The sequence below is a fragment of the Cnephaeus nilssonii genome (genome assembly GCF_951640355.1).
Source record: "Cnephaeus nilssonii genome assembly, chromosome: 2".
NCBI classification, from domain to species: domain Eukaryota; kingdom Metazoa; phylum Chordata; class Mammalia; order Chiroptera; family Vespertilionidae; genus Cnephaeus; species Cnephaeus nilssonii.
In genome coordinates this window covers 73,780,367-74,357,082 of record NC_137073.1, presented here as the reverse complement: position 1 = coordinate 74,357,082, position 576,716 = coordinate 73,780,367, and the positions used below count along the sequence as shown (strand labels likewise).

The window sequence follows — 576,716 nt, the reverse complement described above, 5'->3', positions numbered from 1 at the left end:
CTGTCACTCAGGAGATACTTCCATCTACTGAACCTTTGCTACATGCCAGGCCCTGTATTAAGTAAGCTCTATTCATATATTATCTCACTAAAAATATTCACAGCCACCTTAGGGAGCAGGAATTTTTATCCCCATTTTGAATCAATAACTTAATTTATTATCATTCCTTTATGGCCATCTCTTTTTATTGTGGTAAAGTATACATATCATGAAATTTACCATTTTATACTATTTTTTAAAATCCTCACCCAAGGATATTTTTCATTGATTTTTAGAGACAGTAGGAGGGAGAGAGAAGTGTGTGTGTGGAGAGAGAGAGAGAAAGGGGGGGGGGAGAGAGAGAGAGAGAGAGAGAGAGAGAGAGGGAGAGAGGATGTTGATGTGAGAGAGACACATTGACTGGTTGCCTCCCACACAGGCCCAGACCTGGGCCAAAGATTGAGCCTGCAACTGAGGTCCGTGCCCTTGAATCGAACCCACGACGCTTGGGTCCTCAGGCTGATACTCTCACCACTGAGCAAAACTAGCCAGGGCCATCGTAAACTATTTTTAAGTGTATAATTCAGTAGTATTACATACATTCACATTGTTGTGCAACATTCTACTACCATCCATTTCCAGAACGTTTTCATCTTCCCAAACAGAAATGCTTTACTTATTAAACAAAAACTAAAGCCCCCTCCCCTAGCCCTTGGTAACCTCTATTCTACTTTCTCTCTCTGTGATTCTATGATTTGCCTATTCTAGGAAACCTATGTAAGTGGAATCTCATAATACTTATCTTTTTGTGTCTGATTTATTTTATGTTGCATAGTGTTTTCAAGGCTTAGCCATGCTGTAGTGTCCCCATTTATTTATTTTTTACTATTTTTTTTGCAATATTATTGACATATAACATTGTGTAAGTTTAAGGTGTACAATGTGTTATGTAGTATCCCTATTTTATAGACTAGGAAGCCAAGACTTACATGAAATAACTTGCCCAAGGCCATAGGGGGAATAAGTATCTGAGGAAGAATTAAAATCCAGGGATGTCACATTCTTTTTTTTTTTTTTAAATATATTTCATTGATTTTTTACAGAGAGGAAGAGAGAGGGATAGAGAGTTAGAAACATCAATCAGCTGCCTCTTGCACACCCCCTACTGGGGATGGGCCCACAACCAAGGTACATGCCCCTGACCGGAATCGAACCTGGGACCCTTCAGTCCACAGGCTGACGCTCTGGGATGTCACATTCTTAAGATCCATGCTCTTAACCATCCTAGACACAATGGGGACTCTCAGTGCAGACCATAAACCACTACATCAGGACCACCTTACATGCTTAGAAATGTAGATCCCTGGCCTCCACCCTAGTCCTACTAAATGATAATCTTTGTATTTTTAACAAGCTCCCAAGTTGATTCTTGTATACAACTAAAGTTACTAGAATATTACTTCATTCTTCTTTATTAAAAATTCGACTTAGAACCCATGGCGATGGAGAAAATGAAGGCACGGTAAGGGACTCAAGGGGAGAGATCTCACTAAAAAGGAGAAATGAGGAAACAAGCCTCCAGGAGTTCTCAAAGCCTGTCTATTCTGCTGGGCTCTCCTGGAATGATTCCCAGTGTGTCCATCCATCCATCTCTTCTTTGTGGTCTCATGACTTAGCCTTTTATAAAGTGAAAAGATAAAATCTCTACGGTTATGCCATATTTTTATTCCCATTTTTATGGATCATGTCAATGTGTATTATGTGTAAAAAACAAACTAGCTGATCATCAGTGCTACAAAATTATAGCATCCTGATCTGTGGCATAAGGAAAGAAAGAAGCCAATGCTGAGTTTAGATGCTTTGCAAAGCAACGCACAATACAGCCAAAGACATCATGTTCAGTGGGATTGAAAACTCACCTTCAGGAAGACTTTCACCTTGAAATATGGTGATATGTGGAACAGATGTTTTAATTTTCCTAAGATAATTTGCATAATCAATTTAACATGTGGCTTATTAAACCTGCCAAAGAGCAGGTGACAATATGGAATTAATATGATTACTAATTTGACACATCATTGAGATTAATTTGACCCTTATTGCTCTCAGAATACCCAGAGGTCTTTACAGACAGGAAGAGTGTGCTATGAGATGCCATATGTAGCCATCCAAAATCCACCATAAATGAAGCAACCGCTTTGCTCAGTCTGGTCTCATGCATCTACTCCTTTCAAACTCTCTTCTAAACTGAAAAGAAGGCGATGACTGAACACTGAGGGAGGCATCTGATTCTGAGTGTTCATGACTTTATGAAAAGTAATTAATCTATTCCTTCTCCAGTACTATAAATGGAGTTGCCTTCTCAGTGGTCTGTTGATTTATCCTTGATCCCAAACCCAAAGAGATATCACTTTTGAGAATCCATGGTGCTAATCCATTAAAGTCTTGAGCATTAAGTCTAAAGAACCAAAATAAGGGGTTTAAAATTATCCGTAGGTTTGATTATAGTAGTTAATTATTGGAAACATAGAAATGGTCAATAGGGTGTTTATTAAATAAAATATGTCGCCCTGACCGGTTTGGCTCAGTGGATAGAGCGTCGGCCTGAGGACTGGGGGGTCCCGGGTTTGGTTCCGGTCAAGGGCGTGTACCTTGGTTTCGGGCGCCTCCCCGGTGGGGGGTGTGCAGGTGGCGGCTGATGGATATTTCTCTCTCATCGATGTTTCTGGCTCTCTATCCCTCTCCCTTCCTCTCTGTAAAAAATCAATAAAATATATTTAAAAAAAATAAAAATAAAATAAAATATGTCAATAGAATGCTGTGCAACCATTTAAATGATGTTGGGAAAGTTTATTTAATAACATAAAATCATGTTTGTGATATATGACACAAATAAATCATATTGTAAAATAGTATATGCACTATAATTTCATTTTTGTAAGGAAAATCTTGATATATGCATCTTTGTCTCCCACATCCTGCTGCCTCCCTAAAACATAGCCAATAGCTTTAAGTGAAAATTATTATATCCCCCACAAGGTCACGACGTCTTGAGGATGGTAATTCAGTTCAAGGGCTTCACAAATAAAGACTGTCACACAGCTGAGGCACCTGGGGACCTTAAGTCAGAGCCCTAGAAAATGTAGATTAGACACGGAAAAGGCCTTCCGTGCTGTGGACTGAATGTGTGTGTTCCCCCCAGTGTGATGGCGGTTGGATGTGGGGCCTGGGGGAAGTGATGGGTCAGGAGAGTGAAGCCCTCATAAATGGAATTAGTGCCCTTGTAAAAAAGACTCCAGAGAGCTCCCCATCCCCGCCACCATGCGAGGACACAGGAAGAAACATCTGTCTGTGATCCAGGAAGTGGGACCTCACCACACGTTGACTCTGCCTTGGTCTTAGACTTCCAGGCTCCAGAGCTGTGAGAAACAAATGTCTGTAGTTTATAAGCCACCCTGACGGTGGCATTCTAGTGTAATAGCCAGGACAGGCGAAGGCAGGCCTGTATTAGTTATTGTTCCTGTAAAGCACGTCCCTCCAAAACGTAGTGACTTAAAACCACCGCCATTTATTACCCTTTGTGGTTCCTGTGGGTGGTATTTGGGCAGTACTCAGTGGGGTGGTTCTGGCTTGGGGTCTCTCATGATGTTGCCATCAGCTGCTAGCTGGGAACTGGGGTCACCTCAAGGGATTCTTTACTCAGGTGCCTGGTACTTGGGCTCAGATGATCAAAACATCTGGGGACTGACTGACACAGCTGGGCATTTCCATGTCTATGTGGTCTTCAGCATGGCAGCTTCCTGGTAGCTGGACTCCTTACATGGTAGCTCAGGTCTTTTTCTAAGTTCGCCTCAGGAATTACAGTGTCCCTTGGCCAATTTGTTAGCAGCACGTCACTAAATCAAGCCGTATTCTTGAAAAGGATTTAGGGAAAAGGAACGAGACTTCACTTTTTGTGGGAAGAGTGCCAAAAAATGTGCAGACCAGTTTTAAAACCATCCCAGGACCTTAGAGACCCAATAGCCCCCAGGGCTGGGCAGCTTCCACCCACCCTCCCTTTCATCTCACCCTCCTCGTCCTGTCCTCCGGCCCAGGAGGCTGGACCACACTTCCTCTCTGTTCTTAGTCCCAGAACACGGCACTCTCCCTTGTGGTTTCCCTGCATGCTGCCCACACCTCTATAGAGTCTTTTTTTAAAAACTCTCCACCATCTGTTTCCTGCTGTGATCTTGAAAGCTGCACTCACCGCTCTCATCTTACAAATGACGTGAATGCCTTACCCTAGCTCTCAATCGGTGATCCAGGGCTTGGGACACCTAATCCAGAGCCCTTTTGTTTTCACTCATGGAAACCAGAATGAAACCCCTGGGACTCTTAGTTACTCCTACAGGGAGTAACTGTTGCCTGTGTGTGTTTCCCTGCACAGTGCTCTGTCGAGCCAGAACAAAGCCGGAGGCAACAGGAAAATCCACTAGGACCAATGATGTCTTTATCTCAAACTTTGATGTTTTGTTCATCATGGACTTTTTGGCATTAATTTTCCTCTTATAACACATTGCATTATGCTGTTATTTATCTTGATGACTGAGTTTGTGTGCCCCAGGCAAGTGCCCTAATTACCCCACCTGCGCCCCAGCTCTGTCCCTCCAGCTCCCTCTTACCTTTCCTACTCCCCACCCAACAGTTGACTGTGGTCTTCCAGAGCTGACTCCAGGATCATTTCAGCACCTCCGCTCTTCCCTTTCCTCAGGTTTTACCACCCAAATCCCTTTACCTGGCTGGTGCCACGTCTTGGGATGTTGTCAGCTGGTGGAAATGTTTAGTGGAGACAATTCTTTAATTTACCACCCAGTAGTGCCAGGTGTGTGTGTGTGTGTGTGTGTGTGTGTGTGTGTGTGTGTGTGCGCGCGCGCTAGATGGGAGGATAGAGATGGGTGAGCTGCAGGGCCAGACTTCCACGTGTTTACATTTAGAGTTGAAGACAGACACATTACAATTATTATAATAAATATAATAAAGGCTTTTCAGGCATCCTCCTATATAATAAAGAGCTAATATGCAAATGGTCATCACGCCTTCACACCATCAGGCAGTAACGGCTCAGACACTCAACACTGGGGAGAGAGGAATGGGGACCAGCCAGGCTGTGCACCAGGAGAGGGATAAGCCTCACACCCCGTGGTCCTGGGCACCAGCGGCTGGGACTGCGGTTCAGGAGAGGGACAAGCTGCCCACCCTGTGGTCCCGGGTGCCTGTGGCTGCGGCCCGGGCAAAGCCATCCACCCACAGTCCCCTATGGCAGCGGCCGGCCCGGGCGAAGCTGGCCCAGGTCCTGGGTGCCTGTGGCTGGCCAGAGGGAGGGAATCCTGGGTTCTGGGTGCAGGGCAAGGCAGAGGTGATTAGGGCGCAATCAGGCCAGCAGGGGAGCAGTTAGTGGTGATCAGGCAGGCAGAGGTGGTTAGGGTGCAATCAGGCAGGCAGGCAGGCAGAGGGGTTAGGGGCAATCAGGCAGGCAGGCAGGCGAGCGATTAGGAGCCAGCAGTCCCGGATTGCAAGAGGCAGTCGGACATCCCCCAAAGGGTCCTGGATTGGAGAGGGTGCACTGGGCCTCTAGTTTATATATAAAATACTATGTGTATAGGGCAGTTAAATCTGTTGCTCAGAGTTTGTGGAAGGAGGGAAGGAGGGAAGGAGGGAAGGAGGGAAGGAAGGAAGGAAGGAAGGAAGGAAGGAAGGAAGGAAGGAAGGAAGGAAGGAAGGAAGGAAGGAAGGAAGGAAGGGAGGGAGGGAGGAAGGAAGGGTTGGTAGAGGGGGAAGCAGGCTGGCTGGTGGCAGGGGTCCCACAAAAGTGAGCAAAGAAGGCACCACGGATAGCTAACCGCGCCTAGCTTGCCGTTTTTCCGGTTGCTTTCCTTATTTAGAGCTTCTCGTGTCACTCCACGTAACTGGCAGGCTTTTCTCCTTTAGATCTATTCTAAGACACTAAAATGAGACTCTTCACACCTCATTTCTCTTCCGTCAGAGGAGAGGCTGATGTGACGTGCATCACGTCACCTCTGCCCAATGACAAACACCAGCGGCTCTGGCCCGGCTGTACTTTTCCCCTTGATGCAGGCAGTGAGGACTTATTAAATGGCATGTCATTATGATAGCTGGCTCGATGTTAGTCATGGCATATTTTAGAGGCAGCCTGAAGGGAGTTGAGGTAACAATGTCACTCCAAAGTCAGGGGAGCCGTGGCACAAACAGCAACTCCAAGCTCCTTTGCAGTTAGTGATGCATCCCGCTTTGGCCAGCGCCACCTCGCTTTTTGCTCCTAGTTTGGTAATTTTTTAAAACCTAACATGTAATTTTTTGAATTAATTTCCAGGGCTGTTGTCTTTGAAGGATTGATTACTTGGCTGAATATAGAGGGATCTTTTTCGTCTAGCCTTTGTTTCTGACTCATTGTGATAACCTGGGCAGATCTTTTCATCTCTTGTCTTTCCTCTCATCACCACTGTTTGTTTGGAAACCTTGTCAAATCACTTCTTTCTTCTTCTCAGTGTCCCCACACCTTAACAAATGATGTTATTCAACAGTCCTTGATATAGAATCATAATGCTATTCTCCTTGAGCAGTTCCTAATTATCTTCTGTTTCTGCTTTATAACTTCAGCTCTCCCCTTGCCTCAGTCTTCTCAATTCTACTGCTCTCTACATCCAGCTTTTCTCTCTGATGCAGCTAAGCCACTGTCCATTAAGGGACATAATCTTTAATGGGATCCATTCCTAGCTAGCCTTTTGAAATGCAGTTCTGTAATTATACTTTAACGGAGTTCTCTCCTTTTCTAACTATGGCTTTTAAAGTCTGTTAATGTTCTAATAGGAAGCCATTCATTATATTTTAATAATAATATGAAAAACATATGCTATGCATGCACTCTTATAAAAATCATCATTAGAAGGAAAGCCCTAGTGATAAAGACATAATATGATTGGCATAATTTATTAATAGCTACTATTTAAGGCTATTCTCTATGTAGAAGATATATCATATTTAATTCGTACAATAATTCCCAGTGAGAAAAGTAATTTTACAGGTGAGAAAACTTATGATCAAAGAGGTCACTAAAACCAGGGCTTTTGCTTTTGAGTTTTTTTTCACTCTGTTGAAGATACCCATTATTTTGTGAATCCAGCATCCCTTTTTCTGGAAATTGCTTCTCTTTTTTCCATCCATATGGCTGTCAGGGGAACAGTCATGTTATGACAGGATTCTATCCCCTGACCTTACAGCCTTTCCCACAAAGTTTTGTGGACAGGGGATTATGAGAATATTGGTTCAGGATATTTTTATTTATCAAATTGTAACATGTGAAGCTTAGAAATTTGTTGGTGGCTTATTTACAGGCATACAGACTGAGAAGTGGGGTGAAGGCAGCCTGGGACAGAGACAGGGAGGTAGGATTTGAGCCCCTGCTTCCTGATTTCTGTCCATGAAGATGTCCCTGTGTCCTGATAATAATTCCCCTTTTTGTTTAACTTCTGATTTGCTGTCAGTCACTTGCTACCCTCAAAATCCTAATGTTTAGTACTGCTGGATTTGGGTTGAAAATCACTGACATTTGCGGGTTTAATTCAAAGACTAATGGTTCCCCAAGTGTATTTGTTTAGGCTCTTCCTTCTTGATCCCAAACTGATGTGAAAAAATAAATTAATCCTATTAAAAAGGTTTGCATTAAAAAAATAGCCAAATTCATTCAAAGAGCAAGTCATCTTGAAAACAATTGAAAGTTAGTTGTTGTTGCTGTTGGCTAAATGAGTTTTATTCAATCATCTTCATTTATTTCTTAAAGAACTCAATCAGATGTCCCATTTCCCAACACCTCAACATATCAGGCAGCAAAAGGAAAATGAAAGTTTTCTAAAGCATGGATTGGTTGTATTCTCTGTTGAAATGACTAATGAAAGATAAAGTTTACTATTACAGATAGGGAATACTTGGAGAAGGTCTTTGCACCAACCCTAAAATAGAAAGAGATTTGGGATTGTGTAGTTCTTGCTGCTTCTGACACCTCCGTCCATAAGCTCACACTTGGCTGTCACAATCACATCATAGGTCACGTGGGTGACTACAAAGTACCCCAGTATTCTACTTAGAAGTTCTCTGCCTGTGCCTCTTCAGGCTCAGCAGTTTAAAACCTGCCCCGCTCTCATGTTCATGGATTATATATGGATCTAGATTGTGTGGCCACCTCCACCTTCAGGTTTAACACAGGTGACAATTTGCACTGGGGCTTTACAAAAGGAAAAATGTCTTCATCTTACGTAACAAAAACAATGTCTTAACCCTGCCTAACAATAGTTTAAGACCTAAAACAAACACACACACACACACACACACACACACATAAAAAAAAAAAAAAAAACAAAAAAACAAAAAAAAACAACCACACCAAACAATGATTAGGGACTGCATTAAATCAGCATTGGAGAGGTTGTCTTTGAAAATACAGATAAAAACTAAAATGCGTGCAGAGAATGGAGGTGAATATACAGGTCATTCCAACAGCAGATTGGGGGCTCTAAGTTTGCTAAGAATATATTTCAAAATAACCAGTCAATTTGATGGAACAAATAGCTTTCAAATATTAAGCTAGTTGTTTGAATGACCAAATCAGTGGATGAAAACAATTTATCTTCAGTTCTCAGACATAGACCTATTTATTATCCAGAAACGTTTTCCTTCTGTCTAATCTAAATTGCTCTTCCATTGTTCTCACCCATTTTTAATACCTTTGCTGATGGAGAATGGCTATCTGGCTTGTTTTTGTCTTCCAATTCTATCTTCTTAGTTTCCCTTGTAGAGTCTAGTTTTCATCCTTTAGTTACTCTTAAAAACCAAGCCAAACCAAACCAAACAAACCAACAAAAAACAGATAAAAGTCACAACGCAGTTTTCATTGGCTTAGTAGATATTTGCCACGCTAGTGAAAATTACACATTAATTTTCCCACATAGGATTTGGTGGGAATAAAGTACATCCCTTTGCTATACTTGTGGGTTATTGGATAAAATAGGATGTTACCCATTTGTGGTTATGTTTGTCCTGCTTCATCCCAGCTCTTCATGTGCGTGGTTCCTGAGGAGGGAGCATCATGAATGCACATTAGGAACATTATTGTTGTCCATGAGTGTGTGTGTGTGTGTGTGTGTGTGTAGGGGCAGGTTGGAGAAGAATGTCTCAGTGGTGATGTAGCAAAGCAAGACACCCCAAAGTGGGATAAATGGGGTTCTCCAAGCTGAGTATCCTGGGAGCTGGCCAAGGCCATGGCTAGGTTAATGGGAAAGGAGACTGGGCTAGTGGCATATGGAATGAGTGTGCCAGAGCCTCCCTCTGGGCACAGACTGCTGGGAGACAGACTTGAAGCTGGCCTGGTGTGTTGGGGTTAAACAATTTATTTTTCTCCTCTTTTATTCCTCTTGGGTTTCTTTATCTCCCCCCCCCCCCTAAAATTTAGACATCTGTACAACTCTGAGATGGGGAGAAAGGCATGGTGGCCAGTGTTCATGACCTTTGGGGGAACTTCCCTCTCATGCTCTCTGTGGTCTAAGGACTATGGTAAGAGGGCCTCCTGTTTACTAGTAAATAGCTAAGGGGCAGCCCCTTCAGAGATCAGAATTGTCTTAAATATGAAAATATCAGTTCTGATACCACTAGGTAAATCATTGCTTAATTTTGAATATTCATAAACTAAAAATAGAACCATTTCATTTCCTTGCATTAAAACCCTGTATTATGGTCTCATTATTTGTAGTAATTTCATAACAATGCAAGCTATGGTAGTGCCATGTTTTCTTCAGGCGGTGGTAAAGCAACATGAAAGTTTTTAGGATTTGTAGTTGCCTTGCTTAACACGTGAATTGGAAAGGGGTGAGAAAGGTGAATGTAGAATGTCCCCACATTTCCCGCAATTTTAGACATAAAAGGGATGAAATTCTCTTCATGTCTAATTAGCAAAGATATGCTTATTCTTATTTCTCGACCACTAAATCATTTGGTTAGCCCTGTACATTGGCTGATGAACGGTTATAATTAAGCTTTTGGGCAGTTCTTTCTACATGAATATTAAAGTAATTCAGGTATTTGAAAGTGTGACATGGAATGACTTCATCTCTCAGTGGTTCAGTTGGGTGCTGTGTCCTGACCCCAATTAGCCGGCCCAGGAGTGTCTGCCGTGTATACATTCAAGCTAAGTGACGGCTCCTCAGCTAAAATCCGGGAGTACACAGACGCCAGAGTTAGCTTTCCGTTAGGGAAATACTTACAAGAAACTGGCCCAGGATAAAGCAAAGGCTAAGGGGCAGAAAGAAAGCTTGAATTACATTATTGCAACGTTCTGCAAAATCAGATTTCGGCTTCTGTTTTGCTTCCCTTTGGAGCTGAAAGCATGAGAAATTGCATAAGTACTATATTTTCTGACAGTTTCCAGCACGAGTCCATCCATCCAAGGTTACGAGGCAAGGCTGCATGATAAGGTTATTATGTGTTTGGGTATTTTATGCACGAGTGTAACCTTGTCGCTTTGCTTCGCAAAACCAAAAATCCCCTACATATGCCCAGGACAGGATAATTCAGCATCTGCCAGGCCCAGCAAAATGCCCTCCCTTATTCTCTTCCCCTGCCTCATTGTTTCTCCCACACGTGGGTTCAGTCAGTTGTCAGAGTCTGGAATCATGCTCTCTGATTAATGCTAGCCCAACTCTGAACATTTGGGAGAGCGCTGGACCCTCGTCATCACCACGCACTGTGTCACTGAGACCGGGTAACCCATGGTTACTGAGCTCCGATCAGTTAAGGAGCGGACAGCCTTCCGTCCTCAGCGCTCTATAAAGGAGACCCAGCCAGGGGACCCCGCCCGCTGCCAGCTCTCAGCCGGACCAGGTGTGGAGGAGAGCACCCCAGCTGCGGAGGCAGGGCCAGCATGTCTCCTTCCTTCAAACTCCAGTGTCGCTTCATCCTGATCGTCCTGGTGGCTCTGCGAGGGGAGAGCCGGCACCTGGAGGTGAGTGGTCCCCTGGCCGACCCATCGCACCTCCCCCGGTGGTGAGTGTCCCGCCGCGGGGGGCGGGCCGGCTGCGGAGGCGCTGGCCGGGGCTGGGGTTAGCTCCTTCCTCCCGCTCTGGGGCGCGGTCTTTGCCCGGACTGGGTTTCCTTCCGCCTCTTCCTCCTTCCCCGGCCGCCTGGGGGACCCTGGTCTGACGGGGAGTGTCCCGCCACTGGGTTCTCTTTGTGTAAGGCAGAGGGGGTGCCCTGCTCCCGGCCCCCTTTCCCACCCCTTCGACCTCTCCCAGCTGACCCGTGTTCCTTGCCAGCTGCGGGAAACCGGGGACCACGACCCTTTCCTGCTCCTCGGCGCCTACCTGAAGCGGGAGCTGGCGGGGGAGCCGCTGTACCGCCGCGCTCTGCGTGAGTGGGGGCTGTACCGCCGCGCTCTGCGTGAGTGGGGGCTGCCCGGCTGGTGCCCGGCCGGGCTCGCGGGCAGCGGAGACGTGGGGAGGTGTGGGCTCTGCGCCCAGGGCACAGGCTCCCGGGCACCACCGGGAAGGGGCGGTCCAGGGGCGCGATTCCCATCGCGAAGGGTCCGTACCACCAGGAGCGCAGCAGCGCATGGGGTGTTGCGCCCTGGGGCACCCGAGCGGCGCGCAGCCGAGGCTGGGAGTCCGGCTGGGAATTGGGCGCGGGGCGCTGCAAACCGGGAAATAGGGGCGCCGAGAGGGGCTGCCGTGGGGGGCCCTGGGACGGGGGGGCCGGGCCGGCGCCGCAGGGGCTGCAGCCGAGACGCCTAGCCCCACGCCTGCCCTGCCTCAGGGTGCCTGGACATGCTGAGCCTCCAGGGCCAGTTCACCTTCACCGCTGACCGGCCGCAGCTGCACTGCGCCGCCTTCTTCATCAGCGAGCCCGACGAGTTCATCACCATCTACCTCGACCTGGTCTCCATTGACTGCCAGGGCGGGGACTTCCTGAAGGTGAGGCGTCCCCACCCCGCAGCCCGGGCACCGCGCGGAGGGGACAGGGGCGGGGGTGCTGCGCCCGTCCTGGGGCAGCTGAGTTTGGGGGAGGCGTGACATTCTTAGACGCTCCGCGGGGACAGGAACCTCCCCTCAACCTCAGGACCTCGCCCCACACCAGGAAGGGCTGGTGCCTAAGAGGTTGCAATGGTTTAAAATCCCCTCTGTGAACTCTGGGGGCCGACGCTTCCCAAGACTCGAACTCCCGTTGCGAAACGCTGGATTACCGTCCAGGGCCGATGCACAGACCGGCGCGAGCGCCCAGGTCCACCAAGCGGGCGGGTGCTGAGAGGGGGCCGGCCCGCAAGTCTGCGATCCGAGCCTGCTTTGCTGCTGTTGGTCCGGAGGTGTGCCAGGCTCCTATCCGTTGTCTTCAGAGCCGCAGGACTCAGGCTGTTGGGAGCGATGCTCAGAGGGAATCTAGTCTGAGGCAGGTGGGAGGGGAGCACAAGCCCCCCAACCTCACCGCGCCTCTCCCCGTCATTGTCCATAAGCCAAACAGGTCAGCTGGGAATGGCTGGTGGAGCTCCACCGCCCAGTTAAAAGGAGCGTGATTAAAATCTGCACCGTGGGATTGTTTTTTAAATGGTGCCTTGGTTCAAAACGCTTTAGAAGAGGACTGAAGCAATTTGCAGCTGGTGTTGCTAATGGGAACGAGGCTGGACCCAGTAAATTGGAGACCTGTGGTGCTTTAAGAGTAAAGTCAGTGGACTCTGACCTTTTGTCCAATTGCAAACTTTAGCAAGTGAAGGGGAAAGTCCTGAGCTATATATACACCAGCCATTGTCCGAGCGTTGAAGTAGTTCTTGGTATTTTAATATCTGATTAAAGTAAAACAAACAAGCAAAAAACAACAAGAAAGATGGGCATATATAACCATTGGCAGGTAGGTCAAGTTGCAGCTTCAGTGTTTTTTTTTAAAAAAGATATTTTATTCATATTTCAATGAGGAAAAGCAAGAGAATAACTGAAACCCAACTTGTGCTTCTGTAGTTTGATTTACGAAGGTGGCTGAAGTATAATAAAGTTTACTTATTTTGGAAACTTTAAGGTTTATAAAGAAAAAAATGCAATAAATAATTAATAATATTACTTGCAAATAACCCTCACAGTAGAAATAGATACAGATGGAAAGCAAGTGGGCAGAGGAGTGTAGGCTGTCAATTCCACACCCGTCACTTAAGGAGTTGATGGGAGTGATCACCTATGTCTGTGTTTTTGTTGGAAGGTATTTGATGGTTGGATTCTCAAAGGGGAGAAGTTCCCCAGTTCCCAGGACCACCCTCTCCCCACAACTGAGCGGTACGTAGATTTCTGTGAGAGTGGTCTTGGCAGAAGGAGCATCAGATCCTCCCAGAATGTGGCCATGATCTTCTTCCGGGTCCATGAACCAGGAAATGGGTTCACATTAACCATCAGGACAGATCCCAACCTCTTTCGTAAGTGGGCTCTCTGTCTTCTCAGGTGGAAGGCGGCGGGGGGGGGGGGGGGGGGTAGGTCAAATCTGCTTTTCAAAGGGAGTATCATTGCACAGACTTAAGACATTTGAAGTGAGGAATGATTTGAATGGAAATTCTTTTGTAATTAGAAGTGGCCAAAAAGAATATTTTCTATTTATTATTATGAAAATCAAATCACAGTTTTTAATTTATTTCCCAGTCCAGATAGGATACTACTTTAGGGTGAGTAGAATTCTATCTTTTTGTTCAGTATTTTATTCTAATCTCCTAAAGTACAATGCATTCAGTGACAAACTTTAATCCCTCCAAATCATTCCACTCATCTGGGATAAGCTTGAGGGATCAGATATGAAGTTGCAGTTTTAGATATTTATGCAAAGGCGGGAAGACTGCATGTCTGGGGTGTGTTAGACAGATTTCATGCCTGGGCAGAAGGTTGGACCAGGACCTCAAAGTTGCCTTCTGATTCAGCATCTCCCACTGTAATTTAGTTCATTGCTGGTGGATATGCCCAAGATGCCGAAAAGCTGAACAGCCCAGGCCTAAAATACATTATCTTAATCAAAATGAGTTCATTCATCTGCTTATTTTTCTCCCATTAAAACAAAAAAAAAAAATGAATTGGATGAAAGAAGGTGAAGGGATTAGCCAAATAGCATAAGCATAACACACAGACTACAGTATGGTGATGGCCAAAGGGAAGGGGGTGGCGGGCTAGGTGGAGGTGGGTAAAGAGGGGGAAAATGGGGACATTTTCAATAGCATCAACAATAAAAATAAAAAATTAATTCAGGAAAAGAAAACTTATTATTCATTTTTGGTTGCATGCAATAGTATTGGTATTACCACTTCATATGGTCAAAGAATGGACCTAATCTGCCAAAGAATAATGTACTGACTGATCTTTCAATTTTTGTGTTTTGTTTTTTAAAATTGTGAACCCCCAAAAGAGGCTGTTTCTGAGGACTGGAGCAGAATAATCCTAGAGGGAAAAAAGGAAATATTTCTCATCTATTTTGTTTGGTTACAAATCAGAAGCTTCCAGAATTGTCAAGAAATTTCAGTTCTTTTTGAAATTAAGTGAAATTAAAAAAATATGGAAGGAGGCAAGAGGTAGTTTTGACCTGTTCTGATAAGTCAGAAACTTTTTTGGAGCGGGGGGGGGGGGGGGTGACGAGGGGGAAGGTATAAACTGATGCTTCTAGTTTCATAGCTAGAAGAATAAATTTGTAAGTCTAAACTTGAGATACAAAACAAAAAATTTCAGAAAATTCTTGGGAGTAAATCAAACATTAAAATTTATCTTTTAGTCAACTTACCTTTTAACACTCGGCAAATATTTATTCAGATGTAAGCCTGCTTTCTTTCTATTTTTTATCAGCCTATTTCATGACTGTTTTATTATTTATTTATTTTATTATTTAAAAGATAACATTGGCCCCAAATTCAATGAATAAAGGCTCCAGACAGATAGGGTTTGAGTTCTGGCCTCAGCTTGAAAGTCTTGATTCTTCCAGACTCCCAGCTTGAACTTGGACCCCAGTTAACTGAAGTGTTACAGCCGGTATTGTTTGGTTGGCTATGAATTTAGGTCTTCTGATTATAAACAAGATAACCCCCTGAGATTAATATTAAAAGCCCCTGGCAGCCCAAAGGCTTCATCCGTACATCCCTGATGGCTTTCATTCCCCAAATCCTTCCCACCTCTAACTTGCCTTTGTGAAATGTACTCTCTTCTGAGCCACAAGGCCCTAGACCAGTGGTCGGCAAACCACTCTGTTGACTAATGAGTTTGCCGACCACTGTCATATACTACCCTTTACCTCTTTGCACACAATTGCCTAATCCTCACAGCTTCCAACTACACGGTAACATTTAGTCTAGTCCAGTGGTCGGCAAACTCATTAGTCAACAAAGGGCAAACTGCGGCTCACGAGCCTCGGTTTGCCGACCACTGCCCTAGACCATGAATGGGAGCCTAAAATAAGAATGGAGCAAATGTCTATAAAAACCAGCATACCAAGTAGTGAAAATGTGATTTTTTTTTTTCTGCAAAGCCTGCAATGTCATTTCCCAGACCCCAAATGGAAGGTTCACCCTGGTAGTTCCACATCAGCATCGAAACTGCAGCTTCTCCATAATTTATCCTGTGATGATCAAAATATCTGATCTCACCCTGGGACACTTAAATGGCCTGCAGTTAAAGGTGAGTTGCTTACTTGCTTTCAAATTATTTACTAAAGCAACAGCTTTATCGGAGCAAAAGTAATCATACAGGGTAAACACGGACATTAGCAATCGGAGTAGTCTGTCCTGTTTGACTGTAAAGTCTCACAGGTGTATGCCCCCCACTGCATTAACTAAACCCCTTTTCTGTTTCTGTTAAGCTGGAAGTTGCACACTCAGGTGTCCCCTGTGCTACTTGAATACTTTTCTTGTGATGCAAGAAATGTTTTCAATTGGTAAATGGGTAGCATATAATTACAATTGAACTCTCTTGTACTTGCCTCTTTTAAAAAAAATTTTTATCTCCTAGCAGAACCTAGTATGAGTCATCTACACAGCTGTTTTTCTGACTATTGGAATTTTCTTTTAACATGAAGGAAGTATCTGATTGACTGTGTTATGAAGAAATGCTAAGTGTAGCATAAAATGCGAAATTGGATTTTTATATTGCAAAATACTATGAAGTTTTGAAGAGTTTTTTTTTTGGCATTACATTTAATTCAATACATTTTGCAACAAATATTAGTTGAGATTCTCCATCAACTTGTTTTCCCATGAACTTCTGTATGGATCTTAAGATAAATGCTGAGCTTGACCACCTTTACTTGCACTGGTGACGTCTTCCCTCTGAGTCATCCTCCTCATTCCTTTACTTTCTCTTGTGCTGAATTTAAGATAGCTCGTGTATTTGCTGGCATCAAGGACGGTCATAGTTCCTAATCAGACAGATTTCAGGGAAGGCCAAATAGGACTAGGACTAATAAAAGGAGCATATCTAATTTCCTTTAAGCTCTAAATTTGTGGGCCAATGCTTTTTTGTTTGTTTGTTTGTTTGTTTGGAGGGTGACTTTAGTGGAAGAATATTTCTTGGATAAAGACCAGAACAAGTGGGTGTCTATGTCTGACATAGCCTTATTGCCTTGAGGTTGTTCGTATGTTATTCCTGATGTACAGTATAAAAGACGGCAAGAGTGATACCAGACTGGGAGACCTGCACTTCACTAATGCTTGGCTATGAGGAGTGATCTTGGTGTTTCCTCTTTAAAAAAAGAAAAAATTAAAGACTGCATTCTTCTAGGCATCTTTTTCTTTTCCAAATATTTTTTTGAGTTCTCACTATGTTCAAGGCACTATTCTAGATGCTGTAAATTAACAACAAACAAAACAGATCCTGCTCACATGAAACCTGCATTTCAGTGGCATATGACAGGCAAAATTGCATATATTTCAGCTAGTGGTGAGTGCCTTATGGAAAATGAAGTGAAGTGCTGTGATAGATAGTGACTGGGGACAAGGGAGCAGAAGGAGGGGTGGGGAGCTCCTTGAGATACTAAGGTGGTCAGGAAAGAAACCTTCTGAGAAGGAGCCAAAATGATACTTTAGTGATAGTTATGAGGGAGCCAGCAGCCACAGGAACTGCCAGGAACAGAGAGAACAGTAGTGTAGAGGCCCAGAGGCAGGAATGAGCTTATTGGGTTCCAGAAATGGAAAGAAGGAAAGATAGAGGGGGAGTGATATGAGACATGTCAGGGAGATGGGCAGGGCCAGGGCTCGCAGAACCCCACAGGTCATTTTTTAATTTATTCTAAATATCAGTAGAAATGATAAACATCATCCCAATAGCAGAAAAAGTCCTTTATAAAGAAAAGGGAAAGAGGTGAGTTGAAAGAAAGCCCTATCTATCTATGAAAACTCTCTGACTGCATGCACTAATTCAAATATTCTAGTATGTATGTCTGAATGGTTTCATTTTTTCACACATCTTATGTGGAGTTTACAGAGTCCCATTTCATCATTGCAGTCCTTGAACTTATTTTAAAAATGCACACACATTTTAAAAAATGATTACTCAACTGATTTAGAAAAGCAATTCTTATCATTTTTAAAATTTTAAATGCCTTTTAATTTTCAGAGTCCTAGATGTTGAATGAAATGGCACTATCAGGATGTCTAGGGCTGACTGAGTGAATTCACCACTTGCCATTGGTCAAATGGTTTGACTCCCATAGTTGGTTTAAATATCTCTTTCCCTGTTGCTATTCTTTCAGAAACCTGCAGCAGGCTGTGGGGGGAAAGGAGACTTTGTGGAGCTGCTGGGAGGAAGTGGATTGGACCCTTCCAAGATGATGCCTTTAGCCGATCTCTGCTATCCCTTTCACGGCCCTGGTGAGATGTTTCTTTGATCATTATTTATGTGCCCATCAAGATTATTTCCTTAAGTAAAGCACCTAACATGTCTTATACATGGGAAGGCAAGTCCCACCAAAAATCTTCAATTTTGCACATTGAGCCAGTGTGAGGATTTTACACTTAAGACTATGTACACTATGAAGAATGCATCACCAAAATGTCTGACACTGGGAGAGAAACCTACGAAGTAACAAGGATGCGTTTTTAAGGTTGGCCCTAAGTAAAACTGGGAGGGAATTGGCGATTATCTTTACAGAGACAAAAGTAAAACAGGAGAGAAACGGCAACAGTCTTTAACCTCATGGCAAATTCTTATCATAGCCCCTTTCCTTTCTTGTAACCACAGATCATTAACCAGCTAGATGATGAAGCTGTAAACCAGACATCCTTTGATCAGCTGTTGCCTGTTTTAATTAAAACCAGGTCTGCACACCAGTATTTTTTTCTCTCTGAGCTAATACTGGGAACCTTAATAAACAAAACATCTCGGAAATAGAATTAATATGCATCGGTAACCACTAAGGCCCAACATGTGGTGTCCACCGTCCCCCATTCACTCCTGTATAAAAGAGCTTCGGATGAGATTTAAGTCAGGACTGGGTCCAGGGCAAGCTTGATAATCAAGGTAAAGGCAAGAGGTTTCTAAGAACTCACTTTGCTGAAAACACAGGGACTATTTAATGCTAATTTACACTTGAGCTCTGGTTTAAACTGTCAGTGCAAGTCACTTCTCTTGCCCTTTGCATGTGTTCTCTGAGGCAATGCATCCTTCCATGCCAATGGGAGGTGTGTTTGAACTGGGTAAGATTAGATTAAAGACGAGCACCCATACCTTATAATTTAGATCATTGAAGCCAGAGTAATTTGGGCACTTGAATTATATGAATTGAATTAGGTAAAATGGTAAGACTAATGCCAAAAACCCCACTTTTGCCTAAATTATCCAGATGATTGAAACTAGTCTTAAAATAATTTGAAGGCTTGAATTCTATGACTCATTGTTTCATTTTAACTTCACTTTTTTCTTTCATTCACCATGTTTCCCTGAGCCCCTCCTAAGTTGTTCAGACCCTGCTCTTTCAATTGGACTTTCTTAGTAATTATGTCAAATCAATAATGTGCACATTAACTAAAGGAAATGGGGTATGTGATGTAGATTAAAGTTCAGAGCAAGATCAGAAAAAGAATGACCTTCCAAGTCATTTAAGGAAAATTAAATTTGAACCTCCTTGTAGAAGCATAATGCAGACTCCCTGGTTCTTATATTAAAATAACGTCTCCAAATTGACTTTTATCTCAATATGTAGCTCTGTCTGGCGGTTTTATTTCATTTAAAACCAGGCACCTGTTTGTCAAGTACCAGTTACACAATAATGCTAGTGTTTCTCAGAGACAAAGTGGGTGGAAGGAGATTAAGTAGATTAAAACCACAGAAAGGATTATTATAGGGCAGATAAATCCTGTCTCAGGAGCCAGCCTGAGGCTGGAAGAGTAAAATAGAAGTAATTTTTAATAAAAATGATGAGTTTCAATATATAACCACTCAGGCACATCTATACCAGAAGATATATAAACATTACCAAGTGCTTATACAAATAATGGATAAGATTGGATTTAAGAGAAGTAAGGATATCAATAGTCATTCCTTCTATGAAGCACAGGAAAAAATGAGAGAGAAATTGAAAAAAATAGAAAAAAAGTAGGTGGACAATGGAACAAAGGAGAGAGAAATGGAAAAAAATGAGAAAAATGTAGGTGGACAATGGGAAAAAAATGAATATATTTAGTGTGGTCTACCTAAATCATGCAAAATATTTTTTGTTTATATGTAAAACAATTATTATCTAGGCTCAGAAAATAATAAACAGGTGATCTTCTTGGTCAACATCAATGTTTAGCAGTACAATTTAGCCTCCAACCTGCCCATTAAATATCACTTGCACCCCCAGATGTTATGACAGCCAAAAACTACCCCTGCTAATTTCCAGCCTGTCCCTGGAAGGTAGTACTGTCTCCACTGAGAACACTGAACTAGAGTGAAGGTTAGTGTGGAGAGGCCCCTGCCTTTACCACCAGAGCCTTACAGGTGGAATATGAAAAGGGCAAGGAGACCTCTTCTTGCCTCTCTGCAGCCAGATTTATTTGGCTAACAGTGTTCTTGCACACGAAGAGAAAAGCTGAGCTCAATGTCACAATTCTGAAGTTAATTCTATATTCTAACAAACATGAAAACAAAACGTTTCCCCTCATGGCATGGTTTGAGCCCATGAGAAGAAGATACAACCTCTCGCTTTCTTTGAGTTTAAATGATCTTATTGACAGAAGTGGTTTTGCTGTGTGGTTTCTAACTTGCTGGGGAACTTTTTACTTTTTCCATGAATTATAGCCCAAATGAAAATTGGCTGTGACAACTCGGTGGTGCGCATGGTCTCCAGCGGAAAACACGTAAACCGTGTGACTTTTGAGTACCGCCAGCTGGAACCATATGAACTGGAAAACCCCAATGGAAACAGTATCCAGGAATTCTGTTTGTCTGGTCTTTGAATAACCAATTCAGTGAATTTACATGCTGCTAGCAAAGTGAGTGTTTAATAGGTATTATATATGATTTTGATGACCACTAGTTTAAAGCCTTTCATACCAGTCAGTATTCACAGCGTTGAGCACACATCACACACACACACAAACACACACACACACACACACACACACACACGTTTTTGTACCTTGCTTCTTTTTCATTTGTAATATATAAATGACCACATGGCCCCCGCCTTGGTAGTAAAACAGTTTTCTGTAATTCTTTGGTATGCTACAAACCTGAACTGGCAAGACAAGAGCTAAGCAATGTGCAATTTTAAAAAATGTGTCTCAAGGAAAAATACTATAAAGAGATAAAAAGGGTGGCATTCATATCAGTTTTATAACAGAAAACAATTGAATGTCTGTGTACACCAAAGTAGTTGCTTCTGTTTATTTATTTTCTGCTTATTATTCTGTTTACAATAGATAATAGTTGTAGCTACTACTTAATGATTTGCATCAACTTGTTTTTAACAAACCTTTGTAGCAAGGAAAACCTTTCCCATCCATAATACAAAAATGAATAAATACATTTGGGGTGATGGCACCTTGATATTGCGCTTTGTTTTCTGAGTCGTCTCCTCCCTTATTATCATCAGAAAATAACGTTCTCATGTGGTACACAGCCAAATGCTGCACAAAATCATTTTAGACTTTTAGAACTAGTGGAGCCCTGGCCATTGCGGTAGAATTATTTAGAGTAGAAGGTGGATTACAGTGTTTGCACAAACAACACTAACTGATGGTCCTGACAGGGAAGCAGGGTTAGAGATCCCTTTTCCACTGTCCTCCAAGAAAACTGAGCATACATGTCTTTGTCCCAGGGGAGTACTTTTCATCAAGGACAACAGGGCCTTACAGCTCTCAGAGACACAATTTGCTGAAATCTGAGTACTTCTTTGGTACTGAAGGCAGTTCACTGTTGACTGAGCCTTATCCACGTTTGTCTTGAGACTAAGTATGTGGCCTATAAAAGACACTTAAGGCCAAAAATAAGGTCCTGAGCAACAAAGGAAATACTCCTAGGTGATATCCTCTTTCCTTTGAATTAATGGATGCAATCTGCAAAGTGTGTCATAAATAATGGCCTTATTATGATTCCTGAACATATTTAATATGAAGTTCATTTTATAATGGAAAGTACTGGAATCCCATATACTGAAATCTGAAAAACAGACACAAAGAAAAACATTGATTGCAATTGCTAAAAAAAAACAACAAACAGGATTTAGCACAAATTTTGGCTCAGTAGATATTTTGTAATGAGTGAAAACTTTTGCAAATGAATGAATAAATACCTGCATGGGTGGTTGGATGGGTGGGTGGATGGATGGATGGATGAATAAAGCTGGGATAAAGGTTGGGATGAATGAATAAGTGCATAAATGGATGGATAAATGCTGGGGTAAAGCCTGGGGTGATAGGATAAATGCTTGAATGGATGGGTATATAACTCCTGATTAGTTATATAAGATGTTGGATTCCTTATTTCATAGAAAACAAATTCATGAAGTTGAACCCTTTTATCTTTTTCACAGTCCTGCTAGCAACCTAAGAATCCATGCAGTCACTTATATCACTGTTAAAAGGTTCTGGCTTTTAACCCTCATGATCCCTTTATGCTGCATAGAGAAAATGTTCTGAGGTAAGGAGGCAAGTATTTTACTGTGCAAGTTAGGACAATCTGCTCTTATTCCTAAGGGACATTTTGAAAGCTACTAGCTTCTCTGTACTAAAATGGGTGGGACTGTGGTCCCTAAGCTTCCTTCTAACCTTGACATTCTGCAGTCGTTCTTATGTCACATATTATATTTCAAAGCTTGTTATTGCATAATAGTGTGCATTCTTTGAGAGGGTGGCCACTCCAGGGAACTGTCCATGACTCATTCTTTGGGAGATCCATGACTTGTCTTCATTCCAAAGGATGAGACAACTTTATGGAAAGAAAATGGTAGATGAGATTTCTGGGGGAGACTTAAATTAAAGGATGTGTCTTCAATGACAACTCCATTAATCAGGTGAAATATTATATGAAATTTGGGCCAAATTTGACTTTCTAAGAAAGGCAGTGTCCATAGTGGTTAAGGTTATCAACTCTGGAGGCAGATCTTTTTGAATCCCAGCTCTGCCACTTACTTGAGCAAGTCACTTATAAGTGACTGTTGCTCAGTTTTTAGTCTATAAATTGAGGTAATAAAGACATATCCTTCAAATAAAAGTTTTTGTCAAGATTAATGGATAAATATATCTAAAGCCCAAGAACCATGTCTTGCACATATGAGCAGTTATTTTTATTATTTCTTCTAAGCAAATATGCTATCCTAGGTTCTCCGTACTCTTAGTGGGGCATTTGCTTTGTGCTCTGAAGGGTTTGTACTGATTCAGTTGTTCCTTTTCATCCCAGAACAATTTGTGAGGAAGCTAGGGCTAATCAGGGTTGTTGTGTGTGATGGAGAAGCAAAGTAAGATTCCTGGGAACATTTGAGGATGGGTCTTGTCAGGCCCTATCAGGTCTCCAGAGCCTCTTCTCACAGCTGACCCCTATCTGTAGGCTCTGCACTACTCCAGGGTCAATCCTGACCTTGGACAGGAGACATTGGAACAGCTCTTGTCCAACATGTTGGTCATCAAGGAGTCACCTCACAAATAGACTGTCTTGACTCTCCACGCTGTGCCTAGGCCCCCTCTCTGTAGTCTTCCTATCTCTTGATTATTTCACTCTTGGTCTTGCCTGATCCTACTCTTATTGCCACTCCTAACCTCACATCGTCCTGAATACTATTAGGTGACTTGGGCTCTACTATTGATCACTAAATTCCCAAATTCCTCCTACCTCCATGCCTAAAATTCTAAGCATTTTTGCTCATATGTTTTAGGTCACTGTGTTCTTTACTCTGGACACTTTCCTACCTCCTGTAAAACTTTCTTCCACTGTTTTCTAGCCTGTTTTCTGTGGAATATGTTGGTCTTCCTATGGCATTGGATTTTCTTCCAGTATAAAGCAGCATGGCTTCTTGATCTCCACACTTTTCCTGGTCCTGTTGTTTCATTTGAGGGGATAGGGCAGAAATGCTAGGCGTTCACCAAAAGTCATTTCTTTTACCTCCTGAGAATGCAGTTAGACTACATTTCACCCTCCCTTATAGTTAGGTTAGGCCATGTGACTGAATTTTGATTGAAGGAGTGTGGGTAGAAAAGATGTCCAACCCTCATGTAATCCTCTGTACTTTCTCTTTCTTCCCCTATCTATTGGCAAGATATTGAAGTTCTAACAGAGGACTTCAAGGCTATAAAAGAAGACAGAGCCTGGATCCCTGAATGATCACATGGAATGCTGTTATTGACCAGGAATTGGACTTTGTGTGAATGAGAAGTAAACTTTTATTTTGTTAAGCTACTAAGATGATGATGATGTTATAGCATTGAGTATTACCATATTTTCATACAATGGGCCTGTCTAAATTATATTCTCAGCTATTCTCTAATTTCCCTGACTGGTTTTGCTGCAGCTATATAGACAGGCCTGATCTGATTGTCTTTCAGAGAAAAATAACCCAAATGCATATCTTTGATCTCATAAACATCAGGCTTTATCTGATATCATATCCAACTTTTCCATATTCCTCTAAGAATAGTGATTCTTAGATTATATCCCTTTGAAAATCTGACGGAAACTATAGATCATCTTCCAGAAAAAAAAAAAAGCCCACATATCCAAGGACACCCCAAATTTCTGAGAATTCACAGATCCCTGAGGCCCACCCAAGATATCAGTATCAGAATCTCTGCTCCAGGAGTAAATAATAAATAAAACTAAGTTTAAGACTAGTCTTCTTAAACTTGGCTGTCCTCCCTTCAGTGTTGTTAAAAAACATCCACTGGTTAATTTAGCTGTGAAATAAGTTCACAATAGCAACTAATGTTTCTGCTTTTATAGTTTACTATTTGATTTTGCCTTTTACTCCCTGGGTTTTTCTGACCTGCTCTGTAGTTTTAGCTAAGGGAGGAAATTTGAGACAGGGCACATTTTTGTGGTAAAGATCCTTTCAGGTCTCTCCTACCTTCAAATTTTCCTTTCTTGCTATTTAATAGGGAGGCAACATTCCCAGAGTTTGCCTGCAAAACAGAATCTTTGTGAAATGAAAATAAAGATATGATGGACAGGATTTACTTGGAGGCAGTTTGTTTATGTGCTGAACAACACCTGATAGAGAGTTGTGGTTAGGAGCTCCTAATATAGGGTAATCACATGAAATTATATCTGAATACACTCTTATTTGTGCAGTGGAGTATTTCAGAGGAGAGAAAATTCTTTATATGTTCAAGTAAGCAGATTGAATGGCCCCAGTTCTAATGAGACATTTATAATAATTACCATCCATTTTTCTCTTTGCATTTGAAAGTTTTTTTTCTTGTGTTAAGACATACTGTACAAAGAGAGAAGAAGTAGAGAGGCGAGAAAGGAAACATGGGTAAAAGAAAGAAGGCTTGATTAGATGGTTTGAAAACATTATGAAAATCAAGGTCTCCAAATTGGCTTCTGGGCTTTGCTCTTAGTAACAACAATGTACTTCTCCCTGTGCAGCTGAACAATTAAAAATGCGAAGTGTTTTGTACTTTAAGAAGACTGAATGTCAATACTAGGACATACAGCTGTATGAGTTAGACAGAAATGTGATCGTTGTGACTAGATGGGTTACCAGATGTTGGGGTTTCCTAGAAAGAAGAATATCTCCTGCCCTAGCTAGTTTGGCTTAGTGGATAGAGCATCAGCCTGTGGACTGAAGGGTCCCGGGTTTGATTTCGGTCAAGGACACATGCCCAACTTGTGGGTTCGATCCCCAGTGTGGGGTGTGCAGGAGGCAGACGATCAATGAATCTCTCTCATCACTGATGTTTCTATCTCTCTCTCCCTCTCTGAAATCAATAAAGATTAAAAAAATATCTCCCCACCTCCAAGTTTCTCAAGTGTAAAAATGTGTTCTGTGCTATTAATAGCTCAAGCCAGCCAAATGTATCAACAAAGTAGATGCCTACATATGGGTGGGATTTGAGGGACAGCAAAGGACTCACTTGACTGAAAACAGGGCCAAAAATTACACTTTTATAATCCTTTTCATTTTATTCTTTAAGATGTATTATTAAATTCATGGGCACTTTATTGTTTTCTAAGAGTTAAACCTGCCCTGGCCAGTGCTGCTCAGCAGTCAGAGCGTCAGCCCATGCACTGAAAGGTCTCGGGTTCAATTCCCAGTCAAGGGCACGTACCTGGATTGTGGTTCTGTCCCTGGCCCTCGTCAGAGCGCATATGGAAGGCAACCAATTGATATGTTACTCTCACATCGATGTTTTCCTCTCTCACCCGCTGTCTCTCTCTCTCTCTCTCTCTCTCTCTCTTCCACTCTCTTTAAAAATCAATGGAAAAATATCCTCAGGTGAGGATTAACAACAAGAACAAAAAGTAAAAAAATAAAAGAGTCAAACCATAAAAGGTAACAAGTTAATGAAGTAACTTACAAATCAGTAATTTGACATACAAGGTATTGCTAATTGTTAAAACGTGACAGGATTGGCAAGTAAGCTTTGACTAAAGGAGAGTGTGGTGGGAGAAATTAAATATGAAATGTTGAGAAGAAGACAGTCTCAGATGAACATCCCATTAAGGCGATTGGAAAAGGTAACAAGGAACTGACAAAACTACTAGCTGGCTGAAAGTTTGTAGAGTTAAGCAAAAAGAGAGCTTGCTTTGGAGTTGGAGTGTAGTCAAAGACAAACTTTGTGCCATCCCTTAGTTTTGCCAAGGACCAGCTTGGAATGCAATTTTGCTTGTGTAGAATAGTTGGGACCAATGATACAGCTTTAGAAACAAGATCTAGTCCTGTGGGTAGAGGCATTTCAATGGAGGGAGAGGAAATCAGACTTCAAAACCAGACATGGGGTGAGTTCTAATTCAACCACTAATCATCTGTGTGAGCCCGTCACCACATCTCTCTGAGCATCAGCTTCCTCACAAGTGAAATATAAACAGGACCACCTGCCTCTTAGTGTGATGGCTCCTTAAAGTGCCAAGACCATTCTAGGCACATGACAGTCACTATGAATACGAGTGTCCATTACCTGGAAAACTTGTTTATTAGTCCGGGCTTTGGTGATGTCATTTCATCTTAAATGCTGTATAGAAGTGTGTGATTTAAAGGAAATAAGAAGCGGCTAGAAGAGACAAAGCTTGCTTTTGAGCTTTTGTTTTGACAAAGTTTCCAGGCGGTATTTCTAGAATAACAGCCTCCTCTGTTTGGTGCTGCTGGAACATGGTGCCTGATTCACAGACTGGAAGCTCTGAGCTGACTGGGTGAGCTCAGAGACAGGGACAGGGCAGAAGAAAATCCTGGGGACCAAATACTACACAGCCTGGAAACATTTTCTTGTGATAAACTTAGCTTAAGTTACCAAGGTTTCTTCTTACTGCATAAAACAATGCCCTTTTCCCACTTTGGGGGGAAAATCTTAGCCCCTAAAGCTAATGAAAAACAGTGGTGCCTCAGAAGAGAAACCCCATTGTAGGCAACTGCTGGTAATGTTATTATTGAAACAGAAGTCTATATTTGGCAGTGCTTCTTAACCTTTAATGTGAATGTGAATTTCCCAGGGATCTTGGCAAGAGTCAGATTCAACTTTGGTACGGGAACCAAGAGTATGAATTCCTAACACCTCCGGGGGATGCTGATGCTACTGGTCCATGAACAGGAGGGTATGTAGACCTGTATGGAGGAAGGAGATTACCTCTCAATGTAGCAAGCCAAAGGTTGGTTTATTTGTTTGTTTTTCTTGAAACCTTGTGCTATAGAATAAGAACCTCCCACACTTTCCATCCTGTCACTTGTGTTTGGAACAACACAATGGAAAGAGCAAGTTGTAACTTGTGAACAGCAGACACATTAATAAAAGAAAGGTCCAGGGGGAGAACCCAAGACCAGCCTGTTGCCATGACGCAGGTTAATGACACTGCACTGTAGAACATGCTCCCTGGAGTAGGTATCAAGTGACACCATCTTAATTACCCATGGAAAAGACTGACCATTTCCAGCAAACAATTATTTCCTAATCAATACTCCTGTCTTCTTAAATACACTTTCTGGCCATTTATAACCAAACTAGAGGCCCCGTACACAAATTTGTGCACAGGTGGGGTCCAGCCGGCCCACCCCGTTTGGGGCCAATTGGGCCAGGCTGGCTGGGGGGAGGGGATGTGGGAGATTGGCGGGCCGGCCCTGCCCCCGATCCTGGTGGGGGCCGCACCTCCTGGTTGAACTCCCGGTGGAGGGGACAATTTGCATATTAGCCTTTTATTATATAGATATCTGATATACCTTCCCCGATTAGGAGAACCCCTTCTTAGCTATCACTTCTCAGCAGCAGCCCCAGCCCACACCACACACAAAAGCATCTACATTTAGCTATTGTGAATTGTTTGGAACTTATCATTGTTTGTTATGGTTCACTGAGTTTTAACTACAGATGGAGAAATGAGAAGGACGCACAACTTCCCTTCTGGCAACTTCTTTTATGCTTGTGGGTAAAACCTTGACTTAGGGGAAGGGAAGCGGGTTGTCTCATGCCCTCTCTAAGGCATCTTCTTGACCTTGGCTGCCTGCCACTCTCCACACTTCACAGGCCCTGCTCACTTCTCTTCTGGTTGTGGCCTAGAGAACTCCTGGACTGCTGTCCCGTCTGACACCTGACAAGATCTGGGTTAGGAGAGCAGTGCAGCTCTCACTTCTGCTCTTGGTTCTCTCTTTTACTTCCCACCACACTGAGTTGAAAATTTTTCTCGTTAGTGCAGTAGGGTCAAATACAGTAGTGTTCCCCCTAAAGTCTACTAAGAATGGGATTTTGCCCTAGCCGGTTTGGCTCAGTGGATAGAGCGTCGGCCTGCAGACTAAAGGGTCCCAGGTTTGGTTCCGGCCAAGGGCACATGCCCGGGTTGTGGGCTCGATCCCCAGTAGGGGCCGTGCAGGAGGCAGCCGATCAATGATTCTCTGTCATCATTGATGTTTCTATCTCTCTCTTCCTCTCCCTTCCTCTCTTAAAAATCAATAAAAAAATTTTTTTTTAAAAAGAATAAGATCTTATTTGGAAATATGATCATTGTAGATGTAATTACTTAAGATGAGGTCACACTCAATCAGGATAAGTCCTAAATCCAATTATTGATGTCCTTATAAGAGAAAAGGACATGCAAGAGAAAAGGACACTCAGATACTCAGAAAAGACACACGGAGGAGAAGGCCATGTGACAATGGAGGCAGAGATTGGAATGATGCAGTTACAAGCCAAGCAATGCCAAAGATTGCCATAATAGAAGCTAGACGAAGACGAGGAACGACTCTCCCCTAGAGTCTCCTCTTCCACCACCAGCTGCCTGAAATTCCCAGTCTTTTTATTTATTTATTTATCTTTATTGTTGAAAGTATTACAGATGTCTGCCCCCCTCCCCCATGACCCCCTTCTTGCTCCTGCCCCTTTTCCTGGCCTTCATTGCACAATTGTCTGCATCCATGTATTATGCATATACGCATATGAATTCTTTGGTTAATCTCTTCTCCCCTCCCCGCCTCCCCACCCTCCTTCCCTCTGAGATTCCTCAGTCTGTTGTGTGCTTCCATGTCTCTGGATCTATTTTGTTTGTCAGTAAAAAAGAAGGATTTATTACTGTTTGAGACAATATGGAGGGACCTGGAGATTATTATGCTAAGATAAATAAGCCAGTCAGAGAAAGACAAATATCACAGATCTCACTTATATGTGGAATCTAATGAACAAAATAAACTGAAATTCCCAGTCTTATTGTTAGTCCTTAAGGGTTCTTCTCTTAAAAAGTAGAGTATTTTCATTTAGCTAAGGTGTCATGTTGCTTGGGAGGTTAACACATTAATTACCTACTTCCTTGCTCCTCACAGTGATGTTTTGGACCAGCAGACCCCAGAACCAACCCCAGACCTAATGAATCTGAATCCACATTTAAATCAAATTTTCCAATGATGTATATGCACACTAAAGCTTGAGAAAGACAAATCTACAGGGATGCAAGTTTCAGGAGGGCAGGGACCTTGGCTATTTTGTCCACTGTTGGGCTGTTACAGCATGCAGTAATCCATGCTGAATGATGGATTTGATTATTAAAGAAAGTTAAACATGCCATATAATATGAGTCATATAATAGGATCAACAGGGCTTTCTTTGGGTGCCACTAAGGCAGAATCGTATTGTGGACATCATTTTGTTAATGTAGCATGATATTTATATGTGCCATATTAACGTGACTTAGATTGCTTGGCATATGCTATGTTCCAATATGTATAATTTGTACTTCTTTAATACTTTATAAAATATATTTTTATATCTTTATTTAATCTGTACAAGGTGCAAGGACTCAACTCTATGAGTCAGAAGAACATGGGTATCTGCACTTAATACCTAGGCAAACACAAGATTGAAAGATCTGTGGAAAGATTGATAGTGAGTTAAATGACAAACTAGAATGTGCACTTATAATGCCCAAGTTTCTAGACCACTGGCTAGCCACCTACCATGAAGGCTCCTGTTTAGAACCTAGCATTGTATAATGCTAATGATGTTCAAACTTCTGCAGGTGAACGTGAAGAAAATTATTTTATAGGTAATAAAACATTTTTTATTTAAAGGCATTTCCCATCCTATCTAATAATAGAGTAACATGTAACTCTATTACTCCGCTACGCCCACGATTGGGTGGCGGGAGGCTGGGGGGTGGGACTCGGGGTGGCCTATCCGGCCATTGAGAGGCACGGATCCGCTGCCACTGAGGGGGGCTACCCTGCTGTTGAGAGGCGCAGGGGGCGGGACTCCTGCCCCCTGTGCCTCTCAACGGCCAGATCCGCGGCCACTGAGGGGGCCTGCCATGGACACCCAGCTGCGCTTCTCAACGGCAGGGTAGTCAGGTGTCCGCAGCAGCCCCCCTCAGCGGCCGTTGAGAGGCATAGGGGGTGGGAGTCCCGCCCCCTGCGCCTCTCAAAAGCAGGGTAGTTCCCCTCAGCGGCCGCGGACCATCAAAAGTAGGGGAGCTGGGTGCCTGTCTGCTCCGGCACCAGGCCTTTCAGAAGCCTCCCTGAGCCGGAGGCTTCTGAAAGGCCTGGTGCACCAGCGGACAGGCACCCAGCTCCACCGCGAAAAGCGAAAGCGTGTAGGGGACCCTACACGTGCATGATTCAATCATGCACTGGGCCTCTAGTAGTTTAATATACTACTACTTTTGGTGTTGATTAATGAATTAATGTCTACTATAAAACCCTCAAATAAACATTGACAATATAGACCTATAAAGATTTCATGAAATAAAATCTATATATATAAAAGACTTAGCGACCATCTGACCATTCGACCATCTGACCGATAGCTATGACGCACAATGACCACCAGGGGGCACTCAATGCAGGAGCTGCTGAGCTGCAGTGACTTGGTAGCTGCAGTTCTCCGGGTGATGCACCTGGAACCAGAGAGGAGGGAGCCCGATTCCGAGGTTTGTCACCAGAGAACTGCCCTCTCATAATCTGGGACCCCTCAGGGGATGTTGGAAGGCTGGTTTCAGCCTGATCCCTGCAGGTCAGGCCAAGAGACCCCACCAGTGAACGAATCCGTGCACGGGGCCTCTAGTTTAAAATAAAATCATAATGGGTATTCATCAGGCAGCTAACACAAAATTGCTCTACCTTTTACAGCTCTATATCTTGGTGAGCTGGAGAGAGGACACATTCTATTTTATGGAACTGTCACTTTATTTTTGCTTCAGAAAATAAACCTTCATTTCTTTTTGATGACACCCACAATAATCTCCGATCATTTAGTTTATTTCTCAGTTCACCAGAAGATATTTGTAGTGAAGTGAACCTCAGAGATGGATGTTTAGGATGTTATGACGCTAGAGGCAAAGTAGATAAGAGGCCTTTGCAAGGAATTCATGACAATGTGATATTGTTTGATAAATGATTCTTTCCTCATCTATTTTTTATATAGGCATGTCATTAGATGTATTCAACTATCTTGTTTGATAGATTTTATTGTTTAAATCCAAGGACTGAGAACTGTTTTTTTTTTTTGTTGTCTTCACAGCCCTCAGAATTCAGTGCATGACAGTGCTTTGCATTTGATATGAGTTCCATAATATGTGTTTAATTGAATTACTCAATTGTATTGTGAGACCCTGTATTTACATTCTCTAGGTAACCCCCTGAAAACCGAAAGTAATAATGATAAACGCCGTACTTAATCAAGATTCTTAAAACTACCTTCAAATAGATTGGAATAGGGTGTTATTATACTGCAAATTTAACTTCTATAAAGTCTGCCCTTTGAGTGAACACCTTACATGGCATCCCAGTACATTTCCTCCCTGGAGTTTTCCTCATCCCTTTTGTCAAAGTAGAAAGCATACATTTGAACATGGTGAGTGAATCATTCACCACACACCTGGATGTGTGTTATTCCAGATCTGAGTGACGAATGTAAGCAAAGTTTTACCTGAAGAGACCTGGAGAGAAAAAACTATGATATCCATATATTAAGTACCAGGTGCTATCCTGAATCCTTTATAAATTGTAAATAACAAACTTTGCTATTGCTGCCTCCCATTTAGGTAAGGACAGATGGGAAAACTGAGGCAAACAACTACTGAGTAACTCTCCCCAGCTAGTGCGTGGCAAGGCTGGGACTGGAACTCAGGCTGTCTGGGATGCGTTCAATTTGGGAGCTTTGTTGCTCCTAGGACAAAGTGACTTAGAAATAATGGATTTTAAAAAATGGTCTAAGATATCTTAATTTCAGGTTAAAAAGCAAAACGCCAATTCACCTCAGCAGGTGGCGGCTGAGATTCCTCTTGGTGTTCGTGTCTCCTGAAGGGAGACATCAGCTGCTTATTGCCCAGCCTGTATTCTGCATCATCTTCTTTTCTTTCTGCTGCTAAACAGAGCTGACGGTAATAGAATGTGCAAAGAATAAGTAGCCCTCCAGCCCTGTCAGCTGAAGAGTGGTCAGTGGGGCAATGGAAAGGGAACATTCAATGGCAGCTGCTATTTAGACACATTGGCTACAATATACTAGTAATTTAATATCTCTATACTCTACAGCACACTCACCAGCAACAGTCTAGTTTCTATCTAGACTGATATTTGACCCCCCTTTACCCATTTGCCCTCCCCTCAGCCTCCTTTCCCTCTGGTAAGCACCATTCTGTTATCCATATCTACGAGTTTTCGGTATTTTGTTATTGTTTTGTTTTATATTCCACATAGGAGTTAAATAATTCAGTTTTGTTCTTTTTTTGTTGTTGTCTGACTTATTTCACTTAGCATAATATCCTCCATATCTATTCATGTAGTTGCAAAAGGCGTTATTTCATCTTTTCTTGTGGTTGAGTGATATTCTATTCTATCATTATATTATTCTATTGTATCACATCTTCTTTATCCATTCATCTGTAGATGGATACTTAGGTTGTTTCCATATGTTGGCTATTGTAAATAATGCTGCAATGAATCTATGGGTATATATATCTTTTTGAATCAGTGTTTTCATATTCTTTGGATAAATATCCAGAAGAAGAATTGCTGGATTATATGGTACTTCTATTCTTAATTTTTTGAGGAATCTCCATACTGTTTTTTCATAATGGCTATACCAATTTACAATTCTACCAACAGTACACAAAGTTTCCCTTTTCTCTACATGATCCCCAATATTTCTTGTCTTTTTTACAATAGCCATTCTAACAGGTGTGAGGTGATATTTGATTGTGGTTTTATCTTGCATTTCCCTGATGATTAGTGTCATTAAACATCTTGTCATGTCTATTTTTCGAAAGAGCCCATTTTTAAAATCAGATTGTTAGTGTTTTTGTTGTTGAGTTGTATGAGTTATTTATATATTTTAGATATTAACTTCTTATCGGAAATATTATTGGCAAATATCTTCTCCCATTCAGTAGGTTGCCTTTTGTTTGGTTGATGGTTTCCTTCACAGTGCAGAAGCTTTTTAGTTTGATGTACTCCCTCATGTTTATTTTTGTTATTGTTTCCCTTGCTTTTGGAGTCAAATTCACAAAAACCCACTGGGACCAATGCCGAGAAGCTTAGTGCCTATATTTTCTTCTATGTATTTTATTGCTTTAGGTCTTACATTCAGGTCTTGAATCCATTTTGAGTTAATTTTTGTATCTGGTGTAACATAGAGGTTTAGTTTCATTCTTTTGCATGTAGCTGTCTAGTTTTCCAAATTTATGTAAGAGACTGTCATTTGTATATTCTTGATTCCTTTGTTGTAAATTACTTGCCCATATTTGTGTAGGTTTATTTCTGGGCTATCAAGTCTTGTGCATTGGTCTGCGTGTCTATTTTTCTGCCAGTATCATTCTGTTTTGATTACTATAGCTTTGTAGTACAGTTTGAGATCGAGGAGTCCTATACTAACTTTTAAGTGTGCTGCAATTTTACTTTCCAGCACTGCAGTGTAATTTAATTCATTTACAAATTTTCAGACCATACTGGAACCTAGAAACAATCCATGAGTAACAGGAATGAAAATTTTATCTGAAGATTATCTATGTTGAAGGGAGGTTAATAGTTGAATGGGCTCCAGTTAGAAACTCTCACTTGCTGAATGATCTTAGGCAAGTTATTAATCTTTGTAAGCCTCAGTTTCCCCATGTGCAAAATGGGGATAATTATAGTATTGGCCTCAAAGGGTTTTTCTTTTAACTTTTTATTTTAAAATAATTGATTCACAAGAAGTTGCAAGAATAGTATAGTGAGGTCCCATGAATCCATCACCTACCTTACCCCAATAGTGACATCTTACGTAACTGTAGTGTATTATCCAAATCAGGAAATTGATTGGCACAATACAATTATCTAGACTGCAGTTCTTACACAAATTTCACCTGTTTTTGCCTATACTCGTTTTGGGGGTAGGGCTTTGTGTATAATTCTATGGAATTTCATCACATGTGCATATTTGTATAACCACTACAATCAAGATACAATATGTGAATTAAATGAAGCCTTTAAAGTGCTTAGCATAAGAGGTAGCATACAGAAGGAACTAATTAAGTTACCTATTATGATTATTAGTAAGATGAAATGAAATGATCTTACTTATTCAATGCTTTCTAATTTCATGAAGTACTTGGTTGATTGACATAAATGGTGTTTTAGAAGCTAGAAGCAAGGTGCTTTGTATCAATCATATTAAAATGTTTTTCCCCTGTATTTTATTATGCTTTGACATCTTGAGGCCTTGCAGAGCTAGAGAGGGGCTGCCCCTCCCAGGGTTGGCTAATTCCTACAGATAGCAAACAACTTGTCTGTAAAATGCCTTTGATATGCAAACCATACCCCATCTGCCTCCTTTCATCAGGCTCCTGAAGTAATTTTCCACACCCACCTGCTCCTCAGTTATAAATCTCCACTTGTTCTTGTTGTGTTCAGAGTTGAGTCCAATCTCTCTCCTCTATTGCAATAGTTTTGACAGCTACACCTATCACAATAGTCCTGAATAAACTCTTCCTTACCATGTTGACAAACCTCAGACCCAGTCTATTCTAGACAGCAACTAATGTGCGCTTCCCAGAACTAAAAGAGCCTTGACAGGGTTCTTCTTCCTTGATTGCCTGGGGGTGGAGCTGTGAGGGGACCAAATGAACAAAGTATTTGTTCCAGTATTTCTGCTATTTCTTAGATCAAGAACAAAGAGAAGAAATTCCATTCTTGGATGCAGTAAAATTGGTATATGGGAAAACTTCATCAAAGTGTTAAAGTAATAGACCACAATATGCCAGAAATCATTTCATTGATCCAATAAAGTTAACTTAAATGAGAATTATAAGATGGATATACTTTTCAGATAAATGATTGCTCCCAGAGCCCTGTGCTTTTCTGAAACACTTATCTCACTATGTCCCCAGCGCCCCTCTCTGAGCCTGGGCTCCTCCAGGGCAGGGACAAGGTGAGGATGAGGAGTTGCCCCCCACAGGACCTGGATATTTTGTCTTCTTGGATATATAACACCTACCAGAAGTTAGTTCTTAAGAACCTTTGGGAAATATCAATGCTTTATTGCCACCTTCTGGTCAAAATGTGTTTTGTGTTGTATATATATTTTTTCCTGCTGTCATTTGGTTTCAGTAAAAAGGATTTGAGAGAAGTTAAGTCTATCCTATCAGCAATCCCACTTCCCAAGTGGCAACCAACACAGATAGACAATAACTCTTGAGACATTTTCCAAGGATGTGCATGCATATAATATGTCTATATCACACAAATGAATACTATTCTGAATATGTTCAGATATAAAGACAAATAACTACAACTTACACTTCTACAGGTTTTTTATTATTAGTTTACAGAGTGCTTTGACATTTGGTTATTCTATTGACTTGAGAGGCAATAATAGGAATGATTAATGGAATAATTTTTATTTCAATTCTATAAGAAGGTAGGGGATTATCAATGAGCCCTTAAATTTCCTTACAGATATTTCATCCTATTAATCTTTTTTAACCTTCTTATAATGATTCAATATATTCACTGCAAACTTATCATGTGCCAGGTTCTAAAATTAACACTTTACACACATTGCTTTTAATCTTTCCAGTATCCTATGTGAAGGGTACTATCATTTAGTCTCCATTTTACAGATGAGGAAACAGAGACACAGAGTGCTCAAGGAACTTGCCCAAAGTCACACAGCTAGTACCGCAGGTCCTTTCCTTTAACTGTTGTTTTGTTATAACGTTGACGAGGAAAAAATAAATTCCTGGCCAGGGCCCCTGTCTGTGCAGAGTTTGCACATTCTCCCCAGGGCTGTGGGTTTTCTCTGGGGGAACTCAGCTTCTTTCCACATGCCAAAGACATGCACATGAAGTAAACTGGTGTGTCTCCATTGTCCCAGCCTAAGGGAGTGTGGGTGTGAGTGGCCCTGCGATGGAAGGGAGTCCTGTTGGGGGTGGGTTCCCACCTTGTACCCTGAGCTGCCAGGATAGGATCTGGCAACTTGTGACCCTGAACTGGGATAAGCAGGTTGGAAAATCATTATCTTACTTGTTTTTATTAGTCTTTCTTAAATATGTATAGCTCAGATTCATTTCAATGTTTAATGTTAAAAATGATTTGGGTCTTTATTTAGGGGTTTGGTGGTATATTTGTGACTAGAAATATGCCCTAAGACAGTGGTCGGCAAACTGCGGCTCGAGAGCCACATGCAGCTTGTGAGCCGCGGTTTGCCGCTCTGTTGACTAATGAGTTTGCTGACCACTGCCCTAAGAACTTAACTCTTGTTTATATCAATTAGCCTAGGGTAAAATTGGTTTTGCTGTATATCATTTTGATAAAAGTTGCAGTTTCCAAGAACCTATTGACAACATTGAGGACTTATTGTATGCAGCAGAGCTGAGATTTACTTAACCTGTCTCCATCTAAAAGTTATTTTACTACCCCACACACGTCTCAGTTGCATTTAAACCATTTCACTAATTTATCAAGTTAATTCTATACTATTTGATGTCCTCTGTAACCCTAATGAGCTACATAAGCACTCAACTTTGTCTTTCTCTACTAGGTTTTTGGCATATATTGATGAATCTCAAATTGTTTATCAATACTTTATACATAGATACATCTAATCCCAAACATATGATGATAATAAGTCATTAGGCTCACAAACGCTTTGATCTTTTTCTTCTGGAGAATGTTCCAACAAATTAATACCATGACTTTGGTGATTAACTATTCATTCATCGCAGTCTCACATTAAATTCTCATAAACAAAGTGAGGTGAGAAGGATCTGTATTTCAATATATGATAGAGTCATGTCCAGGACCTTATTGAAACAATGAGAAGGTAAATACGTACTCCTGGCATTCTAATGTTTCCTTTGGTAAATTTTAATTTTCTTTCTTACAGTCTTAGATATTTTTAATTATTACAGGAGAATTGTCAATAACTATTGCTCTATTTTGGGGAGACAAGAGGAGGGAGGCAAGGAGAAGACTCCTCCAGCATCAAGATGGATTCATTCAGCAACCGCACCCCAAATACCAATGTGAGATGTTTCCCACACCCACTCCATTGGAGATTGCCGTCCTCTCTTTCCTATGGGTTCATGGGTGTCTTGGGAGTATTGTATGCATTGGGTAACAAAGTGGGGGCAAGGGGAATGATCTGCAAGTTTTCCTAGGCAACCAGCAGAGGAGGATGCTGAAGGAATGAAGTACTCATTGACCACGTCAGGGCAGTTATTAGCGTCCCTTGGTGCAGGTGATGAAGGTATTCCTTTGGATGAAAGCAGGGTAAACTACTTTCTGATGGCTCAGTTTTAAAGCAGTTCTTAGGCCCTGCTAAATAGCTCTCATGGTGGTCCTTTCTATCTGTGCAACTCTTACAATGCAATGCACACTCTTCCAGTGCAATGCACACTCTCCTCTTGAGCAACATTTGCTGGCTCCCACCCCTGGCTTCCTCTTTCCTCCTATTCTCTAGTTTCCTTCTGGTCTTAGATAAAACCTGTCCTTCCTTTTAGCTCCTTGCCTTCTCTAAAAGGATAGTTCTTTCTCTTCCTAAACCCTAGTCTCGCGTTCCTTCATGATAGACTGCCCCCTGGCGGTGGAATTGTGGGAAAATTCAACATTGTAATTTTTTACTTGTTACACAATCATAAAATGAGGGTGCAAAATGCAAGTATTCCGTTGTGGGCAGAGAAGAGGGGTCTGCCTAGTTTCCTTTGGCTTCCTTCCTTTATCATCATGAAGGTGTTTTAGTGTTACACCGACCCATTCCTTCCTTGGGTCTCTAAGGGAAGGGAACAGGTAATGGTCAATTGACTAAAAGTAATATGGAGCAATAAATCAGAACTATTGAAATGCTATGGCTCCCCAGATATTCTTGTGTGACATCAAACAGTAGGATCAGATAAGAGAGAGTTGGCTACCCATTGTATTCAACATAAATTATGACAGGTAAATTTTCATTAATTATAGAATTGATGATACTCTAAAACAAGTTGGATATAAATCAGGTTTTATTTAATTGACAATAATCCTCTGTTATGGAATATGCTAATATATCAGGTACTTGGACTCCAGCCTGCTGAAACTCACAGGTTCCTGGAATGGCTCTAGATCAGGTTAAGTATTAGTTAGTTATTGCTACATACAAAATACTCTCAACACAGTGGCTTCCAACAAACATCATTTGTTATTGCTCCCAAATCAGGGGCGAAGAGGGGGGCTGGCTGCTCTCCACTATCAGTTAGTTATTGCTAACTGCCTGTGGGTTTCCTGGGGCTCCTGCTCTAGGCTGGCTTACCTGCAATAGATCTGTTCCATGTGTCATTTATCCTCCTTCTGAGACCAGCAGACATTCCTGGGTACGTTTTTCTCATGGAATTGTCAGGAATCCAAGAAAGCAAGCATAAATACTAACAGATCTTGAGAACTAGGCTAGGAACTAGTCTACTGTTTTTGGCAATCACCTCACTCAACTGGCCAAAGCACATCAAATGATCAAACTCAGATTCAAAGGTGGAAGGGAGATTCTGCCTCTTTAGTGAAAGAAACCATAAAGTCACATGGCAAAGGATGAGGATACAGGATGGATAAAGAATTAGGGCAATTATGCGATTTCCACAGCTATCTCCTAGGTATTATAAAAAAAACAACAAAGACTAAATGAGCTGTAGGATTTAGTTGATTCATTGCCTGGAAGAAAAGAGTTCTATTATTGACTAGTGACATATATACTGAGTGGCCAGATTATTATGATCTCTGAACGCATAATAATCTGGCCACTCAGTGTCTATATATATTAGAGGCCCGGTGCATGAATTCGTGCATGGGTGGGGTCCCGCCAGCCTGGCCAGTGGGAGGGGACATGGGCAGTTGGCTGGCCTGCCTGCTGGTTGAACTCCTGGTCGAGGGGACAATTTGCATATTAGCCTTTTATTGTATAGGATATACACTGAGTGGCCAGATTATTATGTGTTCAGAGATCATAATAATCTGGCCACTCAGTGTATATATACAAAAATCATAAAATTAAGGGGAAAGAGACAAGTTAGAAAACAAAGAAAGGGGGAGGAGAGGGGCAGGCAGCAATGATGGTAAAAATCAGAGGACACTGGGGCAGTCCCTGAAGCACACATGTACTGTGAAGATATAATAATGATGTCAGAAATTATCTTTAACTTGGACCATTGTTTTTAAACAGATTTCACATAAAAATCCAAATTTCTGACTTTTCTTGAAAAACTGGAAGCTCTGCAACACCGGGTCCACTCCTACATGGTCCTTTAGTTCTCCAGAACTCAGTAGTGGGCTGTTACTTTACTTTACCTCCTCAGCCCTTGAGGCCATTTGTGTTTGCTTTATACAGTACTAGTTCTATTAGTTTCTGTTTCTTAAGTTTTAGATGGGTTTCTGGAATGCTCATTACCTACTGAACATCTGTAATGAATGCCCTGCAGGCACCTCAAACTCAGTATTATCAATAAAATAAAAACTAAAGCATCCCGCCCTCCCCTATGCAGCATACTCTCCTCCAATAGTTCCTACCTCCTTTGTCCAAGCTAGAAACCTATCCATTACTTTGACTTTTTTTTTTCCTCTCTGTCAAATATACTAAAGCCGTGGTCGGCAAACTGCGGCTTGCGAGCCACTTGCGGCACTTTGGCCCCTTGAGTGTGGCTCTTGCACAAAATACCACGGCCTGGGCGAGTCTATTTTGAAGAAGTGGTGTTAGAAGAAGTTTAAGTTTAAAAAATTTGGCTCTCAAAAGAAATTTCAGTCGTTGTACTGTTGATATTTGGCTCTGTTGACTAATGAGTTTGGCGACCACTGTACTAGAGAATGTGTCTTTATTCACAATAAAACAACAGAGTACCTGCTGGTGGCAAATTCCAGCAGGTCATAATTATGCAAGAAGTTAATCAGAAGGCTGATGGAACTTGGGGCTTCAACAGGGCTGAAGATCTGCATATTATTGCCTGCTGCCAGACAGCTGAGGGCAGTTCCCCCAACCTGATGGTCCTTTATTGTTTATCAGGCCTTACCTTTGATATGTATATCTGCTTTGCTAAAGGGCAAAATGTGGGAATAAAAAGCTGTGGGTCTGGACATTCAGAGGGCCCACTTCACTAGAAAGTGGAGCCTCCCCTGGCTCCCCCATGCCTTCCAAATTTATATTTCTTGTCTCTCTACCCATTTATGCACAGCCCTTCTCCAGATTCCTGAACCCTTGCTGCAAAAAGACCCTAGCAATTACCCAGGAAATAAACTAAGAAAGAATGCCTAAGACCTTTATCATAAAAAGTATTAGAACTCTATTAAAGTACAAATAAGAATGAATAAATGGAACAAAAAAAGAATATATGTGGATAGACTATCTTTTTCCCCCTCTTCTTTTTGGATGGGATATCTTAACATAGTAAAGTTTTATGTTAATTCTTCCCAAAGAAAGTTATACATTCAATGAAATCTTAATAAAAATACCATTGGATTGTTTGAGGAACTCAACAAACTCATTCCAATATTTATATGGAAAACAGGGGTTCATGAATAAGTCAATTTTGAAAAGTAAAAGCAGAGTAGCAACTTTCCTACCAGATATCAACATATACTACAAAATCAAAGTGATGAAAATAGAATGGCTCTGCATAGGAACAGACTAATATACAAACAAAACAGAATATAGAGCTCAGAAATAGACCCATACATATATGGGAACTTGATAGATGATAAAGGTGGTACTACAAAGTAATGTAAAGGAGATGGTCTGAAGAAAACTAGGTCATTATATGGAAAAATACATCTGGATCCCTCCAGTTGGAGTGGAGAACTAAATGTGAAAGTTAAAATTATAACATTATAGAAGAAAATATGACTCAGGATGGGAAAAGACTTCATAAATAAGATTTAAAAGCCCAAATCATAAGGCATATGAAATAAAATGAAGTTAAATAAAATAGTGATTTGACTACATAAAAATTAAGGATTTCTGTTCAATAAAAAAAACTACAGACAAAATTATCAGATTGAGAGTAGATATCTGTAAAGGATTAGTATCTAGTTTACAGAAAGAACTGCCAAAAAACCCCAAAAAACAAACCACACATCCACCAAGAAATAGGCAAACAAAAATATATAAATAGGCCAATTCACAGAAGGGCAGGTCCAAATAGCCATTTCAACAAATAAATGAAATCCTCTGGTAATCAGAGAAGTGCAAATTAAAACAACAATGAAATACCTCTTTACATTCACAAAAAAATAGAAGAGTGACTAACATTATGTATTAGGATGTGGAGGACACAGAACTCCTGTGCACTGTTGGTGAGAGGGTAAAGTTATACAGCCATTCCAGAAAAATAATCTAGTGGAACATAGTGAAATCAAATGTTTGCCCTATAAACCAAAAATCACATTCCTTGCTACCTATCCCAAAGAAATGAGTGCACAGGTCAATAAAATGGCACGAACAAGGATCATTTTTTCATTGTGCTATTGATTGTGTTAATAGAGAATTGGAGATAGATGTTGACAACTAGTGGACTAAATAATATGTGGTATACATATATCTTCAAATACTATGCAGAACTTAGATGTATATAGAGCAACATATATTAATTTTTAAAACATTTTAATCAAGTACTATTTAGGTAAAAGAAATACACATGAAACATTTTATAAGGATAGATTTATATTTAAGGACATCAACCACACAAGTGGGAGTGGGTATTCATATGGACAGGAGGTAATGGGACTGATGAATAGAGATCTAGAGCTACAGTAAAACAAAAACAACCTCCACCCCTCAAACAGCAGAGCCGCCCCATGGGCCAGTGTTGATGATGTTCTGTGAACTAAGGAGTGTGATTAAGTACAAAATAATAACTAAAAACAAAAATTACAAAATAAAAAAATAGTGAGTAATGTCAAGTAGTATGCTTCGCAAGGGCAAAAGCTTGAGACCAAAGGCTGCGACCCGCTCTGCCACCCCAGGGCTTCTTAGCTACTTTCCCACACCATCCCGCACCGCCCGGCCCCCAGCCGTCGGCGGGAAGTGCGCATGCGCACTGCGAGACCCTTCCCGCTCCCCGTCACTTCTCTTCCGGCTTCGGCCCCGCCCACCGCGGGCGCTGTCGTTTCCGGTTCAGCCCAGGAACAGCCGGAGCGCTTGGGGCCTTCGCTTTTTAGGCCCTCCCACTTCTCTAAACGCTCCCGCGACTGCCTCGGTCGCTGGGGAAGGTATTTACCAATAAAGTTTTACTATTTCAAAGCCGAGCGGATTGGGCTGCGTCCAACCGCCTTCCTCTGGCCCGTCGTCCGCAGTTCCTCTCGGCTCCTGGCTTCGAGCTTCAGGCCGTCATGGCCAGGGGCCGCCGAGGCCGGGCGGGTGTGAGGCCGCCTTTCGCTGCCCACGCCCTCGCGTGGCTCCTGGGGCCGCCGGCGTCCGCCTCCGTCTGAGCGCAGCCCCTTGGCGCCCGCGGGCCGCCTCGCGCCGGACCCCATGGCGTCCGAGGCGCCGTCTCCTTCGTTGTCTCCATCGCCACCCACCTCCCCTGAGCCGGAGCTGGCCCAGTTGAGGCGGAAGGTGGAGAAATTAGAACGCGAGCTGCGGAGCTGCAAGCGGCAGGTGCGGGAGGTGGAGAAGCTTTTGCACCACACGGAGCGGCTGTACCAGAGCGCCGAGAGCAACAACCAGGAGCTCCGCACCCAGGTGCGCGGTCCACCGGCCCTGCGCCCCGCCCCGCCCCGCCCCGCCCAGGCCTTCGCAGCCTCTGATTGCCCCTGGCACTTGAAAGAAATAAAAAGTTCAGTGCAATTAAAATCCCACGTACTTTTGGAGCAAACCTAAGAGTTCCGGTGACTCGATTTAGATAAGCGCGTGAGCAGAAGTTCGGGCTGGTGTGCATTGAACTTCTGTACTTGTAGGTTGTCTTCATTCTCACGGCGTTGCCCGTCGGCCGCAGGCACATTTAATGTCTTCTGGGTCACTTTTGGGCTTCTTAAAGCGCCGGATTTTAATCAGAGTCCCATCTGTCACTAGATGTGTGAACTGATCCTGACCCTCGTTAGCCCATAAAAAAGAACGCGCGCACCACACAGGTGAAGGTTAAATGAAGCGTGAACATTGTGTAAGGTTGTCATTCTGGGCGTTTATCATTTTGAGTTTGCTGTTGGAAGTAGGGAAGATATAACTTTCTTTGCTAGAGACTAAGCAGCTAACTTCACTTTTATAAAGTACATTAAGGACAAATATTTAAACTGTCACTCTTTAAAAAAAAACTTTTAAAGAGGAGCATAATGCTTTCTTTCCAACTTGATTTGTTTGGCAGTTGCACTGTGTCCTGAGAAGTTATTTTCACATAATTATTAATTTCAGTTAAACTGTTGTCCTTCGTAATATATGGGGTACCATTGCTAAAACCACATATGTAGTCTGAACCCTGAAATGTCATCAGACTTTGATATACTTTATTATCAAATAATCTATGAAAAGAACTGCTGAGTTGCAATGACTTGCTGTGCCCATTGCATAGAGTTATTGACATTATGACATTATAGAAAATTTGAATTTGTTTATTCAACTAGTTTTTGAACACCTGTAATGTATAAGGACTGTGCTAGGAGACTACAAATATTGTTAAAATACCTTGGGGGAAGGGGAGCAAAATATGACAGCCTTTTAAAAAGCCTTTTTATAATTTCCAGTTGTTCAAGTGATGCCTGCTTTTGAGAGAGACCCAAAAAACACACACCAAATAAACATGTTTGCTAACCGTTGAAGAGCCAGCATTTTGGCTATTAGTGTTAATTTAAGAGTGGTCTAACATGAAACATTGAAATGGATGCAAGGTCTTGACTCTACTGGTGATAGTAATTATTCCTTACTCTCCTCCTAATCAGCCTCCCCTGGTGGTGGTAGAGTTTGGTTGTTAACTGTCACCCCGAATTACTAAATAGTATTTTATCTAGAGCAGTAAAAAATTGGGTTGAGAATTGAGGGTGAACTGTTAGAAAAACCTAATATGTACAGGCTTTGGAGGCAGTACAAACTTGTGCAAATTACTTTGTCTCCAGATTTCTCACATATAAAATGGGAATTAGGAAAACTAATTTGTGAGATGGTTGTAAGAATTAATAAAGATGTTATCCAAAGTAACAAATATAGCACGTAGCAGATACTAAAGAAATTATCTAGTTTACAGTAATAGTGGTAGTGGCAGAGCAGAGCCAAGACTGGACAAGGCAATCAGTAATCTAGGGCAGTGGTCGGCAAACTGCGGCTCTTTGGCCCCTTGAGTGTGGCTCTTCCACAAAATACCACATGCGGGCGCGCACATACAGTGTGATTGAAACTTCGTGGCCCATGCGCAGAAGTCGGTTTTCGGCTCTCAAAAGAAATTTCAATCGTTGTACTGTTGATATTTGGCTCTGTTGACTAATGAGTTTGCCAACCACTGATCTAGGGTGAAAAATTTAAGAAGGCACTGACTGACTCTCAGGTATAGACCCAATACTTGCAGGAAACTGAGGCTGAGTGCTACCTAGGTGCCTTGCTTGATTCGCCCGTCAGTTTTTTAATATGTTTTTATTGGTTTCAGAGGAAGGGAGAGGGAGAGTAGAAACATCAATGATGAGAGAGAATCGTTGATCACCTGCCTCCTGCACGCTCCCTAAAACCTGGGCATGTGCCTTAACCTCCTGGTTCATAGGTTGACATTCAACCACTGAGCTACTCCAGCTGGGCTATATATAATCAGTTTTATCCCCTTTCTCTTTTTAAGCTTTATGTATTATTAAAGAACTAGTTAGAAGCTTGTTTTTAGTTTCTTTCATGCCTGTAATAGACACCTCACTCTTAGATATTGTCTGAGGCGTATTGAGGAGGCTGCTCCTCATTGCTTATGGATATTTCTGCACTCTGTTGCTCTAGCTTTGGCAGTCAGTGAGGGACAGGGAGAATAGATGCCGCTCTGAGGCAGTCACTTCCGTTTTCTTCTGCTGCAGTTATTTGTCATAAGACTAAAATTTAAAGAAAAATCATACATTAAAGTACTTTTTAAGTTAAAGGCATGAGAATTAATGTTTTTTTCCTAATTCTTTAGAGAGAACTGCTGACCAATTAAAATATTACTATAAAAACACTCTTATTTTTTGGAAATAAAGGATTCTGTTTATAAAGTCCTATTCATTTAGTCTATTTGATTTTCAAAGGGGATATTTTGAGGTTTAGCAAGAGAGGATAAGAATAAAAAGCATTCCCTCTGCAAATGTAAAAGATGAAAGAAAGTAAATGATAGTATTTTCAGTTTTTCTGAAAAGGAAACCCTACTATTGGTACTTCTCTGAAAGTTATACCAAGAAAAAATAATTATTGTAATTTCAAGAGAATGGTATGCATGTTTTTAGATTGCTATATGATTTCCTAAAGCCTTGTTTTCTTTTAGGTAGAAGAGCTCAGTAAAATACTCTATTGTGGGAGAAAGGAAGATAATAAGAAGTCTGATGTAGAAGTACAAACAGAGAACCACCCTCCTTGGTCAATCTCAGGTATTTAGTTAATATTGGAGATATCCTAACATTTATTACATTCAAATCATGCTATTTTCATTAAATTTAAAATAGACAAATGTCTACATAAATATGAGGACTGTTACAAGGTTGTCTTCTCTCCATATGATTATATATTTCATTTTCAGAAAATTGATTTGCTCTTCTGATAGGAAAGTAGAAATGCATTGTCATTCCTATAAATACATAGGATTGCTACTGTGTCTTTAGTGGCACATTCACTGAGTAATTTCTGCCATGCTGTGAGCCATTTACCCTCATATCTGATCTTCCATGTGACCCAGGTGCATGTGTTTTCTTGTTGATGCATTCCACTTAGTATTGTGTTCAGTGACAGTCTCTTAAGCCTTTGTGGGAATGGTGAGCCCACAACCATGACCTCATCAGTGGAATTATGTTGTGAGGCAAAATAACTGAGTAGCTGAGTTTTAATAAATAGGGATCAAAAGAAGTTATTTTTCCATTATGTTTGTCTTATTTTATTCAGCATATAATTTAGTTAAATTGCTAAACACAGCAATAGCATTAACATTACATATCTGCATGATAATACATTTTTTTTAAAGTCAGCATCATGAGATATTTGACAGAGAAATCAACCTTTGACATGTCTTTGTTCCGTTTGATATGCAATGATATTAACATTTGTGGTTAGAAATTGTTAAGAGTTGCTAATTTTTTTTGACAGACTACAACTTATTTACCTATTTTCTTTTTTAGTCTTGCTATGGAAAATAAAAATCTCACCTTTTAAAATTTTTATAGCTTGACAGCTAGGGTACTTAAAGTGACATTAGAATCAAAGGTAAAAGCACCTGCAGATTTATCTGCACTATCAATTTTAATCTATTAAAATGTGTACAATTATAAAAATACTAGCGACCCGGTGCATGAAATTCATGCACAGGGGGTGGGGTCCTCTCAGCCCAGGCTGCACCCTCTCCAATCTGGGACCCCTTTGGGGATGTCTGACTGCCGGTTTAGGCTCCTAATCGCTCACCTGCGTGGTCGCCCCTAACTGTCCCCCCTGCCGGCCTGGTCGCCCCCAACTATACCCCCCCCCCCCGCCAGCCTGGTTGCTCCTAACTGCACCGCCCCCCACTGGCCTGGTCACCTCCAACTGCCCCCCTGCCGGCCTGGTTGCCCCACGCAACCTGCTTGTTCAGTCGTTTGGTCGTCACTCATTAACCCCCCTGCCGGCCTGGTCGCCCCACGCAGCCTGCTTGTTCAGTTGTTTGGTCGTCCTTCACTAACCCCCCTGCCAGCCTGGTCGACCCACGCAGCCTGCTAGTTCAGATGTTTGGTCGTCCCTCACTAACCCCCCTGCCGGCTTGGTCGCCCCACACAGCCTGCTTGTTCAGTCGTTTGGTCGTCCCTCACTAACCTCCCTGCCGGCCTGGTCGCCCCATGCAGCCTGCTTATTCAGTCATTTGGTCGTCGCTCACTAACCCCCCTGCCGACCTGGTCTTAGGCAGCCATCTTGTGAGGGCGCGAGGGTTAATTTGCGTATTACCTCTTTATTATATAGGATGGTTTGCAGTGTGTACTGTTTTGTGTTCAGTGCCAATGTTATAGAATTCTAAGTCCTTTTTATATACACTATTCTAATATGTATCACAATTTGTTTTTGCTATAGATTATTATTATCAGACATACTATAAGGATCTTAGTCTTCCAAATAAAGAGACAGAACTTTCAGTTCAGCAAGATCAGAATATCGAAGCTTCTACTTATAATTTTAAAGACCAGTCACAAATAGAAAATGATGTGTATGCTGGTACTGATGTAACGGAAAAGGTTGAATGTGGACAAGAGGACCATTTTGCCTCAAATTCACAGGTAATAAAATGCTACTACTACTGATGCCCAAGAACTTGTCCTTCATTATTGTTATTATGCAAATTGACTTCTTTGGTCCATGACAGCATATATACATGGGTTGTAAATATTCTGTATATAATTATGCAGAATATTACACTTTTAGAGAAACAAAAATTGCTCATATGTTTGTTTCCTACTTCGTTGTGTTCTAGAATCTTGTGATGTACATAAACTAAAACAAAGAAAATTTGTCAGTATATTTTGGCTCAATCAAAAAATTTTGTGCAACTACCACAATAACTTTGTTCACAACAATTTTGTTTTTAAATCCTCATCCAAGAATATGTTTTTATTGATCTTTTGAGAGAGAGTGAGGAACGGCGGGGGTGGGGTGGGGGGGCGGTGCCGAGGAGAGAAACATCAATGTGATAGAGAAACATCGATCAGTTGCCTCTCTTCTGTGCCTGACTGGGGACCGAACCTGCAACCTAGGTATGTGCCCTGACTGGGAATCGAACCCACAACCTTTTTCTGTACGGGATGACATTCCAACCAACTGAGCCACCGGCCAGGACTACACAAAAAATTTTAATGCTTCCTCTCTGTCATATATCCTGCCATTGTTCAGATTTTTATAATTTGCATGTTTTATAATTTTTTTCTGTAGTTGTGTGTTTGAATCAGGATCCCAGTAAGGTTTATACAGTGCAACTGCTGATGCTGTGATAAATCTCACATAATCCATAGCTTTCTCTTCCATCTCTCTTCTAAAATGTTTTTTCCCTTTGGACCTGTGATTATGGAAGAATCTAGATAGTTTGTCTTAAAGTGTACTTCAGAGTCCATATTTTGTGGATTACTTCCCTATGGTATTAGGCATTTATTTTTGAGTAAATGGTCAGTGTCTTCAAAACTGAATTAACTGATAAATATTTTTTAAGTGAATCAAATTATAATTGATAGCCATCCCTTCCATTATAGAAATTGAAGCCTTATTATTTAAAATAGCTCTTCAGTCTATTTATTGTTTTTCATTTTGCTAACTTTTAAGTTGCTATAAGAATATTTTTGTCTTATTTGACATGAATTTATCTTACCTAGGAGCCAGCATCTGCATTAGCAACAGAAGATGCATCCTTAGAAGGTTCATCATTAGCTGAAAGTTTGAGAGCTGCAGCAGAAGCTGCTGTATCACAGACGGGATTTAGTTATGATGAGAATACTGGACTGTATTTTGACCACAGCACTGGTTTCTATTATGATTCTGTAAGTATCTCAGACCTTTCAGTACTGTAACTGTATACTTAGATGCTTGATACCAAATATTAAACACTAAACTGAACTAAGGAAAGAAAGAAGCTGCATTTAAAAATTATGTTTGATTCAAAGGTATTTGACAAAAGTAAAGAATTATAAAATAGTTTATCATACTATACTTTTAGGCTTATAATTAAGTAAGTTAATTGTGATTATTATAAATTGATATAATATAAAGGAATGTACAAAAATGTTGGAGTATTAATAAGGGCAGACAACTACATTATTGGAAAATTTTAAGAACCTACACTAACATTTTTTAATAGAATTTATAAGGAAGTGACATTGTTAATTCTAGGCTTGGGGTGAGATTTTTTTGTTTGTTTCAAATACTTATGAACCATTTGAGGCCACAGGGGGGGTCTTTTTCTTGAATTCTCATTAGCATGTTTATTATTAGTGTTTTATATTCTGTGGATTTTAAGCATTTCACTTTTACAAAAATCAATCTGTTAACAGTGAGAACTAGGAAAGCAGTGTGGGATCAGAAATATAATGGGCCACTAACTAGGACAGAACTAGAAAATTAAATTCTTGATTTATAATACAGTGTGATGGCTGTTGAAGTCTTGTACTTAATTGGGTTTTTAATCAGGACTTGACGACAATGATGATGAAACTCACATACCTACATATCTTAACCTTGATGGTCTAGGCATGTGATCTGATCCTCAGGAATTATAGAATCTAGTGCCCAAAAGTGGACCAGGTATTCACTATTCCAGTTCTGGAAGTATTATTAACTAACCTAGGGAACATAATGATAATGCTAAATATCTTAGATAGGGATTTCATTAGCTTGTTAGTTTGCACTTAGTATACAGACTTTGTAAATCCTTTGTCTAGAGAGGGTTTTCTTTCACTGGAGTGTGCTTATAGATAATGCTAGTTAATATCTAGAAAACTAATGTTTAAATGCTTATTACTAAAGAAAGTAAGCTATTCCTTATTTGGTTTCTAGGAAAATACAGAGTTTCTGAGTATATGACATTCTTCTTTGTCATTCTTTTACCTTACTTTCTGTATCTTTCCTGCAGACATTCTGTAAATGGTTATTTACATTCTGCAGGTTATATGTCTCAGTAAAATAGGGACCTAGTTGTTTTACCATTTTTATCGTGCTAATTTTCATCTTATTTTAATTAAATAAAAATTTTAAAATGTCTTTGAAAATGCCTATATTTTGGACTGAAGGACATAACAGATGAAAAGGTTTGAGTTTTAAACATTCTGATATCATCTATACTAATAAAAAGGTAATATGCTAATTAGACTGGGTCGACTGGACATCTTCCGGACATCCAACTTCCTTCCAGACAAAGCCATGGTGGCAGGGGCCAGGCAGAGGTGGTTAGGGGCGATCAGGCTGGCAGGGAGCAAGCAGTTAGGGGCAAGATCAGGCTGGTGTGGGGGAGCAAACAGTTAGGGGGCGATCAGGCCAGCAGGGGAGAGCAGTTGGGGGCGATCAGGCCAGCAGGGGATTGTTTAGGGGGCGACAGGCCGGCAGGCAGAGGCAGTTAGGGGCGATCAGGCAGGCAGGCGAGCGGTTAGGAGCCAGCAGTCCCAGATTGTGGGATCGGGCCTAAACCGGCAGTCGGACATCCCCTGAGGGGTCCTAAATTTGAGAGGGTGCAGGCCAGGCTGAGGGACACCCCCCTACCCTGTGCACGAATTTTGTGCACTGGGCCTCTAGTGAGAAATAGGTTTAGAGCACATACATTCAGTGTTTTAGTTACATGAAATATAGCATTAAAATACTTTTTTAAGAAATCTGCAAAATGGATTAAAGATAATAAATTGCAATAGTATCAACAGAAAAATAAACTATCTTTTTCAAGAAGTTTTAGTTTAATCTCAGTATGTCATAAGAGGTCTGATCTGCATGGATTTCTGATGAAAAGAAAATACAGATTTTTAATTAAGTCTCGATTATAGAGTCCTGGCAAATATCTAAAAAATACAGATGATTGCATAATTTTATCTTTCTAGTTTTCATCCATAATTTTCCAAAATTTATTTTTGTGTGGCTGTTTTACTTTTAAGTCTTTAGATACTTACAATAGAATTAAGTGAAGATGATTTTTTAATCAATTTCTTTGTGTAGAAAGTTATGGACTTAACTTTATTTCCAGATTTTTCTACAGGACTTTTAGTCATGAACATTAAAAGGCAAATCTTTGTTTTATGACATTGAGAAAAGGGTTCAGGGGTTTATATTACCAAACCATTATTGTGTAATCTTAAGGATAACGAGTCTGTAATTGCTTCCATGTGCTCAGCTTTTCCTGGTGCATGCCTTAGTTTTCATCACTTCTAAAAGACTTCTTGTTATAATTTTTTGTTGATGTATTAAGTTGAACCATATGAAATTGCTGTTTCTGTAAGTTAAAAAAGTGGTGAAATGTTGGTAATTTCATGATTCAATTTAATATTTAAATGTTCACATTTTTTCACCCTAGGAAAATTAGAGCAGATATTGAATGGTAAAGTATTTTGAAAAATTACATATTTTTGAAAACACCTATATTTTGGACTGAAGGACATAACAGATTTTTCTTTAAAAAAAGTTTTTATGGGTTTTAGAGCGAGAGGGAGGGAGGGGGGGGAGAGAGAATGAGAGAGATATCGATGGGAGAGAAACTGATTGGCTGCCTCCTGCACGCCCCTTACTGGGGATTGAGCCCACAGTCCAGGCATGTGCCCTGACCTGGAATAGAATCAGTGACCTCTCGCGGCATGGGATGACGCTCAACCAACTGAGCCACTCCTGCCAGGGCCAAGCATTTTTCATTGTGATATTTTTATTTACTATCTTCAGAAAATACTATAGTTCTTAAAAGAAACAAACATTTACTATATTTGAATATGTTTGACATTTCTGTTGTTTATTTTTCTATTTTATCTTATATAAATAGTACTTTTTTTATTTTAAAAGGAAAATCAACTATATTATGATCCTTCCACTGGAATTTATTACTACTGTGATGTGGAAAGTGGTCGATATCAATTTCATTCTCGAGTAGATTTGCAACCTTATCAGACTTCTAGCACAAAACAAAGTAAAGATAAAAAGTTGAAGAAGAAAAGAAAGGATCCAGATTCTTCTACAACAAATGAGGAAAAGGTATTGTCTTCTTAATTTTTAAAATTTACATAATGGTAACATAGTTAAGTCAAAATTTTTGATGAAACTGAAAATCATTCAGTAACTGAATTTCAAACATATCCATTAAAGTAACAAGGTATCAGAATCTATTAATCACAGAGCATTTATTTACATTGGTCTGTTCCACAAATTCTCAGTCACTAGAAGTCAGGGAATTTCTTAAAAGATTGAAGGAGGTATATTTAGGAAAGATAAGATACTCTTAAGTTACATAATTTGGAAGAACTTTCAGTCCCTTAGTTGATAAGTTGATGTCAGTGCACAATTCACAATAAAACAAAAACATAGTTTATAAGTAGATGTATATAAAAATTTCTTAGTCACTTTGAGCAATTTCTTACCTATATTATGTTAGCAAACATTAAAAAAAATCCATTTCTGGCAAATATAGAATAGATATATTTTCATTAGTAGTGTAAATTGGTATCTTTTTGGAGACTAGATTGGCTGTTTGTATCAATAACTGTAAAAATATGGATATTTTTCAATTGGAAAATCTCATTTCTGGTAATTTATTATCTATATATATGAAAGCCTAAGTGACCGGCCAACCAGCCGGTAGCTGTGATGCGCACTGACCACCAGGGGGCAGATGCTCAATGCAGGAGCAGAAACCACAGACATGGAAACATGGAACAGACGGATGAATCTCAGAGGGAAGGAGGGAGAATGGAGGGCGGGAAGAGATTAACCAAAGGTCTTATATGCGTACTAGAGGCCCAGTGCATGAATGCACCTGTGGGGTCCCTTGGCCTGCCTGTGCCCTCTCGCAATCCACAATCCGGGACCCCTCGGAGGATGCCCTTCAAGCCCCTGCACCACCCCAGGTGCTGCTAGCCAGGGAGGAACCGCGGGAGGTTGGCTCCAGGGCGTGTCCGGCCCATCTCGCCCAGTCCAGCCCCATTGGCCACCTTCTTCTTTTTTTTTTTTTTTAATATATTTCTTTTTTAAAAAATATATATTTTATTGATTTTTTACATAGAGGAAGAGAGAGGGATAGAAAGTTAGAAACATCGATGAGAGAAAAACATCGATCAGCTGCCTCTTGCACACCCCATACTGGGGATGTGCCCGCAACCAAGGTACATGCCCTTGACCAGAATCGAACCTGGGACCCTTCAGTCCGCAGGCTGACGCTCTATCCACTGAGCCAAACCGGTTTCGGCACTGGCCACCTTCTAATTAATTTCCTTTCATTGTGCACGAATCCATGCACCAGGCCTCTAGTTATTTTATAAATCCAAAGAAAGAAAAATGCCTTTGTTTAATTATATAGCAATATTTTGCTATATAATAGTTAAATAGTTCAAATGACCCAAAACATATTGGTTAAGAAAATGATAATACATTTAATTGGAAAAGCATTATTTATGACTTAGAATGGTAGTTGTAAAGAGTGAGGGGAATTTTAAAAATAGTTACAATACGTTAAATTGAAAAAAGGAAAATAACAAAAAATGTTATTAATGCTCTTATTTCTGCTCACTTCACAGATAAGGTTGATGGTTTATAGTCAGGAAAGGAGGCTTATTGTGAATTCTGGCAACTATTTGATACTTTACTCTTAAGATATTATCTCATGTTTTCTTTTCTTAACCACGGGGAAACATTTTTAAATATATAATACCAAAGTTCAAAGATGAAATTGGTATTTTGTTGAATTTATTTTCTGTTCTTTGATTTGTTTTTATTTCTCTACTGTTTTCACTAAGAGTATATAAGAATAGAAGAATATGTGACTAAAATACTAAAAATGGTTTTTCTCTTTGCTTTCAAGAACTATGTTTTAATCACTCCTACTTGTTACTAGTGGTTGAACCATTTGAGAAGATAGGTTGTAAAATTACTTCTGTCTAGCAATAAGAAAAGAACACACACCTATCATCAAATGGCCTTTCCTGACAAACTAGAGAATGACATTTGAAAGCATTCGGTGAGATTTTGGTTTAGTTTAGCTCCCATAACTGCTTATCTATGTTTTTATTTTATTTATCTCTGTTTTTATTCTGTTTTTTAATCCTCACCCGAGGACATGCTGAGAGAAGGGGGGGGGGAGAGAGAGAGAGAGAGAGAGAGAGAGAGAGAGAGAGAGAGAGAGAAACATTGATTGACTGCCTTTCATAGGCGCCACAACCAGGAATTGAACCGCAACTCTTGGGTGCACAAGATGATGCTCAACCAACTGAGCCACTCTGGCTGGTACCATAACTGCACTTTTTTATAATCCTTCGAAAATATGTGAACTCCAGGACAGGAACTTAGGAAAAAATCCTGATGAAATTTTGAGAATTCTTTGAGAATTCTAAAAGGTAGTTGTGAAGCATGGGAGACCAGTTAAGACATCCTCACCTTTTCTTTATTTTTTAAGGTACTCTTGAGCCTCATTCTTTGTAGATGGAGGGTATGTGGAAAGAAGAGAGTAGAGTGAGGTGATTGGAGTAATTAACTTGAAATATGCATTTATACCTCAATGCCCACATGTCGGCTCCCTTATCTCTTAATGTTTAACATTCTGGCAAATAGTTTTTTGAAAGTAGCACCTCTGGCAATTTCACTCATTTTCCCCTTGCATATATTGTCCTATAAGCAGTAATAATACAATACACAAGACTGGAAACTGCTTTTTAAAAAGAATATTTAGATAGGAAAATTTTTTGTTATAATTCACAATGGCCTTTAAAGCTCATAGTTGTTCAGTTCCTTGCCCTTATTCTTGTCCTTTGTGAGTTTGTAGTGCTGGAAGTATATATATTTTATTACACTGTGAGTATTGAGCCAGTCTCCAAACTGAATTTATGCTACTGTTAAAATATGTGTTTAAGATGCTCTCATATTTTATAAAATAACAAAAGAACATATGAATTCACTTCATCATGTGGCTGTAAGGTAGAACGAAAATTCATTGTGTTACAAACCAAAGAAACAAGGGGAAAATAACTCTCTGCTTTTCCAATGGTTAAAAGAATAGATTTGTTCATTTATCAAAAGGCATGCCCAATATAATTGTATAATCCTACCTAATAATAGACAAATATGCAAATTGACCATACCTCCGACACACCTACAAGCCATGCCCACAAGCCATGCCCACCATCCAATCAGAGTGAGTATGCAAATTAACCCAACCAAGATGGCTACAGCCACAGAGAGCAAGGCTTCCTAGGTAACAGAGGAAGCCAAGCTTTCCGCCTGCCCTTGCCAGGCCTAAGCCTCCACTCAAGCTACATCCCGGTGGGATTGGGCCTAAACGGGCAGTCGGACATCCCTCGAGGGGTCCCAGATTGGAGAGGGTACAGGCTGGGCTGAGGGACAACCCCCCCGCCGTGCATGAATTTTGTGCACCGGGCCTCTAGTAAATAATAAAAGGCTTATGCCAGGTAATTTGGAATTTTGGAATAAAAGAGATATAACTGATTAATCTGTACATGAAGCTGTTGTGTATTATCAAATCAACTCTATAAAGTGTTAATTTTTTTAAAAATATGCTTTTATTGATTTTTAGAGAGAGAGGAAGGGAGAGGGATATAGAGATAGAATTATTGATGAGAGAGAAACATCATTGATCAGCTGCCTCCTGCACACCCCCTACTGGGATTGGCCTGCAACCGAGGCATGTGTCCTGACTAGGAATCTACTAGTAACTAACTGGTGATCTCTTGGTTCTTGGGTTAATGCTCAACCACTGAGCCACACTGGCTGGGCTATCAAGTGCTAAATTTTAGCATAACTACTTTTCTGCTACATTAGGTACATTTGGATTTTTAAATCCCTGCTGTAATGAAAGCCAATTCTGTATGTAACTTGATAATTGGTTAAAAGTTCAAAACAAAATTTAGAGTAGATGTATTCTCCAGGCCTTCACTGTCCAGTAAGGTAGCCACTAGCTACATGTGGCTACTGAACACTGAAAGTATAGCTGGTAAGTATAAACTACATTCAATTTTGAAAACAGTGCAAAAAAATCCATGTAAAATATTTCATTGGTAGTTTTTATACTGATTAAATATTAATATGTATTAAATGATAATATTTTGTAAATACTAGGTTAGATAAAATATTAAAATGAATTTCACTTGCTTTTTACCTTTTTAATGTGGCTATTAGAAAATTTTAATTATAAATATGGCTTGCATTATTTTTTTGTTGGGACAACATTGGTCTAGACCGTCACTTGGTCCAAGTAATATGTGACAGTTAGGATGTTGAAAATAGATAAGAAGAGAGAATTGGGATAAATTGTAAGTATAGTCTGTATCACTTGGTAATTGATTTCATGTGGTGGTTAAAGGGATGTCAAAGATACCTAAGATTTTTTATTTGGATGCTAAGTGGATGGTAATATATTTAATCAAGAAAGGGAACATGAGCAGAAGAGGGGGTACAGATAATAGCTATTGCTATCTCACTGTACATATATCTTTACTAATTCATTGTAACATTTAGCATTATAAGATGGTCATGTTTAAGATTATCTTCCCCACCCACCATTTTCCAGGATTTGAATTCAGAAGATCAAAAAGCATCCAGTGTTGAACATATAAACTGCAGTGAGGGAGAAGATTGTGCAAATGTGAAAAAGAAAGCCAAAGTAGACATCCGTTACAAAAATAGTTCCCATGAATTCACTGTTCCAGTTATCGGAAAGACTATAGAATTTCCTCTTAATGAAAACATCTATAATTCGACCTCATTTAAAGATGAGAAAATCATAGAGACTGATAGTGAGCCAGAAGAAGGTGAAATTACAGACTCTCAGACTGAGGACAGTTATGATGAAGACATTACCAGTGAAGACAATGTAACTGCAGAAGATACTGAGGATGAAGGTGAGTAGCCAGTATTTAATTTTACTCAAATAATTCAATCTGGTCATTGTAAACATAGCAACACTGGTAAAATGTTAGTATAATATATCTGCCCAAAATTAAACATTGTTTTAAATTGATTATTTTCATGACATTATTGAAAATTTTGTGGGTTACCATTGCTTATTCTTAGGGAGTAGAATGTAAATAAATGACTAACACTTGGACCTTAGGTTTCATTGCATTGAATGGCCTTATCAATAGAACACAAAACCAAGTTACCTATGCCCTAATCCTAAAGTATGTATTAAGTCTGTTTTAGTGTCTTAGATATTTATAGCCCACTTTTATAATTGAGAGGGGAAGAGCAAATTGCCTTTAAAAAGTATAGTCCATGAATTCAACTATATAGGTATTATGATAAATCTAATTTTTTTTTACTTGAGGATATGAAGACATACTTTTAAAACCCAGGATTTCATATTAGGGTATATGAGTTTATTTTGTTTTTAATGGAATTACTTATATTTTTAAAAAGGGTAGACTCAATTTTTCTAACTTAATATAAAAATGCTAGTTTGTGACATTTTTAAATTCCAGAACCTTAAAAAAGAGAGTTGATTATTTTACAATTATGATATATGCTGACTTTGCTGAATACCTTTAGTTTGATCACTTTAGATTGGTAACAGTGTTAAGCCTTACTAATTATATGTCATATACCAGGATTTAAGAAGGTTGTTTAAAACAGAATTAAGACTTTTGATTAATAAATTTTTATTTTATGGATACCTCCTACTATCTCTAGACATGTCTAATTTTTTTTCCATAGCATTTGGTTAATATTTACTTGTTTCTTTGGCAGATGAGGAAAAAATTTGGCCCCCTTGTATTAGAGTAATTGTTATTAGATCACCAGTGTTGCAGACAGGATCACTTTTTATCATTACAGCTGTAAACCCTGCTACCATTGGAAGGTAAAATGTTTAATATTATTATATTTGTCTTATTTTAGTGGATTGTACATTTCTTGAACAGTTATCATGAAATGTGCATGGTACTTGTTACTTGAGAACTTGTGCATGGTACCCAAGAAATATTACTGGCACTTACCGTTGTCACTTGGTTTTGGAAATCAGATGAGGGTATGACTTCATAGTCCCGAAAGTGGACTGCCTATATAAAGAGATAAAATCTCATTGATACCTTTCACAGAGATTTTTGTCAATTTTCTTACCTTTTGTACTGCCTTTTATAGGTTTAAATTACTTACCTACACCCAGTATTGGCCTCCTTCTCTGCTTCTTTTCCTTTGCCCTTTTGTACTTCATAATCAGCTTGCTAGAGAGGTAGGTTTTAATCATGAATAAGATAATTTCCTTTCTTTCTAACTGAAAAAACAATCTATCCTTAATTAAGATTATATGCAATACCTTAATTTTAAATTCTTAGAGACTAGTACATGCCTTTTATATGCAGTAATAGAAATGGGAACATAGTCAAGTCAACAGATCTGGAATAAGTAATCGACATTAGTATGAAGGATATTTTGTCTCACTGAATGTTTATTAGCCTGGGATATATGTACCAAAAATAAAAGTAATTCTGGAACCTTTCAAGTAGGAAATTTACAGTATGATTAAGGAAACTGGTCTTAGTGTGATAAACTTGCATTTTAGCATATTTTTTGTTTGTTTATTTACAGTATTACATATGTCTCCTTTTTCCCCTATTGACACCCCACCCCGCCACTCCCACCCCCAAGGGCAAACCCCTACCGCCCCAGTGCCTGTGTCCATTGGTTATGCTAATATGCATACATTCAAGTCCTTTGGTTGATCTCTAGCCCCCTACCCCTGCCCCTTGTCTCTGTATCTATTTTTGATCATCAGTTTATGTTAATCATTATATCCCACATATGAGTGAGATCATGTGATATTTATCTTACTCCGACTGGCTTATTTCGCTTAGCATAATGCTCTCCAGTTCCATCCATGCTGTTGGAAATGGTAAAAGTTCCTTCTTTTTTATAGCAGCATAGTATTCTATTGTGTAGATGTACCACAGTTTTTTAATCCACTCATCTGCTGATGGGCACTTTGGTTGTTTCCAGATCTTAGCTATTGTAAATTGTGCTGTTATGAACATAGAGGTGCATATATCCTTTATGATTGGTGTTTCTGGTTTCTTGGGATATATTCCTAGGAGTGGGATTACTGGGTCAAATGGGAGTACCATTTTTAACTTGTTGAGGAAACTCCATACTGTTTTCCACAGTGGCTGCACCAGTCTGCATTCCCACCAGCAGTGCATGAGGGTTCCTTTTTCTCCGCATGCTCGCCAGCACTTGTCCTTTGTTGATTTGTTGATGTTTGCCATTCTCACAGGTGTGAGATGCTACCTCATTGTTGTTTTGATTTGCATCTCTCAGATGATTAGTGACTTTGAGCATGTTTTCATATGTCTCTCGGCCTTCTGTATGTCCTCTTTTGAAAAGTGTCTATTTAGGTCCTTTGTCCATTTTTTGATTGGATTGTTTATCTTCCTTTTGTTAAGTTGTGTGAGTTTTCTGTAAATTTTGGAGATTAAACCCTTATCTGAAATAGCATTGGCAAATATGTTCTCCTATGCAGCGGGCTTTCTTGTTGTTTTGTTGATCGTTTCTTTTGCTGTGCAGAAGTTAATATATCTTTTTTTAAACATTACCTTTTAAAACAATATTTTAAAAAAATATTTTCATGTCTGTAAGTGCTGCATTTATATATGCTTCAATAATTACTAAAGACATGTTTCTTAACTGTGCAGAGAAAAAGATATGGAGCATACTCTTCGAATCCCTGAAGTTGGTGTCAGTAAGGTAAGCTCTTTGGTTTTACAAATATAGCACCTTGGTATAATTTTATAAGTCATCATTATAGCAGAAAGCTTAGAGTTTTTCCCATTTAATAGAAAGGTTAATAGTGTAGTAATGCTAATGAAAGTAATATAGATTTATTCTACTTCTTGAGAAAATAAAAATTATCACAATTTGAATGAACTAAATTAGGTTTAATTTTTAAAAATCTGGAGCAGGAGTAGAGAAAATGTGGATTAATTTAGGTACATGAAGTAATACCCATTTAACAGGTATTTATTGAGTGAAATAAATATGCTAGATATTATGACAGTTCAAAAATGAACCAGACATAGATTCAGACTACTTTTAGTTGATGGTTACTTAGAGTCCAGAATATTTTATAACCCTGGAACAATCTATTCTCTCCTAGTTGAGCCTCTAATGGTTTCTTTCAGGAAAAAGAACAGTTGAGTTTTCAAAACAAACAGTAAGGACAGAGTTACAACTTAAATCACAAGTAAAAAGCAAAAAGGTCTAGCTTCTGAGAGTCTGTACTTCATATTTATCTTTTTTGTTCTGTATTTTCTGTTGTTTGTCTTCCTCCCTTCTATGGCTATAATCTTTCCCCCCTTTTTTGTTTTTCTTTTTTTGACCTTTGATCATTCCCATTTTGTTTATATTTAATGGGATTATAATACGCATCTAAAGTATTTATTTTATGACTTGTTTTTTTTAAATAAAATTTCTCACTATTACTTTGAAAGTCTAGTTATTTTTACTGTTTCTGGACTCATTCAGAGAGGAGTAAATCTTCATAATCTTAACTCTGACCAAATTATCTTGCTTTTTAAAAAAAAATTTTATTTTTTTATTTTTGCAACTTTTTTTTATTGTTTAAAGTATTACATATAGTAGTACATATATCTCCTTCCCCCCTCCCCCCCCCCCATTGACCTTCCCCCAGCCTCCCCTACTCCCTGTCTCATGCCCTCATCCCTCCTCCCAGTGTCTTGTGTCCATTGGTTGTGCTTATATGCATGCATACAAGTCCGTTGGTTGATCTCTTTCACCCCCTCCCCAACACTCCCCAGCCTTCCCGCTGTAATTTGACAGTCTGTTCGGTGCTTTACTGCCTCTGTATCTATCTTTTTGTTCATCAGGTTATAATGTTCTTTATTTTCCATAAATGAGTGAGATCATGTGGTATTTTTCTTTCATTGCCTGGCTTATTTCACTTAACATAATGCTCTCCAGGTCCATCCATGCTGCTGCAAATGGTAAGAATTCCTTCTTTTTTATAGCAGCGTAGTATTCCATTGTGTAGATGTACCATAGTTTTCTAATCCACTCATCTGCTGATGGGCATTTAGGCTGTTTCCAAATCTTAGCTATGGTGAATTGTGCTGCTATGAACATAGGGGTGCATATATCCTTTCTGATTGGTGTTTCTAGTTTCTTGGGATGTATTCCTAGAAATGGGATTACTGGGTCAAATGGGAGTTCCGTTTTTAGTTTTTAGAGGAAACTCCATACTGTTCTCCACAGTGGCTGCACCAGTCTGCATTCCTACCAGCAGTGCACGAGGGTTCCTTTTTCTCCGCATGCTCGCCAGCACTTGTCGTTTGTTGATTTGTTGATGTTTGCCATTCTGACAGGTGTGAGATGGTACTGCATTGTCGTTTTGATTTGCATCTCTTGGATAATTAGTGACTTTGAGCATGTTTTCATATGTCTCTTGGTCTTCCTTCTGTCTTCTTTCAAAAAGATTCTATTTAGGTCGGTTGCCCATTTTTTTATTGGATCATTTATCTTCCTTTTATTAAGTTGTATAAGTTCCCTGTAGATGTTGGAGATGGAACCTTTATCAGTGATAACATTTGCAAATATGTTCTCCCATACAGTGGGCTTTCTTGTTGTTTTGTTGATAGTTTCTTTTGCTGTGCAAAAGCTTTTTATTTTGATGTAGTCCCATTTGTTTATTTTCTCTTTAGTTTCCATTGCCCCAGGAGCGGTATTGGTGAAGAAATTGCTTTGGCATATGTCTGAGATTTCTCTGCCTGTGGATTCCTCTAGTATTTTTATGGTTTCCCGTCTTATATTTAAGTCCTTTATCCATTTTGAGTTTATTTCTGTGTATGGTGAAAGTTGGTGATCTAGTTTCATTTTTTTACATGTATCTGTCCAATTTTCCCCACACCATTTATTGAAGAGACTGTCTTGACTCCATTGTATGTTCATGCCTCCTTTGTCAAATATTAATTGAGCATAGTGATTTGGGTCGATATCTGAATTCTCTATTCTATTCCATTGGTCTATATGTCTGTTCTTGTGCCAGTACCAGGCTGTTTTGAGAACAGTGGCGTTGTAATACAGCTTGAAATCTGGTATTGAGATCCCACCTACTTTGTTATTTTTTTCTAATGATTGCTGTGGCTATTTGGGGTCTTTTTTTATTTCAGATTAATTTTGGAGAGTTCTTTCTAGGTCTGTGAAATATGCCGTTGGTATTTTAATGGGGAGTGCATTGAATCTATAGATTGCTTTGGGTAGTATGAACATTTTAATGATGTTGATTCTACCAATTCATGAACATGGTATGTTCTTCCATCTGTTGATGTCTTCCTCTATCTCTTTTTTCAGTGTCCTGTAGTTTTCCGTGTATAGGTCTTTTACCTCCTTAGTTAAGTTTATTCCTAGGTATCTTAATTTTTTTTGGTGCGATGGTAAATGGGATTGCTTTTTTAGTCTCTCTTTCTGTAAGTTCACTATTGGTGTATAGAAATGCCATAGATTTCTTGGCATTAATTTTGTATACTGCTACATTGCTGAATTCATTTATTAAGTCTATTAGTTTTTTGATGGAGTCTTTCGGGTTTTTTATGTACAATATCATGTCATCTGCAAATAAGGACAGCTTTACTTCTTCTTTTCCAATTTGGAAGCCTTTTATTTCTTCTTCTTGTCTAATTGCAGTGGCTAATATTTCCAGTACTATGTCAAACAGGAGTGGTAAGAGTGGGCATACCTGTCTTGTTCCTGTTCTTAGGGGAAATGGTTTTAGTTTTTGCCCATTGAGTATGATGTTAGCTGTGGGTTTATCATATATAGCTTTTATTATGTTGAGATATGATCCTTCTATTCCCACCTTGTTGAGAGTTTTTATCAAGAAAGGGTGTTGGATTTTGTCAAATGCTTTTTCTGCATCAATTGATATGACTATGTGATTTTTATCTCTCAATTTGTTTATGTAATGTATCACGTTTATTGATTTGCGGATATTGTACCATCCTTGCATCCCTGGGATAAATCCTACTTGGTCATGGTGTATGATCTTTCTGATGTACTGCTGGATCCGATTTGCTAGAATTTTGTTGAGGATTTTGGCATCTATGTTCATGAGGGAAATTGGCCTGTAATTCTCTTTCATTGTGTTGTCTTTATCTGGTTTTGGTATTAGGGTGATGCTGGCTTCATACAATGAGCTTGGAAGCTTTTCTTCCTCTTGAATTTTCTGAAATAGTCTGAGGAGGATAGGTTTTAGTTCTTCTTTGAATATTTGGTAAAACTCCCCTGTGAAGCTGTCTGGCCCCGGGCTTTTGTTTGCTGGGAGCTTTTTGATGACTGCTTCAATTTCTTCCATATTTATTGGCCTGTTGAGATGTTTAGATTCTTCCTGATTGAGTTTTGGAAGGTTGTATTTTTCTAGGAATATGTCCATTTCCTCCAGGTTGTCCAGTTTATTGGAATAGAGTTGTTCATAGTATTTTTTAACAATCCTTTGTATTTCAGTGGCGTCTGTTGCTATTTCTCCTCTTTCATTTCTGATTTTGTTTGTGTCCTCTCTCTTTGCTTCTTGGTGAGCCTGGCTAGAGGTTCATCAATCTTGTTTATCCTTTCAAAGAACCAGCTCTTGGTTTTGTTGATCTTTTGTATTGTTTTTTGGTCTCTATGTCGTTTATCTCCACTCTGATCTCTATTATTTCCTTCCTTCTCCTTACACTGGGCTTTTCTTGTTGCTCTCTTTCTAAGTCTTTGAGTTGTAGGGTTAGGTAATTTATTACCATTGTTTCTTGTTTTTTGCAGTAGGCTTGTAGAGCTATGAACTTCCCTCTCAAGACTGCTTTCACTGTGTCCCATAAATTTTGGATTGTTGTGTTTTCATTGTCGTTTGTTGCCATGGTGTTTTTTATTTCTTCTTTGATCTCTCTGGTAACCCAGTCATTATTTAATAGCATGCTATTTAGTCTCCATGTGTTTGATTTTTTTGGATTGTTTTTACTATAGTTGATTTCCAGTTTTATGCCACTGTGATCTGAGAAGATGCTTGATATAATTTCTATCTTCTTGAATTTGAAGAGACTTTGCCTGTGACCCAACATATGGTCTATCTTTGAAAATGACCCATGTGCACTTGAGAAGAATGTATATTCTGTGGCTTTGGGGTGAAATGTTCTGAAGATGTCAGTTAATTCCATCTGGTCTAGTGAGTCATTTAGGATTGATGTTTCTTTGCTGATTTTTTGTTTAGAGGATTTGTCCAATGGTGATAGTGGGGTATTAAAGTCTCCTACTATGATTGTATTGCTGTCAATCTCTCCCTTGATATCTTCCAGGAGTTTTTTTATGTATTTGGGTGCTCCTGTATTGGGTGCGTATATGTTTACCAAAGTTATTTCTTCTTGTTGGATTGCTCCGTTTAGTATTACGAAGTGGCCTTCCTTATCTCTTTTTATGTCCTTCACTTTGAGATTTAATTTTTCAGATATAAGTATTGCTACCCTCGTGTTTTTTTTCATTTCCATTCACCTGAAAAACCTTTTTCCATCCCTTCACCCTAAATCTGTGTGTGTCTTTTTTTCTGAGGTGGGTTTCTTGTAGACAGCAAATATATGGGTCATGTTTTCTTATCCAATCCGTTACCCTATGTCTTTTGATTGGGGCATTTAATCCATTTACATGTAAAGTTATTATTGATAGGTACTTGTTTGTCGCCATTTTTATTCTTTACCCCTGTGTTCCTTCTCCGCTTCCTATTTCTTATTTTTACAGCAGACCCTTTAGCATTTCTTGCATTGCTGGTTTGGTAGTAATAAACTCCCTTAGTCCTTTTTTGTCTGTGAAGCTCCTGATTCCACCTTCAATTTTGTTTGATAGCCTTGCTGGGTACAGTATTCTTGGATTAAGACCCTTCCTTTGCATGACTTTGTATATTTCAGTCCATTCCCTTCTGGCCTGATGTGTTTCTGTTGAGAAATCAGTCGCTAGTCTGATGGGGGAGCCTTTGTAGGTAACTTTCTGTCTCTCCCTGGTCGCTTTTAAGATTCTTACTTTGTTGTTGGTGTTTGCCAATTTAATTATAATGTGCCTTGGTGTTGGTCTTTTGGCGTTCATTTTGCTTGGGACTCTGTGAGCTTCTTGGATTTGTTTGGGTTTTTTCTTCCCTATATCAGGGAAGTTTTCTGTCATTATTTCTTCAAACAAGTTTTCTATTCCTTGCTCAGTTTCCTCTCCTTCTGGCATCCCTATTATGCGGATGTTGTTTTGTTTCGTGTTGTCCCAAAGTTCCCTTAGGCTCCTCCTGCTTTTTAATTTTTTTTTCTAGGAGCTGCTCTACATGGGTATTTTTCCTATCTTGTCTTCTAGCTCACTGATGCGGTCCTCTGCTTCTTCTAGTCTACTCTTGATGCTTTCTATTGAGTTCTTTACAGCAGTGATGTCATTTTTCATTTCTTCTTGATTCTTCTTCATTTCCTTTTGGTTCTTACACATATTGTCGAATTTGTCTTCCATTCTTTTCATCCACCTCATGTCCATTTTCTCTGAATTCTTTCTCTGACAGGTTGCTTGCCTCCATTTCGTTTACTTCCTTTTCTGGTGATGCCTGCTTTTCTTTCATATGTGAGCTTTTTCTTTGTCTCCCCATGTTCTCTCTTCTCCACGTGTCTGGTTATGTATTTCTCTCTCTCCTGCGTTGATTTAAAGGCACAAAATACAACACACCAAGGAACAACACACAAGGCACTAAACACAAATGTATTCACGATATGAATAACCCCAAATAAAGGTGACCACCAGAGACAGGCGAATTAGAGGATAAGAAAGAAACAAGAAGAGAAAGAAAAAAAAAGGAGTGCAAAATGAAATTGGGAAAAGGAGAAAAAAAAAGAGGGAAAAGAGAGAGAATAAGAAAGAAGAGGGGAAAAAACTATATATGGGGAAAAAACTCCAATAGAACAGCCACTAATCCAAACACATGTCAGCAACAAGTACCTGGAGATGAATGCAAACTACAAACAACAACTAATATCAAGTGAGGAGTGGGAAAACAGAAGCAAAAAACAAAACAAAAAACAAAAAGAAAAAGTGAAACAATCTAACAAGCAAGCATAAAAAATCAATATAATCAACATTAAAGCAAACAACAACAAAAGGACAGAAAAAAAAATTTGGATAGTGAAGAAAGATAAGAGAGAGGTGTGTATGGACTTGGAGCAGGGGATTGGAAATTAGATATATAAGTAGGGTGAAATTTTAACAAGGTGTAAAAAGAAGGAATAGGGAAAATCTAAAGCAGGAATAGGATAAGGGAAACAGGACAACAAAAGGGGAAAAATGAGGAAGAGAGTGATGGCATAAAGTTAAAGTTGAGATAGAGTAAAATGATGCTAAAGGAAAGATGAAAATAGAACGTAGAACACTAATCCCAAAGTAAAATAAAGAGGAAATAAAATGACACTTTTTAAAAACAGGTAATATAGTAGTAGTAATAATACTGATTGAAAATAAAAATGTAATCATTAAAAAGATAAAATCAAGTGAGGAAAAAAGAAAAAATTAGTTTCTTAAGTAAAAGATGAAAAATGAAAAATAAAAATGTGCAGTAGTGAAGGTCATTCACTTCCTCTACTGTTCTGTTTGGCACGCCTGTTTCCTAGTCAGGACAGTATTGAAGCTCCCTGAGTTCCACTGCTCCTCAGTGTTGTAAGCCAATCCTGATTTTTAAGCAGGCAGTGTGTCTTAATTTCTTGTATTCCTTTATTTGTGATTACACAAGAGTCCATTTGTGATTCAACCCCTGGGTGGCAGTGTTTCTGGATTGACCTCCGGGTCTATAGGTCCTCTCTAGCTAGTGTTTAGATTTGTTTTCCTTGTAGCACTTAATACCGGTTTTGGGGAGTGGGTTGCCCCAGAGCTGGTTCTCTGATGGTTATTCCCCGCTCTGATCCCCAGGTTCCAGAAAAACAACTTTCCCTTGCAGTCTCTTAGAGTGTCCCCAATTGGGTGATTCTATGTATTGGGCTTAGTAATCAGAAGCAAGGATTTAAAGAGTAAAAAAAAAAAAAAGGGCCAGAGTTAAGTGTGCAAACTCTAGGGCTGCGCGCAAGTCTGTGCAGTCTTTTTTCCCCTTGGGTCTAAGCAGCCAGCATACTTGTAAAATTTTTAGGCTGTCCTTTTGTGCCCAGATCAAAATGGGTTGCTTTTTAGAGTTCCCTTCTGTTAGCAGCTCTGTGGACCCCCTTCCACATTCACGGATCATGCCAGCCCCAACAGCCACGGATTTTTCTAGGCGCAGACTTCCCCAGGTCTCCAGTTCCCACGTGTGTGTTTCTCTCTCCTGCCGGGACCACAGACCTCACCTTCTCCCAGGCAAAAGCTGACCTTTCCGTGGTGGAGTGTAGAGCTCCTCTGAATCCATGTGCTTGCGCCACTTGGGAACCGGTGTTATCGGGTTCGCAGCTGTTCGGTGGGTGCCATAGTTGTAGATTCCCTGGGCTTTTCAGGCTCCTGATAACATCCACTTTCCCCTTCAAGATGGCGCGGTCTCTGTCTCCAAGCCGGTCGCTCTGGGAGGGAACCCAGCAGCAGTAGGGGCTGCCCGGTCAGGGGAGCCCCGTCTGACAGTCACCCACAGTCTCCTGGAGTATAGCTGTCCCTCAACTCACCAACAAACACTCCCCATGCAACCACACACTCTCCCTTTGTTTTCTCACTCACACACTATCTTGCAGTCTGCTTTCCCGTCGGCAGCCATTTTCCTGCCACCCAAATTATCTTGCTTTTTAACTTTCGTGTGAGCCTTTGTTCTTTTGCCCCCAAAGAAAACCCAGTCTGTAACTTAAATAGCAAAGAACTCCTTCCCCTACTCCAGTCTAAAAACACAAGTGGTTCACTGGTGGCATTTCTGCCTTTTCTTTATTTTTTTTAAACTAACATGTTCACTGGTGGGATAAATAATCTGTTAACTGTGAAGTCAGTTTGACAATATATATTACATTGAGTGGCCAGATTATGATGATCTGCATAATAATCTGTCCACTCAGTGTATATCCTATATAATAAAAGGCTAATATGCAAATTGGCCCCTCGACCAGGAGTTCAACCAGCAGGCAGGCCGGCCAACTGCCCATGTCCCCTCCCCCTGGCCAGGCTGGTCAGACTCCACCCATGCACGAATTCATGCACCGGAGGGGGGGGCCGGTGCATGAATCCAGCTCTGTGGACCCCCTTCCACATTCACGGATCATGCCAGCTCTGTGTGTGTATATACACAGACACGCATGCGCACGCGCGCACGCGCGCGCGCGCACACACACACACACACACACACACACACTGAGTGGCCAGATTATTATGCGTTCAGAGATCATAATAATCTGGCCACTCAGTGTATATCACACATATCCAAGTAGATAAAAAAAATTAACCACCCCCATACACACACACATACACACACATGCACACATACACAAACATACACACTTCATATCACTATTAGGGAAAAAAAACAGAAACAAGTATTTTACCACTGGATAAAAGATTTCATAAGTTAAAAGAAAAGGGGGAAAAATCATAGATGACAGGACAATTTTAAGTAATTTAAGTTTGAAGTTCTTTATTTATTAAGAAACAAATTTAAAAGGCAAACTAGGACAGTCAGAAAAATATGACAAAATATATCTCCTTTACATTTTAAAAGTTCATACAAATTCACTTTAAAACCCCACTGTGACACCAATAGATAAGTAAAGGACATAAACAATTCACAGTAGAGAAAATAACATAGTTAACATATGAAAACCAATCTTTCTAATAATTTAAGAAATACAAATGAAGCCAGAATGTCAGTTTTCATTCATCATATTTATTAAATATCACTCCTGTTGGGAGCATAATTTAGAACAGCTCTTTGGAATAAGGTTCCAAGTCAGGAGACTTGAAAATATTTAAACCCTTTGATATAGTTATTATTCTAAATAACCCAATTGAATAAAACATACGAAGGGCATGTAGAGGAAATTTACAGAATAGGAAACCCAAATGGCTAATAAATATAAGAAAAGGTTTCAGCTTCAGTAATAATCAGGGATGTGCAAATTAAAATCACAATGATGATATTTAATTTCACACCTCTTATGCTTGAAAAAACAAAATTCTGACAATACCAAGTGTTAAGTCTATTAGAACAACAAGAATTCTTATAGGCTGTTGATGGGAATATAAGTTGGTAAAACCACTTTGGAAAACAATATGGCAGTATTTAATAAAGTTTAAGATTTGCATATACTATTACTTAATAATTTTATTCCTAAATATATACTCCAGAGAAACACTTGCATTGTCCACAAGAAGATTTCATGTATAAGAATGTTCATAGAAACATTTAAAAAAAATTTTAATCTTAGGGGAAACAACGATATCCATTATCAGAAGAATATGTAGATTGTGGTGCATCTATACAATGGATTACCATTCAGCACAGTGGTACAACTGTGCACAACAACTGGATTATAACCTAATATTTAACCAAATAGGCAAAATAAAAGACATATGTATAGTAGCATACATTTGCCAGAACTCATCAGACTATACATTTAAGACCTATGCATTTCCTGTATGTAAATTATATCTCAATTAAAAATTCATACAGTATGACTCATATCAAGTTCCAAGCTAGGCAAAATAAACATGTATTGTTTATGGATACATACATATGTGGTAAAATTATAATGAGATGTGTCATTTATAATAAGTAAAACATAATATGCTAATTAGACTAGTCAGCTGAACAATCTTCTGGACAAAGCCGGGGCTGCGAGGGCTGAGGCAAGCCACCACAGCTGCGAGGGCCGAGCCCCTTGCATGAATTTCGTGCATCGGGCCTCTAGTCTATATATATAAAAGGCTACTAATGCAGTGTCCCCTCAGGGGTTCTTGGGAGTTCAGCCGGCAGCCGGGAAAGGGAGGCCCCGGCCGGCAGCCAGAAGGCCCCTATCAGCCCTGATTGCCAGCCAGGCCTAGGGACCCTACCCGTGCACAGATTTCATGCACCAGGCCTCTAGTCCTCCTATATAATAAAGAGATAATATGCAAATTGACCACCATGCCCTCACAAAGGTGGCTGCCTGCAACCAGGCCGACAGGGGGGTTAGTGAGGGATGACCAAATGACTGAACAGCAGGCTGTGTGGGGTGACCAGGCCAGCAGGGCGGTTAGCGAGGGATGACCAAACGACTGAACAGCAGGCTGCATGGGGCGATCTGGCTGGCGGGTGGACCGTGAGGGGCGACCAGACTGGCAGGAGGGACATTTGGGGGCAACCAGGCCAGCAGGGGGGGCAGTTGGGGGCGACCAGTCCGGTAGAGGGGGTCAGTTGGGGGTGACCAGGCCGGTGGGGGGGGTGGCAGTAAGAGTCGACCAGGCCGGCAGGGGGGGGCAGTTAGGGGTGACCAGGCCAGCGGCGGGGGGGGCAGTAAGAGTCGACCAGGCCGGCAGGGGGGGCAGTTAGGGGTGACCAGGCCGGTGAGGGTGGTGCAGTTGGGGGCAACCAGGCTGGCATGGGGGGGCAGTTGGGGTGACTAGGCCGGCAAGGGGGGGAAGTTGGGGTCCACCAGGCCAGCAGCAGGGGGCAGTTAGGGGCGACCAGGCAGGCAGGCAGGTGAGTGATTAGGAGCCAGTGGTCCAGGATTGTGAGAGGGATGTCTGAATGCCGAAGTCGGACATCCTTCGAGGGGTCCCGGATTGGAGAGGGTGCAGGCTGGGCTGAGGGGACCCCCCCACGCATGAATTTCATGCACCGGGCCTCTAGTAATTAAATAAACATCAAACCTCTGAAAAGGAAGGGTGGGGAATAGATGGAGTGAGGTATACATCAGTGGATACTTTATTTTAAATATCTGAGGCAAATATGGAAAAATTTATTAAAGCTGGGTCACAGGTAGGTAACTTCAATATATTCTTTTGTGTGTTTGAAACATGTTTATGAAATTTTTAAAGAATAACCTTATTGTGATATAGTTTATACACCATATACAATTTGCCCATTGGAAGTATATAATTCAGAGGTTTTTAGTGTATTCACAGAGTTCTGCAATCATCACATCAATTTCAGAACATTTTCATCACCAGAAAAAGAAACAAACTGAATAGTAGTCACTCATTTCTTTCCAACCCCCCACAGCCCTATGCAACCACCAGTCTTGTCTCTATGGATTTGCCTATTCTGTATATTTTATGTAAATTGAATTATATAACATGTAATCTTTTGTAACTAGCTTTTTTACTTAGCATGTCTTCCAGATCCATCCATGTTGTAGCATATGTCAGTACTTCATTTCTTTTTATTGCCAAATAATATTCCACTGTATGGATATACTACATTGTGTTATTTGAATTGTTTCTACCTTTTGGCTATTAACCAGTTAACTGCCACGATATTTTGAATTTAATTAAAAAAGATCTGCTGCTTGTGTCTATAGAAGCTTATGGCGTAGAAATAGTTAAGAATAATGCTGCTATGAACATTCATGTACATGTTTTTGTTTGGATGTATGTTTTTATTTTTCTTGATATAGACCTAGGAATAGAATTGTTGGGTTGTATGGTAACTCTGTTTAACTTTTTGAGGAATTGCCAGACCCCTCCAAAGCAACTGCACCATTTTACATTTCTACCGTATTGTATTGTATATGAATTTTTTAATTAAATATTTCTGCAGCTCTTTATCCAATTAAAGAGACATGTATTAAATACATGTCCAGTATTCACATATATGAGGCACTGTGATATGTACTAAGAGGCAAACAAAAATGTAAACTAATATAAGCAGTAATTGTAAGGAGTACAATAACATTCACATCTATAATAATAAAAGCGTAATATGCTAACTAGACCGACAGCCGAACGACCTTCCAGATGTCATTCTGGACATCCTTCCTAATGAAGCTGTGGTGGCGGGGGCTGAGGCAGAGGCGGTTAGGGGCGATCAGGCAGGCAGCCAGAGGCAGGTAGGGGCAATCAGGCAGGCAGGCAGAGTGGTTAGGGGCGATCAGGCAGGTAGGCAGGCGAGTGGTTAGGATCCAGTGGTCCCAGATTGCGAGAGGGATGTCCGACTGCCAGTTTAGGCCTGATCCAGTCAGACATCCCCCGAGGGGTCCCGGATTCCGAGAGGGTGGTGCAGGCTGGGCTGAGGGACACCCTCCCCCACTCCCACCCCCTGCACAGATTTCGTGCACTGGGCCTCTACTATTCATATAACTTCATAAGTATTAGATAAACAAAGTGCTGTAGAGCAAGGAGAGAGTAATTAGTCCTGAGTATTAAAAAACTGGAAAACTTCTCTGAGAATTTGACTTTGAATGTTTTAAATCACCTTTTGAATTAAGAATTTTTAATGATACAGACAAGTACTTATATTTGTTAAAAAAAATAATTTCAAATTGTTTATATGGTATAGTCTTAAATATATTATAGAAGTAGGAAAGGTAGGACACCTGAATTATTGATAGTTATAGGTAGAATTATAGGTGACTTTTTCTTCTGGAGCCTCCACATTTCTACCAGAAGCATCATAATACTTTTGTATTCAGAAAAAGTATTAAAAATAATAAAAGTTAAATTATCAGAGCCTAAACTCCATTGTGTCTTATCAAAGAGAAATTGTTATCTATGGTTTAAAAAAAAGTATACTACTTTATAATTATCTGGTTTCTTTTTTAAGTTCCATGCAGAAATTTATTTTGACCATGACTTACAAAGTTATGTCCTTGTGGATCAAGGCAGTCAAAATGGTACAGTTGTTAATGGAAAACAGATTCTTCAGGTGAGTATATATAAATTACTTGCACATTACTTTTAAAAATTGAACTGAAATTTATTATTCCTGAAGGCCATAGTTATTATGCATATCATTTGGTTAGGTCAGTGTTCAAGTCCAAATGTGTTACATGGAAGGGAATTCCCAGAAAGGGCTGAAGAATGATATAAGTTAATACTTGACTATTGAGTTTTGACTTCTAATTATGTATCTATGCCTTGTTTTAAGAGATAAATGCATTTAAAAATATGTTTTTATTATTTCAGAGAAGGGAGAGGGAGAGATTAATACATCAATGATGAGAGAAAATCATCCCTCACTGCCTCCTGCAAGCCCCCTACTGGGGATTGATTCCGCAACCCCAGCATGTACTCTGATTTAGAATTGAACCTGACCTCATGGTTCATAGGTAGGTGCTCAAACACTGAGCCACACCGGCCGGGCGAGATAAATGTATTTTAAAGCTATTCAGACTAAATGATTTTTCAGCAGCTTTAGGGGTCCTTCCTTTTTGTGTTTTTAAAATTTTATTTTAATGAAAGTGTTGCTAAACTTTAAATTCCTTGAAGGTAGGGGCTATATCAATCCAATTAACTCTTCTATTTTCAACATGTAGCAAAGTGCTTAGCACTGAAAGGGAGCCGTATTCTTAGAAAATGAAATAAAATGAAATTGTCAAGAGAAAAAGAATAATGATGCACTTATCCCCTGAACACTTCGTCTTTTTTACTAGAATTATTTGTTTTGGTACTAGATTGTTTACAGTTTGGGTGGGTATTTCTCTGATAGGATTGGGCATGGAGATAGGAGGTTGTGATATTTGATAATATAAAAATCAGATGTTCCTCATTTCTGTTATCTTCTCCACTAGTAGAACATTATGGATCATCCTCAAGTTGTGGAAATGTGTGTGCATATATGTGCCTATCTCATTGAGAACCATCTTAAAAATATTTTTGTTATAATCAGACATTACTTCCATTTGACATAAAATAATCATATATAACTCTTGGATTTCTGTTTTGTCATTTCTCCCCTCAGCCTAAAACTAAATGTGACCCTTACGTACTTGAGCATGGAGATGAAGTGAAAATTGGAGAGACTGTGTTGTCCTTTCACATTCACCCTGGCAGTGATACCTGTGATGGCTGCGAACCAGGGCAGGTTAGAGCTCACCTTCGTCTTGATAAGAAAGATGAATCTTTTGGTATGTGAAACTGTTTTTAATGTGTATGATAACTTCTAAATTCACTGGAGTGTGCTAAAAATGTATCAGTTGGCTACCAGCTTCATATCTTGATATAATAATGTATTGAGAGAATTTATATATATTACTGATTTTAAAGAGAGGAAAGGAGAAAGGGAGGGAGAAAAGGAAGTAGGGAGAGGGGGAAGGAGGAAGGAGAAAGAGAAACATCAATGAGCGAGAAACATCCATTGGTTGCCTCCCGAGCTCTCCCTGACTGGGGATTGAACCTGCCAACTTTTGGTACAGGACAACGCTCTAATCAACTGAGCCACACTAGCTAAGGCGAGATAATTTATATTTCAATAAATATTGTCAAATGAGACTAAGAAATGACATGTATTCAAATTTGAGAACTAGGCTAGTCTATTATGATTGTAGTTGATTTTTCTGTGTAATAACTTAGCTGCTCTTTTATAGCATTAGGTTACTTTCTGACTAGGAGATAATCATTAGCGCTGTCTTTGCTAATCTAGCTACGTATTCTTCAGAAGAGTAATTGTGACACAACTATAATAAAGTTGGTTTCCTTTTAACATTTATTTACTGATTTGAAAAAGTCATCCACAGTTAAACTCTGTCATATAATAGTAACATCTATAATAATAAAAGTACAGTATGTTAATTAGACCGGACGTCTTTCCTTCCGGACAAAGCCACAGCGGGCGGGGACAGAGGCAGAGGCGGCAGAGGCCCCCAGCCGTGGTGGGGATGCGGGGGTCGGGGCCAAGGCCCTTGCACGGATTTCGTGCATTGGGCCTGTAGTAGAAAATAGTAGGCCACGATATTAAGAGTTATTGGTTGATAGGCTTTCCTACTGTAGTTTATGTTGATGTATCATCTAAGTATATACCATGATTTTCTGTAGAAAGTAACACTGTAGGAAGTTGCTATTTTGCTTTAAACTCACTCATCTAAGGCTTTTAAAATTTAAATAGATACCTTGAACTAGTAAGAACTAATTTTTTTCACATCAGTTTCCCCCCTAAATATCAATTTTACATGGTCATTGTATATTTTTCATTTTCTGATGCTAGATAATGAAAATAAGTATGACACTTTACAAAGTAATGTGAATCTTGGGTTCTGTGGTTTTTCTTTTGCACATGCCTGCGTTTCTTTGGAAAAGTCACAGTATTTGAGAATCTTAGTGTTTGGTGTTTCTTTTGTTATCTGTACTATTACATTCCTGTAATCTTTGGGTTTTGGTTTACTTTCCAAGTAGATTTAATTACCAAAATGCTGAAAGGACATCATCACAACTCAAGATTCCTTTATATTAATGTTTATTTGCACTTTTGGTTAATTTATAGATGGGATGAGAATATTATTAATTAGTTTTTAATTATTAAATATGAGTATTAATTTTATATAAAATCTATCATCTTTAGTGAGTTTTTATTTTTAAATCAGACTCACTTTTTCCTTTTAGTTGGTCCAACACTAAGCAAGGAAGAGAAAGAGTTGGAAAGGAGAAAAGAGTTAAAGAAAATACGAGTAAAATATGGTTTACGGGTAAGGATGTTAAGCATTATTACATGTATTTAAAATTGTGTACCTGGTTTTGAATAAAAATGCTTTTAGATATGCATAGTCCACTTTAATATATATAAAAATAGTTATTTAGAATGATTTTGAGGTTTATATAATTTCTTTTAGTTGTTTACTGTTACCTTAACAACTGTTGAGGTTGAAGTAGAAAAATGGTAATAGTACCCTACATTTTTTTTATTTAATTTTTTATTGTTTAAAGTATTACATATGTCTCCATTTTCTTCCCTACATTTTGATAGCCATTTCTGGTTTTAAAAACCTTGCATTCAATGTTACCATCGAAGAACATAGTTGAAGGACTAATGCTGCCTGATTTCAAATTTGTTATAAATAACAGTAATACAGTATAGGATTGGCATAAGGATTACAGTAATACAGTATAGTATTGGCATATGTATATCTAGAATACATAATGAACTCTCAAAAATCAGTAAAAACAAGTCAATTAAAAAATGAGCAAAAGATTTGAATAGACACTTCCAGCTGATGTACAGATGTCAAATAAACACATGAAAAGATGTTCGGTATTAGTAGTCATTAGGAAATGCAAAGTAAAACCAGTTAAAAAGACTGACCATAACAAGTGTTGGTGGGCATGTAGAGGAACTGGAACTCACCACTCTAATCCAAGGTATTTATCCAAGAGAAATGAAAGCATATGCTCATACAAAAACTAGTAAACAAATGTTCATAGCAGCAATTTTTCTAATAGCCAAAACTGGAAAAAATTTATGTGTTCATCATGAATGGATAAATAAACTGTGGTATATATATCTGTGGTCAAATACTATTTAGCAATAAAAAAGCATGAGCTATTGATATGGGCTGGAATATGGATGAATCTCAATTGTGCTGAGTGAAAGTAGCTAGACAAGAGTGCATAGTATATACTTCTATTTATATAAAATTCTAGGAAAACATTTGGCTCAGTGGATAGAGCGTCGGCCTGTGAACTGAAGTGTCCCAGGTTCGATTCCGGTCAAGGGCACATGTCGGGTTGTGGGCTCGATCCCCATTGGGGCACTTGCAGGAGGCAGCCGATCCATGAATCTCTCTCATCATGGATGTTTCTCTCTCTCTCTCCCTCTCCCTTCCTCTCTGAAATCAATAAAAAATATACTTTAAAAAAAAATTCTAGGAAAACAAACTTACATGTGACAGAAAGATTGCCTGGTTGCCTGAATACAGGAGAAGAAGGATGCACAGGGAGGATCTGAGGGGTAGATTACAAAAAAGGACAAGGACACTTTTATGGGAGATGGATTTGTTTATTGATTGGGGTGATGGTTTCATAGGTATATACACATCTCAAAAGTGTCTAATTGTACACTTTGTGTGTAATTTATTGTATGTTAACATATCTCAATAAGGCTGTAAAAAGTATTGCCATTTAATCCTGTAAGTAGACCAGGAAGGTAATTAATATTTTCAGTTTACATTTGAGAAACTAAAGCTAGGGGTCACTCAGTTAGTAAGTGATAGAGATAGATGTAGAATCTAGGTCTAAATTAGTGTATTTGTTCAGTGCTTTTTACACTTCATGAAGATGTGGGAAAGATGCTCCAAAATAATATATGTACTGCAAAGTTGTATTTTTGTTGTTACTTTTGTGCTAAGGGAGAGAAATCATAATAGAAAAAAAAATGTCAAGGGACTAATTTGGGAGTAAAATAAGAGATATAGAAGGAGGGAATAAAATGTTTTCTCAAAAATTATAACTCGCCCTAACCATTTGGCTTAGTGGATAGAGCGTCAGCCTGTGGACTGAAGGGTCCCAGGTTTGATTCCAGTCAAGGGCATGTACCTTGGTTGCAGCCTCCCCCCCCCCCCCCCCCCCCCGCCCCCGGCCTGGGACCTGGTCGGGGCTCGTACAGGAGGCAACCAATCAATGTGTTTCTCTCACATCGAGGCAACCAATCAATGTGTTTCTCTCCTGGACTGCAAGAGGGCACAGGCCAGGCTGGGGGACCCCCCTTCCCTCCAGTGCATGAATTTTCGTGCACTGGGCCTCCAGTAAATAAATAAATTTTAACTCAATTTCTGAATCATCTTTCGGAGAAAAACCCATTGAGATCAGAGTTTCTGTTTTGCTTCTCTGATTACAAGCAAAATTAGGTAAAAACTTCTGTGGTACTTTCCTTGAATTGCTCTAGCAGCCCCTAGCAACTCTGTGGATGAATGTCATACTTTTTACATAAAGATCAACAAGTAGCCCTAACCGGTTTGGCTCAGTGGATAGAGAGTCAGCCTGCGGACTCAAGGGTCCCAGGTTTGATTCCGGTCAAGGGCCTGTACCTTGGTTGCTGGCACATCCCCAGTGGGGAGTGTGCTGGAGGCAGCTGATTGATGTTTCTCTCTCATCGATGTTTCTAACTCTTTATCCCTCTCCCTTCCTTTCTGTAAAAAATCAATAAAATATATTTTAAAAAATCTTTAAAGATCAACAAGTAATAACAAAGGGTGGAGAGAAGCCTTCTCTGAAGCTCCAAGCTGAATTGACTACCTCCTCTTTTGTGCTACTGCCACATACTATGTATACCTCTATTGTTGAACCAATCATACTGTAGCTTGCTAAAGATTATGTGTCTTTTCTTCCTGGATTATAAATTTCTTTGCATTCTGTCACCTAGCATGGAGCTTAACATACTCTTTACTTAATAAGAGTAAAGAGCATGGCCTGGCTGGTGTGGCTCAGTGGTTGAGTGTCCTGGTCAGGGCATATCCCGAGTTGCTGGCTCAATCCCCAGTGTGGGGCGTGCAGGAGGCAGCTGATCAGTGATTCTCTCTCATCATTGATGTTTCTATCTCCCTCTCCTTTCCTATCTCTGAAATCAATAATAAAAATTTTTTTAAAGAATACAGAGTATGTTAAGTCCCATGCTTAACATATTCTTTACTCATAATTCATATATGATTTATATTCTATATACAATTTGTGTTTTAGTACAACTTTGAATAATATAAACATTTTAAAGGGGATGGAATAAAAATAGCATATTCAATAACATAATTGTCTTCATTTATATCATGGCTTGTCTTAATTAATTGTTTAATAGAGACCACATTGAACAATATCGCTAATAAGGCAGATATACAGACATTACATTTCTATATATTTGTTTTCTTCATTGAGTATTTTGTATTTATAAAGAATACAGACTACGAAGATGAAAAGGCATTGAAGAATCCAAAATATAAAGATAGAGCAGGAAAACGTAGGAAGCAGATTGGAAGTGAAGGAACTTTCCAAAGAGATGACGCTCCTGCATCTGTTCATTCGTAAGTATTAACTTTTCCAAAGTAGTTTCTAAAGTAGTTGTACCAATTGTTTTTAATTTATTCATTTATTATAAATGTGACCTAAGTGGTCTTTTAGAAATCAATTATTATCTTAATTTTTTTAAAGTGAAATTACTGATAGCAACAAAGGTCGGAAGATGTTGGAAAAGATGGGTTGGAAGAAAGGAGAGGGCCTGGGGAAGGACGGCGGAGGAATGAAAACCCCGGTAAGACCTGTGTTTTCTTTCAGTCTTTGTTCTTCAGCAGGGATGTTTACTGTGCACCTAGTATGTGCCAGGCATTGCCGTAAGAGCTAGTAGTGTAGTAGCAAGCAAAAGCAGACGTGATTACTGCCTCAGTGGCATTCATGATTACCAAATATATATATGTGCATTGTTTTATTTTGTTTTTAATATTTTCAGGAAGCCTCTTAAGAGTTTTTTCTTCAGTGGAGCTAGGATAGTAAATGTTATTTCCTGAGCCAAAGGTTTTTTGTATCTTTTAGCTGTTTTTAATGATTTCCTGGCACTAAGCATTTACAAGAGCAGTTACAGTGTTACTTTACAAATAGGCAGATTTTATATTAGCTGGAGAATCTGTTTTGGGTTCAGGAATCAGAGCATGTAACAAGCAGTAGAGAGAATAATGTTTGAAAAACAATACAGTGATTTAATTCCACAGTCCCTGGTTCATCAGAATTCAGATTATATTTCACAAAAACCTTACAAAGTAACATGACCAAAGAACTTTCTTTATAATTACTTGGTGCCTAAAGAAATAACGAATGAATCACTGAGTTTAATGTAAATCTTCTCATTCCATTGAGACACAATGGGAAGAACATGGATTTTATAGCTAGACCTAGGTTAGAATAGTGCTCTGCTGCTTACTGTCTGCGGTACTTAGGGCAAGTTTGGACTTCAGTTTTCATATGTAAAAATGGGGATAATAACTGGTTTTCAGTGATGTCATGGAGATAAAGCCTGACATACATTAGGGACTCAGTAACTGGGAGCTTTTAATGGTTCTCAGCATAATGAGAAGTATTCCCCTCCTTTTATGAAAATAAACAATTGAGTTCTTTTTACGACTCTTAATGTTTAACCTACCTGTTCACTTACTTAGGTGAGGCTAGGACAGGTTTAAATACATCTGTTGCCTGTACTTTTGGTTAGAGTAGGATGACAGATTCTGCAGCATTTCCATGAATTTCAGTGCTATTTAAGGAGCACTCTATTTGTTGTCGAGGGAACTGTCCTTATTGACAGGCAAGACAATGTAGAAAAATTTAAGTTCCACGTAAAATCATGTATGTATTTCTGTGTGTATCTGATACATTTTGATAGGTTTTTCTTTTGCATCATCTTTTCTAAATCAAAAGAATTATACTTAAAATACCAAGTTGGACACAGCAGATTTTAATGTGCTTTGACTGTACAGTAAATAATTTCTCTGCTCAACTTTTGATAATAGATTCAGCTTCATCTTCGACGAACACATGCAGGCTTGGGGACAGGTAAACCATCCTCAATTGAAGATGTCCACCTTCTCCAAAACAAGAGCAAGAAGAACTGGGAGAAAGCACGAGAGAGGTTTGCTGAAAACTTCCCAGAAACTAAGCCTCAGAAGGACACACCAGGGACAGTGCCTTGGGTCAAAGGGACTGTAGAGTGAAGGTCAGTCCTAGAACACAATTCAAGCTTTTTAACAGAGAGTCTGGAACTTTTCCCTCCAAAAGAGCCAGTGGCATGAGGGAACCTGTATCACAATTTACCCCCTCATGATTCAGAAATGTATAATAAAGTGTGGTTTGCAGCTTTTAAAAAACATTTTTTTAAACTAATAAGTAGTGAATGAATCAAGTTATTTGATGGGTGGATTAAAGTTCACAGGGCATGGATGAGCTTATCAAACTTTGTTATTTTATCTTGTCATTTATAAGACCCACATAAGTAACTAGCCATATCAGCAAAATTCATATCCCCACTAATGATTTAAATGTACATTTGTCCTTGTCTCCATATGTTCATTATGTTGAGAAAATATGGGTAGAGGTGCATAAATTTTATTTTCCTTGAAATAACGTTAAGTAATATTATTGAAGAACTAACAAACAGGTGACACGTAGAAAATTAGTCTTTCATTGTTTTCTTCTGTGAAGAATCTGTTGATTTGTACTATATATTAAGCATTTACATTGGTTTGTTTCATAGATGAAATATTTAGATATAAACAATTGAGTACAGTATTGAAATATTCATTGTACTGGCATTTGTAGTTTTGATAAATCCCATTGCTGGCAATGGAGTTTTGCCAGGTAAATCTAATTTCTACTGCCAACAGATTATCTAGCCAAGGCCTCAAACTCGAGTATTTATTGAAAATGTTCTCAAATGCAATAAAAACATTATAACATCAAAAAGAGTGATTCATTGAACCAATGATTTAAACATACTGGTCTGCTTTTAACTCACTACCAGCCAGAATTTTCCTTTTGAAATTGGCAGAGCAGTAACAAAAGGACACCCTGAAATACTGGAGAACTGCAGTGCAGTTTTCTGAGTGCAGGTGTCACTGCTCTGCCAGTTATCACTATTTTTTTCCGTTTGACTTTTCTCTTAACTCTTGTCTGGGAAATTAATGCTGGAACTGACCCTCTTTTGGCAGTGAATATAAGCTACAGCTCCCTCATCTACTATAAAGAAATGTCTTCAAGATTTAGAATAGGAAAGAAAAATTCTGAAGAAGAAAAAAAGTACAGTAGGGAAAATAATTCAGAAGGAAAGGCTACCTGTTGGAATTTCTAGTCTAAATGGTATAGGGTACTTCAAAAGAAAAGGGAGTGGGCAAAGAAAAATAAATGTATTACTAAAGATGAGACATGTGACCAAATTATTAAGTCCCTTAAAACCTAAGTTGGGATCATCAGAGGCCCTAGAACTCCAGATGTGGTTATAATGTTTTTCTGTATCCTTCCTGGCCACCTACATACCCTAACACAAATATATGTGCATTAGACTTGGAGGCAACAGGAGTTTCCTGCATTATTTTCTCTAAATTAGAAAAATAATTACTCATTCAAATGTGGTTTGGTACTTGTGCCCTGTATATAGGTAACGATATAGAATTCCCAAAGTAGATTTTGCTTTTGGTAGATCTTACTCATTGGGTTAGTATACTGTCTATATAGTTCTCATTTTTATTACTGGATTGCAGAAAACTTTTTTCATTGTTTTCTTTTGTTAAGAAAATGGAAACTTGAAAATGGTGATAAAAACTGAAATATATGTGATACTTGCATAATTAAACCCCTTTGCAGATCAAAGTCTCAGGGCTACACTGTATAGTGGTTAAAGCACTGAATCATGTCTGTGTCTATTTCCAATTGTGAAATAATATTCTTCTCACATGTCTGTCTTAAATAGAAAATGTATATAAAAGCACTTTGTAAACCATAAAAGTAGTACAAATATGAGCTTCTGTTTGTTCAGAAGCATACATGTCAATTATGTACAATTTGGATTACACATAAAATTATTTTGTGTCTAGTATTTTAAATTATAGTTTATTCACACTGCATAAATTTATTAATTTAATAGCCTTTAAGTGTTATTTTAAGTGGAGCTACAAGTTGCTAATTTGAGAAATCTTATCATTTTATATTTTTGCCAGAACATGAGAAGCTGGTAAAATTGAGAACAGAAGAAACCATCAACATTAAAGAAAAATAACAAATTGTTTTCTATAATTAAATAGTTAGGAAGTACTTTTTCTAAAAAAGAAAGGAATTTTTTTCTGCTTTTAAACAGTTTTTACTTCTGATGTTTCATTTTTATTCTACTTGTGAATTTAATAAAAGATATGGTTCACCCGAATCAAATACCTTCCAACTTATCATGTAAAAGATTATTTTCTTAATTTGGTACATTTTCAAATTGCAGGCAAAAGAAGATAGAAATTTCCAACATGGTAGAGCAGGAGGTATCAGAGATTTTGCACAAGTCCACCCTATCAAGCTGCAGGACAGAGGGATGTGCTTGGCAGGGAGCCAGAAAGGCATTTCTGGACCCAACACGTTCTCAGGAACAGTTGAAAGTATTTTCTCTAACATCTTATTCTAAATGTGCTTATTTTTGTAGGGCATCACTTTTGTGTCTGAATCTTTGATTCAAAATGTTTTATTTTACCTTTTTAGACTGTAAAGTTGGAAATACATTTGGATTCTTTAAAATGAGTCAGTTTTCATGTGTGTGTCTGTTTGTCTCAAACCAGGCTTCTCACTCTGTCTTTCTGCTTTACTGTTCTTAGTGTTGACTGTGGCTTTGTAGTTGCAGAGTGACTTTTGGAATGTCAGTCATTACATTATATCCGAAACAGGAAGAAAGGGTAAAGAGTAGTGTTTGTGTTAGTTCTCTTATCAGGAGAGGGAAGCTTACTCGGAAACTCTCATAGCACACTTCTCCTTAGGGTCGCTAGGCAGAACCTGGTAACATGGATACCCACAGCTACAAGGGAAGTTGAAAAGGTGGGCAACAGGATGGTCTCAGTTGACTTAAGCCAATCATGAACCATCACCTGGGACTAACCGTGTTGCTACTGGAACAGAATTGGGGTTCAGTGAGCAAGGCAGAAGGGGGACAGTTGAATGAGCAGGTAACTATCTGCCAGAGGGTTGGTTAAATTGTGATACAGTCCTATCATACAATACTTTGTAGCCCTTTAGGTGAGTAAGGTAGAATTATCTATATTCTAATATAGAAAAATAGTCTCACTGCATTGCTGCTTAAAAAAACAGATTATGGAAAAGTGTGCATAGCATAATCTCATTTTAAAAGTATGGGTACATATTATTGTTTTTAATATTAATTACCCAAGGAGTGAACAGACTCTTATTTTTTATTTTATTATTTCTATATTTGAACTTTAAAGTAGGTATACTTGTGTAGTTAACTAGGTATAACCATACACATTTGTGGCAAATAGGAATGTAACACCAGAAAGCGGAGAGGCCTTCAGGGCTCAACCCCAGATGTTTTCTTCACATATGCCCACTTTCATGTACCATCTATATACCCAGGCTTCCAAGTTCTTTTACTCGGGATCCATAAGTCACCGTAAATGTAGCTTGTCCAAGATTGAACCCATAGTCTTCTCCAAATCTGGTCTCTTCCAGTTTACTCAGCTGGCAGCAGCATCTAGCTAGTTGTGCAAGCCAGAACCTAGGAGTCAGCCTCTATTCAGTACCACCACCTTCTCTTCCCTTCCCCCTAATTTCCAATGTATTAACTCAATTCACTGTCACCACTCACCTGGACTATTACAGTAACCTCCTCACTGGTCTCCCAGCAGTCACTCCTCCCCTCTCCAGTCCAGCCACATTGCGGGCATAGTGTCTTCACAACTCCCATTTCATCATCTCCTGTTTAAATCCTCCAGTGACTTCTCATTACTCTGAGGACAGAAAACAAAATCCTAGCCCATAATACCCTACCTGGTCTAGCCACTGCTAAGTGTTCCAGTCCTGTCTTGTATCTTTCTCCCACTTGGTCTCTGGGCTCCGGCATGCTGGCCTCTCTTTTAGTTTCTCAGACATGCCATGTTCTCTCTTACCCCAGGGTTGCTTATATTCTGTTATGTCTGGAATGCTCTTCTTGCAGCCTTTGACCTAGTTAACTGACATATTCTTTAGATCTCTGCTAATTGATTCTTCTTCAGGGATGCCTCATTTGTCCCCCTAGACTAATTGCCTTTGATAAATGTTCTTGAAAATCCATATTCATTTCACTTAGACTGCTTATTTTGGTTCACAGTTATATATTAACTACGTAACTCATGCAAGAGTAGGCCTTCGCAGCCTTGGCGGCTGCCTGGATCCCTCACAGCCACTGCGGCTCCCTTGATCCCGTGGCTGCAGCCCCGGCTCTGTCCGGAAGGTCATCCGGAAAGACGTCTGGTCTAATTAGCATATTGTGCTTTTATTATTATAGATTAACGTGACTAGTGTGAAACTTGTCTGTCTAGATTCTTAAATGCCACGTGGGCAAGACCTTGGTTTTTCTCACGATTGCATTCCTAGTGCCTAGTACCAGCTCTGGCTTACACTCTCACAGGCATAGAAGTGAAAGAGCAAGATGGGTTTGGGGGACTGCAAATGGCTTGACACGGATAGAGTTTTGTGTGGCTGAGAAACATGGGAGGGACTGAGGTTACAAAGAGGACACAGTCCCTTAGTGAATTATGAAATCAAGTTACTGGTTAGAATCAGTGAACATTGATCGAAAGCTTCGTTTTCAAACTGTTTGACAGAAGCTACGGCATTTCTTTAAGAGCTGTAGCTGTGCATATGCTTGATGAGGGTGGAAAGGGTTAGGATGCCAGACTGGTGACTCCATTTCTCATGCTTGTTACCAGAATAGGTTTGTAGTGATCTGTTTTCAATTCAGGCCTCCAATTAGATTACATATGTAGGAAGGTTTTCACTGCTTAAAGAAAAGGGGGTGGAGTAGGGTGGGATGGGGAGAAGAACTGAGCCATTTACCTACAGCCATTCTAGCATACTGCGTTAAGAAATTTGGATTTTATCTTTTTTGATTATGAAGGATTTTAAGCAGAAAAGGGCCCTCACTAGATAGCTTTATAGCAGAATAACTGGCTGATTGATGAGAGGTAGAGTGGAGGCTGGCAGACTTCCTTGAGGGTTTGTTTCATTTAGCAAATGTTTATTGAGCACCCATCAGATGCTGTGCAGACCTGTGAAGGCAGGGACATGGTTTCTTTTATCCACTGATGTGTCTTCAGTACCTACCACAGGTGGATGCTTAGGAGGTACTCAATAAGTGCTTGTTGGGAGGATGGATGGAACACACATTTGTGATATGGCAGGCACTGTGCTAGGCATTTAACATATTCTCTTCTTCATTCCTGACAGTATTTTATGAATTACAATACAAGCTTAGAGAGGTTTTAATTTTGCTCAAGGTGAAAATACCCATGACAAAGTTGCAGAGCTAGGGTTTAATCTTGATTCTTTTCATCCCAATTTAATCTAACAAGTCTGACTGACCTGGGTTCAAATTATAGATTCACCACTCCCAGCTGAGTGACATTTAAAAATTTATTAATCCTGTATACCTTAATGTCTTCGTGGGGTTGTTGGAAAGTTTAAATGAGATAATGAGGCCTATGTGGCACTGAGCACAGTGTTCAGTTCCTAATAAACCCTCAAATCTGAGAAATTACTGGTGTTATTATGCCATGCTACCATTACCAGGGATGTTGAATCCTGGAGTAGAGATGGTGGTTCTTGAAGCCAGGGAAGTTGAGGTAAGAGGAAGGGCCATCTTCATTCTTCGAGGTGATGATAGGAGAAAGATATGGACAAGAAGACTGAGTCAGGAGCTGGATTTCTTAATGGATATTGAAGAATGAGCAGGAAATTGGTAATGAGAAAGACAGTGAGAATGGGTAGAGGCTATTGTAGGTGAGTCTTATCCTCAAAGAAGGGATGGATTCTGCATGACTTTGGAAAAGGAGCTATCTGAAGGATGACAGGAAGATCTAGCAGGCCCATCCTGGCTCTTGCTATTCTGTGGGAACAAGGGAGCTGCAGGGAGGACTCAAGAAGAACTAGGTTTCAGATACTCTTATATGAAGATCATTCAGCAGATATCCATGAGGTGCTTCATACAGGCCAGGCACAATTCCAGGCACTTGGGATACAGCAATAAACAAACCAGATAAGACTCGCTGCATTCTTGGAGCTTACATTTATTTTTTAGACCGTATTTGGTAAAATGTAAAGGCCAAGTAGTCTCATGAAGGCCTTGGTAGTTCCCCAAAGAATATCAATCCAAAGTAGCTTTTGTTCATCGAAAAGTTTTTCACAAGCCAAACTTCTTAGGGGAAAGTGCCATTTGGTTTATTGTTGTTAAATGTTTTCAGATCTCTCTCCAAACCAGACCTTTTTAGGGTAATCTTATAAACTCTGCCTTTAAAAAAGTTTTAGTCATGTGTTTGAGGGATTTGGATATGTGGACAATAGTAAAACCTTACTAGTACTGATGCTGCAGCCCCTCATTTAATTCTGGGAATAATAACTCTGCCTGCTCAGACATATGGGTTTTGTGGTTCTAAATCTAAACAATAGATCATTAAAATACAAAAACAGTGCAACATGAATCAGGTCACTGGAATTGGAGTTGATGGAGAACATGTAAATCAAAAAGTCTCTAGAGGATGTGGAGCAGACACGCTTGGGGGAGTTAATGTGAATGGAGGCAAACAATGTCTTCTGCCTGCTGAGTAAGAAAGACTTTCTAGAAATTCTTCCAGCAAAAGGCTAGCTTTGTTCTTCTATGTTAAAATGCCATGGTATTTCATTGCCCAGAAAGCAAAAGACAGGGAGAAGTTGGTGGAATATTATTAAATGTATTTTAACACGTGACAGTGTGTTACTTAGCTTCCAATTACTAGTAGACTTCAGAGGCCAGGAAGGTTGCCAGCTCATTCATCTGATCATTACTTATCTTGACCAAAGGCCCAGGAGAATATATACTGAAATAATAAAGCTCTCATTAGCATTTAATGCTTTTCCTTAAAGCCCTCATTTTAGTACTGTGAAATCAGATTTCAGAGATTATCATAATTAAGATTTTCATAAAAAGAAACATTCAATGCTATTTAAATATGTAATGACTCCCAGTGCTATCTGAATTCATTCACATCATAAACCCACTAAAATGGGCTTTAATCTCTACTATGACCATGCTACCTTTACTTAACCTTAATATATAACACTATCAAGGCCAATTTATGAGCCACACAAAAATCATTATTATTGGTTTATTATAATCACGCCTGTACTATCCAGAAAAGTTAATTTAGTTAATCATCTACCACATTCACCAGACTGAGCTCTGAATAACTGTCAGCTCTTTTTAAAAATCAAATTTTTCCTGGGAAGATGAATATTTGCCAATTTAAGGATGTTTTAAAGAGTGTGCCAACAACTGCAAGAACTACTGTAAGAGAAGAGTTCTAGGAGTGTTTTAAGCATGGGAACATTTTTGGAATAACTGTATCTTCCAAGGTGACTACTTTGAAGGGAAGGTACTTGGATGGGCAGGCTTTGATAGATTTACTTGTAAGATTGGTCAGATTACTTTGTAATATTGAGTTTTGACTACATTAGCTCATTTGGCAAATCAGGTATGAAATTTATGTTTTTATAGAAAAATCGTTCTATCCTGAAGAAAATGACTTGGCAAACCTTTGTGACTTGTGTGCATCTGCTCTCAGGAATCATCCCAGGGAACCTGCTCTTTCTGAGGTCTTTTGGATTAGTTGAACTCCCATCCATAACCTAGCAGGACATTTGGTTCCATCCAGAATATCCATAGAAACATTTGGTCCCTGCCAAAAGATCGTGATACTTGGTCCTGTACCAGACATCCATGGAGACATTTGGTTCACACCAACCTATCTTTTACCCCCATGAGCTATATATGACCAGGTAGGCTACGGAAGCAATAAGGGTTATTGGCAATATAGCCTCTACACAGTGATTGGGCCAATGAAACATGATAGTATTTATTATGTATTAATCCTTTAAATAAACCAAAAGTATAAACAAACAGTATGAGCTGTTTGAACTCAGGGACATTTTCTAAACATGTATGTTTTTGACTGGCCCGAAACAAGGACCATTTGACATGGACCAAATATGCTCATGGACATTTTTTTAAATCCTCACCTGAGGATATTTTTTTCCATTGATTTTTAGAGAGTGGAGGAAGGGAGAGAGGGAAACATCTATGTGAGAGAGACACATTGATTGGTTGCGCACCCCTGACCGGGGATGGGGTTCAACCCTGGAACCCAGGTATGTGCCCTCGACCGGGAATCGAACTCTTGACCCTCGCGAATTGGACTCTGACTTATAAATCCACATAAAGAAGTTAAATGTTGGTGCTTAAGACAAATAACTTATACTATTATTAGAGTAATGAACCATTGCAAAAGAAGAATAAAATACGTTGACATGTTACTAGCAGTTTTACCAAGTTGACAGGACTGTGTGGGATTGTTTTTTCCTGCTGTTCTTCCCAGATTGGGGCATTACATTTATATTACTTGTGTAATGAATAAAATAGTTTTAAGGAAAACATTCCCGATAATGACATGCTAGAGCAGTTGATTGGATTTAAGTCAAATGCCTCAAATATTTATTAAGCAGCTATTTTATGCAAGGCATTGTGGGAGTAGAAGGATGAGTGAACTCCAAGGACTCAGGGTCAGGCAAGATAAAAACCCACATCGCCGCCCTAACTGGTTTGGCTCAGTGGATAGAAAGTCGGCCTGCGGACTGAAAGGTCCAGGTTTGATTCCGGTCAAGGACATGTACCTTGGTTGTGGGCACATCCCCAGTAGGAGGTGTGCAGGAGGCAGCTGATCAATGTTTCTCTCTTAACAATGTTTCTAATTCTCTATCCCTCTCCCTTCCTCTCTGTAAAAAAACAATAAATATATATTTTTTAAAAACTCACATTGCCATAAGCTAGATAGTTGGTTCTAAGAGTTGTGAGATAGAAAATGCTATGAGAGTTCAGAGAGGTAAGGCATCATCTCTAAAAGAGGAGGAGCCAAGGAAAGCTTCATGCAGGCAGGCAAATTTGAGCTTAGATTTTTCACACTCAGAGGTTAAAGGGACCTTTAAGTGGAGGGAAGGTGAATAGAGGCATAGAGGCATCAAGACCAGGCATGTCAGGAAGAATAAGAGTCCAATTTGGCTGGAATATATGTAGGTGAGGGGACAACTAAGACTGGCCAGGGCGTGTGGATTTGGATGTCAGGCCACAGAGTTAAAGCTTGTAGATGATAGGTGATTTGGGGGGCTTTTGAGCAAGAAAAGTGATATAATTGTTGGCTTAGTACAATTTTTCTGGCCGAGTGTCAAGTAGGGGACAGTGGGGGAAGATAAGGGTGGGAAGATGAACCCCAGATGAGTGAAAATACGGCCAGAGCTTCACAAGTGGCATCTTAAAGAAAACAGGTGTGATGTTTTATAAAAATAGATTCAGTAGATCAGGGCCTAGGATTTAGTGAGACTAGATTTCAAGTCCCACTCTGTCTCCTAGTAGTTGTGTGACTCTGAAGACATTATTTAGCTCCCCTGAACCTGTCTCTTCTGCAAAGTGGGCATAAGAGCACTTGTGTCATGGGGTTGCTGCAGGGCAGGCAATTATTCTTGTATTTAGCATGGACCTGGTACATGGTCAATGCTTAGTGCATGTTAATGTCATAGATGGTTCTACATGAAATGGAGATAGGAAGGAAACAGGTGTCAGCCAGGTGACAATAATAAGGGAGGCAATACAGCAGCTAGGAGCCTGGCATCTGAAGGTAAAGACTAGATTTGTATCTCGGCTCTACTACTTAACAGCTGGGTTCTTGTATAAGCTACTTAACTCCTGTCTATGTCCGTTTCCTTAGCTCCGTGGTCGGCAAACTGCGGCTCGCAAGCCACGTTACGGCTCTTTGGCCCCTTGAGTGTGGCTCGTCCACAAAATGCCACGGCCTGGGCGAGTCTATTTTCAAGAAGTGGTGTTAAAAGAAGTTTAAGTTTAAAAAATTTGGCTCTCAAAAGAAATTTCAATCGTCGTACTGTTGATATTTGGCTCTGCTGACTAATGAGTTTGCCGACCACTGCCTTAGCTGTAAAGCAGGCATATTAGTACCACCCCATGGAGCTTCTATGAGAATAAAGTGAGAGAACCCATGTAAAGTGTGTATGTACCTGATACATTTTAAGAGTACAATAAAGGTGAGGGGTGGGGATGCGGAGATGAATAGATTTGCCTTTTCCATCTGCAGTGGCAGTTATGCAAGTACAGATGGAAACAGGCAGAAGGGGATTGGCTCTAAAGGACAGGTGGGGGCAGAACACTCAAGGTTGGAAGTATTTGGGAGTCATTGGCACCAAGGTGATCATTGCAGCTTACAAGTAGATAAGCTAAGAATGAGTGCAGAAATTGGCTTAAGGAAACAAACAAAACCAGATATAGGACATTCTGTAAGACAGATGGTTGGGATTCTTAATAAAAGTTTAAAAAAGAGAAAAAATAAGAGGGATGTTCTAGACTAAAAGATTATGGGTTATAATCAAAATAATATATTAATTTTGATCCCTATTTTTTTTAAAGATAAAAAGACATTCTTGGGACAATTGGGGGATTTTTGATTAAGGACTTTATATTAGAGGCTATTAGGAAATTGTTTATATTCTTAGGTATAATTGCACTGTAATCATGTAGAACAATGTCTATTCTTAGGAGATACATACTGAAATACTTAGGGATAAAATATCACATATGTATGGGGTGGAGGGAAGAAAAAGTAAATATGACAAAATGTTAACAATTATTCAGTCTAGGTGGAGGGTATTTATGGGTATTCATTGTACTAGTCTTTCAACTTTTTCTGGATGTTTGAAATTTTTCAGTATATAAAAAAATGAGAAAAAATAGAACTAAAAAATTGTTTGGGAACTAGCCTATATCAGGAAAAGCAGTTCTCTGGAGGAAAAGCAAGGTCCACCTACCAAAGGAGAGATTTCAAGAAGGGAGAGATGAAGCAAAATGAAGGTTGAATAAATAAGCACATTCAGCCACTGTGAGATTGTGGTGGCTTCTTAAGAGTCCAGTGTAGCATGGAAAGGAAGTTTGGGCAGCAAGGACTACTTGACTCTCTTGGATGGTGGTTCAGTTGAGAGCGTCCACGCTGGGGGAGTCTTTCTTTTCAGTGCAAGGGAAACTGGGCATTTCTGAGGAAGTGTCGGGGAAAGGGAGGGACTAAGACAGAGGAAAAGAAGAACACTAATGGAGCAAAGAGCCGGTGAAGGTGGAAAAGGAATAGATGTAAACAGAGAGGAGGTTGCCTCAGGTGGGAGGGATGCGTTCTTTGACCCAGAAGCAAGTTCTGTGGAAACAGGTGGGGAAGGAAGTGCCCTTCATGGCAATGAAGGATGAGGTCATGTTTTGCTAGTAAGGAACCAGGTGTGAGGCAGAAAGTTGGGGACATTGACTACAGCTGCCACTGGATCTGAACTGGGAAAGAAGGTGGCTGAGGTGAAACAAACGAGGGTGCACACGAGGTGCAAACTGGGGAGGAGAGTAAACAGGGGTTCTTAGGATTGTACTGCTGAGGCGTGAGATGATAAGCGTAAAGAGCAGTCGTGGAAACGAAGTGGCCCCCTTTTTCAGAACTTGGTGTTGGGCAAAGGCTGCTCATCAAAGATTTACTCATTAGGAAATGAGTAAAACTTTTTTATTTTGCTTTACCCTTATTTTCATGGATTGTCCTGGCTGGTGTAACAGGCACATGGTGTAGTCGTCTTTGGTGGGTAAGGAAGCTTCTGTCCTTTCAGAGTCACCAGGTACAAGGCCTCAGGTGACTTAGATTCGAGGGGCTGCTGGAGCTCTCATTTCCAAAGGCATTTGGAGGGAAACTGCTCCCAGCACTGACGCCAACTAAACGCCAACAGCAAAGGGGGCTGCTGGAGCTTGCTCCCAGGCTCCCTAGGTGGCCGCAGGGTCGAAATGACTTTTGGTTCTGCTCAGGCTTCCGAAGCGCTTTTCAAGCCCCTCCATTGGAGATGCCAATTCCCCCGCAGGCCGCGGGCCTGAGACTCCGCTCCCAGGTGAGGCTGAAGACGCTGGTCCGCCGACCACACTTGGAGTAGCGCAGGCGTGGGGCTGGGGAAGCGGCCCAAACCTACAGGTGGACTTTAGTGATAATGTAGCCGTCCCTCTTCCCCTCGGGCTCCTCTTTGAGCGGAGTCTGCAGCGGGGCCGCGACCAAGGCGCCTTCGCGACGGCTCACTTCCCGCAGCCGCGCCTGCAGCGCCTCCCTCTCGGCCTGCAGCTCCCGCCGCGCCTGGGCCGCCGCGCGCTCCTCCTCCTGCAGGGCCCGGCGCCTCCGCTCCAGGACGCGCTCGCCTTGCTCCACGGCCGCCTCGCGCCGCGCCAGCTCGCGCTCTCGCAGGCTTCCCCGCACGGCCAGCGCGCCCATCTGCTCCAGCAGGCGCGCCCAGTCGCCCTCCGCAGCCGCGGCGGGGCTGGGGCCGGGGCCGGGGCCGGGGCCGGGGCCGGGCGGCGGGGAGTGGCGAGCGGCGCTCTCCTCCAGCTCCCGCCGGTGCGCGCTCTTCAGGTGCCTCCACAGCGCCGGGGTGCCCGCGCGAAAGCCCGGGCTTCGGCTCACCTGCTCCCCGCACAGCCGGCAGGTGGCCCAGTAGCCCGACGGCTGTCCCGGGCGCGCCGGGGCCAGGTGGAAGTACCCCCAGGCCTCGGAATATGGCGCCCCCAGGCGGCCGGGAGGCGCCGGCGCCAGGCCGGGGAGAGCGTCACCGTGCGCCACCGCCGCATCCTCCTGCCCACAGGTCTCTTCCATGGTCACCGCCAGCTCTTCGCTCTTCATCCTCTCTAAAGCGTCTGCATACCGAGAGGAAAAGAGGTAAGAACAACAAAATTTTATATTCATAGATGTGCACACACTCAAACAACATTTATGATTATAGATAGCCTGTGAAGAAACCATGTCTTCCTTTTATTACAGATAAAAATCTGATGGTTAGTTTGGGATAGATACCTGGGATTCTTTTTCAGTATCATTAATTGTTCATTCCCTAGGGGGCAGGGAGGGGGGGATGTTAAAAATGCCCAGTCCTCTTTTATTAACTAAGAATTCTCTTAGAAATCAAACGGGTCCCCAGCTAACAAGTACTTATACTAAAAATGGGAAGCCAAGCTTCTTAAATGAAAAAACTAGCAATGTACGGGCTGTATGTATGTGTATATGTATGTATGTGTATATGTATATATATTATTTTTTCTATTAAAGATGACACACAATATTATACTAGTTTTAGGTGTTCAACATAGTGATTAGACATTTATATAGCTTTGGAAGTGAGCACCCTGATAAGTCTAGTACCCACCTGACAACATACATAATTATTACAATATTATTGGTACCTGTGATTGACTTTATAATAGGCAATTTGCACATCTTAAACCTTCCCCTTTTTCATCCCCCCCAACCCCACTCCCATCTGCTAGTCATCAAAATGTTCTCTGTATCTATGAGTCTGTTTCTGTTTCATTTGTTCATTTACTTTGTTCTTTAGATTCCATATATAAGTGAAATCATATGGTATTTGCCTTTCTCTGTCATTTCACTTGACATAATACCCCCCAGGTCCATCCATGTTGTCACAAATGGCAAAATTTCACTCTTTTTCCTGGCTGAGTAATATTCTACTATACATATGTACCACCTCTTCATTATCCATCTGTCCATGGACAGACACTTAGGTTACTTCCATATCTTTGCTATTGTCAATAATGCTGCAGTGAACATAGGGATGCATATATCTTTTAAAATTCGTGTTTCAGATTTCTTTGGATAAATACCCATAAGTGGACTTGCTGGGTAATATGGTAGTTTTATTTGAGGAGTTTTCCGTATGTTTTTTCATAGTGGCTGTACCAATTTACAATCCCACAAGGGTTCCTTCTGCTCTACATCCTTGACAATACTTGTTCATTTATGATGTTACCCACTGTGACGAGTGTGAGGCTATATCTCATTGTGGTTTTAATTTGCATTTATCTGATGGTTAGTGATGTTGAGCATCTTTTCATGTGAATTGGTTATCTGTATGTCCTCTTTGGAGAAATGTCTGTTGAGGTCCTCTGCCCTCAACAGTATGTATGATCTCATTATTTTTTTCAATTGGATTATTGATTTTTCTGTGTGTGTTATGTGTTACTTTGTATAGGTTCCTTATACATTTTGGGTATTATCCCCTTATTGGATGTATCACTGGTGACTATCTTATCCCATTCAGTAGGGTATCTTTTTGTTTTGTTGATGATTTCCATCACTGTGCAGCTTTTTAATTTGATGTAGTCCCATTTGTTTATTTTTCTTTTGTTTCCCTTGCACAAAAAAAGACATATAAAAATATTACTAGGGCAATGTCAAAGTTTACTGCCTATGTTTTCTTCTAAGAGTTTTATGGTTTCAGGTCTTACATTTAAGTTTTTAATCCATTAAAAAATTTTTTTAATTGATTTCAGAGAGGAAGGGAGAGGGAGAGATAGAAATATCAATGATGAGAATCATTTATCGGCTGCCTCCTGGGGATCGAGCCTGCAACTCGGGCATGTGCTCTTGACCAGAATCGAACCCGGGACCTTTCAGTCCACAGATCGACGCTCTAGCCGAGGCAAACCTGCTAGGGCAGTCTTTAACCCATTTTTATTTTATTCCTGTATATGGTGTTGGGAAAACTGGACAGATACATGCATCACATGAATCGTAATGTAAATATCTGTGTTTTCCGATGGTCTTAGGCGACCCTGCTAGTGGTTCTCAACCTGTGGATCACGACCCACAGGTTGAGAACCGCTGCTGTAGAGCCTAAGACCATCGGAAAACACAGATATTTACATTACAATTCATTAACAGTAGCAAAATTACAGTTATGAAGTAGCAATGAAAATAATTTTATGGTTGGGGGTCACCACAACATGAGGAACTGTATTAACCTTTTGCACTCGGATGTCGAGTGTGACGGTTATTGAATGTATCAATAATTTGAAATATAAAAAAATCCAAATAAATAAGTTTGTATAAAAAGAAACTCCAGTTTTTTATTCTACTGCCACGCTTTGTAAAATCTTGGGTATTTAAAAAATTAAATCCCGAGTAGAATAAAGGAATCAAGAAAAAAGCAAGTGAGTGCAAAGGGTTAAAGGTTCGCGGCATTAGAAAGGTTGAGAACCACCGCTCTTAACAGATGCTTGAGTCATAAAACAAAATTAATTTTTTATGTTGTTCATTCCAACTAAATGGTCTCCTCTGTATAGTTGCAAGATACATAGCTTGGTCAATACTTTTAATTAAGGAAGAAAAATAAAGAAAAATGATAGCTTCTTGCTTTGTCTAACAAAATATCTGTTAAAGGGATCCAAACACAACACAGTAACGATCATTGCAAAGTCTTTTTTCTATTAGGAAGACAGTTTACCACTGCAGTAACCCATCACAGAAGGGAGGATAGGAAAGGTGAAGTTCATTCTTTAGAAATAACCTCACAAAGGACCAAATGTGTGATTCTAGCCTGACGTGCTTTGAAAGTTTAAAGATAATAAGAGAACACACAGCCGACTCTGGGAACTCATCTGAGAACTTATTTCAGGGGGAACATTAAGGCCACGGTGGGAGAAGGATGCACAGTGAGATCGCTGCTGCCAGCTCATACTGTCAGGTTTGAACCAGCAGCAGTGAGGTGATAGTGTCAGAATCTCTCTCATTAAATGCAACTAGGGATGACTGAAGACAAAGATGAGAACAGGAAAAATAAGTTGCTATATTAATATAATTTACTTTCAAATTTTAATTCAATTGCTAATCGTCTATCTACAGATGAATTACCACTTTCTAAAACCTCATTATTCCTTTTCCCATCAAGCAAGTCCACTTAGGATCAGGCAAGACGTTTAATATATCTCTCACATTTTGAAAAAAGATAATGAATTTACAAGAATTAACAAAAAATAAAAAATAGAGAAGTATCAGGCCTCTTCTAACAAAAGAAATAGCCAGTTACATATTTCCTGATATATTAGAAATTGATTTGAATATGGTAACTCATGATGACCAATTAGTATAAAAGCTTTTTAGAAATTAAAGGCTAGATTTCTCCCAAGAGATTTATTAAGTTACTAAAATCCCCAAAGTGGAAGTTGGGGGATGAGGAGGGGAGTCACAGACCACCTTCAGGATAATTTTTTTTATGGTTAGTAAACATTACGGTTAGTGAAAAGAACTAGATTTTAGTCTTAGAAATGTTTTTTGTTATCCATCTTTACCTTAAATTTTTCTACACTTCTTTTTCCTTTTTTTACAATTCTGTTTCCTCCTACATTTGAAACTTATCTTTCCACAGCTCCTTTATAAAAATTACTGGACATACACAAAAGTGGACTTAATGGTATAATGGACCCCTATTTTATTTTACATGTGAAAAGAATATCAAGACTATCACTTTGTATTCTGATATGCTTTCTTTTTTTTTTATAGCATTTTTTTTGTTTGTTTTTAAATATATTTTATTGATTTTTTACAGAGAGGAAGAGAGAGGGATAGAGAGTTAGAAACATCGATGAGAGAGAAACATCGATCAGCTGCCTCTTGCACACCCCCTACTGGGGATGTGCCCGCAACCAAGGTACATGCCCTTGACCGGAATCGAATCTGGGACCCTTGAGTCTGCAGGCCGACGCTCTATCCACTGAGCCAAACCGGTTTCGGCATGATATGCTTTCTTGAGCTGGGGGTTGAAAATTGCACATAACCTGCAGACTCTCTTACTTGTGCCAAAGTCTGAGAGTAATCATTCCTGATGTACACCTAACAGTGCCAGAGGTGACCAATCACTGTTGTGCTTTACCTCCCTGCAACATGTCTCTGGGTTTCTTCAAAATCTGGGGTGCCTAGAGGAGTGCCCCCGACATGAATGCCATCTGTTACAGGAGTTAAGGTGGAGCCCTGGCTGGTGACTCGGTTGGTTGGAACGTAGTCTTGTACACCAAAAGGTTCTGGATTCAATTCCCAGTCAGGGCACATACCTAGGTTGTGGGTTTGATCCCTGGTCAGGGCACATATGGGAGGCAACTGATTGATGTTTCTCTCTCACTCTTCCTCTCTCTAAAACCAATAAACATATCCTCTGAGGATTTTTAAAATTTTTATTTTTATTTTTTGTTAAGAGTTAAGGTGGAGCCCTCGCCGGTTTGGCTCAGTGGACAGATCGTTGGCCTGCGGACCAAAGGGTCCCTAGTTCGATTCCTGGTCAGGGCACATGCCCCGTTTGCGGGCTCAATCCCCAGTTGGGGGCGTGCAGGAGGCAGCTGATCAATGATTCTCTCTCATCATTGATGTTTCTATCTCTCTCTCCCTCTCACTTCCTCTCTGAAGTCAATACAAATATATTTTTAAAAAAGAATTAAGGTGAAAACAAGGGTAAAAAGCACTGTTTTTGATGTCTTAATCCTTTAGACTTAGTGGAACGCCTCACCTGAGCCAGGACAAGCAGCACCACAAATATTGGCCAGCTCAGTGCTGCCCCTCTACAGGTGACAGAGGGACATCTTCTACCTTGGTAGGCCTTTGCTCTTGGAGGTCTTAACCAGTGGAAGGCAGCATGGTACAGAACTGCCCCACCTTCTCAGTCCTCCGCACACAGCTACGTTTTGGCTCAATACAATCTCCTGTTCACACTCTGTAGTTAAAGAGTGACCAGCAACCTGTAGCTGAAGGGCATAACAGCCTGCCTGGCTCTGCTCAACAACTCTGAGGTCATTTCAGCCACCCCTGTAAGTGCAGTGGGAGAGCAGCCTCCCAGTCAACCAGCTTCTTCAGCCACACTCTAATACACATAGAACTCATACAAACTTAAAAGCCAGAGACAAACGACCCAATAAAAAACGGGCAAGAAAGATGAGGAGGCAAAGGACCTAGGGCAAAATCAAATGGCCAGGACACTTGTGAAAAGATGCATGACATCACTTACATCCAGGGAAGTGCTATGAAAGTAACACTATCACAGTAACAGGAATGAAGAGGTCTGTCAGCTGAAGCTGGGAGGGAGGCAGAGGAAAGGGGATGCTCCTGCATTCCTAGTGGAGATGTGAAGGCTTTTAGGGAAGCAATCCGGTAATTTCTACTCATTAAAAGCAGATGTCATCAGGATTCCACCAGTGGGAATCTATTCTGTAGAACTAGAAGTACTGATATGTAAAGCTGTGTGTATTAGGATGTTTTTTAGTACAATATTATTTAGTACAGCAAAAAGCTGGAAACCAAAAAGCTGGAATACCTATCCGTAGGAGAATGGCCAGGTAAAGATTATATGGTCACTTCAGGGAGTATTATGCATCCATTAAAAAGGATGGATTGGAGCTCTGCCAGATGACCTAGAGGGACTTCTGGAGGAATTGTTCAGTTTCTTTGAAGAAAAGAAAGTTACAGAAAAGTATGTATGATCTCATTATTATTAAAGAAAAGTAAGGAAGGAGACACATTATGGGTTGAGGAGGTGACATTTGATGTGAAAGGAGAGAGAAGGGGAAGAGGTAAACACAAAAGGAAAAGAAAAAAGTACTAAGCATTCATATGATCATATGTATACATTTAGGTAGTGTATGTATATGGCAAGACCTATACATAAATAAAAAAATTATAAAACATTCCTCATGCATGTGAGCTTAGGCAGGGTTAGGCAGCCTTAATTATTGAGGCTGGAGGGAACAGTCCTATGGGGCACAGTGCCATCTGGCCCTGGAGGGTTGCTCCATTTGGGGTGGTTTGTTGTGCCCTGCTCAAGCAGGAGGAGATTCTATATCCACAGGAGATGGAGGATGCCATGGGGGAGCAGCCCACCTCACGCACCTAGCTCCCTGGCACAGGGCAGGCACTCAGGGGAGGCAATGAATCTGACTCTAGATTTCTTAGACCCAGCTCATTCAAGTGTCCCTATCCCCATCTGTAAAGGGATGTGGTAAGATTATCTGCCTCTTAAACCTGTGGCTGAAATCAGATAACACAAATGACTCATTGTTGGACTCTCTAGTGCTATATAAATACAAGGCATGAAGAAAAGAATCCACCAATATTTACTGCTCAAACCTGCCCATATTAAGTTCTCAGTGGCTAAAAGGCAGTATTATGTTTCTTTTTGACATTCTATTATTCAATATAGTAAATAGGTAGTTTAAGTTGGAAAAATTGTCATGAGGATTTTTTAAATACAAAAAGCAAATAAAAAAGAATCACAAATCCACCGCCCCCTCCCCAGCCAAATTTAGTTTCACTTCCTAAATTGACCTTCCGCGAAATCGGTTATTCATCCCTCAGGTAGAAGATGGTGGGGAGGTCTGGTTAGCTGGAGCCCTGTGATAGGCATTTCTTCCTTACCAAGTACCCAACAAAAACGCACATCTCTGAACCAGATCGTTAACAAGAAAAAGATAAATAAGAAGTCCCTGAAATTTTCCTTAAACAGTTTTTAAACTACCAGAAAGGTACCAAGGAATGTGATTGTTTTGCTTACATCCATTTACTCTTTCATTCAAATGCCCATTGTACACCTGCTCAGGGTCAGGTGCTTGCTTGCCGCCCAGGATGCCAAGAGGATAACCACATAGTTCCTGCCTTCTGGAAGCTCGCCATTTGGTGGTGGGAAATGCTTCCAGCAACAGTTCTGATATCTGTGGTAAAGGTTCACGCAGGAGGATGAGTTCCATCACACGGTGTCCACACGAGGGAAGGGAGGGGCCTCGTGGGCCCGAACACAAATGTTCATGCAGACACTGCTGGCTGGGCACCCCTTCCCTCCCCACGGAATTCACAAAACACACGACCACTAGTGCGGACTCAGAAAGTTCCAGTTCTTTAGTCATGTAACTAGGCTTCCCAACCTCGTATTTTAAAATAAAATTACTTGAAATTAAAACAAAAGCACTCCTAGCATGAAATGAACAGTGGACAATTTTTAGTCCGATTTCGGGGGGGGGGGGGTGTAAATTTTCGTTACGCCATGGAAGGGGAGAAAGTAGTATTGTTGGTACCACGACTCTGAACTCTCCTGTGAGTGAGTTTCATTAAGTATCCATTATCTGGAAGGAATGATAGGAGGTGTAAGCCTGTGGAAGATAATAAATTTACATTAATTACCTCCGCATTTGAAGTTCTCTGAAGGAAGTTCTATTCTTCTAATAACCTATCAGATAAAAAACCAGATTCCTCAGTATGATCTCCTTGAATACTAATATAGAGAATAAGGGAAAAGATAAAAACCTGGATGAATAATTTGTGTAAATATGATCATACTTATACAGTGTATAACATGAGAATCATCCTATAAACCACCCATAAAAGTTACTTTTATTATTTTATACTTAACTAGAGGCCCGGCGCACGAAATTCGTGCAAGGGCCTTGGCCCCCACCACTGCGGTGGCCGCCTCTGCCTTTGCCCCCGCCCTCGGTGGCTTTGTTCGGAAGGAAGGACGTCTGGTCTAATTAGAATATTATGCTTTTATTATTATAGATGCTTGTACAAATACAACATATGAGGCAGGCTAAAGGACAAAGAATCAGGCAGTGTTCTCAAAAGGCAGTAACAAATGGACTGCAGCTCTATGTGTTCTTCCACAAATCAAACTAATCTCTTTGGTTGGATTAATCCACCACAGTTATAACAATTATGTGTAGCTTGAATCTGGATCTTAGCTAAGAAATTCATGCTAATGTGAAATCTACACAGACTTGTCTAAAAACATTTTCATTTACTTCATCCACCAGTAACTTAAAGCAGAACATAATAATTAAAACAAATAATTAGCCTTGACAAGGGAAGTATCAAGGAAACCACAATTCATCCATCTGTTACCTGTCTATCTCCGTTGAATATTAGTTTGCAGCCTAATCTATTGTATTCATCTATTTATAAAGATATCCAGACCATTAGAAAAATTAGTGTGGAATCACCAGTTTAAATGAAGTTAAAAAGCAAGTAAAAATGCCTCCAAACTGTAAAGTGTCAATGTCTGGGTCAGGGAGTAAAGGGTAGTGTGAAAATATTTAGAAAAAGATTAAACATGGACTGTGAAAAATTTACTAAGTTGGCTGGAGGGTCGTCCTGTACTATAAACGTTCGATCCCTGTTTGGGTGTGTGTGGGAGGCAACCCATCGATGTTTCTCTCTCCCCCTTCCTCTTGCTCTAAAAAACAATTTAAAAACTTACCCTCAGATAAGGATTAAAAAAATTACTGGACCCACATCTATTTATCTGGTGAATCAGATATGTTCTCTAAATTTCATAAACCAAACTCTTAGATAGCTCTACCATTAGCTAAAAGGCTCAGAAATATTCTTTCTCTATTAATGCATTTTAAAAAATGAAAACTATAAAGTGTTCTGTCCTAAAGTGGACCTTTATTTCAGTCCTACATTACTTAATATATATGTTCCTAAAAAGAAGGGTGTTGATCCATTTTATTATGCATAATTTAATATGAATTAGAAGGATTTTAAGCTGCACTTTGAAGGCCTTTGTAACACCAAGATTTTTAAATTGAGAATTAACTGGTTTGGGCTCTTGGCCGTTTTGCATATTGTTGAATACTTTTTATTGTGGGTTGCCTCAAGCTATTTTTGGAAAAAACGGGTGTGTACAAATAACACATTAATAAAAAAGTGCAGAAAATAATTACCTTAATTATGTCAATTTATTAAGCTATTTCTACAAAAGTTCTTTAAACACCCCGTCTTTGTAGCCTGGGCTAATTAGAAATTCAGAAGGTAGCAGATACTTAATTTTTTTCTTTCATGGAAAAATAAGTTTGCTTGGTAAGCTTCAGGCATTTGGTTAGTGTAAGTAGTTACAGCAAGTTGGTCCTGTATACTCCCAAAGGATCAGAAAATTCTTTTGTCTGAGCACCATGAAGGTGGGGGGGGGGGAGGGGTCTGAGCATCTGGCTTGCCTAGGGTTTCTCCTCCCCACAGAGGGAAACATTCAGGAAATCTCAATTAGAGGGAGATTTGCACATTGTTAAAAGTCTGACCGCTGTAAGGCAATTTTAATAAAGTAGGAACAGAGGATTTTCAGTACTCCCTAATAACTTTTTTGAGGGCATACTGTGGTGAGGGAGAAAAAAGAGGTCCTGAAAGAAACTGCACGGTGCCTTTCTGCAGAATCTGGGGCCGCGTGCATTTTGCACAATAAGAACATCCGGACCACAGCGAAGCAAGGGCACGGCCGCCCCATGCACGCAGGCCTGAGATGGGGGATACCCCGGGCATCTGCGGCTCCGCTCACCTGCGGGCCAAGGCCGGCTCACCTGGGTCCCAGGCCGCGGGTCCCCAGCCTACGCACCCCCCCCTCCTTCTTCCCCCTCCAGCGCACCCCCCACCCCCGGGCCTGCACGAGCCCCAGCCTGGCCCAGTGCTCCCACGCCCGCCTCGAGACCCACACTCACGCCGGTGTCCCCAGAGCGTGGCGGGTTGCGGGCTGGGAGTGCGGGATCGTGGTCCCGCCAGGATCCTCGCAGACACGTTGTCCTGCACGGAAACCTCCGCTGGGCCCCTTAAAGGCACAGCGCTTAGTTTCCGTCTCGGGGTAAATGGGGGAGTCTGAACGTGGGAACTGTAGTTGAAAGGACGGGGGAGTCACTCCTCAACTATCCAGATCCACGAGTGAAAGACAACTGTTTGCCAATTTCAGAAATGAAACAGCAGTTTAGTGATTTTTTAAAAAAATGCAATTTTTGTTCCATACCTTTCCATTAACCTTCCAAGACCTGGATTCCTATCTTAGGTCTCTGAATGCAGCTTTTATCCTTCCAGGTTCTAGGTGTGTGACGGCACCAGTAGTCAGAAGGATCTCCTAAACCAAGGTCTGGACAGATAAAGGTGGGCAAGGTGCATTGGTGTATCAGTCAGCTTTCGATACCTTATGTTTAGTGATTTACAACAAAGATTCATTTTTCAAGCAAGTTGCCTCTGCTGCTGGCAGCTTTGGCTGCACTCCACCAGTTTCCTTTATTCCAGGCTGAAAGATCAACTCTTTTGGGACGGACTCACTGTGCTGGCACCAACTGTGATGTGAGGGAAGGAGTCCTGATGTGTAGTATTCGCCGTTTTCATGATGTAAATACTCCCACTATGGCTGATTTCAAGCAACTGACAGTTAAACAGGTGTCTTGTCAACTTTCTGGAAATGGAACCATCAGCTCTCACACATCCCTGTCACTCCACTCTTAAAACAGCTCACATTCTGCTCACCTCCTCTTGGCCAAACCAAATCACATGACAAAGCCTGCTGTCAGTGGGGCCTACACGTATACTCCTCTCACAAGAAAGAAAGCCTTGTAAATCATATGACAGTGGGTAGAGATTGTATAATCCTCTTAAAAGGAGGACAGGGAATACTGGTTACAATAATATAATTCACTTTATGTGCTTTGGCTCAGGGAATTTTTTTTTTTTTAACCTCATCCTTTCTAGAAAGTAGAGTTTCAAAGTCCATTAAAGGAGTTTTGCCTTACCAATCCAAGAATGGTTTCAGAAGAAGAAACTGGTTGGGTGTCTTCAAAGGGATAATTTTGTAATGTGAAGGTTAACTATTAAGTTAATATTTTTATCCAAGAGCGCATTTATGACTGTGGACATCTGATTGAAAGAAAAGCAACTAGTGTAAATGAATCAGGTTAAAGTCATCTCAATAAGCAAATGTTTAAAGTTTATTGTATCTGGTAATCCCCTTAACTAGAGACTTTTTACTTGGAGTGCCTTAAAGATCCATTGGCTTTAACCTGACAATGTAATGAGATACATGATGTTTTCATTAGTTCATAGAACAGTTTTTAGAGAGTGCTGGTTATGGGCAAAGCACTATCCTGACCTAAATAAGAATCTGGAGATTCAAGAGACCATTCCTGCCCTGAAGCAGATTACACTTCAGTAAGAGAGTCAGACAAACGTAACTCCAAGAAGAAAGTGAAAATGGGGTAAGAGGAACACAAAACTGAGAACAGCTACTCTTCTTGAAAGTGGCAACATTTAACCGAGACCTAAAAAGGGGTAGGATTTGGATTAATGGAATGATGTTTATTTCCCTAACAGGGTGTGTTTGGGATTTATCTTTAAAGTCCAGAGTAAAGGAGCCTGTCTCTTCTGGGTTTGATTCAGTGCTTTCTTATAACCCAAAATATCTTCGTTGTTGTTTTAAATTAAATTTTAAATCAAATTATAAGATACATCTCAAATATCTACTAGTAATAACAATTTTCTTTGCCCCACATTCTTTGTTCTATTTGCAGCAAGAAAAATGCTATTCAGTTCTTGTTTTGATAGTGGCAATTCCCCTAACTTTCATCATGCATTTAACTATAAGTAAATAACATTTAATTTTCATAAGAAGACCTCATTTCTATCCCCTGCCTGGAAGTTGGCAAAGCATGAGGACATGCATTTTATTGGTAGTGCAGAATATTTACTCTCCAGATTCTTGCCAGAGATTATAGCCTTGAAATGTGCTAATTCTTACCAAAAGCCCAGTTATAGAAAACTATTTATAGAAATTACCTCAAAACCATGAAATTACAGAGCTGTGTACTTGGACCACACTCAGTAAATCCTATATGTGCTTTTGGTCTGTAGTTTTCTTCTGATGGTTTTGTTTGGTTTTGGTGTCAGAGTACTACTGACTTCATAAAATGAGTTGAGAAGTATTTTTTCCTCTTTTGTTTTAAGGAAGAGTTTGTGAAGAATTGGTATTATTAATTCTTCCTTAAATGTTTGGTAGAATTTAAAAGTGAAGCTACCTAGAACTAGGCTTTTCTTTATGAGTAGTTTTTTTAAAAAAAAAAAATTACTAATTCAGTATCTTTATTTGTCATAGTTCTGTTCAAATTGTCTATTCCTTCTTGAGTCAGTTTTACTATCTTTCTAGAAATTGGTCCATTTCACTCAAGTTTTTACCCTAAAACTTAACTACAGTCATCCCCCAGTATCCATGGAGAATTTGTTTCAAACTCCCTTATATAAAACTAGAGGCCCAGTGCACGAAATTCATGCACAGGGGATTGTGTCCCTCAGCCCAGCCTGCACCCTCTCCAATCTGGGACCCCTCTCACAATCCAGGACTGCTGGCTCCCAACTGCTTGCCTGCCTGCCTTCCTGATTGCCCCTAACCACTTCTGTCTCCCAGCCTGATCACCCCCTAACCACTCCCCTGCCAGCCTGATTGATGCCTAACTGCTCCCCTGCCAGCCTGATTGCCCCTAACTACCCTCCCCTGCAGGCCTGGTCACCCCTCACTGCTCGCCCCTGCAGGCCTGGTCCCCCCCAACTGCCCTTCCCTGCAGGCCCAGTTGCCCCCAACTTCCCTCCTCTGCTGGCCTGGTCACCCCTAACTGCCCTCCCCTGCAGGCTTGATTGCCCCCAACTGCCCTCCCTTGCAGGCCTGGTCCCTCCCAACTGCCTTCCCCTGCTGCCCTGATCACCCACAACTGCCCTTCCTTGCAGACCTGGTCCCTCCAAACTGCCCTCCCCTGCTGGCCATCTTATGGTGGCCATCTTGTGTCCACATGGGGGCAGCCATCTTGTGTTGGAGTGACGGTAAATTTGCATATTACTCTTTTATTAGATAGGATAGAGGCCTGGTGCATGGGTGGGGGCCAGCTGGTTTTCCCTGAAGGGTGTCCCGGATCAGGGTGGGGGTTCTCTTGGGGCATGGGGTGGCCTGGGCGAGGGGCCTGTGGTGGTTTGCAGACTGGCCACACCCCCTGGCGACCCAAGCGGAGGCCCTGGTATCTGGGGTTTATTTATCTTCTATAATTGAAACTTTGTAGCCTTGAGTGGAGTCCAGGGCCAGCCAGGGTGTGCGGGAAGCTTGGCTTCCTCCATTGCTGGGGAAACCCAAGCCTCCTGCTCGCTCTGTGGCCACAGCCATCTTGGTTGGGTTAATTTGCATACTTGCTCCTGATTAGCTGGTGGGTGTGGCTTGTGGGTGTAGCAGAGGTACGGTCAATTTGCATATTACTCTTTTATTAGATAGGATAGTGTAGAGCAATACATGCATTTGTTCCTCTGCATCCACAGTTGGTTGAATCTGCAGATGCAAAACCTGAGAATATGGATGGCCACTGTATGTTTATTGGAAAAAAACCCATATATAAGTGGACCCACATAGTTCAAACCTGTGTTGTTCAAGGGTCAACTGTGTATTTTTATAGGATCAGCCGAAGCTGCTGAATAAACAAATATTTCCACTTTCATCTGTTCTTTATCTTAATCCATCAAAGTTGAGAGTCTTAATCATATTGTTGTAAAGACAAGGCTAGCTTCTAAGAAACAATATATATGTTATCCCACTGCATCACTCCACTTACCACTAGAAACGGCATCCTTGTTGCCGTCTAAGTGACACAGGTCCAGAATGCCATCCTGTGGTTTGGAGGTGCAGAGATTCTAAGATTCTACTTTCTAGGGCCACTCTGGGACCTGTTTTCTTAGCTTGGGTTCCCTGAAATTTAGTGATTAAGACAAGAGCCAGAAGCAGGTAATTTGAGAGGTGATCAGAGGAAGCAGGATTGGGAGAACAGAGAGAGTAATGAAAGAAATGCACACCAAAATAAAGAGGTTTTTAAAAAACTACAAATAATTGTATGTCTTTAAAATACTGTCTTTATTTTATACTTGTAATTATGATTATAACAGAACTTATTCCCACATGGTGAACTGTTTTTAATCCTCACCTTTTTCAGGCTTTTCCAGACCCAACTTCCTCATTTTTCAACTTTATCATTTTCTGTTATATAATGTTTAGAAAAATGTTAGCATAGACTTTATGTTCATTTCATTGGTTGACTTTTGGCTTGGAGACTTTATGAAATTTTAAAAACTTATCTTTGAAACTTGACATTTTCACTGTAATTATATATAAATGCAAGTCTCTTTTTGCTTGAAACATAGCTTGGCTTGGAGTTTATCCTGGAGGTAATTTAAACAAGAGAGTTACATAGTGAGATTTATATTTTAAGTATACCACTTTAGGGATGTATGGAGGATGAGTTTGAAAAAACAGAAAACCAAAACAAAAAGCAGACTAGATATAGACAGACTGTTGCATACTGTGGGCCAGAACTGAGATGTTTTAAAGATTCAACCTGCTTAGTTTGTAGCCGAAAGTAATAAACGAGAGAATGGATGGATGATGGATTGGTTGGTCGTTCTGTGTCTCTCTGGCGTCTTTACTGGCCGCGGTGTATCTGAGGAGATGAGCTCCTGCTCAAAGGGCACATCTCCGTGGTGCTCAGCTCTGGAGAGCAGTGCTCTCCGGGTGACCTTTCCCAGGTCCCTGCAATGAGAGGGAAACCCTGGGAGCAGGAAGAAATGGCCCCCTTCTCCCTTCCTTGGGGACTTCTCACAGAGGCGTCAGACATTTCTCAGAACCATTGGGAAGAAAGAGTGTAAGAATTTATCTGAGAATTCCAACGCCTTTTCAGAATCCAAGTGTGCCATAGGCTGTGCCATGCTGATGGTTGTGGGGCTTGCAGGTTATCCAGGCAGGATAACTTGCTGCCATTTCACATTTTTCTTCTCCTAGGGTTGTAAAGTGCCTTGCAAAGGTCCATGGCGCACTTCCTGGTGGCTTCCCTTAGCCCCACACTTGCAATTTCTGTTAACATACATACTGGGGAAAGGATGTTCAGTTTCAAACCTGCATGCTGTGGGACACCAAGGATGTTTGTGTCTAAAAGCAGAGACTCCTTTTTTTTTTAACTACCATATGCTGAAAGGAAGAAAGAGAAAAGGTAATGAAAAAAGAACAGAAAAGACAAGGCCCTAGGCGTGAGAGCGCAGCAGGCCTTCCTGACCTTACCCACAGATGAGGCTTATGCTTGGAAAGCAGACCAGCAGGAGGAGACGGACGCGGGCAGGAGGCAACCCGCACCGACAGCTTTGACTGTACAGACAGCTTTGACGGGTGCTGCACCACTGGCCACTTGCTCAAAGTGCTGGAGGGGTGCAGGTGGTGGTGGGGGGAAGTATTCCATACTGCTTGTTTAAAGGGCCAGTATGACCAGAATAACTGGTTAGAGTGAGCATCTGGAGGCTTATCTCACTCACCACAACTTCAGGAGTCTGTGACCCCAGCTGTGGTCAGGGTTGATGTGACCTGACCCTGGTGGTCAGACATTCCACGCACGCTTCAGAGTTTTTTTACTAACTCCCTTTGCCAAAGGAAAAAGACACACTTGTCCAAAAGAGCTGGTTTGGTCATTTTCTGAGATAATCATAAAGAATAACAACAACAGCAACAGGAAAACCTTTGATTTTCTTTTCTATCTTTTGTAGTAGGAGAAAAGGAAACCATGGTATGTGTGACTTGGGGATACAAGCAGTAGTCTGACCCACAGGTCTCGGGTTTATCATCCTGTCCTCAGAAACCAGGTCAGAATGCTGTGGCCCACTGGCTTTGACTGGGTGTACTTGTGATGATCCAGTCTGCCTGGATTTGTGAATTATTGTTAATCCAGAATCTTCCTCTCTGCCCAACCAAACCTCATTCTCAGTGCTCTTATGAAGACTCCTTGGACTATACCAGCTTACAAGGATCTCTCTCATCTAAATTTCTCCTGTCCTCGAAGTCAGTATCATGCACATATATATTGTTTCTGAGAAGCTAGCCTTGTCTTTACACCTCAACTATGAAGATCTGAGTGGCAGGAATCAGATCTCATATTTTATATATTCTCCCCCATAAAGCCCAGCAGAGTGCTGAGCAAATAGTAGGTCACTATTGAAAGCATATATTCTGCTTTGAGTGAGGTACCCAGTGTATTCAAATTCATAAAGATAGAAAATAGAAGGGTGGCTGCTGGGGCAGAATGTGGGGAAAGGGAATGGGGAGTTGGTATTTAATGCGGACAGAGTTTCAGTCTGGGAAGATGGATGGTGAAGACAGTTACACAACAATGTGAATGTACTTAATGCCATTCAAGTGTACACTTTAAAGGGGTTAAAATGGTAAGTTTTGTGTATATTTTACCACAATAGAAAAAAATATTTTTAAAAAGGCACATACTGTAGAAATCTCAGGCTCTTTCTTAATTGTAGGCCCAGCTGGTGCCCATGTGTAGGATCAGTATTTGTGTGTGAATGATACTTCCAGTTTGATGGGCTGGAACCATTTTTTTAAACACTGGAACATTTGCATCAGGCTTTTAGTTTAGATTATTATTATTATTATTATTATTATTATTAGTTCACACCTACACAGGAAGGATTAGGTAGGAATCCAGATCTAGGCTAGGCAGTGACCTGACCCTGGTGGTCAGACATTCCATACTCACTTCTCAGAGGAATGGGAACAGCTAGTGATGGCGTGAAAGTGGGCAAGTTACATTAGATCTCAAAAAAAAATTGGGCCTCCAATTTTGATTTTGTTTCTCCTCTGTAAAATGGGGATAATTATATATAATACCTTCCTCTATACTATAGAGTCTATAGGATTGTTGTAAGGATTAACTGAGATAAATTATGTGAAATACCTTGTAGAGTACCTGAGACAGAATAGCAGCTGGAACGTATGGCTAATTGTTTATAAATGGTAGCTGAGAGTTCTTTGATTTTGTGACTTTACTTTGGATTTGAGGAGAATGAAAGTAGACCACAGGTCCTGGGAGACCACTAGTGCCTTGTCTGGGACTTGTGATCTCACGTGTAACCAAATCCCCAGAGGGCGTGAGGTTGGTGGCTGCGGGAGGAACCCCACTGGGAGAGGTAACGACTTAGGGCTCTTTCTCTCAGACCGACTGTCCCACTCAGCCAAAACACACGTTCCAAGCTGTGTTCTCTTTCTTTAGTTTAAATTCAAAAAATCCTGGGAAAGGACTTGAAGAGACCCAGGTGGCTGGCTTTCTCACCTGTGTGGTCAGGATGCCAGGTTTGGCTGCTCTCACTTGATCTTGATGTTGGAGTGGTGGAGGGCAGTTTTCAAAATCAAGAGATTGCTGCTTCTGGAGGGGGAAAAAAAAAAAAGAGTGTTGGGCAAATGAAAATGAGGTGTTCACCCAGCACTGAAGTTCATGCTCTGAACAAGCCAAAGAAAAATCAATACAGATGAAGTATTATAGAATTGTCTACCTGATACCTACGTAATTTTATTAACCAATGTCACCCCAATAAAGTCAATATAAGTTAAAAAAAGAAAGAAACATCAGCCATGAGCCCCACCCTCAAGGATCTTGTTCTTTAGTGACTAATGACCTCTGGGAGGGTGAGTTTGTTTTCAAAGAACAGTTGCCTTATGTTTCTTCTTTTCAAAGGGAGTTGAGCACATTGATCTTAAGGTTTTTTTTCAAGCTGGCATCAAATATTATGTGACCTTGGTTTAATGTGGGGCGAACTTATCAGGTTGTAAAAATGAAAATGCTTAATGAAAAGTACTTGAAATAAGCTCAAGGCCACATTAACATTTAATGCGAACTTCCAAACATAAGCTATTTTTACATTCCTGTTTACTAGTATGATATACTGTAGTTATTTTCCCCCATGACTCAATACGGTGGGATATTTTCCCCCTTTGTTCAAATAGTTCTCAATTTGAATGTGACACAGAGTTCCCATTTTCCCCATAAATTACATATTTATAGCTCATGGGAATAACCGGAATGCTGCGTGTCTCTTAAAAGTACTTCTGTGTTTGAATTATAGAGAAAATGACTTAATAGGATTCTGAACTTTGGGTGCTCTTGATGTAGCTGGAACAGAGAGAACAGGACTCTGCGTCCTGGGCCTGGGTCCTCTTTGCTCTGAGCACCATCCTCTGAGCCTGCCCCCAACTGTGTGCACTTCTGGCCTGGTGAGGCGGGGGAGGACGGGCATGAGCATGGGGAGCAGCCAGTTCACCAGCAGAGGCAGTGTTGCAGTTGAGAACATAGGCTTTGACCTCTGGTGCCGAGGTGCAGCTCTGCCATACACTAGTGTAAGCTTGGGGTGGTTTCTGTTTCTCTGCTTCTTTTGCTTTTTTCCTCTCTAAACTGGCATAGTAGGAGTTATGTTTAGGGTTATGATTAGAATTGAATGAGGTAACACTCCAGAAGGCATGGAGTGAGTCACAGTGAGTGATGGTTATTGTTCCGGAGTTATAAAGCAGGAAGGACTAGGGTGTCTTCTCTTCTGAGCACCCTTCTTCCCTTCTCCTTTACTTCTTTGGAAGCCTGGTGGCCACCTCCTAAGACCAGCTGAGCTTCCTGCTTAGGAGGAAGTACCCTTCATTCCCTAGAAAGCGTAGTGGGATCCCACGGTGGGGCGAGCACAGAGCTGACTTCACGCCTGCCTCTGGTCCAAGCCTCAATTGGGGGTTCATGTGGGGCCAGTCCTCTCCGGCAGTAAGAAACCACATGAGGGCCTGGGAGCCTAGTACGTATCTTCCTTGAAGGTCCTGAGTAAAGTAACGCTGCCTTTACAACCCTGTACCCTAGGTGACAATGGGCAGCTGGTTGAGTGTTTAAAAAATAAAATTTACAGCACAATTTATAAATAACAAAATGCTCCAATTTAAAGGTACTGTTTGATGGATTTTGAAAACTATATGCAGCCATGTAAGCCCCACCACAGGCCAGGTACAGAGTATTTCCACAACTCCCCAAAGTTTCCTTATATCCTGTTCAGTTAATATCCCCTTCTTCCCACCCCTTGGCAGCCACTGATTAGCCTTCTGCTAACGATAGAACAGTTTGTATTTTCTAGAATTTCATATAGTAAATGGAATGTGTTGGGCTTCTTTTATTTATCATAATGTTTTGAGATTCACCCATGTTGTTGCATGTATCGGTGGATTCTCCCCTTTTATTGCTAAGTTTTTCCCATTATATAATATACCACAGTTTGTTTATTCATCCCCCTGTTGGTGAATATTCAGGTTGAATGAGGCAGTCTCAGTGATTTCTTCTGGTCCTGGAATTCCATGATTCTCTAATCCCACTAGAAAATATAAGGAGTTGTTTATATAGTGAACCAAGAAGAGGCTCTGGAGATTTTGACCAGTGGGTCAGGAAGGACAGCAAGGCAGTTAAATAGTTAAACACGTTGTAAAGGCAAATAAAAGAGTCTTATCCTTAGCTTAGTTTCAAGGATGCTCACCCCTGTCACTGATGGTGACCTGGCACCTCATTCCCGGGTCTGTGGGGTCTTTATTCAGTTAAATTGCAGAGAGTAGACTCTGATGGTGGCTAACCCAGGACATGCCTGCCCTTGAGCTCCTCCTGGATGCTCAGCTCAATCCCACCTCTGCCTGGGAGTTTTCTGTGCACTCGGACAGCAGAGGCAGGGACTGTCCTATTACTGGCAGAGGCAGGTGCAACACCAGGGGTCATGGTATTCATGGATCTCCAAAGGTGTTCATGGATCCCTGACATCAGAATCCCTTGGAGTGCCTCCAGAAAAGCCAGATAAATGAGAGATGTTTGCCAAGTCAGAATGTAAGGGCAGGGTCCAGGAATCTGCTCATAAACTGTTTGCCGGGAGATATAATACATTCTGAACTTTGAGCACCATTCATATAGGAGGATGGCCAAGAGAGAAGATTTGAAAATGGTTCAAAGCTGATATGATAGAAGTGAATTATTAAACACATTTAACTGCTTCTTGTTATTTCACAATATATTTTAATGATTACATGACCAGTGTTTTGTCCTTCAAACTTGTCATTCTGCAAAGTCATTTTAAGTAGTATAAGAAAATAAAGTGATATCACTGGTATGACAGATTATAAGGTGACATTCATCACATGGAATCCAGGGCCTGAAGGAAAGGTTAGGGAAACTATAGATTTCTAATGAGAAAGTCAAGTTTAATTAATTGTCCTCTGTTAAATAGATTTGGATTGGGTTTGGCACCTGAAAGTTAAATAGCTAATTACAAGGTCTGTCAGTGAATAGTAAGTAATCTGCACCCCCACTTTCATGTTGGAGATGCCACGATTGCTATTTGTCGGAGGAGAGGGAGTGGATACCAACTGAGGCTTTCCAGGGACATCTCAAGAGGAGGTGCTCTGGGAGTTGGGGAATGGGTCCCAGTTGTAAACCACAGACTGAGACAGAATCAGGAGTTTCAGGATGTGCTATGTACACAATTGCTTTTGAATCAGAGGCAGTAGGGACTGCAGGTGGCCTCTACTTGACCTTCTTCAAGGCCATAATGTATCCAGTTATTTCAGACAATACCATCTTCCCCTGTCCTTCTAACTCTACCCACCATTCAGCCAATTCCCTCCCACAGTTAGGTAACAGGCAGGGTTCCTGTAATTGATGTATTGAGAACATTTGATAAGATTCAACACTCATTTGTGATCAAAGTTCTCAGCCATCCTGAAACAGAATAAAAGGCATCTACTAGGTGTACCGGTTAATAATGCGGATTTCTTTTTTTCAATAGATGGAGTTACACCTATGTTGATAAATATGCAATTTGATATGTATCCTATTTTGTTGTATTGACAGCAAGCTTCAAAACTTCATATGTCAAATTTGCTGAAGGTATTAACATCATAGGTATTTTTACGCTTAAAAATGTCGAATTTCGTGCCAAAAAAAAAAAAAAAAAGAGCGGGAAGTTTTAATTCATTACTTTATTTTGAAGAAAAGTGCTGCTGAATACTTCGGAAGGCTTATAGTGAACATGCGCCATCTCAAGATACTTATGAACATTGGTTTAAACGCTTTAAAAGTGATGATTTCGATGTGAAAGACAAAAAATGTCCAGGTCAACCGAAAAAGTTTGAAGACCAACAATTACAAGCATTATTGGGTGAAGATGTGTGTCAAACTCAAAAACAACTTGCAGAAAGATTAAACGTTGCTCAGCAAACAATTTCCAGTTGTTTACAAGCAATGGGAAAGATTTTAAAGGAAGGAAAATTGGTGCCACATCAACTGAATGAAAGACAAATGGAAAACCGAAAAGTCATCAGTAAAATGTTGCTTCAACAGCACGAAAGAAAGTCTTTTTTGCATCGAATTGTGACTGGCGATGAAAAGTGGATTTATCTTGAGAATCCCAAACGCACAAAATCAAGGGTTGATCCAGGTCAACCATCAACATCGACTGTCAGGCCAAATCGCTTCAGAAAAAAGACAATGGTCTGCATTTGGTGGGATTAAGAAGGTGTGGTGTATTATGAGCTTCTAAAACCAGGTGAAACCGTTAATACTGATTGCTACCAACAACAAATAATTTGAACCACACTTTGGTTGTAAAACCACCAGAATGGGCCAGAAGACATGGCAAAGTAATTTTGCTTCATGATGACGCACCATCACACACTTCAAAAGCAGTTAAAGACATGTTAAAAGATCTTGCCTGGGAAGTATTAACCCACCCGCCATATTCACCAGACCTTGCTCCTTCAGATTACCACTTGTTCTGATCGATGGCACACGCACTTTCTGAGCAGCACTTCAAAACGTACGAAGAAGTGGAAAATTGGGTCTCTGAATGGTTTGCCTCAAAACAAGAAAAGTTCTATTGGGACGGTATCCACAAATTACCTGAAAGATGGGGGAAATGTGTAGCTAGCGATGGACATTACTTTGAATAAAGCACTTTTGATGTTTCTCTTGAAATTATCCTGTTTTCTTTGATTACAAAATCTGCATTATTAACAGGTAAATGGTCAATCTGAATTTTTAACCGGTACTGGTTAATAATGTGGATACCAGTTAAAAATGCGGATACCAGTGAATGATGTGGATTTACCATTTTCTTCAAAATAATGAATTAAAACTTCCTGCAAATGCTCTTTTTTTGGCATGAAATTGGACATTTTTAAGCGTAAAAATATCTATGATAACACCTTCAGAAAATTTGACATACAAAGTTTTGAAGCTTGTTGTCAATACAACAAAATAGCGTACATATCAAATTGCATATATATCAACATATATGTAACTCCATCTATTGAAAAATAAATCCGCAATATTAACCAGTATACCTAATACAAAAAACTTACAGCCAGCATCAGAATGGTGCAAGCCTGAAAGCTTTTTCCTTAATATTGAGAAAATCACTATGGATTGTAGAGAGATGGGCAAAAGTCAGAGATGTGACAACTAGGAGGTCATTGCAGTAGTTCAGGCAAAGATGAAAGTTTAGACTTTGGTGGAAGCCAGAGAAATGAGAGGTGTTTGAGAGGCAAAAAAGAGCTTATTCACAGGTTGGACATGGGGATTGAAGGCGTGTTGCAAGGATAAGTTAGGTATGAACTTACTGAACTGGATGGATGGTGCTGCCGTTCATTTAGCAGGAAGGTGGGGAATGTCCATTCTCTTCTGCAGAGGCCCCACCATCTGTGCCATGGCTCCGAAATTTCAATTAGAACAGTCTGGCATCCATGGAAGAGATATGTATTTGGAAGGGGAGTAAGGTATTTTCAAGCCTATGAAAATATATTAAAATACACAGGCTTCCCTGACTACACCTGGGTATTGAAGAAGTAAATTATTTGGAAGATGTGCCAATACTGAAATTCCAGAGAAGTGAGACTTCTATATTTCAAGGTGTGTACAACAAAGCTCTTTAACAAAGTATCTAATTTAGGTATCATCACAGGTGTGTGTGAGGTAGATGTTTTCTGACACCTGTTTTCAGATGAGAAATTGGAGTCTCAGATTTATTGATTTGTCCAATGCTAATCAATGGTGAAAGGGGTTTCTAAACGGAAGTCTCCTGATTCCCCTGCTCCCACCTTTTTCAGTGCTATAGTGAAGGTTAATTTCTGTTTTGAAGAGAATTATCCGAAAAAACTCGGGTCTGTACAGGCTGGTATTCTCTCATAGGCTGTTCCCCTTTCCTCCCACCCAGCTCAGTCCTATTCATCCTTCCGCGCTCAGTTCGAATTGTTCATCTCCCATAAACCTTTCATGCCCATTCCTGCTTGCTGATTTTTTTCCATTTTAAGTTTTGCCTTAAATGAAAAACATCGTAAACAGGTATTGAATTCTAGTTAATGATATACATGCTAAATGAATTGTACTGTTATCTGCAAATTATATTGTAATGTATTAAAAAATAAGATAGATTAGTAGATGGATAGAGGGATAAATGAATAGACATATGATAAAGAGTAAAATGTGCCCAGCTGGCATGGCTCAGTGGTTGAGCATCGACCTATGGACCAGGAGGTTACAATTTGATTCCCAGTCAGGGCACTTGCCCAGGTTGCAGGCTCAATCCCCAGTGTGGGGAGTGCAGGAGGCAGCTGATCAATGATTCTCTTTCATCATTGATGTTTCTATCTCTCTCTCCCTCTCTCTGCTTCTCTGAAATCAATAAAAAAAATTTTTAAAAAGGGTAAATGTTTATTGTACAGTCTGGGTAGTAGATATATGAGTTTTGACTGTATAATTTTTTTCCACTTCTATGTATGTTTGCAAATTTTCATAATATGAAGTAGGGAAAAAGAAAAATACATTATCATTAGTTATAACTGAGCAACTGAAACTCAAATCTACCAGAACCTTCTCAGAAGTCTTATGAGACCCACCTCAGAACCTAACACCTGAGTGGTGAATGGGAAAGCATTTATCCATTGGTTTCTTTCTCATTGTGTGAATGCTGGAAGGCCTCACACCTTAGAGAATTCCCAGTGTAGCAAGCTAGAGACACAGCATAGACTGAGGTGAGATGTTTCAAATCACACCTGAGTGCAGCTGGTCAAAGCCTGTGCAGAAATGGTCTCCTGAATCAGTGACTACATTTAAGAGTCAAACAGGAGTATCTAAAGTGCTGCAGAAGTATTGTGTTATTACCTATGGCTACATAATGGATTACCTCCAAATTTATTGTCTGAAACACTTATTATCCACAGTTTTTGTGGGTCAGGAATTTAGGAGCAACTTAACTGGGTGGTTCTGGCTTGGAGGTCTCCCATGATATTATAGACAATATTTTAAGCCAGGGCTCAATTTATCTGAAAGTTGATTAGGGCTGAAAGATCCATATCCAAGGTGGCTTGTTGCATGGCTGTTGGCAGGCGGCTTCAGCTTCCCACAATATGGCCCCATAGTAAGGCTGCTTGAGTTTCCTGATGACATGGCAGCTGGTTTCCCCCAAAGTCAGTGATGAGAGAGAGAGAGAGAGAGAGAAGAGAAGAGAAGAGAAGAGAAGAGAAGAGAAGAGAAGAGAAGAGAAGAGAAGAGAAGAGAAGAGAAGAGAAGAGAAGAGAAGAGAAGAGAAGAGAGAGATCCTAATGCCTTTTATGACCTAGTCTCAGAAGTCACACACTGTCACTCCCACCACATTCTTTTCCTTAGAGGTGAGTCACTAAGTACAGTCTACACTCCAGGGGAAGGGAATTAGGCTTCATCTTTTGAAGGAATGAACATTAAAGAATTTGAGGACATATTTTGAAAACACAACAGGTTTCCAATAAAGTTCAACTTTCGTACTCCTTAGATACTTTCATGCTCTGCATTAAGTCCAGCCTGTCCAAAGCAGCTCCAAACCCTACAAAGATTTAATACGGGAAGGTTAGTAGAAGTTAATTCCCTACTGCAGCAGCATGTCCCGGGCCCATAATTTATCATCTCCCTTCCCCATTATCTGCTCTAGAGTCCCCTAGCCTCAGCCAATTCTTTGGCTCATCTAGGCTGCTTTCCTGATGGATGACTCAGACCTTCATCTCTTTGAGGTCTGAGCCTTTGGTTGTCTTTGTAAGGCCACGATTGCTGCAATTGCCTATTTCATCATCACAGTCATGGAATCATCAATTGATACCCAGTGAATCTCTTGTGTTCCAGACATACATCTCCCTGTGCACATTATTTAAGAGCAGCCTTTAGCTCTTCATGGAAATCAGAGTCAGTTCCTCTTGCCAGTATAGTAACATCTTTCTTTGCTTACTGGTCTACTGTCATGAGGAGGCCCAAGTTAACAGGCAGTAGTCATACTTCAAGTGGAAGCCCTACCTTTTCCCCTATTGGAAACATTCTCCTACCTGAAAGTAGGGTGATTGATTCAGTAGAATCTAAGATTGTGGGATGGGAAACATTTTCATTTGGATCAGGAGGAGTGCTGGTGTGGAGGGGCAATCCTAGTTTCAACTCATGTTTTCTGGACCAATGATGCTAGACACTGGGACATGGCATCATACACCAGCTGTTGTTTTAGCACATATATACAGTATTGTGGAGGCCTAACAATGGGATGTTGTCCCTGAGCTGATACTTTAGCTGAGTTATTAAAATTACTTTCTAAGAAGTGCTTCCAGCCAGGAGGGAGTAAGTCAGTCTGGGATTACATGTTGAATGTAAGCAACTAGAAAACTAAACAAAATATAGGAAATAATTGTTTTTAAACATTGGATAAGAGTCAAACAAGATTATGACCCCTGAGAAAAGGAAAATAAATGGAACAGGACCAACCATTATGTAGACTTTCTGCTTTTAGGTAGCTCTCAGACTATGATTCAAGGGAGGGGAAACCATGCACAGTGTGGCAATCTCACGAGTTAAGTAAGTAGATATTGTAGTTCAAGAAGACTATTTAAGCCCTGGGCACTGTGGCTCAATTGGTTGGGTGTCATTCCATGCACCAAAAGGTTGCCAGTTTGATTCCTGGCCAAGGGCACATGCCTGGGTTGCAGGTTCAGTTCCCAGTGGGGGGCCTGCAGGAGGCAGCTGATTGATGTTGTGCTCTCACATCAATGTTTCTCTCTCTCTCTTTCCCTCTCTCTTCCTTTCTCTCTTTAAAAAAAAGACCTCTAAAGTACACTTAAAAAATGGTTAAAATGGTAAATTTTATGTATGTATATTTTAGTACAAAATATTTTTTTAAGTTAGTCACTACTGTTCAAGGATAAACCTTGCTTTATTTGCCAGTTCAGGTCATTCCATGTTGATGACAAAAATCAAAGAGCACAATGGAATTCAGTTACATAAAAGTGGCTTCTTTGTGTGTTTCCTACAAACTTTTGAAAACATAAATGCTTGTAGAAATTTAACTTACATTTTGCCTTTATTAATTCCTACTGAACACTTTATGTAATCTGTCATAAATGAATAATCAAAAGAAAAAAGTTATATTCTAATATTTCCACTTGCCCGAGCTTTCTGACTCCTTCCTTCGAGCTCTATGCCAGTGAAGTTCCAGCAACTGAACTTTATTTATTGTAGGCCATTATTTTGTTCAAACCTCAAGAAACCATCCTTGCAATGGATTGCTCCAGGTATCCTTGCCAGGACACTTTAAATCAGGAAGAACACTCCCATGTCAATAAATTCTCTGCTATCCACTCACCAACCCTGGTCCAACATCCTCAAGGTCCACTCCCACTAGCATGTTCAGGTTCTTGCCTGTACGAATTCGACAGAATCTTTGATTCCTTCAGTAAACTATTTCCTACTTGAGCAGGGATGTATTTTCCCTCCTGCTTGAGCCAAAACCTGGCTCTAGTTATCCTGGAGACGGTGAGTGGAGGCCGGAGCAGATCTTGAGGACAAGAATCACATAACAAGGCAAGGTTCAGGTGAAGTCTTTTCAGGTGTCCTGGCTGGTGAGTGGTTCTCTTCTGGCAAGGGGAAGAAGGCTGGTTCCGCTCTCTTAGAGGATTAAAATCAGATTCCCTATTCTCAGACTTGTTTACCCTATCCCATATCTTAATATCTTAAAGTTGTTCTATAAGGGGCCTAACTTTGAAATAGTGACCTGTTGAGGCTTTGCATTCTGTTTCCTTTTGACTTTGTCACCTTGGATTAAATAATTGGCTTAAAGTTCGAGACATTATTCCTAGCACCTGCAGGAGATAAAGTTTTTAAAATATTGCCATAGAGGCCTTCTAAAGTTCACAGTTGCTTAAGTTGATTTTTGGCTAACCTGAATCCATCATTTTCTTTTTTCAAGAAATCCAAAGCAGTCACAAAAGTTAATGAATTCCCCATTCCTTATTAATATCATTATCATTACTTCCATATTATTTAAGTACACAGCTACCATATCACCCAAAGCTTCTCCCTGTCACCTGTACCTCATCCAGGAGAGAGCCAATTGTGTTGCTGCTGGATCTGTACTTACCACCAGCAATGGGTCCTTATTTCTGTCTACCTACAACATTCCATCCAGAGGAATCCTCACAAGTAGTAACTGCTCAACACTTCTTTCCACAGCATCACAGATCTTGGTGTAAGAGAAGCCCTGGAGCAAAATCTAGAGGTCCATACTGGGGACTGAGGTGCTGTCAGATTATACCTTTGTGGAACTGGTCCAAGCCTACGTGGACTGGTTGCCCGCAGCAGTGGCTGGAGTAAATGGCAGGGCCACGATGGGAAATGATGCTCAGGTGTCCTGGTACACTGAGGGTCTGCCTCCTGCCAAGTGTTTGTATACAAAACATTGACAGCCCATTCCAAGTGTTTACTTGAGCCAAGGTAAATTGCTGGTCAATTCCTAGATGCATTTGACCAGAACTAGGTCAATGTCTATTTGTCTAATCAATTTTCTGACTACCCTCTTATCTGTGTGATTCTGGCACTGGGTCTGAGTCCAAGGACAATGATCCCAAATTTCTCAGTGGATTAAACGAAAAACCAGGCTAACAATTCCCAAATTTACTAACACCCTTGCTTTCAGTCCGACATTAACCTAATGGCCGTCATTCACCAACATAACTTCGAACAGTTTTCAATGTCAAAACTGAATAGTTTATGTCCCTGTTCAGTTATTATATAACCTATCATATGATCTAATACACCCACATAAAAAATTACCAACCAATTTTCCCAACCCATTTGTTAGTGGTGGCACCTACTAATATCTTCAGTATGGGGGAAAGGAGGAGAGATTCAAGACTGTCAGCATTCTTTTACAGAGTTATCATTGCTTAAATATTTTTCAAAACATTTTATTATGGAAAATTTTACACATACATAGACTAGAAAGGCTAGAATAACAAATCCCTAGGTACCCACCACCCACCTCTTAAGGATCTTTACCCAGACTCCAAAGGAATCTAGAATTCTAGGCACACTTTACAGGTAGCCAAGATGGCCAGTGTGCTAGAAAAATGTTTTTCCTTACTATCCCCATCACAGCTTGAGTGAGGAATCACATTGCCCACCCTGGAAATGGATTTCTTTTCCTCCAGTGGGTTTATTGGCTCGAGTTCTCTTTAACCAGAGGGGGTCAAGGCCAGAGATGAGGAAGGGTCTAGCTGAGCCCGTCAGAGGGAGCAGTGCCCTCCTGTTTCTCATCGTTCACTATAAATTCATGCTGATATCTTGTCAGAGTTTTGTTCAGCTCTGTTCTTCTCCTTCTGCTGGGATACCATTCATTTTTCTCGGACTGTGAGATACAGTCTGTGACCGTCACATGGGCTCCGGCGTTACTGTCTGTAGTATTTCCCAGTAAAGGAATTGGCATAACATGACCGACCTACTTGTACACTGTTTGACTCTTGCATTTTGTTCGGTCTAGGCTGCTTACTGTTTCCATCTTAGTTCAGGGCAACTAGAAAAAAATGGTTTGAAATAGAATTTTTTTTTTGTTAGTATGTTTTTCTAATAAAATTATGTGATGGCCTTAATTATGTTTTTCCAAATCTCCTCCCATCTCACTCTGTTTTCACGCCGAAGTGCAGTTGTTTTTCCGAGTCTGGAGCACTGAAAAACGTGTACGGTACTGTATGCTGATCAGCATCCATATGGACTTCTGGGCATATTTTGGGCACTGCATTCGAAAGGGGATATTGGCAAACTGGAGTGTGGCAGGGGGAGAGCTAAAGTTATACAGCTTTCACACAGAGAGAAGCCAAGTTTAGCCATGCTCTTAACCAGTACGCATACGGCCTCTCACTATACCCTGCCTCTTCTCATTGAGGAGTTGGGCGAATCCCCTGCAATGTATTTTCTAACTCCTCGAGTCTTTGATTCCCTGACCTCTGACTTCAGCCAGCCTCATGCTCTCCCCAGAGAGATACCAGGATCTCTCCCCCGAGGCCAGGTTGAAATGACAGACCTCTGGAGACCTCTTCCTGCTTCAAGTGAATTGTGTCTCTCAGGATGCACTTTAGTATGGGCTCCCGACACCGAGGCAGAGCCCGCTGGAGATACGATTTTGTGTTGTCATGATTTGTCCTCAGTGACCTTTCCTTTTGTATCTTTCACCATCACCTGTTACTCAGAACAACACCACATGAACCCTGTGGCTCAAGTTGGTCACCTTTCCACCCATTTCACCGCTAATTTTCCCAGGGAAGGAGCTAATGCCTTTTAACTTTTCTTCCCCCATCTAGAGATGTATTATGGAGTAGCAGAAAGAAAACGGGTTTGGACATTCAAATATCTGAGTTTAAGTCTAAATGTGCAAACTTGAGCAAAGCCAATTAACCTCATTTATCAATTAGTAAAATGGGAGAGATAATACTTAACCAGGGATGAATTCAGGTTTTATGGAGCCTGAAGTTTATACTTTTTGTGAGAGCTCTTTTTAAACAAAAGAATACAAAATTGTGAATACAAATGGGCTGGGTACAAAATGTATTTGTTTAGAAATAATGCCTGAGGCCATATTAGGTGAAGTATGACGCACTGGACGTTGGAGTGAAAAGAAACAGTCAACTTAACAAAGGCTATTTTTTTTTGTATAATTTATAAAAATGTATGACATGTGAACATATTTCTAGGGCTCCTTCCTAGAGTTAGGAAATGGTCCATTCATTGAGGGGTCCTGAAGCCTGATTCATTAGCATCACGGTAAATTTGCCTCTGTATCGCAACCTCTCAGAATGGTGAGCATTAAATCACAAGACTGAATATACGCGAACTTTCTTTGTAATTACTAAACACTGTGAAATATTACTCATTATTTTGATGCCCAGAACTAAGCACAAACGTTTATTCAGTAAGTGATAAAACAGATGAAATTTGCTCTCACCAAAGTACTATACAAGGTTATTGTGTTAACTTCCCTTAGGCATTTAAAATGATCAGAATAATATATGCACACGTTTTTAAAAAGAGTCAAATATTGATAAAAAAAACCTTGTGAAATAAAAATCCCAGTCCCCATCTTTATATTTTGCAGTCAATACAGTTCTTCCACATTGCTAAGTAATATGTATTATATTGCTTTCTCCTGATTTATCAATGTTTATCTAGTGGCTTTATTATGGCAGATAAGGATTTCATGTTCTTCTTCCCAGTCTCCCAGTATAATTTTTATAACTGTCATAATATGAAGACTTGTTTACAACTGAACCATAGTAGACTATGATTATATTTCTTTTCATATATACCTTTTAAAATTTTCCCCAGAGTTAATCATTGTGAGACTTTTTTTCATTTGCTTAGTTTTTCATTGTACTGTGTTGAGTTTTCCTAATCTGTACAATAGCATTTTATATGTTTCCCCACACAGTTAAATTCCTCACCCTGCAGAGAGCCATGGAGCCCTCCGTTCCTCTGCTCCAGATTGGTCTTGCTCTCCCTGCAAAAGTGTGGAACTTCCATGTCCTACCATGCTAGAAATTTGCTTCATCCCACTTCTGTGTTGATTTCCTATTTCCTGAATTTCTCATCTTCCTCTTTCTTGGTTTAGTCCCCTTTTGGGGGGTGGATCTTATTCTCCAGTAGCTTCCTGAGAAAAGGTATGTATGGCAGGTAAACTAACTGAGACTCTGCATGTCTCAAAAGGTCTTTATTGTAGCCTTATAATGGACTAACTGTTTAGATGGATATGGAATTCCAGGTTTCCAGGTTTAAAATTATGTCGCTCAGAATTCGTGGGGCATTCTTATTGTCTTCTAGATTCTGGTATTGCTTCGAGAAGTTCTGCCATACTAATGCCCAATTCTTTGTACTTAGTGACTTTTCCACTTTGGAGGTGATTTAAAATGCCACAATAGCATATGTGGTACATTATATTATTGCTCAAAAAATTTACTGTTCTCCCTCATGCTCCCCCTCCCATTTACGTGGGTAGCATCTACTCCTGTGCCCTTCAATCCCAGGCTTGGCCATGTGACTTATTTTGGCTAAAGGGATATTAGTAGATAGGTTGCAAACACAGGATTAAAAGGCACTTGTGTGTTTGAACTTGCTATCTCATGCTATGTCATTAGAAGCAGCAGAACATGCTGATAACTAGCTCACTGGTTCTAGGAGGAGGATGAGTAATACATGGAACAAAAGCCAATCAGTCCTAGCCAAGTTCAACCTAAATCAGCAGAGCTGCCCAGCTGAGCCCAGCTGGCATCTGCCAACCTCAGCTGACTCACAGATCAATGATAATAAATTACTGTTATTTTAAGCCACTGCTTTTTTGGATGTTTATCATTGTAGCATTTAGTGGCAATGCTACAGTGCTACATTTGGTATCAGAAAATAGTATATGATTGGTATTAGAAATTGGTACAATAATTGGATAAAGGCATAAGAAAAATAAAACATAAGTGGCATTGGTTTAGGGACTGAATGGTGGGTACAAGAAGGCTAAATAGGAGGCTGAAGAAAAATGGACATCTGTGTTATGTAGGGATTAACTATTTTTTTTTAATATTTGGTAATTTGGAAGTTAGAATCTGCATCTAAAATAGGCGAATTTGTGCCAAAAGATCTCCAGACAAAATGATGAAAGTGTGAGCTAGTTGGACTTTGCTGCATATAATTATACTAGAAGCCCGATGCACGAAGATTTGTGCTAGAATGGGCTTTCCTTTCCCTAGCTGCCAGCACTGCCTTTCCACTCCGGCCCAGCCCCTTTCCGCTCAGGCCCCAGAACTGTCTCTTTCTGCTCCAGCCCCGCCTTCCCACACTGCCCAGAGGCACTGAGAGACCGGGGGGGGGGGGGGGGGGGGCAGAATGCCTGCATCGTTGCCATGGCGACGATGCAAGCGTCCCGCCCACCACCACCCCCCCCCCCGTCACTGGGTGCCTGCGTATGCAAATTAACCACCATCTTTGTTTGGTTAATTTGCATATCACTCCTGATTGGCTAGTGGTGTAGCGGAGGTACGGTCAATTTTACATGTTTGTCTATTATTAGGTAAGATTATAAGAAAGAAATGTGTTCATAAACAAACCAGCCGGTCTTCAAGGAAAATATAGATGGCATGGAGAGAGCCCAGGAACTCTGGGATTTGCTGAGTTGCAAGATAAAACTTTTCATCTCCAACTTAGGTACTTAGTGGCAAGTCAATTAATGTGTGCCCTCTGTCCTGGAAGGCTCAGCAGTGCATCCTCACAGGGTTAGATAACCTGTGCTGGCTACAGGTTTGCCTTTCTTATGCAGAGCTTCAGTGAGCACCACTGACTGGGGCCTTCAGGAATGCCTGATCTATAGTCATGGAATCATACCCAACATAATATCAGCCAGGGAATCCACTTCATACCAAAAAAGGCATGAGAGTAGGTCCATGACCATGGGATGCACTGGTCATGTCACATCCACAGCATCTGGAAGGAGCCAGCCTTGTGAAGCAATGCAATGGTTACTACAGCACAGCTATAGCTCTGGCTTGGAGTCAGTACTCTGAAAGGTTGGGCTGCCATCCTTTAGGAAGTACTATACACATTAAATTAGGTCCTTTATATCAGCGTTCGCCAACCGCTGGTCCATGAGGTCTGAAAGGTTGGCGACCGCTGCTCTATATGGTGTTGTGTCTTCAATAGGAAGAATAAATGGGTTTGGGAACCAAGGGGTGGAAGCAGGAGTGGACCCCTTATTATCACTCCCAATGACCCAGCGGGGTTGTGTTTCTTCTCTCAGAAACTCTACTGAAGCAGGAATTTTAGGGGGACACATATGCAGGCTTAGGGATTTTTTTTAGAATTGGGGTCCATGGAGAAGCATGGGGCTGCCGACTGGGAGAAGGTACATTTCCATAACAAAAGGAAGCCCGGGGCAGTTACATCTCCAGAAGACAAGGAGGCAGCAGCAGGTATATTTGCATAAGACAAGGGAACTGAAAGTAGCCAAGAAAGGTCATATTTACAAAATAAAGAGAAGGAAGCGCTTCATTCAGATGGAAAAGAAGAAAGCCCAGAGGGAAGGAGGAGGGAGAACCTCACATGTCAAATGGGAATAGTGACCAATCAGAGGGGATATGGGGCACTGGGATCTGCAGTCTTTTTTTTTTTTTTTTAATATATTTTATTGATTTTTTACAGAGAGGAAGGGAGAGGGATAGAGAGCTAGAAACATCGACCAGCTGCCTCCTGCACACCCCCCACTGGGGATGTGCCCGCAACCAAGGTACATGCCCTTGACCGGAATCAAACCTGGGACCCTTGAGTCCACAGGCCGACGCTCTATCCACTGAGCCAAACCAGTTTCGGTGGATCTGCAGTCTTTATAAGCCATGGGGAAAGGAACCCAGTGGGACTCTTCCCCCTCCCTACGGGGGAGTCTGTACTTGTTCTTCAATAAATCTCCATCTTTGCTATACCACTTTCTGTCCGTGGATTCATTCTTCGATTCCGGCGGACAAAGAATCTGGGTTCCAGTCCAAAAATTCAGTATCAGATGGTGCATAGGGATTATAGGTCCTGCTACCCACATGAGGTCTTCTTGACAGAAGACAGCAAAAGTGTCCCATTGAACTATATGCTAGGGCTGCCACTAGGGCATTTCAGATACTGTCTAGCCAAAAACCAGCAGGTGAAAAGATGAGTCATCCCCTTGGCGGAGATATTTGACCTTAGTGAACAGGAGGAAGGTGGGCTACTTTCACATAATGGGGGCAAGGGGAATGTGTGTGGATCCCAGGTGATTTTCATGGGCATCTCTTTCTACACCTTGTTCAGTCTTTGGATGGACTTGGGCAAAAAAAATCTTGCCTGAAAAGAGTGTGATTACCAAGACCCCTCTAAAATGAAAGTTTGGGAGGTAAGCTGCCAAGAGCTGCAGAATTAATAGCTGCTGCTGGTGGTGGTGGGGAGGTGGGGGGGGGGGGGGGGCGGGGAGCTTGGATTGAATAATGCAGGTGGGAAAGGGTGAGTACCAGTTGTGATCTTAAGACATATGACATCACCAGGGGTTATTTCTTCCCATTAACTTCCCTCTTATTTCTTCTTGGGAACCATGGAGAATTGGATCTGTGCGTGGCAGGAAATGGATTTGTAAGTCATGGATGTGCACTGCTTAGATGTCCCATTAAGACAATATGCCATGGAAAGCACAGTTGACTGACAGACCGGCTGCCACACCTCTGGGTCCACTATGTGCACACACAGGCCATACTTCCCGTAGGCGACTTCCAGCCAATAACTGAGTAAGGCGAGGGTTATGGCCTGGCTATACCTACCTGGTGTGAGGCTCCTCTAGCAAACAACTTGTGGCTCAGAGACTCCCTTTTGGCCAGGCGGAGACTTTGCAGAGTAGTGCTATTGTGTGACACTTTTTCTACTTGAGTCTTTCTTTCCTTTCTCCTTTCACAGGTTTCAGGCCTGCAATGTGGTCTGAAGTTTCTCCTACCTACTCTTGCTCTCTGTTCCTTTATTTCTCACAGGCATTACCCCCAATAAATCTCTTGCACATCTAATCTTGTCTTGATATTTGCTCTGAGGATCTTTCCCATAGTGGTTTTGTTGTTGTTGTTGTTGTTTGTTTTTGTTTTTGGCAGTAGCAATTGAAATAGTATGACTTGGTATGATTTTCATTCATTGGGCTAAGTACTTGGAGACCCTTTTAATTGAAGGACTCAAGATTTTCAGTTAGAGGAAATTTTATTTCTTTTTAAAAAATCGTCTATCTAAATTTCTCTTTCTGGAATTCCTATTAGTTGGATATTGTACCTCCAGGATCAAGCTTCTAATTTTCTTATCTTTTCTCTTCTATTGCTCATATATTTGTCGTTGTCTACTTTCTGGGAAACTTCCTCAACTTTATCATCCAACTTTTAAAATTTCAGTTCTCTGATGCTTCATTTCTAAGAGCTCATTTTTATTTTCTAATTATGTGTGTTCCATAGTATCCTGTCTTTATTCCAGGAGTGCACTTTCTCTTCTTACCTTTCTAAGGATGCTGTTTCTAGCTCTTTCAGTCTTTTCTTTTCTTTTTGGTCTTTGAAATGTTTATTCCCTACATTGTCTCTACTTTTTCTAAGTGGCCTTTTCTGTTTGTTTTTGTTTGTTTGGTTTGGTTTGGTTTTTGTTTCTGCCTTTCATGCAGGACACTTTCTAAATGTCTATTGATCCTTGGCTATCTGTTCTTATTTAAGAGTTAGTCACTAACTAGCTAAATGGAAAATCTGTGCGCTTGGGAGGGGCTTGTCACCCTCTGGCTCCGCTGCAGTGACTATGGCAGTCAGCTGGCTTTTCATCGGGGAAACTCATACGTCAATATCTATTGGACTTCTCACTGGGACCATTAATGCCTGGAGCAAAGACTGTTCCAATCTGCTTCTTAAGGGGTATAAGGCTAGCTGCTGGCATTTTGCAGTTAAGTTGAGGAGGACATTTGCATTACTCAGTATGTTTACTGTGGATCTAATCTCCACCATACTAAATTTCTTTGGCGGGGGTGGGGTGGGGTGGGGGGGATGGTGGTCATTGTTTCCCCAAAAATATATATAGGAAAGGATTTTTATCACTGTGTTTGGGTTATGGATGAGGTCCAAGTGCTCAATAAATAGATTTGGAGCAAATCTCCCTATTTTCATCCGTTGCCTCACCCCAACTAGTACCTCAGCCTCAGCTTTTCGGAGGTTGTGAAGTGCAACATCAGTTTGCTTCTTGGTGGTGTCATTCTCTGGAGGTTCTTAAGTCCTACCTTTCTCCACTCTTTAAAGGCCAAAATCTTCTAGTTACTTTCTGTCTTCATATATTGTGCGTTAAAAACAGCCGGGTCTACATGTTTCATCAGCGCTGCTTGTGTGTTTCTATTTCTCATCTTACCTGTTGCTGAGAGGGTGAAGGAGAAAGAAAAGTCTTTTCTCCACCATATTTGAAATGAAAGTCTTTTCCAGGCTTTTTTCGTGTTAAAATAGTAAATGCCTAACTCATACCTGGCTTGTGTAGATGATCCCAGCAGAGCCTGGCCTGGGAGGATGAGGAGAACCAGCAGTGCTGTTGTACTCGGATGCAGCTGGATTGAATGTCAAGAGCAGGAGCATCGTCGAGCTGGGAAAGAGTACTTTTCCAAACAGCCGGTTCAAAAACAGGATAAGAACTGCCATCGGGTTGATGGTGGGTCAGTCAGGTGTGGGAGAAGGAACAGGTATGATATGCTCTGGAATTGCTGGGATTGTCAAGGCGGAGTCGAGGTGGAAGCAGCTTGTTTGAGTTCCTGTCCCAGCTCTTCTAGGAGCCGTGTCAGGCCTGCCTGGATGCCACTGCCTTAGGAAGACTGCTCCCTGGTTCTCAGTGTCTTAACACAAAGTGAGAAGCACCAGCGGGCAAATTCCAGTGTCACAAGTACCCTTTGTGTACCCGCAGAAACGACCTCCTGACCTAAATTTCAAAAATGTCATATTCTTGCTCTAGCTGTGAGTTCTATTTACTTTCCTCACATTTTCTGGATCTTGTCCAATTTGGGTATTTCTCCCCTGCAGGAGTACAATAGGGTGCGATGGGTGTGGGATGTTACAGCTAGAGATGGGTCATCGTTAAAGCAAAGGGGAGACTTCAAAGTCTGAGATGGTGAAGGGGACACCTAACCTACAGACAAGCCAGAGCAAAGGCACAGGCATGCTGCCCACCCACAAGCCATTAAAAATAAGAACAGTTGAAAAAGAGGAGGAGGAGGAGGAGGAAGAGGAGGGGGAGGAGGAGGAGGAGGAGGAGGAATTGCCCAGGGAGCAGAATGACTCATTCCATTTCCCTAGCACCTTAGGTTGCCTCTGTTGATAGTGACCAAATTTTTAAAACCATGTATCCGGTCATCTGGTATGACAAGTCCAAGGGCTCTCATGAGGGTGGGAGTTGGAATATTTGAAACAGGTACTGTCCTTGGAAAGTTGGAGGCTAGGGGTGCCATCTGCTCAGCTCCTCTCATCCTGAAGCACCCCAGATTTCTTGTCCCCACCCTTCTCTAGCCCCTCACCCTCTGGCCCTACTTTTAAGTTAGGAGTTTCCTAAGACAGGTGACATTTTCCTCCTCTTGCCCCTCAGGTTTTTTGTTTTGTTTTGTCTCCCCCGACCCCTCTGCCCCCAATAGCTTGTATACTTTGAATAGAACAACTGTGTGAGGATTGTCTGCCTGAGAGCCCTTTCCAGACCACGGTGCTTCCAGACCAGGGGTAAATGGGCTGCTCTCACTCTGAAGTCTCTTGTGATTAGTAACAAGATTTCCTTACTTCCTCTGAGTTTGTTTATGAAAGACTCTAGAGTGGAGTTTATTCAGAAAAAACAAATTACTTTTTAGCTTCCACATGGCTGAGAGGAATAGAGATTCATGGTTTTAGGAAGCCCAAAATAGGAAAATCTTCTTTTTAAAAAAATTGATCTGTATTTTCAGTTTTTCTAGCTGCTTTTACTTTCCACAATCCAGCTCTATCTTTCCAACTTTGCCCATCCACCAGTCTAGAAGACTGTATAAATAGAATTCTTGTTGAATTTTTAAAACATTAACCATAATCTCCCCTCTCCGCCCCCCAAAAAGTCTTGGTACTGCAGTCCTAGCAGAGCAAATGTTAACACTGACCAAAGTGATTTGGTTTTTATTTAGATACTCTGAGCCGAATTGGAAGGGTGAAGTGGTCATAGGTAAAACTAATGATTAGTTACCCCAAGCTTGCAACAGAGGCAAAGAAATGTCAGGTCATTAATGAAAATTAGTCCAGCTTCTCGTCTTGGAACCAGGTCATTCCCACTAAGTCAACATCTGTCACAATCTGTGTGAAAGGGCAGAACATGCTACACAAGAGCACATTTGAAAACATTCCGTCAGAACACAGAGGCATCTGGTCCCTGTGAGGCTCACTTGTGTCTGGCATGATAGTGCCAAGTGAGACAGAGAGCGCTCCCTGCAGGGAGCCCCGTGGGCTGAGCCCCCTCCTCCCCTGTGTTCCTCTGTGGGCTAATGTGAGTGAGGTCTCTGCCCGCTGACCACAGATGCCTGAGGAACCTCTCTGCTGAGCCAAGCCCAAGTTCTGTACCCACAGACCAACGATTTAAATAAACGGTAGTTGTTTTAATCCACTAAGTTTTGGAGTGGCTTATTACACAGCAATAGATACTGATACAGTATACTCGTCCATGTAGGAATCTCTGTCTTTCCCATTTTCTATTCACCCCTTCAATAACTCCTATTGGATATTCTGTTATTGATGATTCTGTCCTTTGTGATTCTTAAACCCTCATTCCTTTTTTGTTTTCCATTTTTATCTCTGTGTTACATTCTGAGTCATTTTCTTGGTTCCCATTAATAAATATATTTAGTTACTAGTAGCCCATTTGCAGGAAGAATCCTGCAAGCAGCCGCTGCGGCCGCGTGTGCTGCCGCTGCCGCCCACCCCGCTCCGCCCCACTCCGCCCCGCCCAGGCTTTCCCTCTGGCAGCCACCTTGCTTTCCGCTTTTCCTCCCTCTTCCTTCTAAGTTGTCTTCAGTCTTCACTCCTCCCTCCCTCAGCGTATGCAAATTAACCACCATCTTTGTTGGGTAATTTGCATACTCGCCCTGATTGGCTGGTGGGCGTGGCTTGAGTGTAGCGAAGGTGCGGTCAATTTGCATATCACTATTTTATTAGGTAGGATGATTTTCAATGGCTATAAGTTTTATTTTATAAAAGAACTACTTGGTCCTTTTCCAAATCTGCCTTTTCTTTTTATATGCTTTCCTATTTTTTCATTGTATGTCCTATCATTTATTTCATCGTGTAAGTCATTTAAGACATACTATAAAATGCCATCTGTAGAGTGACCTACTTTCTCTACTTCTTGGGGCATTATTTTTGGTAATTTCATGATCTGACCCTCAAGATGGCTTCCTCCTCTGGTTTGTAATTTTCGTTATGAGCTTATTTTCAGCAGGGATTTTCCCCTGGAGAAGTGTGCCTGGGGTTGTTAGACTTCCTTGGGGCTGCGTTTGCTTCTGCTGGGGTCCTGGCGATATCACCGGCTCTCAGCTGTTATGTTTCTTCTCAGCTGGGTATTTCTACTTCACCGTGAAAATTCAGAACTCATCTCTTATTCTTAAGATCAGAATAAACCTGATATCATTCAGGCTTGGTTTCAAGTTTTTTTTTGTGGATGAACTTGTTTTTTCACCTATAGCCTGAGGATGAAGGAACTCGTCTGATCCCGATTTTGCCAATAGCATAGCCCTCAGGAATCCAGATTGTTCAAAGTGCTCAATTTCAGTTGCCTTCCTTGCTCACACCAGAGATGTCAGCTTATTGGCCTGAAGGGTGTTAAAATCCCAGGATCCCCCTAGGATCTAGAACTGGTCCAAACCCTGCTTTGGCTACAGTGGCATTAGCCTTGAGTTCTACTACTCAGCCTCTGAGTTCCTTCTTTGTTTCTGGAATCTGAAGAGTTCCCTTTCTTTCCATCAAAAACACATACACATATATATATGTAATATATATAGGGTGTCCCAAAAAATGTGTACAAGCACTTTGAATAATTTAAAGGCGTTAATGTAATACAATTATTAAAATTACATCTCATTTTCAAAATTGAGCTATTAGCTGTTAAAGTGTGTATACATTATATATATATATACACACACCGTATTTTCCAGCGTATAAGATGACTTTTTAACCCAGGAAAATCTTCTCAAAAGTCGGGGGTTGTCTTATACGCCGGGTGTCATCTTATAGGGAGGGTATATCCCAAACTATATATTTTAATTGGAAAAGTTGGGGTATATGCCCAGTCGTCTTATACGCCAGAAATATATATATATATATATATATATATATATATATATATATATATATCCTATCTAATAAAAGATAATAAAAGAGTAATATGCAAATTGACCATCACTCCAAGACACAAAATGGCCACCCCCATGTGGTCAAAGATGGCTGCCCCCATGTGGACACAAGATGGCCACCACAAGATGGCTGTCAGGGGAGGGCAGTTGTGGGCAGTTGGGGGTGACCAGGTCGTCAGAGGAGGGCAGTTGGGGGAGACCAGGCCAGCAGGGAGAGCAGTTGGGGGGGACCAGGCCTGCAGGGGAGTGCAGTTGTGGGCGATCAGGCCAGCAGGGAGGGCAGTTAGGGGTGACCGGGCCAGCAGAGGAGAGCAGTTGGGGGAGACCAGGCCAGGAGGGGAGGGCAGTTGGGGTGGCGGGGACCAGGCCTGCAGGGGAGCGCAGTTTGGGGGGGACCAGGCCTGCAGGGAGGACAGTTAGGGGAGACCCAGGCCTGCAGGGAAGGGCAGTTGTTGGGGGGGGACCAGTCCTGTAGGGGAGGACAGTTGGGAGGGACCCAGGCCTGCAGGGGAGGACAGTTAGGGGTGACTGGGCCAGCAGGGGAGGGCAGTTGGGGGTGACCAGGCCTGCAGGGGAGGACAGTTAGGGACGACCAGACTGGCAGGGGAGGGCAGTTAGGGGTGATCAGGCTGTCAGGGGAGGGCAGTTAGGGGCAATCGGGCCGGCTGGGGAGCAGTAAGGAGTCGATCAGGCTGGCAATGGAGTGGTTAGAGGGTGATCAGGCTGGCAGGCAGAAGCAGTTAGGGGCAATCAGGCAGAGGCAGGTGAGCGGTTGGGAGCCAGCTGCCCTGGATTGTGAGAGGGATGTCTGACTGCCCGTTTAGGCCCTATCCTGGTGGGATCGGGCCTAAACGGGCGGTCGGGCATCCCTCAAAGGGTTCCAGATTGGAGAGGGTGCAGGTTGGGCTGAGGGACACCCCCCCCCATGTACAAATTTCATGCACCGGGCCTCTAGTGTGTATGTGTGTGTGTATATATATATATATATATATATATATATATATATATATATATATACACACACACACACACACACACTGAGTGGCCAGATTATTATGATCTCTGAACCCATAATAATCTGGCCACTCAGTGTATATCCTATATAATAAAAGGCTAATATGCAAATTGTCCCCTTGACCAGGAGTTTGACCAACAGGCAGGCTGGCCAGCCCCCCATATCCCCTCCCCCTGGCCAGGCTGGCCGGACCCCACCCATGCACAAATTCATACACCAGGCCTCTAATATATATGTATACACACATATACACACACACACTGAGTGGCCAGATTATTATGTGTTCAGAGATCATAATAATCTGGCTATATATATCTATCTATATCTATATCTATATCTATATCTATATCTATATCTATATCTATATCTATATCTATCTATCTATCTATCTATATATATAGCTATTTTACCTAGTGTTTCTCTGTAGTAGTAGCTGAATGGGAACTCTTCTGCATCATCTCAGTTCACTGAATTGCTTGGCTCCTCCACATATTTGACATATAATTTTATAATAATAGAAGGTAAACTTCACAACAAAGATATAACATTTATAAACTAGAGGCCCCAAAATTCGTGCACGGGGGTGGGGGTGGGGGTGTGTCCCTCAACCCGATCTGCACCCTTTCCAATCTGGGACCCCTCGGGGGATGTCCGACTGCCTGATAATCATTATTGCTCTGTGACTTAAATTGGCTTTTGTTGGGTGGGCTGGGAGCCCAAGTACTAGATATAGCATTGTTTCTGTGGGGAAAAAAATGTGCACAAATATCAACTAACTGATCTACAAAGAAAGTTTTGAAACATAACCTGTTATATGCCAGCCACAGATTTTTAGGCATATACATCTTTGTAACAATGAGCTATGTTATAATGGAAATATTTTCTCAGATATAATTTTTAATCTATAGGCAATATCAGTCATTAAAACATACTCTTCGGTCCTGGGGCCCATAAATGGAGGATGTTATAGAAAAATTAGAAAGGAGCCAGGGGAGACAAAGTAAATGATGAAAGGTTTTTAAAAAATAGCCCTTCAGGGAAAAGTCTGCATTAGTTCAGAGAAGAGAGGTCTGAGAAGACTGAATATCAGTCTTTAAACTATAAAGGGATATTACATTATTGGCACCAAGCCTTTTTTTCCTCCATGTCCTCAGAGGGCAATATGAGAAAAAATGAGTTTAAACTTCAGCAGAAGGAATTTAGGCTAATTACATTGTCCCAACCTGAAGAGTAGAACCCATTCTTAAGTCACCAAGCTTTAATCTCAGTGGATTAGGTCATTCTTGAAGTTTTTCAAGCTCTCAGATTAGGGGCATGCAAAGTTCATCCAGACATGGTCACCTGCCTGTGACTGTTTGAATATAATATTTGGGAAACTGGTGAGTTCTGCTCAAGGGAATTGTTTGGGCTGCAAAGAAGGTGAGTGTGAAGTTGCCTCATATGGACAAAATCCAGTCAAGAGAAATCTCAGCCTTCCTTCCATCATTTGACAAAGCTGCTCCAAAGAGCCTAGAGCCATTGGATTTCCCATCATGCTGAGGGACAGGTGGGCCACATCTCAGGGAGTGGATAAGATTCTTGCCATGAGTGTGTTTTCAGGGGATTTTGACAAACTAGAAATGCCTCCATAAGAGAGTAACTGGGATGGAAGCTGGAAGCTGGGCGGAATGGGGAGCCGTGGACGGAACTGCGTGTGTTGGCCTGGAGAAGATAAGGCCGGAGGAATGGGAGGTGCCGGAGGGGAATGACAAGCTGTTTTCACATATTTGAAGTGCTGTCAGGTGGAAGGGAGATTACAGTTGTGCTGTGCAGCTCCAGAGGGCAAACTCAGAGCCAGTGAATCCACGTTACAGGGAAAGAGGATCACCTGCAAAGAAGGAAGCATTTATAATGATTAGAGATCCTCAAGAGCAGACTGCGTGCCTGGTGACGCAGGAAGTGTTTGTGCAAAGACGAGATGAATATCTCACAAGAACGTTGGTGGTGGAATAATTTCCGGACCTTTTTTTTTTTTTTAGTCTGGCTAATCAAGGGAGACTTCTTGGAGAGAGAGATGACCTAGCAATAAGCATTTTCCCCCTGGCGCTCAGGAGGGCAGGCTTTGCAGCATGAACCACTAGAGGGAGTCGGGACAGCAGCATTGCAGATCCTTCAAGGAGCAGCTGCAGGGGGCCTGGCTCCCCTCGCCCTCATTTTGCCGCTTTCCATGTCTCCTCCAGGCGTCTGTCTTGAATGCTTACATCTGAGTGAAGGGGCCTCGGTATGTCCAGCGGCACAGCTGCTGCTATTTGTACTTTGTTTAGTGCTCAATTTATTAACTATAGAAAAATTCAAACACTCCTTATATAACTGAAAAATGTAAACTTATGAATGAATATAATGACTACAACATTTTCCAGACACATGCAAGTTAATTTTCAAATTAATTGATTCTCCTAAAAATCACAAGTATCCTATATCTGAATCTTTCAAATGCTACAAATGCCTTAAAAATCGGAAACACAAATGGATCATCAAAATGATTATAACACTTACTATTACATTTACCCTTAAAATGTGATAGGGTACTTTAAATTTATTTCTCCTTTATTACTATGCTTACTCTTATTAGGTAATCTCATACTCTCCTGAGGATACAGTATCTTTAAAAAATACACATTTGTTTACCTTCCTGGTGATATAGTAATTTTCTCAAACTCAAAAGCAAAAAAGTGTCACCTCTGAGTAGCTCAGGTTGGAGGTGCTAGGTTTTGGAATTTCTTGCAAACATACAAAACTTTCCCATGGACTTAAAATTCTAGTAGACCTAATCAGTTAAGCTTATAATGAACTTAAGGTTATATTTTGGTACCTGAAAGTGGAGGGCTGCTGTAACTAATATATAAAACAGTGGAGTCACTTTGGAACTGGTTGGAGGCTGGGAAAACTGTGAGGAGTACGAGAGAGAAAGCCTAAGTTGCCTGGATCAAACTGTTTAGAAAGTCAGACTTGGAGAATGCTGCCAGTGAGGGCTCAGGAGGAAGTAAGAAATATGTTATTGGAAACTAGAGAAAGAGAAGCACTTAGCAGAATTGTGTCCTGCAAGTAATTATCTGAAAAGCAGAACAAGTGATTAACTTGGTTATCTAGCTAGGATTTCCAAGAAAAATGTTGAAGATGCCACCTGGTTTCTTACTGGTGAATATAATTAAATGCAAGAGAGGAGAGATAAATTGAGGGGAGAACTGTTAAAAGGAACCAGCCGAAACCGGTTTGGCTCAGTGGATAGAGCGTCGGCCTGCGGACTGAAGGGTCCCAGGTTCAATTCCGGTCAAGGGCATGTACATTGGTTGCGGGCACATCCCCAGTGGGGGGTGTGCAGGAGGCAGCTGGTCGATGATTCTCTCTCATCGATGTTTCTAGCTCTCTATCCCTCTCCCTTCCTCTCTGTAAAAAATCAATAAAATATATTTAAAAAATAAATAAATAAAAAAGGAACCAGTATTTGCCCTGGCTGGTGTGGCTCAGTTGGCAGGAGCATCATCCTGTACACCGAAAGGTTGTGGGTTCGATTCCCGGTCAGGGGCAAGTACCTAGGTTGCAGGTTTGATTCCCAGCCCTGGTTGGGCAGGTTTGGGAGGCAACTGATCGATGTTTGATGTTTCTCTCACATCAATGTTTCTCTCTCTCTCTCTTCCTCCCTCCCTCCCTTCCCCTTTCTAAAAATCAATGAAAATGTACTCTGGTGAGGCATGAAAAAAAAGGAACCAGTATTTGATGATTTTGAAAAGTCTCTGTCTCTCCAGATAGCAAAAGATGTTAAAATTAAGAAATAACTTTTAAGTATGTGGCAAAAAGAAAACCGTGGCCTAGAGAAAAAGCCGAGTGGTGAGTGTACATGTTTTGTTAAAACCTCAAGAAGATCAAAGGATCAGAATAGTATTCAGTCACACAAAGAGCCCTTTCCAGAGATTAAGGGTTTGCCTCATGAAACTTATCAAATAAGGCCTTTTGGAAGTTTAATTGAGTTGTCCTTTAACCATTTCAGCATCTTTACCCTAGGTAAAGGTACTCCTGTCTCAAAAAGAACTGTGGATGTTGCTTTTGTAGAGCGGGAAATTGACAGGAAACCCACAAAGTATTTAAGAAATTTATTTCAGCAAAAGCACTGGCAACTTAAACGGAAAGGGACAGAAAGCGTACAAAATGAAAGGCAGTGATTGGATCTCCAAAAATCTGGCAGGAACGGGTGATAAAACTACTTAGCAATGAACACGTGCTACATTTGTGAAAAAGGAGAGATGACTCAGATGGCAGGACCAAGAGCTCTTGTGGATTATTCCCAGGTCTTGGAATCTAGTCAAGGAACTGGCAGGAGTTTGCTAAGCTGAATTTCAAAACCACTTTGGAGTGGTAACCCCTTTTTACCTTCTCTTTTCCTCCCTCTCCCCTTTTAAATGGAATGTCTATGACTATTTTACTATACCTGGTCCTCCAATGTGTTTTGGAGCCAAATAGCTTGTCTTCATTTTATAGATTGAGAGTAACTACAGGGTGGGGCAAAAGTAGGTTTATAGTTGTGAGTATGCGAAACACAGAGCTTGTTCTTGTGTTATTATTTATTCACTAGAGGCTCGGTGCACGAAATTCTTGCACTTGCGGGGCGGGGGAGCGGGGTCCTCAGCCTGGCCTGCACCCTCTCGCAGTCCAGGAACCCTTGGAGGATGTCTGAAGCCGTCAGTTGGACATCCTTAGCACTGCCTTGGAGGCAGGAGAGGCTCCTACCATCGCCGTTGCGCTCGCCAGCCGTGAGCCCAGCTTCTGGCTGAGCAGTGCTCACCCTGTGGGAGCGCACTGACCACCAGGTTGTAGCTCCTGCATTGAGCATCTGCCCCCTGGTGGTCAGTGCACATCATAGTGACTGGTCATTCTGCCTTTCGGTTGATTTGCATATTAGGCTTTTATTATATAGGATTATATCTTGCATTCTACATTGGTCAGACCCTCTCTTGGATCATAGTATTTTTTTCCTGGCCATCACATGTTCCTTGGGGAAACAGAATAAATATTAAAAAGATAAAATAACTATCACTATAATTCCTATACCCAGACACAACCTTGTATGAACATGTGGAGTGGATTCTTCCAGACATTTTTAGAGCCTGATTTAGAGCAGCCACAGACTGCTGGACTTGCATGCGGGTGTGTAAGCCTTGCATAGGGGAAGCCTTTCTCCAAGGCTTGTTAGCAAAGCTTATGATGTGCTGAGCCACATCCTTCAGCCACCAGATTTCAGGGTCGCTGTGGTGAACATTGCCATGCACTTTGCCAGCATCTGTACAAGCTTATATCACAGTGTCTCTTGCCTCTGCGTTCTGGAAGTCTGTAATTTCAAGGCAGTTAACACCCCTGAGTTGGAGAACAGGAGTTCAGGGACAAATGGCTCACCCTTCCCATCCTGTAGGACATGGGATGTGGGACAGTTCTATGGTGTCTTTACATGGTTTCTCAGAGCGCCCTATGGGATGCAACTCCAGTTGTCCACAGCTATAACCTGCTCATTTATTGACTCTTCTCCCTTCCCCCTTTTCCTCACTTCTGTTTTCTAACAATACTTCTCCCCAAAATTATCTGCACCCAAGTTCTGTCTCAGAGTCTGCTTTAAGAAAAACCTAAACTAAGACAGGCGTCATATTTACTTTCTTGACAAACTGGGTTATGACCATGGAACAGCCATCAGGAGAGTGAGGGAATTGGCAATGACATCATCCTATCTAATAAAGAGGGAATATGCTAATTGACTACCCCGCCCTCAAAGATGGCGGCGCCCACAGCCAATAAGGAGGGAATATGCTAATTGACTGCCACACCCTCAAAGATGGCAGCACCCAGTCCCCTCAGCCCCGCTGGGGCAGTAGGCGCGAGGCTGCCTCCAGAGTCCCCCAGTCCCCTCAGCCCCCAAGCCGCCCAGGGCCGGCCCAAGGCGCAGGCAAGCCTCAGATGTCAGCTGCCCAGCCGTCCAGGGCTGGCCCGAGATGCAGGCAAGCCTTAGATGGTGGCTGCCCAGCCGCCCAGGGCCACCCGAGGCTCAGGTAACCAGGGCCGGGCAAGGCTTGCGCTGCCGGCAGTGGCAGCAGCAGAGGTGTGATGGGGCGTTGCCACCTCCTGATCGCCAGGTCACCTCCCGCCCCTGAGGGCTCCCAGACTGTGAGAGGGGACAGGCCGGGCTGAAGGATTCCCGGTCCGCCCCCCCCGCCCCCCCCCCCCCCGCCAAGTGCATGAATTTTCATGCACCGGGCCTCTAGTATAAAACAATGAAAGCAGCCTATGAAACGGGGAGAAGAAAACCTTACAGAAGAAATCATGGTCATCTTTAAATACCTGGAAAGCATTCATGTGGAAGAGGAAACACTGGCATTAATTGAGCACCTTCTAGTTTATGAACTAGACATTATGCAGTATGCTAACATACGTTATCTTATTCCATCCTTACAACTCAGGGAGGTAAGGACTAACTTTATTTTTTAAAGGAGGAAACTGAGGCACAGAGGGTTTAAGGAACTTGCCCAAGATCCAAAGCTAGCGAGCAAATATTGAACTGAGATCCAAATCCAAACCTACATACCCTGCAGCTTGTCTCTTTCTGCTGTCCTGTGTGTGCTGCCTGGGACCAACAGGAAGGCATCCGAAGTCTGCAGAACTGTGTGCATGTGAGTGCGGAGCGTGGCAGACTGTCTGGGTGTCACCAACGCTGTCCTCTCTTCGTGGACGCAGAGGAACACTGCATGTCCAAACTTCCTTTACAAGTAGATTGGGGCCTGTGACAGGATTCTGGCAAATGGGAATGTGCCGAAGTGGTGCCCTAGACCAGTGGTCCGCAAACTCATTAGTCAACAGAGCCAAATATCAACGGGACAACGATTGAAATTTCTTTTGAGAGCCAAATTTTTTAAACTTCACCTTCTTCTAACGCCACTTCTTCAAAATAGACTCGCCCGGGCCGTGGTATTTTGTGGAAGAGCCACACTCAAGGGGCCAAAGGGCCGCATGTGGCTCGCGAGCCGCAGTTTGCCGACCGCGGCCCTAGATATTCCCTCAATCTCTCTCTCTTTTAGCTAGCTGAAAGCAGAAAGTCCAGCAGAGGAATCTGGGCATGTCCTGGGGGATGGCAGAGCCACCAGATGGAAGGTGCATGGATCCACAGGGCATAGGGTAGAATAGAGCACCCTATGTGTTGACCACATTGGACTAGACATGAGCAATAAGTAAATATACATTGGAGTAAGCTACTGAGCTTCCTGTCTCAGGGACTGCGCAGAGTAATTAAATGTTCAACTGTCCAGGTGGTTGTAAAAAAGATTTTTGGGAGAGTGGGCCAGGTGACTTGTGAGAATAATAGCTCACATTTATTGAGCTATGAATTAGGCACGTACACATATTCCCTCCTTTAAGCCTACAATATGCTTTATCATACTCATATTATACACAAAGAGAGTAAGGCACAGAAAGGTTAGATAACTTGCCCAAGGACACACAGCAAGCAGGGGTAGAGCCAGATACCTTTCTTACCCCTTCCAGGTACCTTACTCCTCAATGTGTCTAATGCAGAAGTTCTAGTTTGAAGGCTTGGGGACTGGGTTGGTTTTGTCCATGCAGGGATATATTTGCTTGCTTCTTGTTTTAAAGTTTCAGCCTGTACTTAAAAATGAAAAGATTTTTACATAAAAATCCTGTTTTCTAATTTCTCTTGAAAATTCAGAAGGTTTGACAAAATTGGCTTCTAGGCTCTTACACCAACAAAAGCAGCTGGAGCCGAGGAGGGCATAAACAGGAGCCCCTGACTTGTGTTATTATCTGGTTCTGGAAGCTTTCCGTCTTGTGAACCCTGAATGACTCCATCGAAAGCTAAGTTCTCCCCAGGTATAGAGCAAACTGTTGGGCACATAATAGAGACTCCACAAATGTTTAGGAAATGAATGAATTGAAAGCAAACCTGAATTCTCTCGACCGCTCCCCCTTCCTCCAGCTCTCCTTTCTGTGGCTGGGAGCCAGTGACTCGGAGTCACTAACGGGCAACACACAAGACTCATTTCCCTTTTCTTCCAAGCAGCCAGGACGCAGGAGACAGGTACCTACAAATGCTGTGCCTGGCTTGGGCTCACGTTGGCATTTTATATTCACTGAGGATGTTTGCGTCTATATAACCAGCATTCGCTCTGAAGAACTGGCCAGTGCTGGTGGGGTGAATGGCCACGAGGGTGTGTTGGTTCTGTCTTAGATTAGGTTGTTACAATGGACTCTTTGTAACGTCCTTAGAGCAGGGTGTAGACAGGCCGGTGTGCCCTGCTCCCCGCCTTGGAGACGCACTCAGTACAGTACTCAACATGGACAGGCACAATTTTAATCTGCCTGGTTTAGAGCAGCCACAGGCTGCTGGACTTGCATGCGCATGTGTCAGCCTTGCACAGGGAAAGCCTTTCTCCCAGGCTCGTTAGCAAAGCTCATTTGGCGGAGTGCAGGTCTGGGGTGTGGCTGGATCAGCTGCTGTGACGCACACAGTGTAAGCCCCAGAAGCTCGCTGATCCCCTTAGCAGAGCCCAGGCCTGTCCATGCCCACCCCTGCCCTGTCCTCCCAGTCCAGGCCTGGAAACGCTGCCTTTCTCTGGAGGGCTGTGTGTTGGCATCAAGGCAGGAAGGAGAATGCAAGGGCTCTTCCAGAGGACATCTCCTGCTTATTTTCTTGGGGGGAAAGGGGCTTCTCCATAGAGCCTCCTATTGCGTAAGCAAAGTGGATTGCTTAAAGCAGCACTTTCCAATCTGAGGTGACCCTGCCCCCTCACACTTCCTGTCCCCCACCGCTCCCATTTGCTAAGCCTGGAGGTATTTTTGGTGTTAATGGGCTGGGGATGGGTGGGAATGCTCGTGGCATCTAGTAGGTAGAGGCCAGGGATGCTGCTGAACATCCTCCAATGCATAGCACAGCCCCACAACAAAGAATTACCCATCCCAAAGTGTCTATAGTGCTGAGATTGAGAAACCCTGGCTTAAAGGATGACTTGTATTATTTTTTTAAGCTTCAAAATTATAAAAAGCAATTTATTATTTTGTAATTAGAAGAATAAAATAAGGGATATTTTAAATACAAAAAAAAAATGTTGAACTTTCCAAGTATCACCTCCTTTCCTTATCTGTGTATATAAAAAACCTGCAACCAGAACACTGGAACTACCCGTCCTTATGAGGCAGCCAATGAATGGGCCAGATCAGGGGTGGAGCCGGCGGCCAACCTCCCTCGGCCCCTCCCCCAGGCTGGCCCTGCCCCTGATTGTCCCTGTACCCCAATAGGGGGCGGGGCCGGCTGGCCATCCTCCTGCAGCCCCTCCCCGTGCCCGGCCCCACCTCAGACCAGCCCCCCCACCCTGATCAGGGGCAGGGCCAGCCGGCCAACCGCCTGCAGCCCCTCCCCACAGCCAGCCCGGACCCCAAAGGGCCCCTACCACCCCAATCAAGGGTGGGGCCTGCCAGCCAATCACCCACAGCCCCTCCCCCCCAGTCAGCCTGGCCCTGATAGGGCCCCAATCAGGGCAGCCAACCAACCTCCTGCCGTCTCCTCCTCCTGACAGGCCCGGACGATCTGTCCTGATTGGGGCTGGGCCAGCCGGACCCCACCGGTGCACGATTCATGCACTGGGCCTCTAGTTTATAATAGCTGTGCTGGCACATAAAGTAGTAGGTACTCAGTACCTGTTTATGCAGCGAATGACATACTATAGTTGTTTCTCTTATTAATTTGTTATAAAGTGGTTACTTCCTTTATTGAAGCAGTATACAGCTCTTTTGTGGGGGGGTGGGAACAGGTATTGGATAGTCCATTCATTCATTCATTCATTCATTTTTATGCTTCTGGCTTTAGCGCCTTACTCCAGCTGCACTTTATTTAATAAACATGTCAGATTTGCTAATAAGCTTGGCCTCTTTCTTTCTCAACCCTTGTGCTATTATTTGGGTGGATTTGATTTCATAAATTTCCAGTCCATCTGCATAAAAACCAGATTTGATATTGATATTGATTATAGCCATAAAGATGTTTTTCATTGAGACATAAAGATTTTGTAATTGAAAAATTAAATTGTTACATATATCTCTCGAATCAAAAGACCCCCAATTTAAGAATTTCATGTTGTCCAAAATGGGTGGTCAGGTAGAGTTGTGACTCATTTCTACTCCTTCTTGGCACCCACCAAAATTGCTGATGGCCCCTGTGACCTGTGGACTTCTCTTTCTTTTCTGTAGCCAATGGTTTCTTTATGGCATTTTATCACCTGAAGTTCTATCAGATGTTTACTTGATTTACTGTCTTTTTCCTCTTCCAGATGTGATCTCTCTTAAGGGCAAGAACCTTGTTTTTGCTTATTCACTGCTATATTCTCATTGCCTAGAATGATGGCATTTTATAAGCATTTGTTGAATGAATGGCAGAGCAGAGAGGTCCAGAGAATAAATGAGTCACCTACCTAACAGTATAGATCCCCACCAGAAGAACCAGCCATATGACCAGGTCCTGGCCCTCTCATTTGGCCTACCCCAGCACTGCACACATTCCCCCCTCCCCTCCAAACACGCAGTGGGGGCATGCTAGGTATGCTCTCCTAGCACCAAAGAGTTTCCCAAGGAGATTGAGGAACATGAGGATGCAATATGGAATCCTCCTTTCCCAGATGGGAGGGGCCGCTGTAGGGGTGATTTTGTGATGTGACACATAGGGTGACCCACCTGGTTTGCCAGGGGCCAAGGAATCTCCTTGATGCGGGACTTTCAGTCTAAAATGGGGAAAGTCCCAGTTAAACTGGGATGAATTGTCACCCTATGTGACAACAACATTCAGTGAACATCTGTGGTGGATAATTCCTCTGGGAAATGCTTTCAAGTGTTTTTAGTAGTAGACAGAAGAGACCTTAATGATGATTGAGTCAAGAGGTAATAGGCTCATATGTCTGCATAAAGCTGTGAGAAATTGGGACTATGGCAACAAATATTTGCCCCTTGTCAAAGGATGTGGCCACATCCTTGAGGGGAATGGTTACCTGTGGGGGGATAAGAGCTCATGTGGCCAGATGGACCCTTTTTAAGAGAAGCCTAAAATCTATGAATACGTCATGTGTGTGTGTGTGTGTGTGTGTGTGTGTGTGTGTGTGTGTGTGTGTCTAACTGCTGGCTTAGGCCAGGATTGGCAGTAGCTGATAGAATCTGATGTTCCATTATTACACTGGGGAAAACTGAGGCACAGAGTACTGTGAGTACAGAGCTAGGAGTGCAGGGTCCAGACCTCTTGACTAAGGAGTTTCAATTTAAAAAAATTTTCTATAAAGATTAGTTAATTTAAAGAGGGAGAAGGAATTTTAAAGGAAAAAAATATTAATCGACCACCTATTATGTTTCAGACAATTACTGACTAATTCCGATGTATAAAGTCACACTCAATTTTTACAACCCTTTGAGTGTGTTACTTCATTTCTCTGTGCCTGTTTCCTTGTGTATAAAATAAAAATAATAGCAGGTGAAGATTAAAGGATTTAATTCATATGAAGTGCTTAGAACCAGATAGTAAGCTTGTGTTGGCTCCCATTGTCACTGAGGTGGGTGTTATTGTCAGTTATCCTCATCTGACATGTGAAGAAACTGATTTCTCAGAGGTTACCTAACTTGCCCATGATTGTAGCAAGAAATCAGAACCAAGATTTGAACACTGATTGTCTGATTATAATTACAGGGGTCTTTTCCTGTATTCCCCCTTCCTTATGCCAGTAGGCTGCTGTTATACATTCAAGATAAGAAAAACAAAAATGGCTCATTTTGCTCTTATGGTAATTATTATACAGACAATCAAGGTCAGAAGTTAAGTCCTCTGCAATGATGGAAGAGAAAACATTACACAAATAAAAATGGCGGCGAATAAAAATAATTTCTCCTTGGGCATTCATTATGCAACTTGGGGGGCAGGTAATTTATCTCCCTAATTATGTTTTGCTTAAGCTGATTTTAAAATTAGTTTGTTTACCCTGAGCACGCTGATTAACATAACAGGAGGGAGAGGTAGCTTAGAAACATCGTGGGTGGTAGAGGGAAGGTATCTTGAGATTTGGGAGGATTTCCATGGATAATTTTCATGTAGCTATGGGAAGGTAGAAGGTTAATAAGTTGATGGTGCTTGAGTGTAAATAATTATTGTGATTTGTTGTTGGACGTTTTTAAATATGTATAAGGCTATATATTACAGACCCTGAGAGTTGGGCCTCATTTCTTGTTTATCCTTCAGTGCTGAGAGTTCAGATATTCAAGGTAGGTAAATCAAACGAGGAGATGGCAATGAAGGACTAGCGAGGGTGACCCCAGGAGTTTCCTTTCAATAGGTATCTGACAAAGATTAAATGCCTATTGTACACCTTGAATTATGCCAGGATCTGAGGATACCAAGATGAATAAACTCATTGTCTTAGCACAATCTGTTAAGGAAGACAGACTTGTAAACAGAGACATCATAGCCCAGAGGGTCAGGGCTATAAAAGAAATAGGAAGAGGGTGAGGGAGCAGAGAAGACAAAGTGCCAGTCTGCCTCAGGGAGTCAGGAAGGATGGCACCTCCATCCCTCACTGTCCCTCTGCCTTGCTCTGTTATGGGGGTGAGAACGCAGGGAACCCTAGCAGGCTCAATTTCAGCTGATTGCTGCTGGTTCTGCCAAGAAGAGGCAAAGGTGGCCAACTGGAGGAAAGGGAAGAGGAAAAAGTCAGGGTATCTCTTTCATTTCTTCTCTGTCTTGAGTTGCATCTTCAAAATCTTCATAAGCATCCACCATGACTCCATCTCCGACGTGGCAGGCCCACGGGGTCCAGCTTCAGCAGGGTGGTCACAGCCCCGGGGCTCCGGGAACCTCCTCCAACTGCCCCTCCCGCACAGGAGTGGCAGCAGCTGCTTGCTGGTAATGATCTCTGGCTTACCTCACTGTGCCCTGGTTGGTGGCTCAGTTTTTCCATCCCCTGTGTAACCAACCCCTACCCTACATTCACAATATTTGGATACAGACCGTTTCTGTATTTCTGGGTGAGCTATGATAGAGACCTCCCACAGTCGCTGATACCTGAGTTGGTTCTTAAAGGAGGAGAAGAAATGTGCTAGGTACAGATCCAAGAAAGATGTGTCCCAAGTACACGTGGCGGTGTGAGATACTTGTGGGGGGACTTAAGAGGGATAGACCACCATGGCAGTGGAGAGCCCCTAAAGATGTTCAGAAAGGAAATACAATGTTTAGGTGCTTTAGAAAACACACCTAACTCTGCTCAGTACAGACTGGTTAAAAAAAAAAAAGTACCAGGGTGAGCATGAAACCTATTAATAGACAATCACAAGGATTCACGCCAGAAGCCATTGAAGCTGGAACCATAACAGCTTCCTGGGTAGAGTAGATATGGAGAGGAGAGGACACACTCCAATAGTCTACTCTTAATTAACTCCAAGAAGAGAAATTTCTTATTTCCTGGCACACAACAGGCGCTCAGTAAGTATTTGTCGAACGAATTAATATTCCGACAACTTATTTGTGTTATAAAACCTCAGTTGTGTCCGCGCTTGCCCTCCTCACCCAGACCCCTAGGTGCCATGATAATATTTGTCCTGTCCTGTGGGGCCTGTGGCATGAGGTCTGCAGGGTTCTGCCTCCTCTTTCTAGGACAGCCTGGGGTGCAGACCTCTCTAGAGCAGCACTCTCTCTATGTAATGTTCCTCCCCATTAGAGCCATTCAGTCAGCAGGTATTTACCAAGCACTTAGGTACTTACAGCTGACCTGTATATAACAGTACTTGCCACATGTCGGGCACTATGCTAACCCTTTGCCATGCTTTTGTCTCTACCCTCATAACAGCTTCGTGAAAAGGTGCCACTTTTGCCCTCATCTTATCGATAAGGAAGACACACAGAGGCTGAGTAACCTTTTAAGGTCACCCAGCTAGTAAGTGGCAGTGTTGGAATTCATACCCTGACTCTGGAGCCCAGGTTCTGAGACATGAGGCTACTCTGCCTAGCACTGTGTGGGATATAAAGAAATGTAAGACAGCCCGGCTGGCATGGCTCAGTTGTTGAGCGTTGACCTATGAACCAGGAGGTCACGGTTTGATTCCCAGTTAGGGCACATGCCCGGGTTTCGGGCTTGATCCCCAGTGTGGGACGTGCAGGAGGCAGCAGATCAATGATTCTCTCTCTCTCTTATCATCCATGTTTCTATCTATCTCTCCCTCTCCCTTTCTCACTAAAGTCAATTAATATATATGACAAATCTGTGGGGAGGAAAGACATAAATACATAAAGAGTAAACTTTGATGCTAAAAAAATGTATAGTAATTCAAGGCAACAAAAGACAAGCTGCCAAAACCAGAATGATTATTGCCAATATAAATGTTGGGATGATGAGAGAGAGACCATTTCAGAGTGGAGTAATCAAAGGAGGCTTAAGGAAGGAGGTAGGCTTTGACTTGTGGTTTTCCTGCTAGTTGAGAGAGACATGCTGAATTCCTTTGAAACAATGCAAGAACAACTTGGAGGTCACTAGTGCGCGACTGCAAATCACAACAGGAAATTAAAACACTTTATACAACTATCATGTGTAATTTTCTGGCCTTTTTAATGTTAAAACTAAAATAAAAACATTAACGTTTTAAATCTATTTGAAATACTTCTCAAAAACGTTATCAAATTACCCCAATAACATTTATTGATATTCTGTCCCTACCTTCCCACAATTTAAAAGGCCATGTTTATTAAATATTAAGATATTTATAGATATTTGGGTCAGTTCTGGCCCTTTTATTCTGTTTTCCAGCCTTGGGAATGGCTAATTATTATCAGCTAATATCTTTTCTGCTTTGTACCCTATGAACACTGTCCTGTCTCTTCTTTCTCTCTCTCTCCCTCTCTTCCCCTCCCCTCTTTCTTTTTTTCTTTCTCTCTCTTTCTCCCAATGATAGGTTAAATCTGATTATGTTCTCCAAGCCAGCCAACTTTCCCCCACCAAATTATCTTGATGTTATCTTTGGGTTTAGTAAGAACATTCATCCCCCCCCCCCCAATTTATTGAGGAATAATTGAAAAATATATTTATATATATTTAAAACTTACCATGTAATGATTTTATATATGTATATATTGTGGAATGATCACCAAGATCAAGTTCATTAACACTCTTATTGCCTGTGAGAATCTTCTTGATTTTAATATTGAAGTCATGTTTACTTGGTGAGAGTAAGGAAGACACACAGAGGCTGAGTAACTTAATATAGAAACAGAAGTATTTAAGCTAATGGGAGGCGAGTCCATTACCATCCAATAATTCAGTGGCCCTGGTTTCACTAATAAGTAGATAGAAAAATGAGTCACCTTTTCAAATTGCAGGAATCTAATTCGTAATTTGCCTTTCCCAGGATACAAGTCTATAGGTGGCCCCCAAAGAATTATTAACTATTCACAGTAGTTCTTAGTGGTAATTGGCTTATTTGCACAAAAAATTGATTCCCATATTTGCTTTAACCAGACCTAAGGACTAAATATACTTGACTTCAAATAAAGAAGGCAGATTAAAATCTTACTCATGGGAAACTTACATTAAAATGATTTCTGTCTTACCTTTCAAAGTAGCCATTTACCATTGATTTTACCATGAGGCAGACATATAAATAAACACCAAGAGAAAGACAAACAGAATACCTGCTGAACTCAGTTTTGTGGTAGGCATGAGAGTCATGAATAAAATTATGAGGACCCTAAATTAACACAGCAGCTTAGAAGAAGAGGGCATTGGAGATCCAGCTTGCATAGCACTCCCTCTCAGCGTAATGTCTGCATATTTCTTTTGTCTTTTGGGTGATTTTGCTTTAGTTTCTTTAATTATAGCAGTGGTTCTCAACCTTTTTAATGCCGCGACCCTTTAATACAGTTCCTCGTGTTGTGGTGACCCCCAACCATAAAATTATTTTGGTTGCTACTTCATAACTGTAATTTTGCTACTGCTAATGAATCATAATGTAAATATGACCCCACTAGCAGGGTCGCCTAAGACCATCGGAAAACACAGATATTTACATTACGATTCATTAACAGTAGCAAAATTACAGTTATGAAGTGGCAACGGAAATAATTTTATGGTTGGAGGTCACCACAACATGAGGAACTGTATTAAAGGGTCGCGGCATTAAAAAGGTTGAGAACCACTGAATTATAGGATTCCTACCTAGGGTGTTCAGGTGGCTCAGTTTAAGTGATGGACAAGAACATTTTTCAAAGGCTGACATGCTTTATAAATGTAAGGTGTTGTTGTGCTTCTGAAAGTATAGGTATATTTGATTATCAACTGAAATCTGTTTGCTGATAGAGGGACTTTGAAAAAAATGTCTTAATTTCCCCTCAACCACTAAGTTTGGTACAAAATTTTCCAGTCACAGTTGGTAAAACAAAAACTCTCACTTACAAGGATATAATAAGGAGTTTCTTTTCCCCAATTCCTTGGGTCTGGCCCAAGGACTGGGTAAGCAGCTGTTTTGCGAAAGCTGTCCTCTCTCCTTTACCTCCAGTTGGCCAGCACATTAATGAGGCTTAATGTCATCCAGTTTTTGTGGGTTTTTTTTCTTTTTTTATTAATCTTTATTGTTCAGATTATTACAGATGTTCCTCTTTTTTTCCCTCCCCTCCACCATCCAGTTTTTTCTTTTAGTGAGGATTTTACCCATGGTCTCACAAGAAATCGTTTAGATGTTCGTGGTACGTGGGTTCACATTCTAAGATTCCATCCTCTGTTTTACAGGCAGAGCCTCAGCACTGCTGGCTTTCCCCACTGATCACGTGGCCTTGTGGCCCCGTGGCCTTGTGTCTTCTTTGTACTCTGATGTCATTTGTTAAGAACACTGAAGGTCAACCTCTAATCGTACTTTCTAGGAAATAAGTTGTCTACATGGCCAAGATGAATCTCTAAATAGCTCAATGCCATGGAATCAGATGGAGAGCTAACATGAGAGTCCTTGGAGGAGGAAGAGAGAGAGGATAGCACACGGGTTGACTTCCAATTAAAATAATTGGCACATTGTGCTTCCTACCTTGGTAAGGATGACATTTTCAAAACCTGCTGGCACGATGGGACCTAATTCCAGCACTTTTACAAACTAGCTGGCGGGCAATGGTAAGTTAGATAGTATCCGTATCTTGGGCCCCTTTTGTTCATAGTGGGACTGGTGTGTTACCCTAAAAGCTATATGCGATAATAAATGTAATAGGGTTGTAAAGTGCAGAACACTGTGTATTCTTTTAAGGGTGATGCCCTTTGACTCACTCTGAAAAAAAAAAGTTAAGTGTCTTGAAAACCAGAGGTCTATGCTATAGGTTGACTTCTACTTTCTTAGCCCTTCACCCAACTCTTCTAGTTTGTGTCTGCCAAAAAAAAAAAAAAAAGTCTATAGAGTGTAGGGCAAACCAAGCGTCTCCTAGCTTTGAAGTCAACTTGCGGGACCAAGTGGTAAGAGATGGTATGCACAGTAACCTTACATCCAAAACATTCCACTGGCTGCTGCTGCTTCCCTCATACTCACAACCCCAACCCCCACCTCCAGGCTAGCAGACTCCCAGGATTGTACTGGAGTGAACAGTTCACCCAAGCAGAGTGTGTTGACTATATTATAGTGTGTGTGGGGGTGAGGGGTGGGGGTGGTGGTGGTGGTGGTGGTGGTGGTGGCAATGGAGTCACAGGAGTCTCTGGTGGCGGAGGGCCACAGGGAGTGACTTGAGAGTGTCAGAAGTGACCTGGGCAGAGTGGCTTTGGGAAGGCAGAGGCAGAGCTTTTGGGAGGTTCTGCAGACCTCTCCCCACATCCGTGAGGTTGGATATTAGCACTCCGAGGTGACTACAGCCTGGTCCTGAGCCCACGGTGGGGGGAGGGGGTGATAGTGGTATGTCGATAAATGCTTAACAACTAGTTTGGGGTGGGGGTCAAAGGAGCAATAAACAAAGCCTTGATTTTGTACTGTTTACCAAATTCTCTTGTGTAAATACTCCCACCCACCATGGCTGAGTTAACGCTGCCAGTGTGATGTCACTGAACAAGGAGTTGGGAAGAGAGGTGCAATAACACAGGGTATGTAGTATTCTCCCCATAGAGAGCCAATGGACATAAATGGCTTCAAGCGCACAGGAAGAGTAGAAATAAGAAATGATTAGGAAGGGATGTGGTTTAAGTATCAACGACCTTTGTTTTTAATGTAATTTACTTATTTTATGCCTGTAAATTTAATTTTTAATAATGGCAGTGTTTAACAACCATCTGGCAAAATTCCTGGGATTTTGACACTCAGCTCTCATGAGCCAGTACAAGCTGGCTCCCACACACCCTGGATCCACAGGAGGAGGACCAAATGCTCAGTGAGTTAGGGGAACATTGACCTCTAAGGAGAGTTCAAGGCTTCTGCCTCCTCCTTTCCCCTCTCCTGGCAGGAGAGGAGCCTAAAATGGGTCTGAGGCTTCTTTAACCACCACCACCACAAAGAATACAGCGAAACCCCAAACCTTCACCCTGCTGGCATAACATTTTCATTTCACCTCATACTTAACCCATAGCCATCTAGCAGATAGAAGATCTGGTGGGAAGGGTTATAGGAAGAGTGAGTTTTGAGGTGTAACGAAGATGAGAGCTTGGACAGTGTCCAAACAGACAGGGACTATCCTCGAAGGTTCTGGAAGCCACCTGTGGTATTCGGATGCTGGGTGCTTAGGTTGGGGAGAGGACCCAGGAGAGATGAAGGGAGGAAACCAACTCTTTACACTTCACAACTCTGCCCTGGGCCAGTTCTGGCTGGATCTTTAAAGAACAGTGTGTTCTCATGAGCTTCTTATGGTAAAGGAAAAAACTGTCTCAGAAACACATCTTATAAAATAGGTCTCCCAGAATTTAGGCCACGGAGACGTCCTCAGCGGCCATAATGGGACGCAAAATGAGAAGTGCCTGAGGTGTAGGTGCTACCAAATCCAGCACCACTGAGTTCACATGGAGAAGAAAATGACCAAATGCTATTTCAGTCCATTATCGGTCCAATCTACTTCTTGAGTGGAGCAGAGTTAGAAATCTAGTTCTAAAAATAGCACTGTAATTTGTGACCTAGAATAATCACACCTATCTAAAGCCAGGTTAAAGTGCATGCTTACGTGCGTGCGTGTGTGTGTGTGTGCGCGCGCTACAGTAAGCTCTTTCCCATTTTATATTTTCTTTCCAGGCAGCAGGTGCAGTGCTGGAGAATGGGGTGGGGCGGGGGGAGGGTCCAGTGCTGTGCAGCCCCTTCCAGGGCTGCTTCACGCAGTGCCGGAGAACCCCTACGCAGGCCCAGCCAGGCATCCAGGAAGTGGAGGATGTGTCTTAAACTTACCTATTGGACACCAAAGGTCACTCACTTTTCCTTCACTCTGCTGCTGCTAATCACATCCTTCACCGATCAGACTAGCGATGGCTGGTGTTGGGTCATGCTCGTGGCGGGGACAGTCCCCAGCACAGAGGAGAGTTCCACAATGCTTGCTGACTGTAGTGCTCTCAGAACAGAGAGGTGACATCTGAGTGCTTGACTCGCAGCATGTGTATTGGGAAAGACTCCACCGTTACCCTAGGTGCAATGATACCCCCTAAGAGTCAAGGCAAAAAAAACCAATATGGGAGATACCACCCTGTACCTGTGCTAACAAGTAACTGGTTTATTCATAAGTGTGCACTGCTTGTCCACATTCCTCAGTGTGTGATTGTGGTTGTTAATCCTCTCCCAAGGATATTTTCCATTGATTTTTAGGGAGAGTGGGAGAGAGAGGGAAAGACAGAGAGAAACATCAATGTGCGAGAAACACATCAATTGGTTGCCTCCTTCACGAGCCCCGACCAGGGCTCAGGCCGGGAAGGAGCCTACAACCAAGGTACATGCCCTTGACCGGAATCGAACCTGGGACAACTTTGGTCCGCAGGCCGATGCTCTGTCCACTGAGCCAAACCGGCTAGGGCCCTCTGTGTTTTGAAGTCAGACATCCTGTGATGACAAAGATGTGTTAGAGTGTACACCAGACAATGTTAATTTTGGGCTTTGGGGTACAGGGATACGAAACACTTTAAGAAAAATCTACTAGAGGGGGGAATAGCTAGATTTATAAAGAGAGAACTTCGTTGGGGGAGGGAGTTTGTCCCACAGAATTCCTTACCATGGGGTTCCCATAGATCGTCCTATTCCAGAACATGCCTGAAATAGGAATCACTATCCCAAGGCTGGTTTGCATACCACTTTTCAGTGGCACATCTAAGTTAAGGGGGCAGTGGGGACACCATCTGTGCCAGCCCTGTCCCTGGCAAGGGGGCACTCGGCTCTCCCCTCCTGCAGTCTCTGTTCTCTTCTCCTGAAAGAGGAACGTCCTCTCAACTTATTCCCAGGAAGTCTGGTGAAGGGACAGTGTGCCCTGCGAACAGACATCTGGGTGGGAGAATATAGGCGGGGGGAGGCTGAGGGCGCGAGGGGAAGGAGTTGTGACATCTGCTAAAAATGCCTCTTGCCTGCCCAGGAATCACCCAGCACAGGGAGTGAGGCCCACCCGGTGGGACTTTCCCCCAGGGCTCCTGGAGAATCTCGAGGGGAAAAGAAACATGGTCCCCCCACAGCGTCAGAGCCCCCACCTGTATACACTACCCCATTCCCACCCCCCCAAGGGGGTAAATTGAGCTGCATATTGGATGATGAGGAAGTGAAGTGGAATGTGAGAATCCTCATTGCTGACGTCAAGCTTGCTTTTCGTTTTATTTATACCCCTGTCATTGTGACACAGGATCTCATTTTCCATTGTATTTTTTCCTCTGTTAAGACCTGAGTGATGACAAGTGAATTTGAGCCTAAGCCTGGAAAACAGTATTTTAAGTGTGAAGCCAGGGTCCCTACAGGATTGGTGTCTATGTCTGTCTTCCCACCGCCCTGCCCCTCTTTTGAACCTCTGGACTGTCGTAAAAAGGGCCAAAAGGGTCCGGCTCCCACAGGGCCTGTCTGCCCCGAGGAGTCAGAGGTCGAGGCAGGCAGTTGTGCACTCCCCACCGGTGACAGGCTGTTCCTTCCTGGCATGGGCACTGGAGGGAGGCCAGGGAGCAGCGAGGCTGCACGGCAACCTTGGCACAGAGCCCTGGCGGCTGCCCGGGCATGAAGCTGGGCTCTGGCACCCAGGAGCGTGGCTCCAGCTTCCTGGCCCAGAACCACCTGTGCAGGGACCACTCCACTGTTCGGGTCCTGGTGGGGCCCCACTCCTTCTGGCCCCCCAAGGAAGGACAGGTTTAGGAGCAGAGACGTATCTGGAAGGAATGGCAGGAACAATTAGGGGACACTGGAGCAAAGGTAGTTATGTCAGCCGTTGGGGGGTAGGGGGGGGTGGGGGGGGGCGGGGAGGGAGTGCCTAGGATGGAGGAGAGAGTGGTGCGTGTGTCCAGCATGTGGACGGAGCGGCCTTCACCCCAGCTCCTTGCTCTGCTGTGGGACTAGGGCTGCATTCAACCATATAACCAGTCTCCCTCCATTACCTCCTGTGGCCTCAGACCCAGACGGTGTCTGTAAGGTGCGTCCTCACCCTGAAACGGAAGCTCTGCCTGGGTCCTCACAGACCCACCCTATTTCAGCGGGGCCTCCTGTAGCCAGCTTTTCAATAATGTTTGTCAGCCTCTGACCCCAGAGAAATCTCAACTTCCTTATACTCAGTTCGGAAGATGTTTGTTATTCAGGATTCTGATGGAGAGGCCTGATAAGAGAGGCCCAAGGCCTTCCCAGTTAGTAAACTAACAGTCTGAGGATTTAAAAAACCAAGAAACACAAGCACAGCCACGCCCTGAGAGGTGGCACCGTGCCAACTCCTGGCACCTGAAATCTTCCAGGATATTTAGAAAAGGGTGTCAGTGAGTTTTCTCTACATTTACTTTGGATGTCTTGTTTGTTCTGTTTTGTTTTTGAAACAAAGGTTTCCCGTAGCACCAATAAAATCTGATCTGTGTTTTATTGAATATACTGTAGTTTATATGCTTGACTTGGTGTTGCCTTCGACTTCTGTGTCCCTTTTCTCAGTCACTTTAGGTAAACATAGTACAAACACAGTGTGGGAAGCCAGAGGGAACACCTTCAAAGCTGTCCTGGTATCTCACCTCCCACTGCCCACAAGTGTAGGAGTTGCTTGGGGAGGAAGGGCTGTCTTCATGCAACAGCGTGGGGCCAGGCCTTGGGAATTCCATCTGCAGCAGTCCTCCATAGACCCGATACTGAAAGCCTGTGTCTGTTTGGTCAGCCTATCTCAAATGCTTCCTGTGGGCAAGTATATCAAGTGCTTTCTACTGGGTGCTGGGGCGGAGGTGGGGCCACGGGTGAGGAGGTATGAATGAGACACGGGCCATTTCCATCAGCCAGAAAGTACAGAATGAACTTAACCTTCTGACCACAGGAAATAAAGGTAGGTGGTGAGGAATCACTAAGTGGATTCCATGGCCTCAGGATATAACTGGATGAGATGGGGATTCCATATTGGGATGCAGGTATCACTTAGAACCCCCTTCCCCATATCTCTTTGGAGGGTTGTTTGGAACAAGTGCAAGGAATTCGTTATTAGCTCTGTGATTCGGGGAAGCTTCTTAAACTTCCTGAGCCTCCGTTTCCACGTTTGTAAAAGGGAGATGATCCTGGGCCTGCCACCTAGAAGTATTGTGAGGGTGAGTGAGATTAGGAAGACAAAACACTCTGTGGCATCAAGCACGTAGTGGGGGCTTCCTCCACTTCTCCATTCGGACTGGGGCTTGGAGAGCCCCTCAGAGGGTCTGCTTTTAAGTCTTAGCCCAGCCAGGTTGGTTCCACCTCTCTGCGTTTTCTTTGTGACAAGCTTCAAAGGTTAGGAATTTGAATACTGACTGAACAGATATGACTGTGCTGATTAAGATATGGTGTGGAGGGCAGGTGGGCCCCGGGACTCTGGGGCACAGTGGGAAGAGAGGAATTGGCTTCATGAGCAAGTGCTGGAAAAGAATTGCTAAGGAACATGGCTGGCCTGATCCTCGCTGTGCTCTCCAAGGGGGAGCTGGTTTGGGGATGGGGCTGCCCATGCCAGGACTACTTTTGCCTTAAGTCTGCCTTGGAGGTTCAGGTGACCCTGATTTTGTCTCGGGGTTGAGGGAGGAACATTGAGGTATGGTTTATGGCACATAGCACACATTATCCTCGGCCCCTGTCATGGCCTCCAGCTGCCCACAATCCTCTGGGTGCTGTCCTGGGTGTTCCTGTGTAATGTGCAGTCTTGGCTAGGAAAAGCGTTGTGTGATGCTGTTGTTGAGAGGCTCTCACAGGGCTGTTCCATGGACTATCAAGAGCAAAGTATGTGTATTACAAATTATTTTTCTGATAAAATTGAAATCCAAACATCTTACCTGTTTGACCCAGCCCAGGTGGAAAGTGAAGCTTGATTCCGTATCCTACACATGAGGCCTGAAAGAGAAGAACGATAACGGGTTAACAGAGACAGTGAGGCATCTGTGCTGGCTTCAGAGTGCTCACAAGCCACTGAGAATCTGAAAATCTCAGAGAGCTAAGAATTTGGATCGCTCCCTTCACTAAGTTATTTACCTAAGCTACTGATAAATAACTAATTGTTTTAGCTGATTTTCCCGCCTCTGATCGTCCCGCCTCTCCCCTCATATACTGGTGTTGTTTCTCAGCAATGGAAAAGAGAGAGAGGCTGACACAGGAAGTCGGGGTGATCTTCACTCTGGACAGTGAATGAATGAGGTGTGGCTGTCTTTATGCTATCTCATGGCCGGAGGTGGAAGTTCACGCACCTCAAGAAGTACTCTTGGGTCTCACAGCCAGGTTGGCTCAGGAGCAAGGGATGGTTAGGAAAAACCGACCAACAGATGAGCATTGATTGAGAACCTACTGTGTGGCAAGCACAGTATAAGGCTTTGAGTAGGCATGGTCCCTGCCTTTATAGAACTCAGAGTCTGGTGAAGAAGATAGATTTTAAACAAACACACCAACAGTTATATAATTTGTAGATTGTGATAAGTGGATAGCTATAATGAGAAAGAATGACTGTGGGGATATAATACAGATTAGGGAGCTGGGTGTCAAGACAGGTCTCTCTGAGAAGGTGATGGTTAAGATAGAGCCTAGAACAGTGATTCTCAAGTTTTAATGTGCATCAGAATCCCCTGTAGACTGTGTTCAAAAAACAGGTTTCTGGGTCCCACCCCCAGAGCTTCTGATTCAGTGGGTCTGAGGTAGGTCCCAAGAATTTGCATTTTTAATCAGCTGTTGGGTGATGCCAAGACTGCTGGTTTGGAGACCATACTTTGAACATCACTAGCCCAGAGGATCGGTAGGAATTAGCCAGGGGAAGAGAGTAGGGGAAGAAGGTCAGCACAGCAGAGGAAGCAGTGTGTATGAAAACCCCAACATGGGAAAGATGGGGGTGAGGAGTTTCAGGTAATGGAAAGTTCATTGTGCCTCAAGGCAGTGAACTAGTGGACCAGTAGCTTGAGGCGATGTTAGAGATGAACCTGACCCATGTCCCCATCCTGAAACTCATTCCAACAGAGCCACCTCCTGTGGTGTCTAAGAAGAATGGTTCCATTGACCCTTGGAGATGCTCTGATGCCTAATAGAACTGAGCTGACCCTGAGATTTTGTGAGGATTTAAAGTGATAAAGTCTGTAAGGGGCTGAGCATAGAGTAAGTGCTTGATCCATTCCAGTTTTCTTTCCTCTCTCCTTTCCCTGACTTGGCACATTACCTATTCTCAAGTTCACTATTTTAGCTATAAGAGAATATGTTCCTGAATTGGTGTTGAGGTGCGATCCTGTAACAGCAAGCCTACATAGTTACTGTGAAAGTGACCCATGATACCTAAACTGGGATCCAGTTAAATAGTTGGCACCACTTCGGAAGAGCAGGGTGTGTGTGTGTGTGTGTGTGCGCGCGTGTGTGTTTTCCTCCATCTCATGAATTCATAAATGTCACAGTATTTTAAACTGAAGAAAGCATGGGTTGGATTTCTGGAGCCCAAGTGTACAATTGGCATTTAGCCAAGTCAGTTCAGCGACCACTCTTTGAACGCCCACTCTGTCCCAAGTACCATGTTAGGTGGCGGGAAGACAGGTAAGTGATGGAGACTGGGTCTCTGCTTTTGAGGAGTTCCCAGCCTCACAGGGAGAGAGACACATAAATAACATGGAGCAGTGGGATAAAAGCCACAAGAAAAGTCTGTACAAAGGGCAATAAAAACTCAGGAGAGCGAACAGTTCTGCCTGGGAAGGCAAGAGAAGGTCACCGGCAGAAAGTAACATCAGAGCCAAGCCTGGAAAGGAAGCCTCTAGAGAATGAGCACCGAAGGGTAAATGAACAAATCTCTTTTAAGAACCTTTTTTGTTATTGTTTTAAGCTCTGACCTAAATCATCGTTATGAGCCTCTAGAAGATACATGGCCACGTGGTGTTGAATTTGATGTTAAGTTTTGCATAAACCGTTTTATATGGAAACACATATGGAAACAATCTGAAAATATTTCTCCTCAAATATAGTGCCATTTGCTTTTATGAATTTACTATTTCTGGATGAGAATGTGAAATATGGTTTGGTTTTTGTTGAAACTCAGAAGAAATTGTATCACCAGCCCAAGTGAAAATAATTCATGCATTCATTTGTTTAGTCAGTCAACAAACATTTAGTTAGAAATTTCCATTTTTGAAGCACAGCAATAGGTCCTTTGGGGGCATGGCCCTGCCCTCAGGGCTCTTCAAGGCTCAGGAGTGAGAAAAACGCCTGCACACAAATAATTCTAACACAAGGAAGTGGTCAGTGATATAAGTGAGCTCAAAAAGCCTCCTAGTATCTGGAGAAAACAGCTACTTTCTGATTGGGATAATCATGGAAAGCAAAGTGTGAGTATTTATGGAAGCCACCACATTAGGCTTTGTAAAGTGGGGAGGGATTAGACATATAAAAATGAATGTGTGTGTGTGTGGGGGGGGAGACTTTCCAAGCAGAGGAAGGTTTGTGAACAAAGGGGGTGGGAGAGGTACTTGGTACAGCACTTTGTCCTAATGAGGGGTATGCCTTAGGGAAAGAGCTGGAATAGGTGGCTGTCAGCTTACAGCCAAGTTTGAACTTGATTCTACTGGCTACCACCTCTTGGAATTTGAAGTGCCAAGCATTTGTCACTTGGTTCCTTGTACACTTATTTTAGTTGGCATTTCAGTCCTGACCTTCATCTTGACATAATTTTGCCCAACCCATAGGATATATTTTAAAAAAAAAAATCCGTCCTTATATGCCGATAGTGGTAAAATCACAGCGTGGCTCCAAATAGCCACGAAGGCCACAGATTGAAAGACCCTTTTCTTTAGGAATTTATGTCCACGTCTGGAGTTTGAAAGAGATGGCTTTTGTATCAGAGTCCCTTTGGGGAACAGCTGAAGGCTTGTCCCACACAGCAGTGGATGCCTGTGGGCAGGGATAGTATAGTATCCCTGGGCTCTGAGAGCCACAAAGCTGTTACCCCGCCTGGGCCAATGGTAACACCCCTGAGCCCATGGTAATGGGCAAGGGACAGCAGACACTGGAACTTGGGAAGAGCTCTGTGTCACCAAGGCCAGACACAGCCACTGCCTATGCTCCAGCCTCATGTTGGTGCCTCCCATTGGCTGAACCCAACTGACTGGAAGCCAGGGCAAGGAGCCAGTTGATGCAGGTCTGCCTCCCAGGACACAGGGTCGGGGGAGGAGGGATGGAGAGCTCATTTGGAGGGGCAAACAGACCATCCAGCACAATCCTCTTTAGCTTCAATGTTTATGATTCCGACTTAACAGGAAGCCTTCGTTTAACAAATGTGTTTCAGACACCCACGTGGCTCTCAGAAATTTATAAAAACTAGGGAACTCAGGGAAACGATGGCTGGATGAATTGGTAGATGGTGAAGGAGTCTCTGGCTGAGATGGCTCACTAAGTAGGAGCTCGACTAGATTGCAAGGCTGGTGAACACAGGGCTGGGCCACTCAGGCCTCGGTGCCCAACCCTGTGCCTGGAGTTTAGTGGACCCCAGTTAGAGTTTGCCTGGATAAGGAGAGAGATGAAACAACAAACACACCAAGCAACATAAAACGTGCATCTGGGACTCTGAGATCAGGAGAACCCGAAGTTAGGGCCAGGAGCTAACACTGTTCAGTGCTAGGAGAAGCTTATGATGACAGTGTTTGTTTTTCTGCTTCTACTACCTTTTTAGGCCCGAGTTTCTAGCACCTCTCAAGGAACAAAGGCCATTTGATGATGTTGGGGAGATAAAAGATAATCTTCCCTTCAAATCTTTCCAGTCATTTAAAAGGGCAACATGACTCCTGCATCCCAACTTCAGTTGATTCATTCACTTATTCTTTCAGTGAACATTTATAGAGTGCTTATGTTGTGTCTGGGAATTAAAAAAATAAGGCAGAAACAGCCTCGAGGAGTGTAGTCCTGCAGGAGGAACTGCAGTCCTAGTGCTGGCTGGGGGGGACCAGGCTGCTGTGGGAGCAACAGAGGACTCACGCAGGCTGGCTCTCAGAGCAGTAAGTTGAGTCCCAAAGGACTTTCCCACCTGTACGCTCTATTGCTGGCTTTACTAGCCACCCAATCAATAAGGAAGAAAGTAAGTAGTGATTTGTAATGCAAATTCCTGGCTGAGATAACACTTTGACGCAGATGCATTTACACCCAGGTGCTTTAAGCTAATCAGTGAACCCAGGCGGAGGGTACAGGACTCCACCCTTCCAGAAGAAGAGCAAGAGGTCAGAGTGTCTGGGTTAGACATATGGGTGTCTGGGTTAGAGAGAGGAGAGAACAGGTAAGGAAGAGGCTGGGGGTTGCCAAGACCTCACTGACTAGAATTTTTTTTGAAGGCTCAGTACTATGTACCTTTAACCTTTTTGCAAACAAATGGAAGGTATGTGAGGAGATTTGTTTATTCCTGCTTGTTTGTTTTGTTTGTTTTAGCCCCTGGCAACGAAACCATATGGGGTACAAGGTCTCAGGAATGTTGTATGGGCCTGCCTGATGCATATTAACACCAATCCACCTGATTTATGAAGGTGGGTTTGCTCCTTTTAAAATATAGGCTGTTTTGTTACAAAATTGCTTCATTCCCAGTGGTTTTGGTAATCAGGATGTTCTTGTTTTAAATCTGAGTACTATGACTAAAAACGGTGTGGGGGATAAGTTAGGAGGAAGAGCAAAGCAGAAAAAAGAAATAGAATCTTCTCAAAATCTAAGGGGCAAAGGTTTCTTAATTCATCTATATTACCCCCTTTAAAAAAGCCTGCTACAGTTGTGAGAATTTGATTAAAATGTGTTAATTCTCAGATAAATTTGGGAAATAGAAGTGTTTTTTTTTTTTTTAATTTAGGCCCTCCTCCCACCACTTCATTTTTTAAAGTAGGAAAAAACTTTCATCCCTGGAAAGTGTTGCTAAATTAAGTGTGTGTGTGTGTGTGTGTGTGTGTGTGTGTGTGTGTGTGTAGAGATCTATTTCATTTTCTAGAAGAACAATTACTTGTATTAGGGAGTAACGCTGTTCATTTGCAGTACTTAAGGTATTTAGAGTTTTGAGGTCCTTGTCCTGGAAGAAGTTATGCTGGGACCAAGCTCTGGCCAGAGGGAAGATTATTTTACCTTCTGACCATCTGCTGACGTCTCCTATGTGAAATCCTCTCTCTGTTCACCTCTTTCTTGGGTCTTTGACGCTAGATCCTTAGCTCTCTGGCTCACAGTTTCCTCTTTTACCTGTATATTGACGATGCCTAAATTTTTAGCTCCAACCCAAACATTTCCCATGACCTGCAGACCTGTGTCCTCTTACCTACTAGACATCTTTCTGGTGTGTTCTATGAGCTACCCAGTATACTAAAAACTGCTCACCAGAGTGCTCACTCTTGCCGGACCAGTACCTGTCTATGTGGGAGGTACTAGCATCCAAGAGTCACCCACTCACAGCCCATCGGTTCCCAGGTCCTGTTCTATCCCTGAATTTCTCTGCTATTCTTCTGTTCCTTTCCATTCCTTAGGCCAGTGCTTGCCTTCAGGCTCTCCTCAGCTCTTTCTGGGTTATTATTAACTATCTCTCTATCCCCATAAGTCTTCTCTAACCCATGCTTCCCCCCACCATCAGATTTACCTTTATAATGTTCAAATCACCTTGTCTCTTCCCCCTGTAAAATCTTTCAGGACTTCTCTGCTTCCCAGCTCTTCATGTCAGCAGATGATTCGTTAAATAGTTTCCTTCTCTTGGATGGCTTTCCTCCTACCACATGGACCTCCGCTCCTGAGGCTCCTCCTTGCTGGCATCTCCTACCTGTAAGAGCTGGCAGGCCCGAGTGTGGTTTTCCTGCCACCTTCCCCTTTCTGATTACACCCCACCCCCTTAGGTGACCTTTCTGCCCCCATTGCTTACAGCAGCATCTATACACTGATAACTTCCAAATTTATGGCTCTAGCCCTGACCTTTCCACTGAGCTCCAGACACATATATCTCGTTGCCTCTTTGCCATCTTCACTTGGATGACTAATACAGACTAGAACTGAACCAGGCCACAGCACGGCTCTTGACTCGCTACCCATGCTTTTCTTGCTTGTACCCTACCCTTCCCCATCTCAGTAAATGGCACCACCATCCATCTAGCCACTCAGGCCAAAAACCTAGGGATTATGGTTGTTTCTTCTGTCTCCTCACTCCACTCCCCACATGCACTCCATCACAACTCCTGTCAGCCTGACATCAAAATGCATGCATCCTGATCCGGACTAATTTCTATCAGCCTGCACCGCTTTCTCCCTGGTCACCCCATCTCTCACTGGTATTAATGCAACAGCGTCTTCCCGCCCTTAATCCCCTAGAATGTATTCTCCATACAGTGGCCAGAGTCATCTTTTCAACAAGCAAATCATATAGTGTTTCTTCTCTGCTTAAAACCATCGCAAGCCTTCCTATTGCACCTGGCCATCTAGCATCCTCCATCTTTCTTGAACTTACCAAGCAGGTTCCTGCCTTAAGGATTTGGCATGTGCTGTTCCCTTCCCTGGGATCCTCTTCCCCCACATCTTTGCATTCCCAGCTCCTTGGGATAATCCATGTGTCAGTTCAAATGTCCCTTCCATTTCCTAGTCTGTGAGACTCTCTAAGACTCTGATGGGCATGAGCAGGGGTGGGATGGACTCTAGCACCTCTGAGTTAAACCATGCCCTGCTGGCTCTGGACTACTCATCTAGGTTGGCCCAGGGGGAGATGACAAGGACCCAGATAGATTCTGGGTTGCAAAGGGAGGGACAGGCCAGTGACACTATAATGAAGTGGTGGCTGGTTGGTATGAAGAACAAGGGAGAAGGAGTTAAGTCAGAAAGCTATAGTTTGAATTTGGAGAGTTGTTTAGTAGCATTAATCACTAGGAGTCAGATTTGGTAGGAAAGTGATGGTTCTGGCTCAGAAACTTGCATTGTGAGACATTGCTAGGACTCATACATAGAGATGTCCAGTAGGCCATGCGAAGTGTGAGAGCAGAACTTCGTTGTACTGTTTTAGATCTCCCCAGTCCCTACCCCCAGCTACCTAGAGAGCTCTGTGCCTTTGGTTTACTTCTCCTTTTCTTGTTTCCTTCTTTTCTTCTCTCTTTCCTTCTCTGTGCTTCAGTTTCCTTGCCTTCTCCTTCTTCCTTCTCTCCCTTCCCTTTCCTTCTCCTTTCTTTCCTGTCCTCCCTCCTCTTCCTCCGTTTTTAAAATCATACACCACTCCATAATCCCCTTCAAGGTACAGAGCAGGAAGTAAATATCAGATGGGTTAAGTGTTGGGCTCAACATTTAGGCATCCAGAAACACTTAAAATCTAACAAATATGTGCATCCCTCTGGCTCATAGTGTGAGACACTGTCTGTTTTTATGCAATATCTTGGGAACAGCAGACAACCTGCTGGCTGCACAGGAATGTACTGTGTGCAGATAGCCTCCTAGCACTTCCTGAGCAGCTCTTCTGGAAAATCCCCACACTTACTGGGGTGAATAATGTGGCTTTTGTTTCTCATTCATAGATAATTAGAAAAGGGATTCAGAGGATTTGGTGCCTTTACCCTCCCCCATTGTCTCTTTATTAGTTTTCTTGTTTTACTTTTATTTACTTTTCTTTCTAAAAATATTTGTGTTTTTTGCTTGGGTCAATTGACCCCTGAGTTTTTCAAACTGTCCTTTTACCTGCTAGGCAATTTTTAAAGTTCTTCAGTGCTTTATACTCCTCACCTCCCCCTCTTCCCCCCCTCCCCCCCGAACGTGACCTTTCACTTTCTGATGTCTTTGCTTTCTGCTTTTCCTTGTCTATATAGGGCCTAAAAAGGCCATGACTATGAAATAATGATAAAGTATGCTGCTAATTTAAATGACCTTAGCCCTTCTACCTAATCCCTCTTTGCCTCACTTTCCTGTCTGTGGAAGGAGGAAATGTATTAATTTTGCTGTTGTACATACATGACCACACATTTTGTGGCTTAAACAGCACACATTTATTATCTCACCGTTTCTGTGGATCAGAAGTCTGGGCATGGCTTTGTTGGGTCTGGGTTAGCTGGGGCTGCAGTCTCTCATCTCAAGGCTCAACTAGGGAAGGGTTCATTCCCAAACTCCCCTGGTCCTTGGCAGGATATAGTTCCCTTCAGTTTGTTGGACGAAGGGCCTCTGCTCTTGGCCAGTGGCACCATTAGTTCCTTGTCCCGTGGCCCCCCAACATGGCTTCTTGCTTTATCTATGAAGGGAGAGAAGGAAGAAGGAGAAGGCAAGGAAACTGAAGCACAGGGAAGGAAAGAGAGAAGAAAAGAAAGAAACAAGGAAAGGAGAAGTAAACCAAAGGCACAGCGCTCTCTAGGTGGCTGGGGGTAGGGGCTGGGGAGATCTAAAACAGTACAACGAAGTTCTGCTCTCACACTTCGCATGGCCTACTGGACATCTCTATGCATGAGTCCTAGCAATGTCTCACGATGCAAGTTTCTGAGCCAGAACCATCACTTTCCTACCAAATCTGACTCCTAGTGATTAATGCTACTAAACAACTCTCCAAATTCAAACTATAGCTTTCTGACTTAACTCCTTCTCCCTTGTTCTTCATACCAACCAGCAAGAGAGAGTCTCCTAGTAAGACTGTAATATAATCACTGAAGTGATACCTCATCACTTTTGCCATACTCTGTGGGTAGCAAGCAAGTCATAAGTCTCCCCCGCCCCCCTCTGCAAAGGGGAGGGTATTGCACAAAGGCATGAACACCAGGAGGTGGGGATAATTAGGGACCAGTTTAGAGTTCACCTTAGAGAAGAGTGCTTCTGAGAGAAAATACTTTGAGGTCCTTAAAAAATGTCTATAAAAAGTGTCATACCTTATCGTAAGCCTTTATAGATTATGACTAACACCAAAATAATAATGTTCCTTCTTGTCTCTCTCTGTGTCCTATGAACTAGGCTTTACTTCTAAAAATGACTTGCTTTCCTTTTCTGCAATTAGAGATCTCGTCAGCCTCTCTGGATGAGAAAGCCAGCAGGACAAGATTGCTGTTGTTGATCTTGATTTTGGCTGTGCTGATCCAGCCCCTGTGGGCAGCTGAGAAAGGCCTTGCAAGTTACTTTTTGAAAGTGCCTGAAAGCTTCCTATCTGCCCAGTCATTTGATTCCAGCTCCTGAAACAGATTGGGAGGGGGCCTGGAAGAGGAGCAGCACCTTGGGTTTGATTCAGGTGACTCAGGTGGGTAAGTTGTCCACACAATGAAGACGGAGGGATAATCCGTGGACACACACACCCAGACACAGGGTTGTTTATTTATTCATTTGAATACCAAAGTCCTCCTTTGCTGTGAGGAAGAACGATTTTTGCTATATGGTATATATCTTTATGACTAAGGTCTCTGATTTTAGAATCTCTGAAATAATAGTGTGCTCAGATTGGAATTGGGAATGAGGAAAATCTGACCTTCAGCGTTTTCTCGGGGATGTAGGCACAAGGGGATGAGAGTAGAGAAGGGTGGGCACCGTGAGGAGGAGGCTGGAGCCTGCTGGTCATGAGTCCCAAGAAAGGCTCCATCAAGACCCGAATTCCCTGCGGGGAAGGGGGGCGGGGCGGGCAGGAGAGGCTCTGCTGGGAGCGGAGCCCCTTGCGGGGAGCTTTAATCGGGCTCAAAGTCGGGGCTCCACACCCTAGGAGGGGCGCTAGGACCCAGGCACCGTCCGGCCTCGGACGTGCCTGTGCCTTGGGAGTGAAGGCTCGAAGAGGTTCAGGCTAGCGGCCAGAGTCCGTCTGATCGACAGACCTTCACGTGGTCGCCAGACCTGGGGTGCAGGGTGCGGCAGCCCTGTGCCCTCTGTGCCGGGCTGCGGCGCGGGGCAAGGGCACCACCAGGGCGCCCAGCAGCCGCCCGCTGCTGGCATGGACCATCCTCGCTGCGGGCCAAGCGCCCGCCAGGTGAGCGTCCCGCGCGGGTTCTGCGCGTCCAAGGGCCCCCCCCCCCCATTCCACCTGGGCACCCAGGCGCTCGGGGCGAGCTGGGTTAGGCGCGCGCAGGGGGCACAGGCAGAAACCTGGAGCTGTCCCTGGGCCCCCTTTCAGGCACCCCCGCTGTGGGAAGGGTTCTTTTTTTGTTGTTTTTTGTTTTCTTTTCCCCACTAGTCACTAGGTGTCCCGGTGCCCAACTCCCTTCGTCCTCTCTAGGAGGGAAGCACCTCGAGTGTCCGGTGTAACCACCAGGCTTAAACTTACGAAAAATAACGATCGCCCACCACCAGCTGCTGTCGCGCGCGCGCTTTCCCGGGCTCTTGCGAGGCTGGGCCAGCCCCACTGGCTTCTGCTGTGCCCGAGTGCCCACGCGCTCTGAGCGCCAGGTGCCCCCGCTTTCCTCTCCGCGCTTCCTGGGGCAGCGTACCTGCCCCCCCTTCCGGGAAGCTAACCCCCCGAGAGCCCCAGACCCCGGCGCGGAGCGGGGTGTTCCGGGGTGTGAAGCTTCAGCGCCCTCACTGAAGCGCTCTGGACTCAGTGATCCCGGAACCCACTTGGACCTGCGCGCAGCTCCAGCTCCTGGGACAGCGCTCGCTGGGCAGACAGACCTAGCGTGAGGTTCAAACTACCCGCCTCAGGTCGGGAAGATGGAACATGGGCACAAAGAAGGGACGCAGGCCGTGGGTCGCAGGCAAGGGCCAGCGAGACGGGTCTAAGGCTCAGGGAGGGGCGGCGCCTTGTCCAAGGGGACAGTGTCACCTGAAGTGCACGTAGTTTCCAGGATCAAGTAGACGCGACCCCCCTGGACTGTTGCTGGAGGTGAGGCATGCACCAGCCTTTCAAAGGCTGGACTAGGGGTCCGCAGCCTTCAGTAGGCTTCTCTGGATAGCCTCTAGATTAGCCATGCCCATCCATTCTGCTTCTAGTTCACTCGGACACCAGTTTACTGGCTCCAGGTTGCCAACCACAGAAAAAGGTCGCTGACGAGTTGCTATGGACGGACTGCGAGTCGCTAGGGCTGCGAGACCACCACAGGGCAGCCGCTGCAACTTCTGCCCCGGCAACCTCTGTAGGCCACTACCAGGTCAGGGCGCTGGAGGGCGTGCCTGCTCTGGTAGTTTCTGATGCTGGTGTCAGAACCTCAAGTTAAACACGCAGTGCTAAACTAGAAAGAGAGACTTCCTCTAAATCTTGTATTGGGAGAGAGTCAAGAAAAACATTTTTACACAGGGCCCGTGCGGGGTAGGTGAGGGGCAGAGGACTCTCCCTCTAGGATTTTATAATCTGTGGGCTGGCACTGTAAGTTCTGCTTGACTGCCCCTGCGACCTTGACTGAGCTATTTTAACTTGGCTCCGTTTTCCAAGAAGCAAAAACGGGAGAATGATAATTCGCCAGCAGTGGAATGAGCATGCACTAGGAAGCCAGTCCCAGCCCTAATTATACCACTGACAAGCTGTGCAACTTTAGGCAAGCCACACAACCTTGCTGGGCCTCAGCTGCCACAAAAAGGCTTTAATTCTGGGGTCCACTGTGGCAGTGATTTGCCAAGCTTAGAAAGTCTATGAATGCTCCGTAGTTCTTTGTAGTCTAGACTGTACTGGTTCCACAGAGCATCCGTGGACTGAAAAGATACTGGATCAGAACTGTGGGTGATTTGAATTTTAATACCAATCTGTTTATAGAGCTACCCAAATCTTTCAGGCTTAATGTCTGTGGATATAAGCCTGGCTGGTTTAGTTAATACTAAGAACACACTGCGAAGGACCTCAAATAGAAAGGCCTATTTAAGTTAGAGGGTGATTGCATAAAACTTCTTTCTCTGCATTTGAAAGACCCTTTCCATAACCACCTTGTTAAAGAAATGCGTAGAGGAGAAGCCCCAAATTGATCCCTCTGTCAAAGAGGGCTGAGTGTGCAGCAAATATTGTGGAGGTTATACCTGATAAACAGTTTATTTGCATGTGAATGACTCCATTAATATTGTCTTCTCTGAAAAGCAGCTTATCAGTTTGGTAATGAAATAATAAAATCATCTTTAAAATCTACATTAAATATTGGAATGCCTAATATGGCTAGAATTGATTGACTTTTTATTTAATTTCAGGAAGGGAAATGAGCAGGGTGATTTATTATGTTTCTTCCTAGATAATTTGTTTGAAGAGATTTTTTTTTTAAAAAAAGCAGAAATAAACAACACAAACTACAAGAAAACTTTTCTGGTTCCAGAGATGAATATCATCATCAGTACCCTAATGATGAATATCTATTAAGCACTTCCTATGTGCCAAGCATCTTTCTACCCGGTTTGTGTACATATTCTCATGTTATCCTGTTAGTATCTTCTGAAGGAAGTACTATTACTTTTTTCAGTTTTACAGGCGAGGGAACTGAAGCTTCTTGCCTGAGATTACACAGCTGGTAGGTGATAGGACCAGCTACTCGGGTTTATTTACAATGATCGAAGCAATATGCAAGAGGGGGGAGAAGGGGAGGCCAAAATGTGCCTACTAAAGGTCAGTGCATGGAGGTTAATAAGTCTTTTATGAGTGGTAATTTTCTTTTTCTAATTTATCAATTCTTGCTTTTATCAATATGACTTGGTTATCTTTTCATGTGAGCAAAGAGATTGACCTCTTTCTTTTTAACACTTGAATTGAGTGCAAATGGATGAACCATAGTTTATTTAACCAATTTCCTGTGGATGAGCATTTGGAATATTTCTAAATTTTCATAATCACATATACAGTGCTAGCTTAGTGAATATTCTTACTTATACACTGAATGGCCAGATTATTATGATCTCTGAATGCATAATAATCTGGCCACTCAGTATATATATATTAGAGGCCCAATGCATGAATTCGTACATGGGTGGGGTCCGGCCAGCCTGGCCAGGGGGAGGGGACATGGGCGGTTGGCCGGCCTGCCTGCTGGTCAAACTCCTGGTCGAGGGGACAATTTGCATATTAGCCTTTTATTATATAGGATATACACTGAGTGGCCAGATTATTATGCGTTCAGAGATCATCATAATCTGGCCACTCAGTGTATATTTGTGTACGCCTGTTCTCAGATATTCCTGGTGGGTGGAATTGCTATGTGAAAGAGCATGGTTACTATCTGATATATAATTTCTAATAGATACTGCCAACTTGCCTTCACAAAAAGAAATGTAATTCTGGTTTGTGCTTCAGTTCTTCTGCTAACATATTTTTGGGCTTTTGGTAAATCAGTGAATCTGAATGAGTCTCAGATGTATCGTCTGTAATCTAGGGATGGTAGGTCTTACTGCCAATGTCTTTTGTGGAAATATGTACAACCAGAAGTTGAACAAATGAAATTTTCCATATGTGACTATTTTTTAACCTACAAAAACAGAAAATTAATGTGCTTTCACCTAATGGCACATGAACTTCTGAAATACCTGTTTTCGGTACTCTGGCTTTTCTGAGCTAGATTTGTGTGTGAGATGAGGGTAGGCTGCAGTTACAAATTAACCCTGAAGCCTCAGTTGCTTAAAAATGTTTATTTCTCATTCACATTATATGTCCAGAGCAGGTTAGCAGAATTCCCAGCCCCACACAATTACGTAGGGGGCCAGACTGACAGGAGGCGCTCTACCATTTTGTAACTGCAGTGAGTTTCAACCCTTTTCATATCATGGCACACATAAGCTAATTAAAATTCTGCTGCACACCAAACTATCTATTTGTTCCCTATCTGATTAAAAATGGGTATAATTTTGACTCATTCACACTGGGCCGTTATTGTTGTGTTGGCTGTTGTCATCTTTTTATTTGACAATCTAAGGGAAGAGAGGTCAGTGCCCCTGATTAGATAGTCAGGTATTGCTTGTTTTAAAAATTCTCATGGCTTTCCGTTTGAAAATCCCTGGTCTAGAGCATGTAGTTTCCATGGTCCCATGAAGGGGAGGAGGGAGACTGTGGAAATTAACACCTCTTCTTCAATGCCTCAGTCCGGAAATGCAACATATTTCTTTTATTTGTAGCCCTTTGGTCACTATTAGTTACGTGGCGCTCACTCCAATGCATGGAGACTTGGAAATGTTGTTTCCTGCGTATGGCAAGAGGAAATGGCATGGTGAATACACAGCATTGCGCATGACTTTGCTGGGGCTGCCATGACAAAGTACCACAAAGCGGGGGGCTCATACAACAGAAACGGATTTCCTCACAGTTCTGGAGGCTGTAAGTCCACAATCAAGTTGTCGGCAGAAATGGTTTCTTCTCGGAGCCTCTCTCCTTGGCTGGTAGGTGGCCACCGTAGGGGAGGAAAAATAATTTTCCCTCCACTCTTCTAGGTTCTTGGCTGAGACCACCCCGTCTCCCTCCCCACCCCACCCCCATAATAAAAGACAGATTAACAGAAGAAAAACCTTTATCAGAAGATACAAGACTCAAAAGGCAGCCAGACAATTGAGGCTTATATACATCCTTATATACATAGGAGTTAAGATACCTGAGCTAAGGAAAGAAATAGGATCTGGGGCATCAAGCGTGAAAGGTGAGAAGAGCAAATGTTTGGTGAACAAAGGTTGCCCTGCCATGCAGATAAGTCTCTCAGATGAGTAAGTGATTTCTGGTAATAGCTCTCTTCCTGGTACAGGCCCCTTTCTAATGCAACCTTTCCTTGCAAAAGGGCAACTTCTACTCTGTTTTCAGAGCTCCTCCTCTGTGCCGTTTCTGAAAAAAATGATCAGCTCCAAATAATCCTTATGCCAAAGAGGAATATTTTGGGGTGGCACATCCTGCTACCCTTCCCTATCTTCTCTCTGCGTCTTCACGTGGTCTTCCCTCTGTCTGTGTCCTAACCTCTTCCTCTAAAGGCACCAGACATACTGGAATAGGACCCACTCTAATAACCTTATTTTATATTAATCACCAACTTTAAGGCCCTATCTCCAAATACAGCTACATCCTAAAGTGTTAGGGGCTAGGACTTCAACCTGTGAATTTTGGGGTGGGGCACAATTCAGCACATAACACATTGTCTCTGTCAGATCGCACTGAGGTTTAGTCACTTTGTTTTTATTTGAGGAGATCAATTTGCTCTGATGCCACATTATGGAGTCTTCTCCCTCTTCACATCACATCCCCCCATTGATTAACAAAAGTGTTATTTTCTGAGTTTCCTGGTTGTTATTTAAAGGGGCACAATGTTGCTACTTACATCAAGTAACCTTTTATTAGTGGCATTGGATCTAATGTGAGACAGGGGGACTGTAGGTGAGAGATGGTGAGCATGGTGGTTGAGAGCATGAACTCTGAAGGAGACCTCCTGGGTTCTAATTCCAGCTCCACCATTTACCATTGTCAATTTAAGAACACCCAAACATGTAGAGAATTTTAATGAGTTTATTTGAGCCAAATAGATGACATATGCTGGAGAGCAAGATCTCAAATGCTCCAGAGAATAACAGTTTGCAGTTTCTTTGATGCATTTGTAATTAAGGAAGATTACACGGAGATGGGAGGAAGCAAGGTGGAGACTGGATTACAGGATAGTGAACACGATGATGGGCTCTCTTGTGGATGGTTACAGTTTATTTCAAAAGTGTGTTAACCTAGGTGCACAGAAACAATGGACAGGGCTTACTTAAGCAAAGATAAGGCTTTTATTAAAAGGTTATATGTCGAGGGCACGACTATCTACCATGACCTGCCCAGTTAGGAGTTTGTGATCAGATCACCTTGTGAGGTTACTTTTAATGGAATCTCTTTTTTTTCATCCATATCAACAATGTTTCCTCACAGGGTTGTTGTCATAATTAAGTGAGATAAAGGAAATAGAGTGCTTGGTATACACTAGAGTATAAAAAATGGTGGCTGTTATTATTTGCAATTTTAGAAGCTCCTGGCACCCTTCAGGCCCAATGTGATTGCCCCAGACCATGCCCCAAGTGCACAGACGACCCAGGGACTCTGCTAAGCAAGCTGCCAGAGCTTCCAGTGCATGCCTGAGAGGCATGTGTGCCTTATATGATAGTCATTGCATGACCACTTTAAAACTCCAACAGCTCACATCCATTAAAGTCATAGGTTCACAATTAGATTTGGGAGCGGAAAACAAACACAAGACTGTTCCCTTAAATAGCCCCTTAATATTATCATCCACACTTCAGTTGAAGCAACTGGGGTTGGCAGTTAAAATGATTTGTAAAAGCAGCATTTCTGTTTTTTCTGAGATGTTCCCTTTCCCAGTGTAATGACCCTGGAACTGGGACATGTTCCACCGTCCACGGCACCTGAGAGTTAGGCCTGGAAACTTTTCCTATTAACCTGTCTGGGAAGATGTCTGCAGACTTAACCTTCTCACAGCGTCTTCCCGTGGAAACACAGGAGTTAAGATACGTGTGGATTGCTCAACGCCTGCGGTGGATTATCTGTCTTCTTGTGAAACTCTTATTGTGCAGATGCCTGGGGCTGCACCTGGACTGGGAGAGGTTGGAATTGTCCTGTGGCCTTGGGCCGGCAGGACTGGAGCAGTATAGAGGCCGGTGAGATACCGAGACAGTAACTTCCCTGGGAGAGGTGAACCATGCACCTCATCCCCAGCAGCTGTCCATCCCCCATGTGGTGGAGGGAAGCAAAGACTGCATTGCGGGTAGTTGCAGGGCCTCCCTATGAGACAGCAGATACCGTGCGTACTTTATTCCTGCCCCTTTTCTTACCATAAAGCTGAGTGAAGTGCTAGATTAAAGCTGAGTGTGTCTTGTGACTTGATAGCCAGTCTGAATTCGTGACCACTGCTGCTGGTGGGGCAGCATCTTATCGATTTGTCTTGGCCTGGCCGTGGTTGTGATGTACTTGTCATTGCCAATGAATGCGTCCACTCAGTTTTAGGTTTTAATCTTTTCAACACATTTTATAGTTCAATCGACATAGGTGCATTGTTGCTAGTATGTGTTGAGTTTAATTGCTGATTAAGATGACTTCAAAAGGTCCCACCGTGATTTGGCTTTGAAACAAAACATTGTTTACACGGTTATACAGAGTCAAGGAAATAGACCATGGGGTCTATTTCGATACTGATAAAGCAAATATTTGTCATTGGAGGAATGATGCAATTTCAGTTTTGTTTTGTCTTTTGAAAAGTAGCACCCAAGTGCTTTCAATAAAGAAAAGGTACCCACCAGTACATACAGCTAGATCCATGTTTTGTTATTTAGATCTGTGCAAAAGGATTACCTATCACATGTCAAATAATTAAACCAAAGGCAAGAGGAATGACCTAATTCCTCAGTATATATGAAAAAATTCAAAGCTGTGAGAGGCTAGTGGGACCAATTCTTGTATCTTTAAAAAAATACACTGAGTGGCCAGATTATTATGATCTCTGAACACATAATAATCTGGCCACTCAGTGTGTGTGTGTGTGTGTGTGTGTGTGTGTGTGTGTGAATATATATATATATATATATATATATATATATATATATATATATATATATTAGAGGCCCGGAGCATGAATTCGTGCATGGGTGGAGTCTGGACAGCCTGGCCAGGGGGGAGGGGACATGGGCAGTTGGCTGGCCTGCCTGCTGGTCAAACTCCTGGTAGAGGGGACAATTTGCATATTAGCCTTTTATTATATAGGATATACACTGAGTGGCCAGATTATTATGCGTTCAGAGATCATAATAATCTGGCCACTCAGTGTATATGTTTTACTGATTTTTAGAGAGAGAGGAAGGGAGTGGGATAGAGAGATAGAAACATCGATGGGCTGCCTCCTGCACATCCCCTACTGGGGATCAAGCCCACAACCTGTGCATGTGCCCTGACTGGTGACCTCTTAGTTCATTGGTTGATGCTCAACCACTGAGCCACATTAGCCGGGCAAATTCTTATAGCATAAGTATAGGACTGTCATTAGGTCATTATATCATAGTTTAATGAGCAACACTTTTTTCTTAGCAGTACATAAAGTGATGGTGTCTTAGATTTGATGATATATGGCAAAAGTTTTGAAGAAGGGAATGGAACCCAGGTGTCCTGCCTCTCAAGCAGTCCATTTTCCCCTGCCGACACCAAGGTACACCTCCTCTGACCTATGTATTGTCTGACCCCAGCTTCCATATTGGTGACTTAGGTCACTTGCTCGACCCAGAGATTGCATGCCTCCTTAGGAGTGAGGAGGCTAGGAAGTAAAACTTAAGGAGGCCCTTAAGTGCAGGGCCAGCATCTGAGAGTGAGTGCCTCCTTATATTTTGTGGCCTATCCGCCTTGCTTGCCGTATGCTAGTCTCTTACCCTAGTTGATCATTGAGTTTTCAAAATTTTTCCTAGATGACTAAGAAAATTAAACTGAGATACAAATGGGTGAAAAAGCAATCATGTAGCACATATGGCCAGGCAATATTCTCCACTGTAAATATTACTCCTGAGTGAGATCTAGGGAGAGCATTACTGAGAAAATGGTTGGCACATTGCTGGGAAAGTGACCTAATAAATGTGTTAATACTGCATGAGTTATTTACCTTGTACCTATGTGCAATTAGCCATGGCTTATTAAATAGTAGGAAAAATCATTTCTCTAAGTTTTTAGGATCTGTTTTCTAGTTTCATTTAGTTTTGTTTTGTTTTTTAAAGAAAATTCTCAAGACCTTCTTCCTTGCAATGCAATGGAATTTAAAGAGGAAAATTAAATTCTTCAGGTAGCTTTCATCAAATTCCCTCTGTTTTGAAAACTGCACAACAGATTTTCTTAGTAACCTAAGAGTGCTTTAGAAGGTTGAGGAGTTCTAGATCCTTTCCTAGCAAGATTGAGATAAATAATATTGACAAAGGGTTTACTATGAGCCTCTTTGTCAAACAGCCCATCGAACAGCATTTCTGCTTGAAGAACATAATCTTTCTAATACACATCTTCAGGTCTCGAAGAGGAAGAACTCGGGTTTATCCCAGGTGAGCATTTTCTGAGGGACAGTAGCCACTGAAGTGTTTTCGTTGAGCAGGCTTTTCCTTTAAGAGAGGGCATTTCAGATCTCTTGACATGGCATGCACCAGAGTTCTCAACAAGCTGTCACTCATGTTGTGGGAATACATTCCGTCAGAAAGGCCACAGCTCACCCAGATCCTGTGGCTGCAGGGATTGCACAAGAGGAAGGGAAGCAGGAAGGTGGGAGAAGATAGTGAAAGAAGTAGAGGGGAGGGCTGCTTGGAGGAAGAACAGTGCACTGTGTCCCAACCCTTTTGCATCACCGCATGTGGAGGACAATGACAGAGCTGTCTGGAACAGTGGAGTCAGGGAACAGGCTCTGTGTGCACTCCATCCTGCATGGATGGCCCGAGGGCTGAGAGAATCAATATCTTGTTGTGCTATCGCAGTTTGGTCAGCACCTTGGGGTGGATAATGTGGCCTTTAGAGGAGGGAGGGAGGGGACCACTGAGTTGTCCATCCCTGCCTGCCTCAAACACCCAGATGGCCTCTTGCCTTGGCCCAGGTGTAGCTGGCCTTCTTGTTCCTTCCAAAGCACTGCCTTTAGGGGCATATGCTTGGTCTGCAGGGCTTGTCTCTGTCCACGCAAGATCTGGAGGTCAGTGAGAGCTGCAGCGGTGGAGGAGGGTGCAGACAGCTGAGGATGGTCACTTCTTCCCTCTGTCTTATCATCTGTAGAAGGAGCAGGCTTCTATTGTTCATGCAACAAGTAATTACTGAGCATCCAGTGTGAGTCAGACAAAGTTTCTCACCTCTTGGGGTTTACCTTCTGGTGTGGGGAGATGCTGAAGAATGAAAGAGAGAGAAAGTCAGATGGTGATATGTGCCCCAGAGGAGATAAAGCAGGAAAGAACTCCCAAGATGGGATAGGAAAATGTTGCTTTATTAAGGACTAGAGGCCCAGTGCACGAAATCCATCTTGTGGTGGCCATCTTGGACCACATGGGGGCAGCCATCTTGTGTGAGGGCGTGACAGTCAATTTGCATATTACCTCTTTATTATCTAGGGATAGTCAGAGAAGGCCTCCCTGGAAAAGTAACATTTGAGCTGAAACCTGAACGAAGTGGGGAGTGAGCCATTTGGATAGTTGGGAAGCACATTCCAAGCAAGAGGGACAGCAGATGCAAAGGCCTTCAAGGTGTGTGTCTGAATGTTCAAAGTACAGCAAGGAGGCCAGGGTGGCATGAAAGTGAGAGCAAGGGCAGGGCAATAGGAACTGAGGTCAGAGAGGTCATGGAGGGCCAGGCTGCAGAGGACCTTGCATGCTGTAAAGACTCCAAGCCAGATGGGAGTGATGGAATCTGACTTAGGTCCTAGGAGCATCAGCCTGGCTGCTGTATTGAGAATAGCCTGAGGCAAGCCAAGGTGAAGCAGTGGTCAAAATCAAGGCCCACCTCCCCCTGGAAGCCTTTCCTTATAACCAACCTTGGAGTGACTATAAAATAGTTTTGTTTTGTTAATCCTCACCTGAAGATATTTTTTTTCCTATTAATTTTTAGAAAGAGTGAAAGGGAGAGACATACACAGAGAGAAACTTCAATGTGAGAAGGACACATGGATTGGTTGCCTCCCACACGTGTCCCCGGGCTTGCAACCAAAGGTACGTGCTCTTGACTGGAATCGAACCCATGACCTTTCAGTCCACAGGCCAACACTCTAACCACTGAGCAAACCGGCTAGGTCTCTGAGATAGTTTTTAAGGAGAGAGGTGGCTTATAGTTTGTTAGTTGAAAAATATTGCTTTGGATAAATGAACCATAATCTGTGGAAAGTTGAGAACCAATGGAATCATTGGTTGCAGAAATTTATCTGATCAATGGGATGATAGAGAGAAAAGAGAGAGAAGCCCATGATCCATGGTTTTGGTGCCAGTGCCAAGTGAGGCTCAACCAAAAGCTAAGAGAAAGCAATTCTTTCACTAATATCTGGTCTGATGTACAATTGGGGTGTAACAGAGCTGCCTCTTTGATCTTCCTTTCACTTGGCCCCTACAATGTCTGTCTGATTTCAATGATTGCTTTTGCAGGTCTAAAAATTGTGTTCCCATCATCACTTTGGGTCTCACATGTGAACAGGCTGTCTGATCCATTATCAAGGCCTTCTACAGAATTAAAACGACTGCTGGTTTCTAAATACATATTCTAGAACTTCAATTGGCTAAAGATTAAAGTAGGCCCAAGAATAATATGATTAGTAGGGAATGATGAGTTAATTATTTTCTTGGGCTTGATGCTCAGGTGTATTGGTCTGCTCAGGCTGCCATAATAAAATAGCATAGGCATTACCTCTCTAAAGGCTCTGTCTCCAAATACAATTCCATTGGGGGTTAAGACTTCAACCTTTTAATTTTGAGGTGCACACTTCAGTCCATAACATTAGGCAAATGCTACAAGTTTTCTTAAAAATAAACCTTACTAGGTATAATTTATGTACAATAAAATATACACCGTTAAAGTGTATAGTTTGTGAATTTTGACAGAGTTTTTTCATATAATATGTCCATATAACCACTACCACAATCTAAATATAAAGCAGTTCTGTCATCTTGTCCCTTGTGCTCCTTCCCAGTCAATTCTCAATCCTTACCATAAATTTCAAGTAGCCATTGATCTGTTTATTCCAGTAGACTAGATTTATCTTTTTTTGGAGTTTCATATCAACAAAATCATAAATATAGCCTTTTGTGTCTGTCTTCTTTCACCTTGTGTAATGATTTTGAGATTCATCCATGTTGCCATATGTATCAGTAGTTTATCACATTTTATCATTGAGTAGTATTCCATATTATGAATGTGCTATAATTCATTTATTTATTCACCTGGTAATGAATATTTGCAGTGTTTCCAGTTTTTGACTATTATTTTAAAAGCTTTTGTGGACAAGCCTTTTGGGCATATGTTTTCATTTCTCTTGGTTGAATGCCTAGAAGTGAAACTTCATGGTTATCTGGTAAGTATCTATATATATAAAAGCCTAAGCAACCGCTCGACTGTTCTACCAGTAGCTATGACGTGCACTAACCACCAGGGGGTAGACGCTCAATGCACAGGCATGGAAACATGGAACAGACTGATGAATCTCAGAGGGGAAGGGAGAGGAGGGGGCGGGAAGAGATTAACCAAAGATCTTATATGCATACTAGAGGCCAGTGCATGGGTTGGTGCACTGGTGGGGTCCCTCAGCCTGGCCTGAGGGGATCAGGCTGAAACTGGCAGTCCAACATCCTCAGAGGGTCCCGGATTGCGAGAGGGTGCAGGCCAGGCCGAGGGACCCCACTGGTGCACAAATCCGTGCACTGGGCCTCTAGTTGTTTAATAAAACACTGTCAGACTGATTTCCAAAAGTGATTGTACCAATTTATATTCCCATCAGCAATGTATGAGCATTCCAGTTGCTCTACATCTTTGTTATCACTTGGTATTGGCAGTCTTTTACATTTAAGCCATTTTAATGGATGTGTAGTGATATCACATTGTGGTTTTACTTGCATCTCACTGATGACTAATGATGCTGAGCATTTTTTTCCATGTGCTTACTAGCCATTTTAATGTCTTATATTGTGAAGTGTATTCCGAATGTTTTGTCCAATTTTAAATTGAGTTATTTGCCTTCTGATTATTTATTATAAGAATTTTTTATGTATTCTTTATTATTGATTTCAGACAGAGGAAGGGAGAGAGAAACATCAATGTGAGAGAGAAACATCGATCAGTTGCCTCCCACACACACCCTAGTCGGGAATTGAACCTGTAACCTGGGTATGTGCCCTGACCCGAATCAAACCCGCAACCTTTTTGATCTACTGGACGATGATGCTCAACCAACTGAGCAACCTGGCTGGGGCTTTATATATTCTTTTATATCAGTTTTTAAATATATATTTCTTCTAGTCTGTGACTTGCCTTTTTATTTTCTTAAAGTTATCTTTAAAAGAGCAGACTTTTACAATTTTGATGAATTTCAGTTTATCTTCTTTTTATGGTCTATGCATTTATATTCTTTCTAAGAAATCTTTGTCTCCTGTGTTTACTTCTAGAAATCTTTTAGTTTTAGCTTCTTTAGTTCTGTGATCAAGTTAAGATTTGTGTATGGTGTAAGGTAAGAGTTGAAGGTTATTTGTTTTGTTTTTGCATATGGCTATCTGGTCATTCTAGCACACTTGTTTAAAAAATTATACTTTCTCCATTTAATTATCATGGCACTTTCATTGCGAATCAATTTCTCCTAAAAACATGAGTTTATATATAGACACTCTTCTGTTCCATTGATTTATTTGTCTGTCTTATGCCAGTACCACTCTGTCTTGATTACTATAGCTTTATATTAAATTTAAAAATCAAGTTTTGTTTATTTTCCAATTTTGTTCTTTTTTTCAAAATTCATTTGGCTATATTAGATCCTTTGCATTTCTACACAAATTTTAGAATTACTTTGCCAATTTCTACAAAAATGAAGTCCTGCTCTGGTTTGGTTGGAATTGTATTGCGTCTATAGATCAATTGAGGGAGATTGACATATCAGCAATATTGAGTTTTCTAATACAAGGACATTTATATAATATATCTGTTAAATTAGGAATTCCTAATTTCTCTTAGTAGTGTGTTGTAGCTTTCAGTGTGGAGATCTAGGGAGAAATTTTTATGCTTTTTAATATCATTGTAAATAATATTTTCAATTTCAATTTTCAATTGTTCATTGTTAGTATAGTATACAATTAATTTTTGTTAACTGACCTGTATGTTGTGATTTTGTTAAATTCACATCTTTTAGCAGCTGTTTTTGTAATCTTTAGGATTTTCTATGTGTACAATTGTGTTTTCTGTGAATAAATGAAGTTCTACTTCTTCCTTTTCAATCTGAGTATGTTTTATTTCTTTTTCCTCCTTTATTGTACTGGTTAGGGCCTCCAATACAGCCTTGGTGATAATGCACATCTGTGCCTTGTTCCTAATCTTGGAGAAAAGCAATCTTTCACTTTTAAGTTTGATGCTTGCTATAAGTTGTTCATAGATGCTTTCTATCACATTGAAAAGTTCCTTTTCATAACTGATTGAGAGTTCTTGTCATGAATAGGTAGCAAGTTTGTCAAGTGTTTTCCATCAATCTGTTGAGATGATAGTACTTTTCCCCCACCTTATTCTGTTAAAGTGGTGAACTTGATTGATCGATTTTTTTATTGTGGTAAATACACATAGCATTAAGCTCACCATTATAACCATTTTAAAGTACAAAATTCAATAGTTTTAACTATGTTTACAATGTTGTGCAACCACCACTAGTATGTGGTTCCAAAACATTTTTATTACTTGAAAAGGAAATCCCATGCCCATTAGACAATCACTCCTATTCACCCCTTCCCTCGGCCCCTGGCAACCACTCATCTGCTTTCTGTCTCTGGATTTGCCTGTTCTGGATATTTTTTATAATAGAACCATTGTATGTGTTATTTGTGTTTGGCTTATTTCACTTACCATAATGCTTTCAAGGTTCATCTGCATTGTATCTCGTATCAATACTTTTTTCATGGCTGAATAATCGTGTAGTTATACCACATTTTGCTTATCCATTCATCTGTTAATGACCATTTGGGTTATTTCTACCTTTTGCCTCTTGTGAATACTGCTGCTTTGAACACTCATGTAAAAGTTTTTCAACGTCTTTTATCAGTTTTTGGGGGGAGATACCTAGGAATAGAATTGCTGAGTCATATGGTAATTCTCTGGTTAACTTTTTGAGGAACCTTCAAACTGTTTTCCATAGCAGTTTCACGATTTTATATTCCCACCAGCAACAGTGTATAAGGGTTCCAGTTTTTCCAATCATTGCTAACTTGTTATTTTCCTTTTTAAAAAAATTATAGTTATTCTAGTGAGTGTGAAGTGTTATCTCGTTATGGCTTTGCACTGCTTGTTGGTCACATGTATATCTTCTTTGGAGAAAAGTCTATTCAAGTCCTTTGCCTCTTTTTAAATTTGGTTGTTTGTCTTTTTGTAATTGAGTTGTAAGAGTTCTTTATATATTCTAGATAGTCAACCTTATCAGACATACGATTTTCAAATATTTTCTTCCACCCTGTGGATTGTCTTTTCACTCTTGTTAGTGTCCTTTTATGTACAAAAGTTTTTTACTTTTGATGAAGTCCAGTTTATCTATTTTTCTTTTGTTGTTTGTTGTTGATCCATACGCCTGGATTCTGCCTGGGACTCCTTCCCTGCTCCAAGGTGTGGACTGTGCCTCTAGGGTGAAAGCTGAGGTAATACTGTATACCTCATGTTTCCCTTCTCTGAGGGATGACAGTCCTGAGTGCCTATTGTGTGATGTCTGAAAATACTTGTTCCATATTTTATCTGTGGGTTTTGTTTTGTTTTTAGCTATTAATGGCAGGAGTGTAAATTGGTCCCTGTTTCATCATCATAGCCAGAAATAAGTCCATGCAACAAATATTTATTTATGGTCCTACACAAAATGTTGCCATCTTATTGTTGACACTATTGTAATATTGTTGACACTATTACAGATGTCCCCATTTTCCTCCCTTTTGTCCCCCTCCACCCAGCTCCCACCACCTCCACCCCAGGCCTTCACCACATCTATTTGAAGATGTACTCTGAGATGTTTTGTGTTCTTTTTCCTCATTCTTCTTCCATAATTAAAAAAATGAACTAGTATGGATATTGCAAAGTAACTTGGAAGAACTTCATTACATTGTTTATGTTTATTATTGCAGAATTAATCTGTTTCCATGATGGTTTCTATGCCTAATCTCATTTCCCACACACCCACTCCAAATGGGGCTCCTGTGGCTTTTTGATACAGTGTATAGCTCCAAAATGACTCCCAGACCTTTCCCAGGGGTAATTTCTAAGCCCCTCATACCTGGAGTTCTAAGAGTAGTCATACAAGTCTTCCTTCTTGTAGATATGACATATCTAACCCATTAGTATATATGTTTTATATTCACTTGTGTATGCAGGACAAACAATATATTAGAAGTACAATTAATGTGGAAATTTATGCTATCTGAATTATAGGGAACTATGAGTTTCTTACAGAACTTTCTGAAATTTAGTGCTTAAAATGCCTTATAAATGTACAGGCAGTCCCCAGGTTACGTCGGACTCAACGTACATCACTTCGTGGTTACATTGCCATCTCCCACTTATTTATATAAAAAAAAAAATTCCGTCATTTCAACATATGTACATATGTGCTTTATGTTTTTTATTATTTATTTACCACAAGTAAAGGTCAGGAATTGTTATCTTTCTTTTAAAATTTTTTTACTGTTTCACTTCATTACTGCTGTGTATGTGCTCCATGTGAGTGACATAGGAGCCTATGTAGGTGGGTTCCGACTTACGGCGAAAATTGTGTTACGTCGCGCCGTAGGAACGGATCTCCGATGTAACCCCAGGACCTACTGTATAGACATTGTGGCTGGGCTCCATCATTCACAAAAGTGTTAAGAGAAGGAAAATCTTAAATCCTGGCTTGATTCCCTAATTTAACAACAGGAGACAATTCTCACACTACTTTTATCCTAACATGCCATTGTCATTTCTAAACTATAGGGATATTTTTTCTTTTTATTTTTTTTATTGTTGCTATTATTACAGATGTCCTCGTTTTCCTCCCTTTTGCCCCCCTCCACCTAGTCCCCAAACCCCCAACCCAGGCCTTCACCACATTATTGTCTGTATCTGTGGGTTATGCATATCTACACTCATAAAAGAGTAAGATGCAAATTGACTGTACCTTCGTGACGCCCACCAGCCAATCAGGAACGAGTATGCAAATTAACATATCAAAGCTGGTGAGTTAATTTGCATATCCAGGTGCCTAGCAGCCGGGGGCGGGGCAGGATGCTTGCCATGGCGACGAAGCAGGTGTTTCGCACCGCCCCAGCTGCTCCGGGCCTCTGGGTAGTGTGGGAAAGCGGAAAGGTGGCTCCGGGCTGGAGTAAAAAGGCGGCTCCGACCGGAGCGAAGGTGGTGCCAGCAGCCAGGGGAAGGAAGGCCTATTCTTGCACGAATCTTCGTGCATCGGGCCTCTAGTATGCATATAAGTTCTTTGGTTAATCTTTTCCAGTCTTTCCCACATCCCTTCACTCTGAGATCTGTCAGTCTGTTCCATGTAACCATGTGTCTGGTCCTGTTTTGTTCATCAATTTATTTTGTTTATTAGATTCCACATATGAGATCATGTGGTGTGTGTCTTTCTCTGGCTTATTTCACTTAGCATAATAATCTCCAGGTACATCAATGCTGTGGCAAAGGGTAAGAGTTCCTTCCTTTTTATAGCTGTGTAGTATTCTATTGTGTAAAATGTACCACATCCTTTTTATCCACTCATCTACTGATGGCGCTTGGGCTGTTTCCAGATCTTGGCTTTGTAAATAATGATGCTATGAACATAAGGGTGCATATATTCTTTCTGATTGGTGTTCGGGATTTTTAGGATATATTCTCAGAAGTGGGATCACTGGGTCAGATGATAGTCCATCTTTAATTTTTTGAGGGAGTTTTTTTTGTTTTTGTTTTTGTTTTTAAAGCTGATGTTTATGTTGGTGATTTAAAAAACTCCCCCATTAAGAAGAATCTAAATCTTAACTTTTAGATCTCAGTGAGGAATGTCTTAGCCATATGTAGGTTTTTAACCTTTTGCACTCGGATGTCGAGTGTGACTCAACACGGTTAGCATTAGAATAAAGGAATCGAGAAAAAAAGCAAGAGAGTGCAAAGGGTTAAGGACTATGTAAGATTTTTATAACCTACTAGAGGCCCAGTGCACGAATTCATGCACCAGTGGGGGTCCCTCGGCCTGGCCTGCAGGATCAGGCCGAAACTAGCTCTATGACATCCCCTCAGGGGTCCCGGATTGTGGGAGGGCGCAGGCCAGGCCAAGGGACCCCACTGGTACACAATCGGGCCGGGGAGGGATGCGGGAGGTTGGCCAGCCAGAGAGGGACCAAGGGAGGGCTCCAGGGTATGTCCCGCCCATCTTACTCAGTCCTGATTGGCCAGACCCCAGCAGCAAGCTAACCTACCTGTCGGAGCTTCTGCGCCGCCCCCCCCCCCCCCCAGTGGTCAGTGCACATCACAACAAGCGGTTGAGTGGCCTTAGCATATAATTAGCATGTTATGCTTTGATTGGTTGAACAGCCAACCTGAGGACCGGACACTTAGCATATTAGGCTTTTATTATATAGGATAAGTGATGACTTTGTGCTCAGCAGAAAGCAAGTAATTCCTTAGCTGTGCTTGGTGGGAAATTCAGGTTAACAGTAAACAGAGAGAAAGATTTTATATTCAAAGGGTAAAAGAAGAGAAGCATACAGACATACATAATACACACAGAGATTTTACACAGGGATAAAACACATAAAGCCACCTCCTAAATGGTAGCCCTTATTATTGTTTTTCAGCCAGTATCCTGAAAATAATTTTATTTGCTTTATGTACTTACACTGACTTGAATCCACATAGTTTTCCTCCTTCCCATCTTCAGGACACTGCTTCCTGGAACTTTATTTATTGTTCCTAAAAGCTAGTTGATGTTTGCATTTCTAGGCTTGAATACTATAAATTAAGAAAAAGAAAAAAACCAAGTACTCTACTGTACATCTATATAGTTCTGCTGGTGTGCATTTGAACATTGTTTACTTCTATAACTCCCTCCCGCACCTTCCCATGTCTCAGAAAGGGCAAGACTGTTTTTTATTTTTATCTCACCTGAGGATATGTTTTTTCATTGATTCCAGAGAGAGGAAGGGAGTGGCGGGGGTGTGTGGGGGTGTGTGGGGAGATATAGAGAGAGAGAAAGAGAAAGAGAGAGAGAGAGAAACATTGATGTTAGAGAGAAACACCGATTGGCTGCCCCCCATACGTATCCCAACTGAGGTTCGAACCCACAACCTGGGTATGTGCCCTGACTGGGAATAGAACCTGAGATCTTTCGTGCATGGGATGACACTAATCAACTGAGTGACACCGGCCAGAGCAGGGCAAGATTTTTGAAAACTTGTCCTTAGAAGTCTCTGGGTTAGAGGGACATCCCCGAAATCCACAACTTTACAATGCTTATACATTGCCAGATGGTAGTGATTTGTGACATTTCTTTGTATAATGAAACACTCAGGTTTAAGCACAAATTATATTATGCTTTAGAAAATAAAACATCACAGGTGAAGGTTTTGTTTTTTCAGTCATTGTTTTTGTTTTGCAGTATCTTACTTTATGAATAGCAGTGGTTTTCAAAGTCTGACCTGAGATCAGTAGCATCAGTTTCTTTTGGGAACTAGTCTGAAGTGCAAATTCTCAGACCCTAAAATATTTTCTTTTTAGGAAATCTGATGTATGCTAAAGTTTGACAGCTGCTGGTATGGAGTTCCCTGGAAAGTATCCTATATCTAACTTAATTTATTACAAAGCCACATCATATGAGGGATGAAGAAGCCATTAGTCATGCCCCCAGCTACTGTTGCCTCGGAGATGTTTCAGGGTGTAACACGGGGAGTGTCGTGCTGCTGAGCGAATGTCAAACTCGGAGAAGGAAGAAACTTTCTGCCAGAAGCCTTCTGGAACACTTCCTTTCACAGCTCCAGCAGCCAGAGGCAGAGGATTAACACATCAAAACCACAGCAGGTGCTAATGCAGGGCCCTTGGGCTTAACTGCAGCCTGTAGGCACCTTTAACTAGTTAAGAAGTAAAATTTCGAGGCTCGAAAACTGTTCTTGAAATAGAAGTACCCAAAGACAGAATTTAGCAATCTGGACGTGAAGCAAGAAACTCATATTCCTGTGTAGACCAACCATACTGTAGAGAAACCCAAGGAAGTCTTGGCAAATAGACTGTTTCCTTGGCCACACTGGAAAAGGGGGCCATGCGCTTCTTAGTGTGGGGGATCTGGAAGCTGACATGGGGCCCCTCTGCAGTGTTGGTCATGTGGCCTTTTCTCTTGAGACTGCCTGGAGAGAGAGAGGGAGAGAGCTCTGTGTCTCCTCCTCTTCTTAGTAAGAACACCAGTCCTTTTGGATTAAGAGCTCACCCTTATGACCTCATTTAACATACATTTCCCCTGTTTTCAAATACATTCACATTGGGCATTGGGGCTTCAACATAGGAATTTATGAGCGGGACACAATTCAGTCCATAACAACCCTTATTATCCAATTCCGGGATTATTATAGCTCTTTACTGCTCCTCATTCCTGACTCCTTTCACCAGTCCTTCTTGAATATGAAACTAGACTTATCTCAGTAAAATAGCACTTGTAAAACACAGTCTTACTGAAAATCTTCAGTGATTTCCAATGACTAGAATTTCACCAAACTCCTTAGTCTGGCATTTGGTTGGGTCCCTGGTCATAGCCTACCTTGTCAGCCAAAATAATGCTATTCTCTTCCCCCATACCACACACCTTTTGAATAATCTATTTCAGTGTCCTTCGACCATTCCGTGTATGTTCCCAACTCTAGGTCTTCGCTCCCATTATTCTCTCTGGATTATCCTCTTTTCCACTTATTCAAACACTGCCCTTTTCCCCAAGTGCCACACCCCCTCTCCTCCGTGACATCTTCTGCATCACTTCCCCTTACATCCACAGTGATCTTCCTTTCTGGGCTTGGATTACGTTTTCGTAGTAAGTGTTAACACACTCCCATTGTGTATATCTGTGTCCCTGTGGAACTGCCGGAGAGCCAGTACTGAGGATCTTACTTTTCTGTGTCCTCACAGTGCCTGGCATAGTGGTAGGTACTCAAACAATGTTCTAATTGTGTGGATGGGTGGATAGAGGGAGAGAAAGAATGATATTCCTTTGATAAAGTTTTCTGAGAATCTTAGATTTCATCTCCTGAGAAAATGTCCTTAACCCTATCCAAGTATCTTTCTATTACATCAACCTATTTTAGATCCCTAGATAACCTTCACCACTACCTGAGAATTTTATCGTTTGTTCTTCCAACCCTCCATAATATTCTCAATTCCATCGATATAAGAGACTGTTTATGTCTTATTCCCCAATGCCTAGTTAGTATCTGATACAGTTACCACTCAGTAAATATTTGCTGAACAAATGAATGAATGGATGATTTTGGCATCCTGTAGTGTAATGAAATCTTTTGGAGTGGAAGGTATGCCTAGCAAAATGTGCATGCGGGCTGAAGAGGGCCTGAACCTTTTTCTTTTTTTTATTTATATTTTTTTATTGATTTTTTTACAGAGAGGAAGGGAGAGGGATAGAGAGTTAGAAACATCGATGAGAGAGAAACATCGATCAGCTGCCTCCTGCACACCCCCTACTGGGGATGTGCCCGCAACCAAGGTACATGCCCTCGACCGGAATTGAACCTGGGACCCTTCAGTCCGCAGGCCGACGCTCTATCCACTGAGCCAAACCGGTCAGGGCTGAACCTTTTTCTTATTACCCATCAGGCATTTAGGAAATGTCATACTAATTCAGAAATGAATATACTTTGCTTTACATAGTGTATATCTTAAGTCAAATTGGTGTGAATTAATAATTTGTACCCTGATTTAGATTACCATAAACCTCAAAGTGCTTATTCATAAACAAGAGTATTTACGCAGCTGTGCAGTCTACTACTTTTTTTAAAGCCAAAGTGTAATCATTGGACAAACACAAATTTATTTTGTAAGACGGTGAATTTGTCTTCTAAATCTAGATTTTTCACATGTGGAGTTTTCTTTATATATATATATATATATATATATATATATATATATATATATATATATATATATTTCAGAGAGGAAGGGAAAGGGAGAGAGCGATAGAAACATCAATGATGAGAGACAATCATTGATCAGTTGCCTCCTGCATGCCCACAACTGGGGATCGAGCCCACAACCCGAGCATGGGCCCTGTCGGGGAATGGAACTGTGACCTCCTGGTTCATAGGTCAGTCGATGCTCAACCACTGAGCCCCGCTGGCCGGGCATGGGGAGTTTTCTTAAGGTGGTAGAACCTACAGTGACTTTCACTACATAGAGAAGAAGTTTCAGGGTCTTCCACCTCCTGCCTTCTTTCTTCCTCCTTTGATTCTACCAGTGACTTGCCTGAGGTTCTACAGCTCTAAAAGGCAGCACCATGGTTCAGGTTCATCCCTCTCACTCTGAGTTCCATGAACCCTCCACAACATTCCACTGCACCCGGCTACCTAATAAACTATATCATTCCACTTACCAGGTGGTTAGATTTCCAATAAGGTCCACCACTAGGAAAGTAGTTTGAATCCAGAAGCTCTGGAAGGTTGATGGGTTGATTAAATATTTGGTTATCTAAAGATTAACCAGAAAACTGCTATTGTTTTAACCTTTATAGTTATGAATCACTCAGAACATATTAGTCACATTTTCTGCTCCTTTAGGAATTCTGGAAGAGTCATACCATCTTAGAATGGGGAGGAATCTTAGTTTTTCAGAGTCTTGCAGTGCCTCGGGGCCATAATTCTGAAAGAAAGTCTTATTTAATATTAGTATAAAACATACAAGCTATTCAGCTGACCCTGGACATAGCGGAGGTTTAGTTTTTAAAGAAATTTCTGATTTAGTTGGCTTTCTTTTGATCTATTTCTTGGACATTGACTGCAAGTCTTTTTCACTTAATTCAATTTTTTTATAATGTTTGTTTTTCTGGCTTTATTCTGTAACTTGAACCCAGATTTTATCTGCAGTGCCTACGCTCGTAGATGGCTCTTATCCTGGAATACATTGAAACTGTGACATGGGAATTGGTCCAGAAATCACTTACACGAGCAAGCACTCAGGCTTCAGAGCTAAGTGAGAGAATGATTTCAGCGAAACCATCTCTTCTCCATTTGCACATTTCTACATGTTTCGGTGACCAGGTCTGTGTCAGCTACGAGGGCAGGTTACACATTCCCACTGCAAACACTTGGTGCAGAGTAGAGGGCAACACTATTTTTTTTTTCCTTTCAGTAAGCCAGAATTGGCAGTGGAATTGTGTCTGAGGAAGACATTGAAAGTATTGGCTCCTGAGGGACAGGGAAGAAATATGTATGCCTAGTGCATTTCCCTCATTCCGTCTTCTAGTCCCACAGAAGAGTCATATTCAGCAAAAGGCACTGGTCTGGGTATAAAATGTCCAATTAAACATACTTAAGCAGCTCAGTTCTATTCACTAATGACCTTGAGGTTATCTACTCTGTCAAGGCTTAATCTTTTTTTTTCATTTTAAAAATATTTTAAAATTGATTTTTGGAGGGAGAGGAAGGGATAGGGATAGAGAGATAGAAACATTGATGAGAGAGGATCATTGTTGATCGGCTGCCTCCTGCACACCCTCTATTGGAGATTGAGCCTGCAATCTGGGCATGTGCCCTGACTGGGAATCAAACCAGTGACCTCTTGGTTTCTGGGCCAATGCTCAACCTTTGAGTGACACCAGCTGGGCTTTTTTTCTTTTTTAATGTAGAAAGTTTAACCTAAATTTGTTTCTGTATGACTTGTTCCTTCATGATTGAGCCCTTCATTTTCTCCACCAGAAAACTGGTTGTAATTTCTGTTTTATCATAGTCTTCTCGCCTTCTTTTTTCTGGGTAGTTTCATTATAGTAGTCGCATTCCTAGGGCATGAAATTTAGCGTAACTGTAAATTTAAAAAAAATGGCTGTCATTGGTAGCTCCCTGAGGGATAATGACCGAAATCCTAATAAAGAGGGAATATGCTAATTGACCCTCACGCTGTCACAAAGATGGTGGCACCCACAGCCAATAATGAGGGAATATGTTAATAGACTGCCCCGCCCTCAAAGATGGCGGTGCCACAGCCAGTAAGGAGGGAATATGCTAATTGACTATCACGTCCTCCAAGATGGCGGTGCCCACAGCCACAAGATGGTGGCGCCCAGTCCCCTCAGCTCTGCTGGAGTGGCAGGCACACGGCAGGCCCGGCCTTGCCACGTGCCTGCCTCCGGAGTCCCCCAGTCCCCTCAGCCCCCCAGCCGCCCAGGGCCGGCCTGAAGTACAGACAAGCCTCGGATGGCAGCTGCCCAGCTGCCCAGGGTGGGCCCGAGGTTCAGGAAAGCCTCAAATGGCAGCTGGCCAGCCGCCCAGGGCCGTCCGAGGCTCAGGTAACCAGGGCCGGCCGAGGCTTGCGCTGCCCGCAGTGGCAGCAGCATAAGTGTGATGGGGGCATCGCTTTCCCCTGATCACCGGGTTGCCTCTTGCCCCTGAGGGCTCCCGGACTGTGAGAAGGGGCAGGCCGGACTGAGGGACCCCTGCTCCAGTAACTCCTGATCCAAAAAAGGTCCCTCCTCCTGGCTCCACCTCAGGACCATGCTAAAGCAACCATCCCAGCTTCAGACTCTTCCCTGTAGACAAGCCTGAGGCTTTCATGGAGACTGTCCTATCCTAGCTCAGTCTCTCCCTCTGCTCAATCTTTCCTCCCTCTCAGCCTCCCTCATCCCCTCTCTGCTTCCCTCCTCCTTCCTTTCTTTCCAGATGTTGATTCCAAGATGGAAAGTCAGAATGTTAAACTGAGAAGAGAAGCAAAGAAGAATTAGATTAGAATTCTAATACCTAATTTGGGATTTGGAGTGACACCTTGCTTCTCTATGAAGGTTAGAAACTGTCATTTGAAGCCTTCATCCAATCACTTCAAAGGTCGGCCATAGGGGTAGAGAAAGAAAAGGAAGAACCAAATACATTATTTCAGTTGGGTACTTTGTGCTTTGCCTTGTCACTCTGTTCTTGCCCTTGGTCTTATAAGCAACTCTGCCTTGAGTCCTTCCTTAGATCATCTCAGGACTCCCCTGTGCAGCAGGGGATCTTCTAGGCAGGAATCACTAGAAGATCCAGTGAATAAGTGGGCAGTGGTGCCTCGCAGTTCTACCTCAAAGTTCACATGGGGCGGGGGTGGGGGGGTGGGGAATGAAAAGCGGCAGCCTTGCTTCTAAAGATCTTCTCATTCTCCTTGCGTGAAGCTTAGCCTGCATATCCTCCCTCAGGGGAGTGATGGAAGGCGCAGCATTTGACTGCCCTGTCCAGAGTGTGAGGAAGAGCCCTTGACAACCGGAGACTGGATGGGGTAGAAGCCAGGATGAAAACCTAGCGACACCCAAGAAAGAGTTGAAAACTCTGGAGGACAAAACCAAGAACCACACCGAGTTTCTGCTTTTTTCCTTTGATCTTAGGAGAATTTGTGTGCTTAAGTGTTCCTTCCTCTGTAGACGCCCACCCCTCGGCATGAACCTCCAGGTCATGAGTAGACGTGGAATGGACTTAAGAAGTCTGAGTCGCCATCCCACTTAGCCTCGAGTGGAAGGGTTGGGGGACTGTGGGAGCATGAGGTCTCGCCGTAGCTTTCTGAGTGTGCAGGGAGGTGACCCAATCAGATGGGTGGGCTATAGGGTCCCCACTATTTCTGGATGGCGTCCCGATGTTTGGCTCAGGGATGTGTTAAAATGTCCTCGTGACAGGCTCATTGCGGTGCTCCCCCCTACACCGCCCTTCAGGCCCCGGCGGTGTGTGTGGCGAGGGGAAGAGAGGCTGGGGCCCTGGAGGGCGGCAGCAGGAGGGTGCCTTTGGACAGTGGGGGGAGGGGGACGCCGAAGCGTGGTGCCCGCGGCCGCGCACTGGAGCCCGGCGGACCCAGCCGAGTGGCGGGCACGCTCGCCCAACCCGGGAGAGCCGGGGAGCGGCGGGCGGGGCCGCGGGGCGCAGGGGGGCCGGGGCGGCAGTGGCTGCGGAGCGGGGGCACCTGAGCAGGGAGGAGGGAGGAGGGCGGGCGCGGTCTGAAAGTGGGGAAAGAAGAGGCAGACAGGCGAGCGGGCGGGCGCCCTGGCCCGGGGGTCACGGGCGCGGGAGCCCGGCGAGGTGGAGCTGGGCGGCGGCGCGGGCCGAGCCGAGGGAGGAGGGGGAAGGCGGAGGCGCGGGGAGCGTGTTTGGGGCGCCGCGGCAGGGAGGGTGGCGGCTGCCGGTGCGCGCTGGGCGCTGTGTGTGCGCGCTCCTCCGCTCAGGGAGGAAGATGGCCCAGAAGGGAAAGTTGGGGTGACGCGTGCGGCCCCCGGAGGCTCGGCTGGGGACGCCGCAGTGAGCCCGACGGAGCGGCGGCCAGACAGGCCAGGGGGCGCGCAGTCCGGGCGCTGCCACCGCCGCCGAGGCGCCCGCCCCCTCACTGCAGGTGGCGGCGGGGGCGCCGGGTCCCGGCGCCGGGGGCGCGGGCGGGCGCGCGGGGGAGCCCGGCCAAGGGATGGGCTGCGCCCCCAGCATCCACGTTTCGCAGAGCGGCGTGATCTACTGTCGGGACTCGGACGAGTCCAACTCGCCCCACCATACTACCGGCGTGTCGCAGGGCCCCGAACCTCCCTTGCCCGGCCTCTCCGCGCAGACCGACGCCGCCGACGCCATCCCCCGGAGCCGCGGGTCCGGGCCTCCCAGCGCCGCCCGGGTCCGCAGGGCTCGCGCCGAGCTGGGCAGCAGCAGCAGCAGCTCGGGCTCTGCAGCCCCCGCGGCGACCACCTGCAGGGGCCGGAGGCGCCACTGCTGCAGCAGCGCGGAGGCCGAGACCCAGACCGTCTACTCCAACCTCCAGGTAAACGCCGGGCGCGGGCACAGCTGGTGGGCACCCGCCCCGTCTGTCCGGTTTGCGCGGGTAGGGGGCTCCAGCGGAGTTGAGTGGCCGTGACGCGGTGGGGTAGGGGAGGTTGTCTCTCAGGAGGAGTTTACTTTTCATTCGTGGGGGTGATGAGGGCCAGGGAATCTGAGCAGAAGAGAGCCCTGGAGGGGTCCTGGGAGCTGGTTCTGGGGGAGTGGGTGGAGAAGGGAGCGCCTTGGGGAGCCGGCGGGCTGGCCGGGTTTCCGTTGAGGGAGGAAGGCTGTGTCTGGGTTAGTGAGAGAGCAGGGGTGGGTGTCATTGAGAGCCTTCAGTGGCGAGTCTGATTGAATGAAACCGGAGCACCGGGACGATTGGCGTGTCTTTTAGGGGAATGGTGCAGACCTGGGGCCAGGGTACCGTAGTGCCTCGCATCCCAGTTTTTACCGGGGGAAACCAGCCCAGCTGCATGGAGTCTGGGGCGCTAGGCTGGGGATTTGTGAATGAATGAGGGCGTGCGTTTGTGGAAGATGGAGGAAGAGAACCGGAGTGGAACCTGTTGTTTGTCCCTAGTTTGGGTTGGCTGCAGACGGGACCGAACGGAGAGAGCCTGCCTTGAGTTTGGAGGGTCAGCGGAGCCCAGGGAGGGGAGTGGGTTTGCGGTGCAGGGCAACTGTCTGAAGGTGAAGACTCTGCACACACATCTCATCTTTCAGGAGGGTGGGATTGTGAGGAAGTGGAGAAAAGGGTTTAAGTGATTAAAGCAGTCACCAGATATTTCTGAATGGCAGAAGAAAAAAATGATTACTTTAATACTGCCCTTCTGTATGTTCTCAAAATACTATTACATCCAAGAGGGTTTTCATTGTGTAAACCTGGCCACTGGGCCTTTTATCCATGTAGCAAACAGAATGACAATGGCACATCCCATTGTGCAGAGGGAAAAAAAAAATACATCTCCATGACTTGCAATGTTCGGTAGAAGCTGTGTGACATCCACAGCTTGTACGTGGCCAGTGGGTTACCAGCAGCCGTTCCATTGGTTATACACAATTGTATATTTAATACTTGAAAAAGTTGTTCCACAATTGGTCTAGTGTGAGGGGCCTTCTGGTCTTCATTGGATCAAGTCAGCTCCCAGTGGACGGACGGCTTGTGCTGGCTTCAGTCTGGAAGACCAAAAGCCTCTTTAGTGCACTCATTTTAGCAGCATCTGATTTTGTAACCTGAAGCTTAACATGATGGTTATTTATGGTTGTAGGTTTCTACTGGTAATAATTATATATGTAGTATGGTAATATAATCATTATAATAAACCACCATTTAATGAGCCCTGCTATCTGCCAGTTAATAAGCTTTCTCTTCTAGCTTTTGGATGTTAACCATGTGATGATAGAATTTCCAAAGACTAGAGACCTGGATGCATGACAGTACAATCTACCAATGGAGCATTTGTATAGAGGCATGTGCAGAAGAGTGTGTTTTTCTTTTGTCAAGTTTTTTACACACTGGTTCACATAAAGTTTGCATTAGGAGAAATCTCAGGGAAATAAAATTTTATATTTGGTTAAATAATTAAATTGGGATATTACCTATAAAGACTGTCCTTTTGCCTTCTTGTTGAAAATGAAATTTGAAGACATGAAGCCGTCATTTAGAATGGTGACAACTTATGAACTTTGAAACTTTCTTTAGTTGCTTCAGAGAAATTGTGTACTTTGCCTTTCAAAGTAGCAGGATTCCCAATTTAGTACCTGGCAACTCTAGCTACCCCATGTTTGTTCAATGAAAGAAAGAATAATGAATGAATTCATTCCCCATGTTTTAATACTTCTCTCAAGAGGCTACTTAGAGACCAAATGGAGTAAAAACTGGAGGGAAAGTGAGTCCCAATTATTAGCAGCTAGTATAAACTTGTATAAACATCATTGCTACTTGGCTGAAGTGTTAAAAGGCCTGACCTGCATTGGAATTTAACTCACTTTGCTTTATCAACAAGATTTCCAAATAAGAGCTTAATTCATTCCAAGCTATTACTAGGAATGTTGGGAATGAAGCTGGTGGTTTAATGATTCAGCACTAATTGCATGTGTAGATCTCAGAAACTATAGATTTGAAATTAAATATGAGACCAGAATTATTATACAAATCCTACAGAATTGTTACTGCAGAATTGCTTTAATATATTTAATAGTATCCTTTTAGGACTTGTGATCCAGTGTTATATATATATTTTTTCAATCTTCACATGTTCCATACTCTTTTGTAGTTAAGGTAATTTTGTAAAAACTACTTTTATTTATTTTTAGAATCAGAATTCTTACACCTAAGAGTCTGAGATAGTTGCTAGTCATGGCTTCCATGCTCCCCTCTCTAAGATGCTCAAGTAGAAAAGTAAAGTCTTTGCTTTTTTGTCCTGTTTACAGTGGGCTATAATAATTGTTTTTTTTTAAAAAATTCCCTTTGCACATCAATTATAAACCATATCCTCATTATTTACTTGGTCTCTGATGTTCCCCAGAGTACAAAAATGTGTGCTTGATCTCTCACTCTCTCTCTTTTCTAGCAATCATCCATCTCATTAAGCTTTTAGAATGATGAAGCATTATGATGTCAAACATGATGTCAACAGGAACCTTCCTGAATACCTAACTTACAAAAAATTATAAACATTAATAATTCATATGCAGTACAATGATATCATATGGGTTTCCATTTCTGGTAAGAAATTAGATTTGTCTCCAATTGCTGTAAAAATGCAACTTCCTAGCAATTTCTCTCCATCTTGTTTGCCTTTTTAAAAATAGTACTCCAACAGGAGAATCCTGCAGAATGCTCACTTCTGATACTGTGCCAGTTTTGTGATTCTTGTTCAGAAATCCTCAGAGGAGATAGTTGAATCTCTCTCTGGGAAGATCCGGGGGTTCTTACAAGTCTTTTCTCATACCAGCTGTTGCAACTGGGGAGGCAGCTGAGACTAGGCAGCTAGTTGTAGAAAGTCTGTATTGACATACAGTCAACTGGCAGCCATCTCTATGTGGGTTAACTGTTTGGTGGATCGGGCACAGGAGGTGGAGTTTCCAAATGATTTTGTGCTGATAGGCAGTGTTGCCAGTTCCCACTTTCCCCTCCATTCATCATGCTGACTTATGCATTTAGCCAGTATTTGGGCCAGACTCTGTGGTAGACACTAGGGATCCAGGGAATAGCCATGGAGTTTGGTAAGGAAAGCCCGATGAGGATGGGGAATCTCTTGCAAAAGAGTGTGTCTAAGCCACTGATTAATGACTTCTATAATATTCATTCCATGGCCCCCCAGTGTTTAAAGGGAAAAGCAATAGATATTTTTCTGACCTTGTGGTAAATAATTAATGAGATTTTTATTTGGGGGAAGGATAGAACTGTTTTGAAAAAATATTATTTTTGCTCTATAAGTCTTCAGTGTACATGAGAGTCACTTGGAAGTCTTGATAGAATATAGATTCTGGCCCCAAATCCCAGTTTCTGATTTAATAGATCTTAGGTGGGGCCTGGGGGTTTGGATTTCTAACAAGCTTCCAAAAGATGCTAGTGTGGTTGTTCTGGGGAACCACACTTTGAGAACGGCTGCTTTTAAATGCATTAAACTGACTGTTAACGGAGTGTAGGGCATCACATCACATGTATTTGGGGTACTAGTTATAGCTCTGCCTTCACCTTAGTTTGCTTTTATATGGGCGACCTGCCATCTCCATTCATGAAGTCAAACTCTGAGCCTCCGAGGCTGGCTGGAAAGTTTGTAAGTGGGGAGAGTGCTGGACCATGTAGCCCACTCTGGTTTCTTGAAGTGTGACTTCTCCTCAGGATCCATTGGGGTTTGTAGATGCTGGTGTCTTGCTTTGCCATCACCGTGTCACATGTGCTCTGCCCTGCTGGAGCCCTGTCCTGCCTGGTGGAAAGCTGCAAGGCAGGGGAGGGGCTTAAAACAGGTCCACAGGACATGGTACAGAGTCATGTTCAGTCCTCGACTCTTGAAGTTCTTGCTAGACCTTTTCACCGTTATTTTTTCATTTTAAAATGGAGCATAAGTCTTACAAGTTGATTAGGTAAAACTCAAACTTACTTCCTGCCATAGCTCAGTTTTCCCTGTTTTCTTTAGAGTTACGTTAATTTTTAAGGACTGTCAGATAATTCTCCCTTACTTTAACTTTTGTTAAAACGGAAAGTAACATAGTGCAAGCTGCTCACTTTTCAGAGGTGTTACTTCTCCCCTGAAATCCCTCCCCGGTGACCACTGGCGAGGACAGATCTTGTGGCACCAGGTTGGTGATGGGTTAAGGCCAGGAATCAGAATAGGAAGGAGGGAGTGAGCCCTACAGAACCAGGTGGGAAGACAGAGTCCAGAATCCAGAAGACCAGCAGAGTTGGGGAGGAGCAGGTGAGTACTTTGGGGCCAGGTGGGCAAGTAAAACCTGGAATTCAGGGACTTGGCAAAGGTGAGGAGTTGTTGAACCAGGTTGAGACTTCTGAGTGGGGGGCAGAAGCTGTTTACTTCCTTCTATTTGGGTTTCTCCCCTGAGGGTGAAGGGCTCGGTGCCTGCAGGAGACACCGTGACCAATCAGAAGGCTGTAAGTAACCTCTGCACCTAGGTGAGGCAAGACTAACCCACCGGCCTTCCTCACACCTGATCGAACAGTGTCTGAACAGAAAACAGATGCATATTCATAAGGGTAATTGAAAATTAAGCTAATGACTATTCCAGAAGTGTTAGGATGAAAGAAAATCATCCCAGTGATGCTGAAGCACCCTACGATAGAAAAGGGGAACCTAGAAAAAGGCAATAGGAGGGAATGGTTATGGGAACCCGAGAAAACAAACCCATAGGGTAGGGAAGCCCCACAAGCTGTGGTCTTCAGGAGGAAAGCAACAGTTGGAAGTCTGTGGCCTGGCAGGGGAGCCAAGGGAGTAAATACTTCCCATTCCATTGTCCTCCCGTTCATCCATCTGCAGCCAGGCCGGTACCTCCTTTGGCCAAACACATCTGGAAACCAGAATGGCCGGGGAGCCCATTGACGGAGGCTTCCAAGAGCAGGGCAGAGAGGACCCTGACTGTACCCCAGAAGCCCCTCTGTAACAAGTGTTGAAGATGTTCAGCATCATTAGGGATACCCCGCTAAGCTCAAATCAAAATGAGCAGTTTTGATGATTGCTTAAAATAATGGCATTTTTAATGGTCCTTGAACTTACTGTTTATGTTTCTCGTTTGTTTAATGACTAATGATATAAAAATATGTGCAGTTATCTTGTTTGGAGACCTCTAAGTTATCGCTGAAAACAAACCCTCCTCTTCAGTTCACTCTCCGCCCTGACTCTGCTCAGACTTTCCTTAGTCAGCTCGGGCTGCTAGAACAAACGGCCAGGAGCAGGTGACTGAAACCACAGACCTCTATTTCTCCCTGTTTTCCAGTCTGGAAAGGGCAAGCTCAAGGTGCTGCAGGTTCTGCACCTTGTGGTGTACGCTTCCTGGCTTGCAGATGGCTGTCTTGTGTGTCTTCGCATGGCAGAGAGCAAGCAAGTCCTCGTGTCTCTTTCTCCTCTTACAGGAACACTCTCATGGGGCCCCACCCTCATGCCCTCATCGAACCTAATTCCCTCCCAGAAGCCTCACCTCCAGATACCAGGCTAGGGCTGCAACATAGGGATTTGGGCGGGCACACGTATTCAGTCCATACAGACTGTTCCTGTCATGCCCTCTGCTCCTTACCCACTTCCCTGGTCCCCATGATCTCAAAGCCCAGAGGGAGGGGTGGGAAGTTCCCTGAGTGGGATACCACCTTATTCAGCTTGTTACATTTTTGCTCAATTTGTACTTTCCTGCTCTCTACACCTTCTCTCTAGAGTCTTAAAAAGTTAACAAGTGAGCTTTACCATATGTTTATAAGCTGATATTTTCTGTAAAGAATACATTTAAAACATTTTAACGTATTCACATGGGTTCAGGAGTTCATTTTAAAAAAATAGGTGTTAACATCTTACAGTGGAAGTCTTAGTAGTTTTTATGTTTTAATACAAAACACTGCTTTTTAACAAGTTACAATATAGGTTAATTTAGATTTTGTTTTTGTTAGTTTCTTGCCCATTTTCTCTCTTCTTTCATTGATGGATAAAAGCCAAGTTTTATTCAGGATTTTGATGCTTCACTCTTTTTAAAAAAATATATATTTTATTGATTTTTTACAGAGAGGAAGGGAGAGGGATAGAGAGTTTGAAACATCGATGAGAGAGAAACATCGATCAGCTGCCTCCTACACACCCCCTACTGGAGATGTGCCCACAACCAAGGTAGATGCCCTTGACCGGAATCGAACCTGGGACCCTTGAGTCCACAGGCCGACGCTCTATCCACTGAGCCAACCCGGTTAGGGCTGATGCTTCACTCTTTATCATCAACTTATTGCACCTCCTCCTTTCTGCCTCCTTAGGGACAGTGCTCAGAAAGACAGTTTAGAAGCATGTAATTGCTATAATAAAAATGAGACAATTTTACTTTTGGATAATTCATCAATGAAAGGAAGAAAATATTGTGGTTATCTCTTGTTTCCACGGCGATTCATATTTTCATGTATGGTTTGTACATTTTGCAACAAGGTATGTAGAATAGATATAGTAACACTGCCTGTTGTTTAAGTCTGTGCTATTCCCAGAGCATATACCTGGTTTTACCTAATCTACATAAAAGCACTATGAGATACAAATTATCATTCCTATTTTACAAATGAGGAAATGAGGCTGCAAGAGGTAGAATAAAGCGCTCAAAGTAAGGGCTGGAATTTTAATACAAGGTCATCTGAATCCAACTTCAGGGTCCTTATCCACTGAGCTTTATTGCCTCTCACACGGGCCTGAAGGCCCAAGGCTGGTCCTGGACCTATAGAGTTATGTAGAGCAGAGAGGAGAGAAACAGGTGTGTGTGGAGGGCAATCAGGGGGTCTTGTGAGTGAGGATTTTCCTCTTACATGTTCACTGTCGCCCTTCTATTAGCTTGAACTGGAATGTTATTTTGAATTGAGTGGAGAATGTAAAATGCATACAAAATTGGAGTAGCTTTGTCAAAACAAGTCATTATTTTCAATGAACACAGTACTTGGCACATTAGATATTATACAAAGATTGGCTGCTAATAATCCTGTGGCTGCTATTATTTCTGTTTTGCTAATTAAGATGAGATTGGTTATTTAGAGTTCAATATTGTTGAAACATGTAATTGTTTTTTTATTGGGAAATGTATCCAACTTTCAAGTACATAGATTTGGCCAATGTAGACGCCTGACTAGACTTATGCAGATATACACGTTATCCTGAAGCTTTGAAAACTGCGGGTGGGTTTGGTCTGCCTCGGCTGTATTTCCGAAGGAGACAACATGGTAAAGTTGCCTGTTGAAGGCCCAGGATGGAGTTTGAGTTCCGTGACTGCTGGGCCCACACACTGCCTCTGCCCGTGTAGGTTAGGGCCTTGGTGTTAAAACCCATTCCACCAGCTGATGCTTCATAAACTTCAATAGTGTTTTGAGCTGAGCTTTGGCTGGAACTAAAAGCTTCTCTTTCCCCCACAGTCTAATAGAAACCCTGACTACCATAGCTCCCCTCCAGAGGTCCGTCAGAATTATACCCACCACAGTGATGGCCAGACAAAGATGAGAGCAAAGGATCAGCTTTGTCAGTGGCTGGGCCAGCGCTGATTAATATCACTTCCCAGAGTCCATCGTGTGCATGGACTCTGTGAGCTTTCCAAAGCTCAGCGCCTTTCTCTGCAGAGATCTGGCCCACTAGGGTGCCTTCACCCCTTTGGGAGGAGCTGGTGAGGGCAAGGAAGGTGGCCCGTTATTCTCACCTCTCTAATGGCTGTGACAGGGAGGGGTGTTGCAGACACCTTCTCCCCTCCCCTTTCTTTGTTGAGATTTTCAAGACGGGAGAGAGGGAGAGGAAAAGGCTAGAACCTCTTCTGTGTGTCAAAGATGCAAACTTGGAATAAGAGAAAATCAGAAAATGCTTTAGAATAAATGTAAAAGACAACCCTCACTTTTATATTCATATTCCATGACAGAAATATACTTTGTAAGGCATCTAGTTGGTATTGGGAAATGGGTTTCATATAGAAACAATGTTATATGTGGCATTTGGGTGTCCAGGTTAGCCCCAAAATGTATTTAGCCAGATTATATAAATAGAGTACACTGAGTGGTCAGATTATTATGATCTCTGAACGCATAATAATCTGGCCACTCAGTGTGTGTGTGTGTGTGTGTGTGTGTGTGTGTGTGTGTGTATTAGAGGCTCGGTGCATGAATTCGTGCATGGATGGGGTCCGGCCAGCCTGGCCAGAGGGAGGGGACATGGGCGGTTGGCCGGCCTGCCTGCTGGTCGAACTCCTGGTCGAGGGGACAATTTGCATATTAGCCTTTTATTATATAGGATATACACTGAGTGGCCAGATTATTATGCGTTCAGAGATCATAATAATCTGGCCACTCAGTGTATATTTACAATGTTGAAACCATATTTGAGAGAAACATAAAATTGAATTAGAACTAGTGTTTCTTCTGTACGTGTTTCCTTTGGGAGAAACGGGCTTCATTGGAGGGTGGTGAAGCAGCGGGAGAACCTGCGACGCTCCCTCCGGGAGTAATTATCCTAAGTGATTGTTGGTGCTGAGGAGGTGAGGGGCTCAGGTGGTGGAGAGAGAGCTGGGGTGCAGGGAGCTCAAGGGACTTGACGACTACTTCAGTGTGAATCTTTTAACTCTTAACAGTTCTCTGTTTTTAAATTGTAAAACCATTATACATAAAAAAATTAATAACTACTATCTTAGTTTGGGCTGCTATAACAAAAATCCCATAGACTGGGTGACTTATAAACAACAGCAATAAGTTGCTGGGAAGAAGGAGGCAGCAGATTTGGTGTCTGGTTAGGACGTGATTTCTCGTTCACAGTCCCCAGTCTTTTCACTGTGCCCTCACCTGTCCGTTCAAGAGGGCTCTGTCCTCAAGACCTCATCACCTCCCTAAGGCCCCACCTCCTAATACCACCACATTGGGGCTTAGGATCCAATATATGAATTGGGGTGGGGGTGGGAGTGTCAGACATTCAATCTGTAGCGACAACTGTACTTAATATCAATCACATTTTTTCTAATTGTCTGATTAGTTTTTAGCTTTTGGTATCCAAATAAGGTTCACTCATTGTGATTGGTTGATGTGTCTTTTAAGTCTCATTATCTCTGTGTCTCTTTCCACTGGCAGTTAGTTTGTTGAGGATCCTGGGTTGTTTGTCCTGTAGCTTTCCCCCCCATTCGGTGTTTTACTGTTTGCATTCCCGGGGTGCATCTAACATGTTTCCCTGCCTTCTGTGTTTGCTAGGAACTTGTAGTTAGATTTAGAGGTTTGCTCAGATTATGCTAGATTTTAGGGGGTGAGAATACATTTTAGATGATACTGTGTTCTCACATCACATCTGTGTTTGGTTGTCTCTTTGCTGACAAGGAACCCATTATTAACTGTAGCTGCTTACATCCATGAATAGGGGTGTAAAATTGTAATATTCTTGTTCTATCATTTCTCCTTCACTTATTAGCTAGAATGTCTCGAAAAAGAAAAACCCATCAACTAGTTGGTTTCCCTGGGACAGAGTTTATATAGGAAAGGAAGGTTAAATGTGTGAATCTTCCCTCTTATTTCCAGTTTTCAAAATGAGATGATTCCCTCGCATTCTCCTGGGGTGACACTGATTTTTGTGTACTTGTTTCTCTGTTTGCTTGTTTAGTATCACTATGGATCACACATACATTTGATGCATGTCAACTCATTGCAGTTGTTATTCTTTAGGTGCTCAAATTGCCCATTTTTGGCTGGGGGGAGCTTAAGTTGATGAGGCACTTTTTGAAGAAATAGAGCAAAGTTGATTAAATTGTGTCCTTATTCTTAACTTTCCTTTTCCTTTTCCTTTGGTAGGTGAGGACTTGCGGACCACCTGTAGGTGGAGCACATCTTGATGTCTGCCTACTAGTCATTGTTGTTCCATGCAATTGAGTCGGCTGTGACCCCTGGCGACTCTATGAATGAGTAATGTCTTGTCCTCATCTCTAGTCATACCGAACCTCACTGCAGCTCTTTACCTATAATTTTTGTGGCTACTGAGAGGTAACCTGGTGTGATGGAAAAATACTCATTGACCAGGGCTTGAGCTCCAGCCCTGCCTTATGCAAGCTTGGTGACCTTGGAGAAGCTGCATGACTCCTCCTCCTAAGGTGGGGATAACGCACCCTTCAAAGGATATACAGTCCCTGTAACCTCCCAGGTCCTCACAAGTGGTGTGTGTGGGGGGGGTGTATGTGTATGTGTGTGTGTGTAACTAAGTCTCTGAAGTCTGGGGGTGTGTGTGTGGGGGTGTATGTGTATGTGTGTGTGTGTGTGTAACTAAGTCTCTGAAGTCTGGAATCTATCTTACACCTACAGGACAATACAATATGAAGAGCACATGTCAGTGCTGAATGGTCACATAGTAGCTACTCTAAAGGGAGAAGGGAGGAAGAAAGTGAAACTTCACATAAGAACTATAAATGAAGCAATTATAATCTGCTATTGAACTTGACAAGAAGTATAACACAGTAATTATGTTGGTTCTTTGCCTCTTGGTTCTCAGCTCCATCCTCAGCTTTTTCATATTCTCTTTTGTATTATGTGAGGCTAGAAGTCGACAAACTGTATCTTTTAGATTTCTTTTCCAGCTGGTCTCCTATTAGCTGTTTCAAGTAGTAGGTAGGGGATTGGGATGTGGGAGAAAGGAAGAGACAATAGCAGTGGCTTCTGCTAAGTGGCAGGGGTACAGGTTTAACGGTGATGGTGCCGCACCTCAGCTGAGGAGAGTGGGCTTGTGGCCGCCAGCCTTGGGAGGTCACAGCTTCTGGCCTCTGAATGTTGCCCTTCCATCTACTTAGTTTCTACAGCTCACACTATCTTCTTTTTGCTCTTTCATACTGTTACCTTTCAACACCTTGCAAACAGTTCTCTACATGGATCTGTCTCTACTTACTATGTGTAGAGTGGTTTCCGTTTTTCTCAGTGGACACTTGTGGTCTGAGGTCAGAGAGAACTAGGTTATAATCTCTTAGTTCTGTGACTTAACATCTTTAATATTCAATTTCTTTCTCTGTCTAAGGGGGTTGATAAAAGTACTTACCTCATAGAGTTGTTGTGAGGATGATATAATTAGTATACCTGACACTTTGAACTTTGTATTATGTGAGGCTAGAAGTAGTAGATACTGGTAGAGAATTGGGATGTTAACTTTGAACATAATTCTCAAAAAGTGTTGTCTACTATTGATAATATACAAGCCAATTTTTGAAGGCTCTCCTTTACCATTTTTATTATAAAAAAGTTCAGATGTAGAGATCATCTATATATATAAAAGCCCAATATGCTAAGTGTCTGACCGTTTGACCAGTCGCTATGACATGCACTGACCACCAGGAGGCAGATGCTCCAACTAGTAGGTTAGCTTGCTGCTGGGGTCCAGCCAATTGGGACTGGGGGAGATGGGCTGGACACGTCCTGGAGCCCTCCCACAGTCCTTTCCCGGCCAGGGTGGGGTCCTGGATTGCCAGAGGGCGCAGGCCAGGCCAAGGGACCCCACCGGTGCACGAAGTATAATAAAGCTTCATGTACACACCACCCAGCCTCACAGTTATAAAATTAAAGCTACTCTTTTATCTATACCACCTTCTCTCCTCCCTACTATGGACTTAATTTTAAAGCAAATCTAAACCATTATATTATTTCAGCTGTAATTTTTTCAGCATATAACTGTAAGAGATGAGGACTGTTTAAAAAACAACCCTAATACTATCAGCATACCTAAAATTAAAATAATTTCTTACTATCAGAAAATACCAAGACAATGTTTAAATTTGCCTAATTATCTCATATGTGTCTTTATTTAAAAATATTTGACATAAGAAACATCTTTGGAATAAGGCCCACCTGTTGTCACTGGTTGATATGTTTCTTAAGTATCTTTTGATGTATAGGTTCCCTTTCTCTCTTTTTCTCTCACAGTTTGTTTGTTGGAGAAACTGGGTTCCTTGTCCTGCAGGGTTTCCCACAGTCTGGACTTTGCTGATTACATTCCTGTGGTATCATTCACCACATTTTCCTGGCCCGGTATTTCCTGTATATTGGTAGTTACATCTAGAGGTATATTGGTTGGATTCAGGCCTGTTTATTTTGGCAAGACTGCCTTTTAGGTAGTGTTGTGTACCTCCGTCAGGAGGCACCTAATGCCTCATTCTCTCTCTTTTTGGGAGGCAATAGCGAGGAGGGAATACATTTTTACTTTTTAAGTAGGGAAGTTACTTGATGTTTGGATGAGGCAGATGTGGGAGATGGAACAGTCTAGAATGATGTCCCGGTTTTGGTTTAGTTTTAAAAGAACCTCCTTGTTGGGAATCTGGGGCAAGAGAAGGGGGCAGAGGGCCAGGAACGGTGAGAGGAAGAGAGGAAGAGGGCTATATGGGTGTAGGTAGGTTTATAAATTTAGTGATTGGCCACAGGAGAGCTTAACTCAGACATTCTTTACCCTGTTTATATTTCCAATTTAATCAGTGTAACTGTGTAAATTTACTTTCTAGTCAAACCGTATACCTCCGTGGTAGGAGATAGAATCAAATACAGAATTCGTTTTCCTTGCAAACAGTTTGAGAAAAGAAAAATTAGTGTGAAAATGCTATTGAGCTTAGACCACAGGTGGGGAGTCCCTATCTACTCCTGTCTTGTGCTGTTATAATCTGAGTGCAAGTAATGCTGTGGAACACTGGATATGAAGTGTCATGCCACTGGATTTTTCTTTAATTAGGATATAATTCACATAACATAAAGTTTACAATTGTACATTTAAAAAATATGTGTTTTTATTGATTTTTTTTTTAGAGAGAGAGAAAGGAAGAGGGATAGAGAGATAGAAACATCAATGTGACAGAAACTTTCATTGGCTTCCTCCTACTGGGGATCGAGTCTGCAACCGAGGCATGTGCCCTGACCAGGAATTGAACCAGGGACCTCCTGGTTAATGGTTCAATGCTCAACCACACCAGCTGTTGTACATTTTAAACTGTGCAATTCAGTGATTTTTAAAATATATCCATTATGCTGTGTAACCACCACCATTGTCTAATTCTAGAATATTTCCATTAACCCAAAAAGAAACTCCATACCTATTGGCAGTCAGTCCTAGTTCCCCATCCCTTGGCAACCACTAATCTGCTTTCTGTCTATGGTTTTGCTTATTCTGAACATTTCATGTAAATGGACTCAAATAGCATGTGGCCTTTTGTGTCTGGCTTCTTTCACTTAGCATAATGTTTTCATGGTTCATCCATGTTACAGTACGGATCAGTTTTTTATCTCTCTTATTGCCAAATAACATTCCACTGTATGAATATACCACTGTTTGTTTACCCATTGATGGACATTTGGGTTGTTTCCACTTTTTGGCTAATAGGAATAATGCTGCTATGAACATTCTTGTACAAGTCTTTGTGTGGACATATGCTTTCATTTCTCTGGGGTATATACCTAAGAGTAGAATTGCTTGCTCATATGGTAAGTGTATGTTTAACTTTTTGAGGAACCCCCAAACTACTTCCCAGGGCAGCTGTACCATTTTTCATTTCCACCAGCATACATGTGGGTCCCTATTTCTTCACATCCTCACCAACACTTGTTATTATCTGTCTTTTTCATTATAGCCATTCAAGTGGGTATGAGGTAGGGTCTTGTTGTGGTTTTGATTGACATTTTCCTGATGGAAAATTCAGAGTTTTTAAGAATTAAATGAGATACCATAGTGAAATGCAGCATGGACTTGGGTCTCAGTTCTCTGCTAGATTGCAGAACCCCCCCAGAAGAACCGTATTTGTGTTCCTCGGCGTTTTTATTTGCACTGCAGCCTTTTGTCTCAGGATGGCAGAGCGTAGGCCTAACTCCCGCACTGAGCTTTCCGTTCATGTACACACCATACGCCCCTGTGTGGCAGAATCCCCTGTGCAGACCTTTCCCAGAGCTCCGGAATCACACTGTAATGGGGCCCAGCCTGTGCATTAAAGAAGTCACTCAGTCTAAGAGAAGTAATGGGTATGATCTTGAGGAAAGGCAAGAGACTTGGCATTTCAAGGATCCTTAAGCGGCACTTTCTTTTGCTACCTGCAGGAGGCGCTCGTGAGCATATGTGATTTAGTTCACAATGACAGCCCAGAGGTGGCCATCTTAGTTGGTTACTAAGGTTTAAATTTAGTTCAGGAGCTTAATGTGAATATGAAATCATCGGAAGCACTGAAATTAAATTTGGGTCAGGTTTCTGGCCTGGGCACAGTGAGTCGCACCGTATGCGTTGGTTCTTGATACTTGTTTTGCTGATTTAGAGGGGATGGTGGGAAAGGTAATTCCCAGATGGTGGCTCTTGCAAAATCCATGTGTAGTAGTTTTGGAAGCATTTCCTACATGTTCATATGAATGCAGATGCAGGCTGATGGTATGGGTATTGACAATGCAAACAACACAAGCCAAGCTGTGAAGGCCCAGCCCACAGGGGCTTGGGGAAGTTCTGTGAAAACCTGCCCTTCCCACTTCTCCAGTTCCTCCGGCGGCTTATTCTGATGAAATGGCCTGGCGTCCTAGGTGGACACGAAGTTCCTAAGGACGCATTCCCTTCCTCTTATACTGCTCTTCTCTGGCTGCAGTGGAAGGAGCAGGGTTTAGGCTTTACAAGGGGGATTGCAAATCACCACCTTTTCTAGATTCTTCTGTATGGTCATCAGCGAAAGGAGAAATGATAGTAATGGTAATAAAGTGAAAACAGTTGTGTGACACAAGGCTTTGCTACATGTTACTTCAGGATGTATTGCAGTTGTCAAGTTGCATCAGTCAGGGCCCCTGGGGAAACGCTTCACCCCAGATGTTCAGATGAAGAGACTTAAATGGAGAGTCGCTTACAGAGGCGTGAGCAGAGGTAGGGGAGACAAGGGACAGTGAGGTGCCCCCACCGGCAACTGTGTGAAGCCCTAGCCGTCTTGGGGTTGAAGAGGCCAGGGGAGGAAAGAGCCCTGTTGGCTGTGGGGCCCGGCAGGGGCTGTCATTATGAAGGCGCTGTGATTGCCGGGGCAGTGAAGGAGGGAGGAGTGGGAAGGAATGACCCACCGCTCTCTCCTGGCTCTCCTCTGCCCGGCTGCTGCCTCGCACTGGGGGCTCCCACCCTGCGACCAGCTGGGAAGGGAGGCTGGTGGTGCAGGATGCAGAGGTGAGCCTCCAGGCACCGAGCAGGGCACACAGTGGACGGGGAAGGTGGTTTGCAAGCGGAGACTAATTTGCACAATATCCAATTATTTTGCCGTGAGCGCATTCTACTTTTTGTTAATTTTTAGAAGGTGTTATTTTGGAGAAACATCCATTTCTAATTTAAAAAAATTTTCCATTGTCTTTCACATTTGCTTATGTAAAACTTCTTATCTTTTAGGTGGCTAAGTTGATTATGAAATCTCTTAAACATGCTTTTTTTTTTTCATTTTCCCAATGCATTGGTGTATATTATTGTACTGTGAGAAACCTGAAAGTGAGAGAGCCACGTGGCTACACTGTCTCTTTCAAATTGTCAGAGGGTGATTTTTACATTTCTCCTTTTCAGATTTGTGTGTAGATGTTTGTGAATTATTCCGAGGCAGTCAGTTGTCTTTGAATCAGTGTAGTCAGAGTGGAGTTGGCTTAGGGTTTTTGTAACCACAGCCGAGGGGGGGCTGCAGCATGTTAGAGGCACCCAGATAGTTGCGTGTGTCTCCCTGCACACAGACTGGGGATCATTTTGCTTCATGCCTTGATGGACTGTGCCGACTTGAGATGTGGTAACCAAGTGACCTGTTCTCTGCCGCCGTGTAATTCTCCCAGGTCTGAATAAAGGGCAGATGAAGGTCTGTGTCTCTGGGTGCCTATGGGGTTGCTAGGAAATGATTTTCAAAGTGCTTCTTGGTGATGCAGCAGGTCGAACTTTTTTGTGCAGCGTTGTCATGGAAACAAGTGCATCATTGCCTTGTCTAATTTATCTTTTAGTGATAAAAAAAATTGCAATCCAGGATTAACAGATAAAACATAATTTTTTAAAGGTAATGAAAAAAACACACCCCAATAACTTTAAGGGGGATACTGCTGTAAGTACCACATCTTTTGAATGGCAAGGTTTCACTGGCACTGTAATTCACATTGATCAGGGCTTGGCAGTGTGCCGTGATGGGGGCTAATTGATTTGTTTTCCTTCTTTGGAATAAGAAAACCAGGACTTCACCCGGTGGCTAATTGCTGTGGGGCTTTATTCCTGACCCCAACTCCTGAGCTGATGTGAATGGAAGGCAGCACACGTCATTGTGAGTCTTCCAAGGTTACTAGGGATTTGTTCTTTGATTGGCCGGTGGGTTTTTTTTTTTTATCTCCCCTCCACCCTCCAGCACCCTCACCCCAAGAGCAGGCTGTGGGCTGACAGTGGTAGCCCTACCTTGCACAAAGGGCCATCCTATGGAAGTGGTGCCTTAAACCAGTGGTCGGCAAACTCACTAGTCAACAGAGCCAAATATCAACAGTACAACGATTGACATTTCTTTTGAGAGCCGAAAACCGACTTCTGAGCATGGGCCACGAAGTTTCAATCGCACTGTACGTGCGAGCCCGCACGTGGTATTTTGTGGAAGAGCCACACTCAAGGGGCCTAAGAGCCGCATGTGGCTCGCGAGCCGCAGTTTGCCAACCACTGCCTTAGGCTCACTCTCTTGGCTAAGCACCTGTACACCCTCACCTCCCCCAGAGCGGATCCGGGAGCAGAGTCTGCCCTGCCTTCCCGTGGTAGTTAAAGGGCCTCGAAGGGAAGGAGTTCCTCCTCTTCTATGGGTTGAGGACAAAACCTTCCAGCTCTGCATGTGTGACGGATACCGCTAGCTCAGTGGTCGGCAAACTCACTAGTCAACAGAGCCAAACATCCACAGTACAACGATTGACATTTCTTTTGAGAGCCCAATTTTTTAAGCTTAAACTTCTTCTAACGCCACTTCTTCAAAATACACTCGCCCAGGCCGTGGTATTTTGTGGAAGAGCCACACTCAAGGGGCCAAAGAGCCGCATGTGGCTCGCGAGCCGCAGTTTGCCGACCACTGTACTAGCGTATTAGGATCAACTTTCAAATGGCAGTACTTAGTCAGGAGAACTGAACTGGAGGAAGATTTTATACTGTGTTTCGTAGTCCGTCCTTCTCCATGGAGATTTAGCTCCTGTGGTTTCATTCCCCATCCCCAGCTGTGTGTGTGTGTGTGTGTGTGTGTGTGTGAAGTAGACATTTGTTTCATTGAATTAAAATCTTCTCATTTGTTTTAGACCTTTCCAAAATACCTTTTATTAATATTTCCAAGTGTGATATATGAGTTTTTTGCATGTAAGGGGGGGGGGGGCATTTTTAATCTTCCACGAGCCCTAAGATTGACAAGATGGATAATGGAAACAAGCCAATTTAATCAGAATTTCACTGAGCAGCACTGAAGGCCCAAATCGATTTTCTTTCACAGCCAACAGTGCTCTTTCCTCCCCTGGCCTCTCCTGCCCCATGCGTCTATTTACTGAGCACCTACTTTGTGCCGTGCACTTTTGGGACACCTGCTGTATACAAAAGAATCGTCACGGGCAAGCAGGGGGTGGAGGCGGAGGCTAGCCCGGGCCTGAGGCTGTGCAGAGTGGCTGCCACCAGGAGGATGCCATCTGGCCGCCGTGCCGGGATCCCTTGCTGCCGTCCATAGCTTGCTTCTTGTAACTCTGGCTGTTTCCCCAGTTCCAGAGTGTTTGGCCGCAGTTCCTGATTACAACATGGTACGCATGCCCAGTGCTTCCGTATGACCTTCCAGTATTGACCTTCAGTAGGGAATGTCACTTGGTTGGTAAAATGGCCCCCTCCTCCCCAACCCCCGAACCTGGGACTAGAAAAACTAGGTAGCTCTTGACTCCAACCCACAGCATTTTATCTTGTGCTTTGATCCCACGGCTTCCATCTCCATGCGGGCCTCAGGCGGGCCTCCTCCCCACTGTAGTAGCCTGGCCAACCTGGACCCCTGAGGTTCTGTCTGTGCTTCTCAGCGCAAGATGAGACAACTGTCATAGTCAGGAGGACTCACTGCAGACTCAGGAATGACACAAGAGAACAAGTAGGATGGCCACTCAGAAGCCAGACCCTCTGGTTTGCTCTCAGGTGTTAGCAGCTCTTGTCCACCCACCAGAGACTCCGTCAGGCCTTTCCTACCCCCTGCCTCTCCCTCTCTGTGACAGTTTCACCTTTACCCTCTGTCCTCGGAGTCCTCCCCAAGATTCCTAGACCCCTCAAGTCCAGGTGAGGCTAAGACCCTCCCAGGGTATATGTCATCTTTGAGAATAAGTGATTGAGAGCTTTGCTCTGGAATTCCAGCTCTCCCCCCTCCCCCCGCTTGCTAGCTGAATATTGCTCAGGCTGTTTTCTCACCTGCTTAATGGGATAAGAGCAACACCTGCCTCCTCTGGAAGTTAGATTAACTGGGAGCATGCATGCAAAGTGCTCAGTGGGGTGCCTGACACTTGGTAAATGCTTGTGATCAGCACTTGATTGGAAGGCCCTCCCCTTCCAGGCGGCTCCCTAACGAGGGAGGGTCATCCTTAGCTCTCCAGGCCTGAGAATAACCATGACAGCCTTCATCCCATAGATAACCCCACAGAGCCTGGGGTCTGTCATGTACTACTTTAATTGGCACTGTTTATTTAAGCAACAGATAAAAAAAATGGTGTGTCTTATAATGTATACCATCTTGGATTTAATAAATATGACAGCCCTGGCTGGTATGGTTCAGTTGGTTGGGCGTCGTCCTGTGCACTGAGAGGTGGCCAGTTTGATTCCCAGTCAGGGCACACGCCCAGGTCGCAGGCTTGATCCACAGTGAGGCAGCCAATCAATGTTTCACTCTCTCTCCTCTCTGTCTCCAAAAATCAATAAAAACATATATTTTTTTAAAAACCAACAAACTTAAGAAAGAATGGTCCTCCCCATGTGCCAGGCACCATTCTAAGCAATTTATGTTAATTCGTCGAATCCTCATAACACCTTTATTAGTTTGGCACTATCATTGTCTTCCTTTTACAGATGAGGAAACTGAAGCCCAGAGAGATGAAGGTCACAGCACCAGGAAGTGGCAAAGTCAGGCTTAGGACCCAGGAGGTGGACTGGACTCTGGGCTCTAACGCTGTGATGTATTGCCAGAGAGTCTTCCTGGGAGGTGACATTGTAGAAGAGATTTGAAAGAGGGGAGGGAGCAAGCCACGCGGATATCTGGAGGGAGAGTGACCCAGACAGAGGGAGACCCCGAGTGTGGAGCATGCTTGGCATTTTGAGAACCACAAGCAGGCCTGTGGTTTTGGAGTGGGATCCGTGAGAGGGAAGGGAGAGAGACGGGGTTAGAGAGGTGGGGGGTGGGCATGTCACTGGTCTGATGGGGGTTGTTGTAAGGACTCCTCAAGGGTGTTTGTTTTGAACCAGGTGGAAGTCACTAGAGGGTTCTGACCACAGGGGTGACTTATTTTACTAGGATTGCTCTGCCCGCTGAAAGAGGCAAATTAGGAAGGAGCTTATTGGAATAATTTAGGGAGGAGATGAGAGTGGTAGTGGCAGCGGTGGTCCCAGCAGTACACACAAATTTGAGTCATCGGTCCATAGATGACACTTAACGCTATGAACCTGGGTGGGGTCACCAGGAGAGTGAGTGTGGACAGAAGGAAAAAGAGATTCAAGAACTAGACTAAGTCCTGGGGCATCCATCATGTAAGCAGCTACAGCAGCTCCGTTTTTCAAATGATAACTTTGGAACCCTTAAATACAAAATCTGAAATGCAATTTGGCCAGATGCTTGTGGTTTCTTTAGCAAATCAATGTAGCTTTGCCATTTCCCCCGAGAAATCATCCCAATGGCTAATGTGAACTTTGCTTTAAGAACACATTATCCCACGAGAGAGTCGGGGATGGTGGTTGGGAACTGGTCTTGGCCGTCAGACAGACTTGGACTCCAGTCCTGTCCTTGTCACGTGGTAACTGTGTGACCTTGGTCAAGCTGCTGAACCTCTCCAACCTCCATTTCTTCCTGGGTAAAGTAGAGATAATAACCACTTTCTTCTGTGACACAGTTGCTGTGTGATTCAGTGAGGTCCGTAGGTAATGCTCTTCCCATGCTGCTCAGTAAATATTAGCGGTTATTCTGTGATCGTCTTGTGTCGTTATATTATAATGCCTATTTACCTCCTCAAATTCCTTTTCAACTGTTGAAATATACGGCATTCAGCCACGCTTCTCTCCATATTTCAGTTCATCTTGAGCATGAATTAAAGTTCTTTCATCAGATTCAAGAGCAATGTACTTTAAGCTATACTACTTCTGGTAACAAAAGTATTTGAATAAATATTTAGTGGAATCATGATTACTCTCAGTGCTTATCAAAGAACAGCAACAATGTGTATGTGCTGAAGTCACAGGAAGTGTACCGCCCGGTTTTCTGACTGTTTCTTTCTTTTTTTTAAAAAAAAATATATTTTATTGATTTTTTACAGAGAGGAAGGGAGAGGAATAGATAGCTAGAAACATCGATGAGAGAGAAACATAGACCAGCTGCCTCCTGCACACCCCCTACTGAGGATGTGCCCGCAACCAAGGTACATGCCCTTGACCGGAATCGAACGTGGGACCCTTCAGTCCGCAGACCGACGCTCTATCCACTGAGCCAAACTGGTTTCGGCGGTTTTCTGACTGTTTCATTCAGGAGCTGTGCCTCTGAGGTGTCGGTCTGGCGGGCACCCTGGAAAAAGACCCTTTGTCACGTGGCTACCATCTCCTCTGTTGATTGCAATTTCTGTTTACAACTATCTCACTCACCTCTTCTTCATTCGTCATTTTTATATTGAAGGAAAAACAACAGTGTGTGTTTACTGTAATGAATAACAAATCTGGTCACTCCCTAGGAAGTCTTGTAAATGTACTTATCAAAGTGCTGCTTATAAAAGCAACTACATATTATTCTAAAGGCTTCTTAAATATTTTATTCCTCCAAATTTGGAAATCTGCATTTGAAAGGCCAAATACTTTCATTTTTCAGAAATGCAAATCAGGAAGCTCTGGGAAATAAGTATTCTATATTTTTTCTTTATTCCCTTTTACACACTTACTGGTCTTTTGGGTCAAGTGATGACTAAATAATTATTTGCTTAGTTAGTTGAAATTCAAATGCTTCTGGATAATGTGTTAGGGTGGGTGTAATGTTTTACATTAAATATTTTACAGGAAATGTATTAATAACTTAGTCCCCGAATGAGGGAGAAGGTGTTGGCATAAGATTAGTTGACCAGTAACCAGGCAGAAGTATACCAGGTTATGCTGTGAGTTAGGCTTGTTTTCTTTCTGCATGAGTTTCAATTAAAATTTAAATTGCCCGTTTGAAAACTTCTCAGTTGAATGGCTTCATTTTGACTTCTGTGCTGTCACTGGAGAGCTTGTTGAGACGGAAGGATCACAGAGAAAGTACTGATGAAGGAAGCAAAACACTTAAAGTTGGATGCACTTGGGTAGACTGACGTCCAAGCGCTGCCGTGGTGTTCCTCTGCTCGAGGACCCCTTGCAAAACATTGTGTTCCCAGGGGATAATGGGCCGGTAGCAGCGATAAACAAACATGCTTCAAAAGCCACCCAAGTGGGAGAGCATTCTGGAGAGACAAGCCTGGGTTTTTACAAGAGCGAGCGCGCTGGGCAGGAACATGTTTAACCTCATCGGAGATCTTCACAGCAGATGTGAAGCTGGAGGAGCCTGTGTCTGCTACAGAGACGTGGGAAGTTTTCCAGTGACACGGGGATAAGAGATGGGGCTATTTTCATTGTCTGTGAATTATATTTCGGAAAGATTGGATGTTATGTTCCACACTGAAATTATCCAGTAAAGGAGAGAAAACATGGGCACAGACCCTTTATTACACAGAGTTAGAGAAAAGAAAGGTGGCCAGACATCATTAGCAAAGGTGCCGAAGGAGAAGAGAGCAGATAGTAGTTAAACATATTTCACCTCCATCAGCATGTTGTAGAGTGTGTTTCAGAAAACACTAGTTGTTCAGGATATTAGACCAAAACAAACAACACAGTGGGGGGTCCAGAGCTGCCTGGAATGAAGCCATTTGAAAACCATTAAGAGGAGCCAGGTACATTTCTAATGGGTACGATAATAAGCATGGTTTGGAGCTGCAGTTTCCCGGGGTTAGATTTTATCAGTGAGACTTCAGGTAAGACACCAGCCTCTTCCTATTACACTATTAGTCAAAGTTGTTTTCTCTCTCTCATTAGACTTAACATTCTAAGAAGGGTCAAGGAATGTGTACCTTTTTAATGCTAACTACAACATGTTCATTCTATTTTTTAAAAGTGGTCCCTTTTAATCAAGATTTGCAGGGAAGTTGGTGGGAGAAGTTCATAGTGAATTTTGTGATTGTAATTCAACAGCTTGAGCCTAACTTTTGGGGGCAGGGGCATGCAGAGAGCTTCTCAGAAGATCCTTCTGTGGTATAGCCATAGACTAACAGCGGGATATATTTGGGTAGAGCCACCATCTATACGACCAAAAATAGATAATCTATATTTTGGGTAAATTTTCAGCCCTTTAGGAGTTATCATTGCATTTTGTTGTTGTTGTTGAAAAACATCTTTGTTTAAGTATAATTTACATACTACAAATTTTATCTTTTTTAAGTATATAGTGTCATGAATTTTAGAAAATTTATACAGTTATACAAACATCACCACAATCCAGTTTTAGAATATTTCTTTTACCTCTAAAAGACCCCTAGTACCTGCCCCACCCTCCAGACCCACAAAATAATCTTTTCCAGAAATTCTATATTAATGGAATCATACAGTATGTACTCTTTTCTCTCCGTCTCCTTTCACTTCACATAATGTTTTCAAATCATGAGATAGCAGTAGTTTGTTCCTTTTTATTGCTGAGTAGTATTCTATTGTTAGCATATGCCATATTTTATTATCCATTCATCAGTTGATGGACATTTGGGTTGTTTTCAGTCTTTTGCTATTATAAATCATGCTGCTATGAACATTGTCATACAACTTTTCATGTGAACATATTTTTCACTATTTTTCTTGGGTAGATATGTAAGAGTGGAGTCAAGATTGTATGGTAAGTGTATATTTAATTTTTAAGACACTGCCAAGTTCTTTTCCAAGGTGCCTATAACATGCTACATTCCCACCATCGCCATTGCAGCATCCTTTACCTAATTAAATGGTTAATGTTAGGTCTGTGCTGAAGAGCAGCAGCAGGCTGTGGAAGAGGCTGGGGAATGCTTCCCACCACTAGCACCGCTGTGGCAGGATGGATGCTGGGAATCGGATCGGACTACACAGCGAAGGATAGGGCCCAGGCTTGAAGGCTGTAGGAAACCCAGAAACGATTCAGACGGGTGGCATTTCAGGCAGTGTTAGAGTGATCTGGACTGGCACTGGGTATGCTGGTGGCAGCAGACTTGTGACAGGACATGGACTCCTGGGCACAGGAGGACTCCAGCTGTAGGTGAGGGCTACAGAGTGAGGCTCCAGCTCCGGAGAGGAAGACTGCAAACAGAGCAGCAGGGCCTCAGCCCCTGCTGGGCTCATGGTGGGCTTGCTGTGCTGGGGCACTCCAACCTGGGCAGACACATGGCGTCAGATACAGAGATGAGAGCAGATCCAGGAGGAGGCATCCAACAGCTAGGCCTAGGAAGCCACACAGGTGCAGGGGACTGCCTCAGATCAGTGAAGATGCTGTAGAATGAGCTTCTTACCAGAAGTCAAACTGTGTGGGTAGTCCAGCAGGTCTCAGTTATGAATAGAAAGCTGAGGATTTGATGATGATGATGATGATGATGATGATGATGATGATGATGATAATGATACAACCACCACCACCTCTTAACTGCTAAGGTAATGTCCTCTCATTTCATTCTTATCACCTATACCTGGGTCACTTTGGGACCTTGATGACCAGAGTGAGGGGCTGAGAAGCTAGAGGCAGGAAAGGCAAGACCCTAGTTGAAAGTTTAATACAAAATAATCACAGAGACATAGGCTACAGGTTTGGGTCAAAGTACGGCCAGCAAAGGGGAAAATATTAAATACAAAGGGAAAGCCTATGTGAAATATTCTCATCTGTCAAGCTCTGCGCTACTACTTGAGTTATGTTTAACATCAGTCCAGTAGTAATGAACTAGAACATTCTCCTATAGACTTTGCATCATTATAGCTACTTTCTGTTGGTTTCAGTAAGATGTTCTCCTACTCTCCAAATTAGCAAGATGTAAAAACTAAGAAAACTTTAAAGAATGAATAAATAAAACACTTTTTTGCTTTTTCTAGAACATTAAAATAAGATGAGAAAATATCTTGAAACTGAAGCATCTCCATCAATGCTTTGTAACTTTTCAATGATATCATATGAAAAATACTGGATTCTTTCAGGAGGCATGTTGGGTAACCATCTCCTCCTCTTCCTTCTCCTCCTCCTCTTCTGCCTCATCATCACCAACTATTTCCTGAGCATGTACAGTCGCTGATCATAAAGAAGACAAGGCCCAGTCCTTCTGGACCTTAGAGCTCAGAGGAGAGTGAGTTGATATTCCTTGGGCCTCCTCTGCCTACCTCATTTCCCTTTTCTCTTTTGTCTTCATTTCATTGGGAGGCTGTGTGTGCTTACATTCTGTATGCATTATTTCATTTGATCTTCACAGCAACTTGGTGAGAGAGGTATATTGTTATCCTCATTTTATGGCAAAGGGAACTGACGTTTGTAACTTATTTGAGGTCATTCTGACCAGAATCTGTGTTTTTACCACTATGCATTTTATACCCTTCCTTCTCTCTCTAATTACCCTTTCCCCCTCCTCAACTGGTCATAATATAAAACAGAAATATATTTTAGGCCCTGGCCGGGGAGCCCAGTTGGTTAGAGCATCATCCCTGATATGTCAAGGTTGCAGGTTCAATCCCTAGTCAGGGAACATATAGGAAGCAACCAATGAGTGCTTCAATAAGTAGAACAACAGTTCAATGTTTCTCTCAAGTCAATTTTAAAAAATATATTTTAGGTCATTTGATTGACTTATTGAATTGTGTGCTGTGTTCACCTTGTTGATCTATAGATGCCTGAGTCTGTCACTGGGCCTGTGGGCCTCAGGGCCTCTGTGAGGGGCAGGGCTCAGGACAGTTTTGCTGTTCGTGGGGGCCCTTCAGCCCTCCGAGGTCAGGGAGGGAGTCAAGGGCAGAGCCACACGTGGTGACATCTACCGCAGTGATCTGAGAGCTTCAGCTGAGGACCAGCGCCGGCTCACCACCTGTTTTTGAGTGACTTATAACTTATCCATAGTTGAGAAAAAGGTAGAAGAACATTTTTCTGACACATGAAAATTGTATGAAATTCAAATATCAGTGAAGATAAATCATATTTTATTGCAGCACAGCCATGGATATTCGTTTCCATGTTGTCTGTGGTTGATTTCGCACCACCTGGGCAGAATGGAATAGAGGCGACGGCAAATGGCCCGCAAACCAAGAATATTTACTATCTGGCCCTTGACAGGAAAAGTTTGCCAGCCCCTGGTCTATTGGAGGAGGTTGGACAACCGTGAGCTTCTTGAGGAAAGTTAAGTTTTGTAAGGGAGAAGAGAGCAGTGAGCAGCATGGGGTGCCTAAGAGCTCCTCAGACTCTGGGTTTGATGTCAGCTCCACCAATTACCACCTGTGTGACCTTGGGCAAGTTACTTAACCTGTCTGTGCCTCCATTTCTATATGTGTAAAATGGGGATGATAATAGCTCCTACCTCAGAGGTTGTTATAAGGATTATATTTCTATGAAAAACACTTTAACAATACGTTACGGTGTAAGTATAATGCACACACAAAAAAGATGATTAATGTTCATTCTTGATCATGGGCATTTTCTCTAGGCCAGGTACACCAGAGCCCTAGTAACTCCCCAAGCCTGCCCTTTCTGGGTAGTGCCACACCCTCAGAATTTTGAGGCCCTTTGGCTTCCTGAGACTCTCAGTCCCTGCACAGGTCCGGACGACCCACACGCATACCCTTCTCCTCTTTCTTCTAGGCCAGCAGCTCCCTACCCCAGCCCCTCCATAAGGCTCCTGCCTCTCCCACTGGGAGCCATGATGCTGGCACTGCAGTCATGTGTTGGGGCCCTCAGGGTCCCAAACTCGGGCGTGTTCCTCTCACATGGACCTCCCTCCCTGTCATAACCCAATGACTGCATCCTAGATCACATCCGTGACCCTTATTCCAGGGGAGGAAGCTGTGCTCTGTGGTGAGCATGTGTGTCCTGTGGGAGGAGTCCCCACAGATTCATCAATATCACTTTTGTGGAGCATGGACCACAGGCAGGCCTTGAGCTAGGTGTCCTGCACTCATCGTCATTCATCCTCCCGAGGGCCCTCCCTGCGAGTTGCACTAGACCAGTGGTCGGCAAACTGCGGCTCTTGAGCCACATGCGGCTCTTTGGCCCCTTGAGTGTGGCTCTTCCACAAAATGCCACGTGCGGGCGCGCACGTACAGTGCGATTGAAACTTCGTGGCCCATGCGCAGAAGTCGGTTTTCAGCTCTCAAAAAGAAATTTCAATCATTGTACTGTTGATATTGGGCTCTGTTGGCTAATGAGTTTGCCGGCCACTGCACTCGACTCATCTGGGGAAAGGGTGTCACCACTCTGGGGATGAGCCCCTCCTCTGTATCTTGAGTAAAATGTATTCCTCGCCCTCTTTGGGGGCCAGTGTTCTGTACAGACTTGGTTTCCCTAAGAAATGGCAAAGTCATAGCTTCAGCCTGGTAACTGTTGGTCCTTTTGGACCCCTATTTTTGGCTGCCTATCCCTCCCCCTCTTCCCCCCATAACATGAAGTGGATGTTGAGTAAATATTTGCTGGCCGGGGACCCATGCAGGGAAATATGCAAACAGAAAAAGCCAAGTCGTGTTCCTCACATGGTGTTGTTTTGGTTAACAGCACATCTAGGCCAAGCCTGCTCTTCCCACTGGCCAGCTGAGAAAACAGGTACAGACAGGGGAAGTGAAGTTCCCAAAGTTACAGATGGGCTCTGACTCTGAAACTAGAGTGATCTTGGCGGAAGTGAGAGTGAAGAGGTAATTAGCCTCGATTAGCTCTATGGGGACAGGAAATGTTGCCTGATTTATTCACTCTTCCACCCCAAGGACCTAGAACATACCTGGCTAATGGTAAGCTCCCAACAAATATCCACTGAAGTCATAGCAAGTATTGTTGTGGCCAAGGTGCAGATGAACCGGGAGCTTGCTGTTTGAACAGGGAACAAGGGAGAGAGCGTAGGTGTGTACCTCGTGGGATGCTTTACATCCTCAAGATCCCAAATTAACTAGTTTGTTTAATGAGCTTCCGTTTCTTCCCCATAAACAGCATGAGCATGGGCCTTGGGTGACAAAAATGTCCCCACTCTAGTAGACATCATCGTGACAGGATAAGACTCCGTTTTTTCCTGGGATGAGGCAGGGGTGATAGGTCCACACAGGCAGCACATTAGATGCACTTGCAGAACATTTTTTTTTTTTTGTCTGAGGACAAGGGAATATCTACTTACACCAGAAAATCCCTGGAAAGTTACACATCAGACTTGGTGCTTTGGATTGAATTATGTCCCCCCTGCAATTCATATGCTGAAGCCCTGCCTCTGGGACTGTATTGGAGATGGGGGGGCTAAGGAAGTGGTTAAGATTAAATGGGGTCATGCAGGTGGAGCTCTGATACAGTAAGTGTAGTGTTCTTAGAAGACACCGGAGAGCTCACCCTTTCTCTCTGCCATGTGAGGACACGGCGAGAAGGGGACAGCTCTGAAGAGGACCCTCACCAGAAACCAAATCTTCTAGTACCTGGATCTTGGCCTTTCTAGCCTCCAGAACTGCAAGAAAGTGAATTTCTGTTGTTTAAGCCCCCCAGTCTGTGTTTTTTTTGTGTGGCAGACTGAGTTGACTAACACACATGGTTTGCCAGTATTCATCCATTGACATAACTAGGATGTGGCTAGAAAGGTTTTTACTTCTTTAACCTGAAGCAGAATTCTCCAAATGCTGCCACTAGTAGTTAATAAATTGTATCCAAATAAGTAGTGGGTATAATAGTCTATATTTTTATAATAGGAAGATGGCATTTAATTTTCCTGTTTATAAAAGGTACATCATAAACATTATCCACTTTAAGTCTCATAATCATGCTGTGCTATTGTGAGAAGTAAGGAAATTTGGGCTCAGAGAGATTCAGTGAGTTTTCTAAGACCACACAGCTAGTCGAACCCAAGCCCAGGCCTTTGACTCTGGGGCAAGGCTGTGAGACTCAGGGACATAGTTCAGACTCTCTGATCTTTAATGGCCATATCTGCCAAGTGGGGGGAAAACACACACACAAAAATAAACCTTGAAATAAAGGGGAAATGGGGAAAATTTAGAACTGTTTTGTCTTTGTCCTTAATTTACCTTGCAGCATTTTCTGAAGTACTGGATGTATGCCTCAGAAATGTGTGGGATGCAATATGCCACGTTTGTAGCAATTACTAGGCAGAATTAAGAGAACTGGGGAAGGCATTAGTGGCATTCAGACTTCACTATCAAGGCCTCTTGCTCTTGGTCACCTGAAGCATGCCACTTTAGAAGCCCTTCTACTAATGAAAACGAGAGGAATTGCATTTTTGGCAAGCATTCCAGCACAAAAATCATTTGGCTGAAGTGTCTGCAGGCTTGGATTTGATTCTTTGGAAGACATCAAGGTTTGTGAAAACAGAAACAGCCGTTACAAGTCGGTACAGGCCTTGGATAAGAAGCTGTGCGCAGAGGTTCCTTCTGTTGGTCAGGCTGTGTGCACACGTCCCTGTTATCCTTTTGCACTCGGATGTCGAGTGTGACTCGACACGGTTAGCATTAGAATAAAGGAATCGAGAAAAAAGCAAGCGAGTGCAAAGGGTTAAACAACTGTTACGCTACTGCTTTTCTCAGGTGCCTCCACTTAAAAAAGAAAAGCAATGTAAACTCAAACAACACAATACAGCCAATATCCAAGCTCCTGTGGATGGCTTTTTTCTCATCAAATTGGAAGTGGGGGGATGAGAAATCCGTATCTGCATGCCTACTCTGTATCAGGCTCCGTGCTACGCTCTTCAGGTGGCTTTGTGGTATTTTCATCTTCACAGCAACCTGTGGGACAGACAGCATCATCTGAGTTTTATAGATCAATAGATTGGTTAAATAATTTCCTCAAGGTTTTTCTCTTTTGAAGTTGGGAATTGAAACAAGGTCATATGATTCAGAAATCCTTGCTCACTGCTGATGAGGCCCAATGACTCCCCTTCCCTTTCTCCCTCTTTGATGATTCAGGGGAGGGGTGAGGCCCTTCTGCCGCTGAGCTGAATGAGGATGAGGGACCCCGGTCCGGAACGTTTTTCCCGGGTCCCACACTTCTGTGTGAAATATCCATCTTTGCTGCTTGAAGAGCAAGTCCTCTCAAGGATTTGGGTTGCCTTCCCCTCTTCCTCATCAACTCTGCTCTCCCCAGGAAAAGCACAGCAAGGTTCTTTCCCAGGTGAGCAGAACGTTTGCACCCTTGCCTGCCTAATGATGGCTCCCTCTCCAGGGACCACGATAGGATTAGGGTCGGGGGAGGTCCCAGCCTCCTGCTAACTTGGAATAATTTATAATCATCTTGTATTGGCTTCTCAACCTGGGCCATTGGTGGGCTTGGTCTTCCCTGACATCCTCAGAAAACAAGACCTGTTTCTGGGGCCACTGAGTTCCCTCTGCCTGTGCAGAGAGGAAGAGAAAGGCTACAGGAGACATATGAACATTGCTATGAACATTGTCACACAACATCGTCATAGCCATCTGTAGCAGCACCATTCAGGTACATTATGGGTTCTTACAGAGAGTTTTGATAACTAGGGAAGTTGTTTAGCAATCGTAGCTAAGAGCATGGACTTCGGAGTCAGACTACCCAGGTGCACATCCCAGCTCGGCCACTTATGTGCCCTCTAACCTCGAACACATTTTCTTAACTTTTCTGTGCCTCTGTTTTCTCATTTGTAAAATGGGAGTGCTAATAGTCCCCACCTCGCAGGGTTGTTACGAGTATTAAATAATTTAATATGTGCAAAGGTCCCAGGAACAGGGCCTTGTCCATAATGAGAGCTGTAGACAGTTAGCTAGGAGGATGGTCGCCATGGTGATGATCATGTCTGCAGGGTGTTGAGAATATTGGTATTAGCACCTCAGGCCATTAGCTCTGATTTATATGCTTACAAGTTGATATAGGCCAATGAGAATCATTATTTGGGCTGTGCCCCTCATTCATATAGTTCATTCATTCAGCACATATTGAGTACATATTATGTGCCAGGCACTGTGTTTGATACAAAGTTATACACACATGTGATTTGGCTTTTGTGGAATTGCACTGTAGCTAGTCAGATTTAATTATCTGGTACCGGGATATTTCAAATGATTAGTTTAATTTACTAAGATAGTCATAAAATATATAATATCATTAAAACTTGTTTTCTTCTCTTTTCTTCTCTTTTATTTTTTTTAAATATGTTTTATTGATTTTTATTTACTTTTTCTTTTTTTTAAATTGATTTTTAGAGCAAGAGGAAGGCAGAGGGATAGAAACATCGATGAAAGAGAAACATCATTAATCGGCTGCCTCCTGCACACCCCACACTGGGGATTGATTGAGCCCACAACCTGGGCATGTGCCCTGATCGGGAATCAAACCCACAACTGCTTGGTTCCTGGGTCGATGCTCAACCACTGAGCCATGCCGGCCGGGCTGTTTTCTTCTCTTTTAGATTATACTAAACATTTAGCAGCCCCCATGATAGAATCCGTAGCCGCCCTGTCCTACTCGGTGGCCACGTATGGCAGTGGGAGCAGCACCGTGTGGGTTGAAAATTGAGACAGGAGCGGTGGGCAGCCCTTCACCAGGGGGCTGGGCTAAGGAATTAAATGTTGTCCTCTGAGTGGGAGGGGAAAGCAGGAGAGCAAGGTGAAATGTGGAGTTTAGAATAACTTTCAAGCCCCTATTAAGTCTAAAGCTCTGGGATTCCATGCGAACGTTCTTTAGTTCTATTTATATTTTAATGTAGTCACTGATATATTTGGGTTTAAATCTACCACTTTCTTTTGTTTGTTTTCCGTTTTTCCATCTGTTTTAGGTTGCACCCCCTTTCTTGCCTTCTTTTGGATGGGTTGCATTTTTTAAAGTCACTTCTCCCTCCTCCCACTAGTTTGTTTCTCTTTTTTACTTGGTTACCAGCGAAAATAGAACACGCACCTCTCACTTATCCAAGTCTAAAGTGGCTCAGCCCCACTCCTGCCTCCAAGAACACAGGCGGTTTCTCTCCCTTTGGCTTACATGCTGTCTGCCATTGTGTTGTGCTGTTTCGCTCTATATGTTTAACCCCGTGAAATACTATGATTGCATTCTGCAGTCAGTGTTACTTAGGTTGACCCACACGCGTCCCTTTCGTTCGTTATTCCTTCTTGTATTAATTTCACCTGCGATCGCTTTCCTTCTGCCTGAAGAACACCCCTTATTTCCTTTGGCGTGGCTCTTCTTTGGCAACTCGGTTTTTGTTCCTTCTTGAAGCATGTTTTCATGGCGTATGGAATTCTAGTTGGGTGGTGGTTTCTTTCCACACGCTGGAGATACCAGTCCACTGTCTCCCGTGTTGTTGAGAAATGTCTGCTCTGAGGGTGATTCATTTGAAGGTCATGTGTCCTTTTCCCCCCCACCTGCTCTTGGACTTTTCTTTGTCTTTGGTTTTCTGCAATTTCACTGTGACTTGTGTAGGTATGGGTTTATTCTTATTTATTAGCTGAGGGATTGTTAGTCCTTGTGAGTCCATGGGGTTATGTTATTGGTTCTAAAATATTCTCAGCTATGACTTTCTCAGATGCTTCTTCCTCGTTTTCTTACTCCTCTGCTTGAACACCACTATATCCACCACATTCCTTGCTCCCTCTTTCATCTTTTTGTCTCTCAGTCAGGGGTGGGGAACCTGTTTTCTGCCAAGAGCCATTTGGATATTTATAACATCATTCACAGGCCATACAAAATTAGCCTGCTATATTTGGTCAGACATTTAATTAACTCACCCCTAATGCCTTGGCAAGGCCAAACCAAATGAATTCTTGGGCCTTATAGAGCCTGCGGGCCGGATGCTCTCCACCCCTGTGCTCAGTGATAAGTTCTGGAAATATCTTACAATTTACTAATTCTCTGTTTAGTTGTTATCTTACAGCTGATAAATCTTTCCACTGATTTATTAATTTTCATTATTACTTTTTTTCTTTAGTTACAGAATTTTAAATAGCCCTCTTTCAAGTCTGCCAAAATCTTATACCCATCTGGCACCATGCATAGCTATTACAGTACTAGAAGCCCGGTGCACAAAATTCGTGCATGGGGGGGGGGGTGTTTTCCTCAGCTCAACCTGCACCCTCTCCAATATAGGACCCACAATGCAGGACTGCTGGCTCCCAACTGCTCACCTGCCTGCCTTCCTGATCATGCCCTAATCACTTCCCTGCCAGCCTGATTGATGCCTAACTGCTCCCCTGCCAGCCTGTTTGCTCCTAACTGCCCTCCCCTGCAGGCCTGGTCACCCCTAACTGCCCTCCCCTACAGGCCTGGTCACCCCTAACTGCCCTCCCCTGAAGGCCTGGTCCCCCCCAACTGCCCTCCCCTGCAGGCCTGGTCCCCCCTCCCCAGCTGCTCTCCCCTGCTGGCATGGTCCCCCCCAACTGCCCTTCCCTGCAGGCCCGGTTGCCCCCAACTTCCCTCCTCTGCAGGCCTGGGCGCCCCCCGCCCCCCAACTGCCTTCCCCTGCAGGCTTGATCACTCCCAACTGCCCTCCCTTGCAGGCCTGGTCCCTCCCAATTGCCCTCCCCTGCTGGCCATCTTGTGGCAGCCATCTTGTGTCCACATGGGGGCAGGATCTTTGACCACATAGGGCAGCCATCTTGTGTGTTGGAGTGATGGTCAATTTGCATATTACTCTTTTATTAGATAGGATAGAGGCCTGGTGCATGGATGGGGGCTGGCTGGTTTGCCCTGAAGGGTGTCCCGGATCAGGGTAGGGTTCCCTTGGGGCATGGGGTGGCCTGAGCAAGGGGCCTGTGGTCGTTTGCAGGCCGGCCATGCCCCCTGGCAACCCAAGCGGAGGCCCTGAGATCTGGGATTTATTTATCTTCTATAATTGAAACTTTGTAGCCTTAAGCGGAGGCCAAGGCAGGCCAGGGCTGCAGAAGCTTGGCTTCCTCCATTGCCGGGGGCAACTCAAGCCTCCTGCTCACTCCAGCTCCGTGGCTGCCACCATTTTTGTTGGGATTTATTTATCTTTTATAATTGAAACTTTGTAGCCTTGAGTGGAGGCCTGGGCCCGCCAGGGTGTGCAGAAAGTTGGGCTTTCTCCATTGCCAGGGAAACCCAAGCCTCCTGCTCACTCCATGGCCGCAGCCATCTTTGTTGGGTTAATTTGCATACTCTCTCCTGATTGGCTTGTGGGTGTGGCAGAGTGATGGTTAATTTGCATATTACTATTTTATTAGATAGGATTTTTGACTACATTCTCCATGCTGTACTTTATATCCCCGTAACTGTTTTTTATAACTGGCAGTTTGTCAACTCTTTCTTTTAAATCAGCAAATACTACTGGGTAATACATTCACCCACCTGTGTTCTGACCTTCTAGAATTTGGCTTGGTAATTTCTCACTATATTGATACTTCTTTGAGGCTTTTGAGAGGTTGTTTTGGAAGGTGTGTGTGTGGGGGAAGAGATTAACCAAAGAACTTGTTTGCATATGTGCATAATCCATGGACACAGACAATAGTGTGGTGAAGGCCTGGGGGGGGGGAGCAGGAGAGGTTAGAAGGGGTTAAAGGGGGGGGGACATCTGTAATACTTTCAACAATTATGATAAATTTTAAAAACTAAATACACCAATTAAAAGACAGAGATTGGCAGAGTGGATTACACACACACACACACACACACACACACACACACAACTATATGCTGCATATAAGAAACTCATTTCAAGTTCAAATACTGGTAGGTTGAAAGTAAAAGGGTGGAGAAAGATATAGTATGTACACATTAATAATTTAATAAAAAGAGCAGGAATGAGAAAAATCAGTATTTTCAGTTGTCCTTATTGGGAAAGTTGATCCTAATTTTTTAGCGTTCCATTATTAAAAGTGAAAGTCCTTATTCTGACTTTAATACAATAAGATTGGTGGCCCTATTAATGGTTTGTTGTTTGTTTGAGGAAAATATTCATTTTTTTGCTCATTTCCCTCTTTGGAAATGAGTGGGAAGGGGTGGCACTATAGTTACTTGGGAGGGAGGAAGGAAGACCTAACCCCACAGTCTCATCCTTCATCCTGGCAGAGGTCACCTCTGAGGAGTGAGAGGTTTCTTGAGTGGTTGCTAACTGGTGCTCTGGTAGAAAAGAAGACTATTTCTCATCAATATTTCCATTCATTTTTCTGTTACCATTTTCAAGGCATCAGAGTTTGAGCAAATAACTTTTGTTTCAGCTTTTCCATTGAGGTCACCTTTGACCAAATCTAGTCCCTCTACTTCTGATGTCATATCCTATTACAGAGTAAAGCATGGTGTTTTCAGAGGGAAAATATCACTTACATGATAGAACTGATTTTTTTTATAAACACAATTCAATAAAAAGCAACAAGAACAATAATCAGTGTAAAAAGAGCAGGAGACAATCCTGTTGTTTTTTTTAAAAAAATAGCTATACATTTTGGTAGGTTGAAAGTAAAAAGGTGGAAATTTGAGGGGGATAAAAAAATAGAATAATGTATACAACTGCATATTTACTTGAAAATTTTTACAGTTGTGTTTTTACTTGAAAAATTTTATAATGCACCTTCCAGATCCATTTATTATCCATTGGGGATCACAGTTCTTATGAACCGGATATGTGCTGGAGCTCCTCGAAAGAACTTTAAGTGTTTTAACTCTTTGAAAATTGGACATTGCAATTCTCTTAATTTTAAAAGTAAATGTGAATTTTGCTCAGAAAAGAACTATAGTGAAAACTGTCTCAAAAGTAGACAGAAAAGATCTTAGAACCATTTGAATAAATGCTTTCCAATTTAGAAAATTCGGTCATTAAAAAAATTGAAATAATTACTCTGAAGAGTGACAGGTTGGTATTCTCTTTTAAGATTCCCATCACTAATGGATTTTTACATTGTATTGTTACCCTAACCCCCCAGAGCCAGATGTGTAATGACACACTTAGCTTCCTTCTGCCTTTCTCAGGAAAAGGGCTCATCTTCCAGTCTTTGTTATTTTTTTTGTTCTGTGTGGGTTTTTCTTTTCCTATCAACTTTCTACTTTTGAAATGCAATTGAAGAATGGCTGGAACATTAATTGTAACTTGCAGTGAAAGGAATCATGATTGCAATTAATTTCTTTTTACCATTATCAGTTGTCGTCATCAGTTCTTCAGCCATGAGGAATTTCTTTTGTTTGCTTCTTTTTTTTTTTTTCCTTTGCTGTCGAGCATCCAGGAGAGGTGGGCCTCCACGTCACCTCCCTCCCCCCAGGAGTGGTGCCCTCCCAAGACGGCCACCTGTGGCCCTCCCTTTCCTTCTCCTGCACCGAGATCAGACTTGTTCTCAGTGCCTCCTCATTCTGAGGGGGAAGCTCTTTCTGGAGGTGATTTTCATCGGCTCTGCTACCGGCCTCTGCCACCTGACTCGCTTCTCTGGCAAGGTTCCTGCTGCTCTCCTGTGATCGTTTCCCTCCCTGTGACTAACTGAAGTCTCGAGAGTGCTCCACTCCTGGCTGTGCTGCAGGCGGGACTAGCTTCCTGGGCATGCCTCCGGTGCAGGTGCACAGGCCCAGTTCTCAGAAGGGCCTCAGCTTGGGTGTGAATCTCTTTAGTCACTGTCTTGACATTATTAATAATTTAATCTTTGGATTTGTGTTTTGTAAGTCAAGTTTGATGGCACAGTAGACGTGTATCAGGTCCTTGAATCCTTGACTCAACCTTTGTTCCTTCCTTAAACCCCACCCCCACCCCTTTCATTCCACGCCTCTCCTCACCTCCCCGGGGTGAATTCCAGCTACCTGCCCTTGCCCCTGGCCTGGGACCACTGCCCCTCTCTGGCTGAGTGGCCCAATTTCATGGGTAGGTGGAGGCCTGTCCTTCCTCTAGTCCTCTGGACCCATCAGAGGCCTGGGAGTAGGTGCCGGAAGGGTTGGGGGGAGGGCCACGTGGAGGTTTTTCTGTCGTAGGTTGTCAGTGTCACAGTGTATTCACGGGGTGACTTGGTGGCGGCCTTTTCCGCGCTGATCCAGGCGCAGAGCATGGCCCAGCATAGAAGGTGCAGTCCCTTGGCGCTTGCCACTCGGTGGTGGTTTGTGGTGGTTGGCCCCTGGGAGGCGGAGGTTAATGTCTCTGCCCCTGGCCGGGGCCCCGCATTTCATTTCAGCACTGAGCCCTGCCAATTATGTCTTGAGCCTTGGCTATAAATGTGAGTTCTATATGGGTGGTTTTATTTGCTCTGCTGGTTGAACTCTGTAGTTTTTCCAGAGATTCAAATTTAGTAAACTGTCATTATGTCCTGGGAAACTATAAGCGCCTGATTTCTTTTAATTCACTTTATTGATGTTTTACAACTATAAAAGTTATTCATACTTTTTGCAGCAAAACAAACATTATAAATGTGAACAAAGTGAGAGTCAACATTCTGCTTTCCTTACCTCCCACCTAAAGTAACCAGTGTTCGCATTGGGTGTATATGTGTGATTGTCTCAGACTTTTATTCATGATCATATCTCACACACACACACACACACACACACACACACACACACACACTTGCCATGTGGGTTTTTTTTTGAGGAATGGCAAAATTGCTTATATCTTTATATCCTGAAAGTCCCTCTATTTTAGTATGGATCCAACTCATTCTTTTTAATAACATAATCTTGTGTATCTGTAGTGTAGATTTGCCCTAATTTATTTGCCTGTGTTGTTTCCAGTTTTCAGTGTTATAAACGAGACAGCAAATAAGCCCCTCTTACTTATATCTTTATATTTAGTGCGCTTAGTTCATGAGTATTAATTCCCCAAAGTGGCAGTTCTAGACTAAGGGCATGTTACTTTCTAAAGAGACTGGAGGAATTCACACTCCCATCAGCATTATATGAATGCCTATTTCCCCACACTGTTGCCAGCACTGGACATTATCAATCTTGTAAATTCTTGCTAATATGAGCAGTGAAAAGTGATATCTGGTTTTGATCTGTCTTTTCCTAATTATAAGGTCAAGTATCTTACCATGTATTTATTATTTATTAGCCACTTGAATTTCCTCTTCTGTGATTTCCTATTCACCCTTTGTATGTATACATATACATATACATATTTATATACATATACACTGAGTGGCCAGATTATTATGATCTCTGAATGCATAATAATCTGGCCACTCAGTGTATATCCTATATAATAAAAGACTAATATGCAAATTGTCCCCTCTACCAGGAGTTCGACCAGCAGGCAGGCCGGCCAACCGCCCATGTCCTCTCCTCCCCTCCCCCTGGCCAGGTTGGCCGGACCCCACCCATGCACGAATTCATGCACTGGGCCTCTGCTATATATATATATATATATATATATATATATATATATATATATATATATATATACACATACACACACACACACACACACACACACACACTGAGTGGCCAGATTATTATGTGTTCAGAGATCATAATAATCTGGTCACTCAGTGTACATATACATATACATTCTATTGGAATACTTATCTTTTTCTTATCAGTTTTGAAAGAGTTTTATTAGAGATATTAACCTTATCTTTCATCTATGTGGCAAGATTTTTCCTAGTTACCGTTTGTCATTTGACTTAGTTATGTCTTTGTTATAAAACTATTAAAATTAAATGACTGTTGTTTCCTTTTTGGTTTTGTGTTTCTTGACTTGATTAAGAAATTCTCTCTGGTGCTAACATTACAAACTACTCTCCTAAATTTCTTATAATTAAAAATATTTCTAATCCACTTGAACTCTATTTTTGTATCATAATTTTTTATATCAGATAGATAATTACTGTAATCAGCATCATTTATGAAACAAGTCTCTCATTTCCATTTTTCACATATATTATGATGAAACGTGTTATGTTTCAACATATATTTGGATCTACCTCTGGATTTTTATCATATTCTGCTAATACATTTGTGTATTCCCATGCCAGTGGCATATTCTTTTAAGTACAACAGTCTTATAATATATTCTATCTGATGAAGAAAATCTCCCACACTATTCTTAATTTTGCAAAATTTTCTTGGCAATTCTAATGTATTCTTCCTTATGAACTTAAAATAATTGCTCCCATTTCCTCCTAAAACTGTTGGGATTTGGATTGAAATTTTATATATTAATTAAAGTTTAAATATTATTTTTTAAAAATATGTAATTTTCCTAATAATTATCAGTTCCTCTCTGGGTTTTATATCTGTCATTGCTATACTGTATGAACTGGTTTTCTATATCTTATAGGTTAGTGTTAGTTTAGAGGAAGACTATTAGTTTTGTTTGTTTTGTTACTATTTAATAAATATTTTCTGAGTCCCTTCTACTGTATTTCAGTGAATCTAAGACTTTGTCCATTATAGATGCATCATCATTGCAGGTACCACTAGAGTGGCAGGCAGCTTCTGAATGGCTCCAATGATCCCCACTTCCTAATATTCATGCCCTTGGGTAATTTTTATTTATTTATTTTTAATTTAAAAATTTTTAATTACACTTTACATTCAGTATTATTTTGTATTAGTTTCAGGTGTACAGCATAGTACATATTTATACATATTTATCTGTATTCTGGTAGTTCAGATACTTCAGTCATATACCGTACAGTGTTCCCCCTGATATTTCCAGTACCCAATTGGTATCATCTGTAGCTATTACAACATCATTGACTGTATTTCCTTTGCTGTACTTTACATCCCCAAGACTATTCTGTAACTACTGATGTATACCTTCACCTCTTTCACCAGTTCCTCAACTCCCTCCCCTTTGGCAACCATCAGCCTGAAGGCTGATTTTATATGTTTATCTTCCATCACCACCTTATTAAAAATTGTTTTTTTTCCCCATTTTGTAGCTATTCGTGTTGTCAATGGTGAAAAGTTGAATACTAATTTTCTTGGTAGCCTTTTACTTCTTAAGGAAAATTTATACATATTTATCTGTATTCTGGTAGTTCAGATACTTCAGCAGGGTATGCCTGGTTAAGCCTGAAGGTTTAGGTGTTTCTAAGGAAAGTCTTTTTGTATTACTTTTTTAGTTATGTGTTTTCCATCTGATTATTTTTTTCCTTTAGAGTTATTGACTCTGCATTTAAAATATTCTGGATCTATTTCTTTTCTGCTTTTTCCTATTTTGCAATAGATTTTTTATTTGACTTTCTAGACCAGGGATCTACAAACTTCAGATTACTTGTAAAATCTATGCTGCTGCCTATTTCTATAAATAATATTTTATTGGAATACAGCCAAGGTTACATATATACATGTGTTGTCTCTGACTGCTTTCATGCTGCAATGGCAAAGTTGGGCAATTTCAAGAGACCATATGGTCCACAAAGTCAAAAATATTTACTAATTCAACCTTTACAGAAAGTTTGCCAACTCCTGTTCCAGACCACTTGTTTTGTTCTCAGGACTGAATATTCTTTCAGTTAGATTATTGAATTTTAAAACTTTTCCTAAATCTTTTTAATTTCAGAAAATGTTTTCGTGTTCTAATTAAATCACTTTGAGGATTTGCATTCCTTTATCCTTTAATGTTTTCTTTTATTTCTATTCTATTAGTGAGACTCGTCTGATTTTAGTTTGGCCTTTTCCCCGTAGAGGCAGAATCCTTTTCCAGGTTTCTGTGCCTGTTCCTGCGTTGGATGCCCTTAGCCCAGGGCACTGAGGTTGTGGAGGTTCTCATCACTGCAGCGTCAGACTTGGAGGGGATGGAAGGCTTGGCAGTCCTTGCGAGGGGCAGCCCTGGTCAAAAAAGGAGAAGGAACTGTACTTGTTCCAATGATGATTGAGGAAGGCCTTTTATTGTCTAGCCTTGACAGTGCAATGGGTGGGTAGAGAAGCATTTTCCAGTCTCTAAGGACTAAGAAATAACAAAACTGAAAATGACAAATTGGAAAAATGAGAATGACAACACTGAAGCTGTCCTTCTTTGGGCACATCACAAGATGTTTAAAGGAAATATTATAGTAAAAGTCCCACATATAGTCCCATATATAATACTAGGGAAAATAGAAGGCAGCAGAAAAAGAGGAAGAGCAGGTATGAGATGGATTGACTCATAATAGAAGCCACAGGCATGAGTCTACAGGAGCTGAGCAGGGCTGTTGAGGAAAGGATGTTGTGGGCATCACTCATTCATAGGGTAGCCAGGAGTCAGAGCCAACTCAACAGCACGTAACACACACAAGGACTGAGGGTTTCCGTTCTCCAGGCCCAGCAGGATTGTGGGACTTCTGTCCATAGGGCATCACACGGTAAACTGGGAGATACAGCACTCTTCACCACAACACAGGCACAGGTGCACGTCCATACTGTGCAGATGCACATCGTCTGCTCTCTTGGCCCCAGATGCCATACATCACAGCTTACAAAGCCAGGGCATATATAGCCTATTAGAACTCCAGGCCTCAGCTGCCCCATGCTTTCCAGGCCTCAGCAAAAAGCTTATCCTTGTTTTCCAGATTTTAGAGTTAGTATTTAGTTCATAGATAGGAAGTTAGGAGGACTCCTTGCTGATTTCTGATTTGGGTATTTACTTTTTCTCTTTGCCTATCTATTCCACGAGGGAATAGGTCTTGTGGGTGGTTCTATCATAGATCAGCTTGGGGCTTGGCAAGTATTTGATTAGAAGTTTAGTGATACCTGGAAGGGTTCTATATGCCCATCAATAAATGAGGGACTACACTCATGTCTATTTTCCTATGTACATGTATGTATGTGTGTGCACATGCACGTATGTACCCCTTATACACATATATACACAGGCTCAATATTCATGGTAAAGTAAATATTATAGTAAAAGGTCCACATCTAGTCACATCAGTTATAGACTAATCGTGAAGGAGGAATAAGTCCCAAAGAGATCGATGTTCGAGGACCCTGTTTGATAACTCTCCCATCTTCTAGACATTTCATGAAAATACTTACTGGCTAATGGATATTCATCACTGCTGTCGTTTATGGAGAAAATGCTAGTTCAGCTGATTACTTGGACTTTTTCAGTTTATAGAGGATTCTCTTTGGACCAGGGATTTGCAGATTTAGGTGATCTGTATTTGTTACTGATCACTGTTTAAAAGCTTTGGTTCAAAAAAAGGTATAATGTAAATTTGTGAGGGTCCTTTATTGCTAAAGGAATAATTATTTATAATTATTTGCCATTTATCATTTAATTATTAGTCACAGTAATAAATTTATTTTCACATCTTCAGAATAGTTTTTACCCCAGAGAATCGTAAATTGGAAATAATAGATGAAAGCAATGATGGGGTCATATTTTATGTACCACTAAAGAGGTGTAACCCTTGTGGGAGCTATTCTAATGCATTGTTTGGTCTACTTGCCTTGACTACATTTAAGTGGCAGTTTCATTATGTATTCAACATCCACTAGTGCATTGTTATTCTTATCGTAATCTCATTTGATTCTATTTAATTTTTTAAATTCTATGGTGGTTTCTGTAAGTCTGATACAGAAATGGTTTTCCCCTCTTACTCTGTTTCACCATATAGGAAATATGCTCCCTTGGTCTTCAATAACTTCAAGAAATTCCCCCCTTCTTTGTCTTAAGGGCAAAAGCAGGTTACAGTGAAACCATGCCACAGTAAGATTTTTATGAACTTTTTTAAAAAAGAGACACAAAATAAATACCTTCTAGGGTGTGTCCTGTGTTCTGTATAAATTTATTCCATTCGGTACCTTTTCTTCCATTTCTGTATTGAAACAGCAACATCACTGGTGTTCAGAATGGTGAGGATAAGATCCTGCAGTTATTTCCAGTCCACTAAACTTGTAAGGCATGAAGTACCAACTATTACATTTTAGAAAACAATATCAAAGCAAAAACGGTTAAAACATAATTTTCTGAGTAATCCTCATTTGATTACAAGTTCAGTTAGCCAGAATGTTCCCTAATCTGAGCATTTTTAAATTGATATTTTATTTAGCTCTGTTATCAGTTTATTCAACAACAATGTATTGCATTTTAACTAGATTTCAGGCATTTTCCAGGTGCCAGGCTAATAGAAATGAATTGCACAATAATGAACATAGAATGTGATAAGATAAATTAACCACCAAAATTAAAAAGATACCTGATAAAAATAACATAGAAGACAAAATGCATTTGATGTTTAAAAAATACTTACTAAACCCAAAAGAAGGCAGAAAAAGAGGGAAAGGACAACCAAGAACAGAGAAGACAAGTGAGAAACAAAGAGCAAGATGATAGTTTAGCCCTAGCCAGTTTGGCTCAGTAGATAGAGTGTCGGCCCTCGGACTGAAGGGTCCCAGGTTCGATTTGGGTCAAAGGCATGTACCTGGGTTGTGGGCTGATCCTGGTCAGGGCGCACATGCAGGAGGCAAATAATCAACGTGTCTCTCTTTCTCTCCCCCTCCTTCTACTCTCTGTAAAAAGCAATGGGAAAATATTCTCGGGTGAGGATTAACAACAACAAAATATATGATAATCTACACCTAATCATATTCATAATTACATTAGGTGTAAGTGGTCAAACACCTCAACTAAAAGGCAGAGATTAAACAGGTTAGATAAAAGAAATGGTAAGAGTCAACTATATGTTGTAATTAAGACACCTACATTAAATATAAAGGCACAAATAGTTTAAATGAAAAGGATAGCAAAAGTATACCATGCTAACACTAATCAAAAGAAAACTGAGAAATGGCTATATTAATGTCAAACAAAATTAATTTCAGAACTAAGAATATTACCAGTGCTAAATATTATCATTTCATAATCAAAAAGGGGTCAATGAATCAAGAGAATATAATAACACTAAAAGATTATGCATATTATAATAGGGCTTCAAAATATATTGAAATAAAAACTGATATAACTAAAAGGTGAAACAGATGAATCTACATTTACAACCAGAGATTTCAATACCTTTCCTCAATAATAATTGGGAAAGAATGTTCCAGACAGAAGAAAAGGTATGTGTAAATGTCCTGAGGTCAGGAAGAGTTTGAGTGTTGGAAGAACCCATAGCTGTCCAGTGTGTTTAGAGCAGAGAGAGTTCAGTGAGCAGGTCCATGGTAGGGCAGAGGGCAGGCATGGACTAGATTGCATAAGACCTTGTGGACCCTGGTAAGGATTTGGGAGCAAAAATGTTTGCTTCATACTATAACTTTGATTTAATAGTCATTAGGTACTTGTAGAATTTCTTCTGCTTTTCTAGATTATATCTCAGGGATCTGTCACAGCTTTTGAGTTTCATTTTCAGTTATTGAAAGTCCAAAATGACCTAAACAAAAAATCCTATCCCCCATCATTCAATCCAAGGCTTCTACATTTGCTTCAGCTCAAGGCTGACCTTGTCTTGGAAACCTGCAACAGGGAAGGGGTGTGTGGCCCTTTACCTCAACTCCCCTTGCTCTACCCAGGCTTCTGGTTTCTCTGGGTCAGGGCAGAGAGAGGGAGAGGTAAAGGGGAAATTGGCCTTTTTTGGAGTCTTTTAACTTTTCTTTGGTTACTGAATACTTTTGCTCATAGAATACTTTGGTGGTTCTTTGTCTTACCCTCTGCCACACACCTCTCCCAACATACACACACACACACACACACACACACACACACACACACACACACACCCCTACACTTTTCCATTCTTGTGTGGAATGTGTTTTCCACCTGACCTTTTATCGTGCCCTTCTCTCCTGGCTCCTGCTTCTAGGGCTTCAGCTCCAGTCTCTTCTGCTGGCATCACCTTGCTCCAGTGGCAGGCAGCCTTCTTGGATAGGGTCCCTTCAGATGATCTGAGCCTACTGCTGCCTTCTGCGTTGTTCACGTGGCCCCCAGGACAAGTTACAAATCACTGCCTCACCAAACTTTGCAAGTGTAGGCTTCTTACACCACCCTCTGTCCCTATCCTGTTAGAGGCAGCTCAGCAGCCCTTGTCCCTATGGTACCTTCCCCCACTCTCCTGCGGACACCTCTACACCTTCTCTGGTGGCAGCATTAGAAGTTTATGAGTTTCTTCCTGTAGGCTGTCTTCTGCACCTTCATTCTCGTCGGGGAGTTCATGTGCTGCCCTCACGGGGAGGGAGAATGCCTTCCCTCCTTCCCTGCTCTAAGAAGGAGGGCAACTCCATAGTAATTCTTACTAAGCCAACAACTGTTTAAACATTTGTCCTCATTCAAATAGGCTAGAGATGGGAGATGAGCTCAGAGTGGTGGCAATGTGTGCCCTCATCCTGGCGCAACTCCTATGTAGATGTGTCTCTGTAGTGTGCTGACCCTTATTTCCGCTTTTGGCCATTTCATATCCTGTTACATGTAGGAAAGAGTTCGAGTACAAGAATAAAGCTATCGTGTACACTTAATTATAATATTGAAATATAAAGGAACAGCTAATTTGGTTGTTCAAGATTTTTCTGCTCATCAAAGGAAACTGTCAACAATATGAAAAGGCAGTCTAGGGAATGGGAGAAAACATTTGCAAACCACATATTTGATAAGAGGTTAATATCCAAAATATACAAGGAACTCTTAGAACTCGATAGCAAAAAACAAAACCCACAAATAACCCAATTAAAAAATGGGCCAAGGACCTGGGATAGACATTTTTCCAAGGAAGACATGCCTGTGGTCAGTAGGTACACGAAAAGGTGCTCACCATCAGTAATCATGAGGGAAATGCCAATCACAACCACAATGCCATGTCACCTCCAACCTGTTAGGGTGGCTGTTATAAAGCCGCAAGTGATGACAAGTGCTAGTGAAGACGTGGAAAAAAGGTAACCCTCGGGCACTGCTGGTGAGAATGTAGATTGGTACAGGCACTATGGGAAACAGTACGGAGGCTTCTCAAAAAATCAAAGATAGAAATACTGTAGGATCCAGCAATTCCACTCCTGGGTATATGTCAAAAGGAAACAAAGGCATTACCTTGAAGAGATATATATGGCCTCCATGTTCATTGCATCATGATTCACAATAAACAGGGTATGGAAACAACCCCAGTGTTCATCAACACATGAGTGGATCCAGAAAATGTGGCAATTCAATATTATTCACCCATAAAAGAAGGTAATCCTGCCATTCGTGACAACATGGATGAATCTGGAGGGCATTATGCTAAGCAAAACTGCATGGTATCACTTATACATGGAATCTAAAAAAAAAAAAAAAGTTGAACTCCTAGGACCTAAAAATAGAAAAGTGGTTGTCAGGGGCTGGGGGATGGGGAGAAGAGGGCAAGGTTGGTAAAAGGATATAAACTTTTCGTTGTAAGATGAATAGGGTCTGAGGATGTAATGATAATGATTTATTGCATAATTGAAGCTGGCTAAGAGAGTAGAACTTAAATGTTCTCACACAAAGAAAAGCAGGATAATGTGTGAGGTGATGGATGTGTTAACATGAAAGAGGAATCCTTTCACCGTTATACATGTATCAAATCATCATGTTATATACTTTAAATATCTTACACTTTATTTGTCAATTATGCCTTAATAAAGCTTGAAGAAAGGATGATTTCAAACGGCTGTAATATGGCAGTAGAAATTTAAGACCTTGCTGAATTAAAGTGTTTCTCGGAAATCACCATCTGTTTTGGAAAGGAACAGGCCTCTTCCTGTAAAGAGACACTTTAAAAAGTGACATTTAAAAATTAGCCACCATTTGTATAAATGCTTCTGGAAATTTTGTATGTGAAATTTAATGATTTGATATATTAGGAAATATTAAGTACATTCATAGACAGGAGTTTCATAGAATTTGAATATTAAATAATTTTATAGTAAAAAAAAGTAAATATATCCTCAGGCATTTTGATACTTTTTCACTGAGGCTCACTTCTTAATCAATTATTGGGCCATTTTCCTAAAGTGTCTTCTTTCTTTCTCAGAAAAGCAATGAAAAAAAAGAAAGAAAGAAAGAAAGAAAGAAAGAAAGAAAGAAAGAAAGAAAGAAAAGAAAATCAGCCCCAGCAGGTTTGGTTCAGTGGAGAGAGCGTCAGTCTGCGGACCCAAGGGTTCTGGGTTCGATTTTGGTCAAGGGCATGTACCTCAGTTGCAGGCTCCTTCCTCCCTGGCTCAGGCCTGATCAGGGCACATGCAGGAGGCAACCAATCGATGTGTTTCTCTCACATCAATATTCCCATCTTTCCTTCTCTCTACCCCTCTCTAAAAATCAATGGAAAAATATCCTCGGGTGAGAATTAAATAAAAAACAAACAAATAAATAATAAATAAATAAAATCATGAGTGTTCTAAAACTGACTGAAAATGGAGAAACAAATTAGGAACAATTGGTCAGGACTACTCTTCATTTCTGTCAGATTATGGAGAGACCACCGATTGAGTCTGTTTGAAAGGTAATTGTATTCTGTTGCTTTTAAATGTCTGGAAATAAAAATCGCCTGTCATCTTGAAAGGTTAAAAAAAGTGTCATGGCTCAAAAAAAAAAAAAAAAAAAAAAAAAAAGAAAGTCAGAAACTATAAGCTATCCTGTTAGAATTATTCTATGGCGGTAACAAAGCCAGCCTGCAGTCCTTCCGAAAGGAGCTTATCTTATGACACACACAGGTGCGATGGGGAGGAATGTGGTCTCCACGGAGACGGAAAAGATAATAAGAAAGAGCAGCTCTTGTCCTGCATCTAAACCCAGGGCCTTTGAGAGATGGGAGTGAAAGGGCTGTTAAAACATTTATTTTTAGTGCAGATTGAGATTTATTGGAAATCAGTTGTGAGTGAAATTCAGCATTGATTACTACAGTTTGGCAAGACTCTGGGAACCACACTTATTTATGTTTTGCTCTCAATTATGCCATTTTGTTTCTAATTAATCTCTAGGTTTAGTGTAATGAATAGCTATCAACAAGACTGTCAGTCCTCTCCACACATCAGAGGGTATCAGTACGTTCATTGCTAAATGCCCCTGCTGCCTCCTGGGACTGACCAGATGGTGGGTCAGTGGGTTTGCCCCACACGCCTGCACCTGCCAGGCGCTGGCTGACGCCTAAGAGGATTCGAGTGATATTCCTTCCAAGGGAATGCAGGAGGGAGAAGGACTGGCCTGCTGTCCCTCTGAACTCCGATGTTCGGCTGGGATCTCTGCTTAACTTTGACAAGTTTCCCCTGACTCGGCCTCAGCAGCAGGTGGGGTTTTCCACGCTTGGATTCAGAGAAGTGGCTGTGTTTGCAGTGAGATATTTTTTATGCCTGTGTAATATTTGTGGGCATTCCTTTGCAGGTTGCCGACAGCCTCCTTTTTCCCCCTTTGAATCTTTTTTTTTAAATTTAATCTTCACCCGAGGAAATGTTTTTATTAATTTTAGAAAGAGAAGAAGGGAGAGAGAAAGAAACATCAATGTGAGAGAAACATCGATTGGTTGCCTCCCATTTGTGCCCTCACCGGGGATCAAACCCACAACCTAGGTATGTGCCCTGACCAGGAATCAAACCTGTAACCTTTTGGTGTGTGGGACGATGCTCCAACTAAGTGAGCCACCTGGCTAGGGCCTTCTCTGCATCTTTGCTCAGGATAAAATAAGCTGGGCTACATTTTTTTCTACATGAAAAAACATTTTTTAATGAGAACACTGCCTTAAAAATAGTAGCAGGAAGCACATGTCTTTATTCACGTTATAAAGTATAAATAGTAGCAATATACGTCATGTCTATAGTGTGGCCAGTTAAGATGGAAAAATCCTGCATGTGGGAATGGCGGTGGGGCTAGTGAAAGCAACTGATGAGGGGGAAGGGGGAAAGGAGAAAAATATGAGGACAGACAGAATAGAGCCCATCGAGACAAAGGGAGATGGGGAGCCTCCACGTGTTTTTGAACATGTTCTTTGGTCATTGATTAGCTTGTCACAATGGCCCCAGGTGGCTATTACACATAATCAGTATTATCCTTCAAAAATAAAATTGAGAGAGGTGTATCTCTCACTTTGCACCCCCAATGAACTATTGAAGAACTCATCTATGCTGGAGGCATCAAGCTGGTGTTCATTTTTAAAACACATGATTATGAAGAGTAGAGAGTAACAGGGTTGATGACATACCCCTTACACAAGGACTGATTTCATACTTTATAGTTGTCCCTCAGTATCAGGTGTGTCAGTTGTGTGTCTGCATCCGGTATTTGTGCACAGAAGACATTGCTTTGACTGTATTTAATTTGGTCCCTTGCATCACCTTTTGTATGCCGTATATGGAATTCGCTGTGCCCTCTGGTTTTCTGCTCGGGTCTTTACTACACTGGTGATAGGAACCCGTCATGACAGGTCCTTCAGAGGAGGCCAGACAGACTTGAAGGTGCCACTTGATTTCTTTCCCAAAATCTATTTTGCGAACCACAAGACTGCTTCACGCACTTAGACACTCTCAGCTGACTTCACAAGGATTAGTCCTCATTCGTTCTTTGCTTCACTTGACTTGGGATATAGTATCTTCAACAGAAGACTTCTCCCCGCTCCCCCCATTATAATAGTAATATTTAAAGGCTCTTCTGCAGAGTAATTGGAAGATGCATGGTTGTTACTTTATAGACATCAACTGAGTTGACTCTCAGATATGTGCTTGTCAGACAGTGTGGTAAGCTTTCACCACAATAGAAGCAAGATGGGGGAACAAGGCAAAATGATTCGTGGATCATGCGGAGGCCATCAAGGGGAGCTTTGGGATGATCAGTGGCAAGTAGAATGGGGGACAAAGACTCAGTGAGAGTTGAGGGCAGAATACTTTTTGGTCAGGGAATAGAAAATGTTTTTAGTCTTTAGTGATTTAAGATCAATATGAAGTTTTATTCAAATGCTGATCTTGCAGTAGATTAAATAATATATTCTAATGTCTCTGTGCTTTCTTGAAACATATTTAAGTAAACAGAAACCTTTATTTTTATCATATTTAAGTGAACAAAAGTTTTTACTCTTTAGTAGTAAGGTTTATATTTGAAATGCTGTTGTAGATTCTGGTAATTTTTCACAGAGAACAAACTTGATTCTTCTCTTCTGAAAGACTAAATTACAGGAACCTATCATTCTGTTTCTCTTGCCACCCATCTAAATAGGACGATTTGAAAATATGGTAGTTAGCTTATTCACATGCTTTATTAAAGTGAAGGAGGTTTCACCAGGTCACTGCTAAAGTTTTCCAAGCCTCCTCTTTCCCATTGGTGTCTGAGTACCTGGCATTTGGTTCTCTCTAGAGTGACCATATAACCAGTTTTCTGATGGGGTTTATTATTATATTATTATATGATTATTATTCTTTATATAGCAGCTTTATTGAAATATAATTCACTTACCATACAATGCAGTCATTTAAAGTGTTCAATTCTATAGTTTTTGGTATATTCCCAGAGTTGTGCTACCATCACCATTGTCAATTTTAGGACTTTTATCACCTGAAAAGGAACCCAAGTAGGCATTAGCTATCACTACCTTGTTTCCTCTCACTACCTCCACCCTCCAGCCCAGGGAAACACAAATCTTCTTTCTGTCTGTATAAATGTGCCTATTCTGGACATTGCAGGTAAATAGACTCATATAGTATGTGACCTTTTGTGTCTGGCTTTTTTCATTTAGCATGTTCTGAAGGTTCACCCATGTGTGGCATGTATTAATACTTCATTCTTTTTATGGCGGAATAATATTCCATTGTGTGGATATATCATATTTATCCATTCATTGGTTGATGGACAATTGGAATGTTTCCACTTTTTGGCTACTATTGAAAATGATGACATTCATGTACAAGCTTATATGGACATATGTCTTAATTTTTGTTGGGTATAAACCTAGGAGTGGAATTGCTGGCCTTTATGGTAACTCTGCATTTAACCTTTCGAAGAACTGCCAGACTGTTCTGCAAAGCGGCTGAACAAATTTTCATTCCCATCAGCAATATATGAGGGTTCCAATGTCTCCCCATTCCCCCAACACTTGTTATTATGTGATTTTTTCTTACACTGGGGACAATTTTGAGATTGAAAGTGAGCACGTGTTAATTACATCAGGTATGAACCAGGTGTGAGTAGCCTGAGCTAACCAGGAAGTTGGTTAATCTAGAACTCTGGGAAATGGGGGCCTGCTCTGGGCAGCAGGAGAGGGGCAGCAGGGGGACATCTGGGGACATGGAGCTCAGTGTCAGGATATTCAACAGGAAAACATGTCTGGGTTTATCACAATGCCCTGCTGGTAGTTATTACTGCTTCTAATGACCACACCTACATTCACATGGAAAGGCATCAAGGCCTGTAAAATCACTTCGACAATTAGGTTATCACTCTTAATAGTGAGATACAGCAGTGCCTCAGCTTCGTTCAGTAGGTAAAATAACTGTAACCAGGTAAACCACAGGCTCTTCAGAGCAGATATGTAACAGGATGTTTCATCGGATCTGTGCTCTGACTGTGGTTTGGTTACCAGGGACAGTATTTGGCATTGAAGTGCATCTCTTTCCTGGGCCTCTCCTGCTTGCTTCAGGTTTTACAGATTTTTGTCACCTTATTTCTTTTTCAATATTGTTAGTGACCACATGATAGTGTTCGTGTAAGCTGTCTGGTGAGGGAGTCTCTAGCCCTCTACCCTGTCACAATGGCAGTTGACCCATGAGGCTAGCAGTAGCTCCCGTTATCCTTATCGACTGGCTAGGGTGATGCCATAGAGAACATTGGCTGACCCAGAAACCAAGGCATCAGAAATAAAAGTGGTGTTGGCACCATAAATACCTATTGGACTTTAATACCCATAAAATGTATTCTTTCCAGATTGGATGATCTGGTGTGCTGGCTTTTGTCTATTAATGAAAACCATGTATCACAAGGTTTCCGTTTTTTATTTGCTGCTGGAAAGCTCAGAGCTGAGGGTTTTGTGGGTTTTCTTTTTGGTTCAATTATAGTAACTAATTCATCAATGTCTTTAATATAACAATTTCTGTGCTCCTTGCAATGTTTTTTAACGGAATTTTTTTCTTTTTAAAATATATTTTTATTGATTTTAGAGAGGAAGGGAGAGATAGAAACATTAATGATGAGAGAGAATCATTGGCTGCCTCCTGCATCCCCTCATTGTGGATTGAGCCTGCAACCTGGGCATGTGCCCTGACCAGGAATCAAATTGTGACCTACTGGTTCATAGGTCAATGCTCAACCACTAAGCAACACAGGCTGGGCTTAACTGTATTATTATTATTTTTTTAGTTGACTTAAAGAACATATATTGAGCACCTGGTTTTTCATTCTAATTTACATTGTAAGCCATGACCCCTGTGAACCAGGCCAACCTTTGTTACTAGTATAAAAGACACATTGTACAGATATATTTGAAACATGGAGATATTTCACTAATATTCCTTATCGTCACTTTTATTTTGTTTTTTTAAATCCTTACCTGAGGATATTTTTCCATTGATTTTTAGAGAGAGTAGGAGGGAGGGAGGAGTGGGAGAGAACTTAACTGTATTTTTAATTGTCCTTATTTTATGACTTAAAAAACTAACAAACATTGAAACCACCTTTGAATTTTTTAAAACTCCCATGAGAAAATACCACTGTCTATTCTCTCCAGAATTGTAGGCCTTTTGAAAAATCTCATTATTGATTTAGGGAGGTGGCGCTTCTATGGGGTACCTTCCCTCTCGGGGCTTTCTACCACGTGGGGTCATCTTGTTTGTTCAGACTAAGGAAGTATCAGGAGAGGAACTCTGAGTTTTCTTCCAGAATTTAATTAGAAAAAGCAAAATGCTCGATAAAGAGGCACTTTTCTCAACATTAAATATCCTGCAGGGAAAATGGGCTGAAGTTTAAGCTGCAAGCTCTTCTGAGATCATTCAACTTGTCCTTAATGAAAATTGTTGACAGGGCAGAGTCTCTTGATTGCCCTTTCTTTTCCAGGGAACGGGTAAAAGAACCTCTTCTGGACGAATATGCCCCGCTCCTGAGGCCTTTGGCAGAGCTCAGGTCCAGCTCTGCCTTGACCAGGCTGCTCAGGAATAAGGGGACATCACCCCAGCGTGGTGGGGTGGTCCTCCGGAGGGCTTCATGCCTTTGAGTAGCCTGCCGCGTGGCAGCTTTTTCCATGACGTGGAAGAGAGGTACAGTCAGTCCTCATTAGCGTGCTCTGTATTTGATTTCCCTGCTCCCTAAAATTTATTTGTAACCCCCAAATCAATACTCACAGAGCTTTGTGGTCAATTGTGGACATGGGAACAACAGTGAAAAACTTGAATCATCCAATGAGAATGTCCCTGCTGAGGTCGGACAAGACCCCAGCTCTTAAACTGTAAATATGTGTCCTTTTCTCTAATCTATTTAGTGTAAGGTTTTCCACAAATTTGTGCTTTTGAATTCCCTGTTTAAAATGGGCTCCAAGCATAGTGCTGAGGTGCTGTCTAATGTTCCTACCCAGGAAAGCTGTGATGTGTCTTACAAAGAAAATATGAGAGTTAGTTAAGCCTTGTTCAGGCCTGAGTTACAGTGCTCTTGGCCCTGAGTTCACTGGTAATGAATCAACAATGTATTAAACAAGATGTCTTCAAACAGAAACACACATTAAAAGAAAGGTTATGTGTTGATCAGTTGAAAAACATGTTGTGTCCCAAGGTTTATAGGAACCTATCCCTATATTCCTCCTAGCCGCAGTGGTTCGGTATTTATTAATTCAGTGTGTGCAGTGACTTTGCAGAACATAGCTACTGTGAATAACGAGCACCAACTGTATCTCTCTTCCTAGCCTCATAAATTTTTCAAGTATGCCTTCAGCCCCCCAGGAGAATGCAAGGGGCTTATTATTTCTTGGACCTCTTTCTTCTGGACAATTCCTCATGACAAATTATAAATATTATGTAGTGTTGAGTTGAACTTTTGAAAACCTAGTCAAAGTCATCTTCAAGGATTTTATTTCAAACATTGAACCAGACTTAAAATCAGTGGAGAACTTGGCCTGTCTTCAGGCTTCTCTCTGTAATATTTTCACAGGACATAGTAAATGTATGACATGTTTCTTTTTATTTACTAAGCATTCACAATGTGGAAAAATACATGTCACAGTAGAATTTAGAAAAGAATGATTTACTGGGCATTGAATTACACAACATTGTAAATCTAGAGAAAATTATTAACAATAAGACTTCAAAAGCTGAAAGACTGTGTTTAGTGAACTATTTCCTTACAAGCAAATCATGTCACCGTTTCCAATGTAGAAGCCTTTGAATGTGCTGAGAAAGAGTATAACACTCATCTCTGTAGGGGATTTATGGTTTTAGTCCTCGTTTTCTGAGTTTTGTCTCTAAAGAGTCTTCCTGAATAAGGAAGTTTGGTAGGCATTAAGTGATAATTATTGTAAAACATTGATAAAAAAATAACACATCCAAATGTATATTCTCATCATGGAATTTGATTCATGCTCTAGCCTATAGGCCCACTGGTGCGTTTGCCTGCATTCAGAGTTACTTGTTGATCAATTGAGTGATTCAGTCCCCTCTTCCCACTTCCTGGAGATTTAGCATCATTATTAAAAATAGCAGAAAAACATTGCGCAGTGGATTCCCATGAGAGTATAGCCTCATTTTTGCTGTTTATGGCTCCCTCTCCACTGAGGGAGCCACAGCTGGAAGGAAGGCTGCTGTTTTCCCAACCTGGCAGATCTCAGCGGGGGGTGAGGGAGGGGGTGGTGGGACAGGAATCCTTTCCGGAGGCTGAAGCAGGCCAAACAGCCCTCACTGTGCCCGCCCGCCTTTGAAGCTGCTGTCCCGTGTCCCATCCCACATTGACTCTGGCATGCTCCCTCTTCTTGATCCTAATCGAGATCTTAATCAAGGTTTCTCACAAGCCTTATCAGTCATCAGGGCGACCCAATCCCCAGATGATGGGTTGCGATTAAGTCAGCTTTCATAAGGTTTCTTCTACGATGTGAAGTGATTACAAAGAGGGTTTACAAGAGCAGTCAGAAGAAAGAGTTCAGATGAGGGCAGTGTCTTTAGTGAGTAATGTATTGTCTACAGGTAGACTGAAAAATTATTTCATTCACAATTACAGTAGGTTGTTTCCTGAAACACGCAAACAATCAGCAGATTCCTTGAAGAGATCACCTTTCTGAACAGTGCACGTTGACATGCCAAGTTGGCTTAGTCGTTGTCCCGGTGTAAGGGTGACTGGGCATTAGGAATGGGGGAGGTGATTTGGCTAAAGGACTGTCACTACCACTAACCATTAAACAGCGTCATCTGCCTTTGTATTTTCAGCGTCTCATTTCCTCCTACGTTCCTTCTTACCCCTTCACTCGCACCTCTATTTTGTGCTCTTTGCACGGGAGCTAGTGCCTGCTAAGAAATGTAGTGACATGGTGATGGTATTTGAATGAGGGATCCTGGAGCTTCTGATCTTGATCGTAATTAGCCACCCTGCTTGATACAGTCCTCAGAGGACATATGTGCTCTGAGGGTAGTGACTGTTGACGGCTTTTGCTGTGAAGCCTTGACCCCACATCCAAATGTGGGACCAGGAGAGCCCCCTCCACTGGGCAATGTGGGGAACTACTTTGGCAGAAGGAAGAACTAACCATATGCACCACATCTCTCTGAGGTGTGTGGCAGGGTGGCAGTCCAGGTTTTCTCTAGGAGGGGCTTTAGTCCTTGCCCTAGCTTACCTCACCACCAGATAGGAGCTAGGGCTCAAGGTCACAGGAATTAAACATCTCCTGGAAACAGTACCCTTCCCAGTGTAGAGCAGAGGCTCACCTCTCACTGTTTGCTCAGGACTTCAGTCAGCCCTGGGACATAGCACTACTCATGGAACTTGGGGACATTGGCCAAACTCCCAATAGAAGGAACTTAAAACCGTAAGAGGATGTGCAATACTGCATGTAAGTGGCCAGGCCCAGCCTTAGGCTTGCCTTTTCCTCGGTCACTCCAGTGATGGGCCACCAAAAGCAAGAAGGAAAGGAGAATGATAATTCATAAGAGACCATAGGATTTCCTTATTCCTAGACCAATGGTGGACAGTTGAGAGTGTGGTGGGTAGGCGGGGGGGGGGGGGGGGGGGGCGTGTAGATGCGCAGCCAAAGACACATAGAGGAATCTTTCAAATTGCAAGTTGAACTGCGAAACGAAGGTAGTGACTGAAAGTCACAGGGAGAGTTTATTTCTTAGGTTATGAAAGACAAATGTTTTTGAAGGCAGAGAAGAGCAATGTTGGAAATACTAGTAAAAGTGGGAATAACGAACAGGGCGTTGTCCCAGAGGAAGTCAGAAGGAGTAGAATCAAGAATAGGTGGAAGGAAGTGGGGGAAAATGGACAGGCAGGTAGCTCTAGCTGGACATCCCCAAAGGTATTTACTACTACCAGTCTGTTGTAAATAATGCTGCACTGAACACAGAGGTGCATATGTATTTGTTAATTAGTATTTTTGTTTTCTCAGATAAACACCTACAAGTGGAGTTGCTGGATCATGTGGTAGTTCTATTTTGTACTTATTGAGGAACCTCAATAACGTTTCCCATAGTGGCTGCACAAATTTACATTCCCACCAACAGTGCACGAGAGTTCCCTTTATCCATATCCTTGCCAACACTTGTTATTTTGTTGTTGTCTTTTGTCTTTTTGCTACTAGCATTCTGACAGGTGTTCGGTGATATCTCATTGTGGTTTTGATTGGCATTTCCCTGATGATTAGTGATGTTGAGCATCTTTTAATTGGCTGTTGGCCATTGATATCTCTTCTTCGGAAAAAATATTTATTCAGATCTTCTGCCCATTAAAAATGTTTTAAATTTATTTCAGAGAGGAATGAAGAGGGAGAGAGAGATAGAAACATCAGTGGTGAGAGAAAATAATTTATTGGGCGCCTTCTGCATGCCCCACACTGGGGATCGAGCCCACAACCCGGGCATGTGCCCTGATAGGGAATCAAACTGTGATCTCCTGGTTCATAGGTTGATGCTCAACCATTGAGCCACACTGGTGAAGCTCTTCTGCCTGTTTTTAATTGGATTTTTGTTTTGTTTTATTATCAAGTTGTATGAGTTCTTCATAACCTATTATTGGATATGTGAATTGCAAATATCTTCTCCCATTTAGCAGGTTGCCTTTCATTTTGTTGTGGTTTCCTTCACTGTACAGAAGCTTTTTAATTTGATGTAGTCCCACTTGTTTATTTTTGCTTGTGTTGCTCTTGTCTTTGGGGTCAGATCTAAAAAAATTGCTAAGACCAATGCCAGGAAGTTTACTTCTTTTGTTTTCTTCTAGGAGTTTTATGGTTTTGGGTCTTACATTCAAGTCTTTATTCTATTTGAGTTAATTTTTATGTCTGTTGTAAGATAGTGATCCAGGTTCATTCTTTGGTTTATGGCTCTCCAGTATTCTGAACACCATTTATTGAAGATTCTGTCCTTACCCCAGTGTATATTCTTGCCTCCTTTGTTGTAAGCTAATTGACTACATATGCATTGGATTTGCTTTTAATTGCTACACAAGTCTCCTTACTCTGTGAACTTGTAAGAATCCACCCATAGTTAAAGTCAGATTTGAAAAATTGTGAGGGATTGTTATGAGGATTTTAATTCTTTGTTTCCCAACTACAACATGCTTCCATTTCTTAAAATATTGCATTTCTTTAACTATTTATACAAGGCAACAGATATAACCACATGAGACTAGAAAGCTTAAAAGTCATCATTATCCTATAAACCCCCGAAAGGGTACTTAAAATAATATAAAATGGAGTACAAATATCTGTGCTATTATCCTCTGAACTGAAGCAAGTAGCATGTCGATGTGATGTGATGTTTAGACCAGATTAATTACATAAAACAGTAAAAGTTCAACATATGAGTATAGTAATGATGTGATGAATTGCCTGAATTACTCAAGTGATTGTGTTAAGCCTTCACTTCATTTGTTTGAAGAGTTCTTCTGAGGAGCTTAGTAAAATTATCTGAGTGTTGTTTCTAGGTATGACATTTTTGTGTGCATTACTCCACTTATCATTTAAAATGTAGCATTACATTGTTCTCCTTTCTGTTTCTTAAAGAACTTACCTTTTCTGGCTTCAGGGCCTTTGCACCCACTGTTCCTTTTTCAGGATCGCTAACATCCCTCCCCCCTCAAAATAGAGTATGAGACCTTCTCTTACTTCATGTCTCAGCTCACAGGTCTGCTCCTCAGAGAACCAACCAGTATAACCTTATGAAGAGCATCTTCTCCCTCCAGTACTCTCTATGGCATCATCTGATTCACTTCCTCCATGGCACTTGTCAAAATCTGTGATCATCACCTTTGTTTGCTCACTCCTCTGCTTTGGCACAGAGTTGACTCCTCAGTAAATACCTGTTGAATGAACAAAGAGCTTCACTGGTCATTCTTTCTGTCATTTATTCACTCCTTCATTTGCCCATTCAGCATAAGATACACATTGTGTGTCTGCTGAGAGCAGGTCACTGTATTGTGCTCAGGGGATGGCAAGAAGGTATTGCTCAGCAATAGTCATCTCAGTGAGTTTTTTAGGTAATTGATGCTTAGCCATTCAGTTATCAACATTTACTTAAAAGTCAATATTGGGAATAAATAAATAAACAATAGAACTGAAGGATGTTGGATAAAAATCTTCTTTAAGTACATTATGTGTATATCTCTTTCTTTCTTAAGTAAAAAGACCTAGTCTTCATAGGTCATAGTTCTCATTGTGAAGCACCCTTACAGTGTGGTTTTTACTCACATTTTAGCTTTTCTCTGAGCCCACACAGATCCCACTTCCTCTATGATAACTGAACCAGTTTCTCTGATGACGGCCCCCTCCCAGTCTCTAGATATAAGAGTGCCATCACTGATCTCCTAGGTCTAAAGAAAGATATTTAGTGAGGTTGTTCTCACCATGGCCCCATATCTCAGTTCCCTTGCAGTGTGTGAGGGACTAAAGTTACCCAAACATGACAATATTTTCCAAGGGATGGTAGAAAACAGGAGATTTTTGGAAAATTGCATTTATAAAGTTAAATAGTATGAACGTTTTTAATCTTGTTATAAAATTACATATGTATTTCCCTTTTATAAGGTCATCTTTGAGAGATGAGATTTATATTAGTACTAGTAGCCCTGTGCATGAATCTGTGCGCCAGTAGCTCGCTGCCGCTCTCCAGTAGCTCTCCACCTGCTGCCCCGCCCTCCTGTAGCTCCCCCTGCTCCCCTCCCCTCCGCCCCCCTCATAGGTTGCTGCCCTGCCCCGTCCTGTAGCTCTCTGCTGCCTGCTTGTAGCTCGCTGCCCCACCCCCCTGCTGATCCATGATCGGTCATTATGTGGTCATTGGTCATTTCACAACCATTTGCATATTACATCTTTATTATATAGGATGATATTGGTCAGATGGCCTTTAGCAATGTATTTGTAGGAAGCACCTATTATCTATGCCTGGGGTTGTCAGAGGGCAAAAATTCAAACCATCTTCTCTGCAGGAAGCTCATTTCTGGATTCTGTGTGCTTATTGTTTGTTTCCATTGTAACTTCCTTCCAAATGCATCTCCTAATAGTGGCAACAGCAAAGGTTGCAAAATTTCATATGCTTATTTGGCAGGGATTTTACATCTGGATTTGTTCTTCTGGTAAGAAAACACATTCTCCACTTCATATCCAGAATTTAAGCTTACATTTAAAAAAATAAATTTATTAGAGTGACATTGGTTAACAAGATTATGTAGGTTTCAAGTACACATTTTTATGATCCATGATCTGTGTATTGCATTGTGTGCTCACCACCCAAAGTCAAATCATCTTTTGTCACCATATATTTGGCCCACTTTACCTTTTACTACCCCTAAACCCCCTTCGCTCTGGTAACCACCATACTGTTGTTTGTGTCTATAAGTTTTTGTTTGTTTGTTTTTTATTCATTTGTTATTTTCAGTTTTATATCCCACATATGAGTGAAGTCATATGATTCTTAACTTTTTCCGACTCACTTATTTTGTTTAGCATGATATTCTCAGGGTCCATCCCTGCTGTCACAAATGTCAGTATTCCATCTTTTCCTCTGACTGAGTAGTATTCCACTGTATACATGTATCATATGTTCTTTATCCAATCATCTATTGAAGGACACTTCAGTTGTTTCCATGTCTTGACCACCATGAATAATGTTGCAATAAACATAGGGGTGCATATATATTTGTGAATAAATGTTTGCAAATTTTGAGGGTAGATAACCAGAAGAGGGCTTGCTGACAGTATTGAAAGACCAAAAATAAACCCACATGTATATGGACAAATAATTTTTTACAAAGGAGGCAAAAACATACAATGGAGAAAAGAAAGCCTCTTCAATAAATGGTACTGGGAAAATTGGAAATCCACACGCAAAAAAAAAAAAAAAAGAAAAGAAAAGAAAAAGAAAGAAAGAAAGAAACTAGACTAGTTTGGCCCCATATACAAAAATTAATACAAAATGGATCAATGATCTAAATATAAGATCTGAAACAATAAATTACATAGAAGAAAGCAGAGGTACTAAACTTATGGACCTTAGTTTTAGAGAAGATTTTGTGAATTTTACCTCAAAGGCCAGGGAGATAAAAGTAAAAATAAATGAACAGGACTATATCAAACTAAAAAGCTTCTACACAGCAAAAGAAATTGCCAACAAAACAAAGAGGCAACCAACCTAATGGGAGAAGATATTTGCAAACAACAGCTCCTACAAGGGGTTAATATCCAAGATAAATAGAGGCTTACTGTTAAATAGTTGTATTTTTGAAATCCACGTTTTTATTACATATGGTATTTTGAAATCCATGATTTTATTACATGTGGTACTTTACCTGCTATTTCTCTTTATTCTCTTTGATCCATTTTACAGGAAATTGAAGATCAGAGATGTGACTCTTATCAGTTTAGTGTCTTTCCCCCACATCACAGCTCTCTCCTGTCTCTTATACTCATTGTGGTCGGACACTAAAGACTCCCAATGAGTACATTTTCCACATAGGTGAGACTTACTCCATTGACCGCCAAAATAATTATTATTTTAATTACTTTGGAACTATAGTTCACAGTTGCGTCACTTGTTATAAGACTGTCCAGAGCAGTGGTTGCCCACCTTTTGGACCTCATGGACCACCTATTCTAGGTTTACTTCCACCTATTCTATAGAAAAAAAAATCCCCTGGCTGATCCTCGTCTAGTACTTGGGCCATTGTCATGCATGTCCTGGATCCGGTTAGGTTCTGGTAGGTCATCTTCAGTTATCATTACACATTCATGGTCTTTAATGGTGGCCTAGCTCAGGACTATCCATTTTAGTTTTTCTTTCTTTATTTTAATTGGATAGTATTTTTTATTTATTTTTTTCTTTATTGATTAAGGTATTACATATGTGTCCTTATCGCCCCATTGCCCCCCCCACCCCCTCACTCATGCCCTCATCCCCCTGGTGTCTGTGTTCATTGGGTTAGGCTTATATGCATGCATACACTGAGTGGCCAGATTATTATGATGTCTGAACACATAATAATCTGGCCACTCAGTGTATATCCTATATAATAAAAGGCTAATATGCAAATTGTCCCCTCGACCAGGAGTTCGACCAGCAGGCAGGCCGGCCAACCGCCCATGTCCCCTCCCCTGGCCAGGCTGGCCGGACCCCACCCATGCACCGGGTCTCTATTTATGGCCAGATTATTATGCATTCAGAGATCATTATAATCTGGCCATTCAGTGTACAAGTCCTTTGGTTGATCTCTCCCCTCCTATCCTCCCCTACCTTCCCACTGAGGTTTGATGGTCTGATCGATGCTTCTACATCTACACAATAGAATACTATGCTGCGGTAAAAAAGAAGGAATTCTTACCATTTGCAACAGCATGGATGGAACTGGAGAGCATTATGCTAAGCGAAATAAGCCAGTCAGAGAAAGAAAAATATCACATGATCTCACTCATATGTGGGATATAATGATCAACATAAACTGATGAACAAAAACAGGTCCAGAGACAGAGAAGCATTTTAGTTTTTCAATGACTGTGTTTCCATGAGATGGAAATCACAGGGCCGAGTCTCTTTGAAGCTCATAGCAAGACTTCATGTTATCTGAAAGATAATATTTCAAATATTTCAGTGAAGAGTTTGCATAGTAATGCTAACACTGAAAATGTAGTATAAAATCAGTCTTCATCATGTTAATGTCTCTCTTTCCAATAAATACTAAGTGTAACAAGTCAGTAGTTCATAAAGTGCCCCAGGTGTCCGCACTGTTTGGGGAAGCGCTGTGGCTCCTGTTACATCTGATTGCAGCGGAGCTTGGTCCGTACGCTAATTACCGAAACTTCTGAGATGAAACTTACTCCAGCTTGTGGAATCACTTTAATTGCTCTCTTAAGTTGTTTTCGTCCTATCCGTAAATATAATTTTATGTCATATTTCACTCACTACTGGTGATTATGTGGAGTTCTGATATGTGAGTATATGTAATAAAAATAAGAACCAATTTAGATTCAGTGAGGACACCACAAAAGAAAGAAACTTGCTTAATTCCAAATTTCCAATTCTTTGATGATTTGATTGTAAACAGGATAGGTTTTATTTTTATTACATTTACAAAATATGGGGTGTAACTTGAGCAAGAGTTGCTACTCTCGTGTCAGTTATTTTTATTTTATTCTGTATTTTTCCTTCTTGATGTTCTAAATGTCATGTCACTTTAATCCCACTGGAGTCTGTGATGCTACTGTCATTCCCAACTCCTCTCTGGCGGCCGTGGCACCCTCTGGGGCCTTCTGTTTCCATTTAGAAGGCAGTGCCAGCAGCACATACAGGGTCGCTGCTCGCACAGCAGCAGCTGGGTTTTTGGAAAAGGGTATTAGGCTGTGAGTCATCTCTGACAGCAAATTCTGAGTCCTGGTGGAGCAATGTTCAGCAGACGCAGGAAAGCTGGGTTCTCCTGCCTAGGGTTCTGAGGCAGGAGCCAGATGTGGCAGGATGTGGCAGGATGTGCCAGATGGGGCAGAAGAGCGGAGCTTCCTCACAAGGCTTCCTGGATAAGGCTGTTCTGAATCTTCATCTGTGGAACCTTAAAGTGCCAAAAAAAAAAAAAAAAAAAAAAAAAGGCATGTGTGATGAGAATTAGAACTTAAACCCTAAAAACAACTAAAAAAAAAATCTTAAATCCCCAAGCATGTCAAACTCGCGGATGGTAGGCCACGTGGCATGTGTCCTGCCGGCCATGAGTTTGACATGCTTGTTAGCCTGACCTCTGAGAGTGCTCCCTGGGCTTCCTTCGCAGAAAGGTGCCTGCCCCAGAGCTTTTCAAACTGCAGGACCTGCAGGACCAGGAAGCCACAGATACACTGTGCATTCTCCCAGAGTAGGAGTTTCATTAAATTCCCCATAATTTTAATGTTTTAGTAATAAAAGTGTGGATGTATATATATTATTAATGAGAATACAAGTTTTTGCATATCTTTACGTGATGTAAGTAAGCACTGAAGTGGTTCCTTTTTCTTTAATGGACTTTAATTTTAGAATAATCCTAGATTCAGAGAAAAATTGAGCAGAAAGTACAGAGATTTCCCATACAGACCCAGCCCCCACACAGTCCCAGCCTCCCCATATCAACACCCTGCACCAGAGTGGTGCATTCGTTACAACTAATGAACCTGCACTGGCACATCATTATCAGCCCAAGTCCATGGGTTATAGCAGGGCTCACTCTTGGTGTTGTACATTTTACAGGTTTGACAAATGTATAATAACATATATTCACCATTATAATATATAGAATAGTGTCATTGCTCTAAGAGTCATCTTTGCTCTACCTATTCATCCCATCATCCTCTCTAACCCCTGGCCACCATTGATCTTTTTACTGTCTTCATAGTTTTGCCTTTTCCATCTATCCTATATAATAAAAGCCTAATATGCTAAGTGTCCAGTTATCTGGTTATCCATTCAACCAATCAAAGCATAATATGCTAATGATATGCTAAGGCTGTTTAACCACTACTATGACGTGCATTGACCACCAGGGGGCAGACGCTTCGACCAGTAGGTTAGCTTGCTGCTGGGGTCCGGCAGATAGGGACTGAGTGAGACAGGCCGGACAAGCCCTGGAGCCCTCCCACGGTCCCTCCCCGGCTGGCCAACCTCCCACGTTCCTCCTTGGCCCCAATCATGCACCGGTGGGGTCCCTCGGCCTGGCCTGTGCCCTCACAATCCGGGACCCCTTGGGGGATGTCAGAGAGCCCGTTTCAGCCCATTCCCACAGGCCAGGCCGAGGGATCCCACTGGTGCACGAATTCGTGCACCGGGTCTCTAGTATATATATAAAAGCCTAAGTGACCATTACTCCCACAGCCAACCTCCCATGGCTGGTCAACCTCCTGCAATCCCTCCCCCCATCTGGCCAACATCCTGTGGTCCCTGCCCCCAGCTGGCCAACCTCCCATGGTCCCTCTCCCCAGACTGGGCGAGATGGCCCTAATCGGCCCCGATCACTGCCAGGCCAAGGGACCCCACTGGTGCACGAATTCGTGCACTGGGCCTCTAGTAATGTTATATAGTTAGAATCATACAGTATGTAGCCTTTTTCGATTGGTTTCTCTCACTTAGCAATATGCATTTAAGGTTCCCCCATGTCTTTTTATGACTTGAAAGCTCATTTATTTTTAGAACTGAATGATATTCCATGGTCTAGATCAGTGGTTCTCAACCTTTCTAATGCCGCGACCCTTTAATACAGTTCCTCATGTGGTGGTGACCCCCAACCATAAGATTATTTTCGTTGCTACTTCATACCTGTAATTTTGCTACTGTTAATGAATTGTAATGTAAATATCTGTATTTTCCGATGGTCTTAGGCGACCCTGCTAGCGGTTCGCGACCCACAGGTTGAGAACCGCTGCTGTAGAGTCTAAGACCATCGGAAAACACAGATATTTACATTACGATTCATTAACAGTAGCAAAATTACAGTTATGAAGTAGCAACGAAAATAATTTTATGGTTAGGGCTCACCACCACATGAGGAACTGTATTAAAGGGCCGTGGCATTAGGAAGATTGAGAACCACTGGTCTCGATGAACCACAGTGTAGTTATCCATTCACCGACTGAAGCCCATCTTTGTTGCTTCCAAGTTTTTGCAGTTATGAACAAAGCTGCTATAAACATCCACATGCAGGTTTCTGTATGGACATAAGTTTTCAACTCCTTTGGGTAAATACCAAGGAGTGTGATTAATGGATCATATTGTAAGAGTATGTTTAGTTTTGTCTTCCAAAGTGGCTGTACCATTTTGCATTTCCACCAGCAATAAATGAGAGTTCCTGTTGCTTCACATTCTCACCAGCATTTGGCATTATTTGTGTTTTGGATTTTTGGCATTCTAACGTGTGTTTAAATCATTTTTTTTTAAATTAGCAAGACCTTGAAGACATGTGATGTAGAACATCTTTTCATATGCTTACTTGCCATCTGTATACCATTGGTGAGGTATCTGTTAAGGTCTTTGGCCTATTTTTAATTGGGTTGTTTTCTTCTTGTTGAGTTTTAAGAGTTCTTTATATATTTTGGATAATAGTTCTTTATCAGATATGTCTTTGCAAGTATGTTCACCCAGTATGTGGCTTATGTTCTCTTTCTCTTGACATTATCTTTTGTAGAGCAGATGTTTTTAATCTTTTACTTTTTTAAAATTTAAATTCTTTATTGTTGAAAGTATTACACATGTCTCCTTCCCCCCCACCCCCAGATGTTTTTAATTTTAATGAAGCCCATCCTATCCATTGTCTCTTTTATACATTGTGCCTTTGGTGTTCTAGATTTTAAAAAAATTTTTGCCAAACACAAGGTCATCTAGATTCCCCCATGTTATCTTCCAGTTTTATAGTTTGCATTGTACATGTAAGTCTAGGTCTCTTTTTTTTTTAATAAACTTTTAAATTGAAGAACCATATACAAACAGAAAAGTTTGAAAATCATGTTATTTCATGAATTATCACAAAGTGAACATATTTGTAACTATCACACAGGTTAAGAGAGAAACCAGTACCTCAGAAAACCCCTCTCAATCATTATTCCCTCTCTTACTGTTTTGACTTGTAAAGCTGCACAGTAGTATTGACTGTTTCTCCAAGTTTATATTCCCTTCCAAAAATTTACCTGCTTTTCTTTGTTCTTCACAGCACTCAGGTTGTCATTTTTTTTTTTTTGTCTAGAATTTATTATTTTTATCTGTGAGAGGGTTGCTGGTTTAGAAGTTTACTCTACCTTTTTAAAAATGTATTTATTGATTTTTAGAGAGAGAACGGAAGGGAGAGTAAGGAGAGATCCATTCATTGTTCCACTTATTTATGCATTTCTTTAGTTGCTTCCTGTTTGCGCCCTCATCAGGAATCAAACCCGAAACCTTAGTGTATTGGGATGATGCTCTAACCAACTGAGCTACCTAGCCAGGGCCAGGAGTTTACTCTTTCTTACTGGAAGAGGCGGCTGGTTCATTTATGTTAAATGCAACTAGAAATTGTGTATCTTCTATGTGTTATCTTACTATTTGCTTCCCTTTTCCCCATCTGTTCTACCTTTTGTATTTTTTAATAATTGGTTTCTATTAGTTTAAATATTCCATCTCTGCACTCTAGTAGCTTGGTAGCTATATACACTGTTTAATATACTTTTTGTAATTCATAGAAATTATAAAGTTACTCTTATTAGTCTAATGTTAATACCTCTTTTCCTCTCCCAGATAATAGAAGGACCTTAGAATATTAAGTTAGTTATTTTTCTACTGATTTTATGCTCTTGTGTATTTTAATTATCTATTTTTGAAAAGTTAAGAAGACATTACTATTGTTTTCTACACAATATTCTCTTAGATTTAATTATGTATTTACCTTTTCTAGTGATATTTACTAGTTTCTCCATCTGTGAGCTTCTATTTGGTAGCATTTGCTTTCTGAGTAAAGGTCTCCCTTTAGTCTTTTTTTAGTGCCAGTTTCCTGGTGAGAAATTCCCTCAGTATTTTTTTTGTCTGAAAAGTTATATTTCATTATTACTTTTGAAATATATTTTCACTACATACAGCGTTCTAGGTTGGCATGTAATTTATTTCAGCATTTTGAAGATCCCATTCCTCCTCTCATTATTTCCACTGAGAAGTTAAATGTCAGTTTTGCTATTATTGCTCCTCTAAAGCAGCGTGTCTTTTTCCTTGGCTATTTTAAAACATTTTTACTTTGTATTTTGCTTCCAACTATTCTTCTCTGATATGAGTAGATGTTGTTTCCTTTATATTTTTTTCTTCTTAGAGTTTATAGTGCTTCTTGAATTTGTGGCTTGATTTATTTGTTCACTACTGGAACATTCTCATCCATTTTCTCTTCAGATACAGTTTCTGCCCTATTCTCTTGCTTATCCTACTGGGACTATTGTTGCAGGCGTGTGACATATTTTCTCTGTGTTCCAGATGTCTCTTACACTTCGTGTATTTTCCATCCTGTCTCCCACCTTCACCAGGATCTGTTCTTCTGACATATATCCCAGTTCTCCAGTTCTCTCTTCATACCTCATATCCTTATGCACCCATCCATTTAGTGACTATTTTTAATTATTGTATTTTTTAGTAGAGACAGACCTCCTACCTGCTTTCCCTCCTTCATCTGGATTTTTACGTGGCCATCTATATTTCTCTTTGGCCACCAAGTAAGCCCACACGGAAAGACGTATGTTCTAGTAGAATGGCTTCAGAGACTGCTTCATTAATCTGTCTTCTTTTATATCAGATTCTGCACTAACCTTTGGAAAATAAGATGTAGAGGAAAATGATAAAATGAGACATATGAGGAAATTTTAAAACTCATGACTGGCCTCTTCATTTAAAAATAATTTATCATCTCTTCCAGCATCGCTAGTAAAGGCTCTTAACTTTGTGGCTTATCTGCCATTCTCTCAAGCCCATGGTATGTACTTATAGGTTCTTACATTAAATTATAAGCAGAATCATGAATTAGGAATTGAGAATAAAGGTGGCCACAAATCTATTCCAACATCTTCTCTATGCAAGGCCTGAGAATGTGATGTTCTATGCTTCTGTTTTTAAAGGGAGAGCATTTTGGTGGTTACCAGGAAGCGACCGGGGGCACGCTGGGAGTATCACTGGCCTCACAGCCCAGAGATCCTGACTTTACCCCAGGGTGACATCACACTGCGTGTGACCTTGAACACACCATAGACCCTCTTGGGCCTTATTTGACAATTTGTAAAATTCTTGGAAAATCCTTCATCCTGACTTCAGTGCCTGGAAGAGTATTTTCTAATAATCCGAGTGAGAACATAAAGCAGTTCTTCATATTCTGTGATATTGCCGGGAGAGAGGGGGCAAAGTTAACTGGTCCAGAAGTTGACAATTGCGTTTTCATGTAAGCAAGTCAAGCTAAAGAAAAAAAGTATGCTGTCAAGATCCAGTTTATTGAGTTAGATTACAAATGTAAGGCACCTTTTATTGGCTTACTGTGGGGCTCAGTACGGATTTTCCAAAAGAATGAATGAGAGATCATCATCATAATATCTATCATTTATCAACTGCCTGCTGTGCCAAGCACTGGAGAAAGAGCCATGAATAATACAGACCTGGCGTCTGCCCTCTCCAGGGCACAAATGTTATTACCATTTAGGAACACATGGGGAAAAGGTACTTCAGATATGGTGTTATATTAAAAACCTTTTACGGAATAACAACATTGGCAGCTTTAGTTCTTCAGCAGCCTGCAGTTGTGCCAAGGATCAGAGTAATCTTCCACTTACCAAGGGCTTTCTCAGCTTTTACATGGTGTATTAAATTAGACGCCCACTCACCAAATATCTGTGCATCTCGGTTGTGGCAGATGGATTTGGGCTTTGGGTGCTGGGACACATTCTGTCACAGCTGATCATTTGCTGGTTCTCTGTCTGGGGTTGGATGGAGTTGGCATCTGTCTCCTAGGGTCCTCCCACCCCTGACAGTTTGTGGTTATGGTGACAAAATTATTACATGATAAATATCATGGTAGGTACATAAACAGAGGATAAGGGACAGCAATGGAAAGAATCTCAAACACAATTTAAGGTCCTAACCATTTACGTTACAAGCCCCAGGACGGCATTTGGCGTGTGTTAAGGGATCCATTGTCTTGGGGACAGTTTTCTTTTTCTTTCAGCCAGGAAAATACTGGTTTCCCCAGACCTTCAACAGCACTGGGGGTTATCACTTAACATATTTGGAATTTGATAAGCAAATGTAGAATCTATCTTTCATTTACATTTTTGGATTGCCAGAGAAGCTGAGTGTTGTTGCATAATTTGTAGTCTTATTTGTGTGTGTGTTTTGTGAATTGCCTCATTTTTAATTGGGATGCTTGCCATTTTTATAATTGTCTTATTAAGAGGTTTAAAAAACTCTATATGCCATCTCCTTTTCTAGCATCTATTACAAATATTTTTCTCAGTTTTTTATTTATTATACTTGTTATATTTTATTAACAAAAATCTAACAATAATTTCCTTTAGTGTTTATGTGTTTGATGTTATTTTAAGCAAGGCATTCTAGGCCCTTCAATGATATAAGTATTCACCTATTTTTTTTTTTTAATATTCTCATGGGGTATTTTTCCATTTAAAAATTTTATCTGGAAGTTATTTGGATATCTGTTATGATACATGGAGCTAACTTAGTTTTTCTCCATATTTAACCAATTATCCTATCATTATTGAAATTATTGAATTATCCACTTCTTCCCCACTGACATAAAATGACACTTTTACTGTTTGCTAAAAGCGTACTTCCAAGACAGCATGTCTCTAGCAGAGAGGTCAATAAAAGATAATAGAAAGCCTAGGAAATGGAAAACTATATAAATATGTATTTGTTCATATACATATTTATATGGTGTGTGTGTGTGTGTTTTCCTAAGCTTTCTGTTGTCTTTCATCAATGGCTCTGCTAGAACCACACTGTTTTAGTAGTTGTATCTTTGAAGTCAGTTGTTACATCTGGCAGATCAAAATACTCTTAGCTCTTCCTTTATAATTTTGTTAGCACATTGCTGGTGGCTATTCTTCTATGTGACTTTGAGAATCATTTTACAAGTTTAAAAAGTTGTGCCAGGATACTTATAGTAATTAATATACTGATTAATTAAGGGGAGACAACATTTTTCAATAGTGACTTTCCATCTAGGAAGGCAGCATATCATTCCATTTATTTTCATCTTCTTGATGTTACACACCAGACTACCTGATGATACAGGTAACCTGGCATGTAATGTATGTAAAAGCACAGTTCCTGAAGTCAGAAAGTCTGAGTTCAAATCCAAATCAAGCCATTTATTAGTGAGCATTTTTCCTGCAATGACTAGAATACAGTGAGTGCTCAGTAAATGTGTGTTTGAAGAAATGTTTGAATGAAATAATTTATTCTTAAGTGTTTTGCTTTTGCTCTTTTAAATATGCATTACTGTGCATCCTCGCCAGGTTTGAATTGTCAGAATTTTTGGATTTTGGCCATTCTAACAGGTGTGCAATAGTATCCCATTGTTTCAATTTGCAATTTCTGTAGTGACAAATGATGTTGAGTATCTTTGCCTGTGCTGTTTGACAGCTGTATGTATTCTTTGGTAAGATTTCTGTCCATATTTTCCCATTTTCCAACTGGGTTGTTTGTTTTCTTATTGTTGAATTTTAGCATTTGTAAATTCCGGATACAAGTCCGTTATCAGATACTAGAGGCCCAGTTCACGAAATTCGTGCACGGGGGGGGGGGGGGGTGTCCCTCAGCCCAGCCTGCACCCTCTCCAATCTGGGATCCCTTGAGGGATGTCCGACCGCCCGTTTAGGCACGATCCCACTGGGATCAGGCCTAAACGGGCGGTCGGACATCCCTCTCACAATCCAGGACTGCTGGCTCTCAACCGCTCACCTGCCTGATTGCCCCTAACCACTTCTGCCTGCCAGCCTGATCACCCTCTAACCACTCCCCTGCCAGCCTGATTGACACCTAATTGCTCCCCAGCTGGCCTGATTGTCCCCAACTGCCCTCCCCTGCTGGCCCGGTCACCCCTAACTGCCCTCCCCTGCAAGCCTGGTCCCCCCCAACTGCCCTCCCCTGCAGGCCTGGTCTCCCCCCAACTGCCCTCCTCTGCAGGCCTGGTCCCCCCAACTGCCCTCCCCTGCAGGCCTGGTCCCCCCCAACTGCCCTCCCCTGCAGGCCTGGTCCCCCCAACTGCCCTCCCCTGCAGGCCTGGGTCCCCCCCACCTGTCCTCCCCTGCAGGCCTGGTTCCCCCCCCCCAACTGTCCTCCCCTGCAGGCCTGGTCCCCCCCCCAACTGCCCTCCCCTACTGGCCTGGTCTCCCCCAACTGCCCTCCCCTGCTGGCCTGGTCACCCCTAACTGCCCACAACTGCCCTCCCCTGCAGGCCATCTTGTGGCAGCCATCTTGTGTCCACATGGGGGCAGCCATATTTGACCACATGGGGGTGGCCATCTTGTGTCTTGGAGTGATGGTCAATTTGCATATTACTCTTTTATTAGATAGGATGTGTTTGAAAATATTTTTGCCCTACCTGTTGTTTACTTTTTCTTAGTTTCTTTTTAAAAGCAGAAGTGTTTCATTTTGATAAAGTTCAACTTATCAATTTTTTTATGGATCCTACTTTTAATGACAAAGCCTACTTAGCTATATCCTGTGGAAGTAACAGGTTCTGGAAGAATCAGCTTGCTCCCCCTTTTCTTCTCTTTCCTTCTTCCAGCTCTCTGTAGACTTCTCTGCCTCTCCCCAGCCTCTGAGACTGGTGTCTCCGGAGCTCTGTCTGTGGTCTCCTGCTCTGAGCGATGGCATGGCTTTAACTGCCCCTCCTCCATGCTGGTGTCACTCACATGTCTCACAGACTGAGAAGTTGGGTGGCCCTGAGGCATCTCAAACTCTGCATGTCCAGCACTTAACTCATCATCCCCCGTAAGTCCACTTGACCTCTTGACAGCCCCACCCCATTATTCAAACCCAAATCCTTGAACTCCCCTTTCTGTCCCTCCCTTGCCCGCAGGTCTCATTTAACTTTAAGACCTGTGTGTGCCTCAGATGTGAGGGCAATCTGGCTGCGACATCTGTCACCCCATTGATCGCCAGGGTTGATTCGGCTGATCTGGCTGGCTAGGCGGGTGTCCCCCTCCTCCCTCACCGATCCATGTGCATCCCTCCCGAAGCTGCGCGCTCGGTCGAAGAGGACGACCTTCCCCCCAGAGGAGAGGACCGGTCTTCGGTCAAGGGTATACGAGTACCTGCGCTCCCCTGCTAGAACCTCCAAACAAGCTCTCAAGACCTGTGTGTGCCTCTAATTCAGCCTCTTCTTTCTGTGCCCCACCACTGCTCCTAGTGCAGGCACTTGTTATCCCTTGTCTACATCAGTGGCTCTCAAACTTTAGTGAGCATCACAGTCACCTGGAGGGCCAGTCAGTATACACAGTGCAGGGCCCATGCCCAGAGTTTGTGACTCAGCAGGTGACGCTGAATCGAGATTTCCCGATTCTAGTAAGTCCCAGGTGAGGCTGCTGCTGCTGGTTGAGGAACTTCATTTTGAGAACCACCGGGCTAGACCACAGCACAGCTCCTTTCTGATCTCAGGTTTTCTAGTCTTGACCCCTTAGTCTATCCCAGTGGTCGGCAAACTCATTCGTCAACAGAGCCAAATATCAACAGTACAACGATTGAAATTTCTTTTGAGAGCCGAAAACAGACTTCTGGCCACGAAGTTTCAATCGCACTGTACGTGTGTGCCCGCACGTGGTATTTTGTGGAAGAGCCACACTCAAGGAGCCAAAGAGCCACATGTGGCTCGAGAGCCACGGTTTGCCGACCACTGGTCTACCCAGCTAAATACAGGCAAACCTTGGAGACACTTCGGGTTTGGTTCCAGCCCACCACAATAAAGTGAGTCTAATCTTTTTGCTGGAGAAGAGTCTTGCCTTCAATTTGTAAAAAACACACACAACATCTGTGAGGCTCAATAAAGCAACGTGCAATAAAAGGAGCCAGGCCTGCTCTAATCCAACAGTAAGCCCCAACTTCTCACCACAGCAAAACTGTGACCTGTGTCCTGGCTCTTTCCTCCCTCGCCAGCCTCCTTGTCCCCGACCACAGAGCCAGCCACATTGCTTGTGGCTGTCCGCAGGAACTCTGTCCTCTGCCATTCCTGTGGTATCCTGTAGGCCTGCGATGTCTCTTTCACCGTCTACACCTGGCTCATTCTCACTCCTCCATCACGGAACTCTGGTGGGGTTTCTCAGAAGCGTGCCTGAGTTCCCAGATGGCACAAAATGCATCTCACCTGAGTTCCCAATGTACCCTGCAGGTACCCCTGGCTTATTACTTTCCACCATTGAATTAATTGCAGAACGCTGTGCTCTCTGAAGGTATTTCAATGCCTTAAGCACAGAAAGGGGAGAGCCCGAGGCTTATCAGAATGAGCGAGTGGGCGAGCTTTAGAGCAGAATTAAAAGGGAGCTCTCACTTTCCCTCTGTCTGTGGGACAGGACTGTGCAATCCAGCCTGTTCTCCGGCCAAGAGGAGAGGAAGATGTGAGAGGATCCCAGGTAGGTTGTGAGTTGGAACCACTTTTTAAAGGAAATGCACTTTGGTTGGAGAAAAAAATGGACTTTGGGGACTCAGTTAATCTTTTGCTGTGCTTGGGAGTTTTCTCCTTTTCCTCCAGCAGTGGACACATTTGTTCCGTGTACCTTTCCAACCCCCTGGGTTTCTGAGCACGGAGGAGGGTGCTGCCCTGGTAGCCCTCCCTCAGCTCAGACACAGGCCCTTAAAGAGTCAGCTTCCACCCCACGGTGCCCCCGTAGTCCCTTCCCCAAATATTAACAAACAGTGTGTGTGTTTAAAGAAGAAATTGGACTCTGGGTGTGGCCACATTGGCTTTTGGTATAGGCCGCGGGGGAACCGGAAGGTCATGGCACAGTGGCTAGGTGCTGGCCTTGCGTGTACCTTGCTTAGGTCAAGGGGAGGGGTCACAGGCCCCTGGAGAGACCTCTCAGGGTGAGCCTGCTGGTCTCAGGGGCAGCTGTCATGTATGCTAAGCTTCTGTAAGTGTTGAGGTTTTCATTGTAAGGTGCTTCACTAAGGTTTTACATCTTTAGGATGTGAACTGTACTTCTTACGAAGAATGGTTTGGAAATAATTGTTTCTGCCCAGTAAGTAAAATTCTTTTTAAAAAGGAAGGCATTTACATTTTGCAGGTGCCGTCTCCTGAGTGACTTTTCAGTGGGATTTGTTGAAATGGGATTAGTATTTAAATGGGAATCCATTTTTGAGGCTGCTTCATTCCCGCCGAGGTCCACGTGATCTGTGGACTCGGAGGCCGATGGTTGCGGTTCACCTGTGTGTGTGGCCCTGACATATGGTTGAATTTTTGGTGCAGTCCCAGATGTGACTAAAAGGCCGGAGTTGCTTCAGGATCACCAGGGACCGAGTGTGAGACTTTCCTGGAGCTAAGCGGGGAAGACATTTAGCTTTGGGTTCTCTAAGGCAGCTCTGGCTTATCGATGATAAAATTGAGGGCAGAGGCAGGATGGATAATTGAAATCCACAGGAAATCTCAAACTCATTTTAGCAGATGGTTTCCGTCTCCTTGCCCAACAAATCTATTTACCAGAACTGCTTGCTGACCATGTAGCAGAATTGACGACTTGAATATCATCCCTCCCCCCTTTTTCTCATCTTCATTTAATGTGAGGAGAAGGCATAGAGCAGGATGGCGGAGCACCTGAAATGCTTGGGTTTTTCCATAATCCGAATAATTGCCTCCTGACTAATAATAAAAAAAAAGCTGCTGTTCTTTGCTTGTCTTCTATTACACAAGGTAATTTTAAATGCTTGAGGTCATCCCGGAGTTTCTATTATCAGTAATACCCCTAATAAAAGGAAGGAAGTTAGTGGAGGGATGTCACGTTTTGCGGTTGCCTTTAAATTCCCCTGCTTTCTAAGCCAGACTCTGAGTTTGACCTTTGGAGTCTGGGAATGGTGGTGTTTTTACACTCTCTGGCCCCAGGGACCCTGTGGCTGAATCGTTACATTTAGGAAAGCTTTGTGCCTTTATTTTCTTGCATTGCATGTATGATGTAAATAATCATAATATTGAGATTAGTTCTGTTTTTTTTGTGTGTGTTTTTTTTCCCCCCCATCTAAAGAGAATGCTGTCTTAGGCTTCCTTTGGCCAGCCTCCTTCGGGTCCTCGCCATTTCGTGGATTGCATTCTAGACCATTTTTTTCTTTCCATTTCAATGCATAATAGATACTAGGCTGCCTTCTTTTCTCATGTCCGTAGATGACATGACTGTGTTGTTTGAATAGTTCTCTCTTTCATCTGATGTTTGTGGGGAGGGGATGGCGTCCCCATTAGACTCTGCTGGCCCCGTTTCCTGTGTCTGAATCCGGTGTCTTGTGCGTTGATTTTTAATCGCCACTTCATTGCCAACGGGAGCACGGCCTCTCCGTTCCCACGGCATTGTTTCCAAGCAGAGCAGGGTATATCGTCCTCGCCTCCACTTGCCCGGGGATGCTTACTAGTGTAGTAATAATTTGTCTTAAGAAAGAACAGCCCTGTCACCCACAGTGACAGGGAGTGGGGGAGAGGGCACGGGTGGGGGCTGTTGTAAGACGGGGTGCTGGAAAGCCCACCGCTGTCTACGCTGGCGCACGAGGTCAGCCGAGGGCAGCCTCCCTTGCTGGTAGCTGACTGCTTGTGACAGCCGCACATACTGACCGCCCCCCACACGTCATCTTCCCGGGGCTCCTTATTGCTTAGCCTGCTCCTTCCCTTCTTGTTTACAAGTCACGTTGAAACTTCTACTGAACGTCTCTTTGTACACCCACCATCTTAAGACTTTCTGGAACAAATTGAGATACAAGTGAATATAGTAATAAGAGCATGGCCTTCCAAGTAAGGTGGGTCTGGGCTTACATCTCAGCTCCAGCCTCTCGGGTGCGGTACTTAGCTTCTCGGAAGCTTTAACTTCTCTCGCTGTGAAGAAGTGAGGTGCTGACTGTCACGTGAGAGGATTGCGTGGGGGATTCCTCAGCCCCTCCCGCCTCACTGAGGTGCAGGACAGTTACTTATCTGGAGCAAAGTCTCCCGGGTCCCAGCCCAGTTTTCTAGGATTTCATCTCATGTTTCAGAGAAACAATCCGTATTCTGAGGAATTTTAAATACAGCATCTTATTTTACCCAATAGAGACTTTGTTAGAAAAAAAATAGTATATGTAGAATATGTACCGTATTTTCCGGCATCTAAGACGACTGGGCGTATAGAAGATTTTCCTGGGTTAAAAAGTCGTCTTATACGCCGGAAAATATGGTATGTAGTGGCTACTGCTCAGTTAATGTTAACCCAAACGTAGGATATAGGCTTCTCCAAAAAAAATGAAATACATTTTACATTTATTTTGCACTATTTAAGATCGGCAACAAACTAGAAAGTGTAATTCAGTAAGCACATGTACTCCTCACTGCGTGAGAAAATAGATCATGAGCAGTAGTTGAAGCCTGGTATTCCTTTCCCTGGATATATCCCTCGGCAGCAGGGCCACTTGACTCAACTGGGAATTTACAAGCATTTCTCTGTATGGTTATAGTATATTCCTAAACTATATTTATCTTCATATTTTAAAACCTTACCTAAGTAGTATTCTAAGGCATGTATGCATTTTAAACTTTGAATTTGATGTTTGTGAGGTTCATCTATTTTGAATGGGTAGCTCTAGTTGATCTGTTTTCGTTGTATAATATTTACTTGTATGGCTATGCCTCAATATATTCGTTTTTCTGGTGATGGATGTTACTGGATTACGGATTAGGCTGTTTCCAAATTTCAGTTGTAAATCTGCTCCAAATATTCTTATAAATGCCTCCTTATATGCATACCCCAGAAAAACACTCACATAGGAGTTAGATTGCAGGATATGTACCCCTTCATCTTTAATAGAAATTTCCAAAATGTTTTTCAAAATGGCTGAACCCATTTACACACCCACCAACAATACATGAGTCCCTGTGGGTTTCCCTTCTTGCCCATGCTAGGTAGGGTTTGACTTCATAATTCTACCACTCTGTTGCTTTAAAAAATGGCTGGTGTGACATAGTACCTCATTGTCATGTAAACTTTTTATTTTCCTTATAACTTAAGGTGGGGCATTTCTTCATACTCATATTTCCTCTTCTGTGAATTTATTTTTCAGGCTTTTGCCCAACTTTCATCTTGGTTGTCTTTTTATTGACTTTTTAGAGCTGTTACGTGTTCTGGTTACTAGCACTTGTTGGTTTCCTGTAATTTAGGTATCATTTCTTGGGCTCTAACCTATCTTTCTTCTCTCTGTTTTTACAGTGTTTTATGTGTTTGAGATTGTTTGTGGTGAATAGGAGTTTTAAAGTAAAATTGATCTTTTATGTTTGTATTTTGATGAATAGATATTTGTATGTTTATATTTATGTGATAAAAAGTCATACTGCAAATTAATGTACTCTTTTAAACAGCAGAGTATAAAACACAAAGTTTAAGGCTATGTCACCCACTGTATCTCATGACTAGGACTAATCTTCCATATGTGTATATGGTTTGTGTGTGTGTGTGTGTGTGTGTGTGCATAAAAAAGACTACAAAAGAAATATTTATTTTTATTCTAATTCACAGATACTATTTTGGGGAAATAATTCATCAAATGTAAAGAACTACATCTTCCTCTTGCCTAAGTAATAATCTTGTGTTGTTGGAGGGGGTATCTGGAGGAAATCCCATGGTGTCTGGGTTCAGGTATGGCTGAGTCTGAGTGGGTTTAGTTCCTCTGTTGAAATTTGTTGAATAAATGAATATGTAATAGAGTCTGATATTAACAGACATATCTACTCAGAAGTAGATTAGTGGTTCTCAACCCTGGCTGCACCTGAGGAGATTTAAAAATACTGATGCCTGGACCCCATCCTTACAGATTCTGATTTTGTTGGTTTGAAATAGGACATAGGCATTGATACATTTGAAAAGTCCCCCAGATATATAGGACTTGTGGATCAGAGAATTGGGAGCAGGAAGGTGAGGGGAGGTGCAGGCCCACATGCTGGGCACTGGAAGGTCCAGGGCAGCAGAGGTGCCAGGGAGTGGCCAGAATCAAAGCAAGGTGAGTGCTTGAGGCTGGTGTGAGGGCAGAGCTGACCACAGAGGTCCGGGGCAGAGAGCAGCACTCTGGATGTGCTGGGGGCAGTGGCCTGGGAAGTGGAGATCAGGATGAGTCAGGGATGTCCACCTCGTGGTCAGTGCTGTGGCCCATCGGCCAGGAAGCCAAAAGGTAGGCATGGGCCCATGAACAAAACAAAAGTCAAATACAGTCTTTGCTTACACAGAGCTCAGAAGAGTAAAAAAAAAAAGAAAGAAAGAAAGAAAGAAAGAAAGAAGTTTGGCCTGGCAATGGAGGTTGGATGAGACACCTTGAGAGAATTAAATATTATTTTAAAATCAGAGCTAACAGGGCAACAAGCAGAGTTGATTAAGGGCATTTTGAAAGGCCTGTTCCTGAGCCTGAGCTGATCCTTGTTGTGAGTGAAAAGTGATCTTTGCAGTAGAATCTCCCTCTCAAGAAGGCAGCTTGCCCTGAGCTATGTGTGTGCGCACACCTATGTGTGACCTTCAGTGCTGCAGGCGTGGGGAGGAAGGGGTTCCGAAGGAGAAGTGGTTGAAGTGGAGAAGATTCGGACTTGGAGCTTATTGTTGGAAGATAGAACTTATGGGACACCCTGCACCCAAACACACCTGCACACCCTCCCTTCTCAGGAGAGGCTGACTACCAGGACATGAGCAGGGACTGCCAGCTACCTGATCAGCTGTTTTGCAAAATCAGAACGGAGTCCAGAAATCCATCACACAAAGGTGGACAGTACAGTCAGAATTCTCTAAATTTTGGAGCATAATGGAAGAGCAGTGCCCTGGGGGTCAGGAAAAATGGAGTCTTGGTCATGACTCTGTTACTTGAAATCTGTGTCATCTGAGGTAGTTTAATTCAATTCCATTAATTTATTGAGCACCAGCATTTGTTAGCATCTTCGAGATGCTGGGGGTAAGATTGTGAAAAAGAGTCTTTGTCCTTAAGAAAAGTAAAGTCTTGCCAAGGAGAGGATGTTTAAAGGAGCAGTAAAGTCGGTGCTGTAAAGTACAGGAGGGAAGAGAATCATCAGTTCTGTGGTGGCACAGCTGGGCTCAAACAGCCTTCAGATGGGGTAGGGGGCATATGAGTGCCCCTCCAGGATGAGGAAGTTATGCTGAGCAGATGAGGTAGGAAGGACTTACTGGGTTACCACTTTTCTTCCTGAATTCTCACTTCTTCCTCGAACCCAGGTAATTTAGCAACATCCTGAAGCTGAAAGTACTAAGAGCGGTGGCAATTGCCCCCAGAGAATGTGGTGCAGCGACAGGTGAACTAGTCAACCTGAACTACATGGTTCCTCTCCAGTGGATATTCTTTCAGCTGCCTCCCCTGCACCAGCTAGTGTTCACCTTGGAGTTTCCTCCCCATTGAAATGAGGCCAAGCTGTGTGTGTGTGGTGGGGGGGAGTGGAGGAGGGTAATTTTTTCTTGATCATTGAGATATATTTTCCCCACTTGCTTACACTGCTATAGTTTCCATTCATAGCAGTATCTCTGTTTTGTTTTTGCCAAATCTATTATTATCTATTCAGAAAGTAGGTAAACCAAACGTATGTTTTTTCTCCAAGTCATGAAACCTGCTAATCCTCTGCTCAATAGCCTGCATTGCGGTTGGTGCTATAGGATAAAAAGGGGGTTCCTTCCAGTCTCCTCTAAGGAACCGGCCCCAACTCTCCCAGTCTTCACTTTCATAGTCTCTAATATAGCCACTCCAGATCGTGTTTCCTTCCCATTGTACCTTTGCATACTTGCCTCCATGCATGTGCTTATCCTATCTAATAAAGAAGGAATATGCTAATTGACCATCACGTCTTCACAAATGATGGTGGCGTCCACAGCCAATAAGGAGGGAATATGCTAATTGACTGCCACACCCTCAAAGATGGCAGCGCCCATAGCCACAAGATAGTGGTGCCCAGTCCCTCAGTCCCCTAGCCGCCCAGGGCTGGCCTGAGGCACAGGCAAGCTTCGGATATCAGCTGCCCAGCCACCCAGGGCTGGCCCAAGGGACGACCAAACAACTGAACAAGCAGGCTGTGTGGGGCAACCAGGCTGGCAGGGGGGTTAGTGAGGGATGACCAAACTACTGAATAGCAGGCTGTGTGGGGCAACCAGGCCGGCGGGGGGGCTGTGAGGGGTGACCAGGCTGGCAGGGGGGCTGTTGGGGGCGACCAGGTCAGCGGGGGGGAGGGGCAGTAAGAGGTGACCAGGCCGGTGGGGGGGGGGTGCATTGGGGGAACCAGGCCAGCGGGGGGGGGGGGGGAAGTTGGCAATTAGGCTGGCAGGGGGGGCAGCGAAGGGTGACTAGGCCAGTGGGGGGGCAGTTAGGGGTGACCAGGCTGGCAGGGGGGGGCAGTTAGGAGTGACCAGGCCAGCAGGGAGGGGGCAGTTGGGGGTGACCTGGCCAGCAGCAGGGGGCAGTTAGGGGCGACCAGGCCATCGGGGGGGGGGCAGTTAGGGGCAATCAGGCCGGCATGGGGGGCAGTTAGGGGCAACCAGGCAGGCAGGCAGGTGAGCAATTAGGAGCCAGCGGTTCAGGATTGTGAGAGGAATGTCCAACTGCAGTTGGACATGACCAGCAGTCGGACATCTCCTGAGGGGTCCTGGATTGGAGAGGGTGCAGTCTGGCCTGAGGGGACCCCCCCCCCCCCCATGCACGAATCTCGTCTATATAATAAAAGCCCAGGGACCATTACGGCAGAACGATTGGAACGACTGGTCACTATGATGCGCCGGCCGCAGGGGCCACCACCAGTGCCGCTGCTGAGCCCAAGGGCCCCAGGACCAGTTACTCGGCCACCGCTAAGGCACCAGTAGAGAAGAACACAAAGGTGGTCAGCATGAGCGTGCAGCTTGAGGTGAAGACTCAATCAGCTGGGCACCGAGATGATCATCACCAAGGCTGGCAGGTCAGGGCCCCCCTCTTCCCACTGTGACCCTTCCCACATGGCACCAGTCTTGGGCAGCAGGCTTTGGCCTGATCCTCGTGAGCGACACTGAGAAGCAGGTTGAGGAAACGGCCTGGCCACCTGCGGTTCCCTCTCGGCGCAGGCCAGCTCCTTCCCTCTCTGAGTTCTGGCTCTAGTGACAGTCACCTGGCACACTGGGCCAGAGGGTACTGCTTGGGAGGCCAGGAAGGCGGCAGAGAGAAACCCTTTGGACCTGCCACATGACCAGCAGCCCAGGACCCAGCACCGCCAGAAATGGACCAGCTCAGAGAACACCGAGCTTGGGGAGAAGGCAGCCGAGCTTGGGGAGAAGGCAGCCGCCTATGAGGAAACTCAGTCTTTGGTTCCTTAGTTCAGTCTATCCCGGCTAAAGAGGAGCAGCTGGGCACATTGTAGGGGAGAATTAAGACTCTAAAACTGTGTTCTGTTCCATGGAGATTGCTACCCAGTTGTCTTAGGCCTAAATTCCAGGTGATTGTGGGGCCTGGCTCTGCCACTGGGGCCCGCGTCTTCCAATTGGCCTGTATTTGTTGTAAGGACCCAAAGAGAAGAAGGAGAACAAGTTTTTGATGCAATGGATTTGACCAGCAGACAAAGGTGAGTGCCGGGCTGTGTCTAATGTACGCATAGAGACACCAGCGCCGAGTCCGCCTGGCCAAAGGGAGCTCAGGGCCTGTGTACAGAGCCTTCTGGTGGTTTCTGTTTCCTTGCTGAGGCCGTCCTCCCTGGGAAGCCTGGGGCCCATGCTCAGCTCCAGCTCAGTGGGTCTTCTCCAGGCCCATCCCCCTGGCCAGCCAACCTTCCACGGCCTCTCCCCCTGGCCTGCCCGGCCCAATCGGCCCCGATCAGGAAGGGCCGGCTGGACCCCATCTGTGCACAAATTCATGCACCAGGCCTCTAGTATATATGTGCCTAATATGCAAAGTGTCCCCTCCGTAGTTCGACTGACTGGAAGTTCGATCACTCGCTATGACGTGCACTGACCAACAGGGGGTGTCGTGGAATGAAGGAAGGCCCCGGCCGGCAGCTGGTAGCCTGGGAAGGGAGGCCCTGGCCAGCGGCCGGCAGAGGGCAGCCACTAGGGACCCTACCGTACGCGAATTTCGTGCACTGAGCCTCTAGTGTTTTCCATAAGCCTGAAATTTCCTCTCCCAGCCCTGTCTCTGTATCTTCCTATTCTTCATGACCTACTTGTCTGCACAAAGCCTTCCTTGATCTCCCCACCTTCAAAGTCAGAAGTATTATCTCCTTTCTCTCAACTTCTGAGGGAAAATGCGTGTCAACCAGAATTCTGAATCTTGCTAAACTATCCAATAAAAGCCAGTGATAGACATTTGCAGATCAACAAAGACTGAATGAGTTTGCCACTCATAGATCTTCTGAATGAAAAGATATATTCCTAATTGCATATCCAGGGACCTATGCTGTCAGCTTGTGACTGGCTAAGGTGAAAGTATTTACACCATAGAATTAGCAAATGCTACAAAACAGGACTATTTATTTCCCTTAAAGAGCCAGTTCATCTGAACGTGAATTGGTGGCCCCGCTACATGTCTATATGTTTGTGTGTATGTCACCATGTGCAGACAAATACTTGATACACTATGATTATTGGTCAGCAGTCCTTCCTCCTTAGGCTGCTGGGAAAAGCCATGTGGTCGGAGTGGCTAGGAAGCTTGCTTTTCCATACTATCGTCCCATCCTCCTCTCCTCTCAGGGTCTGGAATTGTGTTACCTATGACCCCACCGCCTTGCTTCTGTGTCCTTGGCAGACTTGGTCACTTCCTGGAATCGGAGCTAATATACTAATTGAGGATGTGTGCATCTGCAGTTGCTCAAAGTTCACTCTTTGAAGCAGCGAATCTTGGCCTGGCTACACAGACATCAGTAAATGCCTCCTGTTTCTGTTCATAATTGGCCCTTACAAATTGGTGAGATGCGGGCAGTAAGACGCCTGTGTCAGGAACAGACCTCTGCCAGCTGCTGTCTGTGAACATACCTGCTGCAGACTTTCCCCCAGCCCTCAGAGCCAGTGAGGAGAGGTTCTGGGTTCTGTGCGGGAGTTGCCCTCCCTTGGGCACGGAAGCCAAGGTCAGATGACTGGGAGGAGGGAAAAAGGAAGCCAAGTGTGGGTCAGGACGAGGGAAGCCGGTGAACGGAGGTCCCCGAGCTGGCAGTGGAGGTGTGAGCGGGCTGGGAGGACGGAGAGGAGTAGAGATGGGAGGGGCGGGGGTCTGAGAGAGGTCCATGAGCCTTGCGGTTCCTCTGCTGGGCTCTGCCTCAGGTGGCAGCTTCCTGCTGAGCTGGGTCAGGCAGAGGTTAAAATCCTGGCTGTGGAGAGAGTGGGCCTTTCCTGTCTTTTGGTAGGAAAACAGTATCTTCTGGACCGAGTGCTGCCTTTCAAACTCCATGCTGTCACACAGTGGCCATTGCCCATCTCCCACTGAGATGACTCGGGTCACAGTGCCTAGCACACTGCTGGGACAGAAGGGGGCTGGGGGAGGGGTCCCACAGTCATGAGGGGTTTAAAATGGCGGGTATACTCATGCACATACTGGTTTCTGGCTAAGTATACAGGACTGCGCTGGTTAGGTGTGAATTATAATTATTTTTTCGACAGTCGTTGCCTTTCTCCCAGTCTCGGCCTTCCAAAGAGACTCACTTTTTACTTTATTCCTTTAAAGCCTTCATTGATTTCTCATATCATGTGTTTATTTTCTGCCCCTCGATGACCCCTTTGTGAGCATTTTTCTGGAGAAACCATTAACAGGTGGTCTTGTTGGGTCGGGGCTTTTGTGTGGGGGATGGAAGTGAACCCGAGAGAGATCACAGAGAGAAAAGGTGTCCCAGATTATCAATCAGATCTACCTTGCTGCACCAGATTGGCTTCACTTCTTAATCATTAACTTTTCAGTCTAATAAAACTCTGGCCGTTCTGCTGCTTTCAAGAGAGCGTGTCTGTTTTTACAATAAAATCTGCTTTCAGAGTGGAGCTGGGTGGGGCCAGCGTCAAGTGACGCAGGAGGCCTGGTGACGGTCTCTGTTGTGGAATTACTCTTGGGCTGTCCGTGTACACTGGGTGCTGGTATTGGCACAGACACCTGGCAGGACATTGCTTTGCTTAGAGAAACGGAGCATTCAGAGTGATGCGCTCAACTTGAGTGGGACACGTTTACCCGGAGACAGCAGGAACTTCTCACTGGTCAAGGGGTGTAGGGCCTCGAGGCCCCGAGCTGGCTTTAGTTGCACCAGGCCTGCTGGAAGGACCCACTGTCTGGAGGCGCCTTGCCAAGCAGAGCAGGGGAGCGAAGCTTTGCCCTCCTGAGAACCCGTCACTGAGGCCAGGAGCCTTGGATGACTGTCATCAGGGAGCTCAGAGCTTTCTGCTGGCAGTTCGTTGACAGGCCAAAGTCCCCAGTGTCTTTTCTGCACAGATGATGCCGGTGGTGGGAGGGGAATCACCCTTACAGAATGAAAAGAATGTCAGCAGCTGGTGGTGATGTTTTGGAGAAAATCCGTGCCATCAGGAGTTAAGCATGGGGAAAGGGGAAGAAAGGAGGAAGGTACAGTTTTTAGTTTTCAAAAGTACAAAGTGTAGGTTTTCCTGTTTGTGTTTTAACTGATAAAGCCTCCTCTCATCCTTGGGTCATTGCCGTGTCTGTGGTCCTGTGCATTGCTGAAGGTGTCCCATCAGACTGATGGGGGCCACCATAGTGTGTTGAGTGTGGATAAGCTTCCAAATAGTGACTACAGCCTCTTAGAGAAAAACAAAACTGGATCCGTGGAGGGGAGGCCAAGACCTTCAATGCAATTGTTTAACGACCAGTCATTTTTAGAAGTCCAGGTGCAGTGATTAGAAATGCACACACGGGCTTTGCGCTTGCAGCCAAAGGCAGTTAGACAGCATTGGCCAGTGAGCCACTTAGCTCGTGCCTGAGCCGTGGGGACTTGTGGTCATGCCGGGGTGTTTCTTTTCTTTCTTTCTTTTTTTAAATATATTTTTATTGATTTCAGAGAGGAAGGGAGAGGGAGACAGAGACAGAAACATCAATGATGAGAGTATCACTGATTGGCACGCCCCCGCACGAGCCGGCAACCTGAGCATGTGCCCTTGACTGGAATTGAACCCAGGACCTTCCAGTCCCCAGTCCAGTGCTCTATCCACTGAGCCAAACCAGCTAGGGCCCGGGGCGTTTCTTTGAGGAGATACAGTTGACATGAGTAATCTATTCCTAGTAAACACCGGCAAGAGTAAGCTGTTTATTCCTCATACTAAAGCATGAAGATAAGAAAAGTAAGATCTAAATATTGGAACACCTCTTAAGCAATAGAAATGCTTGAGCTTCCACACTTGAGAGAAATGTTTAGTCTTCTGAATTTTCAGAATAATAGCCTCGCATGGTGCCCAGCACATGGTAGGTGCCCTGAAAGTAGTTATTGAATTCAGGTGTTTCCTCCCATAAACCAGTACATGCTTGTTGTAAAAATCCATGCATTTAAAGTAAAAAGAACCCGAAATCCCACCATTTAGCATTTGGGGATATAGCCTCCCAGACAGTATTAGTGCATATAAAGGTATGTATCCTTTTACAAAACCAGGATTGTTTGGACATGGTGTCTTGAAAACTGTCTCCAGATCAATAAGATAAATCTGTTTAGCATCTGCAAAGTGGCATATGTACTATCCTGTGTAAGGAAGAATTTGTCATTTCTTGTCGTTTCAGACGTGAGACATCTCATGTGCTGTCCTTTATTTAGCAGGTGTCTTCTGCGGAGGTACGCATTGGGCCCATGAGACTGACGCAGGATCCTATCCAGGTACGCCTCCATTACGCAGTAGGGGCTTTGTTCCCAGAGCACATGGTTACATGAGCAGCGTCTGAGCGGCCCTTCTGGTACTATGGTAGATAGCCATCCTTGCCCCTACATACATGCCTGTACATAATACACAGTGTGTGAATATGGGTCTTGCTTGCTTTTATTAAAGTCACTAGAGACCCGGTGCACAAAATTCGTGCACAGAGGGGGGTTGTCCCTCAGCCCAGCCTGTACCCTCTCCATCTGGGACCCCTCGAGGGATGTCCAACTGCCCATTTATGGGATCGGGCCTAAACGGGCAGTTGGACATCCCTCTCACAATCCAGGACTGCTGGCTCCCAACTGCTTGCCTGCCTGCCTTCCTGATTGCCCCTAACTGCTTCTGCCTGCCAGCCTGATCACCCCCTAACCACTCCGCTGCCAGCCTGTTTGCCCCCAACTTCCCTCCTCTGCCGGCCTGGTCACTCCTAACTGCCCTCTCCTACAGGGTTGATCACCTCCAACTGCCCTCCCTTGCAGGCCTGGTCCCTCTCAACTGCCCTCCCTTGCAGGCCTGGTCCTTCTCAACTGCCCTCCCTTGCAGGCCTGGTCCTTCTCAACTGCCCTCCCTTGCAGGCTGGGTGCCTCAACTGCCCTCCCCTGCTGGCCATCTTGTGGTGGCCATCTTGTGTCCACATGGGGGCAGGATCTTTGACCACATGGGGGCAGCTATATTTTATGTTGCAGTGATGATCAATCTGCATATTACTCTTTTATTAGATAGGATAGAGGCCTGGTACAGGGGTGGGGGGCAGCTGGTTTGCCCTGAAGGGTGTCCCTGATCAGGGTGGGGTTCCCTTGGGGCGTGGGGCGACCTGAGCCAGGGGCCTGTGGTGGTTTGCAGGCCGGCCACACCCCCTGGCAACCCAAGCAGAGGCCCTGGTATCTGGAATTTATTTTCCTTCTACAATTGAAACTTTGTAGCCTGGAGCAGAGCCAAGCCTGGGGCTCCCTCCTCACTGGCAGCCATTTCTGTTGGGGTTATAATTGAAACTTTGTAGCCTTAAGCGGGTGGGCCCGGCCAGGGTGTGCGGAAAACTTTGCTTCCCCTGTTGCCGGGAGCAACCCTGGCCTGCTCTCTTAAGCTCCATTCTGCTGCCATTTCTGTTTGAATTTGTTTACCTTCTATAATTGAAACTTTGTAGCTTGAGTGGAGGCTTAGGCCTGGCAAGGGCAGGCAGAAAGCTTGGCTTCCTCTGTTACCTAGGAAACCTTGCTCTCTGTGGCTGTAGCCATCTTGGTTGGGTTAATTTGCATACTCGCTCTGATTGGATGGTGGGCGTGGCTTATTGGTGTGGCTTGAAGGTGTGTCGGAGGTATGGTCAATTTGCATATTCGTCTATTATTAGGTAGGATACTGGAGAAATCAAATTTTTTGTTTTTGCAGACTTAAACATTGTCCTATTTTGAGTCTAAATATAGTTGCATGATGGACTATGAAGGAGAACAATCTTCCACCACAAAATTAGTCTGCCCCAATCCTGCTGCAGCGGGAAAGGGAAGGGGTGTGCATGCTGAAGGGCGGGGCTCTGCCCTGAGCCACAGCTGGGTGTGAATCCTGGCTCTGCCTTCAGCCAGCTGGGGACCTTGCATATAGTGCTCCATTTCTCTACCCAGGGCCCTGTGTGGAAAGTGGAGATAATGCCTCTCCCATAGGGAATTATGAGTTAAATGGAATAGCAACCTGGAAGACTGCCTGGCCATGGAAGGTGCTCTGTACAAGATAACTGTTGTTGTTGGCTGGGAAGAGAAAGTGACAGAAGGCTCCCCTTTCTTGTCCCATGTGACTAGAGCCAGGCAGCCTTTGGGCTCTAACACCGAGGGAACAGCAAGTGTGCCCTCCCTCCAGCCCCTCCAGCTCCCAAAGCCCCTTCAGGGATCCTTTTAGATAATTGCTAACCCCCCTCTGCGTTCACATCGTCCTGGTAGGTCTAAATAAGTGAACCTCCTCCTCACTAACACTGTGGTTTTTTCGCATCCGGAAGCTTGTCCTGCACTTGGGACAAGTGAAGATGCAGCAGAGATATAAACACATCAAGCAGCATGTAAATGAAAGTGAAAAACCAACCAAGGAAATGCATTGTTTGATTTATGAGCAAATGGAAAAGAAAACAATGTTTTACCATTGCTTGGAAAAGGAAATGCAAATCTTGGGAAAGAGAAAAAAAACACAAAAGGAAGAGATTTAAGCTTGGGAAATTTTGATGAAAACAAAATTAGGAGGAGGGAGAGAGAGAAAGAGAGAGAAAGAGAGAGGGAGGGAGGGAGGGAGGGAGGGAGAGAGAGAGAGAGAGAGAGAGAGAGAGAGAGAGAGAGAGAAATTTACTAAAATAAACATAAGCCACAATTGTCTGTATAGAATACAAACAAGTGGAAAATTCCAGTAATCATTCTGTGTGCACGCACTTGATAGTCCATTTTGAATAAAGGCAATGACAAGGGATCTAATAACAGTATTTATTCCCAAAACAACTTCCAGAATATTTCTTGGAATTAGTATAGTTTTCTAGATCTGTTCGTTTAATTTACTTACATTCTTGCCCTGTGCTTATTGGCAATGAATGCTCATGACAAGGAAGTCTCTTTTCTTTTTTTAAAGATGTAATTTGTCAAATTGTAAAGTATTTCAAATATTCATAAAGTTTACATGTATATACCCATATGCACTTCTTTCAAATACTAACAGTATACCCTACTTGTCTGAAAAGTTTTCAGAAACAAGGGACTACAGACACTGTCTAAGCCCTTATTTATCTTTTTGCCTCCCTAAGGGTAACCTCTATTTGGAGGTTGATTATGATAGGTATTTGTATATGTATTCTACACATGTATGCATTCATTCATAATATTTTGTTTTGAAAATTTTTTGCTTTATTTGAAAGCTAACAGGCTGTAGGCATCATTCTGGAATTTTTATTTAACATTGTTTTGCTGTCATATATCAGAATAGATGGTCTAATCTAAGGTCGCTGATTTACTCCTTTGTTTTTTCTAAGAGTTTTATAGTTTTAGCTCTACGGTCCATTTGGAGTTAGTTTTTGTATTTGGTGTGAGGTAGGGCTTTATTCTTTTGCATGTGGATATCTAGTTGTCCCAGCAGCTTCTATGGGATAATATTCTTTTCCTGTTGAATTGTCTTGGCACCTTTGTCAAAATTCAACTGACCATAATTATGAGGGTTCATTTCTGGACACTGTCTTTAGTACTAGAGCTTTGAAATGTGAGTCCCACAACTTTCTCCTTACTTTTCAAGATTGTTTTGGCTTTGTCCTTTGCATCTTCATATGAATTTAAGGACCAGTTTGTTAATTTTGGGGTGGAGGGGACCAGTTGGAATTTTTATAGTGATTGCTATAAATCTGTACATCAGTTTTGGGTTATTACAATGTTAACATTTTGTCTTTCAATCCATTAATATAGATGTATTTCTTAATTTCATTTTGGTGGAGTGGTTTGTTCATTGCTACGGTATAGAAGTACGTTTTCTTTTTGTATATTGATGTTGTATTCTGCAACCTTGCTGAACTCTTATTAGCTCTTACAGTTTTTTGTAGATTTCTTAGGATTTTCTATATACAAAATCTGTCATTATTCTTTTCTAGTCCGAATGCCTCTTTTATCTTATTTTAGTTGCCTAATTATCTTGCTAAAACCTCCAAAATAAAATAATGGTGTGCTTACTTTTATAAGATAAGGTACTCCCAGATCTTTTCTCAAAGTGGCTGTACCATTTTATATTCCTACAAGCAATACGAGAGTTCTGGTTACTCCAAATCCTTAGTTGTATTTGATGTTTCAGTCTCTTGATTTTAGCTGATCTAGTGGGTAATACTCTCTTATGATTAAATTTTCATTTCTTCATCACTAATAAGGTTGAACACTTTTTTGTTTGGATATTAGCCATTTCTTTATCTTCTTTTGTGAATGTTTGGTTAGATCTTCTGCCTATTTTTAATTGGGTTGACTTTTTTAAAGTAATTGAGTTGTGGGAGTTCTTTATATATTCTTATTACAAGTCCTTTATCAGATTTTGAGAACATTTTCTTCCAATCTGTGGCTTTTCTATTCATGTTCCTAAGTCTGGCTTTAGAGCAAAATTCTTAATTTTGACACAGTCTAATTTCAGCACTTCTTTTATGGTCATTGCTTTCTGTGTTCTAAGAATCTTTACCTATTCCCAGGTTGAGAAGATAATTTTTCTTCTAGAAACGTTTTAACTTTTAAATTTTAGATCTATGTTCTATCTCAAGTTCATTTTTGTGTATGGTGTGATATGGAGGTCAAGGCTCATTTCTTTTCCCATATTGATGTCCAGTTGTTCCAGCTCTACTTGTTGAAAAGACTATACATTCCTTACTCCATTAAATTTCTTTGATGCCTTGGTTACTGATTCTTTTTAAATTCTCACCTGAGGATATGTTTTTATTGATTGTTGTAACATTCTCATTCTAGGGGTAATGATATCTAGTGGTGTTTTTTGTGTGTGTGCTCCTACCGCTGACATTGCAACCGTCTTAAAAAAGAATCATACTATGTTCTCGTGCCTTCATTTTTGTTTTTGTTTTTGCTTTCTTGTAGAAAAATATTCTGTTACTTCACTGGCATGTCAAAAATGTTAATTAGCTACATCAACCAGAGCCCTTAGGGCTTGGGAGGAACTTGTTTGATAAGAACATTTTAGGATGTGCGTCTGAGTTCACCGGGGGAAACTTGCTCCCACATGAGGACATGTCACCCGGGCCCTGCACACCCCAAGGGAGCTGGCGGAGCGGAGCGCTGTTCGGAGGGGAACGGGGGAAGTGTCAGGGAGAAGCTCAGTAGGGGCTGTAGAGTATGTCTCTCCTGGTGAGTGGCTGTGACTCACAGTACAAGTCATATTTTCCAGTCTTGGCAAGAAGATAAAAAAAATAAAATAGGGGAAATATTATGAGGCACTAGATTCACATCAACATGATAACATCTGAAAATCAAGTGGCCTTTTCTTCATCGACGCCGGAGGCACAGTTACTCCCCCAGGATGTACAATCGATGTGTTTCTGCTTAGAATGCTGTCCTCCTCCCCTCACACTGGCCTTTCCAACTGCACATGGAAACGGGAGCCTCGCAGCTGTGACCTCAGGTTTTTCCTAGCAAGGCAGCACTTCCCTTTAAATCTCATTTTTCCATCTGCATGGACATGGGTTTTTCTGGACTGGTATATAGTGGAGATTTTATATGTCAGAGATCATGTGGCCTCATGAGGGTCTGTTCTTCTCATATTAAGTGAAACGACCGAGTGACGGAGACACTCGGGCTCAATGACTTGCTGGGGTCATTGTTTCCCCTCCTGTCTGTCCTCAGTGCTGCTGCCATGGGTCCTCCACCTAAACCAGCCAGTCTGGTGGAGCCACAGAGCTGGTAGGAATTGGGTCCTATATTTTAGGGGGTAAAAATAAAACTGTCAGAGAGGAGGTTACTTAACATAATGGTTACCCAGCTCTGGGGTCAGGCCGACCTCTGTTCAAATCTTGCTAGCTGTGTGGCTGTGGGCGAATCTCTTAACCATTTCAAGCCTCTGTTTCCATATCTGTAACATGGAGATAATGCCTGCTTCCAAAGAATGTGTGAAAGCGTTAGTGCATGAGACATTTAAAGCACTTTAAGTATAATGGCTGGCCCCTCGAAAATTCTCAACCTTTACCTGTTACTGGCATCCCTTTCCTAGGGACACTGAAGGAAAGCTTCCAAGACATTTTAGCCCTCCACTGTACGAACCCCTTATCTGATCAAATGGATCAATTCTTTGGTATTATGTGGATACAACATACGTGATCTATGCATGTGGTCTATTCGAGAAACTCCTTGTTACCCAGTTTTGCTTAAAGCCCAACCAAATATTCTGAAAATTGGGTGTTTAATAGTTGATATTTGTGATCCATTTGGAGATGTGTAGACACACCTTTATTTAAAGGACACTGATAATAGTGAGCATTTATATCGCCATCTTTAGGTTAAGGGAAAGTTAGTTTTGTCTCCACCCTTTTCCTAATTAGCCTTCACCAGAGGGAAGTTTCATTTTAACTTGGCTATCAAAGATAGATTACTGCTATCCTCGAAACAGTATTTTTCAGCACCTTGCTTAAACTTGTCAAAGGGATGGTACAAGGATTTCTAGCAAAACCAGAGAACATCAGGGGGCGCCGTGAAAAGCTTGCTGAGGAGGGGTTGGGGCACATGGGTCCAGCCTCCTTTGCCTCTGCTTTGCTTTGGGAAGTCACTGTCCTCATCTGTTGAATCGGGGCTCATGGAGCACCCCAGGAGTCCCTTCCTGTCGGAGAACTCCTGAGAGTCATGTCCCCTGTTCCTGTTTATTGCCCCTGGGAGCCCCCCAGGCTCCTGCAGTCTGCAGCCTCTCACACCAGAGCCCTGCCCTGCATGCTCTTGGCCTTGCCCTTACTTTATCATTCCAGCTTGGGCTGGAAGACGGTTTCAAGAAGGGTTAGGTGGTAGCACTTGCTTTGTACAGTTCCAATGTGCACATATTTCAGAGTTTAATTTAATAACACCAGACCCCCAATAGCGTGCTTCAAATTGTGGGACATGGGTGTTGTAACAGGAAATAACTGCATAAGTAGGGACTTTGCTGCTAGCTCTTCCGTCCCCACAGACCTGTAAATAACAGATGTGCAGCGTGATCAGTGACCAATCACATCACTTTCTTCAGCATCACTGTGATTGGTCGCTGCCCAGCTGCTCACTCAGTTCAAGCACAGACAGCAGATGTGCCGTGTTGCCACCATGTCTCCATGACCATACCCACGGCATTGCACAGAAAGAGATGGAGGAAAGAGGGAATTAGCCAACAGACATGAAAGTGCAGCCAAGAAATGAAAAGTGACGATGGCAGAAGTGAATTTTTGAATTGAATGTAAGTGGGGGTAGAGGAGAAATAGCCCAGTGTGGGCACGTTGATACTGCTGCCTTTGAGAGCTCCTAGACAGCTCGCTAGAGGAAGTTAGTCAAAGGAAGTTTACTGAAATAAAGAAAATGGTGGTGACCGAAAGGATGAAATGTCACAGGAAGTGATGCCAGCAAAAAGCTGCACATTCATTAAAGGAGCTCGGGATATTTTATGACACTAGAAATGCAGAGGATAAAATGTTGGGAGCTGATCTGAACTTAGGAGTTTGTAATTCAGTGAGGCAGAGAAAAGACTTTCATGTTGCTTAGGAGTTGAATTATTGAAAAGTCACAGTTGCCAGGAGGAGGGGGCACACCACAGCAAGCAGGACCGCAGCGGGAAGAGGCAAGGTTGGTCCGGAGAGGGAGAGAGCGAGGGGGAAATGTAGGCAAGAGCCTTTATTGTGGTTTCTGTGGGAAGGAATGGTGAAGCAGGGGAAGCAGGTTTGGCTAGTTTGAGTCATTTCAGGGCTGTCTGGGGCCCATGGGTGGCCCCTGGCTGTCTGGTACCTGGCCCTGGAGTCAGTGGTGCAGAGTGGTAGACGCGGTAAAAGAGGTGGTGGGTATGGGCTCTGCTGGGTTTGCGCATGGAAAGTGCATTCCTAGCCGGCCAGGGTCAGCCAGGCTCTAGACATCAAAGCATCAGAAACACAGAAAACAACAAGGCATGAAAAATACAGCTCCCCACTTTCAATCAGTCTTGTAAGTTTCCATGTGAAATCCAGATTAAGTTCCTAAAATGACCCATAAGGCCTTACCAGAATCTAGCCCTGGGCTGTGAACTTGACTCTTTCCCACCCTCCCAGCCTCGCATCCGCCCCTCTGTCGTGCTGGCTTCCCTGCAGTTCCCTGAGCACAGCAGGCGTGCTTCCCACTGTTGGGCCCATGGAACTGTTCCCTCAGCTCGGAATGCTTTCCTTCGGACCTCAACTTGGTTTACTTTTCTATTTCCTTCAGGCATTTGCTTGTCTGTTGCTTTCTTAGTGAAACCTGCCCTAACCACCTACTAATCCTGCCAGCAACAAGCCACTCTTTTTTTTAAATTTTTTTTCTTTATTGATTAAGGTATTACATATGTGTCCTTATTGCCCCATTGCCCGCCCCCCTCATACCCTCACCCCCCTGTTGTCTGTGTCCATTGGTTAGGCTTATATGCATGCATACAAGTCCTTTGGTTGATCTCTCCCCCTTACTCCCACCCTCCCCTACCTTCCCTCTGAGGTTTGATGGTCTAATCAATGCTTCTCTGTCTCTGGATCTGTTTTCATCAGTTTATGTTGTTCATTATATTCCATAGATGAGTGAGATCATGTGATACTTATCTTTCTCTGACTGGCTTATTTCGCTTAGCATAATGCTCTCCAGTTCCATCCTTGCAAATGTTAAGAATTCCTTCTTTTTTATAGAAGGGTAGTATTCCATTGTGTAGATGTACCACAGTTTTCTAATCTACTCATCTGCTGATAGGCACTTAGGCTGTTTCCAAATCTTAGCTATGGTGAATTGTGCTGCTGTGAACATAGGGGTGCATATATCCTTCCTAATTGGTGTTTCTGGTTTCTTGGGATATAGTCTTAGAAGTGGGATCACTGGGTCAAATGGGAGTTCCATTTTTAGTTTTTTGAGGAAACTCCATACTGTTCTCCACAGTGGCTGCACCAGCCTGCATTCCCACCAGCAAGCCACACCCTGCTCCACAGATTTTACACAGCGCTCATCATTTTCAATAACCCATACCATTTGCTTACTTATTGTGCCTATTGTTTATTGCTTGTCCCTCCACCACTACACTAAAAGGGGTCTGTATTTCATTCGTGGGCATACGCTAAGCAATGAAAAACAGTGTCTGACACAGAGTAGGCACTCAGGAAATATTAGCTGAATGATGACATTATTATTCTGAAAGTGGAACTCTCCAGTTTTTTAAGAAGATGTAAGACATGTGAAGTTAATACCTGTAATGATGCCCAACATGGGAAGGCAGTTGTGTTTTTATTGGATTAGTCCAGTGGTCGGCAAACTCATTAGTCAACAGAGCGGCAAACCGCGGTTCGCAAGCCGCATGTGGCTCGCGAGCTGCAGTTTGCCGACGACTGGATTAGTCAAATACTGAGGCACAGTGGTATAAAGGAAGCATAAAGTACTGGGTCTCTTGCTTAGCAATCCATAAATCAGCCAGACCACTGAGAGACAAGAAGTTCTGTCACCGTTTCTGACTTTCAGGCTCTGCATATCGAGCTTCTCATGTTAATAGCACAGCTCCACAAGTAAGGGCGGTTGCCTTTTTGCACGAAGCAGTTTATTCTGCCCGGTTTTGTTCACTGCAGCTCCCTCAGTAATGACTGCATGTGAAGGGTTTCCTTTCGCTATCACAATCCACAAGGCTGTGCCCTTCACTCGCCTTGGAAGAGTCACCTCCCACTTCTTCCTAGGAGTAGCTCCGTGGCCGGAGGCTTTAGGAGCACCTGGACTGAGGAGGGCCTGACTGACCCTTGCCCAGAGAGGGCCCTTAATAAGTGTGGCTGCCTCGTGATTTCAAGCCACATGCTAAGAAGGAAATGTCAGAATCATGCTGAAAAGTATTATTTTTCTGGGACATGGCTTTCAGAAAACAGGAAGTGATTCAGTGTAAAACTAATGGCATTGATGATACAGCCAGGTATTTCATGATGGTAAGGAATTATTGGAGAGGTTTAGGTATGAACTGTATTGTGGGTTTTTAAAATTTTAATTATATTTTTTTCCATCACCGTTTATCCCCTCTTCCACCTCCACCCACCCCCTGCAATCACCACACTGTTGTCCATGTTCATAAGTTCTCTCTTTTTTCCTTTTTGTTTTTGAAAAGAGTCTTTATCTTCAACAGGTGCATATAGATGAAATGATATGATGTGCGAGATTTGCAAAGTAAAACAAGAGTTGGGAAAGTGGGTAGGGGTAGAGATGCAACTAGACTGGCCAGGAGCTGGTTGTTGCTGAAGCTGGGTGGTTGGTACAGGAGATTTATTACACTATTGTTTCTGTTTTTTATATATTGCCAATTTTCAGTTAACAAAACATTCTTAAGATATAGTTGTAATGGTAGGACAGTATTTCTTCTTCTGATATTAAATGAAACGTATTCAGTATTTCATCATGAAGAATGATAGTGGCTATTGCCTTAAAGGAAGGGTCTTCTAGTTAAGAAACTACCCTTCTGTTTCTCATTGTTTAAGCCAGAAGTGGATACGGAAGAATACTAAGTGCCATGTCATGAGGTTATTATGTTTTTCTTTTCTTTTTTGTACTTTAGAGGATGTTTATTAAAGCTGGGGACAGTGAAACAAGAAAGAGCCTAGGACCGTGGTCGGCAAACTGCGGCTCGCCAGCCCCACGCGGCTCTTTGGCCCCTTGAGTGTGGCTCTTCCACAAAATACCACGGCCTGGGCGAGTCTGTTTTGAAGAAGTGGCGTTAGAAGAAGTTTAAGTTTAAAAAATTTGGCTCTCAAAAGAAATTTCAATCGTTGTACTGTTGATATTTGGCTCTGTTGACTAATGAGTTTGCCGACCACTGGTCTAGGATAACAGGAGAGGGATTAGTTGGGGAAATGAGCCTAGGCTGGGCAGCTTGGGCTCACTAAGAAATCAGAGAAAAGGGAATCTTGGGGAAAGGTCTGGAAGTTACCCTGGACGAACGGCTGCTGCCCATTGCTGCCCTGGTTGCAAGTCTGGTGGGGTCCCTTAGAGTTTAGGAGATGCATGGCTGTGGGGAAGAAGAGAGGGAGGAGAAGGGGTGGGCATGTTCCAGGGGAGCAAGAGCACACACTAGGATCTCTTTTATTTATTTATTATTGATTTTTAGAGTGGGGGGAGGGGTGGGGAGAAAGAAAGAGAAACACAGATATGAGAGCAAAACCTTAATCAGCTGCCTCCTGCATGCCCCCTACCAGGGGTCGAACCTGCAACCTGGGCATGTGCCCTGACCAGGAATCAAGCCAGCAACCTTTTGGTGCATGGGACTATGCCCAACCAACTGAACTACACCAGCCAGGGCACGACCTTCGTTTTGAGGGCTTTTAAAGGCTGGGCATTTAGGTCTTAGGGGAGTCTCTCCATAGAACATTCATCAGTTTTATGCTGTTGTACCAAAATGAGATTTAGTCTCTTAACTTCATCTGTGCTTGGGTGTGGTTGGCAAATGGCACTATATGTGGTTTTTTTAATTGGACCTGTTGCTGTGATGTAGTCTTGTTCCCACTAATAGTAAATACCTCTTGCATTTTGCAGAAACCCCTGCAAGTAGTTATCCTTTCACGCATCAAATATTTACTGAGCAGCTAGTACTAAGTGCCAGCCCATTGCAGGCACAGGGGTCCAGCAGGGAAGGAGATTAGGAAGGTCTTTGCTGACCCGAAGTTCAATTCTAGTGGAGAAGATAGACTATGAGCAAGTAAACAAATGCACAAGTTCAGGTGAGGGTAAGGCTGCCTCGGGCGGCCAGAGAATCTGGGTCCCAGCGCCCAGGGAGGAAGAGGGGAACACGGTGTGCAGTACTGCCACCTTCTTTTCATTGCTGGGACTGCGCCCAATTTGGCTCCATCACTTTCAGGGTTCATGATTATTCATTCCATATTGAATAATTGGCAAGAGTTGGTGTTAGAATTAGTTTTTCAGGTTGTTTTGAGTCCCTTTCCTTTCTTGAATCTTTATATGGATTTAAGTCCCAAGTTCAGAGAGGTGTCATCCAGGTACCATGAGGCAAACACCACCTGCACCAGAGCCAGAGGTGTATATGTGAGCCAGGGTCTAACCTGTGCTAAGTATCCTGTTCATCATTTCACCGCCTTATCTGTTTAAAAACAAAGGCTCTTGGGAAATTAAAAGTAAATCACCACCAGCAGCGTGACTGAGCACCTGTTCCGTGCTCATTCAAGTCTCACAACAGGCTGCGTGGCACTGCTGCTCTCACACCTGACAGAGGAGAAACTGGGGGCCCCAGAGAGGAAATGCTTGTTCAGAGACACACTGGAAGCTGTTGGAGGAGCTGGGATTCGAACCCAGGCAGCTTCCCTCCAGAGGCCTGTTTTTAATGCCGTCTCTAAGGAGGGTGACTGCTGTTAAGGTGCTCCTGTCTGTGTGTTCCAGGTTTTGCTGATCTTTGCGAAGGAGGACAGTCAGAGTGATGGATTCTGGTGGGCCTGTGACAGAGCCGGTTTCAGATGCAATATCGCCCGGACTCCAGAGTCAGCCCTTGAATGCTTTCTGGATAAACATCATGAAATTATTGTGATTGATCACAGACAGGCTCGGAACTTCGATGCAGAGGCTGTGTGCAGGTACCTTCCTTTATCTCATATGCTTAGGAGATGTCCACTTAGCCTGAAGTGAGTTCATTTTTAGGTGTCTTTAGTTCCAACCCATAGATTTCTAAAATACGTGTTGATGTTCCTAAGCAGTTTATTCAGCTTTCTGTGATGAAAGCTGTGGCTCCGCCTATAGATTTATCACACCTTTTCTATTTTTTTGCATTTGAGTTCCGATGTATTTAGAGGTGTGAGCTGGGTGCTACTGAAAACTGCAGGATTTTCTCCCCTGAGTTTTTGCTCATGTTTCTTTCTCTCTCTCTCTCTCTCTCTCTCTCTCTCTCTCTCTCTCTCTCTCACACACACACACACACAAATACATTAAAATTCACACAGTTCTTATTATACAGATATGGTTTGGATGTAAACCAGATACTTTAATCTTAATTATTCTGCACCAAAATGAGCATCAGAAATGTGTGAAATATACATTTCCCCCTGCCTGACACAGATGGGTGGATCCGACAGCAGTCACAGGGCGAAGGCAGCCACTTTGCAGCTGGAGAAAATCTTCCAGGGGCCCACACCCCCACTTGTTTACAGAAACGCTTGCTCGGGGAGGAAACGCATGCCTGATCATAAATAAATGCAGCCCTCAGAGTTCGCGCTGGATGAACCGATCTCTTTAGCAGCAGTGGAATGCTTTGAAGCGAGACAGGAAGAGGTCACTAATTAAATGCTAGGCCAGGGCGGACTCCAGTTACGTATGGAGCTGGAATTTTCTTGAAAATAGTAAATGGCGTGAAAGGTAGGGGCATGGCCTCATAGAGCCTTGGGTACCCTGAGGAGAAACGAGGAAAAGCTTCTCATCACAGGCATCGCTTTGCTAGTCTTTGACAGCTTTCCGTTTCCCAAAACATTTTTCTTAAGGGACCTATTTTAAAATGTCTTATTGGTCTCAAGTAATTTTATCTTCCTGCGTAGGAATATTTGCCTATTTATTATGTATATTCATACATAAAATGTATCATTAAATATTTGGCAGATATTTTTGGTGATTAGGAACATTCCTCCTTTTTAAATGATTTTCAGGATAGAATTGGGTCCTTGATAATTAAGTGTGTCTTCTTTCCCTTGTCTTGACTGACTTTGTGATAGGTACTACAGCCCTTTGTGCATACGTAGATCGATTTAAGATGAGCTTCAGGTGTAAAAAGAAGGAATTAATAGGAAGAATTCTTTTAATTCAGGCAAAGACCCCTTTCAGCAGAATGGCATTACAACCTTCCTGGAACATAAAGAAATGGAGTTTTGTTTCCTAGTAAGTGTACGTCTGTCTTGGCGGCACAGAAAAGCAGTGGGGGTCTGTGCAGTGCAGAAGCCGGGTGCGTGCCTGCTGGCGTGCTTACCGCTGTCACCGGTCACCACGAGGGAGCCCCGATTCCTGCCTGCCTGCCTGCCAGGACGTGTTCCCTAGGATGAGCTGGGGCATGCTCCCAGCAAATGTGCACTCGATTGTCATCTGCGGTCCAGGATCCCTGGCTTTTGAGCTAGACTGGATCTTAGCTTAACACACTTCCTTGGACCCCTGCCCTGTCCGTCCCCAGGCTCCCCCTTAGTCCTCTCCACCAGGAAGAGGTCCAGGTGCCTCTGACCACACCGGTTCCTCGGGAGGACTGAGAGGGAAGCGGGAAGCAGCAGGCAGCAACCCAACACTGGAAGCCAGTCTCAAAGACTAAGCGAGTGTGTGCTCCAGCCCAGTTATGTTCGTAGCAGAGTTTGAGCCTTTGGCCTATGGCCCACCCCTTTGGATGTAGCCCAGAAGGTACGCTTGGCGCCTCATTGGGGAGGAAGAGGCTGAAGGAAGGTGAGAAGTGCTCGGTGTTTCCTGAGATTAGAGCTCACCTCTAAAACACTGTGCGTTTTTTTCATTAGGTGCTAACTGGTACTTCTGCTGAGAATTCAATAGGCTACTAGGTAGGACGTACGGGTAGCTTCACTTCACCAGGACGGCCCTGTGTGCTGCGTGGGGAGTCGCCTGTGCTCCCATTGGAGGCTATTAGTGACTCACAGGGAGGTCAGGCGCTGTCTGCAAAGGTATTTGCCATTCAACTGTTTATGCACCAGGGGAGCTGCACTTCCCAGGAAGACAGCAGCTGGTCGTTTTCTCAAGCCTTCTACCCACACAGAGGGAGGCCTCAAGGAATAGGAAACAGGGAAGGTACATTTTTGAAAAAGGTTAGGAAATTCTGGAGTCGAAGAGGATCAAGCAGGCTGAGCTGGCTCCCCCTGGGAGAGCAGTCGTGCAAACAGGTTAACATGGAGAGGACCTGAAGTCCCAGTAGCTAGAAAGAAAACGAACACGTTGTTTCACAAATTACTCGGGAGCAGCCCCTACGCTTCTGTTGTGGGAGATGGCGGCTCTCTTTTGAGCCATATTAAAATAACCAGAGGCCAGAGCAAGGGGATGGGTCAGAACACGCATTCATATTTGTACCAAGATCTGAGTAGGTGGCACTTCATTAAAAGCTCACCCAGCCCTGGTCGGTTTGGCTCAGTGGTTAAAGTGGTGGTCCTCGGACTGAAGGGTCTCGGGTTCAATTTCTGGTCAAGGGCATGTACGTAGGTTGTATGTTCCATCCCGGGACCCAATTGATAATTGATGTGTCTCTCTCTGGTTGATCTCTCTCTCTCTCTCTCTCTCTCTCTCTCTCTCTCTCTCTCTCTCTTCCACTCTCTCTTAAAAAAATCAATGGGAAATATATCTTTGGGTGAGGATTTAAAAAAACAAAAGTTCACCCATTTCATGACCCCTGACCAGAATAATACAGAATCTGAGCTGTACCATTCAAAACACATTTTCTAAGAAGACTCACCGACCTCTAAAGTCTACACCCTTACATGTCTTAATCCCATTAAGTTCCTAGGGAATAAACTAACAATACACAGGTGGTGACAGTTGCCATATTGCAACATTTCTCAGCCCCAGTCGTTTAAAGTATCAGAGGACAAACAACAGTGCAACTGGGAAATTGGGGTGGGTCTGTGTACCATTTAATACATTTTAGTCTGCATTTGTATATCCAGCTGTCAGCAAGTACTTTCATTTTTCTGAACTAACTACTATTTTAAAAGAAAAAAGATCCAACCCAATTACCTCCCCAAGTACAAACTGATAACCAGAGAATTGTAGGACTGCCAGTTTTTTGTGTGTTTTTTTTTTGCAGAGTAGAATTTCAGTCAGAAAACATGGAATTTAAGTGGGATTTGACGGTTTTTGAAGTGGAAAATTGGCAGATCTGACTTATTGGATAATTGCCTGGGAGTTAAAAAATTCTTTTTTCTTTTTTTTTTTTTTTTAATAACACAAAGAGATTGTCCTGATCCACAAGGACATCTTTCTTTGTTGTCTTTCACATGGACTTTTCCTGTTTTTTGTTCTTTTAGTTTAATAGCTCTGTTTATTAAAGAAGTTTCAGGTTTACAGGGAAACTGTGCAGGGTCCAGACTGTTCCTGCAGTTCCTACCCACCCCTACCCTCCAGTTTCCCTTATGAGCATCTTGCAGCCACGTGGTGCTTCGTTAGAGTGTTTCAGTTGCAGTTAACATTCAATCCTGTGCCAGTGCCCGGCGTACAGCAGAGCTGTTCTTCAGAGGAAGACCTGATGTGCCGTTTCCGGTGTGAAGCGGTTTCACGTGGGTTTGATGTAGCACAGCGAGGTCACCTGGTTTGACTTGGCACCTTCTTGTTGCAGGTCGATCCGGGCCACAAATCTCGCGGAGCACACGGTGATCCTCGCGGTGGTTTCACAAGCGTAAGCTCGCCTCCCACCCCTGCTGGAAACCGTCCCGTTCTTGCTGAGACATTTGTCTGATGTCATCCAGTCTCGGAGCTGGAAAAACAATGGGCATGTCCTTGGCCCTACAGCAGCAACCTTAGATCTTGCTTTGGGTGTTTTTTGTTTTTTTTTTGTGTGTGTGTGTGTGTGTGTGTTTTTTTTGTGTGTTTTGTTTTGTTTTGTTTTTGCATGTTTCTGGAAATATTTAGGTTTTCTCCCTATCATATCGAATTGCTGCTGCAACATACTCACCTCAGGAAAAAATGGTTACTTCATTAGATGCTGGAAATGAATGCAAAATGTGTGAAGGAGGAGATCTGGAAAGAACACGATTCCAGCTTACCTTTTTTTTTTTTCCTTCTTCTTCTTCTTTAAGGAAAAGAGATGGGAGAGAAAAAAAGAATGCTTGATTTTCACTTAAGAGGAAACAAATGGTAGCGTGAGAACAAAGAGGCACTAAATCCACTGTAAGAAAAGGGATGTGCCGTTTATGTTTTGGGACAGTTATGTGGCTAGACGCAGGACTAGGATGCATGCCAATGTTGGAAGGCAGGAAAGAGGAATTAAGCTGTAGGTACGAGATTGTGGGTTGAGAAACTGCTCTGCTGGGTTCATTGTCTGAAATGGCCAGCGCTTAGAATGAAAGATCTGGACGGAAAAAGTTGTTTGTACAAGCTGCAGTGGTTGGAATCTTTGCAAGTATCAAATGTTATAGTCAAGTAATGGCCATCATTAGCTTCGGAGAGAATAAGACCTTAATTAGGGCCTAGGATCTTCTGGACTTGGACCCGTGTGGCAAAGGGCACGGATTCTGCAAGGAAGGAGCTGACAAGCCAGCAACTCGGGAGGGTTTAGGCTCCCCCCCCAGGCCAGCCCGGGACGGGAGAGCGGAAATACTCCATTCCAGAGCCATGTCCTGGCTTCAAAGTTTTGGCCTAACCAAAGACTTCTACTGACCTGGTGCTCCCTGAGTCTCTTGTTCAGAGCCGTGTCTTTTCACTGATACCTGCCACGGCTGTGGGGCAAGGAAAGTGCGGAAACTGTCCCAGTGGTTCCTCTCCACTCCGCCATCCTGGTGGGGGATGGGGCCTCGAGGGGAGCGATGAGGAGAGCGAAGATGCGCAGTCGTTCTTATTCAGCCCTTTGGCTCGTGTTTTATCTGGGGGGGCTCTGAGGTCCTGGGCATGGACACCTCATGTGCACCAGGCCCCACAGCGTCCCCCAAGCCTGGCTTGTTCCCAAGAACAAAGCTCTCTTTTCTTCCCCCCACCCCCAATGTTTTAATAAAATATTTCATATAGAGAGAGCGATAATAAACATGAATTCTGAGTTTGTCCCACTCAGTACATGACATAGGACATTATTAATTGCTCTAGAACCCATTTAGTGCCCGTCCTGATTTATCAGTCAGCCAAGGAGAACCCTGAGCTCCAGGAGAAGGAGCTAGGCAAGGCGGCCTCTCCCTGAGGACGGGCTCAGCTACAAGTAACGCCCCAGATGAGCACTGGGCTTTCCTTTCCTGTTTTCTGTCTGCTCCTCCACCCAACCCCCTCTCTTCCATTTTCCTCCCCTGTTTTCAAGGTGTGGTCACCACGTTGCTTTCTGGCTGTCTCGAGGAAGCCTTTTCTCTGTCATAATGGTGACAGCCCTGCATGTCTCGTGGTCACCCACACCCACACCTTGCACTCAGACTGATGTTCTGACACCCAACTGTAGACTCACTATAGGAAACCTTCCCCCGAAATAAGTGACAGTAATCAGTTTTTGTTTTCTCTTTCTTTCTTTCTAACTCGGCATTCCTCATGACACATCTTGCCCATTGGGCTATTGGCTGCGGCCGCTTATGATGCCTGTTGCCTTCCTCGAGTTGAGAGTTGGACCCAGCGAGGTCTTGGGGTTGGGAGTTGTGCTCTCAGAGGGGTTGGGGACGGCAAAGAGGACAGTAGTCTCTGGGACGAGCATTGCCCCTACTTGTCCCTTTGTGGGACTGCCCCACACACTTGCTCCAACTCCAGCGGCAGCTAGAGTGGGGGACAGCCACTCAGGTGCACCTGCAGCCATGCTCTCAGGCACACGGCGGGAGTTTTCTTTGCCATTCTGTGCTTTTTGCATCTGGAGGTCAGTGTGGGAGTCAGGGTCCTTGAAGGCAGGTGTACCCGTGGGCACGTGCTGGTCAGGAAGTCACTCCAAGAGCCAGCGCCACGCTCGCCTCATTGCTCTCTCTCCACGGTTCAGTGTGAGGAACCCTGGTTTGTATCTGCTGAGTGACCACCTTTTCTGCTTTGCTGCAGATCGGGCGACCATGAAGAGGCCTCAGTCCTCCCTCTTCTGCACGCGGGCTTCAGCAGGGTACGTAGACGCGGGCCAGCACCTCCCTCTGGTGCGGGCACCTTCTCCTAACTCTCCCAGCACAGCACAGCCAACATCCATGCGTGACCCTAAGCCCCAGGGCGGGGAAGGGAGGGAGGGAGGAACTGTTCTCATGGGATGGTAACGGGCAACTGCTAGTCGGACTTCTTTTCCTTTTTCTCTCATAACTTCACATACCTTAGCTACTGATACGTAATGACATGGAAACACATCTTAGGTCAACATTCTGTAGTCCCAAGGTTCTCTCATTTAGTCCAGTTGGCTAGATTCATTGTGTGCACGTGATTATGTGTAGGCGAGTCCACTAAGTGGGCACCCAGGCCTCGTGTTGGTCAGGGCCTGGTCAGAGCGTGTGCCCAGGGACAGGCCCAGGACGGCCAGCGCATCCTGTGAGCTCCTGGGTTAAATCATGTTGTTTGAGTGACTATATGAATTAAACTGCTGTTCAACTTGACAGTGAAGATTGATTACTGCAAGGAGACGTACCAACAAACTAAAACCAGGCTTCCCTGGCATCTCCTGGTCTCTTGATGGGAGTAATCTGAATCTCAAATAGATGGAGCCATACATCCTTCCCTTCAGAAATAGGACATTGCCCGTGCCTGTGAGCTGTGGAGGTCCCTTTGGGTGGTGTAAGGAATGGTACCTTGCAGCCCCTGGTTAACAAACAATCCCGTCTTCGCCGTAGACCACGGAGAGGCAGAAAGGGGGAAATCGCCATGGGCAGCAGTTTTGTGCTCCGGTTGTTTTCTGCTTCGGTGTGGAGCAAAGTGCTCTGTGAAACAGGCAGGTAGCACAGTGGCTCACACGTGTCCTAGGAGCGAGTGTTTCTCGTTAGCGGTGTCGCTCGCCTCACTTTCCTCTTGTCCATCATCCCGTCTCAGAGGCCGGCATTCGGTTCTGAGAGCCGTTCTCCACGCTGTGTCTCGGTGAGCGTGCCGAACAGTGCTTCTGAGTTCTGCAAGAGGAATGCTGGTAGAGAAGCCTGAGACTTCTCTCTCCACTTACAATGAGCGTTTCCTGAGAAATAACCTAAAATCATCCACAGGTTTCATGGGGGGGCAGTGGGTTTCATGTTGAACATGGCCCTGGAGCTCTGAGGCAGGACCTCTTGGAGTGTGAGCACGCAGGTTCTCCTCCCCCCCCCCGCCCCCCCGGGACCGCGTTACTAAGGACAGCAGCAACACCGTGTGGGTGACATCCTCCAGGCCCCCTGTAGCTGCTGTCGGGTGTCCTTCTGGAATTTCGCCTTCAGCTCAGTGTTCCTACCTGTGACGGGTGTGGATTGTCATTTGGAGTGATGCTGGGAATTGCACATCTACTCACAGGAAAACTTAGGGAGAGCAACTGGCCCTTGTTGGGGGCAACATGATGCGGTCAATTTAGGAGGGAAAAGTTGTGTTGTTCCTTTTTACGTGCTTCGTAACCTGTCCGTGCTGCTCTAGAAGGTTTCGTTGCCCTCTGTCCAGATATGGAGATGCTTTCTGCCGTCCGCCTTGCTGAATCAGACCCACAGAGGGAGCAGGAAACACGAGACTGTCATGGACACCTGTGTTCTTTCGTGCTGGTCTGATGGAGGCCTTTGCCAGCTGGGTCAGGGTGCCCCCACATAGTTGGGGCGCTTTCCAAGGGAAGCACGTCGCACCTGCCAATGCTTTCCCTCCTGAGTTACTATGAAATGAGATCAGCTGAGATTGCTCTCCGGGTGGCTGCCCTCCTTTTTTGGGCAAAACCTTGTCTTTGGCAACACTCTACCCAACCACCCATCCAGACATGCCAGCGATTCTGCCTTCCGTGAGGTAGTTCCCCGTCTCTGAGTCGTTTTGATTGTATGAAATCATCTGGTGAGACTCAGCCTGTGTTGCTAGCCGATTGGCCGGTGCTTCAGACTCTGGGTCCCTGCGTAGGGATCCAGGAACAAACTGTGCCGTGAACATCCCCCAGCAGCTCCCGGAGCCTCTCGCTGCGCGTGAGGGGCGAGCATGCTGCCCCGTGCCCTCCGAGCCTGTTAAAACCGGTGCCTTCGCGAAGGGCGAGTGCAGCTGTTTTTATATCAGCCGCTGCATCCCTCTTTTTGTATTTGAAACGGTGCGCAGTCCGTTGAACAAGTATTCCTGGAGCACTGACACGTGCAATGCTGTGCTAGGCGTGCCGGTCAGACACAGTTCCTCCCCGGGAGGCTTCCTGGGGAGAAAGGGACAGCTCAGATGTATTATCAGTTCGGCTCCATTCCGGGCAACTTATTTCATCCTCGTCTACAGATGAGAGGCTGGGGATTTTCTTCCTTTTTGCAGAAGAGAAAACAGGTGAGATAGCGTGCCAGAGCTCACACTCACTGCAGAGGGAAAATGCCAGCTCCCTGCGGGGCCCACTGAAGTAGTGTTTCTCACACTGTCTGTGGGCACTAGTGGGCCAAACGCTGTTAGCAGGTGTTCCTTGGCAAAGGCTGCTGTGGTCAAATCAGTTTGGGAAACCAGTGAGGCCTCTCTCCCCTCCCCCCAGCCCTGAGCATGCACAGCCCGCATCAGCAGCGCGGCGCCCGGGCCTCCTGAGGGCCGGGAGGGCCTGTGCTGACGAAGTGGGCCCACATTTCTGCCAGTGGGCCCAGGAACCTGGCTTCTTAACCACAGGCCCAGGTGAAGGATGCTGACGTTGGAAGACGACTGCTTTTCATTCACTCAAGTCATTCCAGAGGGAGGGGTTCACTACACTCTTGAAAATGCCCAAAAGATGAGGCACTGGCGTCTTCCGTTGCCCTTAGTCCACAAAACACTCACTCAGTACCCAGTATGAACAAAGTGCTCAGGGCTGAGAAACCGTCACCTGCAGAAAGCCGCTTGTCATTGCAGTGGAAGTTCTTAGACGTAAAGAAAAGTAAAATATAAAAAATCATTTCTTAGATAGGAAAGTGAAAATATCACACGGAACACGCAAACGCACAAGGCGCTGAAAGCCCGGGGGGGGGGGGGGGATGAGCCAAAATTAACAACAGCTGGAGCTTGTGATCCTGCCAGTGACTTGGGGTTTTTCCTTTGTATTTTCTGTATGTTACACCCTGTAAAATTAATGTGTATTACATTTAGAATTAGACATAGACAATCGCGGCCCGCCCAGAAGTTCATCCTGAACCCAACGTGTTTAACGTCACCAAAGAAAGGGAAAGCGATTCCTTCCTGTGTGTGTTCATGGCGGAATCCCCCTTCCCTCCGCCCTTCCCAGCTTCCACCTGCAACGGTGGGACCCGTGGCTTCAAAGGTGCTCCCCAAGGAGAAGCCATCCACGCTAGATAGTGGAAGTGTGTGTGTGTGTTTGGGGGGGGGGGGGTTGGGAGGAGGAGGAGGAGGGGGGAGGGGGAGGGGAGACGAGGGAAGAGAGTGCAATGGGCACTCAGAAGATGAGGAAGGAAGCGAAGAGGGGCCTCTCCCCTCGAGACCATTCGCAGAGTGGCTCACACCAAACACGTCCAGTGTTGGGTTTTAGAAGACTTTTTTTTTTTATCCTTTACTGGTAGCCCTGCGCACAAATCCATGCACCAGTAGCTAGCTCTCTGCGGGGCCTGGCCGCTCCACACCTGCTGCCCAGAGGCTCTCCGCGGCCTGGAGGCCCATCTGCAGCTGGACGAGAAACGCTTGCCTCGTCGCCGCGGTGACGAAGCGAGCATCCCACCAGGCCGCTCTCGCTGCCTGCTCTCAGCGGCTGCCCCCTCCCCCCAGGACTGGGCGCCGCCATCTTGTGATGGAGTGCTGGTTAATTTGCATATTGCCCTTTTATTAGATAGGATTGTTTAAAGTATTACATATAGTATTACACATGTCTCCCTTTTTCCCCCATGGACCTCTCCCTGGCCACCCCCACCCCCTAGAAGACTTTTACTAGTGCAATAGGAAGCGCAGGTGTTTCTGCAATTAGCAAGGCTGCGTTTATTTTCCTGTCGGTATGCGTCGTGAAGTTTTTCCCACCTTTGTTACAAAAGGAGTTAAGCGTACAATAGCCCATGCTGTGTTTAAACAAGCATTTCAAACACCTTGACAACTGTTTGATTTCATCTTCTCCACTAGTTGTCTTATGTAACAGAGGAACTTGGGTAGGGAAAACTGTTAAGCTTCTTTATTTGACTCCGAAGGAAGTAATTGTATCTGTCTTACGTGTTGTATTTGCTTTCTTTTTTCAGAGATTTATGGAGAATAGCAGCATCATTGCCTGCTATAATGAACTGATTCAAATAGAGCACGGGGAAGTTCGCTCGCAGTTCAAACTCCGGTATGTAGCCAGACCAGACGGGACCCGGGGTAGCGGCTCTGGAGAGGAGCCGGGGTCCTGCTCACAGGCTCCCGGCTCAGTCACAGGGACTGTGAAGCCGTTCAACAAGTAACAGTAGCCGGTACAGCAGGATCTAAACTGGGAGCCCTCTGTTATTATGAAATAAATTAGGAGCATTTCTTATTTTGGCAGTATTTCCCACTATTTACAGCAGTTTTAAAATTATACCCTGGGAAAAGTACTGTTTAATTTTTGTACAATCAGATCGAGATTAAGAGTAGCCTTTCAGGATTACTTTCTGCTTACTACTTGCAACATGTGTAAATTCCTCCATGGATTGTTAGGGATAGGGGCAAACCAATGGGCATGTTTATTATGCTAACCATAATAATTGCTATGTAACTGCGATAGCGATTTCATGAAGCCCGTTTGTGGCCTCCAAGCATGAAGTATCTTTAAGAGGCTGATTTCAGGTCCCTGAGCAGGTAGAGAGTGCTTTAAAAGCAGGCTGCTCTCTGGGGCTCGCTTCTGGATGGGATTGTCTGAGGGTCTGGCCAGAGCTCTGGGCCGTGGGATGTTCTGCTTCTGGGGCATCTTGGAATGCCAAGGTCCTAGCTCAGGCCTGGTTGGCTCAGGCTCCACTCCAGTATACTCTCTGGACCCTGATGTTTTCCACTTGCCCCCTCAAGCAGAGAAAGAGGAGCGGACTGTGGAGGCTCCCCCCAAACTATGGTCCTCAGGGACTCGAGGCCCTAGGATGCCAGGAAGTCTCAGCCTGGCTTCCCCCGCTGGCCAACTGCTAGGTCAGGGGGGTTTCAGGCTCAGCAAAAAATGAGAAGGCATCTCCCTGGAATGCTTATACTTCTTTTTATCTTGATTTCTGAATTTGCATTCAAAGGGGACCAAACCCTTTTACACTGAAGTGTTCTCTGCCATTCTCAGTCCCCTGGGAGTAAAGGGTATTGGCATAAACCCACAGAGGCAGGTCCTTCTGGGGCTCGCCGGGTCAGGGAAGCTGCTTTTTGGTGGGTAGAGAGCTTTAAGAAACAGTCACTTTCTTAGATGGGAAAGTAATTAAGAAGAACCTCAGACAGTGGGAATTTAGGTATTTTAACAGTTTTTCGTGAGGAATATTGCCAAAGACTTTTGAATATGTAAATAATTAAATCCCTTGGTTTCTTCGTGTCCACATATTTGTTAGCTCCAGAGAACTTCATAGAATTTTTCAAGAAAAGCACATTGCCTTTACTTCAGAAATGAATGATTTTTATTATTGTGCATTGATGGTTTCTATTGCTGGAGGTCTCTACTGCTTTTAATTGAGGGTAAGAAGGCTTTGTGCTTTTTCTTTAAAAAAAAATGTTTTCACAATGAATAGAATTAGAAAAAGAGAGATTTCACTTGGTTTAAATCTTTTACTGTGTCGTATCTACAAAAACATGAACAGATACCTTATTGCTCTGATAGGTAATTTTCTCCTTTTACTTTAGGTAATTGTGTGCGTTTCCTTGGGCACCATTAAGTGTGATGGCACACGCCAGATGTCAGAGTGAGCGGGCGGAGGTCGCGCTGGCAGCTTGAACTAAACATGCCCAGCCAGTCAGCACGAGGGCTTAAAGAAAGGGCTTCTGGTTATTGTGCTAATGAAATCTGCTTAGAGCCAGGGCCTTAAAACCCTTCAGGGTTCATCAGACTCAGAACTTGGCAAATTTCCGAGTACCTAACCCTGTGCAAATCTCTCTCTTCACTGACGTAAGCTGCCTGGGGGAAAGGCTCAAGTTCCCAATACAAGTCAGTGTGCAGTTGGCGAATGGACTTGACGCGGCAGGCAGTGGCCCCGGAAGGAGGGTTTGCCCAGCATATCCATCTCCTTACCCCTCACCCAGCTGACGCTAGGCTGGCAAAGAGCCTCTCTTCCCAGCCCTGAGCAACCAGCATGATGGCAGCCCCTCCCCCGGCCCCCGTGTGGGGAGGGGGCATGAGGGGTGATGTGTGTGTGATGGGGGAAGACAGAGTTCTCCACCGGAGAAAGCCAGAGGAGGGCTAAGGGGTCTGCTTCTTCTGTTGCTTTTTGGCTGTTCTGCCTCAACTCTCCAGTTTCCTCCCCTTTTTTGGAGGAGTGGGGTGTGCCCAGGGTTTGACTCTTCCTGGGTCAACGCACTCTCCCCACCCCAGATCATGACCTCCCCCCTCCCTAGGGCATTCAAGGACCTCTAAAGCCTCTACCGGCACCCCAGAGGCAGGCAGGCGACTGTCACTCGCTGCCGACTGGGAAAAATGAGGCTCTTTATTATACAATGCCAGAATAATCATCGTCTAATTATATAATGCTTCCCCTGCAATTCCGCCCCCAGCTGCAGCTAAATCCGTGGCATGACTGGCATTCTGCAAGGACAGCCTGTGCTGCAAGGGTGGGGTGGGACGTTGAAGGCGCAGCCTCCCGTCAGGTCTGCATGTGTGGTAACCACACTTAACCACGGGAAAAGCGAGGGTCACGTGAGCAAACAAAAACTGTCTAGTTTTAAAATTCCGTTTTATAGAACAACTCTTAAAAATAGGAGAGCTGCATCTCATTTCTGAGAGCTTTTGATGAATTGCTTTATAGAACAGAAGGATTCATGAATGGGGAATGTCGAAGGAAATGGGGGTGAATGATGACGATTTATCTCTAATCCTTATGCATCTTCATTATGACGACAACTATGTTATCCAAAATACAGACAGGGTTTATCTACTCATTGGGAGTTGAAGCTGATTATACTAATGCAAGACCGGCTGTGTGCCATCGTTAGTCTGATCTCCGTTATCCAGGAGTTACACCCAAACCATGTTCATTTTACTCCAAGTCTTACGAAGGTAGCAGTCCTCGGTTTTGGAAACATCAGCTTCTAAAAGATGGGCAGAACTTTGTGTTCTGTGGAACCCTGCATCTCTGTTAGGAATGGACGTTTACAGAGAGCTACCGACACGTGGGCTCTGCGTGACCGCCTGGCGTCACAGGAGAAACCCAGCTGTGAAGGCTTCGCGCACAGCCCAGCTGCTCTACCGCCCAGGAAGGTGCCGACCTTGACCCCAGGCTGCCTCCCTCCCCGCTCGCTTGCTCCCTATCCCTCCCAGACCCCTGCTGGGATGTGGCTTTGTGTTCAGACTCTACAGGCCACCACCTTGTGCAGTCCTACCCTGTTCCAGGTGGCCTCGTGTGTGTGTGTGTGTGTGTGTGTGTGTGTGTGTGTTGTTTGAGTAGATTCCAGAGTATCTTTGGTAGGACACAAGAGATTATGGAACCCAGCCACCTCAGCCACAGTTGACGGAGGAAAACACTGAGAACCGGAGAGACTGGACACGATTGGTCACAGCTCCCCAGTGTGTCAGCTGTAGCGCTGGAGTAGAATCCAGGTGTCCTGCTCTCAGTCTGACGCACTCTGCCCCCCTCCCCCCGCCCCCGCCACATCTTACACCACTGTGTTGCCTGTAGACTTCATGCCCAGCCTCTCTAACACTTGCCTTTCCCTCTGGACCTCCGAGGGCCTGAAGGAGGTGAGGGGGAATAGTTACCTTGCCTGTACGTCAGGGGTTTCCACACCAAGCTTACTTTTCCTTGTGCTGCTTTTTCCAATTTGCCAACTTCTTAACCTGAAGAAGACAAAAATCCATTTGAGGCACAGAGTTACAAGGTTCCCAAGAAGAGAAAGTAAACGACACGAGGGCTCTTCTGCATGAAGAGTATTAATAATTAATATAAGGAATTAAATTCCGAAACTCTGAGAACACAATTCAAGTCGATGACCTCATTTTGCTGCAGGTCTATTCAAAAAGAACCATCAGCCAAATTGGTTTAAAGCCTGCGTCTAAACATTGCACTGCAAGGAGGTTGGCTCACCAATATCCTCGCACCTCACCTGTTGATGATAATTTGCTTTGTCCATTGGGCATTATACTTATTGAAGATCTTAGACTTTGTGGATGATCATACAGTGAATGTTTAATAGATACATTTTGCAGATTGGAGCTAAGATCTTGTATAAAGTAGCCTCTTGAATTGACAGAAGCAATAGTACTCTAAAGTACCTGCTTGCATACCTAGTTGAGACACACGGGTACTTTAAGAAAACCCTGGGCAAAGGAGGAACTTATCATTTAATATGTGTTCGAGGAATTTATCACATAAAATGGGCTAGAGCTTAATTCTGCAACTATCACAGTTGAGGAATTAGTCCTCGGAGAGTGTACTTTGATGTCTAACTTCTGGGGACCAGGGACTGCTTTCCTGTGGTGCCGAGTGGGTTCTGCTCCAGGCCCCTGGGAAATACTTCTGAGACTTGCTTCTTCACGGGAGGCGGTGCAGTATCAGCGTGGGTAACAACTTTAAAGTCCTCTTTTATTCTTTTTCTCTTATTTTAAGTGACATTTTATTAGCATGCAGAGATGCTAATAGGACAGTATACAGTTCAAATTAGGAGCCTGGAGCAATTTCAGTAAGAAAACTTACTGCACTTATCAGGAGTCTCAGTTCGGTTTATATTCCTCTGTTCACCCACATCATAATTACTTATTTTACTCACCCTCACACCCGGCGGCAACTTCAGTCTCTGCAACTATAGAAGCATGTCTTTCATTGGGCTGACATCCTTCACTCCCCATATAAGATACCTTGCTGGTTACTGGTTTGTTATTTCCGTTCTTGGTTTGATATTTCAGGGATAATCATGAGAAAAGATAGGTTATGATTCCCCTTTCACCAACAGCCTTTGAAAGCCTTAGAGAACCAAGAAATCTGACTCTGGGATCTTAAAAATAAGAAGTGCCATATGTTGAATTTTTATATTGTCCCAAGTACTTTGAGAGATGTCTCGTGAGACTGTTTTGATTCTTATAACAGCCTATAAAACGTGCATTGTTTTCCTCATTTTATAGATGAGGAAACTGAGAGTCAGCAAAGATAAAAAGTTGTCTGAGGTCCTAAAACGGACAAACCATGGAACCAGATTTCACCCACTTTGTTCTGCCCTATGCCTGGCAAATAGTTCAAAACAGGATGGCAGCGTTAGATGCCATTATGCATGGAAAAAATGAATAACATTTTTAAAGTTTGTTTTACAGAACATCCATCCAGTAAATCAACATCTTTTATGTAATGGATAAGAAAGCCTTCACTGGTATTCTTTCAACAGCCAGTGCAAATAACAGAACTTTAGGAACTAGTCACGTACTTGCTGTTAGATAGTAACTTAATTGTATTTGGAGTTGCTCTAGATTTGGAAGAGGTAAAATTCTTTCCAAGAATTGAGAAATTGAAATGATTTCAGATATTCCGGATAACCAGCCAAGGTCACCAAGAAACCTGCCCCACCCCCCCCACCCCCCCCCCCACCCCCAGCTGTGCCGTTACCCAGCGAGGGGCATCCGCCATGTCTGCCTTGCAGCAGGCCGGTGGGCGTGGGTGAAAGCAAAGCACTAGGAAGGCCTGTGTATTTGAGGTCACACAAAAAGGGGATGAAGCGTTTGTGCCTATTGCAAGAGGCCAGAATGCCTCAGATCTGATTTGGGCTTAAGTGTGTTTTCTTAACTGATGGGAACTTCCGTTTCTTGCACAGAGGTCAGGGGGAGCATCGTGGGTGTAGAACAGGGGGACCTAGAAGATGGTCCCTTGCACCTTTGTGCTCCTGCGTCAGCACTAAGGTTCCATTCAGCATATATGTAGCTCATCTTATTTTTTAAATATATATTTTTATTTTAGAGAGAGAGGAAGGGAGAGGGGGAGAGAGACAGAAACATCGATGCATTAACATCAATAGGTTGCCTCCTGCGCTCTGCCCCCTTCTCCCCGACTTGGGATGCAGCCTGAAACCCAGGCATGTGCCCTGACCAGGAATCAAACCAGTGACCTCTTGGTGCATGGGTCGATGCTCAACCACTGAGCCACGTCAGCCGGGCTGTAGTTCATTTTATGACCCATGAATATTTTGCTGCTTATAATTCTTCTCTTTGTATCACATACATGAAAATATATGCTGTTGTTTACTCATTTAGTTCGAAAGCCTAGGTTTTTTGTTGGTTTTTTTTTTTTTTCTCAAAGCAATATCCCGGTGCATTGCTGTAATGAACCTGAGGAACTGTTTACTTGGATAAATTAAATGATTTTATGGTAGAACTAACATCGATCTTTTGCAACTTTCAGGGCTTGTAATTCAGTGTTTACAGCATTAGACCACTGTCATGAAGCCATAGAAATAACAAGCGATGAGCATGTGATTCAGGTATGGGGACTTTTTTTATCTTTAGATGTCAAAGTAGAACCTTTTAAGTTTGAGCCACCCTTTTTCAAGCACTTTCCTTTAATTCTCACACTGTAGCACGTTTTCTTTGGAGAAAGGAACACCAAAGTATTTAAAGAAAACTGATAGGGTGGTCTATTAGTTTTCCCAGGGGCCAATAGGAGAATAAAGGGGACATATGTAATACTTTCAACAATAAAGATTTTTTTAATTAAAAAAAAACCTTATAGACTTAAGCTAAGAATTAGATATTTAATAACAAAATTGTATTCAAATCAGAGCCTGTAATTTCTTTGTCGGAGGTGGGCTAAATTCTTTGGACCATCTGTGAAGATAGCATTTACACAGAAGTGTATCAGGATTGTAGAGTAAAGCTTTATAAGTGCTTATGGGAACAAAATATTTTCTTTTTTAATTTGTCAGTTACAGTTGACACTTAATATTTTATATTAGTGTCAGGCATACAGCATAGTAGTTAGATATTTACATAATGTACAAAGTGATCCCTCATAAGTATACTACCACCTGACATTATACACAGATATTACAACATTACTAAATTCCCTATGCTGTACGTTAATCCCTGTGATTGTTTTAACTACCAATCTGTACTTACATTTTTTAAAAATTTTTTTATTGATTTCAGAGAGGAAGAGAGAGGGAGAGGGATAAACATCAACGATGAGATAGAATCATTGATTGGCTGCCTCCTGCATGCCCCCTACTGGGGATCGAGCCTGCAACCCGGGCATGTGCCCTTGATTGGAATTGAACCTGGGACCTTTCAGTCCGCAGGCCGACATTCTGTCCACTGAGCCAGACCAGTTAGGGCCCAATCTGTACTTCTTAACCCGTCACCTTTTTCACCCAGTCCCCAGCCTCCCTCCCATCTGGCAGCCACCAGTTTGTCCTGTGTATCTAGGAATCTGTTTCTTTGGGGAACAAAACATTTTCAAGGGTTTTCATTTATTTCTAGTTGGTATTCTAATAATAAGGCACTCTAATGTACTGAAGTCAGCTTCCTAAGGAAATGTGTATAGTTAGTAGACAAGCCTTTGTTGAAATTACGTTGTTGTATTTGTTGGAAAGTAAGGCATTTATACTTCAAACGTACTCTGAAATGCAGGCTTTCCTCTGACGGGCGCAGTTGGTTTGCGTAGAGGCACTGGGTGTGAGGAACACTTACTCTCCTCAGTAGAGACCAAAGTCAGTGTTCAGCACAGTGGACCCACGGCAGACAGAGCCCACGTTTGCTCTCCTGCAAACAACCCACTGCACACACAGACACACCTGCTCTCATACTGAACCAATGACATCAGCACCCACCACGCGTAGGCCCGGTCATCATCATGTTCCTAAGGCATCTCATTCCCATTCAGTAACCCTATGAAAGAGACATAATGCCCCATTATACAGATGGGGAAACTGAGGACCAGCAAGGTCAAGGAACTTACCCAAGGAAAGCTGTGGTAATAAATAGTGGAACCACAGTATGTAGCCCTGTCTTTCTGACTCCAAAGCCTTTCCATGTGGTGTCCCGTTGGCTGTATTTGTGGGAGCGTATCTTCGAAATGGATCTGAACGCGCCCTCATCTCATTGCCTGTTGCTGGCCCACCTGCCCATGGTCGGCGTCCTGGGCCACAGAGGGACCAGCCCCGTTGCTGCTCTAGACCAAGCACACTCCCACCTGTTTCCAGACTTGAACAGTCAGGTCTCTTCATGAAACATGTTCCCTTTGCACCTCCCTGTTTACAGTGGGCAACAGGCAGTGACCGCTGTGATGAGGAGAAGGGACTCTCTGCTCTCTATTCACTTTCCCCACTTGTAGCCAGATGACGCTTTCATAGCATCCTGCATCCACAGGGGCACCTGGTGGTGCGAAACCCTGTGCCTCCGGGAGAGGTACACAGTGATGCTGTCACACGACATCAACCACCTCCCAGCCTTCACAGTGAGCAGGACCAGGTGGAGACCTGGACAGGGGAGACTATACTGACTGCAGTTTTTTAGGGGTACCCTGTCAGGACCCTTTAAAAACGTACCAGCCCTCTGAGGACAGGGGAGACTATACTGACTTCAGTTTTGGGGCAGGGCGGGGGGGAACCCTATCAGGCCCCTTAAAAACCTGCCAGCCCTCTGAGGATAACACGAGAGCGAGGAGGAAGAAGTTGCCCAGAGCATGTTCTATGTGAGGGAACTAACGTGATCTTTGTGCTGTGGGCTTAGAGATGGTCCAGCAGCTTCCCCTGCATCCCAGCAGGCTTTCCTTCAGGCGTCCCCGAACTGACCTGTGACCACTTCCGTTCTCAGTACGTCAACCCCGCCTTCGAAAGGATGATGGGCTACCACAAGAGCGAGCTCCTCGGGAAGGAACTCGCGGAGCTGCCCAAAAGCGATAAGAACCGGGCAGACCTCCTCGACACCATCAACACGTGCATCAGGAAGGGCAAGGTGGGTGACGCTAACAGCCCGCACACGCCTCCCCAACGCTCTCTCTTCTACTGTGGGTTTTCATGTCACACCTTCACGATGGGCTTCTTTCATCTGTAATAATAAAGGCGTAATATGCTCATTAGACTGGAGTCCTTCCGGAAGACCTTCCAGACGAAGCCGGGGCTCTAAGGGAAGCCTGGGTCCGGGGTGCCAGAGGGAAGCCAGTGCCGGCAGCCGGGGGAAGGAAGGCCTACTCTTGCACGAATTTTGTGCATCGGGCCTCTAGTGATGTTACAATTAAAGGAAAAATGTTTGTGTTTGCAACATGAGTTAATTTTGGATAGCGAGCAAATCTGGGGCTTATGATGATGATACAGAACCTGGCAGTTTTGTCTAAGGAAATGTCATCCTGTGCATGCATATGCCCCACCTGTCATTCCTGGAATATCACTCCCACCTCTGCGCCGAGTCCCGCCCATAGGCTGATGTGTGTCAGCTTATCCGGTGTTTGGGGGACTAGATGTATTTAGAGTCAGTATTCACACGTAGGCCTAGTTTTCCTTTTTCTGTTCTCTGTCATCCCAGTTTATAGAGAGACGTCTCCCTGCTGCACCCATTGGTCCCCGTAGATGAGGGCAGTGGTGCAAACGCAGTAGCATCTTCCCTCAAGCCCTCCCCGCAGGGCGCGTCGCTGCCCCAGCCGGAACTGCCTCTGCGTTTTCTCCTGAGCGCTCGGGGTGCTTTCTCACATGTTATTGCTTTCCTCTTGCTTTCTCGGATCTGAAGTAGTTAGATAAGCATTGTTTCCATTTAATGGGGGGGCCATTGTACAAACCTAAAGTAAGTTTGGATTATATATGATGCCCAGAATTAATGTTTTAAAAACGGGGGCCGTGAGACTGAGGAAGAAACAGAACATTGTCAAGTAATCCAAAATACCCACCGGAATTCTGCCCCACTGGTGGCCCGACGTGCAGTGTGTGCCGGTGAGCCACCTGTGGGGGAGGGGGCAGGGAAAGGCTGCATAGAAAAGGCCCGGCTTCCGATCTAACCACTCCTCCCAGAAACTGGGGAGATGCCACGGGTCCCCCCTTGAGGTCACCGGGTTCTTCATCCCAGCCAGTTCCCCAAGGCCCAAAGACAGCAGGATCTCCACACTCCCCTCTGCCTCTTCCATGGAAACTGCCAGGAGCCAGCTAACCCAGAGGAGTCGGGGCTGGAGGCCCCCCCGGATCGCAGACAGGCGGTGGGCTTCATTACCACATCCTCCACTTTCTCACGTGGGCACGTTATTTAGAATCCCCGACCCTCCGTTTGCCCAGCTGTCCATTAAGGATGATAATCTCACTCAGGCTGTTGGGACGATTTTGAGGAAAACCTCGGAAAAACCCCTTGACGTGGTGTCACTACACCCAGAGGGCTGAGCAGGAGCTCCTCCCACGGGGCCAGCGTCCTGGGCCCCGGAGGGCAGCCTGGTGGTGGCCGAGTTGGTCCTATTGGGTTCACGCATCGTGACCGTGGGCCTTACCGAGGCAGCATCCCTGTGGGACCGAGAGCGGAGTGGTGTTCTGTGGAAGGTACTGGAAGCGAGTGGGAATGAATTGCTCAGTTGTATAAGACCCCCTGTAGGAGCAGCTGCTGCCTCGACAGGCGGGTTTTCAGAGCTCTCTTTCTCCCTGTAGGAGTGGCAAGGGGTTTACTACGCCAAACGGAAGTCGGGGGACAGCATCCAGCAGCACGTGAAGATCACCCCAGTGATTGGCCAAGGCGGGTGAGAGCAAACTCTGGAACTCTTTCAGTTGAGGGGCCGCGTGGGCATGTTGAAATGCAGGGTGCGCGGTGGACCCGCAAGTCCAGGAGGGCTGGGCTGTACCTAGTTAGGCCAAGGCCACCTCCATGCAGCCGGCAGCAACCCCCAGACACGGCTCCTCTGTCTGCTCCTGCTCATGGTCTTTATGGAGCCTCGCCCAGGAGCCCCTCCAGCTGAGCTGTGGTTCCCTCTGCCCCCTGCCCTCTGAGGGAGCTCGGGTTCTGGGCTGTCCATCTTCACGTCAACAGCAAAACTCCGGGGAGCGGACTTCTCTCCCTGAGGCACCCGCCTGAGCTGGTTTTCTCCGGGGCTCAGGGCTGGCTCCAACGCGGGAGAAAGGCCTGGGGGGGGGGGGGGGTGGTTTCGGAGAGAAAGATGTGCCTGATCCAAAGCTCAGGTTGATCTGGTTCCATTTAATCTCAGATTACCAGAGACGCCTTATCTCTGTGGAGAGAGAAGGCGAAGACGCGATTCCTTTTCCTCCCCCCCCCCCCCCCCCCCCCCCCCCGTTTAATCCTGTGAGTTTCCGAAGCCAAACAGGCTCCCTCCCAGCAGGTCCCTGAGGAGCCTTTGGCGGCCGCCTGGGGGTCGCACCAGCTTCCGAGTATAAGGGGCGCCCACCGTGGTGTGAAGTTTGGGGGAAAGGAAAGGTGGGGGTTCTGGTGCCAGTCAGAGGGGAGAGTCCTGCCGGTGCCCCTCTGACTGCCCCAGTCCCTCGCAGGTTGTTGCGCGACTAGACGCCACCGTCCGTGAAGTCAGCAAAGCGTCGCTAGGTTGTCTCCCCTCCAGTTTTCTTGGTTCGTTTCAAAAGTGTCCCCGTCAGTTCAGAGACCACCCTCCCGTGCTTCCTGCCATCGGGCCTCAGTGTGGGTGGTGGGGTGACTGGCAGTCCTTGCCCCCCCCCCCCCCCCCTGAGAGCAGAGAGAGGCCCCGGGACGTTCTCCTGGGCCCACGGTCCTCTGTGGCCCTCCCAGCAGTCCCTGCTCAGCGGCCGCATGGCTGTCCTGTGGTTATCATCATCCTTATGCCATCTTTCAGAAATTGAAGCCAACATCCACTTTGTGTGTGTGTGACCAGAATTATTAGGTAACCAAGGCCGAGGAGACATGCCGCTGCTTGGTAATGTCTGTCAGAATGAGGTTTTCTGATTTTACAGATTAGAAGGAGATGTTCTTTTGTCCAGACAATGTTATTCCCACCCCCACCCCCGCCCCAATGTAGACAGTGAACTGTCAGGGGAAATTCTTATTAAAAGTAGGGAGATTTTTTTTTTTACCTCTTCCTGTTTTATGACATTCATTACAGGATAACCAGCACTTTCTGTGCTCGCTTCAGAGTTCTCCAGAGAAAACTAAACCAAAGAGAGACAGAGACAGAGACAAAGAGAGACAGAAACAGGGAGAGAGGAGAGGGGACTCATTACTGTGAAATCTAACGCAGTCCTCTGGGATTCCTAGCTTCACTCTCAGGAGAAAATCTACCCTGAGCTGAATTCTGTGCAGGGTTGAGGCACCTGTGGTCTTTTCCTGGTCTGTGCTGTGGTAATGAGCAAGACCGCAGGCTGTTGTGGGATTCTGTCCATGACCTTGAAGTAAGAGGATTTCTCTCTGCCCGAAAAATGCCATTGTTATGATGACCATGCTGTGCAGTAATATGGAATTAAATATAAAAATAGCTGCCCTGAAATTTGATCATTATCCAAATGAGTCTTTTGCTTTCTATATAAGCTATAAAAGCATTAGCGTCAGCAGAATAAAGCCAATTTTTTCTGGAGTGGCATTTCATCCTATCACGGCAGGTACTGAGGAGCCAAGCTTCAGGAGCCGGTCACAAAATGAAATGCTCATTAGGAAAATGCCTCGGAGCCAGCGGCGATGGAAAAGGAAGCCCAGTTTCGGAAGGCGTGTGTGGGCTGTGTGTGCAAATGCCTTTTCTGTAGACTGGGTTTTGTTTGAATGGTACACCTGCCCTAGAATCTACTCTGGAATTTTGCTTTTAAAAAGTTTCTGTTGATGTTTTCATTTGCTGATTTGTTGAATCATCTTATATCTGACTCACTAATAACTAATTATTTATGTTATTAGGAAAATTAGGCATTTTGTCTCCCTCAAGAAACTGTGTTGTACCACTGACAATAATAAGCAGGTACGGTACCCAGCTTGCTTCATTTGCTCTGTCAGCTTGACCCGTGCATTACATTCTCACCACTGCTCTCTGCTTGTCTTTCTCCATTTCTAATTGTCGTTGCCAATTAAGAAGGTTTATGGGAAAATTAGGCTCCTTTGGCAGATGGTAAAAAAAAATTCCCCTGCAAGCCTGTGCTACCGTCTTAGTGATGCACATCATTTAGGATTTAACTTGTGGCTGGTGCAACTTGAGACTAGTAACCTTTTGTGAAGGCAAAAAATTCTTCCTCCAAGTAAAAACTGTTCTGTTTTTCTATCTTAATTTCTTAAGCAAATAAAAAGTATCTATGTGTTTGAACATTTCACCCCTACAAGTTTATATCAAAAGCAAGAATCATTCCAAGTTAGTACTGTGATTTTTTTTAAAACCATTACATCATGCAGAACAATCCATTTGAGTGTTCTTCTGCAGTAAAAGAATTTTAATCAGTTGCTTTTTTAAGAACCTTCCTTTGTAGAGACCTTTATCATAGAGGACAACATGGGTATTTTTTCTTTTTGATTTATACTTTTAATACTGGGTTATGTGTATTTTCACTTCATGCTTTAAAGGTTGTTGATTGAAAAATACTCAACTATCACTCATTATCTATTTTTAAAAACATACAATGTGGCCTTTGACATAGATGAGGATTTTAAAAGGAGGGACAATATAGCTAAAGGAAATGAAGGACTTCAGGGCATAATCCATTTTAGTGGGACGTGTTGGAGACTTGTCAAATGTGGGGTCAGAAGGTGAAGCCTGGCCAGGCAAAGAAGTAAAGTGGGGACCCCAGGACCCAAGATGCCTGGGCTCCTCCCAGTGAGGAGGGGGTTCCCCAAAGGGCAGTGGGGCTGAGTGAGGAGCCTGCGCAGGGCTGTGAGTTGGGACCGGCCCACTGAAGGTACCCATGGACATTTGAGTATATTGCAGAATGATCCCCTAGTTAGCGTTGGTCACCACATGTAGTTACAAATTTTATTCTTGTGCTGAGAACTTTAAATACCTACTCTCTTAGCAACTCTCAAATATACACGATAGTATTGTTAATGATAGTCACCATGCTGTACAGCACACCCCCACGAAGTACTGCTTTTATAATAGGAAGTTTGTACCTTACAATCTTCTTCACCCATTTCATCCGCCACCCACCTCTGGAAGCCACCAGTCTATTCTCTGTATCTATGAGTTCGGTTTTTTATTTTTTTTTTAGATTTCACATGCAAGTTATATGGTATTTGTCTTTCTGTGACTCATTTCACTTACGATAATGTCCTCAATGTCCATCCATGTTGTAGCAAGTGGCAAGATTTCCTTCTATGTTATGGCAAAGTAATATTTATTATGTATACAGGCCCTTGAATAATGTTGTTTTGTTCAATGCTGTTGCATGATAATGTTGCTGAGATACCACAGGAACTTAACTGCTGTTTCTGTCAATTAGCCAATGGTAAAATTTGTTTTGTTAGATGTTGTTCCCCTTAAAGTTGCAGAACCTATCAGCACTGTTAAGTGAGGACTTGCTGTGTGTGTGTGGGTGTGTATGCCCATATATATACTGCATGTTCTTTAGTCATCTGTTGAAGGACACTTGGGTTATTTCTGTGTCTTTGGTATTGTAAGTAATGCTGTGGTGAACATTTATCGTTTCCTTTGGAGAAATACCCAGAGGAGGAATTGCTGGATCAGATCGTAGTTCTATTTTTAACTTTTTGAGGGACCTCCCTATTGTTTCCCGGAGTGGCTGCACCAACTTACATTCTTACCAACAGCACACGAGGGTTACCTTTCCCCACGTCCTCACCAGCACTTGTTATTTCTTGTCCCTTTGACAAGAAATGTCTTAGTAGCCATTCTCACAGGTATGAGTTGATATCTCGTAGTTTTCATTTGCATTTTCCTGATGATCAGTGGTGTTGAACACCTTTTCATATACCAGTTGGCCATTTGTATGTCTTAGAGGGAAAATGTCTAATGTGCATTCACCCCTGGTTGGGAATGCACGGGTGTGGGGGCTGGTTTAATTTATGCCTACGTTTTTCACTGTGCAGGTGGTGGCACTTCTAACCCCTTTGTTGCTCAAGGGTCAACTGTATTCAGATCCTCTGGCCATTGTTTAATCAGATTGTTCGGGGCTTTATTTTTGCTATTGAGTTTTATGAGTTTTTTCACATATTTTGTCTACTAGCCATTTACCAGATAAATGGTTTGAAATTTCTTTTTCCCATGTGGTAGTAGACTTTTTATTTTATTGATGGTTTCCTTTGCTGTGCAGAGGCTTTTTTGTTTGGTTCAGTCCCATTTATTTATTTTCGCTTTTGTCTGTGCTTTGGGTGTCACATTCAAAAACATCATCACTGAGAACAACGTAGAGGAGTTTCTTTCCTATGTTTTCTTCTGTGAATTTTGTAGTTTCAGGTCTTATGTTCAAGTCTTTAATCCACTTGAGTTGACTTTGTGTTTGGTTAGGATAGTGGTCCAGTTTCATTCTTTTGCATGTGGCTGACCCAGTTTTCCCAACATGACTTACTGAAGAGACTACTTTTCTCCATTGTATAGTCTTGGCCCCTTTGTCATGAATTAATTGATCATGTATATGTGTAAGTTTACCTATGGACACTCTATTCTGTTCCATTGGTTTCTGTGTTTTTATGCCAATACCATACTGCTTTGATTCTATAGTTTTGTAATATAGCTTGAAATCGGGAAGTATGATGCCTCCAGCTTTGTTCTTCTTTCTCAAGATACATTTGGCTAGTCTAGTAAAATATTGTAGAATAGCCAAAGTGATGATGTGCTTTTGCATGAAATTTAGTTCAACATAAAAATGCCTTCTTAGGCACTAAGAATTTTATCTGGAACCAGGAAATTTTCACTAAATACCACACAGTCACGCAAAGAGGCAAGGCCTTGGAGACCTCTGGGAAAAGGAAGGGAAATGACTTTCATAGGGAAAAAAAAAAATCAATCCTCTCAACAGCAAAGTTTAGACATCCCAGGAGGAAGAAGGAGATAATGTGGGAGGTGACACAGGAAGAGAGAGAAGCACAGGAAATCGTGGTGGCTCTTTGCAGACCAAGGACTGAACCCAAGCCCCGCACAGCAGCCTGCGTGGGCTGTGAAGCTGCGCTACGGAATGTCCCTGCCAGAAAGAGCCAAGTCCAATTCGTGTCCGCAGCCAAGCACAGCTTCCCCCCAGCCTAGCCCTGCTCCTCCTTCCTCCGCTCTTTCTCCTTGATGAATGGGACACCCAGTCTCCCTGTGACCCGGCTCCCTGCAGTTTCACGTGCCCAGATTCTCCAGGCCTTCACGGTCCCGCCCAAGAAACATCTCCATCCTCAAGCCCCAAAGTACCTGCTTTGCCGTGTATCATCCCCACCATCATCATGGCTATTTGGGTGCCTAACTGCCCTCTCTTTTCCTGTGGGGTCACTGGGACGTGCTTGTCTTTGTTTGCACATGCTGCCTGGCACATAGTAGGCCCTCGGACTGTTGGTTAGCTTGAGTGGCATTGCATGTCCTCCTGCCACCTGTGAGCTCCCTGCGTCACAGGGAAAGCAGGCAAGCCCGTGGCACAGGACTCAGGGTGCAGAACGGAGGGACCACCTCTTATTTTCCGGGGCTCTAAATAGAAACGTCATTACTGCCATGAATTAGCTGCCGCTCTGAGAAGAGTGGAACCACAGAGCCCAGATGCCCTGAGCCGTTGACGTCACCTAATGGTGCTGCACAGGCCTAGAGGGACACTTAGGTTTTCCAGTAGCAAGGGAGTTTTCTCTCCGGCTGGCCGGCCGCTGTGTCTCTCCTCCTCACCGAAGGAGGCTGAAGGGAATGGTGGTGGGGCTGTGACGGGCAGGGCTCCCCAGAGGGCGGGAGCAGCCTGTCTGCAGGCGGTTCTGGGGGCGCTGCCTTCTGGGGTGCAGCCCTGACGTCAAAACGTATCCATGGGTTTGCATTGTAACAAGGACGGACATTGTAAGCCCGGCTGCTGTCCTCTGTGCTGCTTGTCGGCAGCAGACTTCCTTTCCCATGCGGACCCTGTAGCTCTTTGCCCAGAGGCTGGAAATGCTCAGTGAGGTTTGCCTGCTGTAAACATCCTCTCCCCCTTCGCCACACACACACTTTCTCCCCAGATAGACATTGAAAACCTGTACTGTGCTGCCACCAGGGACACAGAGTCTCTGTCCCAGAAGCCACGGGGGCCACAGACAGGCAAACAGGGTGCATTTCCAGAGCACAGTGTGGGAGGTGCGAACCGAGCGCTGGGCGCACGGAGAGGAGTCGGGTGTTTTAGGGGTGGTCTAGGACAGGGGCCACAAACTGCAGCCTTCAGGCCAAAGGCAGCCTGTTTTGTAAATAAAGTTTTATTGGAACACAGCCACGCTCCCTTGTTATGAAGCACTGTGGCTGCATAACTAGTTACAGCAGAGACAGTATGGCCTGCAAAGCCTAAAAGAGTTACTGCCTGGACCTTTACAGATCACGTTAGCTGACCCATTTCCAGAGGAAATCTTTCTTTTCTCACTTTGTAGGCCAGGGACAGTCTGCCTTCCCACCTTCCCCTCCACGCCTCGGCCTTGGGAATGCAGGGAGCACAGCCCTCCGGAAGCCAGTGTGCGTGGTGGGTGAGGAGCCCCGGCCGAGCATGGGAGCCAGGGGCAAGAAGGCAGGGCTGCAGTTGGGGATGTGGATTGGATCACCCGGTTTTCTTGTGAAGTCAGGGGGCAGGGCCCACCCAGAGAGCAGCCCCAGTTCCCAGGGAGAGAGCAGGGGAAGGTCGGCGCCCGGCTCAGAGGAAGCTTCAGCCGCCTGGCTGCTCAGGGTCCAGGATGGAGGCTGATTGAGACCAGCATGAGACCGATCTGACCTGGGTTTTGCACAAGGCTTTCCAGAGCTTGAAAACGGAGCGCCCCTGCCTTTGGCATTCCATGGGCCACCGTGTCACCCTCGTTTCATGACGGGAAGGTTGTCCCAACCATGGGAAACAGGCAGGGCATGTTTCCTGAGTGAAGAATAGCTATTTAACTTGAATCGCCCTGGCTTTAGGGAAAAACTGCGCCTTCCATTGCAGGCTGACACCAGCCTGGGGACCGACATTTGGGAGGCACTGATTCAAAAGCGCTTTCACATATGCAGCTTGTTTGGAAATGGTAGAGGCTGAAATGGGAGCTGAATTGGCCAAGTCTGCAGTTTTGCTTGGAGATGAACTTTTGGGGGTTCATTCATATTTTGTTTTAGAGTAAGCTGTTTAATCTTGAAATTGCTGTAAAGATTGGGAAAAATAGCTTTGCTACAATAATAATGCACAAGGCCAAGCTTGTCAGAAGTGTGTGCAAGATACAAAGGGTCTAGAGTCTCCGGGAGTAAGAAGGGAAAGAGGACAGGTCTTCAGTTTTGTGAAGACTTCTTGTGGGGAAGAAGGGACAGGGCCTTGAAGGCAAAAGCACTAGAATGTTTTAAGGGGTCAGATTAGACTCAGTATAAGGAAGAATTATTAGAATTGACCAAAGTTGGTAGCCTTCGGAGGTAGCGAGTTAATCACCAAGGGAGGTAACCAAACAGAAGTAGATTGAGCCCTGGGTAGGAAAAGCTGTTTAGGAAAGTTACTCATTGGCCAGACGTTAGACTACATAAGTGGTTCTCCAAGTGTGGTTCCCTGGAGCCGCTCCCCACCAACGAGTGACGATAACACTTCTTGTCTGCATCACCCATTGGACCACTAATCTTACATGTTTTGGGTCAGTTCTCACCTTGGGGCAGGGACCCCACTGTGTGTGCCCAGTAGACATCAATAAATGATTTTTAAAACTAATTTTGACTCCCTAACACAATAGCCTTTGGAAGCTGTAGGAAATCAGAGATGCAGTTCTGTCTAGCCCCGGATTATTATTACAGGCAGAGTTTGATATGTGTATAGCCAATATGTGTCTCGGGTGCTGTTACAAAGAATATTTGCTGTATTCTCCCAAGCACACGTCCAAGTGCGACTCCTTGAAAGGAAGTGGGAGAAATAGGAGGCTGCATTAGAAAGCATGACCTCTGTGTTCCTGAGAGTGGCTGTTCACATTCAGATTTGCATTTTATGTGATCAATATACTACCATGACACTGGGCTTGTATGTATGTACTCTACTCACAGTGGGTGCCCCAAATATTTGTTGACATATTTGGTAAAGCCACTAAATAAACAAAATTTTTCCATTTAGCTTTAGTACATATTTGCACAAAGCTATTTAAAGAGAGGCCTCTGATATTGCATAACCGCATTTTTCCTGAGAAACCACATTTAAACAGCCAAACCCTGAGCTGATGCGCATGGAGCACCTGCTGCATGTGTGAAGGCACAGACAAGTAGGAGCTCAGAGCAGGGACGGGGATGGGCAGGGAGGCTGAGAATTCATGATAGGATTCTGTGGGAATATTGGCCCACTTTATATTTGCCTCATAATTCCCTTAAGCTAGCTACTCTTTTACATTCTTTTCTGTTTCTGCTCTGAATGGATGAATTCCACTGCCCTGTCTTCACATTTGCTGATCCTTTACTCTGCTTCATCTAGCCTACTGTTGAACCCTCTACTGACTTATTCGGTTTAGTCATTGTATTTTTCTGCTCTGTTATTTCTCTTTGGTACTTTTTTAACATTCTCTCTTTGTTGAAATTCTCACTTTGCGCATTATTTCCTGACCTCAGTGAGCATGTTCATGACCATTATTTTGAACTCTTTGTCAGATAAGTCACTTATCTTCATTTAATTACAGTCATTTTTGGAGGTTTTACCTTGGTTCATTTGGAACATATTCCTTGTTTCTTATTTTTTCTGGACTCTCTGTGTTGGTTTAGATAAAAGAGCCACCTGTCCCATTCTCAAGGGCGTGGTCTCCTTTAGGGGATGAACCCTAGCTCTTGGACGGCTCTCGTGGCTTGGGGGTTGTCCAAGCAGCCTACTTTGTTCTTAGTGGTCCCCAATAGTTGAAGGTGTGCCAAGACCTGTCAGTGGTCCAATGGGGAGGTCTTAGTCAGAACTAATTGGAAGCCAGACCCTTAGGCAACAGCTTTTAAAGGATTCAAGTATACCTCTCGTAGGCTAAGCGTAGGAAATGCGTGTTGCTGTCTGCTGCCCTGGTGGGATAGTCTTTTAATAACTGTTACTATCCTGTGTGACCTGTGAACATGAGCCCCACTGGACACCAGGGCAGTGATCAAAGGGTCTTCCCTGCAAGGCAGCCACAATAACCAAGGTGCCATATATGTGCACGTGCTCCTGTCTGGGAGATACCAGCAACATGGGGTGGAGCAGAGGGGGATAGAAAAGACAGTATCTGCCAGCCTCCCAGCAGTCGGCTCCTAGATGCGGGTATAATTACAAGCCTAACCCTCTGGCCAACATTTTAAGATAAGCAAATAGACCTCTTTCACAGAAAGACTGAGGTTTGCTGTCTCTCTACTGGGCCTTTGGGGTTAGCCACGGAGAGTCTGTGTGAACCCTTTAAGAACTGTCTATTCGTTCCGGATAGTCTGATGGATGCAAGCCTCATTGGCTTTCAAAGCTAGATGTTTTGGGGGCCATCTCTCATGTGAAAGTCTACAAATTGGGGCCAGATGTGGAGCCTAAGTCCTTCACTCCTCAGGGAGAAACTGGGAACTGTGAGCTTCTTCCCAATTGTGTGTTGTCATATTCCCCCCCCCCCCCCCCCCCCCCCCCGCCCCGAGGAGTGGGGTTTTGGGCAAGATTTGTTCTCAGTCTCTCCTACCCCTGTTACTGGACTAAGGGGATTCATTTGCCTGCATGCATCAAAGCCCAATAAGACATGAACAGGAGTTTGCAGCAAAGAAAGTAAAGGTTTATTTAAGGAAATGGTGCAATCCCAGAGGCACAGGTGAGCTAGTGCCTAAAACCTACCTCTCCCATGGCCCACACAGGGACAGATTATATGTGGGGAAAATTACTAGTTATTGGGACCCAGGGAGTTTGGGTCGTGGGCCCTACTGATTGGTTAGGGCCAGAGTAGGGAGTGGTTGATTATTGTATCAGGTTCTGATAGTGTGGTCAGCAGTGTTTCTGCTTTCATGGGCCTGGGGCTGAAACCCAGCTGAGGTCAGGATGTTACCTTTAGTTTGACCAAAACTCTGCTCCCTTGATCAACAGACCTGAGGCTTTTTCTTAAGACAGTTTGAAGTTGACCAGAACCTGATGTCCTAAGGGCTTCAACGGTGTAAGGAAACAGAAAGGGAGGGCAAGTGAGCCAGGGTGCCTTGAGATTGGACAAGGCCAGTCTGAGTCAAGGAGACAGAGAGGAGGAAAGGGTGGGTTGCAGAAATAGAGTTTCTGCATGGTTACACCCCCTTGGATGTGGGTTTTCCCACTCGCCTGGTGTGTAGGGGTTGCTCAGCCTGTCTCTGGATTTTGTGCAGAGGGAGTTGTTTGGTCAGCTGTAGATTTAGTGTGTCTGGGGGAAGAAGTTCAGGTGCCTCCTGTGTTGCCACCTTGAACTTAAAAATTCCCAGGACTCATTTTTTTGGTTGATTTTCTAGACTTAAGAATGTGAGGGAGAAAATGGTAATCATACTAAATTTAGATGTGCACCATTCTGTTTCATTTGTAAACAGCACAAAAATTTGAAGAAATACCCATCCAGTATCCAAAAACTATGTGCTTCAACAAAGAAGTTGCTCACATCTTGACAAATGAGTGCAATTCCTATGCGTCTGTTCTTTTACTTGCATCTTCCTGCGTAATGTAAGTGAATGCATCAGCTCACGTTCGTGCCGAAACTCCTCTCATCCATCAGCTGCAACCACAGATAGGCTACTTATTCAAGAGTTCAGCAAACAGTCAACAAAAGCGTTTTGTGAAAATCAATTGGTTATAAAGAATTTATGACAAAGAGTATTTGATATTTTAATATGTAGAAATTGTATGCTGTGCATCCTTTAGATCAAGTTGGCCTCTTTTTTCTTTTTTTCTTAAAGGGCTAGATAGTAAATATGTTTGGCCCAGCCCTTGTAGCAGGAGAGCAACCAGAGGTGATGTGTAAATGAATGGGCAAGGCTATGTTATAATAAAGTTATGTTTACAGAACTAGGTAAAATTATATTTACAAAACACCAGTGCCCTGGTTTTTATCAGTAAAATTTATAATAAGCTTTAGTATAGATACCTATTTTTTTCAGCAAGCCAGTTTTTGAATCTTGATCAGCGAACCATTCAGTCCTCATTTTAAAGGACTCCCCAGTGGCCCATCATCTAAAACACAGTCGGCGGGCGTTTTGTAGGAGCGCACAGTGCTCTGTGCTCCGGCCTCTGCCTGCTCTCCTCCTCATTCACTCACACTTGCCTTGGCCACACCACACTCATCACAGTTCCCTAAACACCTCAGGCCTCTGGGCGTTTGTCTCTGCTCCCTCCGTGCAGCCTGCTCTTCCTCCTGGAGAATCTTGCTCACCTGACACGGGTCACATTCTCCTCTGTGACTTTCCCCAGACCACTCTCTCCTCTCACCTACCGAGTGCATTTAGCACTTCGCGCACTGGACCCAGCTCACGTGGGCGCCTCACGCCCCAGTGCCCTGTATCCCGTCACCCACGGGCACCACTGAACTCCCACAGTGAATATCCGATCAAGGGAGCTTGTCGAGGATCTTAGGTTTTAATAATCATAATAATTTGTACTGTGTGTTGATCACTTTGTATCCCTTCCTTTGCAAGTGCTTTTCGTACATTAACTCCTGTAATCCTCACCACAACTGCATGCGGTAGATGCTGTAATCCCCACTTTACAAATGAGGAGAGTGAGGCTTGGAGTGGTTAAGAAACCTGTCTAGCTTTCACATAGGTCCTGTGTGGTAGAACCAGGATTCAGACCCTAAAGTAGTTAGCAATATGGTTACAAAGGAATAGACGTTCATTTTCTGATCAGTCACGTGAGAGAAAGGCTACCCTTACTTGGGAAGCTGGGGGACAACTTCACGGAGGTGTGGCCTGGGGCGTGATGGAACTTTCCTGCAGGGAGAAGAATGCCCTGCGGGAGTGAGAACATAACCAGAGGTGGCAGGAGAGGCAGGAATGGTCAGGCTTGGCAGGGTCCCTTGATGTGGTGTCGCGTGGGATAGATTGAGCTGGAGGTGACGCTGGAGCTCAGACTCGCAGCTGCCCCTGCCTCACTTCCTCTGACAGTCCCTACCCCGCTCTCAGTGCTTCCGGGTCCAGAACCATCCTGGTGGGTGTTGGGACTGAAGTAAATCATACCATGCATTCCCTGCCCCGATCCAACCTCCGTCTCCTGATGAGATCAAGTTCATGTGTGCATTTGATGCGCCAGGAGAGGAAGGTGCAGCAGGGCATTTGGGATCCACGGAGGATGCTGAGAGGATGAGGTGGCGAACTGTTTGCAGAAGAGCGTTGGGCCTCGGGGAAAGCTAGTGCCTCGGACCCTGCACCCCACTGCTCATGCAGGTCGTGGGACCGGTGCTCGTTAGGCCTGCGGTAATGTGTGCTGACTGTTCCAGCTGCAGCATCCCATAGTCACCTTTCCGTCATATTGTGGATGCAGCGAATCAAAATGTAAAACCCACCTGTAGGGACAGCAGCTACTGTGCCTGAAGGATCTTTTGTTTCAGCTGTCGTCAGAGCAGTGTTCATCTCTGAGGATTGTATTTAAGCTTCTGGCGCCTCATTTAAATACTTTCTAAGAACAAGATTCCAATGAGTGTGGATCCTGCAGCGCCGTTGCTGGAAGGGGGAGGAGGAGGAAGAGTTTGGGGTGTTCGCCATTAAAGTAGCTCTGCTCCATTTGGGGAAATCCGACTGGCAGTCGGCATCTCGCCCTGGTTTGCTGAAGGCCGGGTTTCTGGTTAGATGTCAGAGCCTCACTCCAGGAGTCTGAAGAAAAACATGCATTTACTCAGCTTCTTCATGACCGTCAGTCCCTAAACCCAGGGTCACAGTGTGAGGGTGGGTTGAATGATGCTGAGTTCTTATTGTCTCTTAGTCAAACAAGATGGCTGTGCGGTGGGGGGGTGGGGGGGGCCGGTGGGACTGTGCCCGGGGAGGAGGGAGCAGCAGAGCGCTGGGTCCCGGCTGGAGCCACTCGCTCCACAGGTGCTGGTAGCGGGAACCAGTGAGGCGCCGCGCTGAGGAGGGCTTTGGGTCTAGGAGGGTTTGTGAGAAGGCGTCGGCTCATCAGAACTGTTAAATCTATGCACGTGCCCAATGGCAGAGCATAGACCTTGGAGTTAATAAAGGAGAAGGCGGTTTCATAACAAGCACGTTGTAATCCCTGAGGACACACCGTTCAGCTGTGGAAATCCTACAGGGGGAGTGTTTGCTCTGTGCACCTGCGCTGGGGAGCAGCAGCACCCGGAACACTGTGCTAAAGGTGAGGGCCTTGTGGGAAGGCTGGGGCGGTGGCTCCCAGCCGGGGCTGCACACTGGCATTACCCGCAGTTAAATGCGGTGGTGGCTGGGCCCCAGGGCTCATGGGGTTTTCTAAAAGCTCCCCAGGGGATTCCAATGTACTGCCAAGGTCAAGGTTAAGGTCGAGAACCACCAGGCCGCAGAGGGAGGCCTCTGAGTGGTTTGGGCCTGGGACGATCAGTTAGGTTAGTCTGGGGAAGTTTCCTGCTGGACATTTTATCAGGAGACGGGAGTGTGTTTCGACCAAAGAAGCATGGGAGGGCAGGGGCACGGAGATGGCCGTGGATCATGCATCAGGGCGCGCCCGGCCGGGGCAGAACCCGCAGGGGGACCAGGGCTTTGTCTTTGTATCTCCCTCCTGGGCCCTGGCCCACAGAGGGCACACAGCCAGTGTGTGGAATGAGTGTTTGCATTTAGGGTGCAGCAGCTGTGCGTTTAGGGGAGCAGGAGGGGCCCTGTGTGTGCTTGCCCCCAGGCCGCGTAGGACTCGGGGGCTCCGAGCCCGGCGTGGACACTGAGTTCCAGCAAGTGGGCGGGAGGGGCTCCGAGGACGGCCCTGCCTCCTTCACAGGCCCCGGGCCTGGAGCGGCTCCCGCGAGGGGGTGCCCTGCTCCGCGTCCCTCCCTGGGACTGTCGGGCACAGGCGCCCTGTCTGCGGGTCCTGGCTTGAGGCACGTTGCTTCCTGATTACAGTGAGATTTGGGGCACAGCAACAGAAATTAATTCCACGTCTGCATCCCAAACCCTGTTTTCTGACTCAGCAAACAGTATTTTTTTCCACCTTTTTCACATTAATGTTTCGTGGCTGTGAGATATGGTAGGGGAAGTAATGGTGTGGATGGGATTTATTATGTTTTCTGTTTCCATTTAATTTTGAAAAATTCACCCGGCACCCCTTAGGCCATGAAAGCATCTATTTTAAAAAAATCATTTTTGATAAATTGTTCTCGTGGCTCCACAGGGCTGAAACACCAACCCTTGTTCTCTGTTGTGTGTGGACTGGGGGGCCACACACGGGCTGCCCCCCTTTGCCACAGAAGCACAGTGTTCTGCGGAGGAGGTGACATCTGGTCCCATCCCGGGGTAGCACAGCCGTGTGAGGAACAGGGCTCCCCGGAGCAGCCCGGCGACAGCACTGGGGGCCGCCTGAGCCCCAGGAGCTGCCTCCCTGGGAGGGTGAGCTGTGGGGATCGGCCAGGCTCAGGCCGGGTGAGCTGTTTGCTCAGAGAAGGTAGAAGGCAGGTCACACTCCTCACCGTGGCCAGTGGCTCTCCTCTGGGCCGGAGAACCTCAGGCCTGATCTTGGGGGATCCCGGCATCCAGGGCAGTGGAGGGTCTGCAGCAGCTTAATGATGACTGGCAGGCCCTGGAGGTGCAGGCTCCTGTGCGTGTGGCCTTATCTTCTGATAAATCAGCTATCACTCAGGGAGTGTTTGAGCAGTGGCTCCAGAGTGGTTTTCTGGATTAGGAAGTGGCATTAAAACTGTAGCATCTTGGCACATTTACACCATGGAATACTATGCAGCAGTAAAAAAAGAAGAATCGCTTACCCTTGGAGACAGCATGGCGGGACCTGCAGAGTATCATGCTAAGTGAAATAAGTCAGTCAGAGAAAGACAAGTATCACATGATCGCACTCATGTAGAATCTAAGTAACAAAAACTGATGAAGGGAGTGGATCCAGAGACATGGAAGCATGGAACAGAGTGCGGAATCTCAGTGGGAAGACGGGGGAGGGTGAGAAGTAATCAACCAAGGACCTTGGATGCATATATGCATGACCCATGGACACAGATAATAGGGTGCTGAAGGCCTGGCGGGGGATGGGGATGGGGTGGGCTGGAGGGAGTCAATGGGGGAGAACGGGGTGGGGGGGGGGACACATTTAATACTTTCAACCACAAAGAATTATTTTTAAAAAGAACATAAATACTGGGGGTGGGGGAGAAATGCTACTCTAAAACAGCAACTGTAGCATCTTTAAAATACCTAATCAAAACGATTGGGGGTTTCAGGGTGTGAGCCTTTGGCAGTGACTGGCAGCCTCGGGGGCTGGCCGGGGCCTCGGTGCAGGGTCCGCTCAGGAAGCCGGGCCGTGGCTGATGCCAGGCCGGCCCTCCAGCGGCAGGTGCTGATGGTGACCGAAGGGGCCGCGCCTCTCAGGCCTCCTGACTCCTCACCTTCCATTGGAGCGGGAGGGTAAGCAAGGAGGAAGTCGTTTTAATACATTTTAGACGGTGTTGACTGCTGTTTGTAAACTTACAAAGAAAGGAGGATGTTAAAATTAGGTTTCCCAAGAAAACACAAAACAAGTGTCTTTCCAGAAAAGGGAGAGGGAGAAAGGAAAGGGAAAAAACTTGTCTCATTTTGCTCAGCTGGATTTCCTCCTGGTGCAGCCGGGAAGGGGAGCCAGTGCTTGGATCTACCTTTGGATGCAGCCCGCGTGCCTGGGTTCACTGGTGCGGTGCGGGGTGCGGGGAGCGGTGCCGGCCTGGGGAGTGGGCGGTGCAGACCGCTTCCCCCGCTTGTGTTTGAAATCATCTTTGGCCCGAAGCGCACTTTCCCGAGAGCCTGGCAGACAGTGCCCTGGCCTTTGTGCTGAAATGCCCGTGGAGTGGGGGCGCTGTGCATCCTGCTGAGGCTCTAACTGCACCGAGTCACAGCCCTGGGTGCCCACACTGTTCTCATTTGTGAATTGGCTCCCCTGGCTGTCCCACTGCCGTGTGATTGTCGCCCCAACTCCTGGGCTGGGCCCGTGAGGCTGGGGCGGCCTTTGTGAGTAATATTCACCCCCCTCTCCCCGGGAGGATAGGGTTTCTCAGGAGTAGACATTATCTTGACCTCTAGCATCCCATTTTGACAGCATTTAGAAAAGACGGTGCAATTCCTTGATGGTCTTTCAGATCCATCTCTCTTCTTCCTCGAGAGAACATTCCCTTTCTCCAAAATCACCGAGTCAAAGCCGCTGCTCCTCGCCCAGCCCACCCTGCACCCGCTCCCCCTGCACCCACCGCCTGATTCCTTGTCCTGAGATGCCACTCGGATCGTTTGTTTCCGTCCTAAAAGCTCCACTGGCTCCCTGTTGCTTAGGAGTTCTGTCCCAGTGACTCCAAGTCCCGGCACCTGTCCCCTGTCTCCCCTGTGACATGCCACATGCTCCCCCGAGCCTCCCCTCAGGAAGGCTCAGATGCTTGGCATCCTTTTGAGTCCTGGCTCCCAAGTCCCAGAAATAGATTCAGAGGTGGATTGAGGAACCAGTTCCGCCTGCTGCATGTCCTGGTATTCGCTTTCATCAGCAAGAACGTAAGGAATGTATTCCAAGAATGAAGCTTTTGTCTCCTACTTTAGAAAAACGTGTGATCAGAGGTGAAATGGGCCTATGTTTTCATAGCACCTTTGAGGAGCTAAGATACCTCCAGATCCCCACTCCAGGTTCTCATTCTCAGTTTTACACTGCATGGATATTGTACAGCTGAGGTCCCCACTGCCAACTGAGGACAGGGCCTAAGGCATAACTCCAAAACCAAGTGATCTATAGCTACTGCAGTCTTGAGTTAAAGATGAACCTCACTTAAGCAGAACCACTCTAGAAAAGTCCAGATTAAATGCTTGATAAATTAGGGAATGCTTAGTCACTGTATTATCTCCCTCCCCTAAAATAAGAATTTTTGTTTACATTGAGAGTTCTAATGCATTCAGACTCTAGTTGAATTTCTCAAATACAATAGAAACAAGTCTAAGACTAGTAATACTCCTTACCTGTGAGTATTAGAGTAGTTTTTCCTCCCGGAGCCTATGAGAGCACCTTGGGAATAGGCAAATGTGCCCACCCCTCCAGCCTCATCTTGGGGATCGCTTCCCCCTCATTCACTACCCGTCAATGATGCTCTTTGTTTCACCTCAGGAGCGTCATGTAGGCTGTTGTTTCTGCCTGGCAGGCTCTCTCCCTTGACACTTCTGCCCTGGTAATTCCTGCTTATCCTTCAGGTTTCAGCATAAAAGTCACTTCCTTCGAGAAGCCATCCCTGCCCACCTGCTGGACATGTGTTATCCAATACAGCAGCCATTAGCTACATGTGGCTATTTACATTTAACTAAAAATTAAAATGAAAAATTCAGTTCTTCAGTTACACTGTCACCTTTCAAGTGTCCAGCAGCTACATGTGACTAGGGGTTACTGTACTGGGCAGTGCAGACATAAACATTCCCATCACCACAGAAAGCCACATGGACAGCCCTGCCCTAAACTAGACCAGGCCTCATGGTTACACTCTCAAAGCATCTAACTCCCTTCTTAGCACATCTCATAATCAGTTACTTTTATTGGTGTGGGGTTTTTTTTTTTTGTTTTATTTTTGTTTTGCATACTTTCTTAATTGCTTTATAATAAGTCTCAAAGTCAGTAAGACATTACCAGAGGGAAAGGGGGTTGTGTGATAAGGAGAAAAAGATAAAAGGGTGATAAATGGTGATGGAAGAGACTTGACTTTGGGTGATGAATACACAATAAAATATACAGATGATGTATTGTAGAATTGTACACCCAAACCTGTAAAATTTTATTGACCAATGTCACCCCAATAAATTCAATAGAAAAATATTCCTTGGGCCCTAGCTGGTTTGGCTCAGTAGATAGAGCATCGACCTGTGGACTGAAGGGTCCCAGGTTCCATTCTGGTCAAGGGCACGTGCCAGGGTTACAGGCTTGATCCCCAGTGGGGGGTGTGCAGGAGGCAGCTGATCAATGATTCTCTCTCATCATTGATGTTTCTCTCTCTCTCTCTCTCCCTCTCCCTTTATCTCTGAAATCAAAAAAAAATATATTTAAAAAAAGATCCTTTGGGCCCCTTTGTATTTCTCCCCTCCTGCCTTCCTTTGACTCCCTCTTCTATCGCCAAACAACACTGGTCACTGTAGAATAGTTTTTATGTAAATAGAATTATAAAGTATAGACTTTTTTAAAAAAAAATAGTTTATTTATTTATTTATTTTTAGAGAGAGAAAGATAGAGGGAGAGAGAGAAACATAGATCAGCTGCCTCCTGCACACCCCCCACCGGGGATTGAGATCGAAACCTGGGCATGTGCCCTGATAAAACAGCAACTCCTCGGTGCACAGGACGATGCCCAACCCACTGAGCCACGCCGGCCAGAGCTAGTGTTACATTCTTTGGCTTCTTTCACTCAGCATGATGATTCTGAGATTCGACCATGCTCTTGCATTTGTTAATAGTATTTCTTTTTCACTATAGCAGCTTTATTGAGATGTAAATGTACCATACAATTCACCCATTTAAAGTGTGCAATTAAGTGGATTTTAGTAGTTCATTTCTTTTTATTGCTCAGTTAGTATTCTGTTATATAACTATACCACAATTTATTTATTTATGACATCCAAATGTTAATGGGCATTTAGTTTGTTCCAAGATTTGGCTTTTACAACTAAAGTTCTTTTGAATATTCATGTAAAAATCTTTGACATATACTTTCATTTCTCTTGGATAAATACCTGCATAATTTGGTAGGTATATGTTAACCTTTAAAGAAATTCCCAACTGTTTTCCAAAGTTGTTGTTTTTTTAAAAAATATATTTTTATTGATTTTAAAGAGAAGGAGAGAGGGATAGAAACATCAATGATGAGAGAGAATCATTGAACGGCTGCCTCCTGCACGCCCCCCACTGGGGATCAAGCCCTCAACTCAGGCATGTGCCCTTGACCGGAATTGAACCCGGGACCTTTCAGTCCTCAGGATTCACTCTGTTCACTGAGCCAAACCAGCTAGGGCCCAGAGTTTTTTGTTTGTTTTTTAATAATCATTTTACCCTCCCACTGGTAATGTAAGAGTTCAAGTTGTACATATCTTTGCCATCACCTAGAGTGGTCAGTTTGTAAATTTTAAACACTCTCATAATTACACAACGGTATTTCTTTGTGGTCTTGATTTTTATTTCCCCAACGACTAACAATGTTGAGCATCTTTTCATGCATTTAATTGCTGTATGCATGTCTTCTTTGGTCAACTGTGTGTTCAAATAGTTCACTCAATTCTGAATTGGTTTGTGTGTTTCCTTAATTTTGAAATTTGACGGTTCTTTATGTATTCTGGAGAAAAGCCTTCTATCAGATATGTGCAAATATTTTCTCCCAGTCTGTGGCTTGTCACTGCATTCTCTTAACAGTGTCTCCCAAAGGGCAGAAGTTCTATGAAGTCCAGTTTATCGGTGTTATACCGGTTATTCCTTGGATGTTGCATCTAAGAAATCTTTGATAATCCAAGGTCACAAAAATGTGGTCCATGTGTTCTTTCATAAGATGTATAGTTTTACCTCTTATACTTAGGTCCATAATTCATTTTGAGTTGATTTTTGTATATGGAGCGCGGTGTGGATTGAAAGGTTTTTGGGGGTGGGGATAATTTGGAAGCCAGTTGTTCCAGCTTCTAAGGAAAAGACTGTCCTTCCTCCACTGAACTGGCTTCTTGCCTTCGTCCAAAAAACAGTTGACCGTGTAAGTGCGGTCCTATTGCTGGACTCGGAGTCCTGTTTTATTGACCTACTTGTGTATCGCAGTGCTGTTGTAATTACTGTAGCTTTATAAGTCCTGAAATCAGGTGCTTAAGTCCTCAAACTTGGTTCTTTTTAAATATGTTTTGGCTATTCTAGTTCTTTTGTTTTTATATGAATTTTAGAATCAACTTGCCCATTTTTCTCTTACTGGTTTCTAACTTAACTCCATGTGGTCAGACAACATACTTTGTGTGATTTGAACCCACTTAAATTTATTGAGACTTATTTTATGGCCAGATTAAGGTCTGTCTTAGCAACATTTCAAGTTCATTGGAAATGAGTCTATATTTTGTTGTTGAGTAGTGTTCATAAATGCCAAGGAGGTTGTGGAGGTTGAGTCATTCTTCATACCTTCTGTTTTTACTAATTTTTTTTCTAGTTGTATTAAGTGCTGAGACGGCAGTGGTAGGATCCTCAGAGTGATTGTGGGCTTGTCTATTTCTCCCTTTAATTCTGTCAGTTTTGTTTCATGTGTTGTGAAGCTCTGCTGCTAAGTAATATACGTTTATGATTATTACGATGAGTTGACCCTTTCTTATTATGAAAAGCTCTCTTTATATCAGGTGATATTCTGTCTTATAATCTGTTTTACTTAATATTAATATAGCCACTCCAACCTTCTTAGGTTTATTCGTTTGTATGATATATCTTTTTCTGTCCATTTACTTTCAATCTGTATGTCTAATTAAGGTACGTTTCTTATGGGCAGCATGTAGTTGGGTTTTGATTTTTTTCCTGAGTTCTGACAGTCACTGTGTCTTAACTGGAATGTTTGATGTCCACTTTCAAAAGCCCATCCTGCTTCCCAGTCTCCCATGAAGCCTCACCCTCCATCAGCCTGCCTCCCTTCCCCGCAGCCAGCATCTGGGGGCTGAGGGTGGCACATCACGTAGGGCTGTCCCCCGACTCCAGTCACTCCACGTTCAGGCACTCCCTGACCTGCTCATACTTAATACTTTTCTTTAGAAGCAGTCAGTTTTAAAACTTTATATCACCACAGTAATCACTACCATAAAATGGAATACCACAACCACTAGCCATAATGGAAGGTAACAATAAATATAATAGGAAAAAATACACAATTTTATAAAATCCTGGCAGCCACTGCTGTTGGCTGAAGGCTCTGAGACTGAGAGGGGTCTCTTTGGAAAGAAATAGGTGTTAAAGACACACCAGCACCCATCTGAGGCTTTCTCTTTGATGTGCTCAGAGGCTTGGTAAGATGTTGAAAGACAAATGATGTGAATATATTCAAGGTCGCTTAGTGTCAAGGTTTGGAATGCCCCAAGCTTACCTTTAACCCTTGGAGAAGTGCTCTCTCTGGCACTTCTGAGCCAGCTTCCCGCGAGTATCTCTCTCATTCTCTGTCACGTCCCTGTGCCTAGAGCATTGCCCCACACATAGTTACTCTCAACACATTCATTGCGATGGGCCTTGTCTTTTGTCCCCTATTAGACAGTAAATCCCTTGAGAGCAGGGACTAGCTTCCAACCATCGTTGTCTCCCAGGCCCAGGAAATATTTTTTAGTTGAATTAGAAGATGAGGTACCGTTTAGAGATGCCCTCCTTCTCTTGGGGATGATAGTTCATGAAATGTAAACATAAATTCTAATGAACAGCATTTTCAGAACCCGTGTACACCCCTGACCTCTCATTATTGCTAACTCTTCCTTTGTGCTGTCCCTGCCTCTGCAGCTTTCAAGGGCCCTGATTTGTTAAGGGAAGCCCTGCTGATTGCTTCTGTCTTATGCAGCCCTGGTGCCATTCGGTGGTTTAAAGAGTCTCTGTTGCGTGCTAGTGTAACAGCAAAGTGTTAGATCCTTGCAATCCCCTCGTTCTCTTGACAAAATCTAGCAAGCATGTGAGTTTACACGGACAAGTGTTGAGCAAAAGTGCTCTCAGTCGTTGTCAAGTCTTTAAGAACAAACTTTAAGGAAAATGAAATTTCGTCTGAGGCTGTTTTTATGCTTCTCTGTCACAGAGCAGCGAGGGGACACACGCTAGAGGAATAACAGCCTAAAAGTGAGAAACGCAAATGCACTGCTTATGTGGGAAGCGCTCAGAGAGCTCCCCCCATATGTGGGATGTCTGCTCCAAAGGAAGATTCCGGAAACTAAAATCAGTCCTGGTGTAACAAGTAGTATAAACACCACTGAAGCCAGTTCTGCACAAACAGGAGCTCCTATGAAAGAGAAGGAAAGCCAAGGGGACCAGCATGATCTGGGCACCCACAGGAGCCAGGCATCGGTTCTCAAAGCCAGGCCGCTGGACGGCAGCCCCCGGCGCACGGGGAGCTTGTCAGAAACACAGGCTCAGCCCTGACCAGACCCGCTCTCACAGAACTGACGGGCGGCGCCCTGACCAGACCCGCTCTCACAGAACTGACGGGCGGCGCCCTGACCAGACCCGCTCTAACAGAACTGACGGGCGGCGCCCTGACCAGACCCGCTCTAACAGAACTGACGGGCGGCGCCCTGACCAGACCCGCTCTAACAGAACTGACGGGCGGCGCCCAGCAGTGTGGTCTCACCAGCCCTCCGGGGTCTTTCCCTGGAAAGACCAGCGTGGGGGCCCCTGGGCTGGCATTTTGCAGACGTTATTCCAGTTGATCCTCTTGAATCCAAACGCGTAGGTGTTGGTCTCCATTTACCCACAGGGAACCTGAGACTCGGTGAAACGCATGTGTCCCAGGCTTACCCAACCAGAAGTGGAGACAGCAAAAGATCTGTTGGCAATTTGTGATTTTGCGCTTGAATCAGAGCTTCTCAAACTGTAAGATGCCGTCAAATTACCTGGAGATTAAATGTTAGATTCTGATTCAGTGCGTCTGGAGTGAGCCTGAGAGCCGGTGTTAACTGGCAGGTGCTGCTGGTGCCCAGGGCAGTGTGGGTAGTGAGGCCTCACCTGTTGCAGCCTGGGCCTCACCTGGGGACTGGTGAGGCTCCAAATCCCAGCAAATCAGAAACTCTGGGGGTGGGGCCCAGTGGCCTGGTTAACAAACCCTTCAGGTGATTCTAATTCTTGCTGAAGTCTGAGAACCACTCTCACATTTCCATATTACAAAACTCGATATTTGCAGGTCTGAAGCCAAGTGGTGCTTATATTTAGGCATGTGAAAGCCATTGAAAGAGAAACTGGACGAGGGAAAAAAGAAAACCTTTACGCCTGAATGGTAGCTTGCCTTAAGTGTTTTCCCCTGAGATAAGGACACAAGAACGTTATCTCGGGCTGCACACTGAGAGTGCGCCGCTGTAAGCTCCCACAAACACCGAGGGAGGCCAGCGGGCCCCGCACTGAGTGGGAGGCGTCTTGTCCAAGGGACACCATGGTGTCTGGACACGCTGGGTCTGGCCTTGCACTCACAGGAGAGGAGGCTGAGGTGTTTCCAAGAAAATACCTAACACTTGAAACCTGTATAATTAACCAATGTTACTCATGTTATTTTAATTTAAAATTTTTTAAAAGGAAAAAACATATCTAATAGTGGAAGAAATATAGCTACACTTGTCTGGCATACAGCAAAGTACTAAAAACAGCTTGGGATTTTTCTTTTTAATCTTGTGTAATCTTAAAAATTCAGATGCATCTTTATTTATATCAAACCAATGTCTGTTGCTTTGATATAAGTAACATTTTAAATTATCATCCAGATCAAAGGGGAGAGGGGATGTTGCATTGAGTCTTTTAGGCTCGTGGAATTAGCTGAAGTGAAGAGATCTGACACCAGATGTCCGGTCGGCTTCCAGGGGCCCCGGCCCGGCCGTGGCCTGAGGAGCTAAGAAAGCAGTGGCTGAGGACTGGGGTCCTGAGTGCTGTGTGGGGTGTTTTGTTCCCGTTTGGGAAACGGGTGTGTGTTTGCTGCTTGGCTGGGGTTTTGAGTAGTGTATTTTCAAGTGGTTTTTTATAATAGAGTAGACAGGAAAGGTCTTTGATTTATGCATCAGATACTTTTGCCATCTGAGGAAATACTCATCAAAGTCTTTTCAGGAAGGAAAGATGATGAGAGAAATTCTGTATTTGCCCCTCACACTGTCATTTTCATTACATGTAAATGAAGGGCGGGTCTCCAGGGACGCGTTTCTATGGCTCTCTCTCTCTCATCCAGCCTTCAAACGCCACCTCATCCCTGAAGTCAGGTCACATACATGAAAGCATTCATTTTTGTCATGAAGTTGTTGATCAAGAATGTTCAATCTTAAGAAAAAAGATTGCTTAATAAATCCATTTTGTAAGCTATGCTGATTAAGATAATAGTATTTTTCTTCATCTAAACCAAGTTTTTATTCCTTTTCATAATATTGGGGGGTGGGGGAGACACAAAACTACCAAACAACATAAAGCCTGAGTTAGAAAATTTTCACCAGAATTTTCTTCCATCAAAGCCAGAACTCCTTTGATAATCAAGAATTGCAGCCCTAGCTGGTTTGGCTCAGTGGATAGAGCATTAATTAGTCCATGGACTGAAGGTCCCAGATTTGATTCTGGTCAAGGGCATGTACCTTGGTTACAGGTTCCCCGGCCCTGATAGGGGTGCATGCAGGAGGCAACCAATCGATATATCTATCTCACATCGATGTTTCTCTCTAGCTCTCCCTCTCCCTTCCCTTCTAATCTCTTTAAAAAGCAATGAAAAAATATCCTAGGGTGAGGATTAAAAAAAGAGAGAGAGAGAGAGAGAGAATGGATTGGATTGGGGGCACTGCTGAGTTCGGATGAGCTGATGGCAGCCTGCGTTCTGACAGTGGAGAGATGTGAAGTGGGGATCCCAGATGTATTTGGAAAGGACTTTTACAGGAATTGATGATGGACTTAGATGTGGGGGATGAGAGAAAAGGAAGCATCAAGGATGCCCCCAGGCTCACATACCAGGATATCTGGTGATTTTAACTGTGACTGATAAGATACCTGTTATCACTTTGTCATTCAGTTATGATAAAAGCAGAGTTGGACATTTCTACCAAATGCTACTCACATTCCCAAGGTGATTCTGAGATGCATGTTAAACAAATACCTAGTATTTGCTTGCTTGCTTATTATTGTATTGATCCTAACTTTGACTCATTTTAATTGCTCAAAGTCCCATGATATTTTTCATTTAAAAAAGATTGATTTTAACATACGTTAAGAGGGATGTTTTCATATTGTTATTTTTGGAGTTTTTCTCCCAGAGGAGAGATCAGGGTTTAGGGCCATAAGCTCAATCAATAAAATTATTAAAGTCAGTGTATGAAGTCATTACCTAGGCAGGTCTTCTACTTCTCCTATTGCCAGCTGCTGCCTAATTCCCTGGTCCTGGTGTGAAGTGGAACATCATCTTCATGCACAGGCTCGGGAGTCCCCGGGGACCTTAACGTGCCATTTACCTTGCACAATTCAGGCTGTTCTCAATGCCTTTCATCTTGTTTACTTTCAAAGATTTTGAAATTATATTTCAGACTTCCAGTTGTTAGCCATCAATTCATATTCTGTTGAACACGTAATGTAATTTTCCCAATGTTTTTTAAATTTTTCACACGTAGAGAAGAGTTAGAAGTGAAAGTCAATATGTATGTACCTTCTACCTTGGTTCTATGACTTATATGTTGCTCTATCGTATCTGCCATCTGTCCCTCAATTCATCCATTAGTCCATCTTATTCTTTGATAGATTTCAAATTAAGTTGCAAACATCAAGACATTTTATTCATTGGTATTTTAGCATGCATATTATTAACTAGAGTTTAATAGTTGTTGTTTTTTGGGTTCTTTCCTTTTTTAGGTACAAGTTACGTACAGTGAAATGCACAAATTTTAAGTATAGCATTCCTTGAGTTTTGACAAATGTGTATACCTCTGTAATCAGACCCCGTAAGATATTAAACTTTAGCGCCCCAAAAGGTCCCAGTTCTCCCTGTCTGCACTCGCCCTCACAGGTGACACCGTCCTGAGTTATTTAACCATATGTTAGTTCCGCCTGTACTACAGCTTCATGCAGTATCTACTCTCTCGTGTTTGGCTTCGTTCACTCATCATAGCGTTTTGGAGTTTTTTCTTTCAATTTTATTTTGTATGGGTTTCAGGTGTACCCTTAGTGGTTCGACAGTCATATACCTTACATAGTGTTCACTCAGTATTTCCAGTATCCCAACTGGCACCATACGTAATTATCACAACATTATTGACTATATTCCCTATGCTTTACATACGTCCCCATGACTGTTGTGTAACTACCAACCTGTACTTCTTACTCCCTTCACCATGTCTTTCACCCCCACCTCCAAACACCCTCCCCTCTGGCAACCATCTGCTCTCTCTCTGTGTCTGAGTCTGTTTTAATTTTGTTTCTTCTGTTCATCATCATCATGTTTTGAGTCATCCCCGTTGCATGTATCAGTAATTTTCCCCTTTTGTTGCTGAATGGTATTCCATTGCATCAATCTACCAGTTTATCTCTCTTGTTGATGGCCTTCTGGGCTCCTTCCAGTTTGGGCTCCTTTGAACATTAGTAGAAAAGTGTTTTGTGAGCACATGCTTTTGTTTATCTTGGGTAAATTCTCAGAGTGGACCTGAATACTGAGGAGTTGGGTCATAGGGTAAGTCTATGTTTAACTTTATAAGAAACTGCCAGACCTTTTTTCATAATGGTTGTAGCACTTCATTGTTCCCCCAGTTGTTTCACGTCCTTGACAAACTTTCCTTTCAGTTTTAGACATTCTGGTAGATGTGTAGAGAAAATATAAAGTTTAAATGATTATTCTCTAAGAAGAAAGCAGTCAGATGGCCCTGAAGCGCGCGTGGGCACACACACACACGCGCGCGCACACACGCATGCACAGAATTTGAAGTGCTTTTTAGAGCCAAGCATAATCAGGTGTTTATAAACAAAGAATGCAGCACAAGGATAGCAACTTTTGTAGGAACCTGTGGTATTTTAAGCTATGTATTTCCTTTCCAAAAACAAACTGGACGCTTCTAAGGACTTGCTTTGAGGGCGGCACAGGCCAAGGGCAAGAGCATTCAAATTGCAGAACTTCCCTCTATTATAAGGTGACCAGATCGTCCTGCTTTTGGCGGGACAGTCCCGATTTTTAATCATTTGTCCCACGTCCCATGGCGTTTTAAAAGCGGGACGATCTGGTCACCTTACTCTATTACCAAAATTTCCAGTATTAAAAATTCCCAGCTATTACCATACGTGGAATATTCTACGCTTCAGGAAAAAACACTGCACTCCAGAGACTGGCTGGCATGGGGACATTGAATTCTGATTTGCTTTGCTTTAGAATTCAGGTAACAAAACCTACTGATAGCAGAGATTCAGACCTTCCCCAAAATTTGGAAACAAAAAATATTTCAAACAGATGCCCTGCACAGACCCACGGGATATTGTCCTCAGACCCCAGTTTCACAGCGTAGCCTGGGACTTACCTTCCGGGTCTCACTGCAGAGAGAGGAACCGGTTTTAGAGCTGGAGGAAGCTGGGTTTGAAATTGGGCTCTGCTCATACTAGCTGTGCGGCTCGGCAAGTCCCTTCCTCTCTCAAAACCTGAGTTTCTCTCTCTGTCAGAGGAGGGATGATCCTCTCCTCCTGTGAGTGCTGTAATGGGAGGCTGGGAATGTAAAGCCACTAGCATGTGGCCGTCCTCTCAGAGATAGCCTCTGTCTTCCTGCCCACAGCCCTCAGACCCACGGGGCGCCCCAGGCTGCCTGCCAGGAACACCAACTACAAAACCCCTCCTTCCCTGTTTCCTCAGTGAGCTTGACTGAGAATTACAGGGAAATAATTTTAGTGGAATTGTTAATGGCAAACAGCACCAGATGTTAGACCTTGGTCCTTGAGTTTTGGCTAAGGAAGGATTCGGAGCCAAGACTCAAATACAAGCAAAAGTTTGTTTAGAAAGTCAGAGGTAGAAGTGAGCCCTAGAAAAAGTGGGCCCGCTGGGCTGCATGGCCTCAGGGAGCAAGTTAGAGGCAAAACAAGGGCCTTGGAACTTAAGAGGGAGAAAGCAAAGGCGCACACCTTGAGGGAAAACGGGGGAAGGGAAGGTGCAGGTGTGCTTTGAGCGTGCCAGAGCGAACACTGGGTCCTTCATCGTAAGGGGGTTCATCTGTTTCCTAAACGTGGGATTTTAGGGGAGGATGTCCAAAGAATATTCCTCAGCTTTCCGGGTGTCCTTTCAGGCCGTGGTCTCCACCAGTTGGTGGGCACCGGGGCAGGGGGTCATTAGTCAATGCAGCTGGTCCTGATGACAGCCAGATGGACCAGCTTCATCTGGTTTTGTTGCTTTTCTGAAACTGAGGCCTGGATGTTATTCCTAGTTTAACCTAACCTCTCTCTGTGGTCCACAGACCCCAGGCTGTGTTTCTAAGATTATTTGATGTGGGTCAGCACCTCATGTCCTGAGGGCTTAATGCTTAAGGGAGTGGTCCTGCCTGGAAGTCCTGGGAGGCTCTTCTCTGGCCCTTGTTCCTCCTCTAAGGGCCTCCCACAAGACTAGCCACAGGCCAGGGGAGGGAAGTTCAGGGGAGGGTCCGAACTACATGACCAGTGACATGGAAGGTCAGCGGGTCTAACCCACATGACCAAAGATATGCTAGGGGAGGAAAGGTCACCCTCGGGGCGAGGTCCCACCCTACAGTACTTGCATTCCCAGTTTTGCCCATTGCTAGGCTTTCCACCTGGGTGACCTTCTGACCTGGCCTATCATTCCTTCTCTGCTCCTAACTGCCTACTATATCAGAATCGTTCATGCCAAGTTGTAAATGATTTGTGGGTTTAGACCTCCAAGGAAAAAAAAATTAATTCTAAAGGAATTTTTTTGTCTAAATGAATCTTTCGCTGTTAAAGGGGGAGTATATAGAAGAGATGTATAAATACCCTTCCTCAGGAAGCTTCAGTAAGAACCCCACACTGCTGGGGTGTGACCGGGAAGGTCCTCAGGGGCTGCTCTTGCCAAGGGATCAGAGTGAGTCACGCAGTGGGGTCCTGGGCTGCCGATGCTGGGACGGCCGCCAGACCGCTGCTAGGGAAGCAAGTGAAGGTTGGGCGGCTAGGCGGTCGAGGAGTGTTTCTAGTCTCTGCTGTCTGCAGGAGAGAGCCCCTCAGTGGCAGATGAGCCAATTCGGGGGGTGTTGGGGTTGGCGTGAGTGCTGTGGGTTCAGCTCCGAAAGTGCCAAATGCAGACTCCTAAGCACAGGAAAACCAGAGCCTCCTCCACAGATGGGCCTGGTATCTCTCCTCTTCCCTCCACCCTGTTTCCTCTACTCTCATCCCCACCCCTGAGGTTTGGGGGACAGAGTTCATTTTCATCCCAAAGGCAGGGTTGGGGTGTGCATCCTGGACCTTGGACTTCCTCTGTTTCCATCTGGACGGAACATAAAGCCCATGGTGACTTCCCGGAGCCCCAGTGCAGTCAGTTGGCCTGTGGGGGCCAGTGAACTACATGAGAAGGTTTTTGTGTGCAATCTGGGGAGCCATGGGACTTTGTTTCTAAAGGAGAGATGTGCTGTGATTCAGAGAGAAAAGCTAAGTGTTTAAAGATCACTTGCTTTTGAACTACAGCTGATAAACAATTTGCAAGGCAAAAGTTGTATTCATTTGGTATAGATCAAAAAGTCACACTGCACTCAATAGCTTTGTAGCGAATGGTTTCTATCTGTAAAGGAAAAACAGAGCAGCTATTCACAGAAGAAATAAAAAAGGCCCCATAATTAGGGGATAAATGAGTCACAGCCCTTAGTCACATTAAGGCTGAGATCTCACACAGGCGGTGACTATGTGGAATGGGCTGTGCAGGATAATTCATAGAAACCCCCTATCTTAACACTTCAATTTCCCATGATTATTTTTCCGTGGTTCAATCCAGCTGGGGCATTTTACCTGCATGTGGCACACAGGGGACTTCTGGCTCTGACAGTTGGCATTGTTAAACCACCCTAATCGTCCTTCCTAGACAGCCCTACACACGCACCTGTCTTGTTTTCTGCGTTAACTTACCCTGTTCATTAGTGGCTACAGATGTTAGCTGGTCTGAGCTACGAGCAGTAGATGGATTCAGCAGGAAAGCAGCTTGATTTTAAGCGATAGAGCTAAATGTGCCCAAGTAACAGAGTCTCAGTTATAAACACAAGAAATGCAGAACCCCAAAGAAAGCAAATGTATTCTTTCCTGTGTTGATTACTTCATCCGTCTTATGACACTGATTGAGCATTAGCACAAAACCACCAGTACAGGAAAACTTGATAATGAGAAAGAACCAGGTGCTAAACTGCATCTAAAGTTCAGCTCTCATTGTGACTAAACATTTGCAAATTGATCCTGCCGGTAACTTGAAGAGCTTTCTAGGAAGGCTTTTAGAAGTCCTAGGCTTATGTTGGTATTATTTTTATATTACAGAAAGTCTTATAATAAGTATGAATTACAAACAGGTTAAATATTAGCCTTATAAAAATCTTACATTTTTGCTCTAGCTTTTTTTCTTTCTGCATTTCTGCAGACTGTCAGAATGAGAAGAGCTTTCTGGCGGGTCAGAGGTCCTGCTTAGGAAGTGTGTCCTCTGAGCCTCTCCTGCTCTGGGCTCAGCATCCCATGAGTGTCTGGGCATAACAGCATTTATAATAGTATTACTTGGCGCACAACTTGCATCTGTTCATGTTATCTGTGCAACTCCTCGCTCTCTTGAAGTCTTCAGAGTTTTGTAATGAAATTGTTTGGCTGGAAATATAGCTCATGCTGTATTTTAAATCTCTTTCTCTTGTTTTATTTACCAAACTTTCCAACAACTTTAGATTCACAAGATTCATCGAGATTCAGGAGACAATTCTCAGACAGGTGAGAATACTTTAATTTCACTCTTTTACACCTAGGCAGCATGTGTGGGGTCAAGTCTGAAACGTACTCTGAATTGCTCAAGCTATCAGAAGGTTGCAAAGCCAGAACTGAAGCAGAATGCCTGGAAGTTTTTTGAATATTCATTCATGGCAACCCTTTCTACCCAATGCCACCCCTTCCTGGATTTCTTTTGCTGGCTAGAGACCGTCATGCAGATAAACCTAGAATGGGGGAGTGGCCCGAACGTCCAGGGAGGCGCACTGTTGTCACACTATCGCCAGTCCTCCCTTGCTTAGCAGCATCAGTGGCTGTACAGTTAGAACATGGATGGGTCCTGGCCTGGGGGTCAGGAGCCCTGCCCACCAGCTCAGCTTCCCATTTCCTCACCTTATAACTTGGGCAAGACTCTGACTACCTGACCTTGGTTTCCTCCGCTATAAAATGATGACTTTTACATTGGAAAGATCTGGAATTCTCCGATTAGAAGGGAAAATGTGTCTGCTACCAAAGATTTAAAATTCTTGTTCTTGCACCCATTCTCTCCCATTAGCGGCTTCCCAGCCACTAACGCATCAAGTCAGGCCTGGGCTGTTGTCGAGTCCCTCTCTTTGATTCCAGGGTGGACCATATTTTAGCCTTCTCAGGAAGACTTCATGTGATCTTCCTGATCTTTGGTTTTTTGATTTGTAAAGTGATTTAACAGTGTTCATCTTGTTGTTATGAGGATTAGAGGGGGGAAATGTACATTACATCTATCAGTGCCTGGTACTTAACTACTTAGCATCCTTCTCCACTCCCCTACCTTTCCCTTCTCTTTCTCAGCTCTTCTCTCTCAGATATTTTAGTTTATTCCTTCTAACACTTACAGCAAGAGTATTATTTTAACTCACTTAAATGCTTTTGGGTGCCAAAATCTGTTATAAGCATTCTTATATCCTTTGCAGTGCCCAGGATGGCCTTGCACATAGTAGACACTCAATACTCACAAAACATTAATTTAAACCATCCCATCTTGAAAAGCATGTGCTCTCCCATTTATTAGCTCTTTGACCTTGAGCTACCTAAACAATCTTTCCAAGTTTAAATTTCCTCGTCAGTAAAATGGGGATTGTACTGTGTAGCTTTTAGAATTGTTGCAATACTATATAAGATGTGTCTATAAATATTAAATATTTAATAATAAACATTAAAGTAAATATTAAAATATTAAAGCACCATCTCTGGCGCACAGTAGGTACTCAGTACATGGTAGCTATTTTTAAAATTGGTGGTACTGTATCTCTTTTGCCATTGAGTACAGCTATCTAAAAGTCCTTTATCCTTCTTTTTTCTGTTTTTGAAATTCATTCCACAAGTATCTGTTGAGAGAATACCAAATTCTTGTATTTAAATGGCCTATACTAAAGAATAATTTCTCAAAACTTGAAATTTCTATTGCTATAATTTCTCTTAATTTTAGCTGAGATAAAATCAGGAAGAATAAGCATTATCCATCTTTGAATAATTTCTGATAAATGATTTAGGATTCAACAAGGCAACCTGGGCCAACAGCTGTGAAACTAACCTCCTACTTTAGTTTTATTTAGAAACTACATTTTGAGGAATTCCTATGCTCTTTAATCTTGAATTTAATCTTAAATCTTCACTAAGTTCAATTTAATTATTATCTGTTACACAAATGTTAGGAATGTATATGATTAGTAAGTCCCTGAAAAGGCTAAAAACGAATGTCTTGCGAGTGATCAGTTAGTTTCTGAGGGTTCGAAAGATGCCATATGATTTTAATAGTATTATTTAGAATGCCACCACCCACAGTTGTCTTTATAAAGAAATACCAAAACTCATATTCAAGGTTAGAAAAATTAAGGCAGAGTCTGGAAGACAAAATTAGGCAAAGGGACAGTAAATGTTTTATGTTAGATCATTTAAGGCTATGGTGTGCAGATTAATTTTATAATATTCTGCCTTTCACTTCATGCTGTAAAAAATATAATTCGGGTTTAGTTACTGATTTAACCATTTTTAGTTAGATTTTTTTAGGACACTAAAGAAAATGGTTAAAAAGGTGATCTAGAAAAGCGTCTAAGGCATATTATGACGTGAAAACAGCAAGTATGAGAACAGCGTTATAACATGACCCATGTGTGCCTAAGAAGGTGTATGTGCAAGTGCACAGATGAATAATAACCAGCAGGAACTAATACTTGGCACACACTGCCCCAAGTGCTGTCATGAATTAGCTTGTTTACAACAGCCTCTGAACGAGATGCTGTAACTGTCCTCACTATACAGATCGGGACACCAGAGGAACACCCCCAGGGTTACACAGCTACTGGTTGGATAGTGGGGACTTGAATTTTGCCAATTTGGCTTTGGAGCTGGTCCTTTGAACTACTACACTCTCTTACACCCCTCTCTCTCTCTTGTGCCACTAGACAGTTCTTTAAAAAAGCATTATTTCTTTTTTTCTCTCTTGAAATATAATTTATTGGGTCTGAGAAATGCTGGAAGCTGCATGTCTGACTCCCGTCTCAGCGCAGTGGAGCAGGTCTGTTAGAGTTGAGTTTCTCTCCTTGCTCATGCGTGGTCCCCACCAGAAGCATACACCCTGACAGAGCATGTTTCTGCAGCCACCTCTGCAGCCCTGACATTTTTATCCCCAGTCCTCACTGCTGGCATGGCACTGTTGCCTTAGATCTTGCAGTAATGGAACAGCACATTTTCAGTGTTAAATTCAAAGTCTGTAAAGACTTATATAAAATTTTAAGTGCTTTGTCCCCCCCCCTTTCAGAAAATGGGGACAAAAGTGAGAATTTAGTTTTTGCAAATTGTTGGACTATAAAACTACTTTTTCTTCTCTTACTTCTTGGGATTGGCAGTTTGCATCACTTGATGAAATCACATCCTTAGAAGAACATAGAAGACCATCTAGAGGCTCAACTTTTCAGAAAAAAAGGCTTAACTAGTTTCCCAAGTAAAATCAACTCTCTGTGGATTTCACTAGTATTTATTTCCTCAAATATAGTAAGAACCTTCCCTATCCAGTTAGTTAAGTGTATTGGTACTTCATATCAGAATGAACCCCCCAAAATTTCCCCTAAGTTTTAATGTTTATTTTAAAAAAGAGTTGTTAGTGAGACAAAAGAACCCTTGATCATGAGCCCGTTTCCATGGTGTAATGTGGTGCCACAAGGACAGGCATCGTTCTACAACTAATATGGCGGAAGATTCTGTGTGTGGTGAAAATTTGGAGAGAAAATGGTTTCCTATTTCTTAAAAATATTTTTATAGTGCTTAAGAAGTGACCTTGATTTTCTTTGGAGAATGACGGGGAAATGTGTCCAAACTTCACCTGTGAATAAGCTGGTAACTAACCACTCCCCTTACTCATCTGAAATCCTTAGAGTCTCATTCATTCAGATACAAGAGCAGGAGGAGGGAGTCCATTGATGTGAAATCGATATCATCTCGAGGCAGTGATGGTAAGAAGTTTTTCAGATTTTCTTGACCTTTTTAAAGCATAGAAAATGACAGACGAATATATAAAAGAATTCTTCAGCATATAAACAAACCCCAAGGAATAGAAAGTCAGCAAAACTGGCTTCTTCCCCCACAGGCAGTAGACTTTTTAGGCCTTTTAATTATTTTTTACTTTTTACAGTCTTTGTCTTCTCTTTGAGATGACTCGGTGCTTGATCCTTGATGGCCTAAGTTGTGCTGGACCGTAACCACCAGAGAAGCTCATTTTCAGTGGCTGGGTCACACGTGGGTGCTAGTGGCAGAGCGGGGACCAGAATCTTGGCTTCCCAACTCCACTGCAAACCCAGTTATCAGTGTACCTGTTATACACCCTTACTGTCCCTTAATAAACTGTCCCAGATAAACTGAGACAGAATTTAGCAAAGTACTTTTTTAGTTCAGTCAGGCCTAATTAATTCATTGGATTTGTAGGTGGATGGGAAAGTCAAAGATGGTTCTGAAATTTAATTCCTATGTGCCTGAGAAGATAGAAGTAATATCTACAGAAACAAAAAAGTCTCCATGTATGGCTAGGTGGGGATTGAGGAGAAGATAAGTTCTATTTTAGTGGAAATGCCAAAGAAGCTAAAATGGAAGACTTCTACTCAGGGCTAGAGGTATGGATTTGGGAGTCCTAGAGAGGACAGATGAAGAGCCATGAGCAGAGGAACATCTCTAAGGTGTGTGTGTGTGTGCACAACAACAAAACAGAAGAACCGAGTCCAAGGCTTGAAAGTACACCCTCAGTGAGACGGAGGCAAGAGAAATAGGGCCAATGCAGAGAACAGGAGAGCTGGGAGTGAACCATATGAATACAGTGTCACGTGAACCAAGAATGAGGGTAGCAGAAGAAAGGAGATGGCTAGCAGTATAAGTGCTACAGAGATCAGAGAGCTTAAGAGCTGAGAACATGCATTCAGTTAGTGTTTATTTGGCAAATGAGGACAAATTCTAAAGGTATGAGGAGGGGATGTGAGTGACAGAAGGGAGAGAAGTGGGGTGGTAATTTAAGGGGGTAAATGGAAAGGCAGGTGAGGGACTTTTCAGTTCTTCAGGTCACAATGGGAAAGCTGAGTCTGAGGGAAGTGGCTGAACTAGAATTAAAGATGAGATGGATAACTCATAGAGAAAGATAGATACATCACAGGGCATGCAAGGGATTGGGGCCAAGAATGTAAGGAATGTGGACCAAAATATTTTCAGACGGATTGAGGATGTAGATATACAACATTGTAGATGGAAAGGATAATGAAGGAATTTCAACTAGATGAGCTCAGTTTTCTTAGTAGGGTTTGAGTTGCAATTGTCTTCTCTACAGAGCGTGGGAGTGGAGGTTGCAGATTGTGCAGTGTGGCTGCTCTGGCAGAGGAGGGGACCACAGAGGGGCTGAGCATCAGGCTGCTCTGTTGGTATTGGCTAGATTGGTGATCCCAGGTATAACATACCGATTCTGTCTCTCAGAGGAGTGGTAGGAAAGCGAGAACAGTGCTTTTAAAGCTTCTACCTTTTGAATTTTGAACCACATGTAAGCATTACCTTATTCAAAAAAATAAAATATTTTAAAATGAAAGTTTCTACTGATTAGAGCTAGAACCACCAGGGGTTCTGGGTATTAAGAACCTAAAGGCTCAGAGGTGTGCAGTGCCTAATTCATACTGAAGGGGCTCATTCTCTCCCCCATCACTTGCCTTTCATTTACGCCCCAAAGCTGGACCATGCCTCCCCTCCCACACTGCACAGTTACCAGTTACATGCCAGTGGCTAAGGACTGAAAGTGATGGAACTGCCCAAGATGGGCTTTGGTGACTTACGGGGAAGTGAGTCCTGTGGGATCATTTCGCTCTTGGGATGGGGTCCAGATCCCAGCAGCCTTCTCTAAAATTCCCCTTGTGGGCTGGGACTCATAAGGCCTTCCTGCCACCAAAGTTCCAGGCCAGACCATCCTTTCCAAGTAGTGGCCAAGCTCTTACCCTTTCAGGATTAAGAGATGGATGAATTCATTGCTTTGTGGGGGACAGTAGTCCTTTGAGAGCCAGGCCCCCAGTTCAGGATGGGCTTCTTCGCTGCACTCAGCCAAGCTGAGCGCCAACACCAGACACAACTTTCTTGACTTCTCCCTAGCGCCAAGCCTGCAGAACCGTCGCTATCCATCCATGGCAAGGATCCATTCCATGACCATCGAGGCCCCCATCACAAAGGTGAGTGGCAGCTGCTGCCTCTACTCCACAGTCAGGGTTACCCAGCACTGGGCTGTTTTGGAGATAAAATGAATGACATACCATGATATCATAGTTTACAGTCTAGTAGAGAAAATAGATATTAAACACAATAAATAAATATAGTTATAAATTATAAAAATTGCTGTAAAGGAAAACAGTTTATGAGAGGAAATTAGATTAGGGCCCTATTTTGGGTGGTGAGAGGGGTGATCAGGAAGGGTCTGTCTGTAGAGGAAGTAATGTTTGACGACATAGAAGATGAGAGGGGAGAAGAGGATTTGAGGCAGCAGACACAGCAAGGGATGAAGCCTGGGGTGAGCAGAACAGTTGAGAATCTGAAGGAAAGTCAAGTGGCTGGAGCTGGAGAGCAGAGGGAGGAGATGGTGACGTGGAGCTTGGCAGGGCTGTTCATTCTGGCCAGTTGGGCCATAAGGAGTTTGTATTTTCATTTTGGTGCAGTGGGAACCACTGAAGAGTTTAAAGCAGGGAGTGACATGATCAGATACGCAGAGAATGGATTGGAAATGACGAGAGTGGAAAAGAGGCCAGTTAGGCAGCTTTTCCAGAATTTCAGGCAAGAAATGGTATTAGCTGTACTAGGATTATAACAGATCAGGGAATATTTAGGGGTAGAATCAGTTTGACTTGGTGATTAATTATATTGTCAGGGTGGGGAAATTAAGGAGGGTGATGTGGAAACCAGGGCCTCTCTGACTTTTACTTTGAGCACAGGATGGACAGGAGCGGTTTTCTACTGCAGTGTGGAAGCCAGAGAACGGAGCAAAGCTCCGTATCTTTCTTCTTCTTTTTGTTTGTTTACTTGCTTGCTTTGGGGAGAGGAGAATGAGTTTGGATTTGGACATCTAAGATACTCCCATGGATATGTCAGGTAGGCAATTGAATACACAGGTCTAAAGGTCAAAAAGAGTTCAGAGCTGAGATATAAATTTGAGAGCCCTTGGCATACGAATGATGTGTCCAAAATCATGGAAATGAGAGCTCATCTCTGGAGGCCTGTAGAGTGAAAGGCCCAGCATTAACCCCTGAGGAACTCCACCCTGTAAGGGAGCTGGAGGAGAATGACCAGCAGAGGAGCCTGGAGAAATGTAGTCAGTGAGGTGGGAGAGACACAAAAGGGGTGGGTGAGCAGCATTCCTCAATTAGAAGGGAGTGGTGGCGTGGAGGCACCAGTCACTCAAAACAATGTGTCATCATCTGATTTTTTTTTGGATTCCAGGTATATGGGAAGTAGAATCCTAATGACCTCAAATTTTTTCTTTCTTTACTTCCTTAGGTTATAAATATAATTAATGCAGCCCAAGAAAACAGCCCTGTTACAGTAGCAGAAGCCTTGGACAGAGTTTTAGAAATTCTACGGACCACAGAACTGTACTCCCCTCAGCTGGGCACCAAAGACGAAGATCCTCACACCAGTGATCTCGTTGGCGGCCTGATGACTGTGAGTGATGAGGATAAACCAGAGATTAATGTGCTCCAGGCTACATGCAGCATATACTGTTACCTATACTTGCAGAGTACTTATACCTGTTGTATGGACAAACCAGAAAGCATCTGCATCAAAATTTCTGTGGGTGGCATTAGTCAAGGAATCTTGCATTTATCTTTCTATAGGAGCTTTGCAAAGCTGACTGACCATAGCATGGGAGACAGTCCTTCAGAATTCCTGTTACACAAAGGTGATCCTAGGCAGTTGGTTGATATGCAGGGCCCTTGTCTTTCTTCCCTGGACCTGGCACAGTATTCGGTTGAGGTTATGGCCAGTCTCCTTGGATCTCAGGCTCTTTATCTATGTAAATGAAAGGGTTTGTACTTAGACTACAGCACTATTTTCTAAAATCTTAGCTGTAGAACCCTTTCTTTCAATAAAAGCTTCTATAGACGTTCCCTCTCTAATCGGTTAAAGCAGAGGGAGCGGCTCTGGCGTGGTGGGAGGGGAGGAGCCTCCCTGCCAGCACCCACCGCCTTAGTAGCTGATTTCAAAAGACTCATCCTGTTTTGCTGTGATCTGTTTGGCCATAATCATCATCTATCAGCAAGTGAAGAAAATTCAAATTATTCATCTGTACTCCTTATCAGAGGTGGGAGAATCCTTTGGGAGAAAAACAAAGTCCAAGAGTCATCTATAAGTTTTATTTTAAAGGCTGGCATTTAGCCCTACCACCAATACTGAGCGTTGACTAGCTTTCTGACCCCTTCTCCTTGTTCCAACTAAAAATCTCTGATGAGCCTGCAATCTGAGCAATCTCCTAATTACTGCTCCCCTGCCCCAGGGCTGGCCTTTGTTGCCCCTCCCAGTGCAGTGCAGACTTCAGTTGGAGAAGGCAGCCAGGGTCTTTCAGGAGGGCGGCCCCTGCAGCACTGCAGCCAAAGGATTCTTAGTTAGGGCTCCTCTCCAGGTAATGCTGTGAGGAACCAGTGCAGGATTCCACCTCTTTTTATGAAGCATTAGGGAAGATGAGAAAGAAAGGCAAAGAAGAAACAGAGGAGTCCCCTGTGATATCTGTCTTAGAGGAGGGGCCATTGTAACTTATCTTTTATTCATTTGTAAAAAATTAAGCTCTTGGCCTAAAGATCCAAGGTGTGACTTCAGAGGAGCCCTTCGTTGACACTTTAAACCTTAGCACACACTTTCTAGGGATGACAAACAATTATAAATTATACCAACAAATATAAAAGCTAAAAAAGTATGTACTCGGGTAGATGAAGGGTAGGAAACTGAGATGCAAGAACATCTGGGACTAGTTCAAGTCCAGGAGCTCAGTAAAGGCCGAACATTGGAATCCTGCCCACTCCCTCTGCTGTCCCTCCGAAGATCTCAATCCAGACACTTTTCTTTTAAAAGTTAGCAACAGTGCTCATGTTGCTAAATAGAAAATGCAGTTGGAAAAAATCAATTCAGATATTAGTCAAAAATTAGCTCAAGCTTTTTAAGGCTTTACATTAAGGAATTCCCAAATGTGGCCTATGGCTTTGGCTCCCTAATAAGTAAATCAAATAACATAGTCCCTATGAGAGTAAGGAGGGTCCCTTCAAAATCACATGCATCCAAACCAAAGTAAGTTCACTTCCGTGATTTCACAAATGTGGCTTCAAAATTCCAGAAGAGAAAGATGGTATGAGAATAGAGCCAACTCACAGCCCAGATGTGAGACAGAATGCAGTCATTTCCATTTTATTCTCAATTCTCCACCTCCTGAAGCTAAGAGCCATGGAAGGGAGACTATCCTGTGTCTTGTAGCTATTTTTCTGATTTAGGGAGCTTCAACTTGGGAGTTCCAGATTGACTGGATTACTCATTATTCAAATCTCTTTGGCTAATTAAAGAAACGAGAAAATAATGCCGGCATATACAACATGCTTCTAATAGCATCTTTCTTTATTCCAGGATGGCCTGAGAAGGTTGTCAGGAAACGAGTATGTGTTCACTAAGAGTAAGTTGCCATCGAACCACTTTTGTCTCTAGCCTGTGCAGTCCCCAGTATTGTGATTATTTGGTGGGGGGAGGACCTTGGTGTTACTTCCTGTTGGTCTCATTGCAGTTTAAGCATTTCTATGGTCTACATTTGAAACCAGGTCTCATAATTGAAATTACTTATCTGAACACTGTCAGAATAAGGATTGCAATTTTCTATACATTAAAACAGACTGTTAAACTGAATTATTTTTCTATTTGGGGGCCTTGGGATTTAGTAATGTAAGAGAAGAGCCCTGAAGTGAACATCTTCCTACCCTTAGAGTTCAAGACTTTCTCTTTATAGTAGCAGATGAAGATAACAGATGCTCAAGGGCACCCAGGACTCCACAATTAACCCTCTCTCTCCCCTCCTCGCCGCCCCGTCTGTTTGCTCAGATGTGCACCAGAGTCACAGTCACCTTGCAATGCCAATAACCATCAATGATGTCCCCCCGTGTATCGCTCAATTACTTGATAATGAGGAAAGTTGGGAGTTCAACATCTTTGAGTTGGAAGCTGTTACACATAAAAGGTATGTAGCTTCTCTGGCTGCTGGCAGAGAGGACTGATGGCCAAGCTCAAGACTCCACATTGGAAACTTTGAGGGAGACACGAGCCCTGGCAGAGTCTGTTCCTTTCGTGCTGTGCTGGAGGAGTATCGCAGAGCAGAGACTATGGCCCCTGAGTGAGCTCCTTTATGGAGAGTATTAGTGGGTAAGGTGTGGGATTAGCCTGGTGATGACCCAGGATGAGGAAATGCTGAGTCCTTTTCACATCTATGCAGGTCATTCCTTTGTGCTAATGAGGCAAGAGCTCCAAGTATTCTCAGCCCCAGATCTGAAGCCCCATCTTACAAAATGAATTTGAGTGTACTGGAGACTTTTTATTCGTCCTATAGGCAGGACAAGGGTTAGATGACTCAGAAAGTCCTCTTCTATAGTAGGAGGCTATTTCTTCCAGGGGTGTTAGTCTAGTAGGATGTGAATGCCTCACACCTGTAAATAAATAACATATGATAGAACTTCGCTGGGACCACACAAGCCATTCCTCATGTCCTTAGGCTCAGTAACTGCCTCGGGGGTCATAAAGGAAGTACAGAGCTGATGTGGAAGCGGAGATGGGGAGGAACTACCAGGGACCTTTCTTGGCTGTCAGAGCCACTGAAGAGCATATGACTTAGAGATAATCTGGAAGTCATTCAGATTGACCACCGTTGAGGCACTTAGTTGCAAGAAGTGGCCAGTGAGGAGGAGATGTTCTAACGGGGGGAGATGTTTTTATGCCCTGATGCATGTGGAATAAGCATCAGAAGAAAAATGCCTCCATTCCTCAGTATCATCATCAAGCAGTTTCTGGACCAGTGAATACAATGAATCAGGGTTTGTCTTCCTGTTTTCCAGGCCATTGGTTTACCTGGGCTTAAAGGTCTTTTCCCGGTTTGGAGTATGTGAATTTTTACGCTGTTCTGAAACGACTCTTCGGGCCTGGCTCCAAGTGATTGAAGCCAACTACCACTCCTCCAATGCTTACCACAACTCCACCCATGCCGCAGATGTCCTGCACGCCACCGCCTTCTTCCTGGGAAAGGAGAGAGTGAAGGTAGAACTTTAATATCATGATCTAGTTTCCTGCCTAGACAATTTTTTTTTCTTTTACTACAAAATTGGTCATTTGGTGTTGTAAAGACATAGCCTTTTCTCATAGCCCTCCCCTCCCCCAAATGCCTAAAATAACCATTATGCCACTATTGAGTCCTCTACAGGCCTAGCTGATCTATGAACCCATTCTCCAAGTGTTTGCTTTGTGATACTTACTTAGAGGACAAAATTTAATTATTATAGCAAATGGTTACTAGGTCTAGTGGTTAAGTTTTAGGATCAGAATTTGGCCATTGGTAAATTATAATCCAGATAGTAATGAGCTCTTTCAGCACTGCACATTTGCATACATATGTGTGTATTGTGTAGGAATGAATATGTATATCTTATATTAATAACTGTGTGTAATTCTGACAGAGTTCCTTGTCCCCTTGTCTTACTTAGAAGCCAATACTGTCATGTACAGGTGCTGATGTGTAGGGTAGCCCTATGTACACCCCATGTACAGCTGGCAAGAGATCCCCATCTTCCCTTCTTCCTATCACCATTGGCACAATGAAGCTTGTAATTCCTTTGCTACAATCAAAACTGAAGCTTAGACTGTAGATACCCCTGGTAGAAGTGCTGTATAGAGACTGAAATTCGTATCAATCTGCAAATGCCGGACATTATATATAAATATATATAAGCTCAAAGGCCTGGTACTTAAGGAGAAGCATGGTAGTGAGATAGGTAGAGGGAACAGGAATGGCACCAAAATGGGGAGATGGGTATTTTCTTCTGTTTTGCCAAATCCTGGTATTCGCTTTCATCAGCAAGAACGTAAGGAATGTATTCCAAGAATGAAGCTTTTGTCTCCTACTTTAGAAAAACGTGTGATCAGAGGTGAAATGGGCCTATGTTTTCATAGCACCTTTGAGGAGCTAAGATACCTCCAGATCCCCACTCCAAGTTCTCATTCTCAGTTTTACACTGCATGGATATTGTACAGCTGAGGTCCCCACTGCCAACTGAGGACAGGGCCTAAGGCATAACTCCAAAACCAAGTGATCTATAGCTACTGCAGTCTTGAGTTAAAGATGAACCTCACTTAAGCAGAACCACTCTAGAAAAGTACAGATTAAATGCTTGATAAATTAGGGAATGCTTAGTCACTTTATTATCTCCCTCCCCTAAAATAAGAATTTTTGTTTACATTGAGAGTTCTACTAATGCATTCAGACTCTAGTTGAATTTCTCAAATACAATAGAAACAAGTCTAAGACTAGTAATACTCTTACAATTCAAAAGACATTTTCTAATTCTGTCACCCCTGCCAGAGAATCAGAATTGAGGAACCTTGGAGAATTGGGCTGGAAGGGGCTCCTGAGTGCAGAGGCTGAGTCAGCAGCCCACTGGTTAGTCCATGTGAGGGGCTTCGAGTGAGATTTATCCCTGAGGCCTCTTCCACCAGACCTGCTGCCACTGATGAAGAGTCAGGAAAAAATGTTTTTACCAAATTCCCACGTCATCTGTTACCCCTAATTTCTTTATACATTAAAGCTAAAATTGTTAATGTCATTGTGACATAGCTCCACATCCTCAGCCCCGCCAGAGATATGCCCTAGACAATTTTTGATGGACCCTGTCTGCTCCCCACTTACCAGTTCCCTGGAACACTGCAGTGGGAGTCAGGATAACCATGACCCTTTTGGTCTTCTCCTATGTGAGTGAATAACTCCAGATAAGGAGCTGTTCAGAGGCCGATCTGGAAGGGAGTCCAGTCTGGCCAATCTGCCTGAGTATGATTCAGATCAGCTCCTGCTAGTCAAAGGGGTAAAATATGCAGAAATGTCTGTGCCTCCCGAGTTTGGTGGGGAAGTCTTCTCCTGCAGACAATCCTCCTCCCCTAGGAAGGACCTTGCTTCTCCCACATGCTCGTGAACAGGCCCAGATTTCCTTCCCCGTCTCCCCCATTTCTTATCAGACATTGCATGATTAGACAGTGCCCACCAATACTGCAGGGCATGGCCTCCTATTGGTACCTTTGTAATAGTACCAGGTCTAGGTCAGCGTAAGCTGGAAGGAAAGGCATGTCTCATCTGATGCTTTTTGTGTTGTCTACTCCAGTTCCATGAATCTATTTCATTGAAGAATTTTAAAATTGGCCCTAGATTCTAACCAAGATTGAACCTACTCCAGGAGCACTAGCTGAAGACCCATGGGTCCCACTGCACAGGTAGAATCAATAAGTGTGGAGCCCATGCAGGGGCAGCTCTGGGTCATGCCTGCACCTGCAGGTGACCACGGCCTTTCCTGACCAGCAGCAAAATGGGGCCATGTTTGCTTGCTCTGAGCGTTCCAGAATCAATCTCTGAGAAGAGCTGAACAGAGGAGCGTGGACTGCCGTCCCTGCTCAGGAAACCTGCTTGTGTAGACTGGGGCCAAGCCAGTATTGCCCACTAGCTCCAGATCAGGATTGGAAATGGAAATGGCTCCCTTCCGGTAGGGAGAGCTTCAAGAAAGCTTTCCGGTCTGAGCTTCAGGCCCATTACTCCTTACCTGTGAGTATTAGAGTAGTTTTTCCTCCCGGAGCCTATGAGAGCAACTTGGGAATAGGCAAATATGCCCACCCCTCCAGCCTCATCTTGGGGATCGCTTCCCCCTCATTCACTACCCGTCAATGATGCTCTTTGTTTCACCTCAGGAGCGTCATGTAGGCTGTTGTTTCTGCCTGGCAGGCTCTCTCCCTTGACACTTCTGCCCAGGTAATTCCTGCTTATCCTTCAGGTTTCAGCATAAAAGTCACTTCCTTCGAGAAGCCATCCCTGCCCACCTGCTGGACATGTGTTATCCAATACAGCAGCCATTAGCTACATGTGGCTATTTACATTTAACTAAAAATTAAATAAAATGAAAAATTCAGTTCTTCAGTTACACTGTCACCTTTCAAGTGTCCAGTAGCTACATGTGACTAGGGGTTACTGTACTGGGCAGTGCAGACATAAACATTCCCATCACCACAGAAAGCCACATGGACAGCCCTGCCCTAAACTAGACCAGGCCTCATGGTTACACTCTCAAAGTATCTAACTCCCTTCTTAGCACATCTCATAATCAGTTACTTTTATTGGTGTGGGGTTTTTTTTTGGTTTTATTTTTGTTTTACTAATTTGTGTCTTCCCCAATAAATTATCAACTCCATTAGTGCAGAGACGATCACTGTAGCTCCAGCCCTCTGCATGGCAGCTGGGCACCCAGTCAGCATCCAATAAGTGATTATCAAATGAATGAATTCATAAAGGACAGTGTCTTATATAACAGTAGCCCATTTGATAACTCCCTCCTAAATTGTGAACTGAGAAAGCATTTGTATCCCCTGATCTCTGCTTCGTGTTCTTTTATAATGAGAGCTTTAGAAAGAGGGCTACCCTTTTTGCGTTTACCACCTGCCAGCCCAGAGCAAGAGCCCCCTTCACCTCAGTTTTCCTGGGAAAATTCTGCTCACTCTTGATCCTCTTGTACTGCTTGGTTCTAATCTTTTTACCTTTGTGTGTAGAGCTGTGTTATATCTGTGCCATTTACTGCCACACTCTCACTCTTTTCAGAAGTATGCAAATAAAATGAGTAATATGTGGTTATAGGCCACTTTCTGCTCTGCCACTCCTGGGAGAGAATCATGGCAATACCACATGGCAGGCATTGAAAAGGCCTGTTTGCCTTCTTCCTACACAAGAACGGGAGTGAATGGATTCGGGGGGGGGGGGGCGGGGGGGGACAGGAGGGGAAATTAGGTATCCATTTTATCCCTCCAGATAATTCACAGCACAGCAAGGTGATGCAATGTGTGGTAGACAGCCTCTCAGCTTCGAGGAAGTCAGAGAAGGCTCAGTGGACTGGGGAGAACATTCTTCTAATCCCAACTCCCCAAGTCTGCCCCACCCGAGAGACAAGGATGGGTAAAAGTCTCCTAAGTCTAGTGGGTAATGCTCAACCTTGCCTCCCCTCACCCCAGGGAAGCCTGGACCAGCTGGATGAGGTGGCAGCGCTGATTGCTGCCACAGTCCATGATGTGGACCACCCAGGAAGAACCAACTCTTTCCTCTGCAACGCAGGCAGTGAACTTGCTGTGCTCTACAATGACACGGCCGTCTTGGAGAGTCACCACACGGCCCTGGCCTTCCAGCTGACAGTCAAGGACAGCAAATGCAACATTTTCAAGAACATTGACAGGTAGGTTGTACTTGGGCTCCTGTGCTCAGGTTTGTAAAGTGTAAGTAGGATACTCAGTTTTCCCTAACTTCTCCAAGTACTTAGCTTCCTCTTAGGGGAAGGAGAAGGGGACATAAGAACACTTTGTACCATTGTGTCAGATAGTAAAATAACCTTGCCCTTATGAACTTAATTGTACTTTTCAGGCTGCTTTCATCCTTTTGAATCTCATTTGATCTTCAATGAGTTCATGAAAATGTTTTATACACAGCAACTCTGTGAATATTGACTACAGTACTAATAACTATAATAGATATTTTTACCCTTGAAGGAGGACATCTGTCTTTTGTGTAACTCAAGGAAAATGTATCCTTCCCTGTCTTTCCCCAGCTCAATTTTTGGCCACTTAAAATCCTAACTCACGAGGAGACAGTATCTACAGGTCCCAGCAGGGCTGCTGGAGCCCAAGCACTGGACAGGTTTCCCTTAATTGTTGTCCTCTCTTCTGGGGAGAGTTGGCCAAGTGTGAACAGATAGGAGCAATTCCTCCTGCCTGCCGCAGCCCTGCAGTCAGGCTGTTTATTTTCCACAGAACACCAGCCAGACTGGGGAAGAAGGCTCCTGGGAGAGGGCAGTGTACAGAGAGCACAGAGCTCACCTAGGCCTCAAGCCCACTCATCAGTCTCAAGGGTTGTTTTTTAAACTTTTACAGAAAGAATTCTTTCCAATAGCCAATTTTATTCAGCTGCAAGAAGATGAAAGGAACTGGACAGTAATTTGGGGCAGGATTGCTATTCCATCCATTACAACTTCTAATTATAATTCAGAGGATTACTAATTAATGAGAAAACCTTCTCATAATGCCATCACAGGAAGAAGTAATTCAGTCTTGCAGGGCATTTGGTCCTGTCCAAAACATTCATGGTGATATGTGATCCACACCAAAAGGTCCTGGAAACTTGGTCCTGTCCAAATGTGAATAGTTAATATAGATACTGCTGTCCAGTAATATTCAAATTCCAAACCATCTACCTAACCCTATGTGTTATGACTGGTGCAAGAAATGTAATTATTGGCAATACAGCCAGTATACAATTATTAGACCAATAAAACCTGTATTAATATGTGTTTTTTACATATTAATCCTGTAAACCAAAAGCCTAATACATGCTATGGGCTGTCCGAACCCAGGGACATTTCTGAGGTGTGGACGTTTTGGACAGGACCAAAGCCCACTAACCATTCTCTATACTGAGAATCATGATGTCTGCACTGCATGCCATAGGGCAGCTCATGAGGTGCTATACCAGCCTTGTAGGGAAGGAACTTGTCATTTCCTTCCACCTCAACCTCACTGTTTTGATGTTGCCAAGAGAAGGTACAAAGGAATCACCTTGTAAAATAAGTGTCTACCATGTGACAGGTGTATATATATATATTCATTCATAAGTCACGTGAGGAAGGGTGAACTATCATTGGGGAAAATGGAACAGTGTCAACAAGTCCTGGTTTCATGGGAAGATGAGCAGGTAAACTATTGTGATTTGCACTAATTTCTTAACTCTGTGCTCAGCTCCCTCCTAAATTGTGGGAAGTGAGATGAAACCGTAGCAGAACAGTTCTAATTCGGGACATGATGTGAACAGGGCTCTCTGTCTTCTGGTTATTTTAGGAACCATTATCGAACACTGCGCCAGGCTATTATTGACATGGTTTTAGCAACAGAGATGACAAAACATTTTGAACATGTGAACAAATTTGTGAACAGCATCAACAAGCCAATGGCAGCTGAGGTAAGCATTTCTCATGTAATAGATACATCAGAGTATATTTCTATTAGGGCCTACTCTGGCCTCAAAGCATTTTCTCTCTCTTGAATGCAGTATGATTAGTTGCTTGAAATTGGTAAGAAAGAGCTGAAAGTACTGACCACTTGTTTTCCTCGGGGTCAAGAATAGATTGACAGTGTCTACGGCAACTCCGAGCTCCTTAAAGGAAAGGCCCTGGATAAAACCAGTGGTGACAAAAGGAGGTAGACCCAAAGAATAGGATGGAAGGAGCCTGCCAGCAGCACACCAGCATAAATGGTTCTATTTAAGAGATCCATGCCCTTTCTAATTCTGTTCTTTGACCTGTTAGACCTCAATGTAGGGTGTTTTAAAGATCTCTATTCCTGCTGGTTTGCATTAAAAGCATATCAGTACCTAAAGACTATATACAGCCCAATTGGAAGTGACTAGTTACAAACAAAAGCCCAAGTTGTTTCCTCTAAAATTTACCGATGTACCTTGGACCCCTATAAACTTGAGATTGGGGAACATGGATAGAAAGTTCACATCTCTTGTTTAAAATGAGATAAACTGCCCTCTGAAACCATGAAGCTGTTCATAGCCCATAAAGTTAGAAAAGCTTTTTCCTCACTCCTGTTGAGTGGGAGAGGTTGCATATGTGGATAGTGGATGTCTTAAAAGTAACTGGACAATCAGTAAGGAGACTATGTGTGTAGGACCCTATCACAGAACAGCCTGGATGGAAGGACAGTGTCCACCTCACCTGTGTCCCATGTCCCAGGGGTTCCACAGCACACTGCCAGGGTCTCTCCTTCCACAGAGGACTTATGGGGGTGGGGGAAGGATCTGGGGATTTAGGAGGGAAAATTATAGAGAATCATAGAATTTAGTGTTGGGAAGGTCATCTATCCAAGTAAGATTTATTACTTACTGAAGTAACTATTATAAGCGGTATCTTCCCAATGCTAAGTAATCAAAACCAGAACCTTCAGAACATAATTCTGCCCATTGATGGTCTAATAAATAGGCCCAGTCTCAAAACAATACAAACAACCCTTAAATGTCATGCCGTCCTTCAGCTTGGCAGAGCTCTGGAGAGCTAATTAACTGTTTTCACACAATCAATTCAATGGTGTCTTTGAAGGTAGAGAATAGCAATCAATCTTCCAGACTTTGCATATAACAGGTGTGTTGTTGCATTAATGTAAGCCTACTCACGGACCTGGCCGCTTAGTTCATAACCACTGACATGTATGACCAGTCTTTTTAAACATGCTGAACATACCTGTTCCTACCCTGGCCCACCTTTTGCTTCTAGAACCCCCAAAGCTTATATGGTTCACACTCTGTACTACCCAGTCAGAAGAACAGACAGGAAAGCATATGTGGACACATCCACTAAGAGAAAGAAACAGAGTAGGAAGAAGTGGGTGAGTAGGAGAGAGAAGGCACAGGAGAGAGGGAGCTGGCAGGTATAACTAGAAGTAAATGAAGAAATGATTGAAGGGTCACACGTATGTGTTATTCCCCCATCTTGAATGTATTAAAAAACAAAATTTTGCTTTTACACATTTCCTGGTAAAACTGGAAGAAAAGCTCTTCTCCTTTAAGATTACAAACCAAATTACTAAAAACAAAACAACCAGACTGCGTATAGCAGTCCCCTCTGGGAAGAGGATGGAAGTGAGGGAGTGGGTGGGTGGTGACAGGAACGTTGATCTTGTACACTCTTAAGTTTTTATGTTGCTTGAGAGTTAAGAATATATCAAATTATTATATATGAAATTACTGACGGGAAAACTGCCTTCTCTGAGTCATAGTCATGCCTCAGTGTGCCCTAGTGAGGCCATCTAATGTCTGGTCAGTTAGCCCTTGTGGACCCACCATCATCTTGAACTAACCCTCATCTGGCAATGTTTTCCAGAATGAGGGCAGCGACTGTGAATGTAACCCTATTGGGAAGAACTTCCCTGAGAACCAAATCCTGATCAAGCGCATGATGATTAAATGTGCTGATGTGGCCAACCCGTGCCGCCCCCTGGACCTTTGCATCGAATGGGCCGGGAGGATCTCGGAGGAGTACTTCGCACAGGTATATGGCCACTGTGGGGAAGCTTTTCCTCTCTCCTGGAATGGTCTGGTGGCATAGCACTCCAGGGATTCTCACTGTCACTTAGTACATGACTCCTCCCTGGAAGGAACCTCTGGCTCCCTCAAGAGACTGACATGGCTGGTCACCAACCAAAGTCTCTCTGGGGGAAGAGAAATAAACAGCCTTTGGAAGTATCTTTTCATCCTCAAATTGTTAGATCCTGAGCTTTCAAAAAAACTGGGAAAATCATTCATTCACTAGGTTATTATCACTATGGTTCATTATGGGGAAAACAGACATAAGCCATGGATAGCTCATAATGTAGTAGAGGAAAGATGTAGAAATAGATAGGTCCACACAATAGCTAAAATAAAAAAATCTCTAAGGGAGGTCTATGTTAAGTGCTAAGAGAGTTCAGAAAGATTTTTTTTCCTAGATAAAAGAGGGGCTTTGTGGAAATTATGTTAGAGCTGTTTTGTTAAGGATTTAGAAATGTGGAAATAAGAAAGGACTTTCTGGGAGAACAAAGCATTATGAGCAAAATTAGTAAGGAGAGGAAAAATCACAATTTTTATGTAAGGAGAGCAACAATATCTAGTTCACTTTGGCAGTACAAAGAAGAGTTAAGAGAGAAAAATCCAGAAAGTAGTAGACTGCAAGATGCCATCTGAAATATAGGCGTCCTTCCAGGGAAGAGGCTCTGAGGACTGATATGTGTGTATGTGCGGCAGGAAGACAAACGCACTAGTAGCTACAAGTAATGCAGGGGGAGGGTCTCCATGGGTGCAATGTACTAGTACCTCTGAGGTACATCAGCTATTAATAACGAGCTGATGACATCTGAAAGGGCCAGCGAGGGGACTGGCCAGCTGAGGACCCAGTAAGTTAGCTGCAACCTTCAAGGCTGGGGAGAGAGCCCCTGAATTGAAGAAAAGTAGGACAGGCAGTTCTGGGCTTGCCAGAAAGAAGAGGGAAAAAACACCCAACTAATCTTTGAACAACAGTGGATATTTCACGGCAGCTGGATCAACTAACCTGAAATGAGCAAGCTGAGTCCACAGCTGGTCGGAGGTGGTTAATGGGCTTCCCAGGACCCACAGAGAGGACTTGAACTCCTACTCCTAGTTATTCTCCAAGTGTGTGAACGGGAAATGGCAAAGAACCACTTAGAGTTCTTTAATGTAGCTCCTTGTTTAGGTGTCCTTTTCCCAAAAAGGAATGTACTACTGTTCACAAGACAATGTGACCTAAAAATCAAAAGTTACAAATGAGACCTCTGATCTGCTGGCCTCAGGCTCAACACATCACCAGGAAATATGGATCTTAATATTCAGCTCAGTGAATTACAACCTTATACATGTAAACATATACGCCAATGTGCAAAATACTCAGATTTACACATACCTTGAGCGAACTGCATGACCAGTACCCAAATCTGGTACACAAACATAGCTTGTCAGTCACTCTTTTGAGTAAAAATAGTTTTCCCGGAGGAAAAAGACTGGTTCAGCTGGACTGCATGCGTGCTTTCCCACAAGACAACCAGCATCGTGTGGAATGCAGCACAAGGGCTTTATGAGTATTTTGTCACAGAGTATTAAAAAGATGTAATTCAAAGGCCCAAATTTAGAAAGATTAATTCTTACTGCTTCAGTGAGGATGTTTCTAAGTGAAACTGGCTTTCTTTTTAAACTGCAAGCAGGTGACAGTGAATAATACAATGACTGGTGGTACTATTATGCTAAGGTATCAGCAGTTTTACCCATCATTACTTCTGTACTCTCAGTGTAAATGTCAATTCGTATTATTCATGTTATTAGTATTACTTTGAAAATAGTCTTGACCTTGCAATAGTGAAAATAGATCTCAGAAATGGGGGTATGAACCCCAAGATGATCAATGCTTCAGGAGGGGTGGTGGTATAGCATAAGAGACTGGACAGTCAGACCTGAATTCAGTTACTGCATCTCATCAGGTAATTGACTTATATATGCCCCATTGCTGAGCCTATTTCTTCATATACATGATTGGATGGTGACCTATTTTCACAGGGTTGTTCTGAGACACTAGATCGCACTGTCACAGTTCGGTATGTGCCCTAGAGCCCTGTGAGTGTTATGTCTTACAGACTGATGAAGAGAAGAGACAGGGACTACCTGTGGTGATGCCAGTGTTTGACCGGAATACCTGTAGCATCCCCAAGTCACAAATTTCCTTCATTGACTACTTCATAACAGACATGTTCGATGCTTGGGATGGTAAGATAGTTCCTGTTTTGTCATCTACACTAAATATTATCCTTTATGATGATTACCGTTAACAACATAGACTGGGCCTAAAGGTATAAATGAAATGTTTTTGTATTTTTTTTAAAGTCAGCTGCCTGTGGCCAGGTATGGTGGGGTGCTTGTATACCAAAGACTCAATGAATGTTTGATAAATAGATAAATAAGTCTTTACCTCTTCCAAGGACCTCTTCTAAAGCTTAAAGCAGTTTTATTCTAGCATTGGAAAAAACTTCAGTAAGAACACAAAATGTATTCTCAAAATACAAAATCTAACTCACAGATTCTTTTGGTAATGGCTTTTCAGTTTTTAATTAAAAGGACCTATTTGTATTTCAGAAACTAATGCTGTGTGTTCACATGCAGCCTAAGGTCTAAACTAGGGTACTTCTGCAATTCTGATCCCAAATTTGTCCCACAGAGCCCTGGGATCTAACTTAACAGGCTTCTTTTGATTCTTTTATGTCCTTGCAGCCTTTGCACATCTGCCAGCACTGATGCAACATTTGGCCAATAACTACAAACACTGGAAGACATTAGATGACCTGAAGTGCAAAAGTCTGAGGCTTCCATCTGACAGCTAAAGCCAAGACAGAGAAGGGGACCTCTTTCTGTCAAGGGCATGTGAATCACAGTAGTGTAAACAAGAGGCTTTCCTTTATAATGAAAATGACAAGTGTAGGTCAAGGAGCTAATGTCTAATATTTGACTTTGAATCAAGTCCCCAGATTTTATTTTTACAAAGTTAGGCTCCATAAAAAAAATATGTTCTTTATAAAATCAGTGACAGAACAAACCCATGGCAAAACCCTTTGCCATGCTGTCACCCTCAGTGCCCTCATCAACCATGGAGATGAATGACTGTAACTAGCAGGACATACACAGCAGAGACTTGTTGCCTCTGAGCCCATCTCCCTGGATGGTGACCAAGTAGCTTAGACAGTGTTCAGCTCATATCTTACCATAAAAATCACCATCACTGTTTAGCTTGACTATTTTCCTCAAGAGCTTCGGTCTGGAGGATTCATACTATCTAAGAAAAACTAAATATAAAACGAACTAGGACCAAATTATTGATAAACCAGTTAGCTTCACTGGCTAAGTGTTTCTTCTGATTGATGTTATGACACCCAAGTTAGAACCCAGCCTTGGCCTGTCGAGTGCCTTCGAGTCTGGTAGCAGCTGCCTATATCCCTCTCTCCTATAAAAGGAATTCATCTTAACAGAAAGCCATCCATGATGGGGAAGGGAGTGACGTTTTGTTTTGGGGGACTCTATGAGATCCCCAATTTCTGGTTAACAGAGGCAGTCACAAGGCACTATAGTATTATATAAAAGCCATTAAATCTGAATGCCCTGGGACAAGCTTTTTTTAAAAAAGAAAAAATTTATATACATTTGCTGTTGAAAATTTTTATGAAATCAATCTAAATTTTCTGGATATAAATCAACCAAGTATGTTGTATCATGTACCATCTCTATGTATATATTTGGGGAGGGGATTTGGGAAGTTTCAAGGTTCACATGTTTTTAACCTATCTGTATTTGCAATCATGCCATTTTCCTTTAATGATGTAAAAATATTGCAAGATGTGTAAATATATTAGAAAATAGACATATCGGGAAACAGTAAATACTATTAATTGTATGCTAAAGCTTCTAAAGCACAAGTGCATATTTTTATACAGCTCTTTTCACAACTTTCTGTGATCTACATGAAGTCGGACTTGAATATTTTTCCTTTTATCAGTCAACCCTTCTCTATGTATTATAAACTCAGTAAACAAAATATCTTCATTTTTCTTCCAAATTCTTTGTACTCCATGCTGCATTTTTAAGAGGTATAAACAGAGACTGAATTAACTGAATCAGTAGCTAGTTACTTTTTTCAAACAAAAATTGGAATGCAGAACACTTGGAATTAGTACATGGGAAAAAAAATGTCTTATCATTACATAATGTGCCAATATTTTTTTAATGTTTTATACCAAAAATGGAAACATATATGGCAATTCCATGCAAAGAAGTATATCTAAATTATTTTAGGTAAGAAAACTTGCTTAGTCAGGATAGCAGCTAGCGTTGTATTATAATGCTGCATTATGTAAATGATGAAAATGTTTTTGTGAGATACCTGTAACTAAATTCTTACAGCCATTTTTCATTTCCAACAGCTATATTTTACCTCCTTTTTAACCTAAATTTTTCATAACTTCAAAATTTCAGTTTAGTGTCCTTTATTTCATGAGTCATACACTTTGTTTTCAGAATTCAGGGTATCAGAATCCCATTTAAGGAGCTAGATAATTTGGCTAGGCTTCAGAAGCTTGCTTGTGACGAGGACAATCTTTTCCTGACATCTATCAGCTGCACCACATTTTCTATTGCAGCTTATTCAGTGGAATGTCAAATTAATTTCATATTAAACTCAAATTCTTTAAGACTGCCAGGTACTAAAGCTTCAGTATAGTTCTGCTCTTTATCAGTGTATGTAATCTACTATTGTGTAATCTGAGTTGCTACCTAAATAATGCATTCCTCCAAATAGTCATTTTATTAGAAATGTGATGTGGTCTTTCAGATGGATATAAACTACTATAATTGCCTCCTATCCTGAGTTGTTTACTAAAACACTGTGTTGAGGGGAGCTATATTAATTTAGGAAAATGCAATCCTATCTAATACAGAGAGAAGTCATATTATTACTACTAAACCACAAAAAAAGTTAGGTTATCTGCACCAGAACAAATAACCCTATAATTTAAATCATTCTTTACTTCCAATTTAAAATTTGCTTGCCTTCAAGAGTCTTGTGGGCAAAGAACAAGCCTTACCTATTCAATCAGAACCTCACTTGAAGAGAAATGAAAGGGATACTCCAAAGTTTAGGCTCTTGATTGTGCTATGAATACAGCCAGAGAATGAGGTTAATAAGGCACTCTACATAGTGTTACTTGCAACTAAAATAGCATTAAAAACTAAGATGGAAAAAAATGTACATAATTGTATTCTTCTAAATTAGGGCATTCATGAAAGCAAAAACCAAGTCCAGTGAGTGGGTTGGAGGCTTCCCTCTAGACACAGTTTTTTATGGCAGAAAACTAACTAGAGTATATAATAGATCAATTTGCCCTGGCAGTATTTGCTCCCAAAACTCACCTGTGGTTTGTATTACTCCATGTGAATAGAATACTATCACAAATTACTAACCCAGAACAGATTAGGAAATAAAGCAGTTAAAAATGATGAGTTTCTCACACCGAATATGTCATAAACCATTCAAGAAGACAATTTTACAAACTCCTGACCTAATGTAAAATTTCCAAAGAAAAACCACTAGCTAGTAATGGAGTAAATTAAAGCCTAAAAATGATTCTGAGATATTTAATCAAACTGAACAACCATCTGATGCACTCAGACCAGAATGCATGTCTGCCTGTTGCTGGGATGGATGCTCCCAACTTCAGGATAAAAGATTAGAAAGCTATTTCTGCGATTCCTCAAATATGCCACAAATAACAAGTTGTTGGATAACATTCATATTCTTCTATTTTGTAATGGGGGTAATAGATTTTAATATATTTATCCATAAAGCCATTTTCATTATATATTAAAACAAATAACTGAAAATTATTTGCTTTTTCTCACATGGTAGTCATATAAGCCTTTATCTTTGATTTGTCTTTAATGCTGCTCAATGATGATAAGGGAACAGAGCTAACACATTGCAAGGCCTTACCTCTCTGGGCCTCAGGTTTCTCATTCATAACATTATGGCACTGGTCTGGCATAGATAACCTTAGCTCTTCTGGTCTTTGGAGGCAGTTGTGGAAGCAACTGTCAAAGGTAAGAACTAGTAAAAACAATTTACAAAGATTCCATCAAGAGTGTGTGTGTGATGAACAAATAAATCTGCAGAAAGTTTTCTTTGAGAAGGATCAGTCCTCTGACATATCCGTCATCTTGCACTTACTTTACTAGAATTCTTTCATCAACAGTTTAAATTTAAGAATAACTCCACTACTAAACTCGCCCATGTTTAATGTGTGGAACACTTCTTAATTTTTATCCTTTAGTACCAAAAGGGAGAAACAGTGCTCTGATATAAAGCCGGTGGGTGATGAAGATGATTAAATCTCAGTGGCCACTGCAAGAAACTACCTAAGTGAAGCCTGTCTCAAGCATTTCATTTCTGAGTCAATGGTAAGATGAACCAGGCACTTGGGACTGTCGTCTCTGACTGGAACACTTTACTCACCTAGCTCTCATCCCTGGCATGTATGAGGGCAGCGGCTAGTGTAGTACTAATCTAGCCAACAGCTCTTCAGGCCAATTCACACTGGGGAGAAAAATACATCCTCATAAGATTCCTACTGATTTGAGTTTATAGGAACTTTAGTAGCTAGAACTAAAAATAAAAAATTATTTAACAAATTAGTTTGCACCAGAGATTCAAATTTGCTCTCTAGAACCTTGATAGTTATTAAAGATGAGAGGAATTTATAGAAGGGATATATTTAAATTTATCACAAGGATTCTTAATCAAATGGGCTCTAATGATAACCAAAGAATAAAAAACTTCTAATTAATACCACAACTTTACTGTTCTGTTTGAACCTCATAGAACAGCACTTACCGCTTCAGCAGCACATGTGCAATTATGCACTCTCCATTTCTTACAGGAAGAAAGTTCTCGGGAGAGCTCAAGGTTTACATTCAAGTTATGCTACATCCTACCTCTTCTTCAGTGGGTTTTTCCCCCCAAAACACCTTCTATAATTATCATGTATACTTATTTCCTTAAATAAAATTTTAAAGATGAAAAAGGATATGTAAGCTATTCATTTTGGAGAACAAAGGTATTTCAAAATCCAAAGACTAAATGAAAGAAACTATATGCTTCTTTAAAAAAAAATCTAATGAATAAGAATTTAATTAGAGGTAATAAAATTATACTAAACAAAGAAAGAGGTTCTGAATACTATACTCATTTACCACAAACTCATAATTTCTGGTGTAAAATTTTCTAAAGCATAAAAATTTTTAAATTGTCTATAAGGACACTATGGGACACTATGGTATACTTTAATTCTGTATCAACAGATACTTGTATTGTGATCTGAAAACTTCACCTTTTGAAAATTCACTGCTAAAATACTTGTGGTATATTCTTTGGAGGATATACTCACATGTAAGAAGCAACTTGTTGCTGGTTTGCATGTCCCCCTTCTGCCCCCGCTCCCCCGCCAAAAAAAAAAGAATTCAAACAATCAGAATTTTATAAAGTAACAAGAAAAAAGTACATTACACATTGAGTACATGTTAATGATTTTCAGAGTATTACACTATATTTGATGTTAAAGTTCACGCACATGTATTCTAAATTCCTTAAACTAGGCAGCAAGATACAAGTCACCATTTTCCTCTAATTTTTGAAATAATTTTAAACTGCGCAATCCAGATTCTCGTTCTCCGTTTTTCCATAAAATAATGAGATGATCAGCAGAGCATGTCACTAGTCCATGATCTTCAAAGTATAGAAACATCTGTAAAGAAATTTAAAACTACTGAGTACAGGAACTTCAAGGAGAAGGGACATGGCCAAATTAAAGCAACACCTGTGTTTGTAAAATGTGTACCTTAGATGTCTTTGGATCTGAATGTAAGACTCCATATCATTTTCCATGAGAAATTTTATTTTACATGTTGATTATAGTCACATAGAAATATGTAAGTGCTAAAAATATAAGTACTAGACCAATATCTAGTATTTTAATAATTAGAACTTCAATACTGCCCAACTACGGAACTATTACAGCTATCTTACCTTATAATAGAGAAACATGCAAATTGACCGCACCTCCGCTATGCCCACGATTGGGCCGGCAGGAGGCTGGGGGCGGGACTCCAGGTGGCATATCCACCGTTGAGAAGATCAAGATGGCGGTGCCCAGTGGCCGGGCCCATGCCGCTGCTCCCGGCAATCGGCACCCCGGGGGGGCGTGGCCGGGCCCATGCCGCCACTCCCGGGGTGCCTGAAGCAATCGGCACGGGGGGGGGGGGCGTGGGCGGACCCATGCCGCTGCTCCTGGCGGTGCCTGGGGCGATCAGCACCCCAGGGGACGTGGCTGGGCCCATCGGCACCCCGGGGGGGCGTGGCCGGGCCCATGCCGCCGCTCCCGGGGGTGCCTGGGGCGATCGGCACCCCGGGGGGGCGTGGCCGGGCCCATGCCGCCGCTCCCGGGGGTGCCTGGGGCGATCGGCACCCCGGGGGGCATGGCCGGGCCCATTCAGCCGCTCCCGGGGGTGCCTGGGGCGATTGGCCACCTAGGGGGGCGTGTCGGGGCCCCTCCCACCCCTCCGGTCCCTCCCGGGGGTCCCGGGGTTGATCGGCCACCTGGGGGGGCGTGGCCCTGCCCCTCCCTCCCCTCCCGGGGGTCCCGGGCGGCGATCGGCCACCCCGGGGGGCGTTGCTGGCCCCTCCCGCCCCTCCCGCCCCTCCCGGGGGTCCAGGAGGCGATCGGCCACCTGGGGGGGCGTGGCCCTGCCCCTCCCGCCCCTCCCGGGGGTTCCGGGGGTAGATCGGCCACCTGGGGGGGCGTGGCCCTGCCCCTCCCGGGGGTCCGGGGGTAGATCGGCCACCTGGGGGGGCGTGGCCCGGCCCCTCCCGCCGCTCCCGGGGGTCCCAGGGGCCCCAGGCTTTCCGGGCCTTGGGCACCAGCAGGGAGCCTGCACCGATCGCAGGAAACCACTGGGGGTCGGCTCCTGTGATCGGTAGCAGGGACGCTGGGTGCAGCGAGCCCAAGGCCGGGAAAGCCTGGGGCGGAGGCTTTCCCGGCCTTGGGCACCAGTGGGCAGCCTGCACGGATCGCAGGAAACCACTGGGGGTCGGCTCCTGCGATCCTTAGCAAGGATGTTGGGTGCCACCGAGCCCAAGGCCACCGCCCGGGGCCAAGCCCCGACCCTGAAAAAGGCAGAAGGCGGTGGCCACAGCCAAGGCCTGGGTCCCTGGTGCCGGCAGAAAACTGGTGCAGGCAGCCAGGTGAATGAAGGTCTATTGCACGAATCTTCGTGCAAACGGGCTACTAGTTTTTGTAATATACATGAATTCCCAGAGTATCTTCTGTATTTTACCATATTATTCTTCAAGTACTAGTTTTAAGATTTTGTCAGAAGTCCTGTCACTTATACTTGTCCCATTGTTTATACACAAATGGCTACCAAAAAAAGTCTTAATTCTCCAAGATAAACACTGGCTTCAGATCTGTAAATGAAACAAGATATAATCGATCCATACATAAGCATTTATTGAGTGTCGTCTATATGCGTATGGTCCCTACCCTCAAGAAGGTTCTAATTCAGTTGCCGAAACAATTAGGGCACCAATTAAAGGCTGTGTAATAAGGTACTATATAATAAGTAGTTCAGATTATAATTTGTCACAGAAATTCAGAGAAAGAGGACATAGATCAATAGTAACTGAAAATGTCAGAGAAAGTTTCAAAAACATAAACCTATCCAAATAAAGGGAAGGTCATACCAAATGAATGAATAGGCTGAAAATTCAGGATAGGGAAAGGAGTGTTGCTGAGAAGGCAGCATGATTACTATGGAGTGGAGAGAGGACATGAATGAAGTCATGAAAAGGATGAGCTCCTCCAAGGAAAGAATGAAATAAAGGAGAGAAATAACATTAAAGAACACAGGAGGACAAAAATTTTCTTTGAATTAACTTCTACATTTTGAAGATAGCAGGATGAGGCCTCAGCTGTTTATGTAGGAGTGAAGGGGTTTAATATTGGAACAAAATTCCTCAGGACATGGAAAAGACAGAACACACAGGGATTGGATTACAGAGTACAGATGAAAATAAAATAAAAGGAATGAGAAAATTCAGGAGATAGAAAATCTAGTCTCTCTGATACTTAGTGAAGTCAGAGATACGGTTTTTTAAAAAAGCTTTAAGTATCAATACTTTCACTCAGGAAAATTCATAAGAAACTGACATTTGTATATTATGACAACTGTGCCACTTTGAAGGTTTCCTCCACCACTGAGCAATACGTGTGAAACCTTTAATGGGTTCCTACTATTTTAAAAAGAAAGTCCAAACTCCTCAGCCTTACATTCAAAGGCAGTGGTCAGCAAACTCATTAGTCAACAGAGCCAAATATCAACAGAACAACAATAGAAATTTCTTTGAGAGCCAAATTTTTTAAACTTAAACTTCTTCTAACGCCACTTCTTCAAAATAGACTCGCCCAGGCCGTGTTATTTTGTGAAAGAGCCACACTCAAGGGACCAAAGAGCCGCATGTGGCTCGCAAGCTGCAGTTTGCCGACCACGGTTCAAGGGCATTCATAATCTAACCCAAAACTACTTTCCCAGGCTTCATCTCCTATGTCAGCACGTGTCCACAGAAACCCAATGCTCTAGCCTAGCAAATCAGCTGCTTGCCACCAAATAGTTCCTATTTTTGTCCTTTTGTCTACCACATTCCATCTTAACACTCCCATATAGCCAAGCAAATGAAGACAAAGTTAACAAAATAACTGGACTACTTGTTTGAGGAAAGCAAAGATGAGTACCCAATATCTGGGAGCATAAATCCTACCTAACTTTTAAGGTTCAGCTCAAGTCTCAAGTCCCCTATCTTCCACTCCTATCTTCCACTAATCATTTTCTTCTCATTCCTGACTCTCCACTGTCTGCTATGCATCTGGGTCCACCTAAGAAGCCTAGATTAACAGCTTACTAGGTCTGTATCCTTTCTCACTAAAGTGTAAGATCCATAAGGGCAAGTATTATAGTTTTATATCTCTTTGCAAACTCCACTGTCTAGTATAGTGCCTGAAATACAGGAAATGCTCCATAACAAGTGTGGTAATTCTGCTCCTAAGCATAAATGCACTTTCAAATGAGAAGTAATTTGTTCCTCCTTGGCTATGAAACAGGAAGAACAATTTAATAAAGTCATTATTTAGGGCCTTGTTTATACTGCTATCACACTATTACCAGTTCCAATCATCTATTTATCTTGATTATTCTTATTCCTTCATTACAGGCAATGGTGCCTATAAGAAATATTAATGTATTTGGATTACCACAAGTTAGAATTGTATGCATTTTGTAATTCTCAACTAATATTTTTATATATGCATAATGATAATCAAGACACTGGGTTTTACTAAAGCTGACAAATTACGATCCTTCAAAAGGAGGTAAAACAGCACTGTATTCATGAATATGATAAAGGCCCCTGGAATTAGGTTCTGTAGGGCTAAATATCTCTCTCTCTCTCTCTCCAATCCTCTATTTACTACTGTTATATATTCAACATTATTCACATTGTCCTTACTGTCAGCTATCTTCATCTCATAAATAATGGTAATTAAGCCCATCATTTAGAGCAGTGATATTCAACTGGTGTGCTGCAACTATTTTTAAAACATGCAATACCTGACTATTTAGTCAGGGGCACTGATATCTTTTCCCTTATATTGACAATAGCAAACAAAACAATAACTATCTGGTGTAAATGAATCAAAATGATATCTATTTTTTTGTCAGACTGGAAAAAAAAATAGGTTGAAAATAGCTCATTTAGAAGCAACTCATTCCTTGGCTCCTCAAATCTTATCTCTCTAAAGAAAGATCCTAATTGCTCATACTACAACCTATCCTATTCCATGTTTTAATTCAATAAAAACCTACAGATAAGGGAAGTACAGGTTTTATGATACCAACAGAATAAAGAGCAGCAAGATGCAAAAGCAGGAATTCCCTGGACATTTATATGGCTACTAGAGGCCCAGTGCATGATTTAATCATGCACCTGGTGCACCAGCTGGCTGGCTGTCCGCTGGTGCACCAGGCCTTCCGAAAGCCTCCGGCGCGGCGGAGGCTTTCGAAAGGCCTTGTGCCGGAGCAGACAGACAGCCAGCTCCCCCGCTTTGGCTTTTGATCGCGGGGGAGCTGGCTGTCTATCCGCTGGTGCACCAGGCCTTTCGAAAGCCTCTGGCGCAGCCATGGCACAGCCGTGAGCTCAGCGTCCTGCTGGCCCAATCAGCTACCCCGGCCACCCTGAGTCCCGCCCCCTGCGCCTCCTGCTGGCCCAATCGTGGGCGTAGCGGAGTGATGGTAATTTACATATTACCATTTTATTATGTAGGACTAGAGGCCCGGTGCACAAATTCGTGCACGGGTAGGGTTCCTTAGCCTGGCTGGCGATTGGGGCTGATCGAGGCCAGCTGGCTGGGGGAGGGACCATGGGAGGTCAGCCAGCTGCAGGAGGTTGGCTGTGGGAGTGCACTGACCACCAGGGGGCAGCTCCTGCCCTGAGCATCTGCCCCCTGGTGGTCAGTGCACATCATAGCGATCCGTCAACTGGTTGTTCAGTTGACGGGTAGTAACGGTCATTTAGGCTTTTATATATATAGATTAAAAACAATACCTCTACAGATGATGAGTGTCCAATCAAATCTCCAATAAGCTCCAGTAAACATGAAGTGGAATTTTCTTGTTGCTTTTTAACAGGTTGGCTGGCTTGTTTGTTCACTCTTCCAAATCCCCACATGTTAAAAAAACCTAGAAAAACACAATCATTTCAGGCATTTTCAAAATTACTGTGCTCTTATGATCTATCTATATAAAACCCTAATATGCAAACCAACCAAACAGTGGAACAACTGGCAGAACGACCTGTTGCTATGACGCACACTGACCACCAGGGGGCAGACGCTCAATGCAGGAGCTGCCCCCAGCCCGCAGGCCCCAACCGGCAGTGGTGGCAGGAGGCAGGGCCGGCGAGTGGGCAGCGCCAAGGCAGCCAAGGCAGGTGCGAGCAGGGGCCACCTGATCGCCTCGCCAGTCACCCCGCAAAGGGAGGTGACAGGTGACAGGCGGCAGCGATGGGGGAACGGGGCCAGCTAGCGGGCGGCACCTGGCCAGCCAAGGTGGGTGTGAGCAGGGGCCCCGATCACCCCAACCGTCACCCCACAGATCAGCCCTGATTGCCAGCCAGGCCTAGGGACCCTACCTGTGTAAGAATTTCGTACACCGGGCCTTTAATGTTAATATAAGATCAGAAAAACAAAATTTAGATGCGAAGACCTTCTGTGATTTTTTTTTTAAATCCTCATCCAAGGATATTTTCCATTGATTTTTTTTAAGAGAAAATGGAAGAGATGGGGAGAGAGAGAGACAGAGAAACATCGATGGGAGAGACACATCAACTGGTTGCCTCCCACACCAGGTTTGCTGCTAATATCTCTTTTTTGCCCCTACTCACCCACTGGTGAAGGTGTATTAATGTGAGAAAAAGACAGACACTGGGAATAAAAGAGAAGTAAAAAGGCCTGGATGGCAGAGCCCCCCGGCCCCCCCCCCCCCCCCCCCGCTCAAAAAAAAGTCACAATTCAGATCTATCAACAAGGGCTGACCAAAAGGAACATGACTGTCCAAAAATAATACCCTATGACTTCAGATAACCAGAAGAAACTCCACAGGTACCAGCATCTGATTTCTCATGCAAAAGTTGCTAATAAACCAGGATTTTGTTTTATAAACCAAACACCTGAAAGTTGAGTTCATGAGATTATGATTTAAACACAAATGTGTGTTTTTCAATAAACAGAGTTCAATGTTAATGATATAATGCCTCAAGTCTCAAAGAACACTTTAACATCTGACCATACAAACTGTGTATCAGACACAATTATAAACAATATAAATGAATAGTTACTTCAAAAGGCCATCTGATCAATTACTAGAAAATAAGTTTCTCCTCAAGACAAGAAAATCCTAACTGACTTGGATAGAAATAAAGAGGCAATTCTATATTAAAACAATTTTAAGATGTGACTCCTAAATCCCGATTACCATATGCCTCATATAGACATGCCTATTTCAGGCATGCTGAATATTATTCTTGTGCTTATACATAACTGCCTTTCTTCTTTCACATGAGAAAAAAAGACTGCCTTTTTGAGAAAAGATACACACCTGTTGGTACAGGTTCAGCTGCAATTTGCTGTTTTTCTCGTAACTCCCAAATGCGTACACTGCCATCTTCTGAGCATGAGATTAACTGCCTGTCAGAACAGAAAATCAGTGATAAAAAGATAGAGCACCATGGAGGGCCAATGCTAAATTTGCAGTGAAAGGAATCAGTGGAGCCCTCAATTGCTTTTATTCAGCGCTTGGCAGGAGCTGATAAAAAACACAATTTAACATGGCTTTCTCAATGCAAAGTAAAAGCACTCTTCAGGAAAGACACACGTTATATTGTTACATTGGCTCAAATGTTATAAATATTCCGTCTTCATTTTTTAAAATGCATTCAGGAAAACAGGGTATGAATTACACTTTCATAATATCCTGAGCGACAGTCCCCTGTCCTCCCCTCACTGTATCTCTGCTCAGGGTGCCTCTCACTCTGAAAATAACCTGCAGAGAAAATAATACTATTCCCTTCATATAATTTCCTCCCTAAAAATTCAGCAGCCAAATTTACTGAGAGGAAAGTCCTCAGTAACCTTCGACAACAGGAGGTTTCCATTTGATTCTGGCTATAAACAAACAACAAAAAGATGTGTTTATGGAAAAATATAAAAAGAAAAATTAGCACTTAGTAAATGCCCAAAAGTCTTTTACCTTTTAAAAGAAATGCCATATTTTAAAGTAGTGCTTCTTATAATGAGATTCAATGTAATTCATCTGAACCTTGCTTCTTGTAAATTTTGTAATACATTGCCACAAACTCTTTTATTAGAGACAGCCACATGGTATTATCCATTTCCAAAGGAATATAGCAGGTCAAGTCACAAAGCCAGGCAACTTTGCCACTTGAGAAATTACATTGGTAGCCCTAGGAACTGTGAATTTCTCTCATCTGTTGCAAAGCAGATGGGAACTTGTACCTGTTTGGAAGCTTGGCAATGTGCAGGACTCTGGAGTCATGGGCAGTTTTCTGGCAGGCAATCACACGCTTCATTTGAAGGTTATACACGTATAAACCCCTTCCAACTGCAACAAATACATTCTGGAGGGGAAATTCAGAAATGGGCATAAAACTAGTGCTTACTACTACCTAGTGTAATAGATTTCCAGCCCCAGTGTGACATCAGAAAATCAGTTACCTTCCTCTATTCCTAGCCTTCAGCCCATATTACTGTGCTGCCCTCTGAAGTCCAAATATTTCAAATTATGAAGGAAAGCTCAGCATTTAGAAGGCAGAAGGACACAATTGCAAATACAGAGAAAGCTCTATATATTACACCCCTAAGCATCACTTTCTTCCTTATTGAAATACTAGAGGCCCAGTGCACAAAATTTGTGCACTGGTGTGTGTGTCGGGGGTCCCCCAGCCTGCACCCTCTTGCAGTCTAGGAGCCCACAGGGGATGTCCAACTGACAGCTTAGCCCACGGGGAGAGGGCCTAAGCTGTCAGTCGGACATCCTTAGTGCTGCCGTGAAGGTAGAAGAGGCTCCTACCGCCGCTGCACTCACCAGATGTGAGCTTGGCTTCTGGCTGAGCAGCACACCCCTGTGGGAGGGCACTAACCACTAGGCATTCTTCCGCATTGAGCATCTGCCCCCTGGTGGTCAGTGCGCATCATAGCGATCGGATGTTCTGCTGTTCAGACAATTTGCATATTAGCCTTTTATTATATAGGATAACAGCTAGAAAAAGGGCTAGTAGATTAGCCCTGCAGCATTAGAGGCTGATATACAAGCTAAGTATTCACTCAGATAACACAATACCCTTGGGAGAATTCCTTAGTTTCTTTTTCCTGCAAAATGTGAGCAAAATTACTAGGTGTACCACTTAATAATGTGGATTTTTTTTCAATAGATGGAGTTACACGTATGTTGATATATATGCGATTTGATATGTATGCTATTTTGTTGTATTGACAGCAAGCTTCAAACCTTCATATGTCAAATTTTCTGAAGGTGTTACCATCATAGATATTTTTATGCTTAAAAATACCGAATTTCGTGTCCAAAAAAGCATTTGCGGGAAGTTTTAATTCATTACTTTATTTTGAAGAAAAAGTTATCATATACTTTGGGAAGCTTATGGTGAACATGCTCCAACTCAAGATACTTGTGAACACTGGTTTAAATGCTTAAAAGTGATGATTTCAATGTGAAAGACAAAGAATGTCCAGGTCAACCGAAAATGTTTGAAGACCAACAATTACAAGCATTATTGGATGAAGATGAGTGTCAAACTCAAAAACAACTTGTAGAAAGATTAAACGTTGCTCAGCAAACAATTTCTAGTCGTTTACAAGCAATGGGAAAGATTTTAAAGAAAGGAAAATGGGTGCCACATCAACTGAACGAAAGACAAATGGAAAACCGAAAAGTCATCAGTAAAATGTTGCTTCAACGACACGAAAGAAAGTCTTTTTTGCATTGAATTGTGACTGGTGATGAAAAGTGCATTTATTTTGAGAATCCCAAATGCACAAAATCAAGGGTTGATCCAAGTCAACCATCAACATCGACTGCAAGGCCAAATCGCTTCAGAAAGAAGACAATGCTCTGCATTTAGTGGGATCAGGAAGGTGTGGTGTATTATGAGCTTCTAAAACCAGGTGAAACCTTTAATACTGATTGCTACCTACAACAAATAATCAATTTGAACCATACTTTGATCGTAAAATGACCAGAATGAGCCAGAATACACGGCAAAGTAATTTTGCTTCATAATGACGCACCATCACACACTTCAAAACCAGTTAAAGACACGCTAAAAGATCTTGCCTGGGAAGTATTAACCCACCCGCCACATTCACCAGACCTTGCTGCTTCAGGTTACTACTTGTTCTGATCGATGGCACACGCACTTTCTGAGCAGCACTTCAAAATGTATGAAGAAGTGGAAAATTGGGTCTCTGAATGGTTTGCCTCAAAACATGAAAAGTTCTATTGGGACAGGATCCACAAATTACCTGAAAGATGGGGGAAATGTGTAGCTAGCGATGGACATTACTTTGAATAAAGCACTTTTAATGTTTCTCTTGAAATTATGGTGTTTTCTTTGATTACAAAATCTGCCATTATTAATTGGTACACCTAGTACTTGCACTCCATATCTTATCAAGAGACCTATAAAGGATATGAAGAAGCCTATGCTAGAGTGCCACTATCCTTTTAAGATCCTCTGAAGGCTTCACAAAAATGTTTTTCCAAATGTAGTATTAGAAATATCTATTAAAACAACTTTAATCTTTTGAAAGTATTTTTACAACATTAACCTTACTTCAGCCTCATAACATCTCATTAAGATAGGAAAAGCAAGTATAATTGGCATCTTTTAGGTGAGCAAGTTAAAATTGAAAGATTAAAGTCACACATAAAATTAAGAGAGAGTCAATATTTAGACTCAGGTCATATTATTCCAGTCCTTTGCTCTTTCTTTCCTTACATCATACTGCATAGGTTCTCAAATCATTTTGCAAGTCACTAGACTTTTGGTAGCACATATCTTAGAATCATTCATTCTTGCTCATTAGGTACCCCAGTGAGGCAGACCTTTCAAAAATCCCTACAGATTGCCTCTCTGTTGTCTGAACCTTACTTATGTGTCCTCAACCCCAACTCAGACCTCCAGTATCTGGACCAAAGCATGGCCCCATGTCTTACCAGAGTCTATGATCCCCCTGACCCTCAGAATTGGTACTCCACATTTAGCAATGCAAGCTGAGGATCAGTGCCAGGGGCATTAAGGAACAGTTAGCCAACTTGCTAAAATCAAGCATTCAATGCAAAGAAACTAGTTTTACAGACCAGGAAATCTGTGCAGAGTTTAAGTAATTTATCCAAGGTCACACAAAAAATTATATACACACCTAGAGAATTAATGAGCTTTAAGGCTGCAATGAGTCAGTCAAAAGACTCTATCATACCTGTTATCAATAATTAATGGGCCCTAGTAGAAAGAAAGAACCCCTACAAGAGAAGGAAAGTCAGAGAAAACTGAGTAATGTTTTATCAAGCATTTATAGTAGTTAATAAACATCTATCAAAATTGTTAAGATTAAAAAGAATGCAAAATGAAAAACTTTTTAAATACCAATTTTTTTTCAAAAAGTGAAAAAGATTTAAAAAGAAAATTAAGAATAAGTTTTAGGACTCCAACTCTTAGATATCTATTTTCCGTCTTTTCTGAAACCCTATTGTTTTTAGCATATATATTTAATTTTTTCAACATAAAATTAGGATATAAAGAAATTTAATCTTTGGTTATACTAGTGTTCTGTATCCTAGTCTTATCCTATTGTTTTGTTTTTTAAAGTGAGAGAGGTGCAAAGAAAACAAAAAATATACAATACTCTCCTCATCCAGGACATTATTTATGAAATATGTAAATAAAAATAACATGGATATAATTAGAAAATTTAAACAGTGTAGAAAGGCACAAAATACAGTGAAATAAAAGCTTCCTCTCTTCAAAGGTTACAACCCTTAAACATTTTTGTTGTTAATCCTCACTCGAAGATATTTTTCCATTGATTTTTACAGTGGAAGAAGCTGGGGGACACAGGGGGCGGCGGGGGGGCGGGGGGTGTTCCCCGTGTGTGGTAGTGGTAGAGAAACATCAATGTGAGAGATTGGTTGCCTCCCACAAGTGCCCTGATGCGGGGTGGGGGGTCGGGGGGTCAAGATCAAAACAGTGAGCCTCCAGTGCACAGGCCCACACTTTGACCATTGAGCCATGCCTGCCAGGGCTTAAACATTTCTTATGATTACATTTATTCCTAAATGTAATCATAAGGAATGCAAATGCCCTTTAAATACATTTTCTGAGCCAGGATTCATTAATCCAGTGCTATTCACCTCTTACTGCAAAAAAGATGTAAAGTACTTCAAGAGTATCATCTCCAAGGCCTAAAGGATTGAACTCAGTAATTCTCAATCATCTTGCCCCAGGATGCTAGGAGACCAAAAGAAAAAAACTCTTCCATATTTTTATTTCCTTTACTTCTCTAAGAAATGCACCAGAATCTTAAAAAGGATTCTTTTCCCAAAGCATTTCTTAAAACAATTTAAATCATTATTCTCAATCCTATGGAATTATTTAATCCAACCCAAAATTTCAATAGAGCTTTTCAATCTATGGCCACTTAATCACTTCCTTGCCTTAAGGATAGAAGCTAAGATTAAAATGTTTTTGTGTTTTTTTAATGCAAGTGGTACAATCTTCAACATATCAGAACATTTTAAAGCAGAACTTGAACATGGGTAATAGATTAAATTTTAAAAATTAGAAACAGCGCCCTAACCAGTTTGGCTCATTGGATAGAGCGTCAGCCTTCGGACTCAAGGGTCCCAGGTTCGATTCTGGTCAAGGGCATGTACCTTGGTTGCAGGCACATCCCCAGTAAGGGGTGTGCAAGAGGCAGCTGATTGATGTTTCTCTCTCATTGATGTTTCTCTCTCATTGATGTTTCTAACTCTCTCTCCCTCTCCCTTCCTCTCTATAAAAAATCAATAAAATGTATATTTTTAAAAATTAGAAACAGGGTTTATTTAAAAAGGCAACTTTATAGATATTTTCTTGATTTTTCTTACCTCTTCATCCCATGTCAAATGATGAATAGAAATGTCATTTGGTTTTTGACAGAGTTTTATTTCTTGCTGAGTGTCCAGCTGTGGAAATGGGTCCCAGAAGTTGTGTTCACAGGCCTGCATGGTCCAGTCCAGAATATCCCAGATGATCAGCTCTCCAACATGGGAGCCAGTCACAAAACTCATATCTAGGCAGAGTTCATATAGAGCTCATTATTGATCATTTTACCAACAGATAAAAATAAATGGACTGCCTAGTAATAATGCTCTACAAAGCCCTAGCTGGTTTGGCTTAATGGATAGAGTGTCAGCCTGTGGACTGAAGGGTCCCAGGTTCGATTCCAGTCAAGGGAACATGCCCAGGTTGCAGGCTTGATCCCCAGTAGGGAGTGTGCAGGAGGCAGGCGATAAATGGTTCTCTCTCATCATTGATGTTTCTATCTCCCTTTCCCTTCCTCTCTGAAATTAATAAAATATATATTTTTAAAAATAATGCTCTACAAAACCACAATAATAAGAACAATAAGGCCCTAATCGGTTTGGTTCAGTGGATAGAGCGTCAGCCTGCGAACTGAAGGGTCCCAGGTTCGATTTCGGTCAAGGGCATGTACCTTGGTTGCGGGCACATCCCCAGTATGTGCAGGAGGCAGCTGATCAATGTTTCTCTCTCATCTATGTTTCTATCTCTCTATCCCTCTCCCTTCCTCTCTGTAAAAAATCAAATAAAAAATATATATATATATTTTTTAAAAAAGAACAATAAGGTACCTAGATGAGCCAAACAGGACAATTAATACTATAGAACAGAAAGACCAGAAACAGACTCAAGTTTACCTATTTAGTATATGGTAATGATTGTGTTTCAATTAGTGAAAAAGAAATACCTCATGCTAGAACATTTGGTTAAGTATTTGGGGAATAAAAATAAAAGGACCTTACTTTGGATCATATTGATTTAGAAATCCTATACTTCTCCTATGTGTTTCCTTTAACTTCACACTACTACCACACTCACAACACTTCTGACATCAGATATGTGGGTTTTTCCCACACCAAGTAATTCTGTGACAATAGCGAGGTGGCCTACAATTTAACTTAATTCTGACACTATCTATCTGGAGACAGTATCAGATGTCACAGGTTAAGGGCTCAGTCCCCACACACACACTTCAGATGCCAATAATACCAAGTCCAAGTTGTTACCTGTGCTTCTGACCGATCAGCTATAAATCAAAGGTTCTCACAACTCCTACTCAAGTTCAACTAATTTGCTGAAGCAGCTTACAGAACTCAGGAAAACAGCTTACTTATTACCAATCCTATATAATAAAAGGCTAATAATAATAAGCTAATAATCAATCATCCTCTCGGGAGTTCGACCAACCAGGAGTTTGGCCACTCGCTATGACATGCGCTGACCACTAGGGGACAGCGCAGAATGAAGGAAGGTCCCAGCCAGCCTCGATCGCTGGCCAGGCCTAGGGACCCTACCCATGCACGAATTTCATGCACCGGGCCTCTAGCATATTATAAAAGAATATGGTAAAAGATACAGATGAACATCTAGATGGAGAGGAACAGGCAAGGTATGTGGGAAGGGCTATGGAGCATCCATGCCCTCTCCAAGCATACCACTCTCCCAGCACCTCCACAGGTTCAGCAACCTGGACACTCTCTGAATCCCATACTGATGGGATTTCTATGGATCAATTATTAACTCCATTTCCAGTCCCTCTCCCCTCTTTGGAGAATGGGGGAATAGAGCTGAAAATTCCAAGCTTCTAATCATGGGTTGGTCTTTCTGGTAACCAGACCCATCCAGCAGCCCACCAAGAAAGAGTGGCCTCATCAGAACAAAAGATACTGCCATCACCCAGGAAATTCCAAGAGATTTAGTACTCTATGTCAGGAAATATTAGAACAAAAGATGCTCATTGTACTCTTATCACTGAGGACAGTGGTCGGCAAACTAATTAGTCAACAGAGCCAAATATCAACAGTACAACGATTGAAATTTCTTTTGAGAGCCGAAAACAGACTTCTGCGCATGGGCCACGAAGTTTCAATCACACTGTACATGCGCGCCCGCATGTGGTATTTTGTGGAAGAGCCACACTCAAGGGGCCAAAGAGCCACATGTGGCTCGCGAGCCGCAGTTTGCCAACCACTGACTTAGGAAATTGTAAATTTTTAGAAGCTCTGTGCCAAGAACTTGGGACAGAGCCATATATGAGATATATTTCTTCTATTGTTTCACACCAAAATAAGTTTCAAAGAGATTAAAATATTGAAGATAATTAAAGGATTGAAGAAAACTAAGATGAATACTTTTTATGAATATGGAGTAAAAGGCTCTAAAGGAGGCAGGGTGGGGGTTAGGAAAAGGCATCTGAGTTAATATCTGCCTAGAAAAAAACACACACATTTAAATGACAAAAAGATGGGGAAAATTTGCAACTTAGATGTCAAAATAGGTGGGGTTTTTATTTTTGTTTTTAAATCCTTACCCGAGGATACAGTTTTTTTATTGATTTTTTTTTCTTGAGAGAGAGGAAGAAGTGTGTGTGTGTGGGGGGGGGGGGGGGGGAAGAGAGAGAGAGAGAGAGAGAGAGAGAGAGAAATATCATGTGAGAAACATTGATCGATTGCCTCCCACATGTGCCCCAACCAGGGATCGAACCTGAAACCTTTTGGTGTACAGGATGACACTCCAACAGAGGCAAAATAGGTTTATTATATTTGATACATAAGGAGTTCTTGGAAATCACTAAGATCAAGATAAATACTTCAGCAGAAAAAAATGGGCAAAGGCTCTGAACAGGCAAAACAGGAAATATAAATGGTCAGTAAACATATGAAAAGATGTTCCCTTAATAATAAAAAACATTCAAGAGCAATGAGATACTACTGACTGACTTGTAAATGGGAAAGATTATAAAACAGGAAAATACCCAAATGCTAATAAAAGCAAAGGGAATCAGCACACTCCCACACTACACACTACTAATATTCTATTTTTAAAAAAATATATTTTATTGATTTTTTACAGAGAGGAAGAGAGTAGAGAGTTAGAAACATCGATGAGAGAGAAACACCGATCAGCTGCCTCTTGCACAACCCCTACTGGGGATATGCCCGCAACCAAGGTACATGCCCTTGACCGGAATCGAACCCGGGACCTTTCAGTCTGCAGGCCGACGCTCTATCCACTGAGCCAAACCGGTTTTGGCACTACTAATATTCTAGTATAAAGTGATATAATCCCTTCAAATTTGGAAATACACATCAAAACCTTTAAAAACTTGTAAACCCATTGATAAAACAAGTCCACTTCTAGAAATTTATCCAGAGGAAAGTATAAGTAAAAGACATATATAAAAGGTTGTTATACATAGTATTAAAAGTCTGAAGATAACCTAAACATACAATTGGTGACTGAATAAATAAGGTATCCATAAAATGAAATGGTAATACTGTTATTGCAAATTAATTTATAAAGTATGTTTATATTGATATGCAAATATACTCATGGCAAACTATTACAGAACAGAAAACCATATATACACTCATACATACGCCCAGAAAAACACTTGGAAGTATATGGACTAGTGCTTAATACTGTATGGTGGGGGAATTTTTATTTTAATTTTTACATTTTTTATGTTTATCACTATTTTTTAATTTTTCTACTATGACTATGTATTACTTGTACAATACCAAGGTTTTAAATCCTTTAAAGAAAATTAAATTAGTGGACCAACTAAGACATTTTACAAATTATATATTTAATAGACAATGTTCAATTGCTGAGTCTAAAAATGATCATGTAATTTATTTTAATTTTTATATATTTAGGGTAAAGTAGAATAGAACAATGCAATGTGAGTTTAGAAAGCCAAGTTCTAATTTTGCTTCTGCCTATTACTAGCCATGTGGTCTTTAAAAATCATTTAACCTTTCTCTAGCTTGGATTTCTCATGCATTAAATGAGGATGATTGTAAAAATCAAATTAAATAATAAACGTCTAGCCATTTAAAAAAGACATCAAATGTTATTTTTGAATGCCAGTATTATTTTGAGCCCCTGGAATTATTCCCTATTAATGGTAATAAAACATCCAGTTACTTGTAATTTAGGAATACACAGATGAGTTAATTATGATTTAATTATTCCATTTATCAAATAAACCAGGAAATAAATCTCTAACTAGATGAATAATCTCTTAGAAATAAAGAATTACCAGCAATCATACAGGTAAACATTATTCTATCTTCGTTCCAAGTCCACTTTCTATAGTCTATTAACAGACTCTATAGAATTTGCTCTCAGTTCATTTCTCATCCGTGGAGAGAAATAGGCTTCTAATTTTAATAGTGAGAAAGTTAAGGGAGTACTAATCTTTCCATGACCTTCTTTTACATCTCTTTTCCTCCTCTTTCCAACTTCAGTTAAACTACAAAAGAACTAGAGAAAATAAGGAGTGAAGATCCTTGACTCTAACTCTGCATGTGTCCTAACACAGTTAATGTAACCTACTGAGACCACAAAGTTGCCTGCTCTGACTTAATCCTCCAAGTGTTTGTGATACCTATGCAATAGATAAAAGTATTTGTGTCCACTTGAAAATTATCACTAAAAACAAAATTACTGGCACTCACTTAAGTCAATGCAGTTTATCGCTGTGTAAATTATTTATATTCCCAAACAGGTCATTCAAAATGTTTCACACCAAACAACCTCAATCATGTATTATATGTAGATGGACTTTCAAGAGTCACTTTAGTATGAAAATCTCACCTGGCATCTGTCTACCCATCCCTCCCAAGTACTAATACTTGGTGATTACTTTACCATGCTGTCAGCACACACACACACAAAAAGGAATAAAATAAATGAAGTACCCAGAGCCTTTTGTCAAAAAGATAGAAGCAAGGTTGATCTTGTAGGTCTGCCTTAGAAAACTTTCTGCCTGGCATTCAGATATCTTTGGCGACATGGTATTCATTATTCACATCTGTCTGCCATTCTAAGGTTGCCCTGGGGCCCTCACTGAAAATGCACTTCCCCTGTGAGTTACAAACCCAGTAACTGGCCACACCTTCCATTGGAATTGGTGGGACAAAGAAGCAGGCCTGAGAGTGGAGCTGAGAACTGTACAACATAAATCATTTCAAAGCTGCCAAAATCTGCAGCAAGGCAGACATGCCTACGTACAAGATGAGACTGTCACAATGTCATGTTCACATCTTACCAGACTACTCATCCATATGTGATTCCTATATATCCTTATTATCTGTAGCGTAAATTTACAGTCATGGAGTTTATAAAGTAAAAAGTACTAGGGCTTTTCTGTAGTTTTCATTAATTTTTTTGCTTTAGTTTTCCATTTTCCTCACCTTAAGAAGTTGGCAAAGAAATACTTGAAGAAAGATTTCTTGGTTAAACTGTTATAAACTTCTCTACATATTACACAGCAAAAGAAGTGCCATGAAGTTAAGGCTACCTCAGTAACATTCCATCAACGTTATTAAGGAACCATGCTGGGTCAATGGTACCAATGCTTCGCCTAAAACAAGACAACTAGGCATGACCAGTTCAATGGGTCAGAACACAGCTGTCTTTTTCCAGCGCTCTGAGGCCTTGGAGCTTATGGCTCAGTGCCAGAGGGTCTTTCAAGTAAGAATTTGCCTTTTGTGCTGCCATCCATGGCGAGAGGAAAGAGCCCCCAGAGAGAAATAAAGGAGTGTTCCCAACATTGTTACTTCTAACACCATAGACAAATCTAGTCCTTAGAAAGACTTGCAGCTGGGTTGTACAAGAAGATGGCTATTGGAGAGGAGGACTGTGGAAGTGGAAGGGACATTCTCACTGATGGACTGAAAAATGTGACTAAATGGCATACAAATGGAGACTATACTTAGTGCTGTCTATACCCCTTTCCCTTCTTGGCATGTTAATGCAAAGTATTGCTCAAAAGAGCCAACCCATGTCTTAGGTCAGGGGGTACAGTCCAGTCCTCCCACTATCATATTATGGCATCTATTATAGAAAACCCTCTTGCATTCTCCTCCAGACTATAGAAGTAAAGCCACCCAAAAGGCCTCTCATCTGACCTCAACAGAGATCACCGAGAATAACTCTGATGATATGTCACTTTATTTGAAAGTGAACTAGGTAAATGGCAGGATTTGTTGATTGGGGTTCTATCCTGCCATCTGATGTCAGACTGGGCTTACAGAAGACACTCATTAAAATCATTATGAAGCTTCTCTGGTTGGTTGAGTCGTCCCATGCACCAAAAGGTCATGCCCAGGTTGCGGGTTCAGTCCCCTGTCCGGCTATGCACAGGAGGCAACTGATCAATGTTTCTCTCTCACATCAATGTTCTCTCTCTCTCTATCTCTATCTCTATCTCTCCTCCCCCTCCCTCCCTCCTCTCTTTTTCTCCCTCTCCCTCTCTAAAAAAAAATCAATACAAAATATTTTTTTTAATTATTATGAAGCTAAATAGGAAGTCTAGCAAGTCAAAATTCACAATCATGAGGAAGGACAGATATGACCCATTTTCTGCAGACCTTTACCTTAGTTTGGTGTTATTTTCTGAGAGTCTTCAATCATGAAAACAATTGCTTAAATCCTACTCATTCAACTGTAAGTATGTAACTTGCTATATAAATTATATTGTGTGGTCTACAATTGGGACAAGCCAGAACCATTTGCCAAAAATGCCAAAATGCTACAAAGCATTAGTATTTACAGCCTATGACAATCATCCCACAGAGCCCGCGATAATGATGCTCTCTTCCATCTCTTCTCTCTCCTCACTTTATTCTCCTTGTGCCTAAATCTTACCCTACCAATCTAGGAAACTTCATTAGTTCCACTGCCTTGAATTTCACAATATAAAAGACTGCCAATCCCTACTAATTAAAATTATTTCAATGAAGATAATTATAGAAATCCTGGAACAAAACAAGACTGAAGCTCATAACAGATTATGTTAACAAGTATAAAATTTTACATAAGCATTTACACATTGAGCTTACCATTGATATTAGCCAATGAAAGAATATTATCTTGATGATCAAGGAGGCGCTTAACTTCAAGAATATCCCATTCTAGTGATCCTTCTATGGGTGCTACCAACCTGAAAATTACTAAGTGAAAAGACAGATATAATTTTATTACAGTAGTCAAAGATGAAATTATACTTCTGCTCAAAGTACCAGTATTTCATTAAGTTAGAAATGTCTAATATTGAAAATATTGAAAACCTATCTCCAAAGGGAGCCTTATTCATACTACTTTAAAATATTTCTTTCAAATGCTTGAGATGTTTGAAATGATCTACTAAAATCCCAAGTGAGTGTGTGCTTAAGATTCTGTTCCTTTATTAAAACTCTTCTAATTCCACTACCAACCATGAAGCCCCATCCTTTCCAGGCCTCCAGTGCAGTCGGGCTATTCAGCCTCACTTTCTACCTAGCTATTGATTGGCCCACATCCGTGATTCATCTCCACCATCAGCTTTCTGTACTAATGTTCCCAGGCCAGTAAGCATTGCTACAAAACAAGCTACAAATTTATGTTTAACTTAAACTCAGAGAAGACTTCAGCAGTTGCTTTCATATTTTTAAAGTTTTCTTGATACCTAGACATACACTATCCTATATAATAAAAGCATAATATGCAAATCGACCAAACGGCAGAACAACCAGTCACTATGACGCACACTGACCACCAGGGGGCAGACGCTCAACACAGGAGCTGCCCCCTGGTGGTCAGCGCTCCCACAGCCAGAAGCCGGGCTCACAGCTGGCAAGCGCAGTGGCAGTGGCGGGAGCCTCTCCCGCCTCTACTGCAGGTGGGTGGGAAGGAGCGATGGGTCCCGGACTGCGAGAGAGATGTCTAACTGCTGACCATCCCCCGAGGGGTCCCAGACTGTGAGAGGGTGCAGGCGGGGCTGAGGTGCACAAATCTTGTGCACCAGGCCTCTAGTTAAATTATAAACTCTGAGGATAATATGCCTTATAATTTTTGTGTGCCATACAGTTCCTTTGACTAAGATTTTCAATGGGTTACTTTGTTATCTGACTTTAACAAATAGTTTTATTTAAACTAATGTGAATCCTAACTTTAATCAATACAGCAAACCCCAAATCAAATAAACTAGAGTGATTCAAGCATTTATTAAACATCTACTATGTTCCAGGAAATTAGATCTCTAATGTGAATAAGGCCCTGAACCATTCATAGTCTACAGTGGTAGGGAGACCTATAAACAAGCTTTAATAGATATACTAAATGCTATAATACATCACTCTACCCAATGTTGTGGATGCTCACAGATTAAGATGACTCATATCTTAGAAGTGGGAATGTCTCAGAGATCATATCCTTTCCAAGTGGTGGCTAACTATTAATCTCTCTTCTTTCTCACATTCCTCCCTGGAAAATAGTGCCACATTCCATTCTGTCTCTGGACAATTTTTACCAGTTATAAATCTCTAGCAAGGTTATTTAATCCTGGTAGCCATTTACATTCAAACTCTGGCTGTTGAAATAAAAAGGTATTTCAGTCAACATGAAGGGAATTCTTCCTCATACATATCAGAGTTGTATGAAAATTCTCTTTCACTTGAAATCCTACCAAATGATCTTGATATTGGGATTGTGGAATAAAAAGCAATATATTGTCTACTCAAACTATCATATAATAACCTGAAATACTGACAAAAAGAAAACTATAAAATAGGTTTCTACAAAGAACTACAAAGTACTAAGATAACATGAAACTGTTTAGTGAGCATAAATATGGCCTCTATAGACAAGTAATAAATTCAAGAAAATAACACAAATCAGAGAACAAAGAGAAGCAATAATAAATTCTAAAAAATGAGTTAGGAAAAATATCCTAGACTTCTGAGCCAGGATGAGGTCTCAGCGCTGATAGCCTGGCTTAGCCAGTAAAGCTTCAAAGTCACTGTTGGCTTAGCCAGTAAAGCTTCAAAGTCACTGTAGCTGGTGCACACAGAACTTATATTTCCTGTTGAAAGGAACCTTCACACAGAAAGAGAGAAACTGGAATAGAACACTGAAAACCAAGTATATAGGTACAAGCTTGGTCTTGGAAATGGAAAAGATATTCCATTTTACAGGAATGAAATTTATTTTTCCATAAGAAAAAAATAGCACTATATATTTATTTTGTGACAAAATTAAGTAAAATGCAGAACCTCATTTTAAAGAATATTATGTATTTTTATAAATTACTTTCTGAATAAAATCAACTTTCATTTCCTTTTTTTAGATGATACTCTAACTTCAGTTGAAGCATTAATGTTGCTTTTAGTAGTGTTTTGATGAATTTACTAATTCATTCATCCATTCAATAAAAATTTCTTATCTGTTAACAGAAAGATGAATAAGAAAGTTCCAGTCTCCAAGTAGCTCACATTCTGAAAAGGAGGGCAAGGAGAGAATAAAAAGCAGACAAAAGTCTCTTTTTAAAGTAGTAAATGATAGATGTGAGCTTATGACAACACAGTGGGAAAACTTCTGGGAGGGGAAGTGGTATTAGGTAAGCAAGCCTTCTTCCTCAAAAGATACTGGAGCTGTGCTCTTAAAGAGTAAGTAGGAATTAGCCGGATCAAAGAGGACAATGAGTAGGAGGATAAATCTGATACAGAGTGACAGCAGAAATAAAGGCATAAGGGTGAGAAATACCTTAGGTGGGGGAATCCCAGGCAATTCAGTACTGACAAGCCAGCGATATAGGAGGAGAAAGGCATTGGTGGGCCTGATAGGATATGTTGAAAAGTTTGCACTTTATCCTGCAGGGTAGTGATGAACTTATATTAGTCCTCTAGGGCAGCGGTCGCTAACCGGTGGTCCTCAGACCACTGGTGGTCCGTGAGGTCTGAAAGGTTGGCGACTGCTGGTTTAAGGAAAGGAGCAGCAGTAGCCAACCGGTGGTCCGCGGACCTCTGGTGGTCTGTGAGGTCTGAAAGGTTGGCGACCGCTGCTCTAGGGCAAAGATTTTATTCATCTGGGAGAAAAATAAGAAAAAATAAGGGCCACATGAAAGTAAATATATTCAATTTAAAGTCCTATTAGTTCTTTCTGAGATCATGTTCTTCATACTTGGTTGTTAAAAGGTAATTTTTACAAAATGAAGGTGGTAAATGATAGCTTGTTTTTTGTTCTTATTAGTTTTACTAAGCAAAATAAAAAAACTGGCAACTCTATGTTGAGCTCCAAAAATCTAAACTTTTGTACTAGTCAGAAATTTGAGTCTAGAAATGACTGCTTTAGGAAGCCACCGAAGCCTTTAAGCAGGAGAATCGTCTGCATTTTAGCTAGATCCCTCTAGCATCTACTGAAGAATATATATATGAGAACAGAAGGCATTTGACAAGCACTAAAGTAGAGGAAGAAAGGTAAGTAGGAGACTTAATGCAACATTCTTAGGTAAGAAAGGTGATGAGAGCCTGAGTAGAGCAACACAAGTGAAATGGGAACCTCGTAGAAATGCAAAGCTCAGGCCCCAGTCTAGACTTATCCTATATAATAAAAGGCTAATATGCAAATCGACTGAACAGTGGAATGACCAGTCGCTATGACACACACTGACCACCAGGGGGCAGATGCTCAATGCAGGAGCTGCCCCTGGTGGTCAGTGAGCTCCCACAGAGAGAGCGCCACTCAGCCAGAAGCCAGGCTCACGGGTGGCAGAGCGCAGTCAGACATCACCTGAGGGCTCCCAGACTGCAAGAAGGCGCAGGCTCAACTGAGGGACACCCCCCTCCAGTGCACGATTTTCATGCACCTGCCCTCTAGTTGAATTAGAAACTCTGGGAGGTAAAGCCCAGTAATTTGTGTTTGTAACAAGCCCGTCAGGTCATTCTAATGCACACTCAAATTTGAGAACCAGTGAGTTCACGTCTCATTGGGTTTTGCAAACATGCCAACTGACAGTCACAGCAAATTTCAAGGCTAGTCTCTGGAAGAAGTAGCACAAGCAATACCCAATGCCCTCTGGGCAAGAAAGCAGCAGCTTTTAAGAAGCATGTTTACTCTATGAATTCTGGCACCCAAACTCCATTCACAAAGCAGTGAGTACAAAAGGCTTTCTTCACTGTAGGCTCCCTGACAGTAAATGGGTTACCTAATAGTCAAAAGCTAAGAAAGTGACCTTCAGGTGTTCATACTTAATTAATACATTTACAAAAGGCCTCTGCTACCTACCCCTTCCTCTGCTATTTCACTACTCTCAGAGAAGTGGCATAAACTCCCCCCAAAGATAATGGGCCCCATTCTGGCTTCCTGAGGCAAAAACTCCACAGTTCCCACCTTAGTGAATTCCCCAAATAATCCTCCTTTGACCCTCCCAACTCAAGTTTTTAGTTGCCAAAGTGTTGACAGTTGTTTTATGTGGTTAATTTTTGTCAAATAAGTGTACTAGTATGTGTTCAGATCAGCAACAGAGAGGAATATGGGATCTAAGGCCTTCTCTGGCATAAGAGGGGTGAGGTTAGCTGCCGCACTTGGCTATGTTAGAACAAGGGTAGGACAAAAACTGAAATGTCTCGGTCTCCATATCACTTCAACAATCCCAGGAGGCCACGACTTGGGCAGGGGCAGATGTTCCTTAAATGAAATATTAACTAGTCTTTCCAAAATGTGTATACAAGTTCTAGTTTAAAATAAAATAAAAAATAGAAGAAAAAAAGAGTCATACTCACTCAGTTCTTTGCCAACTGCTGCCACAACACAGTTCTTAGGTATTTCAATCAAAGCATTGATCCCTTCAAAAATATAAAACAAAGGTAAAATTATTTTCTTCATGGTTACATAAAAAAGCAAAAGCATTCTCAGTTTTATGTCAGTCATTTACAATAAAGGGAGTGGTCACAATAAAGCACACACAATTTTCTATATCACACTTGCTTGGTTATACACAGAAAATGATTTTGTGAAAAATTGGTGAGGCCTTTGGAAGACTATTGATCTATTAAGGGTAAGATATACTCTTTGAACATTATAGTAAACTTATTTACCAGGGATCCCTTAAAATAATCATCCTCACCATTTACAATATATTTAGCTCAAAGGAGATATAAAATTGGCATTTTCCTTAATTTAAATTTAAGAATCCTGAGTGGGTTCCCTGGCAGTAAATGAGTTAGTCAACAGTCAACAGCTAAGTAAGGGGCTTTTAAATAACATGTTTCTAATTAATTAATATTTACAAAATTGGATTAATCAGATTCAACATTCCACCATTTTTCACTTATTTTTTTAAAAATATATTTTTATTGATTTCAGAGAGGAATGGAGAGGAAGAGAGATAGAAACGTCAATGATGATAGAGAATCATTGATCAGCTGCACCCTGCAAGCCCCACTCTGGGGATCGAGCCTGCAACCCAGGCATGTGCCCTGACCGGGAATCAAACCGTGACCTCCTGGTTCATAGGTCGACACTCAACCACTGAGCCATGCTGGCCAGGCTCACTTATTTATTTAAATATAGAGTTCTCAGTAACTTTTTATAGCTAAATCATTAAATGATTTTAATGTAACTATAACTTCTATAATATATGCTAATTTCTGTAACACATGTAATAATTATTACTTTTGTCAGTAAGACTTAAAGAACTGAAGTATTAAATTCAGAATCACCACATGTGCAGGCAAAAAAAAAACTATTAAAATTAATTTTCCAGAATTTGGAAAATATTATACTCATTTACTTTACCTTCTCACCCATCAAAAGACTCTTGTAGTTTGGGGAGTCTCTCTAAAATCTTTTCTCCAGAGTGAGCGCCAAAGCCTTGCTGCACCAAGACCCGGCCCATAAATCTGTCTCCTACACAGCAACTCTTCCTTTATAGACACAGAGGATCTGCACGGCCAATTGGCCTGGAGGACAATTCCTCCCAGCGACACCAACAACAATCAAGACTTAACTATACAAAGGAAGACCAAGATGGAGGCATAGGGCAGAAGCCTGATTGCTGCCTACCACAACAATTTTGAGTCTACGACGGGAGAGCAGAGCAGACACCATCCAGAACCACCGGAGGGCTGACTGAGCAGATGCTCTACAACTAGAATAAAAGAGAGGGGTGCTCGGGATGATGCTGATGCCGGTGACCCAAAGATCACACTTTGAGAACTACGGCTCAGACGACACAGTGGCGGCCTGGAACGTGCTCGGCGCAGTTCCCCCGGCGGTCTCCGGCTGAGGGGAAGGCCCCACTCGCTGCCGAGCACGGACAGACGAGCCCCTGGGAGACATGGGGTGGGAGACTCCGCGCTTGCTGACCTCCGAGTCCTTCAAGAATCTCAACGCCCCGGAAGCGGCCAGGTGCGCACGCTCGGTGACTGGCCACCGCTGCAGACCCAAGGGCCGACGCAGCCACCCCGGACCAGCCCGCTGCCGCGCACCGGGCACACCGGAGCTTCGCCGAGCCCGCCGCCCAACGAGTTCTGCGGCGGCTGCCCTGGAGCTCTGAGAAAATGGCCGAAGGAATTACTGAGATGGAATTGACCAACAGGAAATGGGATCAAGAAGACGAAACTCCGCTGGGTCCCGGATCCGGGTGAAGCTGCGCGCCCCGGGTCCGGGTGAGGCCGTGGACCCCTGGATCCGGGTGAAGCTGTGCGCCCCGGGTCCGGGTGAGGCCGCGGGCCCCTGGATCCGGGTGAGCCTGGGTCCCGGGTCCGGGCGAGCCTGGGTCCCGGGTCCGGGCGAGGCCGCGGGCCCCTGGATCCGGGCGAGCCTGGGTCCCGGGTCCGGGCGAGGCCGCGGGCCCCTGGATCCGGGCGAGCCTGGGTCCCGGGTCCGGGCGAGGCCGCGGGCCCCTGGATCCGGGTGAGCCTGGCCCCGGGTCCGGGCGAGGCCGCGGGCCCCTGGATCCGGGTGAGCCTGGCCCCGGGTCCGGGCGAGGCCGAGGGCCCCAGGATCCGGGTGAGCCTGGGTCCCGGGTCCGGGCGAGGCCGTGGGCCCCTGGATCCGGGTGAGCCTGGGTCCCGGGTCCGGGTGAGGCCGTGGGCCCCTGGATCCGGGTGAAGCCGTGCCCCTGGGTCCGGCCGAGACCAAACCAGAGGGAGTCGGACCTGCATTACCACCATTTGTCCACCATCCAGAGCTGAGGGGTCAGTGCCGACATGTACTCATAAGGAACTGGTGGACATTGATATTGGGTCTCAAAAGAACTGTTGGTCCAGAAAGAAACTCACTACAGACTGATTCATTTGCCTGTCAGAATAACTATTATTGCTCATCGCACATTCAATTCTTATTAGTATATCTCTAGTGACACATGATTTTGCTCATCTAGGGGAAATGATGAACAACATGGACTGATGAACAAGAACAGAACCAGAAACAAGGAGGCACCGATCGGACTATCGGGCCTCAGAGGGAGGATAGGGGAGGGTGGGGGGAGAAGGGAGAGATCAACCAAAGGTCTTGTGTGCATGCATAAGAGCCTAACCAATGGTTAAGTTCAACAGGGGGTTGGGGCATCCATGGGGAGGGGTGTGGGATGGGAATGGGGGGATGAGGACAAATATGTGACACCTTAATCAATAAAGAAATTTAAAAAAAATAATAATAAAATAAAATAAAATAAAATCTTTTCTCCACATAAGTTTAACAGTATTTTATGCATTTCCCAAGTTCAAGGAAGAAGAAGTGATTGTAGAGGGGGGCAAAAGGAAGGAATTAGCAGTTCAATATAAAAAAGTAAAAGAAACAGGAGAGCACATGGAGGGTTAGGAAGAAAAGAATTCTAGATGTGGAAAACTTTGTTAAAAATTTTTTATCAAATTATTTATTAAGTGAAAATAATAGAAACTCGGTAATTCAGAAGTATGCCTAGCTGGCATGGCTCAGTGGTTGAGCATCGACTTATGAACCAGGAGGTAATGGTTCAATTCCCTGTCAGGGCACATGCCCGGGTTGCAGGCTCAATCCCCAGAGGCAGCAGATCAATGATTCTCTCTCATCATTGATGTTTCTCTCTCTCTCTCCCTCTCCCTTCCTCTCTGAAATCAATAAAAAAAATATTTTTTTAAATGTAAGGTGAAGCAACAAGTGCTGATGTAGAAGCTGCAGCAAGTTATCCAGAAGATCTAGCTAAAATAATGAAGGTGGTTACTAAACAACAGATTTGCAATGCAGATGGAACAGCCTCTTTTGGAAGATGCCATCTAGTACTTTCATGGCTAGAGAGGGACTGGCTGAGTCTCTTGTTAGGGACTAATGCAGCTGATGAGTTAGTTGAAGTTGTAGCCACAGCTCATTTACCATTCTGAAAATTCTAGGGCCCTTAAGAATTATACTAAATCTACTCTGCTAGTGCTCCATAAATGTAACAACAAAGACTGGGTGACAGCACATCTATTTACCACATGGTTTACTGAATATTCTAAGCCCACTGTTGAGACCTAGAAAAAATATAACTGCTCATTGACAATGCACCTGGTAACCAAGAACTCTGATGGAAGATGTACAATATTAATATTGTTTTCATGGTTGCTAACACAACATCCATTCTGCAGACCATGAATCAAGGAGTAATTTGGACTTTCAAATCTTATTAGTTAGGAAATACATTTTGTAAGACTAGAGCTGCCATAGCTAGTAATTCCTCTTATGGATCTGAGCAAAATAAATTGAAAATCTTCAGGAAAGGATGCACCATTCTAACAACATTCATGATACATGGGAAGAGGTCAAAATATCAACATTAACAGGAGTTTGGAAGAAGCTGATTCCAACCCTCATAAACGACTGAGTGGTTCAAGACTTCAGTGGAGGAAGTAACTACAGATGTGGCAGAAATAACAAGAGATCTAGAATTACTAGGTGTACCGGTTAATAATGGCGGATTTTGTAATCAAAGAAAACACGATAACTTCAAGAAAAACATCAAAAGTGCTTTATTCAAAGTAATATCCATCGCTAGCTACACATTTCCCCCATCTTTCAGGTAATTTGTGGATACCATCCCAATAGAACTTTTCTTGTTTTGAGGCAAACCATTCAGAGACCCAATTTTCCACTTCTTCGTACGTTTTGAAGTGCTGCTCAGAAAGTGCGTGTGCCATCGATCAGAACAAGTGGTAACCTGAAGCAGCAAGGTCTGGTGAATGTGGCGGGTGGGTTAATACTTCCCAGGCAAGATCTTTTAGCGTGTCTTTAACTGGTTTTGAAGTGTGTGATGGTGCGTCATCATGAAGCAAAATTACTTTGCCATGTCTTCTGGCACATTCTGGTTGTTTCACGATCAAAGCATGGTTCAAATTGATAATTTGTTGTCAGTAGCGATCAGTATTAACAGTTTCACCTGGTTTTAGAAGCTCATAATACACCACACCTTCCTGATCCCACCAAACACTGAGCACTGTCTTCTTTCTGAAGCGATTTGGCCTTGCAGTCGATGTTGATGGTTGACCTGGATCAACCGATGATTTTGTGCATTTGGGATTCTCAAAATAAATGCACTTTTCATCACCAGTCACAATTCGATGCAAAAAAGACTTTCTTTCGTGTCGTTGAAGCAACATTTTACTGATGACTTTTCGGTTTTCCATTTGTCTTTCGTTCAGTTGATGTGGCACCCATTTTCCTTTCTTTAAAATCTTTCCCATTGCTTGTAAACGACTAGAAATTGTTTGCTGAGCAACGTTTAATCTTTCTACAAGTTGTTTTTGAGTTTGACACTCATCTTCATCCAATAATGCTTGTAATTGTTGGTCTTCAAACATTTTCGGTTGACCTGGACATTCTTTGTCTTTCACATTGAAATCATCACTTTTAAGCGTTTAAACCAGTGTTCACAAGTATCTTGAGTTGGAGCATGTTCACCATAAGCTTCCCAAAGTATATGATAACTTTTTCTTCAAAATAAAGTAATGAATTAAAACTTCCCGCAAATGCTTTTTTGGACACGAAATTCGGTATTTTTAAGCATAAAAATATCTATGATGGTAACACCTTCAGAAAATTTGACATATGAAGGTTTGAAGCTTGCTGTCAATACAACAAAATAGCATACATATCAAATCGCATATTTGTCAACATATGTGTAATTCCATCTATTGAAAAAAATCCGCATTATTAACCGGTACACCTGGTAGTTGATAAAGTGTTGGCAGAACTTGAGAGGACTGACTCCAATTTTGTAAGAAGTTCTACTGTAAATAAAATGCTATCAAACAGCATTGTGTGCTACAGAGAAATCGTTCACAAAACGAGTCAATTGGTGAGGCAAATTTCATTGTTGTCTTATTTTTAAAGATTGCCATAGCCATTTCAACCTTCAGCTACCACCAACCTGATCAATCAGCAGCCTTCAGTGTTGAGGTAAGACCCTCTACAATCAAAAAAGATTATGATTCACTGAAGACCTAGATGATGGTTAGCATTTTTTACCAATAAAATATTTTTAATTAAGTTATATACATTTTTTAGACAGACTGTTTTATACACTTAATAGACTACAGTATAGTGTAACTTTAATATGTTCTAGGAAAACAAAAAAATCATGACTCACTTTATTGAAATATTCGCTTTACTGTGGTAGTTTGGAACCAAACCTGCACTATCTCCAAGGTATGTCTGTACTAATTATTCATGGAGTAAAATTCACATATGACCACAGGCTAATGTAAGAAATATGAACATGTAAATAAAGAGATATAATTCATGAAAATAGTAAACATAAAAATACATTCTAGATTCAAACAAGATTACTAGTGGTCTAATGTTGACTTCAAAGGTTAAATTGTAAATCCTATGGATTTAATTTTGCTACGATATCACATTATTTTCATGATATCTACCTAATAAAAGGGTAACATGCTAATTGACTGTACCTTCATGACGCCCACCAGCCAGTCAGTAGTGAGTATGCAAATTAACCCAACAAAGATGGCGAGTTAATTTACATACACAGGCGCCAAGCAGCTGGGGGCGGGGCGGGACACTTGCATCGTCGCCATGGTGACAATGCAGGCATTCCGCACCACCCCAGCCGCTCCGGGCCTCTGGGCAGCATGGGAAGGCAGAAAGGCGGATCTGGGCCGGAGCAAAGACGGTGCCGGCAGCCAGGGGAAGGAAGGCCCATTCTTGCACGAATCTTCGTGCATTGGGCCTCTAGTTTTATATTATCTATGTAGAAATAAGCTATTTTCAATTATGAACTATATATTCAATTCACGGAGCTCCTACTACCTTTAAGATGTCAATAATTAATAATATTCTTTATAACATGTCCATGGGTTCATTTGATTACTTTCAGAACAGAAATAGTTAATAGTGTATCACATAACTTCAAGGTTACTGTCATTTAAATTTACTCATTTAGCCAAAACCAGTTTGGCTCAGTGGATAGAGCATTGGCCTGCGGACTCAAGGGTCCCAGGTTTGATTCCGGTCAAGGGCATGTACCTTGGTTGCGGGCACATCCTCAGTAGGGGGTGTGCAAGAGGCAGCTGATCGATGTTTCTCTCTCATCGATGTTTCTAACTCTCTATCCCTCTCTCTTCCTCTCTGTAAAAAATCAATAAAATATATATTTTTTTAAAAAATTTACTCATTTATACTTAAATGTTTTTACTCTGAATAAATTTTAATTCTTTACAATCCTTGGTATCTATAGAAGTCAAAATTGATTTTTTTTTCTGTTAAAACAAAAAAATGTCTGTCAACAGAATTCTGAGAAAATAGAATTTTGTTAGTAAGTTTACTCATGAATAAACTTTTTAGTAAAACCAAATGTAAAATGAGGTCATCCTTAGAAATCTATTGAAAGACAAGTGATCCCAAAAAAATTTTTAAAAGTGCTATTGTAAAGCCACAAAAGTGCTTTCAGGTATCAACATGCTCATCAAACTCCGTTTAGAGTTTGATGATCATATATTAAAAGGTTTTTCTTAACCACTTTGAGAAATTCTGTTAGAAGTGATGAGGAAGCCAAAAGGAGGGGAATCTTCTCCTTCCAATATGGGATGAAAATATATTTTACACAACCCTTAACCAACCTGGAGAATATGGCTACATGTTATATACAGAACTGCAAAGAAAAGTACCGCCCCCGCCCCCCTTTGTTCATGGAAAGTCTCTTTGAAGATTCACTGTGTCTTTTAGAGTCTGTCACTCATGGTTCACAATTACCTTAATTTGTTTTTTACCTGTATCAGAAAGGTGACTAGTCTTACATAGGAGATCTAATTTTCGGTTCCACACACATAGGTCATTCCCACCAGACAGCCAAACATCTAGTCTCTGAAGAACAGTTAAACACTGCAAAATTTGAGAAATATATGTAAGTTTAGAAGTTCATGCATTCATTGGAGGTTTTAAAATATGTCCCAAATTCTTTGATACCCTTTCCTTCAAAATGTGAAGCTTAATTACCCTCCCCTTGAATGTAGGCTCTACTAAGTGACTAGCTTCTAATGAATAGAATGTGGCAGAAAGGGTAGTGTGTGACTTATAAAGACATGAGACACATGGTGGTTTCCTCCTTGCTCTCTCTTAGATCTCTCTCTAGGGCAAACACACACATGCAGCCACATGGAGAAAGACACCCCTGGCAAGAAAGTGAAGCCTCTGTACAACCACCAACACTTCCCAAGTATGTGAGTCCCATAGCAACCTCCAAATGCAGTCAAGCCTTCAGATGACAACATCATGAGACACTGAGTCAGAACTATCCAGCTAAGCTGCTCTCTATTCCTGACCACGAACACTGTGAGATATTTGTTTTAAGAACTAAGTTTTGAGGTAATTTGTTATTTAATAATAGACAACTAATACACAAGGCTTGAAATAAGCTGCTTTTTAAAATAAAACTGAAAATATGGCCTTAGATTTTATGTATCTTCAAATTAATATCATTAATACTGAAAGTATTTTAAGGTCTGTAGAAGTCCTTGATCTTTAACTAGAGGCCCGGTGCATGAAAATTCATGCACGGGGGTCCCTCAGCCTGTCCTGCCCCCCTCACAGTCCGGGAGCCCTCAGGAGCGGGAGGCGACCTGGCAATCAGGGGAAGAGTACGCCCCATCACACCTCTAGTGTATGCGAAATAGTATCACATTATGGTTTTAGCTTACATTTCTCTAATATACAATGATGCTGAGCTTCTTTTCATGTGCTTATTGACCATTTGCATATCTTCTTTGGAAAAATGTCTTTCAAATTCTTGGTCTATTTTTAATTGGGTTGTCTTTTATTGCTGAGTTGTAAGAGTTCTTTATGTATTCAGCATGCATGTTCCTTATCAGATATATGATCTGCAAATATCTTCTCTTATTCTGTGGGTTGACTTTCACTTTCTTGATGATGTTTTTTTAAGCATAAAAGCTATTCATTTTTATTAAGTCCAATTTATCATTTTTTCTTCTGTTGCTATGGTTTTGCTGGCATATCTAAGATACCTAATCCAAGGTCACGAAGATTTACTCCTATATTTCTTCTAAGAGTTTCATAATTTCTGCTCTTACATTTTTGTCTTTGATCCACTTTAAATTAATTTTTGGATAGGGCATGAGGTAGGGATCCAATTTCATTATTTCATATGAGGATATCAAGTTGACCCAGCATTATTGCTGAGAGGACTATTCTTTCTCTTATTAAAGGGTCTTATCACCCTTGTTAAAAATCAATTGACCACATATATGAGATTTTATTTCTAGACTCTCAAGTCTATTCCATTGAACTGTATATCTATCCTTATGCCAGTACCACACTGTCTTGATTACTACAGTTTTGTAGTAAATTTTCAAATTGGGAAGCTTGCATCTTGCAACTTTGTTATTTCTTTTCCAAGATTATTCTAGCTATTCTAGGGTCCCCTGCACTTCTATATCAATTTCTGCAAAACAAAAACAAGAACATAGGAAAAAACACCTTGTTGGGATTTTGGTAGAGATTGTGTCCAATACGTAGATAGGGTAGTACTGCAATCTTAACCATATTAAATCTGATCCATGAATATGGAATGTCTTTTCATTTACTTAGATTTTCTTTAGTTTCTTTCAACAATGTTTTGTAGCTTTTGGTGTACAAGTCACCTATTACTTCTTTAAATTTATTTCTAAGCATATTATTCTTTTGGATGCTACTGTAAATGAATTGTTTTCTTAATTTCATTTTTGAATGTTCACTGCTAGTATATAGAAATACAATTAATTTTGTATACTGAACTGTATCCTGAAACTTTGCTAAGTCCATTTTTAGTTCTAACAGATTTGTAATTTATATAGAATTTTCTATATAGTTATTTTTTTCTATATAGTTTTATGTATTCCTTTCCAATGTGGATGCCTTTTCTCTTTTATTGTCTAATTGCCCTGGGTCAGAACCTCCAGTACATTAAATAGAAATGCCAAGAGTAGACATCCTTCTTTGTTCCTGATCTCAGGGGGAAGGTATTCAGTCAGTCATTTACCATTAATACAATGTTAGCTGTGGGGCTTTCATAGATGCCCTTCATTAGGCTGAGGAAGTTCTCACCTATTCCTAGTTTACTGACTACTGTACTTTTATCTTGAGGTGTTGGGATTCTGTCAAATGCTTTCTCTACATCTATTGAGATGACGTTTTTTGTCCTTTATTCTTACTACTAGAGGCCCGGTGCACAAAATTCGTGCACTCGTGTGTGTGGGGAGTGGTCCTCAGCCCTGGCCTGCGTCCTCTAGCAGTCTGGGAGCCATTGGGGGTTGTCTGACTGCCGCAGAGGCAAAAGAGGCTCCCGCCACTGCCGCTGCCCTTGCCAGCTGTGAGCCCGGCTTCTGGCTGAGCAGTGCTCCCCCTATCAGAGTGCACTGACCACCTGCCCCCTGGTGGTCAGTGAGTGTCATAGTGACCAGTGGTTCCACCATTTGGTCGATTTGCATATTAGCCTTTTATTATATAGGACTAGTGGCCCGGTGCATGAAATTCATGCACAGGGGGGAGTGGGTGTCCCTCAGCCCAGCCTGCACCCTCTCCAATCTGGGACCCCTCAAGGGATGTCCGACTGCCGGTTTAGGCCCTATCCTAAAACGGCAGTCAGACATCCCCTCGCAATCCAGGACTGCTGGCTCCTAACTGCTCACCTGCTTGCCTGCCTGCCTGATCGCCCTTAACCACTCTGCCTGCCAGCCTTCTTGCCCCCAACTGCCCACCCCTGCTGGCCTGATCGCCCCCAACTGCCCTCCACCAGCCTGCTCGCCCCCAACTGCCCTCCCCTCCTGGCCTGATCGCCCCTAACTGCTTCTGCCTCGGCCCCGCCACCATGGCTTTGTCCAGAAGGACATCCGGAAGGTCTCCCGGTCTAATTAGCATATTATCCTTTTATTAGTATAGATGGTATATTACATTGATTAAATATTCAAATGTTAAACTAAACTCATATTTTATGATAAATCTCACGTAGTCATCCTCTCTAATAAAATGGTAATATGCAAATTAACCATCACTCCGCTACATAAGCCACGCCCACCAGCCAAGCCACGCCCACCAGCCAATCAGGGCGAGTATGCAAATTAACCCCAATCCAAGATGGCTACAGCCACAGAGAGCAAGGTTTCCCAGGTAACAGAGCAAGCCAAGCTTTCCATAGCCGTTGCAGGCCTAAGCCTCCACTCAAGATACAAAGTTTCAGTTATAGAAGGTAAACAAATTGAAACAAATGGCGGCAGAATGGAGCTTGAGAGAGCAGGCCAGGGTTGCCGCCGGCAACAGGGGAAGCAAAGCTTTCCACACACCCTGGCCGGGCCCACCTGCTTAAGGCTACAAAGTTTCAATTGTAGAAGGTGAATTAACTGCCACAGAAAATGGCTGCCGCCCCGGAGGGAGCAGCAGGCTTGGCTCCGCTCCAGGCTACAAAGTTTCAATTGTAGAAGGAAAATAAATTCCAGATACCAGGGCCTCCGCTTGGGTCACCAGGGGGCGTGGCCGGCCTGCAAACCACCACAGGCCCCTCGCTCAGGCCGCCCCCGCCCCAAGGGAACCCCACCCTGATCCGGGACACCCTTCAGGGCAAACCAGCTGGCCCCCACCCGTGCACCAGGCCTCTATCCTATCTAATAAAGGAGTAATATACAGATTGATCATCACTGCAACACACAATATAGCTGCCCCCATGTGGTAAAAGATCCTGCCCTCATGTGGACACAAGATGGCCAGCAGGAGAGGGCAGTTAGGAGGCACCCGGCCTGCAAGGGAGGGCAGTTGGAGGTGATCAACCCTGCAGGGGAGGGCAGTTAGGGGTGACCAGGCCAGCAGAGGAGAGAAGCTGGGGGCAAACAGGCTGGCAGGGGAGCAGTTAAGCATCAACCAGGCTGGCAGCGGAGTGGTTAGGGGGTGATCAGGCTGGCAGGCAGAAGCGGTTAGGCGCAATCAGGAATGCAGGCAGGCAAGCAGTTGGGAGCCAGCAGTCCTGGATTGTGAGAGGGATGTCCGACTGCCCGTTTAGGCCCGATCCTGTTAATATCGGGCCTAAACGGGCAGTCGAACGGGATCGGGCCTAAACGGGCAGTCGGACATCCCTCCAGGAGTCCCAGATTGGAGAGGGTACAGGCTGGGCTGAGGGACAACCCCCCGCCGTGCACGAATTTCGTGCACCGGGCTTCTAGTGATATATAAGCCTTTTTATTCATTACTAGATTTAGTTTTCATTTACTGCTTTTGTTACTCAACATCTTATTAGAATTTTCCAAACTCTTTGTGTATTCTTCTGAAATACAATTTTTAGCATATATATCTATCATAATTTAACTATTTTCCTATAAGACATTTAGGATACTGCCAATCGTCCATCTATAAAATATATTTGCAATATATACTTCTGTTCATAAATCTCTGCCCACATTTATTATTTTCTTTAAAGAGTTTTCTAGAAGTTGAATCACTGGGTCAATTCATGTAATCTTTTTTTTTTTTTTTTTTAGATTCATTCATAATGCCAAACTACCTTCCAGAAGAGCATATCAAGTTATACCCTCAACAGCAATTAAAATGCCAATTTCACCATCTCCTTGCTAATACCAACCTTTATAAAAACTTTACTAGTTCAAAAAATAAAAAACAGTATTTCTTATATATATTAGGGATCCTAATTTCTTTAATAAATTATGCTCAAAAACAATTTTAACCATTGAACCAAAGTGAGTAAAATGCTATTTTTAATGATTTTTAATGTGAAACTGGATCATAGGAGTAAATAAAACTGTCTAGCTGATTCACATTACAGTAAAAGCCCTTATATAAAGTACTTTCACCATGCTGGAATTAGGCACTTTTTATTAAACAGTTCATGAAACAGCTCACCAAAGGAATTTCCCCAATACACTAAATTTTTTCTCTTTCCCTGTTTCTTCAATTCGTGTGTTTCTTCTGAAACCTAATGAGCTCAGACAGAAAACAAGAGTATTTTTTAAGGATTTAAAAGAGGTATCTTTCAGATCACATAAAGCATAGAGATTTGATTAAGTCAATACTTAAATGGCCTCTTCAAAGACAGTACATTGTTAAATTGCATACAGCATACAGTAAATGGTACTTTCTTCCCCATAAACTTTACTAAATTGATAATTAGAAGAGCATAGTAGCATGAGATGGCTACCAGAGATACTGCCTTTCAGGAAAAAAATGATATACAATGACAATTGGCATACAGCAATTCTTTTTCCTTTTTTTATTTATTTTTTCTTTTTTTGTTTGTTTTCTTAAGTGTTGGCTCCAATTTAGAGATCAGTTATCTTTAAAGCAAGAGAAAACATTATCTCATTGTACTAGCTTCTTTCTCCAAACTTGCTCACATTATTGAAAGACACATTTCTGAGAACATTTAAGGTAATTTCTTCTATAGGAATCAAAGTAACCAAGTGTTATCCAAGTTTATTTCTCCAACAAGTAGCAGAGTTCCTTTCATGTAATAAGCCCCAATTAATAACTGTAAAATGAATGAACCTAATAGTAGCAACCAATTAGCCCCATAAAATTTTGTTTTGGAACTAAGTAACTGACATCTTTTTTCTTAGGACTAATTTATCCTACTAATTATTTCTCTTTATTGTTGACACTATTACAGATGTCCCTCTTTCCCTGCCCTTTGCTTCCCTCCACTCAGGCCCGCCCTGCCATTAGTCATCACCACATTACTGTCTGTGTCCATGGGCTATATATATATGCATACATGTTCTTTGGTTAATCTCTTTCAGTCTCCCCACCCACCCACTTCCCTGCTGATATCTGTCAGTCTGTTGTCTGTTCTATGTATCCATGCCTCTGGTCCTATCTTATTTGTATGTTTATTTTTTTTCATTAGATTCCACATATAAGTGAGATTATGTGATACTTGTCTTTCTCTGACTGGCTTATTTCAATTAGTGTAATAAGCTCCCAGGTCCATCCATGCTGTCACAAAGGGTAAGAGTTCCTTCTTTTTTTACAGTTGCATAGTATTCCATTGTGTAAATAGACATCCTTTTTATCCACTCATCTACTGATGGGCACCTGAGCTGTTTCCAGATCTTGGCTATTGTAAACATATCTTATCTTTATGACTATATAGAAGCCAGAATGTGAGGGACAAATGATTCTATGTTTTTATTTCAAAGTATGAAGAAACATACTAACTACTGCTATAGAGTCATTCTGCAAGGACTGCCTCTTTTTACAATTACTTACTAAAAACATACTAGGTATTACCTTTTTCCTTATCCTGCTATAGAGATTCATCGCTTGCTCTAACTTCAAATTCAAACATTCTAGGATTTAAAATATATACTTCCAAAAATCTAATCTTAGAAGAATAAAATAACTGTAACTATGTGTGGAAGAAATAATTTTTTAAAATATATTTTTTATAGATTTCAGAGAGGAAGAAAGAGAGAGAGATAGAAACATCAATGATGAGAGAGAATCATTAATTGGCTGCCTCCTACACGTCCTCTACCGGGGAGGGAGGGGGAAGGGAAATTGAGCCAAAACCAGGGCATGTGCCCTTGGCGAGAATCGAACCTGGGAACCTTTAGTCTGCAAGTCCGACTAAAAGTACTTTATAAGAACTTTTTCTGTAATGTGAATCATTACAGGCTCTATCCACTGAGCCAAACCGGCTAGGGCAAGAAGAAATAATTTTTTAACCTACAAAAGTAATTTCATCAAACTTAACAGTTTTTTCTCAGACAAAAAAAAATTATTACCATAAAATATCGGCTTATGATCTTACCTTTACAGTAGACTGGAAGCATGACACTTTTTGAACTTGCCTGCCAGTATCACAATTCCATACCTAAATTTATGTTAAGAAGTAATTTCTAAACATTTCAAATCTTATAACTTTTCCAATAATTAAGTCACAAATGTCACACATTTAGGTAGAAAATAAGGCATAAAATATTTAGTGTTTGCACTACTACAAAAAATAATTCATAAGTCATCAACTTAGCACAGTAGGCTTACAACCTACAATAATTTTCAGGTAAATTTTACTGTCAAACTATTTGAAAATGCCAACAGAAAGAATGGTCTGAAAACTGAATCTTTATAGACATTAAATATTGCAACTGTTTAAATTTTAAGGTTTATTCTCCAAAATAGTCCACCATATTGACTGAAAAGCTCTCTCAATGTGCATGACATAATTAACTACTGTTATCCTGATTTAAAAAAGATAGCAACAGTGTGTTCCTATTACCTGTATACATATTTAAAATAATTAGAGGACCTCTCATAAAATGTTAGTTTGACCTAAGGAGTATGACAATTTTCAAATTTTTCACACCATTTCCTATGGTAAGATACACATTTTACATCATATCTGAAAACACATTCACATAATAAATATATATAATATGTATAAATATATATGTACAAACTTTTAAGACTATCACTTGACAAATTTTTTTCAAATCTACACTTAGCATTTAATTAATGAAGTTTTAGTTAATAGTGAAGGCCCAAGCTGAGTTAATTTAAAATTCGCCTGAGTAAAAGAACTGCCAGCAAAGCACCCTGGAATTATTTTCAACAAAGTCATTCAGCAAAGGAAATTAGTCTATACCATCATTTGTAAGTACAGTTTATACTGATATTGTCCCAACTACTCATCTCTGAACTATACTGTAATAGTAATTTTAATAATTGCCTCTAAGTAGTACTTTAGGAATCGTCTAATAAAAAAGCATTTTAAATTCTGCTTTTGCAGAGGTTATACTGATACTGAAAACAAATAAAAAAAGAGCTTTAGTCCATAAAATATTTGCCTCAATAGAGCAGTAGCAATAAAGCTACCCTGACCTAAAAATGAGTGAATTTTATGCCCTTGTTTACATAATACTGTAATCCCCTCACAATTTATCACCATTTAAATATCTTCTTAAAATGTTTTCACCTATTGGCAACTTGTCTAGAAATCACTTTTGCTGAGAAGCTTGTTTAAGTGTCCTAAAGTATGTATATGGTTTATAGAAGCCTGAGGAACACTGACTCCTTTGGCTTACTTTGAAACTTGTTTCACTAATGCTTGAAGCTAGTTAAACAGAATTTTCAATGAGCATAGGCTTTTTAAAAGTAATCTATGGTAACTTAAAAAAAAAAAAGGTCATGAGAGATTACAGTTATCCATAGCATTTGGCTATGGCCTTCACAAATCCAAATTCCTTATACAAAGATTAAGGGGCTAAATCTGTTTAAGGAAAATGTTTTTTAAGTATATTTTTATTGATTTCTGAGAGGAAGGGAGAGGGAGGAAGAGAGAGAGAGAAACATCAATGAAATCAATGATGAGAATCATTGATCGGCTGACTCCTGCATGCCCGCTACTGGGGATTGAGCCTGCAACCTGGGCATGTGCCTTGACAGGGAATCGAACCTTGACCTCCTGGTTCATTGGTCACTGCTCAACCACTGAAAAACACTGGCCAGGCTAAGAAAAATATTTTAAAAGGCAGTATTATTATATAGTGGTTCAGAACTCGGCTCTGCAGTCAGACTGCTTACCTTCTACCCTATACTGGCCGCATGACCTTGGACAAGTTACTTAACCTCTCTTTGCCTCTAATATCTGTGAATGAGAACAAAAATACTTATTGTAAAAATCAAATAGATTTATATAAAACAAAACAATGTGTGGCACATGTAAGCACTTTATAAAATGCCATTACATTTTAAAATTTTACCTAAAAGTAAGGGGGAAAGAAAGGTAACATACTTTTTAAATTTTATTTTTAAATACTAAATAGTAATATTAAACACTGAGCCAATGGCAATTCACTTTTCTGTCAGACTGGGTTCTCAAAAGATTCTTATGGGTTGGGGCCATTAACTTTTTTTTGCTGTACAATGAGCAGTCCAACTGATCTTTATTTCCCTAAATTTAAAAGCAAACTGAGATACTAAGTATTTTTAAGCTCATTTTCTCCATTTCATCTATTGTATATAATAGTAACTCTAGAAAGAACAGTTTAGTCATGGGGTTTCCATCAATAATACACCTTAACCTGCTATTTCAGTCTAATACTTTTCAGATGCCTAATGCTTTTAAGAAGTGTTTTATGAAAGCCAGAACAAAATCATTTTTGGTAAAACAGGAATGTGCAAACAGGCCCCAAGAGCCTAAAGACTAATAATATATATACTGGTCCCTTGGGTCACTATAGCGACTTCACTCTCTTCCAAACTAAAGGATACAATAACTGTTCTATCAGCAGAAGCTGTCAAGATGAGCTGATTTTTTTCTTCACATTCTTCCAAGGAAGGAAATGTAATAATAGCTGTTATCTTTTGAGTGTGTACATTGAGTTCCAAAAGTTTTTCTCCTGTCTGAAATACCAATGAAAATGTTAACAGGTTCATTATTTCACAAGTTAAATAACGTTAACAACACTAAGAAGAATCTCTATGTAGAAAATGCATACATTCTATTTGAAATTACTTAGCCATAAACAATTTCTGATAGATAATATAAATTTTAGCATATTTCATATAAAATTTAAATATTCTTTCCATATGATTTTAAGAATATAATTGGATAAATTAAGCATAAAAATATCAGTAACTTAATCTGTAGGAAAAAAATAGAAAGTCCTCCTTATCCAAATATTTGTTATTTAAGTCTCCACAGTTATACAGTTGTGGAAGGGAAAAAAAGTCAGCAACAAATATATCTATATCCAATAATGTATCAACTACTCATAAAGTTAGCCTCCACTCCACCTCTATTTAATAGCAACAGCTATTCCCACCCATCAGACTCTCATGGACTTCCCAAGTAGTAAACATACTATAAAACACAAAGTAAATATGACAAATTGCAAATCTTTCCAAGGTTACAAGATTTCATGAATGTAGGAACATGTTAAAGAACTCCTATAATCACAGGCAAAGCCATTGAAAAATGAGGATCTGACAGATCAGACCATGAGAGAAGATAGATACTTCAAAAGAGAATAACCGGAGTATCAAAGGATCAGGAAGAGAGGTCTCAGAGAAATTTGGTTAAGCCTTAAATATTTTTTTAAATAAGCCTTTTATTATATTGCTATTAAGTTCAAACATGAGAAGCATGTTACATCATGTAATCATCACTTTTGAAAGAAAAATTGCCACAAAAATCAACACTTGATTCATTTTCAGAGTCGTTACATAATTGCTGGTAAGTTTTGTTCTGTAAGATTAAACTTTTATTTTCACATCTTGGTATTTGTTTCTCAGGAAAAAATCTTTATTAAAAAAGTTTCTATTATGAAATATTGGCTCCCAATTTAAATGAAATCTTCCCAAGTATGCCTTTTCAAGTATTATTTAGTCTGTCTACTAATATGCAGGTATATCCCCAGATAGTGTTTATGAATGTATACTCAACTACACAGTCATATCTTTATTACACAATCCAACAAAATCAATACACACCTGGGCATTCCACACAACTACAAGTCCATCATCACCAGCAGATGCAAATCTGGTTAGAGAAAAAAAGTTAAAAAATAAATCATTGGTGACATTTAAGTGCTAAGATTACTAAGAACCATCAAACCTTATTACTGATATTCTGGTTTACTAATATTAATGCAGATTAAGTTATTTAAGCTAATTTAGCAAATATCGACGAATACTGGCTAGGATTTGTGCCAGGTACTGAGGGATCATTTACAGTGTTACTATTAATAAACTGCAATAAATGTAAGAATGAGGGAGATCTGTAAAGGAACTTTTAAAGTCCTTCCTTGCTTTAAAATTATATGTAAACCCTGGATTGTGACATAAAGCCAAGCTGAGGAACAGCTTCACTGAGAAGAAGTGATATTCCAGAAGTGGAAAAAAGAAACCATGTCCTTAGATAAGTTAATTATTTCTATTCCTTTCTCTGTAAAAATACTCTAACTACTTTTTAAAGCCAATATCATATTTTATTTTTGCCCATAACACTAGGACACAAAAATTATTTTGTTCCTGAATTTTATCCCTATATAAGATTCCTAAAATTTAATTACTTCAGTCAAGTAACATTTTCTTTAACACCCCAAACTGGGCTTCAAGTTCAAATTTCTCAGATTCAGTTTCAAAGTCTCACATGCACCTGTTGTCTTCACTGGCTCAAACAAATGCTATAATTAGTACCCACTTCAAAACCATTTGGTTACATCTCCTACTATAGGAGCTAAAAGATTATCCAGTAGATAGGAAATTGGCCAAATACAGTCTGACAGTCTGTTAATAGCATTTGAATATAGAACTACGTATTTTTTAATTGGAAAGGGACTTTAAAACTACCTAGGTTACAAGCTAGAAACCACACAAAGTTATTGTAAAATCCATGCTTAACACTTAATTTTTCAAAATGAAATAATGAAGTACATAAAAGATCTGAATACTAAAAAGAAAACTTATTTTTAAATTAAATATATAATTTCTTATGGTTAATTACATACATTTTCTGGATTACAATACTTAACAATCCCTTTAGTATCAAAAATAGTTGCTAAATGTCTTTACAACTTATGTTTCTAGACCTATCGATTTATTTTTATTTGTATAGTGATGATGGGAGAACAGTACTTGCGGTCTTAAGTTTTCTTTGGTATAAAACAGCAATTTATATTGATTCTTGAAATTCTTATAATTGCTTTTCTCCATTTTAGAAGATTGCAGGTTTAAAATATACTTTTTTCTAACCTTGATTTTTAATTTGCACTCAGATGTCGAGTGTGACTCAACTTGGTTAGCATCGGTAGCAGCTCTTTTTATACTCTTTGAATGTATCAATAATTTGAAATATAAAAAAATCCAAATAAATAAGTCTGTATGAAAAGAAACTCCAGTTTTTTATTCTACTGCCGCGCTTTGTAAAATCTGGGGTATTTAAAAAATTAAATCCCGAGTAGAATAAAGGAATCGAGAAAAAAGCAAGCGAGTGCAAAGGGTTAACTTCTCATTGTTGTTTTATCATATCTGAATCTCATGAGTTCATGAGTTTAGAAATGATATATAAAGCATTTCACCTCAAACTTTAATTCAATCAGTAGTAAAAAGTTAAAACTAAACAATGCCCAATAGTAATGCATGAAATCACAGCCAATTTTTAGTTGCTCAGAGGTTGATTACCCAGTGGATGGATTACTCACGCCTTTCAATTCTTATATATTCTATTGCTGCCTTTTTTTCCTACCATTTCAGTATCTATTATTACCTACTTATGAAGTTTAAAAATGCAAATCAGTTTAACTTTGCTATATATTACCTCTCATAAAATAACTATACCAAAGAACTTCTATGCATATGTGCATAACCGAAGGACACAGACAATAGTGTCGTGCAGGCCTGGGGAGGGGACAGGAGCAGTAGGGAAAGGGGTAGGTGTGGGAGGGGGAAAGGGGATATCTGTAATACTTTCAACAATAAAGATAAATTTTTAAAAAATAACTGTAATAAAGGGTTGGGAGATCATTCACCAATTACAATTATCCATTCTACTAGGATGGGTAACTGAAAACTAGCTGCACTAACTATATCTGTTTACCTTAAACTAAGTCAGTTTATCCTAATTAGTCAAGCACATACTACAGCCACCTCCAAATCATAAATGAAAATTCAACCCAAGAATTCCTAACACAGTAAGATATACTGTAATGGCTGAAAACAAGTAATGAACCATTTTAAAAAGAGTAATTAAAATGTCAATAAGGCTTAAGTTATGCAATGGAAGAAAGAATAGTGGCTATATTGTCATAAAATTATATATAACTATATAAAATAATTTTTTAAAAAACTCTAAATTAATAGAATGTAAGATTCCATTCTAAAGATAAGTTTTTAAGATAAATGCTTCTTTAATGATTAGCACAAAATATATTAAATGACATTTCATACTATATGTTCGGGAAACGCCAAGATCAATTATATGTGGTTCTTGTCCCAAGATATTAAAACTTAATGATTTAAAAAGGTACTGTATCAGATCTAAGACATCATCAACTATAAGATATTCTATTACTTTATGTACTATTAAGGGAAAAAATGCAGCATAACTGAAATACACCATCAATTATATGATTTATTCAAATTTTACAGATATTAAAATAGAAAAAAAGGCTTTATAGAATCAATTAAATATAGTAATTGCCATATTTATTTATCTTTATAACACGGCACTTTCTAATCCAACAAATCTCTGATTATTTCTGGCAGTTTTATAGCACTAAATAATGCTTTTTCAATGAATAAGCAAACATTAAAGAGTTGCAAAGTCTCTGTAAAATAGATTGTCTTAATCCCACTTTTCTCTTATCATTATTAATGTATCAATATATTGTCACAACAAAAATAGAAATTTGAAAAAATTTTAACCAGAATTTCACCACAAAGATAAATTCCTTTTATATTTTTCATGCTCCTGTTCTTATATATTCTAGCCTTCGAGTTTTCTTAACTTGAAACCAAGTCTTTAGAAATATTCATTGCCCTAGCCCAGTGGTCGGCAAACTCATTAGTCAACAGAGCCAAATATCAACAGTACAACGATTGAAATTTCTTTTGAGAGCCAAATTTTTTAAACTTAAACTTCTTCTAACGCCATTTCTTCAAAATAGACTCGCCCAGGCCGTGGTATTTTGTGGAAGAGCCACACTCAAGGGGCCAAAGAGCCACATGTGGCTCGTGAGCCGCAGTTTGCCGACCACGGCCCTAGCCGGTTTGGCTCAGTGGATAGAGCATCGGCCTGAGGACTAAAGGGTCCTGGGTTCAATTCCAGTCAAGGGCACATGCCCGGGTTGCAGGCTCGATCCCCAGTAGGGGGCATGCAGGAATCAGCCAATCAATGATTCTCTCTCATCACTGATGTTTTTCTATCTCTCCCTCTCCCTTCCTCTCTGAAATTAATAGAAATTTTTAAAAACTTAGTAAAAATATTCATTGAAACTATATAATTAAATGACTAAGCAAAAGCTATATGCACGAAAACAAGTTTAACAAGGTAGAAACATGGTTTAATGAAAACCTATATTAGAGTTTATAGAATGTTCCATCTTCTCCTCCCCTAATTATGAGACCTAATTTATTGTGAGAGTTGATGATTTACTCATTTCTTCAAGAAATATTTATTAAGCACTAACTATATAATATATATGTATGTATGTGCTGGATCCTAAGAGTAAAGATCAATGAGATAGTTCTTGCCCTTGAAGAGCTCAGTCTACATTACTCAGTAATGTTACAGGGTCCAGATCATGTACCCATTGAGAATTCTCATTTATACTTCTTTCAATTTATAGAAATCATTCCCTTTAAACACCTTCCCTTTGAACAACATCTCAGAGAAAGTACTCTTATATTGCCAACTGTGGGCTAAAAGAACAGCAAAGCTTCCAGAAGATCTATATAAAATAAAATATGTATTTTCACAATTCCTATGTCCATTACCCAAGTGCATATTTAATAGCTCTTATTCATGTGAATTTATTTCAATTAAGTCAAAGGTGCTACAGATTCAAATATAACCTTAGAGGACATAATAAAAAGTATAGCCATAAATCTGAACATAAACCCTCCTGTATTCAATATCTACATAACCATAAAGCACTGGAAATATAAAAATATAACATTATTATGACAAAAAAAAATCTCTGTGGTTAACTAATTACCCACAGTACTTTCTAATACATGATGCAGCTAAAATAGTGTATCTTTTTTACAATTTAAAAAAAACAGTTGAAAAATGCTTCTATAATACCAGAAACCAGACAAAACTGAAAAATAATGAAGTTTTCATTTAAAATGGATTTTTTCTTATCTTGTATGCTAGAACTATTTAAAGAAAAATTAGAGATGCAGACTTTTAATAGAAGTTTAAGGAAATTTCAAAGCATTTTCAGGAGCCATAGACATTACCACTGATTCTTTCATTAGATCTATGAAAACATAAAAAAATTTTTCCTTAAGAAAAAAGTATAGAGGAGAAACCAAGATGGCGGCATAGGTAAACACCTGAACTTGCTGCCTCGCACAACCACTTCAAAACTACAACTAAAAGACAAAACGGACATCACCCAGAACCACAGGAAGGCTGGCTAAGTGAAAATTCTACAACTAGAAGGGAAGAGAAAAGTACACTGAGACTCAGACGAGCTGCGGAAGTAAAGGCAGAGGTACAGAGGCGCACGCGGAGAGGGCTGGCAACGGAGTATGCAGCTGGCTTTTTCAATCCACAGGGTGACACAAGATCCCAACTGCTCTGAACTCCAGTTCCGGGCGAGACTCTGGGGACCCAGATTCATACAGGGAGAAACTGGACTGTCTGGCAGCAGGCGGAATTCAAAGGCAGCTCTCTCTCAGAGGTGCTTGCAGCAATTACCACGGGACACTGAGACCCAGGGGCCTCTTAGGGCAGGGCTGACGGGAAGCCATTGCTGTTTTCTCCGCCCTGAGACTCCACCCCATCCAAGCTGTGCACAGAGGCTTTTGCATATGAATGGCCTGATCCTTTGAAACCTAAAATTACCTAACAAACTGCAGCTGAGTCAGAGAGACCCAGAACATCCAAAAGAAGGCCCAAGGCCCCACAGCTGCTTGCATTGCTTCACAGCTGGGCCTCATCTGGGCATCTCCAAAACCCAAACAAAGAAGAGGAATCTGCAGATCTCTCCATAGCTCCTGCTGGGTGGCCTCAAGCAGAGGCTAAATTAGCACCTCCTTGGAGATCCAAGAGCCAGTGTACCCAGGGGTCAGAGTAGGACCATCCAGATTACAACTCCTCAGATCCATAAGGGACACACTCAGGGGGCAGACTCAGTGAGCACCAAACCCCCACTGAAGCAAGTCTTGCCTCATAAGGGTGTCTCCAGCACAGAAGTTCTCCCATCGTAGACACAGCTGACCCTCACAGCCAGTTGGCCTGGAGGTCAATTCCTCCCAGTGATACCAACAACAATCAAGGCTTAACTACAACAAGACTGTGCACACAGCCCACAAAGGGGTGCACCAAGAGTGTCCACCTCAGGTAACTGGGGAGGCTGAGCCACTGGGCCCTATAGGACACCTAGCACACAAAGCCACTCTATCAACACAGGGAAGCAGCCAAAATGTGGAGACAAAGAAACAGGTCACAAATGACAGAAATGGAGGAAAGCAAACAACTGGTTCAAAACTATGGTTATAAGGTTTTCCAAGAATTTTCTAGAAACCGCTGGTAAATTTAGTGAGACCCTCAAGGATATGAAAAAGGACCAACTAGAAATTAAGCATACACGGACTGAAATAAAAAATAATATACAGAGATCCAACAGCAGACTAGAGGATCACAAGAATCAAGCCAAAGATCTGAAATACGAAGAAGCAAAAAACACCCAACCGAAAAAGCAAAAAGAATCCAAAAATATGAAGATAGTGTAAGGAGCCTCTGAGACAACTTCAAGCGTACCAACATCCAAATTATGGGGGTGCCAGAAGAAGAGAGAGAGCAAGATACTGAAAACCTATTTGAAGAAATAATGACAGAAAACTTCCCCCACCTGGTGAAAGAAATAGACTTACAAGTCCAGGAAGCGCAGAGAACCCCAAACAAAAGGAATCCAAAGAGGACCACATCAAGACACATCATAATTAAAATGCCAAGAGCAAAAGACAAAGAGAGAATATTAAAAGCAGCAAGAGAAAAACAGTTAGTTACCTAAAGGGAGTACCCATACAACTGTCAGCTGATTTCTCAACAGAAACTCTGCAGGCCAGAAGGGAGTGGCAAGAAATATTCAAAGTGATGAATAGCAAGAACCTACAACCAAGATTACTCTACCCAGCAAAGCTATCATTCAGAATTGAAGGTCAGATAAAGAGCTTCACAGACAAGAAAAAGTTAAAGGAGTTCATCACCACCAAACCAGTATTATATGAAATGCTGAAGGGTATTCTTTAAGAAGAGGAAGAAGAAAAAGGTAAAGATAAAAATTATGAATAACAAATACATATCTATCAACAAGTGAATCTAAAAATCAAGTGAATAAAAATCTGATGAACAGAATAATCTGGTGAATATAATAGAATCAGGGGCATAAAAAGGGAGTGGATTGACAATCCGCAGGGGGAAAGGGGTGTGGGGGGTGCGGGAAGAGACTGGACAAAAATCATACACCTATGGATGAGGACAGTGGGGTGGGAGGGTAAGGGCATGGGGTGGGATAGGAATCGGGTGGAGGGGAGCTATGGGAGGAAAAAAGAGGAACAACTGTAATAATCTGAACAATAAAGATTTTTTTTAAAAAGTATACACACACAAAAAAAAAACACCTCTAATATCTGAATGTCTAAAGTCCTCACAAATAGAATAAAAGAGGGAAGATTTCATAGTTCCCATAGTCATTTGCAAAAGTAAAACCTTGGTAAATTTTCCCATCCTCCAAATCACAAATATAAAACTAAACTACACATCAAATTTACAAGTATTAGAATACTAAAAAATTCTTGTGACTTCCATTGGAGGAGTGGCAGAGGGTTGGGGGGCGGGGGGTGGCCACTCTCCATTACCCAGAGCTCAAGTATTCCTGAAAGAACTACTAAAGAAGCATCCCTGGCCTCTCCCTCTCCCAACTGACCTAATAAATGAGTTTGAGAGAATGAACTGAGCACGCTCTGTTCAGGCTCTTCTGGGTTTTCTCTGAGGATTTGTCTGTTCACAGAGAGGAAACATTCTGCTTTGCTCTTGTGTTTAAGGTAAGCCTACATTGAAGTAGGAGGCTTGCAGATGTCCAGTTGCACCAGTGATTCAGTGAATAAGTCTACCTAACTCAGGGTGTCGTATTAGGAAACCCACTATTTACTGAGCCACATTCTTTATTCTAATTTTTTGCCAGTTATTATTTTAGTAAGCTGATATGTCCATCTATGTGATTTCTGCATTGAACAAAGTTTTATTTTATACTGAAGCAAAAATAACTTTTAAATTGGCATTTTTATTTCCTCTCTGACAAACATACATCATTTCTTTACATTTATTATGCAGAATTTAAATATTTATAAAAGTGGAAACTTTTTGTGTAACAAAAATTCTCAGGTACTCATACCTGTCCTTAATAATTATCAACTCATGGCCAGCACCGTTTCATCTGTACCACACCCAATCCCCCCCCACACATATTATTTTGAAGCAAATCCCAGTCACTATATTTCATTTCATCAGTAATTATTTTAATATATATCTCTTAGGACTATTTTACACCACAAAGTTAACAACATTTAATTCCTTAATGACATAACATGCCTAGTCAATGATCAAATTTCCCTGTCTCAAGTCTTTAGTTACTGTGGATCTAAGTAAGATTCCTACATTGCAATTGGTTGACATACCTCTAATGTTTTGTTTTTTTATTCAATTGATTCCTTCTTCATATTTTTTCCTTGCAATTAAGAATTTATTTTATACAGTTCTCACAGTCTGGATCTTGCTAGCTACCTTCCAGTGTTGTCATTTAACAAAATGTACCTCTGTCCCCTGTATTTCTGATAAATTAACAGATCTAGAGTTTTAATCAGATTCCATTTTTACTTTTTGGTAAGGCCACTTCATAGACAATTTGTATACTCTACCAGGAAACAATTTCTGTCAGTCGTGTGTGTGTGTGTGTGTGTGTGTGTGTGTGTGTGTGTGTGTGTGAGATATTAACAACCACTGCCTAATTTGTTATTGTATGAGAGGTTGCAAAATTACAATATTCCAATTCTATGATTCCTCCTAGTGTGAATTCTTCTATAAAGAGAAATTTCCTCTCGTCAATTATTACTGATCCCAAGATATAGTTTGTATAGGAAAAGCAGTATAGCTCTCAACTTGTAAATACCTCTTCAAGAGACGACTAGTTACCCAGATGAACATGGTTATCTACCTCTAGCTGTTGACTTCAGGGTACATTTCAGCTTTCAAGCCAAAATCATACTCTCAGGTGGGCCCTCAGCCACTTGAATTAAGCAAGGTGGTGGAAGCCACAGGCACATTCTTGGATGACCTTCAGCCAATGACTGCAAGGCAGGACAAAAAGTACTAGTTATTTTCATCCAATGCAGGACTCCTCAAAAGGTCATTCTTTTCTCCAGAGCTTCCCATTGGGTTTACAGAGACTTGGTCAGCTCTGTATCATAGTCTGAGGCAGCTCTTCTTGTCCAATCCTGCTCCCTTCTCTCCCCTTTCATTGATGTTTTTAATAAACTTTTTGCATGCTTAACTCCATTTTATTGCCTGCTTCCTAGGGAAATCCATCTTGACTATTGATTTCTTTTATCTGAATGTTTGTGGAAAGTTATCCTTAGCTTAAGAATATTTTCTTAAAGACGTAGCATGTTATTTGTTCAGTGAACTATCAAACCATACTGAGTTTGTTTAGTTTCTTGTGAATATAGAGCTTCACCAGCCATTCTAGGAGCACATTTTTTGTTCTCCAGTCTGGCATTTCATGGGTCACCTAATTCTTTTCCAGTCATGATCACCATCCTATATAACCTTGTCTGTTTCCTGAAGTAGCAAGGAATGGTCAAATGAGCAACAGAAAAAACTACTCTTAAAATGTGTTACAAACTCAGTTTAGTTTAATGTGTCAAATGCTAGAGTATTATAATTTTAGCACTAGAGTATTATATATAATTTTAGCACAGTCCACTTTTTAGAAGACTCTTGCTGAGTCTTAGCCTTCTTTAGTGATCTCCCAATCAATATGACCCTCACTTCATGTTCAAAAAATACTAAAGAAGAAAAGAAAAGGCAGCTGTCTGTTATGTTATACAGGATTTATTTGGTATCTTCAAAAACCAATCTGAGAAAATTTTCCACTCACTGATTTTAGCTGAGCCACCAAGAAAACAAGAAAATCCTTCTGCGAAATTCTCAATAAACTGCCATTATCTAAAGACCTGAAGCGTGAAACCTGGATTACAACAGCTGACCAAAAAACTAGAATGCAATGTCTACAAAAACTAAGTAAAAACATAAAAAGTGTAACAATATAATATTTATTTAAGGTATTTTGGTAATTTGACAATGCATAAATAATGTACATATGCAATGATGAAGATAATTCTAAATTAAACTGTTAAAGAATGAAAATGTTAAGCTCTTAATTCTATTTGTAATAAATATTAATAGTTTGTAGATTTTTTATGTCTTTCTTACCAATAATGACTCTTTCAGTTATTTTTTGCATACACTATGAAATTAAATTTTTAAAAATAATACACAGATTGAAAGTTCCAAAGGTCTGTGACTGACTGAAAAACTTCAGATGTAATTCCATGGAAATTTTGACATAGTAATGACTTGAGTACCAAGAATTAAATATGATTCATGTAGTAATCTCTTCTTTATTGCAAAAAACCAAAAGTAGAGTGTGTCCCCACCCCCCATTTATTTTAGACATTTAGCTTCACTCTGTTAGATAGCAAACATGACCACAAAGTATTCTCCCTCCTAATGTCACCATTTGCATAAAGCATTAGTTGCTTCAAGAGGTAGAGTTTATTTATCCACTTACTGAATTTGTGCCAGCTCCTGACTTGCTTTAGCCAATGAAACAACAGCAAACAGTATACAAACAGAGACTTGAAAAGTTTTACATTGGGGCTTGCCATTTTGCTGGTATTATAACTCCCTAATTACTATGTGAACAAGCATTTGAGCAATCACATGGAGACCCCAGTCATTACAACTGAGACCATTGTGAACTGCCAGCCCCAGCCAATCTACCTGTTAACCACAGATGCATAACTAAACCTAACCAAGATAAGCCAACCATGATGCAGATGGAAAACAAAACACACACACACAAAAACACACACACACAAAACAACCTACCCAGTGAGCCTAACCCAAATTGCCATCCTGCAAAATAGTGAACTAAATATATAATGGTTGTTTTAAACCACTAAAGTTTAGGGTGATTTTTGACAGAGCAATAAACAGATAACTGATGTAGTTGTCTATAGATTTTTACTGTTTATAGAACATTTACTGTATCATACATGAGCACCACTGTGAAGAAAATGTAATCAGATATCAGCATTTGGACAAGGATCATTATTCTACAAGAGGGCCTTTTCTGGAGTCTTCTTCTAACTAGGTAATAAGAATAGCTAAGAGGACACTTCTGAGGGCAGATAGCAATGAACATGGAATTTTAACAGTTAATCTATATAAAAAGTTAAAGACCACATCCTGAAAGTAAACTACATATTTTTTACTTAACTTTTTTAGGAAAAATGATGTGAGGATTCCTTAAGGTTCAAATACTATATTAGCGATTATGGTCTGAGAAATTATTTGAGAGTTTTTTTTTTAACCTACCTACAAATTTACTATGGTAAAATATGGTACAAGAAAACTTGAACTGCTCAATATCCTATCTTCCCAGAAATGTTTAGTTTCAAAGATATGACTAAATAAAATACAGTATCTCTTAGTACTCACCAATAACAAACATTACCAAAAAGGCTAAAGATTATTATACTATGGTTAACATGTTATAATTTGTTTGGCTTATATCACAACAGAAAAATAAAGTTGATAGACTAATAATATATATGAGGTGAATCTTCAAGCAAAAGTTGAGGAGTATCTTGTCTATATATATAAAAGCCTAAGCGACTGTTCGATCTTTCAACCGGTAGCTATGATGCGCACTGACCACCAGGGGGCATATGCTCTGAACAGGTTAGTTTGCTGCTGGGGTCCAGCCAATCGGGACTGGGCGAGACGGGCCGGACATGCCCTGGAGCACTCCCAAGGTCCCTCCCTGGCCCTGACTGTGCATGGTGGGGTCCTGGATTGCGAGAGGGCGCAGGCCAGGCTGAGGGACCCCACCGGTGCACGAATCCATGCACCAGGCCTCTAGTCCTATATAATAAAAGGCTAATATGCAAATTGTCCCTACGGGCGGGATTTTGACCGATGGGGAGTTAGACATGCACTGACCACCAGGGGGTGGTGTGGAACATGGCGGGCATTGGCGACATGGCGCTGGCAGCAGGCGGCAGTGGAGGTGCTGCCAGCCCCAATGGGTCCCAACAAGAGCAGGACCGTGGCAGGATGGTGGAGCAGGTGAGTGGGCGGCACCAGGCCAAGGCGGGTGCAAAGGGAGGCCCCAGCCAGCAGCTGGGGGACAGGAGGCCCTGGCTGGCAGCGGCAACAGGCAGCCAGGGGAAGGGAGGCCCCAGCCAGCAGCCAGCAACACTGGGCCTCGAGTTGTATAATAATTTAGCTGGACTCTGTCCCTGGTTTCTGAAGGAAGCTGGACTCCTCAGACCTGACCTGAGTTTGTACTAATGAGGTGACTCAGGGTGGGCCCCTAGACAGTTTAAGGATGGGAGCTAGCCATGTGGAAAATATGAACCATGAAATTAGAGGATTGGCGCTTTGAGCCATAGATATCAGCCTGCCCTCAAAACTGGGGAAGGAAGAGAGGCTAGAAATTGAGTTTAATCAAGTGGTGAATGATTTAATTATTCCTATGTATGAAACCACTACAAAAACTCTGAATGCTCAAAGTTTGAGTGAGCTTTCTCGTTGGTGATACACACTGAGTTGATGAAGGGTGATGGATCCTGAGTAATAGAGTTTACATTTAGGATCTCCCAGACCTTGCCCTATTTAATTTGGCTGCTCCTGATTGTACCTTTATAATAAAACTGTATAGTGCTTTCCTGAGTTCTGTCGGTCATTCTAGCATATTATAAGGGGGAAGTGGCAATATATAGCCAGTTGGTCAGAAGTGTGAGCGGCCTGGAAACCCTGGAGATTGCAGCTAGTGACTAAGGTGAGGGAAGTGTTGTGCAGGACTGTGCCTTAACCTGTAAAATCTGACCTAACTCCAAGTAGTGTCAGAATTGCATTGCACATGGGAAAAGCAACTAAATACCAAAGACATAAGAAAAGCAGATAATATGCATATATGGACACAGACAATAGAGTGGTGAAGGCCTAGGAGGGGTTGGCGCGGGGTGGAGAGAGAGAAAAAGAAAAGATATAATAAATATAAATACATAAATAAAAGCTGGAGGATAAAATAAAAAAAAAGAAAAGCAGAGAGAAGACAGGTTAATAGACAGCAGAAGTGATAGTCATAATTAGGAATAATCACAGAAGCAGTCACCCATAGAATCAAAAATGAAAAAAGAGCCCAGCTTGGCTCAGTGGTTGAGCATCAACCTATGAACCAGGAGGTCACGGTTCGATCCCCAGTCGGGGCACATGCCTGGGTTTCGGGCTCAATCCCCAGTGTGGGGAGTGTGGGAGGCAGCCGAACGGTGATTCTCTCTCATCATTGATGTTTCCATCTCTCTCTTCCTCTCCCTTCCTCTCTCTGAAATCAATAAAAATATATTTTTTTTTAAAATGAGAAAAGAAAAACTACACATACACACTCACACACACACACACACACACAGTATTAAAGGCAAAAGAGACAATTAGAGGTGATAGTGGAAGAATTGATAAGGACAACAGAAATGGGGTAAGGAAGTTAAGATGGCAAGCAACTTAATAGTCTGGGGACTCATTAATTCATTTAACAACTACCTATTAATTGCCTGCTACATGTTAGGCACTGTGCCAGGCACTAAGGATATGTGGTGAACAAGAAAAACATAGCTCCCACTCTCATGAGGTTTACATTGTAGAGGGAAAGATAAATGTTAAATTGTGTAATTGTTATTGAGATATTTGCTACAAAGGATAAGGATACAATTAAATAAGAGTTTAATAAACAGATCAGTAATAAGTTAAATCTATAGTCCTAACACCTACACACATTTATATCTATTTGCAAATATTATATATGTTACCGAAGTAGTACAGAATAATGTGCATTTTATTATTTATTTTTAATTATAGTTGATGTACAATTTTATTAGTTTCAGGTATATAACACAGTGACATTTATATATCTTATAATGTGATCATAATAATTCTAGTAACCATATATCACCATAGTTATTATATTATTGAATCTATTCCCTTTGCTGAATAATACTAATTTTAAAGGGGTTTCATCAATAACAACAAATCCAGATTAAATACTTACCTCACCTTCCACTAAAAATATTACACTCCCTTAGGTATCTGATACTTAAACATTTCCCATATTTGTTTGTCAAATTTAAGTTCCTTAACATACAGTTATAACTCCACCCAAATTTTAAAGTCATACACTTCCTAAAAAACAAACAAAAAAAACCACCAAAAAAATATGAGTTGTCAAAAAAAAACAAAACAAAAAAACACAAAAATAAGGATCAAATCATCAGATATGACACCCTGACTTCTGAGCAAAAAAGACTTCGGATATGCATTTCACCAAGATTCAGAGGTCAATTTCTACTAAATGTTGCTAATGATCAGTTTTGAGATTTTTAGAAGAGATGGATTAATTCTGAAGTTGTTTTTGATATAAAATTCCCTAAGAACTCTTTCCAAACAATAGTTAATTGAATAACTAGAGTTTCTTACCTGTAGTCATCTAACCGTACCAGAAACCGTACAATATCATGATGAGCTTTCAGTACAAGCAGTTCAGTGTAGGGGTTCTGGGTTTGTTCTTCACCTATTGTCTGTAAAGGAGATTTCTTGTATGGGGAAAAAAAGCCAAAACAAAAGAGAAAGAGATAAAATGATTTATGATAAAAGGCATACTGCAGTAAAACTGCATGGTATACATCTAAAAATATAAGATTTAAAAACCTGTTTTAATACTACATAAAGGGTGGGGCAAAAGTAGGTTTATAGTTGTTGGTATGAAAAATAATAAATAATAATACAAGAATAAATTCTGTGTTTCCTATACTCACAACTGTAACCTACTTTTGCCCCACCCTGTATTATTTCCCCTAATATCAACTGACTGCCAATTTAACACAAAACATTTTTCTTACCATAAATCCACACCATAAATTTTTGTGTTTTCAAGTCACAATAAATTTAGAAAAAAAGGTGAATTTTATTTTATGAAATTATATTTCAATAAACCTGACCTAAAAAAATAATGAACCAATCCAACTCAATATTTTAAAATGGGTGTTTCTCAATTGAAACTTGGCAGAAACAAAACTGCAGGTCAAAGGGGTAAAATATAAAACACGCATTATATGTTTGCTGAATGAATAAAGGAAGGAAATCATTTAGAGTCAATGAATTCAATGAAATCAACTTTGAAAAATAACATTGATAAAGATAATTACTAACATTTACAGAGTATTAGGTGGCATCCCATATGCCAAACACTGCAAAGCACATATAACTCGATAACTCTGTAAGGCAGGACTTATTAACCCCATTTCTGTAGTCAAACCCACTACTATTTTATAAAACCTCTGTTCTTACCCTCTAAACTGCAGGGTTTTTTTAAACTTTACACTATTGACATTTTGAACCAGATAATTCTTTGTTAAGGGCTATCCTGTACATTGTAGGATGCTCAACAGCATTCCTAGTTTCTATAGATGTCAATAGAAATTCACCCCACACCCCAAATTGTGACGAGCAAGAATGTCTCAAGACATTGCCAAACGTCCCCTAATGGGCAAAATTATTCCAGCAGAGAAACACTGCTTAAATTAGAAACTTAGATTCAAAGTTATTGCATAATTTAGGGCAAATCATTGCTTAGGATAATGTACAAATTCACAGCAGTTATAAAACTGAAATACTTTTACATTAAGAAATATACAACTTAACATGCATAAATGTTTTCCAAAATATTCACACTAAAGCAGTATTTTTTTATTTATCGCATCGCCCTTCTAGCAGTGAAAATCAAAAGTGAGAATTCTGAAAACTATATACTACTTTCCCCAAATGAAAGCTTGTCAGGTATGGCAGAATTAGTTAATCAAATTCTATGATTCATCAAAGAATGAGTCCTATACAGAATTGTCATATATATCCTATGTGGACTACTCAACTTTACACAATTCTCCTATAATCTTTAGGATTTCAGCCTATCTTAAATACACCTAATTTCAAATAAGAAATGCTTTTTAAAAAAATAGAGAATAAGCTTCAAGTGCAAAGATATGAGGAAGTTAAGACTGAGAAGTAAGGTTTCTGGATTTACAACAATCCAAGTTTCCTATTTTTAGTAGTCAAAACATATTTTCTATGAGAAATAAAAGGAAATTCAGCACAAATTATATTCTTGGGTGGCATATGAAATAAATTCCACACCTCTGTACTTTTAAGTTACAAAACTTTTATATTCGCAACATTTCAAATATAAACCTCATTACAGTCTATTCAATTATTCAGTCCCATGAAGAAAGCGTTGACTATGGAATCAAAAATAGCAATTAATTAGGAAATCATTTTCTTGACTTTGAAGCAAAATATTAATTTTAAAAGTTAATTATATCTTTTTTGGTTCTTGTATAAAAACTCAAATCAACTTTGTATTTCCTGAGCAATTCGGGAAGTGACACCAAGTAAACGAAAAAATTTGCAGTCACCACTTGTTTCTAGTACGTAGGTCAGATACTTTTTTAAATGGATGTGAGACTTAAGTAGGGAGAAGACTAGCTGAGTATCCTTGAGCCCGTTTTGAACCACATCAGATTCAGTTTTCTCACCGTTTGGAACAAAGATACTGTATTTAACTCTCAGAGAATCAAAAGTACAAAGTAGCAATAAAAAGAGGCTCCCCTCCCCCCAACCCAACCTCCTCCACCCGAAACCTGGCTTCACAACACGCAAGCCCCTCCTCCAACATGGTCTCCACTGTCTCTAGACCCAGGATCCCAGCTCCCACAGAAGCTTCCGCCGGCAGGCAGGCTCCACCCAGGGGTTTACCTCTGACAGTCCCTGAGGTTCTCGGCTTCCCCCGATCAGCCATCGCAACATCAGGGTAAAGCCTCTTGCCAGGCCCAGGCCACAGTCAGCCCGAACTCTGCACTGGCCTCTGCCTCCTCCCACTTCTCAGGAGCAGAGCGCAATGGAGCTGCTAACACTTGCCGTCCCAGAAATGCCCACAGAACGTAGTAATGCAAAGGAGAATCCACAGAAGCAGGAAGATATTTGTCCCCCAGGCGCTGCCGTACCCGCCACAGAGGCTTGGTTTACAGTAGCCACTAGAGGAGCTGTAGCCCAAAGCTGGTGGGGGTAGGGGCGAGACTTCAAAAGCTCTAAGTGAGCAGGCGCAGGGGCGTTGCCCACTTTGTACGCAGAGCTTGGGTAGCTTGAGCGGCCCCTGGTGGATGCGTATGGCACAGCACCTGAGTCCGGCGAGCGGGCGCTTACCAATTAATAGTCCCCTGGCATCCTTACTTGGCTAGGGGACCAGGAGCCCTTCAAGAGTTGGCTGGAGAAAGGGCCGTCCACATCTGGACTAATCCAATGGCACGTGTATACACCATAATAAATCTGGCCAACATTTTGTGTACTATAGTACAGATACTGTTCTGAGGCTTTACATAAATCCTCACAGTAGCCCGACTAGTATAGTCCCTATTTTATAAAGAAACTGAAACTCAGAAAGATTAGGTAGTTTGTCAAAGGCTAACAGCTAGGAAGTGGATACACTGAGATTGGTACCCAATCTCCAAACTCCAAAACTAGTGCTCTTGACTATCCTGTACTATCTAACCCAGAATATCCCTAAAGAATAGAGGACATTTCATCACTCCATTTTGACTACTAGACTTTCTTAGGTAGTCAAAGGGCTATGGTTCTCTACTCTGGCTGCATATCATAATTACCCAATATGTATTTTGAAAAATATATATTCCTGGCTTCTACCTGGATTCATTCAAACAATCTCTATTGTTAGAACATAGGAATCAGCGTTTGGGGAAAATTCCTCAGGTGAGTCATGAGTAGCAAGTTTTCCAAATCACTGGCTTAGGAGCTACTTATAAATATGTCTGTAAATGTTCATACATATATTTGTAATTGTGATTGTTAGGTTTAAATCAGGATACTAGCAGTAAATTCTTAGAGAGAACCTAATACAAGTGTCCCAACCAATACATTAATTCAACAAACATGTATTGGGCACAGATGCATAGAGATTAAAAAAGTAATCACATAAAATTGCTACTTTTTGGATCAAGGCAGAATGTGCTAGACACCAATAAGAGAAGGCCATACATTCTGCTTTAATGTATATTGGTTATGGGCAATTTCCCAATCTAACTGACAGTCCCTAGAGAACTGGGATCTCCTATGATTCATCTTTGTATTCACTTTGAATGCACTTGATAAAGGCACACTCCCAAGGGTCAGGAGAAGGTTGCCCCAAATTGCAGTCTGCATGCAGTTGAAGACAGACTAAAAGAGTAGAGACTAGCCCTGGAAAGGGGGAGAGGGGGAAATCATCTTTAGTGAAACAAAACCCAAGAACACCAGGATTTTAGTCCTGGAAGGACAATCTTCAAGTGAGGCAACATGGTTGCCCAGGTAGCCTAAATTTTATCCTGATTTGCCACATTATTTAGGGGTTTGCCCACTGCCTCATTACTCTGATCTAAGGAATACTCTTCTGGTCTCTAAAGCACTGGTCCAGTGGTGAATAGTTTCTCCCTTGGTTCCTTTTAGGACAGCTGAGAAAGAACCTTATATAAGATTATACTAGACCTCCAGGAAACTCAAGGAGTAGGAAGCATCAGGAATCCATCCCTCTACCTAGATGACAACAATTATACTGTCAGAGACTGTGTGGACTATTTTGGACCTCTGAAGTCTATTTAAAAGCTTTCAGCTTGCAGGGGAAATCTTGGCTAGCATAGGTTCTGGCCAGCATTGTTTCAACCCTGACTGACGAAGCTGCTTCCAGGAGATTTAAAGAAATAGCATGTTTGGGGGTTTTTTCCCCTACTGCCTTTTTCCCCCTCTGGGGAGCCAGAGATGTTAAGGATTAGGACATTCAAAAGCAACCACATGTACAGAGAAATTTAGAAAGTAACCACACATGCCCAGAAAAAGACAGAGGCTCAACTATGACCTAAGGAGACCTTTCACCTAAGACTAATCCCCACCACAGAGACACCTTTCAACAATCAAAAAATAAATAAAATAAAACCCAGCAAATTCTGGGGAAGAGGGACTGAGAAAGAAAAAACAACTCAGCAATAAAAGTAATGAAAGGGTACATCACTACAGACACTGTATACATTGAAATAATAAAATAATATTATAAGTCATACATGAGTTTAAAAACTTCAATGAAATGGACCAATTTCTCAAATATCACAAACAAAACTCATGCAAGCTCAAATGGATAACATAAATAGTTGTATAACCATTAACAAAATTGGATCCAGTTTAAGATGGTCTGTAAAAGAAACTTCCAGACCTTGATGGCAATACTAATGAAAATCCCAGGAGGATTTCTTGTAGATATACAATATGCTTCTGAAACTTATAAAAAGGACAAAGGAACTAGGATATACCAGGTGTACCGGTCAATAATGCAGATTTTGTAAACAAAGAAAACATGATAATTTCAAGAGACACATCAAAAGAGCTTTATTCTAAGTAATGTCCATCGCTAGCTACACATTTCCCCCATCTTTCAGATAATTTGTGGATACTGTCCCAATAGAACTTTTCTTGTTTTGAGGCAAACCATTCAGAGACCCAATTTTCCACTTCTTCATACATTTTGAAGTGCTGCTCAGAAAGTGCATGTGCCATTGATCAGAACAAGTGGTAATCTGAAGGAGCAAGGTCTGGTGAATATGGCAGGTAGATTAATACTTCCCCCAGGCAAGATCTTTTAACGTGTCTTTAACTGGTTTTGAAGTGTGTGATGGTGCATCATCATGAAGCAAAATTACTTTGCCATGTCTTCTGGCACATTCTGGTCATTTTACGATCAAAGCGTGGTTCAAATTGATTATTTGTTGTCAGTAGCGATCAGTATTAACAGTTTCACCTAGTTTTAGAAGCTCATAATACACCACACCTTCTTGATCCCACCAAATGCAGAGCATTGTCTTCTTTCTGAAGCGATTTGGCCTTGCAGTCGATGTTGATGGTTGACCTGGATCAACCCATGATTTTGTGCATGTGGGATTCTCAAAATAAATCCACTTTTCATCGCTAGTCACAATTCGATGCAAAAAAGACTTTCTTTCGTGCTGTTGAAGCAACATTTTACTGATGACTTTTCGGTTTTCCTTTGTCTTTTGTTCAGCTGATGTGGCACCCATTTTCCTTACTTTAAAATCTTTCCCATTGCTTGTAAATGATCAAAAATTGTTTGCTGAGCAACTTTTAATCTTTCTGCAAGTTGTTTTTGAGTTTGACAAGCATCTTAATCCAATAGTGCTTGTAAGTGTTGGTCTTCAAACTTTTTCGGTTGACCTGGATGTTCTTTGTCTTTCACATTGAAATCATCACTTTTAAAGCGTTTAAACCAGCGTTCACAAGTATCTTGAGATGGAGCATGTTCACCATAAGTTTACCGAAGTATATGATAACTTTCAGCAGCACTTTTCTTCAAAATAATGAATTAAAACTTTCCGCAAATGCTCTTTTTTTGGCACAAAATTTGAAATTTTTAAGCGTAAAAATAGCTGTCAATACAACAAAATAGCATACGTATAAAATCGCATATATATCAACATATGTGTAACTTCATCTATTGAAAAAAATCCGCATTATTAACTGGTACAGCTGGTACTGTGAGACATTGTGTTAGAAACCTAGAATACTACTCAAAACTTCAAAATTTTAAAAATAAATAAAATTATTTTAAGTCCTTATAGTACGTGATCTCAAGGAACTTAGATTTTAGATTAGCATTGAGAACATTTTTCACTTATAGAAGAAATAACTGAAGTATAATGGATGATCCCATACAAATTAGTATTGAGAAAATTTAAGAAGTTCTAAGGAAATCTGATTTTAAAATAATCATCAGTGTTCTAGAGATTGGTTACACAATAATGTAAATGTACTTAACATTACTTAACTGTACATTTCATAAGGGCTTACTTGATAAATTTTATATTATGTCTTAAACATTAAAATAGGGAGTGATGTAATTAGCATGGCAGACCAACAGTTTTTTATGGACTTCCCCCAAAAACCATTGCTTTAGACAACCACCCATGGAGGAGAGTGCCTTTGTGGAACTCTGGGCGTCCAGAAGAGAAGCCCCTGCATACTATTGGAGCAAAAACATCCAAGATTATATGCATTCAACAGGGGAGGAAGAGCAGTTTCACTTTATCCACATCACCCCTCTCCCAAGGTAGAATAGCTCAGTGCCAAAAGAGATCTTCTTGGCCCATGATTACTTTCATGGGGAAAACTGAGATCATCTGAAGAAATCCCAGCTTCCTCAGCTGTGCAGGAAATCACCAAAGAGAACCACTTCTTTCTCACCATCCAGAACACTGAGATGTGTGACACAACTGGGAAGTGGCTGGGAGAAGAGCAGCCATGGCTCTCAGAGGGAATCAAAGAAATATGGAGCCTATTAACTGCTTCATGCACTGAATCAGAAAGCCCACCAATGAATTACAGGAAATGTGTAACCTATGGATCCCCCAAACTGGCCCATGTGCACTCCCAATGCTCTGCACACCTCACCCACACCTACAGCTGGCTTTCTCTACATGCATGCCTCTGATAGTGGTGAGAGTGAGGCTTTGCAGACAGTTGGTGAGCATGTGCAAAAAGCCTGCTTGACTACAAAATTGGGAGAAAGCACTTGAACTTGAGCATTCAGCACTGTTCAAGAGAAAATAAACAGAAGGCTGACAACATATAGTCTGGCTTTGCAGGATCAAGAGAAGGCATACAATCTTAAGGTATCCCCCAACCGAAGAGGAAACAAAAAGTGTGGAGCACAAGAATACATAGAAAAGATTAAGGAAAGCCTCAGAATCCCTAACAAGGCTGTCAGAAGGTATTTTTCTTTAAAGCCAGTCAGTAAAGCCTACAGGAGGTGACTCCTTCAAATAAATGCAAGGACAGCAACACAAGACTTCAAGGAACATAAAAAATGACACCACCAAAAGAACACAATAATCTTCCAGTAACTGACTACAGGAAATGAAGATTTTCTATTTGTCCAATAAATAATTCAAAGTAGTTGTTTTATGGATGGAAGTTCAATGAGCTACAAGAAAACACAGAAAGACAACTCAACAAGATCAGGAAAACAATACATGAACAAAATGAGAAGTTTAACCAGGAAATAAAAATTATTTTTAAATCCAAACAAATTCTGGAACTTAAAATAAAATGAATAAAATTAAATAATTAATATAGAACATCAATGACAGGATCAAGCAAAAGAAAAAAAAATTGGGAGGTAGAAGACAGATCATTTTAAATTATTTAGTCAGAGGAGAACAAAGCAAAAAGAATAAGAGTATAGAAAGCCCTTGAAAACTGTGGGATGCCCTTAAGAGAAACAGTGTACATATTATTGTAGTCCCAGAGGAGAAGAGAAGAAAAAAGGAGCAGAAATCTTGACAATATAATAGCTAATGCCCTGGCCTGTGTGATTCAGTTGGTTGAGCATCGTCCCATACACTGAAAGGTTGCTGGTTTGATTCACGGTCAGGACACATGCCTGGGTTGCAGGCTCGATCCCCAGTTGGGGTGCATACAGGAGGCATCCAATCGATGTTTCTCTCTCACGTCAAATGTTTCCCTCTTTCTCTTTCTCCCTTTCTTTCTCTTTCCCTCCCTCTCTGTCTCTCCCCCTCGCCTTCTCTCTCTCTCTCCTTCTCTCTAAAATTAATAAGCATACAGTAGGTCCTCGGGTTATGTTGAAGATCCGTTCCTACGGCATGACATAACGCAATTTTTGCCATAAGTCGGAACCCACCTACATAAGCACCTATGTCACTCACATGGAGCACATACACAGCAGTAATGAAGTGAAACAGTAAAAAAAAAAAAAAAAAAAATTAAAAGAAAGATAACAATTCCTGACCTTTACTTGTGGTAAATAAATAATAAAAAACATAAAGCACATATGTACATACAAGGGTAAATACTGTATTATCAGTATTTATCAGAGATGGCGACGTAACCATGAAATGACTTACATGGAGTCTGACGTAACATGAGGACTGCCTGTATCGTCAGGTGAGGATTTAAAAAAAAAAAAAAAAGGCTGCAGCTGGTTCTCAACAGAAACTTTGCAGACCAGAAGGGACTGGCAAGAAATAGTCAAAGTAATGAAAAGCAAGGACCTACAACCAAGATTACTTTATCCAGCAAAGCTATCATTTAGAATTGAAGGATAAAGACCTTCCCAGATAAGAAAAAGGAGTTCATCACCACCAAATCAGTATTACATAAAATGTTAAAGGGTCTTCTTTGAAAAGAAAAAAAGATTTTAAAAAAATATGAAAAATAAAATGGCAATAAATATATGTCAGTCAACAATTGAATCTAAAAAACAATGTAAACAAACAAGCAGAACAGAAACAGACTCATAGATACAGAGAGCATTTTGACAGTAGCCAGATAGGTGGGAGGATGGGTGAAAAGGGTGAGGAGATTAAGAAGTACAAATTGGTAATTACAGTATAGTCACAGGGCTGTAAAGTACAGCATAGGGAATATAGTCAGCAATATTCTAATAACTACATATGGTGTCATATGGGTGGGAGATTTATCAGGATGATCACTTGATAAGTTATGGAATGTCTAAGCACTGGGGTTTACACCCAAAACTAATATAATAATGTATGTCAACTTTAATTGAAAATTAAAATTATTTTAAATGGAAAAATTAAAAAATAAAGTTGCATACTTATCCAAATATATATTAACATCCCTCATATATATCTATATCAACCACATTTGTTTAGGGGATATCTATGAGAGGGAGAAAAATGGAAATGGAGGGAATGGAGAGATAAAAAGGATAAAATAAAATAAGAGCTTTGAATGGATAATGATGGTAATGTGCTATGAATAGAAAAAAGTCATCAACTCAACCATCTCTTTCTAAGGTCCAAAGAAGCAAAAGAGTAAGGCAATATATAAATATTATTATCATTACTAATCTACAGAACCCTCAGGTCAGTGTGGGGCTCCAGCCACATCTTTAAATCCTACCACATTTATCTTTTGCAGTGGCTACATCCTTATATTATGCTTGTGCTTTCCAAAATATTAAAGAGCTGTTCTCACCAGTACTGCATCTTCCTTTGCAAAACCTATGGAATCATTTTCTGAAGCTGTTAAGCTTCATTAAAGAAATAAGCTCTAAAAAAAAGAAATAAGCTCTACAAATATTATATATATGTGATTTTTGTAAAGCATATTACAGTTACAGCTTTCATATGAATATCACCCTACAAAATGCAATGTAACATTTCTGGGGGAAATTTCAACTACTCCATCTGAATCTAAAGATTCTATTCCAAGAATACAATCTTACCTAATAAAAGAGAAACATGCAAATTAACCATCACTCTGCTATGCCCACAGCCAATCAGAGTGAGTATGCAAATTAACCCAACAAAGATGGAGGTTAATTTGCATATGCAGGTGCTGAACGGAGTGAAGCCTGCTATGAGGGGAAAGGGGGCGGCAGAGGGAACTACTGGTGCTCCAGACAGAAGTGAGGACTTGCCGAGAGCGGGCGAGCCAGGAACGGGGATTTGCCGGCTCCTGGCTGGCTGGGAGTGAAGCCAGGGGAAGGAAGGCCTATTCTTGCACGAATATTATGCAACGGGCCTCTAGTTTTAAATAAAGACCTTTAAAAACTCATTATATCTTTTAAAATTAAATACAGCATTCTTTGCTTTTTTAAAATCATCTCATAAATTAGTAGAATATCATCCTTTGTGAGTCAGAATCTTTATATTTACATAGGTGTAACATAGAAATTATGTTTAAAAGATACAATTCTAGATAACATTCTAGAACAAATTTAATCTATACAATTATATGTGGGGGGAAATTTTACACAGCCCCCAAAAAATTGAAAGCCAAAGGTAACTGAGCAGAGACTATGAAAAACAGTTTTTAATAAAGCACCTACAAAATTTAAAGTCAAGTAAACATTTATTAAGCATGTAATGTAGGAAAGGCATCGTATAGGAGCAAGGGATACCAACATGAAATAAGGGATAGGCCCTGCCCCCAGGGACCAAAGCCGACAATGAATGATGTTTGCTGGTGGTGACGGGTTTTACTATCACTACTCTCCAGATCAAAAGGAATATTTTGACTGTGTTTATAAAATGTGTACACACTTCAAATAATTTTGAAGTTATATTAGCTGAGTTTGTGAAACCAGTAGTTATGATTTAACTTTAGTATTTTAACTGTTATGAGCAAAAATCAGAGATATTCATGGATTCACTGATTTCTGAGCTTGTTTTAAAGCCATGTTTACTTTTAGCTGGACAAACTCTGAGTCAGGTGATTGCTAAATTACCCTTACAGTCTCAGCTGGACCCAACATCCTTCATTTCTATCCTAAATTGTCCCCTTTATGTTCCATTCTCCTTGAGAAAATTGTTTTAAATTTTTAGCTCTTAATTGTCTAGAGCCAGATTTTCCCACTCCATCTTCCCCTTCTACACATAACACTTCATGCTTGCAAAACACTCAGAGCCTGGGGAGAAAGGTGCTATATCTATGCAAAAGGTGGTTATTATTATTGATGTTTCTCATAAACTCTGAGATTCAGATTGTCAAAAGTAATGTCAGACCCTAAGGTAACAACAATGCTTTCTCTCTTGGAAAGCTATTGCGTTATGTTTACTTTGATGTCAGTTATGTCTGTATTATGCACAAACACCTCCATGTAGGCACAGCTCAGAGGCAAGGATGACTAGCCCAGAGGGCTAATAACAAAGACTTTATTTTCTGCCACATCACTCCAATTAAGTAGTTCCCACAGTGGTTACCCGAGTCACAAAAATACTAGGGTGTTCAACTCAATGACAGGAAAAGGAACAGTTGGCCAAGCTTCAACCATCATCCTGAACGCACAAAACTGTCTTTATTCATTTGTCTGATCTTTGCCAGCCACCAATATTAATGAATAGCTGCCAGATGACAAGACCAAACTGTCTCTGTTCATGGATTAGAGTATTATGTTATAGGCTCATCAGCAGAAGTTTAAATTATGAAAATGGAAACAAATGAAGCCCACTTTCTAGGCCTGCCTGCCCAGCTCTTATAAGACCAGTTTAGTTCTACTGAGAAATGGGTCAGTGCGTATTTTATTTTCTTTCATCTGCCTTTAAAAGGATAAATAATTCCACAATCAACATTTGTTCAAGGATTTCACTATCAGTAAACTTAAGTCATCAAGGTCTGAGCCAGAGAAAGTTGCAAGTGATTGGTCTAATCAGTTTCCCATTCCTTGGAATATACAAAAGAATTCCAAAACACATAAAGAACTTGTACAACTCAACACCAGGAAGACAAACAACCAAATTAAAAAGTGGGCAAAGAACCACACTTCTCCAAAAAGGACATATAGATGACAAATAGACATATGAAAAAAAATGCTCAATGTCACTAATCATCAGAGAGATGCTAATTAAAACCACAATGAGTTATCACCTCACACTTGCCAGAATGGCTACCATTCATAAATAAAAAAATGACAAGTGCTGGTGAGGATGTGAAGAAAAGGGAACCTTAGTGCACTGTTGGTAGGACTGCAAGCTGGTGCAGCCACTGTGGAAAGCAGTATGGAGTTTCTTCAAAAAGTTAAAAATGAACCGCCTTTTGACCCAGCGATCCCACTTCTAGGAATACATCCTAGGAATCCTGAAACACCAACCAAAAAGAGTATGTTCATAGCATTTTTACAATAGCCAAGATTTGGAAACAGCCCAAGTGCCCATCAGTAGATGAATGGATGAAAAGGATGTGGTACATTTACACAATGGAATAATATGAAGCTGTAAAAAAGAAGGAAATCTTACCTTTTGCGACAGCATGGGTGATTATTATGCTAGATGAAATAAGTCAGTCAGAGAAAGACAAATACCCCATGGTCTCACTTATATGTAGAATTTAATGAACAAAATAAACTGACAAGATAGAAACAGAAGCATGGATACATGGAATAGACTGCCAGCTGTCAGAGGAGATGGGGGAGAAGGGAACTAGATGAAAGGAGGTGAATGTATTTGTCAAAGAACATATATGCATAGCCCATAGACACAGGCAACAGCGTGGTGGTGGCCAGAGGGAAGGAAAGGTGAGGGCTGGGTAGAGATAGGCAAAGGTGGGGGGAATAGGGATATCTGTAATACTGCAAACAATACAAATAAAGTTAAAAATTATTTGTTTTGTTACTCCAAAAATTCTCATTTACTATGTACACATACAAGTTGGTGCTAGCCTATGAGAAAAATTATAGACAAAAGTTGAAATTATCTTTCTACAAATTCGTTCCAGAATGTCTTTCCTGGTCAAGTTAATCTGCCTCTTCAATGTTCCGTTTAACAGCAGTACTTCTCAAACTTCAATGGGCATAAGAATCAACTGAGCATCTTGTTAAAATGCAGATCTACTGAGTCAAACAGATCTGGGGTGGAGTGAGGCTTATTCTGCCTTTCTAATAAGCAAACCAGGTTATGCCCTTGCTGCTAGTCTGTGAGTAGCACTTTAAATAGCAAGGTTTTAGATGGATTATTTTCTAGTATTAATAGAGAGGCAATACAGTACACAGAACTGGGTTTGAACTCTGGCTATGGTGCATGAGACAAGTTACTTAATCTCTCTAAGCCTTGCTTTCTTATGAGGATAATAATACTTCAAAGAGTTGTTCTAAAATTAGCACAGTACTTAATATATAGTAACAGGCAAAAATACACCAATATAACAATAATAATCTATAATAATAAAAGCATAATATGCTAATTAGAATGACAGCCAGACGACCTTCCAGACATCCTTCCAGATGTCCTTCCAGATGACCTTGTGGACGAAGCCATGGCTGCGAGGGCCAAGCCCCTTGCACGAATTTCGTGCATTGGGCCTCTAGTCTATATATATAGCAAGCCATGGTCTGTAATATCCAAAACAACTGAATGGACGACCGAACACCGAAAGTTAGTCCTGTAGTCAGTGCTGGAGCGACCCAGCACTGACTGTGGAGGGGGCTGCGGATCAGGCCCAGAGAGAGGCCTAGAGAGAGAAGCAGGGTCTGATCCGCAGTCTCCGGGGCAGCTGTTGATAAGTCCTTGCCTCTCTTTCTCTCCGGGCCTGGCCAGCAGCCTCTGCCCTGCCTCTCTCATCAGGCCCAGAGATAGGCCCGGAGATGTTGACTGGCATAGAAACCCACCAATCATAACCAAATCTGGGTGAACTGCAAGGAGCCAATGGCTGCCTAGGAGGTGGAGCTTTTGACGCTGACTGGCATAGAAACCGATCAATCAGAACCTAATCTGGGTGAACTGCAAAGGCAGAACCTAAGGTGGGGGCTGAGGAGGGGTTTTAAGGGCAACAGCTGTTTGGTGTAAGGTGTAAGAAGGTGGTTCAATGTTTTAATGACCGTTTTGGCAGTATAGTGCATATGGCTGGCTATCAGTCCAGATATAGGAATTATGTATTTTTGTCTGCCAAGAGCATCTCCTCCTGATGAAAAAGGCTCCCCTCCCCATTTAAGCAATCCTATCCTAAATAATCTACCTACACTAATAAAAGGATAATACGCTAATTAGACCGGGTCAACCAGCCATCTTCTGGATGCCCAACTTCCTTCTGGACAAAGCCATGGTGGTGGGGGCTGAGGCAGAGGCAGTTAGGGGCGATCAGGCTGGCAGGGGAGGGCAGTTGGGGGTGAGATCCGGCCAGCAGGGGAGGGCGGTTAGGGGTGATAGGCAGGCAGAGGCAGTTAGGGGCGATCAGGCAGGCAGGGGAGAGTAGTTAGGGGTGAGATCAGGCAGCAGGGGAGGGAAGTTAGGGGCGATCAGGCAGGCAGGCAGAGGAGTTAGGGGCAATCAGGCAGGCAGGCAGAGGAGTTAGGGGCAATCAGGCAGGCAGGCAGGTAAGCAGTTAGGAGCCAACAGTCCCAGATTGAGAGAGGGATGTCTGACTGCTGGTTTAGGCCCGATCCCACGGGCAGTTGGACATCCCCCAAGGGGTCCCCGATTGGAGAGAGTGCAGGCTGGGCTGAGGGAACACCCCCACCCCCCTGTGCATGAATTTCATGCACCGGGCCTCTAGTCCTATATAATAAAGAGCTAATATGCTAATTAGAACAGATGGTGGAACAACCTTCCAGAATGACCAGTGGGTGGAGCCATGGCACTGCAAGGCAGCCAGGCCACGAGGTGAGCCCCTTGCAAGAATTTCATGCATTGCGCCCCTGGGTCCGGGTGAGGCTGAATCCTGGGTCTGGGCGAGGCCGTGCGCCCCTGGGTCCGGGTGAGGCTGAATCCTGGGTCTGGGCGAGGCCGTGCGCCCCTGGGTCCGGGTGAGGCTGAATCCTGGGTCTGGGCAAGGCCGTGCGCCCCTGGGTCCGGGTGAGGCTGAATCCTGGGTCCGGGCGAGGCCGCGGGCCCCTGGATCCGGGTGGGCCTGGCCCCCGGGTCCGGGCGAGGCCGCGGGCCCCTGGAGCCGGGTGGGCCTGGGTCCCGGGTCCGGGCGAGGCCGCGGGCCCCTGGAGCCGGGTGGGCCTGGGTCCCGGGTCCGGGCGAGGCCGCGGGCCCCTGGAGCCGGGTGGGCCTGGGTCCCGGGTCCGGGCGAGGCCGCGGGCCCCTGGAGCCGGGTGGGCCTGGGTCCCGGGTCCGGGCGAGGCCGCGGGCCCCTGGAGCCGGGTGGGCCTGGGTCCCGGGTCCGGGCGAGGCCGCGGGCCCCTGGAGCCGGGTGGGCCTGGGTCCCGGGTCCGGGCGAGGCCGCGGGCCCCTGGAGCCGGGTGGGCCTGGGTCCCGGGTCCGGGCGAGGCCGCGGGCCCCTGGAGCCGGGTGAAGCAGTGCCCCGGGTCCGGGCGAGGCCGCGGGCCCCTGGATCCGGGTGAAGCAGTGCCCCGGGTCCGGGCGAGGCCGCGGGCCCCTGGATCCGGGTGAAGCAGTGCCCCGGGTCCGGGTGAGGCCGCGGGCCCCTGGATCCGGGTGAAGCAGTGCCCCGGGTCCGGGTGAGGCCGTGGGCCCCTGGATCCGGGTGAAGCAGTGCCCCTGGATCCGGCCGAGACCAAACCAGAGGGAGTCGGACCTGCATTACCACCATTTGTCCACCATCCAGAGCTGAGGGGTCAGTGCCGACATGTACTCATAGGGAACTGGTGGACATTGATATTGGGTCTCAAAAGAACTGTTGGTCCAGTAAGAAACTCACTACAGACTGATTCATTTGCCTGTCAGCATAACTATTATTGCTCGTCGCACATTCAATTCTTATAAGTATATCTCTAGTGACACATGATCTCGCTCATCTAGGGGAAATGATGAACAACATAGACTGATGAACAAGAACAGAACCAGAAACAAGGAGGCATCGATCGGACTATCGGGCCTCAGAGGGAGGATAGGGGAGGGTGGGGGGAGGGGGGAGAGATCAACCAAAGGTCTTGTGTGCATGCATATGAGCCTAACCAATGCTTAAGTTCAACAGAGGGTTGGGGCATCCAAGGGGAGGGGTGTGGGATGGGAATGGGGGGATGAGGACAAATATGTGACACCTTAATCAATAAAGAAATTTAAAAAAAAAAAAAAAGAATTTCATGCATTGGGCCTCTAGTAATAATAATCTACCTAATAAAAAAGTAGCATGCTGCTGAAACCGGTTTGGCTCAGTGGATAGAGCGTCAGCCTGCGGACTGGGAGGTCCCGGGTTCGATTCCGGTCAAAGGCATGTACCTTGGTTGCGGGCACATCCCCAGTGGGGAGTGTGCAGGAGGCAGCTGATCAATGTTTCTCTCTCATCGATGTTTCTAACTCTCTATCCCTCTCTCTTCCTCTCTGTAAAAACTCAATAAAATATATATATATTTTTAAAAGTAGCATGCTAATTGACCGTACAGTCGTGACGCCCACCAGCCAATCAGGAGTGAGTATGCAAATTAACCCAACAAAGATGGCAAGTTAATTTGCATATGCAGGCGCCCAGAGGCCAGGGATAAGGCGGGACACTTGCATTGTCACCATGGCGACAACACAGGTGTTCTGCACCACCCCAGCTGCTCCAGGCCTCTGGGCAGCGTGGGAAGGCGGAAAGGTGGCTCCGGCCAGAGCAAAGGCGATGCCAAGCAGCCAGGGGAAGGAAGGCCCATTCTTGCATGAATCTTCATGCATCTGGCCTCTAGTAACAATAATAATGATGATGGCAGCAATAATATCAATATTAATATTCAGGTTAGAAGGATATCCTCATAAACCCAATTTGGATCCAATGAGACCTCCTGACAGCTTGGCAGACAGGACTTTAAAATGGTACCTAACCAGCCCCTCAAAAGAAAACTTTTATAGTCTAAGATTAATCTCCTTCTAGTGGAAGGGAAATAAGTGTAGGTTCTTTTCCCTACATAACTGGGTCTTTAAAACATGACCATAGTATGTATAACAAAAAAGATAAAACACAAGTAAAACATAAGCAATCTTTAAGACTACCTGCTAGCCTGCCTCAACCCAATGAGGAAGAAAAAGGGAAGGTAACCAGCAAAGAGGGAACTGATTATGGCATCTCATCCCTCCTGACAGAATTCTCCATATTCTGTAAAACTGGTGGGGATGGGGTCAGGTGTCACTTTAGCAGCTGGCAGGACCCCATGGAAGGAGAGTTACCTGAATGATTCTGTGGACATATCTCAGCAGGTACAATAGCAGCACCACCAAGATCCCCAACTGGTCTCGTTGCCTCTAACTGCCCCAGGGAAATGTCAAAGAATCTCATTTTTTAAATCTCAACTCTTGCAACTTTTCTTGAATGGCTAGACATTTAGAGGCCATACTACCCAGGCTCAAGTAAGCCAAAAATCCTTTTTAAATATACTGCTAAGAGCTACCAATATTCTTACATTTCAAATTCAGTTTTATGTCTAAATTCAATCTGCTATATTACAATCAAGTTGTATAAAAAACCTGTTTCACATTTAATGCCTATGTGCTTCAACTAATGAAGGAGATTGTTTTGACAACTGAAAGAAAAATCGTGTTACAAACTAGCATATGTAAAAGAATCCAAAGCTCTGGGGGAAAAAATATTTCCAGGACTTCTACTAGTAAAGATCCTGAGATTACCACAACAATCACAATCTTTATAAAGTTTTCGGTGGTTCTCTAAAGGTTATACACTAGAAGAATACAATATCTCAAGTCAACATATCTAAATGATATTTTTTAATAATTAAAGTTTTTCATACTTCATTACCCAGCAATCCTTATTTCTAAGAATGTTCTTATAAGAAAAAAAGGGGAGAACGCATATCAACAAACTTCATGACCATAGTATGAATAACAAAAAGAAACCAAAATACTGGGGAAAACCTTAAAGTTAACAAGTGAAAGGTGAAGAAAAATAATATATCAATTCAATGGAATATAATGCAGCTATTACTAGTTTCATCTCTTACAGTACTCTATTTATACAATGAGAATAGCAAATTCATAGGATTGTTGCAAGAAATAGCTCATACTTCATGACTCAAAACGGAAAAGAAGATATAAACAATATAAATGTTTTTCATTTGGTTTAACATTTACATTTGTGAATACATCTATAGAGGAGGCCCCACACTCAATATCTACATTAGATAATTTACTAAATTATATGCCCCGTGATAATTTTGAACCAAAGTATCTATCACAGGTACAGAAATGATTTTACATCACTATGAATACTATTAAGAATGACTATAGCCCTAACCGGTTTGGCTCAGTGGATAGAGCGGCAGCCTGCGGACTGAAGGGTCCCAGGTTCGATTCTGGTCAAGGGCATGTACCTTGGTTGCTGGCACATCCCCAGTAGGGGGTGTGCAGAAGGCAGCTGATCAATGTTTCTCTCTCATCGATGTTTCTAACTCTCTATCCCTCTCCCTTCCTCTCTGTAAAAAATCAATAAAATATATTTAAAAAAAAAAAGAATGACTATAACCTTCACTTTTTTAAATAAATCTTTATTGTTCAGATTATTACAGTTGCTCCTCTTCTCCCCCCTCACCCCCCCATAGCTCTCCTCCACCCGGTTTCTACCCCACTCCATGCCCTTACCCCCCCTGCCACTGTCCTCATCCATAGGTGTAAGATTTTTGTCCAATCTCTTCCAGCACCCCCCACACTCCCTTCCCCCACCCTGAGAATTGTCAGTCCACTCCCTTTCTATGCCCCTGATTCCATTATATTCACCAGTTTATTCTGTTCATCAGATTTTTTATTCACTTGATTTTTAGATTCACTTATTGATAGATATGTATTTGTTGTCAGTTGTTGATAATTTTTATCTTTACCTTTTTCTTCCTCTTCTTAGAGAATACCCTTCAGCATTTCATATAATACTGGTTTGGTGGTGATGAACGCCTTTAACTTTTTCTTGTCTGTGAAGCTCTTTATCTGACCTTCAATTCTAAACGATAGCTTTGCTGGGTAGAGTAATCTTGGTTGTAGGTTCTTGCTATTCATCACTTTTTATATTTCTTGCCACTCCCTTCTGGCCTGCATAGTTTCTGTTGAGAAATCAGCTGACAGTCGTATGGGCACTCCCTTGTAGGTAACTGTTTTTTTCTTGCTGCTTTTAAGATTCTCTCTTTGTCTCTTGCCCTTGGCATTTTAATTATGATGTGTCTGTGGTCCTCTTTGGATTCCTTTTGTCTGGGGTTCTCTGCACTTCCTGGACTTGTAAGTCTATTTCTTTCACCAGGTAAGGGAAGTTTTCTGTTATTATTTCTTCAAATAGGTTTTCAATATCTTGCTCTTTCTTCTTCTGGCACCCCCATAATTCGGATGTTGGTACACTTAAAGTTGTCCCAGAGGCTCCTTACACTATCTTCATATTTTTGGATTCTTTTTTCTTTTTGCTTTTTCGGTTGGGTGTTTTTTGCTTCTTCGTATTTCAAATCTTTGACTTGATTCTTAGGATCCTCTAGTCTGCTATTGGATCTCTGTATATTATTTTTTATTTCAGTCAGTGTATGCTTAATTTCTGATTGGTCCTTTTTCATATCCTTGAGGGTCTCACTAAATTTCTCAGAGGTTTCTAGAAGATTTTTGAGTAACCTTATAACTGTGGTTTTGAACTCTATATCCAGTAGTTTGCTTTCCTCCATTTCTTTCATTTTGGACTTGTTTCTTTGTCTCCGCATTTTGGCTGCTTCCCTGTGTTTGTTTCTATGTACTGAGTAGCTGCTAAGTCTCCTTGAGTTGATAGAGTGGCCTTGTGTGGTTGGTGTCCCATAGGGCCCAGTGTCTCAGTCTCCCCAGTCACCTGAGGTGGACGCTCTTGGTGCACCCCTTTGTGGGCTGTTTGCACAGTCTTGTTGTAGTTAACCCTTGATTGCTGTTGGTATCACTGGGAGGAATTGACCTCTAGGCCAGTGGTTGGCAAATGGCGGCTCGCAAGCCACATGCGGCTCTTTGGCCCCTAGAGTGTGGCTCTTCCACAAAATACCGTGGCCTAGGCTAGTCTATTTTGAAGAAGTGGCGTTAGAAAGAAGTTTAAAAAATTTGGCTCTCAAAAGAAATTTCAATCGTTGTACTGTTGATATTTGGCTCTGTTGACTAATGAGCTTGCCGACCACTGCTCTAGGCCAATTGGCTGTGATGACCAGCTCTATCTACACTGGAAGAGCTACTGTGCAGGAGACACCCTAATGGGCAGGACTTGCTTAAGTGGGGCTTTGGTGCTCACTGAGTCTGCCCCTTGAGTGTGTCTCTTATGGATGTGAAGAGTTGTAATCCAGTATGGTCTCACTCTGACCCCTGGGTACACTGGCTCTTGGATCTCCAAGGAGGTGCAAGGTCAGTCACCGTCTGGGGCCACCCAGCAGGAGCTACAGAGACATCTGCAGATTCCTCCTCTTTGTATGGGGTTTGGAAGTGCCCAGACGAGACCCAGCTGTGAAGCAAGGCCACTGCTGCTGCCGGGCCTTGGGCCTTCTTTTGGAATCTCTGACCCAGCTGCAGTTTGACAGGTTTTAGGCAAAACCATTCATATGCAAAAGCCAATGAGCACAGCTTGGGTGGGGTTCTAAATTGGATGGGACGAGGGTCTTTGGGAATCACCAGAGGGGAGCAAAGAGCAATGGCTGCAGGTCAGCCCTGAACCAGAGAAGTCCCTGGTTCTCCGCGTCCTGCGCCCCCGTGCAGGAACAATGATTGCTGCGAGCACCTCTAAGAGTAAGCCACCCTCACGTTCCTGTCCCGATGCCAGACAGCCCAGTTTCTCCCCGTATGTGCCTGGGTTCCCCAGAGTCTCTCCCGGAACTGGAGTTCAGAGCAAGTGGGAGCTTGTATCTCCCTCCCAGTTAAAAGAGCAGCACATCCAGGTGCCAGCACTTTCTGTGCCTCCACACCTCTTACCAGTCTCAATGCGCTTTCTTCACTTCTCTAGTTGTGGAACTTCCACTCAGCCAACTTTCCCACGGTTCTGGATGGTAGTTGTTCTGCCGTTTAGTTGTGGTTTTGATATGGTTGTGAGAGGAAGCAAGTATAGGTGATTACCTATGCCGCCATCTTGGTTCTCCTATACCCTTCACTTTAATTGCCTTCAAAAGAAAAATGAGCCCTAGCTGGTTTTGCTCAGTGGTTAGAGCTTTGGATTGTGGACTGAAGGGTCCCTGTTTCAGATTGTGGACTGAAGGGTCCCTGTTTCGGATTGTGGACTGAAGGGTTTCTGCTTCGATTCCAGTCAAGAACACATGCCCGGGTTGTGGGCTCAATCTCCAGTAGGGGGCATGCAAAAGGCACCCAATCAATGATTCTCTGTTATCACCGATGTTTCTATCTCTCTCTCTCTTTCTCTCTGAAATCAATAAAAATTTAAAAAAAAAAAAAAAAAGAAAAATGAACTTCCATTTCTAGAAGTATGGTGAGCTAGATATATGCCTGGCCTGCTAATAAAAGTATTAAAATGCTAGTTAAAGAATCAAAACTTCCTTTTTAAAGGCATTAATGACCTAGAAAGATATTAAAGAATATTCAAAAGTAAAAAATTAAGTGAATATGAGAATCCAGAGAGTAAATGTAGCACTGAAATCCTCTCTTGAGAGTATATAACTAATTAAATCACCTTGAGCTTAGATTCCACAGCCTCCTAGGAGTTGAGACGGAGGAGAAAAAGACCATGGCCTGCTCAAGATATAAAGCATAATAAGTGATTCCCCCCATAAAGATAAGACCACAAAGTGATACACCTTTCATGTAATAATATACTAAAAATGATATTAAAAATCATCCCTATTCTGCCTTGGCCAGGTGGCTCAGTTAGAGCATCACCCCGTACACCAAAAGGTTACGGGTTTGATTCCCTGTCAGGGAATATACCTAGGTTTTGGGTTTGATCCCTGGTTGGGGTGCATACAGGAGGCAACTGATCGATGTTTCCTTCACATAGATATTTCTCTCTCTCTCTCTAAAAATCAATTTTAAAAAAACACATATCCTTAGGTGAGGATAAAAAAAAAAAGTAACACCAAATGTTGGCAAGGATGCAAAGAAACTGGCTCACCCACGTATTACTGATGGGAATGTGAAATAGTACAATCACTTTAGAAAACAGTTTGACAGGTGTTTTTTTTTAAGCTAAACATGTAACTATCATACAACCCACTGTCTTCTTGGGCATTTATGCCAGGGAAATGAACATTATATTCACACAAAAACCTAAACATGAATGTTTACAGCAACTTTATTTGTAATTGCTAAAAAACTGGGATCAGCAGGTGACTAGTTAAATAGTAGTATGCACATGCCATGGAAATGGAATACTATTAGGCAATCAAAATGAAAAGACTATTGATAAACAGCTTGGATGAGTCTCTAGGGAACTATAATGAGAAAAGAAACAATCCCAAAAAACTCATCTTGTATAATTCCATTTATATAAAATTTTAGAAATTACAAAATTTCAGAAATGGAGGACAGATTAGTGAGGACCAGATGGCAAAAAGTGGTAAAGAAAGGGAGGAAGGGTGTATCTATAAAAGGCAACAGGAGAGATCCTTGTGGTGTTAAAATGTTCAGTATCTTAAAAAATGGTAATAGATACATGACCCTATAGGTGATAAAAGTATATATACTGAACACACATACACACATACAATTAAAACTAGGTAAACCTGAATAAAAACAATGGCTTACATTAATTTCTTGGTTGTAATATTATACTATAGTCTTGCAAAAGGTTACAATTAAGGGAAAGTGTTCAAGGAATCTCTCTGTATTATTTCTTACAATTGCATGTGAATCTACAATTATCTAAAAAAAAAAAAAAAAAGGCATTACAAAAGTGCCTAGAAAAAAAAACTATAACAATATGTAAGATCCTTATGGAGAACATATAAAATTTTGTTGAAACTAAAGAACCAAATAAATAGAGATATATCTTATACTCATGGATTGGAATACTTAAGTTCATAAAGATGTAAAGATTCAATGCTAATTGAAAATCCTTTAAACAAGATTTCTTTATAGAAATAGGCTGATTCTAAAATTTATATTTAAAGGGCCAAGAATAGCCTATACACTTTTAAGGAAGTAAAATAAAGTGAAGAGCTTTGTCTTACCAGAGATTAGATGGTATATCATAAAGTTAGAACAATTAAGACAGTGATGTTGGCACACAAATAGATAAAATACCAGCATAATAAAACAGCCCATAAACAGGCCTTATTTTTTTTTCTTTTTTAATATATTTTTATTGCTTTCAGAGAGGAAAGGAGAGGGAGAGAGAGATAGAAACATCAATGATGAGAGAGAATCATTGATCGGCTGCCTCCGGCACATCCCCCACTGGGGATCAAGCTTGCAACCATGGCATGTGCCCTTGACTGGAATCAAACCCAGGACCCTTCAGTCCACAGACCGATGCTCTATCCACTGAGCCAAACCAGCTAGGGCGAAACAGACTTTATTTTTGACAGAAGTGACATTGCACATTGTATGGAAAAGTTAAGATAAAAAGTTGTTTATCAAAAGATGCTATAAAAAGAGTTAAGTAGATAAACTATACCCTGGGAGAAGTCATTTGTAATACCCTCTAAGGGGCCAAAAACAGTTGTACCCAGAATATATAAAGAACTACAATAAATCAGTAAGAAAAAGACATATGACCTATTAGAAAGAAAACCTGAACAAGCATTTCACAAAGAAACAGTACAAGTAGCCAAAAGCATAAAAAGATGAAAGATGCTCACAATAACATTTCACATCTGCCAAGTTTGCAAAATTTTTAAATTCTGACAATACTTACGTGTTAATGGGAGGCACTAGAATATATGCACTGCTTGTGGTATACATTATTATAATCACTTTGGAAAACAATTTGACATTACCTAGTATAGTTGAAGACATGTGTAATTCCACTCCTAGGCATCCTACATAATAAAATGGTAATATGTAAATTACCATCACTCCGCTACGCCCACGATTGGGCCAGCAGGAGGCGCAGGGGGCGGGACTCAGGGTGGCCGGGGTAGCTGATTGGGCCAGCAGGACGCTGAGCCGGAGGCTTTCGGAAGGCCTGGTGCACCGGCGGACAGACAGCCAGCCGGCTCCCCCGCGATCAAAAGCCAAAGCGGGGGAGCTGTCTGTCTGTCTGCGCCGGCACAAGGCCTTTCGAAAGCCTCCGCCGCGCCAGAGGCTTTCGGAAGGCCTGGGGCACCAGCGGACAGACAGCCAGATGGTGCACCAGGTGCATGATTAAATCATGCACTGGGCCTCTAGTGTACCTAAGAAAACTCTTCCACATATGCACCAAAATACATGTATAACAATATTCATAGTATAGCGGTACTATTCATAATAAAGAAAATAGCAAGTAGACCAAATGTTTACTAAAACTAGAATGAATACATTGTGGCATATTCATACAATGGAGTACTATATGTCAGTGAAAAAGAATGACATGTGGTAGAAGCAATAAAGTCACAAAGAATATATACAGTATAATTCTCTTTATATACAAACATGCATAAGTAAAATATTTAGAAAAAAATATATGTTAAAACAGTGAGTAAAAGGAAGCAAATGAAAACTCCAAGTCATTATAATGGTTACCTCTAAGTAAAGAGGGAAGAGATGGGTACACAGGATAATTCAAATTTTCTTTTAAAACAATTTTTTTAATGAGGGCCCTGGCTGGGTATCTCAGTTGGTTATAGTGTTATCCTGATATGCCAAGGTTATGGGTTTGATCCCCAGTTAGGGCACATACAAGAATCAACCAATGAATGATAAATAAGTGAAACAAAAACATTGATGTCTGTCTCTCTCTCCCCCTCTTACTCTCTCTTTCTAAAAAAAAAAAAAAAAATAGGAGTAGGCTTATAAGTAATCATCAAAATTTTATTCTTTAGACTTCAATGTATTCTTAATATTTAACATAAAAAAACTTGTTATAGAGACAAATCTCGAATCCTTTTTGTTGAGGAAAGGAAATTTTACCATAGTTACATTTTAGTGAATTATGAGATATATCAGTGAGTGTAAAACAAAACAAACAAATAAAACACGGAAAAGAATTAAAGGGAATTGAAAGTAGAAAATAATCTTACAGAAATGTTAGGCAACAGCTACACAAAGGGCCTATGGAAGCAGAGCAGATTTGTGCATTCACCAGAAGAGCCTCACTTACCTCTACTATGTTCCCCAGAAGACCAGGCCCTACTTATTTTTTACATCATTAGCATTCTTAGGATGGGCTGAAGTTACTTCCAATTTTAAAATGACCCTGGATCATTTACACTGATTATTAAGAACCCTGTATATGATTAATAAATCTGCTGCATAAAGAAATAAGCTTATTTCTAACAAAGATGGTCCTTGGCATGAATCTACTATTTATACTGTTGCTGTGAGTTTATTCCACAAACTACTTCTCTAAATAACACAGTGTAGTCTCAGGATTGCTTGGCCAACCCTTAAACTCAGCAATAAATTGCCTGGTAAACTAAAATGCAAGACATGAATTCCTTAGTAAATAATGAATGTGACGACTTTCCTCCTTTCAAATAATGAAGTCACTAAAAATATATTTTTCTGTATTTTCCAAAGGAAAAACTTAATTTTTAAAGTTTAACAGAAAACTGGGGCTAAGGTCCCCCTAGGGAATCAAATATATACATTGCTTTTGGTAAAAGGGTCTGTGAGAATTATTCTTCTTTTTTAAAAGACCAGGAATAAATAACAGAGAACATGTATTGAGTTGTTGTGTTTGTATTATAATTGAAGACAATGGTGTGCTTTGATTTGTAGCATATACCAATTTCTACAGTATGAATACTTCCACTATGGCCAATTTCAATTTACCAATGTGATGTTACTAAATGTGGAAAAAGAAATACACTAGAGTACATCATTATCTAGTATTTTCACCATACAGATACAATAAATAGGAGTAAATGATCTTAAGAGCATAGACAACAATAAAAAATGTAGCACGCCGAAACCGGTTTGGCTCAGTGGATAGAGCGTCGGCCTGCGGACTCCAGGGTCCCAGGTTCGATTCCGGTCAGGGGCATGTACCTTGGTTGCGGGCACATCCCCAGTCGGGGGTGTGCAGGAGGCAGCTGATCGATGTTTCTCTCTCATCGATGTTTCTAACTCTCTATCCCTCTCTCTTCCTCTCTGTAAAAAATCAATAAAAAAAATGTAGCACAATAATTAGAATGTAATATTTGAGGATTTACCCTTGTTTTTAGTATTTATTTTAATGTAAGTTTATATAATTTTATTTTTAATAATTACTTGTTTAACAATAAGCTGGCAAAATTCTTGGAAGTTTGCTATAGCCTAGCATTGATCAGACTACACTCTAGGCCAGTGATGGCGAACCTATGGCACACGTGTCAGCACTGACACGCGTAGCCATTTCTGATGACAGCAGCCGCTGAGGCGGCCGCATGCCGAGGATGAAACATTTGCTGCTCCTGAGGATGAAACATTTGCAACTAGAGTCTTGGAGTAACTCCAAGACTCTAGTTGCAAATGTTTCATCCTCCCCTATTAGACACTTTGTGCCGGAGGTCTGTAGGCCAAAACAACAGAAGCATCTAGTTCTGGGACTTCCGGTTAAGCCGGGATCTTTGCCCTCACTTCTGCCGGCAGAGCAGGGAGCAGCAGAACGCAGCGGGGGACGCATCTCTGGGGGCCCTGCCATTACCAGTAACCAAATAACAGTTAACCACAGCAACCATTATCTACTGTTCTGGGGTGTCATGGATTTCTAATCCATCATTACTGAGATAAGTGAGGGGGAGGCTGGGAGAGGCGAAGGTTTGTGGCATGCTATGGGTGCTGTTTCCCGCAATTAGAAATAGCGGCAGCCATTTTAATTCACATAAGGAACACCATCTTGCTCCATAGTGCAGACTCCATTTCACCACTATTACTGTTGTGCATCCTTATTAACCCCTATTTCTGCTTATTAACCCTGCCCTTTCCTAAAAGACAGTTATATGCACCATTTTGTGGTTAGTTAGGCTAGTTAACCCCTAATTGCCTGCAGGCCTAACAAGCTATCTATAATTCTATCTTCTGTCACTGCCCCCCTGATGGAGAACCCAAAAAATAAAAAACTAAGGTTAAGGAAGTGGTAATAGCAGTGGCCGACCCTTTCAAGAGACATGGACCAAGATGTATGGCTTTATAGAAAAAAATGGCAGATCATTTTGCGTTCTATGTACTGAAACGGTAGTAAGCAGAACGTGGAATATAAATAGACATTTTGAAACTTGCCCTAGCCGGTTTGGCTCAGTGGATAGGGCGTTGGCCTGTGGACTGAAGGGTCCCGGGTTCAATTCCGGTCAGGGGCGTGTACCTTGGTTGCGGGCACATCCCCAGTGGGGGGTGTGTAGGAGGCAGCTGATCGATGTTTCTCTCCCATCGATGTTTCTAACTCTCTATCCCTCTCCCTTCCTCTCTGTAAAAAATCAATAAAACATATTTTTTTGGAAAAAAAAATGAAACTAATCATTCCCAGCTCTTGGAAAAAAGTGAGGATGAAAGGAAGGAATACATTTCCAGGCAGCTACACCTTTATAAGAGCCAATCTAATTCCATCCTTAAATTTATGAAAGGCTCTACAAATTTAACATCTGCAAGTTTGAGCATTGCTCACTCCATAGCTCAGCATGGAAAAGTGCTCAGTGAGGGAGAATTTATTAAAGAAACTCTCCTAAGATGTGCACCAGTTCTATTTCACGATATGCAGAATAAAGATGCAATTATTAAGAGAATATCTGAGTTACCACTCAGTAGAAATATCATAAAAGACCGAATAATGAGACTGAACACAAACGTACAACATCAATTAAAGAGAGACATAAGGAAGTGTAAATATTTTTCAATCTCTCTTGATGAAACTACTGATGTCACATCACATGCTCAGTTGGCCATTATTGGTCGATATTCTGATGGTCTCACAATGAGAGAAGAGTTGATAAAGTTAGTATCAGTGTCAACAAGTAAATCAGGAAGCGAAATATGTAAGGTTGTTATACAAACATTCCGTGACCTAAGCATTGATATCTCTAAAGTTGTGTCAGTGACGACAGATGGGGCACCAAATATGGTGGGGGAAAAAGTCGGATTTGTCAAATTGTTTACAGAAGCTATTGGACATCCGATTGTGCCTTTTCATTGTATTATCCATCAGGAGGCTTTATATGCCAAGCAAGGCAGGATTCACTGACTTAAACGACTTAATGTCAGTTGTTACAAAAATAGTTAATTTAATAGCTGCTCGCCCCCTTCACAAGCGAGAATTTTCGGCACTTTTACTGGAGGTTGATTCCACCTACAGTGGACTGCTGATGTACTATAATGTAAGATGGCTGAGCCGAGGCAAAGTTCTTGAGCGCTTTGTGGAGTGCTTTGAAGAAATTAAGGTATTTCTTGACAATAAGGATCTGGGAAACTTTCCTCAGCTTAATGATGATAAGTGGGTCAACACCCTGATGTTTTTTACAGATCTCTCTGTTCATATTAATGAACTGAACTTAAAGTTACAAGGTTTTGGCAAAAGTATTGACATTATGTTTGGATACATAAAAGCTTTTGAAAGTAAAGTTAAAATTTTCAAGCGAGATGTAGAAACTAAAACTTATAAGTATTTTCCTCGAGTAACAAAGTATTTTGAGAAGGCCAGTGCAGCTGTACAAAATGAAATGGAACTCTTGCATATGAAGTACCAGCATGTTTTAGACTCGTTACTTGACCAGTTTAGTGATAGATTTAGTCAATTTAGAAGTCTAGAACAGACCATGAAAATAATTAAGTATCCTGATGTAATAGTCTACAGTAGTTTGGAATTAAATGGTTTCCAATGGGTGCAAATTGATGATTTGGAGATGCAAATTGTAGAATTTCAAGACAGTATCTGGCTCAGGTGTTTGTCGACTTGAGATCAAAGCTTGAGAATCTGGAAAGGTGCCGCTTGGAGAATCAAGAGGCGTGCCACTATGAACAGGAAATTTGGAGTGCCTGGAACTGACTACCAGACACTTTTAGCACCCTGAAAAATATAGCAATGGCTTTACTCACAATTTTTCCCTCTACATACTTTTGTGAGGCCTTATTCTCAGCGTTATAAATAATATCAAAACCAACAAAAGAAACAGATTGACAGATGAAGTTAGTAGCGCTTGCTTGGGCCTGAAGTGTACAAAATACCAACCTTCAATTTAAGATTTAGCCAATGAAACTCAGCAACAAAAAAGTCACTAATAGGCAGGTTAAAGAATTCCCCCTCCCCCTCACTTATCTTAGTTCACGGCACCCCACACAAGCTAAATAATATCAAGACCAACAAAAGAAACCGACTGATGGATGAACAAAGAAGTCACTAAGCAGGTTAAGTTAAATATTTAGTTTTTGGTTTATTAAATACAACTATATATAACAATTATACATTTATGTTATTTAAACTATAAATATCGCGAAATACTGTTTTTTCCTCAAAGTGACACACTACCCGAGTTATGCTCAGTTTTTTGGCGAAGTTTGACACACCAAGCTCAAAAGGTTGCCCATCACTGCTCTAGGCAATGTCCCCAAACCAGTACAATTAATAAATGACAGAATTCAGTATATGAACATCATTATATACTGATATATATATAGTTCATGAGTGTATGGGAATATAAGAAAGAATTCCAAAACTCTCTTTTAAGGTAATTGCTTGGTAAATTACATCCACAATTCAGTGACAGCCATGTTAATGGACTGTCTTGCAGGTATAATGGGCTTAATTTTTAGAATTTACTCTCAGTCCAGCCAGATCAGAAAGAGCAGTGTAACACATAATTTCTGAATTCCTAACAAAGTCATCTATCAAGCCTGAAAGAACTCCAATATCGGTCCCATTCTGTCTAGTCAATGAATGAGACACAAGGTAGGAAAGGAAAAGAGGGAAAGAGAGAGACTCCCAAAGGATCCCTTCCACAATTAATTATGCAAATCACAAGTAAATTAGACACTAAAAAATTTAAGATTGATTGAAAGGCTTGCTCAAATTGCTTTAACTGTGATTCATAAACCAATCACACAAATTCATATGTTAGGTTGTGTAAAAAAAATTAGTAAGATGTAGAATGGAATAAGATTACCTTAATTTAAATGTAAAAGACATGGTTGCTGAAGTATGAGTCTCTTACACTGTTAGCACTAGTCCATCAGATGTTAACAAAATCTGATATGCAACAGTTTTACATATCCCCTTGTGGGAGAAAGATCAACTTGTGATCTGCTTTATAAATCAGCTACAGTGTTAGAGTTAGGCTACTGTAGCTAAATGGCTTTTAGATATGCTTCCTGTTTTAAGCTACCATATTTACAAATGAAAGCTTTTTCAAACCATGGCTTTTAATATAATTTGCATATTTAGTAATACATTGATTAAAATTAAACACGGATTATTGCAATTTATTTCAGAAACAGATGGGATGCATTAAGTGAAAAGCCAGAGCTTTTAAATAGAGTAAATTCACTGGCTGACTACAGATGAATGATAAATACAAAAACTTTGTAAATTGGCAAAAAGGGGGTGAGGGGAAAGGCCCTTTGCGCCTATTTCCTTTCAAGGTTTTCCTGACTAGTGATTCCATGAAATTAGTAATCAAGTTAATTTAAAATGAATAATGCATCAGCTTAATGAGAGCAGATTTCTCAGAAGAAAAATAATGTTTCTACAAACTTTGAATCTTCCTGGTTTGCAGAGCATGTGTCCTCTTATCTTCCTAATTAAATATGGATTTGATAAGGTTCACCAGCAGATGGCATTCTTCCATTACATACACTCCTGTTGGACTGCTTTGATTTTACAGTTTCTTAAAACTTCACCTCTTTGTTTAAATTAACCAAGAATTCACTCAATGGTAGAAATATTTGGGTCCACACATTTGTTTCTGAAATGGCACATTCTCAAAATAAGTTTTGGTCACTGTGAACCTGATTAGTTTGCAAAGAGCATTTCATTTTCTTCCCTGCTCTTTGTATCCATTGCTTTGCTGAATATCATTTACAAAAGCTAATCTGGTAAGAATAATGTATATATTTCTATGTTAGCCCCTTGTCGGTTATGTCATCAGAGTTAGATAACTAAGCTTTTGCCTCACTTGACCTCTATAGCAGTGTGATATAATCCAGTCAGATCACATGAATATGCTAGTTCCATCAAAAAATAATTTTTGCATATATGCTATTATATTATATTCATTTTATGAAACACAGGCATTTTCCAACTTAATTTAACAAAATCCTGCTAGCTTGCTCAACTATCCAATTCTTATTAACCTAGGCAATTAAATCTCAGAATGCCATAAAAGAAAACCAATCAAATAGGTAGAGGATTTAAATTTAATTTTGATACATTTTTCTTCCTTTTGTTTTTCTGAGTTAAAGGTGAAAAGGGAATTTGATCCATAATATCTAAGTAATGTTTATATTATTCAAAACCTTCACTGGACAGATAGTATAGAAATCCTATTAATACCTAAACTCAAATTCACCCTTTTCAATTGAACTGGGTTGTTGAAGGTAAAGTTGTACTAGTCAACTATTAAATATGAAATCAACTATTTAATATAAATGCTAATTATAAACTCTTAGAATAAGCAAAACTGGGCAGTTTAAAGCATAGATGGTTCACTTCATAATGGATAAATGGCATATATTTCAAGAAACCAAAGGATACTCATTTTTCTATAACTTCTGATAATTTTGTTTCTTAAAAGCACATATGAATACCAAAAACAGAAAAAAATTTTAAGCAAAATCCTGATAATAGTAACTCCATGATGTGGAGGTTTTATTTTGTTTTGCTTTGTTTTGTTTTTAAATATAAAATATTACCAAAAATTACATCCAGCTTTTTCCAAGTTTGATTAATTATTCAAAATTACTTAAAAGGTCAGTTCTCAGCTTCACTACTATGGATTACTCTAACATGAAGTGCTTGTCACCTATCGAGAGTTGTGAAAATCCCCCTGTATCCAATGTGTTTTGTTTGGATTGAGATGGCATGCAGTTGATGGCTGTGACCTTCATGGTGGCTTAGATCCCTGGCTGGCACTGATTTTTGATTTAGGGCCGATCTGCTGCGCTTGTCACAGGCTACAAGGTGCTTTCCATGCACTAATGGAACAGCTCAAGGGCAGAGGGGCCCTGTAAATGTCTGTCTCTCACTGACCATGAGCTAAATAAAGAGGTGAGTTTTCTACATGTGAATGACAGACTCTGAGATTACATGTAGGAGGCAATTCGAAGTTTTTAAACCTGTTCAGACTTCATGAAAATAACAAGCATTTGCAAAGTGCAAACTCTAAGGTTATTCTGCCTGCTAATGAATATGTATCTGCACTGTTAAAATGGAATATTTAACACAAATACTAATAATATATCTTCATTTGGTGGAAGGGAACTAACGAACAGTTGATGTGTCCTTTGGTTCAACTATAGTTGTTAATAAATTCTGCTACTTAATGATGTCTTCAACAGAAAATTGTGTATGTCCCAATTTTTTTCCTTCTAAGAAAACACAAAATGGTATAATTGTTATAGAAAAAGATACATTGAGACAAAATATAAAATCTTGCCCTATGTATCATTTTGCCTAGGCATCTTGACCACTAAAGAATGGTCTAGATAGGCAGTTTAAAAAAAAAAGTGAAATTTCCCTTCTGCCTTAGATCAGAGTAATTCATATCAAGAGGCAAATAAACATAGTAGTACATTTAAAAGTGAACAAATAATATTCATTCTTCAAGACTCAGTTCAATGCTATCACCTTTAAGAGTAATTGCTGATTCTCTAAAAGAAGTCATCTCTCCTTTGAGCTTCTTACTGATACATGATTGTATATTTCTTAGTTATTATTGCCCTTTATCTTGTAGATATTCTCTCATTTTCTGCAATAGACTATAATCTTCTTAAAAGCAATTACCACATGTGTTTTTAACTTTGTAACCACCACCTTATCTAGCCCAACACTGGATAAGTGCTCAATACATGTTTGCTGAATGAATGAATGATAAATAATTGACTACAACATTGTAGCAGTCTCTTGTTTGATGAAATTTTAAAGCTCTTAGATTTTATCATTAACATTAATGCCTGTCTTGACTTCCTAAACTTCTACCTTAATCACCACATACAGGTGAATTGCCCCTCTAACATCAGAAATCTCACTTTGGGGTTTCAGAAATCTCACTTTGGGGTTTCAGAAATCTCACTTTGGGGTTTCTGATTCCTCTCTGACTTTACCTCCTATCAGCAAGACCACATGCTGAACCTTATTCTCATTTAAGTCACCAAACCAACACTCCCCTACTCATACTATTCAGATCCCTTCTATGTATAACATAATATCCTTAGATTCTTTCACTTGACCACACAATAATTCACAATATTAAACTTCATCCATTTCTGAGAAGTCTTTGAAACCTTCCCATGAGAAACTGCCTTCTCAGTTCATTCAGCGAATGACCCTTTTGATACATTAATTTACCAACTCTTTATTGAGTACCTACTATGCTCCAGACACTAAAAGTTAATTAGAATATAGTGCTGTGCACCTCAGGAGGTACCAGGAAGTATCACGGAATAACACTAGAAAAACATGGTACATCTTATTGGGTGGGGAAATTTAGTAATTTAAACATTATTTTTGCATTAAAATAAGCACAGATAAAGTAAGGAATAGAATGCAAAATTTATAAGAATTTTTAAAACCAAAATTCCCCACTTTCAGTAGACTGCTTCTGATCTCTGAATGTGAATTCATTCTCTTCTACCATTTAAGATGATGCAATTTAAAATTTTTCAATAAACTGTATGAAAGAACACATATTTTGGAATAAGAAAGTCTTGATTATAAACCCAACTACTTCTCTTTCTAATTATGTTTCATTGGGTGAGTTACTTATTGTGCTTAGTTACTTAATTACTAACTGGTCTCATCTATAAAATATGCATAATAATACCTACCTTTTAGGGCAATTATAAAGATTACATAAGTTAAATAAGTAAGTGCTTGTAAAGTACAAATACAGCACCCACTCCATAGTAAATGATCTTTTCTCCTTCCCACAGTCTCCCTTTGGGAACTTCATTCATCCCCTAAAAGAAATCTACCAGATCCTAAAGTTATTTCACAAGTCTGCCACTTCAAATCCTTGCACCTGTAGTGAACACACAATACAATATACAGGTAATGTATTATAGAATTGTATGCCTAAAACCTATATAATTTTATTTAAATTTTCAATAAAAAATAAGTTTCCAGATGACTATAAACAAAGAATAAAGAATGATCAAATTGTCTAAGTATGAATACATATCAGTGTTGCAGAGTTCTTCATTTGATTCCACAATGCTCAGTTATTTCTCAGCAGAAAGAGGGAGAACAATTTAATAAGAATGGTATAAAGGGAAAATACATTTTAAGAACTTGAGATTAATTTGTATTGTATAATGTAGAGTAAAATAAAAAATGCTGTTGACTGTGTAAAAAAAAAAATCTTTGCACCTGAACCACTGGACAACTAATATACTAGTTTAAACATCAAATTGTATTTTTTCACAATAAATTCATATTTTGCATATAGAAAAGCCCATAAAGGCTTCAATTTTGTCACTACTTTTAAAACTTTCCAAAGCCTCAAGTTCAATCATCTCACATTCTAAATGGCCTAATGTCTTTGTCTCCTTTGCTGGTGAAATCCTTTTACTGCCTCTTTTTCTGGTGGATAGGTATCACACCAAGATTCTACTTTTAGTACTCTCTCTTCTTTCTCTACACTTATTCCCACTGGTGAGCACATTCACTCTAATGGCTCCAACCACCAACTCTATGCCAGTGACCCCAAAATCTTTGTCTCCACTTCTGACCTTGATTTGTGCTCCAGTCTTCAGGTTCTACCTGCCTTCAGGATATGCCCTGTTAAATTAACTGCCATCTACTCTAACTCAACTCATTCACCACTCATCTGAGCATGCCCTCCTTCAAACTACCTTTCTTCTATCAGAGTAGAAACTTAGAAGTAATCTTTGCCTTTTTTCTCTTTTTTAATTCCCTAGAGACACTCTATTACCAATTTCTTTAAGACATTATTCAAATCTAAATAGTCCTTTCCACTCCCAGTGACATGACTACAGTCCAAGGCCTCATGCCTAGAATCCTATATAATAAAGAGGGAATATGCTAATTTGTCCTTACTATGTCCGAGCACGACCAGTCAAAGGTGTGCGCGCACAGGAGCTGGGGGGCGGGGGCCGGGACTTGCACCTCCAGGACATGAGGCTGCCGCTGGAGGGGGGCGGCCCCCCAGTGGAAGTGCACACAGGCCCACGGTGCCACCTGGCCCAGAGGCGGGCATCAGGACAGGAGCGGGGCCTTGGCAGAGAACACTCAGCACTCCTGTGCTGGGGTCTGAAGGCGCGGAGAGGAAGGGAGAGCACATAGGCAGTTAGGCGGTTTAGGCCAGAAGGGGAGTGCAGATAGGAAGTTAGGGGGATCAGGCCAGGAGGGGAGAGCAGATAGGCAGTGAGGGGGAATCAGACAAAGAGGGGAGAGCAGTTAGAGCCACAGGCTGGCAAGGGAGCAGTTAGGGGCATCAGGCAGGCAGACAGGTGAGCGCTTAGGAGCCAGTGGTTCTGGATTGTGAGAGGGACCCCAGATTGGAGAGGGTGCAGACCAGGCTGAGGGATCTCCGCCCCGCCCCCCCCCCCCATGCATGAATTTCATGCACTGGGCCACTAGTGATTAAATAACTTCCTAGCTAACTGCTTCTCAAATCCTGGATACAAGTTAAAATACTTTCAAAGAACTTTGTGAATACAGATTCTCAGGCCACCCCAGGCTTACTGAGTCAAAGTCCTTGGGAGTTAAAGCTCTCCAGTTGATTCTCATGCACAATTAGATTTGGAACCCCTGTTACAATTGGTTCCATGTCTCTAATCTCTCCAATTTCAACAATGTGTATTTAAACATCAATGGCACATTAGTGTTTAAGAACTTTCTAATGATTTTCTACTGCCAGGCACATTAAGTTGAAATGCCTCTGCCAGTTTCTAAGGCTCCATTATCTAGCCCCACCCTACTTTTTGACTGAATTCTTCTTACTGTGAAGCTGCAGTCTCCTCAATTTTAAGCCCATCTCAGTTCCTTGGTCCAGTGGCCGGCAAACTGCGGCTCGCGAGCCACATGCGGCTCTTTGGCCCCTTGAGTGTGGCTCTTCCACAAAATACCACGTGCGGGCGCGCACGTACAGTGCGATTGAAACTTCGTGACCCATGCGCAGAAGTCAGTTTTCGGCTCTCAAAAGAAATTTCAATCGTACTGTTGATATTTGGCTCTGCTGACTAATGAGTTTGCCGACCACTGCCTTGGTCCATTGCTTAAAATCATTCCTTCTCCATCCTCCCATGAATCTAAAGACTAACATCTTTCAAAGATGAGCTCCATCTGATCTTCTCATCAAGTGTCCGCTGGTCTTACTAGTCTTTTATACTTTCTCCCTTCTCGGTCTTCTATTGTTATTTATGTCAGTACCATACTTGCTTTATAATTTTTCTTGACTTACACTTTTATAAATCTTCTTTCCATAGATTGTAAATGATATAAATAGAAAAACTATGTCAAACTTTTTTTTCATGTTTCTCTTCATAATATCTCAAGGCACATTATAGATGCTCTACAGATTGCTATCTATATATATATAAAAGCCTATATGCAAAGTGTCCCCTTGGGAGTTCGACTGACCAGGAGTTCGATCACTCGCTATGACGTGTGCTGACCACCAGGGGGCAGCTCAGAACGAAGGGAGGCCCCGGTGGCTGGCAGCCAGCAGCCGCTAGGGACCCTACCCGTGCGTGAATTTCATCCACTGGGCCTCTAGTAATTAATAAAATTCATTGAATGTTTACTACATAATATACATATGTATTAACTCATTTAATCCCCACAACAACCCTATAAAGCTTTTGAAATAAGACTCAGTTTTAGATGAGGAAATGAACACAGAGAGGTTAAATAACTTACTAGACTTATGTAGTTCACAAGTATAAGAGATGAAATTCAAACCTTGGCAGTCTTTCCAAAGCTTATGCTCTTAACCAACACACCACAGAATCATATAATGTTAGCACCAGAATGGACTTTAGTAGCCATCTAGCTCTTCTGCCTAGTATTAAGAAGACATATTTCTATTTATTAGTCATTATGTGTTTGTTTATTTAAGACAGCTGTTCTCTATTCACTTTCCTATATGTTTTTTAGGTCTCTTTGAATCTCTATTTATAATGATACTACATAACTCTTTAGATGACTCTAAATGTATGCCTATTAGTTACAGTGATGAGAACTTAACAAAATACTATGATAAAAAAGATATAAGTAAAAATTACCCCTTGGACCAAACTGTCCATTTTGAAGGGTATCAAATCACGTACATTTCATTAGAGGGTTTCCTTTTCAGTATTTCTGGGTGTTTGCTTCCATTTTTTTAAGAAAGGGTATGTTAATTCAGTGAGTTGGCATATGTGTGTGTTTAGCTGGCAGTGGGGTGAGGGGACATAGGGCTAAAGGAATATGTTTCTGAAAGTAAGCAGACATCAAAATTTGTTTGCGTCAGGTTAAAAAGTAACTTGTTTTCTATCCTGTTTATGTGTTGTATACTTCTTCTGCCACACAGATCTGCTATACCTCAAGGTGAGTGAATTGACTGCAATCAAAGTCTATGCACCTGTTTAGGCCTTGGGGTCTGGTTTTCCTGACAGTCAGCATGATCTGAGGGGCACCAGAAGTCACTAGAGTTAAATGGCACTCCATGTGATGGAATAAGACACTTCTATCAGCTCACATCAATGGGAAAAAATGAATTCCAACATTCAGAAGACAGTCCAATATGGTAGTACATGAACCAGATTTCATATCTTGGAACAGGCACTTTGAAAATTTGAGCCCTATTAAAATGTTAAAAACAAATGAGGTAGAAAGACAGAGTCCATTGCTCTATTTACACCCATATTGGATTCCACATACTTATCAGTAGCTCTACTAGAACAGGTAATAAGCAGCTCTAGATTTTTCATGCTTTGGAGTTTTGGAATAGCATGAATAATTGAAATCCACAGGTAATACCAAAATTTAATTTTAGTCAAGATATTAAGCCATCTCCTCCTCAATGAAGCTTTTATATTAGCTAAAAAGCAGCATAACTGACTAGCTTGCATTTCAGCTTTCAGTTTTTTTCTCGACATCTCCTAGGATTCTTGGATAGGTATTACTGAGCAATGAGAAAAAAAGAGATTTGTAGGCCCACTTTCTGCACCATGACTAACTGCATGTATACATTTGCAAGATGGCTGGCTGATGCTGGGGTTGAAACAAGATCACCACTTTTCCTCACAGAGCTACTTTAGTCATAACACATGACAACATTACACAGTTGGTGCAAACCCTTCACTCCAGGCAGTACAAATATTTCACAAAAGGAACTATCTTTAATCACTTGTAAATAGCATCTTTACTGACTAATTATGTACTAAAGTAAATGTGATACAGGTACCCTAAATCACTATTGAAAAAAATTTAAAACTAGAAACTACTGCTATTCTGAATCACCTAAGAGTCTTTTTCAAAAAATGATTCCCAAAATTTTCCTCTGGAGAGTCTGACTCAATAGGTTTGGAACCCAAAATATGCATTTTAATAATTACCCTCCTCTCCCTTTATCTACTCCCTACTCCACCCCATAATTCAGGTATGAAGGACCCACGGACCACATTTTGAAAATCACTTTCTAGGGCATGAAAAAAAGAGTTCAATCTTCCTGTAGCTGGAGATTGTTTTTTTGTTTTTCTGGTCCCACAACCCTCAAGTAAGTTGATTCTGTATCAGCTATGCTGACTTAGAGACCATGTTAAAGATCCAATACAAACTTCCTCCAAAGCAAGAGGTGATAAAAGTGTTAGCTTACTGAGTACATGGAGGTTTAAGGTGCAGCCCTGAGGGCTGCTTAAGGGCATGATCAGGATTATATATAATGAAATGTACAAGATAGTGATATTGTCCAGCCAGAATATGATTCTGCCATGCTCTGATCCAGGGAGAATAAGCAGCTGCTGAGACCAAACCATGACAAAGGCAATTTTGCCTGTGACATTGGAGAATTTATTCCAGAATAGTTCCCCTTTGAGCCAGGATTTCCACTGTACAACTGCAAAGGTTACTTAGTCCTTGGTTCACCTGCTGTTTAAACTTTCTCAAATGCCTAAAGTAAAGCTAGTCATTCTACATGGAATTATGGACTCATATGAGAACTCTGCTAGCTAGGGATGAAACCTCCTGTCCCTATTTCCTCTGGTTCATATTCTTTGAAAGTGGTCACTTTGTGGTTACTATAAGTTATCCAAATAACAACTCCTTGCACAAGTACTATGATTTGGGAAAGAAAATAATTTCCTCTATAGTTCCCATCGTTCACAAGTGTCTTTGTGAGGATTAAACAATATAATGCCCATGAAAGCATACTCTCAGAAGCCCTGAAAACACTAGAAATTATTAAATAGTATGTAGCAGAAAGGACCCAAACTGTAAACATCCAATGAGAAAGGTTACTCTAATACACAGAAGTCAATCAACAGACTGTCCCTCTCCTAGAAAGGGTCCTCTGTGTGTTTGGTTTCCCTATGCTTAATCTTGGGATACAAACAGTATGTATTATGTGTGCTGGATTTCTGTGGATTGTGGCAGAAAAACCCTCAGCAAGAAAATAAAATTGTTTTGTCTTCATTTCAGCAATAACAGACAGTAATGTCATGGAGTGTTTCCAGTGCAGGGGCATCTCATCGGACCTCCCCACATCACTGTGCCCTGCCTTTCTCTGGTTCTTTCCCCTGCTCAAGCACTTTGACACATTGTAGATGATGCTCTCAGGTTCTTTCATCAATTTAACATTAAAATTCCTGTGAAATATTAATGAAATAATGTTTAAAAAAGAAAAATGTTCCTACAATACTGCAACATTTTAATGCCTCATTAAAATCATTAGCAATGCTAATACTAAAGAACTGACTTCATCTTTCAAGGACCCAAAAAATAAATCATAATAAAATGTTTGTTAATGTTACATCTGGAGAAATAAATTATACAATGCCTTTCTATATGGGTTTTATATAGTCTAAAAATGATACGCTAAGGCTGCACTATTAAGTACATGAAACTAGTTTTTTCTATGGAAATTTATATTATTTTATAATATTCATTAAGCACTGTGAATATTGTTTGTGTTTTTCATTTATGAGAAAAGTATATGGTATGCCTATCAACCAGCCAGGGCTCTCATGACACTCAGGTTGCAAACAATGACATGCTTCACTGACCTAAATGACTTATAAAAGCCATTTATATTCAGTACTCTCATTTATGCTATGCTTAAAAATGAGTAAGAGACATATATTAATAGCAAGAAACTGGTAGGATGATTGCATCACTACCCATCTCCAGACTTATTGCAACACTTCATTCTCCATCAGTTGAACTGACATGAGAATGTAAATGCCGTATATAATAGTCATATAAAATTTTACTACATGAGTAACTAAGGCAAGTGTGACAGGTTCCTTCTCGTTGTTGACCAACTTTTATTTGGAAAGCAAAGGGGTGTAATGACACGGCAAAGTTCTAGCTAGTTTGTTATCAAAGGAAATCTTTCACCATCAACTGGGGTTAAGTGGCTTAGGAGTATTCTCTTAAATAAACCTATATATCCTGAGAGATATTGCACAATACAATATAGCCTCAGCATATAGGCAGATCCAGAAGATCTTGGAAACTTGTTTTCTCTCAGAATAATCCAGTGTGTAGTCATGTAAATAGAGACAAAGATATAACAAAACAAATAAAACTACACCCATAAAAGTGTTCCTATATCTCCCTAGATTAAAATAAACAAGAAACTAGCCAAATACAATCTCTCAGCCAAAGCTATTTGATACTTTATTCTATTGAAAATTAATACTTGCTAACAACATGATTTTCACTTGGGCCTGATTTCTCTTAGGCTCTCCATCATGGCTGTACTATTTGAATGTTTCTTTAGGAATGAACAAAAGATATACAAATGCCTATTACTACTTACTATTAATGATTATCATTGTCACTCTAATCATTATATGACTAAAAGATAGTTCTCATTCAATGGTAAGAATTGTAGGCATTGGGGACAGCTGCTTATGAATGAAACCAGAATAAATTATTTAGAAAAAGCAACACTTATCAAGAAGTGGGGAAGTGGGGGATTATACTTTACTGTTTTATGTTATATAATATACCACAGATGTTTCTAATTTTACATTAGCATGTTTAATCCATAATTCTGAAATTTTATATAAGCACTAGAGGCCTGGTGCACAAAATTCGTGCATGGGTAGGGTCCCTAAGCCTGGCTAGCAATCAGGGCTGATCAGGTTACCCGCCTCCCAGCCTCCCCGCCTCCTCCTTCCCTTGCTCCCTCAGCACCCTGCCACCACCACTGGTCGCCCAGCCCCCTGGTAGTCAGCACACATCATAGAGAGCGATTCAACTCCCAGTCTCCCAGTCCATCTCCTGAGGGGGCAATTTGCACATTAGCCTTCATTATCCTAATATATAAAAACCCAGGGTCTGTAACAACTGAAGGCTCGACTGACCGGAAGTCAGTCCTGCAGTCAGTGTTGGGGTGACGTAGCAAACCAGCACTGACTGCCACCACTGCAGGTGCAGTGACCCAGCACTGACTGCTGAGGGGCCTGCAGATCAGGCCCAGAAAGAGGCCTGGAGAGAGAAGCAGGGTCTGATCCTAGCCTCCGTGGCAGCTGTTGATGAGCCCTTGCCTCTCTCTTTCTCTCCGGGCCTGGCCAGCAGCCGCGCCTCTCTTTCTCTCTGGGCCTCCACGGGGGCTGCTGATCAGCCCCACCTCTCTGATCAGGCCCAGAGATAGCCCTGGAGATGCTGACTGGCAAAGAAACCAATTAGAACGAAATCTGGGTGAACTGCGAGGAGCCAATGGCTGCCTAGGAGGCAGAGCTTTTGACGCTGACTGGCATAGAAACCGACCAATCATAACCAAATCTGGGTGAACTGCGAAGGCAGAACCTAAGGTGGGGACTGAGGAGTGGTTTTAAGGGCAACAGTTATTTGGTTTAAGGTGTAAGAAAGCAGTTCAATTTTTTAATGACCAGTTTGGCAGTATAGTGCATATGGCTGGCTATCAGTTCAGATATAGGGATTATGTATTTTTGTCTACCAAGAGCATCTTCTCCTGCTGAAAAAGGCTCTCCCCGCCCCCTTCCATTTAAGCAATCCTATCCTATATAATCTATCTATACTAATAAAAGGGTAATATGCTAATTAGACTGGGTCAACCGGCCATCTTCCAGACGTCTGACTTCCTTCCGGACAAAGCCATGGTGGTAGGGGCCAAGGCAGAGAGGGCAATTGGGGGCGGGATCAGGCCGGCAGGGGAGGGCCATTGGGGGCGAGATCAGGCCAGCAGGGGAGGACAGTTGGAGGCAAAATCAGGCCAGCAGGGGAGGGCAGTTGGGGGCAACCAGGGCAGCAGGGGAGGGCAGTTGGGGGCGAGATCAGGCCAGCAGGGGAGGGCAGTTGGGGCGATCAGTCAGGCAGGCAGAGGCAGTTAGGGGTGATCAGGCAGGCAGGCAGGTGAGCAGTTAGAAGCCAGCAGTCCCAGCTTGCGAGAGGGATGTCTGACTGCTGGTTTAGGCCCGATCCCAACCAGCAGTCGGACATCCCTCAAGGGCCCCGATTGGAGAGGGTGCAGGCTGGGCTGAGGGACTCCCCCACCCCCCACCCCCGTGCACAAAAATAAGATAACAAAGCCTTTAAGAAGAAAGAAAATGTAATCTTAAATTCTTAACCCTTTGCACTCGCTTGCTTTTTTCTCGATTCCTTTATTCTAATGCTAACCGTGTCGAGTCACACTCGACATCCGAGTGCAAAAGGTTAAAATTCAGGGATTAAAAGATATGAGTCCCAAATTAGATAACTTAGTTTGGCACTTTCAATTCAAATTATCATTTAGTTTTGATAGTTAATAATTTTTTAAACCACAGATTTAAAATATAAGCAAGCTCTAAAAATGATAAAATCATTTGTTAAAAACTTCAACTATGTCCTCCTTAGCCATCATCTCTTCAAAGAGCAAATTAATTGTTCCAATCTAGTAAGCAACAAAAGAAATAGTCGACAAAGGGTGAAATATGAGCATCAATGGTAAGTTTTGAATTTACCCTATTTATCTTTAATGTAAGATCTCATGACCCACTAAAACTCAGTTCACAGTGTTTTATGAAAAATAATGGCTGAAATTGAATGTCTTAATTTACATTTAATGCAATTAAGAATGGTTTAAATTATGACTGATGAACAGCACACACAGATGTCAGTCAGTTTCATCAGAATAAATTGAAGTCAGTGTCAATGAATGCTCCACTGATAAATCCCACTTCACATAAAATTAATAAAAATAAGGAAATATAATCCTTAACTAATTGCAAAATGGTCTGGAATTCCCCTGAATTTTCGGGGGGAAACTTATGTAACTGAGAAAACCACAGTATTGTTTGGAAAAGGGGTTTGTTTTTAATAGTCAGTGGATCTAATAGCAAACAGCCCTGTAAGAGTTATAGAAAATAAATCCAGAGGCATGGAAGCATGGAACAGACTGACGAATCAGAGAGAAGGGGGTGGGTGGGAGGTGGGAAGAGATTAAATGAAGAACTTATAGGCTTATATGCATTGCCCACAATCACAGACAATAGTGCAGTAAAATCCTGGGGTGGGACGGGAATCAGATAGAGGGGGGCAATGGGGGAAAAAGGGGAGAAATCTGTAATACTCTCAATAATAAAGATTTTTAAAAAGAATTATAGGATACAAACTTCTACACTGAATTATACAAACATCCTTAGTGGTACCCCATTTCCCTCCCCCCCCCCAAAAAAAAGAGGAGGAAGAAGAGGTGAAATTGGAACAATACTGGTGAAATAAATGCATTTGGCAGCACTTGTTTCAGGTGACTACACTTCAAGTTTCCTGAGTCTAAAGCATAATACTGGGTTCACCTCTTGCTTTACAAGGCTTCTTCAAATTTTTTGCTGGAAATGATGGTCTCCTCCTTAGTATTTTAATGCCAAGCTAGAAAGACTGTGGACTTGACTCCTGACTGGATTCTTAGCATGCCAAGAGCACTTTTTTCCTCCATGGTAGACCCTGAAGCTTTGTGGATTGGAGCAGATGTTGCTGCTTTTGAAGTTAATAGAAACTTTATGGACCATTTTTCACTATCTCTTCCAGGAGCAAATGTCAACCGTAGTTTTTATCAAAACCTGAATTCTTGGCTCAAGTACTAATTGCTGTTAATGTGTTTAAATCCCAATTCTCAGTGAAAGGAGGAAAAGTGTTTTTCAATGGGAAAAAAATAAAACTGGGTTAATATTTGCATTCTTAGTGCCTGAATAAGCAAGAAAAATGCTAGGCTTCTGGGCCACACAATTTTGCAAGCAACCCTGAAAGGACAAAAAAAAAAAAATCAACTTTCCGTATGTTTTCTGGGTTAGTGTATTTGGGATGTAATGGTCTTGAAACTTCAGAGAATATGGAAAACTGTCAAAAAAATGCTAAAAAGGGGATTAGGAGAATCACTTTAACAAGCTATCTTAATAATAATTAACAATAATAGCAACCATTTTTAATATTTCTATTTGTTCTTCCATTGAGAAACATATAATTTCTAGGTCTTTTGACTCCAAATCCTGTGTTAACATTTTTTTACATGTATCTGCTCTAGCTCCATGAATTAACAGCAACTTTTAAGGCTCTCAGGAGTATTTGGTAGTTAAATGATCAGCAGGCAAATGAAAAGATGCTCAACCTGACTAATCATTGGGGAAATGCAAATCAAAACCACAAGAGATATTACCCTACATGTGTTAGAATGGCAGTTATAAAAAAGATAACAGATAAATGCTGTCAGGATGTGACAAAAGAGAAGGAATACTTGTACACCATTGTTAGAAATGTAAACTGGTGCAGCCACTATGAAAAACAGTATGGAGAGTCCTCAAAAATTAACCCTTTGCACTCACTTGCTTTTTTCTCGATTCCTTTATTCTACTCGGGATTTAATTTTTTAAATACCCCAGATTTTACAAAGCGCGGCAGTAGAATAAAAAACTGGAGTTTCTTTTCATACAAACTTATTTATTTGGATTTTTTTATATTTCAAACTATTGATACATTCAAAGAGTAATTTTAATCTCTATAATTTTTCATGGTGTGATATTTTTTGAAACATTCACCCACATGAAGACCTGGTTTACATTCACATGTTTCGCAAATATAAATCGTCTCTCTTCTTCCTCCTTTGATTTTTCCGTTAGAACAAACAACACAATCTTTGTGTTTTTTGTTAGGGTGAGGTGTGATTATATGGAGCTTCCCATCTAAACGTTGCTCTAAGTTAGTGGATAATAATCTACCCCTGGAAGTTAGTGTACCATCTCTGAATTCTCCAACAAGATCATGTACTAGTTTCCTAATAAATTTCACATGCGTTATCGGTTTTTCATTTTTTCTTTTTTGGCATCAATTGAGACGGCATTTACATTTTACTTGTCCTTTCATGCTAATGAAAACAAGAAAAGATACTGGAAAAATAGATAAAAAAAAACCCTTTCCCCCGCGGTGAAACTACGTGTCGAGTGTGGCTCGACATACGAGCTGCTACCGATGCTAACCGTGTCGAGTCACACTCGACATCCAAGTGCAAAAGGTTAAAAATAGAATTACCATATGATCTAACAATTCCACTTCTGGGTATATATCCAAAGGAAAATATCTTGAAGAGATATCTACACCACTATGTTCATTGCAACATTATTCACAATAGCCAGGAGATGGAAACAACCTAAGTGCCTGTCAACAAATGAATGGATAAAGAAAATGTGGTGTACTAGTATACATGCAATAAAAAAGGAAATCTTGCCATTTGCTACAACATTGATGTAACTTGAGGGCATTATGCAAAATAAAATAAGCCGGACAGAGAAAGAAATATATGATCTTACTTGTATGTGGAATTTAAAAGAACCTAATTCATACAGAGAGTAGACTGGTAGTTGCAAGGGGCAGGTGAATGAGGAAAATGGGTGAAGGTGGTCAAAAGGTACAAACTTACAGTTTTAAGATGATCCAGTTCTGAAGATCTTGTGCAGCACGGTGACCACAGTTAACAATACTGTTTTATATACTTCAGAGTTGCTAAGAGTAAATCTTAAAATTTCTTACCACAAAACAAAAATGGTAATTATGTGAGGTGATAGATATGTTAATTTCACTGCAGTAATTGTTTCTCAACACATACCTCTATCAAATCAACATGTTGTACACCTTAAACTTACACAATGTTATATGTTAATTATATCTCAATAAAGCTGAAGAAATTTTATATATAAAAGAGTATTTGGTAATTGTTGCTTTTTTACAAGAGCTATAACCATTTAAAAATCTTAGTTCAAGGGGGTTTTATTTTCATGTTGTGGACTTTTAATCCAATTTGAAACTCTTAATGCTATATAATAAAAGCCTAATATGCAAATCGTCTCCTCAACCGGGAGTTTGACCGCTTGCTTTGACATGCACTGACCACTAGGGGGAGGCACAGAACATAGTGGGTGTTGACAACACACTGCTGGCAGCAGGCGGCAGTGGAGGCACTGCCGGCCCTGATGGGCCCTGACGAGAGTGGGAATGCAGTGGGATGGTGGAGCAGGTGAACGGGCAGTGCCAGGCCAAGGCAGGTGCGAGCGAGGGCCCAATCGCCCCACTGATTGCCCCACAGATGGTGATCAGCAGTGGCGGCAGGGGGCGGGGCCACCGCCTGGCTCCCAGGCGCTGAGAGAGCTAGGCAGGGGGCCGGGCCCCAACCTATCGCCCTGCAGGTGGTGACCAGTCGCCGGCAGGCCCTGATCACCTGATCAGGGCCAGGCCCCAGGCTGGGTCGGGGACCTGGGGGTGGGTGGTGGCGACCAACCTCCCATGGCGCCTGTGCAGGGGACTGTGACCTCTCACTGGCTACCTGGGGGTGGGTTGATGGGGACGGAGTTGTGGTGAGATTACAGGGTGTCTGCCAAGCTCGCTCTCACTCCCCTTGCTACCCTGCCCCTGGACGCCAAGGCTCGTGCGCCGGAGCAGCCCCTGTGCTCAGGTGCTGGGCACCCACGAGGTGCCCACCCCACACCTGCGTGGCCTCTTCCAGGTGAGCTGGACCACAGCTGCCAGGACCACAGAGGCCAGTTGGTCCTGGGTTCGCGCAGGAGCCAGTCTGCGAGGCCAGCTGGGAGAGAGCGCACTACCTGCCCGGCTTCCGTGTGGTGTCGCTGGGTGGTCCAGAGGCCCACACTGTGCCCTGGCCCACGGCATCTGGCCAAGCTCACTGCATCTCCACATGGGGACTCAGGCGCCGTGACTCAGGTGGAGGGGGGCGCGAGGGGGCCCAGGGACCCAGGTGCTGCCCAGGGCCCAGAGGTCAGCTGGGACCTGCCCTTCCACGCCAGACACTTACACTTCAAATGCCGGCCAGGCCAAGGGACCATACCCATGCACGAATTTTGTGCACCAGGCCTCTGGTATGGAATAAAAGACACTGAGTAATTACCAGGTGTAATGGTAACTAATGCGTTTCTTTTTTCAATAGATGGAGTTACACATGTTGATATATATGCGATTTCATATGTATGCTATTTTGTTGTATTGACAGCAAGCTTGAAAACTTCATATGTCAAATTTGCTGAAGGTGTTAACATCATAGTTATTTTTACACTTAAAAATGTCAAATTTCATGCCCCCAAAAAAGAGCATTTGCAGGAAGTTTTGATTCATTATTTTGAAGAAAGGTGCTGCTGAAAGTTATTGTATACTTTGGGAAGCTCATGGTGAATATGCTCCATCTCAAGATACTTGTGAATGTTGGTTTAAACGCTTTAAAAGTGATGATTTCAATGTGAAAGACAAAGAACATCCAGGTCAACCGAAAAAGTTTGAAGACCAACAATTACAAGTACTATTGGATGAAGATGCTTGTCAAACTCAAAAACAACTTGCAGAAAGATTAAATGTTGCTCAGCAAACAATTTCTGATCATTTTCAAGCAATGGGAAAGATTTTAAAGAAAGGAAAACGGGTACCACAGCAACTGAACAAAAGACAAATGGAAAACCGAAAAGTCATCAGTAAAATGTTGCTTCAACAGCACGAAAGAAAGTCTTTTTTGCATCAAATTGTGACTGGCAATGAAAGTAGATTTATTTTGAGAATCCCAAATGCACAAAATCATGGGTTGATCCAGGTCAACCATCAACATCGACTGCAAGGCCAAATCGCTTCAGAAAGAAGACAATGCTCTGCATTTGGTGGGATCAGGAAGGTGTGGTGTATTATGAGCTTCTAAAACCAGGTGAAACCGTTAGTACTGATCGCTACTGACAACAAATAATCAATTTGAACCACGCTTTGATCATAAACAACCAGAATGGGCCAGAAGACATGGCAAAGTAATTTTGCTTCATGATAATGCACCATCACACACTTCAAAACCAGTTAAAAACACATTAGAAGATCTTGCCTGGGAATTATTAACCCACCCGCCACATTCACCAGACCTTGCTCCTTCAGATTACCACTTGTTCCCATCGATGGCACACGCACTTTCTGAGTAGCACTTCAAAATGTACGAAGAAGTGGAAAATTGGGTCTCTGAATGGTTTGCCTCAAAACAAGAAAAGTTCTATTGGGACAGTATCCACAAATTACCTGAAAGATGGGGGGAATGTGTAGCTAGGGATGGACATTACTTTGAATAAAGCACTTTTGATGTTTCTCTTGAAATTATCGTGTTTTCTTTGATTACAAAATCAGCATTATTAACCGGTACACCTGGTATAGACATTTCCCAATGACAATTTTTACCTAACCATTTATGTCCTAATTTCCTGACATAGTTTGAGAGTAAATGAAGACAAGTCCAGTCTTGTGTAAAGTAATAGGTAGTCATAAATACACACACTCACACACACACATACACACACTGTAATTTTTGCCTGTGAAGAAACATATCCCCCTCCTGCCAGTCAAGATGGCAGTGTAGGTAAATGCTATACTTGCATCCTCCCACAACCACACATCAAAATTACAACTAAACTCAGAACAACTAACATGTATTCATTTTTTCAAAGTAATCCTATTAATAAAGAGGTAATATGCAAATTGACCATTATGCCCTCACACAAGATGGCCGCCCCCATGTGGTCACAAGTTGGCTGTGCCCATGTCGTCACAAGATGGCCGCCCCCATGTTGTCACAAGATGGCTGCCACAAGATGGCCAGCAGGGGAGGGCATTTGTGGGTGACCAGGCCAGCAGGGAAGTTAGGGGCAACCAGGCCAGCAGGGGAGGGCAGTTGGGGGCAACCAGGCTGACAGGGGAGGACAGTTGGGGGCAACCAGGCCTGCAAGGGGAGGGAGGGCAGTTGGGGGCGACCAGGCCTGCAGGGGAGGGCAGTTGGGGGCAATCAGGCCGGCAGGGGAGCAGTTAGGCATCGATCAGGCTGGCAGAGGAGTGGTTAGGGGGTGATTAGGCTGACAGGCAGAAGCATTTAGGGGCAATTAGGCAGGCAAGCAGGTGAGCAGTTGGGAGCCAGCAGTCCCAGATTCTGAGAGGGATCCCAGATTGGAGAGGGTGCAGGCTGGGCTGAGGGACACCCCCCCGCCAGTGCACGAATTTCGTGCACCGGGCCTCTAGTTTTATATAATATATCCATGTGTTTATCTATCACATTAATATTGTCCATCCCCTCAGCTTAGAAATATTGCAATAATATTAGAAAGGGTGCTTTAAACACAATTGATTAAGAAGAAATGAAGGCTTCTTGTCAAAATGGCAAAGTAGATAAATGCTGTCCTAACCTTCTATCGTGACCACTTCAAAATTACAACTAAACTACTGAACTGCCTGAAATCTAACCAAACAGAAGTCCTATAACTAAGAATATAAATAAGGAGCTTTGTTGAGATTAGAAGGGATAGAGACACAGAATGGGTTTGTCCCACACCCACGTGTGGCAGTTAAAAGTCGGGAAGGATATCTCAGCTGTGGAAGTCTCCCCCCACCCCACCCCACCCCCGCCTCCTGATGAGGAAGGAGTTCCATCACCACACCAGTCACCACATCCCTGGGTTCCAGTGCCAGGAAGAAAAGTCCCCATAACTTCTGGCTATGAAAATCAGTGGGAATTATGGCTTAGTGAGATGAAGGGCTGCTGAAAACTTTCCTAACATAGTGAAGGAAATAGACATACAAGTCCAGGAAGCACAGAGAGTCTGAAACAAAATAAACCCACAGATTCCCACAGCAACATAGTATTGGAAATCTTAGCCACTGCAAGCAGCCAAGAAGAAAAAATAAAAGGCATCCAATTTGGAAAGGAGGAAGTAAAACAGTCATTTACAGATGACATAGAAAACCCTAAGCACTCCACTGAAAAACTACTAGATCTAATAAATAAATTTGGCAAAGTAGGAGGATACAAATTTAATATTCAGAACTTGGTGGCATTTTTATACACCAATAATGAAATATCAGAAACGGAAATTAAGGAAACAATCCCATTTATCAATGCAACAACAACAAAATAAAGGTAATAAATTTAATCAAAGAGCAAATAAAATTAAAAAAAAGAAGCCTTAGCCGGTTTGGCTCAGTGGATAGGTTTGATTCTGGTCAAGGGCAGGTACCTCAGTTGCTGGCTCAAACCCTGACCCTGGTCAGGGCCCATGCAGGAGGCAACCGATCAATGTCTCTCTCCTCTCTCCTCTCTTCTCTCTCTCTCTCTCTCTCTCTCTCTCTCTCTCTCTCTCGCTCTCCCCCCTCCTTCCCCCCCTCTCTCTCCCCTCTCCCCCTCTCCCACTCTTTCTAAAAAAAAAAACAAAAACAATGGGTCCTAGCCAGTTTGGCTCAGTAGATAGAGTATCAGCCTGCAGACTGAAGAGTCCCAGGTTCGATTCTGGTCAGGGGTATGTACCTTGGTTGCAGACTCCATCCCTAGCCCTGGTTGGGGCTCCTGTGAGGAGGCAACCAATCGATGTGTCTCTCTCACATCGATGTTTCTCTCTCTGTCTCTACCCCTCCCTTCCACTCTCTCTAAAAATCAATGGAAAAATATCCTCTGGTGAGGATTAACAAAATAATATTTAAAAATCAATGGAAAAAAATATCCTCTAGTGAGGATTAACACACAAAAATAAGTAAATGAAAAGAAAAAAAATTCAATCAAGGAGGTAAAAGACCTGTACTCAGAAAACTACAGGATACTGAAGAAAGAAACTGAGGAAGATACAAATAAGTGGAAGTATATACTGTGTTCATGATTGGAAGAATTAACATCATTAAAATGTTCAAACTAGCCAAAGCAATCTATAGATTCAATTCAATTCTGATTAAAATACCAATGGCATATTTCACAGATCTAGAACAAATATTCCAAAAATTTATATGGAACAAACAAACAAACAAAAAAGACCCAAATAGCCTCAGCAATCTTGAGAAAGAAAAACAAAGTTGGTGGTATCACACTACCTGATACCAAACTATACTACAAAGCTACTGTAATCAAAACAGCCTGGTACTCGCATGAGAAAAGGCATATAGATCAATGGAACAGAACAAAGAGCCCAGAAATAAAACCACACCTTTATGGTCAATTAGTATTTGAAAAAGGAGGCAAGAGCATACAATAGAGTAAAGACAGTCTCTTCAATAAATGGTGTTGGGGAAATTGGAAATACATGCAAAAAATAAAACTAAACCACCTACTTACACCATACACAAGAATATACTCAAAAATGGATAAAAGACTTAAATGTAAGCCATGAAACCATAAAAATCTTAGAAAACATGAGCAGTAAAATCTCAGTCATCTCTCGTAGCAGTATTTTTGCAGATATATTTCCTAGGGTAATGGAAACAATGGAAAGAATAAAGGATACTACATCAAACTAAAAAGCTTTGCACAGCAAAAGAAACTATCAACAAAATGAAAAGGAAAGCCACTAAATGAGAGAACATATTTGCCAATGATACATCTGATAAGGGGTTAATTTGCAAAATATATAAAGAACTTTTACAACTTAACACAAACAACCCAATTAAAAAATGAGCAGACACTTCCCCAAAGAAGACATACAGATGGTCAATAGACATGAAAAAATACTCAAAACTTCACTAATAATCAGAGAGATGCAAATTAAAACCACAATGAGATATCTCTTCACACCAGCCAGAATAGCTGTCATTAATAAATCAAAAACAAGTGCTGGTGAGGGTGTGGAGAAAAGGAAATGTTCATGCTCTGCTGATGGGAACGCAGACTGGTGCAGCCACTGTGTAAAACAGTATGGAGTTTCCTCAAAAAGTTCAAAATAAAACTGTCTTTTGAACTAGTGATCCCACTTCTGGGAATATACTCTAAGAATCCCGAAGCACCAATTCAAAAGAATATATGCACCCCTATGTTCATAGCGGTGTTATTTATAATAGCTAAGATATGGAAACAGTCCAAGTGCCATTAGTAGATGAGTGGATAAAAAAGCTGTGGTACATTTACACTATGGAATACTACTCAGCCATAAAAAAAAGGAAATCTTACCTTTTGTCGACAGAATGGATGGATGTGGAGATTATTATGCTAAGTGAAATAAACCAGTCAGAGAAAGACAAACACCACATAATCTCACATATATGTGGAATCTAGTGAACAAAATAAAATGATGAACAAAATAGAAACAGAGGCATGGACACACTGAACAGACTGACAGCTGTCAGAAGGGAGGAGGGTTTAGGGACTAAAGAGTGTAAATGGATTAACAAAAAAATATGCATAACACAAACACTGTCAACAGTGGGGTGATAACTAGAGGGAAAAGGGGGGTGAGGTGGAGGGGGCAAAGGGGAAGAAAATGGGAAGGAAAAGAAACTATGCTTGGGGCAATGGGTACACGATGCTGTGTGCAGATGTTTTATTGAGTTGTACTGAAACCTGTATAGTTTTGCAAACCAATGTCACCCTAATAAATTCAATTTTAAAAAAGGCTATAACAAGAGATAACAAAGAACCCAGCAATTGCACTTATGGTTATTTATCCTAAGAAACCCAAAACACTAAATTGAAAAGACATATGCATCCATATGTTTTCTGCAGCATTACTTACAATAGCCAAGATATGGAAACAACCTAAGTGCTCATCTCTATATATAAAAGCCTAAGCGACCATTACGACCAAACGACTGGAACGACCAGTCGACCAGTCGCTATGATGCGCATTGACCACCAGGGGACAGACGCTCAACACAGGAGCTGCCCCCCTGGTGGTCAGTGTGCTCCCACAGCCAACCTCCCGCATCCCCTCCCCCTAGCTGGCCAGCCCCCATCGGCCCCTGGTGCTAAACCATTCATAGAGACCTGCTTCTGGGTCACATTTTCCTACGTAGCAGAGCAGCTCCCTCACTGCAATCTATGGAACGTCAGCCTTCAACACAAGGGTTTGTCTCGCTCCCATCCTCTCCCTTCCCTGAGGGCTGCCCACCCACCACGGTGGCTGCATCATGAGGGAAGGAGGAGGGGGGAGGCGGGGAACTGCGCAGTGGCGGGGCGCCAACAGCGGCGGTGGCATCCGTTCCTTCCAGGCCCATCCCGGCAACCTTCACCTCCTCTCCAGACCCCCCAGGGCCCTCAGGCCCGGGCTGGGACAGGGAACTGGGGGTGGGTGGTAGTGGATGCAGCCCTTTCCCAGGGGGTCTGAGGGCTGGCTCCCTCCGTCCCTACACCCTCTTCCCCCCCCCCCACCCCATGCACAAATTCGGGCACCGGGCCTCTAGTCAATAGATAAATGGATAAAGAACTAATGCATATATACAATGGAAAAGGACTCAGCCATAAAAAAGAATGAAACCTTGCCATCTGCAACAACATGGATGGACCTAGAGGGTATTGTGCTGAGTGAAATAAGTCAGACAGAGAAAGACAAATGCCATATGATTTCACTGATGTGTGGAATCTGAAAAACAAAATAGGAGAACAAGAAGAACAGAAACAGAGTCATAGATAGAACATTTTAATGGTTGCCAGATTTGGCGGGGAGGTGGGGGATGTGCATTGGGGAACTGGGTGTAAAAGGTGAGGAGGTTAAGAAGTACAAATTGGTAGTTATAGACTAATCATGGGAATGTAAACTACTACATAGGGAATATAGTCAATAGTATTATAATTATATATGGCATCAGGTGGGTACTAGATTTATTAGAGTGATCACTTCATAAGTTATATAAATATCTAATCACTGGGTTGTGTACCTGAAACTAATATAATATTGTACATAAACTGTGATTGAAAAATAAAATTTTTAAACCATCTTTCCCACTATTCTGAAATTTTACCATTTCAGAAACATGTATTTGAAGCAAGGCAAAGTTTCACAAAGTAACCAATTTCATTTAAAAATTCCTCAAACTAGTTTCTTGGCACTTATTCGACCAAAATATCTGCTGGCAATTGACCATTTCAGTAACCAAAAGTATTTGATTTTCATTTTGTATCTTCTTCATTAGATCAATCAAGCCTCAAAAGTGATGTATGAAATAGGGTCTCTTTTTGTTCACAAAGGAATGAGCAGTTCCTATATATTTTCTGTGTTTTTTCTTCCTCTCTACTAATCTTCCTCTCTTATTATACCAATCAAACAGGTAAAACATTTACTCAGAATTGCACATGGTGCCACAGAGCCACTATTCACATGTCACTGCCCTCAAAGAACTACATAGGAAGGTAGGATAGAGCTGTTTCCACTACTTGTGCCAAGCTACCTGAAAGGCTTAGGAAGGAATCAGACAAACATCTGAACAAGTTGACCCAATTAATTGACCAAATTTTCATATCTATCACCAGGCCTCATTATTGCTTGCTTCTTCCATCTACTCCCCATTCCATCGCAAGTAAGAAGACATTTTGCAACAAAATTCCTTTCCAATTAAAATACAACTCAACAAAAGGAAGACAACCCAATTAAAAAATGGGCAGAGGACCTGAATAGACACTTCTCCAAAGAGGACATACAAATAGCCAAGAGACATGAAATATACTCAACGTCACTAATTATCAGAGAGATGCAAATTAAAACGACAATGAGGTACCACCTCACACCTGCCAGTATGGCTACCATCAATAAGTCAACAAACAACAAGTGCTGGGGAAGATGTGGAGAAAAAGGAACCCTAGTTCACTGCTGATGAAAATGCAGACTGGTACAACCACTATGGAAACCAGTGTGGAGTTTCCTTAAAAAAAAAAAAAACAAACTAAAAATGGAACTGCCATTTGACCCAATGATCCCATTTTTAGAAAATATATCCTAAGAAGCCTGAAACACCAATCAGAAAGAATATATGCACCCCTATGTTCATAGCGGCATTATTGACAATAGCTAAGATCTGGAAACAGCCCAAGTGCCCATCAGTAGATGAATGGATAAAAAAATTGTGGTACATTTACACAATGAAACACAATGCGAATGTAAACAAAAAAGGATCTCTTACCCTTGGAGACAGCATGGAGGGACCTATAGAGTATTATGCTCAATGAAATAAGCCAGTCAGAGAAAAACAAGTATCACATGATCTCACTTATATGTGCAATCTAATGAACAAAATAAACTGAGGAACAAAATAGATCCAGAGACACTGAAACATGCAACAGACTGGCGTATTTCAGAGGGAAGTGGTGGTGGGGGAATATTAACCAAAAAACTTATATGCATACTAGAGGCCTGGTGCACGAATTTGTGCATGGGTGGAGTCCAGCTGGCCTGCCCTGATCAGGCCAACTGGGTTGGCCAGAGGTGGGTGGGGAGATGAGGGAGGTTGGTAGGCCAGCGGGGTGTGGGAGGGAGTGGGGTGGGTGGTTGGCAGGCCAGCCCTGCCCCCTGGTCGGACTCCGGTGGAACTCCCAGTCGAGGGGACATGCATAACCCATGGACATAGACAATAGCAGTGAAGGCCTGGGGAGGGGGGGTCAATGAGTGGGGAAGGAACATCTGTAATACTTTCAACAATAAAGATAAATTTTTAAAAATTCATGTAGACAGTGATTGTGTTTAGCAAAATGGTTTCTGTCTTCACCTCTTCCTCCACTCCAAACTCCTGTATACACACCAAGTGTGAAGCCCACAGTCAAGAATGGAGGAAATCTGGCATTGCAATATTCAGTGTGGGTGACATATAAGCCAATAAACACTGTGTACGTTTTTTATATACATTTTTTCATTGGACTTCAAGGGATCATTACTCAATGTTATTTCTTATATTGAAGAATCTAAGACTAATGCTTTGGCTTGATTTTAAATACTGAATTTTTTCTGCTGGTATAAATAGTATGGACACAGTAAAAGTACTTGAGAGAGCCTAATGAACCATTTCTTACACCCCATTACCTTTAGTCTGATATGACTGAGAGTGCAAGCACTAATTATCCTCTCTTTCACAGACACCAACATAGATCTACAGTAGGCCTTAAAACACAATTTCCTATACAACTCAACACTTCTTGCATAATACAATCCTATATTTTTCTTCTTGTTACAATTTAAATGAGAAAGGCCAAGTTCTTAACTTCCTATAACTTCTCTAAATATAAAAGGCATTAACAGTTATTGATACTTCTTAACCTCCAGCGACTAAACATAACATTATACACAACTAAAAATGAGAATTTCTGTTTAAAAATTATAAAAATCACATTTCACAAAAGTCTCTGTCCATGGGAAAATGGCCTAGAATGCATTTAGAATATCAAAAAAACAAATATAACTTATTTCCTACCAAGATATATGAAGGATTTTTTATACTGACCTTACTTATCAAAATATTAAGTATACACTGCAATATAATTTCTAGTGTAATGAACATATTTTTGCCCAGCATTGCACCACTCTAACTTATAAAAGAAATACCTACAGTTTCTGAGTCAAGAATATGCTATGACACCTATCTCAGATTTGACATAGTGAAAAACAAGAAAGAACTTTACAGTGAGATAATTTAGAGACCTATAAAATATATTTGAATACAGATGGTTCTTTAAGGTAACACACACATTTATGAAGGAGAGATGTAAGGAAACAGCAAACCATCTACTTTTTGTATTTAAGCATCCTTTCATTTTACATGTTAAATCATCTTGGTAAAGATTTTAATGATAAGAAGGAAACTAAAAAATAAAAATAAAATAAAAATAAAATAAAAATGTGGAAGAGGGCATCATGGAGCAGAAATCTCAATTGGTATGTCATGGCACACCAAATAAGTTATAGGTGTGTTCTGGTTCGCTCAAGATATTGAAGCCCTTAGGGCAGTCTGGCAGGAACCCCTGTTGTGAGATGTCTGTTCACCCCAGTATGCAGAATAAATACTATCATTTTTTTCTGTATGCCATAATATAGAAAAAAGTTGAGGGGTGTTGCAAGAGAAGCTTGACTCATAGGGTAATTCTTCTAAAGAACTGAGATTTTCCTTGTGAAATTTGTGTACAGAGATATGGAAAAAAGTGTAAGGTTAGCAAGATTTATTTTCTGTACCATCATCATATTTCAATATAGTTGAGGGAAATGGCCTAAAAACTGCATCAAGTCTACAAAATCCTTGATCCCAAGGACCATGAAGTGGCAAACCTTCAGTGTGTGGTTCCCTGAGTATTCAGGCTACACAGATATACAGTCAGTTATAGATCAAAATGAACTTCATCAAATGCATGAAGTCTTCATGATACCACAGGCACAAATTTAATAACTCTCTCTTTTATAATCTCTTATTACTTTGTACATACTTCATAGCATGTCTTAAACAGTGTATAATTATTTGCCACGTGGCAACACATCTTCATTCTCATTCCTTCTTAGAAGAATGACTTTATCTGTGTTCTGCCCCATCCCATCTACAGAAAATCATGTTCTCTTTTGCCTATGCTTCTTCTTCGGTTCTCTTTCTTTCACATGTAAACATTTAGTCTCCAACACATTTAATCAGCTCCTCCCAAACTTCACATCCCCTTCTAGATGTCATGTTTTCTCTCTGCTTCTTTTCATATGAAGTCCCTCAGAATGATGCTCTACCTTCACTCTCCACATTCTAATATGCCATTTACTCCATTACTTTCTCCAGTCAATTTTTCATCCCCTGACCAGGCCATGGTCACTTATGATCCCTCACTGCCAAACATTTCTTGACCTGTTAAGTACTCCCTCCTTGAAATCAGGCTTCTTATCATTCTGTTAACTAGTCCCTCCTTCTTGAATCTCTTCTCACCCACAGATCCTATAAGTTCACTTCTATGAATAGCATACATCAACATGTCCAAAACTGCACCAATTACCTCTCCTAAAATGTTACTCCCTCCTCCTCTCCTACAATCCCTATTTTGGTTAATGGCACCATGATCAGACCAATTTCCCAAGCCAGAAATCTGAAGGTTGTATATTTAAGTCATTTTAAAACTTGTTTTGTGATTATAAGCAATAAGAAATCAATACCAAACTGCATCATAGTAATTTTTAAGTAGGTGGGTATTTAAAGATACTGGGATATTTTACATACTCAAAAGAAGAGTTGACATCAGAAGTGAAGGAACCAGGACATCGCTGGAGACTTCTGGAGATGATCATTTTTCTAGAGCCTAGTCATAAACATAATTCCCAAGCTCAATCTATCTGTGTTCTAAGTTTCTTTCATATTCCCAATGAAAGAATTTGTATTGGTCCAGCTTGAGCATATGTCACTTGTAAGTCAATCATTTATGTAGACACCAATATTGGAAGAATTACTTTGTAACCCATATGCCAATAAGGAAATAACACCACAATATAAAAATACTGCCTACAAATCAGTATCCCCATTCCACCCCACACCCCCAAACATATATATTTGATGAGGGTGTGAGCAAAGGATATAAACAGACAATTTTCAAAGCAGGAAACAAGTATCCTATATAATAAAAGGGTAATATGCAAATCGACCAAACAGCAGAACGACTGGTCACTGTGATGCGCACTGACCACCAGGGGGCAGATGCTCAATGCAGGAGCTGGCCCCTGGTGGTCAGTACATTCCCACAGTGGGAGCGCTGCTCAGCCACAAGCCGGGCTGATGGGCTGACGGCTGGCAAGCGCAGCAGCGGTGGCAGGAGCCTTTCCCGCCTCCACAGCAGCACTAAGCCATCAGTGGAACATCCCCTGAGGGCTCCCGGACTGCTAAAGGGCACAGGCTGGGCTGAGGGAACCCCCCAACTCCCCACCCCCAAGTGCACGAATATCATGCACCAGCCTCTAGTTGCCAATAAAAAATAAAAAGTTGCTCAATCTCAGTAGTAATCAAAATATGAAAATTAATGAAACAAAGAGAATCATTTCACATTAAGCAAAATTAGGTCTGATAACACTAAATGTTGCAAAGGATAGAGGAAATATAAATTCATCTTAATATTTTTAGAGGATACTTTGATAATACTAAGTAAAGTTGGCCATAACATTACCCAATAACCTAGAAATTTTTCTTCTAGGTGTTTACCCTTCAGAAATTCTGCACATGTGCACATGAACACAAGGAGATATATACAAGGATATACATTGTAGTATTGTTTCTAGTGAGTGAAAGCAACCAAACTATACCTCAGTAGGGAAATAGATAAGCTATTTTTTTCATGAAACAGAGTAGTATATAGTAGTGGTAGTACAGTAAACTGCAGTGAAAATGAGTTAATGAGAACTGTATGTATCAGCAAGGATAAATCTTTTAAAAATAATGTTGAGAGAGAAAGTCCTAAGTGATTACCTTCTACAACAACAGCATGAGGGGCTTACTGACCCTCTTTCCAGTAAAACTGGTGAAAATTATTTAAAAGCAACCATTTAGGGCCTCTGGAAATGGTCTTACTAGTAAGGGATAACAGCAAGTAAAGGAACTTGAACATATATTCAAGAAAATCTATAAAATACAGTCTATGGTATTTAAACCAAGATGTTCCCCCCCTCCCACTCTCAGCTCAATGAGGCACAGTCTCCACTCAAGATGCTACAGCTAAGAACACAGGGCTCCCTCAGTCCCCAGCTCCCAGTTGGAGGGCTGGCTTCCCTGGAGCAGAAACCTGCCCATAGAAACCTATTGCTGAGGCTAAGTACAGGGGGAGTGTGGTCAAGAAGTAGGGGTTCTTTTCTTCTACCCAGCCCCCATTCATGGAATAGATGCTCTATCTTGGTGTACTAGTATGTAGTGTGCTGAGAATACTGGGAACCCAATCACCCTTGCTGCAGATCATGAGGTGGTGGTTCCATGATAGGAGAGGCAAGCCAAGAAAAATCTCAGGTTGCTGGCCCTACTCCACTGAGCACTCAGATCCTAGAGCAGGGGTGTCACTCAGAGAGTTTTCCATTGGCCCTCTGAGCACTAGCTCAGAGATCTTGCCTGAAGGAAGAAGCGGGTCTAATCTCTTCCCAAATTAACTGACTGCATTTGTAACAGTGTGGAGAGGTTCAAACCTTAGGCTATTCTCAAGAATAATAGAAATTTTGGTGAAATGCAATTAGGAAGAGACTAATGGATTTAAGGAAGACTATAGGTGACAGCGATTTTAAAAAAAGAAATACATAACATTATGTCAGATAGTAATAAGTGCTATGAAGAAAAATAACAGTAAGAGGATAGAGAATGGTAGAGGAATGCTATTTTAGATAGAATTAAGGAGGAATAATTAAGCAGAGATCTGAAGGAAATGAAAAAACAAATCATGGAGTTATCAGAAAGAAGTGTGTCCCAGATAGAGGAAACATCAACAGCAAAGGCCCTGAGACTGGGACATGCTTATAGAATTGGAGAATAGCCTAGACCAGTGGTCGGCAAACTCATTAGTCAACAGAGCCAAATATCAACAGTACAACGATTGAAATTTCTTTTGAGAGCCGAATTTTTTAAACTTAAACTTCTTCTAATGCCACTTCTTCAAAATAGACTCGCCCAGGCCTTGGTATTTTGTGGAAGAGCCACACTCAAGGGGCCAAAGAGCCGCATGTGGCTCGTGAGCCGCAGTTTGCCTAGACAACAGTGGGTGGAGTGCAGTGAATGAGGTAGAATACAGAAATAAGGTTCCAGAGGTAGATAGGTAACAAATTACACAGTGCTCTACAGGCAAGGTAATATTTTTGGATTGTATTCTAAAAAATAGTTGAAGAGTTCTGAGCAGGTCAATATTGTATCTGATTGCCAATTACAAAGAAAAAGATTTGTCTGGTTATAGACTATCCTATCTAATAATAGACAAATATGCAAATTGACCATACCTCTGACATGCCCACAAGCCACGCCCACCATCCAATCAGAGCGAGTATGCAAATTAACCCAAACCAAGATGGCTACAGCCACAGAGAGCAAGGTTTCCTAGGTAACAGAGGAAGCCAAGCTTTCTGCCAGCCGTTGCAGGCCTAAGCCTCCACTCAAGCTACAAAGTTTCAATTATAGAAGGTAAACAAATTCAAACAAATGGCGGCAGAATGGAGCTTGAGAGAGCAGGCCAGGGTTGCCGCCGGCAACAGGGGAAGCAAAGCTTTTCCCACACCCTGGCCGGGCCCACCCGCTTAAGGCAACAAAGTTTCAATTATAACCCCAACACAAATGGCTGGGGGCCTCGGAGGGAGCTCCAGGCTTGGCTCTGCTCCAGGCTACAAAGTTTCAATTGTAGAAGGAAAATAAATTCCAGATACCAGGGCCTCCACTTGGGTTGCCAGGGGGCATGGCCGGCCTGCAAACCACCACAGGCCCCTCGCTCAGGCCGCCCCACGCCCCAAGGGAACCCCACCCTGATCAGGGACACCCTTCAGGGCAAACCAGCTGGCCCCCACCCCTGTACCAGGCCTCTATCCTATTTAATAAAAGAGTACTATGCAGATTGATCATCACTGCAACACACAATATAGCTGCCCCCATGTGGTCAAAGATCCTGCCCCCATGTGGACACAAGATGGCCAGCAGGAGAGGGCAGTTAGGAGGCACCTGGCCTGCAAGGGAGGGCAGTTGAGAGGGACCAAGCCTGCAAGGGAGGGCAGTTGGAGGTGATCAACCCTGCAGGAGAGGGCAGTTAGGGCTGACCAGGCCGGCAGAGGAGGGAAGTTGGGGGCAAACAGGCTGGCAGCAGAGTGGTTAGGGGGTGATCAGGCTGGCAGGCAGAAGCGGTTAGGGGCAATCAGGAAGGCAGGCAGGCAAACAGTTGGGAGCCAGCAGTCCTGGACTGTGAGAGGGATGTCCGACTGCCCGTTTAGGCCCGATCCCAGGGATCGGGCCTAAACGGGCAGTCAGACATCCCTTGAGGGGTCCCAGATTGGAGAGGGTACAGGCTGGGCTGAGGGACAACCCCCCTCCGTGCACGAATTTCGTGCACCGGGCCTCTAGTATACTATAAGAGGTAATAGCAGGAAAAGAGAGATAAATTAATAAACTATAGTAACATTATAAGAAATATGTATCTTTGATTATAATCAGTAACAGGGAGGTGGTTAAATGAATTACAGTAAAACCATAATGAATTATGATACAGCCATTAGAAATAGTGTAAAGGAATATATAAGAACATAGAAAATGTTTATATTAAATGTAAAGCAGATTATAATAGTAGACTATTATCTGAGTCATAAAGTTTATTCCCATATATAACATGATACTATTTTATAAAAATATTACATGCATGCATTATTAAAGCTGAAAAAACTTAGAGCTCACGTAGTCTACTAAAACCAAAAAAGTTACAGGGCTTAACTGACAGCAAGAGCTAGATAATAAATCTGATTCTCAACCTAATGGTCATTCTATCTCACCCCTGGTCTCTCTATTATTATCTTGGCTCTCACAAGTACTTCTACTTCTACTAGTTGGACATTAAAATGGGAAATTAGAAGTACCTAGCAGGATCTTTTATTTTATTCATAGCATATTCTAAATCTGCTTAAAGCTAGATTTTAAAAATTCATCTACGGTAGCCTGAAGCCCTGTCCAAATAAGAAAGGTAGGTGGGAGGGGGTAATCTCAAAATTAGATTTTTTTCCCCCAGGACTCTTCACATGAATCAATCCATTGACTTTAAATAAACACATCAGCACATATTATTAAAATAGTTGTCTTCACTGATTCTTTTTTCTAATAATGGTTATGAATTTGTCAAGGAAGTAACATTCTTGGGCAGCAAAACATGTTCTGCAACACCAGTAACCATTTTTCCTTTGAATATGCAGATTTCCCTGGCTATGACTTTATTTTAGACCAAGAGGGCCAGAAAACTCCTTCTAGAAACCAAACACTCTATAACAAAGCCCTTCATTGTCTGACCTACATTAAAATACACACACACAACCACCACCACCTTTTAATTAATCATTAATTACTTGAATGCAGCCAGCATTATGTGGGAAAATGTATTACTTTCATCTTAATTTAAAAAACAAATCTGATGTTCAAACTGGCAAGAAGATACACTTTATAAATGCATTTATATCATTAGACTCCTTCAGAGAATTAGAAAAGAGATTCATTTTTCCTATGGTTTGGAATGGTGAGAAGGGTAAAAAATGAAAAAATGGGGGTTTCTCCTGGAAGCTTTTTGCAGGAGAGAAAAAATATTTCTTAATTCAGAGATTTTTGTATTACTATAAGCAGTTACCTGAATATTGAAAAGTAAAATTTAGGTGAGGTCTTATTAAGTGCTAATAAAGTCTATTTGAAATTTAAAATCTTTGTATTGTATTTGCTATAAAGACATTAAAGTTACTTGAATTTGTATACTAAATTAGATCAAATAGAAAGTATTTATCACAGGTATGGAGTGCGTGAACAATAAAATATATAAGAGACAATGTTTATAAAATATGGGGGAAAGTTGCCTCAATATTTTTATAATCTTATGTGCATTATTTTTCATATATTAAAGCTGCCCAAGTATAGAAAAATACAGAACTTCAATAACAGTTACCAGCATGATTTGCTTTTATTACCTTTCTGTTCAAGACCCTTGTTTCCCCTTGTAGCATGTCAAATTGCCCCCAAAACCATATTATACAGCAGAGAAATGTTGTTCACACTTCACTGGCTATTGATTTACTTTATTTATTGGCACAAAATCAGCTTGAGATAAACATTTTGTCCCCCATTTCCACTATTGTAAGTGGTACACTTCATTGCAAGATAGGTAAGCCCAAATGTGCAGGGTCACAATTCGACATGGCTTTCTAATCAATGTGTGAAAAATTATCTAATGAATAATAGGTTGCACATTTCCACAAACAAATTAACCAGGGTGAGACTGAAACTAATGATTATATTTATCTAATGTAATTTCACATCTGTTACTAGGGGTAGTAATTTTTTTTTCTCTTTCATCCATGCTGTCCTCAAAATTACAACTTAGCTTTTCAGATACAGTTATAGGACATCAGTTTAACTAGAAAATAGACAATTTTGTGAAATGTTTGTTTTTTCTTTGAATGCCAGCAGCCCTGAGAAATATAATTCTATTTTATAAAACCTGGGAATTCAAGCCCTTCTTGATCATTACCTTTGTTGTGTTTTTAATTACTGCCTGTGGGCTTAATTTTAGAGCCTATGGGTCAAATTCCATCATTCAGACTCAAAGAGTAAAATGACCCTATTTTACTACTGTTAAGATGATTATTAATTTTACCTGTCCTTATAATATTTATCCCAATTTAAAATGTAGAATTTTTTTAATGTAAAATCAGTTCCCAACTTAGGAAAAATGTTAAATACTAACATTTTATTTGGAACTTAGGGCACCTAAGACTCCCAGGCAAGCCCACAGATGCCTAGTCCATCGACATGCAACTTTGTCATAGAAGCTATCCACAACTGGCATCATATTTCTATGGAAAAGAGCATTCACAGTTTAAACCAAGAATATGTGTTTCTCAGACATGGCTTGCCATCTGCCAGGGAGTCTGGAAAGTCTCTTACTATTGATTCAGGCACCAATAGCTAGGGGAAAGGGCCTAAAGGGTGAGTTTGAGGTAAAAAAAAAAAAAAGGAATTTCACATGGAAAAGAGGTGAGAGTCTAGAGGCAGGAGTGATTTGTTGAAGTACATACCAGGGATATTTCTTGGCCCTACACTTGTTCCCTATTCAGTTAAACCTCAGCCTAATTCTGGAACCAAATCCTCTAATTTTAATAAAAAGTTCCAGTGATTTGTACTCCAAGGTTTCAATTATTAAAAATTAGACTGATAGTCAGGGAGGGATCTAATTGAAGAGTTCCCTGATAAGTTTTCACTCTGGTTCACTATGGACAAAAAAATAGAAAACTGAGACAGACACATCTTTTGATCCTTGGAAGAAAAAAACAGCCCTTTAAGGCAATGGTTTTCAACATTTGAGTTCTCAAACTTTCTTGGTCCCTTAAAAATTACTGAGGACCTCAAAGAGCTTTTGTTTATAGGTTATATCAATATTTGTGCTATTAGAAATTAAAACTTTAAGTATTTATTAGTTCACTTTAAAATAAAAAAATAAATCCATTATATGTTAACATAACATAGTTCATTAAAAATAAATGTATTTTCTCCAAAAAATTAGTGAGAAGACTCTTTTTTTTTTAAATGTTTTTGTTGATTTTAAAGATAGAGGAAGGGAGAGGGAGAGAGAGAGAGAAACATCAATCAGCTGTCTCCTGCACGCCCCCACTGGAGATTGAGCCCGAAACCCAGGCATGTGCCCTGATGAGGAATTGAACCGGTGACCTATTGGTTCATGGGACAACACTCAATCCACTGAGCAACACTGGCCGGATGAGAAGACTGTTTTAATAGAAGTCAACTGAATTCTCTCATAAATGAACCTGCCTTCAATTTGTCGTGATATGTTGTTTTGCCTCAAGTATATGAAGAAAAACTGTCTCCAGACAGATATGTAGTTGAAAAGCGGTTAACAGGCATTTGGATAATTATGGATATTATTTAAAAATTATAATAAGAAAAATTTAAGAAATTATCTCTTTGATTAAAAAGAGATAGTTTCTTAAAAGTGAGTTAGAATATGAAATCTGATATCAATGAAATTTTCATACATTCTTACATTAAAAAGTGGTTTATGAGTGTACTTTGAATGGATCTTCTAACTTGCATGATTTTGTACCACCATGTATTAATCATTTGGAAAATATTAGTTCACTGACTTATGTAGATCTTTCAAATGTTGACACACTTTATTATACAATATTTAAAAATCACATTCATCAATCCACCACCAATTTCATCAAAAAAGTCTTTAAATTACTGAGAAATTATTGAGCTCACAGTGACTGATACAAGTCTTCCAAAGTTCTAGTTTTCACTTGAGAGGTCGAATTTTTATCATTGGCAACAAATACTATCAGTTGTTTTCCTTAAACTTTCCTTGATCCATATTTTAGAAAATGTCTGCCAAATACGTACCCCATTCTACATAGCCATAGTTTTTCAATTGTTCTCTCAGGTAAAAATAGTATTCATTGAAAAACACAGCTAAATCAGTTCATAACACAATCACACAAGTGCTTTTCCTAAAAAACCATCATACTTCAATATATAGGCGAAAGTGCTCTATGCATGATTCCAAGTTCATCAACCCAAAATATTAAAAACACATTTACTCAAGAGTTGAGATCTAATAAAATTGTCTTTAATTGATCAAAATGTTAAGTGTTCATCAAAAATGTCCTTAAATTTTTTCTTTTTCTTTTTTCTGTAAGAATACAGTGACTACCAGGTACAGTTTGGTGTCAATGTACTGATTTACTCTAAAACAAAAATGGTTTTATCCACCATTGCTTTTGTACCATCAGACCAAATTTCAACACAGTGAAAAAGGTAAATTACATCTTAGTCTTATGATGAAAAAGATTGTAACTTCCCAGACATACGAAAAGGGGACCCCAGATATCTGCAGACTACCTTTTAAGAATTACTGCTGGGAGAAACCAAGATGGCGGCATAGGTAAACACCTGAAATTGCTGCCTCACACAACCACTTCAAAACTACAAATAAAAGACAAAATGGACATCATCCAGAACCACAGGAAGGCTGGCTGAGTGGAAATTCTACAACTAGAGGGGAAGAGAAAAGCACACTGAGACTCAGAGGAGGTGCGGAAGTAAAGTACAGAGGTATGGAGGCGCAGAAAGGGCTGGCAACTGAGTACATGGTTGTCTTTTTCAATTGGGAGGGAGACAAAAGCTCCTGACTGCTCTGAACAACAGTTCTGGGCGAGACTCTGGGGACCCAGACTCATACGGGGAGAAACTGGACTGTCTGGCATCGGGTGGAACTCGAGGGCAGCTTTCTCTCAGAGGTGCTTCCAGCGATTACCGTGGGACACTGGGACCCGGGCCTCTTAGGGCAGGGCTGAGGATCAGCCATAGCTGTTTGCTCCACCCTGTTGATTCCCTAAGACCCCCGCCCCACCCAAGCTGTGCGCAGAGGCTTTTGCATATGAATGGCCTGGTCCTTTGCAATCTAAAATTACCTAACAAATTTCAGCTGGGTCAGAGAGACCCAGAACATCCAAAAGAAGGCCCAAGGCCCCACAGCAGCTTGCATTGCTTCACAGCTGGGCCTCATCTGGGCACCACCAAACCCCAAACAAAGAAGAGGAATCTGCAGATCTCCCCGTAGCTTCTGCTGGGTGGCCTCAGGCAGAGGCTAAATTAGCACCTCCTTGGAGATCCAAGAGCCAGTGTACCCAGGGGTCAGAGTGGGAACATCCAGATTACAACTCCTCAGATCCATAAGGGACACACTCAGGGGGCAGACTCAGTGAGCACCAAAGCCCCACTGAAGCAAGTCTTGCCCCATAAGGGTGTCTCCAGCACAGAAGTTCTCCCATCGTAGACACAGCTGATCCTCACAGCCAATTGGCCTGGAGATCAATTCCTCCCAGTGATACCAACAACAATCAAGGCTTAACTACAACAAGACTGTGCACACAGCCCACAAAGGGGTGCACCAAGAGTGTCCACCTCAGGTAACTGGGGAGGCTGAGCCACTGGGCCCTATAGGACACCTAGCACACAAAGCCACTCTATCAACACAGGGAAGCAGCGAAAATGTGGAGACAAAGAAACAGGTCACAAATGACAGAAATGGAGGAAAGCAAATGACTGGATATAGAGTTCAAAACCATGGTTATATGGTTTTTCAAGAATTTTCTATAAACCGCCGATAAATTTAGTGAGACCCTCAAGGATATGAAAAAGGACCAAGTAGAAATTAAGCATACACGGACTGAAATAAAAAATAATATACAGAGATCCAACAGCAGACTAGAGGAACACAAGAATCAAGTCAAAGATTTGAAATACAAAGAAGCAAAAAACACCCAACTGAAAAAGCAAGAAGAAAAAAGAATCCAAAAATATGAAGATAGTGTAAGGAGCCTCTGGGACAACTTCAAGCATACCAACATCCAAATTATGGGGGTGCCAGAAGAAGAGAGAGAGAGCAAGATACTGAAAACCTATTTGAAGAAATAATGACAGAAAACTTGCCCTACCTGGTGAAAGAAATAGACTTACAAGTCCAGGAAGCGCAGAGAACCCCAAACAAAAGGAATCCAAAGAGGACCACACCAAGACACATCATAATTAAAATGCCAAGAGCAAAAGACAAAGAGAGAATATTAAAAGCAGCAAGAGAAAAACAGTTAGTTACCTACAAGGGAGTACCCATACGATTGTCAGCTGATTTCACAACAGAAACTATGCAGGCCAGAAGGGAGTGGCAAGAAATATTCAAAGTGATGAATAGCAAGAACCTACAACCAATATTACTTTACCCAGCAAAGCTATCATTCAGAATTACAGGTCAGATAAAGAGCTTCACAGATAAGAAAAAGCTAAAGGAGTTCATCACCACCAAACAAGTATTATATGAAATGCTGAAAGGTATTCTTTAAGAAAAGGAAGAAGAAGAAAAAGGTAAAGGTAAAAATTATGAACAACAAATACATATCTATCAACAAGTGAATCTAAAAATCAAGTGAATAAAAAATCTGATGAACAGAATAAACTGGTAAATATAATAGAATCAGGGGCATAGAAATGGAGTGGACTGACAATTCTTGGGGGGGAAAGGGGTGTGGGGGGTGCGGAAAGAGACTGGACAAAAATCATACACCTATGGATGAGGAAGGACAGTTTGGGGGGAGGCGGTAAGGGCAGAGGGTGGGGTGGGAACCGGGTGGAGGGGAGCTATGGGGGGAAAAAAGAGGAACAACTGTAATAATCTGAACAATAAAGATTAAAAAAAAAGAATTACTGCTATAAAGAGACTATAATTCTGTATGTATGAAGGGAAGTAGTGACTGAGGGAAAAAGACAAACTCTTTCTAAAAAACAAACCAAAATATTGAAGAAAATTCATATTGAATATAAATAAATGTTTAATTCATTTGGCTTTACTTATAGTTTGACTAATTTTAGATAGTTACCTCATTCAGTTCTTTATTTTGCTTCCGGCCCTGATCTGAGTTTGGCAAGAATCCTGGTTCCAGCAATTCCACTAATATGAAACTGGACAAGGACTTAACCTCTTCGAGATTATCTCCCTAACTATAAAACAGAAATATAACTATCTCACAGAGACATTGTGAGAATAAAATTACGTGAAACTACATTTGTGAAAGTACCTAGTTCAGCATCTAGCAAGCAGGAAATGGCAAGCACATGTATACACATTTGGTATGGGGCTACTATACATCTATTCTTCCTTCCTTTGATCACTATATCTCACATTGCCTCTGCAGAATGCCCTGCCCAATTCTCAGTCCATAGGTTTGGATGAAGCTTCAGACCTAGATTTACTGGCCTGAGCCTAAAGAATCGGTACCTTATTTCCCTGAGCATAGTCACTTAAAACAAGATGAACACATATTTCAGTCACAGCCAAAGAGACTCAAACTACTGCTGGGAATCCTGGAAAAAGTCTCTCTTTTCCATGACAATTGAAACTGGTAAGATGCAGACAGGAGCTCCTACAGCCAATCTAGAACCACAGGGAAGAACCTGCCTGAGAACATAACCCAAATAGCAGTGTCCAAGCTGAGTGACACAGAAGGAAAAACTAGGTTTTGCAAACTATGGTTGAATTCTAATCAAGTAATGCCTGAAGCCAACCTGACCTTTGGAATTATGTTAGTCAATAAATATCCTTTTTTCCCTTCGTTTGGGTTGAATTTCATGACATTACATTAGGAAGAATCAAGTCTGATGTAGTATTATCTTCTTTTCTTTTCCATAAGGCCCAACCTAGATTTGCACAGACAATTATGGTTCAACTAGAGGCCTGGTGCATGAAATTCATGCACGGGGGGGGGGGGGTGTCCCTCAGCCCAGCCTGCACCCTCTCCAATCTGGGATCCCTCTCACAATCCAGGACTGCTGGCTCCCAACTGCTCGCCTGCCTGCCTTCCTGATTGCCCCTAACCGCTTCTGCGTGCCAGCCTCATCACCCCCTAACCACTCCCCTGCCAGCCTGATTGATGCCTAACTGCTCCCCTGCCAGCCCGATTGCCCCTAACTGCCCTCCCCTGCAGGTCTGGTCACCCCTAACTGCCCTCCCCTGCAGGCCCGGGTCCCCCCCACTGCCTTTCCCTGCAGGCCTGGTCGCCCCCAACTTCCCTCCTCTGCCGGCCTGGTCACCCCTAACTGCCCTCGCTTGCAGGCCTGGTCCCTCCCAACTGCCCTCCCCTGCTGGCCATCTTGTGGCAGCCATCTTGTGTCCACATGGGGGCAGCCATCTTTGAACACATGGGGGCAGCCATCCTGTGTGTTGGAGTGATGGTCAATTTGCATATTACTCTTTTATTAGATAGGATAGAGGCCTGGTGCATGGGTGGAGGCCAGCTAGTTTTCCCTGAAGAGTGTCCCGGATCAGTGTAGGGGTTCCCTTGGGGTGTAGGGTGGCCTGGGTGAGGGGCCTGTGGTGGTTTGCAGGCCGGTCATGCCCCCCAGCGACCCAAACGGAGGCCCTGGTATCTGGGATTTATATATCTTCTATAATTGAAACTTTGTAGCCTTGAGTGGAGCCAAGCCTCCTGCTTGCTCCGTGGCCGCAGCCATTTTTGTTGGTATTTATTTATCTTCTATAATTGAAACTTTGTAGCCTTGAGCGGAGGCCAAGGCAGGCCAGGGCTGCGGAAGTTTGGCTTCCTCCATCGCCGGTGGCAACTCAAGCCTCCTGCTCTCTCCAGCTCCGTGGCTGCCGCCATTTTTGTTGGTATTTATTTATCTTCTATAATTGAAACTTTGTAGCCTTGAGTGGAGTCCACAGCCGGCCAGGGTGTGAGGGAAGCTTAGCTTCCTCCATTGCCGGGGAAACCCAAGCCTCCTGCTCCACTCCGTGGCCGCAGCCATCTTGGTTGGTTTAATTTGCATACTTGCTCCTGATTGGCTGGTGGGCGTGACTTGTGGTATAGCAGAGGTGCAGTCAATTTGAATATTACTCTTTTATTAGATAGGATGCTAATGTTACTGATGAGCGCTGAAGCATAATGCCAAAGTCTGTCCTTATATTTTTGGAATTCCTATGGCCTTAAATGAACCACAAATTCAGGTTTTCAAAGCACTTGGTTAATATTTAGATCAGGCATTCATGAAAATGAAATCATATAATAATTCCAAACCTAGAGACTCTTCATATCTAGGTATGTGTAAATATAGTAATGAGGGACCCTCAAGCTATTACTAATATTTCTAAAAACACTAAAATGAGTTGCCTATGTTCCCTTAATGAAGTCAAGTAAACCATAAATTTATTTACTCTTGGCAGAAATTATGTCTACGCTATGCAGTTAACAGTGGTTATCTCTTGCTAATCAGAAGCTCCTTCACTGTCAGATACGTAACTAGCTAGTTTTCTATGCCCTTGGTACAGCTATACAATGGAATACTACCTAGCAAGAAAACACATAACTGACTTGTTTTCCAAATGAGAAATTATTTATTTAATAAATGCTACATGATAGATAAATCTTCCAAAACACAGGGCCCCACAGTTGGAAGAGGGTGAAAAAGGAAAAAAAAGGACCCTGGCACTTGATGATGAAAAGAACAGTAAACACTAATGTAAAAGGCTGACCCTCTTTATTTGGGGGTGGGAGGAGATGGGGAAGGCATAACCCAATTAAGTGTATGGTGGTTTTAAAGGTACTATGCTTCAGGGACAAAATATATTAATCACAATCTGATTAACATTTTGGTATAAATTTGGCTTACTCAACAAATAACTATCAAGAATTTAAAATGGCACTGAAGGGTGAAAGGCAATACAAAAGTCCAAGACAAGTTCCTTAAGGAACTAAGAGTATAGTGGTTATGGTCCCTTATTGCTCTATAACAGTCTATAATGAGTTCTCTTGGGGCATTGTTCTTCCTCATGCTTCCAGGTATAACTCAAGTGATATCTTCTACACAGCCTAATCCTAAAGAAAAATTAAGATTCCTATGCCACAATGTACCAATGAATTTTCATAGGGTATCCTGATCTTGACCATGGATGAATTAAAATCACTGATCTATGTACTAAACTTTACCAATCTGCTCAAATCACTCTTCAAATTAACATATTAAAAATAATGCCCTTGGTACAGCTATACAATGGAATACTACCTAACAAGAAAATAGGGACATATATGCCACAATATGGGTAAATCTCAAAACCTTTATGCTAAGTGAAAAAAGCCAAATGCAAAGGCTACATACTAGATATTTGGTATTCTGGAAAAGGCAAAACTATAACGCCCAGATATCTCTTCAAGCCCAGATGGGCTGGGAGAAATTTGAGTGCAGGGGTGAAAATGCTATAAAACTGATTGTGATGCTGCTTGCCCAAATCTGTAAATTTACTGAATATTAATGAATTGGTTTTTTATGTCTTAAGAGACAACTGTAATATACAGACTTTGTTCAGACCAGATTCTAACATACTAACTCTAAAAAGACATTTCAAGATAGTCAAAGAAATTTGATTATGAACTAGATTATACCAAAAATATTATTTAAATTCTTGGGGGTATAAATTGCATTTGTTCATAATTTTAGAAATCCATATTGAAACATGTGCAATGTCTGAGATATGTTTTACTATACTAAAACAGAGAAAAAAAGATGGAAAAAATAAATGAAGCAAGTGGAATAAAAATCTTAATTATTAAATCTGAGTGATGGGTATTTAGGAGTTCATTGTAAAACTAAAAAAAAAAAAAATTCTTTTAATCCTCACCCGATGATATTTTTCCATTGATTTTGTTTTTTTAGGGAGCATGGAAGGAAGGAAAAAATAGGGGAAAGAGAGAGAAACATCAATGTGAGAGAGACACATTGATTGGTTGCCTCCCCCAAGCGCCCAACACAGGGCCAGGTAGTGAGCCTGCAACCGAGGTACGAGTCCTTGACTGGGAATCGAATCCAAGACCATTTGGTCTGTGGGCCAGCACTCTAATCACTGAGCAAACACACCAGGGCTTTTTAAAATATATACATAATTTAGGGCTCTTAAGTAATATAATCCTCCAGAGAGTGCCTTAAATGTTAGCTTTTTTAAAAAATTGATTTCAGAGAGGAAGGGAGAAGGAATCAAAGAGAGAAACATTAATGATGAGAGAGAATCATTGATTGACTGCCTCCTGCACACCCCCTACTGGGCATGGAGCCTGCAACCAGGCATGTGCCCTGACCAGGAATCAAACCGTGATCTCCAGGTTTATAGGTGGAAGCTAGCCACACTGGCCAGGCTCATTGTACTATTTTCTCTGTATTTGTATATGTTTGAAATTATTTTTAAATTTTTAAAAATTAATGGCTACAATCATACCCTCTCACAGTGAATGATATAAACCAAATCAGTAAGTTTGTGAGTCCCCAATATTGCCAGCAACTAAGATACTTGGGTATCATTTTAATTTCATTTCAGTTTTTTAAATTATTTTAAGTAACCATAGTAAAAACTAATTCATTACTTTTAAGTCACCATTTGAAATGTCAAAAAACCCACTCTGTTGAGGGGGAGCAGGGGACAGGAGTATATATGTACTTTTTTTCCCCCAATAGCTCAATTGAGTATTATATACTTGACACTGCCCAGGTCATCAGCAAGTATTATCAGTAACTAGCCAGTGATAATGCCTGGCACCAATGCAATGTATCCAAGCCTTTTCAACAGCTTTTCCTTTGTGCACATCTGCAAGCTCTCTATGCACATCTGCATACAGAATCCACAGCCATGATCTGCATTATAATTAATGTAACAGCACATCTGACCAGGTCTGCAAGGTTTTGATATATAACCGTTTTTGAGGTCTGCAGGGATCTGAGGATGCCCTGGGGAGAAAATACAGCTAATTTCAGATCATCACTGGACAAGTTATAAGTATTAAGACACTTGTTTTTCTGAAACAGCTATGACATAGCTGAAGGAAAATCTTAGTGTGCATGTAACACACACACACACACACACATCTGCTTAAAATCATGGGTGTTCCCCTCCTGCACTCATCACCACATCCGTCATACTAGTATATCCACTCTAAATGATCAAGGTATAACCATAAATTTACATATGGATCCAATTTAAAATCTTATATAAAAAGCATTCTTTAGCTACCATTGACAGAGAAAATCACTGAAGCATGGATTCAGGTAGTAGTATACAGCAAGTACATAATTATTAAATCTGAACTGTATATCCCTCTCATTTTATAGCCTTGGTAGTTAAAACCTTCCTCCTCATAGCCCCCTTACTCCCATTTAAACCTTTTTTTACTTAGAAATCTAGATAGAATTCCATGGTTAGGTAAGTTCTTACTTACTAGGTATATCAGTTAATAATGCGGATTTTTTCCAATAGATGGAGTTACACATATGTTGATATATATGTGACTTTATACGTATGCTATTTTGTTGTATTGACAGCAAGCTTGAAAACTTCATATGTCAAATTTGCTGAAGGTGTTAACATCATAGTTATTTTTACACTTAAAAATGTCAAATTTCATGCCCCCAAAAAAGAGCATTTGCAGGAAGTTTTAATTCATTACTTTATTTTGAAGAAAAGTGCTGCTGAAAGTTATCATATACTTCGGTAAGCTTATGGTGAACATGCTCCATCTCAAGATACTTGTGAACGCTGGTTTAAATGCTTTAAAAGTGATGGTTTCGATGTGAAAGACAAAGAACGTCCAGGTCAACCGAAAAAGTTTGAAGACCAACAATTACAAGCATTATTGGATGAAGATGCGTGTCAAACTCAAAAACAACTTGCAGAAAGATTAAATGTTGCTCAGCAAACAATTTCTGATCGTTTTCAAGCAATGGGAAAGATTTTCAAGGAAGGAAAATGGGTGCCACATCAGCTGAACAAAAGACAAATGGAAAACCGAAAAGTCATCAGTAAAATGTTGCTTCAACAGCACGAAAGAAAGTCTTTTTTGCATCGAATTGTGACTGGCGATGAAAAGTGGATTTATTTTGAGAATCCCACATGCACAAAATCATGGGTTGATCCAGGTCAACCATCAACATCGACTGCAAGGCCAAATTGCTTCAGAAAGAAGACAATGCTCTGCATTTGGTGGGATCAGGAAGGTGTGGTGTATTATGAGCTTCTAAAACCAGGTGAAATCGTTAGTACTGATCACTACCGACAACAAATAATCAATTTGAACCACACTTTAATCGTGAAATGACCAGAATGTGCCAGAAGACATGGCAAAGTAACTTTGCTTCATGATAATGCATCATCACACACTTCAAAACCAGATAAAAACACATTAAAAGATCTTGCCTGGGAAGTATTAACCCACCCGCCACATTCACCAGACCTTGCTCCTTCAGATTACCACTTGTTCCCATCGATGGCACACTCACTTTCTGAGTAGCACTTCAAAATGTACGAAGAAATGGAAAATTGGGTCTATGAATGGTTTGCCTCAAAATAAGAAAAGTTCTATTGGGACAGTATCCACAAATTACCTAAAGATGGGGGAAATGTGTAGCTAGCGATGGACATTACTTTGAATAAAGCACTTTTGATGTTTCTCTTGAAATTATCGTGTTTTCTTTGATAACAAAATCCACATTATGAACCAGTACACCCAGTACATGCATTTCCTCAAAGGCCCTCAGGAGTATCCACTGTCCACTTATATTGTTCAATTCCACAGCTACAGCACAGAGTGAAATGCCATGAAAGCTGATTAACTCGGTTCTATATCTCCTTAGCCTAGAATGGTATGAATCACAACTGTCCAATAAAACTTTCTGTAATGATACCCAATATAGAAGCCACTAGCCACAGTGTGGTTTTTAAGTGCTTAAAATGTGGCTATTGTAACTGAGGAACTGAACTTTAAATTTTATTTAACTTAAATAGCCACATGTAGCTAGTAGTTACCATATTGGACTATGGAGTTGTAAGTAAAAGACTTTCTTTTATTATGTTTTTACTCAAGACAATTGTTACATACAAAAGTTTCTTTAAAATAATTCTCTCTCGCCCAGCAGGTGATTGAGCATCAATTTATAAACCAAGAGGTTCCATTCCCGGTCAGGGCACAAGCCTGGGTTGTGGCTCAGTCCCCAGTGGGGGACATGCAAGAGGCAGCTGATCAATGATTCTCTCTCATCATTGATGTTTCTATCTCTCTCTCCCTCTCCCTTTCTCTCTCAAATCAATAAAAATATATTTTAAAAAATATATACACACACACATTAATCAAATCTTAATAGTGCTTAACTGAGTAATTAGGTTATGAAGTCAGACATTCAAATATATTTTGAATAAATATATGGGTTTGTATTTAAATTTTTTTACAATAAACAGGTAACACTTATAATCAGAAAAAGCTATACACTAATATTTTAATCATTAAAACTCTACACATGAAGATATATACACAGAAACAAAATACAAAGTATGATCTATGTTTGGTCACAAATATTTAAAAACTAAATAGGCACATGTATAAAGATTGAAAGGGACCATAAACCAATGAAAATAATCAGATAAAAGAAGGGATTATAAGTAGAATTCATTCATGTTGAGTTGCATTAATGTTTATATATAAGTAAAGCTTTAGAAAAATGAGGTTGAAGAACAGCAAGATCTAAATGACTGAACATAGAAATAATCTCATAAAAACTGAATGTTGACAGATGACTACCCTATATCAGCACCAACCTAGAGGGCTAAGGATAAGGAAACTAAAAAGAACTCAAGTTGTATGCTGTGGGAGGAATATGTAACTAGATTTGAGTAATCCATGACTGAGAGAAAGGGGGGAAATAAAGAACTTATAAATGAGAATAAGAGAGCTAATGGGTGTCAATGTTAATATTCATCCAGTAAGACTTCATATTGTTTCAAGGCTGTTCCCTGAGAGGCTAAAAAGGCTCAACATTGCTTTTTATGTGCAAAGCATTCCTGAGATTAGCATCAATTCACTCAATTCACCTGGACAGCTTCAGTGACTAAAACAGTGGTTCTCAAACTTCAAAATGAGATTCCTAAAACCCATCCTTACAGACTGAGAAATACTGATTTTTCAAAATAACATGCTTTAAATATCTGGGATAGAAAAAGGAGTAAACACCCCCTGATATTCTTTACAAATAAAATCTGTCTTCTATTTAATAAAGATAACTAAACAAGTTTTTAATAACTTGGGAAACCCTAGAACCTCTGACCATAGTCCCTTATCTTTTCATAAATTTTAGGAAAGAAAGGAGAAAAGTTGTTTTAAACATGTGAAGAGCTGTCAAGTAATAAAGGATGCAGACTTGTTTTGTGGGACATCAAGGATAAGCCAGAGGGGGGATGGTTTCAGTTTATAACAATAATGTTTTAAAAGAAATGGAATACTTTATAAGGTGGTAAGCTTCCTATCTCTTGAAGATATCTAAGCTGATGTTAAATGATCATTTGGTCCATAATTTGTGTGAATAATTTAACCAGCAATAACAAGAGTAGCTGACCAGTGACCTTCCTTCCTATCTTGATACATCCTACCTAACACCTAATAGAATGTACTACTGTTACAAGAGAATTCAAAGTTCATATGAAAGTATTTTATATTACATATAATTGCTTCAGTGCTTCATAATAATTAGATAAGTAGCTCATATCAATAGGATTTTTTTTTAACTTTTACACTGCAAATATTGTACTCTCACTTTTCTGGTACCTAAAATCAAAGTTAATGTTGTACTTTCTCCTCATTACCACCTCAGTATAATTTATTCAACAAATATTTTTTGCCATCTAATAAATGTCAGATACATGCATCCAGGCTAGGAAATAGCTAAACTAATCCTTAATACACACAAGTTAATAGACAAAAGTCCTGGATCTGATTCTCCCCAAACTCGGGTTTCATGGTCTCAACCTATTCCTACGCTCCAGGTCATACCTTCTTGTATAATACCAAAGAAGCCTCCATTATTCCTCTCCCACCCCTCCCCTCCAATTACCTGAGGGATGCATGGGCAACTTGTCCAGCTGTTGCTCCTCCCCAGCCCTGACCCCAACTCCAAGTGTTCCTGAGGCAGCAGAAATTTGGGGCCAGGAGGATGAGGATTGCCTGTCTAGTGGAAACAATAGAATTACCAAAGGGAAGGACTCTGGAACTTCAAAGCAGAGGAATAAAGATAGGGAAGAAAAAGAGGTGAGGTTGCAATGGGAAGAGAGGACTACTTTAAAGCCAGGAGGCAGTTTAAGGCCAAAGTAACTCTATAACCCAGGATTTTGCCTCGGAGAAGCCAACAATACAGAAGGTGCCTTTGTGTACTCAGAAGCATTTAGGCAATTAATCTCCAAGGGAAAATGTAAAATCTTGGTTACTCTAAAAAAAAAAAAAAGCTGATGTTTGAAGATGAACACTGAAGAATGGAAAAAATTACAACTGGTACTTTGTTATTGTGAAATATGTTCAACAAACAAAAGAAGATATATACCATTTGAAAAAAAGAAAAAGCACCTGGTTCCCACCACCAAATGAATATTCTTCTTTACTCCTCTTCCTCCAACTCTTAGAACATCCTAAACAACTGAAGTATATTTATTTGGAAGGCCAGTATTAAGTGTGATATAATTTCCTTAAACTTCAGAGTGCCCCTTAGAAAAGACTCTATCTCCAACATCATTCTTATTTGCCTCCTAATGCTTATGTTTTTTTAAAACAGATTAAGATACAATATTTCTACACTAAAATTAAAGGATTTTAAAAAGATGAGTTAGCATATTGCTTTAAATCTATTCAGTCAAACTGTAAATGATACCAGTTAATTTCCTATTTTGGTTGGGTAAAAGGATTTGAAAGAGAAGGTCTTGACTCTAAAAATATCAGGGGAGGGAAGAAAGCTGAAAACTTCACATACTTCAACAGTTTCCCCTGGGCTTGAACTAGCTGCCTTCATCCATACATAAAAAAGAGGTTCTGAGCAGAGATTCTTCCTGGTCTGTGTACACGAGCTCACCTGAACACACACTAGGCTGCCTGTTCTCTTCATTCTCTCATGTAGTCATAAACACCTGGCATTGCCTTGGCAACTGAATAAATTTGCTAATACTGCCCACACTAGTTTTCCAGTTACCTTGCTAACTTTATACACATAATTAGTACTATTTGAATCCAATCAGTTCAACCAAAATTTACTGAGTTTTTCCTACAGGGGAATATGTGTAGGTTATCTGTTTTCTCTCTGATTTCTCCTTTCCAGTCAAATCCATGGGATAACCATACTTTATTGGATGATAGATAAACTCCATGTCACTAAAGGTTTAAGGAGAGGGATAAGAATTCCTTTATGCAACCATATTTGTCTACAGAAAGTTAAATTATTGCATTTTCCAGTATTTCTTTCCTATTCTGGAAAATAAATCCAAATACAGCCCCAAACCCTTCCCTGTGTCCTATTACAAGGAAGTTACAGTTGTTGTCAGTGGCAGCCAACTCTTGAGCAGAGCACTGGTTTTTTGTGCTTACCTCTTGAGCACCTTAATACAATGCTGGCTTGACTCAAAATCAGATCCCCTTCTCCCAGATAAAAGAACAATATCTTTAAAAGAAACAGATTAGACAAAGACCAGCTCACGCATCTGATTAACAGGCATTTTTATATTGACTTGTCCCATGCTAGTCAGCCATATAAAATTGTAACATTATCAGAAACTAGAGGCCTGGTGCACGAAATTCATGTAAGGGGGGTGTCCCTCAGCCCAGCCTGCACCCTCTCCAATCTGGGACCCCTCGAGGGATGTCTGACTGCCGGTTGGGATCGGGCCTCAACGGGCAAACAACCCTCTCACAATCCAGGACTGCTGGCTCCCAACCTCTCACCTACCTGCCTGCCTGATTGCCCCTAACCGCTTCTGCCTGTCAGCCTGATCACCCCCTAACCACTCCCCTGTGGACCCGAATGCCCCTAACTGCCCTCCTCTGCTGGCCTGGTCACCCCTAACTGCCCTCCCCTGCTGGCCTGGTCGCCCCTTACTGTCCTACCCTGCAGGCCTGGTTGCCCCCAACTGCCCTCCCCTGCTGGCCCGGTCACCCCTAACTGCCCTCCCTTGCCAGCCTGGTTGCCCCCAACTGCCCTCCCCTGCTGGCCCAGTCACCCCTAACTGCCCTCCCTTGCCAGCCTGGTCCCCCTAACTGCCCTCCCCTGCAGGCCTGGTTGCCCCTAACTGCCCACCCCTGCCAACCTGGTCACCCCTAACTGCTCTCCCTTGCCAGCCTGGTCCCCCTAACTGCCCTCCCCTGCAGGCCTGGTTGCCCCTAACTGCCCTCCCCTGCCAACCTGGTCACCCCTAACTGCCCTCCCTTGCCAGCCTGGTCCCCCTAACTGCCCTCCCCTGCAGGCCTGGTTGCCCCTAACTGCCCTCCCCTGCCAACCTGGTCACCCCTAACTGCTCTCCCCTGCTGGCCTGGTTGCCCCCAACTGCCCTCCTCTGCCAGCCCGGTCACCCCCAACTGCCCTCCCTTGCAGGCCTGGGTCCCCCCCAACTGTCCTCCTCTGCAGGCCTGGTTGCCCCCAACTGCCCTCCTCTACCAGCCCGGTCACCCCTAATTGCCCTCCCCTGCTGACCTGATCGCCCACAACTGCCCTCCCCTGCCGGCCATCTTGTGGTGGCCATCTTGTGTCCACATGGGGGCTGCCATCTTGTGTGTTGGAGTGATGATCAATTTGCATATTACCTCTTTATTATATAGGATATTATATAGGGTTATTATATGGGATTGTTAGCACTGGGAAAAAAACTTCAACTATTATATGAGGAAATAGAAGCTCACAGCTGCTAAATGACTGGATCAAGATAATACAGTCAGATGATGATTGGCCAAGGGTTATTATTATGTTTTCCAAACCATGCTGCATTTCTTCATGGTCCCCAGCTATAGCAGAATAGGGACAAGGCAAGGAATGTTCTTCTATAACAAAAAGAAAAAATACCTATCTCCCTGAAAAGCAGCAATCTCCTAATTGATGCCCAAGGCCACCCCAACCAGAACCTTAAGGTCCTGCTTTGGAGCTCTGCCTAAGGAGAAAATTATCATAACTCTTCAAATCTTAAATGCCTCATGACATACAACCATTTCTCAGAGAAGCCACTAGGTTTAAATGAAAATGAAGCTCTTATGCCTACCAATAGGGAAATCTAAGATGGCTGGTTTCCCGGCAATCATGTGCTCCTCCCTCTATTGTGGGAAACAATCCAGTCACTGGAGTTTCTAAGAGTGGCATATTAACTTTCCCAAGATACCAGGGCATAATTTACTAAATTACCTTTTTGAAGACACTACATGGTACCCCAGTTCTTTGGGAAAGGTAATTAGCCTCCCATGGGTGACTAGTTTACTCCCCAAGTGAGCACTGTGCTCACCATAGGATGAGGATGGTCTCTTTTTATGAGAATAAAAATATTAGTTTGCTTGTTGTCAGGAGTGATTTGTGTATTTTTCACCTTATCATTCATGTAAGCCCTATAATATATTTTAAAATTGATAACTACTCCCCACATATGATAACAGACAAGTAGCAAATACAATAAGCTAGGAGCTTTAACACCCACACATCTGACCTAAATTCAACTTCATAAACATCTATTGAGCACCTACTATAAGACAGAGTCCATGCTAGATGTTGAGGAATTATGTTGCTACAATTTATCCATTTGGGGAATATCCATGATCCTATCCACCCAGATTATGAATGACTATTAATGTATGGCAGATGGTCCAGAATGGCTTGTCCTGCTCACTGGGGACCAGAATTTAATCAATGGCTCCAAATTTAAGAGGATAGTGGATAATTTAGTAATGCCATAGATAAACACACTAAATATACTTTATTGATTTGAAAATAAGACCCACAAGCAAAGACCAAAAGAATTATAAAATGGAGAAGAAAATCCTAAAGGGTGACATTGCTATCTTGTAAGGTCCAGTTCCTTCAGGAAGCCTTGCTCAGGAATTTTATCCCCAATGATGTTTCTTTGAATTCCCACTGCATTTATGATATGGATCAGAATACTCAGCATTTGATCAAACCATTAAAAGCTGCCTATGTAGTTTTATTTTTTAAATATACTTGTTTTGTCTCCCCAATTACATGGTAGGCTCCCCAAGAGCTTGGATGCAATCTACTTCTCTGGAACTCCAACTCTGTGCCTTGCCAATAACCACACACACACAAAAAGTTGTTGACTTATAAGTATTAATAACATGGTAAATAAGGGAACGAATAGTATTTATTGAAGAGACAATAAGATTTATTGAAGAGACAGTAAGACAATAAGTGGCAGAGATATTTTCTACTGACTGACAATCCATGTACTCCCCTACATTTGCCAACCCTCTTGCAATTGGGGAAAGCCTAGTTTTTGCTTATTGAACCATAGAAATTTCTGGGTCAAAGCATTAGAGCCAATTCATAACCACCCAGCTCTTTCTTTTCCTTCCTCAAAGACAATGAAACCCCTATATTGAGGTGGTCAAGCCACAAAACGAAAACAGTTTATATCACTAAGTCACTGCATGAAGGGAAGCTGTCCTGGAGAATCACTTCACTCACAGTGATTTCTATGAGCAAGAAATAAACCTTGAGCCCTGGCTGTTTTGCTCAGTGGATAGAGCGTCGGCCTGGAGACTGAAGGGTCCCGTGTTCGATTCTGGTTAAGGGCACATGCCCGGGTTGTGGGCTCGGTCCCCAGTGGGGGGCATGTAGGAGGCAGCCGATTGGTAATTCTCTCTCATCATTGATGTTTCTATTTCTCCCTTTCTCCCTGAAATCAATGAAAAATATAAAAAGAAAGAAAGAAACCTTGATTGTGTTACTAGTAAGCCAGAGATATGAGGTTTATCTGGTATCATAGCATAGGCTAGTATTATAATAACTGATACAAACATGAATAAAGACCAAAAAAAATTATTTCAGTACTAAGAGATGTGATGAAAACTCCCTAATGATGCAAGACTATAGAAGGAAGAGCAGGAAGCAGACTAGGCTCCATAAAAGAAAGGACTTCCTGGTAGTTGGGCCAATAATACTAGAGATCTGTCTTGTGTTCAACCAGAATCTTCAAGTCCACTTAGCAAGAAAAAAAGGGAAAACTGTGGTCAGGGAATTTGAACTAGGTTATTTCAAAGATAATTTCAAATGCTAAGATTTTATGATTCTACTAGAGGCCCAGTGCACAACATTTGTGCACTGGGGGGGGGGGGGGGGGGGGGGAAGGGAGGTCCTTCAGCCTGGCCTGCACCCTCTCTGTCCAGGACCCCTCAGGAGATGTCCGCCTTCCAGCTTAGGCGCCGCTCATAGCGACCGGTCATTCTGTTGTTTGGTTGATTTGCATATTAGGGTTTTATTATATAGGATGATTGAAAGAGTAGGTTTCTAACATGTGGAGGACATAAAAAATGAGAAATAGCTTATCCTGAGTTGTGATTATTTAATATTATACAGAAGCAATATTAAGAGATCCCCCTAGCCAAAACCGGTTTGGCTCAGTAGATAGAGTGTTGGCCTGCGGACTGAAAGGTCCCGGGTTCGATTCCGGTCAAGGGCATGTACATTGGTTGCGGGCACATCCCTGGTAGGGGGTGTGCAGGAGGCAGCTGGTCGATGTTTCTCTCTCATCGATGTTTCTAGCTCTCTATCCCTCTCCCTTCCTCTCTGTGAAAAATCAATAAAATATATTTTAAAAAAAGAGAGATCCCCCTATAAATTCTTCCAGAGACAGATGAGAAACACATCTGAAATACCAAGGAATTCAAGGATCCTCTCCCTGTGGATAGAGTCAAACTATCCCTTTTCCATATACAATGCCACTCCCCTCAAAATACTCTCGGGGCTAGCTCCCAAGTTTCTTGCCACCTCAACTCAGAGTTTGTGTCACAAGGAGACAACTGCCTTGATAAAGATTCTGCACACAATAAGCAGCCTTCTCAGTGACAAACTAGAACTATCTTGAATTAACCTCTAGAGAGAGGGTAAAGTTCAGGAGGTGAGGAATGTTTCTAGAATTGAAACTATATTTAATTTTATCAAGTTCCATCAAAAAGAACCTGTCTTGTTTATATTACAAGGGTGGACAGTTAAACTTCTAATTAAGGGAAATATTTTCGTTTTTATCCCTGAAAATATTTTAAGACTAAGAGCAATGTCTCCATGTCACATACACAATGGTATGCTGAAAGATCTGAAGATCTTTAAAATAATCTCTGCCACTTACTAGGTATGTGACCCTGGACAAGTTACTTAGCCTCTATGGGTCTTGATTTCTTCATCTGTAATGTAGGGAATATAATATCTACTTCATAAAAGTGCTATGATTTAAATGAGATAATGTGTTCTATAAGCTGAAAAATGGAGTTCAAATGTAAGCTACTGGAGGAAAAGTAATAAATACCCTTTGAAAATGTTATTTCTGAAATCAGTGTTGGAATACCTAATAGACTAAGCATGTGATAATTAATAAAGCAAGGGCAGCAAAAAGAGACTATTTCAGCTTCACTGAACTCATTCAGAATTTTGCAATTAGAAAATCTAGAGAGAACTTATTTTAATTTCAATATACTTATATTTTGTATTTAATGCTTTAGTATTTTTAATTTCCTAGGAATCACATATAATATTTTCAGTATTAAGGGCTTCTAGAGTTCTTAATCTGACCTTGTTTGTATTTATCTTAAATATATTCAATAAGGACTGTGAGCAAAAGCATATAAAACCCTGTAACATTTCAACAAATGATATAAAAAATATATACCACATATGTCAAGTGGGTTAATTATGTATTTCCTGGCATTTGTGAATTATTTTAGCTCAGAACTAAGAGGGAATGTGGCAGCCTGAGCAACTGCAACAAGTGTATCTCAAATCCAGTGTGGCTTTTAGCTTGGATATATGGGATATTTGATCATGTGGATGGAAGATGCAGTTTAACTCCACAAGTAATTATGCCTGCTTACATTCTTATGACATTGTCAAAATCAAAAGAGGGCCCTCTCTTGTGTAGCTCATGCCTGAAATTCCTTAAAAGCATTTTCTAGTAAGTGTGATAAAATCCATGCTGCATTTTGGTAGAGCATGCCTGAGGAAAAGCAAAAGGCATTGTCCTGTTTCTCTCTGTAATGACCACATACAAACTAGGCCAAGGCTCCTGTACCAAAAGCTTTGCACTGATAAGAGTTAGCAGAGAGCCAGGCAGGGGGTGACCCCCCCCCTTTGTTGCTGCTTTCATTTTTAAAATGAATCATAATTTCTGCATTGGATATGAAGATGAGTTTATAGCTATTAGCCATCATATTAATAATTTAGAAAATACATGCCCAATCACTTGTGTTCTTTCAATTCCCTATGAACACAGCTGCAACCCACATTAGAAGCGAGGGTGAATGGATATTTTTCTGATGAGATATTTGGGCTGAATTATTAGGATAGCCTGTACAACAAAATTACTAATAAACATTGCTTCTGGCTCAATTTAGCCTGAACTCAGTGAACCTATCCAATGGTGACAAATCAAAAACTCCGAAATGCCCAATGAATGAATCTAACTAATCAAGGAACCCTGTAGGAAGTAGATGCCAGGATTAATGAGCCAGTCGTTTCACCATGCCATGCTGTTATTTCTTCACATAAATGCCCTCAGATGAGATTACCTTTATGTCATGAAAAGGAGAAAAGGAAGGTTACATTCTTTCAACTGACAGGTTAACAACTGCCATTACTAGAAGACATCTTTGTGGGCTAAGTTTTTTCTTTATTCTAAAAATTAAAATGTAAGCTGCACAACACAAATTAAAGACATTTTCATTTTCAGGGAAAGCAGTCATTGAGGGTTTTAAACATCAATTGCCCCAAAGTTAGAATTTCTTCTGTGTTCTCCATTCACATCTACCTTGATTTACTGAAATTGCTCTGTGTCCCATTTTGTATTCAATACCTAACATCATCTTTAGCAGGTTGAATTCCTATATCCTATTTCTTCTACCATCAACAAAAGGTAAACTAAGTGCAACATTATTAAATGTCATCACTTAATGCCATGTATGATATTTAGTACCAATATTAAGGAGAACATAAAGATACAAGGATGAATATACGTATTCAAATAAATCAATCATACAGCTACACCATAATAGACTTTGACTTCTTCTAGTTAGCACTGGTGACAGTTTTCAATGCCAAACAGGCTACTTAGCAAAAAGTACAATTCATTAGAGGCAGGACATCTACCATGTTGACTTATCTACCTTGGGTTCTGATATTATTCATCATTACTGTCTTTATTCCCTTGTTGAATGTAACTGCTTCTTATTATAACTTTAACAGAATTGCTGCTGATACGGAGTAAAAAATAATATGAAGTATTATTCTGTTGTTGGGTGTTTTTGTTTTTTCTTCCTCAAACTGCTGAAATTGTTCAGGCTTGTGAATGAGATAATATTCTCTGTTTTTTACCATTGCTAACTGTCAACTTTAACAATTTAGGCCAGGTTGCCTTCCCTTATGCTAATAGTATATATGACATCAAAATGTTCAACATTCTTAATACAAAAATCTATTGCCATAGAAACCAAATATTATTCCAGTCAGGTCAAGTGAAAAACTCTGTACTTTTTCATTCTAATACTGATAACTAACCACTATATTATGAAATATAAGTATCTTTGAAAGCATCTATCACTTCAGTTGATTTGTAACTTCTCATCAGTGTTCTAAGTTGGCTCATTTTTTTTCAAATGAAAGATCCTATTTCCCTTGCTTTTGAGAAATACAATTTTTAAAGATTCCATTTAGCATCTTTTATTGCATTCCTACATCATAAAGTTATGCTTTATAGCAGCATTAAAAAAGCTGTAAAAATTAGCATCCTTGTAAACAACCTTCCATGTTCCCTGGTGAAGCAATCTGTGATTTGTACTGATCTCTTAAATGTGACTTGAGATTACAGTATGTATGATTTCAAATTTAAAAAAAAAAAATAGTACTAGCCTAAGAAAAGAGAGAATATGATAAAATTTTTAAAATAAGGAAAAGTATTTTTCTTTTACCTACAGATGTTTTAGAAATGTGGTTATTATGCTCCTAAATTCTAGGCTGAGTTCTAAAATGTAGAGATGTTCCATTTTTATATGAAATTCCAGATGAACATTCTTTAATATTTTAACATATCAAAAATACCCTTTAGAAAATGTAGAGGTGAAATATTCTGTGAACCCACTAACCAAATTTTACCTACAATTAAAATTCCCAAGGTAACATATATTATTTTTTTCTTTATCACAGAAAAGCATGCCTTTTGTCCTTACCTTCGAGAAGATTCCACTGTGTTATCTTAGCGGAGTGACCATTACAACAGTTCCTAAAATTCACATGTAGCCCCGTGGTACAAAACGGTGTTCGAGGACAAGGGTTTCTTCAGGGTTTACACTTTGTGGCAACCAAATCAGAAATCCCCCCACGGGCAAGGGTGCGCGCTCAAAGCCCGTACTGACCATTGACTTTCAAACCCCACGACCGGCTTGGGTTCGTCTTCCAAAGGAAGCCCGTGGGAGCGCCTGGCCTCCAAGTTCAAAACGCACCCACACACCAGACTCCTGGGTGGTCGCTGTGTGGGATACGCAAGTGTCTAATCTCTAGGTGTATGATTTTAAATTTAAATTTAAAGTGTCTAATCACTAGGTGTGTGATTTTAAAATCATACATACTGTAATCTCAAGTCACCCGAAACGAATGTGATAGTGTATGCCCACACACACGTGCCTAAATTCAAGGTCAGCTGGAACCAAGTTCGGACCCGAGAAAACCAGGCCTCCCGCCCGCGGAGGGAGGGACGCCGCAGAGGCGTGGACGGGCCCCAGGCCAGGAGGACACGCGGCCTCCCGACACACGCCGTTTGCCCGGGTTGGGAAGCCCCGGGTACCGGTAGCGGCGCCTACATCTGCCGGGCGTCTCCTCCTGCCGCCCCGAGGCCTAGGCCCTGGGGAGGGGAGAGCCGGCCCGTCGGGCCCCCGCCTACCTGGGACCACTCGCAGGGCTGGGCGACGCCCCCGGCACAGCTCGAGGTCCCCGCTCCCCTCGCGGCGGGCCCTCCTGCGGCCCACAGCCTGCCCGTCGCACGCGCGCAGCGGGGCAGCGGTCGCCATTCTCTACTTTATAGGACGGAACCCTTCACGTGAGCAGCTCATCAGCGCTCGGCCCGTGCGATGAGCGCCCGCAGCTGCGCCCCTGGGCCCGCGGGGCTTGGAGGCCGCGCGGGCCGCCCGAAGCCTCGCGAGGCCTCGAGCTCGCCGGGCCCTGGCGGCGCCGCCGCCTCTCACTTCCGGCCGCGGGCCGCGCCGGGCCCTGCGCCGAGCGGAGCGCGCTGCCCCGGCGGCTGAGCAGCCGGGAGGCGAAGCCAAGCCCACTGAAGGGTGGCCGCGGCCCACGCGCGCGCGGGGCCCGCACAGAACGCGGACCGAGACTCTCCAGGACACATTCTCTTCCCGTTGCCCATTCAGAGTCACACCAGAACCCGCCATTCTCCGTATCACATACCGAAAGTGATTTTATTTTATCCATTTACATTTAACTTGATATAAACTTGTCCGGAAAAGTCAGTATGCTTTATATTAGCTCAAACATTTATTAAGAAAACCAAATTCCATAAAGAAGCACAGACAATAAGTTAAAACATATCACAAGTTAACCAGGATGTAACAAGAATGCTTTATCTACACAAAACATCCTATTTCACGTGTTTGTTCATTCTTCCAAAGCGCGTCTGTTCTCTGGGTTTGGGTTTGACCAGCACATGCAGAAAGAGCTGACTGTGTTTCTCTGTACAAAGTTGCAGGGCTGTGGGTGTCCGGGCGCACCCATCGGCGGCCGGCGGGGGCCAGGGCAGTGGCCAAGGGGCACGAGGGACGACAGGACGACCACAAAACCACCAAGGGCACAGAGCAGCGAGGAGAAATGGAAAAGCGAATACACCCCTGTCCCAAGGATCCAGAAAAAGAGATGTGGCTTTTGCTTTTACAAAAGGAAATGCTCCTTACATGTTTATTTTATTACTTCTTATAGACTTATCAAAACGGAGAAGATCACCTCTTCATCACAAGACTGCTTTAGTCTGCTCCAGCCACCCAACCCACAGGCATGGTCCTCCTGAGACGCTTTCCGGTCCATACCCTCACACAGGTGTGCTTAAGAAAATAAAAGTAGGAGAAAATAAAAGCTTTTTTCTTTTTTCTTTTTTTTTTTTTTTGCAAGCCAATTGAGGGTTGCATGGATGTGACTGGGTGGATGAGGCAAGGGTCAGGTGGTGGAAAAGTAAACAAAGAGGAGTTTGAAGAAAGAATACAAGGGTAAATAAAATTGTATCAATTGGGCCCTCAGATGAGGCGGTGGGTAGCAGAAGCTTGTCCTCCCTTAAGACAAAAATCCGTGACATTGTGCTGTCCCTTGAACACGTCCGTGTGTGACCTAGGTGCACTGTGTGTGTGTGTGTGCATGTGTGTGTAGTGTGTAGAGTGAGCCAGAGGTGCTAGTGTGAATGTTTCTGCCCACAGACCAGTCCATTGGTGTCTGATTTCAGATCCTGAGTCGACTCCCTGGTAAGTAAAATGGCGGGAAAGATGCTTTTTCGGGGCGCGGGAGGAGGGACACGTGGCGCGGGGGAGGAAGGGGCCGGGAAGGCGGCGGGCGAGGGGGCGTGGGCGTCGCGTTGCCGGTGTGGGTGGGAACCCGCGAGTCCGAAGGCCGGGAGGAGGGCGCGAGCACGACTAGCGCGAACGAGCGGGGCGGTCTGTGCAGCAGGAAAGGGTGGGGTGGGGTGGGCGCTAGAGATGGGGTGGAGGGAGGGTCACCCGGTGGTACAGTTAGACGGGTGGCGGGGGAGGGGGGCCTTGGGCGATCGAAATCAGGCGGAGGGGGGGCCTAGTGTGCTGGGGCTCGGAGCGGGCCCGAGCTGGTGCAGAGAGGAGAGGACTAAACGAGACGTGGCGGGGGCCGGGGCCGGGCCGGGCCGGGGCGGGGCGGGGCGGGGCGCGCGGGCAGGGTCCGGGGCAGTGGGCGGGGCCCCGGGCGCGCGCCCGGGGGGAGCGGGCCTCGGGGCGGCCCTCGGGGCGGAGCGGGCCGGGCGCGGCGGCATTAGGTGAAGCTCATGGAGACTGTGTGCTCTAACGCCTTGCGGCGGAGGGAGGCGATGCTCGTGCCCCGCCACACGTCGCTGCTGTCCGGGGAGCTGCAGAGCTGGGGGGAGCCGGAGACGTTGCTGGGGCCGGGGAGGGAGGCGGGCACCATGCCGGGGAAGGCGGGCTGGTAGAGGTGCGACTGCAGCCCCGCGCCGTTGGAGCCCGCCAGGCTGTTGGACAGGCCCATGGAGTTGGGCGGCGGCCCCGCCGCCAGGCTGCACTGGGACAGCGACTGCGCCATGGCCTGCTGCCGGCCCAGCGCCGGCGGCAGCGGCAGCTGCGACACCCCGGGCATGGCGGCCGCCGCCCAGCGCGTGTCGTTGGCGTGGAAAGAGCACAGGCTGTCGCCCATGGCGGCGGCGGCGGCGGCGGCGGCGGATGGAAACTGAGGCAGGCCTGGCGTGGGCAGCAGCGTGCCGGGCGCGCGGAACACATTGGTGGTCTTCTTGCGCTTCTTCCACTTCGCGCGCCGGTTCTGGAACCAGACCTGGAGCGGGCGGGGAGGGAGACAGGCAGGGCGCTGTTAGGAAGCCGGCGCGGCCACGAGGGCCGGGGCTTGAGTCCGAGAAACACGGTCAGATACACCCCACTCAACTCAGGCCGAACAAGTGCCGTAGGTCCGACCCGCCCCCGCATCCAGCCAGAGACCCCGGTTCTCCAACAGCGCGAGTCCTCTGGCGCCCCTTGCACCCACCAAGGGCCCAGCCCTTCCTAAGTGACCGTGCCCTGAGGCGCTTACACGTCGTGTAAACATACCCCCTGTTCAGTGTTCACCACGCCCCTGCTTGCTGGCGCCTTCGGTGCACGGCTGAGATGCACAGGTCTGCAGGCAGGCATGTGTCAAGGCTGGATCCACAGGTGTACAAATGAAGATAAACATGTGTACCCATGTGGCCTAATAGCGTGCCTTATAACACTGATTGGGCTATAGAATTTTCAGAAACGCTGGAAATTTGGAAATTGATGAAGGGCCGTGCATGACATAACTAGTTTCAAAATCGAAAGACAAAGGAAAACTAACGCCACGGATGACAGAGCAGTGATTCTGTGGGAAAGCAAGCGCTACTGAGCTACAGCGTTGTTTGGGTCGCCACCGTGACTTTCTGATTCATAGCAAAAGGCACCACTGACACCAGTCCCTGCCTCATTCACAAAGCCCTCAAAAGGCACCTTTATCTGGACCGTGCAGGTGTGCAGCAACCTGCTGCCGGAGCCCTGAGCCCCAGGGCCTTCAAGTCTGTCCTTTTGGGGAACTTACTGAGGATCCCAAATAACAAGGCTTCCAATTCCCTCCACCCCCTTCCCCTTTCACCTTTAAACCAAAAGAAATCTTCTGACTACTATAAATTAAAGGTCAGTTTAAAGCTCACACTAGTTATGAGTCACGTTTAATTTTGCTAGACAAACCCATGTCTTTTTAAATGAGATGTGTTTGATAAAAAATAAACTGCAAATGAAAATAAGCTTCCTGTGCGTTCTTTCTTAACAACGAGCCTGGAATTTCAGACCTTGCCAGACAAATTAAACTATGGAAGTCATATTCACTACCAAGGGAAAAGAAATGTTCTTCCTGAAAGTAAACTGCCTGATCAAGATAAACTGTCCTCTTCCATATTTTAATTTGATCTTTTATAAAAATTAGCCAGCATGCTTACTTGGCAGGCTTTCGGTTTAATATCTAGTCAGTTGGAGGTTTACTGTGCATACATGTAAATGGTAGGGGACACAGCTCAAATACTGGTTGAGTTTTGTCCTAGAATTCGGCCAATGCAATTTGACCACCCTATTTGTGGCCAAAGGGTTATTCTTCCGTTAATCCGTGCTCTTTAGTGTTTATTCTGAAAGCTATAGTATCATGCGTCTGGATGTACCTGACCCCCTTCTCGGTAAGCCAGCTATGCACTCTCCGCTTACCAGCGTGAACCGAATTTTGCAATCTAGAATTCTGCCCGCCTTTGGGCTGGCCATGGCCTGTTCTACCATATCGGGCCATCGCCCACCATTTTATATTTCTCTGCTTTCTCCCCCATTTCCCATGTTTCTGTTTACACCAGTGTCCGGATTGGGTAAAGACCTCCATCCCTTCCCTGCTAAAGCCCCTTGAGCTGGTGGCGCAGCGGATTAATGAGGCAGCAGGGCCTGGGTGGTGGCGGGGATCAATGCAGCGGGCGGTGGATTGAGCTGTTAGAGGCCCTCTGTGGAGGGTAACCCGCCGGAGCCAAGGATAGCACTGCGAGGAGACCTGCGGTCACAGGTCGCTTTGTATTACCCATCCACGGTGGGATTGGGGGAAGGTAAACCGATGGAGCCCTAGACAGAGACCGTGTCTGTGTCGAAAGGGTTCCACACCTCACCCGGATACATTTTGAAAGATATCTACAAATCCATCGCCTGTTTCTAACACCTTGCAAGTTTCAGTGAACCCCGAAATGCTTGAATGTTTGGGAGGGACAGCAGAGGAGGAAGGTGGTGGACTTGTGTGGGGGGAGTGGGGAGAGAAGCAGAAGAAAGAAGGGGGAGAGATTGCCCGGTAGAATTTCAGTAGAAAACACACCCACCAGCAAGGTTTCTGAATCTCAGGCACGGGAGGAAAAGAACAGCTGTAAAAAAAACCAAACCTAAATATTGTAGGAATACTTGAAAAATAGTGCTCAATTATGTTTGAGGGTTAGTAGTCAAATGATGGCTACAAAATTTTTTATGTTTCATGGCTTACTGGGGTTGGGGAAAAAAGTCTTCATGGGGTCTGAGCACCTCCGTTCCAAGCTATGATGCATATGTTTTTAAAATGTGAATGTTTCCACTTGAAAACTAGAGCATGACGGATTAAAATGCAGGCAAAACCTAAGGGAGATTTTGAGAATGCACAGATGACAACTCCAGGAAATATATTAACCGCAGCCACGGGCTAACTTTGTACTCAGTTTGAAATGCAGCTCTTCTCAGAAAATGCTTAATACAACAGTGAGAATCTAATGGAGGTTGGAATTTAAAAATCCACTTTTGTGATATCTGCTGTTACAGTAATATAGACATACTGTAAATGTATTTTAAAATATATAGCCCATTTAATTTCCCACTTATAAATGGCTCAGAAATAGAGAAAGAGAGGGAGAAGGAGAGAATATTACTTTTTCCCCCTTCCAAGCAAACGCTTTATGAAGATCTCATTGGAATCCAGCAAATGATTAATGTGAAGATTTGGGAGGAAATCTGGGGAGCTGTATTAAAGCCTAGATCTCAGGTTCATTTCGATCAGCCAGCCGTGAACTCTGGGCCGAATTCATTACACTTTAATAGTGCTGGGAGAGGAAGAAAATGCAATTTCTCATTCCATTAGAAAACTAGAAAATACTCTTAGCTTGTCCCCCTATTAAGATGTGGCAGGTGACAGGGCCATTCTGGGAGACACGGTCAATGGAATTACAGCACATTATTTTTGTTCCTATAAAATATTGAAAGGCAAGCCTGACTGTGCAGAAGTTATTTCACTGATTTGGTTTTTATGTAAATAAAATATTGAAAGTTAATTAATCCGTGCTAGAGACTAATGATTATGCTTATTATATTGCATTTGATCGCGTAATTTGCATGATTCTCGCATTGCTGCTTAATAAGCCATTCCAGGTTATAAATAATTCTGAAATTGGTTTCTAATAATGGCATGCTATAAAAGGAATGGTTTTATTATACTAGCCAGAAAAGGGGAGCAATATTAGACATGGAATTGGCCTCCATGTGAGTAGAGGTGCTTTAATACTTAAAAGTATGATATATACCAGATATAGATAAAAAAGTAAGTATGTTGGAACATTTAGTCTACAACCAGAAAGCATCCTTAAAAACATACAATTGCAATAAATGAAATGTTTCCATCATTTTTAATCAGTGCAGTGGCCCACGTACTGAAAAGAATGTGTGGCAATCTGTTAACTATAAAGAAAACTATGAAGTACTCATCATATAAGAACATAAACCAATTACTATTTAATTTAAATTTGGTCAAGGAGCAATGGTAGAGTGAATTGTGAAGTAAATACATTTTCCATAAATTATTTTTGCATTACATTACATAATGTTAATCATTTTGAAATGTTAATTAAAAAGGTTATGTTGATCTGATTACTTTTTAAACTATGGAACATTATTTTTAAAAAATATTGAAATTGCCATTCTATTAAATTGTTCCTATCAGCAGCCTCAAGCTATTATCTTTGCTGAGCATTATGCTAGAACAATTAAAGTACTTTGTCTCTTTCTTCTTGATTATTCTTTTGTGTACTTTTTGAAAATAACTGTTCCTATTATATAGTTTATATTTTATTTCATTTACAACTTTTTCTATTAAAAGATTCACTGCCATTAACCTTTGGAAGATCTAATAAAGTTTAATAGACCTCGTTTTCTTTTTTCATAAAGTCAGTTGTCCAATTATATTTTATTTGTGATTCTAAGTTCTATTTTAATTTAAACTAATTATCAGTGTGTCTAGGTTAAGCAATAGCATTTTACTCTTTAAAACAAAAATTATTAGATAGTTTTTCTCTTGAGAGACAAAAAGTAAATTTATGAATTTTGAATCTATAAGTTTCTAACAAGCTGGTGTTATCATTAGCAGTAATGGAAGTGTCGAAATGGTGTGTAATTTTTAAAGTTTGGGCTCAACTTCAGATTTAAATAGAAGTGCAAGGGGAAAAAATGAAAAAGCATCAGTAATATTTATCAGCACAATGCAATTAACATTCTTTTGGTGTTTAATATCAAAGGCCCATGGTTCAGGGCTTCCATCGTTCACTAAGGAAACCAACCAGTTTTATATTGAGTAAAAATATTAATCTATGTTATACCTGAATATTACTTTGTTAATTTGACCACTTTAAGTACCCAATGACATTCATTTGCTGACTATTTAGAACAGAAACACACACTATTTTTCTAGGTTAGACTATCTTTAAAATGCCCAATGGAGGCAGAAATATTCATCACTGTAATTATGGACACCCTTGTCTCTTCTTATATCAAATATAAAGTAACTGAGATATTTAAACTTAATTTGTAAAAGAATTCAGAGCTGAGGTTGACGCCCAGGATTAGCGGACAGAAACGACCAAATCCCACACAGGAAGGGAAGATTTTCAGCACCCTGGATAGCTCATGATTCTACTAGTATAGTGTGTGTCTTAAAATTTCGCCTCCAGCACTTGTCCATAAAATATTTGATACATTGCTTTTCATTCTTTTAAAGAGCGGGGAAAATTAGATTCATTAGACTTATGCTTTTATTTACCAATTTACAGAAAAGTTGAAGGTGTGATTTTTTCTGTTATATATAATTTACAACTTGGAGGATAGTTGGACAAGAACAAGGGGTCAGTGATGATTTTGTCTACCATCTGTTCAATATTTCCCGCCCTAAACACACTGTCTTCAGCTCGGATATCCAAAACAGAAAGCCTTCGTTCCCCCCTTTCCTTAGGAGTAAGCCAAGTATTAGAGGCTGTGGGGGATCGCTGCAGCTGCCCGCCCTTAGCGCATTGGTTGCACCACTGAAGTCCAAGTTCTTTGAAAACATCAAAGCTGGGGTTATTTTTTTGCCCGAGAGCGCGGGAAGGTGATATTCAGCAGAATAAAACACCGTGAAACGCAGGTGTGGATCTTTTTTAAAAGGTGCCGCCACACCTTGCATTTTCGCTTTTCATGTTTCTGTATAATTGTTGCATTCCCCCATTTATCTAGATGGTTAGTACAGACTCATTAGAGGGTAATGAAATACTTGTCAATAACGCAAGCTGGAGTGGCAGTGCGCGCTCGGCTTAGCCGCCTGGAGACGCGGCGGGTGGGAGACTCGGAGGTTCCCTCATGGGGAGGAAGAAGGCGGCTTGGCAGCTTCGCTTTTGCGGAGTTTCTGCTGGGATGCGGTTACATTGGTGGGAGATCGAGGCCCTGCCTGTCCATTGGAAGACGGCGACCCGGGCCAGTTTCGCGGCAGAGGAGCGAACTCGGCCCCGGAGCGCATAGGTTTCTGAAGAGAAGCCCAGGATCGCGGCAGGGGCAGGAAGGACCCCACTTCCTTTGCCCAAATCCTCCCGCCCGCTCCTCGTCTCGCGCCCCAGTGCCCACCCCGGGGTACCTGCACTCGGGACTCGGTCAGCCCGATACGCAGCGCCAGCTCCTCGCGCATGAAGATGTCGGGGTAGTGAGTCTTAGCGAAGCTTCTCTCCAACTCGTTGAGCTGCGCCGGGGTGAAGCGCGTCCGGTGCCGCTTCTGCTTCTGTTGGCCCTGCTGCTGGCCGGCTTGGCTGGGGTTCGGGCCGCCTTGGGGCCCCGGCTGCTTGTCCGGGTCCTTGGCGCTCACCGCCAGCGAGGCCGGCGTGGAGCCCACGGTGGTGATGTCCTCCCCAGGCAGCAGCGTGGCTCCCTCCACTGGGTCGGCGTTGGGCGCTAAGTCCCCCGGATGGCCCCCGGGGTCGGAGCCCCCCACGCCCAGCCTACACTTCACCGCCTCCCGGTGGCCCAGAAGCTCGGCGGCATCTTTCATACCTGAGGAGGCAAGGAGATCGCGGTCACTACCTTCCTAGCGGCGCCAGGAAGGACTTGCCTCCCCGCGTGATCCTCCTGCAGCCCCGTCCTCGCTTCCCTCCGCTCCCACGTTCGTCCCACGAAGGAAACTCCTAAGACGCCCGGCTGGGCTCCCCAGGATGCGGGCTGCCGGCTGCAATCCCACCTCCCGGCCCTCTCCCCTCTTTCCGCATCCGCTCCTGAAGGCAGCACGTGCTCTCCTCTCTCCCACACGAAACACTCCCAGGCCCGGCAATGAAACACGCCTCGGCGTCCCTTTTCGGAACCATACCCCTGGCGCCCAGGAACCCGAGAGCATATCCGTGAGGAAAAAAGGAAGGAAAAGAAAATTAAGCCATCCCTAGGTTGCTGCCCCACCTGCATGTGCTTAGGCAGCTGGACGAAATCTACCTCCGGCCCCAAGCCGAGTCCCTCTCACTTGCGGAAGATGAATAAGTCTCAAAGCCTTCCACCCCCTGAAATCAACCCAAATCAGCTCCGCCTCCCCCTCAAATCAGAGAAAGTGTTTGGAAAATGGAGTCACATCCATCACCAAAGACTCCCAAACCGGAAACCCAGGCAGTATTAAAGAAACTCAAGTAAATTCAGTAGACCTAGCCGTGAATCAAACTTTAGGGAATTCAACTCCTCTTTCCGGAGAAATAAAAGGCGCGTTCCTCTCAGCCACTGGCAATGCCTGAGTCTTTTGCAGGCAACGGTGCCTGTGAGGATGGATTTGGCTTTTCTCTTTTCTCAATGAACACACTTAGCAATTCCGCTTCAATTGCAGCGGCTTCTCCTTCATCCCAGATTTTTACAAATTCAATCACACTTAGAAGAGGAGAAGAGAAAATGGTAGTGGGGGGAGAGAAAAAAGAGAAGAAAGACATACCAAATCAAAGCAGACAGGACGGAGAAAGAGAGAAAGAAAAACACCTCCAAAGAAATTACGATGGGGTGGATCTCCTTTCCAAAAATAATAATAGTAATAAGGGAGAGAGGGGAGGAGAAAAAAATAACAAAAACAAAAAGTAACATTTCCCAACTCCTTTTCCCGGATCTACATATTACATAGATTTTTTTAAAAAGACGATGTTAAATCAAATTAAACTTTAATGCAGCACAATTACTTTTAAAGGAATTAGTCCATTTAGGGCGCATTAAGGTAAAATAAGGAACAAATTGACAATTTCCTGCCCCGTCTTCTCCTGGCTGCCCCGGCGAGAGGCGCGCACTCACCTAGTCTGGCGTCCAGGAGGTCGGCGTGAGACAGCATCGCGCACCGCTCCAGGGCGAAGGCTGTTCCCCCCAAAATTTTAGCGGCTTTAAGTTATTTAAAATAGATATAAGCTATAAGCTATACTATATAGATATATATAGATCACCTAAATGAAAGAAAATTCGGTTTGTGGTTAAAAAGGGGGCTTCTTGCATTATAATGTCCTTTAGAGAGACGGGGAGGTGCTTAACAGTTGAATGAACCCGTGAGCAGCTCGGCGAGGGGACCAATCAGGAGGGCAGCCTGCAAATGTCAGCGCCCGGAGAGTCCCCCACTCCGCCCGCCCGCCCGCCCGCCCGCGCCCGCCCGGAGGAGGCGGCGGCGGCGGCGGTGGCAGCCCCGAAGGCTCCGGCCCCGGGCAGCAGCTAAAGCAGACGCGGCCGTCTCGGCCTCGCCCCGGGCTTCCGGGCCCAACCTCCGTTAGTGTTTCCCAGCGATTTTCTCCGGGCGCTCCATTCCTTCTCCTAGCTCCGCCCTGCTCTCTCCAAGGGCGCAGCTCTGTCTCCTAGAGCTAGACTCTTCCTGGGGCTGAGGCGAGGCTCTGGACAGCACAGGGCGTGACCCCCGCGTGACCCGAGAGTTTTCTCCGCCTGCGGGCTCCAAGGGACACCTCCGAGCCTTGGGCCACGCGAGCCTGCCAATCCAGAGCACAAGAGCGAGCACACCGCGGCCTCCAGACCGCGCGTACACCTCGCTGCCACCCAGCAGGCCCGGGCCTAGGGTCCAGACGGCCTGACTGGGACCCGAGCCTACCGGCTCCCAGGCCCTCCGCAGGCCTAGAGCGCCAAGATTGAGTCAGCTTCCCCGCAGCTTCCTGCGCCCGCAGGCCGTGTTATTCGAGAACTCTACCCCCTTCCCTCCCGCTTCCTCTCCTCCGCCTGGCGCACGCTCGCGTCCTTCCCCACATCCCTCTCTTTTTGGTCAAAGTTTCTAAGTTCTGCTCTGCTCTCAACTCCACGTAAGACTGTAAATAAAGTTAAATGCTCTTTATTTTCCTCTTGAATATGTTAAACTACTTGAACAATTTAAAGTGCTTTGCACAAGTGAAGCGAACCATTTCTAATGTTCTGATTTTTCAGAGCCAGCCAACAACAAAGTTTAGATTAGTAATATATTTCTAACCAGAGTAATTTTCAAGATCATTAGGCATTTATGTAATTAGTGCCAAATCTATAAGCTTTTATTACGATTATTAGAGTAAAATCAGTATAAATTTGTACTAATTTACTACTGTTTAGACTTGGCTGTCAAGCCAAGAGGCTCTTATTGTAAATGATAACTGAGGAAATTAAGTGCAAAATTCTGTACCATTTCTGATCTGCGCCTAAACAATCCGTTTCAATTGTATTTGTAGCAGAACATAATGCCCTTTTAAAGTTATTTGACTTGTATTTTTATTTGCAACACAAGAAAAATGCCCTCTACCCAGGCACAATGAAAACTGATATTTACTACTCTCAACTTGATTAACATTGATTTTTAATTCGAGAGTGATGCAATTAAGATTATTCATTTAGTGCAAATAAAGCTTCCACAAAAGGGTGGCCCTATGAAGTCTGCTTTAAATAATGCCGAGCAAATGGCTTTTTTTGTTCGCTGTCCAATTGACTTACACAAAACATTGGAAATACTGCCTGAGAGCAGATGCGAGACGAAGTGTGTGTGTGTGTGTGTGTGTGTGTGTGTGTGTGGTCGCGCGCGCGCACGTTCCCCCCCCCCCCCCCCCCCTCTTAGCTGTGTGTGTGACAGGGACCGAGCAAGGAGACAAAGGAGGCGGCTATGCGAACTCTGGGGCGGCAATGGAACTCCTTCTCTCCTGAAGCCGGTTCCCTTCCTCTCGCGCACAACGCACGTGGGCGCGCGCACATATGCACATATGCACACATACACACACACACACACACACACACACACACACACACGTGTGAGTGCCGGGCATCAGTCACACACCGGTTCCTTCTGAGCTGAGAAGACCATTTCCCCCCAAGCTCCGGGCCTGGCCAAGCTTCAGCAGCCGCTGCAGCTGCTGCCAACGCGGCCTCTGTGGGACTGGAGCCCTGGAACCGCGGGCTCCGGCTTGGCGGAGGCCGGGCCGCGGCTGTGTGTTTGGGAGCCGCGAGGATGTTCTTGCTTGAAAGAAAAGTATCTAGACCTAAAGCAAATAGAGTCCTGCAATAAAATCTCCCCCTTCCCCAAACAAAACCCCAAATCTAGATGCTACAGGGCTGGGCACGCGCGGCAGGAGGCCAGATAGAGAGGTCCTAGGCGGGGCTGTGGGAGCCCTGGACTTGGCTTTCGAGTGCGCACCTGGCTGCACGTTCCCGAGGACTCTTGGGGGTTTGTGCGGGGCTGCGGGGGGGGGGGGGGGGGTATCTCAGACCGGAACGCAGGGGCGGAGGTGCAGAGACCTGTCAGAGGAAGAGACAGGGGCCCTGAGAGAGGCACCCGGCCAGGCTTCTCCAAACAGGCACGTCTGGGCAGGCCCGCACTGCGGAGACTCCGAACCCCGTCTGGAGGGAGGGAGGAGAGGCCAAGACCAGGGAAGAGAAGGAAAGGCCCCCCCCCTTGTCCACACCAGTGTGCAACCAGCGCTTGTGTCCTCCTTCCACAGCCGCCCCCAGAACAACCACCGGCAGCATTCTCCCACACGCACAGCTCGTATATTCTGTTTTGTTGTATTTTTCAGGTCGATAAATAAATGTGTAATAGTTAATGTGAAGACACATCAGAGTAATAACAATGGGACGAAATCAAAGGATTATCCATCTCTGTTAGTAACCGCTGAATAACAATGTTGCGGCGTGATTGATAGCCCGCTTCATTTTATGACTTTTCTATTGGTCTTGATTTTTATAGCAGTATAAACAAACTAAATCATTTCTTCCAAGACTTCAGAACATAAGCATGGGTGGGGGCGGGAGGAGAGGTAAAGGAAAGGGGGGGGGAGAGAAGGAAATCTGAGAGTGGGAGGGGGTAAGGAAGGAAGTGTGGGGGCGTCGAGGTGGGGAGCGTGAAAGCTGGAGCTGGAGCCAGAGCCGGGATTCAGGAGCCTGCTGGCAGCAGGCGTGGCAAGGAAAACGACAATAGTCTGGATGTAAAATGCTCGCCCCCGTGCCTGGTTCCCTCTCTGCAGCTCGTTTTGGCCAATGCCTGAATCCACCTGGGCAGGGCCTGAGATGTATTTACCAGAGTTTTATTCCCTGTCATCTTCCCACGTTCCTAGGGCAGCCGGGAAAGTGCCGGTCAGGCCCATTGCTATTGATAATTTAAGGCATTTCCCACATGATCATGGGAACTGAAGTCCCTAACAAGGCGAGGTTTTAGCGCAATGACCCCCAAATCTTCGGAATGACAATAATGTCTTCAGAAATCACTTCGAAGCAAAGTAAAAGGATTTTCTATGACGGATCCAGTGATTTTTCCTCAATAAATAGGTTTTAGATTGTTACACACACGTAGAAGTGGAACAAAGGGAACTACCAGAAAATATATTGGTTGCCCCTAATAAAATTTATTTAGACAGTTTATTCTCATAAAAAATAGAGATTGAATTTTGTACAAGAGCCTGCCAAGGGGCGATGCACAGGGAAATCATTTTTTTCTTTCTTCTTCCTCCCCTTCTCCTTTTTAACGAAGCACAAAGGCCAAGGAACCCGCGACCAGACCGAGCCAGAGAACTTTGTAGTATTTTGAGAAGTCGGCTTTCTGAGAGGTATAGATTTAAATATATAACCCCCTGATGGCTAATTATGTAAACTACGGAAACAGAAACGTCAAAATCGGTGTTTTTTCCTCCTGCTTTGCCATCCTAGTACAGAGCAAGATTTAGAAATATGGTGTGACTGGATGGGTAGGTGGGATCAGGCAGCAAGTGTTTCAATGATGGATATATGCCGATTTAGATTTGTACTTCTTGATTTTTTTCCCCTCTCTAATTGTCTATCTGCATTTATTGTGAATCCTTTGTAGAGTCAGAGAGACAGACAGAATAAAAATATATACCAGGTGCTCTTTGAAGAATCGGGTGTTGTGCCCAGCACCCTAATTGCTTTTTCCACTTATGGTAACCTTGGGTGTTTATTAAATGTAACTTTGGGCTGCTTGGCTTGTTTGTAAACTGCTCTCTTTTCTTTGCAGACAGTGGGCTGAAATATGGCGTGTAGTTATTCACATTCCTGCTATTAAATGCTGAATTGTAACATTGTTCCCTTTAATGAGCAGCGCCTCCCTCAATAATTAACGATCTCACATTTTCCTATTTTCTTGCCTGATGAAAAGAATCAATTTTAATTCGTGGTAAATTACAGCCATGCTTTTGGGTATTATTTGCTTACAGAAAACAAATCAAGTGACTCGAACACTCCTGTTTACTTTTCCAGATATGCAATAACCCAAACGCAATGGCAAATCAGATCTTGTTTCTCAGGCCTAACTTAGAACCTCAAAAATAATAAAGGCTGAGGACTAACCTCGAGGGGAAAACAGGAAGCTCTCAAGTTCACTTGGTTTGAAACAATGGTGACCACTTTTGCCCTTCTCTTGCTCCAGCTGCGAGAACCGATGCTCGCCCCCACTCCTACCCCCACCCCTTCCCCGTCCCAGACGAGAGTCAGTGGTCTACACTAGAGTTTTGGGACTGCTTCACGTTTGGCTCATTTGGGGGAGTCGATTAGAGGGTGGGGTGAGGGAAGGAAGAAATCTGGGAGGGCAGCCAAGTCTCTCGGAAGGGGTGACAGGCGCTTCCACACTTCCCTGCATAAAAGAACTCTCTGGAGGTTCCCATTAAAAGAGACCAGAGCCCACGAAGCTTTGGATGAGTGCTCCTGCCGCGGAGAAAGCCCCCTCCCGCTCGCTTTCCGGCGGCGGTTCTCCGGGGCTGAGTGAGGGCTTTTAACCTCTAGCCAAGCAGGACCGCCCTCAGCCCAAACCGGCCTTCTCCCGGGGCTTCCCGGGCCGGGAGCGCGGGCGCTGCAGGCCGCTCTAAGCGAGAGCTGTCCCGTGGATGTGGCCGCGGGAGCCCATGGCCTCAACATCCCTTTGCCTACAGGACCCGGGCTCCCCAGCCTGGGAGTTAAAAGCCAAGGGTTCACACTCCAGGCTTTTTTTTTTTTTTTTTTAAGCGCAGGGAGCCGGGGCTGTGTGTGCGTGACGCGAGTACCTGTGTGTCCGTCCATGCCTGCTCACCCGAACCGCGGGAGGTGCCGCGGGCCGCGGCGGAATAAAAAACAAAATCGCCCCCAAACAGTCTGATTTCCTAGCCTTCCCGGGTGTCTGTGGCCATACACGAGCTCAATATATTTTTCTTTTCTGCAATACAATGTCCCGTATGTTCGAGTTTGCAAACTACAACCATGTACCCACTTGCATGGCTCTTCGTGAGCGCTGGGCTTGCTGATTTGTAAACCTTTGCCTTTGGACAACTAGCATCCTCGGCCCTCGACACACAACGAAGACGGATCCGTCCCCACCTCCCTGACTGCGTGTCTGCATTTTTTTTTTTTTTTTAGCCTCTAGCCCTGTAATTTTAATGGCCCCAATTAGCCACACGGAATATAATAAGTGACATGGAGATTTTGTTTGTATGTGTTAAGTTCGCTGCTTTTCTGATTTCTATTTACTCAGGATAAATAATCATATATCAGTTATTCAGTTAGGTGACAGGGCTAGTAATTGGAATAAAAAGAAAAACATCTCATCCTTATCTCTTTCTATAACTAGATATAGCGCTAATAAGACTGCATCAATCTTATCTAGCAAATAAATAAAATAGACAAACAAACAAATTCGTCTCCAACAAGTTAATGCGGTGTATCTGAGTGGAAAGTAGATATTTTCACGCAATCTGGAGATGAGGAGTGACTTTTAATAAAATCACAAGAAAAACAAATGTAATTCTGTAAAGCCATTTCTTGGAGCTGCCGGCGCCCACCTCCGCCCCCTCGCTCCACCGCCCCAACCTGTCTCCTCCCTTAGCCCCGGGTTCCGTTCGGTTCGGACTGACCCGGCCAGGCTGCTCCGCCACCTGACTCTTGGGGCGGGGGCGGGGGCAGAGGTCACCGTGCGGGCTCTGAGCCTTTCTCACACAGGAGTTTCCACCTTTCTTGACCGTCCTGCCCCTGCTCTTCCCTTTGCTTCCTTTCCCCTCTTTCCTTTCTTTTTCTCTTCCCCTTATTCCCTCTTCTCCCTTTCTCCTTCGCCTTCTTCCTCTTCTCTGCCTTTTCATTTCCCCACTCTTTCCGCTCCTTCTCTTTCCCTCTGTCCTTCCGTCTCCCCTTTTGCTCTTTCTCCTCCTTTCTCGTCCTCTCTCCCCTCATCCCTGTTTCCCTTCCTCTCTTCTTTCTTCTCCCTCCCTCCCCCACCGTTTCTCTCCGCACCGCTTCCCTCCGCCTCCCCGCAGCCCGAGTGCGGCTAATTCCGGGCGTCTATATTCACTCAATTAGAGAAATCTACAGAGAAGATCGATCTTCCATCTGCAGACATGCCAGCTTAACAAATTAGATTCTTGTTTCGTGCAGGTGATTTGGTGACAGTTGGGGAATTAGAAGTAATAAGTTGTTGTGTTTGAGCCCGGGCCCCCACCACACGCGCGCGCCCCTCCCGGCCCGCAGACCCCCCCAGCCCGCCCCCCACCCCCGGCCGCGCCCGCACCCGCGGCCCTGGCACCCCTCCCCTCCACCCCCTCCCCGCCGGCCCGCGCCCGCCGCCGCCGCCGCCGCATCCCCCGCCGTAATTAGTGCTGCTGCCCTCCATGTGGGCTCGATTAAACCGTGATTTAGCCGAAAGAAATATAATTATGGCTGCAAATAAAATAATCAGCATTGAAGAGCGATTTCCTTAATGAGATGGAGCGGTTGCACGTCACGGAGTAAAGGGGTCTCATTAAGAGGTGGTAATGAGGCTTGGGTGAATGGTGCCGCCACAAAATAGCCCAACTCTCCGGCAGGCCCGGCCCGCCCGCCCGAAGTGGCCGCCGCCGTCCCTTCCCCCGGTCGGCGGTCCCGCGGTCCCGGAGGGGCACCCGGCCCGTCGCGCCCGGCCCCCAGGGGGCGCAGCGCCAGCTGCCCGCCTCCTCCCCGGAGCCGGCGGCGCCGTCGGGCGGGGCGGGACGGACGGAGGTGCGTGCCGCGCTGGGGAGCGGGCGGCGGGCTGCTCCGGGCCCCGTCAGCCCGGCCGGGCCAGCTCGGCGCCGGGAGCCGGGCTTGCACAGACAATTGGAGGACGTCGTTCGCTGGAGGAGCGGGTCCGAGGCAGGAGCTCCTGAGCGGCGGGCGCTGAGCCCCCGGGCGCCGCCGGAGGAAGCCCCGTCGGAGGGCTGTGGGCCAGACCGGGAAAGGGGATGTTACCCAGAGCGGGCGTGGAGAGGCAGGGACACCACCGCGGGAGGCGTCCGCGCGCGCAAAACGCTGGTCTGCACACTGGCTTCGAGTCCTGGTGTGGAGGGTGAGGGTTCTCATTCTCTCCACGTCATTTCCCAAACTTTATTAAAGTACCGAAAAGGCAAAAACTCTGTGTGACCACCCCATACAGAAAGAGTCTTGACTAAATATTCCAAAGACTTCCAAGTTACTAGGTTCAGGACAACCTATGAGTTCCTTCTTGACATCAAGGTGTGTACACATGCATGCTCCTAATGCCCGGGTATGGCGATGCCTCAGAATTTATTTCTAATCAGTTTGTTAACCTGCTCCTCGAATCAGTTTTATCCTTTGGAACCATTCTTAGTTGGACAAGGAAACGCATTATCCACACAAAGTGACTAATGAGGCGGACACACTTTCCCCTTTTCATCCAATCAATATGTATTGAGCACCTACTATGTACTAGGCACTTGGCTGGGCACCGAGGAGGGAGAGGTTAACAGAGGGACAGATCCTTGGCCTAGTGGAACTTAGAGTCAACCACGGCCTACATTGAATTTTCTACCAGGGTGGACCTTGGCCATCAGGCATTTTGCAGCCTGTGGGAGGCAGGGGTAAATCTGAGAAATGGCTCCGTTTGTTTTAGTGTGATCTGACCCTCCCACCTTCTAAATCTTGCCCCACCCAAGAACATGGGATCCTGAGGAAGAAAGTAATTTGATAAATAAGTGTTGGGAGTCAATATAATACTCTTTATAGGATGTTCCCATTTTAAAAGAGGACAGCAAGCAGAAGCACGTTGCCTAGATAAATGATTTTTCCATAGCTTTCTGGTGGTGGGAGGCTTGAGAGAAGAGGATTTGAGGTTAAATAACTACTACCCACACTTACTGCTTCCCTAATCAGCCTCACGAGCTCGGATGGAAACGCTTGTATTCAAAAGAAAATTTTGTCTTGGGGAGTCACAGATGCCTTTGAGAATCTGGTGAAGGCTAAGGACCTCCTCCCATTAAAGTGGATCTATTTGCAAACAACTTCAGGGTGCTCAGGCCCCCTACAAGCCCCAGTTTATGAAAGAGTGGTGTCTAGGTGAGACTTTAATATTTGTGATTAAGCGTTTCAGAGGAGAAATAATGCAAATCTCCAGAGGAGTTCTACCAGTAAATTTGAATCTAGGGAAGAGCTGGGTCACGAATAAAAAAATAAACTATCAAACCATTAAATTCCAAGAAAACAACTGATTAAAAGATGCATGCAGTCTAACAAATTTATAACAAAGTATTTCATCTGACCCAATATATAGGTTGATATTAATCCAAATCTATATAAAAAATTTCCATGTTGCAGAGAGTTGTCAAGAAACTTACTTTGGCCCTAGCCCAGTGGTCAGCAAACTCATTAGTCAACAGAGCCAAATATCAACAGTACAACGATTGAAATTTCTTTTGAGAGCCAAATTTTTTAAACTTAAACTTCTTCTAACGCCACTTCTTCAAAATAGACTCGCCCAGGCCGTGGTATTTTGTGGAAGAGCCACACTCAAGGGGCCAAAGAGCCGCATTTGGCTCGCGAGCTGCAGTTTGCCGACCACTGCCCTAGCCGGTTTGGCTCAGTGGATAGAGCGTCAGCCTGCGGACCAAAGGGTCCCAGGTTCGATTCCCAGTTAAGGGCATGTACCTCGGTTGTAGGCTCCTCCCCTGCCCAGGCCCTGGACAGGACATGTGCAGGAGGCAACCTATCGATGTGCTTCTCTCACATCAATGTTTCTTTCTGTCTTCCACTCTCTCTCAAAATCAATGGAAAAATATCCTTGGGTGAGGATAAAAAAAAAGAAAACTACTTTGTTGGTGGGCAGCTCTTGCCCCATACACAGGACCTGGGCAGGGTGGCACTCTGGCTACTGTGGTGGGGTCGGGTGGGGAGCAGCTTTACACAATGCTGTGTCATAAATATGACAGACCTTGCCCTGGATGGAGGTGCAAGTGAATGTGATTATAATTCACAACTGGGACCACAGGGAGTGAAGAGTGATTAAAAGTCTGTCTTAAGCTCTCTAAAGCTCCCAAATCCAGAGCTTAAACTAATTCTCTATTCACTCCCCAAAGGCATTTTACACATGAGGGCCTGAAACCAAGCAACAGACCTGCCTTCTCCGCCCTCTGACACTTTCTCAAGATGCTAACATAAGGAACCAGAGAGTTTTTCTGGGCAGAAGATAGTTCTTTACTGGCTGCTTTAGAACAAGATTTATTCTACCCATCTTTCTTCATTTTCAAGAGTCCCCTAACTCACCCATTAGGAGGAATATTTACTTTTCCATATATATTTTTTTACTGGCATAATTTTTTTTCACTCCCATGAAGCCGCTGCATTTGGGAGGAGAGTATTTATTAGATAGAAAACATACAGGGTGAGCAAAAATAGGTTTACAGTTATGAATACATGAAACACAGTTTATTCTTATACTAGAGGCCCAGTGCATGAAATTTGTGCACTGGGGGGGGGGGGCATGTCACTCAGCCCAGCCTGTACCCGCTCCAATCTGGGACCCCTCGGGGGATGTCCGACTGCCAGCTGGGATCAGGCCTAAACCGGCAGTCGGACATCCCTCTCACAATCCAGGACTGCTGGCTCCCAACCCCTCGCCTGCTTGCCAGCCTGATCACCCCCTAACCACTCCCCTGCTAGCCTTATTGATGCCTAACTGCTCCCCTGCTGGCTGGGTAACCCCCAACTGCCCTCCCCTGCTGGCCCAGTCACCCCTAACTGCCCTCCCCTGCCGGCCTGGTTGCCCCCAACTGCCCTCCCCTGCAGGCCTGGTCCCCCCCCCCCCCAACTGCCCTTCCATGCAGGCCTGGTTGCCCCCAACTGCCCTCCCCTGCAGGCCTTGTCACCTCCAACTGCCTTCCCCTGCAGGCCCGGTCGCCCCTAACTGCCCTCCCCTACAGGCCTGGTCCCCCCCATCTGCCCTCCCCTGCAGGCCTGGTCACCCCCAGCTGCCCTCCCTCCCCTGCTGGTCTGGTCGCCCCTCACTGCCCTCTCCTGCTGGCCTGATCGTCCACAACTACCCTCCCCTGCCAGCCATCTTTGACCACATGGGGGCAGCCATCTTTGTGCGAGGGTGTGAGGGTCAATTTGCATATTACCTCTTTATTATATAGGATTATTATTTATCAACTAGAAGCCTGGTGCATGAAATTTGTGCACTGGGGGGGGGGGGGGAGCAGGTCCCTCAGCCTGGCCTGGGCCCTCTTGCAGTACAGAAGCCCTCGAGGGATGTTCACCCATGGGGAGTGGTCCTAAGCCATCCTTAGCGCTGCCGCGGAGGTGGGAGAGGCTCCCACCACTGCCACTGCACTCGCCAGCTGTGAGCCTGGCTTCTGGCTGAGCGGCACTCCCCCTGTGGGAGCGCACTGACCACCAGGGGGCAGCTCCTGTGTTGAGCCGTTCAGTCTATTTTGCATATTAGCCTTTTATTATATAGGATTATTGTATTATTTTCCATATGAACAACTGTAAACCTACTTTTGCCCAACCCTGTATTAAGCTGCTGTAACAGAGTTCCCAAATAGAGTGGCTTAGAAAAGATGGAATTTAATTTCTTTCTCACATTCCAAGGCTGATATAGCAGCTCCAAAAGATTGAGAAGCCAGCCTTCTTTATTGTTGATCTGCCTTCCTCAACATTTGGCTTCCATCTTGTAATCTGAGATGCTGCCCCAGCTCCTGCCATTGCCTCTGTAATTTAGGTATCTGGAAAGGGAGATAAAGAGGGAAGCTCACGCTTTTCTTTTAAGGACATGACTCAAAAATGTATCTATCACTTCTTCTCACAACTAAATGGACCACAATTTAGTCACATGGCCATACCTACATCAATGGAGATTAAAGTCTCAATGGAGACTGAGAATTGTAGTCTTTACCTGAACTAGTTAAAATGTAAGAAAGAAGGCTCCCTGGCTTTCCTGATCTGGGAGGGACATAACTGCTATCTTAAGCAGGGCCCTCACTTATGATTTGGCCCTTATCCTTATGTTTCCCCTGTATTTGTACTGAAAGATTGGTGTGTTGTGGGGGGAGAAGAGAAAAGAAATGGAAGCAGAGAGGCCATTTAGTAGTATAATAAAATAATCCAAGGGAGAGATGATGGTTGCTTGGACCAGAATGAGAGTAGTGGAGGAAGTGATAGTGGCTGGAATGTAGAAATTCATAGGAAGAGCCTAGAATTTGGTTCTTGATGTATGAGAGAGGAGAGTTGAGTATAACAGTACTCATTGTTCATCATTCATTGACTGTTCATTCATTCATTCATTCATTCATTCACCAAATGTTATTGAGCACTGGCTATGAGCCAAGTACTGGGCTTGGACCAATGTATATAGTGGGTATAGTCATTCCTTTACAGTTGACGAAGAAACATAGATAGCAGAGAAGTAAATTCAAACATGATTGCATAATGAAAAGTAAGTGCCAGAGGCTACAAAATAGCAATACAGAGGAAACTAACCTAGTCTAGGGGTCTGGAAAGTGATGCCTAAGATGAGACATGAAGGGTACATAGGACTTGGCTAGGAAATTGAGGTGAGATGGGGGCAGAAGAGGAAAAATGTTCCTGTAGTAGAATTCTCTCCAAGTCCTAATTCTTTTTTTAAAAAATATTTTTTTATTGATTTCAGAGAGGGAGAGATAGAAGCATAAATGATGAGAATCGTTGATCGGCTGCCTCCAACACGCCCCCCACTGGGGATCAAGCCTGCAACCCACCCTTGACCAGAATCGAAACTGAGACCCTTCAGTCTGCAGGCTAAAGCTCTATCCACTGAGCCAAACCAGGTAGGGCCCTAATTCTTTTCATGGTTTCATGTTGCCTACTTGGGATAACACATGAAAGCTTGGGCTATGAAGTCTGGAAACTTGAACTTAATTTATGCTGTCTCTTTAAAGAGAAAATGCTTTTTGAAATTCAATTCAAGTTAATTCAATGCAATAAACATTTGTAGGTTATGGGCCAGGTTCCCAGCCCAAAGACCCCGGAACCATTTAACCGAGAACAGATAATAAAATTGAAGTTGTTGAATTTTAGGAAATGCAGAGGTGTTCTCTATAAGTTCAGACTAAATCTCAAAGGATTCCAACCTAGAAAGACATGCACTGAGGGGTGATGTGATCAAAATCTATATAATTCAGTAAGGTTATAAGAAAGGAAAATGGATTAGGAGACAACCCACAATCTTCAACACAAACAAAAGTCTTTTATCCAGGGGAAATGAAACCACCTCCAAGAGGTGGTAAAAGTTCTGTATTTATTAGGATGAGGATTCAGTGGCTATAAAAAAGACAACAACAGCAGCAAAAACCTACATTGGCTTGAACAAAATAGAAGTTTGTTTCTCTCTCATGTAATGCCGGGACTGACCAGCAGACCCTGAGCGATGGGATGAATGGATTACTCTGACACGTGTTTCTGTGAAAGGGAGAGGTAAGGGGCTGCTTGGCTATATCAACCAAACAGCCCCGTTCGCCAGCCTCCTTAGGTTTTTATTGTAACAACAGCTTGAACTAAAATTAACCTCTAGATACAATCAGCGGGGTAAGTACCCTTGAGAAAGCACATGCTTCTACAAGGTTGGGTCTAAAGACTAAACATAGAGATTCCAGCAAAACACTCGGGTGCTCGGACTTGTTTGGAAAAGTCAAGGCAGTGGCTGCCGCCTTCAGCAAGGTCCCCTGAGAGGCCCCTGACCTTTTGGGCCTCCTCACAGACTTTCCAACCAAGTCCCATGCTTCCCAACCAAGTCCCATGCTTCAATGTAAGATGTTATGGTAGGTCCATGGGGTCAGGAACCCAGCCCCTTCTATCTTACTATTCTGTCCCCCTTGTCCATTTGTTTAGGATGGCTCACCATGTCACATTCTAGCCAGCAGGGAGAAGGGGGAAAAGGAGAGTATCCTTCCTTCTCTAAAAGAACAAGCCACAAGTTGTACACATCACTTCTACTCAATTCCATTGGCTATAACATGGCCAAATGATCACACATAGCTACAAGGAAGGGTGGGAAACAGTGTCTTTATACTGGACAGTCATGTTCCAGGTTATAACATAGGATTCTGACACTGAGAGAGAGAAGGGAGAACAGACATTGGGGGCCTCTAGGAATCTTGTTGCACTAATGGGTTCCTTTTCTTACTCAGAACTTCCAAGGTTAGCACTGGAAAGAGAATTTTCAGGACTGTGTGTGGAGGAGGAGTTGGGAGACACCTCTGAATCACAAGTCTCACCTTCTTCTTTGGGTCCTTTCACTTGAGTTGCTGCTACCCCCTTAATTATTCTGGATCAAGCAAAGATCAAAACCTTTCCCAGGGTTCCCCTTAGTTAAGAGCTAACGGCACATACTGGAGTTGTGGGTTCGATTCCTGGTTGGGGTGCAACTGATCAACGCTTCTCTCTCACATTGATGTTTCTCTCTTTCTCTCTAAAATCAATAAAAGAGCTTTTAAAGAGTTTACTACAGATGTCAAGAGAACAAATATATATGAGAAATGTATAAGCTTCTTAGGTTACAAAGTCCGAGATATCTACTAACTTCCTTGCTCTTGTCCCAATGGTTTAGCCAAAATTCCTCTGGTACCTTGAACACAGCCCTCATTCCCTGGTTCCCAGCTTGTCTCTACATGAAGGAAGCTTGTTTTAATATTCATTTTTCAGGAACTACCTACTGTACCCCTCTCCCGCTTTATACTTGGGCAAGCAAGTGCCCTCTGCCTTGGACCCCTGTCTGTTTCCACTTCCTAAATAAACATGCTTAGTTTAGTAGAAACCTCCAGGATTGTGATGAAAGTCCCATCAAGCATTAAGTGTTGTTAACTCTTACTAAAAGACACACTACTTGCAGAGATTCCCCACTATAGTCTGTAAAATGGAGGTAATCAGAGTACCCCCCTCATGAGGTTGAGGTGAGACTTACGGAGCTTCATACAGAGTTGGAATATAGGAAGTGCTATTTCAGTGGGAACTATGGAGATGTTTGTAATTTTCACTTTTAATTCCCATCCCATGTTCTTACTGAGAAGTTGTATTACTGACCACAGTGATTCTGCAAACAACAGGATTGGCCCCTGGAGCTTGGTTCTAATCCATAGCAGAGGTTTGGGGTGTCCATGCAGAGGCAAAGTTTTAACCAGGCCTGATGCAGGTAGCCCCTAAAGCAGCTCCTGTAGATCTGTAAGTGCCTAAGCAGCAAAAGTTCCCCACTGTGCCAGGCGGGTGCCCCAAAACTTTGCAGAGCTATTTACTCCTCAAGGGACAAGGATGTACCATGAAGGCAGCCCTTCGAGATTCTCACGGTCTGTTTTCAGTTTGGGCTCTGTAGCTAAAGAGGTAAATTGAGAATATTGATCAGCCCATCAGTCCACCAGTAAGTTGCTCTTTTTCTCTTCTGAAATTTGGTGTAGGGCTTGTGATAGATTGAGGATTGTCTGCCCCACATAGGAACTGCACATGGGTACTCAACCCACTTTCAGATTACCATGTGGTCAGCTTGAGATGGGGAACTCTTGATTTTAATATTTTGTTGACATTGTTCTTTATCACCACTAGATGATCTGGGCTGTCAAAGAACTCCAAGTTTTCTATCTCCCTGGAGAGCCAAAGGATCTGGAAGAAGGGAAATTTATTCATCTCAAGAAAAGACTGGAGACCCAATTTTAGAAGAGAAAGGAGGGTGGTGGTGGAATAATGGAGTAACCAGCACCAAGCCTGCTAGGCCATGCCTTGGCAGAGTACCCTGTCTGCCTTTGTTTCCAGAATTCTGACCCCCCGCCCTCTCCCCCCCCCCACACACACACACCCCTCCTCCTCACCCTACCTATATGCACCATTGCCTATCTCCCTAACCCCCTTTGGTGTACTACACACCAGCCACCTTTGCCTCATGAAAATTCATAAAAGAAATACCCACCCTAATTCAAGGCCTTTACACATGCTGTTTTCTTTCCCCTAAATGCTCTTCATTCTTCACATGGCTGGCTTCTTCTCAGTTTTCCAGATCTCAGTTTAAAGCTCCCCTCGCCCCCCACCCCCACAAGGTTGTCCTTACCCCTCTAAATAGGCCCAGTGATTACCTCCCATCCCAGCACCTTGTTACTGCCCCACAGTGTTAATAACTGAGTTAATTAAGCAAGTGCTTGTTTGTTGTTTGTCTCTCCCATTATAAGGTAAGCTCCCTAAGGGCAGGGAAATATCTGTTTTGTGCCCAGAATACAGTAAGTGCTTAATATGTATTGACTAGTTGCTCAAGTCAAATCATCCCTTTATATTACCCCCACATCCAATGCAGTAGGCCTTCTTGGCTCTAATTTCAAATGTATCCCCAAATCTGCCCCCATTTCTTGCCACCCTCACTGCCACAGACCCAACTACCACGGGCTGGCACCTTGAATAACATCCTCCTCCTCCTTTACTTCTGCCCTGGCTGCCTTCAAGCTACTCTCCCCATAGCAGGCTGGTTATGTCACACTTTTGCCGTAAACTTCTTATGACACATAATCAACTCTAAAGCCCTTGTCATGACTTGTAAGGCCCATATGACCAGGCATCTGTTCCCTTTTGGACCACATCTCCAAACACTCTCCCTTGTCCCACTTTTTCCAGACACACTGACCTCTTTCCCACTGCTTCAAATCCCAGGCACCCCAGGGCCTTCCTATTGGCTTTTCTTTCTGTCTGAAATGCTTTCTTGCTACCCCTGTGAAAGCCCTTCCCTAAAAGGCCTATTGCATATGGATTCCTGCCTGCTCTGCCACAGACTACTCCCTACAAACTATTTTTTAATTTTAAATTTGTTTAATTATAACACATTTCATACTGTATTTTTAAAAAATCTTATTTTGTGAATAAATAATGATGTGGTTCACAATTCTAAAATTAGACAGAAAGGGAGAAAAGTCTCTCACTCCTGTCCCAAAGCTATCCAGCTCCTCTCGACACAGATGACAAAAATTGCTGTTTTTTGTGTATGCTCCCTGATAAAGTGTAAGCATGCAAACAAAAATTTACATGTATGTGTATCTATAGGTTTATCCTTTTTAAACCTTTTTATATGCATTTACTATGTATGTCTGTGTCACCTATCTATCTTTTTATGTGCTTTTTTATCAAATGGTAGCATACTTGAAAATGGACACAAAACTTGAGCCAAATTAAGCAGAGACAAGGTTGAATCATATATAAGTGTTTATTCCAATAATGCAGGCAGTATGGAGAGAGCAGCAGGTCATCCTATAAATTCTGTTCTAACCTCCCCTACTAGCTGGCTGATTATCTATATATATAAAAGGCTAATATGCAAAGTGTCCCCTCGGGAGTTTGACCTACTGGGATTTCAATTGCTTGCTATGACGTGTGCTGACCACCAGGGGGCAACGCGGAATGAAGGAAGGCCCCAGCTGGCAGCCGGAAGACCCCCTCCCCCCATCAGCCCTGATTGCTGGCCAGGCCTTGGGATCATACCCGTGCACGAATATCCTCTAGTATATGGATAAAGAAGAAAGGCTATATGCCAAGGGAGAGTGGGGCAGGATAAGGGCTGCAGGGTCCATGGTCTGTGTGTCTCCTTCCAGGAACTTGAAGTCTGATAACAAGGTAGTTAATTTTCTTAAAAAAAATTTTTTTTTTCATTGATTTCAGAGAGTAAGGGAGAGTGAGAGTGTGATAGAAACATCAATGAGGAGAGAGAATCATCGTTCAGCTGTCTCCTGTATGCCCCTAACTGGGGATCAAGCCACAACCTGGGCATGTGCTCTGACCAGGAATTGAACTGTGACCTCCTGGTTCACAGGTCGATGCTCAACCACCGAGCCACAGTGGCCATAAGGGCAATTTTCTATGATGTTAAAAACAGCTCTGCCATCCCTGTGACCAGAGAATGATCAGCATTACTGAGGCAAACTCCTAGAGGGGGTCAGGGTCCAGGTATAGCAACCAAATCAAAGCATTTCCGGTCCTTTGTCTGTTCTCAAAATGTATTTTCTTTTCTGAGTAATGTACCCATCTGGGCTCTGAGGCATCTTTTATCTTTTTATAGACCTGTTTTTCTCCTTGCAACACATCATCCAGTTTCCCAGGGCCTGTAAGAAAACCTCTTATCTATAGTTAGTAAGGTGAGTAATCATTAAATAATTGTGGTCCTATTCTTGTTGCATGCCCTTCCCTCTATCATACTTACATATACTATCTCATACTTTGTTTTTTCTTTTCTTCTTTTGAACTTGCTTAATTTATATAGCTTTTCATATCAGCATATAGAGTTTTATTCTTTTCTGCAGCTGCATATTATTCCGTAGCATGGATGTCTCATAATTTATTTAACTCATCCCCTATTGATGAACATTTAGGTTATTTCCAATCTTTTGCCATTAGAAATGATATTGCATCATTTTTCACACATGCAAATATATCCATAAACCAAATTCCTAGAGTGGGAGGCAGCACTGGGATAAAGTGTTTGTGGCAAATTGTTATCCACAGAAGTTGTGCCAATTTACATAATTGTATAAAAATGCCTGCCCTGGCTGGATGGCTCAGTTGGTTGGAGCATCAGCCCATACAGCAAAAACTTGCAGATTCAATTCCCTGTCAGGGCACATGCCCAAGTTGTGGGCTCAATCTCCAGTAGGGGATGTGCAGGAGGCAGCCGATCAATGATTCGCTCTCATCATGTTTCTATCTCTCTCTCCCTCTCCCTTACTCTCTGAAATCAATAAAAATATATTTTAAAAAAAGAAATGAAAAGAGGATGATGACTATCTATTGTTCTTTGGCAAGGTGTTGCCAAGATCCCTGGACTTCTCTCTCAAAGACAGGCTATATTAACAAATTCCTTGCCTCAAGCTTCTCTGTTTAGAAGCTCGACTTGCTTGATCTTCTGACATATTGCCTCCATGATAAATTGGGGAGAAACTTCTCTCTTTGTAATTCATGTAAAGGGAAAGAAATTTATGAATGGATGTCACCATAGGGCCACAATACCAGGGAAAGTAAGAAATCAGAATTCTCCTCCCTTACCAGTGGAAACAGCCCTTTGGTTGTCATGCAGGGGCTTGGCCAATCTCTGGAGTCCAATACTGTTTATGTTGAAGAGTAGGTAATATAGACTATTACTTAATATTGTGAATTATGAATAAAGGGGGAGAAACCCTGAGGCTACTATCTTTCCTTTGGGTCCTAGGTCCATCTCATTGTGATCAGAAGAATCAAAGTTCTGTCTAGCCTGAGGAGTCATTGCTAATCACGGCAAGTTCTAAAATAACTGTGTGTTTTGAGTGGCATCTAGCACTCAACAGGCACTTAATAAATATTCACTAATAACATTAGGCCACTCAGCACCAAGCAGGAAAAGAAGGCTACTTTTTTTGTTGTTTTATACTTGGGTAATTGATAAAAATAATTGCAAAGCTTTAAATGTTTAGCAGTGATTAGCTAAAACCATCACCTCAAAGCCCTTCCCACTTTGATAAACTCATTCCCATGAAAATACTCAGAACCTGAGGAACAGCAGGGAAAGAAGCCAATAAAAGCAGCTCAAAGAGTTTTACATTATCTCCATAAGCTATCTAATCTAGCCATTTTGAATGATCTATGTAAATTAATTACACTTTTTAATTAGGTGTCTTTTAGCTTGCATATTGAAGTTTACCACTAATTACTGAGAGGCAGGAGGTCACTTGATTGGTATGGGAAACAAGAGGCCTTTATTTCATTGAACTGAAACACAGAACAGTTAATGCTTAGGGTGGAAAACTGTAAAATTTATGCCAGTTCTTAAAATTCACACTGTGCAGCTCTTGTTCATTTTTTTTTTTTTCTGACTCAAATCCCCTTCTATGGCTCACTGGGGGTTTTTCTTTATAAATATCAGAATGACTTCTAAACACCCACTGACTCAAAACTATTATAATACAGCAGCCCGGAAGCCTAAATTTTGCATCCCGAATACTAGGGGGAGAAAAACCCACCCTTTTGATATTAGTCACATTAAATGCCATTTAATTGCCAGTGCAGCTGTTTCCAGATGTGACTTTATTTTGTTTCTGCCAGCCAGTCTGTGATTTTTATTAAATTCATCATCTTAAAAAACACAGTAATAACAATAATAAATCCCACAAAAGCTAAAGTTATACTTTATGCCAAGCAGAACAAAGTAATCTTTAATAAAAATATGTAATAGTCATTGTAATGAACAGACTACATTTACTATCCTTAAAATATTTCTAAATGACATTTTATGGCTCTTTCCCTCATCTAATCTTGTGCCATGCACCAGGATCCCAAATTTCCATTCTTTTTCCACATTTTAGTGACCCATGCTGTCCAATAGTGGATCAGTGGGTGGGGAGTTATGCAAGAAGCATTTGCTGATTTAATGCAATCCTTAGAAAAATCAGGATTGCTAATTAAAAACCACAGGGTAAATAAAAGTCTTGACCCAGAGGAATTCTCCTATCTGCCACTCAGAAGGGCCCTCATTTTCATGCTGGTACACACACATCATCACAGTCCTGGGAGATCAGTTAATCTGCTGCTGGTCGCGTTTCCTCCTGGGCCAAGGGCTATGCTTCTGTGAGATGACCTGCCCACCTCCCCAGAAGACATGGGCTTATTATTCTGGTCTCTCCATGCAGCTTTGCATTTTCAAATCACTTCAGACAGGGCAGTGTAATCAGAAGGTCACAGCTTGGACATCAGGAGGCTTGTGCTGCACCTGGTTCTCTGCACAGAGAACTAGTTGACTGTGGTCAGCCCCTTCACTTCCCTGGTGGCTCCCACTTCCCTTATCTGTGAAATAAGAAACCATTTGTATCCATGCTCTCAAGTTCCTTCCACTTCCAATAGCTTCCAAGACTGCCACTGCTGAAGCTTTCATCACATTTAATGCATTGTGTATTTATCTACACAGATATAGAAAGCTCTTAAAAGGCAGCAATCAGATTTTACTCCCTTTCTCGACCCCCAGCACCTAAAGACTGAACATTGTAAAAGTGTAACAAATATTTATTGAACTAATGGGACTGTAAAAATCAAGACCGTGAAGTACTACATTTCATTAACAATAATAGTAGTAGCAGCAGCAAACTTTTTCTTTTGAGCACATACTATATGCTAGGCATTGTGCTGAATACTTCATATGGTTTATCCCATTTAATTGAAGGAGATGAGCTCCTATTTCCTTTTCCTCCCTGTGGCAGCCACTGCTAAATATAATCCATTCACTTATGGATTTGTCTCTACCAGTAGAACCTAAATTTTGCTTGGGGCAGCAACGTAAATGTTAGAAACAATGATCTCCCATAGATACCCTTGCTTTTTGGGATAAACCATATGGCACAGTTCTGGCCTATGAGATGTAAGTAGAAATCTATTGGGTAGAACTTCCAGGGAAGTTTTTATCTCCCAGATAAAAAGTGGAAATGTCTGTTAAAATTTGTTGTCATTTCACCTTCTCTTGCTTCCTGCCTGGCACTTGGACTCAATGGGTGCAGGCAGGTACATCAGTTGTCTTGTTACCCTGTGGACAAAACCACAGGTAAAGGCTGGAAGAACAGGAAGTAATATGGAGCCTGGACCCTTGGTGGCTTTCTTCAGTGGCTACATCAGCCCTATGCCGTGCCTCCAGACTTCTGGTTATATGAAAAAGCTAAATCTCCTAATATATACCTTGCCTACATTCCATCCTTAACAACACTATAATGGGTGTTTTCCACACATGGAGTACTCCTGACCTTTGTTTTTATAAGTTCTGGCCTACTCACCCTCCTCCCACCAAGAGCCATGTCACTCCTGCCTCATCACAGGCTTCTTTATGACTCTCTACCTCAACTTTTGTTTGACCACTTCTTTATTAACTATATTTCTCATTTTCTATACTTTTGATGTTCTGGCATATGGGGTCTAGCTGACTAGGGAGAGACTGCCCCAATTCTTAGAAATAGCAAACAACTCAACAAGAGGTGTGACTTTCAAATGCAAACTAACCAATCCAGAGCCCTTACTCTGAACCACCTCCTTTATGTAGCTTTTACACCAGAGGAAGCAACATTCCTCCACTTTAATCACCCCAGGCCCAGACTGAACAGCTATGGATCACCCCTACAGCCCAGAACCTCCAGAAATTACTTATGTTAGTTAATCCTAAGCCTACTCAGCTGCTTACCCCACCTCACCCATTCCTTTCCACAAAAAAATATAATAAAGTCTGGTGCCCATGCTTTCTCCTCATTCCTTCTGCCCTGGGCATTCCCTATGTGGCCCTACAAGGTGAGACATGTCCTTTCTTGGGAACTGTAAGCAACACACTATCTTATCAATGGCAATTGCCTTCTGATCTGTTGGCCTCATCATACCCAAATAAAATGAAAATCCCAGGTACATTTTAAACAATTTCCAGGAACATTACCCTACCTTCTTTGTCCATCTTCTCATGCCATAGGCCAAGATATATGCAGCTAAAACAGGAAGAAGGTACTGTTTTGTTTTGTTTTTTAATATATTTTATTGATTTTTTAGAGAGGAAGGGAGAGGAATAGAGAGCCAGAAACATCGATGAGAGAGAAACATCGACCAGCTGCCTCCTGCACACCCCCTACTGGGGATATGCCTGCAACCAGAGTACATGGCCTTGACTGGAATCGAACCTGGGACCCTTCAGTCCTCAGGCCGACGATCTATCCACTGAGCCAAACCGGTTAGGGCAAGAAGGTACTGTTTTTACTGTACTTGCTATTCTTATTCTATCTTCAATACTGCACTTGGTCACCATTGTCGACCATCCTATATAATAAAGAGGTAATATGCAAATTGACCATCACTCTAACACACAAGATGGCCGCTCCCATGTGGTCAAAGATGTCTGCCCCATGTGGACACAAGATGGCCACCACAAGATGGCTGGCAGGGGAGGGCAGTTAGGGGTGACCAGGCCTGCAGGGGAGGGCAGTTGGGGGTGACCAGGCCTGCAGGGAGGGCAGTTGTGGATGATCAGGCCAGCAGGGGAGGGCAGTTGGGAGAAACCCAGGCCTGCAGGGGAGGGCAGTTGGGGGGACCAGGCCTGCAGGGGAGGGTAGTTGGGGATGATCAGGCCTGCAGGGGAGGGTAGTTGGGGGCAACCAGGCCAGCAGGGGAGGGCAGTTAGGGGGGCCAGCAGGGGAGTGCAGTTGAGGGTGACCAAGACTACAGGGGAGGACAGTTAGGGGCGACCAGGCTGGCAGGGGAGGGCAGTTAGGGGTGACTAGGCCAGCAGGGAAGGGCAGTTTGGGGCAATTGGGCCTGCAGGGGAGGGTAGTTGGGGGCGACCAGGCTGGCAGGGGAGGGCAGTTAGGGGCGATCAGGTCGGCAGGGGAGCAGTTAGGCATTGATCAGGCTGGCAGGGTGTGGTTAGGGGGTGATCAGGCTGGCAAGCAGAAGCGGTTAGGGGCAATCGGGCAGCAGGCAGGCGAGCGGTTGGGAGCCAGCAGTCCTGGATTGTGAGAGGGATGTCCGACTGCTGTCGGACATCCTCGAGGGGTCCCAGATTGGAGAGGGTGCAGGCTGGTCTGAGGGACACCCCTCCCCGCCCCACATGCATGAATTTCATGCACTGGGCCTCTAGTGGATTATAAACCCTTTAATTAGGAGTAATTATGGCCTCTTTTGACAGACTTAGTTTTTCCTTTGCAAAAGTCTACAATGTTAGGTGCTTAGTTGAGGAGACAGGACAAGCTAGGTAGATAGGGATGGGGACTACAGGAGGAGGGTGGGGAGGGGAAGAGGAATTAACCTGGGAACCCAATTAGGCAGAGTTACTAAAATGCTCCAACTGGGCAGGGAAGAAAGGGCATATGTGGAGACATGAACTTTTAAATGTATGGATATTGCTAAGACAGACAGCATACAGATAACTAATCACAAGGCAGTGAGGCCAGCATATATACAAAAATGTGCACCCTTTCTCCCCTTCTTCCCCTTGGTGCAGGGCACAATGGATACCTGACGTTCCTGTTGCAGGGGAACATATCCCCTGTGCCCATGTGGCTTATGGCCATGTGGGACTCTACACATGGACTAATGGACTTTTTTTCTTTTTCTTTTTTGACTAATAAACTTTAATTCACATGGATGTTCTCAATAAACTTTGCTCCAACTGTTTTTGTCCGTGACTTCATTCGAACTCAATATCCTATATTTTTAGTTTCATAGTGATGATATAATATACCCTGGAAAATTAATAAACTGAGCACATGGATTCTTAGATTGTTAAAGCTGAAGGGGGGCTTTAGGAATCATCTAGAGATCAGACTCTATTCTAGTCTAAGATCTCCTGTGGTCTAGAGAGGTTAAGTGCCTTTTCCCTAGGCACACAGGGAGCCAATAAGATTCAAAAACATAGATAATTTAAGTGAGTGACTTACATCTCTGTTGAATACTTAGTACAAAGTCACAAAGCTGACCTTGGTCCTGCTCTCTCTAGGAGGAGAAAATAAAAATCAGTAAATGACTAGAGCTCAGGTACAAATAGGGCTTCCAGGTAGAGAGGCAGAAATTGACTATGTGTGTTAATCTTCTCTTTTTACTAAAATCCCACTAAGAAAATGCTACATAATAAAAAAGGAATCAACCCACAAGAACAACAAGAACAGGATAGGAGATAACAGTAGATGAAAGATGTAAAAACGATTTCTAAAAATGAAAAGTAGAAAGAACAGTAGTAACTGACTTAGCAGAACAGAGGATATTATAATCTAAGTATTTATAGAGGCATCTAAGAGGAGAAGTGAGGCCCTTTGCCCTACAGCATGCTGTAGGACCTAAGGGTTGGATGAATTACATCCTCATTCCTATCCCAACCCTCAGTGGGTTCACTACCTCTACTTTGCCAAGAGGTTTATTCTCTAGAGAAACTGAACTCTATTTTTCTTTTTCTCAATAGGTATCTGACTTTCCTAATTCCATTTATTTCCATTTATTTCTTATCCATCCTTTACCACTAACTTCTATCAGATACTTAATTGATAAATACTTAGGGCTGGTTTGGGTTTTCTATTATACTGACTGATACTGATGCTTATGCTGGTTTAAATTCAGTAGTTTTAAGTTTCAATATCCAACTGTCTTACCTCCCACATTTATCCCCTCTTATCCTTATTAATTCTCCATTTTCAAGATTTTCTTGGATGGTCTCATCATTTATTTGTCTCTATGTCTATAATGTTGATAATTGTGGCATTACACTTATATATTAATTTGTGGAGAATTCCCAGCTTTAAACGTTCTCACCAACAGTGTCTTAGATTTCCTATTTCCCTATACTCTCACTTCATAATATCAATTTAAAATTCTTTGTTAATTAGTTTCATCATTTTTTTTCTTCTAGCTTTTTCTTTTTATATTGAATTTTTTTTACTCAGCTGAAATTTATTTTGGTATGAGAGGTGAAAGAGATCCAGCTTTATTTCCCCCCCCCCGCCCCAAATGGTTAGCCAGTTATCCCAAAATGATTTATTAATCTACAGGGGTCTGAAATAATCTTATCATATACTAAATTTCCAGATACATATTTGTGTTTGCTTTTGGACTCTATTCTCTATGATCTCCTATTCTTTTACCATAGTTTAATTATTGCAACTTGACAGTTTTAAGTGAGCAAAGCTAGTTACCCCTCATCACTATAGTTTCTCATATGTCCTTTCCAGCCATTCTTACCTGTTTAAAAACAGTTTTTTCTAATTAGATTTGAGAATAATTTTCTAAAATTCCCCCTCCTCTCTCCAAATCTTGTATTCTATTTTATCAAATTTATAGATTGACATAGGGAGAAACCACATTTGGATAATATTAACTTTTCATAAATAGTACAAGTCATTTTTTAAAATGTCTTCTATGACTCACAGTAGCAGTTTATTTTCCCATTATATTTGGTTATTGCTGACATATAGAAAAAGCTTTTGGATTCTATGTATTTCTATGACTTCAACTCAAACTAAGTGGCTTAAAAAAACCCCAGAAATTTATTGTCTCACAGTCCTGGAGGCTGAAAGTCCAAAATTTAGGTTTTGGCAGCCATACTCTCTTTCTCAAGAGATCTAAGTGAGAATCTGTTCCATGGCTTTCTTACCACCTAGTGTCACCTTGCTGTCCCTTGGCTTGCAGCTATATAATACCAATCTTGCCTGTTGTCACATGGCCTTCTCCCTGTCGTCATACTGTCTTATTAGGATGTCAGTCATATCAGATTAGGGGCCTACCTTACTCTAGCAGGACCTCATCTTAACCAACATCTGCAAGGACCCTATTTCCAAATAAGGTCATATTCCGCAGTAGTGGGGGTGGGGATTTCAACATATCTTTTGGGGGGACATAATTCAACCCATAACAATTCTATATATTCATTTACAAGTACCAACTTTAATTTCTTCATTGCTTCTAATTATTGTAAGGATGACTGACTCATGTTTTCCTGATATATATCTTATCAACTGCATATGAAAATAATACCTTTTCCAATATTTTCGTTTTTATCCTTGAATTTTATTGATTAGTACCTTATCACATAGCCAATAGGTACTCATCTTTAAAAATTTTGCTTCATGCCCTGGCCAGATAGTTCAGTTGCTTGGAGCATCATCCTGATATGCCAAGGTTGTGGGTATAATCCCCATTAAGGGCACATACAAGAATCAACCAATGAATGCATAAATGGGTAGAACAAATCAATGTTTTGCTCTCTCAAATCAATAAATTAAAAAATAAAAATTTTGCGTTTTTTGAAATTTAAATTTGATTACTACTGAGGTGAAACATTAAAAAACTACCCGTTTGCATTTCTTCATTTATGAACTGAGTATTTCTATGCTTTGTCTATATTTTTATATAGTGGGGACTTTTCCTGATTAATTTTAAAGGACTCTTTGTGCATTAAAAATATTAACCTCTTGTGACATGATAGTACCTTGTCAACTATCCAGCAGTCAACAGAAAGCACAAAACAAAGGTGCAGATCTACTGTAACACAAATTAATTTTACCTTTTTGTGCAACAGTCCAATACATGAACAAATACCTCTCATACTATAAGAGCATTAAGACTAACAGTGGAGTGCAATGTAGATTTATATAAAGCACTCTTGAAAATTTCAAGTACACTAATACTTTTAACTTATTTCATAATGCACCATTTCTAAAGCATTCAATTTCTTTCCAACTAAAGCACTCAAAAGATTATCAAGGACTAAATTATCTGGTTAACCCTTTCATGCCAAATGCTTAACAGCTCTTGCTCACATGCATGTCAAGTTTACACTGACATTTAAAGCCTTGACTTGCCATCAAAGGATTAATCTGTCCTTGGTTTATCTAAATGACCAAATAATAAGATTTAAGATAACCAGCTGTAGAATATGTCCTTATTAAATTTGATAGAATTTTTAAAAAGCCAAGTAATGTAATGAAGTTTGCAAAGTAATTTAGATTAACCAGGTTTGACTGCTCAATTTGGAAATGATTCAATACACAGGTATAAGCATAGAGACAGTTTTTAAATATTAGGCTTTGAATGTTCCTGACCAGAAAGTTGAGAAATGTTAAATGAACAACCTATATAAGGGTAATATGCAAATTGATCAAACAGTGGAACGACTGGTCACTATGAGGTGCACTGACCAACAGGGGGCAGACACTCAATGCAGGAGCTGCCCCTGATGGTCAGTGCGCTGCCACAAGGGGAGCACCACTCAGCTAGAAGCTGGGCTGACGGCTGGTGAGTGCAGCGGCAGTGGTGGGAGCATTTCCTGCCTCTGTGGCAGTGCTAAGGATGTCTGACTGACGGCTTAGGCTTGCTCCCTCTGGGGAGCGGGCCTAAGCCATCAGTCGGACATCCCCTGAGGGCTCCTGGACTGCGAGAGGGCACAGGCTGGGCTGAGGACCCCCCCCCCTAAGTGCATGAATTTTCGTGCACTGGGCCTCTAGTCTACCCTATATAATAAAGAGGTAATATGCAAATTGATGGTCATGCCCTCACAAAGACGGCTGCCTACAGCCAGGCCTTCGGGGGGATTAGTGAGGGACGACCAAATGACTGAACAAGCAGGCTGCGTGGGGTGACCAGGCTGGCAGGGGGGTTAGGGACGACCAAATGACTGAACAAGCAGGCTGCGTGGGGTGACCAGGCCAGCGGGTGGGGGGGGGGCGTCATGAGGGGCGACCAGGCTGGCAGGGGGGGCAGTTGGAGGTGACCAGGCCGGCCAGGGGTGGGGGGAGCAGTAAGAGGCGACCAGGCTGGCGGCGGGGGGGGGGGGGGGAAGTTAGGGGTGCCCAGGCCGGCAGGGGGGGCAGTTGGGGGCAACCAGGCCAGCGGGGGGGCCATGAGGGGCGACTAGGCTGGTGGGAGGGCAGTTGAGGGCGACCAGGCAGGCAGGCAGGTGAGTGATTAGGAGCCAGCGGTCCAGGATTGTGAGAGGATGTCTGACTGCCGGTTTAGGCCCAATCCCTGGGATCGGGCCTAAACCGGCGGTCAGACATCCCCTGAGGGGTCCCAGATTGGAGAGGGTGCAGGCTGGGCTGAGGGGACCGCCCCCGGGCACGAATTTCGTGCACGAGGCCGTGTGTGTGTGTGTGTGTGTGTGTGTGTGTGTGTGTGTGTGTGTATAAAAGCCTAATATGCAGTGTCCCCTCGGGAGTTCAACCGACTGGGAGTTCGAGTGCTCGCTGTGACGTACGCTGACCATTGGGGGGGGGCGTGGAATGAAGGAAGGCTTCGGCCGGGAGCTGGCAGCTGGGGGAGGCCCCGGCTGACAGCCACTAGGAACTTTACTCGTGCACGAATTTCACGCACTGGGCCTCTAGTTATGATATAATGTTTTAACCATCTTTCATTACTCATCCCATTCCTTCCCAAGGAACTTTTTCATACTTATCACCTGGAACAAAATAGGAATAAGGATGGATAACCTAGTTCTTAGGATGTGAATACCTCTCCAGAATGCAAATGTCCTAAAAGCCCAGCCGGAAACCTGCTGTCCAGGACTTTGGGGAAGTACTTTGATTTTACTAGAACTGAATCCCCTTTAGCCAAGAATGTCCAAGTGAAATTCTAGAACTTAATAGCATTAAAACTAGTCTAGATTTGGTGACTTTACACATTCCACACGTTATGTTTCTATTTATTTATCTATAAACTTTCTTAGAAATAATGTGCCCTTTGCTGTACTGAAAACTATAGAAAAAAGTTGGGCTTACTACTTGGTTCTATCACTTGTATGTCTTTGTTTTGCCTATCTGTTCTACAGAAGCCACTGTATTATCTGAGCAAGGACTAAGGACACCTAACAAATGTTAAGTGATTATACTTTACCATGACACTTTATACCAACAATGTGTATAACTTTGTGCACATTCACTTACACAACTGCTCTTACACCTTAGAAGTTTTATAGATGGAGAGAATTTTTATAAAAATAATCTTTTTATATTATTATATCAGGGTAGTGTTTTTCACAACCCAACAGCAGGTGGTCATGATCACTATTTAAAAAAAGGAACAGGATAAAAAACATCTGAGAAATTGTACATATTAAGATACTCTGTTTCATGTATATATAGACCCCATATGTATGTATTGGGTCACAACGGAAAATGTTTCTTAGTGAGGTTTGTGATCTAAACAGTTTGAAAAGCTCTGTATGATGTTTGGGATGTGATGGAATCCTTAATAGCATTCTTTCTCTCACTCCAGAAGTTAGAGATATTCTTGCTTTTCATTTATTCTACAAATATTTATTTAGTAACTGCTATATGTTGGTTGGGGGTCAGGTGTTGGCAGCAGGGAGAAAAGGCAACATTACTTTTGGAAATTTCTACCTATTGTTACTCAGGTGTAGGGTTTTAATAAAAGCTTAAAAACAAGTTAATGCTGAATTACTTACAACTGTTCTTAATTTAATGTGCCTCTTGGCCATAAAAATGTAAGCAGAATGTGTCAGAAATTCCCAGGAATAATCCTTCACAGAATGGTAAGCTTTTTGCTGCTTCTCATCAATACCTGAAGAGAGATCCAGTATAAAATCTATAGTTGAGATAGGAATTGTCTAAAGATATATACACACACACACACACACACACACACACACATTTTTTAATCTACCTTTCTTTTTGGCAAGAAAATAATTTTTCCCATTAAACAAGATTCAGGTCCTCGCTATAAAACTTCTTTCAATATTATTTTTCTCTTGTTTTTAGGGATGTCCATATCTATATCTATATCTAATGATATGTTCTCTTAAAGCTTTAATTGGTCAGTCAGGAAACCATTTGCTATGAATACATACAATCTATATATATAAAAGCCTAAGCGACCAGAACACCAGAACGACCAGAATGACTGGTCACTATGATGCACACTGACCACCAGGGGGCAGATGCTCAATGCAGGAGCTGCCCCCCTGGTGGTCAGTGCGCTCCCACAGCCAACCTCCCGTGGCCAGTCAACCTGCCCTGGTCCCTCCCCACGGCCAGCCAAACTCCCGTCGTCCCTCCCCCCTATCTGGCAGGCCCCAGCCAGCAGCTGGCAGGAAGGCCCAGGCTGGCAGCCAGAAGGCCCCAATTGGCCCTGATCACCGTCCAGGCCTAAGGACCCCACCTGTGCACAAATTTCATGCACCAGGCCTCTAGTATTTATATATTTAGCAAAAGATTGAAATGAAATGTTTTACATTTCATTAAAAAACACCTCAAATGCTTTCTTTAAATGATATCATATTTGGAGAACTAAGTATACAAAAAAAAAAATAAAAAAATAAAAAAAATAAAGCCAACCTGTCCTGGTGATTAGTAATTCCATTTACAAAATATTTTCAAGTCTCCTGGTACTAAAATCTCTAATATTGAACCTCAGTATAAAATTTTATATTGTAATTATAATTTTTATTTCCTCACTCTTAGCCCCTACTCAAGTACTTTTAAAATAGCATATAATATGTTTTAAGACGATGACATCAATTTAGAAATGCTTCTCATGTATGTTACTCTCTGATGATGTAATTTTCTGCACGTATAAAGATTTTAAAAATGTTACATTCTGTGTTTTAAAACAAGAGTAGCCTTTATAAATAGCACTAGGAAAGAACAGTATTATTTTCCCCTTCTCTAATCTTTTTGACATATCCAGTACATGTTTTGATTTCTAGTGATCATTTGCAACTTCCAAAATCAGACCAACCATACTCTAATTATGTATTTTATAGTTGCAAAAATTCAAGTTTGTTATTTTTTCAATTATTAAAGTTTAAATGCTATTATTACTATTTTGGTTCATTAGATAGCTGCTCATGTTAGGCTTGTGATATAAGCTCATACACATTTTCTAAAAATAGAAGAAAACTAAATGAGTTGTCATATATTTTTAGAAAATAAACTCCAATGGTTAGGTAATGGGCTTATAATACTACTGAAAAAAACAAACAAACAAAAAAAACACCTTGTGATAAAGCAATGCCCTTTTCCAATTAATCAAAAATAATCCAGGTTTAGCTATGGCCAGTGTATTTTGGACCTGGCTCCTATCTTCCCAACTCTGTGTTCAGTGATGTCACGTTAGTAGCTTAAAATCACTCACATGGAATTTATACTACAAAAATCAGCAAAAGCTACAACTGAGAGTTTCCTCTCCCACCTTGAAGAGCCATTAAACATTTCCCAGAAAACCAATGGGCAATTATTATTATTCCTTTAAAATACAATTCAATTCTTTATTGTTCATAGGAATCTTATTTGAATGGTTGGTGTTTTCTGTGTAAATTTGTCTTTCTGGAAGAAATTTAAATGTTTCCTGTTAGTTTATAATAATGAAACTGTTAGGCTTTGAAGGCATAAATATGTGAGGCCTCATCCATAGAGAGGTTCTTTCTTTTCTTATTAGGGAGATATACCCTATTCAGAATCAACTGTTAAAATTTAGATTTTTATGTGGAAGAAAATCAAGACTCAATACTGATGTTAGTTCATGCATTTATTCACCAAATATGTATTATTTATTTTTCAAATATGTATTATTTTTACTTCTTTTCCCTATGCCAGGCATTGCTATTATAGGTACAACAGTGAATAAAAATAATAAAATTCCAAAAAAAATTTTTTTTGGATTTTTGTCTAAAAAAATAAAATGGTACCGATACCTGTTTTTAACTCAAGCCACGCTTATGAAGCAACCGAACAGATTTTAATTGTGTCAAAAAAGTCTGTGATTTAATAATGAAAGGTTAATTAAAATATTTTGTAAAAAAGTATAAAATAAACAATTTTATTAGACGAATTCATTTATTTGACACATTAAATTAGGCAAAGAAAAATATATGCAACTGCATAAAAAGAATCACATTCTCATCCTACTTGAACACACAGCAGTGGTCAAAACTAATAAATTGTGGAATGAATCCCAGGATTAATTGCAAAAAAGCACCCTGTACAAAAAAGCTTCAGACCTCTAACTTCACTGAATCCAGTACTAAACGTGCTTCTTTATATTCCTCAGCTTCTTCCAATTCTTTTTCATTCTCCTGAAATGAAATATAATGAAAGGAAGTTTATCTTTTTAAAACTTTAGTACTTTATTTTTACTCAAATATTACAAACCATCCATGTAAACAGCTCGAAAATTAAAAGAAAAAGGATCCCACGCTTTTCTTACAGGTAACAATGGAAATAGGTTTGGTTTGGTCTCACTGTGTATTCTCATATCATAAGTGAAAAACATGTAAAGCTATTGACATTAAGTGAATAAAAATTTAAGAAAAATTTAAAAAAATTTATTTTTACTTTGTTAACACATCACAATACAAAAGGGATTATTATTAGTCATGGACTAAAAGTTAAAAATGATGATTTGTTAACGTTACATATACAATAAAATTTAAAACAAAATAACCCTTCAACTAACTATTCACAGTGACAAAGACTACTGGTGTCACACCAGAGTTAAGTACAATCTTTGAATTAGAAAACTGAAATGCCTGCTTATTAATGAGCATTATATACCCTACTACAAGGAAACAAAATACTAACATCTTTCATTTTCTGATATATAAAGACTAAAATTTTCCTTGATACTTTATACAGAAAACCTTTACTGGTAAAAAATAAATGAAATAATATTACGTAAGTTATTATGCTTAGGAAATTTTGCTTGGTTTTTAATACATAAATAAAGCTATGGTCAGTAATTCATGTCAGGTCAATAAAAGATGGAGCTATACAAGTTACAGAGCAGAGGGAGTAAAGTGTGTGTTTATTTAATATAAAACAAAGCAAAAGGAGTAAAAATTTCTTAATTCAGACTACTAGTATAGCACAGAATTCCTTAAACCTCTATATTATATCTAAACATGTCTTTGTTCTCTCTCAGTAAATATAAGCTCTTTGAGGGGAGAGATATTGTTGAATATATCCACAAATACATCTTCCAAGGACAAAACTATTTTTTTTTCAAGCATTTTCTATTACTTTCTCAGCTACTAGATTCATGAATGAAAAAAGTCATTTAAATTGTTAGGAAATACAGATGGTGCTTCTGTCTCTGGGTATATTTTAATAGAGTAATTATTTCCTGCTTTCATCTACTTTTATTTCAAAATCTTAGCTTCATTTTTGGCTGTTAAGGAAAGTTATCCTGCCTTTAAAAGGTTCCTACAGGTAAATATGCCCTATGTCAAAATTAAAGTAAAATGTGAACATTTCTCTCTCTCTCTTTCTACAGATTTAGTCCTAATACTATTTGGTGGGAAAACAAATCTCATTCTTTCAAAGAATACATATGATCATCCTGAAAAAGCCTCACATAATTTTTGTTATACAGAGAACAACTATGAGTCAAGAGACAGCTGTGTAGCTAGTAATTAATATTAGCTCAAGAAATATAAATATAAAATGAGATTAGTAAATGTTAGAATTCATCAAATTATCATCAAACAATAGTAACAACTGGCTTGTATGTAGTATTATACTTTAATCTCTGTTAGGAAGGAAATAAGATGACTTAATTATTCATAGAATTGTTTATAAAATGACTCTGCCACTGTATCACAAGACATTTATAAAGCAAGTTTAATAGTGTTATCCACCTCCAAGTTAGTATGAGAGGACTGCCTATATTATAGGTTTTTTCCCCCACTTAAATTAATTAAGGTTTCAATCTGAAAGAATTCCAGATCCTTTTTATTATGGTCCAAATTCATTTGAAATATTTGGATCTTCTAAAATTTCAAACAATGTGTAAAAAAAGATATTCATGTATTAAAACCAAATAATTCAAGATGCTGGGGTACATTATTAGTACCATGAATACCTAACATGTTAAGTCAAATATATTTATTTAAGTTTAAATAAGCAGAATAAACATACTATACATAGTACTTTTACTGGAGGCATAACTTAAACACAATTTACACTCCATTAATTATTTTAAAATATACTGGTACACAGGGGTAAGTGAACAAAATATGTCACCAGCTAGTTTTCAGTGTAAAAATATTTAACATTTTGGCCTTTTATATATTAGATTGAAAAAAAATTTAAACAAAAGACAGAGAAGTCTTTACTTACTAATATCTGCAGAAGATCAGTATATGCAGCTTCCAACCTGCGCTGGCAATCTGGGATCATCATCCGGGACTCTTGCAGGATCTCTGCCTATAATAAGAATATCTGTGAGACATGCAGAAATAATAAAACGTATGTGTTTAGCTAACACCTCTGTAAATGTCTAAAGTGATTTAGAGAAATCAGAAAAAAATTATGGATATGTAAAACAGTTCAATATTTTAATTTAAATTGTGTTTATTAGAAGTTAGAATGACTATCATACTGTAAAATATATAAAATACAAGTTATAGATCTAAACCTTTTTGGTAATCACCTTTTTGTGCTAAGTGAAAATTAACTAGAAAAGCTTTCCACAGAACATTTATTTTAAAAGGCTATTTAAAATAGACTATTTCTCCTGCTGTCATGAAGCACCTTTATCCAAAATGGGATCAGCTGGTTATATAAATATCTCCTGCATCTTTTGAGTAATAAAGAAAAACAGTGTTCAGATAATATCACATGGAGATAATTACTGCATGAAAAAAGTTATTGAGTTATTGATCACATTGTGTGCACACTGCAGGAGGTTCTCACTGAAAGACAGAGGTAAAGAAAAATGAAAAGCAAAGACCAGCAGGTTCATATTTTTGATGCTTATCATGCATAAAAAGTTATTACTTATCCTTGTGCTTCATTTTAGGAGACAGATTATTCTCCCCATGTAGTTTGAGCCAAATTACCAACCTGGCAACCCTTTGAATCTGAACTTCTGCCTATTCCTCCTGAAGACAGACACTACAGAATTAAACACAGGAATATTTATCCCAGCAGATATTTCTGGACTTCAAATCATTCAAATCTGGACGGTAACATATAAAATCATAAAAACAAAACCCAAATCAATGACTGGGAAACCTAATCAATAAGAGGGTAATTAAGTTAGTTTCAGATGTTGGACCTCAAGTAAGTCTTTTACCTAAGGTGGGGAAGAAACTACATTTCCTTAAACTATTCTCAGAAAGAGACACAGATCTTTTAAGTATTTATTTCCAAAAATTCATGTTTGGCCCTGGCTGGTGTTTCTCAGTGGTTAGAGCAGTGGTTCTCAACCTTTCTAATGCTGCGACCCTTTAATACAGTTCCTCATGTTGTGGTGACCCCCAACCATAAAATTATTTTCGCTGCTACTTAGTAACTGTAATTTTGCTACTGTTAATGAATCGTAATGTAAATATCTGTGTTTTCCGATGGTCTTAGGCTCTACAGCAGCGGTTCTCAACCTGTTAAGACCATCGGAAAACACAGATATTTACATTACGATCGAAAATTTATGGTTGGGGGTCACCACAACATGAGGAACTGTATTAAAGGGTCGTGGCATTAGAAAGGTTGAAAACCACTGGGTTAGAGCATTGGCCGGCACACCGAAGGGTCATGGGTTCTATTTTGGTCAAGCCGATGTACCTAGGTTGCAGGTTTGATCCTCAGCCCCAGTCGGAGCATGAAGGAGGCAACCAATCCATGTCTCTCTCTCACATCAATGCTTCTCTCTCTCCACCTCTCTCCCTCCCACTCTCTCTAAAAATCAATGGAAAAATATCTGTGGATAAGAATTAATAACAACAACAAAAAAGGACAAAAACTCATGTTTGATCAAATAACTTTGGTTTAATGCGTACAAAATCTGAACTTTTACTAAGAAGCTTTATTACCTAGCTCATATAAAATAAAAAAGACAATTTAATGGTAATCATACTATATTTAACAGAAACTTTAAGAAGTCCCAGTACCTTCCTTCCTTTCCCCAACCAACAGTTCTGTCATAGCTAACACTGTAAAAAAATTCAGAATTATAATATACGCAGATGCTCTGTCCACATTTTCTCAGAGAAAATTTATTGCTGAACTTGTAATTCTTTTACTAATAAGGCACAGGTTAAAAATTTCAAATGCAGAATCGTTACTTTACTTCACAGCTAAGCATAATATGCTTAGATGTTTAATTGCTGTCACTAAATTATTTTTATCTGGTTAGTTTGAATACATGTGAAAAAAATCAGTGGCCGGCACATTTCATTAGGTAAGCCATTCATATTTCCTCCCCCATGGACTTCCCTTGAGAATAGTTTATAGAAATTAAACAGGATGACACAAATAGAATTAGGTCAAACATATGATAAGCCAAAATGTATATTTGTAAACTTTTTAAAAGCTTTAGTAAGTTGTCACTGAAATAAACTTTAAACAATGCTATCCAAAATAACTTCTACTCATTATTATTTTATCCATTCTTACAGAGCAAGCATCATCGAACAGTTTATGAAAATAGGAGTCTGACCTATGTGAGGACAAAGTTCAGTCTTTCCTGTACACCAGCTCCAATTCATTCATTAAGCAGCCTATATAGCTGTAGAACACCAGGTACAGTGGATACAAAGATGAAAAAGAGAAGGTCTCCATTTTCCAATCCAGGATAGGAGCATAAACACGAAAACAAACATTTGACATTGCTTCTATAAGAACATGCCACAGGGAGCCAAAGGCTTCCAGTAAAGTGATGACAATGATTTGGAGTCTATAAACCACATTTCTAGCAAGGCCATAAATCTTATACTTTACCTTATAACAATGAATTACAACTGTCAGAAATAATTTTAAAAGACAGTATATAAGGTATGATTATATAGTAAAGACACCCTCAAAACACCTTCACTAAGCTAAATGAGTATTACCTTTCAAAGTGTTCCCTTTGGGAGGAAGTCACTCAAATGAATGGCGCCTCTGTTGAAAATATCTGAATAAACTGTCAGTTTATTCTAATGCTGAGTATGACAAGATTGGAGTTAAGTCAGGATCTTGACATAGATTGGGAGGTACAAGGAACCCTCAGGGAACACAACAGGATGCAGTCCTACTAATGTCTTGTTTTTAAAACAAATTATAATTTTTTTGCGGAAGTTATTCAGATAAAATGAAAGTTATGGGAAGCTTAGCAAGGCTCAGATTATAACAATGAATAAACACTGAACTAAAATCTGATCAATTTCTTTTAAAATCAAACACATATAAATTGGAAAAAGAAAGCCCTAATCAGCAGATCTTTTTTTGTTTTCCAGAAAGAAGTGTTCTATGAAACAATCTGGCTAAGGTTAAGTTCTTTTGCTACTACTTGATTGGGATAAGGTTTCTAGCTTCTTTAATGATCCAGATCACTCACCCAGGGTTGGCTATACCTATGATAATCTATAGACACTTTAATATTGCATACTGGCTGCTTCTGGAACCAATGGTAACTGCACTAAGTTTGCCAAACTGAACTGTAAATAAGTGAAGAGATTACTGAACAATGGTTAAGTCTTTCCTTTTATATGGTGGTGAAATGGTAATCTATCTATCTAGCCTACCTAATAATAGACAAATATGCAAATTGACCATACCTCCGACACACCCACAAGCCATGCCCACAAGCCACACCCACCATCCAATCAGAGCGAGCATGCAAATTAACCCAAACCAAGATGGCTACAGCCACAGAGAGCAAGGTTTCCTAGGTAACAGAGGAAGCCAAGCTTTCCACCTGCCCTTGCCAGGCCTAAGCCTCCACTCAAGCTACAAAGTTTCAATTATAGAAAGTAAACAAATTGAAACAAATGGCGGCAGAATGGAGCTTGAGAGAGCAGGCCAGGGTTGCCCCCGGCAACAGGGAAAGCAAAGCTTTCCGCACACCCTGGCCGGGCCCACCCACTTAAGGCAACAAAGTTTCAATTATAACCCCAACACAAATGGCTGCCGGCCTTGGAGGGAGCCCCAGGCTTAGCTCTGCTCCTGGCTACAAAGTTTCAATTGTAGAAGATAAATAAATTCCAGATACCAGGGCCTCTGCTTGGGTTGCCAGGGGGCGTGGCCGGCCTGCAAACCACCACAGGCCCCTCACTCAGGCCGCCCCACGCCCCAAGGGAACTCCCACCTGATCCGGGACGCCCTTCAGGGCAAACCAGCTGGCCCCACCCCTGTACCAGGCCTCTATCCTATCTAATAAAAGAGTAATATACAGATTGATCATCACTGCAACACACAATATAGCTGCCCCCATGTGGTCAAAGATCCTGCCCCCATGTGGACACAAGATGGCCACCACAAGATGGCCAGCAGGAGAGGGCAGTTGGGAGGCACCTGGCCTGCAAGGGAGGGCAGTTGAGAAGGACCAGGCCTGCAAGGGAGGGCAGTTGGAGGTGATCAACCCTGCAGGAGAGGGCAGTTAGGGGTGACCAGGCCAGCAGAGGAGGGAAGTTGGGGGCAAACAGGCTGGCAGCAGAGTGGTTAGGGGGTGATCAGGCTGGCAGGCAGAAGCGGTTAGGGGCAATCAGGAAGGCAGGCAGGCAAGCAGTTGGGAGCCAGCAGTCCTGGATTGTGAGGGATGTCCGACTGCCCGTTTAGGCCCGATCCCACCGGGACCGGGCCTAAACGGGCAGTCGGACATCCCTCCAGGAGTCCCAGAGTGGAGAGGGTACAGGCTGGGCTGAGGGACACCCCCCCCCCGTGCACGAATTTCGTGCACCGGGCCTCTAGTATATATATAAAACCCTAATATGCAAATAGACCGAACAGAGGAACAACCAAACAACTGGTAGCTATGATGTGCGCTGACCACCAGGCAGTGCCGGCCGTGGTGGGATGGTGGAGCAGGTGAGCAGGGGCGCCAGACCAAAGCGGGGCTCCAGTCACTGTCATCGGGGCGAGCCTCTGGTGTTTACTGAAAATTCTTTGCTCCCGTGCCCCGGTCCTGCCTGGTGCTCACACCTGCTGCTGGCGCCGGCCCCCTTGCACCCGCTGCTGGTGCCAGTGCTGGCCCCGATCGCTAAGCACCATCAGCAGGTGTGAGCGGTGGCTGCCAGCCCTGATCGCCCCTCAGGGCTTCTCCACCTCCCCCTGCTCCTGAGGGGCAATCAAGGCTGACAACCGTTGCTCGCACACACTGACGGCACTGGAGCCGAAGCTCGCACCCGCAGCCGGTGCTGGAGGTGCCACTAGCACCCGCTGCTGGCCCCGACTGCCCCTGAGGGCTTTGCCACCTCCTCCTGCTCCTGAGGGGCGACTGGGGCAGCAGCCACCACTCGCACCCGCTGACAGCGCCGGCCCTGCTTGCACCTGCTGCTCGCGCTGGACCCAATTGTTCTGCGCCATCAGTGGGTGCGAGTGGGGCCAGTGGTGGGAACGGGGCTGCTGGCAGACAGGGGATCAGGGGCTGAGGTGGGGGGGTTGGGAGGGGGCGAGGAGGATGGGCAGAGACCCGCCCCTGTGCCCACCGCAGCCTCATGGCCCATAGTTCCTTTCAAGGTGCACAAATTCATGCACTGGGCCCCTAGTGTACTAATAAACATGTCAAGAAATCCATCTGACAACAAAAGAAAGAAAATAGCAACTATGTGAGATGATGTATTTGTTAAGTAGCTTGAATGTGGTGAATATTTCACAATGTACATGTATATCAAATAATCAGGCTGCCCACCTTAAATATATACAATTTTAATCAGTTAACTATCCTATCTAATAAAAGAGTACTATGCAAATTGACTGTCACTCCAACGCACAAGATGACTGCCCCCATGTGGACACAAGATGGCCACTACAAGATGGCCAGCAGGGGAGGCAGTTAGGGGTGACCAGGCCTGCAGGGGAGGCCAGTTGAGGGGGACCAGGCCTGCAGGGGAGGGCAGTTGGGGGGGACCGGGCTGGCAGGGGAGGGCAGTTGGGGGGGAATCACGCCGGCAGGGGAGGGCAGTTGGGGAGGACCAGGCCGGGAGGGGAGGGCAGTTAGGGGGATCAGGCCTGCAGGGGAGGCAGTTGGGAGTGACCAGGCCTGCAGGGGAGGGCAGTTGGGGGGGACCAGGCCTGCATGGAAGGGCAGTTGGGGGGGACCGGGCCTGCAGGGGAGGGCAGTTGGGGGTGACTGGGCCAGCAGGGGAGGGCAGTTGGGGGTGACTGGGCCTGCAGGGGAGGGCAGTTGGGGGTGACTGGGCCAGTAGGGGAGGGCAGTTAGGGGCAACTAGGCTGGCAGGGGAGGGGAGTTAGGGGCAATCGGGCCAGCAGGGGAGCAGTTAGCCATCAATCAGGCTGGCAGGGGAATGGTTAGGGGGTGATCAGGCTGGCAGGCAGAAGTGGTTAGGGACAATCAGGCAGGCAGGCAGGCGAGTGGTTGGGAGCCAGCAATCCTGGATTGTGAGGGGGATGTCTGACTGCCCTCAAGGGGTCCCAGATTGGAGAGGGTGCAGGCTGGGCGAAGGGACACCCCCGCTCTTGCCCCCCCCCCCCCCCCCGTGCACGAATTTAGTGCACCGGGCCTCTAGTACTCCAATAAAGTTGATGGGAAATGATATAAAGATACTCTAACTGGAAAAAGAAGTCAGAGACATTTAAAAGTGAGAGAGATTTTATACAAGGGAGGTTCTCTGTTGGTGAGATGGAGGGGTCATGTGGCCAGGATCCAAGAGCCAACTCTAGAAACTGAGAGCAGTCCCTGACTGACAGTTAACTAGACAACGAGGACCACAGTTCTACAATCACAAGGAACTCAATTCTACCAATAACCACAGAGCTCTGAGACCTAGACCACTATGGCACCTCTGACTGACATCTTGATTTTGCCAAATGAGACCCTGAGCAGAAAATCCAGTTATACTGTGTCCAGACTTTCAACTACATAGTGTGCAATAATAAATTTGTGATGTGTTATGGGGAAAAAACACACAAAGATACTCTTGACTGAAAAACAGATGGAGAGAGAACCAAGATGGCAGCATAGGTAAACACCTGTACTTGCTGCCTCTCACAACCACATCAAAATTACAAAACAACTATCATCCAGAATCGCAGGAAAGCTGGCTGAGTGGAAGTTCTACAACTAGAGGTAAAGAAGAAAGCGCAATGAGACTGGTAGGAGGTGCGGAGGCACAAAACGGGCTGGCACCCGGGTGTGCTGCTTTCTTACTAGGGAGGGAGATACAAGTTCCCACTTGCTCTGAACTCCAGTTCTGGGCAAGACTCTGGGGGACCCAGACACATACAGGGAGAAACTGGACTGTCTGGCATCAGGACAGGAATGGGAGGGCAGCTTTCTTTCAGACGGAGGTGCTCGCAGCAGTCATTTTTCCGGCACTGGGACCTCTCTGGTGCAGGGCTGACTGGCAGCTATTGCTGTTTGCTCTGCCCAGGAGATTACCTGAGACCCCACCCCACCCAATTTACAACCCCACCCAAGCTGTGTGCAGAGGCTTTTGCACATGAATGGTTTGTCCTTTCTCAGCCTAAAACCTGTCAAACAGGCAGCAGCAGCAGCAGCCTGCCTTGCTACACAGCTGGGCCTCATCTGGGCATTTTCAAACCCAATACAAAGAGGAGGAATCTGCAGTTCTCTCTGTAGCTCCTGCTGGGCGGCCCCAGGCAGTGGCTGACCTTGCACCTCCTTGGAGATCCAAGAGCCAGTGTACCCAGTGGTCAGTGTGAGACCATACCAGATTACAACTCTTCACATCCATAAGTGACACACTCACGGGGCAGACTCAGTGAGCACCAAAGCCCCACTGAAGCAAGTCCTGCCCCATAAGGATGTCTCCTGCACAGTAGTTCTTCCATTGTAGATGCAGCTGGTCCTCACAGCCAATTGGCCTGGAGGTCAATTCCTCCCAGTGATAGCAATAGCAATCTAGGCTTAACTACAACAACAAGACTGTGCACAAATATATTTGGGGGTTTCATTATCCCCTTCTTAGCAACTGATAGAAGTACTATACAGAAACAAAAAATCAGCAAAGCTATAAAATAACTGAACAATACCATCAACCAACAAGATTAATTAATATTTATAGAACATTCTATCTAAAAGAAAATACAAATACTTTTCAAGCACCCATGTAATATTCATAACAAACAGCATATTGCATACTGGGCCAAAAAGCAACAACAACAAAAAGAAAATAATCAAAACAAAAACAGGCCCTAGCCAGTTTTTCTCAGTGGTTAGAGCATCAGCTCACAGACTGAAGGGTCTCAGGTCCAATTCTGGTCAAGGGTATGTACCTCACTTGCAGGATCAATCCCCGGTCCTGGTCCATCCCTGGCCCTGATGTGTTTCTCTCACATTGATGCTTCTCTCTCTCTCTCTTTCTCTCTCCCCGCTTCCACTCTCTGTCTAAAAATCAGTGGAAAAAATATCTTCAGGTGAGAACAAAACAAAAAGAGGACAACTGGAAAATTGTTAAACTTTTAGAAATCAAACAACGTATTTCTAAATAACCCATGGGTCAAACATGAAAGTCTCAAAGGAAACAGAAATATACAGATAAATAAAATTGAAAATATAATGTCAAATTCTGCGTGATTCAGCTAAAACTATGCTTACAGAGAAATTTATAGTACTACAAGAAGATCTCAAATTAAAAATCTATGTTCTTAGTTCAGGAACTTAGAAAAGGAAAAAAATAAACCCAAAGCAAGCAGAAGGAAGGAAACAATAAAAATAAGATAAAAACCCAATGAAATAAAAAACAGGAAAACAACAAAGAAAAATCAGTGAAACAAAGAGCTGGTGTTTTGAAAAAAAAAATTGATAAATTTTTGTAAAGTGAGAAGGCACAAACCACCAATATCAATAATAAAATAGAGGATACCACTACAGATCTTGTAACCATTAAAAGAAAAAAAATTACTATGAACAGTATTATAAAATTGTTCATAATGCTCATGAATTTAACAACTTTCTTCTAAGTTGTTAAATTCATGAGCATTATGAGTTGTTAAATTCATGAGCATTATGAACAATTTTATTATATTGTTCATTGAAAATACAAATCACTAAAACTTAACTGATAACCTGAATGGTTCTATAATTATTAAATAAGTTAAATTTGTAATTAAAACATCCCTAAAAAAGCAAATCATTAAAACTCAACTGATAACCTGAACAGCCACATAGACAATCATGTCATTTTGCAGATTAGGACAGTTTTATGCCTTTTCAATTGTATGTCTACCCCTCCCCCTCTCCCTCCACCTTGCCTGATTGTTCGGGCAAGCTCTTACAGTACTATCTATATATTCTATATATATAAAAGCCAAGCAATTGGAACAAATGAATGACTAGAACAACCAGTTGCTATGATGCGCACTGATGCCAACCAGCCCGATAGGGGCCCAATCAGCATTCCCCAACCTTCCACAGCCCTTCCCCCGGCTGGCCCCACCCCTGATTGGTCCCAATCAGGGTAGGCAGGCTGGACCCCACCTGTGCACGAATTCATGCACAGGTGGGCCTCTAGTGTTGAATAAGAGTGGTGAGAGATGACATCCTTACTTTGTTCTAATATCAGGTAGATGGCACTTAAATCTTTTACAATTAAGTATAATGTTAGCTGTAGAGTTTTTTTTGTCAATGGTGTTTTCTAAGTTGAGAAGTTCACCTCTATTTCTAGTTCCTGGTGTTTTGGTCATGAATGGGTGTTGAATTTTGTTAAATGCTTTTTCTCTGTCATTTGATAAAATCCCTATGAGTTTTCTTCTTTGGCCTTTGATATTATGGATAGCATGGGGTGATTTTCAGATATTGAATAAGGCTTGCATATCTTCTTGATTACTTGACCATGGTGTTTAATTCTTTTCGTATGTTGCTAGACTCAATTTGCTAATATTTGGCTGAGGATTTCTGCATCTTAAGTTCATGGGAGATAATGATCTGTAATTTCTTTTTTTTTATACTGGCTTTGTCTAGTTTGGGTATCAGGTTAATACTAGTCTTATAAAATGAGTTGGGAAATGTTCTCTCCTTTTTTCTTGAGGGATCTATGTAAAACTGGTATTAATTCTTTTTTAAATATTTGATAAAATTGTTCAGTAGACCCATCTGGGCTTGCAGAATCAGCTTTGTAAGAGAGCCTTGGTCAACTTCCTCTTTGTAGACTGAAGCCTCCTGTTATTTTCAATATATTTAATGAAAAAGTTTCCCTTTCATTTTTAGGGGGAAAAAAATGAAATTGTGAATGATAACATGTTTCAAGTAAGTCACAAAAAACATGCACTCATCTTTCTCAAAAAGACAAAATTTCACAACACTTCAATTATCTATATATATAAAAAGCCAGTGATCAGAAAGCCGTAACGACCATAACGACCGGTTGCTATGATGCCCACTGCAGCCAGTGAACCAGCCCAATCAGGGGGCGGGGCCTGCGGCCAACCTCCCAGGGCCCCTCCCCCCAGCCAGCCCCGCCCCCGATGGCCCCCCACCCTGATTAACCCGAAGCCCCTCCTCCTGGCCGGCCCCGCCTCTGATCGCCCCCCTCCTACCCTAATAGGGGGCGGGCCAGCTGGCCAACCTCCCGCCGTCTCCTCCTCCTGACAGGCCCAGCCCCAATTCACCCCAACTGGGGCCGGGCCAGCCAGAACCCACCCGTGCACAAATTCGTGCAGTGGGCCTCTAGTATATAATAATTGCAAATTTTTTTTGGAAATCCTGGTTGAAATATTGTATCAGTTTATCTTTTTACTATTACTTCTGGAAAATAAATGAGTAGTCTCAGGTGAAATAAAAGATATGTCATTATTAGCCAATCATTTCTGTTCTAGGAGAGGTTTAAAGAAAAAAAAAAAGACCAGAATACCTTCCTTGGTTGAAGGCAAATCATCTGTACCTATCCCTAATTGAGGGCTGAGGAGGAGACTGAAGAAGAAAAAGTATATGAAAACTGGAGAGCTAAAATCAATTTGGGCAATATTTGAATGTTATGTAATATTGTTTAGCCAGAAAAGAAAAGGATAGTCGAATAACTCTGACTGATATTTTGGCCTCTTGAGTCCTGAAACTTCTACCTAGTTACTTATTTTAAAAGAACCAAAATTAGACCTAGTCCAGGAAAAACCAATTTTGGCAAACAATTTCAGGTAAGAAGTTGGACTGACAACATCATACATGTATGTTATAACACAGGGCCAGTTCAGAAGACTCAGGGAAACCAGAGCAAAATGGATCCAAGAAAGAGGAGTCAAGGTAGTGAGAAGTGGCTGAGGACAGCATTTAACTCAGAAGAGGAGGAAATACAGGGAGAAGACTACCGAACCCACAAAATGCAGCACTTGGCTTCCTTGATATTTTCTAGAAGGAGCATAACAAATGACAAGAGACCACGATTGACCTTAAAGTCCTAGGCAATCAAGAATAGAGCAATGCTTCTGGCAATGCAACTCCGGCTACATATAATACAAAACATGAATGGCTGGCCACATTATAGCTAAAGCTAGCAAAAGGAAATTGAGAAAGCATGTGGGTTGGACTAAAGACAGGTTTCATGAGACTCTGAAACAAATGGCACTGTATACCTTGCAGGTTGACAATAGCAAACAGAAAAATTTATTGTTCTGTAAATAGATATGGGATGGTATTTCTGAGTACTAGGTTGACTAGGAATCCAAGAAATCATGTTATAAACCATGAGCACTGTGACAGAAGAAGTTTAACATGACTGAGAATAAAAAGAACTTTTGAATAAAAAATTTTCCCTTGTACATCTGAATATGTAATCAATGATATAACCAGTAAGTGGCTAATATTTTTAAGTAACAATTAGAATCAGGATTCAATAGAGTTAATCCTTACCTATATCAAGCAATGATTTATTTAAAAGATGATCAATATATAAATTCAAATGAAATAAAACAGATGTGACATTATTTGAAGAATTTAATTTAGAAAAGGAACACATTTATTCCCCACTCCATGTAACTTACACTCCTATTCTAACTATAGGGCTATTTTTAAAAAATATATTTATTTTTATTGATTTCGGAGAGGAAAGGAGTGGGAGAGATAGAAACATCAATGATGAGAATCACTGATTGTCTTCCTCCTGCATGCCCCCTACTGGGGATTGAGCCCGCAACCCAGGCATGTGCCCTTGACCAGAATCAAACCCGGGACCCTTGAGTCCATAGGCCGACACTCTATCCACTGAGCCAAACCAGGGCTATTTTGAAATAGATTAATGGTGATAAAAAGAACAGAACTAAGAAAAATTAAATGAGGCCACTAGCTACACACCTGGAAAAATCAGCCCAATTTATTTCATCCAAGAAGAATCTAGATGAAAGAGTTATATATACTATTGTTATTTTTCATTAAATGTGAGAAAACAATAGAGGCATTAAAGTGAGAGAGGTACAAAAATGATATGAATATATATGGGAGTATATATTTAAAAAGCATTTAACCATCATTATTTTAAGAATCAAAAAGTTACAATCCATATGTAAATCTTCTGAAGATTTGTAGGATTTGAAGAGCTGTTAGTTCATCAAGGTCAACATATTTGGGGACATGCTATATTTACTTGTTTTCAAATCCTCCCCAATTTATGAATAACTGACACACAAATGTCCTTTGCTATATACACACACAGAGGAAGGAAGGCTCTCCAAGAAGCTAAAGAAAATAAGAAGATTCTCTTCCTGGACAGCTTGGGGAAGAAGATGTTTCAGGTGCCACTGCATTCCTTTTGCACCACAAAAAGCAACTACCTACAGAAAAATCCACTTTAAGTGATGATGTTTGCAAAATTAAGTCTGGATTAAGAGTGCACTATTACCATTTGTAACATAATTTATAAGGTGAAAACCACTGAGAGTTCATAAAGCTGATTTAAAATATAAATCTTGAGATGAGTCTGTATAAATTTGTTCATACTTTCCTTTTTCCTAGTGTCATCTGAATTTTATTCTCAATGCACTGGACTTTGGACTTTAAAGGAGAAGTGAATTTGAAGAGATCAACCTGGGTGTTTTGGTAGAGAAGGAATAGAGGGTGTCAAGAGACATACAGGTATGACAACTAGGAGGCTTTTGCAATAGTATATGCAAGAGATGACAGTGAACTGGACTAGGAGAGTGGCAGTAGAAAGAAATAGAGGGAATAAGAAACAGGACTTGATGTTATTAGGTGTGGTTATTAGAAAGAGAGAGACGTATCAAGAAGGGACCCACTAAATTCTTAATTTGGGAATCTGGATGGGTAGAAGTAAGCATTTCCAAGAGAGGAGATATAGCTTTTTGATATATATATATCTGGGTGGTCAGGCCCAGGGATATAAATGTGGGAGATACTGGCACTAGGGATTGGGGGATTTTGTTTGTTGTATTATCGTTTTTAACTTCATGACTAAAAGAGTACCTAGAACTGTATAAATCAATAAATATCTGTTAAATGAATAAATAAATGGGCATAAAGATGGCACTTAAAGTTACAGGAGGGTAGGAGATTACATAGAGAGGGATTTTAGAAATCTTAAAGGTTTAATAAAATGTGTGTGTGTGTGTGTGTATGTGTGTGTGTGTGTAGAGGTGGGGTAGATAAATAAGTGGATGAGGAGGGAGAGAGGAAAAAGTTTCAGTAAAGGAAACTGAGGAATGCTGGCAGTGTAATAGAAAGAAAACTAGGAGACTATTCTATTAAAGATGCCAATATACAAGTGTGTGTCAAGGAGAGAGTGGTTACTGTGTCAAACGCTGTCGAGGTTACATGAGGGAAAGAAGTGATAATGATGTCACTAATGGCTGTAACCAGGGCTAGGGCATGCATTTTCACTCTAATATGAAAGAAGGTGGTATGGGTACAGATGTAGGTAGGTTGATAGATTTTGTGGTGGGAATATGAGGAAGTTCCCCTGATAGCCTCTATTTTTGTTAGCTTAGAATGAATATTCAATAAATGCTATCATGGGAATAAATAAGGTGTTATGGGAGCACAGAGGATGTGGCAGGACTTACCTGCTTTTTAAGAGCATAATTTTCACTATCTTCAGCTTTCATTTTTTCAATCTTTTCTTCTTGTTGTTTTGCTTCTTTTTCATACATCATTTTTTCTTTGGCCAATCTAAAAATAAGCCAAAAACTTTTCAGAGAATTAACTCTATCAAACAGACCACAAGAAATAAAGAAACTATATAAATATAAAACACTTAAAATACCAAAGTGTATGTACTAGATGGGGAGAAGGAAGAAGAAAAACATTTTATCCATTTATGTTTGATCTCCATGCCGTAAGTCCTACCTACACCTGCCTAAAGCAAGTGCAATCTGTCAAAACATGCAATTCTTAAATTTTTAAATATATATTTTTATTGATTTCAGAGAGGAAGGGAGAGGGAAAGAGAGATAGAAACTTCAATGAAGAGAGAGAATCATTGATCGGCCTACTGGGGTTTAAGCCCACAACCTGGGCATGTGCCCTGACCAGGAATCAAACTGCGACTTCCTGGTTCATAGGTGGAGGCTCAACCACCAAGCCACACTAGCAGGGCCAATTCTTAAAGTTTTAATTTAAAAACATATCCCATTATAACTATTGTATTTACAATGTAAAAACAACACTCAAAATTATTATGTACTAACATTTCTGTCTTGCTTTTAAGTGTTTTCCAAATTTTTATACACGTGCTTGAAAGAACATAATGTAAAAGCTCAGCTTACAAGAAAAAAAAATCAGTCTAGTGCATGCCAAATCCAAAACATAGAAAGATTAGATTATTTTCAACAACTGAATTGTTTGACAAGAATTCACTGTACACATAATTTGATGCCTGACCTTCCTTGTGTGAGAAACTGGGATAGATAGTTTAGACATGGTTCTTTCACGGACAAGTAATAGAAACAAACAAGTATTTATTTACTAAAGCAAGAAAAGGTATTGATATAGATCAGGCAGATTTTAAACAATAAAGAATAGAGCAACACAAAGTTCTACTGATTATTCCTTTAGATAACCAAAATTAGATTAACCATAACAGCTCAACCTCCCCTAATTCTGGTTACATAAATCCTATCTAATAATAGAGTAACATGTAAATTACCATCACTCCGCTACGCCCAAGCGGGAGGCTGGGGGGCGGGACTCAGGGTGGCCTATCCGGCCATTGAGAGGCACGGATCCGCTGCCACTGAGCGGGGCTACCCTGCTGTTGAGAGGTGCAGGGGGCCGGACTCCGGCCCCCTGCACCTCTCTCAACTACCACATCCACGGCCGCTGAGGGGGTCCCGCCCCCTGCGCCTCTTAACAGCAGGGTAGTCCCCCTCAGCGGCCGGACCATCAAAAGTGGGGGAGCGAGCTCTGGCCTCAGTCAGCGAGCCACGGAAACACAGCAGAGGATGGAGAGCAGCAACGAGGAAGACATGGAGAAGCACCGCATCCACCTACGCCCCGTCACTCTGCGCACACGCTGCACCTCCTGCCCTGTGAAGTCCGGGTTAACTGGCCCGCCCCTGTGGGGCGCTTTTTCACCCCGGCCATCCGTCAGGGTCCCGATGGACTCAAAGTGTCGTTTCGGGCCACAGTCTGAGGGGCGAGGAGGTGGAGGTGCCGCCTGGCCTGCTGGGATACGTGATGGTGATGGAAGAGAAGTCGGTGAGGAAGCAGGACTTTTCAGCGGGATCCGACAAGGATGAGCAGGAGCTGGTGGAACCCCCGGAGGCGCTGGAGCGGGACTTCGACTGCTTTATTCGTGCCTCCACCAGTTTCAGCCGCTTCACCTTGTGGGGCCTGGAGAGCATCCCTGGCCTGGATGCCAAAGTGCGTGCGGCCCTGACCTGGCCCAGCCTCGCCGAAGCGATCCATAAACAGGTGCCGCAGGACTGAGAACCAGCGCTTGAAACTGGAAGCCACCGATCCCTTCACCAGCTCTCCATTTTAGATCCACTGAGTCCACCACCCCAATAAATGAGCTCTTTCACAGCAAAAACAAAAACAAAAACAAAAACAAAAACAAAAACAAAACAAAACAAAAGTGGGGGACCTGGGTGCCTGTCTGCACCGGCACCAGGCCTTTCAGAAGCCTCCGCCGCGCCGGAGGCTTCTGAAAGGCCTGGTGCACCAGCAGACAGGCACCCAGCTCCACCGCAAGAAGCGAAAGCATCTAGGGGACCCTACACGTGCATGATTCAATCATGCACTGGGCCTCTAGTTTTAATATAAAAGTATAGCCCTGGCCAGTGTGGCTCAGTTGGTTGGGCATCGTCCCATGCAATGCAAGGTCTCTGGTTTGATTCCATCAGGGCACATGCCCAGGTTTGGGCTCAATCCCTGGTTGGAGATGTGCAAGAAGCAGCCAATTAATGTTTCTCTCTCACACTGACGTTTCACTTTCTCTCCCCCTCTTCCTTCCTCTCTAAAAATCAATAAAAAAATCTTTAAAAAATTGCTTTCCAAAAGGGTGATATCAATTAATACTGAACCTGCGATGTATAAAATTTCCCATTTCTTCCTTTCATCCTGGTGAACAACTGTAATTGTAAAAATTACTAAATTTCTTATCAAGTATATACTATACTAAAGCCTGCTATAGTCACAGTCTATGTCTATTTGGCTATGTGTTCACTAAAAATAAAGTTTTCTGGTCATTAAAAATTATTAAATTTCTGACAATAAGAAGAGTGTGAAATGGTATTAAATTATGGTTTGAAATATTAATTTATTAGAACAGTAATTACTGTTGGTGGTGAAACAGCACCAGAATGTTACCAGTGATTAGACCTTGGTTCAACAACCATGGTACTGTACTTGAGTTTTGGCTAAGAAAGAATTC

General features: G+C 42.4%; 7 protein-coding genes across 10 annotated transcripts in view; 3 read left to right on the top strand and 4 right to left on the bottom strand.

Annotated features, from left to right (window-relative positions):
* The first annotated feature begins 10,894 nt into the window (after positions 1 to 10,894).
* On the top strand, positions 10,895 to 20,993 carry CRHBP (corticotropin releasing hormone binding protein). 2 transcript variants are annotated; one of them, XR_013812843.1, is made up of 8 exons: positions 10,895 to 11,026; positions 11,337 to 11,430; positions 11,833 to 11,990; positions 13,261 to 13,471; positions 15,550 to 15,698; positions 17,767 to 17,884; positions 18,255 to 18,331; positions 20,295 to 20,429. XR_013812843.1 is itself a non-coding variant. In XM_079759497.1 (7 exons), the coding sequence occupies exons 1-7, from the start codon at positions 10,946 to 10,948 to the stop codon at positions 20,450 to 20,452; spliced, it is 969 nt and encodes a 322-aa protein (XP_079615623.1). In that variant the 5' UTR covers positions 10,895 to 10,945; the 3' UTR covers positions 20,453 to 20,993. The 2 variants fall into 2 exon arrangements, 1 of the variants encoding a protein (XP_079615623.1); XM_079759497.1 differs by lacking the exon at positions 18,255 to 18,331 and having other exon boundaries at positions 20,295 to 20,993.
* A 21,315-nt stretch (positions 20,994 to 42,308) lies between these two features.
* AGGF1 (angiogenic factor with G-patch and FHA domains 1) lies at positions 42,309 to 83,427 on the top strand. Its single transcript, XM_079760730.1, has 14 exons — positions 42,309 to 43,285; positions 46,020 to 46,122; positions 47,780 to 47,982; positions 49,066 to 49,230; positions 52,217 to 52,405; positions 56,943 to 57,273; positions 58,118 to 58,229; positions 60,058 to 60,109; positions 73,086 to 73,187; positions 74,223 to 74,388; positions 75,860 to 75,942; positions 79,133 to 79,260; positions 79,388 to 79,487; positions 80,734 to 83,427. Exons 1-14 carry the CDS (start codon positions 43,076 to 43,078, stop codon positions 80,932 to 80,934), a joined length of 2,145 nt encoding a protein of 714 aa, XP_079616856.1. The 5' UTR covers positions 42,309 to 43,075; the 3' UTR covers positions 80,935 to 83,427.
* A 2,122-nt stretch (positions 83,428 to 85,549) lies between these two features.
* On the bottom strand, positions 85,550 to 103,441 carry ZBED3 (zinc finger BED-type containing 3). 2 transcript variants are annotated; one of them, XM_079760307.1, is made up of 3 exons: positions 103,365 to 103,441; positions 101,059 to 101,104; positions 85,550 to 93,746 (listed from the first exon to the last, which is right to left on the bottom strand). In XM_079760307.1, exon 3 carries the CDS (start codon positions 93,730 to 93,732, stop codon positions 93,031 to 93,033), a length of 702 nt encoding a protein of 233 aa, XP_079616433.1. In that variant the 5' UTR covers positions 93,733 to 93,746; positions 101,059 to 101,104; positions 103,365 to 103,441; the 3' UTR covers positions 85,550 to 93,030. The 2 variants fall into 2 exon arrangements, with proteins under 2 accessions (XP_079616433.1, XP_079616432.1); XM_079760306.1 differs by lacking the exon at positions 101,059 to 101,104.
* Positions 103,442 to 194,241: 90,800 nt separating this feature from the next.
* On the top strand, positions 194,242 to 368,613 carry PDE8B (phosphodiesterase 8B). Of its 2 annotated transcripts, XM_079760277.1 has the most exons (22): positions 194,242 to 194,894; positions 280,320 to 280,379; positions 292,482 to 292,672; positions 296,395 to 296,454; positions 298,770 to 298,827; positions 303,020 to 303,108; positions 309,287 to 309,365; positions 311,695 to 311,835; positions 313,500 to 313,588; positions 315,712 to 315,772; positions 344,540 to 344,582; positions 347,987 to 348,064; positions 350,223 to 350,299; positions 351,615 to 351,779; positions 353,727 to 353,772; positions 354,192 to 354,327; positions 355,196 to 355,394; positions 359,388 to 359,605; positions 361,257 to 361,377; positions 363,299 to 363,466; positions 365,595 to 365,724; positions 366,226 to 368,613. In XM_079760277.1, the coding sequence occupies exons 1-22, from the start codon at positions 194,553 to 194,555 to the stop codon at positions 366,333 to 366,335; spliced, it is 2,661 nt and encodes an 886-aa protein (XP_079616403.1). In that variant the 5' UTR covers positions 194,242 to 194,552; the 3' UTR covers positions 366,336 to 368,613. The 2 variants fall into 2 exon arrangements, with proteins under 2 accessions (XP_079616403.1, XP_079616404.1); XM_079760278.1 differs by lacking the exon at positions 366,226 to 368,613 and having other exon boundaries at positions 365,518 to 365,731.
* A 2,525-nt stretch (positions 368,614 to 371,138) lies between these two features.
* WDR41 (WD repeat domain 41) lies at positions 371,139 to 429,927 on the bottom strand. Its single transcript, XM_079760297.1, has 13 exons — positions 429,651 to 429,927; positions 427,320 to 427,435; positions 413,261 to 413,309; positions 412,040 to 412,171; positions 409,578 to 409,640; positions 402,544 to 402,655; positions 395,080 to 395,142; positions 390,382 to 390,492; positions 383,338 to 383,522; positions 378,672 to 378,793; positions 377,755 to 377,843; positions 376,205 to 376,338; positions 371,139 to 371,297 (listed from the first exon to the last, which is right to left on the bottom strand). The coding sequence occupies exons 1-13, from the start codon at positions 429,699 to 429,701 to the stop codon at positions 371,145 to 371,147; spliced, it is 1,380 nt and encodes a 459-aa protein (XP_079616423.1). The 5' UTR covers positions 429,702 to 429,927; the 3' UTR covers positions 371,139 to 371,144.
* Positions 429,928 to 518,264: 88,337 nt separating this feature from the next.
* OTP (orthopedia homeobox) lies at positions 518,265 to 526,142 on the bottom strand (the record flags this gene model as incomplete). The annotated part of the gene is made up of 3 exons (XM_079800149.1): positions 518,265 to 518,795; positions 524,439 to 524,848; positions 526,106 to 526,142. 3 exons carry the CDS (start codon positions 526,140 to 526,142, stop codon positions 518,265 to 518,267), a joined length of 978 nt encoding a protein of 325 aa, XP_079656275.1.
* A 31,370-nt stretch (positions 526,143 to 557,512) lies between these two features.
* Positions 557,513 to 576,716, bottom strand: part of TBCA (tubulin folding cofactor A) — a 65,311-nt gene continuing 46,107 nt past the window's right edge. The window contains exons 2-4 of the mRNA XM_079780115.1: positions 573,907 to 574,012; positions 560,119 to 560,205; positions 557,513 to 558,077 (exon numbers count right to left, since the gene is read on the bottom strand). Coding sequence (XP_079636241.1) covers positions 557,997 to 558,077; positions 560,119 to 560,205; positions 573,907 to 574,012 — 274 coding nt within the window. The 3' untranslated portion in view covers positions 557,513 to 557,996. The remainder of the gene's footprint in view (positions 558,078 to 560,118; positions 560,206 to 573,906; positions 574,013 to 576,716) is intronic.

Excerpts from the sequence above, each read along its gene's own strand:
- ZBED3 (XM_079760307.1), bottom strand. The coding sequence starts at position 93,732 with ATGAAGAGCGAAGAGCTGGCGGTGACCATGGAAGAGACCTGTGGGCAG.
- AGGF1 (XM_079760730.1), top strand. The coding sequence starts at position 43,076 with ATGGCGTCCGAGGCGCCGTCTCCTTCGTTGTCTCCATCGCCACCCACC. Across the intron at positions 58,230-60,057 it reads AACCCTGCTACCATTGGAAG|AGAAAAAGATATGGAGCATA; the intron begins GTAAAATGTTTA and ends TTAACTGTGCAG. Across the intron at positions 74,389-75,859 it reads TAAGAAAGATGAATCTTTTG|TTGGTCCAACACTAAGCAAG; the intron begins GTATGTGAAACT and ends TTTTCCTTTTAG.
- PDE8B (XM_079760277.1), top strand. The coding sequence starts at position 194,553 with ATGGGCTGCGCCCCCAGCATCCACGTTTCGCAGAGCGGCGTGATCTAC. Across the intron at positions 348,065-350,222 it reads ATCATCTCGAGGCAGTGATG|CGCCAAGCCTGCAGAACCGT; the intron begins GTAAGAAGTTTT and ends ACTTCTCCCTAG. Across the intron at positions 363,467-365,594 it reads CGGAGGAGTACTTCGCACAG|ACTGATGAAGAGAAGAGACA; the intron begins GTATATGGCCAC and ends TATGTCTTACAG.
- CRHBP (XM_079759497.1), top strand. The coding sequence starts at position 10,946 with ATGTCTCCTTCCTTCAAACTCCAGTGTCGCTTCATCCTGATCGTCCTG. Across the intron at positions 11,027-11,336 it reads GGGAGAGCCGGCACCTGGAG|CTGCGGGAAACCGGGGACCA; the intron begins GTGAGTGGTCCC and ends GTTCCTTGCCAG. Across the intron at positions 11,431-11,832 it reads GCTGTACCGCCGCGCTCTGC|GGTGCCTGGACATGCTGAGC; the intron begins GTGAGTGGGGGC and ends GCCCTGCCTCAG.
- WDR41 (XM_079760297.1), bottom strand. The coding sequence starts at position 429,701 with ATGTTGCGATGGCTGATCGGGGGAAGCCGAGAACCTCAGGGACTGTCA. Across the intron at positions 413,310-427,319 it reads GTACGGTTAGATGACTACAG|ATTTGCATCTGCTGGTGATG; the intron begins GTAAGAAACTCT and ends TTCTCTAACCAG. Across the intron at positions 390,493-395,079 it reads AGCAGTTGGCAAAGAACTGA|TAATTTTCAGGTTGGTAGCA; the intron begins GTGAGTATGACT and ends CTTTTCACTTAG.